Consider the following 576,716-nt stretch of genomic DNA (forward strand, 5'->3'; position numbering starts at 1 on the left):
TCCCACACTCTTTTCTCTCTTCTCTGTAGCATTTTCCTTGTATAGTGATAATATTTTGCAGCATTTTGAAAACATGCTGTCTGCCTTTCTTGGACTATAGTGTGATGTCTGAAGTGCTGAACCAGTCTGAGTCTAGACAGACAGCCCCGAAAGGTGGCATGGAGCCACCCCTGTTTTAGCCAAATTGGGGCTATGGCAACTGCTCATGTCTTGGTGCCACTCCTTCAGCTCTGCATCATATGGACACAGCACCAGAGGAGTGCCATGACATCATGCGCTGTGTGGAGCAGCACGCAGCATCATGGTACCCTTGGGGAATGAATTGGGGTTTGTGTCATGTGGATGCAATGTCCCGACTCTGCCCCCAGGTCGGCCTTAATGGCCAGTCTGAACAAGTTCATAATCTACATCCACCCAATCCAATTTGGACTCAATCAAAATCAATCTGAAATGACCCAAGTTCAGGTAAGGATTAAGTGAATCAGTTGGACATCCCTTCCTTGATGGATATTTATCAGTTTAACATTTTTGCAACTGAAGCAAAATACAAACAGGACAGCCACAAGGCAGGATTCTGTTTCTTCATCCATATGTAATAGCAAATTGGATTGGGAGTTGAATTTTATTTCCAAAAGTGGTACAATAATACTCTCCACTGCATATGGGGGCAGCATTTAATATGGTGGAGAACAGTCTGCATATTATCAGACAATTCCATCTTCCATCAGAGGGGCTAGATAAAGTGCTCAGGATGAATGCTATGAGCCAGAAGTCTGCCTCTGATTCTTTGCTGTCTGCCACCAGTTTCTTCATTCGTATTAGCGGTAGGAGTGGCTCTGAGTTTAAGTATTTCTGTGTAATGGTGGCAATAATCTGAATGAATGGGGAGAAACTCTCTTATTTCCTCACTCAGACCATGGGCATACATGCTTCTATGCCTCCAAATGTCACCCTTGTCAGATATCATTGACAGATTCATTATGTGGCAAAACAACATACCACATAGTAGAAGTGATGGCACTGGTGACTCAAAGGGGCTAGTTGTGTTAACACAGCACCATATCCTTGCCAGTTAATGGAATTTAAAATGCCAGTAATAACACAGCCGTGTGGACTTTCTTATCTTTTCTTTCGCAATATGCCACTGTGGCTTCATTGGCACATGGTACAAATAATTTTAAAGCTTGGAAATCAATTGGCAAAAAGGTGTTTTTGAAACACATGAATCAATGCCTTAAATGGTGACTCCCCCCTCCCCCATTTTTACTGAAGAAAATACAAGGAAACTGAAAAGCAATTTTGCTTCAGTTTCTTGACTAGTAGCAATAAACTACACACAGGCCTAGTGCCTGAAAAAATCTAAAGGATTTGATTACTTTAGGAGTTTGGAAGACAAGAGAGAATGGGGGCAGGTTGGCCAGGAAGGCAGATAGACAGAAATAAAGAGGAATAATGAAATCTTAATATAGCTTTCAGCTTCTCCCCCACAGGAAAGAACATTACATATAGCAATGGCCATGGACTTGAAATGAGATGGCCTTTACACCAGACCATTATAACAGGTGGTGAAAAGTTACATGACAGATTTATCGATCATCTAAAATGTTCTCTAAGGTTAATAAGCAGAGGTCATGTCATAGAACTGTGCAATTGGTATTTGCCTCCTCATGTTGCTGCTCATTCTTGTTGTAATGTCACTGAATTAAAAGATGCCTGCCTTCATCCACACAAAGGTACCAGCACTGGTGCCCTTGTATCACAACAAGTGATATTCCATGGTTGTAAGGGTCAGGAATAGATATCTAATTTAGGCTGCAGACCTACAGACACATACATCAGGGCAATAGTGTGTTGGAAAAAGAATGGAAGGCTGCATACTGCCAGGACATTTTTCAGAGCAGGGGCAATGACCTCAACTGGTGGAGCACCACGTGGATGAAGTGCAACATGGTTTTCAATTTTGCTACAGTCAGCCGTTTTTATACACATATCTTTTATATATGGATTCAAGTATCCATGGTTTGAAAATGTTCAAAAAAAGTATAAATTTCAAATATCAAACTTTGATTTTCCATTTTTTATAAGGGACACCATTTTGCTATGTGATTATATTTAATGGGACTTGAGCATTCACAGATTTTGTTATACACGGGGGATCTTGGAACCAAACCCCAGCGTATAACAAGGGCCCACTATATTAGCACAGTAGAATCTATTGTTAGTCCCAAATACAAGACCCACCAAATCAATGGCAACCTGGTAAGTTAAAAATAAAAATTAACAATGGAAGATGTGTATGCAGTTTCTTTCTTATAATAGGGTTCCTACTTTATGCTAGCTGTTTAATGTAGTAGAATTAAAGAAGTTTGACACCACTTTAACTGCTATGACTCTGTCCTACAGAATCCTGGGATCTGCAGTATCATGAGGCACTGGAGCCCTCTAACAGACCAGGCTGGATACCTGATCAAACTACAAATCCAAGGATTCCACGGGAAAGAAACATAGCTGTTAAAGTGGTGTCAAACTGCTGCACCCTACATGGCAATACTTTATTTGCAAGAGAGGTTGCATTTCAGATGGCATTTGTGCAGTGTGCATTCTATGTTCAACTAAGGTGTGAGAAGTATGACTGAGATCAATAGCAATTCAGTGGAGCCCACAGGATTGCACTCATGCACAATAAACATGATAATGCTATTTTTGTTGTTATTTTCTTACTTGTTTTGGATTTCTGTGTTTCGTGACCATGTCAGCTCCTTTGAGAATAAAAACTAGAAACACAGGACACAGAGATACACAACGGCTGGCATGTTTTTTCCTACATTTCCACAATTAAAGAGAAAGACATATCCCTTTTCAACAAAAAGCAGAAGGAAAAATAAAAATACAGAGCAGATGCCTGGTGTATCTCTGATAAAGTCAAGTCTTAATAGACCTTGCTATGTCAAGAAATGGATAAAAAACTTGTTTCAATTTTTGATAACAATTTACTAATAAACACATATTTTTTCAGAGAGTTTGTTGGTGCCACAACAAACAAAAAATCCCAGGTTGTCTTAAAAGGGAGCCATATTTAAAACGTTGTCAAACTCCATTAATTCTGTAGTGTGGCAGTAGCCTGTGTTTTTCTTTCTCTTCCTGTATATTTATTTTCCTGATTTTGTTATACTGGACTTTCACAATATCTAAATGAGAATATTTTTGTGTACTTCTATAATTCACAAATCTAATAAAATATTAAACCAACCAAGCAAGCTATCTGTTTTAGAATCATTGTGTCTTCACAGGCTTCTCAAGTCTTTCTTTCTGAAACACTTCATCTTTTAATAACTATCTGAAAGGGAGGTACATTATGGTCCCCTCTGTATTTGCAGTAGCTGTATTTATGAAATTGGGCTGCTGTGACTTGGGAAGAGCTCTAGTTCAGATGGTTTTCAAAGAATTTACTAAAATCTCTCTGGCTTCAGGACTGAGGGAACCAGAGATTAAAAAAAGGTGACTTAGGGGGAATAGTAAAGCTGACATTACACTATCCATTAGTGGCATTGGCCAGTATTCTACATCCATTATTTAGTTATGCATATTCAATGGAAACATTGTCCTCCCATGTTCCAAACACCAGCAGAACAGATTTCCTTCTCCCCATGCATCAGATGCCTGGCATAGTAAGTTGTGCAGGTAGAGTTACAATCATGGCAATAACATCACTGTGCCAGTAACAATTGTGAATATGGAATATCTACCTAGATTTGCTTATCTATAACTGTGATGTGATTGCCATGATTGCAACTCCTCCCAAAGCGACTTTAGTTAACATCAGCTGCATGGGGGAAAGGAAGACTATTCTGTCAGTGATAGCCTCACGGGTGAATGATGTTTCCATCATGACTTGGGGTGGACATATGTAGAATAAATTAAACTGCCTTTTAGTTTATCAAACATAGGATGGTGTGTGCTCTATTTGCTCATGGCAGTATTGTATTTGAATGCATCCACTGCTCGAAGTACAAATGGAAAGAATATTCAAAAATATTTTTGGGGAATGGGCAAAACTGTGTTTGGGGAACCCTGGGGTGGTGAGAATCTTTGCAGTTTGGTACTTACACTGTGTAGAATTCACATGTCATGTTCTTACACAGAAAACAACATTCCTTTATATCATGTGCAAAAATATCATGTGCAGATTTTGTACAGAATAAGTCTCAATGGAAACATATGTTTTGAGCAGAAAGTAATACTTATGAATATATATTTCTTTTACATAAATTTGTTTACATTATATATTAAATTTGATATTTCCTATGCAGAAAAGGCTGAGGAGAGGATTGTGCAAAAAGTACCATGTGCAAATGCAAAATAACTCCCAAATTCTGAATACTTTTTGAAAACTACACAGTTTTCAAGACCTTCTTGCAACAGGAAGCAAATTGCAAAAATTAGTCATTGCATCTCTTATGAATGAATTTAGTGAAGAATTATCTCCCAATCTGAAGGCCTGCCAGGGAGGATAGGGGAACTGAAATTGGCCACCAACAAGGAGAATGTTAACAGTATGCATCTAGTCAGTTTTCCCTATAATGATGATAATAGTGGTGGCATATGATTATTTTAAAAAAACAACACTAAATTCTGGTAATGTAATGAATCCTCATCCAAGAGCCAATACAATGTATTGGGTTGAGTGCTGGACGATGACTCTAGAAACCAGGATTCCAATCTGCATTCGGGTATGGAAATCTACTGGATGGCCTTAGGCAAGTCACACTCCCTTAATCTCAGAAGAAGGCAAGGGAAAAACTCCTCTGGACAAATCTTGCCAAGAAAACCCTGTGATGGGTTTGTTTTAGGGGCACCATGGGTCAGAAACGGAGGCACACAGCAGCAGCAGCAGCAGCAGCAGCAGCAGCAGCAGCAGCAGCAGCAGCAGCAACAATAATAATGAATCCTCAGTTTGCAGAAACTCACACAGAGTACAATTTTCATAATTTATTCACATCTATGCCATATTTTGTCAACTTTTTAAGTGATACAGTGATGTAGTTTCTTTTTGGTGTATTTATGTGTGTGTAGGTTTCTGTATAACAGAGGGTATGATGCATAGCTTGCAACCATAGCCAAATAATGCTACTTTCAATAGTAGTCTTTTAGCAGTGATGGCATTTACATATATACACCAGACACTGCCTTGTCCTTCTTTCTTTGAAAGAAACACCTGCAGAACAAAGTGACATTGGGCTGTCTTTTCTGGTGCAAAGTATTATTTTTTCATCATATTTTTCTATATCTTGCACATGCAGGCTGGCTTAGAAGATACAAGAAAGACTCATCAAATGCCCAGAACCTTCTTGCCGTCTTCTTCCTGCTCTCCACTATTTACAGACCCTGGCATGAGGACCTTCTAGCAATATAAGCAAACTCTTGTATCCTCTCCATAATGCTTTAGTCACAGCTGGAAATTAAAGCCTGAAAAGATAAACTTTATGATAGTAACTAATATTACAAATTGTAACACTGCTGGGTAAATCATAGACGCCATGGAAAAGAACATACGGTAAGCCTGTTTTTAGCAAATGACTTATTCATGAGTATTCCTAATTCAAAACTCTTTGTCTATGAATATTCATAGCTTAAGCCTGTGTAACTGGATATTGTAAAGAAATCTAGGTTAATTGCAACAGAGGCTCTCCTTTGGCATTTGCACAGTGGTAGTCAGGAGTAAGCTGGAAAGCTTTGCCCAAGTCCCCAGCTGTAACTGCTTCCATGTGATTTGGAAGGGGAGAGTACACAAGCCGAGGTCAACAAAGCAAATATGTAGCAATGCTCAGATGGATGCAGATTGCTGGCATTCCCCCACATCAGTTTAGAATGGACATCATTATAGCATCAATATTACATAATAATGTTACAGGGAATTGGATAATAGGCAGAGCCAGTTACAATGGGATCAAGCAGGTCTCAGAACTATATGTCATTTGAAGCCAACTCAAATCCTGCTGCCTCTCCCTGTAGCCTTGGCATGCAGCAAACCATGGATTTTGACTCTCTATGTATACGTGGAATAAACAAATAAACCCTATCCTGTGAATGGGAGAAGAAGAGAATATTCACTGGCCCTGTGTTCTCAACCAGAGGTAGAAATATAGAATTAGCAAAGAAAATTTTCTAACTGGTTTTCTATTCAGTCTTAATCCTGACAGAGCCCCCAGTATCACATCAAGATATTAGCCATTTGGCAGTGTTTTGTCTTAGAATGACACTCTCCACAGTTATTTGAGCTCGCATAGCGACAGTCTGATAAATCCTTTTGTGCCTGTTTTCAGGATCACAGTTTGGAAAGAAAATGTTTCAACTAGGAATTTATATGAAACTAATTTATTGTGGAAATGTAACAGTAATCGTTTAGTTACTTTTATAATTTTGGGGTGCAGCTGCACTCAGTGGTGGAGGAGGAATATCACATAGTGTGAGTAATTGTTAAAGCCATTTCTTTCACCTTCAGTTCAAAATGGTTTCTCTTTTAAAAACAATAACCACAAAAGGAAACTGTTTTCATTACTTTTGTGAAATGAGCAGCAACTTTTTAGTAAGGGGTTGAAGTATAAATATAATTAATTACTTAATTATCTAACACATTATCAAATATAATTTTCTCATACCAGTTGTTATTTTTATATATCCACAGAGAAAAGTTCTGAAGCCAGTGAAGTCTCACCAAACTGGAATTGTTCTCATTGAAACTTAACAGTCTTTAATATATGCTGCTGCCATGATTGCTGTCCTGCAGGATGGCCATGATGAGGTTTCAGCTGTTTTTCAACCTGCATCTACCCTAATGCTTGGCCTGGCTCCACAATCCACTAATTATGGATTGACAAAATTGGTCCTTTACTAGCCCCAGTCCTTCTTCTCCCTACCAGGAGAGGGCTGGCAGAGTTTCATCAACCTGGCATACATTCTGTGACTGCTGAGACTAGCTGTTGTCTTCTGTGACCGGTCATCTTGCCTCTGGAACTGGAAGTCCAAACACACCTAACTCTTGCATTTCAATAGGATTTAATTGAAACCAACTATAGCTGGAATTCTGTTGGTTAGTTCCAACTAGAGTTAACTTGTTTAATAAATTGTTTAATAGTGAGATAACACCTTGCTGTTATTGTTGTGTGTCTTGAAATAGTTTCCAAGTTGTGGTGACCCTAATACTGGGCTTTCTTGGCAAGATTTGTTCATAGGAGGTTTGCCATTGCCTTCCCCTAAGGCTGCAAGCATGTGAATTGCCCAAGGTCATCCAATCTGGGAATTGCTTTCTGAGTCATAGTCCAACACTCAAACTACTGCACCATGCTGACTCTTAAGATTTTCTTGGCAAGATTTGTCCAGAGGAGGTATGCCATTGCCTTCCTCTGAGGATGAGAGAGTGTGACTTATCTCAAGAAGAGGGAAATAAGTGGAAATTTACACCTAAGACTTGAAGGCACACAACAGTAACTTTAGTTTAGCACCCCAGATAACATTTCTATTGGAATGGCGTTCTCACAGTAAAACCTTTAGTTTGTTTCCTTAAGTCATTGGTATCTTTGCTCCTTAATCAGGATTTCTAGCTGTTGAACACATTCCTCACCAGAAAAGTCACAGTTTTGACTCCAAATTATGATGTTGATTCACTCAGTGTAAGATGGTAGGTCCAGCAGTGGGCACTTGGTACATTGGACTGGGTCAATAGTAGCCTCCCCCACACCCATGTACCGGGGGGGGGGGGCAGAAGGTTCATCCAAACTTATGTTGCTGGGATTTTGGCACCTGAGACTTGTGTAATGGGCACTCTTGCTGATTCCAGACCTCAAACATGCTCACCATGATGCCAGGTTACATGCAGAAAGCCATGAGGAAAGAGGATGATCAGTGTCATCCAGATACAAGTCCTAGTCCAATTGAATTGCCACAAATACCTGGCATCAGATTTTCAGTAGAATAATACAGATTAGTATGTGTGCTTAATTTCAGAATTCCATCTGAGGATGAGAAAGGCAAGCACCACCCCAACAAGCCCAAAGTCCTTACCCCTAGGCTTAAGAGAGAAAAGGAACCTAGAATTACTGTCCACTTTCAGCTCACAGATCTTAATTGTATGATGCCATCATTGCACACCTTGATACAGGGTGCCAAAGTCATGCTCATTTTTTCTCAGCCTTATCACGCTAAGCCACCAAAATGCTTATACATAGTATGCTGGGCTGTGGGCTGCTGACTTTAGCCCACCCAAATATTCAGCCAAAGCCCACACTGGGTGCATCCTACTCTCTACACATTTACTTATCCTACTTGATCTGTATTGAACAGATACAACTGAATAATCACCCCTCTTGCCAAAGCACACATCTTCCAGAGCCTGAAGTGATTTATTTCCACTTCGAGACATAATTAGCTCACATGTACAGAATGCTCCAAAGAATGACATGACAGCAGCAGCATGGAATAACCTTGCCTCAAAACCAACAGCAATAGTGGTGGAGGAAGTCATGATGGGACACTTATCTCATCCATGTTCTGTATTGGTGGAAAGGCCTGCTACAGGATTTGAAAGTATAATTAACAAATAAACATGGTGCTAGATAAACTTGTTACAGTCTGCCTTCTGTATCCATGGATTTGTCACATATGGATTCCACTATACATGGTTTCAAAATATGCCCATTTCTGCAAAAAAGATTCCAGAAAGCAAACCTTCATTTTTCCATTACATAAGCAACACCATTTCACTATGCCATTGTATACAGTAGGACTTGAGCATCCACAGATTTTGGTATCCATGGGAGATTCTGGAACCAAACCTCAGTAGATTCCAAGGGCCCACTGTATTTGCATCTTGCCTCTTTTTTTCCAAAGTGTCTGTATGTGTGTATGCCAACATGAATGGTTGAATATTGCATGAAGCTAAGAATGCAACTGTGTACATTTCAACTAATCTATTTTGTTCTTTAGCAAAATTCATTTGGATTTTTTTTTTTTTTTTGCATTCTCTAATGAGTGCCAATAGCAATATTTAGGACCCTCGCTGTAACATATACTTATGGAAAACCTCAAGGGCAGAATGATGTTTATTGATGTGAAGCTATACATCTATGTGTACAGCACAAAGCTGCTTTTTTTCCTGGTTACTTTTGTTGAAATGACTCCCCACTCCCATGAAAAAGCCCCTACAATATTCTGCAGTAAAACAAGTTCAAAATACTCCTAAGTGGCTCTTGGTTTGAGTGGGTGTCAGTTTTAAAATCAATTAGCATACTTGCTTTAAAATATTTACCCTGGAGTTCTATATAAACGGAAGTCATCACACAAGCTATCTTGTGTTTTATCTGGTGGAGAAAAATTCTACAGGCTCCTATAGGTTCAAAGAGTTGTAGCACAGCTTAAACTCATGTTGGTGATGGAAACAGTGTAAGTTCCTAAGCAATAAATAGCAAATCTATAAATGGTTATAAATAAATCATGCCACATCAGTTATTAATAACTTATAAAGCCTAGATAAAACTTAGTTCAACACATACAGGAGGGGGAGGAGTGTGAAAGACTCTAGAGATGTGTGCAGACAGAGTGTATTACCACCAACAAAGAGATTCAGAAGAAGGCTGTTGTGGAGCCAGCCATCTCTCAAGGTCCTTAAGAGCATTGCATCTCCCTTCACAGACTGCTGTCATAATGGACAAGAGTGATGCCATAAAATTGAGCAATTTTATTGGGAGTGGTGATGGAATCAACTTTGACAGATGTTTGCTATCTTCCATTAGATGATTGCTATGTATTTCATGATAGAGGTTTTATACAATTATGTATGGTGTGGGAATCTTTCTAATTGTCTCATAATGAATCTAGGGTCATACATAGATTGGCAAGTGATTAAAGGCAAACAAAAGCAAGCACATGTTCCCATAATATATGTGTTATTAAATTCCTTACCATAAAATAATTTTTGTATGTGTTTGCTATTTAGTTTGATACAATTAATGCTATAAACATGTTAACATTGGGGGAAAATTATTGGCCATATCCATGCATATAATAATTACTTCAACTGTCTTGTTTCACTTTCTGTGTAACTAATAGCCACATCACACATCACATCTGATTAAAATTGAACCAAAAGTGGCTTATTCTCTGTTGTTGTGGTTGTTGTTGTTGCTGTGGTGGTGGTCTGCCTTCAAGTCATTTCCACGGTATGACAACCCTAAGGTAAAACTATCACCGGGTTTTCTTGGCATGTTTCTTCAGAGTGGTATGCCATTGTCTTCCCCTGAGACTGAGAGAGTGTGACTTGCCCAAGTTCACCCAGTGGGCTCCCATAGCAGAGCTGGGATTCCAACCCTGATCGCCAGAGTCCTTGCTCAAACCACTACACCATGCTGGCTTATATATATATGATATATAATATATAATATATAATATATAATATATAATATATAATATATAATATATAATATATAATATAGGGAGTGAATAACCACTATCAACTACAATGATCCCCCTGACTGCCATTTTGTGCTTAATAAGGACAAGGTATTGGCCTTGTTTCCCTGAAACCTCAATGGATAAAGGAATTGGATAACAATCACATACTTGCATATCTTCACATTTTCTGACTCAGTGTTGTGTGATTGGCTGGGATCATCACGGTGACACAGGGAGCACTTTCTTCACTCTCATTTGGCTCTTTTTGCCTTCAGTGTTATAGGCTTGCAGGAAAATATGATTGAGTGAATACTATGGACGTTATCGCTTGCACAAATAGAGCGACTTACATCTTCTGGCATATAGTCATTTACGGGATACAGTTGGGAATTATCACATTAAAAGTGCCACTGATGCTACCGGGCAAATGCATCCCAGTTGCATCCAGGCTCCCAGCCATGTTCAGCCAGCTGATTTGCAAACATGGGAGTGTCCCATGTTTGCAAATCAGATGGCTGAGCATGGGTGGGAGCCAGGAAGCAGGTGGAATGTAGTTGCCCGGTAACAATGGGGCATTTTTAATGTGATAATTCCCAACTGTATCCTGTAAACAACTATATCCCGGAAGGGTAAATTGCCTCTCTTTTTTGTGATGTGGTAATCTTCAAATGTATCATGATATAATCCTCTTCATAATTTGATTCTCAGTCAAGAATGAAGGGGGAAAATACACTGTTAAGAAGTAGAAAACAATGGTACTAAACTAGCTTCCCAGGTTGAAAATCCAAAATAGATTGAAAAAGACAACATTTTCATAATTTAATTCTATTTAGAAAGGTATTCTATTACCCCTGCCCCCTCCACGTGTACATAGAAATCATACTTATTCCTTATGCTCAAAGGCCTTTGGTGAAGCTAAGGAGTGGTGATGTCACCAACCTCAGACCACTTCAGAGGGTTCAGCGCCTGTAAAGCTGGCAATGGCAAACCCCCTGTGACCAAATCTTGTCAAGAAAACCCCATGGTAAGTTCTCCTTAGGGTCACTATAAATCAGAAATGACTTGAAGGCACACAACACACACACACACACACACACACACAGAGCATTGTCTATATGTCTACGCTCCATTTCAGTTTCCATTATTTTGTTTTGTTTTGTTTTAAAAAAAGAATGTATGATTTCCGACCAAAATTTCAGTCTAATGACAATTCTCTTCTTTGCTCTCTCTTTCTGTCAAAGTTACAATGATAATCAAGGAAAAATAATGCCACTCCCCTTTCCCTTATTTACTGTCTTTCACTGTGATATCAGAAACACAACACAACACACACATATATGCACATACACTGATCAACACAACTTCAAACAGAGAGAGCCAGATCTTGGAATAATGAGCTGTAAGCAGCACAGTTGTCTGTAGGGATGATAAAGAGATAACAAGTGAGATACAAATATTAAAGTGACAAATACAGTTTGCTAGATACTATTAATACATTACATAAAGTATATTTAGAGGAATCTGTAGAAGATATTTTCTGGTTTGAGTTGATCAATCCAAAGAGGTAGGGGAGAGGGGTGGCAGCCCCCCCCCCCCAAGTGTAGATCTATAAAAACCCAATGAGTTACATTGTCAGCTTTGTAATAAGTAATAGTTACCAGTTCCTTTTTGAATTCTAGAATGAGTAATGGAAACAAATTCATTTAAACCACACATCCAAAACCAATCTCAGGTTCCTCAGGATGATTCTTTATACTACACATACCCTGATAATGTAGACAGCCTCCAGCTACAACATACAGTAGTTAGCTTCTTTTTTAAAACAGTGTATTCAGTCTGCGTAATATTTCATCCATACTCATTTTAAGAAATAATTGTAAGCCATTTGACATTTAATGTATCATACTTGAATTATTAACTTTTGATGCTTATTTGCAATGCTTAAATGCCATGCTAATTGCTGTGGGGGAATAAACAGGAATCATTTCAACTACAGAAGCAGAGATCAAGAAATGTGGCTTTTAAGTACTTATGCTTAAGCCTGTAACCATCTGCTGTAGAAAAGCTAATAAAACACCTTTAAAACTTTTTGAAACTTTTTTTTCCTTTTAATTGTGCTGTGGATTAGAGTAATGGTGGTGGTAGTGATGGTGTAGCTGTTTCAGCTGAATCACAGGGCTTTAAAAGATTAATGTAACAATATATTTACTGATCATGATATTTTAAACAGGAAATGAAGAATAGTCTACACTAAACGGTAAACTATAATTGGAATGGCCAAGACAACATTATGTTCAGTAGGTCTGTGCATAGATCTCAGGAACACAACCATGTTTGTCTGAAATATCAGTATACAAAGGGATCTCATAATAACTTTGAGGTTAATAAATGTATCACATGTCATTTCCAGACTGATCTGGGCATGGGCTGGGATTGACACAGAACGGGTGAGAACAGGTGTTACTGCACAGGAGAATACCTCCGATGTCTCCGGGAATCCCCAAGACGTTCCTAATCCATGCTAATCTGCTGATTTTGAAAAATGAAAAGCTTCTGTTCTTCAAAATCAGCTGCCATATAGCATGGATGGGGAATGGCTTGGGGACTCCCAGAGACATTGGTGGTGTTCTCCTGTGCAGTAACACCCATTGTCACCCATTCCATGTTGATTCCAGCCTGTACCTAGATTGGAATGGAAATTATGTACGATAAACTTATAATTGAGCAAAAGGATTTGTAGTGTTTGTTGGTTTTCATTGACCTGGTCTACTTTCTCAAATGCATGGAATGAATAGTACCTAGGAAAAGACGTTTATAATCAGATTGTATGAATAGCCATATAGATGCCAAAGTAGCAGGCAGGATGATGAGATGAGAAGTTTACTTTTAACTATGGTTGTTGCGGGGAAAAGGCAGGAGGAAAGGTTTGCATTTCTATCGCCATTCATATAATCTGATTATAAAGGCCTTTTCCTAGGCACTAGTTTGCCCAATGCATTTGAGGAAGTAGACCAAGGCTACATCATTACTGCAGAAATAATCCAGGTTGACACCATTTTAATTGCTGTGCCTCTGTGGTATAGAATTCTGGGAATGGTAGTTTCTTGTGAGACTCCCAAATGTCAAAACTACAAGTCCTAGAATTCCATAGCATTAAGCCATGGCAGTTAAAGTGGTGTCAAAATGGATAATTTCTGCAATGCAGATTACAGTGCAGATACACCTAAGTCTATAAAAACATATGTTACAACTTCTTTCACTCTGTCTCAAAGGTACTACAAGATCTATTGCAGGTCAGTGCATAGTTTTTTCCCTTCATACAGAATATGCAGTCAGAAAATACATTTAAAAATGTGTACAAGTGAAATGCTGTTTCCAGAAGGGAAACATCTGGAAAAAGTGCATTTGCACATTCTTCAAATGCTCCTGTTTGACAAGGAAAGTGCCAATTAATTCTCTGCCATTGCTCCTTTCAGCTGCTTTTAAAATGTCCCAGTTTCTCTTTCCTTCTCTATCCTCAGCTTACTTCCATTGGTGCAAACTGAGCACACAGATATTTTGTACTCAGTTAACTTACTAGTGAGGAGAGGAGAGGAAAGGGTAGAATCTTGGCCTTCTTGGTAGTCTCAATTGCAAACATCTGTAGCCTCTGCTACGTTATGGGTTCTTCCTCATTAATAACTTTTGCCATCTTGACCAAACTTTACTGTTTTCATCTGTGAAATGGTGGGTGTGTGGGATGGTGGGGGTGGTGCATACATTTTTTTGTTAACTATTTTCTAAATGTATATCTTTTCACAATAGCTGTTCAACAGTACACTTTGGGGGATTTGCTTTTAAACTGCTTTTAAAGGATGTTTTACATCTGTTTTGTTGCACACTATTCCAGGAACTCTAGTGGGCTGAAAAACAATTAAATATTAAAACTAATATGAAGTAGCTCAGATATCCAACACTGAGAAGGAGGGCTCTCTGAACAAGAGCTGTGGACACTCAGAATTAGCCATGCTGGGCTAGATGGACCAAAATACTAATTCTCAATGATGTATCTTCATATTTTGTATATATTCACAAATCAATTTGATGATGAGTTTCCATGAAATTTTGGCCCACTTTAAACATTCTGTAGGATTCCTCCATATTTCCACTTCTTCTCACAATGCAAATTATGTTGCATCTAACATGGGTACAGCATTTGGATAACTGACTGCACAAATCAGGAGTCTATTGCACAATCTCTCTCTCTCTCCCTTTGTGAGTAGAAAGAATCGCACAGGAAACAGAGGAAAGCATGGCTTTTCTTTAAAATTCATGGGCATAAATCCTGCACATTAATTCTCATGGGAATCACAGCTGTGAATTCAATATCTAATTCTGTTTCTTAAAATTGGTTTTAGCTCGAGTGAAGGCTTCTGGGTATATCTACATTATAGAAAGCAGTGTTACTTCCTAAAAATATTAACATGGAAGGAAGTCCCATTGATTGTGAGTCCGTGTGCTTAGGACAGCAGACTTAAAACATATTATTTTTATTGCTTCATTGATCCATCTGTCTGAAGTTAATCAAGAAGCTAATTTGCAGCATACCAGAATCTTCAATAAAGGTGGAAATAATGAAATGAACCAAAACAGAAATTAAATAAAATCTGGAAGAAAAGTCTATTGGGGGAGGAGAGTAGTAATCAAATGTATTAACTGATGGCCACTACTACAGTGACTACTTACACATCATCCAGAAAGACAAAGATCTGCATATTTTTAGTATGCTGATTTATATTTATAGCTGGAAATGAAGGAGCTATAACTATAATCCAAATACAGATACTGTACATTGTTACCCAAAAAAGTAAGGGGGATTGGGTCTTTTTAAATGTTTGGGGAATTATTGAGAGGCTAGGTAATCTGAGGATTGTTTTCATCTATAATATACGACTACTAACTGTGGAAGTGTCTTTTTAAATGTTTTCGGAATTATTTTGGTTCAAAGGATACTTGCAAGAGGTTGGGCAACCTGTGTTTCAAAGGTCGTTGTGACCTCTTAAAACATGCCTGGGTCTAGATATGAAAATATGAAGAGCCTCATATACAGCATGAGGCTGTTGGGTGTATTAACAACATCTCCCAATAACTGATGACCAGGCGGGCTGTATTCCTGTCCAATTTGCTTCCTGTGTGCTAATGCAGTTGTTGGTTTTCCACTTCAAAGCATATGTTCTTCTTTTGATCTGGTCTTTGACTGGTCTGCCCTTGAAAAAGGTGCTTCTCCAAAAGCACTTTGAATACAGCCTACTTCTGAGGTGAGAACATGCCGGTACTCTAGACATTCAGCTAGCTTTACATACTGATGGAAATTTGGACATGTCCCTCTCAAGCTGAACCATCAGTAGTAGCTGTTTTCCATGATTCACAGCAAATTATTACTTAACTTGAGGTGATTTTCAAAAATTTTGCCCCAATCATTTATGCTAAGCATACAATCTTAGCCATAACCAGTGGTTATTATTAAAACTACATTCCATGATACATTATACTCAATGTATCACAGATTGTAATTTTAAAGGAAAAAGATTCCACTGGTTATGGCTAAGCTTTTAGGCATACCTACTCTAACTCTTTTATCTTCAGGAAATGGGTTAAATCCAACACTGTGCTAACAGAAATATGTGTACAGGGGTTCTTTCTCCAACTGCCCTTCTCTAACCTCCCAAAGGCCTTTAAGCTGCCTGAAAATCTGTCCAAAGGTATCTCAACCCTCCAGATGAGATACTGGTCAAGATCTTAAATCTTGTGGGTAGAAAATGAATTAAAACCCACACAGTTCTGATGGGCTCTGCCTTTTACCCCATCTGGAACACTAGGGCATGTTCATGTTGCCATTTAGTGGCTGAGGATATTGGGAAACTGGAGTGAATTGGTGCTGCTATTCTGGATCTAAAGTGAATATGTTAGACTGGTTATGAAGGAGGGGTTATTGAGTGATCTCTTTTATTCAGAGGTTGGCTTCTATGGAGGGAAGAGGACATGAAGAGGCATCAATACATCTTTCTGCAACATCAAAATGATATATGATTTCAGCATCTGAAGGGCCCAGAAAGTGAATGGGGGTGGGAATTGCCTTCATTTCTTCAGAAAGATGTGGTTGTGTCATAAGAAAGGATCCACTACCTTGAAGAATTCCGGTCTATTCTTTGTTGTATTGTACCAATTTCAGAGGCCATGAAAAGCTCAGTTTTGTTTGGCAAGGTCCTTATAAAGAAGCAACAGATAAGCTTCAGAGATATCAGGTCTCCATGACCCACTGCTGGTTGCCTCACACATACAGTACACCTCAACAGAACCAGAACTTTGGGGAGGGGGTCTTTTACAAATGATTGGGGCAAAATATGGGGCAGAAAGCACTTTGTTTTGATGCAAAATCACCATATCTAGAAACCTCCAAGAGTAGGATTTGATGGTTGAGGCTGAAATTTGGGGTGAGATTCTTCAAAACAATGTGTAATACCAAACCTGGGGTATACAAATCATCCACCCTTTTACAAAGGAAGACTTTATGAACAGACATTCATAAAGTGATAGGTGACACATAAGAATGGTTTCCAGTAGGGAAAAATATCAATTCTCTCTAAATATACAAAACATAGGAACATGCACCAAAACAATAACATTTAAGAAAAACAAAAAGAAATAATTTCTCGCCATGTAACGCATGCACACTCAATTCATGAAGCTGTCTGCAACAAATTAAATAGCAAGGAAACAGATTTTTAAAAATGATTGTTGCAAATGTTTTAATACTATCTAAATAGAAAGAAATGTAATACAGTTTTTCATGGGTGGTGGTGTATTCAGCTTCAGTCCATCCCCCATGACTAAGCTCAGATATTACTTCCATATGAAAGAAAGGAGAAGCAAAACATATAATTTCAATTTACTTTAGAAAAATAAAGCATTTATTTTTAATATGGTTCTCAGAACCCCATGCTGTTTGGGGATTCTGGGAGTTGGAGCCCAAAGGAATAGCTTTACCAAGTTCTGCTTTAGATCCCCTTCAGGTTTTCTTTGCCCTGCGTAGAAAGGTGTAAGGTAGAGCAGAAAAAATAAGTATGCTTTTGTGGTTATTCAGAACTTGTAAAAATGATGTATGAAGGTTGAGTGCTGTGTTATTTCTTTTCCTGTAGCAAATGTATGAGATGGCTACAGACAGGAGAAGTTTGTCAACAACTCTTAGGAATGATTTTCAAAAGTGAAACTTCCATTTTTACATTTTATTTTTATTTTTTTGGAAATATCTTTGAATGCTGGGTGCTAGGAAGCTCACAGCGGGTCACAGATAGCACTGTTTGTGCCTGTTTGTGAACCTCTTGGAGACATTTGCCTGGCCATTGTCTGTACTAGACAGAATGCTGAGCTAAATGGACCATTGATCTGACCCAGCGTGACAATTTTTATGGTCTTAAAATAGAAGCGCTTTACAGCTTCAGAGTACAATTTACAGAGAATATATTTAGAGGGGAGCTAGAATGTGGCCATAAGAACTCTTTTCCCATCCACCATTTTCAGCTTTCATGATAAAAAAAATGAACAGTAAGTGTCCCAGCATTATGTCTTTTGGAGAAAATAGTCAGTACTCTTATAAGCAAATGTCTTCATGGAAGATTAACCTTGTTTGATATGTATATCGTGTCCATTCCTAGTGTAACTAATTTCTACTAATACCGGAGAGATATAATGGAGGAAAATACTTGTTTGTTGGAAATGTTTCAAGGAAAGCACTTTCTGCATCTGTACCTTTTGTGATGCACATCACTCAGCAGCATGCTGAGCAAAGCGAAACCCTAGTGCTGAAACAAAGAAGTCAAAATTACAACAAAAGATTTTATTATCCTACTTCTTCGTGGAAGTCTAATGGTGGTGTATTGCCAGGGGAGTGGAGCCAGAATGGTTTTCTTCAGTAAAACACTGGGTTCACTCTTAGCTTCCTAAGACATATTTCCTTGAGCTGACAAATGGAACTGAGAATACCAGGATGACCTAACTGCTTGCACAGTTCACAGACCCTTTTACATTACACACTTATAGCACTCTGATTTGACTTTAACTGCCATGGTTCCATCCTATGGAATCCTGGGATTGGCAAGTTAGTAGGAGGCATTTAGAATGAATATGCAGAGAGCTTTCGTGTCTCAACAACTAAAACACCAAGGATTCATAGGATGTTGCCATGGCAGTTAAAGTGGGAAATGGCATGGGTGTGACAGGACTCAAGATGATTTCACATGGGTTCGAGCATATTTCTTCAGCCCCTAATTTTGCAGGAGTGGAGGTGGAAAAACAAAAAAATTGTGAAACAGAAATGTTTCAGGATCATAAAGCACCATCAGTGGTGCCCATGTTTAATGTTAAGTAATCACTGATTAGAAATGGGGATTAGGATTGTTGTTGTTGTTGTATTAATATACATCTAGGACTCCTGTCCTGAGTAGTATGTACAGGGATCTTCCAGCACCTTTGAGACTACCTGAAAGATAGAAGCAGGTATCAAGAGTTTTCATAGACGACATGGCACACACATCTAAGGATGTAAGCTCAAGTCTATGAAAGCTCATGCTACAAACTTCCATCTTTGAGCTAGTCTCAAAGGTGCTAGATCCCTTTATATACTAATCAGGACAGGACCCCTATATGTATATCAATGCAACAACAACAACAAGAATCCTAATCCCCAGTTATGCCTTTGAATTCTGTCCTGAATTAGTACATATTCTCATTTGCCTGAATGGAGTGAGGACATCTATCTCTCTTTCTATCAATTGAACAAATGAGACTTGCAGAAGCTAATGGACTAAAAACAATGGTGTAAATTTAAGGAGGAAGAAAATCACACAGGGAAACCCTCTTAGAATATACAGAAAAGGCAGTTAGTGGATCCTAGATCAGGGGAAAGGAATCAATTGTCGGTAGCTCCAGGAGCTATTCAAGTCACTGAATCTATTTTAGGGATAGGATTCAATGAAACAGTCCCCAAATCAGTTTTATCAGAATTATCCACATGTTTCCGCCTTGGGATTGCTCTCTAGCTGGAACTCCCTGGTTTTAGTGCGGTTTTAACATCTGTAATTTTATACTGTTTTATACTGTTTTGAGATGATATTTTAATTGTTTTATTGTATTATGTTTTTAGATTTTATTTGTGAACCGCCTTAGGTCCCTTTGGGGAGAAAGCTGGAATAGAAGTCAAATAGAAAGCCATTCTGATAGCCATTAGGGCTGTAGGGTGGGGTATAAATACCTAAATAAATAAATAAATAAATAAATAAATAAATAAATAAATAAATAAATATCCTCTCGTGATATCAGTTTTAGTGTTATTTAATGTTATGTGTGTGTAGAATTAAATAATCCTAAAATAAATATTGTGAAATGATATTCAAATTGTGTGTGTGTGTGTGTGTGTGTGTGTGTGTGTGAAAGAGCCCTCCTAAATGAGAAGCAAGTGTTTATATATTCACGAAAAACAGTTATCTAAAAGGTGATCAAACACAACCTTTGAATCATTAGTCAGAGAGTTGTGAGTCGGTTCAGTTTGTGTCACAATTTGGAAAACTTCTCCAAGTAAGAGAGATTCTACATTTCAAATTCAAAACACAGAAACATACTACCAATCTGACTTGCAATATTCACACTATCACATGCCTTAGACGAATTGTGACCAATGCAGCTGTTTCCAAAGCAGCTTGGAAAGATGGTGACATTTGTAATGCAGTATCTCCTTGAGCACTGAAGCCTCAAGGGAGACTTGATATGTGTGCAATAACACAGTTCTGTGCCTGATGTTGAAATACCATAGTCCTCAACATTTGGCTGTTGTGTGATGACCTTCAGACCCTTTCCCCAAAATAATAATAATAAAAAATGTAGTCAACTTGACCCTAAGGAGGACTTACAGTGAGTTTGTCATGGCAACAGCAAATAATCTCTAATCCAAATTTAAACAACTTTTGCCACGATTGGGTTAATGCGGCACCAGTATAGAGCAAGGTGTTGGGCAGAAGCCATACCGTTTACTGTCTTGAGATGCCACTTTGGAAGGGAGCTCATAACCTTCAAAATGTAACAGGGACTGGGACATGTGGCCAAGCAACATCAGATTGTGGTCAAGATGGCAAAAGTTATTAGTGTGGAACAATACATATGTTATGAGAAGCTGCAGCAGTTTGCTTTTGCCTGAGTCTACAGGGATTTAACAAACTGGGCTTACATTCAGACATACATGGACAACAACAGAGAGAGAGAGAGAGATCCCTGGTGTAGGAAGTATATGAAAATGTGTGGTGGCTTTCTCCCCCATAACCCCAGGAGGCTAAACTTGCCAAGAAACAAAATTAACAAGAACGTAATTATTATGAAACCATCCATAAAACGACCTTGTAATATCAATGGTAACATTAATGTCAATAGGCAAAAGCAAACTAATGGAAAGTTTAAACTGTATTAATACCTTAAATGAAAGTGAGGAAGTTAAAATAAACTTGTTAATTATTTCCAAACAGCCCTATTTTGAGAAAATATATGCACTTTGATTTTCAACTCCAAAACTTATGAAAATGAGCAAATGCAATTATATTTTTCAGTAAGGTTTTCAAAATTAGCTGACTTAGTTAGCTACTAAAATGTAAGTCCTATTTTAATAATTTGTTGCCCAGTGTGAACTCTCAACATAGTTTGATATACGGATATTAAAAACAGTCACATCCTTTGCATAAAATAAAGTTCTAATAAATTAAAGGGTGGCTGAAAAATCTCATATTACAGCTTGTAATGAAAGCAGAGGTGACAATTTAAATCTGCTATAGAAAATACGTTATTTTCACTGAAAATGAAAAATGTACTGTATGACTAGATGGAGATGCTGGCAATAAACCTGTCTGAACTTAGGGTCTTTAATATAGCTCTGATACATTTTTTTTTCTATTAAGAATAAGGGACTTTGACCTGGAAATTATGAAAAGGATTAAGATATGCATCAGTAGAGAGATTTATGTCTCATGTTGACAAATTATTCATTAAAGTTTTATGTAACTTGCCCACTGGGATTATTAAATAAGATTATTGTGGCAGTTCCTATCAATGCATTCATCATGTCTGGAGAAAGTTGCATTGAGGTTATGGACTGTTAATCTAAAATACTGGAATAATTGCGCAGGGATGTGAAGGGCGACACGTCCTTTTCCCCTTGGTCAATTTCAAAGGGTCTTATCTTTATTATTTTGCCTACTTCTCATGGAAGACAATAATATGCCTCACTATGTTCAACAGAAGCCCCATCAGACAGTTTGTACAGGTGGAAAGTGGTTTAAATGGTTTTGTATATCAAAAACACGTCTACAAATATTATATTCTCTTCTTCTGTCATTATATTATGTCAAGTTGACTCTGACATATGGCAACCCTATGGATGAGAGATTTCCAGCTGACTCTGTTATCAACAGCCTGGGTCATGTCTCCTTAACTGAGAATCATGGTTTCCTTTTATTATATTATTCCATTTATTTATATCCTAACTTCCTCCCAGTACAGGGACTCGGCAGTTGACAAATCTAAAACAGTCCAAGTTAAAATAGTATAAAACATTAAAAATACAAAGTTTAAAAAACAATTAAACAATTCAAACAATTAAAAACATTGCATTATTAAAATTTAAAACTCTTTAAAACAAAAACAAAGCAGCATCCATGTCATGTGAAGGTCTGGTGGCATAAAAATGTCTTTACTTGCTGTTGGAAGGACAGCAGGGATGGAGCTATCCTGGCCTCTTTAGGGAGGGAGTTCCAAAGCTTGGGAGCAGCCACTGAAAAGGCCTTCTCTCTTGTTCCTACCAAACACACCTGAGAGGGTGGTGAGACAGAGAGAAGTGCCTCTCCCAATGATCTCAGTACTCTGGGTGCTCTTACAGGGAGATATGGTCCTTCAAATAGCCTGGACCCAAGCTGTATAGGGCGTTATAGGTCAAAACCAACACTTTGAATAGTGCCCAGAAATGGACTGGCAGCCAATAGAGCTGTTGGAACAAGGGAGTGAGTTAATTCACATTCTTAAAGCCAGATACTATGTCAGACTGTAACAGGGAAAAGAAGTCTTCTTTCAACCAGTATAGCAACCCCATACCAGAAGTCCATGGCCTAATAATAGCCTATAACCTGCATTTTACAGGATTCATGATTGTTTCAAACCACAACAGCTATGCCCTGTCTTTTTTGTTTGTTTGTTTGTTTGTACTCCATGTGGTTTGCTCAACCAGCCATGATTGTGATTCTAGATGTAGAGGACCATGTTGGTTGATACTTAATGTATCATTTTGAATGACATTACATGGCCCTTCACCTAGATGGCAGGTTTTGATCCTGAAATCTGAGGGCCTGACATGACAACCCTAGCAGTTTTTACCAAACCTGAATGCAACACTTCGGCTAAGTAGCTCATAAGAAAACAGGAAATCTAGCACCTGAATCCAATTGCCAGGTTCAATTAGAGTAAACCCATTGAATAAATACTATTTATCTATGTGCTGACCCACTAGTCTGGAACTGGTTCTAATCTTAGGGCTGAAACGGATGGCCCTGTAGGAGCAGCTTGATGCCGCCCCTATGAGCACTGCATTGGGGCCATGGCAACCACATGCCATGGCACAATCTGTCTTTTTTGTGGTGCAAAAAGAAGCGGCAAAATGTCACTCCTTTTTGCACTGGAAAAAAGGAGCCCTTTGTGCTGCCTCTGCATGTAAATGTTGCTCCACCAGAGGATGCAACGCTGCCTGCTGTCTAATTGGGTGGGCGGCTTGAAGATGGCTTTGGGGTGGCATTGTGGCATGTGTCATCTGTAGGCCCCTTGCTGTGATCAACCAACAGGATTCAGGCTTAGGCTTTCCATGGTCATCTCCATCACAATCACAGTTGCTCTCAGTTTGCTGATGGACCCTGTATGTAGAGGTCTCTCTCACTATAGGCCTACATTTCCAGCATTGTGTTAATTTCCCCATAAAACAGTCACATTACAGAGAGAAAGCATTTAACCATCTTGAATTTAAATATGCATTCTTAGTACAACTAGGTATGATTTTGAAGGGAAAATTTACAAAAGCAGACAGGAGCACAAAAATGCTTGACCCAAAATAGCAATAACGGTAAACAGAGATAGAACAGATATCTTTAGCCTACTGAGTTGATTGAGATATTCCCACTTCCTTTGCAGTTGCATTCAAAACAGTTTTCATCATAAATCTCAATACACATCACATACAACCAGAGATTTTCATATCCTTTCAGATGATAAGAAAAACTGACAAAGGTTGTCATTTGCTTTCTTCGTACAACATCAATACAATAGTGTTGCTCTTGAAAACCAAGCTTAAGCTTTTGTTATTATCTTTCGACAGATAGATGTGTCCTGGAAAGGTGTGCATTATAGAAAATCAGTTATTTGAATATGAAGACCTCAAGTTTCCTGCTTATAAAAACACACCATATAGATTTCTATGTCAACAGGACATCCATTACTGGATATCTCGTTTCTGAATATTTTGAATCCTACTTTTACGAGCTTCTAACCCCCTCCCTCCATCTCCCAATTCCATCTCTTGTTCTCATTTCCATTAACAGGGAAACAGTGCATACTGACATTTTTGAGCAATATGCTAACCTTTCTTTAGTTTTGAGGGAATAATTGGGACATTATGTATTGTTTGGATTCTTTTAATTGTAAGCTACCTCAATTGTCTTTTTGACAGAGAGGCGGGGTAAAAATAAAGCTTTTATTTATTATTATTATTTAAATGCTTTCTGTCATTTTTTCTTTTCTACCATCCTTAGGCTTTACCTTTCCTTTTTATCCACCAAGCTTGTTGTTTCTAAATTTGGGGCTGTGTCCACCCCATAATGACACCAGATGGAACCCTGTTGCTTTATACCCAATGAAAGTGCCAGATTTACAGTTGGTGAAATAAGACCTCAATTTCAAAAATGGGAAATGCACTAACCAATGTGATATGTGTTCACAAATTTGGATGAGGAAATATAGAGCTGAAACAGATGTCCCTGAAGGGGTGGCTTGATTGCTTAATTGGGCCGCAGCAACCACATGCTGTGGCCCAAATCTGGCATTTTGCCTGCTCAAAAAGGAGCAGCTTTCTGTCGCTTCTTTTTGAGTCACAGCTGCAGCTTTGTGGTGCTTCTCAGCCATGCAACGTATAAATGCTATGTCACTGGAGTGCTGCACTGCTGCCCACCATGTGGGTGGACAGGTGGCTAAATGACATGCCACCAAGCCGCCAGGAAGCTGCCACAAGGGGGCCATCTGTTTCACCCTTCAGTTAAGCTGGGTCTCCAAACTTTTGTGTGTGTGTGTGTGTGCGTGCGCGCGCGCACATGCGCCTTCAAGGAGCCCATGAATGTATGGGGAGCCAGTGAATTTCCTGGGGTTTTCTTTAGTGAGGAATCCTGAAAGTAATTTTGCCAGTTCCTTCTTCTGAAAGCTAGCCTACAACACCTGGTATTATTCCCTGGTGGTCTCCCATCCAAGTTTAATTAGGGCTGACTGATCCTGCATGGCTTGCAAGCTCTGGATGTTTTTGGGCTGCAGCTCCCAGCATTTCCCAGCATTGGACCTTGCAGTCCAACAATAGCTAGATTCCATAACTTAGTTCAGTGCAGTGAATGTGCTGAGGAAAGCAGGGTAGAGAAAAAAATTAGAGCTTGGAAAAAGTACTTTGGACTACAGCTCGTACAAACTGGACTTGTAGACAAAACTGAATCTCAACACCTTTACCAGTGTGTGAAAATTCACACCCTCTTGCACCCCTGTTATTTTACAACACTACCCAGGACTGGTCAGTGTCAAATGATATTTTTCACAAACAGTTCATTCTGGTGATAATAATATTTTTTACAAACAGGTATTTCATTACTCATTTTTTCCCATGTGGCTTTTCACAAATCCAGCAATTGAAGACAGTAGTACAGGGGAAATGGAACAGGGCTGCTAGGTCATACTGCTGAAGAATCATTTGGTATATCAGTCATTAATAGCTGACTTAGTACTATTACATCTGAACTACACCATGAAAATGCCCCTTTGCTTCTCCAACTTTTTGTGTCTAATCAAACTGTTGTTATAATATAATGGCTCTCCTTGCAAAGATAGTGTCAAAAAATTCAGCACATGGAAGATGGCATCCTGAGACATATAATCCACAAAGCTTTGTTAAAGTACTACAGTTCTTCCTATCACTGACAAATTGCATCAAATCCCCAAGGGGCTCAATTTAACAACAATGATCATTGGCCAGTTAGCACACCATTTTTGTTCTATTTGGAACTTCACTGGATGCTTCCCCCCCAAATCTTCTTCATGTTGGTGTCTTTAAGCTTAACAAGTTTTGTCCAGCATGTCTATGAAATTTACAGCACATCCTTTCTGTGCTGAAACCTCCATCTTCATCTTTGTTAAAGAAGAAAAAAAAAAAAGGGGGGGGCCTTGGCTTTAAGTTATTTAGCTTGTAGACAACATAAGAAAAGTATGTCAAAATAATGATTTAGCTCTCAAGACTTTATCTTAAACCCTAGAATGGTTTAAGCGTGGCCTTAAGTTATTTAAGTGTGCCCAAGCACATTTAATAGAAAGTAATTGTTCCAGTGTGACTTAGAATCATAAAATTATGGAACCATAGAGTGGGAAGAGACCTCAAGGCCATCCAGTCCAACCCTCTGTCATGCAGGAATAAACAAACAAAGCTAATGGCTATCCAGCCTGTTTCAAAACCTCCAAAGCAGGAGACTCCACCACCTTCCCAGGGAGTGTGTTCCACTGTCAAACAGCTCTTACTGTCAGGAAGTTCTTCCTAATGTTTAAGTGGAATCTCTTTTCCTGTAGTTTGCATCCATGGTTCCATGTCCTAGTCTCTGGAGCAGCAGAAAACAAGCTTGCTCCATCTTCAAAATGACACCCCTTCAAATATTAAAAGAAGGCTATCATATCACTTCTTAACCTTCTCTTCTCCAAGCTAAACATACCCAGCTCCCTGAGTCACTCCTCATAAGGCATGGTTTCCAGACCCTTCACAATTTTGGCCACTCTCCTCTGGACATGCTCCAGCTTCTCAACACCCTTTTTGAATTGTGGTGTTCATAACTGGATACAGTATTACAGTTGAGGCATGACCAACTAATCTAGGCACTAAGGCCCACTACAGACCACCCAAAAAGGGCAGTCTGCCAGCACCTTGTTTTGTTCCACGAGGAAGCTGCAGCAGACAAACTGCGCGGCTTCCTTGCGGAGCAAAAAGAACCCGCAAAAAGTGGGTTATTTTGGGGACACAATACTGATGCCGCAGTGCGCCAGGGCACTTTTACTCTTTGCTTCATCTGCCAAGCTGTCAATTATTTTTTCTTTTTTTAAAAAAAAGATAAGATTAGTCTGGCATGACTTTTCCCCCCCAGAAACTCATGTTGACTTTTTGCAATTATGGCATTCCTTTCCAAAGTGTACAGACTCTGTTTAATTAGCTGCTCTACAATCTTTCGTAGTATTGATGTCAGATTAACAGGACAATAATTGTTGAGATCTTCTTCTTTTTTCCTTTTTGAAGATGGGGATAACATTTACCCTCCTCCAGTCTACTGGGACTTTTCCTGTTCCCCGGGAATTCTCAAAGATTATTACCAATGGCTCTGAGATTACTTCTGCCAGTTATTTTAATACCCTTGGATGTAGTTCATCTGGCCCTACACACTTGAATTCATTTAGATTAACCAGGTATTCCTCTACTAACTCTTTAGTTGTCTGTGCTGCGTTTTCCCTGCTGCATCATCTGCTCCATGTTCCTTAGGTTGAGCACCCTTTTCCTTTTTGAGAAAACCGAGGCAAAGAAGGTGTTGAGTAGTTCTACCTTTTCTCTGTCCCCTGTTAGCATTTCACCATCTTCTCCATGCAATGGCCCTACTATTTCCTTCTTCTTCCTTTCGCTATGGACATGCCCCCCAAAAGCCCTTTTAATTGTTCTTAACCTCTCTAGCAAACCTGATATCATTTTGCACTTTAGCTTTTCTGCCTTTTCCCCTACACATTCACTTTGGTGATTTCCCCCTTTTTCTATTTCTTACACACATCCCTTTAAAAACGTAGCTCAATTGTAAGGCCTTTAGTCATTCATCCTGGTTTCTTGAGATACCTCTCATTTTTCCTCCTCATTCGAACTGTTTGAAATTGTGCCTTCAGTATCTCCCTTTTGAGACTTACTACTTTTGAATAAAAAACAAATAGGTCTCAGCTACTACGTTGCTTTTCAGACCATATAGCTTCCTCTAGTTCTAATAAAATAGCACTTAAACAACATGACCAACTTCTTTTGCATATAAAAGTGACAGATATCTCAGGGCACTGTTTTTTCTCTCAGGGAATTGCAGTGTTCCTCTGGGCTTCCTGGGAGGGAGAACAATATCAGGATACACAACACTGGAAAAGGAGAATGTCTGATTCTTCTTTCTTTCTTTCTTTCTTTCTTTCTTTCTTTCTTTCTTTCTTTCTTTATGAGGTGGTCTTAAGACTAGGGAGCTCTGCTTCTCCCTTCTTCTGCTGGAGTCAGGGGTCCTATGTATTTGCATATGTATTGCATTTGCAAAGAATTAGTAAGGGAAAGCAATGTTTTCTGAGATGTCACGGTCTGCTCCTACAGTCAGTTCCTGCTTTCTCCTCCACAGCCATGTTGCAGAAGAAATCATTTCACAGTGACATGCCTCTCCTTGGATAAGTAGAAAAGTCCATTAAAAGTGTAATCGGCAAAAGAAAATTTACTGCCGCTTCTCAAGACCACATGGTAAAAAGAAAGTCTGAATATTTTGACTTCTGGGAGGAATTGTAGGTTAATTTTACAGGCATATGGTGGCTGCTATAACTGATTAAAAGCATACCTAAATCCAATCATGTGACATGTACTCTGATGGCTTTTCAAAAGAGCTTAGTGAGAAGGAAAAACTTTCAAAAATATTTTTTTATTAATTACACTTATAGAATATGTTTCTTTCAGGGAACTGAAGGTGGCATGCCTGGCTCTTCTCTTCAGTCTTCCTACTTTATTCTCACATGAGCCTCATAATGGATCAAAGTCACTCAGTTAGTTACATGGTCCATCAGGGTCTAGTACCTGTATCTCTCAAACTCAAATGCAATATTCTATCTATTACACCACACTGTCTCTAAATGGGAATCTTTGGGAAACAGTCGGTTATAAAAATAAGCTGTTTTGATCATGAATCTGAGGACACGATTGGGGAAAACTATTTTGAAAGTTTATGAGCTTGAATTCTGAAAAAGACCGCATGAGGTGGATTTCTTTTGTTTTTTCCTTTTTTTAAAAAAGTAACTCTTTCTCAGAATTATTTAATATTTTTCATTTGTTGCTAATTGTAGTCAGCTTGACTTTGATTTATGGCAATCTTATAAATAAGAAATTATTAACATATTATTTCGAGGGCCTTAAACTTTATGAAAGCCATAAATTGGTTTTCTAGACCTTGTATTATCAAAGAGAGGAAATGACCAAAGTATCGGTTTTAAAATTATGCAGTTGTAGTGGGATATTGGTGTCATGACCACTTTAATTACCACTATTAAGGGGCTCGACAGACTGCCCGTTTTTGCTCCTGAGGGAGCCCACAGCAGCCAAATCACAGCAGCCAGAGTGGGTTCTTTTTGGTGTGTGCGGGCGCCACCATCAGTGCGCCATTAGTGTACTGTGGTGCATCAATGACGCAAGTGCAGCACCCCGATGTACAGACGTGGTGCCGCACTTGTGTCATCATGGTGGCCCTCGTGGGGACGGGAGGCTGCCATGATGGCACTCTCTGTATGGACTAGGGTTTGGGAGTGTGCAGTTGTTGTGTGCTCCCGAACCCAAGAATCGGCACCGGCACATTACATCCTGCCTGTCTATCTTTGGCTTAAGTTTCTTCACTGACAGTGCCCTGGGTCTTTTCATCCCCTCTGCTGCCACGAGCCCCAGTATTTCTAACACTATTTTTCTTATTAATTTGTGATCCTGCCACCTCTTTGTGGCTATCACTTTACTCTCAAAATATGTTTTGAATTGATAGTAGCATGGATGAGTCTTTCTTGAACAACAAAATAGAACTTTATTTAAACAATAGTTTTAACAATGTTTTTGTTCTATACACTTGTTATTGTTATGGTTTCTTTTACACACACTCTCTCTAGAGCAAATTGGTTATTTTTACTTAAAACTCACACAATCTTTGTTTCATGTCCCCTTCCCAAACTTATCTCTACCCTAGTCAACTAGGCTAACTAAATTTCACAGGATATCCCACTCCAGCAATTCCCTCTGTCAGAGTTCTGGACGTGTGTTGGTAGGGAGCCCCTTCCTTTTGGACTCTACCCTTAACTGTCCCTTACATATTAGCAATGACATGCTGTCCCTTTCCCTGTCTATGTCCCTCACTTTTGGACTTTTACTATAATGGTCCCTATCTCACACTGGAACCCTCATTGCAGCTGTCCCTCTCTGGACTTAATTGAAACTCTATCTGAATTCTAACTGTCAGCATCTGACTAGTTATCCTCCAAATAGCCAACATCCTATTGGTTGCCACCAGCTGACTCCTGATTTGGCTGTTACCAGCCTGGCATAATCTTGCCTGTTCTCCACAATTGGAAATAAAGCTTGTTCATAAGCAGCTGGGGTTCAAACATGCCATGTCAATGAAATGTAAATTGCCCATTTTTAAAAATCTTCAGCCTCTATGGTAGAAAGTTAATGCCTGTGGGAGCTTTCCCCCAAATCAGTGCAGTGTTCTTAACAGTGTCTTCATGTTGACTCCAATGAATGGTGACAATGCCAATGGATTTGCTTGGTAAGATTGATCCAGAGGAGTTTTGTCATTGCTGATATGTAAGAGATGCCTTGGAGTATATAGACTGTTTTTTATTCCTCTGGCAAGATTTATTTTCTTCCCAATCTCATAGAAAGTGTTCACATGTAGAAAAAGCTCTGTTATTTAGATTTATCACTTTCCACAGATGGAGAGCAATGGAAACACAGACAGAGATGGCAGGGCCATTATAATTCTCTCTTCATGAACTAATTCAACACTGCTTATACAGTACCTGAATAACTCTTATGCTCTCATGCACAAACAGACACACAATTTTACCATTGTTAAACAACACCTCCCACCTGTAACATCACAAGAACCTGCCCTCTGACTCAAGTTTTAATCCTGAAGCATTAGGGAAAGGGAGAAGATTAATCTAGCAGATCCCTTCTAGTAGGGAAGGTTTCTCCCGTAAAAACTGACTACTAGAATGATCCAAGATTATCATAAGAAATGTAATTCTTTCAAGATAGGCAAGATATGGGATTTTACTGTCCCAGTTTAGTACAGGAGAAGTGGAGGTGATGATATGGGTAGATTTGTGTACAGTTTGCACAGACTATCAATCAACCATCCTCCACCCCTACCCCTCCCCCACACACACGTTTTTAAAAGAGTATCTATAGTTTTTGTCATCCCACTTCCATTTTGTTTATCCATAGAGATGCCCTTGAACAGATCAACAAAGCCTTGTTTATCATGATGCAGCACATGGATCAATTTGAAACTAAATATTTCTCTCTCTCCTTCTCTTCTCATTCCAGAACAAAGTCTTGTCCATTCCAGGTAATGGGTTAGGTGTGCAAAAATGGGTAGGTAGCTTGTCATTAAAAAAGACAAAACTGAAACAATACTAAAAGCAATCCGACAAAGGATGCAGCAGGTGGGCCAGAAAGCTACCCACTTTCTCACTGTTGTGGGACTGATTGCCAGCCAATTGCCAGACTCTCATCTAAGTTCTTTTAATGTCATTAAAGTACCAAAGTTTTCACTCCTTCTTCCAGAGAGTGTTACCAAGAGGCATTATGTGCTGTCTGTCCAGATTTAAATATAGTAAAATATCACTTTGCTGCATTGTCCCACCCACCTACCTCTTATCCCTTTTCGCTCCAAAAATCACATATAACTGGAGGACACAGGCAATTCAGAAGCGCTTGGACATGTGATGCACACTCAGGATGGAAAGCAGGAGAGGTACCTTATTTTACTAGCAAAATCAATCCAGGAGTACAAAAGTAATGCACTCCCAGATGTGAGGATAAGAGACCTTCCTCCAGGCTATGGATTATATAACTGATGTATTTGGGTTACATTAGCATTTCACACCACACAGATTGGATTTCAGTCACATCTTCCAACAGTGTAAAAACACAAAATGGAGAGTCTCCAGAGAGTGACAGCATGACATTTTCTTTATGCTTTCTTGCTGGATGTGGAGTGCAAAGCTCTCATATTCTTTTTGCCTTCTTTATCTTGTCAGTCAGCTTATAACTAAACTGGGTGGGCTCACATGATGAAATCACCAAAATATGGTTTGTTTGTTTTTAGTGCAAGTTTGCCTTTACTTTAAGATTATAACACTAGGAGTGTCGGATGGTGCCTTATACAGAAACGAGACAGTTGATCCAGCTAGCTCAGAATTGTCTGCAATAGTACTGTCTACTATGTATAAAATCTTTTACAAAGAGAAGAACTTCTCTGGCCTAGAGGACGCTTTGGATCCAGTGAATCATTTATGCTAGATGAATGGAGAATGAACACCTATTCCCTCCTCCCACTCCATCCCACAATGGCTGAAATTGAACACCAGAATGTAATGTTGTCCCCATAGATCCACATTATTCCCCCCTCGGTTCACACCTTATCAAGCCCTGGTGGAAAGAAAAGGGTGGGGACATAATTCATACCATTAAGTAGCAAGGGAATTAGGTTGGTATAAATGGTGTTGAAATGAGGGTGCACTCATGGAGTGAACTCTCCCTTTATTTCACCAGAAGCCCAGAGCAGCTATATTTTCATGATCTGAATTGCTTCCTCCTTTCCTCCCATTCTTACCATTAAGAAACAGCAGTGGCAGCTCTTCCCAAGTCTTCAAAGCTAGTAGGGGGTGGTTTAGGGGCAAATATTATGGGCAAGAGAACAGACCTTTGCTTTATTGGAAAATGACATGGATGCACATAATCCACACCAAAACATACACATTTCACTAACAGAAACCTTTGAAATGATTCACTCTTGCATGTGAGAATAAAATTACTAAAGATTTATGTCACTATTCTGTCATCTCATTGTGGTATGAAGCTAACTGTCAGATCCAATGCCAGAAGTAGGGAGGTTCTTCCAAGCTGGTAAAAATTCACGTTTGACTCTGACTGTGTGTCTGCCATCCACCAATCAATCAATTGTCAATGGAAGTCTGGCAAACAGTGATAAACTGGCCAGAGTTACTGTGGTCAGTGATTGCGTTGCATAGTTGGGCTTTCTCCACACCTGTGAGAATTCCGCCACTGAAGAAATCATAGTCTTCAAGTAATGAAAAACATGTGCCTCTTACTGTATCTGTGTAAAGAAACAAATAAAAACTTCTAGGGTGGGGCAGAAATATTCAAATAAATAAATAAATAAATAAATAAATAAATAAATAATCTGAAACAAATGTTAAAAAGCCTAATTTAATGATGCATTTATGTAAAAAGTAACATACTCCTGTTTGTCTTGATTCTACCACCAACCCATGTCACTTGATGACTTTAGGTTCTAGTATAGCAAGACAGTATTTCCCCTCAATCCATTTTCTCGAAACCAACACACAAAGGGAAACTGTGAAAAATACGTGGAGGGGGGCAGCTGTATAATTTATAAAATAATAAAACTTATTTTTATCCTGCCCCTCTGCGCAATGCAGCCGGGGCGGCTTACAGCATTAAATATTATTTATTTATTTATTTGAATTATTGTTCCTTCTTTTTCTTGATATGGCACCCATATTGAAATCTACCTATCATCTCTATTTCTCCCACCTCTGGAAGTACTTCAATACATTCCGGAACAGGAACAGCAAAGAAAGAATGTTAGCAGGAGTATGAGATATTCAACAAACATGAACATGACAAACTTTCACCTCTGTACTTATTAGCTACATGAAGGGCTAAATGTGGGAATATCAGCCAATATAGCTATGCTATTGGAGCTCCCACAGCATTACACATACTTGAACCAGTCTCTCTGACCTCCACGTTTAGAAGGAGCCAGAAGTATTCAAGGTACTTTCTCCATGGAATTCAAAATCGGAGGAAACAAAATAAAAAATTTGATTTAAAAACACTCAAAAGGTAGCTCTTCAAAACTTTACACTCAGTTTTCTAAATACTAATTCCACAATTTTCAAAATGTATATGTTTTTAGATAGACACCTCAGTGCTTAAAACTAAATCCAGAGATAGACTCACACAGGAAACACACATTTTTCTTCCTGTGCCAGGAGCAGAGTGCACTCCACATTGTGCAACAAAATAAATATAGATCAGAGCCTTAGGAACTGCTGAGCCATTAAAACAGTTTACACAGCATCATAGATAATTACAATTATCCACCTCTTAGGGATATCAGAACTGCCAATTTTCTCCAAAGGAAAATAAATAAATAATTCAAAGCAGATGTTGACAACTCAAACTGGTTTAGTAGGGAGCTTTAGGCAGGGCTGTCAGCAGTAAATGTGAAAATGCTGATAGAACTAGAAAATATTCTTGTGCTGTGTGTGTTTTTAAAGTATCAAAAATGTGCTTACTTGCAGATGATCAATTTTAGAAGACAAAAAGAATGGAAAAGGCTTGTCAGGTCGGCTTGGATCATTAAAAACCTTGGTTTCAGGCCAGGAGAAGGAATATGAGTGAAACCTAAGAGATTCGGTCACTAGTAGAGTAATGATACATGCTATATGAGCTCTCTCTCTCTCTTTTGACATAGGCTATACAACTTGTGCTGCATTTAGTGAATTAAAATTGATTTGTTCCCATAAACACAACACTTACTCCCAACTGTTCCCCCGCTCTATTCTTACCTTGTCTTTCTGGAAATCTTAGCTCCAGGCTACTTCTAAGTTATACTTGAGGAAAAATGCATCTAAACCAAGTAAGAAATCTAATAGGGATGTGGAGGAAATTCACTCTTCTCTTTTGTTTTGTTTCTACACATTTATCCTATTTGACCCTTCCAGACATAAGTTGCAGCTGGAGATCAGTACAAATTGGAGCTTTTGAGGTGCTACCTATAAGAAAGAAAATATAATTCAAGACATAGAATTCATAGAAAGAAAAACTGTATGTAGTTCCAAAACGTTCACAGATATGCTGTAGCTGTGTGCTTTCAAAGAAAAGACATCAAATGCACACAAAAATGCATCACATTGAGAAAATGTTCAAAAATAATATACATTTGAAAATGTACAGAAATGTAACAGTTTAGCTGGAAGGTGTATGTTGGGAAGTGGAAAGCTTGATGATGATGCTTTATAGATGCTTATAGCCCTAGCACAGATACACACCCTCTGATCACAAAAGTTCATCAAGAGTACAGAAACATAGTTAGGTGAGACACATATTTATCCTGATGCAGGATATCAACCCATTTATTTACAATAAAGATAATATACACTCCTTGTATTTCTTACATTCAGGAATTCAATAGGTTTAGGTGAAAGATATAGTGATTGTACTAGTACAGTACCCAGTCATGACGTCATTTACTATGGTGTCCAAGCTCTGTTACTATAGGGGCTATACACACACTGCCCCTTTTCGCCCCAGAGTGGGGCTGTGGAAATTACATGCCATGGCCTCCGGAGGGAGCAAAAAGAAGCTGTCCCAAGTGGCTCCTTATTTGTGTCCTGGAAGGGGCATCATAAGGGCTACATAAGTGTGACGTTATGATGCTACTTCTATGCTGCACTGTTTGGGGGCTGCGCCAGAGGTGTGTCATTATGCCGCATACCGTCTAGAAGAGTGTGTGCCAAAATGGCACCCAGGCAGTGGAATAAGGGCTTGGAGCATGCGGACACTCAGCCCCCCCCCCAGGCCGGCACAAAGTGCTGGTCCATATAGCCCCTATAGAAAGGCCTTTTTCCCTTAGTCTTCTTTTAAAAATATAATGTTAACATAAATAAATTAATTTATAATCATATACATTCCGAAAATAAAAAGATAGGAAAAAAAGGGTGGGGGAAAAATTAATACAAAATAGGGTGTTGACCTTTCCCAATCCTGACTGTAATGAAGGGGGGGAAAGTAAAAGGGGAAAAAAAATCTACTCTTCCAAATTCAATGAAATCATCTTGCTAAAATTATTTTTAAAACTGTAACTGTAGATTATTACACAAACAGATTTCTTATTGCTCAAAAGAAAAACCCATAAATGGTTTCCATTCTTTCAAAAAGTCTTAATTGGCTTATCATTTGGAACTCATGTTAATTTGGTCATTTGAGTTAATTCAGCAACCTTAACAATCAATTATTCCATCATTGTTGCTTCAGTCCATTTCCAAATTTGAGCAAACAATATTCTTGACAATGTTGTCATATACCACAGGGCCAGAACCAATGGGCAGGAAAAAATGGCTTCATCCTGTGTCATCTGAAAGTGTGTCGAAATCCCACGGTTTGCTTTGCCTAAACCAAAGTGGTTTGAACACCCACGGGCTGTCCACACGGTGTAGCATCAAACCTTGCCAAGCAATATATATATTTTTTTTGCCACCTGCCCACCATGCAAGTGAACCATTGCACAAAAACACCAACAGCAACCTTCAGTTTCTTCCTGCTTCCTGCCCAGATGTCATTCCATTGGATGCCTGCCCATATAATTGGCCACACAGTTGCCGTGTGATGCACTGTACAAGCATTAGTGCATTGATGTGTCCAGTGGCAAAGCACAACCATGGAGGCCCCCCATCATGCTCCCTTCATCTCTCTTCACCCCATGCCCCCTTGTTGGGCATTCTGGTTTGTGTATGTTATAATTACATGCATTGCATTATTGGCTAGCACCGGGCTGTTTATATGGTAGTGCAAGAACACACAGTTTCCATCTTGAGTCAGAATATTCTAGCTTCCTTTTTGCTGTGGTTTTTAGCCCCAGAGCACAGCTTCATTTTGCTTTCCAAACGTGTTTGCCTCATGTGTCATCTAAACCCCTTGCCTTCAAAGCTTCTGGAAGCTGCTTTATTTTACCTATGTGTTTCAGCCTGAAGAACTAATCTATATTTACTCTCCAGGACTCTCCAGTATTCATAATACCCAGCAAAATATTTGTGGTAACATTACAACTTTTTTAAATTAACATATACATCTTTTTTTAATTAACATATAAATCTTAGACATTTTGCCCTCATATAAGTCCATCCCATACAGGTCCCTCCTTATCTTGACATCCACAATATTGATTTGAAACATTCTGAGACATTTTCAAAATCTTATTTGACATAGGTATCATCTATACATATTTTATTTTATATCACACATGATGCAAACACATAAGAGAGCCTTTCCAGTACAATGATTTATAAATTCAGTATGTATCTTCACTTTATCATACCCAAATGAACTATGCAATCCAACACTTAAATTATGGCCTTCAAATTCCAAAAGTCTTACATATTCAAACAATATTCATTGCTTCACCCATATAAGAATAATAAAGATATACAGTTGGCCCTCCACATTTGTGGCTTTGACTCTTGCAGATTTGATTATTTGCAGTTTTGATTAATACATTCTCTCTAGGAATAGGTTGTTCAGCACAACTCTGACAGAGATTGACCATAGAGTTTTTGCTGGAGAACTTAGAAGATCCTAGAAAAAAACACCCACATTTCGTGGCCTTTGTAGGTCCTCCAGCATGATCCTATGATCATCTTCTGGCAGATGTTGACCACAGAGCTCCACTGTAGGACATGGAGATTCCTAGAGAGGTGTTCTGTTAGGTAAAAACAATATATATATATATATATATATATATATATATATATATATATATATTATTTGTGGTTGATATAATGACATATCTTATGAAAATAACCAGAATGGATTTGAAAATAATTTCATTGAATGTAAATGAACTAAATTCATCACAGAAGAGGGGGAAAATACATTAAAATATGAATTTATTTGTCTTCAAGAGACTCAGATAAGAATAAAAGATTGTAGACTTTTATGGAATGGAAGTATGGGCTTAGAGTTTGTTGGCAAACAAGAAAAAAGAAAGAAATTGATTTGTCATTTATATTAATCAAACATTACAACCTAAATGAATTTTTGGAGATAGACAAGGTAGAAGTATAATTGTGAAAACTGGAATGGCAGGATAATTCATTTAATGGATAATTATGCCCCTAATAATGAGAAATGAACATTTTATGACAATTTTAAAAAGATTTTAAAAGATATGTGAATGAGATCTACAAAATTTGGTTTGCATGAATGATTGGAAAAGGGTTGTTGCTCCTATAAACACAAATTTCTAGTAAAGGAATTAAGAAAGGTTAAGGGAAACTACCAAAACATAGTTTAAATCTAACATGTACTTTGGATTAATAGATGGTTGGGGAAATTTACAGCCACACTCTAGGAAACAGACTTTCTTTTCATATCATCATAAATCTCATTCCAGAATAGAAATGTTCTGGATTCTTAAACATATGGCTAACTTATGACATAATAATAATAATAATAATAATAATAATAATAATAATAATAATATATTATAATCCTAGCATGATATCCCTGAAAATGGAGCAAATGCAGTTTAGAGGGAGAAATATTAGAACAATATAAACAACAATTGTAGGAATTTGTTGAGCTGAACTTAGATAAGGATACAGGTCCCAGAATGAATCAGAATGCAAGAAAATATGGTTCCACACTGGGGGAAAAAGAGAGAAGTTAGAAAGAATGAATTGATTGACAAAATACAGAATTTTAAGGAAAAAAAGAAAAAAGAAAAAAAATTCAATAAGAGACTCAACAAAATATTAAGTAGCTCCAGTTATTGTTTTTCAGTGTTTTCAGTCCATTAAATGAATGTCATGAGTGCTTATTTTATTTTTATCGAAAAGACAGTTAAGGAATAATATAAGAATTGTTCTTTAACTATAATGGATTCTTAGAACACAATAATGATAACAAGGGAGTGTTTAGCCTGGAGAAGAGAAGGTTAAGAGGTGATATGATAGACCTGTTTAAATATTTGAAGGGATGTCATATTGAGGAGGGAACAAGCTTGTTTTCTGCTGCTCCAGAGACTAGGACCTGGAACAATGGATGCAAACTGCAGGAAAAGAGCTTCCACCCCAACATTAGGAGGAACTTCCTGAGAGTAAGGGCTGTTCGACAGTGGAACACACTCCTTCCTCAGAGTGTAGTGGAGTCTCCTTCCTTGGAGGTCTTTAAGCAGAGGCTGGAAGGCCATCTGTTACAGGGGATGCTTTGATTGAGATTTCCTGCATGGCAGAATGGGGTTGGACTGGATGGCTCTTACGGTCTCTTCCAACTTTATGATTCTATGATTCTATGAAGTATTATTTTGTTAAAATGCTAAGTGTTTGATAATATTTCTTGACATTACTAATTTCAAGTTTTGGAAAGAATGGACTTTGGTAAAGTTGTCATTTAAGCAATATAGAAATGTTAAACTATTTCTAGCGTAGATACTTAACAGATTGCTAAAGAAGGCAGAAAATTCATACCACAAGGAGGACAGAAACAGGTACAAATTTGCATGTGATGAGTACTATGCTAATTTATATGTATAGATGCAAACTAGAGATGATTATTATATATTATATAGAATATGCATCTCGCTAGAAGTGAGAAGGCTCTATAAAATGGGTGATTTATTCTGCTAGCCCAGTGTGCAACTTCAAAGGCCTGTTACAGACTGCTAAAATAAAGCTGCTTTGGGTCTCTTTGGTGGTATGCTATTTAAGTGATGCATGCATCCTAAGAATCCGGAAGCTGCACCAAAGCTGCCCTCCAGTGCTTAGGAATGGAGTGTGGCTTTGGCGCGACCTCCGGACTCTTAGGACCCATGCATCATTTAAATAGCATACTTCCAAAGAGACCCGAAGCAGCTTTATTTTGGCAGTCTATAACAGGCCAAAGTCTTCTACTTTCGTTTCATATGCATCTTTATCATTACTTTAGACTTGGACTGGGCAACATTTCAAGCACAGCATTGTTGGTCTTCCATTGTTGGATTACAACTCGCAGCATTTTTCACCATTGGATATGCTGGCTAGGTGTTACTCCAGGACCAGGCCTCCAATTACCCCTCATATTTCATAAAAACTTAATATTAAAAGGGAAGCTAGTGGGGTGACCTAGGCATGACCCCGATGTGAACTTCTGAACTGCTCTCATGTAGAAAAACTGGTTAGGGCTAGACATGATGGGATTCCCTGAGGCCTAACCATAACCCCTGTTGTCTACAGAGGGAAGTGAGAGGATCCTGGCCAATGGAGGTGATTGTTTGGGATTACCTAGGACAGGGAAGCACTGGCTAATCCCTTTGTCTAGCACATACACAGCAATAACACCGATATCCACTTCTTTTCTCCTGGGAAACCATTTAGCAGAGCTTCTAATCTTTTCAAGCCTTGGTTTCTGTCTGGAAGACAACTTTTGTGTGTATATAAATATAAGTGGAAAACAGCTTTTCTCAAGTCTTGCTCTAGTTTGCAAGCAGGTAGGCACTCTCTCAGTTTGGCTTATCGCATGGGCCCTGGGGAACGGGCCCAGCATGGAATGGAAGGGGGCAAGAAGGGAACGGAATGGGGATATCGCCCATTGTTTTTGTGGTTTTAATTATCTGTAAGTTTTATAGTTTGTAACTTCTAACGGGATGCTGTTACTATTTTGTCGGTAATACTTGTTATGTCGGGTTTTTATATTGTATCACTTCTTGCTGTACACCGCTGTGATCTAATTTGGAATAGCAGTATATAAATAAATTATTATTATTATTATTATTATTATTATTATTATTATTATTTTACCACATGGAGGAACGCTGCCGATGCCACTGGAAGTCCCCAATCCATTCCCCAACCATCTCACAGGAGGCAATTTTCAAGAATGATTCTGAACAGTTCTTCAAAATTGCCTCCTGTGGGACAGTTGGGGAATGGATTGAGGTCTTCCGGTGGCATCGGCGGCATTCTTGTGGCATTCCCCCTTGCAGTAAAATGGGTGATATCCCTGTTCTGTTCCCTTCCCGTCTCCTTGCATTCTACACTGGGCCTGTTCCCCAGGACCCGTGCAGTAAGCTCCTAGTTTCTCAATTCACTGACTAACCCCCATTACCACAGTGGTTATTGAGTCTTCTGCATTCTAGACTCCGATCGACAGGAATCAAGAGCCACATCAGTAACACATCACCATTAGCAAGATCTTCAACCTATTCCAGTTCTTTCACCTTTGCTTCCCTAGCTCTTGTCTCTGTGTGAGAATGTGTGCTTATGTGTGTTGATTATTCCTCTAATAAAAATACAAAACCCTATTTGGATTTGCCTCTGGAGTTCTGTATGATTCAGACCTGTTACATATTTGTGTTGCTATCCTGGGCTGCTGGTACCCCAGCTGTACTATAACTCTCATTTGAGCTAATGTTAAATTCCCCCTAAGATATATTAATTTGTGGGCATCCTCCCTGGACCCCAACAATTTGGGTAACATACGGTTGATGGAACTTCAGTCCAAAACATAGATGGAAATAGTATAAAAGATACTAGAAGAAGTGACAAAAATATGACTCTCAAGCATGAAGAAACTGGGCAGACCAGTATCTTCATATTTCAGAACATTCTCTCTCTCTCTCTCTCTGTCTCTCTCTGTATATATAATGTTATTTAAAAATGAGTCTTTCCAGTCCTTTATCAATTATTCACCAGAAACGTATTTTTAGTATCAGGTTTTATATCAAGAAAATTAAGGATAAAATGAAAAACCATTCTTGTGTCTGACTGACAACTATTTTAAAAACTATAAACAACACCAGCATTTTAGGTTGAAACATAGACACAGTTGTCCATAGTTTCCAGCTCCTTCTAACAACAGATTAAAAAAATGCGTCAGAAACATACACAGTTCTTTTATGACATCTGGAAAATGAACACATGAATAAAGAGAGATATTCCCCTACACATATGGGTGAAACTGACCTATTACCCCATTGCACAGGAAATGAGAAAACTTCTGTCACTGTATGCCAGAATGTACAGTTAATTGGCTTATTTCTAGCACCAGAAAATGACACACAGGCAATTATGAAGATGGCATCTTTTAAATTTAACCCATATGTATATGTTTAAGGTTTCACTGTGCATACAAAACTGAGAAACTTCTGGAGAAACCAATTGTTTATTCTGTTGTGTTACTCAAAGTCATTACACAGGCATAAAGATCTGTCATTACAGATCCAATTATAGGAAAGTGGCTGTAAATTGCAATGAAGTCAATGGTTCCAATTCAGCATTGTCCTGTAGATAGAGCACTCATTTATATCACTGTAAACTGCCTACAAAAACAGTAACAAATCAGTTCAGTGGCACTTTACACCCATTTTGTTTTGCTATTGATCTCCTTTTAAAAGGTACAAAGCAACTATCAGGAGTTTAAACAGGTATACTGTATTTATGATATGACAGATAAGATCCAAGATAGAAATTCCAGATATGTGAATTGACTGTATAAGAAACTGAATGTGTGTGTGTGTGTGTGTGTGTGTGTGTGTGTGTAGGCATGTGTAATCCTGAATACAGGTTAAATAAATTCTGTGCATTCTAGATGGTGCTTCCTATTCTTTAGTGTCCTGGCTATTTAGGTACCAAGAATTCCTTTAAAAATCCAACTGTAAAATTGTTGATTTTCTAAAAAAAATGTGTAACATGTCCCCTAAAATGGCATCGGTACAAGACGATGGGCAAGTGACTATGTTTTTTCCTCCTCCAAGGACCTTGAAGAATCCCAGAAATTATAAACTGGTTAATAATTATATGCTCCATAATTAATTAATTTATAATTATACCATTGATTATATACACATAACTATATGTTCAATAAGCCATCATGTGTTTGCAATGTGGTTCCCAGTGCCTCTGCATTTCCTGAATAACACTTGCACCTCTGAAATTTCTTGTTTTATGTATTATTGGATTCTATGCTGCAGAATTTTGGGCATAATTTTGCCTGCTTGGGAAATTAATGCTATGGACCTATAGTTTCTGGAGTATTTTGTGTATCCTTTTTTGTGGATAGAGATGTATATCCATCATGTCCAATCTGTCGGCCACCATTTTGTTTTCCATACTTGTTGACATATGTTAGTTAACACTAGAGTTGATTCTGTCTATGTGGATTGTAGCAGTTCAATTGGAATATCATCTGTTCCTGGTGATTTATTCTTCCCAGTTTCTCTTATTTCAGCTTTCACCTCACTTTTTAGAATTTGGGGTTCATCTTCATACAGTTCTTCATTCCATGTGTCGTTTATTTTTTCATCTCTTTTATATACCTCTTCTGTGATCTGCATCTCTCTTTGTATTTCTTCTTCATCTTGTGTTAAGGAAAAAGCAACATGGGATATACAGTGAATGAAATAAAGCATGTATATGAGAGTCAGAGTGACTCAGCAGAAGCAATTAGGAGCCACACAGGTGTAGAAGGTAATGGAATTAACAAGTCCTAAATGCCAAGGACAGAAATGCAAAGTGGATAATTGAACACACCTGAAAATTGTTAAGTGGTCAAGGCTGAGATGATGAAATCATTAATTCTGGGTAGAAACAAGAGAACCAATGAGAGTGGATGTACACGCCCACTGGGTGGAAACTGACAAGAGTGGGTGGTATGATCCAAGGACTATAATAATGGCTATGATTCCTAATGTATTTTGTGGGTAGTAGTGGATAGTAGTGAGGAGTTGTATTGGATAGTTTTGGAGTTGTATATAGTAGAATAAAGTAGATCTTTTATATAAAGACTACTGAGTTGTCTGGTGTCTTGGGTGAAGGTACAAGAGCCAGCTGGATCCTGAAGAAGTGGGAAGACTTCTGTGGAAGCAAGAGTGAGAAGGCTTGGAGAGTTTGTCAGGGTCTTCAGCCTATTCTCTGTAACTCTGCTGCTTTAGAGCAAAGCTTTAACCACTGACCAAAACTGGCCAGCGCCGGTGCGTAACAAGGTGGTGAGTTCGAGCCAGAGGTGAAGAGCTACAACTCCCATCATCACTGACATCTTGTAGTTATCTTCTTTTTCTTATCATATAGCATCCCAGTTCTATAACCATACATGGAATATTGTATGTAGATCTGGTCACTGTAAATTAGATTTAAAATTAAAAAAAAAAGGAAAAGAGAAAAAGATCAAGTCCCCAAATTGTGCACTGCTTCCATGAAGATACTCAGATGCTGTAGGGAGCTCAAAAAGCCAGAATGGGTTCCAGGAAAGGTGCAACTAAGAGAGTGAGATAAAGTTTTGGCTGTCTTAATGGGAGGTGCATTGCCAGGGTCTCTGTATTACCTGCAGATGACAGAGATTGAACCTGTCACCTTTTATATTCATATAGGCGCTCCACCACTGAGCTTTCATGAAAGCCTGGTTCTTTCAGGCAAAAACAGCTAGCAAAGTAACTTGGCCTCAACATCTTGCCAGAGATCCCAAAATTTTCTCCACAAATCCACTCACAAAGCATATTCCCATGAATTATGTATCCCTGAAATAATTTTCATCTCCATGACATTTCAATTTTTTTTTCACTCTGAGTAGTTTTATTTGGCTCAGAAAATAGTCTGAATGTTCATCATGACATGTTTCCTCTTTGAAATGGAGCACTGCAGTGTTTCTAAGCTGCTTGGATAGGAGACTGTCTGAGAATCATACCTCTGAAACTAAACAGATCTGTGGGCAAGGCCAGAGTGAGCCGCACCTCAGGTTAAACTCAGCTCTCAATCTTACTTCTTTCTTAGTTTATTGGTGAGAAACTGTGAGCAGTCGATAGTGATGGTCACTAGCTAGAATTACTGAATGAATCAAGGTATTTGAGGATGGGATTGTAAACAAATATGGGTTTGGGGAATAATAATAATAATAATAATAATGGAATAATAATGGAAATTTAATTTGTCTAAATAATCTGTACTTTTAATACAACAAACATGATAATTGTATGTCAAACAAAAATGTATAATTGAATTATATTATGTATATTCTATAAAAGTAACAAAATGACTTTCAATCTATAAAGCTTGCTAAAATCTCACTTTTCTCTCAATTGTTCTGAAAGTTTCCTTTAGTCCCCCTCTTGAAAAAAGTCCCCCACCCCCAATGACTTCAAAATGTCTGGACATTTTTTTGCATCTAGCTATCTGGAAAGCCCCAAACAGATTTTATCAGTGATTGTTACTACCATGGGCTAAGATTTGAAAGATATAAGTACCTACAAAGATATTCATATTGCCACATTACAAATATCTAAGAGCATCAGAGATCAAGTAGCAAGAGCAATAGCAATTTCATTTATATACCATTTCATACCATGTAAACAGCCTCTAAGCAGTTTACAACTGTAAGCTAATTGCTCCCAACAATTTTAGTGACCTCAGAAGGATGCAAGCCTGAGTCGAACCTGAGCCTTGGCTGGTACTGAACTCATCGCCTTATGGTTTGTGAGTGAATGATGCAGTTTATCACTGCACATTTAACCACTGTGCCACAGTCAAATGTGGGATATAGCCAAATAGTGCGTGTTTTTTGCAACTAAAAATTCTCCCTTCAGAAATGGGAAAATGGTTTCTGGGAATGTGGAGTCAAAGGCTTTCAGGGATTTCTGGGAAATTGTTTTGTTTCAGTACTTCAATTAAGCGAAATGGATGGTCTGGAAAGCAATGCTTAATAGCAGTTAGGTATAGTATAATAAAGGGATATAGATATTCAGTTAGTTAGTGTGATTTTTCCCCCATTAGGAAACTTTTTAGGGGGAAAAAATTACATTTGCACAGAAAACATTGGTCACAATACTTTATCAGCTATTTAGCTACATAATCACCATAACCCTGAGGGGTTATGTCTGCAGTAGCTGCTGCCTGGTAAGCAGGTGCTGAGGGACTTTCATAGTCTCTATGTATTCCCTTAAGCAGTAAATATGTAGGGATTGTGAATATGAACCAGTTACAAAGGCATAACTTCAGGTTATGCATTCGTAACTGCCTTACTGAGTTTTAGCCACTATATTTCTGTAAAATGCAAGATTTTATGCACAAATTACTACACTTTGTGAAAATCTAAAATAGTTTTGTGCAAAGCATTTATATTTTCTTCTTGGATTGGAAAGTTGCTATGAGGAGTTTCAAATTCTAAATCCTAAACTTAGTTGTTAGCACCAGTAAACTCATTGATTTACAGTGTGCATACAGGTTGACATTCCATTCAGCAGTTGATTCAATGGGTCTATTCCGATTAGGATTTCCAGAAGTATGTAGACCTCAATATTTATTATTTATTGGTGTTAATATCACATAATGGAGGAGGTGAAAGTAATGACAAGTAATCATATGAATCTATTGTTATCTAAAGAGCTTATCACATGTACTTTAAAACCGGCTCAAGCCTCCCTGGCTGCAGCCGGGATGCAGGATGGTGGGGATTATCACATGCTAAATAGCTGCCTAATCCCCAGCCACCATTAACCTAGGTCTAAGCCAGGTTCCAGCCATGCTCAGCCAGCATCTTTTTGAAGTTGAAAGCTTTCTGTCTTCTAAAAAGTGCTGACGGAGTGTGGCTGGGAACCGGGCTGATGGCCGCCAGCGATTAGGCAGTGATTTAGCATGCAGTAATCCCTGCCTCCATCCTGTGTCCCGGCTGCATTTTGGGAGTCTTGAGCCAGTTTTAAAGTTTATGCAATAAGCTCTTAAGTGAAGATGAAGATGGTGCTGTGAGATGATGATGATGATGTTAAAATGCATTCCTGACAAATTGAAATTACAGTACAAAGACTTATAGTAAGCTATTTCTTACTCCCAGCTTGAATGGGAGGGGAAAGTAAGCTAGAAACAGCATAAATTAGTAAATAAATAAATAAATAAATTCCCTGCTTTGCAGTCTACTTAATAAATTATGATTCTTTAAAAAAATCCAGACAAGATTCATTACTAAAAAGCCAATTTCTTATAAGCCAGCTTCCCCCTACCCTGAAGCCATAAAATTATTCACTGATCTCCCACTGTGCTGCCACTTCAATTAGAGTTAAATGTTGAACTTTATGTTATATATCTAGTATTGATAGTTTCAAAGTGAATATCACAATTTGCATTTTTTTTAAAAACAAAACAAAATCCTAATAAAATGGTGTTTAAAAGAGTATTGAATGTTTCATAAATATACAAGGAGCCACATTTGTTACACTTAACAATTAGATTCAGGAGCATTATGCCTGAATATCAATGCATAATTTCCACTAACTTAAAAATTGATCTGCCAGAATCACACACCCTCTAGCAGGATTTTAATTAAATGAACTTCACTCACCTTTTCCCTACTAAATTCCTTAGATTCATTTTCTATTAACATTAAAATTGAATGGATTTCTAGCAAACTTTTCAAACTCAGAAACAATGGTTAGTAAACAACACACTTAATAATGCATATGAAGTGACTGAACATAGATCAATGCTGGCTATTTTTCCAGTATATATGTTAGGAGATCTATATTCCCATCTGCCACTTGCAAAAATATTTACTCATTCAAGGCACTGGTGCAAGTACACTCATCCCTCCAATTTTGTGGTTTTGACTTTTGCAGATTTGATTATTCGCCTTACGATACCCCCTCGTATGTTCGCTCTAGGAATATCTAGGTCCTCCAGTGCAACTCTATAATCAACTTCAGCCAAAAGTCGCACTGAAGTACCTAGGGATTCCTAGAGAGAACACTCAACTAGGCATTTGTATCTCCTCCAGCACAATTCTATGGTCAATGTCTGGCAGATGTTGACCGTAGAATTGCACTAGAAGACCTAGATATTCCTAGAGAGGTGTTCTCTCAGGTAAAAACATAATGTTTTTGTTATTTGCAGTTTTTCCACATTCACAGGGGTCCTGTGTTTTTAACCCCAGCGAATGTGGAGAGACTAATATACCCCCCCCCCCCCGAGTAAATAAAGAAGGCCACAAATCCAATCAAAACTTACCACAGCATGTATGCATTGGTCATTTGTAATATATTAGCTCTGTCTACACAGGCCAAATGGGATCTTGATGGGGAGTCTGGGTGATGCAGGACCCAATCCCTGAGCCTGGTATTGAACAGACTGGATGATGTCCAGCACAAGTACACCCCTCTTGAAACACTTCTTTAAAATACCCTGTTTGCCCTGGATCTTCCCAGAGGATCCAGAGTCCTTCGTTTTGATGTCACTCAGCTGTCTCACCCTGCCACATGTTATAGTTACAGCTATCACACATCACCCACTCTGAGCTCAAGCTGAGGTGCCCAGTGTCAGTCACATGGCTGGGCATCTTGTTCTGACCTCAGAGCAAGCAAAGTGCTGAGGAGGTGGTAATGAAGGACAGCAGAGAGGGACATGTGTGTGAAGAGTTGTCCATCATCAGTATGAAGGGTCTGAGGAAAAAGGGGAAGGTCAGGGTAGATCCAGGGCCAGGATACTTCAGATTGCTTCTGGAGTTTCCTGATCAGTGCAGACATGACCTTTGAATCATAGAATTGGGAGGTAATTTGCAGCCCATGCAATGCAGAATGAGTCAAGAGCATCTATGATAAAGGATGGTACAGCCCCTGTTTAAATTCCTTGCATTAAGGAAGAGCAGTCACTCACAGTAGCCTATCATACTTTCTTAGTGGGTTTCACTGTTGGGATGTTTCTCCAAACGTTTAGCCAAACTCTACTTCCATGAAATTTCCAACCATTGGTTCTTGATTTGCCTTCAGAAGCAACCAGGAACATCTCTGCTTCCTCTTCTGCACAAAGGTTAGACACAGAGTGTTATAAATAAGGTTATAATGACCTATGTATTCCATTTGAGGATAATGAACACTTAAAATGTTATTTTTCCAAGATAATGTAGCGTAATTTAAAAATTCTAGTGTTAACAAATGAAATGCACTTGTTGCATCTAAAACATTGTGGGGGGAGGGGAATCTGGACAATCTGGCATGACCCATCACACATCTCACGAAGTAAAATGACAACAAACATATCATATTACCACCAAAAAAGTTCAATTTAATAAAACATTAATAAATTGGCTGGCCCAACAGGAGGCCATTGAGAGGAGGGGAATGGAAGTGTGTATGGGGGAGAACATCATGGTTGGATAGGTGCTCATTATTCCAGGAAGGTTTGGATTTCCCTAAGCTAGCCTGGGGTGAGAAATATAAAGGAAGAAGCTTAATGATCATGCTCTGCCAATGTGTGCTGATGCATTATACAGACAGGCAGTGGATCAATTGTACATTTGAGCAGATGGTCACATAGGGCATTCAATGGACTGCAGGCTGGAGGGGATAGGGAGGTGATTGCCTGCTGCTAGCAGAACATCCATGTGCTTCTGCACAATTGCTTGTATTGGAACAGAATAATAATAATGTGGTGTCTTGTAGCCATTTTGGTGGACCTTGGAGCAGTAGAGGGGGTGTATGCTCTCTTCCTGTTGTTTGCCCACCCACTGTGGAAGCTGATGGTGTAGCCAACACAATCTCCTTGTGAATCAGAAGACCCCAGGTGTGAACTGGCTTTCCTCCTCTATCTACTTTCAGCTGAATATGAAATAGCATTAAATGGGAATATCACACCCTGTGGAAGCTTGTGGTGGGTGCAATCATCAATTTTTGGCATGGATTTTATTTTCAGCAAGATGTTGCTCTGGAAGCTATGATGGGACTCTTGAGGCTGAACAAAAGATTTAGCAGGTCACATGTGGTTCATGGACTCTACATTCTCCGCTACTGAGATACACAGTTCTGGGCTATAAAGATATATGGCAATACCAGACCTCAGAAAAGTTGGATTTGTTGAGTTACATCTCCCAGAATTTTCCATCCAGCATGGCAAAATGAGAGTTTCTGGGAGCTGTTATCCAAGAAAGGTAGTATTTAAAGCTCTGGTCAGCTTCATATCTAGATACCTTCCAAAACAATATATAGCAAAGCAATTTACAGGGACCTAGGATATGGCTTGGAACATTTTAAATGATATTCTACAATCACATTATTTTGAAAGAGCAAAAGTAAGCACTGTTAATATTCTTGATTGCCAAAGGCTGTAGCTCATTTTCTAGTTATGGAAAACATCTGTAAGAGCTTGGATAATATAAAACAGTCTAGAATGTTACTATATAATAAACAGGTCAAGCTAGGCTCAACTGCTGGGGCAAGTCGTAGATTCAGAAGCAGACATCTAAATTAAGAGAATGGAACAATTCCAGCTGGCTTGGGAAGAAATCAACTAGGCCTGTACTCATGACAGGAATGAATAATAAACACCTGATCCTACATGCTTTTACTTGGACACAAGTTGCATCGATTTCAATAGACTATATTTCCTACCCTTCTGCAGCCAAAGTTGAAAATGGCAGAAGCAGTACCTAACTATTTAATGAGCAAAAGTTTGATGGGAATGCCACAAATGCTTCTTTCTTTACCCTTCCAAGAGTCCAATGTGTTTATCACACACATCAGCTCTACCTCTTTAATATGAACACTAGCAGTTTTCTCACTATATCTACAGCTTTCTGATGTGTTCTGAATTTCTATCAAATAGCCAGGATGCTTGCCAAACGAAGCAATTTGGCAAGCAGAATGCAGCATTTTCTTATTTGAGCATTGGATCTCCTGATAATTGTGCTAGTATATGTGGAAATTTGAAATTCTAAACATTTTATTATTAAGAAAATGATATTATGTACAAATTTATGAGAATTCTGGTTGCAATCTGCTCCCCTCCATCTATGTTAAATATTTATTTTCATTTTGTAAAAACTTGGGTTGGATACTAACCATGTTGAATGTTCTTTTCACTGGAATCGATGGGACAAACTGGTCAAGATTTAAGTTGCTCTGATTTCAATGGAAACTAAATTCAAAGTATTGTGGATCTGACTAATACTTTTCTTTGGAATATAGTTAGACATGTGGCAAAACCACTTCTGCTAAAATTGGTGGCATGTATCAGTAATGCTCAGTAAAGAGGAAGGCAGTAAAGAAAGAGGACAGCTGCATTTCAGATGGATTGATTCAATCAAAGATGCCAGGGTCTTGAGTTTGTAAGGCCTGAGCAGGGCTGTTGATGACCAGGGCCCACTGAGCTCTCTTAATAGTGTAACTGTATGTCAAAACTGATGATGGCAAATAACAACATAACAGTGTTTCCATTACATTAAGCCATGTCATAAAAAATACAAAATACATTTCTAGATAACAAGATGATCTGCAAAATTAATGGTGTTTTGCAGATGATATTCGAAATATTCTTTGCTCTGACGAAGAGATGTAGAAATGCACTTTACAGTGCTTTTTTAAAAAGCCTTCAAAATGTCACTTCCAATACAAATACAATCCATTAACCTCAATAGTTATGGCAGAATAGTTATGTCTCCAACAGAAATTCTCTATAAAAGTTAACCACTGAGGTCACTTCACAGATGTCCATTGACTTGCATGAATAAGTGTATATGTGCCTTCAAGCTGACTGTTGACTTTCTGTTGACCTCATGAATTTCATAAGGTTTTCATAGGCAATGAATACTCAGAGGTGGTTTGCCAGTGCCTTCCTCAGAAACAGAGCTGACAGCAGTTGGTGGTTTCCCTTCAAAGTACAGTGGACTCTTGGTATCTGCTGAGGTTTGGTTCCAGGACCCTCCATGGATACCAAAATCTGTGGATGCTTAAGTCCTATTAAATATAAGGAAATAGTAAAATCATGTCTGTTATATAAAATAACAAAATCAAGATTTATTTTTTTGGAATTAATGGCCTGTTACAGACTGCCAAAATAAAGCTGCTTGGGGTCTCTTTGGAGGTATGCTGTTTAAATGATGCATGCATCCTAAGAATCCAGAAGCTGCACCAAAGCTGCACTCCAGTGCTTAGGAATGGAGTGTGGCTTTGGCGCGACCTCCGGACTCGTAGGACCCATGCATCATTTAAACAGCATACCTCCAAAGAGACCTGAAGCAGCTTTATTTTGGCAGTCTGTAACAGGCCAATGTTTTTAAAATATATATTTTCAAGTCATGGATGGTTGAATCCATGGATGAAGACTCTGCAGATACAGAAGGCCAACTGTACTAACTAGGGCTGACCCTGTTTAGCTTCCAGGATCACAAAGGATCTGGTGCCTTTAACCGCTAGATAGCTAGATCACATGAATGAGCTCATGTCTTTTCTTAGCTGACAGAAGTGTCAGCCCACAGCACCCCACTGAGCTTTTTCAGATTTTAATACTAGAAAACATAACACAAAGTGAAAAATTACTCAGAAAGGCCATTAACATGTGTCTTTATTGCTCTGCTGTTTCTCTGTGCACAACAACACTATAATCACTTCCGGATGCCCCTAACCCTAGTACGGACCGAGTCCGTACAAAATGGCAGCGCCCGTTCCACATGGGGGCCGCCGTTTTGATGTCGCGGACACATAGTGTCCGGTGTCGTGCAGCGGAAGTGATGCCGTGAGTGTGCGACTAGTGCCTTGTGGCGCCACTTCCAGGGCGCAGAAAGAAGCGCCATTTTGGCGCTTCTTTTCGGCTGTGTCTGGGAACCATGCGGTTTGGCCGCTGCGGTTCGCGGACACAGCAATCGGCAGCGGTGGCAGCGGAGTGCCCTTCTTGGGTGCTCTATAACACACCATAGATATTTATGAACATTAGCAAACATTGACAAAAGAGATCAGGAAAGTATATTAAATGGAAAAAATATCCTGCTCAGTAGGGTCTAACACTTGGCTGGGACAAGATATTTTGCTGCCTAAGGCAAAGTCCAAGATGGTGTACTTTCTATTTCATGAATGAAATCTAGCTGGATTGGCAGGAGCATCTTTTTTCACTATTAGCAATAGCAGCTACATTTCTATATTGCTTCATACTGAACTAACCAGTCTCTAAGCAGTTTACAACATGTAACCTAATTGCCCCCAACAAAATAGGGACTCATTTTAGTTACCTTGGAAGGATGCCAGACTGAGTAACCCTGGAGCCCTGACTTGTGGCTATGAGTGGCTGCAGTACCAGCATCTAACCACTGTGCCACCAGTGTTCCCAGTGGAAATGTATCTTGTACTACACCTGAAGGAAGCAGGCTAATTTGGGGACATACTACTCTCAAGCCCAAAAATTTACTGCTTCCTCCCAGAATCTGCTGCCTGAGGTGACCGCTTCATTCTGCTTACTGGTAAGACAGGCCCAGATGTGATACCAGTTGGGCAAGCAATTACCAATCTATAGAGATGTGTTAATAAAGGAAGGCTTCAGTGATTAACATATATTGGGACACAAGTTCCATTAATTTCTTGTGAATAAAAGCCCTATGCCACACCAGCCAGATGCTATGAACATTCATGACCAGAAGTGCAATTCTATGCACATTTCCTTGGAAATTTTCAAGTATCGGCCACTGTATCAAATAGCGTCTACTTTGTAATAGGTGGGCTTAGGTTTTAATTTTTAGTAATTTCCCAAAGTTCCAACCCTCAGCCAACTTCCATAGAAGTTATGTTCACTCAGTAGTAGATATGTTTAAGACTGGGGGGGAGGGGGAATTCCTTTCTATCTCTTTATTATACAACTGATGTGATAGCAATAGATCCCCAGTACCTAGAAATTAAATTCACTCAATACTTGTGTTACTTGCTAAATTGTCTTTGTTTCTCACCTTTGCTTAGATGCCAAAAATAAAGTCTCTTTTGTCCTAAAACCCAGGCAGACACAGAGAATGTTTTTGGTTTCAAATTAGTTTGGAATGAACTTAACAAATTGCAACTGCAGTCTGAGATGTTAACTGACAGCTGTTTAAGCAGGGATGCTAATTGCTTTCATACTAAATTAGCCATTGCTGAAATTAAGCAGCAGCACAGCAAAACAATTACAGCAGGCCTAGTTTAAAGGCATGTTGGCCACTTCAGTCAGTAGGCCTTCTTCAGCAGCATCACAAGCTCAGCAGCAGTAGAAAAACTTGGAACACAGACTTTTAGGGTCAAGCTACACCGTATGTTCCTTGCATAGTGTACAGCTGCCCCTTTTGTTATTGTTCAGTAGAAACTGTATGCAAGGCCCATCATATCAATCAGGAGGAATGAGGATAATGGATCAAAACCACCATGTGTGGGCAGAAATAGTAGTATCTTGGCACCCCTGTTATTTCTTCCCTGCCACACTCAAGAATTTATGGAAGGCAGCAAGACTCTCATTTAATTCCATTTCCCCTCAGTCCAGATTTTCAAGCCTCTGTGGAAGAAATACATTTCAATGAAGAGATGTGAGGTTTAATGGCCCTCTTCTTCAGTGGGGTGGTCTTAATCCATACTGAAAGCTCATTTGCTTATTTCCAAGTCAGCATAAACAAGGTTATCTATACCCTATTGTATTAAAATAAATTTGTCACTTGACTATTATGTCCAAAAGACATTTTGCTCAGAAGTTCAGACTTCATTCAGCAGATCATGTTCAATTGCAACTGCAGCAGATCATGTTCAGGAATGTAGCATGTGCTAAATTGAGCTACAATTATCACTGCTCTTGTCTGTCAATCAGACTGTGGGATTTGTAGTCTGGGACAGCTGGAAAATGTCAGGATGAGGAAGACAACTGGAAAGCTACAAAATACTACTTTTGAAGGAGACAATGATGACATCTCAGCATACCATTTTCTAAAGATCCCACGATTTCTGTAATGTGAATGCTATTAACAAATTAATTAACCAGCAACAAACCAAATAAATTTAACTTTCCCAGCAAGAAAGCCCCAATGGAAACTGACCCCCCCCCCCCCATTCTCGCTAACGTAACCTTTCCTTGGTAACAGGGAAACTGAACAGGCCCTCTGTTAACAATCTGAGTGTAAAAAAGCTGGGGATGGAGATGGCAGTGCTTCAAGTTTCCTGGGATGAAAGAATTTAAAGCTTTGCATGTTGTTTCCATTATAAGTTTTTATAGACTTTTCCTCATTCATAAGAAAGTGGGGTTGTTTTCTACCTCGAGGAATTCAATCTTTGATAATTCTTATATGAAGTGATCTGAATCACACCTCCTTAACTAATGAGTGGGTTGGAATACTCACCAAAGTTCACACAGTTCCAAATGCCAGGAGCCAGTTAAAATGTATCTGAATGTATTTTATAATCTTTATTTTTAAAAAATAAAATATATTCAAAATGATATTTAAATATGCACATAAATGTATTTTTAGTCTTTTTTAAATTGCATATTAATGTGGAAACAGAATGGAATTTGATTATGAATGAACACATGAAAAAGTCTTGAGGACCATTCGCCTATTTAATAGAATGAGGCAGTAGATGATCAGGCTGCAGATTGGACTATATTTGTTCAGGTGACAGGTCAGAGATACCACTTTTTAATGACCCCCCCTTTTTTTTTAATACAAAAAATACTTTTTCTTTTCTACAAAAGAAAAAGTACCACATTAGGTAGAAAAGATCTCTATCTATCATGCCCTTCTGTGGTAGATGTGAGGAGTTTCAATGCAGGGAAGTACAGTGGGCCCTTGGTATCCACTGAGGTTCCAGTGGTTTGGTTCCAGGACACCCTGTAGATACAAAAATCAGTGCATGCTGAAGTACCATTAAACACAATGGATAGCAAAATGGTGTTCCTTATATAAAATGGATCTGTCTGTCTGTCTGTCTGTCTGTCTGTCTGTCTGTCTATCTATCTATCTATCTATCTATCTATCTATCTATCTATCTATCTATTTGTATAGGAATATTTTCAAGCTCTGGATTCTTGAATTGTAGATAAAGAATCTGTGGCTACAGAGGGCTGACTGTAGTACTCCAGACGAAATCCATTCTACTACACCAGCTTTTGGTCACTTCATTCAGTCTAGGTTTATGTCTTCTGTTCAGAAATTCTGACAGCATGTGACAGCCTTGTGTGGGCTCTCAGCAGGACAAGTAAAGCAACCAGCCAATCAGAGGCAGGGTTCAAGGCATTATATAGGTGCTCAGACGACAGTGGCTTCACTTCCCTGGAAAGGATATAAGTGGAAACCATGCCCCAGAGATTCTGGCTGACAAAACATTCCTCACCTTCCTTCTCTGAGTTTGATTTTGTTTACAGTTTAACACCATCCCATTTTTTATTTTGATGTTTCCCCAGTCATCATTCTTTACAGTTCCACCTTCCACCATGCTTTGGGAGCTGTATGACCAATCGCTCTTATTTCTTTGTCACAACACTGATGAGAAGTTTGAGTATACAGATAATTTTGGATGAGAGGCAGAGACTCATCTCTTCAGCATTTTCCTTAAGAGACCTTGCATGTGAAAGCAGTGGGAGATCCTTGGGACTGCCCTGTTCTCACTCCAAATGACATAAGAAAACACACAATATTTGATTAGACACTGGATGTTGATGTTTTAATTGTTTTAATTGTTCCCTGCTTTTTAAACTAATTTTATATTACATTGCGTCTGCACCATGCATGCATGCATTTTACGCGGCTTCCAGCATACACTGAGGCTGCTTGGGGAGGGAAACAATGGCATGTGCGATAATGACGTGCACATGCCTCTCCACCACATGCATGCGCCTAATTGTTTCCTATAGGGTTCGAGCATAGGTGGATTTTCCCTTATACAGGGGGATCAGGAATGGATCCCCTGCATAAGGAGAGGGCCCACTGTATCACCTATTGTTTTTGTATTTTGTAGATTGTACGCCATTGGCAGGTTTTATATTTTTATGGTTTTGATTATCTCTATGTACAGCGCTGTGTACATTTACAACGCTTTAGAAATAAGTAATAATAATAATAATAATAATAATAATAATAATAGTGGATGCCCATGTGGAACCCATTTAATGCTATCTCAATGGTTCCCAGAAGGCAGCTAGAGTGTGGAATTCATCAGCCAGTATTGAGGTCCATGGTCCTATGTGTGCTGTTATTCAACTAATAAAGTTGTAGCCATTTTCTACTCCAATACAATCTGAGTGTCTTACTGTAAGAGGTTGAACCTTAGGTTCCATCCCTCAGCACTAGTCCAGCAAACAATTCTCCTTACAAATGAAATTATGGGCACACTTTTTCAGTTTTTAAATGGAAAGATCCCAAAGTAGCATGGTACTCACTTGTCCTTCTGATTTATTTAGTTCATATTTTGTAATACCTGCTATTTCGACTTTCAGGTTTAGTCTTCAGATTTCAGAACTTGCCACCAACCAAATTCAAAGTCAATGTAGTGTTAAATAATTTGTTTTAAGGAAGATTATCAGGAAGTCAGAAAAGTATAATAATCAGGGGATTTGTTTGTAATGAAATATTTAATGAAAAAGCAATCATGTAATGCCTGAATGGTTTTGAGTTACGTTGCAATGTGATAAGCTTCTTAATAAGCTTTACAATAATATGGCATTGTAAAGACACAGTAAGCAATTGATACACCTTAGTCTTCCATTGACCTCCATTGACATTGAAGAATAGAAACACTGTAACCTCTGTAGTAGTTTTCAAAGAAGCAGCTGTGTTAGTCTCTTGCAGGATAAAAAGGAGGAAGGAAAGAAGAGAGGGGAAAGACAAAGAAATGTGGCAGCATATTTAAGACAAACTGGATTTTATTTTCACATAAACTTTATTGTAACCACTGTTGACTTTGAGGACACACTAATCTAGAGAGTGCTAAAGAAGAGTAAACTATATTTGGACCCAAAGTGTACCCGCCATGAATTGAAGGATTCATTTCATTTGAGTAAGGGAGTGAGATCTAGCGAAGGCTCTCTGTGGAGGAAGAATGGAAGATATGATTTTATCAATACCCCCCACTTCTCCCACCATTCCAGGGAGTCACCCAACTCTCCAAAGTATATTTTCAACAAGTACAAAAGATTTCAGAGGAAACTGGAATTGGTGAAGACCACTCCTGTCCTCCAGCACAAATATCCAATGAGCAATGTTCAGTCAGAGCTCTGAAAATGGGCCAAAATTCAGAATCAGGCTTACAAATGTATAGCTTGCAGTATCCACAGCCCTTATATGACGAGGTATCAGCCATGGTGAGAGAAAGGGTTCCATTCTCCTGGCAATGGGGATATGGGCAGATGATGTTTTCACCCCTTCTAGTAGCCAGTGAGACTACGACTACCAGAAGATGCCAGCCACTGATGCTGGTGAAACGTCAGGAAGAAACTCTTCTAGAACATAGCCACATAGCCTGAAAAACCCACAACAAACTATCAGAAGATACCTTCTCTCAAGTCCTAGTTGCAGTATCACTGTGAAAGGGAGGTAGAAATGTCATCTGCTTGCATCTCAATCACCCACAGAATGGTCCTCCTTATCTGTGTATGTCTGATGCTCAGTAAAATAGGTTGAGGGGGTCAGTTTGGGCAACACTACTTACTACACAGCTAAGGCAGTTACATACCTAAATTGTGCATGTACAATTCTGCTCAACAATTTTTAAAAGCTAATACTTAATTATTTTAAAGTAATCAATTATTCATTACATTTTGAATAATGTTACAATAATACATTACAAATTTCTTATTTTTTAATATATAATAAAGAATGTTTAAGCCTTGAAAATATCCCAATTTTCCCCAAACATCATTTTTGGAGTAATGAGTAAACACAACTCATTTCAACAAAAAATAATGATATTGTCAGTTATTTTGTTATTTTGTAAAACGACCCTATGAAATTCATGGGGTCACCATAAATCAACAGGCAACATGAAAGCGTGTGCGTGCACACACACACACATTGTTATACTGTTAAATACAACATTATTATATGTAATATTGTTACTTGTAACATGTTATATCTAAGCCCTAAATTCAGCTAATGAGAACTGTGAGTCCATAGGTCAAACATCTACTATGACTACCCTTATTCTGAGCCATTTCAAACAACCATTGTTGTTGTTGTTGTTGTGTTCCTTCAAGTCATTTCCAATTTATAATGACCCTAAGGCAAACCTATCGCAAAGTTTTCTGGGGCTAAATATGTGTAATTCACCCAAAGTCACCCAGCTGGTTTCCATAGTGGAGAAGGGAATAGAAAGCTGATCTTCACAATCATAGTCCAATGCTCAAAGCACCAAACCACACTGGCTTTCTTACCAGTAACCAAAATGTTTCTCAACTGGCCGAGTCTTTTAACATTAGGAGATGTTTTTGGGTCTCCTAAGCTGACTATGAAGCTGTGCAGACCACTCCTAAGGGGCAATCTGCAGCCACCTCCAGCTATGCTGGATCGGGGCCACAGCAACTGTGGAGTTTATCACATGGGAGGAATTTCTCTTAATTTTGAATGAAAAGAAAGTGGGGCCAGAACACATTCACGTGAATTCTCTAGTTCAGCGACTTTACATGAATTCGAATTGTGTTCGAACTGACTTCCCATTGCCTGAAAATAGGTTGCCATTGCCCAAAATTGCATGTGATCACCTCTCACGCAATAATGTGAAACCCCATGATTGCATTTGGACTGACTTCCCATTGTCCGAAATTGCGTGTGGTAGTCTATCATGCAATAACGTTAAACCCCATGATTGCGTTCAGATTGCTATTGGATTATACTTCCAATTTCCCTTGTCTGATAACATCCTGCATACTGCAGCCCTAATCTAACTTTTCCAAGGTGCAAAAAGGAGCCACAAAAAGAAGCTCCTTTTTGCACCCTGGAAAGGGTGTGATAGCTGCAGTGTCATGGCTTTAAGGCACTCATTTGGTGATGTGTTATGTGAACAGAGCACCAGAGGAGTGCCATGATGTTGCACACTGTGTGGAGTGGTGCATGGCATCATGTCGCCATGAGGGCAGCGTCGGGGCATGTATCATATGGATGCCACGCCCAACTCTACCCCCAGGCCAGCCTTAATGGCTGGTCTCCACAGCCACTATAATTTTGCCTTTGATTTCTCATCTCTATATACTAAGCTTTGATTTAAATTTCAATAATAATGTAATTTGCAACATTACAAAAACATTCCATACATTTCCCATATGCATCTAAAAATTCTTAATACATTCAAATTAAGAGCCTGGATGGGCAAGACTAAGCAAACTGATGAGCTCTCAAACTTTACTGTCTTTCCATATGTTTTAAAAATAGCTACATCTACCTGCACAAAGATAGGCAATGGATCTTCAAGGATGATAAAACCTCCAAGCTAGTTGGAAGTGATAATAATCTATTTTATAATTAAAAGTAGAAATGCACTCCATTATTCAAGGGGAGGTGATTTTCTTTGCATTTGAGAGTGGATAGGGACATAATGAAATCATTTTTAGTTTAGTTGTATTATGCTGTATGTCTTCTCTGGAAATGTCTTGAAAAGTATTCACAAACAAAAACAAATACATTGTACAAAAATATCTCTTAAACATGAAATGCTAAACTGCTATGAGCAAAGATAGCCCAAAGAATCTTGGAATTATGAACATCTTCACCATAATCTTGATCACTTATTACAATAACTAACAAAATTCCATTTGGAACCCTCTTTCTGTCCCTAGAGCTCTCTTATGGGAGCTAGATCATTCTCTTATTTTTACAGGAGGGAAACTGGACCAAAATAACTGTAACTGACATTAACAGACAAAAGTACATACTTGTAGAAACAATGAACAAATTGGATACTTCCTAGTATTTCTTTTTGGAAAAAAATACAGATGGAAAGACATTGCTGGTGGGGGATTTATTAGCTGAATATGAAAGCTCAGATTTTCCCTACCTATGAGTTCTCAATGGCTAGCCCTATTTACGGATGTAAAAATCTGTTTCAAACCCAGTGTCTGTATTTAAATCCTACCTGATTTTTTCCCTTTTATTTGTGAAACAAATAGTCAGAATATAGCTAGAATCCTGCTGTTAATCCAAATTAGAGTTGACCCTGTGAATCAAGGGGATTTACCCACATTTTGAGTCATTTATTTAATTTATTGAGGTTTTCAAATTCAAGATCAAAGGGTGGCATAGTATTTTGCTGCATTGCTGTTGTTGTTGTGTGCCTTTCAAATCATTTCTGCCATGGGCCCAAGCCACATACTCAAGGAGGATGGGGTGTTTAAGGGGTGGTGGGGACTACACATCGTTTCTGTCAGCACTGAACAATGCATACTGCTTCAAATATCTTCCTTTTATTTGTTGTTGGTTGGGTAGGAAAATAAGTACTTGACAGAGGCTCTGTTGATCCTACTCCTCACCACACTTGTCCCAGTGGCCTCCAGCCACTACTGATCTTGGTGTAAGTGGGGTTAACAAAGATTGCCACCGATCAATGAGGTGAGCCTCAACGTTTCTCTTCCATTAAAACCTCCTATATAAGAACATTTCAGTCCTGTTCAATATTGGCTAGTTGTGTCTCTTTAGTTTGTTTGGTGCTTTCATAATATTTGTAAGTTTCATTTTGTCCAGACTTCAGTATTGGGCCACATGTTCAGGAGCTCTTGCTAATTCCTCCTCCTGGCATTTCCTAGGTTCCCTGTAACAGTCTAATCACCACAAATGGAGCCAGGAGCTACTAGTAGAATGACACTCCTCCTAGTACCCAAGGTGCCCTTCCTCAATCTGCTCCATCAAGCTGAAATCTCCCTGGAGCAGATTTGGGGAGTGGTGGGGTGGTACTGTAGGATTAGGAGGGAAAGAGAAAGTTCCACTGCATATGTAGTAGTCATCTATTCACCTATGATTGGTTGTAACCCTTCATTCATAGGGTTCAGCATGGTCATTTGTCTTAGCTTTTTAATTCATGTCTAGACAATTTGTGACCTATGAATGTAAATGCAGTCCACTGCTCACTCCCAACATGGTTTTACCTCCCTGGTGAAGTATGGGTGTGCAAAGGAGATCTGTTCTTGTTGCCAGGAACATAACAATAATGCTGTGTGCCTGGTGAAAATAATACAGATGGATGCTCCTTTGTGCCCTCTACTCCTTCTCTCTATTGATGAGGCAATAGCTGTCAGGAAAGGTATGGCTGCAGCTGCAGCTTCAGCTGAAAATTGGATTTTGGAAGGTGAAAGAGAGTACCTTCATCAGGCTTGATGGAGCTTTATGGCACCTCAATCTGTTCAGGATTAAAGTTACAGGAGCCCTGTCCCAGAGCCAGCTGGCAACCCTACAAACAGGCAAAAAACAAACAACAAACAAACAAACAAAACCTAGGAGGTTTATGCCACAATATTTGGATGGTAGGCTGTCCTGACCATGAAAGATCACTGCCAGTCCGATGGTCAATACAGCCTTCTGTCCATGTATTTGGGTTTGTCAGGATTGCTAAAAACCTGATTTATAGAAGCCTGGTTTAATCTGTCATCATGAAAAAACAAAGAAACAAGTTCCAAAAAGAGAAAAGATTAAGAAGTCCTTTAGTAAATACAATCACATCCTTTCAAACTCAAGTGCTCGAAAATTGCCTTCATTTTGGTGGGGTTTTTTGGTGGGGGGGAGTTGATATCTGATGAATAGCGTGTTTTCTTTTCGATACAGCTAGAGTTGCTAGAGATTTTTCTTTTAAAAAAACATGGCATACTAAATGGTCACAATGCCTTTCAGATATTATCAAGCCTGTTATTACCCATGTTGCACAAGAAGTTAATAAAAGGAGATAATCACTCTGCGGGTTAATTCAGGTCACAGGAGGCACAAAGGAATTTGCAGGCTGGGGTGGAAAAGCATTTGGAGAGCCTGGATTGACAGTGTGCAAATAAATAATCCCTTATCCTCATAAATCACTGAAGTTCACCCGAGGGAGCCAAAGGGATGAAATAGGATTGGGAAATAAACTAATCTAGTGATGTAGCTCTGGCATGGAGGCTGGGGACATGACAAGGTTTTTGTGTTATGTTTGCATTTCAAGCAGAAACCTGGAGAGGGAGCAAGCTTTTTTTCTCTGAACCAACGTTTAAATGAGGTAAGGGAGGCAAGTCAACATCCTTGTATGCAGCACCTCTCTTCATTTCCAAGGCTTGTTCTCTGAGCAGTATTACTGTAGCTTTAATAATTTGTGCAGTGTTATATTGATTTAGAGTTTGTTTGTTTGTTTTTATTTTAATATCTGCTATCCTTAAAAAAGAAAAGAAAAAGAATTATTATGTACCAGCTGTTGCAAGCTAGACCTTGCAATGTCCTGATCATGATTCAGTAAAAGAAGCAAGTTCTGTCCTGAAGTCTATTATGCAGCCCATGACTACAGTTTGAAGGCATAACGTAGAGTTACTGCTTTTCTTTCTTTATGGATGAAGCATTTTCCTCTGCACCTCCCAACACAGTTTTTGTTTCAGAATTTATACTGATGTAATGTCATTCTTGAATGATATCGTCACCTGCACAATAGTAAACAATGCCCCCATTACACTCATTGTCCCTAGGAAAACTTATTAGTCCTTTTGGTTTTTCCTATCATCTGTACACCAGTGACACTCAGCTGTATCTTTCCACCCCTGACCTTTCTCCAGGGCTTGAACAGCAAGTTTCATCTTGTCTCACAGCTGTCTCTCTATGGATGCATCATTGGTGTTTGAAGCTCAACATGTCCAAGATGGAGCTTCTTGTTCTTCCATCTAAGTCCTCCCTTCAATACTCCTTTTCTGTTTCTGTCGACAACACCTTTATTCGACCGGTCCAGGAAGCCCAAAGTCTTGGTTTCACTTTTGATTCCTCTCTGACTTTTATCCCCCAGATCCAGGCCACAACCAAAGCCTGCAGATTCTTTCTTTACAACATTGCTAAAATCCATCCATTTCTCTCAGCCTCTCTCGGACTCTGGTCCATGCTCTGGTTGTCTCCTGACTAGATTACTGTAACCTCCTTCTAGCAGAACTTCCTCTTTCTCGTGTTTGCCCTTTAATTTCCATCCAGCACTCAGCGGCACACATCATTACATCCGCTCATCACTTTGACCATGTTTCTCCTTTATTATCATCCCTTCACTGGCTCCTCTTCCCCTTCCATTTTCAGTATAAGTTTCTGTTGTTAACTTTTAAAGCTCTGCATGGGTTGCCCCCTCTTTATTTATCTGAACTTCTTTCTCCTTACCTTCCCACTCATATCCTCCATTCTAGTAGTCAAGGTCTGCTGTCCCAGCCTAGGATCTCCAATGTCCCGTCCCAGATTCATCCTTTTTCACTTGCTGCCCCTCACTCCTGGAACCTTCTTCCCCCATAAACATGGCTCATCACTTCTTTGACCACCTATAAATCTGAGTTGAAGACCAACCTTTTCAGGGAAGCATTCCCAGGCACTGTGTGAATATTTATCTGATTTATTAGATAGTGGATGTTGATGTTTTAATTGTTGCCTGTTTTTAAACTAATTCTATTTTATATTATTAACTACTGTTTATATGTATTTTGTAAATTGTACGCCACTGGCAGGTTTTATATTTTTATTGACTTGATTATCTGCATGTACAGCACTGTGTACATTTACAGTGCTATAGAAATAAACTATAATAATCATAAATGCATAATCCCAGTTTATGACAGTCACTTGAATAGTATCTTCAGTTATGCAACAGAGTCCAAATTTTACTCTCAGTAACTAATGCTAAACTAAGAATTATGCACTGAGGCATGAGTTATGGAGTTAATAGCATGGTTTATAGCTCCTGCAGGCCATGTGTTGTACATTATGCAGACTAAGACAATATGTTAACAATTTGTGGAGTTTAATTTAAAATCTCTCCAATTTATAAGTAAATTAAGAAGAAAATTAGCAATCACTTTCAAGTTTGCCCGAGAAAGCTGAAATCATCAGTACTTGAACACGTCATTAAATTAACCATGATTGCTACAATATGAAAGGAGAAAGGACTGATTTTAAAGTGTGCAACCAAAGACAGAAAAACATTCAGGTGATGGCCAGCTGGCAAAGCTCCCACTCAATTTTCTTCCCCCCAAAAAACATTGCCATCTGTCACTGCTGGTTGTACTTTTTGTCCATATTAAAGGATGATGGTTTTAACAGTGCTGATGCTTTTTCAATGAGTTAGGAAAATGGATTAACCATATAAGCACTGGTCACTTGATAACTGGCATATCATTTATAACCTGAAAAAACAAAACCAGGGAAATACAATACAAGGATCAAAATACCCAAATGTGCATTCATGGAGAAAAAAACAAAACCATGCAACAATTTTTTTAAAAAAAAAAAGGCTCAAGGCAAGAATGACCATTTCTCCCACTGTTACTAATAAAAACTTTAGACATTTTCAACAGAAAAATAAGAAAATATTTCAATATCAAAGGGCTAGAGATAAAAGGCCAGAAATACAAACTGAAAGTGTTTGCAGATGATTTGTCTAGAAGATCCAATTACAAGTATAGGGAGATTACTGGAAACTAGAAAAAATTGGCAAATTGGCAGGTTTCAAAATTGATAAAGGAAAAAAAATGATTGCAGAGAATATGACAAAGAAAGAAGAACTGGAATTGATGGAAAAGTCAAACTTCAAAACAGGAAAAAATTAAGATATCGACAAGTGATAATAAAAAAACCCTTGACATTATTTAATAATAATTACACCAAAATTAGGAACCAAATAAAAGACTGCTTTAGGAAATGGAACAACCTGAATCAATTTATCTTAGAAGCTATTTCAAAACATTTCAATAATTGTTAATTGTTAAAGACATTGCATTTCAACAACAGAATAAAGAACTATTGAATTTTTTCTGGGATGGAAAAAATAATCAAGTAGATGATATTATAAGACTGGTGGTTTAGCACTACCAGATCTAAAATTCTATTTCTATGCAAACTTTCTTCTTTGGTAGTTAGACTGGATAGTACTAATGAACAAAACATTATGACAGCTAGAAGGCTTTAATGTGCATTTTGGGTGGCACACATATCGTTGGTCTGGTAAAGTGACAGAAAACAAAGAATAATCACTACAATCAATCGTCATTACATTAGAAGGATATTATTAAGAAATTTGGTTGAAATATACAGTGAACCCTTGTTATACGCTGGGGTTTGGTTCCAAGATCCCCCGTGGATAACAAAATCCGTGTATGCTCAAGTCCCTTTAAATATAATGACATAGTAAAATGGTGCCCCTTATAAAAAATGGAAAATCAAGGTTTGATATTTGAAATTTATACTTTTTTTGAACATTTTCAAACCGTGGATGCTTGAATCTGTGTATAAAAAAATCTGTGTATAAGAAGAGCTGACTGTAAGAGCAAATTATGTATGAAAATCCCATTATGGCTGTCAGTACATGAAGCCTTCCACAAAATAGAGTCTTTATATAGAGGAAGCTGGTTAATCTAGGCAGATCTATTAGAAAATTTGAAGGAAATTATGGATTTAAAATGAGAGAATTAGATAATAAAAACATTTGCCTTCAGTTCTTGTATCAGTAGCTGTATGTAAAAAATTAAAAAAAGATAAGAAACTAGGAAGTATAGAATAAAACAGAATTGGATGTGATAATATAATCTGGAATGAAAAAAAAGCAATATTCTAAGGTTGATATTGAAATTTGAACAAGACCAAGAAAAAAATTAAAGACAGTGTGGCTATCTGGGTTCAAAATATTGGACATACAATACAATTGGAACACTGCAAAAAATCAGAGTAAAAATTGATGTCCACAAGAATAGCAGCTTCATTTATATACCACTTCATACTGAACTAAGCAGTATCTAAGTGGTTTACACCTGTAAGCTAATTGGCCCCAGGAATCTGGGTAAAATACATTTTAAAACAAATATTTTAGTGCCCATATTTTAAAAGTTACAGGTTAAGATAGAAACAGGATGCAATGAATTTTTGAGTGAAATATGTGAAAGTGATATAGACTGGAAATAGGTTTATTTCCATCCTTAATGGATGTGTATGAACTGAAGTTCCCTTCTCAAGCCTGCCCCACTCATAATTCAGCCTTGTCGTGTTGTATCATATACGATATGGAGTGAAGTCCAGAGGATAGTACCTGAATCAATGGATTCAAACAACAAATTCTGACACAGCATTAGAAAGAGGTGTTAGACTATGAAACAGATTACCTTGGAAAGTCCTAGATTCTCCTTCATTGGAGGGTTATAAACAAAGATTAGATACCCATCTTTTCTTTCCATCTGATTCCTGCAGTGGCAGAGAATGAAATAAACAGCCCTTGGGATCCTTTCCATTTCTACATATTCAGTGATTTCTTTTTGGAAAGAACAAATTTTCTAAAGGAGGTAGGTACAAACAGCAAGATCATTACACTGGAGAAATCCTAGTTAATGTACCCAGAGTTTGGAAAAGTTTACAAAGAGTATCTGGAATAAAAAGACATGGATATGAAATTTAATAAAACCTCAGTGTAAATATGCCCCAAGTGACACATGAATGGAATGGTACTGTAGAGGCAAAAGATCATAAATTACTTTTGGTGTCAGTTCAACATTCTGCTTTTGCCTATAGAAATCCTCCAAAGCCAGAACCAGCTGTTCCTGCATAGCCTTATTGTCAGAGGCTTCAAGAAAAATAAGGAATAACACACAAACACTGCTGACAGCAAGAGAGCTTTGGTGGCAGGATGGCTGTTTGTAGGCTGCTAATTGTCAGTAGCGGTATTTAAAAAGTAAAATTAGTAGAAAATCACTCCAAAAGCTAGAGAAAATAAAAAGCAACACTCCAAAGCTTTATCTGCTGGAAAGTTCATTTGCATTCAAGAGCCAAATCAATGAAATATGCTACAGTGCTTCATAGTTACAGGGTGTATTTGTTGATAAGCAAATTGCATATAATCTGAGCCTTGGTCATTAAAATCAGCATGCTTGCTTCATTATCACAGGGGAACTATGGAGGATGTGAAGTCTCTGAAAAAGTACCTTTAAAAAAAACCCTATAACAACACTACATTTCTTACAAAATGGCCTGGGGTTGTGAGATGCGACCATGGACACCTCTGGGATTATTAGTGCATGCAATGAACCCCACCAGTCTAGATGAGTTTTTTAAAATCATTCTTCCTCTTATTGCTATACCTCCTAGCAATGGTTGTTTACACAACAATGCATTCTGCTTCACTGTGGCTTTCAGGATGACAACAGGTGCATCTACACAGCAGAATTAATGCCTTTTGACACTGCTTTAACTGCCATGGCTCCATGCTATGGAATTCTGTGATGTATAGTTTTGTGAAATATTTAGCCTTCCCTGTCAGAGACCTCTAGTGTCACAACAAACTACAAATCCAAGGTTTCCACAGGATGGAGCCATGACAGTGTGGCAGTAGCCAATCCTGGAAAAGATAAGGTCTGCTGTGATCTAATTGTGTGTCATCTTAGCCATATGAATGAACTCAGCATCACTCATGGACCACTCAAACATTAAGATGCAGGCACAAAGAAGCCGAATGCAGGGAACCACTATTTATCCATCTGCTAAAGCAGAGAGGTCAATTTGTGGCTCTTTCAGATAACTGCTGGGCGTCAGCTCCCAGCATCCATTACCATTTGTTAAGTGCTGAGGGGAATTTCACGTCAATACTACCTGGAAGGCTACAAGGGCACAATAATAATACAGTGGGCCATTGGCATATGGTGGGGTTTGTTTCTAGCCAAAATCTCTGGATGCTCAAGTCTCATTCTACACAGTGGCATAGTAATATGGTGTCCCTTATATAAAATGTCAAAATTAAGGTTTGCCTTTTCTGGAATATTTTCAGGCTGTGGATGGTTGAATCCATAAATAAAGAATTCATGGATATGGACGGCTGACTTAAAAATAATAAATAAATAATAAAATATTTATTTGTATCCTGCCTCTCCCATTTGAGGATCGAGGCGGATAACAGCAAGGAAAATTTCAAATACAAAATCACAGAAAAATAGTCCCCGAAAACACCAAAGCTACAATAGTAATCAGAATGTCCATCCTTTGCATTCATTCATACATTCATTCAGTCATTCAAAATAAATAAATAAACACACAAACTAAATGTTTGTTAGTCGATTCATATAATGGCATCCTTCCATTCAGGCAGACCTACTTGGCTAGAAAAGCTGACAGGTCTAATTTGCACTGCAAAAATAATGCAGTTTGACATTGCTTTAACTGCTGTGGCTCAGTGCTATGAAGTCCTGGGGTTTGTAGTTTCTTGTGGCACCAAGGCTCTCAGACAGAAAAAGTTAAATATCTCCCAACACTGGAAAAAAAATCCCAGAATTCCATAGTATTGAGTCTTGGCAGTTAAAGTGATGTCAAGCTGCATTATTTATGCAATGCAGATTAGAGCTTAGTCTACGTGCCTTCGGAATATTTTCTTAGGCCCTGGAGAGTGTAAGAGACATGCTTTCAGCACTGATGATGACAGTACAGCATCTGTTTCTAATTTAGATGGTCAGCACTGGAGAGCTCCTGTAGCTATGTGTGTGCCTGGATATTTAGCTTGAAAGAGCAGAATGGACCATGTATTACTGAATAAACCAAATCAAAACCCAGTTGTCTTTCTTTTCCCCCAAGTTAAATTATTGTAACATTAAGATGATAACAATAGGTCTGCTAGATCAAAACCACTAATCTAGCACTGTGTTCCCATTGTCATCAACTGCATGTTTATCAAAATCCATGAAACATTGTGTTAGTGCAGCGTCCCAGTTCTGTTTGTCAACAGTCTGCTGCCTTTCATAATGGAGGCAAGCAAAACATAATCATCATGACTAGTGCCCCTGAAAGTCTTATCCTTCATGAACTTGTCTAATCTTCTTTTAAAGCTAGTAGACCTTGCCATTAACATGTTCCAAATAACAACATTACAGGTCACAATACTGTAGGTAATGATTACGGATAGCAAAAGTGTGACACCATTCCTTTTGTAAAGGAACATAACTAATGGCATTGTCATTACCTTTTTCCATGTAACATTTTCTTGCTGAAGGGGCATTATTTGAGAAACAGTTTGAGAAATTCCCCCCTCCATTTTTAGACCATTTTCTTACTTTTTAAAATAGATTTTAAAAAGAAGAAGAATCGGAAACAAAAACTAACCAAAACCATGTATGAGTAATATAATATATGAATATATTACTTAACATAATGACTCAGTAAGAGAGTAACAAGTAACCATACCTGGAAAGCTCAGAGTAATGGTAGTGCTTTTAAGTTCTGTATCTAGCTTAGTAATGCATCTTAAGTAAGCAAATCTCATGCCTTGTCAAGAAGTACATCCTTTTATCCATCTTCAATGCCATATCACCTTCATTGGATGATCCAAAATATTCCAGTATTCTGAGTGAGAGAAAATATATATTCCTATATCCACCTTTTAAATGATGTGTTTATCTAGATCTATCCTTGGAAACTGCTCAGGATACTACTGCAAACCAGAGCCACCTTAGAAAGATGGACACTACAAATAGATGACACCAGCACTTCCATTAGTTTTCACTTATGTATAAAGAGAAGAAAGGCAGCAAGGAAGTCACAAAATCAAAAAGAGGAAGGCTAGGAATGATGAAACAAGAAGCAGCAACCATGTGTTTTTTTCGAGGAAGTGAGCATTAACTTATGATGTAGTTTTGATAACACAATTTTAGCAGTGATTTCATGACAAGGCAACATTTCAAGGGAAAAAATAGCCTCAGATGTCTGTGTGTGGCCCACAGAAATGGATGTGTGTGTGTGTGGGGGGGGGAAACCCTGCACTGCTCCCAAGATTTTATGTGAATTTGGTTGTCTCACTGTGGTAAAACTGTACTGCAAGTTCTGAACAATGTTTAGAAATCTCATTCCCATTGCAAGACCAAGCTACTGAATGTGTTCTCTCTCTCTCTCTTTTTTTTTCCTTCTGTGGTTTTTGAAATATGCACAAAATATAATTTTGATAAAAAGGTGTTTCTAGGCAAAACTATTGTTTTCTCTTTCAGGAATCTAGGTACACAGACACACACACACAGAGCAAACACAACAGAGGGCAAGTTGATTAACCATAAAGACACAAACATGGCTACAGTTTGTACAACCAGGCAAAGGTTTTTTTTACATTTGCCAGTCATACATAAATGCACAAAGCCTACCTTTATTCATGCCACTATCAGGTTTAACCTTGATTTAAATCAAATGACTTAAAAAACAACACTTATTGTTATTATTTTTTTAAAATGATTATATGTGTGTGTTCATGTGTTACTGGAACAAAAACGGAAGTCTCACTTTAAATATTTTAACAGTTTATTGGCAGTTGTTCATTGTTAGACCAGTATGCAATGTCAGTTGCTTTTTTTTAATCACTTTGTTTTATAGTGCAAGAAATGCCATTGAGAAACAAATCCTTCAGGTAACATAAGCTCACCCAAAGCAACTTGCTTTTACAGAAGATTTTTAAAAGAATAATTATTTTTTAAGCTAGAAGCCTTGATATCTGTTCTTCATTTTGATACTTAATTTTCTGGTTTAGTCATATATTGGTGTAGCCCTACATGTTAATGCCACCCCCTCCAAAACACCACCTGGTTTAAACCAAAACAAAACCCACCCAAACAAAGAAACTAAACCCCAATCCAATTTTTAAAAAGTTGTTGTTGTTGTTTTAACTGTTCCCTTCCTCCCCAAACCTGGCCAATGCAGTTGATCTGATGACTATGCTTGAAATAAAGGCATAACAGTGAGGAAAATTCCTGTATTTATGGTAACTATGCTCTCAAAGAAAACATGAACTATCATGTAGGGGAGATAATTAAGCTAAATTCCTGGATCATATATACTAGAGATATAAAGGAGCTAACAACTCTTAAAATACTAACTGAAAAGAATGATTAAATCTCAAGCAATAACAATGTGTATGCTCTCAGCTGCTTCCTTTAATACCAGTCAGGAGTATAATAAGGCCTAATTAATTGAAGTAAAACTCTTCACATACAATGAACTCACAAATCTTTTTGAAGTTGTTACACATTCTGCACAGGAGGCAATGCAATCCGAGGCATTTTTCCATCAGTGAATTGAAGCATTGGCCCAAAACAGATGGGCCGACAGTGCTGTGCTGGGGCCGAAATTAGGGTTCTAGAGAGCGTGGCAACCGCACGCTCTGGAAACCTAATACATATGGACAACACCATCTTTATGTGGTGCCATCCATATGTGGCACACGTGCATGATGCAAGCATGGCGCCACATCCACACCTCCGGGTGCCGCATTTGCATCATGGATGCGTCACAGTGCGCCAATGGTGCACTGATGACATCCTCCCCACATGCCCAAAAGAACCTGCTTTTTGTGGGTTCTTTTTGGAGTGGAGGGAGCCCACATGGTTTGGTTGCTGTGGGCTCCTTCCGGAGGGAAAATAGGCATCTCCAGACCACCCCTTTGGGGCGGTCTGTCGAGCCCCATAGTAAAGCTTCTGCTCAGTCTGTTTTCTGCAGTACATATAGTTGAAGAACCTGTCCCATTGATAAGCTGTGTATTGTACACAGTTAACACTATTAAGATTTTCAGTGTGGAGAATAAGATCCCTAAAACTCAGTCAGCGAAGAGATAGGAGATGGTAGTCCAAAACATAGATGAGAATTTGGAAAGGCCTGATTCTGAAGACAAATATGAGGACATTATAGTCCACACTTGATTTCTCTGTGATAACTGTATGACTGGGTCTGAATGCTTGAACTGTAGGCAGACATAGGAGGATTTATGGATAATTTATTTCTGGGCTGATATCCATGAAGGCTTATGTATACAGCATTATTAGATGCTGCTGTCATCCATATTCATGCATATATGAACATGCCCTAGGTTTGTTCCAGTGCTTTTGGAAGGCCTTCCAACAATGTGGCATCTTGCTTGGTTAATTGCTCCTGTATCATTAGGGGAAACAGACTTATATTTTCTGTTATTCTGCAAGTATAAGCCAGACATCCTATTATACTACAGAATTATAGTACTGTTTATACTTTCACTGTCATAATGAAATCCTATAGGATCTTGGGATTTTCAGTTTAGAGTGGGGTTTGTCAAAGAATTCTGAGTGCCCCACCCTAAACTGCAAGACCCAGGCTTCTGTGGGATGCCATTGGAGTTTATCACATGTGAGGGCTCCCATCGCCCAAATGTCACCAAGCTGCGATGGAAGTGCCATTGTGGGATTGCGCCTGGCACTATTAAAGTGTAACACTTTCATTTTTGTCATGGAAGCATTATCATAATCATCAGGAAAACAACCCTTTCTTATTAACAATTTAATCCATTAATAAGAAAGGGCTGTTTTCCTCATGATTACGATAACGCTTCCATGATGAAAACGAAAGTGTTACAATTTAATAGCACCAGGCGCGATCCCGCCATAGCACTTCCGTCACAGTTTGGTGATGTTTGGGTGACAGGAGCCCTTGCATGTGATGAACTCCATAGTGATAGTTACAAAGAAATCATAATATAATAACTGTGAAAGGGACTAGGTCTGTTTTGATGCCTGTTAATGACTGTTTTTGGGTACAAGGATTCAGTTGGTAAGTCTAATAAAAGACCAAGCTTGATCCAGAAATATCCATCCTAATCCATTGCCTTTTTCTCATACAATAATCATCAACAACATTTATTACGGCACAGAGCCAGCACAAAGCAGTAAAAGGTATTCAGGAAATTCAAGGAAAATATGCTATGTGTACACAACATAAATAAAATGTGGTTACAATATTCGACCTCAGGATATAGGCTATATATATTTGCTGTAAAAAAAGCTGCTAATATTCTAAAATATAAATTTAGCATGGACATTTAATTAGCCCATATCGACATGTCTATCTCTTGGGAGATCGTTCCAGGAACATGTAATTTTGATAACTCTTTATGTTAGAAAATTTTTAAAATATAAAAAATTACACAAATTCTTATCTATTAACATAATCAGTCTGATTATGCAAAGTTATATGGTATGAATTTAAATGATAAGACAAAAATCTTATGGGTTATTTACAGCAATTTGGCCATAAAATGTCAAAGCACAAAAATCATGAAATATTCCCTTGTATCCCCCTTCCCAATCTATAACTTTTAATCACATCAGAAAGAAGTTTTTTCTTTCTCTCTTCAGAATTCTGTTATAAACTTAAACATGAATCTTCCAGTTGTTATGTCTAAATGTTGTGAATTATTAATTACTTCTGTTAACTACTAATCATTAACTACGTCCATTTATCTTATGATTAAATGTTAACTCAAGGTTTTTATCTAATAGTTGTTCTTTGAGAAATTATTTTCCATTAAAGTCCTGATACTGTACATGTTCCTTATAAGTCTAATTTTCACAGGTCCAGGTTTTTTCACAATATGTATGAAAAGTCAGTTAACTTTGTGTTTTCCATAAGAATGTCCATCAATAACACACAATATTTTGTCAATTTCAGAAGCTTCTATCATTTTGTACATTCAGCTGTCCAGATAAGATGTTTTAGCTGTTTTCCATGTTTGTGACAGCAGGATTCTTGCTAGTGAAATCATATATAAAATTATTTTTCCAAAACATTTTCTGTCTGCTATTTGTATACTTTGGATCATATTTAAGATATATAGCTCGGGAGCGAATTCAAAAGATACCTTCAATATATTGCAGATTGTAATTTGGCCATCACCAGACACATCCTCCACATGTGAAACCAGGATCCATAGCTTTTCTGACACTTCGAATGAGCAGGGTTGCAGATTTTGTACATTTTTGCTAGCCTGGCTGGTGTCAGATGCCATCTTGTCTCCATTTTGAAATTTTTTTCTCTTATATTCTGATTTTTAGAAAATTTATAGGTCTATTGTCTAGCTTGCAACCAACTGTTTACATGAGTTTCTCTTCCGATATCCTTGGCTGTCCTTATCACGTGGTCTTTCACTGTTTCTTCTTCAAGTTTCCTTTCTAGAAGGGCTCTGTATAGGTTGGCAGTTTGTTTTGGTTTCTCAGATAATATTATTCTATCAATCTTTTTAATGTAGAGGCCTTGCTTTTTTGATCAGCCTTAAATATGTCCTGTAATTGGTGGTATAAAAGCCAATTTATTCCCCTGATTTGCCAGCTACAGCCTTTCCTGGACAGAGACAACTTAGCCATGGTAGTCCATGCACTGGTAGCTTCCCAGTTAGATTATTGCAATGCACTCTACATGGGGCTGACATTAAAGATGACTTGGAAATTGCATCTAGTGCAAAGTGCAGCAGCTAGCCTTCTCACTGGGATTCCTTTGAAATATCACATAACACCTGTTCTGGAGCAATTGGAGGCTGACAGTACATTTTTTATTCTGAATTTAAGGTGCTGGCAATAACAGCCCTCACCACTTGAGGGAGTGTTTGGATCTCACTACTTGAAGGTGTTATATATAAAACTATATATGTTTGCCTGCTTGATAATTGAAATCTATTGGAGAGGCCTTTTTCCATGTCCCATCAAGAGGTGAAATACATTGTGGGAAGACATGGGAGAGAGGATCTTCTCTGCAGTTGCATCCTCATTGTACAGTTCCCTCCCTCTGGAAGTCCAGTTAGTGCCAACACTGGAATCATTTCAATGACAAGATAAAACATGGCTTTTTAAAATTAAAACCTTCAGACCAAACTGATTTTATCTGAGCTGCCCATGTTTTATGGTTTTATTATTCAATATGGTTTTAACTGGTTTTGAATTGTCTGTTTTTAAATGGGAAAACTATTTTTGATCTTTTAAACTTCTGTGATTTTTGTAAAGTTGATTTTATTGTAAGTCATCCTAAGATCATAAGATACTGGGTAGGATATCAACATTTTAATAAATGAATGAAAATAAATAAATAAACTTTCTATTCGCATCAGAAATGGTTGGCACCTTATTTTCATCATATTTTATTTATGAACCAGACCATTTTATGTTGTATACTATCAGATTTCTAATGACATTTATCATGCTGAATTTCATTATAAAATACACTCTGCTCTGAAATCTCTCCCCCCCCACCACCCTCTTCTTCTTCTTCTAGTGTGGCAAAATATCTGTGACAAGAACTTATCATTCTTTTTTTCACCTCCCTCAGAGCAGTCAAAGATTTGAAGACAAGAGAAAAAGGGAGACAGCTTGTAAAGTGCTGCCTTTGCTAAAAGCTACATTTGTTTCGGATGAAATGTATCATACATCTCCCATGTGGTGTTGCCCTGTCTGATTTGTCTTACACATTACTTCTCCTATCATGTGTCACATTACCAGAGGTTGACCCACTTTAGTTCACAATAATACACACGTAAGGAAAGCAGCAGTAGACTCCGTCATAGGTATTCAGGCTCCACACTTTACCCTTCACCCTCAAAATGAAGAGCAAGTGCCACCAAACCATCCAGCAATAGATACTCATAGAAAAGGAAAGTAAATTGCTAAATTCTCTAAGGACAATAGTCAGGAGAACTGATGGAAGTTAATTTAGGGACTCCAGATACATTCCTTGCTGGGCCCGAACTCTTATTAAAGCTAAATGGCAGGCCATGAACTCCAGCCATGCACGAGATATTCTTCAAATAACCTACAACATTTGGACAGAATCCAATAGTGCAGCAGTCTTGGGAAGAGGGAGAAAAAAGATCAGATTCATCCAACTGATTTGATCAGGAGTCACTCCTTAGAAAATGGTGAGGTTACACCAGTGTAGCTGATGAAAGAATCAGGTCAGCAGCACTTCTTCTTTCTCTGCCTCTTCTTCTTCCTGGCATAGAGCTAGGAATGTGGCTGGTTTTCAATAAACAGGATATTAGAGGAGAAAAAGAAACAATAAAGTGATACTCAAGACAGAAACAAATCACTCTTAGAAGTAATCTCTCATTAAGAGAATGGCTTGTTGGGAGTAAATGTCAAGAGGGTTCTATTTCTTCATTGTGTCTATACAGAGGAGCTTAACTTAATAAAGCCATAGTGCCAAACAGATAGCAATGTTATTTCCTTTACTATTCTACATGCTGATGTGAAGTTTTCATTAATCTCTCTCTCTCTCTCTCTCTCTCTCTCTCTCTCTCTGTATGTGTGTATAATCAATCGTCCATCAATTAATTAGCACTGTTATATAAAGATCTAAACAATGCAAGTTGATTATATACAGTCGGCCCTTAGACACAGATTTCTTATACACGGATTCAAGCATCCACAGTTTGAAAATATTCAAAAAAAGTATAAATTTAAAATATCAAACCTTGCTTTTCCATTTTTTATAAGGGACACCATTTTGCTATGTGCATTATATTTAATGGGACTTGAGCATACACAAATTTTGTTATCCACGGGGGATCTTGGAAGAACCAAACCCCAGTGTATAACAAGGGTCCACTGTATGCATACAGCTTGATGGAAACTTCATATCAGCAGGTAGAATGGTAATGGAAAGAACTTTGCTTGACACTATGCCAATATTAAGCATCAATGTACCATTGGTACCCATGAAGGAGCACTGTTTCAGGTAAGGCTGTTTCACATGGCAGATCCTTTGGTGTTGGGAGACATCAGTGACAGTTCTCCCCAACACTTCACCTCATTCTCCTCCATCCCTGCCATACTGTCTGAAGGACACAGGTGAAAGCACCAGAAAACCTAACCTGTAGCCAATAAGCTAGGTTGCTGTTCTGAGGGGCAATGGAAGATGCTCTTTTGATGGCAATGTTGCCAGTACAGCAGCTTCTGTACATGGAAAGTGGATCAGATGCAAATGCTTGTCCTTTCTGTTAAGCAGCAAAATGTCTGGGGTTAAGTTATCAATGGCTACTAGTCTTTATAGGCATGTTTAAACTCCAATGAAAGTCAGTGTGATATAGTGGTTTTAGTGTTGGACTAGGATTCTGGGAGACCAGGGTTCGAATCCCCGCTCAGCCATGGAAGCCCCACTGGGTGACCTTGGACTAGTCACACTCTTTTAGCTCTTGCCAAGAAAACCTTGTGATAGTTTCTGCCGTAAATTGGGAATTACGTGACGGTGCACAACAGCAATAACAAGAACAAATAAACTCTACTATCAGAGATAATATACTTTACAGTACTAACTGCTGTGGAAATTATTAAAAGGGCAATTTTGAACTTATGTTCAGTCTGTGGGCTACCCATTGACATCTAGGTGGTCATCAGGGAAACAGTATGAGGGAGTACTATAATGTAGGAGGGATCTTCTGTTCTTAAATACACCTTGATACATATAGCACTTAATGTAATCCTATATTTCTCATGACACTGCACAGTTCTTATCTTATCCTAGTAAACAATACTGAAAGCAATAAACAATACTGTTTAGTCCAAAATAGCTCAGTTTATTTATCCCTCCCCTGCTTCTGTCTTTTTACTGTCTTCCCATTGCACAAGTTCTGATGAAATGTTAAAAATGTTAAAAAGAAGTACATTGGTTTATAATTTTCGAGTAGTGGCATTGTGATTTGAGTGTTGGATTATGTCATAGATTCACTGGAGAGATTTGGTTTCTGGATGGCAAATCATGGTTTGGGCTGACTGTGAGGCAGGGGCTGCATTCTTGCTAAATGTTATTCAGTAAAGTCAGTGTTTATTTGTTACAACAGAAACCTATGCCTGAGTGAATTCTAAACCATATAGGCACATACAAACACACTACCTAACTTATTAAACTTGTAAGAGGAACACTTGGAACCCTGGTCCTTATGCATTTAGGGAAAGTGAATAAAGGATGGATGCTGAAGAGGTGGGACCTCAAGGCATAGAAAGGAGGTCCCATCACAGACTTTGAGTCTGGAGACCTAGGTTCCATTCCCAGCTTGGTCATGCAACTTGCCCACTGGGTGATCTTGGGCAAGTTGCATGCACTCAGCCTCAGGGGAAGCCCATGAAAACCTCCCCTGCACAAATCTTGCAAAGAAAGTCCCATGATATTATGACCTTAGGGTTGCCATAAGCCAGAAATGACTTGAAGGCACACAACAACAACATCAACAAAAATTCTAGTACTTATATGATATAAACCTGGGGTCCTTGATAATTATGGTCAAAGCAGAACCAGAAGAACCTTTGACTCAAGGTTTTTGTCTGAAACTGACCTAATGCTTTATAGAGGTGTGGGGGTAATTTTACCATGTTTTGTCCTTCTTTGTTTGAAACGGAACATGTATAAGAAATGGAAAAAGGGGGAAATCACGAAAAAGGAATTCAAAGAAATAGCAGGCATGTGTAGGGGTAAAGTCAGAAAAGCTAAAGCGCAGAATGAACTCAGGCTTGCTAGAGAGGTTAAGAACAATAAAAAGAGCTTTTTTGGATATGTCCGCAGCAAGAGGAAGAAGAAGGAAACGGTAGGGCCACTGCGTGGAGAAGATGGCAAAATGCTAACAGGAGATAGAGAAAAGGCAGAATTACTCAACACCTTCTTTGCCTCAGTCTTCTCAGAAAAGGCAAAGGGTGCTCAACCTGAGGATAATGGAGCAGAGGACAGAATAGGGGAATTTCAGCACAGAATAAGTAAAGAGAAAGTAGAGGAACACCTTGTTAATCTAAATGAATTTAAGTCTCTGGGACCAGATGAACTCCATCCAAGGGTATTAAAAGAACTGGCAAAAGTAATATCGGAGCCATTGGCACTCATATTTGAAAACTCCTGGAGAACAGGAGAGATCCCAGCAGACTGGAGGAGGGCAAACGTTGTCCCCATCTTCAAAAAGGGGAAAAAAGAGGATCCCAACAATTATCATCCAGTTAGTCTGACATCAGTTCTAGGAAAGATTCTGGAGCAGATCATTAAACAGAGAGTCTGTGAACATCTAGAAGGCAATGCCATAATCACAAAAAGTCAACATGGGTTTCAGAGAAACAAGTCATGCCAGACAAATCTAATCTCTTTCTTTGACAAAATTACCAGCTTGGTAGATGAAGGGAATGCTGTGGATATAGTATATCTTGATTTCAGTAAGGCCTTTGACAAGGTTTCCCATGACATTCTTGCAAACAAGCTTGTAAAATGTGGGCTAGACAAAGGAACTGTTAAATGGATCTGTAATTGGTTGACCGGCCGAACCCAAAGGGTGCTCAACAATGGCTCCTTTTCATCCTGGAGAGAAGTGACCAGTGGGGTCCCACAGGGCTCTGTCCTGGGCCCAGTGCTATTCAACATCTTTATCAATGACCTGGATGACAGAATTGGGAGCATACTTATCAAATTTGCAGATGACACCAAATTAGGGGGAATAGCTAATACCCCAGAGGACAGGATCAAGATTCAAAATGACCTGAATAGACTAGAAAGCTGGGCCAAAGCTAACAAAATGAAATTCAACACAGAGAAATGTAAGGTATTTCACTTAGGGCGGAAAAATAAAATGCACAGATATAGGATGGGTGACACCTGGCTGAATGAAACTACGTGTGAAAGGGATCTAGGAGTCCAAGTAGACCACAAGTTGAACATGAGTGAACAGTGTGATGCGGCAGCTAAAAAGGCCAATGCTATTTTAGGCTGCATCAATAGAAGTATAGTGTCTAGATCAAGAGAAGTAATAGTGCCACTGTATTCTGCTTTGGTCAGGCCCCACCTAGAATATTGTGTCCAGTTCTGGGCGCCACAATTCAAAAAGGACATTGAGAAACTGGAGCGTGTCCAAAGGAGGGCGACAAAAATGGTGAAGGGTCTGGAGACCATGCCCTATGAGGAACGACTTAGGGAGCTGGGGATGTTTAGCCTGGAGAAAAGAAGGTTAAGAGGTGATATGATAGCCCTGTTTAAATATTTGAAAGGATGTCATATTGAGGAGGGAGCAAGCTTGTTTTCTGCTGCTCCAGAGAACAGGACCCGGAACAATGGATGCAAGCTACAGGAAAAGAGATTCCACCTGAACATTAGGAGGAACTTCCTGACAGTAAGGGCTGTTCGGCAGTGGAATGCACTTCCTCGGAAGGTGATAGAGTCTCCTTCCTTGGAGGTCTTTAAACAGAGGCTGGATGGCCATCTGTCAGGGATGCTTTGATTTGGATTTCCTGCATGGCAGGGGGTTGGACTGGATGGCCCTAGTGGTCTCTTCCAACTCTACGATTCTATGATTCTATGATTCTATGATTTGTGGTCATTTGATCTCCTGTGCTTAGGGAGCATTGTGGGCACTGCCAAATATATAGATATAGATATAGATATAGATAGATAAATAGATATAGAGGTAGTTAGATACACAGAATTTTTTTGTTTTTACTCTTGATGGGTAGCAGAGATCAGAGGGCCTCCCAAGATCCCCTGAGTAGGCCATTTTGCCTCCATAACCTCCAACAGTTGCCCATCTTGTAAGTATTGTGTTTTCATTTCTAACACTTATATTTTATTGCACAGCTGTTTAATGCCTGTGAACAAAAGTAAAAACAAACAAGAAAATGAAATATGGTTTGGATCCAAAGGCTCATGCTTCCAATGACCATGCCAGTTGGGGAATTCTGGCAGTTGCAGAAAAAGCAAACATTCCAACTATTGCTACCTGCAAGTTCCAGCTACTGCTGCAAACCTTATGGGTAGCTTCTGGTGAAGCACACCAGTTTAAAAAGGAGAGGAATGACCTGTTGCTGCATGTTTCTGCATGATGACAGGATTTTTCTGGTCTTTGACACAAGGCTGTGAATTATCCATATTAAAAATAATTACAGGAAATCTGATATTGGCATTTCTTCATTTCAGCCACAGGTTAGGATAGGCACACTGAAAATTGCTTTCACAGTGGGAGAGCTTATTTGATTTCTAATGGGAGAAAGACTTATTTATAGCATAAGGAACTGTACTTCTTGAAGACCTTTAAGGCTAGGGAACAGGTAGCTACTCAGGAAAAAAAGATAACTATTGGTGTATTGAAACCTATCTGAAGTGTCAAGATTGCAAGGAGCAGCCCTGGAGAGACTTGGGCCAAACCAAAGACAACTAATTGTGCTCAAGCTTAAAATCAAAGGAAGAGAGTTCTGGGATAAAGGCCTCTTGATATTCTCCTCCTTCTTTGTGGACAGAAAAATCAGGGGAACACACCTTTGCTAAAGTTTTCCAGGGCAGCAGAAATTCTTCAACAATTTCTTGTGCAGGTTCAGCACTAGTAGTGGCAATAGCCCAGTTTCTTTTTAATGTCTATTTAGTTTTTGCAACCTTTTAATATTTTCTACAATGACTTAAACTCAGGGTCAGTGAGAGCAGGTTTGAGTTCTACTGATTTATTTTATTTTATTTTTGGTCTGGAGGTTTGTTTCTTCCCTCAAGATCTATTGAGTCTTTCAAAGATATGGGAGGGGATGTCATCCATCACATAAAAGAATCAATCTCTCTTTCCCTCCACCTCAGCAGCCCCACTGCAGCCCTGAGTGAGTCAAGCATACCATTTCCCCTTTGAGCAGCCCAGCTTGGGAACTATATATTTAAAAATAATATTACAGAATATGCCACCACTTGCCTTGCTGAGCTGCAGTCGTCCCAATCACCTGGCGTTCTGCCCGAGAAATTGCAAGTAGTTTCAAATACAATGGATCGCATATTTTTGCTAATTAGCTTACTTGCTAATTAGCTTACTTGCTGTTCACCGCTATGATCTTTGGAATAGCGGTATATAAATAAAACAAATTAATTATTATAGTCTGTCATTTTTTTAATTAAAAGAAATTATATGATTATGTGCCCATAGATCACACCACAAGCATGAAGACAGCGCTGGGGTGTGTGTGTGGGGGGGTGGGAATGGCTGATTTTCCAAAAACTGAGGGGTGATGGTAAACATCCCTCTGCCAACCCTCTCTGCCATAGTTCCTCCCCTCTAGAATGATGTGATTCAGATCCCTCATTCCCACTTGTTGAACATGCTTCAGAATCAATTATTTTCAAAAGAACAGGCAAAGAACTAGTGTCAAGAAAGAGTGAGGGTTTTTTTTTGCATTTGCCTCGCTTCATCACGATTGAAGCCAATCTCAGTAGGATCAAAACCACAAAGTGGAAATGAGGCACATATAACTCAATCAGCAATTCACTTCAAATCATAGTGGGAACGAGCCCTAGTATTTCCTTAACAATCTAATGAGGAAGAAAGAAAATACAGTGGGTGAAAAAGTTGACATGCCAACCTCCTTTTTCAAAATTACAGTTTTTTTAAATAAAAGACAGACAGGCATCCTGGGTAAAAATGTATTAGGCTGAAAAGACGGGATGGCAGATGGCTCCATCAAGGATTTTTGCTCATTGTCTGTCTGGTATTCAGAAACAGAGACAGGGAAGAAGAGAGGTGGGGATGGAGGTGAGGGAGAAAGAGAAATGTTTAAGGAAAATGGGTTTCACTCAAAGCTAAGGATGTTCTGAACTGTGAAAGAATCATATCTGACTTTCCAATGTAGGAACTTTTCTTCATGAGCGCTTGCTTTTCTTCTTCTTCTGAGTATCACTGGAATTTTCACTGGAAAATTAGGCAGGTTCAATGTGTATTTGTTGACAATGGATGGCAAATTAGGCATTTTCAGTGAAACCAGGAAAAGCCTACAACAACATTGTTGTGTTTTCTGCATTCTCTTCCCTCTTCTTAACCAAATGACTTTATGCAAGCTCCCATTTTTTTTAAATGAGTAACAAACAACCCATCTTGTCTGATATATAAAAATTGGAGGTCAAACACACACACACATAGTAAAAATTTCTATGTGCGTCTTTAAAAATGTACATATTTCTTAATACATTTTTTAAAAAAGCAAACCTTTCCTTACACTGACTCAGATATCTTTGTGTATTTTTCAAATACACACATTTGTCTATGGCTTCCTTAAGCATGTACATTTTAACTGCATTTTAATTTGTAACATTAATCTGTCTGGTGCGTGCCATGATGTTGGCATCGGGACAGCATCAGGGCATGTGGCATGCAGCTGCCTTGCCCCCACTCTACCTAGAGACTGGTGTTAGATGCCGATCTGTTTAGCTCCTTAGTAATTGAAATAGGACTCAGAAAGCTCTCCCTGCTGTAGGATTTTGTAGGGGTCTATTTGTTATCTCATACTTTGGTTGAGTCCAGATTTATGCTGGTGGAACTATGCTAGCAGAAATGGATTCGGCTGATACGCCAGCTGCATCCCTGTCTGGACCGGGGGGACCTAGAAAAAGTAGTACATGCACTGGTAACCTCTCGTTTGGATTTCTGCAATGCGCTCTACATGGGGCTACCTTTGTATCAGGTTCGGAAACTTCAACTGATCCAAAATGCAGCAGACAGGCTAATTACGGGCACAACGAGATTTGATCATATAACACCTATTTTAAAATCTCTACACTGGCTGCCAATTCGTTGCCGGTCCCAGTACAAAGTGTTGGTTATTACCTTTAAAGCCCTAAATGGCTTGGGCCCAGGTTACTTGAGGGAACGCCTCTCCCTGCATAATCCTCCCCGCACACTCAGAATTTCTGGAAAACTCTTTCTTAACCAACCTAAGGTGAGGTTGGCGTCCACTCAACAAAGGGCCTTTTCGGCCGTGGCACCCTCTCTATGGAATGCCTTACCTGAAGGGATCCGTCTTAGTGGATCAGTGGAAGCCTTTAAGAAGGCTTTAAAAACTCATCTCTTCCTTCAAGCCTTCCCTCCTAATTCCGTTTAAGAATATATTCCCCTATTGATGTATAGTATTTATGATTTTTGATTTTAACCATGTCATTGGATGTTTTAAAATTTTGCTTGCATTTAATCTATTTTAATTATCTACTTTTAAGATGTGGTTTTTACTGTTCTTATTGTCTGTTTTTAACAATTTCTGTACACCGCTTTGATCGTTGGAAAAGCGGTTAATAAATGAACAATTTATTATTATTATTATTCCACACAACTCCACCTTGTGGCAGGCTGCTCAGTCCTGGCCATGTGCCACAGAAGTCCTGCGGAGGGACCCCACTGAATGGATTGAATTGTAGAGAGTGGGAGCCACACAAAGCAGAGAGAGGCACCTTCTGTGAGCAAAATCACCTTATTCATGGGAAGCAGAATCTGAATCTATCCCTCTGAATTTTACTTGCTGTCTTAAATGGCATGCTTGCACAGGTTTGGAAAATCTGTCAAACGTTCCTTAAACTGCAGGTTGCAGGGAGAGAAACACAATATTTTTAGAAGCATGTCCTTTCTAATGTGTGGTGCTAGGTCCAAACTTTATGAAGTGTTCTACAGTATTGCTGGAAAATATCAATGCTGTTTTCTCATCCTGCCCCCTCCAGTTCTCATCATTTAAATTTTATCTGTTTCTTTCCCCCTCCCAAAGAGCTTGGGACCAATTACTTCTCTTGTTTTCTTAAAGAGATCATCAGAGTGCATTGTTACAATGAAAGGAGATGGTGGGGCAATAGGGAGGAGGGAAAATGAGAAATACATTTGCTTTAGTAACATAAAAGAGCAGCACTCTAATTGAATCTCATCCCATTCTTAGAAATGCTAACACTGAAAAATAATCATCTAAACTTAATATGAGAAAAGAATATATATAGCTAGATGATAAGCATGATGAATTATATTTTAACTATTACTTAAATGAGAAGCCAACTATATTTTTAAAGATAATGGAATATTTGTCATCGATCATTCTTTTAACCTTGACTTTAAAATGTACAGTCTCTTAGATGGCATGGGGTAAACACCAAATACATTCATTACTGTAAATAGTTGGAACACATATCTAAATCCTTTCTTTTTATATATATATTTCAGTCTTAAAAATCCATTAAATCACTGCAGAATTTTATGCATGTTATCTCCAAAGAAAACTTTACAAGGTTTTGTTCTGGGTGTGTCTATACTATATACCCTAAAGGCACAAGCTCCTGTTTGATGGTAGATTCTAAGCAGGGTCAGCTCTGGTAAGTACTTGGATAGGAGACCACCAAGGAATACAAGGTGCTGTCGGCAATACTTCAGAGGAAGGAAGTGGTAAAATCACCTTTCAGTATTCCTTCCCCAGAAACCCCTATGAAATTCATAGTCCACATAAGTCGACAGCTGACTTGAAGGCATGTACACACACACACGTGTGTACAATTGCAGTCTAAATATTGCACCACAGTTCATGCAGGTAACATCCCTGCCAGTAGGGATAGCGGGTTTTGATGCAAACTTTCACATTTCCCCCCACTTTCTGGATCTATATACAAATGGGAATTCAGTTTGGTAGTTGTGTTTCTCCATATTTTATGATGCAGTTTTTTTAAAGGAATACGTAAACAAAAATGAGAAAGTATGTACAAAGACAAATATGCATATTATTTCTTGTGGAAGTATGTATAAAAATGTGAAGAACACATACAAATTATTCATCCATTCATCCAGCCATTCATTCATTATCTCACTTCTGTCCCAGCAGAGGAAGCAAGGCAGCTTATATTATATAACACAAATATGTTGCCAGAACCACAAGAGGATGCACAATTTTCCTTCCATCCCATGAGAGGGTAAACTGTATTACCAAGACAAGTATGAACCTCTGAAGTACAAGAAGATTTTAGTTTATGCTGTGAACCATTTTGGGTCCCTTACTAGTAGAAAGGATATTAGACAGACAAACAAAATAAGGCAAAGGAAGTTCTCATACAAAGAAGTAGGTAGAGGAAGAACTCTGCCTGACCCTTACAGCTAGAGGAGGACATTAGTTTTTGAAGGAAAGTGTGTAATTTCACCCTTTTATCACTTGGAATGTTCAGATATTAAGATGAGAGGTTCCTCATTACCTCTCTAGCTAGTGGAATATCTTCCCAGCCATCCACCCTTAGGGGCTGTACAAACAGGCTATTAAGGCTGACCTGGGAACAGAGACAGGGTGTGGCATCCACATGATGCACACCCCAACTCCTTCTCCAGGATGGCATGACACCACATGCTGCACCACATGGCATGCAACATCATTGAGCTCCTCTGGTGCTGCGTTTACATGACTCCCTTTCTACATGGCACTTTTTGTGGCTCCTTTTTGTGCCATGGAAAGGTGAGATCAGGGTTGTGGCATGTAGTTGCTGCAGCCCCGATCCAGTGCCAAAAGGGGCAGCTGCAGGCCACCCCTTAGGAGTGGGCTGTCGAGCCCCTTAAAGGCTCATTCAAGGTACTGCCATTAATGTTATGACATTCCCCTCTGGTACAGACGTTCACATCTACAACAAGTATCTACAGAAAGGATACAGACTGGGTCAAATAATTTTAAACAGAAATTTCATATTGATTTGGGCATGGCAAACAGAAGGCTAGAAAAATAAAAAAATGCAAACCAATAGATTCTTCTACAGCCTCTTTCCCATCTCAGTGGTGGGGTGAGATTTTGGAAAGGAAGAACCTCCACTGACATATCCCCTTAACTAAGAAAGATTGTTTCAACTTTTTGTATAGAATAAGATTAGAAAATATATGAATGGGAATGCACCACACTGTGCTGTGATTCAGTTGCACTAGGTAGATATCTCTACTTCTGGGAAGATTGATGGGAAACTGAAATATGTTTGTAGCGAATGAATAATGTCCTGCAGTTGAAATCACTGATCATTTGGGACCTCCATTTTCACTAATTGACATAACTATCAGGGTTCCCCACATGTGCATCTAAGTATAGACAAAGGAAGCTGCTGCTTTTTCCAGCTCCACTACATTTTGCATTACAGAACTGTTCAATCTATTCCCTTTAGTAAAAGCTGACCAATTTCCCATTCCTAGCCAGGGCTCATCAATATTCTCCCCAGCACACAAGTCTTTAAAGAACTTCAGCACATTTTTGCAGTTCCATTCTCATCTTCTCAGCTCTATTTAAATGCCATGAACTTTACTTGGGTGAGGCCATCTCACATCAGTTCCAGTTTCATCACTCTTCGACTGTTAACTTCATCCAGCTTTGTTCATGAAAAGCAAGCTTAAAATTAAAGATAGCCAAAGTAAATAAATAAATAAATCAGTAGGAGCTTGATATAGTGTTCAAACAGACCAGCAAATGAAGGTAAGCCTCAAAAGCCCTATTTATTTATTAAAGCACTCCAGAATTTTTTTGCTATGGCTGACATAACAAAACATATTTGTTATGCTTGAATAGCTTCAGCTTCATCCCCCTTTCTCTCTCTCTGAATTGTTATCGCTAGTTCTACCAGGTCTGTCTTGTTTTCTTCTTTACAAAAAGTAAGCCTTCACTGTATCTGAGCCACCAAGTTGAAAGCTGCCACCAGTAAGGCATGGTGGATTCAGGACTTCAATACATCTGTTTTTGCCATAAAATATGCCTGGTATTTTGAGCTAGTGACCACAAGTTATGCATGCCAGAATATAGGCACATAAATGTGTTGTCATTGTTATAACTAGGTATATTACCCAAAAGTGAACATCCATCATCAAGTGCTGAACAGATGACTCATTCAATAACTAAAGAAAGACCCTCACACTACTTGTCTGCAACTGCTCTTGCATGCAGTTTATTGGTTTCTATTTTCTATAACCCTTGAGAGTATCATACCTAGCAAGACAAATACAGTCTCCATCTGTCAAGAAATCTGGACCAAGCGGCATTGGTTAACCATGCATCCACTTTCATTTATTTATATGTAAGCTGAACAGGATGTTTATTAGACTACAGAGCTTCACTGAACTAAGAGGTTCACGAATTGCCCAGTAGACTTAAAACTAGGAATGGGTGAAAATTCTTTCGCTTCTCAGACTGAACATGGAAAATGGTGCAATTTGTCATCAGAAATCTAGTCATTGTGCAAAACAATTTTTTCCACAACTGAAATTTTCACGAAAAAGAGGTTTCCCAGTGTGATAAACATAATTAAATATTGTACAAAAGCTTTCACAAATGAGGGGTGGGAAGTCTTACATAATTCATTGTTTGATGTGAACATGAAATAAGCAAAGACTTAAATGGCTATTCTAAATGTGCTAGCTGTGATAAAAGTAAAATGGCAGGATGAAAAAAAGAAAAGATAAATTGTGTTTCAGAGCATGTCTAGAGGTCCAGTTTCTTTAAGACTACATACTGCATGGCTGAACCATCTGCTCCTCTCCTCACCTCCCCATTTGCTTTCATATCTAGGGCCTTATTGCATGAGGCTCCTGTCCTGCTTTCGTTGTGTTTTCTGCGAAAATGGAAGTAAAATGGATTTGCTCTCTTACCTTTCACACTTCCAGAACCATTGTGTCAGTTGGTGCTAATGTGTTTCCATCCACAGTAACTGTTCACCACTGCTTCCCTTTTCATTGTTTGGCAGATGTGCTGTGTTTGCGAGGTGTAACATTTTAAAATGTCCCCTGTCTTCTGCCCCAATGGATAAATACAGGTATGTCTCTCTGTGTGTCAGAGGTTTTGCATAGGAACTGAGCAAGTGAGATGAGAAAGAGAGAGAGAGAGAGAGAGGAGGGGCTTACCTTGAAACTAAAAGAGGTGGTGGGCACAGAAGCTTTGCATCAGAGCTGAGTAAGTGAATAAATGAGGGAATAAGGCATTAAAACACCTTGCCATCGCAGCATTGCAGCAATGGAATACTACATATTTTCCCATCAAAAGCACACCCACACTGACCAACCAAACCCAAATCAGCAGAAAAGTGCTATTGAACTTCCATAGAGGCATTCGTAGCATGACAGAAGTGTTAATGGAAATCATTACTGGATTATTTCTGTAAATGAAAAACAGTCTCAGATTCTGTAATGATGGAACAGCAATGGTGTCATGAGTGAGGTGCCAACCAAAGACACTCTTTTGTTTTTAGCTGTTCTAAAATCAACTTTTACTCATGGTAACCCTATGTTTGAGACATCTCTACCCCGCCCCATCCTCCAATGCTCTGCTTAGGTCCTATAGGAGATTACCACACTACATTCTTATAGTGGTTCTATTCCACTTTTATTGATCTGGCTGTTGCCTTTTGGGGTTTGTACAGTGGACCCTTGTTATATCCTGGGGTTTGGTTCCAAGATCCCCGTGGATAACAAAATCTGTGGATGCTCAAGTCCCATTAAATATAATGACATAGCAAAATGGTGTCCCATATAAAAAATGGAAAATCAAAGTTGGATATTTGAAATTTATACTTTTTTTTAAACATTTTGAAACCGTGGATGCTTGAATCCGTGTATAAAAAATCCGTGTATAAGAAGGGCCAACTGTAGTTCAGTGAGTCCTAAGAGCTCTCTGGCTGAGAATTCTAAATGTCTTGAACTAAACTGCATATTTCATAATGCAACAGGAAACAGCCAGAGCAGTAAAAGTGGAATCACAGCATGCTAAGAGTGTAGTGCAGTAATCTCCAAAGGCTCAGGCCCATGACCTCTCTGACTGAGTCTGTCCACCTGGTTTCCAGCCTTCCTCTCATATAATCATAGAATCATAGAGTTTGAAGAGACCATAAGGGCCATCCAGTCCAACCCCATTCTTCCATGCAAGAAATCACAATCAAAGCATCCCTGACACATGGCCATTCAGCCTCTGTTTAAAGACCATCAAAGAAGAAGACTCCACCACTCTCCAAGTGATTGTGTTCCACTCTCAAAGAGCTCTTACTCTCAGGAAGTTCATCCTAATGTTGATATAGAATCTGTTTTCCTGTAGCTTGCATCCACTGTTCTGGGTTCTAGTCTCTGGAGCAGCAAAAACATCTGTCCTTCGAGCCCTCTCTTTCTGCTGTTTTCTACCTTCCCTAGCATTATTGTCTTTTCCAGTGTCTGATGCCTCCTCATGATGTGGCCAAAGTACAACAACCTCAATTTAATCATCGTAGCTTCTAGGGTATTTCAGGCTTGATCTGTTCAAGGACCCATTTAGTTTGTCTTCTTGGCTGGCCGTGGTATTCATGGCACTCTTCTCCAGCAACAAAAGGTGCAGGTTTCCCCTTTGACACGATTGTCAAGTCATGTTCAACTGTAGGAGGTGGTGCTCATCTCCATACTTAGCCAAGGGAGTCAGCATTGTCAAAGATGATTCTGTGATTAGGTGGATCTCATGACTGCATGGAACACTGTTACCTTCCCACCGAAGTGGAACTTATTTATGTACTTGCACTTTTACATGCTTTTTAACAGCAAGGTTGGCACTAATGATGGGAGCTCAATCTGTCTCGTGGTGTTTAGGTCTCAAACTGCAAACCTGCTGACCTTGCAATCATCAGAGTCAGCATCTTAAACACTGAGCCACTGCATCCCTGATGTGTTTTCTCCAGCATCACATCACAAATGAGTTGATTTTGTTTTTATCTGCTTTCTTCAAGGCATCACTCTCATACTGATACATAGTGATGGGGAATACAATGGACTGGATGATGCTTACTTTAGTGCTCAATTGTATATCTTTACTCTTTCAGATCTTGTTCCATCCATCCATCAACCTTTATTAGGCATCTCAGTAGTCAATATACAACAAACAATACAATACAAAATTAAACTAAAATAGTTTACATGAGTACTTTAAAAATTTATCATCCTTAAAATCATCTAACACTAAACTCTAACCATTATTTAATTTGTGCCAGATTTTTGTTGCCTCCATTAGAAAATTGGCCATCAATCGTGTAATCTGTACATTACAATCCTCCAATAAATGTACTAGAGTTATATCAGTTAAGCAGTAGTTCATTTCCATTAGTTTCTTTAGCAATTTCTCTCTCGGTTTTTGATACAACGGGAAAAGAAATATAATATGTTGGAGAGTATCTGGAGATAGTTCACATATACATATTCGATTTGCAAAAGGAATCCTCAAATATCTACCCCTGGTGACACAGGAAGGGTGAATATTCAACCTTGCGAAGAGGAAAGCTTTCATTGAAGCCTGAAGGGACAATGATTGAAAGTACTTTGGCATCTCACCACAATAAGGGGGAATGCCAAATACAGAAGGGGAGCACACTCTGGGAGGAGTGGAATAAGTTATCTTATAGTCCCAACTCAATAAACAATCCTTAATTGTCTTGAAGCACTCCTCCTCAGTTAGGAGGAGTAGAGAGTCCAGACTTAGGCCCTTTAATTTTAATTTATCTTCATAGATTTTTGACCAATTAGTATAATAATTATCAGATAAAAGAAACCAAATTAGACTAGATCTATTAGGTCTATAGTGGATTTTTAGCCATGATTTGTACGCCATCAACCAAGCTGTGGTCTCGAGTGTATCCAGACCAAGCTCAGCATATAATGTCAGGTGATGAACACATGGTGGGATAGATAACAATTTCCTACAGAGTTGTGTTTGTAAACTTTCAACCTCCTTGTTAAAAGCTGTTACCCAAACAGATATACTATATAGTATTTGTGGTCTTATTTTGGTTTTGTAAATTTTCATAGCTGCAAGGAAATCTTGGTTTCCCTTCTTATAATAAAAGGATTGTAGAGTCGCCAGATATCTTTTTCCAGATTGAACAACCTTTTCTCTCTGCTTTGCCCAAAGACCATTATAATGGAAAAGAACACCCAAATATGTATACATTTTAACCTGCTCTATAATTTGATTATTCACCTTCCATTTCCTTGGATTGAAACCTTTTGAAAATACCAAAACCTTTGATTTAGTAACATTTATCTGTAGATGGAACTTAACACAATACTCACTAAATCTATTCAGGGCTCTCGATAAGCCCACTTGAGTCAATGAAAGTAATACAGTGTCATCAGCATATTGCAACACAAAAAGTGGGTGATTTCCTATCATAGGAGGATGGGTATCAACCGTTGACATAAAAGTTGGAAGATCTGCCACAAATAAATTAAATAAATGTGGGGCTAGAACACAGCCTTGTCTTACACCTATTCCTGCATAGATTGGATCAGTTAGATGTCCACTTTCAGTAAACTTCACTCTACAGACATTGTTAGTATGAATTTGGCTCAACAAAAACAAGAGTCTTGAATCTATGTTTAACCTATCCAATTTGCTCCAAAGTGTAGGTCGATGAATAAGATCAAAAGCCGCTTTTAGATCGATAAAAGCAGCATATAATTTCCCTTTGGGTCGGGAAGTATATTTATTGATAAGGAATGAGATGACTGCGATATGATCTGTAGTAGACATATGGCCTCTAAAGCCCGCTTGTTCAGGCCCAAGAAGGGCTTGAGAGGTCATCCAGGTTTGCAATTTCGTTGCCAAATAACTGTCGTAAAGTTTACCCACAATGGAAAGCAGGCTTATCGGGCGATAGTTAGCTGGATCTTGTTTATCACCTTTTTTAAAGATAGGAATTATAATTGAGTCTTTCCAACTTGTTGGAATCTCGCCCGTATTATTTACCAGAGTGAATAAATTGGCCAAAGCTTTGGTCCATATTTCTGGACAGTGTTTCAATACTTCAACCGGTATGGTGTCATAACCCGGAGATTTAGCAGGTTTTAGTTTAAGAATTAATTGATACACTTCTTCTGGCAAAACAGGACTCCAAATAGTAGAGGGGTTCGTAATTACGATAATGTTACCAGTTATTTGGGTTTGCATCTTATTTGTAAAATATGTTACCCAAGTTTGGGGCGGAATGCAGGGACTCAATAAATTTATGTTGTTATTTAAATGCCTCCTAACTGCTAACCAAAATGTTTTAATGTCATTTGATTTCAGATCTCTGTCTAGATCGGCCCAGTTTTGTTGGTAAAAAACTTTCTTTTTATCTTCGATGTACTTAAAATATTCTACCCGGGCCTTTAAGTAGGATCTGAAATTTTCCTCCGGATTGTCCAGAGCAAGTTGGAATGCTTGTCTAAGATTCCTTTTCCCTATAAGGCAATTCTTATCAAACCAGGTGCTCTTCCCTCTAGGTGGATTTATATAAGTGGATGTTTTGTTACTCAAAATAGATATTATATTCTTATAATTTACCAAGGCCCCGTCTATCGTAATACTATTTGCTAGATCGTTAATTTCCATTAGGACACTATCATCCTTATAAATTTCACTAATTGTCTCCTTTGTTCGAGAGTTCCAATAAATTCGTTTTAATCTTTCATATCTAGCAATCGTTTCGGAATTTATGGAAGGTGTGATAGCTAATTTGGATATTACCATGGAAACAAAAAGTGGCATATGGTCACTTTCTACTCTTTGGCAGACCTCGAAAACTGCAACCAAATTCATCAAATCTGGGCTAGATAATACATAGTCGATAGAGCTTCTCCCTACTGATGATATAAAAGTGAAACCATTGGTGTTTGGGAAATACTCCGAACCGTTTAGTATAAGTAAATTGTGGGTAATACAAAAGTTAGCCAAAAATAACCCATTTTTGTTTATAACTGGATCCACACTACCTCGTGGAAGGTTCAATGGAAAGGGTGGCATATTTGCATCAAGCATACACTGATCACAAAGATAGTCATTTGAGGGGCCAATTCTAGCATTGTAGTCCCCCATCAGTAAGCACCCTAGAGGCTCAGATTTGTTAGTAATTTCATCTAAATAATTAGACAAGTGGTCCCAATAAGTTGAGGTAGCTTGAATGTTGTTGGTTGCAGGCATATAAATGTTAAATAATATTACTTTAACATTCTCAAATTGTAGAAGAATTGCTTGAGCAATTTTCTCACAAGGGGTTAATGTTGCATACTTAAGTCCACTATTAATTTTTATCAAAATAGCTAATCCTCCTTTATACCGTCCCCTATTACATGATCTTTCTGCCGGCACGCAGAAAGATATATACCCAGGTAGACAAATGTCATGAGAACTCCATGTCTCCTGCAAACAAACAATGTCAAACTTGGTGATATATTCAATGAAGTCTACATCTCCACTTTTCCTTCCCCAACCAGCAATATTCCATGAAATTAACGTTAAACTTGAAGGACTCTTGGAAGTGTTCTCCTGCAATCACTGAGTAGGATCTGGCTCAATTGAGGATATGATTTGATCATCCATCTGAACACAGCCATTCAAACTTGGATTATACAGTTCTCTAGTTGGTAGTGCTGCTTGAGAAGTATCTTCTAGATTGGACTGAATTATCCTATGAAATTTTACTGTTGTATCTTCAAGATGTGTTGTAACCATTAGTTGATTTGTAAGGGAGAGGCCATGGAATCCCTGCATAGCCTCCTCTTCTGTTTGTTTGAGTTCAAGGTCATCCATCTGTGGAGAATTATCATGAGGATTATCGATGTGTGGGCCAAGGGATATAAGCTCACTTAAGTCCCTGGCCCAAATTTGTTGTCGAGGTTCTTCTTTTCCCGCCGCTTCAAAGTCTATTAGAAATTTTCTTTGGATGCTAGGGGGACGATAGATGGTGACCGTGAAATATCAGTCTGGATAGGTGTTAATAACGAAGAAGACCTATTTGTAGTAAGAATATCTTGTTTAGTTCTTTCATTGCTGCCTTCCCCATTCCTTGTCTTCTTTCTTATTTCTTTACTACAGTCTCTTCTCTGATCAGTGTTTGATCCAAAGTATGGGAAATCTTTAACTGTTTCAATTTTCTTATTATCTAGGTTGAATTTATGTAGATCTTTCATGGTCACTACTAGGCAGTCTTCTGTTTTATTATACCTGTGCAATAAACCTCCTAATCTGATGAAAAATTCTGGAAAAATTGAAAGTATGTCCTATACAATTTGTGCCCTCTTAGATGGCCTAGTAAAAGACATTCTGGTTGTTTTTTGTGGGTTTTTGGGCTATGTGACTGGCATCTTCAGAGAATCACTTTTTTCCAGGTCAGCATTCTCTGAAGATACTAACCACAGATGCTGGAGAAATGTCAGGAATAAACTCTTCTAGAACATGGCCACATAGCCTGAAAAACCCACAAAAAACTATGGATGCTGGCCATGAAAGCCTTCGACTTCACATTCTGGTTGTTCGTCCCTGCTCCCCCCATCTTTTGGCCAGCCAAATTTTGTTTTCATTTAAGAAGCATCTGGTGTATGTTTATCTGTGAAACAACCAGAGTAAGAGGATTTTCCATCTAGCTATCTTTCCTTCATGGTCTCATTCCTGTTCTGAAGTAAATTTTGATACCTAAGAGGCATATCCTGAAGTAGGTTAGCATTTGCATTAGCGAGATAATGGGAGGAATTGGAAGGGACAAAAATAAACAAGAACTGAGATATAAAGTAGACTTTTTAGGTTTTGCTCTCTTCGTGTATATGTTTTGAAGTATGGGAGAAATTAGGTGCAGGACTGAGGAGGAGAGTGTGACATGAATGATGAAATATTCAAAAGGAGAACCCCTGCTGTGGGCTGGATTTGTTGAACTTGTCTCAGAGAGGTGTAAATTACATTTCCACGCCCAGAATGGCAAGGAAAATTCTTGTTCAATAAATGATGCCGTATAGTTACTTTCTCAGGCAAAAGCTGTGAAGAAGCACATCTTCCCTGGTCCTCAGCTATTGTCACCTCAACGGTTTGAAGCAATATTTGGAACCCTGAATGGTGTTTCTGAATGTTAAAAAAAATACTTTGAATCTTAGGCTTGGCTATGAAACTTCTTCCGCAGAAAGAGAAATGGGAAAAGTTGAACTGTGACCAATTTACATTTCCTCAGGTCAAATAGGAATATATGTATCTACCTCATGTAAGGTGCAGTCTTTCTACAGAGAGCCACCCAAGTTCTCTTGGTTATCCACACATACGCAAGACAGTTGCAACTTCCAGTTATGAAACCGAAAATGGTCTTCACTGCTGTGATTCATGATCAAAGGAATGTGATCTTATAAATTCTCCTGGATCTCTCAGGCTGCATTTAGACAGTAGAAATAATGCTGTTTGACACCACTTTAATTGCAATGGCACCATTCTAAGGAATTCTGGGATTTGTAGTTTTGTGAGACACCAGTATGCTTTGACAGAGATGGATAAAAAACCTTGTAAAACTACAAATCCCAGGTTTCCATAGGCTGGAGCTACATCACTTAAAGTGTTGTTAAACTGCATTATTTCTACAATGTAGATGCACTCTCAACTGCCATTGATGATATCATGCAACAGCCAGATCTCTGCAGAATCCACATCAACCAAACATGGAGGGATGTACAAGTTTCTTTCTCTGGACTCATCATAGTGAAGGGAAAGAAACTGATTTTTTTTTTCATTTTTCATTAGACTTATTAAATCAATTATTAATAAACAATGTAATAACCTAAATCTGGAATGAAATTCCAACCTAAGTCAATCACTTTCATTAAAAATATATTTAATAAAGATGCCCCCATTTTAGAGAAGATTTCGAATCATAACTGATATGTGTCCTGATTTTAACTATTTAGCTCTTATCTGATAATAATTTAGTGTTTCTTCTGAGTAAAGGCCCCAATAAACATACAGAGACCTCCTCCGTCTCCTGTTTTTAAATAATATTTCACAGTTCTCTCCAAGTAGTTTAATTGCAGTTATCACTGCCATAATATCTGGACTAATTTTTGGACTTTTCTGCTTCCCTCATGATCTACAATTTCGTAGCACCTTTCCTGACAAAGAGTTCTGGAGAACCTAGAACCTCACACCCTGTTTGAGTTGTTTTGGCTGTACTTAATAAAGGTATTGCTCGATTGTGAATTTTGTAGTTGCTTCCTACGTAACTGTCCACATTATTCACTACTTAGTATGCATGAAGGATCAGAGCTGTAAGAACTGCTCTACAGACCATTAGCAATCATCATTGGAAAGATTAGCAGCACTGTTTTATCAAAAATGGAGAGTGTCTCAGAAATATTAAGTGGACTGTCAGATTTTAAAGATATTGATGGTTCACAGCAAGAGAGATATCATTATGAATAATATGAAAACAAAGCAATTACTGCGAGATTCAGTTTCCAAGAATGATGGATAAACTTTAAGTGTCTGCCTAAATCTGTTGGGGCTATAGGTTTCTGTGAGTAAAAGTTGGAAGCTCCTTCCCACTTGAAATTAAAATACTCCTCTTTCTTGTTTTTCCCCCTTTCTGGCTCATCATTAAATGTGTCGAATGCTGTGTTCTTACCTGGGGGAGTATGCAAGGTTTGTAATATTTATAAAGGGAACAGCTACTCATCTCAGGGCCATTTCTGTTGTATGTATTATTTATTCTCTGGCCTTCCCCCCTCCTGTGCTAACACATCTTTAAGAACTGTGATTAATAAAACATACCAATTTGAACACTGTGTGCCCAGTTCCCAAATATAGTTATTCAGGCCATCTCTATGCAAATGTCACAGGAGAGAAATCTCATCTCTAAAATTAAAACAACACCCAACAAACTTAGTCTGGGTTGCATCTCTTTATATTAAGTATATGTTTTTGATGGATTTATTTCACTGCCTACCTTATAACAATCTCCTGAAGGGATTCTGACATTCCAGCATAGAAAGATGCTACAATTAAAAAGACATTAGGCCTGCCATTTTTAATAAGGAGCACACACAAACTAACCCAAACCCAGTGCTTATTTTGTCTCTCTGTTTTTAAATTCTGAACAATATTATTTTGTTTTTCATCTCTAAACAGAAAGTAAGAGAATGGAACTGACACAATGACCACCAGAACTGCTTGGGTTTTTTTTTCCTTTTAGAATTTTAGAATAATACCTAGCAGTGTGGTTACTTATTTCAGGCACAGACAAGCTTGTAATTTAATAACAATAAAACTTGATTTGAAAGAATAGTTTTAAAGAAGGTTTCACTTATGTTGTTTGGTTATATGCACTTGTTCTTATTACAATTTGTTATGCATCTCTCTATATAAAGATCACTAGTTACTTCCGCTTAGGACCTACACCATCCTTATTCTACATTTTTTTCACAAACCTATTTCTCTGCTGATCACCCAGACTGACTATGGCACTGTACAGACCGGCAAAAGCGCTGGCCTGCATACGTACTAGGGTTGCCTCGGGGCGCTGCTTATATACACCCCGCAACCCTAGTATGTAATCTGTATGTCAAAATGGCGGCGCCCAGTACACACGGGCACTGCCATTTTGACATGGCAGACGCTTAGCATCTGCACGTCCCGGTGCCATTGTGATGCCACAAGTGCACCATTGGCGCATTGCAGCATCACAAGCACACCGCATAAAGAACCTGATTTTTAAGGGTTCTTTTTGCTCTGCGGGGAAGCCCCACGGTCTGGAGACTACGGCTTCCCCACGGAGCAAACTAGGGCGGCGGGAGACCACCCGCTATGGGCGGTCTGTATCCCGCCTATATTCTGCAAAACACCAAATACCAGCAACTCCTTCACTTGGAGTTCACTGCTGGAACTAAGAGCCTCTACAGACCGGCCTGAAAGGCCATCCTGTGGGCGGAGTCACATCATAGCATCCGCACACTCAATGCCATGACCCCACCTCCATGGGGCCATTTTGGCACAGGCCCATTTACACGGCACATGCCATGACGACGTGGTGCAGCAGCCAAAGGGTGCAGCCTGGAAGAGGCATCGTAACGCCACACCGCAGCTCCCTTCCAGAGAGCTGCTAGGGGCAGCTTCTTTTTCCTCCCTCCAGGGAGAGCATAGGTGCCGCTGCGTGTGGTTGCTGTGGCATCTAGCCAAGGCAAAAAGGGATGGCTGCATGCCGCCCATCTATAGCCCCTAAGTTCCTCACTACTAGACTATTCTCCTTACAGTCCCTATCTCACTCTCTCTGTCACCAAATGCCCTATTTATCATCTCCAGCCTTCAGTTTGATAGGCTGTCTCCAGCTCTTTCCTGATTGGCTGCTGCTACTCTGGCCCAACTCTGTCTGCTCTCCACAGGAAGTTTATTTTGTTTAACATTTGGGCCCAAACAGACAGGCCAAAATAAAGCTGCTTCAGGTCACATTCGAGGTATGTTGTTTAAATGACACACACATCTTAAGAGGCCAGAAGCTGCCCCAAAGCTGTGCAAGAGTCCTTAGGGGTCAAAGGAGTCACTATCTCTGCTTCCCATATGGATAATTATGAGTTTTGGAGTATTTTGGATTTTGGAAATCAGAATAAGGGATGTTCTACCTGTAGTACAAATAATAAAAAAGCCAAGACATTAGACACAACCAAATTGTTGTTATTGTTGTCATGTGCCTTCAAGTTGCTTTCAGTTCCAAAACAGTAACCCTAAGGCTATCACAAAGTTTTCTGTGGCTGAGGGTATGTGACTTGCTCAAAGTCACTAAGTCAGTTTTCATGGTTGATCATGAATCGAACCGAGGGGCATAGTCCAATGCACAAACCACTACATCATGCTGGCTCTCACAGCCAAATTAGGCACAATTAGACATAAAGAACAGAGAAGTCCCAACACCAAAATTTGCAAACTATTCTTCTAAAAGGGGAATCCCCCCTGTATTCTAGCACCATGATTCTACTTTAACTGCCTTTATTTCCATCCTGTGGAATCCTGGCTTTTATAGTTTGGTGAAGTACTAGGAGTCTAAATGCCCCTCCCTAAACCTTTTGGGAATCTGGGCTCTGCACTGACATAACAGCTGGTAGAGCAGGTGTTGGCAACTGCCATGGGCCAGGGAAGGATTGCATTGGTTTCCTCTGGAACCCTGGAGAGCCATCCATACAGCTCTCCACTGTCACCCTCTGAACCCCACCTCCTATATTTGGGGAAAGGGCAAAACGCTTCAGGGAGCTACTAGCCATTTCACAACATTTTCTGGTGTTATGATTATTCTTATTGGTTTCTGCTCTATTCATTTCCTGTTCTGGGGTGGGGTTTGGGAGATCTCTACCTGATGTGAAAAGGTGAGGTGGAGAGAATGACCTGAAAACATAATGAAATTGTCAGTAGCACCTCCCCAAATGTTGTGGGATGATACTGGCCAAATGCAGGCAAAAAAGTCCACCTCTCCAATTTGGAGGGACAGTAGAAATCATGGAAGCCTTCGAAACATATTTGGGGGAGCTATGTTGGCCTTGCTGCAAAATGTAACAGAATTGCACACAGGTTCTTAACTTTTCCAAGGGAACGTAATAGAGCTGAAGTTTTATTAGCAACCTTTTACTGCCCTTTGTCCCTGGTCTCCACATGGCCAAGAAGTGGAGTGCCTTGCATTGAGATCCCTCAGTATCAACTTCATTGACAACAGAGTAATAACTGAGATAAAATGTACGCTTGTGACCCTAACATCACCTTTTTTCTCCTGTATGATTTTTACCATCTTTACCCGATGAAACAGACAGTGTGAAGCTATATATTTTGGTTGGTCAATAAAGTTACCTTTTTTTGTGAATTTGTTCCATGGAACTCTTGGGGAAGACATGGAACCCACAGGTTGCAACATACCCATTCCTGTTTTGGAGGCACCACTCATAATGCCACAGACTCCCCCCATCTTCAGAATTACAAACCTTCAGAACTGCATTCCAGAGTGTCAACAATCATTACATTCAGCTCTAGATATTTATTAAAATATACATATTACAATTTTGTAAAACTGAGATATACATGTAACAACTACTTCTGCCATGGATTATTCAAACATAGGTCTAACAGTCATGGACTGCAGGTGGTCTGTATTTGAATTTCATTTTGTTTTTTGAAGTCTAGGGTTGTTATTCATACTACAAAATTAAAGCAGTTTGACACCACTTTAACTGCCATGACTCTGTCCTATGGAATCCTCAGATTTGTAGTTTGGTGCCGTGCCAGAACTCTCTGACAGACCAACCTGAATATATCCCCAAACTACAAATCCTGTGATTCTATAGGATAGCATCTTGGCAGTTAAAGTGGTGTCAAACTGCTTTAATTCTGCAGTGTGTATACACCCCAAGAGAGGCAGCAAAAAGAGGAGACCTACCAATACCCTTAACTTGCTGCCATATTGAACTGGCAGACTGCAGTTGGCTTGGAAAGTCACCACTTCTAAAGGCCTGTTCTAACTTTGAGAGCAATTCTCTTGATGATCCATGTGCTCCTTTTAGTTCTTCTCCAAACCGATAGATATTCAGGTGAAGAAACATTCTGAATTAGAATACTCCATGAAGCATTAAGTGATAGTCAAAGGTAATCGGAGAAATCAGTCAAATGTTTGCTTAATGAATTTCTTCATTCTTGAAACCTGATTGTACCAATTATATTCCTCATTTCAGGCAACAGAAACACGCCAGGTGACCCTATGCAAGTAATTAAGAACAGGTGGGTGTTCAATATTCAAACAAGCTTCTCAAAATCATCAACTGTAATGCAGACCTGATGCAAGAGGAAAATAAGGCAAATTACATTTTTCTGAAAGTGTGTTCTGTCTGTAAGCACAGATGTTCAGTTTTTTAAAGAAAGGATGCGTTTTTGGAACAGTACTAGAAACATATGTGGGCTGTCCATTTGTGGGCTCTTTTTCATGAGCAATATTCATTGCCACATTTTTATCCAAGAAATCCCATAAAACATGATAACAGAAAACTCCACACATGGGATGCAGGCTTCTGATAGAACAAAATTCTATTTGTACTATGTATAGCAGAATATTTGGACTTGTGATCAGTGACATAAATTCATGTTACCTACTTGGATACAGAAAGAGGTAAATGAACTGTACAAATCCAACTGCATGTTAGGCCTGTGTTATGGTGGGATTCTGTCACTTGTACATGGAACTATGATAGGAGTAGACACCTGTTAACATGACTTTTTGCATATATCTCCATTGCAGACAATGCAATCCATGTTAATTCTGTGAATTTCATATTTCTGGACTGCCCAATGGTCAAATAAATAGATCCCAAAGCAAATTAAACCTGAACTCTCTCTAGCAGCCAAAATAACTAATGTGAGGTTATCATGCTTTGGTTATCATGAGACAGCATGACCCCTTTGGACTCAACCCAATATTTGTCATGTCATTAGATGTTTTTAATGGACAATTATATGACTAAGCTGTAATGCGTGACCTTCTTCTTCTCCAATTCAGAACATTAAAGAAGATTCCAGGAAGGCAAAGTACTTGAAATTAGGTTAGGTCAATGCAGAGAACCTCTTTAAGGTTAACTACTGACTCCTGGGCAAATTCTTTTTAATTGCTTTGTGAACTGTACTATAGCAAATTATGCCTTGTTGTGGAGTTCTTCTGAAAGCAGGTTGTCTGTTCTTTGTCAGCTGTAGGCTGAGCAGTTATCTGAATAAACTGCTGTCCTCATAGATCAAGTGTCAGTCATGGAATGATGCTAGGACATGTTCTTTGTAAGTATCAGATACATCTCCACCAGAGTGATACAGCTCCTTTACCTGTAAAAACTTTTGTAATATAAAACAAAATTCAACATGAAATTTCCAGTATAGAAATTCAATCATATCACAAGTTCAAGAAGAATTGCAAGCATAACATGCTTTCAAATAAATGCAATAATCCACTTACCAGATTTGACAGCACAGGCTGGTAGAGTTTCTGGTTAAGAAAATTCTGATTTTGCACCTTCCTTTGAGTCTTGGTATATGATTTTGTTACAAGACTTCTAAGGCTGTGTGCTTCTTGCTTTTTAAAAAAGTCTTTGTAGTTAACTGTTATAGTGTTCTGTCGGTAGCTTTCAAAGAAGTAGCCATGTTAGTCTCTTGCAGTATAAGAAAAAGGAAGGAAGAAGAAGGAGAATAAAAGAAGAAATGTGACACCTTAAAGACTAACTGGTTTTTATTTTTGCATGAGCTTTTATGGATGTAAGCCCATTTTTTTGCCTACAGTAGAGAACATTGTTTTGTTCTTTCTGAGGGATGTGGTGGCTTAGTGGTTAAGACTCCAGTTCTGATGATCAAAAGATTGGAAGGTTGGTAGTTCAAGGCCCAAGTGCTGCATGATGGGGTGAGCTCCTGTCACTAGTGCCAGCTTCTACCAACCTAGCAGTTTGAAAGCATGCAAATGCAAATAGATAGATAGGTACTGCTTCTCAGTGGGAAGGTAACAGCATTTGGTGAAGCCATGCTGGCCACATGACCACCAGAGCAATCCTCAGACAACACTGGCTCTTCTGCTTAGAAACGGAGATGGGCACCGCCCCCTACAGTCGGTTATGACTAGACATTCATGTCAAGGGACTACCTTTACCTTTTTTACCTTTACAGAACAATAATAAATGTTCAAGTATAAAACATACTGATATAGTGATGGGAGTGGGATGGAATATAATAGGATCCAGAAAGATGGAAATCCTGACCCTTGTCCTACATTTTCAAAGGGCTATGTAATGTTGGCTTACACAAAGAAAGTTTTGGAAATGTATAATGCAGATGTTCTTTTGAATCCTGTCAACAGGACCTTGGCTTTCTGACTCAAATGGCAGATGCTTTATGTTGTGAGTTTGCTGATTAAGGGTTTTGCTAATCCTACTTTCTTGTTTCTTTGTGGTATCTCTATGTTTTGATCTTGTTCTATGACTGCCTTCTGCATTTATGTCTCTGTCAGGGTCACTGATAAATCATTATTCTGCATCCAATAATTCTGACTGAATTACATTTTACCTTGGCAAAAATTGCCCACCTCCTGATCTAACTTGAGGTTAACTTTCACCTCAGAGTTTCTTTCAAGGGTCTGTAAATTAGGTTTTAGCTCCCTCAGCTTTTAGTTTCAGGGTTATGGAGGAAGAGGTTTTATCTGGTTGTGAAAACTGGAAAGCTTGTTTTGTTCCTAAATGTTTTTGGGAAATGGAGAGGTGGGGAAAATTGAATTTCCAAGCTCTGTTCCATAACTGATGATGCAAAATGGATTACATGTTATTGTAACCCTTCAAGTTGTTTCTGACTTATGACAACCCAAAGGTGACTCTGTCACAGGATTTTCTGTCACAGTGTGACTCTATCATACACTGAGAGTCATCCAGTTGGTTTCTAAGGCTGAGTAGGGAATCAAACTATGGTCTCCAGAGTGATAGTCCAACACTCAAACCACTATACCAACTACAGTTCTCAAGGGAGAAACGCAAATATACATGTAGATGTTGTTGTCACACAGGGACTAATATGAAGGATACAGAGAGAAAATGGGGAAACAAAAGAATGAGCATTTTCTGATTGCATACAAAGAAAACTCATAAATCTCTCACTTTGGCTTTAGGGCTCTGATTTTAATTTTGTTGCTGTTAATTTTTTGTTCTCCTAAGGTATGAACATATCATGGAACAGGTCTTGTTAACTCCACAATATGGTAGAAATGTGTTTTAAAATACAATACAATAACAAGTACTGAGCTGATTCAGAATTTAGGTGATCATTAATCATCATTAAAGAGCATACATGCAAGTCAACCATTATATCAAATTGATATTTAACATATACTTCACAGTGCACCCAAATGTTTAGGTGCTTTGGTAGATGTCCCTCTCTTGCAGGACATTGGTTTATTTCTTTGTGCTGATGTAGCATTTCCTTTTCAGTTTGACGTTCATTTTTATATTACCTGGCCTCCTGCATTGTAGTCTGTCACTTCCCTCCACTTCCTCTTTAGCAAATGACAACTTGATGTCCTAGAAATGAGAGAAACTTCTGTAGATTGCTTGGTCTCTTCTCTGTTCAATGATCATAAAATCATAAAATTGTAAGGGGCCATAAGGACCATTTAGTACAACACTTTACCATGCAGGAATTCACACCTAAAGCATTCCTGAAAGATACCCATGACTATGATGACTGGCAAAAAGCGTGGAGGAAAACAAATAGTTTTACAGCGTTGCAGGATTTAAAAGAAAATTACATGAAAATATCAAATAGGTGTATCTTACTCCAACAAAATATATATATATATATATATATATATATACACACACACACACACACACACACACACACACACACACACCCCAGATATGAAATGTTGGCGCTGTAATAAAGAACCCGGTTCATTATGCCATATGTGGTGGACCTGTGAAAAGATTTTTAAAATTTGGGGAAAAAATACATGAAACTATTCAAAAGATATTTAAGATACAATTTATAATGTCACCAGAATTCTACTTATTAAATATAACATCTGTCTCCAAAAAAGAGGTAGAAAGCAAACATTGGAGGGTGTTGCTTTATCTTGTGACAGCAACAAGAATAGTAATAGCAAGGAACTGGAAAAATGAAGATCCTCCAATCTGGGAAGAATGGATATTGAAACTGCAAGAATTAAAGGAAATAGACAGATTAACGTTCGCGATTAATAATAAATCAAAGGACAAATTGACAGAAGAATGGCTTCCAGTACTACATACCAGGAGGATATTTATGGGATACAAAAAGATATACTGATATAAGACTCTTTATGAAACAAACATAAAAGAAAGTTTGGGGCTACATCATATAAGCAGGATGCAGAGAGCTTGGGGGGAATGCAGGGAAAATCACCCGTGTAGACAAGTCCCTGGTTTTTCTGGATTTCTCAACACTTAAGAAACATGTTTTGGACTACATTTTGAGATTTTTCTAATATTATTTCTACCCCTACTTACGACTTCATGCATTTCAAAAAGTCTACTTGATTTTTAAATAAGCTTTCTCTACTCCACCTACTCATTTCAGTGGGTGTACTCTACTTGGATTCCATCTTATGTATGAAGCCACAATAATCCTATTTTAGAAGAGTATTATTTTAAAGTACTACTAATATTAATATTTTCCTGTTTTAGAAGAGTGTTATTTTAGAGCGATACTAATATTAATATTTCTGTACAGCTGCTGCAGCTCAACTGACTGCACTGGGCAACATGTCCCCGAATGTACAGAGGAATGTCTAGGTTAAAACTGCAACTTTTGTGATGTATTGACCCAGAAATTACAAGGTTTGTATAATATGGCTTTCCCCCTCTTGGCTGATAGAAGAAGTGCCAGGTAAAATGGCATAAGAAATTGCTTTCATTAAAATGATATTTCCTGCCTATCCCCTACTATTGCAATCACAACTTCTTCTCATCACACGCTGCAAAATTATTTTTACATCGGAAGAGACTTTTGAACTCCTTTAAACAGAGAAGACAAAACACTCTCAGAGAGGTGATTGAATAATGGAAATCCATTGAAAAACACTCAGGATCAGCTATATTTTGTGTGATCCATTGTTCACGGAAGGCAGACACACATCAATTGGATTTAATGTTACCATGGAATGGAATGCCCTTAGTTCCAAATGTAAAAGTTAATTGGGGAGTTAACTCAGTTTGATGACATATGCGCTACACGCATGAAACATTTTTTCCCTCTTAAATTGTCATATTTTAAATAGATTGTGCCTTAGAAGACTTACTTAGGATTGTCATTAAAACTTGGCAGAATTCACCTCACTCTGGCAGGGCAAATTGTCTCAATACTCATCCTCAAATAATAATGTATATGTATTAAAGATGGAACAAAGCAAACAGACAAAGGAGAAAAAAAAGACTGATAGGAATGAAGCAATTACTATACAGGTAGAGAACAGTACTGTCATTCTGAGGGTGTTGTTCATTGTTGCATTTCATGAAGTTAGTATATGTCATCACAATATCAAGACTCAAATGCAAAAGTCTTTTTTCTGGAGACATTGGGTTGAATCTGATGTTAAATGGAATGTGCTTTCCTTCTAATTAACCCTTTTTTTGCTTCCAAAATTGGCATTTTCTGACAAAAGTGTGCCTTAAGAATGAGATTTGGGAATTAAACCTATTTATTTGTGAATTAAGCCCATTCTTTGTATGGGATGTGGTGGCTAAATGGTTAAGATGCCAATTCTGATTAGATCTGGAGGTTGGCAGTTCAAAGCCCAAGTGCTGCATTATGGGGTGAACTCCTGTCACTAGCCCCGGCGTCTGCCAATTTAGCAATTCAAAAGCATGCAAATGCAAATAGATAGGTACCTCTTTGGTGGGAAGGTGCAGTCATGCTGGCCACATGACCATTGGAGTAGTCCTCAGACAGTGCTGGTTCTTTGGCTAAGTAAAGGAGATGAGCACTGCCCCCTACAGTCAGTTATGACTAGACATTCATGTCAAAGGACTACGGTGCGTTACACACGCACCTATAGTACGTCCCCAGGACATACTAGGGTTAGGAAGGGGCGTCACTTCCTGACGCCCCTAACCCTAGTACAGACTGGGTCCTTACAAAATGGCGACACCCTATACACAAGGGCGCCGCCATTGTTACGTCACCACCGCACCGCCTCCAAATGAGGCAGTGTGGAAGTAACGTACTCGCACCACGCCTGGGGCGCTCATTCGGTGGCACAGGAAGGAGTTCCATTTTGGAGCTCCTTCCACGATTTGCGTCACTGGTGCAGCCTCTACACAGCTGCGCTAGCGACGCAAATGAGAAAGGGGCTGAGCAGCCCCTTTCTCCGTGTCCCCACTGCCGTCAGGTGTCCTTGGGGCATGAAGCCCCAAGGACACCCCTTTCCAGGCCGCAGGAAAGCAGCCTTTTGCCGCTTCCCCGCAGCCTGGAAAGCGGAGGATCGGGGCCTCAGAGGCTGCCGTTGTGGCAGCTGAGGCCCCGATCCAGCGGGGAAAGGGCCAGGTACAGGCCGCCCCAAACAGGCGGTCTGTAACGCGCCCAAGATTACCTTACCTTTACCTTTTATCTTCCAATCACACAATAAAGGTTGGTAAATGCCAGATATATAGGTGAGGAAAATCACACACTCTGATACGCAAATGTATTTTGTCAGTTGGGGAGGGGAAGTATCTCTGACTTAAAATAAAACTTGCAAAATGTTTCATATAAAGACTGTGGCTGCTCACACATAGCAAACTTAATGCAGTTTGATACCACCTTATCTGTCATAGTTCCATCCTATGGAATCCTGAGATTTGTAGTTTCTTATAGCACCAAAGCTCTCTGATAGAAAATTCTAAATATCTCACAAAACGACAGAACCCAGAATTCAATATCATTGACCCATGGTAAATAAGATGGTGTCAAACTGTATTAATTCTGCAATGTATATGCTGCCTCAGTGATATGGTTTGAATAGACATATAGGTGATATGCAAACACTGATTTATTTTCATATAAGATGGCAGAATGAATCAAAGCATTTTATCAGTTTGTTCAGGTTTAGCTTTAATTATACCACCCCAGAAAAAGAAAAGAAAAGAAAAGAAAAGAAAAGAAATGCCAGATCAACAAGATAGCATCTTGGTGCTAAAACTCCAACAGTCTGTCACTGATTATAGGCTGTGGAATTCCTTTCCACAGGAGGCTAGCCTGGTTCTCTCTTGTGCAACAATTTTTACATTTAAACAGGCATTCGATGGTTAAATGATTGCGGGAAGTCTTGTTATGGTTTGTGTGGTATGTTTTTATTTTTGATATTATGATTTTAAATTAAATTAATGGCATTATTATTATTATTATTATATCTCATTAATTGTGCTTTCATTTTTTTATTATTGGGTTTTTAACTTTATCTTGATTTGGCCTTGTTATAAGCCACCTTGGATTTCATTTCAGTAGCAAGGAGGAATAAAAATTAATTAATCAATTAATTAAATTCTAAGTCAAAATAAGACGGGGGACCATTTTGCTGAGTTCCATGTCCACTTTTGGTGCAGAGATTTTATGTCCTTTTGTTATCTATATATTCACATTTAGGGATTTATTTTCTGCCAAAATGGTATACAATAGATAATAAATAGACCAGTGCAATGATTCAGCAGAGGTGACCATCACAAAAATCTCCATTGCCTCAACCATGCAGGCAGCAAATGAGAAAAGATAAGAGAGCCAATGGGTTTGATCCAGATATAGATATGCTCAGAGGTGACCTACTGAAATCAATTGGACACGTTGTCATGTTTATATTTTGCTAGCTTGATCTATCTTCTGCTCTCCCACATAAGAGCAGAGTTAAAATCACAAACTACAAATATATATATATATATATATATATATATATATCTAATCACGTCTTTAAAAAAATCCCAAAATTTCACATATCTTAAAATAGAGATATTTAAAACAATTACTTAGGAATGGTTGCTCAAATGCCATAAAATCAATAAAAACAAAGGCAAATTAATCACTTCCATAAAAGTCAATAGAAACACTGAGAGCCAAAAGTATCTAGTGGAAGTGGAATTCCATAACCAGAATGTAAACACTGAGATGACCCTGCCTAGTGTGTAAGCCTTATAGGATCTTAAATTAGTCATGATGATTAACTTAGTTTGTTGTTGTTGTACATCTTCTAGTCATTTCCATAGTGAACCTATCATGGGGTTTTCTTGACAAGTTTCTTCAGAGGGGGTTTGCCATTGCCATCCATTGATGCTGAGAGAATGTGAGTTGCCCAAAGTCACACAGTGGGTTTCATGGCTGAGCTTAGTTTAGAGTGCCATTATTCTAAGACTGGATCCATCCCATTGCAGTCTTAGAATCTGTGCTCTGATGTGTAGGAAAGCAAGTCTTGGAGAGTAAGACTTGTTTTGGACTGAGGAAACACCCAAATTTAAACCAACTCTCCAAAGGCATGGAGAAGGAGGGCCATAGGCTTTGTGTGCCCCCAACTCCCAAGCAGAAATTGTGAAAGCTCCCAAATGCCCTCATTTTTGCCAAACTCACCTGAAAATGTGGCAGTTTAACCTACATCCTTCACAAACCCTCAGTTCCCAATTTTGTAAAAAATATAAAAATAAATTGTTGGACACTCAAAGGGAAATTATTAAATACCCTTTGCTTCCACCACTTTCACACACACAGCGCTTGGCACCAATCATCAAGTGTTCAGCATTCTGGCTTTTGTTTACAGAGTCCATCAAACCACACCACTCCCTGCATTGTTATTTGCTGTGTAGTCAGGGAAGTCCAAATGCCTCAAAATGGCATCCAAAAGTGATGTTGTATCACCTCTGGTGTATGTAGATGACGCAAGTGTGTCCTGTGGGTGTGTTGTGTGAAAACTGGTACTTGTCCCCTGAATGGTTGCCTGATCCTGCCCTATTGGGTTTCACCTCGGTTCCACTTAAATCAACACATTTGCTATGAAAGCATCAATGACATGATTGATACATTTTAATAATTCATTTCCCTCAGAGTAAATCATATAACTGATTTTACTATTGTAACCCACCTGGATTCCTAGTGATTGAGCGGACTATAAATAAATCATTTATTATCATTATTATTATTATTATTTAGTTCAAATGTCTTCTTTTGACCACCAGCTTAACAACTGTCTTCACTACCGTGGGAGGGTACTCAACAGGAGTATAGGAGGCCTTCTCTGTCATACCTTCTTTTCTGGCTTCAGATTGAGGACTAACCATCCTCCATAAGAGTGTCCAACTTTTATCTAATTGTTTTTGCTTTGTATAGTTCAGATCAGTTTAATTATTCTTCAATATATGTCTATTTTGCTAATACCCATCTGCTTGTGTTTTCTTCTGTATTTTGATCTCCAGTTGGCTTTAATATAAAAATAGTCAATAAAAGAGGGAAAGGGAAAATTGTATATAATACAAATACCATTTCAGTTTTGCTTTTCTTCCTCTGAAAATAACATATTATTACAAAATATATCAATTATACTATTGATGTTTGCATAGCAAACAAGTAAACCTCTGTAGACACTGAATACAGTTTAGGGGAAGGTTTTGCTTTGGACAGATCTTGAATCTCAAATCAAATCAGTGTGATTTGGACAAATATATGAGATATACATATTGAAGCTGGACTCTTTCAATCCAAACCAAATCTGAGTGTGAACAGATTCAGAAGATTCATTCAGAAGATTCATTGACAATTATGGTCTGGAGTGATGTAAAGACACAAACATTGGATCTCCAGAAATGATGTCCATATAAGAAAAGAAAGAAACACTACAGTGGAAAGAAGAAGGAACAGAGGAAGAGGTATAGTTTTGTGGCTGGCAGCTGTAGTTTCTAAATACTGCTGTCTGCCTGGGGATTTATGAGGACTCTTCAATCCCAGGGATTTGGGAGAAGAAATCTGAAATATTGCAAGGTTGATTCATTGTCCAGTGGCTATTGCAAACTGTCTCTAGAGTACTAAAAATGTTGTGGTGGAATCTGTGAGACTTCAGAGGTACTGCCAGGAAAGTGCAAGATACTCAAGTATTACCCTGTTCAATCTGTAGGTTCCAAATCCAGTGGAATTACCTATCAAAGGGATGATGTGTGTGTGTGTGTGTGTATTCTGGTTTTCAGCTCAACTTTACAAGTAGTATCTAAGGCAAGGGACCTATTTTTGGGGATAGGATTCAGTGCCTTGGACTTCTCCCTTAAAGTCTGCTCTAAAGTAGAGCCATCTTCCACCTCTATCTGGTTGCAGTTTCTTTTACTTTTACAGTTCTGGGAGAAAGGTGGGATTTTAAGTAAAGCGCTAACCATAACTATACACAAAGAGCAGGCCAGAGCTCTTTAGACCAATAATGAAAGCAAACTAGTAATTATAACAAGAACGGAATGTGTCTAATGTTGGGTTTGTGCTATATAAGAGCAGAATCCAAAAAAGGGGGGAACATTCACTTTGCCCACTATAGCCCCCTAAGTACCCTCCAAGTTTGCTCTGCAAAACCTTCCAGAACTGGCTTTCAGACAGCTATAAGATGCCCAAAGGTCCCACCATTACAGCCACCATCATGTTGGATTTAAATCACAAACTTCAAACACAAAATCAAGACAAACATCAGGCCATGAATACAAGAAAGCAGACAGAGACTGAAATGAACTTAGTGCAGTAATTCTATGTGTGCAATGATGCTATAGTGAACCATTTTTTATTCTCTGGATCTACCATGGAGTCACTGAATTCACCCACTAATGCCTGGAGGAGAAAGGAAGCTGGGTCGCAGAAGTGTCTGACTATGTCCCCATAGGGAGATGTAAAGTAATTGTAAGGACATAGCTAGATGCCTCTGAGATCTTCTTGCCCCTTTCCACCCACAGCTAATCATGGGTTGGGAGGGGGGCTTCAACTGCTTTTCAGTAGGTCAGAGGATGGGGTCTTTGGTTCCTGCAGAAGGAGAAAAAGAATACTAACCTCTGCAGTGACCCCAAACAGACAAACACAGGCATATTGATAAGACAATAGATCAGCAAAATGATGCTGAGGTATTGAAACCACACCAGAGATACAACTGTGAACCTCTTCTGATTTTTCTTTAATGTGGATAATTTTGTTGGTTTATCTTGAATTGTTGTGAATTGTTTTGGGCATATTGTATGTGTAAGTTTTATACAGCAATAAAATAATTGATTGATCTATTGGTCCTCTGCATATGAGTGGCCAGAGTCCTTATGAAACAGGCCGTGGGGTAAACATTTTCCTACCTTCCAGATTCAGCAGCACTTATTTGTATCCTGAGCAAAAACTGTGATGATCTGGTATAGCAAACTATGGGGCTGTACAGACCACCCCTAAGGGGTGGCTTGCAGACGTCCCTTTTAGCAACAGATTGGGCCTATGGCAACCACATGCTTGCCTTTCTATGGGGCAAAAAGGAGCTGCAAAAAGCAGCTCCTTTCTCTGTCACAGAAAAGGTGCCATAGGTGCCGATGCTGTGGTTTTTGGCACTCTGTCTTCTAGAAGGAGCACTGTGACGCCACCTGCCATGAGGTGCAGTGTGTGGCATCATGACAGCCACAGGGTGGAATTGGGGCATGCATCATATGGATGCCACGCTCCAACTCTGCCCCCAGGCTGGCCTTAAAGGCCGGTCTGTACAGCCTCTATGTTACAGATTCAGCACTTTTTTCAAACAGCCAAATACAACAGTGTCAGTATTTACCTTTATGGGCTTGTTAATTATTAGTGTGAGACTCTTGCAAACTTCAGTTGATTATTGAACCGTGGTGTTCCATTTAGGGTAGAGTTTTTAAATAGCTTTTCATCTCACTGTATGAAAGAGATTGTGTCTCCCCTCCACCAAAGACTGATCCCATGTGTGTGCCCATGTCCACTTACAATCACAAGTTCCAGTTATGAAAGCCCAGGACACAATTAATTGGTTTCAGAATAAAGCGTGTGTCTCTCTGTGTGATCTGTGCCTAAATTTAATTTCTAGTTCCAACAAGAGTAGAGCCATTAAATTATGCAATGGTAAGTCAACACATACATAAGTTCAATTGATTCAGTGGAATTAGTCTAACGGGGAGTAGCAATTGGATTTGAGGCATTATTTAAGATCATTTTGAAACAATGATCTCCAAATTATACCAGTGGTCCAGCCTTTTCCCCATGTGTATCGTTTGGCAGACACAATCCTCCAGCAATGGTAGCTTTCCATCATGAGTGGAGTTCTTGATGATTTTACATTCTAACTTCTCTCAATCCCAGCCAGGATGACAAATAGTCACCTTGCCCTCCAAGCAGAGGACAAGCAGAGGACAAGCAGAGGGGAATCAGGATCTTCTTCAGAACTGCTACTACAAGGACATTTTATGCTTGCATCTAGTGAATCTTTTATTTTACTGTTGGTCTTTAAAATACATATGTCTCCATTTAGAGAAACTTCTTACTAACTTTTAAAGTGGAATATTTCAACAATACAGTTGTGCTCTTAGCAACTGATCCTCTATAACCTTCTCTGTAAAGCTCTAGTATATTTTTTACAGACACCCTTCTGCCCTCTGGATTCCTTGGTTCCCTTTATTGATTTTTGTAGTCCTTGGGGCTGGCACTGTTGAAACAAGCTGTACTGTAATTTTTCATTTTGGACTTGCTTTTATTACTTTACCCGACTCACTAGCTCAGTTATTGCATTTCTGCGTCATTTTGAAATTTACGTTGCCTCTAATTGCATTTTTATTTTTCTTCTAAGGATTATGTCAGGAATAGAGCCTTGGAGAGAGGTTTTTAAGGATTACAGTTTAGTTTTCTTCAAAATACTCCCTGACCCAAACAAACTTAAAAAGTGTTGGTAGGGGACTTACACCTGGGGAAAATGGCACAGGATTTCATACTAAATGGGCTATTGTTTTCTTTGTCTTGATCTAGTAGCCATGGATAAAATTAATTATTTCTGTAGATTAAGGACAACTCTAGAGAGTCTAAGTCTAATTTTCTCCCTGTGGGATCTTCTTGGATCCCTGGTGGCACAGTGGTTAAATGGTGGTACTGCAGCCACAATGTTGTGAGTTTGATCCCAGGACTCTGGGTTAACTCAGCCTTCCATCCTTTCAAAGGCTGGTAAAATGAGTACCCAGCTTATCGGGGGCAATTGGCTTACAACTTATAAATAGTGCTGAATTCACTATTAAGCGGCATAGAAATGTAAATGCTAATGCTAATGTTAATGCTATTGGGGCCATATAAGTTGTCAAAAATGGTACTACATCCAGGGAGGCAGGAAAAGGGCCATTTGTGATTTATAGAAGTATCAAGGGCTGTAGAATCAGGCTGGGAATGGGGGGTTGCATGTAGCCTTGAGTCCAGGTTTTGCCAGCTCTTGCAGTAGTGAAGATTACTCCTATTTCTTAAGGATAATAATGCACTCCTAATCAATGCCTTATGGTTGTGTTTCTTCTCTCCCTATTTGGAAGAAGGAAGGATAAGTTACCAGTATATTTGGACACAGCAGTAAGATGGAGTTGATAGAAAGGAGTCATTTAGGAAAGAGTTAAAAGACAGGCACGTCTTCCTCATACCACACAGAATCTTCCAGTGGACAACCTGCTTCTCTCATCCATTCTGGAAGGCCAGTGAAGTCTGAGAGTAAATGAAGCAAGAACTAGTCAAGCTATTGTGACATAGTGGTTTGAGTGCTACAACTCTGAAGAACTGGGTTCAAATCCACATTTGGCCATGGGAACCTTGGGGAAGTCAGGTTTTCTCAGTCTCAGAGGAAGGCAATGGCAAGCCCACTCTGAACAAATCTTACCAAGAAAAACCCATGATAGGTTTTCCTTAAGATATGAAATAACCTGAAGACACACATTAACAACAAATGCTGAAGAATATCCCAAGTCAACTTCATGGTGAGTAATTGCATACTAGTGATTAGAGAAACCCATGTTTTTCTTCTCGTTAACTGAGAGCTTGAGGAGAACTTTTTAAAAAAATATTCGTTCCAGAAGTCCCCCTTTCAAAGGGTGATTTCTTCTCTCCCTTTCAGCAACTAGCGAAATATTTTTCACAGATTTCTCTGAATGACAATAAAAGACAAGGCAAATAATTACGCTAATTACTTTGCATTTCAAACTCAATTACCATCTCAAAAGGAAGTTTGGCAGAGGTTTAAAGAACATTCCTATGCTTAAAAAAACCTGAAGGCACACACACAAAAGGCAAAAAAAGCCCAGTGTCAACAAATAAACAGTCCCAACAAGAAATGCTAGAGTTGAGGGGACCCTCAAGGACTATCCAGTCCAACCCCCTTCTGCTATGAAGTAATACATAGGAATACATGGCATACTAGAGGACATGTATTATTATTATTATTATTATTATTATTATTATTATTATTATTATTAACCTTTATTTATAAAGCACTGCAAATTTACACAGTGCAGTACATACAATCTTTTTAATCGGACGGTTCCCTGCCCTCACGCTTACAATCTAACAAGACACAACACAAAAGGAGAAGGGAGTAGTGGTGAGGAAGGGACCTCTCTAGTAGCATGTCCTAGAGGACATGTAGTCTGACCCCTGTTCAACATCAGGATGTCACTGGAAGATGGGACAAACTGAGGGTTTTCTTGGCATAAAGAGGAGTTTTGCCATGGGATGCCCCTCAAGCTGAGACAGTGTGACCCACCAGGGACATAGCCAGGATTTTGGGAAGGGGGGGTCAAGACTAAGTGCCACCATTTTGAGAGGCTAAGAGCCCCCCCCCAAGACACAAAAAGAGGGTCGAGCGTTTACCCTTGACACCTCGATGGCACCACTTTAACTTCCGTTATGGCTTCGTGCTATGGAATCTTGGGATCTGTAGTTTTGAGGACCTGTTGAGTCATCTGTCAGGTTCCACAACAAACTACAAATCCCAGCATTTCACAACATGGAGCCAAGGGCAGTTAAAGTGGCCAGCTGGATTATTTTTTCAGTGCAGATGCAAACTGAGTCCTTCCTCTGAAGGTGTTTACATCAGATAAATTCATCTCGATCAAGCAAAGTGCAGCTGCTCGAGCAATGAGCGGCAGCCACTCTGTTCATGCTCAGAGGCACTCTGCTCATGCTTTGAGACACTGTATTCCAACTTCTGAGCTGAGTGAAGAACCCAGGCTGCATCCACACATTTCATTCCCACTTCCAAGAGGGATTTTTAATTTTAAGACACACACACACACACACACACACACTTTTTAATTCCAAGACCTATCTATCTATCTATCTATCTATCTATCTATCTACCATAATTTTTAATTCCAAGCCATTATACGTTCCTTTCTTTTTATAATAAACAAACCCCTTTAAGAGAATCCTATTTTGGGAGAAAGGCAGGGTATAAAATCAATCAATAAAAAATTATAGTGCAATAGTCCATCAGTGCATGGCTTGCATTATAAGACTTTATACCGTTATACATTTAAAAACAATTAAAATCACAGTAGGCTCAGAGTGCTATAGAATCATGGAATCATAGCGTTAGAAGAGACCCCTAGAAGGGCCATCCAGTCCAACCCCATTCTGCCATGCAGGAACTCCCAGTCAAAGCATCCTCAACAAATTATGTAATGGAGGTGTCCATCTACATTGTAGAAAGATATACTATAGCCTTATTAGACTGCAGTTCCCAGCAGTCTGTGGTGCTCCTCTTTTTTGTTGTTGCAAAAATCCAGAAATGACTGTTTTTGAAAACATGAGTCCATTCTCAGGAGAAATGTCCAGAGTAGAGTCTGAGTCTCCTTTCTCTGGACTTCTGAAACCTAAATTATCAGCTCAGTGTGCAGAAGCACAACATTATTTTAAAAATATTGTGCATTAAATTACCTTCAGTCTATGTCTATGAGATGCATATGAGACATACATGGATCCCATCTCCCATTATATCCCATTAGACATACTGTATAAAAATATACCAAACTCTGAAAAACTCCAAAATACATCTAGTCCTCAGCATTTTGGGTAAGGGATATTATTATTATTATTATTATTGCATGACCTTAGCATCACCATGAGAGAGGTGCAGAGAGAGAGAGTTGGTCATGTCTTGCCTCTGAGGCTGAGAGAATGTGACCCTCACAAAAGAGAATGTGGGAGAATGAGGATCTGCTGAACTTTTCCCCTGCCATTCGCTTCTCCTTTTGTCTCTTGTCCCTTTAGATTGCAAGCCTGAGGGCAGGGAAATATCTAGTAATTTGTAAGCTGCTCTGATAGCCTTTTGGCTGAAGAGCTGGACATAAATAATAATAATAATAATAATAATAATAATAATTATTATTATTATTATTGGCAAGGAGAGTGCAGAATTTCCAGGAATGAGAGAGTGTGACTTACCCAATGTCACCCTGTGGATTTACATGGCTGAGCTGGGATCCTCCCAGTTCACCATAGAAATTCACTGGCTGACCTTGGGCAAGTCACATACTCTCAGCTTCAACTCCAACTCCTAGGTATTCCTTCATGGTAGGTTTTATTCATGGCAGAATTCTTGCCATCACACCCTACTCTGCTCCTAATTGAGGATTCCTGCTTGGCAGAAGAGCATTGCCACTTGGCACCCGACCCCTCCCCTTCTCATCTGTGAGGGTCACACTATCTCAGCTTCAGGGGCATCCCATGACAAAACTCCTCTTTATGCCAATAAAACCCTCGGTTTGTCCCATCTTCCAGTTTCATCCTGATGAGACAGTGTGACCCACTTGGCTGTTGATGTTTGTTGCCTTCTGGTGGGCACTCTCAGTGCTTTGGGAGGACCCTGGCAAAACGGGGCAAGAAGGGGGGGGGTTGTGGATTGTGTGTGTGTTTAGAGGGCTCTTGCAATGAGGACATGCCAGTGTCTTCCTCTGAGACCCAGAGAGTGTGACTTGCCCAAGGCCTCCCAGAGGGCTCCTATGGCCATCCAAGCCCTGAGCTCCCTTTCCCCATGACCTCTTGGAAACATGGCTGTTGTCGTGTGTTGTGACTTTTAGGACTCTCCTGGCATGCAAGGTTTGTTGGGGGGGGGGGCAGTGCCTCCCTTTGAGGCTGAGAGTCTGTGCCAGGGATATAAGAAAACAACAACAACAACAACAATGTCTGGGTATTGTAGTTTTGTGAGACATTTAGCCTTCTTTGTCAGAGAGCTCTGGTGGCACAACATACTACAAATCCCAGGAGTTTCCATAGCATTAAAGTATTGTTGAACTGGATTATTTCTGCAGTGTGCAGCCTTATTAGACTGCAGTTCCCAGCAGTCTGTGGTGCTATCAGAGCAGCTTACAAATTGTTAGACATTTCCCTGCCCTCTCTCTCTGCACCTCTCCCATGGTGATGCTAAGAGGTCATGCAATAATAATAATAATAATTGGCACATTCTCTCAGCCTCAGAGGCAGGACATGACAAACCTCTCTCTCCAGCTCTCTCAAGGTGATGCTAAGGCAAACCTACGTTTATTTTGCATTGTGTGTGTGTGTGTGTGTGTGTGTGTGTGTGTGTGCTTGAATTTCTTGGCCTTGGAGAACCCAAATCAATGTCTCCACTGCAAGGTAATCTCCAGATCATAGTGATGTAACTGTATTTCATCAAAGTGATTAGTCATTTTTTTATCATCAAAATACCTGTCTTAATCCAAAAAACTGTAGCCAAGACCTTTCCTGCTAAGTTTTGAGATTTCAAGTTCTTCTCTTCTGTGAGAATTTGAATGTCAGAGCATGGCATAAAGGGCAGAAGCCTCACCTTTTGTTATCTTTTGTTTTTCAAAGCAAAGCTGTGATTAAGCAAAGTTGGAGCAAATCACCCTAACAAAGGAAATAGCCTCCAGGATGAATGGTAGCTTTTCTTACACAAAATATGCAAATAGTGGCCATCGAGAGTCAGATGAAGGATTCTTCTCTCCCCCTCATTTCGAAATGACTAACCATCAAGATTCTTACTCATTGATCGAGAACTGCTCAGAATTTCTCCTCTCTAAAATGTTATAGAAATTGTCGAATTAGGCATATTTCTCCTAATTTTCGAATTTTGGAGAATATTCTTTACATCCCTATTGCATACCCTAGTAACATCTCATAGCAGACTGGTACAAGGGGGCTTAGAGGAAGATTGAAAGCCAAAAATTCTGAGTTGGGATGCTGGAATATAACAAAGATAAGCAGTTAAGGTGCCATACAGGTAAATTCTTTATTGAATATGTTCCATATTCTGCACCATGAAGTAAATATACTAGCTAATCTATCCCGTCTCTGAAAGGGGACATTGGGGTAGTCAGGCCTCTATGAATTCATTCCCTTGCACCATGAAACTGTCTCTGAGACCTGATGGCTCATTCTCCTCTACAGTTGTTCCTCCATGGTTGGAAGATACTGTCAGGTGTCTCCTTTTGCTGAGTAGGTGACAAGGGAAACAGATGAAGTTTTATTGCATCAAAAAATCTATTTTCTATGTAAATGAATCATGTGAAACTTTTACCCAGTATAAATCCCACTTATAGCATTTTTGAATTGTTGAAATTACTCATTGCTACCTTCAAGAAGAAACTTAGCAAAAAATTACACTCCTAGGGCACACACATAAGACTGGAGGAAATGATACTTGAGTGAAGGTAATGCTATTTAACTTGTCACCTTTCTCCAGTCCTTGCTACCCTTGTTTCATCTTTCTAAATTTTAGATACTTTTGGTACTGCCCATATGTACTGATGCTTTTTCATCCCTTGCTCATTATGACTAGATCTTATTATAAGTAACTTGGGATCCAGCCATAGTGGCTGCTAGCCAAAAGAGAACTAGTCAATCCACCTAGGAGTCATAACCTCTGCAACTTTTTTCATGTTTTTAGATGTGTTGAACAGCAGAGAGAAAGTAGAGAAATCACACACTTTCCAAAGCCAGATAGAAATACCTCATGCAAGACAAGAACATGCTCTTATTTCTTCAATGACCAGGATTGAAAGAATCATGAAATGGGTTCTGAGATCTTACAGAGACTTTGAATTGTACACATACACCTTGTTTTGGGAGTTGAAAATGAACATTCCTTGACATAAATTATTGGGAAGTTGGTGTGATGGGTTATACAGTAGAAATGGCTACTGCAAAGACATGAAGGTCTCAGACAGAGATGGTGAGATAATACTGTAAGGGTTGCAGGCATAAAAACAAGTCTGTGAAAAGAATCTGGCTGTAACAATACCAAATGGGTAGTATGAAAATGAGAGGGTCAAATGTGTTTAGTAACTATAATGAATGAGGATAGATATCACCATGAATTTGAAATTCTGCATATTTTAATTAGACAATGTTAATGCTAGCTGTTTAGATCTGATACTTTCTGGACTAGATCTACTAAAGCCTAAATTTCTGCACTTGCTGTCCTACCAGACTACAGTATCATTTCTCCATCCTACCTGACAAGCTGGTTTTGAAACCAAGGAGTTTCAAAAATGGTCTGTAACAAAGGGGGAGTTAGCTGTTCAAAGAAGAAGAGTAACACCAGATCTAGCAAATAAACAAAAATGCTTCCCATAGAGTTGCATGCATGTTTTCTCAAAACTTAGTGAGGATTCTTCCTGGGTAAGTAGACATATTATTGCAGCCTAGGAAGATCTTTGGATCTTAACCAATATAATCTTTTATGGGGACAAGCACTCATGATAATGTGAAATATTCTGAACCCAACGTGAGATTAGACTAACATTTTGTAAAAAGAAAAGAAAAGAAAAGAAAGCTTCATTCCATCATAAAGATATGATTCATTGTTTGTTTGCTCCATGTTGATATAATTAAATCGGAAAGGTGATGATTGCTTTTGAACATCTGTCTTTCGCTTTCAGATTCTTCACACTCTGTTGATTGGGTTATGCTTTGTATTATTTCGATGTCCACAACTGTCAAGAGAAATGGGAGAGTGCTCAGATGAAGTGGTGATCCGAAGTCAGAAGCAGTACTTCATTTTTTAAAAAAACGGTAATAGACTATGACAGCTCTAGCACTGAGTGAATTGTTTGCTATGGTTTTGAGCAGTTGAATCTGTTACTCACTGGAAAGTCACTCATTTTTCTATCAGTTGAAAAATAAGCGATGGCGAGAAGGTCTTTATTTTCTAACTTAATGTCTGGCATTTTTCTTTTGTTGTTGTTGCTTTAAAAAAGAGTTTTACCCTTTTAAGAACAGCAACTTTTGACTGCAGCATTTGTTGGCAGATGAATAAAAACATGTTGTAGAAATAGCTAACAGCATCACTCAACAGTATAGAGCACTCCTTCTGATCCTAGTGACTTCTGCATGTGTTTCCCATGATCCACAGCCACCAAGAATGTTGTAGAGCAATGTACAACAATCAAATGTTGTAATCTTAGCACTGGACACCATGCTTGATCCACAATTAAGAACCTGAGCTCTGGCTTTACTCCTTGTCTCTTATCCTGCCATAGTATTTTGGTTCAGGAATCAACTTGAGCCAAAAAAAAATTCAGCTGAGCTGCATGCACAAGATACTAGAAATGTGAGACATAAACTTCATTCTGAAGTTTATACATCACCCACTGGCCAATAATGGCTTTTGCGATGGCTAACAACAAATGTTTTGAAGTCCCTTCAATTATGTTCTTTTTGCTCACTTGCCATGGGGTAGGAAATACTGTCCTTCTAAAGAAAGCTGATGATGATCTTAGCACACCATGCTTTGTAGTGATTGGTCACTGTGGCTTCACAATGTATGCTGCTGTTGTTATACACCTTCAGATTGACTCAGATTTATGGAAAGCCTCTTCTAGGGTTTTCTTGGGCTGCACCTGCACTGCAGAAATAATCCAGGTTGGCACCACTTTAACTGCCATAGCTCTATGCTATGGAATTCTGGGATTTGTAGTTTTGTTGTGACAACAGAGCTCTATGACAGAAAAGGCATAAAACTACAGTTCCCAGAATCCCATAGCATGGAGCCATGGCAGTTAAAGTGGTGTCAAACTGGATTCTTTCTGCAGTGCAGATGCAGCCTTGGTGAGCTCTTTTTCCAAGGAGGTTTGTTACTGCCTTCCTATCAGGCTGTGAGAGTGTGACTTGTCCAAGATCACCAACAGGTTTCCATGACTGAGTAGGGATTTCAAGTCAATAAATAAATAAAATGTGTTCTCCAAAGCAAATCAATGCCCTGCCATTTTTTTCTGCAACCATATGGATAAAAGTAGCTGGCACTGTTATCCACAAACCTTGTCAGAATCCCAATGTTTCCTCTGAGGGCAATTTCAGCAGACCAAGATGTTGTGGATGAAGTGGCTGTGGCATTCCTATATAGCATAACATGTTTCTATATGGAGTTCCTATATGGCACAACATGTGCTCTCCATGACTACTTTCACCTACAATGAGAAAGGACCACTTGTAACAAGACAGTGGTAAAGAGCGAGTAGGCATGCACGAGGCTTGTGGTGATGTGGAGGAGGAGAGAGACATGGTGGGAAAGTAGTGGGTGAAGAGGAGGTGAGAGCAGAAAGGCAGCAGTGGTGATTGGGTTAGGGAAGGAAAATGTGGCAACAGCTTCAGGAAAGTGGCAGAATGTGAACAGGCAGGTAGTCACACATCGTATGCCACCATGGAGGTTGAGGGCAATTAGAGAAATTCGAATATGCTTTCATTCATTCATTCATTCTTTTTAATGGTATACCACATCTTTCTCCCAGTGCAGGGCCCAAAGAGGCTTAGACTATATTAATAAAAACAAAATGATGTTATAACCTTAAAGAACAATGAAAACAATCAGTTAGGTTATCATATTAAAACCAAGTGCTCATCCATATATGGGGAGGGGGATGGGGAATACAATGACTTGGATATCCTAAATGTAGTGTTCAGTTTTATGTCTTTGCACTTTATGACCTTGTTTAGTTCTTTCATAACTGCCCTTCCCATTCGTAGTCTTCTTATTTATTATTCTCCATTCTGATTAATGTTTGATCAAAGGTATTTATTATTTTATTTTATTTATTTTTATCCTGCCCCCCTCTCTCTATATATATATATATACACATACACACACAGAGAGAGACATTAAAACACTTTTAAAAAAATTAATTAAAATAATCCAATTGAAACAGTGAAAGTTTTTTTAAAGATGCAACTTACAAAATTTAAAACATACAAGGTTAAAAATAGACTAAACCACTCCCCCACACACAATAAAATGACTAAATTTTGTTTTTGTTTTGTTTGGCTTGCATTTCTGAACTCTTCTGTGAAAAAAAACCCTCAAATACTTCCTTGCATAATATAAACTTGGAGTTTTGCACAAAATGCAATGTTTTTGCACACTGTACAGTGGATTTTTGCTGTTTTGTATTTGCTGTTGACAGAAAAAAAAAAAAAGGGGGGGGGAACCAACCAGAATATAATTCATGAGTATTCATTCTCATTCAGGGGTGAACTATCTCACAGGAGCTGTCACTATTTTTTATTTTTAGAGGGTGGGATTTGACATGCTAAGATTTTTTTTCTCATTGAGGATGAGGGTGTTTGCAAATATTCCTTACATCCCTAATTTCCTCTAAGGATGACTAAACCTGAGTGAAACTAACCCACAATATGTGATCATGCTAGCAAGACATAATTTTCTGTTGCAAATACTCCATGATTATTTGCCTTCAAGAGATTTGGACCCCTTGCCCCCAAAAAACCATTTACTACATTATTAACTATTTCCCCCCAGAAGGGTTTTATATCTCTGCCTCTTGCTTACAAATGGATAGCGTACTGAGATTTTCAGCAGCAACATTTACTGCTGCTCTTATAAGTCCACTTCTGAAGCTTCTAGCTACATTTCTATACTGAAATCTATATTGAGGTAGGAGAAGCATTAAAGCTCACCTCAAGGTAAAGTTATGTGAAGATATAATTAGCCATTTTATAGCAGATCGTAATTGTTTTTCCTTGCAGAAAGAAAATATTTTGATTTCTACAATAATTATAGGAAAGCAACACATTTAGCAATGATTCCAGTGAGCTAAGCTTCCACAGAGTGGGTTAGGGTTTCAATCTAATGGAAATTGCTTGTAGTTAACTCTACCTTACCCCTCAAGCATTTTAATGATAAGTGGTAACCAAGAGTTCTCTCATGAGAGACTTATGAAAATAACCAGTGATCAGACATGGTACCTGAGGGAACATTTGTCATCCTCATGGCCTTCTTTTTAAAATAATTTGAAATGTGCTTGATATACACAGCAGAGTCAGTATAGTGCAATAGTTGGAATAGAGTGAGACTAGATAGATCCATGTTCTAGTCTTCACTGAGCTTAATGGGCAACTTCAGGTTGTCATGCTCTCTCCAACAGATCAGCCAAGCATTTCTGTTGGGAGATAAAGTGCGTAAGAGGAGAACCATTCACACTGCCTTCAGTTCATTGGAGGAAATTTAGGATTAGAGAGAGAGCTGGTGTGGGATAGTGATTTGGGTGTTGGACAATGACTCTGGAGACCAGAGTTTGATTCCCCTCTTAGCCATAATACCCACTGTGAACTTGGGAAAATAACACACTCTCAACCTCAGGGGAAGGCAACAACAAACATATTTTGAACAAATCTTGCCAAGAAAACCCCTTGATAGGGTCACCATAAGTTGGAAACTACCTAAAGGCACACAACATCATCATAATAAATAACAACAACTATGGAGAAAGAAAGAAAGAAAGAAAGAAAGAAAGAAAGAAATGGACAGTCATCCCAGATATTCTGTCACTTAAGAGGAAAAAGAAAACTTGTTAACCATCCCAGCCTGCATTGTGAAGAATGCACCCATACATAGGATATCTCATTCACCAGGTTCCTCTCAATGACTTTGCTTATGTTTTGAATAAAGCCAATGATTGACTTGTAGTATCTACAACCTTCAAAAATGTTTGGAATGTCAGAATAAGTTTAATTTTAATAATAAGTTTTATTTAATTTTAATAAAATAAGTTTAATAAGTTTAATTTCAAGTCTGGTCAAAATCAGTTCATAAATGTGCACTCTAGAGGGGGGGAAATCTGAAACCAAAACTGTTTAGGAAGTTCTTCAAGTAGAAAACACTCATTCAAAACATCACTACTATCTCTGGCTTGATTCCATTGGATAACATACCAGTGTCTGGTGATAAAGTATGTCAATTTGTATATTGTCACAGAAAAAAGAGGAAGAGAGAGAAACATTTTAAATTACAGTATATTTTCAGAGATGTGGCCTCACTAAACAATGAAGTAACACTACAGCCATATTGTATTTTATCGTTGTGCTGGCTGTAATACTACCACCTAATTCAAATGCTTGTATGTGTTGCACTGTGAGTTTTGAGAGGAGAAAGGGCACAGAAGCAGAGGGTGTTTTGTACACAGGACAGCAGTTTATCACATTTAGATTTTTTTTAAAAGTAGCTAAAAGTTGATTGCTTAGCCATTTTAAAAGCAATGGGAAGAAATGTAGATATAACAGTAAATAACTACCTTTGGGCCTTGGAACTGAAATGGCAACTAATGAAAGTAATTTTCCAAATGCTGGGTTGAGATCAAGGCTGGAAAACATCTGGCTTATCAAATGTTGGTGGACTGACAAGGATCAGAATGTGTCCAGAGAAGAGCAACAAAGATAATCAAAGGTCTAGAAACCAGGGTCTCAAGCAGACAGCGCTAAAGGGCTGCTGTCAGGCTGATCCGGGAGCAGGATATGCACATGACTCATGCCCCCAGATAGCTAAACATTAGGGAGAACATTTTCTCTGTAAGAGCTGTTTGACACTGGACTAGACTCCCTTGGGAAGTGGGTGGGGTGGTGGTGGTCACCATCTCTGGAGTTCTTTAAACAGAGATTGATGGACATCTTTTAAGAATGTTTTATTTTATATTCTATGGAATATGAAATGGGTTGGAAAATGGAATATAGGTTGCTTTAGATAACCCTTGTGGTCCCTTCCAACTCTAAGATTCTACCAAATCCTAGCATTTCTCACCACTGGATATGCTGGCTAAGGCTGTTGGAAGTCATGCTCCAACATCATTTGGAAGACTGCATGAATCCTACCCCTGGTTTAGATTTCATTGGAAAAGCTGTAGTAGGGTTGGGGGGGACTGGGAGATTGGAGCAAAAAAAGTTCATCCCAGCAAGGAAACCTTGTGATAAGAATCCTCACTGAGTAAGTTGGCAGGATTTTGACAAGAGACCTGTTCTACCACAGGCAGATACCAAATGCAGCTCTTGAGAAATGAAAAGCAAAGAGGGGTTTCTAGTGTTGGTTCAAAGAGGTACACCTGGAAAGAAGTCCTGTACAGTGTGCACTTGTTGCTGACAAAGAGGAGTACTGGCATTCTACCTCTTGGTAGGAAGAAGAAAGAAACACAGAAAGAACAAAGTGGTGAAATGGTATTTCCCTTCTTCATTAAGTCTCCAGAACCCTACCTCCCACATGCCCATGTGCCTTCTTTTTAGACCTTCATGTTTTAGCACTAACTTTTGAAGGCTGTATACTGTGAATGAGTTTGAAGGAACATACTTGCAAATGACTGAGCACTGTTTTCATGCCTCCTGTGTAGTTTGGTAACACCTCTAGCTGAACATACTTTCAAAAATCTCCTTCAGAACATAATACTGAAAATCTAAAGAGTTGTGATAGATGCAATGTTAACAGTGGGACATGTATGTATGATTGGAACAATACATCCTTGTTATCATTGTATAAGCAAGATTAATGTCTGCCTAGGGCTTTTGGGAACCATGTTTCCAAAACAATAGTAAAATGTTTCTAAATTGGACATGGGACCTAAACATCCATAAGAACCTTTCAGCATACACCAAGCATTTCACGTGGAACCTATGCCTATTTCCCTTGTTTCTCAAAAATAACAAAGGAAATTAACATTATATACAAGTAGAGAATAAAGGTTTGATTCTTCTGCATATGCCTTAACAAATGTATTTTTTTTTTAAAAAAATAAAACAGAACAGAAGAACTTAAAAAAAACTAATTATAGATTTGGATATGGCAAGAGAAAAATTGTTTCAAACCAAAAAATTGCATACAACTGAATGAATGTACCATTTCCAAATATTGAATTCTTGGAAGAAATAATGAGTTAGTGGATAACTTGGGGGCAGGAGGGGATGGTACAGATATTGCAGCTCTAGTGTATGAGTTAGTACAATATAATACAGTTTAATTTGATCACTCAACTTTGATACTGAACATTTGCACCTTAGGGTAGATATACAGTAGATAGAAGAATTGTGTTGTCAAAATATTCACTCATGGCTTGTATTTTAAATAGGACGTGCCTCTATGGTTTCCTCACATAAACAAAACACCAAGAAGAAAAATAATTATTCTGTTGGGGAGGGGTACTCAGGTAGGGAGATATACACATCCATGAGCATTTCCAGAAATTGTAACTGATTTGTTCTTTCATTTGTGAAAATCCTTCAAACACACAATCCTTGTAAAAGTGCTGTTGGCTATATGTGGGCATTGTAGACTTTACATTCTGTGACTAGATTACAATAAAAAAACAAACAAACCATGCTTCAAGTGCACCTCAGGGCTTGGACATACTTCGTGGGATTTTTAAAACTCCTTTGCTTTGAATAGTAGACAACACATACAGGCAAACATGGAGAAACATACACACACCATGCATTTGCAATATTTGTTGCTGAAACCTCCCTGGTTTTCCATGCTTTTCAGTATGTAGGATAACAAAACTCTAAAGCTCATTGAGCACACAAAATGGGGCATAAAGTTGTATGCCACTCGTATTTTAACTTCAATGCCTGTTGCAACTGTAAGGCATGAAATGAGTTGCCATGGGAATGGGGATATCTCAGAAAAGAACCAGACTAAAAGAAATAGTACATCCAAATGGGTATCCTTCCATTCACAGATGGTTCTTTGATCCTGAACAGCAGACATACTTTTAGCCTTGGGACCCTGCCCCTGCTTTACCTCCACATGCAGATTTGTACCCACCCACGCACACACACTCAATGTAGTATATGAATAAAAATATTTTGTTTATTTTTTGTGCATATTTTCATTTGCAGATTCATGTACCATATATACTCGACTATAAGTCAGCCTCTATGTATAAATTGAGTGCAGGTTCTTTGAGACAAAATTGTGGATTTTGATATGACCAGTGGATAAGCCAAGGGTAAAACTTAGGGTCATGTAACAAAGGATGCAAAGGATGCAGCAAAGTAAAAAGATCACAAAGAACTTATAAAATGCCAGTAGGTGTGGTGGGGAAGGTGAGCAGGCACAGGCAGGGCTAAGAAAATGTGCACATGCTAAAAGGATGAAAAGACAAAGCAAAGCCAATAGCGACTATGGGCTCAAGTGGACAGGGCAGTAGGAGCAGCCAGAAACCACTCCTGCTCTGATCACCGCAGGACCACAGCCAACACACCGCAGTCATGAGGATGTCCCTTGCCAAGGTTCTCAACAGGCCACAAAAAGGAGAGGTAAGAAATCACTCCTTTTGTTTCCAGTTTTGGGCCACATCTGGCAGCCATGGTGTAGCCCTGGCGCAGCCTCTGTGATCTGGGAGCATGCATCATATCCACACCCCACCCTCAGATTGGCCTGATGGCAGCCCTTTGGGTCATCTGTCTCAGGCCTGAGTTAGCAGTGATTATAACCTTTCACTTTAATGTGATAGCTTTGCCTGATTTTAACCCAGAAAAGCTGACAAACATCGACAAAGGTCTTATTCAGATCCTTCAAAGCCCAGTTCCTCTTGGCACTCCTGTGAGGGGAAGCACCACAAAGCTACTACTGCCACCATTTTCTTGTTCAGGCATTCAAAAAGGCCAGAAGCAGCATCACAGTAAATGGAGCAGAGGGAATCAGTGTTGCTTTTCGGTGCTACCAGGATGTCACTTTCACCCCTCTACTAAGAGAAAGGGATGGTTCCTTTATTTTGAGGTAAAGTATAGTCCTTTCATTGACCCATGCATAAGATGACCCAGGTTTTTGGGATCGGTTTTTTTTTACTAAAATTTCTAGATTTATACATAAGTATATACAGAATATTCATATTTTACTATTTTATATGGAAATAACTTTGTTCAATTAGAACAATTTAAGTAAATTCAATATTTAACTCAATGCATGTGTAAAGTTTACACACACAAAAATTTGGGAGGAGGCTGAGGGAGAGAGAGCAGGCATTCCAAGTATTGTGCCACCCTTGAGTAACTCTCACACAGCTCCAGGAGACCAGTCCCACCATTTGAGAACCATTCCTGTAGGTTTCCATAAGTGGTAAATACAGTTCCTCTTCCACGGTATGCCCCTTTTACCACAAAAAGTGACCAATGCACACATATATGTGCATTGTAATGAAAGTGGTGAGAACTCTACACATTCTTTCATGGCTATTTTGCTCTCAAAGTGTTTTGCTTTGGATTTAATGTTTAGCATGACAATTGAAATTGTAGGACCATTACTGTGATGTCTTGAGTAGGCTTCCATTCATTTCATTTTTATTTATTTGTCACCTTAATATTCTACCTTTCCTCCAAGGTTATGTACCAGGTTGGCCTCTTTTCCATTCCATCCTCACAACAAGCCTGTCAGGGTGAATCTGAGAGAGAGAATGTGACAACCCAAAGGTCATCCAGTGGTTTTTATAGTGCAGTGAAGACTAGAACCTAGATCTCCCAAAACCTACTCCAGTTGCAATACTTTTTACCACTACACTAGATGGGCGATCTCATGGATTTCCCTAACACTAATGGTACACAAATGACATTATCATCATCACAAAAAAAATGCATGCATTTAAAAAAAACAACACACTTCAATAATGCTTGTCATTAGCACAATGAAACAGGAGCTAAATGAAGGCAAGATTGATGGTTTCTTATTTGTTGACAGAAATGAATTACCTGGCCCTACTACTTGAAGGGACAAACTAGAAAGTCATACTCAAATTGCTGGGTGTGATGGCATACATGGTTTCACATTAAAGAAATTCAGACTTCATTTGTGCAGCCGCAAGAAAAATAATTAAGTCAAATGCAGTTCCAGCCTCATCTTATGATCAGTAAACAAAACTGAGGGCTACAAATTGGAGGGTAGGCTTCAGAGTAATAGACACTTACAAAAAAGAGGGGAAGACCAAAGCAGGGGAAAAAATACAGCCATGCTTCAAGCAATATGGCAATTAAGTAGAAAAATGATTTACTGACTCATAAATCACCCTCCATTTTTTTTACTGGAGTAATAGATTGGCTGTTGATTTGCTTCAGCCTTCCTTTTGGTAAAGTTTAGAAGGCCCCTTTTAGTGCTAGTTACACTCTTCATACTTTAGACTAATGGATCTCTTTCACTGGATATTGTGGTAGTTTCTTTAACATCATGGCTTCTGAAGAAGCAAATGTGTGTGTTTCGTTTGTTTGTTTGAGATTTGGTATGATTATATTGGTTTAGCTAGCAAGCAAAGGCCCCAGAATAACTGGCCAATGTCCAGTGAAAAGCTCTGGATGAGCTCTGGATGAATTCTCACAAGTGAGACTGGCACCTTCAGTGCATTGACATCACAGTAACTCTTATTCAGTTTATCAGTTATGCCATGTTTTGCTTCTACATTCCACTGTTTCCAAGTCAATGTTAATTATTATTATTTATTATTATTATATTTATTTGTATCCCACTCATTTCCCAGACCTGGACTCAGTTAATGAAATGATAACATCCCCCCCAAAGTAAACCATCTTTATCAAACGCTTGTTTCTGCATATAGATGGTTCCAGGTTGAAGCCCCAATATCTCCAGCTAGGACTAGTATAAAGTCCTGTTTGAAATCCTGGAGAGACTGTGACAGTCAGTGACACCAGTACTAGGATAGTAGACTTGTGGGCTGACTAGGGATAAATCTGCATCTTTGTTATTTGGCATCAGTGCTAACTACAAAACCTAACACTCCCAACACTTGCATCAAGCATTGCAAGTCTCTGACTGGTGAAATACAGTTGGCCCTTCTTATACACGGATTTTTTATACACGGATTCAAGCATACACGGTTTGAAAATGTTCCAAAAAAGTATAAATTTACCTTGATTTTCCATTTTTTATAAGGGATGCCATTTTGCTATGTCATTATAGTTAATGGGACTTGAGCATACACGGATTTTGTTATACACGGGGGATTTTGGAACCAAACCCCAGCGTATAACAAGGGTCCACTGTATATGTTATGAAAGCCAACCACTATATACTCAAGGTTCAATTTTATTTACATGTCTTTGACCAAAGTATTTCAAAAATGTGTTAGTATTAACCAGTAGAAAGAAACCTACAGATATGTCAATACACCTAAGTAAAATCTGCTAAAATGCAAATGTGCCTATAGACAGGCAGCACCCCACACATCATGATGTAGGTGCCCATCTTCTAGCATCCCATTTTTAACATTTAACAATAAGTCTGGTCCTGGGTAATTTGTCTCTGTGTAGCAATGACAGCTGCACAGAATCAAGCCATGTTCTCAGTTATTTGTGAGTCTACATCCTCAAGCAGTAATGTCAAGTAGTAATCAGCTGTTCGTCCTGGGAATTTTTGTAAAATTGGGTAAATTAAAGAGGACCACACACCTTGATAGAATGGGCAGTATAATATGATGTGCACAAGCGATTTAACTGACAGTATCAGAACATAAACATGTCTGATTCTCATAAGAAAGCTTCTTATATTTTCATTCCAAAACAGTAGAAGGGAGGACATTCAAATGTGCTGCAGTGAAAGTTTTGGTGCTGTTACCTTAGCCAAATAGGTGGGCCTAAGTAAACTTCCTAAAAATGGGATATTCCTAATTCTATCCCTATGGTTCTGTAATTCTATATCCTAGATACACTGCCTAAAGGCAATTTTGCCCTTCCATAGCACATTTGTACTGGGGTTATCTGCGAAAATCCACACATACAGAAGATGCTGTTGATATGCAGCTTTTATTGACTTCAGAGCTGCTTTTGATTCAATTGAGACTTTGTATTCAAAAAGTTGCAGGAGCTATCTATAGATAAAAGGCTGTTAACACTCACTGTATAGTCATATAAGCCTTAGAGTAAAATATAACAAGGACCACCTCACTACCACAATCCCACAATCACAGAGGTGTTAAACAGGGTTGCATCTTAGCCCCTCCATTATTTAACCTATATACCATCTCTTTGGTTGGTTTCCGAAAAGGAAAGTCTTTCCATTCGCCTCAATTGGCCCATCACACCATATCTATTCTGCTATACTCAGATGATGCTGTTCTATTATCTTACTCTGAAATTGGCCTGAGAAGACTGCTGAGATAATTGGTTATATACTGCCCTAACGAAACCCAAATGTTAAATTATAATAAAACCAAGGTATTCGTTTATTCCAATAAAAAACTAGTCATAAATGGCAAATAAATGGTGTAACAATGAAGTACATAGCTTTAACTATCTAGGAGTAGTCTTTCAGGCATCAGGGGCATGAAAACTCCACGGAGAATGGGCAATAAAAAGTGCACATAGGAATATGATAGCTCTGCAGAGCTTTTTCTACACGATAGCAGAACAATACATATCCACTGCCATACATGCTTTTGACACCAGAGTCATCTTAACCTTACTATATACTCACATTAGCTAGGAGCCCTTTCTCAAGATCTATAAAATGAGAGGGAGAATTGGCCCTAAATATAAGCTAGTTAATAGGGTTTCCAGTGAAATCTATCACAGAATTTGCTGGTGCTGGATTTTCCCTTTACTGAATGCTAGAATGCCATATCTCAAATGGGAAAGATTCCCTGCCCTTGAAATTTATGGAGACATTTACATATATGTGTTACTTTTCAAAGTGATGGATGATGATGAAAGAAATGCAAATAAACGAGAAGGAAGAAGCAGCAGCATATTTTTGCATACACAAAGATATTAATGTGCCTTTTAGAAACATGCTTATTGTTTTGCATATTATTTTCTGCCCAAAATCCAGTTGTGTGAAAAGAAAAATCAGAAATAACATGGAACAGACAAGAACTAGTCATGACCTACTAAAACACTGAATCGCATGCGGAACAAATTATGTTTGATTCATACATCAGTAATATTTAGTATTTCTAGAGGGGGGGAAATGGAGGATTGCCTTGGTGAGTAGAAACATTCTAAAACATATTACACATCTAGAATGGTTGTAGGGGAGGAAGAGGATCTGGAGGCTCTAATAATGCTGTTGCAATACAATAAAACAATGGAAAGTGAGTGCATCCCAATATAAAACAGGGCTGGAAAGACAATAGCCTTTGACAATAATACAGAGCTTCATTTCATATACTACTGAGAACAATTATGGGATGCCACCTCTTTTTTCATTTAAAACAAAGAACGGGCGGGGGGGGGGGGACCCACTCATTAAGAAGAGTGTTGAGAAAAAGGATGTTGCTGGTAATGTCAGCTGTTCAACAGAGACTCATTATATTATTTAATGTTATCATTACTCTGTTTATTTTTTGCCTTGGTTCAGTCACTTCTTGGCTAGGCAAGCTTTTAGTGGTTATACAAGCAGATTCTCTGCAAATTAATCCTTCTGTCATTTCCCACATTATACAAGCAGGTCAAGAACAGCATTAAGGTGCCAACATTAATGATGTGCTAGCCTTTAAAGTAATGATATATTCATATTTAATGAGTGGGGGAGGAGGAGCCTTTGGGATATATTACTTACCCAATTTAATGTGTACACACACACATATGCATCCACTTTAAAGTATTCTTTCTGATGATTTAAAATATATAATTACACTATAAAAAAGGAACAGAAATACATTAAAATAAACAGGAATCAGGGGCAGAATATATATATATATTTATTTCAGTTATACAGCTATAAGCGGCTTTAACCTTACGCAGAAGATTAAGCTGCTGGAAATACAATGGTGCGTGCACCCGTGGCGCACACACCATGCTGAACATGGGAACGTTCCCCCATTACAAACAAATGGGGTTTGAGCATACGTGTTTTTCACCATATGCGGGGGGGGGGGAGACGGATCCCCTGCGTGTGGGGAGGGCCCACTGTAGTCACCATTCCATTTAGTGTCTGAACCTAGGTACAGAAACTCCTTAACTATTTTGCTTTCTTTATTGTCTAGGTTGAATTTATGTATTTATGTGTTTATGTATTTTATTGGATGTATACTGCACCGAAAAATGGCAGTCAAGGCTAAGGCAATGACAATGACAAGACAAAATAATACAAATATAATGAACACATAAAATTATTTATTTATTTATTTATTTATTTATTTATTTATTTATTTAGCAGACTAGAGAGAGAGAGAGGGAATGTGGGCTCTTTCCCTCCACATGCATTTTGGCCGTGGGAGAAGGAGGGAAGACAGACAGGCAGGCAGAGAAAGAGACAAAGAATGGAGGAGGGCAAACGAAGAGGCAGCAAAGGCTATTGGGCACAGAGAAAGAGGAAGCAAAGACTAGGATGCAAAGCTAGCAGGCTACAAAAAGGCAGGGAGAAGGGGCAAAGGAAAAGGCCCCTTCCTCTCTGCCTCTTGTCTATGTGAACCACTTGGAACCATAGCAGCACCCCTTATGCTGACCTCAAGAAAGAAGGATGGTGGTGTGGATATACATGCTTTTTCCACTTTCACTGTGGTCCTGTGCCCTAACCACACCTAATGTGGAGAACCAACTGTATATCAATGGCCCGGTCCAGACGGGCACGATAGGGCACCCTCATCACATGAGAGGGGTGGTGCTTCTAGATGCCCCTTGCCCCTTGCATGTGAAGAAGGACTCAAAATGGTGGTGCCCTGTACAGATGGGAGTCATCATCATTATGTGACTGATGCCTAGTGTCTGCATATAACGGCACCATTGTGACATCGCGAATGCGTCATTGGCACAATGTGGCGTCATAATGGTGCTGCAAGAAGAACCAGCTTTTTGTGGGTTCTTTTTGGTAAATGGGGAAGTCCTGCGGTCTGGAGGCTGTGGCTTCCCCGCGGACCAAAGCTGGGTGCTGGGAGACCGTCCTTTTTGAACAGTCTGTCCCACACCAATAGTACACTTTTTTTTTAAAGTGTAATCTGTAGCAACCCATTTTAACTGGCAAAGGCCCAATTGAATAAGATAATCTGAACTGCCTGATGAAGGAATGCCAAGATAGAGTATGCCAACCTGACCCCCTTAGCAGAGCATTCCACAGCCTGGAAATGATCACAAAGAAAAGCCCAATATACATGTGCACCAGTTTGGTTTCCTGCCACCTCCTTTCTGTCTTCCTTTTAAATATGAATTTTGTCTACATGTATGCATGCACACACATGTATGCACGCACACAGTTTCAAATTTAAGAGTTGGAAATCTTTAACAGCTATGCATAGATGTATTTAAGAATTTTATTTTGCTGAGTTATTATCTTTAACAATTTCAGCATTACATATTTCTATCGGAATTCGTAATGCAAACCTAATATCAAAGTATCTCCTTAATATCTCCTTTTTTTAAAAAAAGAACTTGTCACAGAAGACCTGGAAAGTGAATATAGCATTCACGTCTTCAAATCTCTTGAGATGACATTATCTATTCCTCAGAAGAGACTCCAGAGATTTTGACGATTTGTCAAATGATATCATGAACAGGAACATAATCTAGTGTGTGAAGGAGGAGGCCCTTCTTTCTCAACAGTGTCTAAAAAAGGGAAATGTGAGCACTTGGATTTTGAAACTGAAATAAGCATATCAAGTATGGCCTCAAGTGACTGCTAAGACTTGAATTGGTGCAATTAATAACTTCTCACAGAATGGAATTTCCGTAGTCTGAAGGGCAGCACACATGTTGTACAACGGTTGATTAAAGACTTTAGGAGGGATGAGAGAAAGGTCTCTCACCTTTCTCCAGAGATAATGTTAAAGTGCAGGGCAAGAAATGGATTCACCATCCCTTCATGACAAAGAAGCCTGCATTGCTGTCCATGAGTCTCAAAGGTACAGAGAAATTTCAGACTTATAGGAACTATGTATATGAATTAAAGTGACTATGTGTGTCCTAGACTGTTACTTAAACGATCAGAGGCACCATGTTTCTGAACATGTTACCAGGAGAAAATAGCAGGGAAGAGCTGCCACACTCTTCTTTTGCTAGTGAGCCTCCCTGAGACAACAGGATGTCCACTGTGGAATGCTTTGCTAAATCTGCCCTTTGAATCAGGATGGTTTATTTAATGAATTCATATCTTGTCTTTCTCTCATGAATGAGACTCAAGGCAATGTGCAATTAAATAGGAGGGAAAAGACTGAAATATAAATGAGGTGACTTGATCCACTTCATTGTTTCAGTGGCAACATCTTCTACTTGCCAACTGAATGCTGAACCCATTCCAGATTTGAATTTCAATTTTAACAGAGGCCTGTTACAGACAGCCAAAATAAAGCTACTTCGAGTCACAGTGGAGGTATGGTGTTTCAATGATGCATGTGTCCTTAAGAGTCCAGAAGCTACACCAAAGCCATGCTCCAGTCTTTAGGGCTGGAGCGTGGCTTTGGTGCGACTTCTGGGCTCTTAGGACGCATGCATCATTGAAACACCATACCTCCACTGTGACTCGAAGCAGCTTTATTTTGGCTGTCTGTAACAGGCCAGAGTTTCCTGGTCAAACTATACATTTCACAGCAGTAAAGATGTGAAAATCTCTCCATTTCAATTTTGGGACATTTCTCCAAACCTTACCCCCTCCCCCCATCACACATATGAATTTTGTGCTGAGTTACAAAACTTGATTTTTAATTTTCATATGGAAATGCTAAATGTATTTTGGAACTCCATTTATAATGTATGTATTTTCCTAAGCATGCATTCCTTTTTTTAAAGGAAGGCACACACTCTTTAGTACATTTTCATAAATTATCCCGATTGACTAAAGCATGTTTATGTGCATTTTTCCCCCCAACATAGGCATTTTGAGTTTTGCATAGTCTCCGTTTCTTCCTTGGTTTGTTGGTTACTTTCCTAAGATGGCGAAGTGAATTAATATGAATGTTATTTCCATCTTACTGAGAGCATTTCTCCATGGACTATTTAAACTAGTTTCTCACCTGGTTTACCAAAACTGACCTAACTTCACAATGCTGGACAAAATACCCAATTCCACTGTAGACTGTTCTAAGGGATCTGGGCTATCCCTGCCTTAGCCAGGTTTAAAATAAGTTGCCTTTTGTTCTGCATTGTGCATGAAAATCCAGAGCATTGGATAGTGATACCAAGTAGCTGCTTACACATGTTCCACTGTGTTACTCAACACTGCGGCCACTGGCATGAGTCAATCCCTCTGATGATGCAATGAGGCAATCAGATTGATGTTGGGTGCCTCATTTTTGAGTTTGGACTCATGCCAGTGGCTCAGGGGCTGGATGGCACAGTGGGGTGCATGCATAGGCAGCTGCTTGGCATCACTCCAGAGTGTAGAGATAACAGGGGAAATCAGGGCAGCTTTGCGGGGCCAGAATACTCTGGGAGAGGCCCTTATTCTGGTCCGTGTAGAATTCAGAGATGTGTTTTTTTTTTTTAAAGAAAGACAGCTGGAGGAAATGTACCGTGAAAGTGGTGGTACAACACAAGTAAGCCTTTTGTGCCAATTTCCTAATTCTACAGGGTTACTTTACTCATGAATATTGCAAACATGATTATAAGGTCAGCACCCTACATTGCAGTTATTATCCTCAGCTTATAATTATCTATCCATTCATATTCGTAATCATGATACTATTGCCATGATCACAAATGTCCTGTCAACCTACCTTAACAGGCCAGATCCAAATCAAGTGATGGAAGCCTGTTCTGCTGGTGATCATAGCACAGCAGAATGACATTTCTAGCCCCCTCTCCCTAGCAATCTGCAATGGAATGAAGAGTTGCAACAAGGGCCTTGCTGATTGCCACACTGGAGATTGCCAGTGGGAGGGTCCTGAAACCATCATTTTGCTGTGCCCCAACCTCCAGTAGAACAGAACTCTGTTTCTGATGTGGCTGCTAGCTGTTAAGTTAGATTTGGAGAATCTGGTCAGGGGATGCAGTGTAGTACTGATTTGTAAATGCATCCATGGTGTAAGATCTTGGTGAATATTGAAGCATTAAATCAAACAAAAAGGCAATATGTTCCATAAATGAAAACACCAAATATACACATTTCCCAACGTTCAATGTAACCACAAAGATACCAGTATAGGACATGTCTGTAGAATTTTTAGAAATATAATATAGTTGGTGAGGGTAAAATCATAAATAAAAGAAAATTCATGTAAATAGACAGAGCCTCTAAATGAAAATGACCCTCCCATTCCCTCTTATACCCATACCTACATGTTATACATAATTTAACATTTTTTAAAAATATAATTAAAATAATATGCAATGAAATAAAAGGGTTTTTTTTGTGTCTGATTGTGAACAGTAATGTTTATTTCTTTGCAGCCTTGCTTATTTTTCATGAAACCTTTTTAACTTCTGTATTTGAGTAAAAAGCATCCTGATGCAACTTTTAAAAAAACCACTATGGGGCAAAACAGACTACCCCTGACAAAAGTGGATTGGGCCATGGGGACTGCATGCTACAGCCCCAATCTGGCCAGAATCCAGCCCAAATAGGAGAGGCAAAGAGCTACTCCTATTTGGGAAGGATTGAAGCCACCCCATCACAGCTTTAGCCAGCTTCCAGCTGGCTTGGGCCATGTGGTGTCTAAACATCATGCCCCCAAGTAGCCCCAAAGCCGTCCTGTGTGTAATCGCCAATGTGACTTCTGGGCAACTTGGAGGTGTGATGCATGTACATGCCATGCCCCCAAGCCAGTTTGAAGCCAGCTGAAGCTGCCAGACTGTTCTGGCCCTATCTCTAGATGCATTTGTCTTTTTGACATTTTGCTTGGGGCAACAGCAACTCATGTTCCTTTGTTGAAGTCTCCCTCTTATTTCTACAGGCCTCGCTCATGTTTCCAGTACCTCTTAAGTATATCTGTGCTTTTTAGGTGTGTGCATGACCAGGAAAGAATTCTAGCATGAGCTACATGAAATGAAGCCACTGTAAATATAAAGGAAATGACACTGGGCTGAAGGATGCTTCCTTAGGGAGTGGAAAGGGAGAAAGAACTAGTTCAACTAGGCATGTTTACTAAAGCTTTGAAAGAAGCAAAGGATCACATTTCTAAATGCCATGTTTGCAGAAAAGAAATTAATATTCCCAACATGCAGCGTGGTGCTGGAAGCTAAAATCAGTTACTCACTGTAATTAATCAGTTAATAATTATATGTGCAACCACACTCCAGCAGACTAATATAGTGGTGTGTTTTTATTATTATTATTATTATTATTATTATTATTATTTAGTATTTTTAAACAGCACTGGAACAATCTTTTTCAGGAGCAGTATCTAATAGTGAAAGCCCACCTGCAAAATGGTAGGTCCCAGTGGAATCAAAATTATATATTTATTAATTTTAACACAAAAAATATATTATTCACAATTCAAAACTTAAACACTGAGGAGAGAGAGAGAGAGAAGAAAACAAAAAAAGAAGAAGAGACAAGTGAAGAAAAATACATGTATATATATATATAACTAGAACAAAACTAAAATTAATATATAATACTAAAACACTTAACATTAACTAAGTGGTGATTGCTGTTCCTCAATGGTCTCTAAAAAGGATGTGAGAGGTGTAAGCAAAATCAACAGATCTAGATGTAGCTCTTCAAATAATAGGATTTCTCATCAGGTCCAACCATAATAACCTTCCTTTTAAGCTAATGGGCTGATAGGAAATGGCAAGCTAAGGGCAAGAATGGGAAATCTTTAGTCCGCCAAAAACTTTTAGTTTAGTATTCCAACCAGCCTCACCCACATAGCAATGGTGAATAATTTTGGGAGTACAAACTATATGGAAAGTCCCTGGTTTGCAAACAGATTTGGTTCATTGTTTGAAAACACTATTTAGTATTTTTCTTCAGAGATTTTGTGGCAGCTAGGTTTCCCTCCTTCACACACAATAGGAAAATGGTCTTTATTGGATATACATATCTGCTAGTTTTTTTGCTAAATGATATAGCCATTTTGCTGGCTGAAATGTATTTTCAAGCAGGCAGCAACACAATTAACAAGAATAATAAAGTTGGCTGGTCATCTTTCAGTGAACACAGACCATTTAAAAGAGCTACAGCTATTAAACAGTCTCTGCAGTTGTCCACCAACCGTTGATCACTTTGGAACAAACTCTTGCATGATAATTGCTTACAAGGGAGGAAAAATCCTTCCATCAACCAAACATATTTTCCTTTAATTCAGGACTGGACAAATAAAGCATTTATACTTTGACAATGTAATTATGAGAAAATATGCACCCAGGCACCTGTATGCCACTACATTTACCTGAAGGGATCTGCAAAATGCAAGACCAGTAAAGAGGATGGATTTCTCCCAGCCTATTCTTAGAATGATTTGCTTGGATTGCAATGCCATTCTGATAAATAATGCAGATTGCCTGAGGTCATGCTGTTGCTCTTTGACAACTGAAAAGCTGTAAGGCAACTCTGTCAGTCTTGGCCTTTTCAGGGGTTGGCATTGGTGTGCTAGAAGGCAGAGAGGTATGTGAGCTTTTGAATTGGACCTTGATGGGAGAATAAATAAACATCAGGAGGGAAATGATCTGTCATTCAAATGGCAGCCAGCCAGTAAGAAACTACCTTGGTGTTACTTTTCAAGCAAGTAATAGGCAAATACCATGCTGGTTCACTACCCTCTCTTACTTATCCATCTTTGAGCTCAAGAAATAAGTTTTAATAAGTAATGTCTTGTAACGTGTTACAAAGTGGCATAAAAACAATTCATTACAATTTTTAATAGCTGAATGATTTATTTTCTACCCTTTTTACCCGTCTTGCGTTTTAAAGATCCCTTCAGACGTGTGGGTAAAAGTGTGTGTTCATATGTGTGTGTACATAAACACATAGTTTGGGTCTCCTTTATCCAAAATGCCTTAGACCAGAAGTGTTTTTGGATTTCAGATTTTTTTTCCAGATTCTGGAATATTTGTATATTTGTATATACATAATGAGATATATTGGAGATGGGACCCAATTCTAAACAGTTAGGTTTCATATATACCTTATACACATCACCAGAAGGTAATTTTATACCATATTTTAAAATAATTTTATGAATGAATCAAAGTTGGTGTACACTGAACTATCAGAAAGCAAAGATGTCACTATCTCAGCCATCCATAAAAAAGTTTTGGACAGCCATGTGGTGCTAGGCTCCTATGTCTAAAACTCTAGAAATTCTCCCTTTTATCCAAAATGCCTAAAAGAGATGAAACCTCCATTGCAAACAGAAACAAATCACAAAGGCTGTGATGTTCACATTGAAAACCTGGCCTCTAGCCACTGGTTGTTCTAATTCAGAATTGCAGACTGAAGCATGTGTGCAGGTTTGGAGGTAGTTTGGAGATGACATTATAGAATCATAGATTTGTAGAGTTGGAAGAGACCACAAGGGCCACCCAGTCCAGCCCTATTCTGCTATGCAGGAACTCCCAATCAAAGCATCCCCGACAAATGGCCATCCAGCCTCTGTTTAAAAACGTCCAAGGAAGGAGACTCCGCTGCACTCTGAGAAAGGAGTGTGTTCCACTGTCAAACAGCCCTTACTGTCAGAAAGTTCCTCCTAATGTTGAGGTGGAATCTCTTTTCATGCAGCTTGCATCCATTGTTCTGGATCCTGTTCTCTGGAGCAGCAGAAAACAAGCTTGCTTTCTCCTCAATATGACATCCCTTCAAATATTTAAACAGGGCTATCATATCACCTCTTACTCTTCTCTTTTCCAGGCTAAACTTCTTCTGCTCCCTAAGTCGTTCCTCATAGGACATGGTTTCCTGCATGTTCACATTCAGTTACATAGAAAAGATTGTGGGACTTGCAGATGATATGTTGTTTAATATACAGTTGGCCCTTCTTATACACAAATTCAAGCATCCACAGTTTGAAAATGTTCAAAAAAGTATAAATTTCAAATATCAAACCTTGATTTTCCATTTTTATAAGGGACACCAATTTGCCATGTCATTATATTTAATAGGACTTGAGCATCCACGGATTTTGTTATCCACAGGGGATCTTGGAACCAAACCCCAGCGTATAACAAGGGTCCACTCTAGTAGGTCCTCACAGTCATTGTCCTCCTAAAAATGTCAGTCTCCTCAAGGTATTTTATAGGTGATGCAAACTTTGAATCACAAAGTAATTCTGGATTACTGGCTGGTGTTGTTGGGATAGCTTTTACAAGCAATCTATGTAGATTTGGTGGTTTGCTGATGCTTGGATGATTCTAGTGAGATTCAGAATTAGTTAGCAAGTGATAACTTTGTCTAATTGCGTTGTTGTTGTTGCTGTTCATCTATTTCAACCTGCTAGCAGGTTATGTGGATGACTTATACCTTGAACAAGCATGTCTGTTTTGGTTCTGTTTGACCTTTTGTCAGCTTTCACAACCATTGACCATTGTATCCCTCTGAGTTTCATCACTGGAATGAGACTTTGGACACTGTTTTGTATTGGCTTCATTCCTTCCTGGTGGGCTTCCTGGTGATGCTGGGGATTCTTGCTCAACCTCTTGACTGTTGGCCTGTGGTTCAGTTCTATCCCACATGCTATTTGACATGAAACCACTCAGAGAAGTTGTTTGAGGTTTTGAGGTCTGGTGCCATCACTTTGCAGATGATATGCAATTCTATTACTCCCTTTCCACTAAAGGCCAAGAAAGCTGTTTCAATCCTAAACAGGTGCCTGTCATCAATAACGCCCTGGATGGGGGCAAAGAAACTGAAACCTGATCCAGACAAAACAGAGATGCTCCTCGTTAGTCGAAAGACAAATCAGAGAATAGGGACTCTTCCTATGCTGGATGGAATTACACTCCTGCTGAAGACACAGGTCTGCAATTTGGGTAAACGCCTAGATTCTGAGCCAGGAAGCCCAAGGCCTCATTCCCACTTAGTGGATAATTCAATGCCTGATCTGAATTGATGAACCGGTTCATCAGCAGAGCTAGTTCACACTATGGTTTGCACTGATTCATCAATTTGGATCAGGCACCACAGGTGGGTAGGAAGGCTGTCTGCCTTCCACCGCCTCCTACCTCCAGATCCTGGCCTGCCTTCTCTGCCCCCTGCCTCTTTCCGCCACCTCAAGTGCTCCACACCAGGGATGGAAGAGGCCGGTGGTGGTGAAGGCAGGCTAGGCGACAGAAAAGGGCCCTCCAGTGCAAGCCCCGTTCTTCTGCCATGCAGGAGCTCTGGGTCCAAGGGGTGCAAACAAAGGCCGCCCAAGTGCGTTCTTCCTCCTCCTCCTCCTCCTCCTCCTGGTGTTGGTGGTGGGGTCCTTCCGGAGGCCTTGGAGGGCAGATGTGAATGCCTATCCCATCATCCTCTGCCACGAGGGATCCTTGGAGCAGACCGAGGGAGCAATGGATGGCCGTTGGCGTGCAGCACTAGGAATGCTCACAATGATGATGATGACCAGCCATTGCTCCCTCACTCTGTTCTTTTCTGAGAAATTGATCCTACTTAATAGATACTATTCACTACATAAGCTATCCCCCTGAGAGTGAGCAGAGTAAAGAAAAGTATGTCTGAAGAACAATACATAGATATGGAATTGTGATTAAACGTTCAGAATCCACTCTTTTAGAATACAGTGTCTTTAGCTGGAAAATGATATCTACTGCATGTTTAAAATCAAAGTAAGTGGATGCTTAAGCACCTTCCAAATATTCTCTACTGAAAGGACTCTAAACAACTAGAAAACAAATGGAAATTGTAATCATTACTATTGTTGTCTTACCGCTTCCTCTCCCTACTTAGATTGTTATAACAACAGTAAGGCCAGTTGTTTTTTCTTAATCAGCATGATGAATTGCTGGGAAATATTACTTAAAACTATTTAAAGAAAGAAGGGCACAGTTTAATAAGCAGGTAGTATGAAGGCTTGATGGTTGAAAAAAACGTGGGCTGTCAACAGATCAAGGGGATGTGTTTTGTTTGGTATCCCTTGCCAGGATCTCTTACTTAAGAGAACAGTTATCTTCATTGCAGTTTGTTTGTTTTTATCCCTATATTTTATCAAAGCATTACGGTCTCCCATTCCCCCATCTCAACAATGCATTAGTAAACTTCCATCTAACTTAACAAATGCCTTGGGGGTATTGACAGTGCTTGATACAATCTGACTGTTTTATCTTTGAGCACCAGTGTTGATCCATTGTAGGAGCTGTCACATGACCAGGGGCAACACCAACCTCCAAATGGGTGTGAAACATACAAATTACATTCTGAGCTGAAATTATCCTGCTGATATTTGCAACACAGAAAACCTGAGTAGTTTAGCATAATATCTTTACATGTAAAGTACATCAGGACACTTGGGTATGTTATCTACATTGAAGCTGCTGCAATTTTGTCCTTGAGTGTGCTCATGCTGTGATTTTTCAATTTATAATATGTGATGAATTTTGTCTTTTAATATGTTGTGATCCTATTTGTATGGAGTAACTGTGAAAGGCAACCTATAAATAGTTTTGAGATAAGAATAAATAAGTACCGCAAAGGCAGTATGGAAGGTAATTATTGCCTATAGCTCATTATATTGATGTACATACTGTAGAAATCTAAAACTTTGCTTCTTTCTTGCACAAATAAAGTATTTCAAAACTTTCTCCCCATTTGGAGAAATGATGAGTATCCAACCTTTTGGATACTCTCCTAAAAACTGAGTAAGAATTTTGAAACAGTAATAGGTACTGGAATAGCTTGAAATTTTCTTTTTTAGATTTTAATCCAAACTGGAGGGTGGGAAGGAGGGCAGGTCTGTGAGATGAGCTAAAAAGCCCTCAAAGCGTGCAACTAATCTCATGTTTGTGAGCATCACTGGCATCTCAGCTTCCAACCACGGTAAATCCTGTTGATGATCAACCATGAAATAACAAGACCAGACATGAATGTTTGTTTAAACAAGGGCTACTTTATTTGACCTAAAATATATTTAAATGAATAAACCAGGAGATGAGCAAAATGGGGGGGGGGGGTCCTGATGTGAGTCCAGCTGAGGCTAGGTCTCAGCCTCCTATAAACCCAGGTCATTCCCACTGTGGTGAATGAACAGCACATGAGGAGGAAGCCCTATGTCCTCCTCAATCAAAAGAAGCAACAAAGGCCCCTTCTCCAAAACTGTTTCAGAATGGCAACATTGCTCAACCAAAATTTTGTGCCTGGTAAACTTCCCGGTAAATCATATTTTGACTAGAGAGCAGCACCTGCCGTTTTGCCAAACAGCACTTGGAAACTGAAAGAGAAACAAAATGTTAGATGTGCAGTGCATGCAGAACAAGAAGATGTACATACCTCTGAAAGCAGCAGTGGGGCTAGTCATGTAACAAAAGGAGTGGAGACAGCCCTAGTCTTGGAATGAGGCCAATCCAGTTCTGGATTATTACCTTTAGGGGGTAATGATCCAGAACTGGTGCCTGATTAGTCAGCATTACAGGAAAGAAGCCTGAGCTTCTGATTTGTACATACGTTTGTAGAGCATAGACAGGACACCAGCCTAAGTAAATCCTGATGTCACTTATGCATGATTTCCAGGAATACAATGCTAGTTGCCATCTGCTGGATAATGCTAAAAAGAGGCAGGGACAGAGGTCAGACTCATTTTCCAGATCCAGTCACCCCCCAAAATGGGGAAACAATCTAGAATGTGTTGTCATATGATAATTCATAACAGACTTTTCATGCTTGCAGTCAGATTGCAACGTGCATCATGTTTTCCATATTACACCTAGCATTTGAGGGGGGGGGGGGGAGTTGCATCTGGTGACATTTTATCCTTTGTTATCTACTGAATGCCAAGAGAACTAGTGCTGAATGCCTGTCTGTGAGGATCGAAAATAGGAAGCTGTCTTTTGCCTTTCTAGAACTACTTCTCCAGCTGAAATTCAGAGAGAGAGAGAGATTAGCAAGAACCAGTGTAGTGTAGTGGTTGAGCACTGGCTGAGGCCTCTGGAGACTAGGGTTCAAATCCCCACTCAGCCATGGAAACCCACTGGGTGATCTTGGGTCAGTCACAAACTCTCAGCCCTAGAAAACCCAACAATAGCTTTGCTTTAGAGACACCATAAGTCAGAAATTATAAAGGCACACAACAACAAATATATCAGCAGTAAAAGCAGGCTAGGCTTGGGACATGACTGTAGTTTACCCAGAATAATTTCCCTCCTCACGCTAAGCTTTGATTTGCTTCACTCCTTTTCCACTTACAGTTAAAGGAAATTTCTCTCCTGTAGCCTGAATAGATCAGTGTACTTACTGTGGAATAAGATCATAGCAGAGATTTTTCAGCAGTAGAAACTTTTTTCCTCTTTTTTATTTGCTGCATCTGGAGGGACATTGAACATTTAACATTGAACAAATGTTTGCATGCATACAAGGAAAGAGTTATATTTTGCAGTTCCTGCGATGATACAGATGAGCGTTTACTTGGTGTGTGATAAAAATATCTCATAACACTTGGGAAGGTGATGCAGATGACAGCCGACTCATCAAGTGGGTACATGCATGTCATGATAAGTTACAATTTGACAGATAATTCTTTGAATCATGTCTTAGAAACTTGGCAGCTCCAGAATATATCTCATGTGACCAATGTGCCCTTCCTTTTATTTTACAAGACTGATCCTAATCCAGGGTTTGTAGAATGATGCAGCAATATACTGCCTATAAAAGATCGTGTTGTCTGTTTCAGAGCTTAAGTAAAAGAATAGCTTCAGATGCACTGGGAGATATTGAGCTTTTTATTTTCATTGTATCCTTCTAAAACTCTTTGGCTCTCACAACTTCAATTATTATTCTAAATGGCATGTTTTCAGTGATAACAGCTGCCTTTAGAAATGTACTCCATTAGCAATGAAGCCATTCAAAAATAAAATTAAATGCTGAATTACAACACTTTTGCCTTTGAAGTTTATAACCAGGTGCAGTACTTTCCTTAACAGTGGGCCTTTTGTGCCAATTCTTGAGATACAATCACAGGATTCACTGTCTCATGGGGGGATGTATTCAGCATATTTTGGAGGTGGAGGACGAGGGAGAGAGGGGGAGTAACTGGCCCATATACATCCTTGTGCTCTTTCTTTTAAAAAGTAATTAGTTGCAGTTATTGTTACAATGCTCCCCAAAGAAGCTAATTGTCAAAAATCGATTTGATTTGACAGTGTAACACTATAGCTTCCCATTTCTCAAAAATAGCTAAGCAGTTCTTCTAAAAACACATACATATTTCTGCAACAAGCCAGTGATCTTTGGCAGAAAATACATTCATTTCATACTCCTCTTGTTGTCACTTGAACAGCTATAACGAGTTCAAGGCAAAAGCATGAACACAGCATAACCCAGTATCTGAATCATCTAATATTTCTCATCCATCATTAAACAAATTCACACTTTGTATCTATAAAAATAAATGAACAGTTATATTGTATAATTATATTTTAACTTATATGCTGCATGCTGTAGTTGTTGGAAAAAAGGATAAATTAATAGGAACCAATTATTTCTAACATGATACTTCCAAACTTGGTCCAACCCAATCAACACAGATAAAAGATTTATCTTACTATCCAAATTGTTACAAAAATCTTCTTTTCTTACAGGGTAAATAACTGGCCATTTTCCATTTCTCTCTACAAAAGAGAAATCCCATACTGTTGACTTTGACTAGGCAGGTTTGTGGATGAAGTCAAAATGTCCAGTATGGTGACATTCTAAGCAGATTAGAAACAAAATTCTAAGGGCCAAGATTGTCATAGGTCAGCTGAACCAACACTAGGCCTGTCCCAGCTGTATTGAATCTGAACTACTCCCACTAGGGATGTAAATGGCTATCATAATTCTTCTCATCCCTGAAAAAAGGACCAGAAATATATTTGTTGTTCTCATCACATGTGAAATGTGAAATAAATTATTTTTTTTCATCTCTGACACAGGGCAGAACTCACTGGTTCCAACTGGGGGCAGGAATTTTCTTTAAAAATGTTGTGTCCAAAATGTTTATATTGTTTCCATATTAAATTGAACAGTTAAACATCAGGCGTGCAATTGAGTCTCTCTCTCATGGGTCTAGCTTTGTTGGTGGTGTGCTTCCAAGTAATTTCTAACTTATGGCTATCCTAGCATAAATCTATCACAGGGTTATCAAAAGTTTTTCAGAGGGGATTTGCATCTGCCTTTCTCTGAGGTTGTGACAGTAATGGCTGTTACAGACAGCCAAAATAAAGCTGCTTCGAGTCACAGTGGAGCTATGGTGTTTCAATGATGCATGCGTCCTAAGAATCCAAAAGCCGCACCAAAGCCACGCTCCAGTCCTTAGGGCTGGAGTGTGGCTTTGGTGCGGCTTCTGGACTCTTAGGACGCATGCATCATTGAAACACCATAGCTCCACTGTGACTCGAAGCAGCTTTATTTTGGCTGTCTGTAACAGGCCTCCGACTTGTTTAAGGTCTCCCAGTGAGTTTCTGTGGTCTAGCTTGTCTGGTGCTTTTGGGCCATCTTAGATCATAATAAATAAAGGCACATTGGTACATACATATTGACAATGAGATGCTGAAAATCTGTGTTAGCTCCAAAAAGCACCAGGAAAATTAGACCACAGAAACCCACTGGGAGATGTCAGGCAAGTCACACTCTCAAAGCCTTAGAAGAAGGTAATGGCAAACCCCCTTGGAACAAATCTTACCAAGAAATTCCTAGAAATCAGAAATGACTTGCAGGCAGACACCAACAACAAAGCTGAGAGAGAGACTCAATTGTACTCCAGCTGCTCAATTTCTCAGTTTAATACTGAAGCAATAAAACCACCCAAAACACTAAATTTGAAAAGGGCATTCCTGCCCATTAGCTCATTTGCAAATGAACAAGCTGAAGATTCTCACATCTGGTCCGAGAAGCTGGCAACTCATACAACCCTTGGTCATACTTATCTTTTCCTTCTCGTGGTATTTTCTCAAGCAGTGTCACTGCTGTCTGAAGGGAAGAAGTTTGAAAACTTATACCGTATCACATTGAAGGAATAACAAAGCCAGAGTTAACAGCTACCATGGATATTTCAAGATTTCGTGTCTCGCTCACGTTAAATTGCCTATGCTGAATGAGTTTGCTGTACTATTTCCATGAAATCTCCTCAATGGTATATTTCAAGTCAACCTAATAATAATAATAATAAAATTTATTTCTATACCGCTTTTCCGCAGTGATCAAAGCGGTGTACATAGTAAAATTATTAAAACAACATAAAATTAAAACCACATTACATTAATTACAATATAAAATTAAAATCCAATTCATAGGTGTATGTAAGTGAGAGGGAGAAGGGGATCGAACATAACTTCAGTGTACATAGCGGAATGCTTGGTTAAAGAGAAAGGTTTTAAGTCTCTATTTAAACAGTTCAAGGGAGGTAATGAGACGGAGCTCCTAGGGAAGACTATTCCAATGCTTGGGGGCCATTACTGAAAAGGCCCTCTGAGAAGTAGTAACATATCTCGAAGTAGGGACTTCGAGCAAGTTCTTCCCGGTTGTTCTGAGAGTGTGGGGAGGATTATATGGCGAGTTTTATTCCATCTAGAAGTCCACATCATTCTTTATTATTATTATTATTATTATTATTAGAAAACAATAAAGTGTTAACATGGGAGGAAAATAGTGGATCTTTTGAGGAGTTAGGGGCTGAACTGACCAGCGTTTAATGCTGGCCTCAGGGCAGAGTGAGGGCATGGTGTCTGCATGCCGCATGCCCCGACACTGCCCTGACACAGGCTTCATGCTGTGCGCCTGATTGCATGGCGGGGGATGTCATGGCACTCCTTTGGTGCAACGTTTGAGCGTGCTGTTCCAAAGAAGCACCAAAAAGCTACCTCCATGACGGCAAGGGTGCCTTTTTGCCAGCACTAAAAGGACCGGCATTTTGCCATTCTTTTTAGCACCAGCAAACTGCCAGATCAGGGCCACAGCATGTAGTTGAAACAGCCCCAATCCAGTGAGAAAAGGGGTGGCAGGACACTGCTCCAAAGCGGCTGTCTGTATAGCCCCTTAGAAACCCTTGCTAGAAAGCTGTTGGTACAAATTGATTGTGAATCAAGGTATATCTCCCTTGAACTGGAATGCATTTGATTTTTCAGGGAACAAGAAAAGAAATGTTGATTCTAAATGGAACAGACACAATAATCTACTGGCATAGATTCTTTTGAAAATATTGGCTCTTGGCAAGCATGGTGGCTGACTGCCTTAGTGCATTTGGCCTGGGGATATCCATCTTAAGCAGGGAGTTTGAAATAAAACCAGACATCAAGCCTGGATTTAATAAATAAGAGAAGCAAGGAGGTCACACTTCAGTTCAGGACAGTATAATTACCTCCTACAGGATAGTAACGATTCTAGTCACCCGCTCTATCGATGGGGGATCTACAGGCTATGCTTATCTTATTGATTATGCATTCACTTCCTCCAGCTGCCCATCTTCACAGTTCTTGTAGCATCCTCTACTAGAAAGGCTGGAGAGAAGTGTATATCCACAAAGAAGTTTATATCTAGAAAACAGCCATAAACATGAGTGAAGGAAAGTGCCTATACAGTCATTGCATTCTTGGCATTTTCAATGAAGCATCTCCTACAGCCATCTTTAAAGGTTTAATGTCAAGACAGGTAATTTCTGCATGTGGGGAAGAACTATGTGCACATGCTGATCTCTTTGGAGTCACTTAATGGAATGACAGCTCATTTCAGAGACATTTATCATACAGTTGAATAGGAGCAACACCAATGAAAGAAGGGATGTTCTCACCTTCAACCTGGACTAGTTCTCCACAAGTGTTAATGTCAATGTCATGAAGGTATTAACATTTTTAGTTCTTTTTGACGTTGCTACTCCAATAAATAAATACATAAATAAAATTCAGAGAAAATCTTCAGCTCTTCATACTTGTAAGAGTACTTACCATGTTTTGAACTGAAATGTATCCATAATCAAATATCCAAATTTGATTAGGGTTGAATCCAAAATGTTTAACTCAGTGGCTTAGGCAGAGCCTATGTTAGTATCAGGTTGGCCTCACTAAGATTAAGAATTTTCCTGACTTCTAATGTAAGCTGATTTTCTATGAAATATTATTCCTCTGTTCAGTACTGCATTTATGTAAAGGTTTGTATACTGGAACAAACATATGCTATCAAACAATATTTCATAATAGTTTTTGTGGGTTTTTCAGGCTTTTTCAGGCTATATGGCCATGCTTTGGAAGAATTTATTCCTGATGTTTCACCTGCATCTGTGGCTGGCATCTTCAGAGATTGGTGGCATAGAAGTGTATGGAGTATATATACCTGTGGGATCCTTGTTTGAGAGGAAGTGATTTTACATGTTAATGCTGGAGTTAGCTATTTATTGTATTTATTATGATCAACTGACCAAACATCAACAATCAGCAATCTCATACAATAGTTAATAATTAAAATATCACTTATAAAATTATATTAAAAAGACAAAGAAGGAAAAGTAAAATAATTATAAATGCATGAAATCATTATAAAATGTTAACAGACTAATATGTATTATGAAATTTTAAGAGACTATCTTACGTCTGCAGACCATTGCCACTGTGCAAAAGCTGGCCACCCTTATTGTTATTGCTGGGCATTGGACTGCGAGCAAACAAGATACATAATATTTGTCAGTTCTTCTAGGATACTGACTAAGAATTGGATAAATAAAAATATGACGATAGCCATTATAAAATGACAATACAACAATACATGACCAATAGTCTCCACTGAACCAGTTCCACATGGGCATATACATACTTCATAGGGAAGATTTTTGTATCTCCCTTCCAATAGGGCTAAAGGTAGGACATTACATTTTGCTATGGTAAATGCTATCCTGTATTTTGAAAGAGTTAGAATACTCAGATAATTGGCTAATGAAAAAGCATTACCATTGTCTCTAAAATCAGGGCATACAAAGGCTGCTTTAACATGTTGTTGCAACTCATTATCTATTATTCGTTGATGTATTTCCTGTTTTGCTTTATTATAGCCCATTGCCAAAATGGTAGTATATCAAAAACCCAATTTGGCCAGTTTCTCATTCAGAGTTTTATTCCATCTGCAAAGAAACCCATCAAACAATATCAATGGAGTTTATTGCACTGTGTTGAATGGCACATCCTGGAGGTGTGTTGGGGCGGGAGGGGGGGGGGCTGTGGCTCCTTGCAAATCTTGCAAACACATTAAAACAACACTTAAAAAATTAAAATAATCCAATTAAAACAGTTAATAGTTTTTTCTTAAATATAACATACAAAATTTAAAACATACAAGGTTAAAAATAATCTTAACCAGCTCCCTCCCCTAATAAAACCAGGCCTGCATGATTTAAAAAAGCTTGCTGGAATAAAAATGTCTTTGCTTGCCGGTGAAAGGCCAGCAGGGAGGGAGCCAGTCTAGCCTCCTGTAGAAGGGAGTTCCAGAGGGTGGGAGCAGCCACTGAGAAGGCTCTCTTTCATGTCCTCACCAAATGAGCTTGGGGTGGTGGTGGGACCAAGAAAAAGCCTTCTGCTGAACTTCTTAGGACTCTAGGTGGTTCATATGGGGAGATACAGTCTCTCAAATAGTCTGGACCTAAACTGTGCAGGGCTTTATAGGTCATGGCCAGCACTTTGAATTGTGTACAGAAACAAGGAGTTGAAGAGGAGTCCCCCAACACACCATCTGTGTTTGCCTCTCCAAAAAAGACCAGAACCACTGTATTGTAGTGCCCCCAAGTCCCATAATCCATTTCATCCAGAAATTTCTGAAGCTGGGAGGCCACCACTACCTCCAGAATCTTGCCCAAGAATGGAATGTTAGAGACTGGCCAATCCTTATCTAGAATGGTGGGATCCAGGGAGGTCTTTTTCAGTAACAGCCTCACCACAGCCTCCTTTAGGTAGGATGGAAATTTGCCTTGCTGCACCACTCCCTTTACCCACTCGGCCAGTCCCCCTCTAGCTGCTTTCAGGAGCCAGGAAGGGCAAGGATCCAGTATGCAAGTGATGGCCCTCACTTCTCCAAGGATCCTATCGACATCCACAGGCTGCACAAATTGAAACTTATCCAATAATATGGGAGAAGCAGGTGCTATGATTACATGCACTTCTTATGATAATTAATTCTACAGGTTTGCTAAGCACCGTGTGAGAAAGCACTTATGTTTCCCTGTCCTGAATCTCCCAACTGCTTCAGCAGGTGACACTGAATTCTAATGTTGAAAGCATCTCCCAGTTCTACCTTGTTTTAGCCAAGATGGCAATGTAGAACGCATGCAGCATTCTCCCACTATGGTTATGCATTGCAAGAAACACAAACAATAAAGGAGGGAGATTTGTTTGCCAATTTCATGATGGAGAAACCCCTGATAAACTTCTGTAGACCCCAGGATTTCTTGGAGCAGAAGAATATGTACTTTAAGGCTTCACAGATTACTAAAGGAATTGTAGGCCAGTCAGCTTTGAATCAATTCTGTACTAAGTAATGGAACAGTTAATTAAAACAAAATCAATAAATATTTAAAGGAAACACATATAATTAATGACAATCAATGCGCTTAGATAGGAAATAGGTCACGCCAAACAAACATGTGATATGGCATTCGTTGATGATGTGGAACAGGGGTTTTGCTGATTAATCCTGATATAACTCCAATTAAATATGATCAAAGGAAGTAATGTTTCATAAAGAGCTTTATTGGATGCTTGCTGTTTGATACAAGATATTGTTGAAGGGAAGATTCCATCATGAGTCTAAGGAGAACAAAATTATAGTGGCTTATTTGGGAGAAGGGAAAGGGATAATTCAACTTTCTGTTGAGCATCAAACTTTCTTGTGAAGGGATCAGAGTATGCTGAAGTACATAAGAATTACCTCCCAACTAAAACAAAAACAAAAAAAACCTACATCTCAGACTTTTCTTTCCTTCCCAAATGTGTCACTCTCTTGCTGTTTTGAACACCAACATCCATCAGTACCAGCTAGGCCAGCTCATGGACAGGGATTGTGGGAAGTGTGGACTAAAATGTTTAGAGGGCATCATGTTGCAGGAATCAGCTTTTTGACATGATGCTATCATGCTGCACAATCATGGCTGAGCTTCATTCTCTGATGATGTCAGCCACAGATGCTGGTGAAATGTCAGAAAGAAACTCTGCTAGAACATGGCCACATAGCCCGAAAAACTCACAAAAAACTATGGATGCCGGCCGTGAAAGCCTTCGACTTTACATGGCTGAGCTTGTTTGTTCATTTGCCATGAAAAAAAGCTCCTTGTCATCTGGCTTCCTTGATGAAAGGAGAAATGAAGGTGGGGAGGTAAAGGTCATCTTTCTTCATGTCATTTTGAGTTGATTCTAAGGACATTACCGCACATGACTTTTAAAACGCAAGAACACCAGGAAGGAAGCAGCTTTGGCAATACTGATCGCACACCATCTTCAACCCATACCTGCCCTGTTTCTTATGCATCCCTTTTCATTCATGGGGGAAATCCATGAATGGCTTGGCAATCATGCAAGTCCCCAGGTGCAAAACATCACTTCCAGAGCAGTTTAGTGATTGCAAGTCATATGGAGTCACAATGTGCCCTTGTCCCCCTGTCCCACCTCCCTCTCTTTATTATGAAGCACCCTGGTTACCTATTTATTTTCTTTCCTTTTTGTTTTTTAACTTCAATGAGGCAGCAGAGCTCCAGCATTTCATGGGAAAGGAGAAAACAACAACAACAACAACAACAACAACAAAAACCCTAAAGTCATGCTGGGTAAGGAAAGACTAAAAGGCAGGGTTAAGGGAGAGTATAGGAAGCAAGTGGGATGGGGGCAGCAGCCCAGTTGAATGAGTGTGATGATGGATGGCTGATATTGGGGTATGTTGCCATTTTATTTTTTCTTCTGTGACTACTACGAGAATAGAGTTGGTGTGATAACGTTCTGAGATGTCAGTAGCAACTTGCAGCATGTTAGAACACGAAAAAAAAGTCTGTTAAAAAATAAATAAATCTGAAATTATATATTAAAATGTTTCCCTGAACTTTATCATGTAAGGCTTTACCGCAAGTAAATGGATTTCATATTTAATCATTCCACAGTGAAAACAGAACTTCCCGCTATATAGAAAAGTAGCATGTCAGGAGATTGGTTGTTTGGAAATAGTTATACATTATAGCCTCAAAACCCCATTACACAGCAGCTACCAGTTGTCACCTCTTCAGATCAGACCATTGGCTACTTAACTGCTATTAAGTGATATTGTTTGATCAGAATGATCAGAAATTACATACATGCTGTTTCACATGCTAAATTGTAGCATTGCAAACATACTTTAGGGTAGGGAAAGTATTGCTGTCCTGATATTATTGAATTGCTACATGTATCTTTCCTTTTCTGACTAGGATAGGGTGACCAGGCTTTGGTTGGGCACACATCCCAAACCACTGTTTTGAACACTTTAATGAGTAGATTGGATGGGACTGGTTTTTATTGATGGGGTTCCAGCTAAGGGTGAATTCATTATTTTTAAGGTTATTTTGCCTTTGGGGATTGTGTCAATCAACATAGAGGAGTAAGAAACTAATTGTGATAACATGTCTATTTAACAAGAAACTTTATTTATTGGATTATACATTTACCAGTTCTTATACTCCCCATCATATAGCAAAATGGCAGCTAGAGTGAGATTTTGATAACATGAAGTTTTGTTTAAATTTTATTAACTGATAAAATGAAGATGACTGTTAAGTAAAATTCCTTTATTAGGTGACGGCCTTAATTAACTGAATCCTTAAAAAAAAATTACACTAGTGACCAACAATCCATCTCCAAGAGAAAGTTCTTACTGCAGTATAATTAAAGCTGTGTTAAAATAATTACTTTCTACAAGTAATTTAACTGATACAGTGAGAAAAGTTCATGAGCAGCAACAGATGAAGCAATTTTGCTCCTGTCATTGTTGTGTCTAGTTTCCTGGGCTAGTGAAGAAACAGTTCCATGCCATAGCTGCTGACTTCCCTTGTTGTCGCAAGGGTACCCTTTGGTAATCAGTGAGAGCAGGGAGTTCAGTTGTAATACATTCGGAGTTGCTTTCTTCTCCTTCAGAGTCAAATCATGCTAGAAAAACTGCTCACTACATTCTCAACAGCAGAGAAACAGAGGCACGAAAGACAATTTATCAAAAGTGACATTAGCGCAATGGCCCAGAACTGGCCTAACCCAACCAAATCATCAATCACCACAGTGAAGAACTGTGTGAACCCTTACCGTAAATGAACTGAAATAAAGAGCATTGCCAATGAGATATATCCAACCAACAGTCCTCTGTTCGACAGTATGATCTAATGATAAATGTATATGTTTTCATTTCCTCTGAGACTCTTTTTCTTTTTCTCCCTGCTATCATGCAAAGGAGTGCTTCATCTCATTGTTGGCTACAGATGTTGAAGATCTCAGTGTGGTCATATCTGTACTTTGCTGTTTATTGCAATAAAATAAACAGTGGCTATGGCAGTGATAGACTGTCAAAATAATTTGATAAGCTTTCATTTATATCTCATGCTATGTTGACAAACCATGCTAAGTTGCAATAATTAATTGGCAAAGGACAATAGTGGTAGGTATTGTGACTGATGTCCTAGAGGCCTTCCATAAAACTGGGTGGTGACTTTTTTTTACTGCATTAGCTAAAGTATATCCTGCTGAAAAGGCTATAACTTATTTAAACAATCCTCATAAAAAGTGCACGCAAAAATATGACAGTGCTCTGTTCAACTGCTACAATTCTGTCCCCTTTCTAAATTAGATGCCATTCAAGCTGTGAGAATGATTGATCGTAACAAATGAGGATCATAAACAATTGGGGAAATGCCACTGAAACAGTGAAAGGGAAGAACTTTGGCTATGAAAACCAAGTTGCTCTAGCTGAATTCTAACCTAATGTAATTCTGGGATTTTGTGGTTCTGAGACGCACAATCCTTGGCATTCTTTACATTGTTCCTATGCATATATGTCCCATTAGAGAAGAATTTTACTATTTAGTAAGCATGCAGGCTAAATTGCAGCCTTATCAATGTGTTGTTGTTTTTGTTGTTGTTGTTTTACATAAGAAGCCACATAAATTTGAACTATACATAAGAAAGCAAAATTCAATATTGTTATGTCCCACTGTTATTGGAAAATATTTCAAAGTGCAGGATTGGCCCAAGCCATTGTACTGCTGAAAGCAAAGGACAAAATTATACCCCATACATTCTATGTACCAAGGTGGAAAGACTGGGTGGCAATGGGCAACATCTGCTATTATATAAAGTGGCATTAAGCTGATGAGATGCAGGACAAGCCACATACTTGAATTATTATTGAATTGCTATGGTCACTTTCATATTCATTATCTGTTACCTAGGTTGGCCTTTCCACTCTCTGTAATGGCAAGGTAGGCCATACTAAGGTGTGTTTAAGTGTCCCACTTAAACTGTGTGGGTTTGCATTTCCTTAGAATCATGTCCCTCTTTTGCCAACATAATAAAATGTAAAGTAGGGTAAGAAAATTTGAAGACTATTTGCGGTTTGGGATTTATTCTGTGCAAAAATGCACAGAAATCTTAGGCAGAAAACAGCATCTTTTGCACAGAAAATAATATTCCTGTACAGTAAATGCTAATTTGTGTGTGCAGGAATTTTGGTTTTTCTGCACAGACTTTTTGTAGTGTGAAGAATGCTGCTTTCTGTGCAAAAACACAACCATGAGATGATTTTTTTTGTGTGTACAGGATAAGTCCCAAACCGAAATGTTTCTCACCTGTCTAGGATTTTAACATTCTCAACAGTCTAGGAAAAGCCATTGTTGTTGTTGTTGACCATTTCCCAAATCCCTAGCACATAGTTTTAATACTGTAACAGATTAATTCTCTTTTAATGCTCATTTTCTGTATCTTTTAAATGTATTGTTCTTTTAATCTGCGGGCATATTTGAGTCCCAACTTTGTGGAAAAAACAGGATAGCAGTAATAGCAGTAGTAGTAGTAATATCGTTGACAGCTATGCAAGGATTAAGACTGGGATCCAGTGTGGTTGTAACCATCAGCAAGTTACTCTTTTAGTCTGAGCTACTTCACAGGGCAAATTTTAGTAAATTCTTCAAAATGAATTGAAATGAAATCCTCCCCTGTTTGCACTGGCCAAATTTAAAAAGGGATAAATATTCTCAGCAAGGAGAGGGCCATGCTTTACTTTCCTACCATGTGTGTATGTGGGGTGGAAATTATTCAGCACTAATAAGATAGCATGTATAGGTTGCAATAAGGTTGCAAGTTTCCTACCATGTAGGGGAAAAATATTCAGCACTTATAAGGTTGCAACATCAGCATTCAAAGACCTGTGGCTTAATGGATAATTCTCATGAAATTTTAGATAGTCAGAGCAAGGACAGACTTTCTCGCTCTTTACTTTTTTTCTCACTTGGTAATATTTTCAAGAGAAATTGAAAATTAATTTCCTTCTAGGACTGATGACTGGTTTCATTATACCATTAAACAAGCAAAGGACATGAGGTCCGAGGATGATTACTTTATTAGTAGGCATTTCTTTGCCTCCCAGTGTTTAAAGATATCCAGGTACATTTCATGTCAGTTGTGTATTGTCCCATGTGCTATGTTATAACACTTCAACAGATTGAACTGAATCCTGGCAGGTTGCTTAGTAACCAAGTAAGTGACTGTCAGATCTAATTAAAAGAGAAAATACTGTATTTTGAGGGTAGTGTTAATTTTGACCCAGCTTTTCAACAAATACTCTTCCAAACTGTATGAATGTGGCAGACAATGTGAAGTGCCAAAATAAGTTGTCAAGATCTTTTTTCAGATGCCAATTTGTGGTATGCTTTTCAGGATATATGTAGAGCTGTTAGAATCATAGAATCATAGAACTGGAAGAGACCACAAGGGCCATCCATTCCAATCCCCTACCATGCAGTAACTTTCAATCAAAGTATCCCCAACAGATGGCCATCCAGCCTCTGCTTAAAGACCTCCAAGGAAGGAGACTCCACTGCACTCCAAGGGAGTTTGTTTCACTGTTGAACAGCCCTTACTGTCAGGAATTTCCTCCTAATATTGAGTTGGAATCTCTTTTCCTGGAGCTTGCATCTATTGCTCCGGGTCCTAGTCTCTGGAGCAGCAGAAAACAAGCTTGCTCCCTCCTCAATATGACACCCCTTCAAGTATTTAAACAGGGCTATCATATCACCTCTTAATCCTCTTTTCTCCAGGCTAAACATCCCCAGCTCCCTAAGTCATTCCTCATAGGGCATGGTTTCCAGACCCTTCACCATTTTAGTCGCCCTCCTTTGGACATGCTCCTGTTTGTCTACATCCTTTTTGAATTGTGGTGCCCAGAACTGGACACAATATTCCAGGTGGCAACTGACCAGAGCAGAATAGAGTGGCACTATTACTGATCTAGACACTATACCTCTATTGATGCAGCCTAAAATCACATTGGCCTTGTTAGCTGCCACATCGCACTGTTGTTCAATTTGTGGTTTACTTGGACTCCTAGATCCCCTTCACACATAGTTTCATTCAGCCAGGTGACACCCATCCTATATCTGTGCATTTCATTTTTCTGCCCTAAGAGCAGTACCTTGCATCTCTCCATTTTGTTAGCTTTGGCCCAGCTTTCTAGTCTATTCAGGTCATTTTGAATTTTGATCCTGTCCTCTGGGGTATTAGCTACTCACCCTAATTTGGTGTCATCTGCAAATTTGATAAGTGTGCCCCCGATTTTGTCATCCAAGTCGTTGATAAAGATGGGCCCAGGACTGGGGCCAGGACAGAGTCCTGTGGGACCCCACTGGTCACTTCTCTCCAGGATGAAAAGGTGCCATTGTTGAGTACCCTTTGGATTCAGCCAGTCAACCAATTACAAATCCATTTAACAGTTGCCTTGTCTAACCCACATTCTACAAGCTTGTTTGCTAGAATGTCATGGGGAACCCTGTCAAAAGCCTTACTGAAATCAAGATATACTATATCCACGGCATTCCCTTCATCTACCAAGCTGGTAATTTTATCAAAGAAAGAGATAAGATTTGTCTGGCATGACTTGTTTCTCTGAAACCCATGTTGACTTTTTGTGATTATGGCAATGCCTTCTAGATGTTCACAGACTCTCTGTTTAATGATCTGTTCTAGAATCTTTTCTGGTACTGATGTCAGACTAACTGGATGATAATTGTTGGGATCCTTTTTTTTTTCCCTTTTTGAAGATGGGGACAACGTGAAATCGAGGCTTTCATGGCTGGCATCCATAGTTTTTTGTGGGTTTTTCGGGCTATGTGTCCATGTTCTAGAAGAGTTTCTTCCTGACATTTCACCAGCATCTGTGGCTGGCATCTTCAGAGACTGCTTGCCTGGAAAGGACTTGGGTGTTTGTATGTGTGTGTGTGTACACTGTGTGAGCCTGGGAATGCAGGAATGATTTGCATGTGTATTGTTATGTGCTGATGGCAGGCCTCAGGCTGGGAGCCTAATGCAAAAGACGATTAGTGTCTGCTAATTGGTGAGCAGATAATGATAATGATCACCAATTAGCAGACACTAATCTTCTTTTGCTTTCAGCTCCCAGCCTCAGGCCTGCCATCAGCACAGAACAATACACATGCAACTCACTCCTGCATTCCCAGGCTCACACAGTATATGCATACACAACTTTTTCCAGGCAAGCAGTTTCTGAAGATGCCAGCCACAGATGCTGGCAAAACGTCAGGAAGAAACTCTTCTAGAACATGGCCACATAGCCTGAAAAATCCACAAAAAACGATGGGGACAACGTTTGCCCTCCTCCAGTCTGCTGGGACTTCTCCTGTTCTCCAGGAGTTTTTAAAGATTATTGCCAATGGTTCTGATATTATATTTGCCAGTTCTCTTAATACCCTTGGATGTAGTTCATCTGGTCCTGGAGACTTATATTCATTTAGGTTAACCAGGTATTCCTGTATTATCTCTTCACATGTTCTGTGCTGAAATTCCCCCATTTTGTCCTCTGCTCCATTATCCTCAGGTTGAGCACCCTTTGCCTTTTCTGAGAAGACTGAAGCAAAAAAGTTGTTGAGTAATTCTGCTTTTTCACTGTCCCGTTAGCATTTTGCCATCTTCTCCACACAGTGGCCCTACCATTTCCTTCTTCCTTTTGCTATGGACATATATATAAAAAAGCCCTTTTTATTGTTCTTAACCTCTCTAACAAGCCTGAGTTCATTCTGTGCTATAGCTTTTCTGACTTTACCCCTACACATGTTTGCAATTTGTTTGAATTGCTCTTTGGTGATTTCCCCATTTTTCCATTTCTTATACATGTCCCGTTTAAACTTTCCTCAGTTGAAAGTTCCTTAGTCATCCATCCTGGTTTCTTGAGGCACCTCCCATTTTTCTTTCTCACTGGAACTTTGTGAAATTGTGCCTTCAGTATCTCCCTTTTAAGAAACTCCCATCCGTCTTGAACTCCCTTCACTTTTAGTATTGCTGACCATGGGATTACACCCAGTATTTCTTTAAGTTTACATAAGTCTAGAATGCATGTCTGACTATGCTTGGCTTCTCCTTTCCGTTGTATAACAAACTCCAGGGGTACATGATCACTCCCACCTAAGGATCCTACCACTTGCACTCCATTAACTAGGTCATCCCTGTTGGTTAGGATCAGATCCAAAATAACTGATCCCCTTGTTGCCTCTTCCACCTTTTGGACAATGAAATTGTCTCCAAGGCAAGTGAGGAATTTGCTAGACCTCGAGGATTTGGCTGAGTGAGTTGGCTGTTGTTGGTTATTATGTTTTTAAGAGAAAACAACATTCCTGGACATGTGGAACTTTTGTTTCATCTCTCTCATTCCAGAGTAATGTCATTCAAAAACATTCACTTAGTGGTGACAATGATTTCTGAATTTGTAAAACTATAAGCATGGACCAAAGAATACCAACAAAGAAAACTGTTAAATACATTCCAAAGTGATAGATTTCAAGATGATTTCTTTAAAAAAGTAAACATTACCATTTATGATGTCTGAAAGAATCTTAAAATTACTGTTGTGGTTTTGGGATGTATTAATTCTTTGCTGATTTTTTAACACATGCCTAGCTATTTAGCTATCTATCTACCTGTTTTATAATCTGTATTTTTCTTCTAACATGGACCCAAGACACCTCACAGCCTAGATTTTAAAAATATGCATAATGACATTTTTTTAAAAAAACAAATAAACTATTCTGCTAAAATATTAATTTAAACAGATAATGAAGTGGCTAAAATAATTTAAAATAAATGCAGTTCTAGTCTGCATCAATGGAGGTATCATGTCTAGATTGAAGTAAGTAAGAGTACCACTCTTTCGCTTTGATCAGGCCTCACCTGGAATACTGCATCCAGTTCTAGCACCACAATTCACAAAGCACATTGAGAAGCTGGAGCATGACCAAAATGGGGAAGGGTCTGGAAACCATACCTTATGAGGATATATATGTTTCTGCTTATTTTCTTCTGACATGCATATTATAAGACTCAGCATTGATCAAGGGCACATTTTTGAGAATAATCTTCCCTAATATAATATATTGTTCTGTTTGTGAACAACTTCCCCAATATATACATTTTTATATCTCTGTACTAAAGTTAGAAAAGTGCAAATATAGAAAGCTAACTGTATTCCTGAATCTTTCAGAAAATGATAATTGGGCAAGAACAAAGTTCGTCTTTATTTTTACTACTTCACAAGGTGTTGTGAGGATATTAATAGCTAATCCCATTTATGTTGTCCAATTCTTTTCAAAGGTGTGCTTGGATGCAAATGTGATATTTAAACAACTCTTGGAAATTCTTGAAGTCCCAGTTATTCATTGATTGCAGAGACAATATCAGTATTCACTGAAAGAACATCATGGTAATTTTTATTTAATGCCCCAAATGTAGTAGCAACCACTGTAATTTTCTGTTTATGTTTTGCATAACATTGCTTTTGAAAATTATGGACGCCTCCTAGAAGATTTAAGAGTAACTAAAGTGACCCATTTGTATCAGTTGTACATCTACAACAGATAACCTAAGCTGTCACCAACATTAATGAATTTGTGTTTGTCATTTTATGTCAAGATGACCTTTGGGGAATCAATATTAAATTCACATTTCTTTCCATTTTGACCCCCTCCCAATTATCATGTTTAGAGTGATTTGAAAAGAATGCATAAAAATTCACAACCATTAGCATGTGAGAAATGAGATTTGCTTTGTCATCGACAAAGAAGATACAGAAGATGCCAGCATTTATCAAACATACTCATCAATCTAGATGACCCTTTTGAGTGATTTAGTGTACCTGAACATTCATTATGATTCAAGGGAAGCAAAACAAGAAACCAACTATCAAAAGTCCCTCTCATTTTTTTAAAAAAAATAGCTTCATGATACTTTAATACAGCCTGTTCAATAATGAAAAATCTCTTCTATCATTGATAAATGAAGGATTTATTCATGAACCTTCCAGTAGCGTTAATGAGAGATTGCCTTGCATTGATTGAAGAATAAATTTATTTGCTACAAGGCACACACACACAAGGAGTTAAATTTGTTTCTTTTTTGTTCTTTTTCCTTTTCTAAAATTACTGATGTTGGGGACTGACCATTTCTATGGAACAATTTGGCTCGTACAGTCCCTCTTGTTGCTGCAATGAGCGGACAGATCCCACATTACGTACATTTCTGTGTACATATTATCCTTCATCAGCTATTCAGAAAAGCATCCTTAATTAGACACCTTCTGGTATCAGCACTTGAGGAAGGAGTGTTGGAAGAGTTGAGGGACTGGGTTTGTCTACCTCTGACCCCTTTTTGCAGTCAGAATTGCCTCTTTTCCCAAGCTGCTCCTTTGTGTGGATGTTCCATGTCAAGCCACTTGAGGGACTTTCTGTTGTCTATGTGTATATGTAGTTTCAGAACAAACCAAGCAAACAGCATGTCTGATTAATAGAGAAACAGCAGCTACAATCCTGTGTCCAGGAGTCATTAATTGGACACTTGGTACTTCATTGGAAGATGTGGTTTTATACCCACAAAAGCTCATGCTAAAGACCAGTTAGTCTTAAAGGTGCTTCCACATTTCTTTTTCCCCCTTCCCCTCCTTTTCTCCTATTAACGGGAACCAGAGACATAACATTTTCCTCCACAGCAAGGAAAATACCTCAGTAATGAGATGTTGTATAATAGAATGTTACTGAGGGAAAGCATCCCAGGTTTATATACACACATATATGAAAGATCAGCTCTGAGATCATCATTGATGATTCTTCTAATTTTATATTGGTACAGAAGTAAATGATCACCAATCTTACCCCAATTCTGATATGCTGACCCAGAATAGCAAGACTTCCTTTCTGCAATAAAGCCCCCAGTTACTTGTGTTTAATTTTATGTTTGCTTTACCTTTGGGAACTTTCTACTTCCCTACATCTCATTTTAGCAAGACCATCCCACAGATAAAATAACCTGATGCCAGATCTAGAGAAAGAAATATTGGGTTTTTGTGGGGGTTTTGGGCTATGTGGCCATGTTCGAGAAGATTTTCTTCCTGACGTTTCACCAGCAACTGTGGCTGGCATCTTCAGAGGCTGGCAAAACGTCAGGAAGAAAATCTTCTAGAACATGGCCACATAGCCCAAAAACCCCACAAAAAAACATGGATGCCAGCCATGAAAGCCTTCGACTTCATGAAATAAATATTCCTTGTGAAAGTCTACTAAACTCCCAGCTCTTTAGGGAATGGAAGGAATTATATGACTAAAGAGAAAATACACATTAAAAAATTAAGCCGGAAGAATGTATGATGATGAGCACATACCAATCAGTTTCTGGAACTCAGGCTAGGGAGCATCATTTTCAGAAAACCAGAACTTAAGTTCACCCACTGCAGTTAACTAGCCACAGCCTCTTCCAGGATCTTCCACTTATTGCATTATCTGTCCTGGATTTTTAAAAACCTTCCATGTTTTCCCCAACAAGCAATCAGCAATGCACCAGTCATTCTTGTAAGAAATGTTGAACTAGTTGCCTTTAGTGAATTTTCCCTGTAAGCCTTAATTGATAACCCAATTAAAATAATGAGACCAGGCACACAACATGGGTTGTAAAAATGGGCCACTTTATTTAAATTAACCTATTTAACTATTTAAATTAACCTCTGTTTGGCAACCTCCCAAGAAGAAGACTCCACCACACTCCAAGGCAGAACATTCCATTGCCAAACAGCCCTTACTGTCAGGAAGTTCTTCCTAATGTTGAGGTGGAATCTCTTTTCCTGTTATTTGAATCCATTGGTCTCGGTCTGAGTCTCTGGAGCAGCAGAAAACAAGCTTTTTCCATTCTCAATAGGACACCAATTATTTAAACAAGGTCATCATATCACCTCTTAACTTTCCCTTCTCCAGGCTAAACATACCCAGCTCCCTAAGTTTCTCTTCATCAGGCATGGTTTCCAGACCCTTCCCCATTTTGATCATCCTTTTGGACCCTCAAGTGGCTTATGATTTAGACAGATATACAAGAGGCACTGGTAGGTAGGGGTATCCATCCTAGGCTTCACACAACCAGTCATTGGAGAGGCTGCATTAGGCACTCACCCCTTGCTCCAGGTGAAATGCTTCTTTTAAGAAAAATGATCAGCACCAGCAGGCAGGGACGTAGCTAGGATTTTAGGAACGGGGGGTCCAGACTAAGTGCCACCATTATAATGGGGCTTGGGTGCGGCGGCGCAGCAGCACACACCATTCATTTTTCTAATGGAAGGGGGGGTCCAGACCCCAAGAACCCCCCCCCCCCTTGGCTATGTCCCTGCAGCAGGCCCCCTGTTCCCCTTTAAGGTGAGCAAATCATGACAAAGCAGAGTGGCCAGCTTCAGAAGCAGGTAATATTTCATTCTTAGGCTTTGAGTGCTCACATGTTTCTTGTTTGCTGCTTTGTTGCAAAGTATATATTAATAAATGCATCACCATTTATGTATCGATGCAGTTGTCCAACAATTGCTTTCAGATGGAAAGGAAAAGAAACTGTAAATGGAGTGGTGTTTTTGCTCTAGGTTTTTTCATCTGTCTTTGTGTGATAAGCCTCTCTTCTTGCAGACACATCCTGTTGCCTATCAAAGGTAAAGCAGCTCATCACCAGTCATTTCAAATGGCTACTATATTCCAGACATTTATGTGAGGCAGGTGAAAGTGAAAGATGATGCAAGAGGGGTGTCAGGATGCCTCATTCCCTTCTATGAATGTTCCCAAAGACAGTGCCTCCTTTGACCTCATTCTGTGATCTCACTACCAAAAGCCAGGACATCAAGCCAAATATTGCTTATAAAATAAAATAAAAACACTTTCTCCTTCACAAGTATAGTCCTTTGTTGTGACTGAAGAGTCACGGAGGTTAGTGAAGGAGCTTGGGGAATGTTTCAAGACAACATTTCGCTCAAAGATAATCCCTTCCTTTAACCTTGGCGACATTTTAGATCATAGCAGTTTAGCAAAATACTGTCTGGAAGGAACAAAAAGGTTGAATGTGAAAGCTGTTGCTGAAATTTAATGAAGTATACTGACATTTTATGAAATATGTATGTATTTTATGCACATAATGTATATTTTAAACAGGAGAGAGAAGATCTGGTAAAAAGTGTATATCCTATGGGACAGAGGCAAGTACCTCCTATGTGTCAGCCATAATTCAATTGCCACCTGTCATTTTTCATCCACCTCACTTGTATGAATCATCCTTCAGAAATACTTGCATTTGTGGTTGAACTGAGCCAAAATATCTTGTTCAAAGTACTTCAAGCACAATTAGAAGGGAATCTGGGCAGGTAAAACAGTCCATGACTCAGTTTTCTTTTACCGCTGTTGCCAAGACCACACAACATCATGAAGCCAGTCAGAGTGACAATAGGTTTGGCAGAGATGCATCAGCTTATTCACATTTTGTTTTCCTCTGAAATATGATCACAGGTTGATCAGCGGTGTTTTGGATTTTGGATTTTTTGGTGTTTTTTTTTTTTTTTGGAATACCTATAATTGCATATATGTACGCAATGTAATATCTTGGAGATGATACCCAGGTCTAAACACAAAATGTATTTATGTTTCATATACACCTTATTCACATAGTCTGAAGGTAATTTTATATAGTATTTCAAAATATTTTTTACATATGACAAAGTTTGTATACACTGATCCATCAGAACCTAAAATGGTTACTATCTCAGCCATCCATGTAGACATTTTTTGTAATTTGGAATATTTCACATTTTGGGATTCTGGATAAGGGACTCTCATAACTGGTGCTTATTTCCCCTTTAATCCACGATTAATCTATTTTTTTAATATTTTAATATTATTTTTTAAAGAAATGGCTGAACATTATTCTTAAATAAGATGTTATTAATGACTAATGATTAATATCCTTCACTGCAGTTCATAACCTAGATTTACAGATCTGTAACTGTTCTATTTTCATTTATACTATGTATTCGCAATCGTAGCACTATTGCCATGATCATAAATGCCCCTGAATCCCACTTTAAACTTCAGAAAATTAACCCACAATGTGGAAATCTGTTATACCAGCAATTCTCATTGCACCAGGCATCTCTGGCAGAATGGAGATAGAAATGCCATCCTACCTCAGCCCAATCACTTGGTGCAGCTGCTGGCTGTTAATATAGGTTCAGAGAGTCTGTCTAGGAGACATGACTTAGTTGCACATTCATAACACATTCCTTGTAGGATCACAGCTATCTTCATCATCACATTTATTTATATTGTGGCTTTGTTCTGCTCTGGGATTCAAGGCAGCTTACAAAGGTTAAAGCAGACACAGCTTTAAAATCCACATAATATAAAAGTTTAAAAATAACATTAAACTAATAATAACATTTGTTGTTGTGTGCCCTCAAGTCATTTCTGACTTATGGTTACCCTAAAGTAAACCTATCAGATGGTTTTCTGGGGTTGAGAATTTGCTCAGGAGTTTCCAGTGGGAAACCAATGGGATTCCTTGGCTGAGCAGGGAATTGAAACGTATCTCCAGAGTCATAGTCCAAAGCTCAAACCGCCCACACCATGCTGGCTCTCCATAATAGAATTAAAAGCAGTTAAAACCATGGTCATTAAAAAAATAAAAATAAACAGTGTAGCAAATTCTGAAAGGTCCTTCCCCCCTCAGTCAGTCTTCAAATGCTTGTTAAACCAGACGGTTCTTTATTTGTGTACAGAAATATAACAAGGAGGGCATCACCCTAACTTCTCTAGAGAGGGAGTTCCAGAGAATGGGAGCAGCTACCATGAACGTTTAAATGCAAGAGGGTGCTAAAAAGTTCTCTACCTGACCCACATCTTAAAATCTGAATGTAATTTATCACTGTATCTTGAAAGAGTGTTCCCTTGTATGCTAAACAACCAATTTGCAAGATCCCAGTTCTAATTTACAGATTTTTTTTTCAAATCATTTCATGTCAATAAAAAGTGTGGAATTTTCAAATGTTGAACTCTGGGCCATCATGAAATTCCTGTGCCTACAGAATGAAACTCCAAGGGTGTCCTGCTTACCTCTGCTGAGGGCAGCACAGAAGGGGAGTATACAAAGGAATTGTCCAGAGTCCAGTCCAAGGGTCACACAATACCAGTCAGTCAGTCACAGCAAAGTCAGAGGCAAGAACATATAACCAGATAACCAGAGTCACGAATCCAAGAGCAAGGAACACAAGAACAAGGCTGCAAGATGGGTTGTCAGCTGCAAAGAATGCCTGCAGCTAGAGGTCATTTAAAAGGGCTCAGCGTCTCTCAGCTGAAACCTATTAACTCTCCTCTTGGCTTCTAACCTGGAAGAACACATTAAAGACTCCTTGAACTGTCTTCACTCCACAGGTCCTAGCATCTGCAGCCTAGAGTCCGTTTCTCCCTCTGCACTTTCCAGAGCCTCCTCTGAGACTGCTGATCCAGGCAGCCCCAGATCTGCCCCTGTCTCAGCCTCCTTCTTGTCTTCAGAGTCTGTGCCTCTAAGTCAGACCCAGGACAGTCCATGACAAAGGGAAATATCTCAGTGTATTATGCAGTCTCTGAGTGATCAATGCCTGTCATACTCAACTGTGAAGATGTGGTGTGCCAACTTTCTGCATGGAGACCAAAGATACAACAAGGTCTGAGAGGCCTTCAACAGTGTCAACTCCTGAAATGGTTGAACCTGTTCATGTTCTAATTTTGGCAAATCAGTGAATTTCAGCTAAAACAATCGCTCAGACACTAGATATATCACAGGAATGCACTGGATTTATAATTCGTGATCAATTGTCTCCACAGAAGCTGCCAGTCAAGTGGGTGCTGAAATGGATACCTCCAAGTTGATTTTGCAGCATTTTGAGGGAGCCAGTGATTTTTTTGTGTGTGAAAGATTCATCACTGTTGGCATGGCTACATCCCTATGATCCAAAAACAACCAACAGTCCTTGCAGTGGTGGTACTCAGATTCTCCACAGCCAAAGAAATGTAAGACTCATAGGTCAGCAGGAGAGGTCAACGCCACAGTTTTGGGGAATAAGAAAGGTATTTTGATGACTGACTATCTGCAGAAGGGCCAAACAGTTAAGAAAGAATAGTACTCTAACTTGCTGTGCCAATTTAAGAAGGCACTGAAGGAAAAATGGGGAGGGAAGCTGCAGAAAGGTGTTTTCTTTTTGTAGGGCAATGCACCTGCTCACAGGGCTGGCCAGGCAATTATCTATCCTACTCACTACATATTGCTCCATATGTCTATTTCCTGTTTCCAAACCTTAAAAAGAGTTTGAAAGGTAGGAAATTTTCAAGTGATTCAGAGGTGACAGCAGCAGCAGCAGAGCAGTATTTCAGTGACCAGACTTCAGGATACGCATATGTATATGTCTATGTATATGTTTTGGAAAGGTTAAAGAAACTTAAGAAACAATGTGCCAAGTGTGTCAATCTTCAGCGTTAACATATTGAATATTCTGTATGTTTCATGGCTCTAGGGCATTCCCTTCTTGGTACAACACCTCTTTGTATGTGTATGTAGATTGTAGACATGTTTTTCTAAATCTATAGTTTAAAATATATTTGAGTATGTTTTTAAACTGAAAAATAGATCACAAGATTTGGAAGAGGAGAAAATCCAAAAGATTGTGTTCTACCTGACATTGGTAGAAAAGCATGAAACATGTAGTGTATATTGTAATTCACAAATAATTTCTGAAGTATTCTTATGCTATAGTAAAAAAAGGGGTGTTAGTCATGATAACTTCTGGCAGTGCTGTGGGCACTGGTGACAACATCATTCCCATCTTTTCCCCTTTCATGAACCCCACTCACCCACATTAAGGGAGACATTTTGGTTCAGTCCTAATGTGTGAATGCTCAGGGACACATCTTCCTGACATCCAAATAAGATCTTGAGAAGTAGATCAGAGCTAAATTCTAAGATAGATAATAAACACACAGCATTTTGAAAGCTTATTGAGGTAGACATGTGCATAACTCACTAAGCATTAAAATGTCAAGAATGAGTCAAAGCAGCCCTGCAAATCATGGATGTGCCAGAACACTGACAGTGGATTTTGATACTCCAAACAACACAACAGCACAACAGCAGTATTTCAGTGGAGCTAGATTCCCACTGTCCTAAGTTACAAAACTTTGGGATAGTATATGCCTCTCTTCATATTTTCATTAATGTTGTTTTCAATTTTTTTATTTAAATGTATTGGATACTTATGCGATGTCTGAATTCAAGTGTGTGAGTGTGTGTGTGTGTTAGAATTGCCATGTACACAACGCCCCATTTCCTGAAATTTTAGGGCTGAAAATTTAGACCAGGAAGCAGGCCTTTGTGCCATCACAGTGGCAGAGCAGGCAAAAATTGAAATGCAGGCAAAAATTGGCTCTGGGTTGTAGAAAGGGCCATGAGAGCAATCTGGGTAAATGAGACCAAAACTAGATATAATGTATCACTTGGACAGACAGCAAAATGCAGTAGCAGCTACAGCTGATGGCCAGACTCATGCAACAGGAGAGATTATGAGTTCTGATTCCGACACTCCACTCCTTGCTTTACTCTGTATGTCACAATGAGCCAAGTGCCTGTCTGTCAAAGCTACTTCAGATACATAAAGCCAATGCCTCTTGAGAGTTCTCTTTCCTTGCAGAGCCTGTGAGAAATGCAGCAAATCCTTGAGGTTTCAGTTGTTGCTCTGAAACCTGGGGATCCTGCAACATTTCTCTCTCTCTGTGTGTGTATAGTTTTCCTTCTTTATTCTATGTCCAAGTTCAAAAGCATTACTCAGATCACTGAACAGGAGCTTTTTTTTTTAAGGGGTGGTATACAGTGGACCCTTGTTATATGCTGGGGTTTGATTCCAAGATCTCCTGTGGATAACAAAATCTGTGTATGCTCAAATCCCATTAAATATAATCACATAGCAAAATGGTGTCCCTTATAAAAAAATGAAAATCAAGGTTTGATATTTGAAATTCATACTTTTTAGGAACATTTTCAAACCCTGTATGCTTGAATCCGTGTATAAAAAATCCATGTATAAGAAGAGACGACTGTATTTCAAATTGAACAGGGGGCTATCAAGTCTGTATTGTATCATAATACTGTATTGCAAATTGTATTGTGAAACCTAGAGAAAGCAGTCTTAGGTCTTTATATAGTGACATCACTAGAGTTGGCATCAACTAATGTGGTAACTCTTGGTGTTACCTCACCCCACTGACTTCCTCCCATCCCACAACATACAGAATCTTTAGCTATGCTTTTTGTAATAGTGTTATTCATTGATCGTAATTCCTGCATATCACTGACTGTAATAGTAATAGCTGTGACATAAAACAACTAGAAAAACCAAACCTTTCAGTTGCAATATCATACACACAACCTCAATACATTCATATGCACATAGTTTCATGTAGTTGAAGTAAAAACTCAGTAAAGGGTGATGTTTGTAAAGGAAAATGTAAAAGAATAAAATATTAACTTTAAAAAATTAAAATATTTTTTTAAAAGTAAGAAGTTATATTACATGTTTTTAAAAAATAATTTATTTTTAAAGTAATTTTTTTAAAAAAAAAATTGGGCGGGCCCTTTCTCCTCCCACTAGGCCTCCCCCATTCACACCATCTCTTCAGTGTTTTAATGGGACACAGGTGAATTCCACAGCCTATTTCTGCCAAACAGCAGTTGTTTGAGGAGCAGTGGTGTCACACACACCCTTAGAATGTCACTTCATGTGGTACACACACACACACAGTGATGCCACTGCTTTATCACATCAGGTTCATAAGTTGTCACAATTGGAAATGCAAACATACCAAGTTGGGAATTGTCATTATGTCACAGCTCTTCCAAATCCCCATGGTGCTACTTCTGTTCTGGCCTTTTTCTACTGCACACTGTCCTAATGTCTTCCCAGCACGCCTTTTGGTCTGTATTTGTTATTATTTTTAGTACAATTGCACAATAATGGAAATCATTCGGGTAAAAAAAAAAGAAAAGAAACATAATTGAAGAAGGAAGGACAGATTGAAGGAAGGAAGGAAGAAAGACATACTGCGTGGCAATAGCAAGGGTGGGGAGAGGGAAAGGAACAGAATCACAGCATTCACACCAGGTGACTGCCCACATACCAGAACTGCTTTGGGAGGAACCTGTCACATGTGCATTAACTGTGGAAAAGCAGAGTGACTGGGAGGCATTAACAGGTTTTGCCCAACAATTAGAAGATGTGGTCCAGCAATGGATGAGCTATAAGTCAGTACCAGACAGATACAGCATCATATGATAAAGTATGGCCACAGACACTGCTATCCTGTTATAATTTCACTTTTCAAGCCTTGTGTGAAAGAGTCCTTGTTGAAAGTTGGGCTGTCATTAAGATCTTCAAATGTTTCTTCTGGTGAAACTTCTGAATTTGCTTTAGATAACATTTGGTAAGATTTTATAAGATGACCTGAAGCCTCTCTCTTCCATGTTCCTACCCTCAAAAAATCCAGTTCACTTTATCGTAATAATTTTGGATCTCTTTCATCTTCACTTCAGATCCGTCCTTTGGAAAGTATTCAGACCCCAGATCTGGGCATTAGGCAACTGAGGAGGTTTCTGCATGTGCCTTAGTTTGTGACAGAAAAGCAGTTCAGTTGCATAGGAAGGAGAAGGGGGCAAGGCTAGCTTGAAATATACTAAGGACTTACGTTATGCGAGGTTTGATAGACCCCCATTGTATCTCCCATCCACCAGATTATGCAAAACTTGATATTTCATTTTAATTTTCTGTTTAGACTACTCTCCTAATTTGAGACCTAAATTGGTAGCTCACTTAATTTGTGTGTAAATCTGGCACCAGGAAAGGGATATGCTTGAAACCACGAAGTTAATAGGGTCCAGATGGGGAAGGATATGGGGAGCCATATGGAGCCCTTGGGCTGATAGTTGCTTGGCCTTCCTCTCCTATAGAATGAGAAATTGTTGACTACAAAGTGTATTGATCAGTGCTGAAAATGCTGGGAAGCAAAACAGATCACCAGCATTAAGCCTGAAGATGCAGCAAAAGACAGGCAAATGGGAATGAGTCTGAATGATTTTTAATACTAGCCTTTCAGATTTGTTACTGGCAGAGAAAGCTTCTGGAGGCTGAGGCATTCACACTTGCTCTTGCTTCAGCTGCTGAGACCCCTCCTATCAATTATAGGAAAAAATGCTTCTTATTTGAAAAGTGTTAATTGAACATGGTGGGAAACAGCAGCCCAGGGGGAAACATGAGATCAGACATGTGGGAGGCGGGTGAACAGGCTAAAATCAAAGGCAATGAAAACATTATGAAATGTATAAAATGCAAAAGAAGAAAAACATGGACAAGCAGGGGAAGACAGTGGGGGGAAGATGCATTTTAGAGATTTGTGAGAATAACAATAATGAAAAAAGATGAATACAGGTTATCCAAATTAATATGTTTGGTGGCAGTTTTCCTTGCCTACGGTAATAATTAGGAACAAAATGCCTAAGCAACATTTCTTTTGAAGCTACATAAAAACCATATGCAAAATGTAAATAGGCCAATTACTATGTTACCTTAAGTGTTTAAATATATTTTACACTTTTCTTTTACTCCCCCACAGTATATCAGAATCTTTTATTCCCCTACAGTCTGTGTTTGTGTCTGTGTGGTATTGTTAATTGTACTATTTTTATTAATAATTATGTATCTAGAGAGATGGTAGGATTGTCCAGGCTGCTATCCCATCAAAACACCCACAAAACACCCAGCCCTCTTCCATGGGTACTTAGGTCTAATTTCCCTATCCCAAGGTACAAACTCCTTCTGGATTTTCCCAATGGATCACAGCTCAGAACTCAGGAAGAATCTTTGACACTCCCTATAAAATTTTATTTTCAGTTCTCAAATTTAGCTCTAATCCCCCGGATCTTTAATTTCTTTGATATTTGGAGTTGCAGTTTAGGCATGTGAGCATAGACTTTCCACCCCAGTCAAAACATATCCCAGCCTTAAAAGGGGATATTTAAACAAAGAAAAGGAAATGCTTTTGATCTGAGGTTGGGAGATGTTACAAACAACTGCAGTATATAATGTCAAAGAATTCTTTGGTCTAGATAGGCTTTTGGTCTGGACTCTTCTTATGTTCTTAGATTCTGCCATGAAAACAAAGATGGGAAGTTCTTGATACGGAGTTGTAGTCTGGTGGGGTGATATGGATATAGTTCATATGAAGTCCCAGGTTTGAGGCCTGGATGTGGTGTCAGTAGAAGAGCCTAGGAGAGATCACTCTTATAAGACAAAAGGGACCATCATAGTCAATCAGAAATAGCAATACAAGGACTAATAATTCAATTCTTACATGCCTTATGATGCTCATTTGTTCATCCCATCTAACTCCCCTGTGTTCATTTGCTTCTGGTTATTATTCCTGCAGCTAGTGTATTTACCTTTCAGCCCACTGTCACTGGGTTTATAATCCTATAGTACTACATAGGAGTTGAGAGGAAAACAGTGACCAGGATACCAATTAGCTTTGTTAGCATTCTAGTGGCATAGCTTTGAAAGAGCAATTTTCTGACTCAGCCCTTGTGATATATGGCAGCTTATCACACAGGCCCTGGAATGGGCCTGTCATGTTACCAAAGGGGGAATGATGAGAATGGGAGGTGGCATAGAACGCATCTTACCACACAGGAGAATGTTGTTGCTGCTGCCGGAAGTTCTCATCACATTCTGGCTGTGTCCCAGAGGGGACGATTTTCAGGAATGGTTTAGAAGTGTTCCTGAAAATTGCCCCCTCTAGGATGCATCCGGAATGTGATGGGAACTTCTGGTGGTGGCGGTGGCATTCTCCTGTGCGGTAAGATGTGTTTTATGCAGCCTCCTGTTCTCATCACACCCTCTTTTGTAACGCGACAGGCCCGTTCCAGGGCCTGTGCAATAAGCTCCAATATAAAGAATCTAATTCCACTTCCCCACCACCACGCAGGTGAAGTAAGTAACAAGGATGGGGTCAACAGCTAATTATCATAACAATAAAAGGTGGAACATTTATAGAAGTTATCAAATACCATCATTAGCAGATGACAGAATTATAAAGACAAAAGGATACCACCTCCCCCCCCCCCCATTTATAAAGGGATATACTGCCAATTTCCTGCTTTTCCATAGCACTTGTGGCTTTGAAAAGTGGCACTGGCTGGGAAGCAACAGACAGGTTTTCTTCTTCTTTTTACTGTGCTTCCATTCTGATGTCAGCTTTACCTGATGTACTGCTGCCTGAGAATGCAATGACAGAGGGTGGGAAGTATGGCTCAGTGTGTGCCAGATGTCACACTGCTGATGCCAGCATTAATTATGGAATTTCTCACCTCTATATCCTCGAACCAAGAAATAGACTCAGTAATACCTCTTCACCTCACAGTGGTTTCTCACAATTTCATTGGGTGAGTCATCTTTACAAGCTGCCACTGCTTGCTGCTTTTTATGTCTCCATGTCTTGTTCCTCAGTGCCCATGTCTTACCTGGAGGAGATTACCTAAGACAAAGAAGGGGAAGAGGAGAGCCAGGATAACAGACCTGGAGGAGGCTGGCAGTCCTGGCATGACACTGTCAGAGGCTGAGTCTGGTCTTTACCAGACCATAGCTATAGATCAAAAGGAGAAGGAGACAGTATCATTCCACACTCTTGGGTATCATAAATTAAAGTACATGGAGCAAAAGATCAAGCAATACCTTGCTCTACTTTAAATACAGGACACTGAGCTAAAGAATCCAAATGGGCTGAATAACTCCTAGCTATAAATTAACTCAGGCCAGGCCTTTCTGTTGCCAAAGAACAATGCTTTCCAAATCTCTGTGCAACCTTTCCTGACATTTCTGGCTTCTTTACTCTCTGACATTTGGTATCTACTTCTGGGCTAAACTTTCTGGCAATTCTGCTTTTGGTTGCTTTCTTTCTTTGAATCTTGGACTGCCTGGACCACATTTCTGTTTGTCACCCAATGCCAGCCTCTCCTCTGTCAGTTCTTGTGGACTATAGGAGTGATCAATAGGGCAATTGCTGGCTTTAAACATGATGTTGTGGTTGATAAATCAGTCATCAAGCTAATAACTGCACAAGCTATATGAGGAGTTGAACAGTATCTCTGTTTCTAGTAGCAATGTGATTTGTTCTTGTTATTGCTCAAATCATCAATGGAAATGAGTCATGGTCATTTAATTAGCAATCCCAACAAGTTCAGCAGCATGTCTGGTATTCAACAGCTGCTGCAGCTGTCCTCCCCACTGCTTTCACAAATTTGTGTTGGGAGCTTTCCTGAATTTACTGGTTTGTGGTCAGCATCTTCTTTCCCTTTCCATGCACTTCATTCTCCCAGAGTGGAAGACACTATTATCCCCATTATGTGTATAGTATATTTCAGAGAAAGAAGCAAGTGTTGTTGTTGTGTACTTTCAAAGTCATTTCTGACTTATAGCGACTCAAAAGTGAACCTAGGATAGGGTTTTCTGGGGGTCAGAGGTACCCAAAGTCACCAGGTGGGTTTCCATGGCCAATCAGGGATTCAAACTCTGATCTTCATAGTCCAATGCTTAAACCACTACACCACACTCCTTTTCATATGCTAGGGTGCAAAACCCAGAAGTCATACCTCCAGTGGGCTTCTCATCTGTTTCTGTTGGTACTTTTAGTGAGAAAATACCAATCTCTAATAAGATCACCAGGGGGAAGTGAGGGGAGGAGGCCATCCATTTCTCCTTCCAGAGTTTGTCTTCCAGAGATCCTTTTTCAGGTTTCATTCTCATGACAGGTTAAGAGTTGGGGACAAGGCTGTTTACTTCCTCCCAATCAAAGAAGATCATTAGGTGCATATGTGCATGCATGTAGGCATCCCAGAGTTAGCATCACGTGTCCTCCAGACTGAAAAGGTTATATACTTCTGACCTACTGGAAAGAATGGTCCCCATGGAGTAAAGCATATGCCCATAGCACTGTATCCCACTGTTATTGTTGCAACCATCAGTCTACAGTGAAACAGGTTACTACAGCTCCCCTAGCAATTATATATCTTATGTGCAATTAAAACTCTCTGCAATTAGTTCAGCAGGGCTTTCCCTCCCCTCTGATGTTCTTTGAAAGAATAGAAATGGGTGATCATCTGTGAGGGTTGCACTGAAGATTAATGTGGCTGAGAAACTAATAGGTACATAATTAGAAATAGTAAATCTTCCGTTTCCTATTGGTAAGTCTTTGCTGTGCATTAAAAATGCAATACCTTGTAAGCAAAAATAATGAGAACGAGAATGTAACAGTTTTATTACTCTTTTCTGATTCAACACATGTTTTTCTTATTATTATTATCTGATATCAGGGACAGAGTTGTCCGTGAAAAGAGAAAAATGCCATCCTGTAGGTTTAAACATTATTTATTTGTTTGTTTAGAGAATTTATTTTTTGCTCTTCATGAAAAGTTTTTCAAGTGGCTCCCATAAAAAATTAAAAAGACCATAAAATAAAGCACAAAGGCAAATATTGAACAACAGCAATTGTAAAGTAAAAACAAAATAAAGCAAAAGTTTCACTCCACTCATCCCATATAATCAAGTTGACCAAAAACCTTATGTATAATAAGCAATGTGTAGAGAGAATGTGTAACAAATCACAGTACTGCAGCCTATCTTGATTATATTTTGCAGAATATTCCCATTGTCTGAGGCAACTGGAACAAAAGTAAAGAATAAAAAGAAAAGTACCTAGTGTCTAGTGCATGCAATATTCTGTACCCAACTGATAGGAAATATCAGAATGCTTGGTAAGTAGACTGGGAGGCACTCATAAGTTTGCACTTCCTTAGATCCTAGTTGAGCCTTTTCCTTACAGTAAACAGACATAACTCAACACAAGAAGAGTTTCACTGAAACAAGGCATTTCTAACTTAAACACGTTTGCTGTTTGTGAGCAACATCCATAAATATCTGTGAAGGCCTTTCTCTGGGTGTCCTCATCAAAGTACATGAGAGAAGTGACCAAAGGCCCTTTTCAGTAGTGATATCATGCATGTGAAATGTTCTCCCAAAGAGGTTTGCTGTTCACTGGTACTATGATTTCTGAGTTGTTACGTGAAGATCTCATCCCACCCCCTTCCCTGATTTTTTATTTTAAAACCATTGGTCATTTTCTTGCTTGAACATATCTGAAAAATCATTGTTGTTGTTGTTGTTCCCTGCTTCTCTACCTAGTTTCATCTGATTCTGAACTTGAGCTTTCCTGACACTATTGATGCAAGCTTGGGCTACACATCTGTACTCCTCCTTGGTCATTTGTTCTTTCTTGCACTGTCTATACATGTTCATTAGATATTCTATAACAAAGCTAGAGGCAGCTGCAGCAGTATGTTTTTTGGCTAAGACTATTGGGAAGTGCAAGACTCACCCCCTCCTCTCCTCTAACTGCTGCCAAGTTAAGTACAATTTAATTTTGAATTTTAAATTCAGTACATGACAACTGAAGTACAGTGGACCCTTGATATGAACTGAGGTTTGGTTCCAAGGTTCCCTCATGGATACCAAAATCTGTGGATGTTCAAATTCCATTAAATACAATGGTGTAGTAAAATTATATGAAATTATATGAAATTGCAAAATCAAGGTTTACCTTTTGGAATAACCACACACGCCCATAAATCAGAAATAACTTGAAGGCAAACAACACACACACACTTTTTTCAAGCCATGGATATGGAAGGCTGACTGTAAGTTGAGAACAAAGGAGGAAAGTGACAGGAGGAGAGAGAAGCTGGAACACTTTAAAAGCAGATGAGAAAGTTGAACAGTAGAGGATTAATATTCCCTTACCAGCCCATTTTAAGGGTATAATTTCATTGATCTTGAAGATTTCAGGCTGAATGCAATTCACACTTAAGAAAGTACACAGTTATGGACTACTGCAAATTCTTTTTTAATGTTTGCACATTTCAAAAGCAAAATGTATTTATTTGAAAGGTGTACAAAATATTACATAACCATGTTTTAATAATTATGGGGAGTACAGACAAGCAATATGTAGAATTTTAAAAATGCACACAATAATATGCACATGAAAAATACATCTCCAAAAGCGATGGATTTCATCCTTTTTTTGAAATGGCAAAACTGAATAGAGATAGAGCATGGAGGCAGGGGAAAGAAAGTTGGTAGATATACAGATGTTACTGATGTTCACAATTCTCTAACCATGAATTATTCCAAAATATTTATTTACATTGTTTTCTGCACGGAATCAATTTTCTACCTGGTTTCTAATTTTGACATTAGACAAGCATGAGAAACCAAACATATTGATTGATTTTTGTTTGGTTTTTTATTTGTTTGTTTGTTTTTAAAGGAGAACAAGGGATGTTCTGAAACATTCTTGTATTCCAGGGAACTAAGATCACACCAACCAGTTATGCCACCTGCTATCCAAACCAGAAGCCCATTGGAAGGTGCTAGAAGAGGTCCTTCACATATGTATCAAACTATACAGGCAGAGATCTTCTCTGTGAGGAAGAATCCTGAGACAATCAGATTCTTCTCATCCATGGAGGAGGTCTATGAACATACAGTATATTGGTATACACCTAGGGCCTTTTCTCATTTTTGCTGAATGCTTGATAAAAGGTGTGCATGTTCATCATTGTGAAGCAATGGGAATCCAAGTCACTCTGCAACTGTCTCTCACATGTTCTTTGAATGTGTGAGTAAGTTTGTCTGATATCAGATTAGAAGACATTTTCGAATGGAGGAAAATCTGGTGCAAGTTGAAGCTGATAGTAATCAGATAGATGGAAAGGTGTTCCTAGTCAGGCTGAACATTTGTGTTGTCCTGGAGGGCTCAGGAACAGTCTAGCTGCTAAGGGAAAAGATGTGAGCCCAAAGGGCCTAGGAAAATGAAGCATACTTTGTAGATGGTAGAAGATAGTTTGAGCCAGTGTAGCATAGTGGTTTGAGCATTGGAATATGACTGGAGACTAGGGTTCAAAACCCAACTTGGCCATGTAAACCCACTGGGTGACTTTGGGCAAGTCACTCTCTCAGCCTCAGTGTATGGCAATGGCAAACCCTCTCTGAAGAAACTTGTCAAGAAAACGCCATGATAGGTTCATCTTAGAGGCACCCTAAGTTGGAAATGACTTGAAGGCACAAAACAACAGCAACAGCAACAACAGGAAATGGTCCAGAGAGGTGATAACTGCTCAATTCAAATATATTGCTTGCTTCCTTGGTAGTATTTGATTTTATCATCTTCTGTTAATGGACATCATTGGTGGAAACTGAACAGAGCTACCATGCATACATACACATGTGCAGTGTTGTATAAACCAGTGAGGATAAGCTTCAGTGTCAATTTACTTGGGATTCCATCCATGAAGTAACATTCCTGTGCAAAAAGTAAATCATATGTTAAGAAGATGCACTCAAGTTCACTTCATTTGCATTTGGCACAGTTTGCTTTTCTTTTTCTAAAGAAAGTGATCAACCTGTTTGTGAGAGGTTTTTGAGATGCATTTTACAAAGGAATTGAGACATAAAGGAGAAATATTTCTTTGTTGTCAAAGCATATAGACAACCCCCCATGTGAAATCACTTGCAATGATCTTCTCTTCTCTCAACATGTGTTAAGAAACAGAGTTTGCAGATGCTCTTGCAGTCCCTGCGTTGCATGGCAGCTGCATGTGGTTTAGCAAAGGCTGTCCAAGCAATAATCTCTCATTGTTCTGCATTATGAATGGAACCTTTGATATTAGCAGACAGGGGAAAGACATTTTCCTTTTGATGAATGTAAATGCAGTTGAGAAACATCACCAAACAGCTCCAGTGTAATGGGATCAGGTATCCCCTTCCCAATTACGTACAAATGCCAATTGGTGAAGCCAAGGGTTAGCCTTACAACCTTCACATTTTTACCTAAAGTTGTTTCCGCTCTTAGAGGCGGTAAAGATGCTGCTTTCTCAGACTCAGTCCAAAAATTATTCAAAGGAAAACAAGCACAAGAGAAAGTGACTTAGCAGCAGCATACACCACTGTCTGTGCCAATGTATATTCATATGTCCCCAGGAATCATAAACTGAAGCACATATCAAGTCTTTTAAAAACAAAAGCACTGTTTCACTTTTCTCATAGCTGGTAGGGAAAGCTACTTAGATCTGTCTCTAGGTGGTTTTCAATTCTAGATAGCATACATTAAATATACATATGTTTGTCTGTGTGAAAGGGTAACTATGGTGCCTGATTATGAATATGAGAAATGCATGCTGTATATAAGCACCTTGGTTTACACAGCCTACTTAACTCATCTGAACAAATACATCCATTCTTCTTGCTTCATTACATTGCTAGATCAAAAAGGCATGAGGTGTGTAATGATAATTTTGAAAGGCTCATTATGACTGTCTCCATAGCCAGGCCCCCCAAAACAATTCAGAAATGTAGGCAGCTGGGTGGTTCCACGTCAAAAAACTAGTTCTAACCATTTTCTCCTCTCCCAGGGGCCTTGACATTACATAGTTATCGTGCTATATTTCCACTGTAATTGCCATGGCAACTTTCTATGGAATTCTGGGATTGGCAATTTCAAATTCTAATTAGAATTAGAATAAAGGAGGGATATTTAATCTTCGCAGCCAGAAAGGTCCCGTAGTGCCTTACCAAACTACAGATCCCAAAATACGTTGCTATGGTGGTTAGGTGGAATCAAAGTTCTTTAACTGTGCAAAGTGAAAGGAGCTCAGGAGTGGGTCTTTCATACACCTACGGCATCTTAATTGCCAAGGCAAAACAAAGCTGCCCAAAAATACTTTGGATAACAACAGGAATAGCTTATGTACTGCACTCTTGCTGGAATAATCCATTTTACCTCAGCTATTGTGAGGATCACATTGGGGACCTCAGCAGGAACAAGTCAATTTTGTGGAGGACGGCAGATGATTTCTACAAGTAGTTACAATGCTTGGCAATCACAAATTTGAGCATTCTCTGACCCTTCAAACCTCAATAGCAGAGTGTCAATAGGTTCAATGGAAAGTAGATGTTACACACAAAGATGTGTTACACTGCCTGCACCTGGTTAGGAGAGGCAATTAAGATTAGAGAAATGGTGGTGGCATCAATAACGAATTGGAGAAGATTTTTAATGCATTTATTTATAGTCTATGTTGGAGTAATATATGCCAATAATGAGAAACACACAGAGAGAGAGTTATCTTTCTTTCCTAGCTTCATGTCTGTAAAATCTATTTTAACACTGAAATTTGGCATACATACAATGGGAATGCTCAGGTAAACATCCCAGGAGTTGGCTTTTAAATCCATTAATTGATTTTAGTGACTATGTGACTGCATTCTGTAATGCTACATTGAATCTTTAGGTGCAAGACACCATGCTTCTCAGGAAAAAGGAGACTTCTCAGAAGTGAAAGAACAATCTTCTCAGGATCAAGAAGCCCTGAGGTCAGATTCAAATACCCATAGTTGGGTTTCAGTGTAGCTCTGGAGGACAAAGCTATATAGGCATTCACTTAGATAGCTTTGGGGCTCTACATCTATGCAACCCACAATCTTGGGAAATCATGCCAGTTTTTGTTTTATATGAAACAAATTAGAGAGGGATTGAGAGAGAGAATGGGAATGAGAATTCCCATTAACTGATACATCATGGAAGGAGAAGGGAAGGCTGAATGGACACAGGGGATGGTGGTGATGATGGAAAGAAAAACTAGTGAAAAAAACAAAGATTAGAAAGCACAACTGCTATTTTTATAGTGGTCTTATCGAGAATCTAACTGTACCACCTGGTATCTCTTCACACCATTAGTTCACATAAATTACCAGTTTTGATTTTTAAAAAATAAGTGTATAGAGCTTTGTAGAAGCCAGGAAATGAGGCAAAATATGCAATGGCTGTTCTGCCCAACATTTTTATTTTATTTGTTTTTGTTTTTTTGTGAGAAATGAGATCTTAGTGGCTTTCAATGTGTTTAAGCAATGAGTGAAGTTATAGAGGCAAGGCCACTATATTTTGAGGCCTTAAAGATTTAAAGTGGTATACTAGTCCAGTGATCTCTGCAGTACATTTGAACAAAAAGTATTCATCTGCATTAATTGGCATTGCTATTCAAGGGTGAAAGTGGCAGGTCCCTAGGGTGAATGCTAGAACAGCTAGATGCTTGCCAAGGCTTTAAGGTTTCCTTGGTTTGATTAATAATTGTTCTGAAAGTTGAGTCTTTTATAATTGTGAGCTCTCTCTATGTCATGACTTAGATGTCTTAACAAGGATTTATCCATAAATACTTTATGACATGACAGTATAGCATACTAACATTTAAGTAAAAATATCATCACCATTATCACCATCAACAAAAGCATAAGCCAGATTATATAAAGTTTATTTTTATGGCTAGAGAGAAAGAAACCTAGTGGCTAGGAGAGGGATGGGGGACCCATTTATATTCTAAAACTATTCTCATTTTTAATCTTTCATTAAAGAGGAACTGCACTTGCTAATTAACTACATACTTCCATGTCAAAGTAGTATTAACAAAAGCTGAAAGTTTATGGTGGTTCATTATTCCCCCAACTATCAAATTTGATCCCCTAGGGAATAATTAACTAGAAGCAACCATTTAAACTTTGCCTACCTGAATGTTATTATTAACTCATGCCCAGTAAGTAATTCTAGAAGATGCACAGACTGCCTGAGATTTGTAGATTACCCTTAGGGTCTGGGCAGTTCATAATGAAATCAAAGGGCAGTATTTATATTGAACAACAGTGAATGTCTCTTGTTCATTCCCCACCAGAGATACTGGAAAAGCTCTTTGAGCACCCAACACAGGTTTGGGTGCTCATATTGCTTGCCTCAAAAAGAAGCCTTGCATGACATGCTCTAAATTCTTCACTGTCTCAAAGTGAACTAGAGTGGGATCCATCCTGCCCTCCAGATGTTCTTGGACTGCAGGCCCCAGTGCCCTTAGTAAAGTCTCTAGTTAAGAATGAAGTGTAACATCATCTGGAGAGCTGTATAATTTCTAACAAGAGATGTGAAGGACAAGGTGAGAAAGGCCAAAAAAAAAAAAAAAAAAACCCTCAAACCAAAGCCCTCTTTTTTTCTGGAAAATGTGTTTTAAAAATATTATGGAATATTTTATTTTTGAATGAGACATAAAATGTTTAAAATAGAAGTGAATAAAGTTATGTCCCTGAGCTGCATGAGCCAACTTTTTATCCCCTGAAACACCGCATCAGTTCTCCAACCCCCATCCCATTTGAAAGAAAAAATCCATACAAATTAGAGGCAATTTTAGCCTTAAAAATCACACAGAAGCCCCCAAATGCATAAAAACATGCAAAAATATACCTGCCCCCACAACCCTGTATTACCCTCAAGTATTCCAGGTGCCATTTTGAGAGTGGCTACAGAGGAAAATAGAGGCATTAGGGTTTGGGTTTGGGGGATGTGTGGCATGCGGAGGGCAAGTGTCTGAAGAGGGAAATAGTTTATCTGTTGCATGAGATCTTCTGGAAAAATCAGGAGCCTTTTGTTCCAACTTGGCTGTGGCTATCTGCACAGGTACCCCTCTGGCCCTCCTTGTGCATCCATTACCACTGCAGGTCACTCACCCTGAGGTCAGAAAAAGGCATGCAACACATTATGGGTTGATTCCCACTTACACTTTAAACCGGTTTGCAATTCGCCTTCACTCCATGTTGGTAATCAATTCCAAAAGGTCCATCATTCCCACTATGAAAGTGGATCTTTTCACTAGCTCCATGCAATCACTTATTTTTTGGCACGGCTGTCGTCCCCACTAGTTGCGCCACTTCAAAATGCATGTCAATCATGTGTGTCTCTTCAGTGACATAAGCGGCAGCCTGGACTCTAGGTTGGGGGAGGATACTGGCAGGCACTGGGCCTCTTGACAATCCGGGGGGGGGGGGAGACAAGGAGGAGAAAGAGGATGATGAAGACAGGGCAGTGTGGTGCAAGGGGAAGGAAGAGGAAGGCTAGGCATGGGCAGAAGAGGAGAAAGAGGAAGGGGCAGTGTAGCATGAGGGGGAGGAAGAGGAAGGCAAGGCATGGGGGAAAGAGGAGGACGAGGAAGGGGCAGTGTGGTACATTGCAAGGAGGAGGAAGAGGAAGGCAAGGCACGGTGTGCTGAATGTTTTTTTAATAATAAATTGATTGAAGAATCGATTGGCTGTTTTAGCAACCACTTGCCTTTGCAAGTAGTTGCAAAATCAATGAATCAATTCTTCTCTTTGGCGGGGTACAGACCGCCGATTTGCGGCGGTCTGCCGCCGCCGCCAGTAGGTCCGCGGGGGAGCCGGAGCCTTCAGACGGCCCGACTCCCGCGCGGACCGAAAAAAGAAGCTCCAAAATGGAGCTTCTTTTCAAGTCGCGTTTGCGACGTAGCGAGGCGCCAGGGGCGCGCTCGCTACGTCAGAAGCGGCGCGACACGTCTGGACGCTGTGCGTCCAGTACGTAAAGATGGCGGCGCCCATGTGGAAGGGGCGCCGCCATCTTGTACGTATTCTATACGTACTAGGGTTAGGGGGGTGCGGAAGCACCGCCCCTTCCTAACCCTAGTACGTATAGAAGACGTACTAAATGGCGGTGTGTATCCCGCCTTTATTTTTCCCCCAAAAAAACATTCACCCATAGGTCACACCACAAACAAAAAAGCAGCTCAGGGATGTGTGTGAAATCTCCCAAAAACTGAGAAGGGATGGTAAACACCCCTCTGCCATTAGTCCCTCCCCTCCAGAAAGATGTGATTCCAGTCTGTCATTCTCATGTGTTGAACATTCTTCTGAATCGATTCTTTTCAAAAGAACTGCTTAGAAACTAATGTCTGGGAAAGTTGGTTTGTGTGTGTGTGTGTGTTTGCCTCACTTTATGATGATAAGAATCAATTACATTGTGACAGGAACCAGTTTCAAATGGGAATGAGAGTCATTTAACCCAATCACCAATTCAATTTATTTTATAGTAGGAACATGTCCTATATGTGTTTTAATGTGTACCCCAGTAGCTCACTGAGTGCCATCCAACCTGGGAGTGTCATCTTCTGGCACTATCTCTTGTTTCATTTTGGATTGTTTCATCAGAGGTTTTTTATGGCAAGACATTCAAAAAGGATGTATTGTGCCTCCTTCTGTGCACTACTAACAAATGTTTTCTATGATGCTACTGTTGTTGTCTCTGAGAAATCCGCCAACAGTGTCACCCTCACACTACTGCTGATGCACAGTAGTTGTTTGACACATTTAATATGACTCCTCAGCAAAAGCCTGGGAGACCCTACCAGAAGCATTGCTGCCATCAGCATAATTTATTCCCTCTCAGGTGCATGTAATCCCATCACCATGGAATGATTGTGCAATTGGTGAAATAAGTCATGTGCATCTGAGATGAAAAAACAAAAACAAACTATGTGTGTATCTGAGATTAAACAAGGAAAATGTACTGAATAGTCAGTCATTTAGAAAAGTAGGAATAAAACTGGGAAGTTAATAATAAGGTGGGAAAATTGATACAAAGCAGCAGTTCTCCAGTACAATATTCAGCATAAAATGAATGCTGTGGAAGCTCAGTATTTCTTTGTACTGAGCTCTGCTTCCAATAAGTGGCTTGGCTTGTGGTTTGGGAAGGCAAAGGAAGTGGGAGGAACAGGGGACACCCTACTGACAAAGGTTGCTTCAGAAACGTTGCTGTAAACTTTCCAGTGGAGTCGTATTTCCAGGTGTGATATGATATAGTAAAAGTAAACACCCAGGGAGAATGTTAGCTTGTTCCTCTAATGTGGACAGTGATGACCTGTGATAGCTTCTCCTTGCCATCAAGAAGCTTGATCAGTGCTCCTTATTATGTGGGAGCTTCCACACATAGAAGAGGCTCTCTTCTTTAGACTGTAGGTCTCCATTTGAGAAAAGACAAAAAAAAAATAAATAAAATAAAATAAAAAAAAATAAAAAAATCAGTGACATGCTTCTCTTCCTTCACATGTTTACTTACTGCATTACAAAATATCTGAAGAGATCAGCCCCTTTGACATGCTTTTCCAGTCTATTCAGACTCGGAATTCCATTTCTCTCTAAATGCTAAACTGTAGTCACATTTCAAATTCAATTTTTTAAAAAATCTATCTGTCCCTTCTCCCCCCCCCCCCCCCAAGGAATCAAATATATCATTTGGTGATATCACGTAGGCTTCTGTTAACAAAAGTTCACACGAAATTTCCCACATCATACAGCGTAAATGTATTTACATCTACCTAGTTTCATGTAGTTAAAATGAAAATTCGGTAAGAGGTGCTGTTTTTAAAGAAAAAAATAAAAGAATACTTTTTTAAAAAAGAAAATTAAATAATATAACAACAACAACAACAACAACAACAGGCTTCCCCGCCTCACCCCATTCATACCATGTCTTCACCATTCTAAAGGGAGACAGGAGAATGCCATAGCCCATTTCTTCTCAACGACAGATTATTGGGGAGCAGTGGTATCACCTCCCTTTGGGTGTCACTTGCTGCAGCCCATGCATCCTACAACACCCCCCTCCCCCGTGACACCTCTGAAGTCATGACAATTCAAGGCTTATAAACTTCCCACAATATCAATAGTATAGAAGGCTGGAGACAGAGGCTGAAATTATTTTCATCATTCAAAATAGGTCATAACCTATACCAAACCACTTCCTCTTTATCTGAACTAAATAGGTGACCCATTTTGGTTGCTCCATTCCGATTTAAACCTTCCACAGTTTCTAAAGCATACTAATAGGATGTCTCCCTCCATTCAGTTAGCAAAACTGATTGATGAGATCAATTCAAATGATATATTAAAAAGGGAGTTGAGTTCTAATAAAAGGGGCAAAACACGTGTGGATCAAGTTGCAGCATGCCTTCCTGATGAAACATTTCCGTTTTTGTATTTCTGTCCCCAGAATGGGGGAAGGTGGAGAACATGAAAATATTATATCTTTTCTAATTAAAGGCATACTGCTGCAGTTATTGAGGCCAGCTGGTGCTTCCATTTGACATCTGTCAGCTATCTTACTTTTCTGTTGTATCTGGCAATGTGTTGCTTCACACTAAAATATTATAAATGCCTTGGTTGGGACACAACCTAGAGAGTCCAGTAAGGTGTGCACAAACAACATCTCTGTTCTTTGGAACTATGCTTCTCTTCCCTCCCCCAAATTATATTATAAAGTATATTTGGAATTCCCCAGAGTCCTGCAGTGCATTTTAAAATTATTCATGGAACTGCTTAGTAATAAAAGCTATGCGGAAGTTTATGGGTTTGTTTATTTGGGTTTTTTTTTTAAAACAGTTATGGCCACAAACAGTATATGGTCAGTTCACTTCTAGGAGAAAAGAAGAGAGGAAAGGAAAGGAAAGAAAAGGAAAGGAAAGGAAAGGAAAGGAAAGGAAGAAAGCATTGCACATCACTGTGATATATCAGTTGTGGGAGAGATGTATCAAATAAACGTATCTTTCCTGGAGGGAAAACAGGTGTAAATCAGTTAAAATGTTTGTCTGGGAGCTGGCAGTTTATCACCTAGGTGATGATCCCTTTATATTTTTTACTTTGCTGTGTAAAACATAAAACAATTTGGGATGACAGGATGACAAAATGCTGCTTCTCCCAGCTGAAATCTCTAGCCTCTCTGTGATTATGACTTAGATATATTTTACATTCGAGATTAGCATCTGCAAATCCCAAATCCCAGCATTAAGGCATTAAATAGTTGTTTGTACATTTGGCAAGGGAGGCTTTCCATTAAATATTTTTTAAACACACACACACACACACACACACACACACACACACACACACACACCTGCTGAAGCAACCTGCAGAAAATACAGAAGATTCATATCTAAAAAGGACTAACAATAACACTATGCAGGATGCTTCACAGTTTATATTTTGAATAGAATACATCAGGGGATAGAGTTGTTTCCCAATCCAGCCTCTTGATGGAACTGGCTATCTTTTCAAAGGCGCCAAGCTGGAAGTTAATTTTGTTACAAAATAAAATGAGTTTGTGCTCTGTAGCATCCACATCTGTTTAAATCAGGCTGGAATCAACATGCTGCTCTGAGAATCTGTGTAAATACCTTGATTCACTAACAGGTCATAAACCCAGTATTAGAGCCAATCTGTTCTGTCAGAATAATCATTTGAACACAAGAAAAAAGGTAGGTGACTCATACTGAGTCTATCAAGCTCAATAATATAAACACTGACTGGCAGCAATTATCCATGATTTCAGGTGGACCTTTTTCCTTTTTCTTGTTTTCTTTTGTAGCTGTACATTGATTACATATGTAACTCTCCCCCTATTTTATTTTCACGTGGAAAAAAAATGGTCAAGTTTTCAGCCTGGGGAATGCACAAAGCGTTGTTGTCGTTTTCCCCTTGCAAAGACAGCTACTTCATGGGGAAGGGATAGATTTTTTTTGTGTGGACAGATTATTTATTTTATTCATTTTTATTGGTGACTAGAGGTGCAGCTACACTGTAGAAATAATACAGCTTGATACCAATTTACATACTATAGCTCCGGCTTATGAAATTCTTGGATTTTTAGTTTTATATGGTTTTCCATCTTGTCTGCTAAAGAGTGCTGGTGACTCCCCAAACTACAAATCCCAGGATTATGTAGGATGGAGCCATGGCAGTTAAAGTGGTGTCAAACTATGTTATTTCTACAATGTCGAATGAACCCATATTACAAAAGTTGAAAAAGTCTTGCAGCGGTTGACCACTTCTTGAGGAGGTATCTCTTTATGTCTCAATATCATGACCTGAGTATTCTTTATTTCTCAAATATGGAGATGCTAGGAAGGGAGCATGGGCCCTTGTTAATATAACACAAATGGCTCTACCACTGAACACCATGTCCATCCCAGATTTCAAGTAGAGTATCTTTAGAGAAGATCTTCATATTCCAAATCCATATAAATATAGTCTGACCTTCATTAGATCCCACATGTGTCTGCCTGAGGATTACAGTCTACTGGAGGCAGGTAACCTATTATTGTTTTGAATATGCTTTTAGCTTATTTAATTATCCTATTGTTTTAAACAGTTTAGAAGTTTAAACAGTTAAGTCAAAAGGTTTAAAGGCATAAAATAATTAAATAAGCTAAAATTTATCAAACCCCAATAATAAGTTACAATATATTTTAAAATTATCTGCAGTTAATATTATTTCTAAGCAACCCTGAGAACTTTGATATAGGGCACAGTATAATAATAATAATAATAATAATAATAATAATGTCAGAATGAGAGTAGAAGAATGTTCATAGATTTTCTTATCCTCCATAAGAAATGGTGTCTGATCAAGACAGCCCATCTAAGAAAAGGTTAAGCACTGTGAATTTTCTTTATGTTCATTTTTTAAAATTTATTAGTTTTATTTTTATTAAAAAGTATTGGCAAAAACACTATATCTGGCCACGTTCAAAAGTCAGTGTTCATGCAAAAAAAACTTTTTTAAAAAAATGTGTGCAAGCTTGCAAAATTCCTTTTCAAAAATCATATAATTTGGCCTTTCTGGGAATGCACAAAACAATATGCATGTATCATTGAAAAAGTACACACACACATTATTTAGACAATAAGAAAAAGCTGAACAAATTAGTTGAAAATGTGCACACTGGGAAAATGTCACAGAAACGTGCACAAACTGGTGAAACTGAAACTGAGAAATATTCACATCATTAGAAAGGGAGAATAGGCACTTAGTTAACACAGAGATGATACATCTTACATTACTTCATCCTTTAGTGAAGAAGGAAAAATAAACCCCGTCTTCATTTATTAAAGATCTGAAGTCAGCTTTTTTATTTGGCTTCATCTCTCCAAGAGCATTCATTTGTCAGCAACCTTTCCATGGGACTACAACAAAAAGAGAGGTGAGATACTTGGGGCCTATTGACTTTTCTGGGAGCCTTGGCTATTTGCCACTTGGCCCAGAACTTTCTTCTTCATTTACCATTTGATCTGATCATGAAATGTTTGCAAAGCTATGTGAAGATTCCGTACCTGAACTGGCTTATGTTCTGTCTTTCCACTAAATATAGGCAGTTAACAAACATCATTAAAAAATTGAAACATCTAGACCTTTGAAACTATTACAATTATCAAAAGACCAAAAGAAGAAGCTGAAAAGGTGTGCCTTAAATATTTTACTAAAGGCAACAAGAATGGGAACTTAATGCATTGCCAAGGAGAGGACATTTAACAATGGTAGCAGTACAGGAGAAAATTCTTGCATGCTATTAAGTAGGTTTCCACATGTTATGGGGTCTCTCCCAGGATCTTAACAGCTAGGCAATTTCATCATAAAATAAATTATCATTTTCAGATAGCCAACCAAGTTTTTGGCCTTTAAGGGTTGAAACTAACACCTTGCCTACTCCTGGTCTGTTTATCCCACCTGCAAATTTACAGCCCCTCTGTATGAGGGGGAAAATATTTGGAAATCCCAGGTTTTGTTCCCATTATTGTTGTTGTCTACCTTCACATCATTTCTGACTAATGGCGACTCTAAGACAAACCTATCATGGGGTTTTCTTGGCAAGATTTGTTCAGAGGAGGATTGCTATTGCCTGCCCCTGAGGCTGAGAGCATGTGACTTGCCCAAGATAACCCAGTGCGTTGCATGGCTGAGTGGGGATTTAAAACTTAGTCTCCACAGTTTTTATTTTGTATATCCACATGATGTTTTCTTCATCCCAAAATATTTCCTGGGAACTCTTGGCATTATCAAGGACTTTTCATTCCTACTCCCCAGCTCAGTTTAAATTAACCCAGTATTTTCCAAAATGAAATACAGCTGGTCCCTGTATCCATGGATTCTTTATCCATTTTTTAAAGCACCCATGGCTTGAAAAAATTCCAAAACAGTATAAATTTCAAATTGCAAACCTTGATTTTGGCATTTTATGTAAGGGACACCATTTTACTACACAATTGCATTTAACGTGGCTTGAGCACCCATGGATTTTGGTATCCATGGAGGGTCCTGGAACCAAACATCAGTAGATAACAAGGGCCCTATGTATATCTCTACTTGGCTATCTGTTTGTACTATCCTGAAACTACATAAGAGGGCCATTGCCAGTAAACTCAATATTGTTTCCACAACACAAATTTGACAGAGATCAAGCAAGGGAAAGAGGACTGTTTGCCCCAGAAAAAAAGTCTCAGTGGAAATGGATGAAAATTGATTTTGGAAATGTTGCATAAGTCTAGTTATTATCAGTGACCAGGGAAAGGGGAAGAAGAAAGGACACAACCTCTTTGAAAAACAGCAAAGCAAGGAATGGGGAGTGAGGGAAACTCAGGATATTGAAAGAAAGAGTTTGGATGCAAAATTGGATGAATGCAGGCAAGATAAAACAAAACAATGCAAAAACGAGAAGCTCTCAATACTTTTCCCCCTTTGGGAGAGCCCCTACCTAATGGGAGAGACTGTACAACATGGGAGTTATTTCTCATTAAACATGTAGAAGAGGTATGTGAAAGAAGGGAGCTACATAGATGTTGCAAATGGAACACATGGTTCACTCTTGGCTATGCTGGTATAACTGATGGGAGTTGCAGTCCACAATGTCAGGGGGCACATCTTCCTGCGTAGCTGCTTAAAAGACAATCAGTCAATGTGCCCAGGAATAGACAGAATTTTCTTATTTCAAGTTCCATCCTTGACAAACTCTGGAGCAGTCAAACAACAGCATGTTTTTTTAGAAAAATAGTTTGACAGAGAATAAAACTTTCCTTTTATGAAACCATTCTTCAAAAAGAGTTTGGCCAAAATGCCATTGTGACATTCTGCAGGAACGAAAAGTGATCCATCTTTGCTTTGTACCTTAACCAGGCAAGGTATCCTCTTCATTATTTCCTTCCAAACAGGGTCTTCTGGAGTGCTACCTTTGAAAGTCCCCTTTATCTTCATTAAAGTGTCATGCAAGCTGACAAAACTTTGTCATTGAATTCCAGCAGTTCTATGAGGCTAACAAGTTCTGAAAGTTTTCAGAAAGAAGCAATATTTGTGGAGATTCCAGAACACAGTAAATTATTCCTTCCTCCACTTTCTCAAGGGTATCTTTATGGCTGCGTGGCTCTGAAATTGAGAGAAATCAAAGGAGACGACCAGAGTGGCTTTTCTCCTCATCACTTCCCAGAAAGAGTAGTTTCTTCCAGTTGTAAAAAGAGCAAATTATGGATTATAAAACAAAGCCTTGTGGGTCACATAACCTCTTTGAAAAACAACAAAATAATGCAGCATGATTCAGAATTGACTTCTCTTTTCACCTCTATTTACATTTGTGCAGTGAAATGTAAAACAATGCAACTAAAGATGAAGAGGTTTATGGGAAGTCACCTATAATACATGGTTCCTATGGGGGAGCTGAATAGTCAAGAGTGCAAGAGACCAGGAGAGATGAAACACCGCCATGTATGTATGTGGCTTCTCTTTTTGTTAAACCATAGATATCCATGTACACAGATCAATGTACACCTATGTACCCACTTCTGAGACTAGGCAGCTAAAACATTCGTTACAGAAAAGCCCCACCCATTTCACTATAAAAGCACAGCAATATTATTTTAAGAGCTATGTCTTAGGGCTGTAAAATTAATACCAAGTATCATACTGATGCTGTATCCACACTGCAGAAATAATCCAGTTTAAGACTGCTTTATTTGTCATGGATTAATGCTATGGAATTCTGGGAATTGTAGTTTATTGTGGCACCAGAGCTCTCTGTTAGGGAAGGCCAAAAGTCTTACAAAACTACAGTTCCCAGAATTCAATAGAATTGAGTCATGGCAGTTAAAATAGTGTCAAACTGGATTATTTCTGCAGTGCGCATGCAGCCTGAGAACAGGTGGCAGGGAAGTAGCTATAGGGGGACAAAATAGGGGCCTGCTATAAGAATTTTGTCATGATTTTTTTCTTCAATCCCAGATTTGTAGCACTGTAGTAATTTAAAACTTCAGTGGAACATTTAGAAATACAGTTTAGGCATTGAAAGAATAGGAACAGACAATGTGAATGCAGCAACGACAAAAAAATCAGTTCTAGGTGTCAACAATTTTCATTGTCTCATTTTCTGCAATGATAGAAAATGGAGATGGAAAGAAGGCAGAATTCTTACTTGAGTGAAGAAATTCCCTTATCTTCCCCCCTCCCCAAGCTATACCCCTGTAGCAGAACCAATAGGATAGTTTTCCTCTCCAGTGCACGTATTATATAAGATGGCTCCTGGATTGGAAGTATGGGTTGAATCCCTCCACATATACAAATTATGCATCAGACCAAAAACAGTTTCAAAAAATTGTTCCTCAGACAAATTTGCACAGGTTTGCAAAGGGATCTTATTTTTGAAACTAACAATGTCCCTATACAGACTGCCAAAATAAAGCTGTTTCGGGTCACTTTGGAGGTATGCTGTTTAAATGGTGCATGTGTCCTAAGAGTCTGGAAGCTGCGCCGAAGCCACATTCCATTCCTTAGAATTGAATCGTGGCTTTGGTATGGCTTCCACACTCTTAGGATGCACGCAACATTTAAATAGCATACCTCCAAAGTGACCCGAAGCAGCTTTATTTTGGCCTGTCTGTATGGGGCCAATGTCAAAGACGCTATAGCATAAGCTTTCATAGACTTGGTGCATCTGAAGGAGTAGACCAAGTCTACAAAAGCTTACAACTTCTTTCACACAGTGGGACTCCAAGGCACTACAAGATCCCTTTGCATGCTGATATTCCATCCTAGCACAGCTTTGTCTCTGAATTTTTGAACAGCTTTGGCATTTATATGATGTAAGAGGTGAACACTTTTGTATATACATTCCAGTGAATCCAGTTTGGAGCTTGCCACCATGATTGTATCCCCCACTTAGGTATTTATTTTGTGATGGGTGGGATATAGATAGAGATGGATGAAAAAATTGCTCTGGAAAGGATTTTCAAATACTTGACCAATGTATAGTTCCCATGTCTGAATGCAATTTAAAATTAGAAATGTGTACATTTCTGCACTTTTGATGGGTTCCATAAAAGAGAAAAATGCTTCATTTATCAAATCAATGTACAAAGAAAGCCAGATAAAACTAAGATGCGCACAACCAGGCTGCAAGTTCATGGAGCTGTGCATAAAAAGGCATGAAAATTTGAAAAAACTGTTCATGACAATGCATAAAAATGTCTATAGGGAGAGGGGCAGGAAGGCCATACAGAACCAGAGACCACTTCACACTACACAATTATAGCACTATGATTCACTTTAACTGCCATGGTTCCATCCTAGGGAATCCTAGGATTTGCTATTGAGGGAAGAGAATTTAGAAATCTCCTCTTGTGACCGAACTACAAACTCCAGAATTCCACTAGGAGCAACCATAACATTTAAAGGATAATCATAGTGCTATAACTGTGTAATATTAAAGGGATCAAGGGCAGAATGATAATGGTCATGGAAAACAAGAACCTTTACAGGATTCAGGGGCGAAACAGGTCAAAAAGGCTTCCCGGTGGACTAGAGGTGTGGCATTCAGACAGCAGCATGCTCCCAGTCGATTGGGAAGCCACATGGCCGACCACACATGCAGTGGATCTACAGCGTTTTGGTGGTGCATTGTTTACACACGCTGCATTGAAGAAGCACTGAAAAATGCCACTTTCCCCAGTGCAAAAAGGAACAGCTTTCTGTCACTCCTTTTTGTGCCTGGAAATGGCCAGGTTGGGGGATTAGCATGCAGTTTCCACAGCCCCAACCCAGCAAGGAAAGGGACAGCAGCAAGACGCTCCTTACCCACCGACTGTTTCACCTCTCAGTTTAACAGATTTATACTTCCCTAGTTTTAGAAGACACAGAGCTTGGAAAAAAATATTATTTTGGTCATGCTGGTTGGGGTATTATAGGAGCTGCAAAAAGCAACTTTTCCAAGCTTTGGATTTGCCATTTTATAATAGGTCTTGAGATAAGTGTATCAAAGGAAAACTGCATGTTTGATACACTGTGAATTTATAAAGATATGTGCAGGACTTTTTCCCCCTACTTCATAACCATAAGTTATGATCTGTGTATAGCTGTTGCATGGAGGTCAGGGTGAATAAAGTCTTACATGCATGTACAGTCATCTTCACTATCACCATAGATTGAACTGCAAATACTGAAATACCCACATTTCTCTTAGGTACAAACATTATCCCTTTTTTATTATTAATACCAACATCAATTTGTGAAGGAAACTGCCAGCTACTTCCATCTGCCCGTATCCACCACTGATCACCAGTTTAAGCTTTCTCAATTTAGGGAGGGAAATGGAATTATTTTTCATTGCCTTCTGCCCAAGTCACTGGCAGCCATATCAACATTTCCATCTGCTCTTTTTCTCTGGCTTAATCCCATACAGAATTGTATTTTCAGGATTTTCATGAGAAAGGAAGGAAGAGAGAGAGAGAGAGAGAGAGAGAAAGAAAGAAAGAAAGAAAGAAAGAAAGAAAGAAAGAAAGAAAGAAAGATTATACAATGTAGTATCCAGTAGCAGGTGTCCTGTAAATATGAAGATATTGTGTCCATATGTACAGTCAGTGTTATCATACATATGGACATCCTGAATATTGCCTATATGATCTTTTCTTTTCTTTTCTTTTCTTTTGTTGTTTCCTTTCTTGCTTACAAACAGGGATGTCATGATGCTCCTAAATCATTGAAACGACAGTACACTATGTAGTTTATTCAGAGCTGGGCTGGAGGCAACAAAATAAGATGTCGACACATACATCTTCCAATTGTCACCTTGCATCACATTGCACTTTTCAAAGAGTAGAGAATGGTGACAGTTCCTCCCGTAGTTGAAGGCTGCAATTGCAGTTTCATTACAGTCTCGATTTTTCCCCTTTGCCTTCCATCCCTTCTCTCAAAGCCATCCAAACCACTTCATTTTGTTTTTAAATTGGTAGGTTATTTCTGAGGCCAACATATCGGATACCCCACAAAAGAAACCTGAAATAAACTGAACTGGAAGTTCAGTTTTTATTTTCTTATACACTATTCCAAAAGTTTTAACTTATGCTATTTTCTGAGCTTCAGCCAGCAATGGGGGGAAGGAGAACACACAAACACACACACATACAGAATATACAAAGGGATCTTTAAGACTAACAGAAAGAAGTTGTAGCAAAAACCTCCGTAGACTAAGTCTACTTCCTCAGATGGATGGAGTGCAACTCAGTTTCTTCTCTGAGTTTGTCTCAAAGGTGCTACAAGATCCCTTTACATACTGATATTCCAGACTAACACAGCTAAGTCTTTGAATTCTAGCCACACACAGAGAGAGATTATCATAAAGGCAGAAATACCAACACAGTATAAACTAGTGGTAATTTTACAGATCTGTTGTCTGGTAACAATGCTGATGTTTTTGCAACATCTCACTTATCATTTGAACTGGGTAGTGTAAGGCTTGGAGATCTCAAAGGAATGATGATGATGATAATAATAATAATAATAAGATGATGATGATGATGATGATGATGATGATGATGATGATGATGATTTATTTATATGCTGCCCAATCACTGGGAATCCAGGCGGTTTACAACAGAGGGGAAATTACAAAGCAATAACAATAAATATGAAATAAAAAACAGATGTAACATAGCAGTATATTGAATAATGGTGATAAAATAGGATAACAATTAGCAATAGCAGTAAATAACAAAAACAAAAATATATAGCAAATCAACAGCAGCAAAAAATTAACAAAGCAAATACATAGCAATCAACAAAGCAAAACAAGTAAAAAGAAAACTAACAATAAACATTCCTTACAGACTGAGATAAATTAAATAATTAAAACAAACTCTAAGGGGGGCCGAGTTCCTCCAGCTGGCCCTTGTGGGAAATTGGGCAGGAAGCGGGAGGAGAGTGCTGGTCATGGCTGGAGGAGAGATTTTGGGAGACTGAGGAGCTTATCTCATGGACAAAAAAACCAACTGCACTCCAACGGGATGCAGCTAGGTCGCGTGATGCAGGCAGGAATTATTGCACGTAATTCACCACCGATTCCGTTGGGTGACTGCATCTCGGCTGCATCCTGGGTCCCAGGCACACTTTGGAGGCTGCTTTTCAAAGCCAGCAGCTTTCCAAGTTTAAAAACTGGCCTCTGAGGTACACCTGGGACCCAGGATGCAGCCGGGCTGCACTCGACTGGCGGAATCAGCGGCGAATTGCATGCAATAATTCCTGCCTGCATCCCACAGCCCAGCTACATCCCGTTGGGTTGCTGTCATGTTTTTTGTCCATGTGATAAGTTCCTGAGGCTAAAAGGGTATGCTATGAAGGATGCATAAATAGCATTAATGTCATCCGGCCTCAGAGGGAGAGAAAGGCCTGCTAGCTCCATCAAGCCTGGCCTAGAGTAAGGAGGTGAGCCCTCCCTTTGCCATCTGATGTCATCCAGCCTCAGAGGGAGAGAAAGGCCTGCTAGCTCCATCAAGCCTGGCCCAAACTAAGAAGGAGAGCCCTCCCTCCAGTCAGAGGGAGAGAAGAACTGCTGGACATGATCCCCTTCCCCACCACCATTCCCTTCTTCTTTTGTGTCGTGTCTTTTTAGATTGTAAGCCTGAGGGCAGGGAACCATCTAATTGAAAAGATTGTATGTACAGTGTTGTGTAAGTTTACAGCGCTATATAAATAAAGCTTAATAATAATATAACACCAAGAAAGCAGGTTGATTTTTCCATTCTCTCTTTCTCTCCTTTAGTGCAGCCATGGATCCTAGGATTAAAGCCACAGGACTTTCAGATAAATCTTTAGTCTCACAACATCTACTGCCCAATATTCACACTAACTGGGGGAGAAATGGGTTTCCCGAAAAACAGTATATTATACTGAGCGGTCCCTATTGTAATGCATTATACTTAGTGGTCCCTGTCATAATATTGTGATCCTTATTGTAATCTGTTTAGAGGGTCTGGTTTTGAATGAACCAATATTAATCATTAATTTTACCACTCTCACTGAATAGGAAAAGTAATATAACTGGTCTGCTGAACTGGATCAACAGTGGTAGCATCTACATGGGCCAGAATAGTCTGAGTGAAGGCAACTGTCTGTTTGCATGTGTGTCCCACTGTGTAGCCTGCTGCCACTGATGTGGCTTGGTCCCTCTGAGGCCAAAGACAAGGTGCCCTGTATTGGTCACATGGCTGGGCACCTTCTTTGACCTCAGAGGGAGTAACTCATGATGATGGCAATGGCAGAGAAGCATCACAGTGGGACATACAGTATATGTATGTACAGCTGCTCACCATTGATATGGAAGCCTCCCTAGGAACTGGAACAAAAGGTGACTTAAAAATTCAGTTTAAGGGGGAAATTCTGTGCTGAACTGGCTGGACATCATCCAAAAGGAGCCATCTGTTTGGACTCAGTGTCATCAGGACTACTTATTGTGAGGATGTGGGAGGACATGGTATTTAACCTGTGTTGACACAGCTAGTATTACATGCATTTTTGGACTTTCCTGGGAAGGTGTGGCCGTAGATACTACCATGATGAACATCTGCACTTCAATAGGCACTACAGTGGGTCCTTGGTATCTACTAAGGTTTGGTTTCTGGCCTCCAAAATCCATGGATGCCCAAGTCCCATTAAATACAATGGCATAGTGAAATGGTGTCCTTTATATTATAATAATAATAATAATAATAATAATAATAAATTATTTGTATACCGCTATCCCAACATTAGATCATAGCGGTTAACAACATTAATACAATAAAAAACATAATACATATCCCCAACAACAAATATCCCCATCCCCCCCCAAAAAAAACCATACAATACAGCACATCGTTAAAAACATTACTATTTACACATCAACAAAATTAGCTGGATAGAAACAGTTGTGTATTGGGGGGAGAACAAGATGGAATTAGGACACATGATGGAAAGCTTGTCGGAAAAGGAAGGTCTTGAGATTTTTCCTGAATAGATCTACAGAGGAGACAAAGAGGAGCTCTTCGGGAAGCAAGTTCCAAATCTGAGGGGCTGAGGTAGAAAATGCTCTTTGCGTGGACGAGACATATCTCGTCTTAGGAACCCTCCAAAAATGCTGCCCGGTTGATCTGAGAGTGCAGGGCGGACTATAGGGGGAGAGGCTGTCCTCCAAATACCCTGGGCCCAAGCCATTTAGGGCTTTATAGGTTAAAACCAACACCTTGTATTGCGCCTGGAAGCGAATAGGCAGCCAATGTAGATCTTGCAAAATGGGTGTTATATGGCAGGTGGCCAGTGACCAGCCTTGCTGTCATATTCTGTACCAATTGAAGCTTCTGGGTTTGGCACAAGGGTTGCCCCATGTAGAGCGCATTGCAGAAGTCTAATTGAGAGGTTACCAGAGCATGTACCACCGTTTCAAGGTCCCCCCGGCCCAAGTAGGGGCGCAGCTGGCGTATCAGCCGAAGCTGATAACAGGTGCTCCTGACCGTCACATCCACCTGAGATGTAAGGTGGAGCGATGAATCCAGAAGCACCCCTAGACTGCGAACTGAGTCCTTCAAGGGGAGCGTGACCCCGTTCAGGACAGGTGGACAAACCTCCTTCCCTGGGCCAGGGGAACCTATCACGAGCACTTCCATTTTCTCTGGATTCAGGCTGAGTCTGTTTTCCCTCATCCAGCCCATTACCGACTCCAAGCAGGCATTTAGAGGAGAGATGCCATCTCTAGTCACTGCATCAGTCGGAGACACAGAGAAACATATTTGGGTGTCATCAGCGTACTGATAACACTGCACCCTGTGTCTCCAGATGATCTCTCCCAGCCGCTTCATGTAAATGTTAAATAGCATGGGGGACAAAATCACTCCCTGAGGGACACCAGATGTAAGGGCCCTCTTATCGGAGCGACAGTCCCCCAGCTGCACCATCTGGAATCTACCCGAGAGGTAGGAACGGAACCACTGGAGTTCAGTGCCCCTGATACCTAACTTCCACAGGCGTTCCAGAAGGATACTATGGTCGATGGTATCGAAGGCCGCTGAGATGTCCAAAAGCACTAACAGGGACACGCTACCCCTGTCCATGCCCAGACGGAGATCATCGACTAGGGCGACCATGGCAGTCTCAAATCCATAGCCTGCCCGGAAGCCGGTTTGAAATGGGTCTAGAAAATCCGTATCATCCAAGATCCCTTGAAGCCGGAAGGCAACCGCCCTCTCGATCACCTTCCCTAAAAAAGGCAGCAGCGAAACAGGCCGATAATTATTCCGAATCAGGGGGTCTAGGGAGGGCTTTTTTAGCAGTGGTTTAACAACTGCAGATTTTAAACTAGATGGAAAACGCCCTTCCCTGAAGGATGAATTAATTATACGGCGTAGCATAGAAGTTACAGCCGTTCCCCCATGAGCTGCCCACCATGAAGGACAGGGATCGAGAGAGCATGTCGTCTTCCTAACACTTTGAAGAATCTTGTCCACATCCTTGGTACTTACAGACTCAAAGTGATCCAAAGTGATTATATAAAATAGCAAAGTTTGCTTTTTGGAATTTATATTTGTTTGGAATATTTCCAAGTCATGAATGGCTGAATCCATGGATAAAGAACTCATGGTTACTGAGGACTGGCTATAATATATCACTGCCTGCAATATCTTTGTAGTATTATGTGACTACCAGCTACCATTTGTGGGGACAGAGATATTGGAAGCATAATAACATGTAGCTTGTTTTAATGCAAGAAATTAAAATGCAAGTGAAGAATAACAGACATTTGTCTGCTTTGGACAAAAGCTCAGTATCATTTGCAATGTTATTTCTGGTTTAATTTCACCATTATTCAACACAAATTAAAAAACTGGTAGCATTTTCTCTGCAGGCACAGTTGTCACAATGTAACCCAACAACTAGGGCAGTCTGTCCGTATAAAAATTAACTTTGCGCTACTTTCACTACAAAACATAGTCAATGAGTCCTAATCTAATATCACAAGAATTGTCTCTCTATATATTCAGTCCACACATTTTCAGTCCAGAACTCAGACCCCAAATTAGGGATGCTGTGATCATCCACTCATTCATCCATCTTGCTTGTCAGGATTTAGACATTAAAATCAAACTAGGGCTACAAGATAGTTCAATCAATAGGGCGATCAGCAAAAGATTTAGTTGATGAATCAGTGGGGACCAATTATAATCAGTAAGGGCAAATTTTATTGGTGATGAGGTGATCACATTTGCTTATTTTTCAAGGCTGTTTTGATTACGATGCATTATTATAATATGGAATAAAAATTAAATACTACAGTTGGGGTTTTCTCCTAAAAATATGGACTACTGATAGTTAATTATAGTTGAATTTAGCCCTAGATATATAAAAGAGACACCTGCTTGTCAATCATGATCCCCTCCCCTTTCCCCCCTTTTTTTTCTCCTTCCTTCCTTCTTTCCTTCCTTCCTTCCTTCCTTCCTTCCTTCCTTCTTTTTAAAATATTATTTAATATTTAAAATAGCAATTGTTTAATCTACATGAAAGGTTTAGGACTGAACAAATTAAGACAAAGAAATTCAGATAAATCTGAATGTAGCTGGGTGACCAAGATGGACTAAAGGTTGGAAGATGTAATTAAAGGAAAAGAATGCACCCCTAAATGTGCAGTGGTGGTAGCTGAGCAAGTACTGGTGTTGCAAGAGTTGGATGCGGAAGGAGATGGTAGAGATATGGAGAATATATAGAAATAGGCACACATGAAGTGGGAGTGTGTCTAAGAGGAGATTTGACATTGCCAGAACAGGTGCATAAAGTCTGTTGTTATCTGTGCACAACTCTGTATGCTGTTGGAGGTAGCAAGGAACTCTACTTCATGCCTCCTTCCCTTGATGAGACCCACTGGGGTCCCAGATGGAGCCATTTAACATTCATCCAAGAGATATAACCACTCATATATGAGAAAGTGACTTTTGGCAGAATGAAAGGAAAAGCATTGTACTCGGGTGTTGCCCAAGCATGATAGTTTTAAATAGTTTTAAATGTGGGATGCAGCTGAAATTGTGGCATGACAGAAGATTGATCAGAACTGCCCCTGGAAATAAAAGGACAGCTGATGGGCAGCTTACAATAATTTAGAAAGGATACAACTAAATCACTGACAGCCCAGCAGTATCCTAGTGCACTCCCAAGGCTTCTGGGTGAACCCCTGAGGTGAGAGCAGCATTGACATCTTTAAAATTGCCCTCCTTCTGAACACCACCGGCAGCCAAGCAGTGTCCTAGTGAGCTCCCAAGGCTTCTGAGTGAGATTCCAAGGAGAAAGCGGTGGCGGCAACAATGGCTCCAATATGGTTTCAGCCTAATAGTTGTTGTGGCTCTTTGTCATGGACTGCCCTGGGCCTGACTTCTGGCCCATGATACTGTGACCCCTGCTGCCCTTTCATTTGGCAAGTCACACAGAGGGTAGATGGGGAGGGATCAGCATTTTATTGTCAAACCTCTGCCAGTTTCAAATTCTGTCTCTTCCTCAAAATTTTCATTTTTCTTCCTCTCAGCTTCATTTTATCAAACTTTTCCCTCCTCTACAGCTGCAGGTTGTGGTCATTTATCATCCTATGGGTCCAGCCACCCAGTTTTTCTTTGAGTTTGAGACCTGGTTGACATTTTGTCTTTCAGATGCAGTCCCCTTTTTGATACTGGGAGACTTTAATATCTACATGGACGATTTGGATTTTACATAGTCCTAAGGACCAGTAGTGAAAATCCAAGTGATCCACAGGATATCCAAATTAAAATTAGGAGAGAGTGATGTAGAGGTATATCAGACGTGGTGGAATATCCGCAGTCATTCCTGTTCTTGCAAGTAAAAGCACGATGTTTTTCCACACAATATCCGCAGTCACGGCTGTTCCTCAATGCGAATTCACGTTAAAGTGTGATTGTGTATCATACTGGTTGCCCTTCCGTCAAAGTTCAGATGCAGTGTCAGTTCGTGTATTTCGCTGCGAATTCACGCAAAGCGGAGTGAGAGAGCATTGTCTTATCACACTAGAGCCAACCACAACATATTGGAAATAAGATTCAGCAGTAATGCGCATGCTCAGTGAGGATGGGGAGCGTCTACACCGTTTTTGCTTCCGGGGGCAGCGAAGCAAGGGCAGCTTTCCGTTTCAAGTTTTCGCGCTAATTTTCATGTGAATCCAGTTCTTCTTTTCACAGAAACGCGAAATGCAGCCCCCGAAAGTGCTGCTTGCTCCGAAAGTGAATGTAAGTGAACGGGGAATTATTCAGCGCTGCATCATGGGAAATTGAGACCCGGTAAATTTGCGGCGCGAACCCTGATCACTTTCAAATTTGCATTCCATACCAGGACAAAGCGCTGTGAAATCGAAATGAACTTAAATGCGCATTCTCTCAGTGCACTTTTCACCCGACTTTAAAATATGGAGGGGTCACTTCTGAAGTGTTTCTCAAGCGTTTCTGAAGCAGGTCTGTAGAAGGAAATTGCGTCTGATAAAACATTGACGTTACGACGTGAATGTGGATTGTTGGAAGCTGTATCACGTCGCAAATGTTCCTGAAATGACGCGGTAAGCACCCAAATTACCCGTCTGATATACTTCGTAGACTCAAGTCTACATCAGACTCAGACTCAAGCTCAACTCAAGTTGCTTCAGTGATGGACTCCACTTGTCAATAGATGACACACTGACTCCACTTGACTTGTGACTTGTATATTTTAGCAATTGACTTGTTGGCCTAACTTCATCCAGAAACAGCAAACACATTAGGCAGTGGGCTTGAGATGGGTCTGCAGCTTGTCTGCACTGCATAGCGGAGGTGCCTTCTAAAGCTTTCAAAACACTTTAAAAGGATCCTTCCACCTACCTATTGGAACAACTCACACCTCCATCACTGCACCAGGATTCATGGAAAGATCCTCTGTATAATGTTTAAATATTATAACCAATGGTAAAACTCATTGTTAACTGGTTTTAATTAAAATGTTGATTGACAATTTGTTATTTTTTAGATTAAGAAAGAAAAAATATATTTGTGAGTTGCATGTATATCTTAGATTTTCAAGAGTGAGCTTTCCTCCCAATAAATGTTACATTGCCAATGAGTCGCCATTGCCAATGAGTCCCCCATATCTTCATATGTTGACAGCCTTTGAATCTTTCAAAGGGTTTTGTGACCCATTAAAGATTTGGGTATACTGAAAGAAGATTGGCACCTACCGTATGTGTAGAAAACACATTTTCTGGCTGCATTGCTAGCCAGGTAGCATCTGCAACCCAACTTGAAATGTTCCTTTGGGGATAGATGACTTACAGTGTAATTCATCCAGGTATTGTCATTATTCATAGAATGTACCTGCCTCATTTAGCTGAACACATGCAAATAGGATTTGAAAACAAAAACTGACATGGAGAGAACACCGATAGAAGACAAGCTGTAAGCACTCAAGGGAGCTGATCAAAATCCTCCTATTGACTGTGGTGGGCTTTGTATCTAGTTGTAGGAATTCAAATTATAAAAGCTACCCTACAATGGCATATGGAACAACATGGTTTTCTCTTGTGTGACCTCTTTCACAGCAATGGTGTGATTAATGTACTTTACATTTAATGTCCTTTTATACCACTTGGTTAACAGAGGAATAATAGAGAATCAGAGTTCAGATTTGTAAATTACATGAGGGCAATTCTGTCTTTCCTCAGCAATACAACTGGGAGAACTGGAGCAAATGAAATATGATCTCTGCAGAATTTGGAAACCTTTCAGAGCTCCCAGAACAGCAATCAGAAATCCACAGCCATATGAGATTGTTAGTCAAACTGGCTGCAAGATTCTGGCAATTGTAGTCCAAGTTCTGATTATGGTTCTATGTTTTCTTCCACATTCTCATTCTCTTCCAGTTCTAAATGAGTGTTTTTGTTTCTGGATAGAAATTCATATATATATATATATATATATATATATATATATATATATATTCCACCCAGTTATGATCCATAAAATCCTATATGATGTGAGGCTGGACTATCTGAAAGGACTGGGCTTTAAGACCTTTGAGAAAAGTCCCTTTCTTAGTTCCTCCACTACTGGAGGACAGGGATGCAAAAATATGGCCTTTCCAGCAACTCCCTTCAGCTTTTGAACTCCTGACTGTAGGAAGCCAAGGAGGGCCAGACTGGCTACCCTTCTTTCATCCTTCTACTGACAAGCAAAGTCCTTTTAATTCTCTGGCAGGCCGCATGTTAGCTAGCTGCTACTGAAGAGGATCTTATTGGTTGGGTCCTGAACCTCCTCTCTGGACTAGATATGCAAAAAAGAAAACAGCAATAGCTTTCCTCTTTGGTCAAGCAGCAGCTGGTGAATCCAAATTGGGAGCATAACACCAGTGGCGAAGGATCAAAAATGGGCAATTATGTCAGAGGGAAGTTTTGGTTTCTGTACACCTTCAGCAAGACACACCACCTCTTTCTCAGCTGAAATTTGAAATTGGGTGTCACTTGTACTTCTGGCCTTTGGTTTGGCTGGTTTTTCTTTTGGGGGGGGGGGGGACTGGAGTACTACCCCTAAAGTTCCTCAAGAGTAACTATTCAGAGGTGCTTTTTTCCTGAGAGTTTTCATTCCCTCATTTTAAAATGGGGAGGCAGAGGGACTTTGGAGAGGGTCAGGGCCTTGGAAACTGCAGAAAGGATGTTTAGTGGCAACATAAAGCCAGTGGTATATACTCACCTCCCCCCCAGATTATAGATTGCTTTCTTCTGATATGGATTCCTTTTTCTGTCAGCTGCTTTTTAATAAAGAAAAAAAACAAGGATTCCGGAGGAGATTAAATTATTAAATTCCATGTCTAGCCTGCTCAGTAGTTAATAAATGTTATAATTGTCAATTTATGGAGTAACTTTTTCTATTCTTGTTTCTCATAACTGGCTAAAGAGTCATTTTTTTGCAATTTTAAATTTAAAAAAAATGCTGTATGCCACTGACAAAACACACTTCACTGTCACCAGCAGTCTTTGACCCAGCAGTTGGAATTCTTCTTTCAATATTTAGTGAGATTAACTATAAAAATATCTAAACATAGTTACTGTGCAAAGAGAATGAACTTATCCCAGTTAACTGATAATTGTAATATAAAATAGTTATACCTTTTTTTGGAGTATTAAGTTATGCAAAGCAACTTGTTATTTCTAACTAGTTACTTCTCATTAATTAATTCTTCCAATGGCAAAGTAAGCTACTTTTACATTACAGCTGCCACTTCACTGTGGGTAACATCTCTCCTTTTGCAGTGTAACTGTGTTCTGTGAAACTCTGAGTTGAACTATTATTATTCAGAGGAATTTATAATGCACAGCCTTTAATCCATTATAAAAGTTTTAACAATAACACCTTTGACAATATCTATTACACAACACCGTCTCCCTCTCGTCATTGCCTTATCTTTCAATAGTTGCTAGCCTACATCTTCACTATGGCTTCATCCACACTGCAGAAATAATGCACATTGACACTACTTTAACTGCCCTGTCTCAATGCTGTGGAATCCTGGGATTTGTTGTTTGGTGGGGCACCAGAGCTCTCTAACAAGGAAGACTAAATGTTTTCCTAAACTATAGTTCCCAGAATTCCATAATATTGAGCAATGTCAGTTAAACTGGATTATTCCTGCAGTGCAAACACAGCCATTGACAGGGAACACCTATCAATAAGCTCCCAATCACTCTAGTTATCAGGTGCAATAAATTATATTGTTGCAGTTCTAGGTGTCAGTGTCTTCTTCTCTCCCCCCTTCCCTTAGCTATTCCAGCACAACTGGATTTTTAAAAACTTTATTTTTTTATATAATCATGGAGTTTAAAATCATAGAGTTAACATGACTCCAGAATTGCCTGTTAAAAACAACACATACGCACACAGAGAGATACAGACATACACAAGGCACAATGGGTAGGGCTGAGGGCAGGGGGGCAGGGTTAAAGATGAGGGCAGAAGACAGCATGAGCTACCAGCAAAAACTTGGTCATGTTAATGTGGTAGCGAGTGCTTCCAAACTGGTATGTATGCACTTCCTTTCATAAACATGATTGTGGAGAGAATGCAGGTGGTGTGATAATGTCCAGAATTATTCAGGACTATTCTTATTATTGTTATGTAGAAAGGTTTTAGATCTAGGGTTTGAAACGTGCATGTTCTAGATGCTCTTGGATCTGTTAGGGATGCCTAACAATTGGCCATGCTGACTGGGGCTCATGGTGGGAAGCCTGTTAATATCTGGAAAGGCATAGGTTGCTCACCCCTGATTTAGTGGAGCATTTTGGGTATTAAAAGGTATTGAGAAATTGACATGATGCCATGAACCAACCATTCTTCCCTTTCCTGTTGCTTTCTTTACCATCATATGCAAACTAAATCTGTTGTAGAATAACTGAAGGCGGAGGTATTCAAACAGACTGGCAGAAATGAGCAGGAGAGAGAAGAAAAGACTGGCATTGTTAATGCTGCTGCCTGAGCTCTTGGCACTAGGAGCTTCACTTATGTTTGTGGGGGACATTACAAGCATATGGACTCCTCTGAGCTCTTGTCAGCTTGCCATAGCAGAGGCGCTCCAGTGGGTGAGGTTCAGTCTTGCATCATTCTGAGTTTCAGCATAGCATATGAGAGAAGAGAGCAAAGTGCCAATGAGGGTACTTATGTTCACTGGAAAACATAAGATATAACTGTGTCTTGTCTTAGACTCGGCATTGCCATACAGTGACAGAGCTGGTCACTTTCCAATGTTTACTCTGAGTACATCATTCTTCAGGACTGTAGGAAGAGTTGTCACTCATCCAACACAGCATTCACCAAGGATAATATGTTGAGTGCCTGCATAGGTTTGCCTGGCCAAGAAGTAAATTAGAGTCTACACAATACACACAAGTAATTTTCTACCCTCTACAGCAATTTCACTAAAAGGTCTGGTCTAATTTGCTAACATAATACTGGAAATCTGTGCTTTCATCTTTCACAATGTTTCCCAAAGAACCCACCTAAAATTTGATTTTATTATCCCCCCCTCCCCTGATTTTCTCATTCATTGTGTCCTATTCTGGAATCCCCCCCCCCTCTTTTTGTCCTCTTGCTACTACTTTTGCTTCCTTCCCAGTTAGATTTTTTTAAAAAAAATATGTGTGTGCTCACACAAATGCATTCAATTAACATGTAGCTAGAATAGGGTTTTAAAATGCAGAGAAGTAATAAATGAAGACCTTATGTGAATGGCATAAAATGGGTGCTTTACATGGAATTCATTTTTGGCCCTTCTGTCTGTGAACTGCTCTGAGTTTGACCATCATTCTACTTTTAAAGTGTTCCATATCAAGCAAAGAGAACTCCCTCCATTTTCCTCTTCTGGTTGTTGTTGTTGTTGTTGTTGTTGTTGTTGTGTGTATGTGCTTACAAGTTGCCTGTCAACTAATGGTGACCACATTTATCTCATAGAGTTTTCTTAGGCAAGGAATACTGTCAGAACCAGTGAACCCAGTTCCCAATAACCAAAGAAACATCTTATTGTGATAGAAAACAAAAGATTTTTATTCCAGACATTAAGAAAGAAGTTTCCAGTTCAGGGTCTTTGTTGCAACTGAGGGTCCTTTCCCCTTCCCATAGTATGAGAATACAAACATAATATTAGAATACAAACTCTCCTGGGCCCCACTGCCTGGTTGCTGGTGCCCAGCCTTTGATCCCAATCAAATGCCTGGGACAGACCATCCCAAAACAGTAGCCTGCCAGTGGCCTATTTCCCTTTGAAGGGAAGCTGCAGCTGCCAAACCACACAGCTTCCCTCCGGAATAAAAAGAACCCAGAAAAACCAGGTTCTTTTTACTGTGCTGGGCAGACATCATGAGTGTGACATTGCCAGACTTGTGATGTCCATGACACGCAGTGACGTGTGGATGATGCATGTTGCTTACATAAAGGTGGCAGCCCCTGTGTGGATGGGAGGCTGCCATTAGGACGCCACACGCAAATACTAGGGTTAGGGACCGTGTGGTTGGTGCACAGTCCCTAACCCTAGTATCACCACCGCCATGCCTCTTTTGGCCCATCTGTCTCGGGCCAAAGATAATTCCAATAGTCCTTTCTTCCTCTACATCCCGAGATCACTGCCGGAAGGACAGAGTCATGAAACCAAAATTTCTTCACCCTGTTTACCACCACCCCAACTATTTGTCCACTCTTTCTATTTCGTCTACCCAGAGCCCATACATGATTCATGCATACATTTCAGTATTCAATACCCTTCAATATTCGATACAGATGTCCTTTAACATAAACCACCCCAATCATAGTAGAACCATGCCTGTGGATTCTGACAACTGAGGTGATTATGGCAATTTCTTTCTCTGAAATAAGACAACCTACCTGCTATTCATTACTAATCTCCCATCCAGGTACTAACTAGAAATGACCCTGCTTAATGTCCATGATCAGACATTACTTGGTGCCTTTAGGATATACAAGTCTTTGTTGTTGTTGTTGTTGTTGTTGCTGTTGTTGTGTGCCTTCACATCATTTCTGACTTATGGCAACACTAAGGTGAACCTATCATGGAGTTTTCCTGATATTTGTTCAGAGTGTGATGATGGTGGTATCCATTCCCTTCTTCTTTGGCTGAGAGTGTAATTTGCCAACAATCACCCAGTGAGTTTCCATGGCTAGCAGGGATTTGAACCCTGGTCTCCTGAAGTCTAAGGGAGGATACAGACTGGAACTTTGTGCCATCCTGTGGCCAGAGTCATGGCATAGGAACCTCACATAGTATCCGCCACGACCCCATCCACATGGCGCCATTCTGGCATGCACCCATTTACATGGCACATGCCATGATGACACCACTGTGGTGCAGAGAAGAAGCGTTTTCATGGCACATCACCACACCTATGATGCACCTTCCAGGATGCTGAAAAGTAGCTGCTTTTGTGGCTTCTTTTTGGGTCCTCAGGAGGCTGTGGTGTGTGGTTGCTGTGGCCCCAATCCGGGGTGAAAAGAGGCGGTTGCATGCCACCCGTCTGTATAGCCCCCTCATCCAAAATTGAAAACTACATCACCTTGGCTCTCTTCCCTTATTGTAGCATGGCTAAAACCAACAGGTAATCTTTTTTGGCATTGCATTGTCACGTAGGAGAGGGCCCAAAAGGAAGTGCATTTTCTCATAACAAGTCCTGAAAAATGCAGGAGTGCTACTTTCACTGTGACTATTGCAGGCAATGACTTTTGTATTCATGGAGTGGCTGCAGTCCAGTGATAAAGCAACTTTTTTGCATACAAATACCCCTCACCCTGGCATCTCCAGGTAGGACAAGAGTAAGTTCTGAAACCATAGAGAACCACTGCAGGCCTGTCTGGACAATATTGGCTAAAGGGTCCAAAGCAGAATAAGACAGCTTCCTATGAATTGGGAAATAAGAAGGGAAAAGAGTCGAGCACCGCAAGTGGTATTGGATAATATCTATATATCTCCCTAAAACAAACTCTGGACCTTATCACACATGGGGGGGGGGGGGGGTGCAGCTCAGATCCACAGTCACTCCAGTTCTAGCAATGCAAAGTGTGATGTTTTTTCACACCAGATCCACAGTCACTCCTGTCTATCAATGCGAATTAAGGTTAAAATGTGATGTTTTACCACACCTGGTTGCCTTTCTGTTGTGCTTCCGAATTGAGGGGGAAGCGAAGTCAGTTCTATTCCAAGCAAGTCACGTGATGCGGATTCAAGCAAAGCGGAGTGAGTGCACATTGTATTACCACACCGGAGGGTTCAACAATTCGACTCAACACCCTTGCACATGCTCAGTGGGGCTCTGGACCCTGTCCTCCTTCCCTGGCCCCTCCTTAGCTATCATCCTTCATCAGGGTGAAGAAGCAGTCAGGGGATGATGGGATAGGTCGCTGAAGGTCTCTGGGGCCAGGATTGGGATGCAGGAGAAGGCAGGGAATGATGGGATAGCTCGCTGGGGGTCTCTGGGGCCAGGATTGGGATGCAGGAGAAGGCAGGGGATGATGGGATATCTTGCTGGGGGTCTCTGGGGCCAGGATCGGGATGTAGGAGAAGGCACGGGATGATGGGAATGAGGGAATGAGGTGCAGGGTGGCAGAGGGGGCGAGATGGCATGAAAGAGGAGGAGGGGGTGATGGAGCAGGACGCAGGGGGCCAAGGGGGGGTGACATTGAAGTGGTTTTCCACACCAGACCAATTCGCAGTGCAATTGAAGTGAGCTTGGAAGCGAATTCTGTGAAGTCACTTTTTTTCCAGTTTTACCAAAATGAGGGGTCACTTTGGAATCACTGCGGAAGCACCTTGCAAGGAGCTCCCATAGAAAGGAATGGTGTCTGATAACACATTCACGTTACCATGTGAATGTGCATCACTGGAAGTGCAGTCACATTGGAACTGAGCCAGAAAATCTCCAAAAAGCTCTGTGTGATATACTCCTCTGTGTCTGTCTGTCTGTCTGTCTGTGTGTCTGTGTGCATGCGAAAACACACATGTATTTAGTCTGATATCCTCTTTGGTTTTACTCTGTTGTTTTCTTGTGGGGGGCATCTAGTGAAACTTGCTCAAATGGAAAAAAAATGGCACCAACTTTTTCAAGTAGAAAAGAAAGCCTTATCAAAGTAGTGGAGGAGGATTTCATAGTTTTCCCTGTTTCTTCTACTATGTAAAAACCATCTCCTGCTATGGCAGCTTTGGAGGAAAGACAATGGGAACAGAGCTCTGATCATACCCATCTTTATTTCCACAGAGACTGGGCATGACACTAGTGGAAGCAAGTGGTATCCATGTCCTTTCCAGGTTTCAGACTGAACTTTAAAGGAGATCTACAGGATATCCACTAGTTTGGAAATAGAAAGTCAGCACCTTGGTTCTTCCTTTAAAATTCAGACTAAAATCTGGAGTGGATTCATTGCTTCACTGACATGGAAACCCTCAGTTACCATAGTATGATGTCGGCTTGTGTCTGTTGCAGGAGTCAAATTGCAGCTTTCAGAAGGACACTGAAAGGGCTTCCCCCATGTCTTGATTTGTGAATGGGGTGACAAATTGCGGGCTATTGTTTCAGTGTGTATACACACACACACACACACACACACACACACACACACACACACATTCCACAAGCCTGAAAGCTAGAATAGAAACACTTAACTGAACATTATGTTGATTCTCTTTACGGTGCTCCAGTTTCAAGAATAGCTTGCATTGCACAAAAGCAGCAAAGAAGATTATAATGAAAAATCTACAGTGAGTCTTGTGTTTTTGTAAGTTAGCAGCATGTAAATTAAAATTTGGGGGAAGAAAGCAGAAATAGAACACAAAATGAGATGTATTATTTCATTGGCACTGTATATTCTTAGTGGGCCTTTTTCCTGCGCATTTCTTTTTTTATGATTCCATTTGCTCATTATAAGCAGAGAAGCACATCTCCCTTTGTGATAGATAATAACCACTCTCTTTTTCTTCCCTGCTGAAAACTGCTTGAATTGGATTAACATTACAGCAAAGCAAACTTTTCACAATTTCCATTTCTGAAATTCAAAATTACAGGAGGCTCAAGTTGGGAAGAGCCAGCAATAAAATTTCATGTCAGGGACTGATGGACGTATTATTACTGTTGCCTCTGTAGCTGTGGTCTTCCATTTTAAATACCTTTAATGCTCATAAATGTTTCATTATTCTTCATTCATCAACATGCTCCAAAATGGTTTAGGAGAACTGATTTGCTTTCACACAGCTCCTAACTCATTTGGCCCCACTCCAGATGCTTGGAAACACTAACATAATCTCTCACCCACCACAACCCAAACAGGTGATCGTCCAAATTGGAGACACCATGTATCTATCCTGATCTAGTCCAATGGATTAGCCATGTTTGACTGGGAATAAAACAGGGAAATCATTGTCAATAAACATATTGGATATGGCTCCATCAGGATTATGGCTTTCAAAACTAGGATAAAGGCAAAAATGGGGTATAGTTACAATGAGACACACATACACACACACACACACACAGAATCTTCTCTGGAATTCATACACACTTTTAATGTTTTTTTAAAGCTCTTCACATATGCAAAAAAAAAAAAAAAAAAAAGTTTGGAAAGAGAGTCGGCATCCACACCACAGAATAAAGTTTTACACTGTTTTAGCTACCATGGCTCAATTCCATGGTATTCTGGGATTTCGAGTTTTATGAGTTATTTAGACTTCTCTTTCAGAGAGTTCTGATGCCTCAACAAACTACAAATCCCAGGATTACTTAGAATGGAGCCATGGCAGTTACTGTGGTCTCAAACTGCATTAATTCTGCAGCATAGCAGCAGCTAGATAATACAGAGAAAAGAGTGAGCATATCCATTGCCACAAGTATCAATATTTCTATCTCATTGTAGTCCTGCATGGCAGGGGGTTGGATTTGATGGCCCTTGTGGTCTCTTCCAACTCTCTGATTGTAAAGGTCAACATTATCATTTGATAGAGAGAGGCACTTTGCATAGGTGTCAGGTGCTGGGAGGTGTCAACCAGGTGTTGGAAAGAGATTTACATGCTTTGCACCCTCTAAGCCACCTTTCTGTATTCAGGAGTTGTAGAATATCATTGACTACCAAAGGGATGATCGTTGATACCATTGTATGGTATGTATTCTTGTGATGGCTGAACAGTAGGAAAATCATCTCATTTGAAATGTCATGCTGGAGGAGAGTTCAGCAGACACCATGGACTGCCAAGAAGACAAATAAGTGGGCCCTAGAGCAAATCAAGCACGAACTCTCCCTCAGAGTGACTAGATGTCATAACCATAAAGTAGACCAAGTCACCATAAAATGTAGGACATTACCAAATAAAAACCAAAAACACTAATATAAATGTACATTCATGCATCTGAATTATGCCTCAAATGGAGGACATTTTGACATTTCTCCTAAACAGAAGGCTGAAATGTGGGACATGCCCTGAAAAGGGAGGCCATCTGGTCACCTGCTCTCCCTAGATGCTGAGATGACTAAATGGAGACTGTTGTACTTTCATCATATCATAAGATATGACTCACTAGAAAAAGCAAGAAGGTTTGGCAAGGAAGCAGTCAGAAGGAAAAGAGGAATACTGCCTTCCAGATGGATAGACTCAATCAAGGAAGCCATAGTTCTAGGTCTGTAAGACCTGAGCACTACACTTCATGATAGGGTGACTTGGAGGTTTCGCATTCATGGGGTAGCTATAAGTCAAAGTTCACTTGATGTCAGTTAAAAATAACACAACAACATGTAGCAGTTCCTTGAGAACATGAGAAAGAGGAGTGCAATTGCACTCATGTCCCATTTCCAGGCTTCCTATTTGTGCTGGCCAAATAGCCGTAATAAAGTTATTATTATAGGCTTCCTATAAGCATCTGATTAGCTTCAGCAAGTACACAGAATAATGGACTACATAGGGCCATATTCTGTTCAAGCATGACTTTTTATATTTTTATGTCATTGTAATTTGGGAATACACAATAGTGATTCAGCTAAGATCACACAGTGAAGAAGGTCTTATGAACTAATTATAAAAGTAACCAAGTGTTGAAAAATCAGGAAATGAATAGAATGTCGAGTTTTAAGATCACATTTTCAGGTTTAGGTATGGATGCCATCTGTCCTTGTTGTATCACTTTCAGTGGAATGTACTTCAATAGGATCTATTCACATCCGTATTATGCAGTTGCTTCTGCACTGACCTAGGACTTCTTTTTTCTCCCCCAGTAGGCTGGACTCATAGTGTGATTTCTAATGCTGCATGAATTTTCCTCCTCCTCCTCCTCCTCCTGTCATGTTTGATATATTTTATTATTATTATTGGTATAAAAATTGCTATTCTGAAAGTTAACCCTGCATTTTTCATTATTTTCCACATTTCCACATTCCACATTTTTCATGCCTGTTTGCAGCCACTCAGCTCAATTCAGTGCTACTTTTAAAAAAATTGAATGGACATTGTCCATATTCTTTTAAAATCCCAATTATTGTGAACCAGTGCATATACTAAAACACATTAGAAGTTCTTCTTGAAACCCCCTTGCTGTGTGCTGACATGCATCAATGTCAGGTTCTGAAAATAAATGCAAAATTAGTTTGTCTTTAAAGCTTGCTGATCCATAATAATCCACATTTAAAGACTTTAAAAAGACCATTGTTGTATGTTAATTGAAATGAAGCACAGGATTTAAAAAAAATGAAATGAAATCTTCCTACCAATACATGCATTTATGCTTTTTTCAAAACAAAATTAAACAAAGGGATCCTCAAAGAGTATTTCCCCAAGGCACATAAATGGCAGAAGAATTTTGAGGGTAGGAAAAATATTTATGAAATTCAATACATCTCATAGTGCTTTACATCTGATGGAAGAGGAGACTGTTATTTTCATGTCCTGTAGTTATACTTGCTAAGCACAGAGAGACATAGGCACTGAAAGAGATTTTTCCATCAAGTACCTTGAATTTCAAGTTTGACAAAATGGTGGATTTGAAATGAAGTTAATCACCATCCATTATCATCTATCTATCTATCTATCTATCTATCTATCTATCTATCTATCTATCTATAATATCATGCATTTATCCTGTATAGGACCCCAAACAACTTACCACCAAACATTAAAACCATTTAGCTAAAACAGTCTGGCATACAAAAATTTTAAAAGTTGAAAGCACAATCCACTTAAAAATATTACTTTACAACAGTTACAAGCACATCAAAACCTCTTACATATTAAGAACCACCATTTTAATTGTACTATCACATTCAATTAAAAGCTGAAGGTCTGTTTAAATAAGGCCTTTGGCTGTGGGCAAAATAGACAGCAAGGAGGGGGCCAGCTAAGCCTCCCCAACAGAGTTTGATAGCATAGGAGCAGACACTGAGAAGGTCCTCACCAGTCAATACCTGTGATGGCGGTGGGACCAAGAGAAAGCTCTGCTCTGAAGACTTTAGAATTCATAAAACCCAGGTAGGCTTGAAGGCCTGTCATACCACTGCAAGCTGTATTCATATAAAAAGAGAAGTCATAGAGGTAGTATGGATATGAAATGTATTCCGCTCATGTTTACAGTTATTTCTCGTAAGCTTAAAAAGTTACAGTTATGCCTGTGTGTGTTTACTTTTTATTTTTGTTTCCTTCCTTTTAACCAATTTCACAATCCAATGATCCAGCCTCACACTTATCTCATGGCTCAGCACCTTAGACATAAACTCCTAATGTGGCACTCTGTCAAATGGTTACTGATAATCTAAGCACTGTATGTAATATCCCTAGCCTTCTCAGGCTGTAATATCCGCAAAGAATTACAAGGCAGTGAAGCATGGCACTCCTCTTCGAATACTACACTGGTTGTCTTTGGTCAAGCTGTGCTTTTTCAAAATCCTTCCTTATGAGATTCCTTGAAATCGTGGGGGGAAAAAACTTCCTTTCAACTAAAATTTGGTCAATACAATTGAACAGTAATATCATCAAATCCCCTTTCCTTCAGTCTGCAGGCATCTTCCTGTGCCCTCCTATAGATACTTGCATACATACACACTAATCTCTTTCTAGCCCTCCTCAGGTTCTTTGCACTCCTTATCCTCCACGCAGCTTTTTACCTGTTATAGACCAAACCACCTTCCCTTCCTCTCTTGATTTCATTTTTATTGGAAGCTCATTGCTTATACTCTCCAGGGTTGCCACCTTTTCAACCTGGCAAATTCATTATACTCCAACCATCCGTTACACCACCAGGGCAAGACCAGGAGAATATCAAGGGTCAGTATGCCTGTGCTCTCTTGCTTTATGACAATATAGCATGCAGGGAAAGATATGAGAGGGGGAAGGAAATTGCAGGATAAATTGACCTGTTCTAGTCAATTTTATTTTGCCCTTCCTCCAACCATCGCTGCTCTATAAGGATCTGCAACTTTTCTATAAATGATACGCTTTGATTCTGAAGTATGAATACAGAATTTCTTACTTATCACAAGGGCTGCTGACACTAATGGAATTAATGCAGTTTGGCACTGCTTTAACTGTCACAGCTCCATCCCATGGAATCCTGTGATTTGCCTTTTGTTGTGACTCCAGAGCTCTCTGACACAGAAAGCTAAATATCTTCCAAAATCATAAATCCCAGCATTCCATAGAATTGAACCATGGCAGTTACACTGGTGTCAAGCTGCATTAATTTTACAACGTAGATGCAGCCAAGGCTTGCTTATCCTGGAAAAACTGTTATTCTGCTGGCTCAAATGATCCAAGTGAACATAAAATAGATCTTTGAGGCAACAACAACAACAACAACGAAGCATATTGTGCATTATCTATCATTTTACAAATATTTTTCATTTTCTAGTAGTCACAAGGACAAGCTTAGCAAACAGCAACATACTTCAAAATGAAAATAAACAAACCAACCAAACCAGTTAGACACGTTAAAAACTCACCTTGTCAAAAAGATTCAGGATCATGTAACAGATGAATTTGCGAATGGGTGGTGTGTTTAAAAACACAACTGAGCAATCCATATTACTGACTATGTATGTTAGTTTTGCTTTCCATGTTTACTGTCAATCCAATATCTCTAGAGGCAGGAACATGCAGTTTATGAAAGAATGATTTTGAAAGATAGCTCATCATGCTTTGGAAATGCTATTATGATTTATGATTGGAAGGTTGGCAGTTCGAGGCCTGAGTACTGCATGATGGCCTGAGCTCCTGTCACTAGCCCCAGCTTCTGCCAATCTAGAAGTCTGAAAGCATGTAAATGCAAGTAGGTAGACAAGTACCACTTTGGTGGGAAGGTAACAATGTTTAGTGCAGTCACGCTGGCCACTTTACCACCAGAGTAGTCCTTGGACAACGCTGGCTCTTCAGCTTAGTAACAGATGAGCACCATCCCGTACAGTGAGTTACAGCTAGACATTACCTTTACCTTTTTATAAAAAAATAGTATGAATTAATTAAAGGGGAAGGGCTTTATTTCCAAAGTAGTTATACTGTCAAGATATAACTGGGAGAAATCCTATGCTCTATGTCCCAAATGCTGCCCATGTTTGGCCCCCATGGCATCATCCGCTCAGCATTCAGGCTATTTCTAATTCAATGCATGCTGTGATTAATTAAGTCTATTTTGAAAGTGTCAATGGGGCAGCAGATCCAGCGGGACTACCATGAAGGATCTATTCCCCCCCCCCCCCCACACACACACATACATATCTCCCACCCTAGGACCCCTACAGGCTACACTTCCTTTTTCGTTTTAAGAGCTTTACAGACAAAAATTTCTTTCATATTACTGGGAGGTTTCATGCACCAATTGGAACACCAATTTTTTTTTTTTGTAATGGGAACTCCTGATATTTGGGAAAGATCTCTAGTGGCTGCGAGAGGACTCCTGGTGAACCACTGGCACACTCAATGTACACTAGTCCTTCCTTGTTGTATGCATTCCTATTCTGATTTATGAAAAATTCAAAGGAAAGACTTATAAGGCTTATCTATTTGGAAGGCAGAGTGCACTGGAGGGTTAATAAAGACATTAAAAGTGAAAGGCTTATAGTGCAAGCCTGTGCATGTTTAATGTGAAGTTGAAGGCTTTCACAGCCGGCATCCATAGTTTTTTCTCTTTTTCTTTTCTTTTTATTCCTGACGTTTCACCTGCATCTCTGGCTGGCATGTTCAGAGAATGGTGACATGGAAGTGTGTGGGGTATATATGCATGTTTATTCAGAAGTAAATCCTGTTATATTTAGTGGTAAGTGTGTAGGGTTGCAGCCTAACATGGTTGATGCAATATTTGCAAGTCTTGGGGAATGTGTGGCCTTTTGGACAGTGCACTGGAACTCCTATTATCCCTTGCCATTGACTGTCAGCCATCAATCCCAAAGCATTATGGCCAGATTACATTAACTGGTTCAGCCAGGGGTATATGACTGCCTTCTGGAACACTCTCTCTCCATCTTCTTTTTTTCAAGATGTCTTTCTTTTCTCTCCTCTCATGAAGGAGGACATGTTCTAACATGTCTGCCTGCCTTCTTAACTCTTTATGATAGAATAATAGGTTGTCCTATCTTAAGAATATATGTCTTTAATAAATACTTATCCTGTTGAGGATTCTAAACTTATTTTCTGTCTTATTTTGGTTCTTTTACAGTCATCCTGAAATTGGCAAAACCACATCTGAATATTCGTTACCTAGGAAAACCTTGTAAAATCCATGGGGTCCCCATAGATTGAGAGGTGAAGGCGCGCGCGCGCGCACACACACACACACACACACACACGTGCCATACACTTCAACAACATTCTATAATTTGACAACACTACAGGGATTATTACACATGCCTTATCCTGTCATTTTCCTGATGGGATACATGTGTTTAACTTCAAAGATGGGTCTTACTGCATTCTCCCATCTGCAGCCTGTCTGCAACCTGGGCTTATTCCATGACTTTTCAAGGATAGAATTTTCCCATCCTTCAAAAGCTGTGGGATAAACCCAGGTTGCACATGGGTTGCAGATAGGTTGCAAACAGGAGAATGTGGTAAGACCTGTCTTTGAAGTTAAATGTGTGTGTACCCTGTCTGGAAAATAACAGCATGTGCGATAATCTCCAGCATGTCCTTCTTTCTGCCTCTACTGCCAGGTCATTGTTTCCCTTCTCTTCTAGCCTCTTCTCCAAAGTCTGGCAGATATCTGTTTCTTGTTAATAAACAAACAAACAAATGAGACTCCAAATCTCCTAGCCATTAGCCACTATTGATTAAATATTAGCTGACTACTGTGGGCTATTAACCAGCAATATGTGGAACAAAGGAATGGTCAGCTAGCAGGCTTGACATATCCAGAAGGAGAGTCTTTATGCTATTTATATTTAATGCTCAGGTGTACAAGATGCTTCACAATAACAAGGCCCTCTATTGCCATGTCTAGTGTTTTGCTGTGCTTTATTTGAATGGAGGGAACTAGGCCTTCCTTCCTTCCTTCCTTCCTTCCTTCCTTCCTTCCTTCCTTCCTTCCTTCCTCCTCCTATTTCCATAAACTATCAAATAAAATAAACAAGATGCTATATACATTTGCAGCATGAGATGCTAAGAGAAATATTAAACATCTCTATATTTGACAGGAATCTGGCAGCTTAAAACACCAAGTCCTATAAAACGTACAGGTTTGTAAGCAGATGATGTTGGTTTTGTCATACTAGGAAGAGTAATTTCATGCAAATACAGAAGTACTATTGGGGTGGCAGGGGAGAGAGAGACTAAGCACCAACTCACCCCCAGTTGAGTCAGAAAACAGGAAAGATCCTCAAGTGAGAACAAAACAGTATAAGAACTAAAGGTGGGACGACAAGAGGAAAGAGCGGGATATCCAAAATTCTCTGTCTTGCACCCTTTTTTGCTTGGTCTTTAACTGTGCAGGAATCAGGAAGACCACAGCTCTTTATAAAGTTTGTTATTTGCATAAACCAAGAGGACTGAAGATCAGATTGTAGCTGTTCTAAGAGACATAGGCGGGTTATAAACAGCCATGAAAGTATGGAGTCAGTCCGTACTAGGGTTAGGAAGGTGCGGTGCTTCCGCACCCCCCTAACCCTAGTACGGACTGAGTCCGTACAAAATGGCGGCTCCCCTTCCACATGGGGGCCGCCATGAGGACGTCATGACCGCGCTGCCTCTATACGGGGCGGCGCGGACATGACGTCGTCGGTCCGCGCCAGGGCGCTTAGTGCGCCCTTTGCGTGGACCAGGAAGGAGCTCCGTTTTGGAGCTCCTTCCTGGTTTGTGGCGCTGCTTTGCGTCGCTGGGCGCAGCCTTCAGACAGCTGCGCCCAGCGAAGCAAGGGAGAAAGGGGCCAAGCGGCCCCTTTCTCCTCCTCCCCGCTGCTGCAGGGTGTCCTTGGGGCTTAAAGCCCCAAGGACACCCCTTTCCAGGCTGCGGGGAAGGGGCCTTTTGCCGCTTCCCCGCAGCCTGAAAAGCGGCGGATCGGGGCCTCAGCGGCTGCCGTTCTAGCAGCTGAGGCCCCGATACACCGGGGAAAGGGGCGGGTACAGCCCGCCCCAAATGGGTGGTCTGTAACCCGCCATAGTCTTGGTAATCTATCTGGCTCCATTTCATTGATTTTACCCCAGTAATTAAACACCCCACTTTTGTATCTTGAACCTGCGGTATAGATTTTTACGATCAGTTTTATAACTCTGTTTCATTTTTAGGTACTGTACTTCTAATGTACTTGTATTGTTTTACATTTATATGACATTCATACGGTACTCTATATACATTTCAGATTCCGTGTTATTATATTTTAGCTCTTTTCTAATTGCTATAGAATTTCTATAGGATTTTATAGTGTGGTTTTTTTAGGGTTACTTTGAAATGGCCTAAGGGCTAATCGATAAACATTTCTGGACAGGAATGGTTATTTTGACTCAGACAACTACACAATGTTATATTCAGGAAATGAAAAGACATGTAAAAACGGTGTGGCCTTCATACTAAGGAGAGATGTGGCAAAAGCCATTCATGGTTACAATGCAAAATCAGACTGAATCTTCTCAATAAGACTAAATGGAAAACCTATAAATATCAACATAATACAAGTATACACACCAATCACAGAGGCAAAAGAAGAGGAAATCGAAAGATGTTATGAAGGACTGCAAGAAGAAATTGACAATACACCAACACAGAACGTCAAGCTGGTAATAGGGATTTGAATGCCAAAGGAGGAAGAAGTGAAGGATCAAAAACAAAATCAAAAGCAAATTCAAATTAGGCAAAATGAATAAGGCAGGTGAATATCTGATAGATTTTTGTGAGGACAATAACCACTTCATTGCACACACCATCTTCATACAACCAGAAAGAAGGCTACACACATAGACATCATCAGATGGCCAATACAAAAACCAAAACAAAAGATGGAGAAGCCACAACTACGACCAGGTGCAGTACAAATGGTGGCCAAGACTAGATCAGGTGCAGTGCAGACCATGAGCTACTTATATCAAAACTAAGAGTAAAACTGAAGAAAAGATCAAAATCAGTCATCATACCAAAATATGATCTGAACAATATCTCAACAGAATTCATGGACAATATAAGAAACATAGTTTTTTATGGGTTTTTCAGGCTATGTGGCCATGTTCTGGAAGAGTTTATTCCTGATGTTTCACCAGCATCTGTGGCTGGCATCTTCAGAGAGTGCTTGCCTGGAAAGAAGTTGGGACCTTGGGAAGGCAGGAGTGATTTGCATGTAGATTGTTCTGTTGCTAATGGCAGGCATCAGGGTGGGAGGGTCTGCAAAAAAGAATTAGTGTCTGCTTGATTCGTGCTCATTGTCTCCTGGGAAACCCCTGACCCTGGGAGAGTTCTTATTTGTATTTGTTGAGTCTTCATCTTGCTATTTTTCAGGACTGGTAACCAAACCTTGTTTACTTTAAGGGTTTCCTCTTTCCTGTTGAAATTGTCCAGGTGTCTGTGGATTTCAGTGGTTTCCCTGTGCATCCTAACATGGTAGTTGTTGGCATGGTCCAGAATTCAGTGTTTTCAAATAGTATTTTATGTCCAGGATGGTTTGTAACATGTTCTGCTACTGCTGATTTTTCTGGCTGACCCAGTCTTGGAAGATGAATTGATGCACCTAGACCAAGCTCTACAGGCTAATGGTTATTCCAGCTCAGACATCAGAAGGGCTGCCAGGCTCAGAAAAACCCAGAGGAGGGAAGACAAGCAGCCACCAAAAGGGAAGGTATTTTTTACCATACATCAAAGGAGTCACAGACAGAATAGGCAAAGTGGTGAGGAAGCACAACCTTCAAATGGTTTACAAACCAACGAAGAAAATCCAGCAAATGCTTCACTCAGCCAAGGACCAGAGAGACCCTCTCACAGCCGCAGGAGTTTACCGCATACCATGCAGCTGCGGACAAGTCTACATAGGGACCACCAAACGCAGTGTGCAAACAAGAATCAAGGAACACGAGAGACACTGCAGAGTGGGTCAGCCAGAAAAATCAGCAGTAGCAGAACATGTTACAAACGTGAAAAACTGAAATGGCAACACATTTGTGACATTTTATCATGTGTCATCTTGGGGATATAGGTAAAACTGGATATAGCCAAATGACTTGAACCAATAATAGTGTATATAGTATATATAGACAGTCACCTTTTAGGTCAATAAATGGTTTTTCAGAACAAAAGTCCATTATACAATCCCAAATACGAAGATAGCATTCTTCTGTGACTGTGTCCAATAAGAACTGGCATGTGGTCTAATTTTGAATTTAGGATTTTTGTATTGCTTTTTAGAATCTTTTCATTAGATTTTACTTTTGTGGCTATGGATTTTTCTTAGCTTTTAGTATTAATTCTCCCAGTGTCTATTTCTCTGTTTGTTTTCCTGCTGCTTTTACCAGATTTAGTCCTGAGCAAGTGAAATGCTTAAAGCAGGCTTCTCCTCCCTCCCCACTACTCCAACCCCTTAAAATAATACACATTGGATCTGGGGCCCTACTGAATGGGCTGAGCTGTGGCAAAAGGAAAAGGGGACTCCTATCTATCAGATATGCCCTCCATCTGTCAGCAGGACTGTTCTACACAACAAGCCATCAAGTCAGAGCCTGGATCCAATCCATGTGACTCACCCCACAAACAATCTCTAATTCATTCTTTTTCTTTTTGGAGGAAAATGTGAAATACATCTATTATGTTACACTATACTGCATTGCATAACGTATATTGGATATAATTTTAGTCTGCTTCTTTTAAGTCATTTTTTGCATCCTATTGTTTAAGAAATCGTATTGTTTATTTCAGAAATCCCAGGAGTGAGCAATCTGTAACTCCCTACTCTTGCAGGTCTTTTTCACATTCGCATTCCTCTTTTTGCACTGGGAATTATTTGTTATTTCTATAGGGTGCTTCCTTCTTATGTTGGTGTTCATCAAAATAGGGGGGTTGGTTTGTTTTTTGGAGGGGGGATATGAAAAACAAAACACAAATCCCACTGGGCTACAAAGTGATTTCTTAACATGCATTAGTAGAACGAAAACATGACGGTATCCAGTTCCTGGAAATATTAAGAAGAGTTGCTGAGGAAACCTGGGACTTCTTATCTATGAAGCACTTGAGGCCTGTCAGGGAAAGTGAGGAGACAGGCTTATAGAATTTTAATGTTGAACTAATGTTACATTTGCAGCAAGCTGAATTAGACAGGGTGAATGAGAGTTGAATGAAGACAAGTGAAAAATGTCCTGTCTTTTCTTATGGATGGGTTCAAATGTTCAGGCTGTCCTTTCAGTGAACCCAACGTTTATGGGAAACTCTTTTAACCTATATATAATTCATGGAGAAATCTGTACACAACAACCTGAGGTGAGGATGATGGCGTGAGGCAGAACTGTAGAACCATGCAAGCACCAAGTCTTTTTGAGCACTCAGAAAGAAGAAGAAAGAGGGAAAGCCCACTGACATTGTGCTCTCATTCTGGAGCCAACCAGAATTTCTCAGATCTTCCTAAAATTAACTAAGCATGAAATTAAACAATCTTTCAAGGAAAATGTAACATTTATCAAGACAGCTCTGGAATTCATCACTCTTCACATTTTGTGGGGAGATGACAGGGCTCTTTTTATTGCTCTCTGGTTGTTTTTTCATGTGCTTCCATAATGTTTAAAATCAAATTATCACAGGAAAAGTAGAAGGGTATAGTGGGTTGATGTTCTGAGACTACAAGATATGCTCCACTGCTTGAGAGGGAAGGTGATTGAGGGAGATGGACAGCCCTTCTTTCCTTCTTAACCAAACTCTTAGAACTGTGTAATGGATGCAGAAGTAGCTGTCATCTCCTTGTGTGATTGTTGATTGGCTAGTGCCCTGGAGACCAGGGTTTGGCCATGAAATCCACTGGGAAACCTTGGAGAAGCTACATGCTCTTAGGGGAAAGTAATGACAAGCCTCCTCTGAACAAATCTTCCCAAGAAACCCCCATGATAGGTTCACTTTATGGTCGCCATAGGTCGGAAATTATTTGAAGGCACACAACAACAGAGTGTCATCAGGTAACCTGTTGTTGTTGTTGTTGTTGTTGTTTTTGGCTGCATTCCCTCACAGATAATGAGAAGAGGGAAGAGCCTTGTGGTGAGTGGGGCTGAAGCCACCAATGACCAAATCAGAGTTAAAAGCTGGAAACCCTTTTACTCTACTGCTGCTGTCCATTTCCCCAAGCTTTCTATGACTTCCTACCCACCTCTTCTTCCTACTCTTCTCCTGCTCTTCCAAAAATTTCCCCAGAAGGAGCAGATAGCTCTTTCAGAAGACTAGAAATTAGGGGCCACACATTGCCCATCCTTCAATCACTGTATTTCTGAAAGTGAAAGACCTTCTCTGCTTCGAGGCACCTCCTCCTTTTGGTTATCAGTAAGTCAGCCACAACACTCAACTGTCCTATAGAGAAACCTTAAGAAACTGCCCAGCAAAACATATCAGTGGTGCTACTGAATGGAACAATTCCTAAATGACTGGATATCTGTTTCATCATGTGCAGTTATATTTGTAAGAATAAGTTACAGTAGCACTGGGACAATTTAATTCACAGTGAAGGAATTTTGTTTGTTTCTTTTAAAAACTGATTAGATAATCTCGTTCTTAAATTAATTACCCTCAGAACAGTTTTGCTCAATAGTTCTCAGGGGTTTCATATATCATTAGTTGTTTTTTGATTCCTGCTTTTGTTGATGAGTGCCTTCAAGTCATTTCTTACTTATGACAACATTAAGGTGAACCTATTATGAGGTTTTCTTAGCAAGATTTGCTCAGAGGAGGTTTGCCTTCCCTGAGGTTCAGAGCATGTGACATGCCCAAACCTACCCATTGAGTTTCATGGCCAAGTGGGGAATCAAATGCTGGTCTCCAGAGTCATAGTCCAACACTCATACCACTATGCTTCATCTGACTCCTATCCACTGAAAACTATTTTTGTGCTATATTCAGACATTTAAAGCTTCCCTTAAAAAAGCTGAGATATTTTGCCTACACAGTAACATTCATTATTTTCTTGACTTCTGTATATGCAAACCTTTTTGCTCTAGGCAAAATTTCAAGGACACATTACACATGAATTATGCTTGCCCAAAAAAGCATACTTGTCATATCACATACTTTTACTTTCCCTGGGAGCCCTGCTGGCACAGTAGTTAAATTGCCAGTACTGCAGCCACTCACTCACAAACCACAAGGTTGTGAGTTCAGTAGTAGACAGGGACTCAAGGTTGACTCAGCCTTGCATCCTTTCAAGGTCGCTAAAATAATTACCCAGCTTGCTGGGGGCAATTATTTTACAGTTGTAAACTGCTTAGTGTTGTATGAAGCAGAATATAAATAAAGCTGCTATTGGTATTGCTAAACATTCCTATGATGAGTGGTTGTTATTTGTGACTTTCATTTTATTGTGCTATAGGATTCATTTGGATGTTGGTTTGCTCTCCCTTGATTTTGATTTTTTTCCCTTCATATTAGTTCAAAATTGGACCATGCAATCTTTTTGTTCTGAATACTGATATGCATATATAAATTGACAGGATTTTTTTTTTTAAAAAAAGTAGTCTTGATGTTTTTGTATGCATAATTATTTTGAGATTCCTTTTTATAGTGTTTTATTGATACATATTATTGCTCCTGCATTCTAGTAAAACACCACACCCAAAACTGTGCTGTTTATTTTATTTTTAGATAATGCCCTAATCCTATTATTAGTCTTCCCAGCTGGAATAAAGCCACTGAATCAATTGGATTTATGAACTGACTCAGTATTCAACTATTGATTAAGTGGGTCTATTGTAGTTAGGATTAACCAATGGGGTGCCAGCCAGTAGATGAGTTATGCCAAAAAAAGACGTTGCAGAAAAAAAGAATACTGACACATACACAAATGCAAACAAATCAAGATTGAAATGTTTCATCAAACTACACACCCTGCTCTCTCTTTTTTAAAAATCAAACTATGTGCTTTGATTGTTGAACTACGACTCTGGAGACCAGGGCTTGAATCTCAACTTGGACATGAAAACCGCTGGGTAACCTTGGGCAAGTTACACTCTCTTAACCTCAGAGGAAGACAACAGCAAGCGTCCTCTGAAGAAATATTGCTAAGAAAATCCCATTGGGCGACATAAGTCAGAAATGACCTGAAGACAGACAACAGCAGCAGCAGCAGCAGCAGCAGCAGCAGCACATATGCAATACTAATAGTGAAGGGAAAGTCTGGAATGAACATAAAGTCCTGAAAACAGTACTTTGCATACTCATGAAAAAATGTTTATAAAAAAGAAAATAAATATCTTCCTAATGAACGTTTCTGTTCCACTTCAGCAAGAAGGTCAGGAAATTTAGAACTGAAAGACAGAGAAATTGGTATGAGAAGAATTTCAGTATTAGCCATAAAACCTTGACAAATGTTGATGGTGCTTCAGCATAGTTGTCTGAAAGGTCTTTTGTAAGCTTGGACTAGTTTGCATCAAAAAGACATGTATTTATAGGCATACAGAATGGAAATCAGATTACTAATAAAGAAGAAGACAAGAACCATTATTGACAGCAGCATAGCTCATCAGGCATATTTAGTGCAAAACAAATTAACATTTAAAGTGTAATCAATTAGCCAGATTCATTTTGTCCTTATCTATTCTTACTAAATTGACAATAAAAGGGCATATCTTTACCTGTATGACTTCTAATTACCTTTGTGTTCATCAGTAATATTCTCTGATGAGATCCAGCCTGAACTTCTTTCTGCAAAATGAGGGAAAGTGATCTTCTCAAGGAGTTATGAAATGTTAAAGGTTTTTTTTTTTTTTTTAAGAAAAGTTGAAGAAGCTACACAGTTGAATCAAGAAATGATTCTTAATCCAGATAAGTGTCAGATTTACACAGAGCCTGATGGGTCTCACTGGGATGCCTTCAAGTATATTTCTGTGTGGAGTGCCTATTCACCACTGTTGCAAAAGCCATGCTGTTCCCTGGGTTCACAATGCAGCTTTTTAGCTGGAGGCAAAATGGGGTAGCTAAGCAGCATGTTAAACCAAATTTAATTAAAAGCATCTGAGGAAGTAGACTGAAGTCTACAAAAGCTCCTGCAGCCAACTTCTTTCTTTCAGTTAGTCTCAAAGGTGCTACAAGATCTCTCTGCATACTGATTCTACAGACTAACACGGCTATATCTTTGAATTCTGCCAATTTAATTATGTTCTCCATAGACAGAAGAAGGGAGTATTAATGAAAAAATGTAACTGAAAATGAAAAAAATTGAAATTGCTATGATTGTCTCTCTCCCAACACCCCTACCCACCTTTATTCCGCTGCTGACCCCCAGACCCAGCCATTTTTATTTTAGTGGAACACAAAGGAAGCAGCAGACTAGTGCTATTTTCCTATAGCTGGACACAGACCAATGGCATTGTCTACAGGGACCTCCTGCTCTGTGCATCCATTTTTAGGAAAATAGCTAGACATGATTATGCTCCCCACTCTGCACTGACCAGGAAACACCAGAGTTTGGGAAGCTGCAGTTGGTAAAAAGTGGCATGGGGGAAATGTTAGTCATTGCATGGTTTCTAGAAAATTCTGATCACCACAATGACAAAGAGTGTTTTAGTTGTGATGGCTTCAGTCTGCCCAATGCCACCTTAATTCATCAACATGATACCAGCCAAGAATCTCCCAACCAGAATTCTGGGAGTTAAAAGAAACACAATTTCTGGGAAGAACAAATTTTCAAGGCTTGGAAGTGCCAAGGATTCAAACTAGAACCTTCTATCTGCAAAGTTTATGTTCCCCATGTTTGTTTATCTCATATTAGAAGACATTATGATGCTCATACTAATGGGGGGGGGGGGTGAAAAGTGAAAAGTGGCCCATATGTATGCACAAACTACTTCCATGTATATGCAGAAAACTGACATTTATTTTTCTTTCTGGCTCATTGTGTCATAATCCATGTGGATTTATAATTGCTCTCTGGCCTTTAATAAGTTTAGGTAATGTGAAGACCTGTGAAGAGATAACTTGAAAGGCCTCAGAGCATTCATACCCAAATGTGTCTATACTCATGGGACTGAAGCCTTTCCTCCTGGCAGAAGATAGTCTGGTGGCATTGGTGTCATAACGTAGAGTTGTAATAACCCAGAGCTCTTTCTCAATGCATGCAATATCATCTTCGTCCTCATCACCATTGATCTGGAGTTGGGGTGAACAGTGAGGTGGTTTAGTGAAGAGGTCCCAAGGTTCTCCCCAAGATGGGGAAATGGACAGTAAAATGGCAAATGCAGTCAGTGTAAAGTGATGTACATGGGAAGAAGAGGCATTCTAATTTAATTAATATAGTGATAGAGTCTGAGGCTTGAGCTGATGGTGACTGACTAGGAAAGGGATATTAGATTCATGACAGACAAGACATGTTAAGAAAGTGTTGAGCCACTAGTCTGCTTGTTGTAGAAAAGGTTAATCCTACCCTGGGAATCATTAAGTTCTTGTAATGCTTTTATATAAATCTTTGTTTTTACTTCATACACAATACTGTGTAAAGTTCTGGTCATCGCTTCTCAGAAAAGATCCTGGACATGGAACACATGCAGAAAATGGCAACCGAAATTATCAAAGGATTGGAGTGACTACCTATAAGTGGATAGCATTTGGTGTTAACTTAGGCAGGGTACAGACCACCAAAAAGAGGCACCTCCTCAGCACCTCTCTTTGCTGCGCAGGAGTGCCGCAGCATATAAATTGTGCGGCGCTGCTGCACAGCAAAGAAGGAGCTCCCAAAGGCGGCTCCTGTTTGCGGCGCCGCAAAGCGCAAAAGACGGTGCTGTTACATCGTAGCTACGCAGCGCCGTTTAGAGGTGGCGCAACTGCAATGTAATTGTTGCGTGTGCTGTATGTATGGTGCTGCGCAACTGTGGCATGTGCATGATGTGCTGGGGTTGCAGGGCGTGTGCATGCGCCATCCTGAGGCAACCTTAGCACGTCATGGACGCGCCGCAAAGGGCCCATCTGGACAGGGCCTTTGTTTAAGGACAAAAGGCAAGTAACGAGAGACATTATAGGGGAGCTTAACATTATTATTTTTTTCTCCTTCTCTTAGATGGGAAACAAATGGAAGTGATAGAAAATCTGATGGGATTTTCAAGACAGACAGGAGGAAGTATTTCTTTACGGCACACATAATTAAACTATAGAATTTGCTTCTATAATGTACAATATCTACCACCAATGTAGACAATTTTAAATGACCATTAGAGAATTTCATGAAGGCTAAAGCTATCCATAGCTATTAGTCATAATGGCACAGTGCTAAGTCAAGGATTAGAGGTAGTGTATTTCAGTATATCAGTTGCTGGGAAACAACTGCAGGAAAGCACAGTGAGAGTGAATCTTTCCACAGGCTTCTGGTTGACTGCTGTGGGAAACACAATACAAGACTAGCTAAACCTTTGGTCTGATACAGCAGGGCTCCTTTTATGTATTTAACAAAGGCACATAAACTGAACATAACTTGGTATATCAGGAAAAATAACTGCTTATAATTTCAAGTTTATGGTCTTACAAAACTTGTGAGAAATGATGGGTTTGGATTGGGCCGTCCAGATATAGTTGAATTGCAATTCCCAGCATTCCTCGTCATTGTCTATGCTGGCTACTGGGAACTGCAATCCAGCAATACTTCGAAGGCCACGTGATTTTCACTCTTGGTTTAGAATTTAGCCAGCAAATTTTAATGTCCTCATCTTCATTTTTCAGAAGTGAACATTTCTTCCCTTTCCCTATCAAATGGAAATGGTTACACCAAGTGGTCTTATTTAAACAAAAATATTAAAAAGCATTAGCTGTTTTGAATGCAGAATTTCTGGAACCCTCTTTTCATTGAGAAAGTGTATCAGCACAAGTTAGGCATGTGAACAAAATGCAAAGAGAGATATTTAGAACAACTAATAAGATGTAAATGCCAAGACACTTTCTATACTTAAATAAAACATCTGTGCCATATTTTTGAATGTTCAGCACTGTGAATGATTCAGTATGTTTCCCCCAAAGTCTCTGGTCTAAAACTCTTCAGTGTTACATTTTCTCCTGACTCCCCAAGTGTGTCTGTGGATGGACATATGCAAATATTATTGCTAATTTAACACTTACTGCATCTCTGTCTCCTACAATAAATGCAATGCATAAGCTTTCATTTGTAGCACTATAATAGTGGTCAAACATCTGTAATCATTACATCCAAGAAAAAAACCCATACATAACAGTGTTCAAAAATTGCCTTTAGCTGCTGGAAGAAAGAGAAAGGGAGGGATCATCTAAACCCTTGAGGAAAGAATGGGTGAGCATTTCACTTCAGTTCATCTTGAATCAGAATTTTCCAAAATTCATGCAATTCAGATGTGACAGAGAGTAGAACGGAAAAATGTGCCCATCACTCCTATTGGGAAGTCTTCCATAGAAACTACATTCTGGGTGTATCAAAATCACCAAAATGGACCCGTCATTCTACTCTGGTTCATAAATTATATTGCATGACAGGATGTGCAGGGCCTTTGGCTTACCATGGATGAATGACATGTACTCTGTTCATTAACTCCCACTTGTAGAACAAGTCTCTAAACAAATCATGGAAACAAAATAAGCAGGAAGCTTCACCTTCTGACTTGTTCTTATTGCCAAAAGCTACATAATTAGCCATAGAAAAAAACTTGGACTATTTCTGTGGCTAGTGGGGGAAGAAAGAAGCCAGAGAACTGGCTCCTGATGGAGGTTGCACATCCCAATAAACAAATTATGGGCCTAAGTTTTCTGTTTTCTTTAGCCACTCCTAAGACAAATGAAAATGATTAGTCAATGGGTCCCAGAAGGCTGGCTCATCCATAACACAACAGAATTCTCTTGAATTCCAGCTATTCTGGACATGGTCACTGCTACTTGATTGACTCCAGCCTATCAACCATTTTTAAGATCTGCATTTTTAAATGGTTAGAAATATGTATATTTCTGTGTTCAGCAGTGAAGAATGATTTGTGCTAAAGTACCTTGCCATTCTTGACAGCAGATGAGAAGGTAAAACAGCAAATATCATTTCACATAAGAAAAGATACTGACAGTTTGAACTCTGAAATTCAGATGGAACACTGAAATTCATGCTTAGGGCAATATTACAAAATGCTTTTCTGATGACTTTAAAGCTGTGTGTGGACTACTGTAAAATAAAATAAAAATCCCAAGGCTTGAAATGCTTCTGGAATTAGCTGCAAGGCTTTGCATTTCTGAAAATATATCTCTGTGTGTGTGTGTGTGTGCGTGCGTGCGTGTGTGTGTGTGTGTGTGTGCGTGTTTGTGTATGTGTAAGAGACAGAGTGTGCATTCCATCAATTCCATTTATAAAAGTGAGGGACTGCACAGGTTGGGATTCATTGAGCTGTATGTAATCCAAACGCCACATAATTTACAATTCCCACCACTTAACTTTCTTCTTTCTTTCTTTCTTTCTTTCTTTCTTTCTTTCTTTCTTTCTTCACTGGTACTTCATGGTAGAAAGGAAAAACAGGAGATCCATTGAACCTCTTAACCTGAGTAGTATTTTATTTGGCTTTGTGGATCACACAAACTGATTAGGCCTGACAGGTATCAGAAACAATTAAGCTATGTTCTTAATTTCCATATAGAAATCTACAGAACTTAATTTACATAGCAGCTTTGTATATACAGTCTCATTTATCCATCATTATATTTTTATCTGTGCAGTGCTTTGAAATGTATTAAGCTCTTCAGGATAAAATGACACAAATCTCTACGATGACAAGATCAGTATGGTCCGAGGAAGAGGAAACGTGCCAAACTCTGTTTCATCAGGCTGGCCATGACCAACTATCATTTGGTTTCTCATTTTTAAGAACTGGTGCCTAGACTTGTGTTATTTTAGGAGCTTGCTGTTAAGGAAACATGGAAGTGGAATAGCACCATTCTTGCTGACACCACTATAGCTGCCATCAACAGTGGCTGGTGGCTTCTAGGTTAGTAGGTTGATAAATCTATTTCATGACTGAATCCAGACTTTGGAGTGCTGGATCTGTTTTGAAGTAAGGCCTTTCATATTTTGGATTAGCAGTTGTTTAAAATCGACCGAATGAAAGCCACAAGCCACCAGAGTCTGCCACTCTTCCATAGCAGCCCTGCAAATACTACTTGAAATAATATATAGGAGTTTATCACACAGGAGGAATTTCTATTAATTTCAAATGAAAAGAAAGTGGGGCCAGAACGCATTCACATGAATTTCGCTAGTTCAGCCAATTTACGTGAATTCGAACTGCATTCGAACTGACTTCCCATTGCCTGAAAATAGCTTGCCATTACCTGAAATTGCATTGATCACCTCTCACGCAATAACGTGAAACCCCATGATTGCATTCGGACTGACTTCCCATTGTCCAATATTGTGTGTGGTAGTCTATCATGCAATAACATTAAACCCTATGATTGTGTTCGGATTGCCATTGGATTATACTTCCAATTTCCCTTGTCTGATAATATCCATAGGAGGATAAGAGCTGCTAACTTGCCCTACAAAGCACTTCCTCCCCCGATTTTTTTTCAGAGACTTAAAGGTGTTTGTTGTTGTAACTAAGGCAAACCTATCATGGTGTTTTCTGGGGCTGGGAGTGTGTTACTCACCCAAGGTCACCCAGTGGGTTTCCTTGGCTGAAGAGATGACTGAACCCAGATTTCCAGAGGTATAATCTAATACTCAAACCATTATACAATGGTGATGGCCTCAAATGTGCTGACTGTGAACATGGGTAGGAAATGGGAAAAAATACTAGTTTCACTAAAAACGTGGGCAATCCTTTCAAAGCACACAGTTATGTCAACTGGACTGCATAAATGCTTTGGAAATTTGGCTCTCGTGGCCATACTTGTGAAAAAAATAATTCAGTCCTTATTTATAGAACAAATATGATGCCTCACATTTTTATTGCAAATATGATGAATTTTTCTATTCAACCTTTGTCGTTTTCTTTTTCTGGTCAAATTCATGGGAATATGAGTTTGAGATTTGCTATGCTATTGATATTTTAGGATCGCAGCATGCCTTGTTTCTTGGCCTACAAACTGGAAATATAAAAGAATATTGCTAGGTGTTGTGAGGACACACCTGACAGTACATAGGCAACCTGGTGTTTTAATTTTAAATTTGTATTTACTTCACTCTGTAAATTTCAGATGTGATTTTGTGTGTGTGTGTGTGTGTGTGTGTGTATACACACACACACACACACACACACTATCCAGTGATTAGATGCAAATTACTAATCCTGAGATAAATTTAGAAGCCCAAGTATGCCAATCCATACTGTGGTGCTGAAGACTGTTCGATATCTATGCCTATCCTATGGCTGCATGAAAGTTTCCATTTGTTTTTCTTATGATTTTTTTTAAATCCCAATCCACTTTCAGTTTGAGGGAAGAGAAAGCTGTTAGTACAGTGAGAAGCAGGTTATTAATGTAGTCAGTTTCTCTGGAACTGGGGTAAATTAAGATGATTCGTTTTTATAAGTACAGTGCCATTAAGTCACAAATGGCAAAAACATACAAATTTAGGATACTGAGACTCAAAGAATCAAAGAACTAAAAGGCCGTTAGAGCAATTCCTTTGATATGCAGCCCAGATCATGGTACATGACAAGCTAAGAGCAACTAAACTGCCCAGAAGTGCTCATAGAGTAAATAGCTCCAAATTGTTCATGCATCCAATCCATGTTCTGGCTCTGAGGATTTATGGAAAGAGAGAAGAATAGCACTTCCCAGACCCTCAGCTTATCAGCAGATATTCTTTTGCAGGCTGCGAGGACCAACGACTAGGGAGGTGAAAGTGTCTCAAGTCTCAATTTCATAGCATTTCTCCAAATCCCATCTGGCTTACCATTTCATCTTTCATTCATATCAGGTTGTGAGACTTCATTTTTCTACTTTTTGCAAGTGCATTTGTACACTTGTTCCTGCATATATAGAAAGGAGGCATTGTTTGTATGTATTTTTATGTGCACATTTCATTTGCATTTCTCTCTATTGCTGAAGCATGTTTATGCACGTATTTCAATTATATCCATTCATTGATGACCCCGGACTGTATATATCGATTTCTCCTTCCATCTGGCCCTTTTGTCATTAGTATTACTATGTTGCTTTTAATGCTGTTTTTAATTGATTTTATTGGAATGTTTTTATAAATAATTGTTTGCCGCTTTGATCAAAATTTTGGAAAAGCGGGTTACAAATAAACTATATTATTATTATTATTATTATTATTATTAGCTGTTTGCATTTTAAAAATATACCCATTGTGTTATTGGTTTCAGAAAAAAAAATGAAATACCTGAAGGCCAGTCTGAAGTGACAATAACTTCTTCCTTGTGGACTGCTTTCCCTCCAAACCAGTAATTATCTTCTTCAATTCCAGATCTCAAAGTCTTTGTTGCAATCCCTTTTTTTCAGTTCAAATCATTCTCATGGCGTCAGGCTGAGAGAGAACTTCAGTCAACAGCTTCCTGATTGACAGGGGGACAGATCTCCATCAATTGCAATAGTTGCTGACCAATATGTGGGAACTGGGGGACTTTCACAGTCCCAATGTATTCCCTAAACCAAGTGGATGCATAACCCTTGGCTAAGCACTCTTACCTACTCAATAGGATTCCTGCCAATATCTTTATGACTGTGCTGGAAAACCAATGATACCTTTGATAAGAGTAGTGGAGTATAATATTTTGTTTTGTCATATGTTGGTATATTTGTGTTTATCATTTTGTATTGTCATTCATGTTGAAGTAAATTAATGAAAATATTCAAAAGCTTTTATGATGAAGAAAGCCACAGAATGGTAGACTGCTTCAACAAATGGAACCAAAGTAGTCTTTTGCATATAGAGTGGTTGGTGTTAGATAGTCCCTCACTTTGTTTTCAGGCTATGCTTGGTCAAGTTAAATAGTGCTAATAAACCTGCTCATTTCGGATTCCAGCAATTTAAATGAAGATGTAGTCCTTATTAATACCAGATATTGATTCTATTAATCCTCTGTCTCATCCCTTCCTCCTAAGTGGTGGGGGCAAAAGAAAAGAAAAAGGAATGGGTGTAACAGTGAAAACATAATTAAAAGACAAGCTCCAAGTCTGCCAGATCATCAAACATATTTTAAATAAATATGATCACTTCAGGAGATGCCTCTTATTCTGGAAAATTGTGGTCTTTGTAGCAAGTCTTTTTATCCTCTAAACATTTTTGCATATATTCCATCTGCTTAATGATCTAAGTAAGCTAGTTATCCTTCATTAAACCTGATGGGCTGCACAGATTCCTTCCAAGCCTAATATCATAGCAAAAGAGAAAAGAATAAATCATAAGCGCCTGACACGCCATCATTTAAGATTCAGAATTACACCAGACAGCAGAACACAAATAAAATGGTTTAAAATGCATTAGCTAATAATGGCCCATTGCTTTAGTCGTGTTTTACTTTTGGCTGAAGAAGTGGGGATGGGGAATGGATAGTTCAGACAAAAGCATTTTATGAACTACAGCTTTGCAATGCAGGTCTGCACATAATAGCCATTTTGAAGAACAGTTGTTGCCCAAATGAAAACAGTCCTAGATTGGAATAGTTAATTCTGACAGTCACTTAAAACAATCAACATAGGTCACCTATATTGATTGACTGACTGACTGACTGACTGACTGACTGACTGACTGATTCATCCATTCATTCACTGAGAGAACCCATGGAGCTCCTTTCTATGGGATGCTAGGCTGACCTCCTCCCTGTTTTCCTTTCCTCAGCAGGGAAAGAGTTTTGTTTGCTTGTTTGTTTGCTTGTTTGTTTGCTTGCTTAATTGGGCTTTTATCACACAACTGCACCAAGGTTTGTTTTTTTAATGGGGTGTGTGTTTTATTTTATTTTTTTAAATTTTGTAGGTTTTTGAATAATTTTATATTATTTTAATTGTGATTATTTTAATTGTTTTTAAAAATACACTGGCAAAATGGTACATGCTTGATTTCCTCCTGTGAGATACCTTGCGTCCCCTCTGGGAGAAAGGTGGAATATTAGTAAAATAAATAAACAATACATAAATACAATTTATTCATTCATTATTTATTCATTCATTTTGTTATTTGCATTACAAAGCATGCTTCTATAAGCAACATATGAAATCAAATATGGGAACAGTTGAACAATACCATAGTAAACTAAGTATGTATCCACACTGCAGAAATAAAGTAGCTTGACGTCACATTAATTGTCATGGGTTCATCTTCTGGAATCCTGGGATTTATAGTCTGGCATGGTATTCAGACTGATCTGTCAGGTATCTCTGGTTCCTCATCAGACTACAAATCCCAGGATTCTGTAGGGCAGAGCCATTGAAGTTAAAGTGGTGTCAAACTGCCCTATTTCTGCAGTATGGATACACCCTATATGACTCCAACTGAGCATAACAGGGTAAAAGAAATTCAAAATCTAGTTAAAGGATAGGATTCTGTTAGGGAAACCTACATGTGTTCAATTTCTCTTGTTTTTGTGTGCCTTCAAGTCATTTCTGACATAGGAGATTATCGCATGGAGAAATGCTCCCAATATAGATGCAGGATTGAAAACTCAAAAAATGGGTGTTATCACACATGCTGGTGGCCAGGTGAGTGCAACCTGGATGCAGCCTGAACCCCAGCCACATTTATCCAGCCAAATTTCAAAAACAGCAAGCTCCAGTTTTTTGAAAAGCTGCAGGATAAGTGCAGCTGAGGTGCTTGATGCATCTGGGTTACACTCACCTGGCCGCCAGTGCATATGATAACACTCGGTTTTGAGTTTTGAATCCTGCATCTATATTGGGAGTATTTCTCCATGCGATAATCTCCTTAGATGGTGACGCTAAAGTGACATTATCATTTCTTGGCAAGATTTGCTCATAGTCAGGTACAAAATATGGCATATGATGGAGTCCTCTAGGGATCTCAACACTGATCTAAATCATGTTGTGTCTGGCTATAGAGGATATAGCCAGATGCTTTTCCAGTGCTGCCTGCTTGCTGTGAAGTAGTATACAGTGGCATCAGGAACTTATAGGTAAGTTGGAGCAGGGTACATAGATGCTCTATATAGTGTTGGTCTGCACATAGATATTTATGCTGTATGGGAATTTTTTTTGGGGGGGGGATTTGGAATAGATGTACATAATAATATCATGGAGATGGGACATAGGTCTAATCACAAAATTCATTTATTTTTCATATACACTTTATACACAAGTGTGAATGTAATTTTATACAATTTTAAAAATATTTTCCCACGGAAACAAAGTTTGTGTACACTAAACTATCAGACAGCAAAGATGACACTATCTCAGACACCCATGAAAATAGTTTTGGTTTTTGGAATATGTTGTATTTTGGAACTCTGGTTAAGAGAGACTAAACCTGTTGTATAAGATGAAACGCCTATTAACATTTTATCTCAATAGCGCTATATAATGGAAATTATATGCATGCTATGGCTTTTCATCAGAAGATCTTACAGTTGAAAGTTTATGTTTAGCCTTCTGTTTTATATCAGCATAGTTGTAACATTAATTGCACTAATAGCTTCTATTTCTTTTCATGAAGATGCTTGGAGTTTGTTTAAATCAACAAGGAATGACAATTAAGAAAGCTAATTGTATTGAAGAAAACAATAATTAGGCTGTTTTTCTTTTTTCCTATGAATTATTTTAATTTTGTCTTTCATCATGTTGTTTGAAATGACATGATGAAAGTGAAATATCCTCAAAATTTGGGGCATAACATGTGTTATAATAAACAATAAGTATTTGCCCTACTCTATTATATCCCTGTGAATCCTGTTTCAATGGAAAATCTTTTGATTTCTGGACTGTCTTTTAAAAAACCTTATCATTTATATATGCTAAAGACTGAAGATGTAATAATGTTCTTCACATTATGTTCCTGTAACAGATGCAGATTGTAATGTTGTGAAGAATGCTCTGTCAAGTTTCTCAAACAGATAAATACATTTTATTCAAAAGACAGTATCTTCTGGAATGTTGGAGCTTCAGAATACTCACACACAAAGTCAGTCTCTTTCCAAACAACTCCCACCACTCCCAAGATCACATAATGATTTATAGGAACACAATAACACAGAACAGGTGAATGAAGAGAGAGGATGTAAGACTTAAAGAAACATGCAACATATATCACACAGATAAATCTGAAAGCCCACACAAAAATGATGTGTCTCAAGAACAGAATCCCTTCAGCCTATGGAGTTTTCTTCATGAACAAGCATCCAGATTTTCCTACATTCTCCATAGAATCATAGAATTATAGAATCATAGAGTTGGAAGAACACAAGGGCCATCCAGTCCAACCCCATTCTGCCATGCAGGAACTCACAACCAAAGCATCCCCAACAGATGGCCATCCAGCCTCTGTTTAAAGATCCCTAAGGAAGAAGACTCCATTGCACTCCAAGGGACTCTGTTCCACTGTCAAACAGCCCTTACTGTCAGGAAGTTCCTCCATCCTAATGTTGAGGTGGAATCTCTTTCCCTGTAGCTTGCATCCATTGTTCTGGGTCCTGTTCTCTGTAGAAGGAGAAAACAAGCTTGCTCCATCCTCAATATGACATCCCTTCAACTTTGGCAGGAGTTATAAAAGCTAGGCTGCTAGCCTCTCCCAGGTGACTCAGAGAAGCCCCACCCCCTCAGAAAAACACACTCACCAAGGTTTGGGGGGAAAACTCACTCAGTCAAAATGGCTGCCAAGAAACCCCTCCCCTCTCTTCTCCCTGGCAAGGACTGAAACTGCAAACCTCTGGCAGAAGTTATAAAGGCTAGGCTGCTAGCCCCTCCCCTCACAGACGTCCCGCCCCTCAGGAAAACACACTCGCCGAGGTTTTTTTAAAAACTCACCCAGTCAAAATGGCTGCCAAGAAACCTCTCTCCCTCTTCTCCCTGGCAAGAAGACCATCTTCTCTTCAAAAAGGTCACTTTCTTGTGAACAAGGTGGAAACAAAATGCTTCAGGATCAGGAACATCTTAATAAGGCTCAGCTCACACAGAATTTATCCATTTAAGTATTGGAAACTTGTGCAGATTTCATCTACTTCACAGTTGCTCCAGAAAATTGATTTTCTGCATGGGAAAAAATATTTCCTATAGTTTAATGTTTTAGATTATAAATTTATTGTGATTGCATTACATTTTAAATTGTTTAAATGTATTTTATTGTGTACCACCCTGAGAACACAGCAGGGCATACAAAGAATTTAATAAATGCATTTTTAATAAACAGAACAAGCTGCTTAATGCTGACAGATTTTATCTGTCCTCCCTTGCCACCACTATGCTATCCTGGAAAAATTACAACCGGTGAGATAGTGCACCAACAACATGCTAGCTACTGCTAGCCTAAATGTAACTGAGAAGGTGATCCAGAGGTCCCCTCATGTGAACAGAGAGGAAACCTTTTCACACAATATAATTATAGCACTATAATTCCACATTAACTAACACAGCTTTATGTGGTGGTATCCTATTTTTTTGGGGGGGGGGTATTTTGAATATTCAACCAAAGTGCTCTAGAGCTCCCCAAACTACAAACCCCAGATTTCTGTAGAATGCAGCCTTGGCAAATACAGTGGAAGCAGCTCATTTGGAAAAGCCCAAGCTCTTCTGTTTATAGACAGGTCACTTTTGATTTAGCATAAGATACCAGAATGAGAAAAGGGAGCAGAAATTACAATGTATGTTTCTTTTTGTACAAAAGATGCAAAGTGCTGCCATGCTTCAGAATTAATTCAGTCTGGCACCACTTTACCAGTGATGGCTCCATCCTGTAGAATCCTGGAATTGGTACTTTGTTGTGGAGCCACAACTCTCAAACAGGGAATGCTACAAATCCCATAATTCTATAGCATTGAGCCATGGCAGGCAAAGTGGTGTCAAACTGGATTAATTATTCAGTGCAGATGCAGCCACAGTCTCTGACACAAAGTCTTGCAGAGCATATATTAGGTGCGCGGGGGGGGGGGGGTGGCCTTGATACATAGGAACACCTTGTCTCTTACCAGGAACCACATCCGACAGACTTCCTTTATCGAGTGTATTTACCTGACCCTAAAGGCTAGGGACAGTCTAGGGATTCTATTGGTGTATCGGCCACCCTGTGCGCTAATGGATTCCCTTAACGAGCTGACACAGCTGGTCGCGGAGCTGATGCTGGAGATGCCCAGGCTACTTGTCCTGGGCGACTTCAACATCTCCCTCACGGCCAACTATGTTCCAACCGGTGCGGCTCGGGAATTAATGGATACCATGACGGCCATGGGCCTGTCCCAGCTGATTTTGGGTCCAACGCATTTTGCGGGTAATACACTCGATTTGGTCTTCTGCTCGGATGCGGAAAATCCGTGGGCGGAAATAACCAATATTTCCCCCCTGTCATGGACGGACCATTTCCTGGTGGAGGCAAAAATCAAGGTCTCTACCCTAATCCCCCCCGGGGGTGGCAGACCTATTAGGATGGTCCACCCTCGAAGGCTGATGGAACCCAAAAGGTTCCAGGAAGCCCTAGAGGGACACATGGTTGGAAGTGACGGCGACTCTGTTGATGCCCTGGAATACCAGTCTCTCTAGGGCTATACACAGTATCACTCCCAAGCGCCCTCTCAGGCCTGCTTCTAAACAGAAGCCTTGGTATACGGAAGATCTCCGGGCAAGGAAGCGGGTTCTGCGACGGCTAGAGCACCGCTGGCGGAAACACCTACGCTTAGCCGACAAGGCTCTCCTAGACTGTCTTTTGAAGGACTATGGAGAGGCGATACGAGCAGCTAAGAACTCGTTCTATGGTGCTCGTGTCGCGTCCGCGGAGTCGCGTCCAGCAGAGTTGTTCAGGGTAGTCAGGGAACTAACTCAGCTCCCTCCTGCCCTGAACCAGATCCTCGAACCTTCTAAGGCGTGCTGTGACCAATTTAACAACTTCTTCGCGGATAAAACCTCTCGGATAAGCGAAGGTCTTAACGCCAGCATTAGAGCAGAACCTAGGGTAGAGGCATCCAGAGCCTCCGTGGACTCTATTAAACTGGATCAGTTTGAGTTGGTAAGTACCGACGATGTGGACAAGATCCTTGGAAGTGTTCGGAAGACAACCTGCTCTCTCGATCCCTGTCCCTCATGGCTAGCGGCCCAGGGGGGTCCGGCAGTAACATCTCTGTTACGCCAGATTATTAATACATCCTTGAGGGAAGGGCAATTTCCAACTGACCTGAAATTGGCCACTGTAAAACCGTTACTTAAAAAGCCCTCCCTCGACCCCCTGGTACATAGTAATTATCGGCCAGTCTCGCTGCTGCCATTTTTGGGGAAGGTGATCGAGAGGGCGGTTGCAATCCAGCTTCAATCGGTCTTGGATGAAACAGATTATCTGGACCCATTTCAAACTGGCTTTCGGGCGGGTTACGGGGTTGAGACGGCCATGGTCGCCTTGGTTGATGATCTCCGTCTGGGCATCGACAGGGGAAGCGTGTCCCTGTTGGTGCTCTTGGACATCTCAGCGGCTTTCGATACCATAGACCGTGATATCCTTCTGGAGCGCCTGGTAGAGGTGGGAATCGGGGGCACTGGGCTCCAGTGGTTCCGGTCCTACCTCTCTGGGAGGTTCCAGATGGTGCAGCTGGGAGACGTGTGCTCCGATAAGAGGGCTCTTACATCTGGGGTCCCTCAAGGAGCCATTCTGTCTCCCATGCTATTTAACATTTACATGAAACCGCTGGGAGAGATCATCCGGAGACATGGGGCGCGGGGTTATCAGTACGCTGATGACACCCAAATAGTCTTCTCTATGTCTCCGACTGATGCAGTGACCAAGGATGGCGTCTCTCCTCTCGTGGCCTGTCTGGAGTCAGTAATGGGCTGGATGAGGGAAAACCGACTCAGTCTGAATCCAGAGAAAACGGAAGTACTTGTGATAGGTTCCCCTGGTCCAGGAATGGCGGTGGTTCCACCTGTCCTGAACGAGATCACGCTACCTGTGAAGGACTCCGTGCGCAGTCTGGGGGTGCTTCTTGACTCGTCACTTCACCTTACAGCTCAGGTGAATGCGACGGTCAAGAACACCTGTTATCAGCTTCGGCCTATACGCCAGCTGCGCCCATACCTGGCCCAGAGGGACCTTGAAACGGTGGTACACGCTCTGGTAACCTCTAGATTGGATTTCTGCAATGCACTCTACATGGGGCAACCCTTATACCATACCCGGAAGCTACAGTTGGTACAAAACAAGGTTGCGAGTTCAAGACCAGCAAAAGGGCCCAAGCTTGACTCAGGCTTGCATCCTTTCGAGGTCGCTAAAATGAGTACCCAGATTGTTGGGGGCAAATTAGCTTACTTGCTAATTAGCTTACTTGCTGTTCACCGCTATGATCTTTGGAATAGCGGTATATAAATAAAACAAATTATTAATTATTATTAAAAATATGGCAGCCAGGCTGATCACTGGTACTTCCAGGGCCAGCCATATTACACCTGTGCTAAAAGACCTGCATTGGCTGCCTATCCGCTTCCGGGCACAGTATAAGGTGTTGGTAATTACCTATAAAGCCCTACATGGCTTGGGCCCGGGATACCTGAAGGACCGCCTCTCCCCATACAATCCGCCCCGCACCCTCAGAACTTCTGGGCAGCAACTACTTAGGGTCCCAGGGGCCAGACTTACCTCCACAAGGAGGAGGACGTATTCCATCGCTGCCCCGGCCCTTTGGAACACACTGCCCACAGAGCTCCGCTCGGCCACCTCCCTGGCTCAATTTAGAAGGGATCTAAAAACCTTCTTATTCCAAGCTGCATTCCCCGAGTGAAGATCCAGTTGGCCTGCCTCCCTCTTCTGTTAACATGATGGATGGCTGATGGGTTTTTAATTTGCTTTTAATATGTGTATATTGTCCGTTTATTCTGTATATGCTTTGTATTTTATTGTATTGACTTTATATGCTGTTCACCGCCCTGATCATTGGAAGGGCGGTATATAAATACAAATTTTATTTATTATTTATTATTATTTATATATCAAACCCTTGCATAACATACATCATATATGCCAGCGTGAGGCATTGCACAAGAAGGCATTGTACAATTTCTTGCATAACATCCAATTGTATCTCCCCCTGAAAGCTGTTATTTTGTTTGTATACCTCTAGAATCAACAGTAAAAGTTTTGAGACAAAATTCAATAGGAGGGAGGGGAAATCAGCAATTGTATTTTTGTTTGTTTTTTAAAAAACATGTTGTCTGTTTCTTTGCATAGTAAACAAAAATCTAATTTGTCTTTAACAGAGACATATGGGAGAAGGTTTTTTTGTCCTTGACATAATTTAAAATTATCACTGTGAAAAAAATGGCAGCAAGCACATAAAGGATCTTAGCATAGTAAAAGTGATATATTTTTTCAGCTGGGATGCTTTCCAGAGCTTGAATTGAAAAAATTAGGAATACATACCTTCCATTTCTCAGACCTCCAGAGTTTCACTGGTGTTGCCCACAATAGCATGTGGCCTTCAAATCATTCCTTGGGGCATTGTATAAGCTTTGTCTGGTCTGTGATTCATATCTATGGATTGAAAAAAGTAAACATCATTTTGGTGGGCAACACAGTAAGGTGCAAATAACACTGCAAGTCAGTTTAAAAAGTCAACCTGGCCTTTCCCCTGATCATCATTCAGCAACACTCATAATTACTGACTTAACTCTGAATGTAGTAGAATGTTCCTGGAAACTCACACGGGATCTGGTAATCCAACAACAACAACAACAACAACAACAACAACAACAACAACAGCATAATTCAAAAATTAGATGGACACATCATTGGCAGCAATATGATCCCTGGTGGGGTGGATCTGTAGCCCTCCATCCCTGGGAAGATAGCCATGATTGAAACATTGTAGTCTGAACTGTAGTTCTTCTAATGCTAATTCTGCTCTTAAGGAAAGATTATAAAATGGCAAAATATTAAATATGATTGTCATGGGATGTCCGAATCTATGCATAGGCTAGAAAAAAACAAAACAAACACAAAAAAGCAATAGCTTGATACTTGAAGAAATGATTGTCTTCACTGTGTGTAGCTTTAAGTATGTTGCCTAAAACAGACAACCTTTCAGAAATTTGGGCTGCCTCCTTTCCAGAATTCTAGTGGGAAATGATTTCCCTATAAAGAGATGCTTGAATAGGCAGAGCATCAATGGGCAGTAGTTTGTTTGTTGTGGCACTGCTGAAAACTTAACAACATGGGAGTTATGCAATTGATAAGAAAGTTGGTTGCACCATTAGGAACTGATTTAGGATTATTGTCATGTAATAGACAGAAATAAAAGCCCCAAACTTGCAAATATAATTTACTGCAGACTGGTTGTGCTTCTACACAAATTGTGTCATGGGATCCTATCGTGGGATTTTAAAGTTATCAAGACATAAAATTCTCTTAATTTAATTCTATTTTAGGTTTAAGATGCACACCTCATTATATTTAATGATTTAATAAGTGCACTGTTATTTTCCCATTGACCATGGAAGAGTGACGTGTATAGCTCTGAATATATTAGAATTATTTCTCTCATCATTATAGTTTACATATCCATGACTCTGAAGTCTGATCTTATGCATATTGTGAGTTCAGTTCAGAGCTATCCGTGCACATTTTGTAGGTTGTGTGGCAAGCTTTTTAATTTTAATTTCTTTTATATCCCACTTTTCTCTTGACAAAGGCTGCATCCACACTGTAGAAATAATCCAGGTTGACACAACTTTAAGTGTCATAGCTCAATGCTATGCAATTTGCAATTTGTTGGGGCACCAGAGTTCTTACAGAGAAGGCTAAATGTCTCACAAAATTACAATTCCCCAAATTCCATAGCATTAAGCCATGGCAGTTAAAATGATGACAACCTGGATTATTTTTGCTGTGTGGATGCAGCCATAGAAAATAAAATGGCTTACAAAGCTAAAACAAGAGAAGGTTAAAACCCTGATGATTAAAAAGTAAAAGCACAATGAAACAATTAATGGCAATTAAGGTGCCATTAATTTTAAAAGGTGTAAAATCCTTTATAAACTTGGCACTGATGGTTAAGAAAAATATAACCATAAAAAGACTCCCTGAAACCAATTAACCATCCAAAAGCTGTTTAAATAAAACAGATCTTTGTCTGTCAATGGAAGAAGAGCAAAGAGGAGGCCAATCTAGCCTCCTATAGATGGGAATTCCACAGACCAGGATCTGCCACCAAGAAAATGCTTTCCAGTGTCCTCCCCACATGGACCTGTGATAATGGTGGAACCAAAAGCAAGTCCTCTCCTAAGGTTCTTAAACCTTGGATGGATTCATTTAGAATCCATCCAAGTTTTAAAAACCTTAGGAGAGGTTCATTTAGGGGAATCAGTCTTTCAGAGTCTGGGCCCAGGGTTTTATAGTCCTACAAATCAAGGTGCTCAGTACTTATAGCAGGCAAATGATTGACTATAAGTACAGGCAGCAGAAAATCTCTCTCTGCCCCCCAGGTTTGTTTGTTTTGTTTTGTTTTAAACAAACCCTATTATAATAATTTAAATAACTAGCAACTTGTTTTCCTATCATGATATTAAAAATCTGCCTGAGGCAGCAGTCCCTCTTTCCCAGTGTCAGGGCCAGCTTGATATCATTCCATATCATGTACATTGCTACATTTCTCACAGCCCTGTCTTGCATGGGCCAAATAAAATGGCTGTGCCCTGTCCTCTTGGCAAAGAGTCTGGACAATGCAGGGCCCAATCCCTGAGTCTGGTGTGAACAGTCTGAGTGACATTCGGCCCATTAAGTGCCAAACCCAAGGCATAACCCCATTTATATAGGATTTAGATATGTCATACTTTGCTCCAGATTTCCCTGGAAGATCTGGAGTTAGCCATTCCAGTGCCAGGTGGCTGGTTACACCATGTCCTGCTGTGTCACCTGCCACCACAATGACTTGCTCACTCTGAGGTCAGAATGAGGATCCCATCCATGTGATTGATGTTGGATGCCTTGGTCTGACCTCACCGATTCACTACTCCAGAAACTGCACTAGGCAGCTCAGTGGGACATGCATGCAAAGAGCTCCACTGGATGACATTTCAGAAGAAGTGTCACCAGGTCAGGCCTCCTCCTCCATCCCTCTCTGTCACCATGAGTAGAAAAACACAGAGGCAATGGGGGAGAGGACCAGGTGTACCACCCCTAAAGCTACACCCAGAGCCCCATCCCTGACCTGAGGCAACTCCAGGACCAGAATATTCTGGGCTGCTCCTTCTTGCCATTCTAGCCTTCTTGCCATTGTAGCTACATAATGGCTTTCTGATGCTTTTCAGTCCGGCGTACTTGCCATTCAACCATCTTTTCTGCCTCTTCAATATATATGCTCACAAATGGTCCATTATACCTGGTAAATTTTCCACAGCTGCAGACATAATTAAAGATGTGAAGAAGTGCAACATGACTTAATAGCTTTCCTCTAATATAGATTAAATTCTGTTGATGCTAATGCCTGATATACTTAATTGTTCACCTCATAAGCTGCCATAAATGCTGAATTAAAAAAAAGTTGCTAATGACCAAGTGTGGATGCATGATACTGGACACACATACAGGAGAAATTATCCCATATTTACCATTTTAGCTTTGCCCAAATTCACTGCTGATGCAATGGGTGCTTGTAACATATTGTGAGGGGAAGGTTAAGATACTTCACTTTATCTTTAACTCCAAGCACAACTAAAGAAACCAAAATGTACACCTGCCAGGAGAGAGCACTGCTTCTGCCTTGAATTCATTTCACAGAAAGCAGTGGGATGGTGGGAAGATCAGCATGCTCCAGCCTGCAGCATCAAGAATAATAAATTCTTTGTACTGTATGCAGGGAATGTAATGAGCAAATGTATTCTTGTCTGTCCCAATCTGCACTCCCTCAGTTGTTACTCATCATTCTGTCTAACTTCAATAATATTCTTAGCATGATATGTCTAAGATTAATGAAGCATTTATCCTCAGATAAGAAGCTATCACAAAAATAGATTTCTTAACACCATTGTCACATTCAAATTAATAATTCCAGCTCTTTAGAAGATGGGCTCAGTAGTGCAGGCCAATGGCTCTAAGCCAATTCTGGCATGTGGAGCCTTCAGGGAAATGTAACAACTTAGAACAGAGCAGCAGGATATCTATTCACTAACTCCTGACAGGTCTTCTGGCTTTTAGGGGAAAGTATGCACCGAATGGGAAGGAGATATTTTGTTTGGACCACATTTATAATTGAGCTACTCTAATTCACATTTCCCAAACTAGTATTAGGATACAAGCACAAGTTAAGCTTGGATTTGTAGGGGTGTGTGTGTGTGTGTGTGTGTGTGTGTATTGTGATGAACTTTTGGCCTCTTGTATGACATTAAGGAAAGCTGTATACAAAGAGGGTATGCTGGGAAAGGTTCTGTACAAAAAGAAAAGCAAATGTGTGGGGTATGTATGCATGCATGAACACACATTGTGTACGTTACAAAATGCAGACTGGTGTGGAAATTGGACAGACTAGATTTATAAGTGAGTACATATGGAACTAACATAGCCCAGATATAGAATGGGTTGTCCATCCCAACCCATGGCCTTTTCAAAAGAGGAGAGACATGGAACAAATGTGGTATCTGTTTCAATGTAAGGGTCAAAAAGAAAAGTTTGAAGTCCCTGTTGACTGGTTTCATATTGCAAGGGACTACCAGTCTATTGCCATTGTGGAAAAATATGCATTCAAGGGCCACCCAACATGTTGTATGTCTCCTTTGAAGCCTCAGATACAACAAAACATATACATTATGACCCCTGTATCCATGGCGGGGGGACATTTCCAGTCTTACCATGGAAATGCAAAACCACAGATAATAACAAACCCTACTGAACTCAATGACTTCTGGAGAAAGTGAAAAATAAAGTCATGCTGGATGACCTAAATATTCCTAGAGAGAACACTATTCTAAGCATTTCTAGGTTCTCCAGTGTGGCTCTATAGTCAACATCCACTGGAAGCATATCATAGACTCTCACTGAAGGACGTAAAATGCCTAGAAAGAACTCTCTCTCTCATTTTTATGTGACTCAGTGAAAAAGCAGGTATTGGTCCGGCAGATATGGAAGTCATACTATAAAGAAATCTGGGGACAAATCACTTACTTTTCCCAGATTATGGAATACCGCTCCCAGATTATAGAAAGGCCTGCCGGATGAGATCTGTCACATTACCACTCTAAACAGCTTTTAAAAAGCTGTTCAGACTAATCTCTTCAGGCCTTTCCTGAATAGGTACCCGTCCGCCCTGGTTGCATTGCATAGAGTTGTAAGCCACCCCAGTTGCATTGCATAGAGTAATAATAATAATAATAATAATAATAATAATAATAATAATAATAATTTAATGTTTCCCATTATGTAACAAACTGATACAGGAGGAAAGCCCATAAGAGAAAGATACAAATCATTTCCTCAAGTCTGTCAGTAGGTACAACTAAACACAAGGCCAGCACATTATTGAAAACGTTTTGTGAACAGAAAAACTGATAATTTATATATGATGGCAGTTCATGTCCTCAGTCATCCAGCCTACATTGATGCTGCACAGTGTGCGCAGCTACAGGAGTATCAATGCCTCCCAGTTCATCTACCTTGATCTCTGGACAACTCCCACATCCATAAATTAGATCTGATGCTGGATGTTTTCTTTAAGCAACCTCATCTATCAATCAGTTTTTGCACTCCTCCCCCTGCCCACCTTATCCCAGGTATTCATGTGCACTTTGTGGGATAAATACAAATGAACAAAGCATCTCTGACTGACAGGAACCTCTGGAAAAATGCATTTATTACAAAGTGGATAAATAGTTGCATATGAAGGCATTCATTATTGTCTTCCCCTGAAATGTTTACCTGTGAGCTAATTGTGTACTCTGCTTTGTAGTATCATGTATTCTCAAAGGCGTTGTGAACATTTTAATGCCCAGAGACATTTGAACATAGCAGGATCTAACTAAATCAATCCCATTCACTTTGGGGACACCATTCAAGTGTGAATCAGTAATTCCCCTTCCCACTTTCCCCTTCCCACTTTCCTCCTCCAACACAAACTAAAGGTGTTATTCCCTGAGGGAACTCAATAGACTCATAAATCAAAGTTCATTGCAACCATTACACTCTGTTTAGCCAGAGACAATCATTATTACAGTAATTCATTCTGTTAATTTCCTTGGGGACCCAGTTCTTTTGGCCTAAAGACATTAATAGATCTGTTTTGGTTTGTTCAGTTTTTTTGCCCCCGGTTGACTATTCTCACTATTGATTGAATTTAAGAACATGGACACGTCACATTTCTGGCTCAATTGATCTGTGTAAATTTTAAAACTGAAGTATGATGGGGTGATTAATATTTTTAAACATCTGACCTCTGGACAAGGCAGTCTCTGAAACAAAGCCTTCGAATAATATGTGGATTCTGATGTGCCCAAGTCATGCAGACATCCACCACCGATGGATTCACCCAAACTCTGGAGTCTGTACAGTTCTATTTGAAAAGTGAAGTCAAGGAAAATAAAAGACAAAATCCACTAGAGATACTGGCAAGACAAAATAGGAATGATTTAGCAATCTATCCATGAAGCACAAATGCATGGGATATATTCTACAAAGGTGAAGTGAAGACTGGTAGAGGTCTTTTCACCATAAATGGGCCAAAAATGCATGAAAATATCTAATATTCAAGTGATACTCTGGATCTAGGATTACATTCCCTTTCCACAGGTTCTCAGCCACCCTTCCAACTTTTGCAACTTTTCAATCCATAATGTCTTATTTAGACTTTTGTTGGATGCACACAGAGCCCCAGGTTCATAATAGTCCTTCCTCTACTCTCCTAACATTCTGAGTCTGTAGCTATCTGCAGATTTAATGCAGTTTGATACCACTTTAACTGTCATGACTTCAATCTGTTGGACCAGGGCTCTCTTAAAGAGAAGGCAAACTATCTTTAAAAAAATACAGTGCAGATTGAGTCCTCCTTATCTGGAACTCCAAAATCCTCCAAAATATCTCACAAAACTACAAATCTCAAAATTCCATAGTACTGAGCCATGGCAGTTAAAGTGGTGTCAAACTGCATTAATTCTGCAATGTAGATCATGCCTGGGTCCCAATTAAATGCATAAATATATTGACTTTGGTGCAAACTCCCATTTTTTGTGCAAATTAGTTTTTCACTCAAAGACTCAAACTGCAGTCCCCCTAATTCCCCCCCCCCCCAATAAATCAAAACCCTAAAAGCAGTTGACCATTTTATCAGTGAGATGCTTTGATATATAGAGATGTATTTTCTTATACAGGATGAGAAAGAAAATGTGAGTATTCTTTATACAGTGCAAAGTAGTGGCTCATGCTTCAGTAATTGTCTAGGAGTTGTTGGCTGCCAGCCGGCAATAGATGTCCAGAAAAGAAAGAAATGGTTATAGCAAAGGGAACAAATATGGTACTGATCCTTGACACATCAGACAGCTTAGGAAACACTGTTTTATCTCACTACAATGCAAACAAGAAGCACAAGTGTACTGTGATGCTGTTATGAGAGAAATGTTCCTGGAAGAGGTGAGCTCTACTGCTCCTTACTTGACTTTTCCAGGGGTTGGTAGCACTTATTGTATTCTCTGAATGCAACATGAAGAGGAAAGTGGTGTATTGGGTTACATTGTAATAGTACTCCAATAGTAGTGATGTCAATACTGTGGTTGAATGGCTAGGGTGGCCACTTATACATCAAACAGACAAAAAATAGAGCAAATACATCACCAAAAGAGATGACAAAAGATGATGTGCCTAAAATTTTGTGTATGTTAATTTATAGTTGTAGGCACACACTAAGAATGTATTACCATAATTTAAATAAAAATACAATGCAGGTTGAGTCTCCTTCATCCAGAACTTCAAAATCCAAAATCCTCCAAAATCCACAATTGTCCATATATGTTGCTGATATAGTGCTACCTTTGCTTGCTGATGGTTGGATGTACACAAACTTTGTTTCATGCACCAAATTATTGCAAATATTGGGTACAAAACTCCCTTAAGGCTTTGTTTGTAAGGTGTATAGGAAGCATAAAAATGAATTGTAAGTTTAGATGTTTAGACTTGGGCCCATCTCCAGGATATTTCTAAATGTATATGCAAATATTCCAAAATCTGAACTAGGATTGTGCTGCCCATCAAATAAAGGTCTGTTCCCTCTAAACTAGGGATGTTGTGGAACTCCTTTCTCCAGGAGGAACAGTTGATGTCCTCCCTCCTATCTTTCCACCAGCAGATAAAGACCTTTCTTGAGGTTCAGTTTCATTGTGTTTTATCTTTTGTATGAAGAGTTTTAAAACTGTATTGTGTGTTTCAAAAACATTCTACAGTGCTTTGAATCCCATTTTGGAAGAAAAGTGAGATATGAAATAAATAAATAAATAAAGTTGTGCTGGGGAAAATTAGGATCAATTGTTTTTCTACACTGTAGAAAAAAAAATGCAGTTTGAACCACTTTAGCTGTCATAGGCCATCCTACAGAATCTTGGGATTTGTAGTTTTATGAGGAACCAGAATTCTTTGACCGAGAAGGCCAAAAACCATGTAAACCTACCAGTCTCATGATTCCATAGGATAGAGCTACAGCATTTAAAGTGGTGTCAAACTGCATTATTTCTACAGTGTAGATGCATCTCAAGAAGCAGGGCCCTGCTTTCTAACTGAAGTACAGTTGGCCCTCTGTATCCATGGCTTGAAAATATATGGCTTCTTGAGATGCATCAACACTTGAAATATTCAAATAAAGTTTAAATTCAAAAAGCAAACCTTGAGTTTGCCATTTTATATAAGGGGCACCATTTTACTGTGCCATTGCATTTCAGGGACTTGAGCATCCATGCATTTTGTTATGCATGGGGGGTCCTGGAACGAAACCCCAATGGCTACCAAGGGCCCACTGTATACTGTTATCATAATTTCTGCAATCCTCAAGCCCACACTTCTTGTCATTTTTGGATGTTCGTGGGTGTACATGAATTAAGGACTATTTTTAATTTAACATGCTGAATTCATCAACAATGGGACCAAGACAGCTATTTGCATGGAAGGCAACTTGTTTGTCTCCCTCCTGCACATCAAGAATGGACATACTATCGCATCATTATACATTTCCCATTTGCTTCATTCTTTGAAAATAATTTGTCCTATAATTACTAAGTGTGTCAGCCCTCCCAACTGCAGGATAATAACTATTGTCAATTAGTGCTAGTGTAGTGAAGGGCACTCCTTCATGTTGATTCATTCATACTATTAACGTTAATTCCACCACAATCAGTGTGTCAGCTGGTGTCCAATTTATCCCCTATCTGCACCACCACATCTGAACCATATAGAAAACCCTTTCTTTACAAAAAGAAGGAAGTAGAAAGTTAACATGCATAGGCTAAGTCTGACAATTGAAAGTAATTAGATGTCACTATGTAAAAGAAGGTGTGGTAGTCATCCTGCAGTAGTTTAGAGTCATATATAAAGGTTTTTTGGGTTTTATTGTTTGTTTGTTGTTTTTTTAAAAAATAGAATAGTTGTACATATTTTCTGTGTTGTTTCTTTCTTTGGGTATTTAGAACCAGTCTGCCTTTAAGTGGTGAATCCATTTGTTTTGACAGGGCAAGACACTCACACATGATGGTGATTAGCACACCAGTTTTAATTCCCACGCTAGGCATGGGATGTAAATGCACAGGGATGGATTCTATTGGACATCTCTGTCCCCACGCAGTACTCATCCCATAACCAGCCCAGGCTTCTCCTAGACCTTTTAAAGAAAAGGGAAATCCCATTCTTTCAAAGGTCCAGGAGAATCCTGGGTCAGGTACAGAATGACTACTGCCTGGGGATGAAGCTGCGTGATAGAATCCATCCCTGTGTGTTTACATCCAGGACCTAGCATGGTAATAAAAGCTGGTGAGCTAATCTTCGATGTTACCTCCTTACATTTTGTTATGGTGCTGTTGGGATCATACCTATGGCAATTTCATTCAGAATCATTCAGAAATCAAATTTGGAATCATTATCTTATAATACCTCACTGATTCATAAATTCTTGGATAGAATCCAAATTGGCAATTGTGCAGAACCCCAGTCATTAAAACCTAGTAGATTGTGAAAGAAAAATGAAGAACAACAAGAACAACAAGAACAACAACAACAAGAAGAAGAAGACCTCTCACTGCTTTTAGCCGTGGGTTTCGGTAGTAGCAGAGGTAATGAAAAATGGATCTGGCTCTTTTCATTTGTGCTGTCACATAGATACTGTTAATCATCATCATCACCCAGCAGCAGCAGCAGCAACAACAACGGCAACAGCAATATCTAGATTTTCCCATCCGACACCAGCTAGAAACGCACTTTGCATTCATACTCACATTTTAACAACTGAAACAATGCACCTGGTCAAATGCACTCATTTTGAAAATGCACATGGAAAAATTCATGCAAATAATAATAATAATAATAAGCTTTATTTGTATGCCGCTTTTCCGTGGACGATCAAAGTGGTTTCCAATATCAGATTAACAATACATAACACATCATGACTCTGCTCCTCTCCCCTCAAGATGGTGGTCGGGAGGAGCAAACCTGCTTATGAGTGGATGTATGCATACAGCATGTGCACTTTGAAAAAGTTGGCACAAAATGTACATATTTTGAACACACACACACAGATTTTTTCCCCATTTTAAAAAGATCTTCATATAAACAACAAAAAATTAACTTAAGAGTGAGGAAAGAAGGGAGTCTAAAATAAGTGATTTGACAGATGTGTATGCCCTTGTTTGTGAAGTGGTCAACATCTTCAGCAACAGATTCATATTATGGACATTGTAGTGATTTGTACATGTAGACAGGGCATCAAAACACATTCATTTTCATTTTGACCAGTCTTTCAAATGCAAAAGAATACCTGAAAAGTATTCATGGGTTGTTTTTTATAAAATGGAAATGGCAGAACAGAACTGATTTATTTTGCATAGAGACAACACAAAGACAGCACTGTTGTAACCTGGTGAAGTGGAATGCTGTGCTCTGTGTGATAAAAGTATACACTTCGAGGTTAAGATAGCATCCTTGCAGCCTGAGAGATTAGAGCACCCTGAAAGAAAATTCACACTGTGATTATGAATAACATTTTTTCCCCTTAGAAAGGACTGTGGAAAGATGCTTGAAATAATTTAGCCCAAAGTATGCACTCTTTTACAGAAAGATCTTACACTAAGATAATATGTTGTCTATTTTCCCCAGCTTCTTTCAGATCTTACAGTCATGTCTTGTGAATGGCAGTATTGTTTCATAAATGAACAGAAGCACAATGTCGGTTGTATTTTCATCCCAAAACAATCTATAAAATCTAGAATGTCACATCAGTCAAGATGGGTTCAATATCAACACATCTATGCCAGCAACAACTCATAGCATTACCACACAACAGTGTACAGAGCTGTTGAGCAAATCAGTTCACACTACAGAATTATACCATTATCATTCTACTTTAAATACCATGGTTTGGTCATATGAAATCCTGGGATTGGCAGTTTAGGGAAAGGCATTTAGGAATCTTTGCCAGAGAGGTCTCTCATTGTCTCACCAAATAGAAACCCCAAGATTCCATAAGATGGGACCATGGCAGTTAAAGTAGAGTAATAACTTTAATTCTGTAGTGTGAATGGTCCCCTGGTCTGGTGACAGTTACAAACCAAAAGCCTGTGGTACAATCTATATCTTAATAATAGGGCCACATGCCCTCTTTAAATATGACAGTAAGTAAAGCAATTACAATGACATGGTAGATGGAATTATCTTTCACTGTTCTACAATTGTTCAAAGAGGTAAAAATCTGTTGAGCAAAAAATCTGCCTGGAGATGCATCATGTGTGGGAATCACTCATCTACCATCATAGTACCAAATACAGATTTTTAAATAATCTTAAACAAAACAAAAGAAATGTATGATAGAGCTGCCCATGCTGCCAAGGCAGCAATACTGTTGAGTGTTACACACTCAGATGTATCCCTTGAGTCCATCCTCTCCCCTTAATCACTAGCAATGTCCAACTATGAAGTGTTAATGTTTCTGTATTTCCTTTGAGTTGTATGAACAACCAATTCTGTGTTGAAAAGATGTTATGTGTTGTTTGTCTGATAACTTTAAGCCTGGCAAAGGAGAAATAAGCGGTAATATTGGCCCTCTTAAAACCAATCATGACTGTATCCGCTAATATCCAACACAGCTCATTAAGGATGGTGAAAACACAACAGAAGCTGTAGCAAATCCATGAATACAAGTGTGCCCTCTGGGCTGGCCAGGATGATGTAGCTTGAAATGAGCAACTAGATGTTATGCCATTAGTCTGTTCATTTCAGAGGAAGCCAATCTGTTTAGTCTTGGGTATTGATTCTGAGGTAGTAGCCTAGAGACTAGAAGTATTGATTTAACATATTGACCAAAAGTAACCAATGCAGATACAATTGGTGCTTTTCCCCCCAATGACCATTGGCCCTGAAACCTTTGATTACTGAGGATGGGGAGGACAGAATGGATGCATAATGTACTGGGGTATAATCTTTTCCTTAACAGACTATGTGTCTCCTTTTCGTTACAGAAAGTTATATCGACCTTTGGATTAGTTTAGATTTCATGCAGTTAAATTAATTTAGGATCAAGTTATACAGTACTGATGCTTAAAGTTCTTTAAACCAACTGAGGTTTTACAGACAAGTTTCATTTATATTAGGCAATACTCATGAAAAAGGATAAGAACAATCCAAATACCCTCAAAATACCCCTCTTACCTCTCTATATTCTGTAAGAGCAGTGCTAGAAGAAGGTATGCACATGACCAAAGGCATACTGAGGAAAGAGCTCGCTTAGACCTGCCATTTTAGCTAGAGTCAAAGTTCATGCACTCATAAAGGCACTTACCAAGGCTCCTCCTCCCATAAAGAATCCAGTTTGATGATGTTTTAGTCCACACTTCCAGTCTGTCTATGGGCCAGAGACAGTTTGCACTCTGGAGTCCTCTCCATTGATGCAAATATCGGGGGGGGGGGGGGGAAGGATTGTGCACATTTGAAAGTATGGAAAGCAACATGCTCTTTGCATTCAAAAAATGTATACAGCTTCCCCCTTATTTAGGCCTGTTACAGACTGCCAAAATAAAGCTGCTTCGGATCTCTTTGGAGGTATGCTATTTAAATGATGCATGGGTCCTAAGAGTCCGGAGGTCACCCCAAAACCACACTCCATTCCTAAGCACTGGAGTGCAGCATTGGTGCAACTTTCGGATTCTTAGGGTGCATGCATCATTTAAACAGCATACCTCCAAAGAGACCCGAAGCAGCTTTATTTTGGCAGTCTGTAACAGGCCTTAGTAAAATATATTCAACATATAATAGACAAACAATTAATTCACGAAAACATATAAGCATAACATAACATACAGAAACCTATAAACTTACAGGTAATCATAAAAGACTTTCTGAGCTTCCTTTCAGATCCTATTTCATAGAATTTTAATCAAGTTCATTCCATTTTGTATTTATAAATTTCCCTTCTCATGATTTTTTCCAACCTTTTTAAACTACTATTTTAATGTGTATATTGCCACAATAAATCATCTATGTTGCATATACATTTATATATCTATATCCACATGTTTACTATCTTTGTTGGGTTGTACAACCAGCTTAAGTAATAGTTCCATATTTCTTATTTTAATTAATCCAAACCAGTTTTGTTCCCCATTTTCTTTTCTAAAAAGTTAACTAAAGGATCTTAATCGTTTTTCCATTTCCCCCATAGTGTTCTCCTTCTTAGGCAAGTCTTCACTGGTGGGACCCTCTTTGCTTTTCCATTTTGAAGCATATGTTATACATGCTAGTTATCATATAAAAATAACAGTTTGCCTTGCTTATTTTCTAATTCATCTAAACATGCCTAATAAGTAAAATTGGGGCTCTAATCTTTCCTTATAGTTTCACATTTTACAGATCAAATTATGAATTTCCCTCCAATATTTCTCTTCCACCATAAGTTAAAAAAAAGGTACCTGGAGCTTCAGTACATTTCCAACAAAGATTACTGAATCCTTTATATTAGCTAATTATGTTATATTAGCTAATTTCACAGGTGTAAGGTACCATCTATACTGCATTTTATGAAACATTTATCTTAGATCGTAACTCAATGCATGTTTTATTCCACACATTGTTTATGTGTGTTTGGTCCATGACTTCTCCCATTGACATATTTGAATATCTTGCCCCATATCTTGGGCCCATTTCACCATGGGTGTTTTAATAGTCTCCTCTTGCATTTCTAAATTTAAAAAATATTTATAGAATTGTGAAATTTTATGAAGTTTTTCTGAATGTATAACTCTATCAAATTCCTGATCTGCGATCTCTATTACAATTCTATTTATGTCTTTAATAGATCTTTCTTTTAACTGTCTGTAAAGAAACAGAAAGTTACGAGTGTAACCCTTAACCATCAATTCTTCCTGGGTTTTTATTTTCAATTTATTTGAATTTTCATCCATCTTTATTAGTTCTGAGTATGTTACCCTCTTTTCAATTCATCTCTATTATAAAACGCTTCATTGATTGAGACACACTTAGGGAGTTTCCTATATACCAATGTTTGAAATTTCATCCATGCTCTTATCAGGGATTTTCTTATAAAGCAGTTTTTGAATGTTTTATTTGCTTTGATCTGGTAAAATAAATAATCATGCTGTCCAAATATGATACTGGTTCCCTTGACTTGCAGCAATTCTTTAAATTAAACCATTCTAAGAGCCATTCAAAACAACATGAGTGGTAATATATTTTCAAGTTTGGTAAAGATGGATCTCCCCTATTAGTATCATCCTGCACCAGTTTTGTTTTTACTCTTGGCTTTTCTCCTCCCCAGATAAATGTAAAAATGTCTTTACGCCAAAACGTAAAGGGGGATTCGTTTACAATGATAGGGATGTTTTGAAATAAAAATATTAGTTTGGGAAGAATATTCCTTCTTATAGTAGAATTTTTGCCCAGCCAAGATAGTTGTAATTTGTTCCATCTTTTCGTATATTTCTTTAAATCTTGTCATGCTTTCTCATAATTATTTTTGAAAAGTTCTATATTTTCATTGTCAACAGTATTCCATTTTATCTAAACTTTTTTTAAAATTTGGAAGTTGGATGTTTCAACCAATTTCTCTTTCTCTGACTTAGATATATTCATAGTTCATATAGATGGGTTTTTTCCCTTTATTTATTGTTCTAAATGTCTTTACTATGTGATATATATTTTCTAAAGGTTTGGACAAGATAAGAACAAGATCGTAAGCATACACTCACAATTTGAGTTCATTTCCTTTAATTTTAACACCCTTTATCAGAGCTCATTCATGCAGAGGAAAGGCTCAAGGAGGAGAGGACTGGGATGCATGCCCAGCCTTCTTCCCTCCCAGCTTCCCTTTCCTCCGCACACACGGGCCCCTTGGCCCACTGTCCACTAAAAACTGTAACAGAATGATAATGAAGAATCCCAATTATTATTTTATTCTTCGATCTAATCTGTTTTGAAAGAAGGGAAGAACTATATACATTTTTGAAAATTCAGTTTCTCAAGCAATCAACACGAACTCCTTAATTTGCTTTTTTGTCATAACATCAACCCTTCTCTTCCACTTTTCTTTAACTTATGGACTCCAATTGGAATCCCCCATCCAAAAAAAAAGTCCCAGGGTAAAGAGATTCAAAATTTTGTTTGCCAAGACAGATTTGGAAATTCTGTGTAGTGTTTGGTAGACCATAAGAGGATCATCTGGATGCAGAGACACACTCCCTCTCCAACTGCCCTTGGTAATTGTGATCCAACACTGAGTGACTGAAAAAAGTGAGAAACAGTTTTGCAAAAAATCCAAGAGAACCAGGCTTTCAGCATATAATTTACTACATGATGTAGAATTTGTCAGCTTTTTAGTACTGTGGTACATGTAATTAATGAATTTAATAATTTCATTCTGGAGAAATATTAATGCTGAAAACTTAACATGAGATAATCGCTTTAGTAAAAAGATAAAAGGTTATCTGAGTTGCCCATTTTGTGTTGGCAAATTATCAGCTGAATTTATTGTGTTAGTTCCTATATGGATTGTCAGGTCAGCAGCATCTGAGGTTGAGGTGTTGGGATTTCCAGGCCAAAGTTGAGACTTACGAGGGAAACCCTGGTAATGTCATCAAGCATGATACAATAACCATCAACCACAGTGGCCCAGAGCATGCCAAGTAGTTTAAACACACACACAATCTGACAAATAAGAATACATTCTCTGGTTAGGAATTAAAATTGAGGTCTTAGCTAAAGGGTCTGTTCCAAAGTCCATCTGAAATGTGATGGGATCATTCTTTTTCACTTGCTGAGGGAGCCTGGACAGGAAATATTTACTTCTGGCAAGAAAAGTTTAAGCAATTAACACTCTCAGGCCACTTATCAAAAGACCATTGAAGGAAGATAGTACTGTAGAGAGAGTGGTGCTCCTTTATTTGTTGCTAACTGCTCTTTAGTTGATCACAACTCATGGTGACCCTATGGATGAAACACTTCCACTGCTCCACTGCAAATTCATACCCGTGACCTCTTTAATTCAATTCATCCATCTAGCATGTGGTCTTTCTTTCTAGGTTTCTCCATCTTTCCAAGTATTATTGCCTTTTCCAATGAGTCAAAGTATGACAATCTCAGCTTAATCATCTTGGCTTCCAGGGCAGTTTTAGGCATCATCTGTTCAAGGACCCATTTGTTTGTCTTTTTGGCTGTCCATGGTATCCTCACCACTCTTCTCCAGAACCACATTTTGAATGAATTTATTTTCTTCTTAACCACATTCTTTACTGTCCAGGTCTTGCACCCATACATGGTGATGGGGAATACAACAGCTTGTACAATGTTAACTTTCATGCTCAGTTGTATGTCTTTACTTTTTTGGACCTTGTCTAGTTTTTTCATAGATGCCCTTCCCATTCCTAGTCTTCTGATTTCTTGACTGCAATTACCATTGTGCTCTCATCCAAGGTATAGGAACTCTTTTACTATTTTAATTTCCTCATTGTCAGGTTGACTTTGTGTAGATCCCCCCTGGTCATTATTTCTGTTTTCTTTATGTTCAGCAGTAATCCTGGCTTTGCACTTTCTTCCTTGATCTTCCTTAGTAGTTCCAGATGTGTGATGTTTTCTGCTAGTAGTATGGTATACTACTGTATATATACTACTAGATAGATAGATAGATAGATAGATAGATAGATAGATAGATAGATAGATAGACAGACAGACAGACTATGGTATACTGAGATTTTAAACGTAAATATTAAGGACTAAACTCAACAACAACAACAACAACAACATGTTTAGAGCTTATGGATTTTAAAATACCTACACATATGCATCAAGGGTTATAATAGTTCTGCATCATTTCTCATTATACAGTTATTGCACAGCTATGCATTCCCACCCAGCACAAGGATGAGCTTTTAGATCTAGCTGTCAAAAGGGTGCTGTGTAGGGACCTCCTAGTATCTAGCATCTAAGGATGTACACACAGCATTTTTTTAAAAGGTAGACAGCTCTGTATGTGCTTGTCTGGGGAGGCATTGGCAGGAATAACTAAGGAGCTGAGAAACAGAGTATTCAAACAAGAACCAGTCTGCAAAGTAGGTCTAGCTAAGCAAAGACATCTGCTCAAGGCACTGTGCAAATTTCACTGCCCTTCCAGGACCAATATTTTAATCACTGTGCCACACTTTATAGCTGTTAACAGTTTAGTGCACTGGTCTGTATTTGGCCAAATGAAGTTTTAATAAACCACTTTTATTAACTCCTAGGCAGCTGCAGCTAAGATGGAGAGAAAGTAGTTGACCAACGGGAAAGAAGAAACTATCCTTCTAGTGATAGGAATCCAATGAACACTTGTCTGAGAGAAAGTGCCACTGAAATCAATGGGGCTTACCTTGGAATAGGCTTTTTTGTATATTAGATTCCTCTGTAATAAGCTTGGAAAACTACCACTGGATGATGTTTCAAATCTTGTTCAGAGAACCAGAGGAAAAGTCTAGAAAACAGTGTCAGGATAAAAGAAGAGGAGGAGGTGGAGGAATGTATGACCCACAGTTCCTATCACTTTGAACATCACTGGCTGTGGTTGAGAGGAGGGCTATATTCCTAGGCGTAGATTTTGTGTGCGAGTGCCAAGGGTGGCTTGTTGGACTCTTGGGTTCTAAAGGTGCTGCAGAGCTCCTGAATCTGGGGATAAGTTAAGTCAATAGAAACAATCATGACTAAAGAGGGGCAAGTATATATTTTATTCATTTCACTTTTGCTTCAGTTTTCTATTCTGTCCATACTTATTTCTGTAATAATCGGCTTTAAAAAAATTGGCAGCATATTTTTTATTTGAAATCATATTTTAAAACTTACTCCCCCCAAAAAAATCTGCATTCAGATGTATTTTGATATGTTTTTCAACTGCAAACAGTTGGAAAATTCCAAAAAATATAGAACTCAGAGAATTACTGCATTGCAATCTATGCATTAGTCCAATTCATATACCAGTATAAAAAAGACTGAATGCCTCAAGTATTCTTAACCATGACCCATTTTGAAAATGCATACATTATCATGTACTGGCAAATAGTACAATTGTATTAAAAGGAACTTTGCTTTCACCAGTCACTGGAACATTTTTTTTAAAGTCACAACACTGTCAAGTACTGAATATTATTACCTTCTTTGACCCTGGGATATTTCATTTTTGCAACACCAGAGGGAGTCAGTGCTTTCTTCAAATATGTCATAAGAAGCCAACAGTGTTGTTGGGATCCTGTCTCTGGATCCTTCCATTTATGTCTTTTCAGTACTTTGTGTCAGGCAATTAGATATGGAATGATGGATGTGTACAAGTTACTGCCTCCTCAATAAATTACTAATACCTTGATAACACTAGGCGATGTATAACACACTGTAAAAACAGCAGGAGACCTTATTTCTCTTAATGAAGGAGAAAACGTAAAGAGGGGAAAAATCAATGTAACCATGGAATAATCTATCATAGCAGTCCTTTCATGCTATTTTCTTTCCTTCCAGATATGAGATAGTTTAGCTGTGCAATAATCGTACGTATGACGATGATGGCCACAACTTGAATGAACAGCATATACATTGGGAATGTTTCCCTTATCCAGCTGTAAATGCTGCTGTGAAACCTTAAGTCTCTGACCTGTTTAAATCTGTATGAAAGCAAGCAGTCTGCCTTTTGGGAATACCTTTTCTTTCATACCTCTACTCATGTCCAAGATATTGTCCAGGTTATACCTGCTTCAGTGCTTACTCACATGTGAACAAGATCCACTGAGAGAAGTTCCAGGACAGGAGATAGCCCTCCCAAGTTGGAAAAGAAGGAATTACTAAAGAGGTTTTACAGCAGAAGAAGAAAGGAAGAAAGGTAGAGGTTTATAAAATCAGAAATGGGGTGGGAGAGAAAGAGAAAAGTTATTTTATTTATATAATTGCTAATACTAGGACTTCAAGCCATTTTTTTTTCTTTTCTGTCATACTCAATAAGTGAAATTGGCTTTCCATACCAACAAAAAAAATATTTCACATAAAATACATGCAACATATGGAAGTCCCCTACCACAAAATTAAGTGATAACCTTTAGCGTAAAAGTGCTTTTAAAGGGATTAATTTATTTTAATTTATCTCTCTGGCTTTACTTTGCGAACGAAGATTCAAGAAGGACTCATCCCACGCTTTCTACAAGCGCATTGATGACTAAATTTTAATTTATATATTGGAGGAAAGCCTGTCTTGCCTTTCAGTGAAGTTTGCCAAGGTGGTACAATGAGGCACAATGAATCGGATCCAGGCTTACTAAAATTTAGAATATTGTGCTGGCCAAATGGCTGTAACAAAGTTATTATTATTATTAAAACTTAGAATAGCCATGAATAGTCATTACTTCTATTTGAAGACATCTGTTCTAGGCACAACTAAGTCCCAAAACAGATAGGCCAAAACAGATACCATAATAATATGGTAAATGTATAGATGAACTCAAATGTATAGATGAACCATCTTGAGGGGGAGAGAGGCCTGGCCTAAAGACTAAGAGCCCTCCTGACCACCATCTTGAGGGGGAGAGAGGCCTGGCCTGAAGACTAAGAGCCCTCCTTCTGACCACCATCTTGAGGGGGAGAGCGGCCTGTTATGTTTTATTTTGACTTTGGATATTGTATTGTACTTCCTGTTGTACACCGCTTTGATCTAATTTGGAAAAGTGGTATATAAATAAACATTATTATTATTATTATTAGCTGTCATGTGACAGCAAAAAGAAGGGGCAGCTGAGCATATGTTCCTAAACTGAATTCATGATTCATAAACATACCTGTTTCTGGTAATCAGTTCACTTTATTCTCAAAGAACCATGGATAGATGTTTTCTCACTTTTGAGAACTTCCAGGGTTGGCCATGGCTGTGGTAGCTATGGATGCATCTGCCACTGTCAGTTTCAATTTCATCCGCCATTTGATTTTTGAAATCCCAAATTCTTTCCATCAGCTTTAGGAAGAAATTTACCAAGCTTATAAACCAAAAACTAGCCAAATAAAATACTTAAAATGTAATCCCAGGATCATTTATTATGTAATTTGATGAAAAACCCAAAATGTGACAAACCAAATGGATGGGGGGGGGGGATATCCCCAAGTGATCCCATTCATACAGTTCCTTTATGCAAGAATTTGCCAGGTATAGTAGTATAACAACTCTCATACTTCTAGCAGTAATAAGCATCTTTATTGATAATCCACACATATCCATGTCTCTAGGATATAGGCTCAAATATATCCTGTCATGTTTATGCAATTATTATATTGTATGCCTAATAAAGATTGACTGACTGACTGATATTGTATATATCTGGCCAAGACTATACTGGCAACTGTCACCTAGAGGACTTTTTCACCAGCTGCTCCTAGATTGTGAAATGACTTGCCAGGAAAGATTCATCAGCTAAATATGCTGTTTGGATTTAAAAGAGTGCTAAAACCTATCTCTTCAGGCAGGCCTCACCAGTTGATTTTAAACTAGAAATTGTAAATTAGTATATTTTAATTTGTACTGGATGATTTTAATGTGTCCTATGTTTATGTATTTTAACAGTGTTTAATAGTGATTTTACAGTGTTTAAATGATGTTATGTTTCATGTTTTAATCTATGTTGTAACCACTCTCAAGCTTTAAGGAGAGGTGGGTAAGAAGTAATTAATAATATTAATAATCTATATACTCATGTATAAGTCTAGAAATTTCAGGCAAAAAAAATTGGCCCGTGATCCCCCAAAAAACTGAGTTGACTTATCAACGAGTCGGTATAAGTACTGTACTTATCTCTTATTTTAAATAGAACCATTTTCAGATGAAAGGCAAGAGTTTGATCTATCCTGGAAGCCCTGACTCCTACCTCCCACTTCCCACATCTATCCAGTCTTTAGTGTGAGCACAGATTTATGCCTCCTGGAAATGTGTACATTCATTGGCATTGTTTTCTTTGCTTCATCCTATACATCCTTTGTTACATGCTCCTAGGTTTCACCCTCGACTTATCCATGGGTCATATAAAAATCCATAATTTGGTCTCCAAACCTGCCCTCTATTTATACATGAGGTCAGCTTATAGTAGAGTGTATAGGAATGTAGTAGTAATAGCAGCAGCAGCAGCAGTAGTAATAGGCACAGAAGCTCTGTCCTTTTTTTAAAATAAAGTGTCCATCCTAACAGACAAATGCACCACATATTAAACACAATGTGGCTGAAAAGGATATTGTTTTACCTACCAGAAGTCATTGCTGTATCCAAACAGAAGTTAGTTTGCCAAAGGAATAGGCATTTCATAGCTGATTTCCACTCACAGAGGGAGGGGGAGAAGGACGTTGCATCATCTTGTGGATTCCACTACACTACAAGGAAGATATTACCATATTAGTTAGCCATCTGTATCTGTAGCTTCAACCATCCACAGTTTGAAAATATTCAAAAGAAAATAAATTCCCCAAAGCAAACCTTGATTTGGCTATTTTTGTAAGGGACACCATTTTCCTATGTCATTGTATTTAATGGGACTTGACATCCATGGATTTTGGTATCCATGGTGGGAGGGTGCCTGGAACCACATCCCAGTAGATACCAGTAGATCACTGTAATAATTTTTCCCCTACCACAATCCATGCAAATAACATTCACCAGTAAGCTCATGAAAATTCATTCTGTAATGACCCACTGGGTGAATTCTATCAAGTGACATAGCCAGAGAGTGGGAAATTCCCCATGGGAATGCTGGTGCCCATAAGAAAAGCAACTGGTTGGGAAGCTACAGTATTTTTTAATAAACGTGAGTGGCTGAAGGTTGTTCTGAATGGTTTTGAATACAGAGGTGAAATGTAAGGCATTGCACCCAGAATGTTCTAGCAATATTTTGCCAGCCATTTTAGAATCTGATACCATGGGGCTCAAAGCCTAATGAGGAATTAAATTGCATTGAAAGCTGAAATGTTTCTCTGCAGTGTTCTATTGAGCTTCTCCATGGTGCTTGTTCTGGCCTTCTGCATACACTTCAAAACCAACATTAAAGTAAGATGCTTGAAAGATTTTTGCATCAGCTAGCATCATTATCATTACAAATCTATTATATCATTACTATTTTAAGGACATGCATGGTAGCTTTAAAAGCCCTTTAAGATTTCGCTTTTTAATGGCAGTGGTCTTCTTCATTTAGTCCAGTTCTTTGAAATTGGTATAAAATTGAGCCCAGTAGGCGTTGAGAAGTTTTATTAAATCCTTTCAGAAATCTGTCTTCAACCTAGGGTTCTAGCACTAACCAGAGAAACAATGTTCTTTAGTTTCTTTCAACTTTTATTAGATTACAATGCAGCTCTTGAATACATGGCAGTTGAGAGATCTGAAAACAATTGTATGAAGCAAAGGCTTATGTATTTTTTCCCCTTTCCCATGAAACGAAGGGCACATCAAACTGTGTGAAAGCAAATTCAGTCATTTTACCTTAACAGTAGCAAAAGAATCACAGGTCAGTTCCCCAACTACTCCATTATGCTAACATTCCCACTCAAGATACTGTTTCCTAAGGACAACAAGAAGTCACTGGATGCCTGGAAAGTAAAATTCTCTCTCTCTCTCTCTCTCTCTCTCTCTCTCTCCCTCTCTCTCCCTCTCTCTCTCTGTCTCTCTCAGTAATTTATATGCATTCCTTAAATGAAGGTGGATAATCAAATTGAGGAAACCAAGCATTCTCTTTTTGGTGATCAGAGATCTTCTGGAATCCCCTGGATTCTTCTCTATGGCATATGACAGAATTGCCATGTGTCTCTTTTACAGAGGACAGTCCCCCATGGAACTGATACCAGAGAACAGTTCTCTGTTTAAAACTGTCTCTTTGCCTTTGGAGACCTGATTGGTGACAACACTGGCTTCCTCCCAACACCAAATAAAAACACAATCTTATACTTCAGCCTTTGAGGTCTAATTCCAAACTACACATGGTATCAAGCTGTTTTAACCTTTTAAAACTCATATGAATCTGTTTAATTGCTTAACATGTTTTTAGTCTTTTATTATTTTATATGGTTTGTGATCTTTCTTTCTTTTTTCTACCCTCTACCTTTCTTAACATTATTGTTTTTTCAAGTGATTCGTGTCTTCTCATTTCCTGGGAGGCCGCCGCTACAAGAAAAACTGGAGCCAGCAATATGGAGGAAAGGCCCCCAACTTTATTATGCAACCAGCAAGCAAAGTAGGGTTGGCTCAAAGCATGAGGTCTAGATCTGGATCATCATACAACCTGCTGTATTTAAGGTGATAGGATGCAGTCTTGCCTGACCCCTTTGCCTATTGGGAACCACTCTGTTTCCCCCTATTCTGTTCTGACTGTGGCATCTTGTCTTTGGTACAGATTCCTCTTCAGGGCTATCAGATGTAGTGACACACCCATGACTTTTACTGCATTCCATAGCTTTTCATGATCTATAAAATCAAATGCTTTGCTGTAGTCTATAAAACACATGATGATTCTTTTTTGGAATTCTTTGATGCACTCCATTAGACATCACATGTTTGCCATGTGGTCCATAGTGCCTCTTTCTTTTCCGAATCCTGATTGCATCTCTGGAATGTCTCTCTCCATGTATGTTTGGAGTCTATGCTGCAGAATTTTGAGCATTATTTTGCTTGCATGTGAAATTAGTACTATTGTCCTATACTTGCTACAGTCTTTTGTATCTCCTTTATTGTGGATTAGTATATAGGAGCCCTGGTGGCGCAGTGGTTAAATGCTTGTAATGCAGCCACTCACTCAAAACCATAAGGTTGCGAGTTCAGTACCAGCAAAAGGGCTCAAGATCGACTCAGGTTTGCATCCTTCCGAGGAGGTTGCTAAAATGAGTACCCAGATTGTTGGGGGCAATTAGCTTACAGTTGTAAATGGCTTAGACACTGCTAGTTCGGTATGAAGCGGGATATAAATGAAGCTGTTTTGTTTTTTGTTTGTATATTGAGTGTTATCAGTCTGTTCGACATCACTTTGTTTTCCATATTTGTTTGTATATTTCAGTTAGCACTAAAGTTGCATCTGTCTGTAGGTACTATAGCAGTTCAATTGGGATATCATCTTTTCCCAGTTATTTATTTTTTCCCCATTTCCTTTATTGCAGATTCCACTTCACTTCTTAGATTCGTCTTCATATCACTCCTCATTCCAAATATTATTCATTCCTTCATCTCTTTGTATAACTCTTCTGTGTATTGCCTCCAGCATCTTTTTTATTCTTTCTTGTTCCTGTATAATGTGCTTTTTTTTTCTCCATAGAGCATCCCTGCCCTTGGTTTGAACTGGGCCCTTAATTTCTTGGATTTTTTTTTTATAGAGGTCTCTCATTCTTCCCTTTTTTTCCCTTCCATTTTTCTACATTGGACATTGTTGCATTTCTCCTCATCCCTGTGTGTCAGATGCTGGACAGTTGTGTTCATATTTCTGGCTTTGTTCCTATCTCCCTTTGCTTTTGCTTTTCTTCTTTCTTTTATTATATGAAGTGTTTAATCTGTCATCCATTGTTTCTTCTCTTTCTTTTTGGCCACTGTTAGTGTTTTTTTTTTGCATTTATTCATAATTATGTTTTTGACTTCTGTGCACAGTTCTTCAGGTTCCTGGTAGATTATACTCAACAGTTCAAATCTGTTTCATATATTGTTCTTGAATTCATCTGCAATATTATTCAGGTTATATTTTGGTATAATGATGGTTTTTGCTTTCTTCTTCAGCCTAACTCTGATTTTTGTTATGAGCAGTTCGTGGTCTGTGCCATAGTCAGCTCCTGGACTGGTTTTGGCCACAAGGACAGAGCTTCTCCATCTTCTACTTCCAATTATGTAGTCTATCTGGTTTTTGTGTTTACCATCTGGTGATGTCCAGGTGTATAGTCTCCTATCTGTTTGTATGAAGCAGGTATATGCAATGAATAGATTGTTGGCCTCACAGAATTCTATCAGATGCTCTCCTGCTTCATTTCTTGCTCCTAATCCAAATCTTCCTACTGTTTTTGATTCTTCTTTGTTGCCAACTTTAGCATTCAAGTCTCCAGTGATTAGTTTGAAATCTTGTGATGGTATGTTGTCAGTTTCTTCCTGGACTGCATCATAGAATCTCTCAATTTCCTCTTCATCTGCAACTATGGTTGGTGCATATATCTGAATTATTGTGATGTTTATAGGCTTATCCTGAAGCTTTATTGATAATATATGGTCTGACTTTGAATTGTATCCTTTGAGTGCTCTAGCTATATCTTTCCTTAGTTTGAAAGCCGCACCATTTCTTCTTGTTTTTTTCATTTCCTGAATAGAATACTGTATAGTTGTCTGAGTCAAAGTGACTCATTCCCATCCATTTTAACTCACTCACTCCTGGTGTTATGTCCATGCATTCCATTTCCTTCTTTACTATGTCTAGTTTTCCCTGGCTCATGCTTCTCATGTTCTGTGTTCTAGTTACATGTGTTGTGTTACTTCTAATTATGCTTGTTTTATTAGACATGTTTTCCATCTGAAAAAAAAAAAAGAGACAGTAGATTAGGGGAACTGGAATTGCTCAGAAAACATTATTGCCAAAGTCGTAGACTAAAGGTATATCCAGACTGATAGGGAAGTCTCAAATTTTTTCCTGTTCTTTTCAAATTTATAGTGGTTTAAAATAAACTAATCTGGGGAGCTGGTATAGAAACTCTCTGATCTTACCAAGAGCTGACAGAAAATATTCTGGGATAAATAAAACATGTATGGCTCTCCAAAATAAAATTGGAAAGAACAGGAAGAAGATTTGGGACATTCTGGGATGTTTAATCAGTTTGGAGGTGCTCTGAGAAGGTACACAGGGCTTTGGGTCACAGTCTCCTGCACAGTGCTGTGTCTCTAAATCATAAACATTTTTTTTCTAAAATGTAATCTATACATTGGTATTAGCTTAAATATATTTTTGTGTAAATATATCCCTCTGATGAGTCCAAAAAGGGGAAGGAATCTTATTATATTGAAATCAGTGGCAAACATATCTTTATATCCTAGGAAAAGGGAGGCACAAATTCTACCTCAAAATAATATCTAATCACTTATGACCCAGTGTGCCGAGCAGAAGAAGGGCATCTAGAGACGGAAAGAATATACAAAAATATAAGTGAAAATCATGCTTCTTGAGTGTCAGGAAACACTGATGACAAGAATGCTGGGTCAATGACAATATCCACAGTTTGGGACTCCTTTCTGCACAAAATTTGCCCCCCCCCCCTTTGAATAAAACCATTTTCTGTGAAAGAAATAGTATTTCTGTACACAGATATTATTTTTGTTTCCTGTAAATAAAATTTCCAAAGTTTTGCACTAAATAAGTCCCCAAATGCTGTTCTATTGCTTTCTGCACAAAACACTGTTTTCTGGGGGTGGGGTGTGTAAATATTTCACAGAATACATCCTAAACTGTAAACAGCTTTCAAAAAACTATCTAGTTTTTGAAGACATTCTTGCAGTGAAGTGAAATTTGCTAAAAAGATTTGTTGCTTTCATCCAGGACTATTTAGTAAAGATTTATACCCCTAAGGGATACCTGTTTCAAATCCAAATACAACTTGGAAATTTATTGGGTGATGTTCACCCATCTGATACAACAGTAAATAACCTACACCACAGAGTTACTTTAAGGATAAAAGTGTGATGATCTGGTAGTAGAACTGTATATGCACCTTCAAGCTCCTTGAATGAAAGGGTATAAATGCAGTTTTTAAAACTGTGTGCTACTCTGCCACTGTCCTTTCCCCTTCTGGGAAGTTAGAAAAGACCCTTGAATAGTCTATCACTCTGATTTTAAAGCAGTATTTTTAAAAAAAAACAGTTCATGTGTGTGAGAGTTTTGACTACTACATAGTTTGCAAAAGTAAAATAAAATAGAATAAAATTCTTAACTCCCATGATTCATGTGTTATAGTTTTCATATCATTTCAAACCGTTCTTCCCTCGAGCTTCACGGCTAGCCTTCTGGAGCAAAGCAGATGTATTTTCATACAAATATGAATAGGAACAGTAGATGTTATCATTTCACAGATGCTCTCCTCGTATAGATAGAAAATAAAGCTTTGGAGAATATTGGCTAGTTTTTGAAACACCTTGGAAAATTATTAATGCTAAACTAAAATGAGGCATGTTAATTGTAACAAACAAAGGATGATTGTAATTTAAGCTTATATTCACTGACTAAAACAAAATAAAATACAGTTTTATTTTTAATTGCATAAGGCAACATGAAACAAACACTATGGGCTGAATCCTATTGATAATTCCAACTAAGTAGACCTGTTCAGCCAATGAGAGCTCCATAAATGTTGACTCACCATTCAACAGTTGATTCAATAGGTCTACTCTCACTGGAATTCTTGTTAATATTCCAGATGTTTTAAAATAATTATCACAACATTAGTAACTTAGCAACTAAGGCTGGACAAATTCAATAGTTTCTATTCAATCCACATTCCATTTGGTGGTGTTTTTTTTTAAAAAAAAACACCTCTGTTTCCTCTCCTTTTTTTGTATATATGTATCTTCTATTTAATTGTGTCAATGTCTATTTTATGTATTAAAGCCATTGTGCATTAGTGATTTATCTCATTGGTAGAGCAATAAGGAGAGGAAAGAAAGAAAGAAAGAAAGAAAGAAAGAAAGAAAGAAAGAAAGACAGACAGACAGACAGACTGACTGACTTTTTGGTCTAACATTATTGCATCATCACAGGACTATCCAGTGGAGCTATTTTAAGTGATCAGGGATTTCTTACACCCAAAGGATAATGTAAGCCACTCAATAGACTCTTCTGAAGGATATGCCTACCGCTTTGCAGATAAAAGTGCTTGGATTCACTCTGACGTAGCTGTTGGAATTGATCCAGGTCCAGCGGATGCAACCTTGACTCTTGCTTGTTCTGTATTAATGGATACTTTTTCAGTTTGTGCAGCAAGAGAATGTGGGTAGAATCCTTGGAGAGATGAGAACCACTCCATGTGTAGTGGACCCTTGCCCCTTCTGGATAATTAAGCAGGCGAGAGGAGGACTCTATGAATGAGTAAGAGTGTTGTAATGCCTCTTTCCAACAAGGCTAGGCCCCAACTCATGTGAAGTGGGCTGTTGAAAAAACATCTTCCCTGGATCCTACTATACTGGATAACTATAGGCCAGTCTTTTGGGTCAAAATACTGTAGTGTGTGGTGGCTTCACAACTCCAGAAGCTCCTGGATGAGATGAGTTATTTATATACATTTCAGCCTGGTCTCAAGACTGGTTATGGGATGGAGACAGCTTTGGTTGCCATGATAGGTGACCTACTGCAAGAAGTGCACAGAGGGAGTGTGCTACTACTGGTTCTTCTGGACCTCTTGGCAGACCTTAATATCATTGACCATGGTATCCTTCTGAGTCATCTTTCTGGATTGGGCATGGTAGTACTGTTCTACAGTGGCTCCATTCTGTCTTGAAGGGGCACTCTCAGAGGGTGGTGCTGGAGGATTCCTGCTTAACTCCTTGGCCATAGGCCTGTGGAATCCTTCACAATTCTATATTGCCCCTATGCTATTTAGTTATATACATGAAATTGCTGAGAGAGGTTGCCTAGAGTTTTTGGTGCCAAGCATCACCAGTATGCTGATGATACCCAGCCTTATTCTTTTCTAATTTCAAGGAAGCTTTTTCTGTGCTAAACCAGTGCTTCGCAGCTGCAGTGGGCTGAATGGGGAAGAATAAATTGAAGCTTAATCCAGGCAATATAGAGGTGCTACTGGCTAGTCAAAAGACAGATCTTGGAATAGGATTTCAGTTTCTGTGGTACTCCGGGATTCAACCCTTGGTCTGGAGGCCCAGGTTTTGGCAGTGATCAGAAGTACATTCGCATGATTAAAGCTTGTGCCCCAATTATGCCCATTCCTGGAGAAGTCGGATATGGCCGCAGTAACACAATCCTTGATTGCATCCTGGAAGGCTCTATACATTGGACTGTCTTTGAAAAGTGCTCAGAAACCTCAGTTGGTCCAAACAGCTGCAGCTGGATGGCTAACTGGAGCTGGCCACAGGAACGGAGTGCCTTCTGGGAGGGCACCTCATTCCCACGGCAACTAGATTGCCATGGGAACGAAGCCAGGCCGCTCGGCCCCTTTCTTCTCTGACTGCACCTGTTGGGGTTCAGGGGGCATGAAGCCCCATGGACACCCCTTTCCAGGCCATGGAGAAGTGGCATTTTGCCGCTTCCCCATGGCCTGGAAAAGTGCCGGGTTGGAGCCGGAGGGGCTGCCGATGAGGCTGCCCTGCCTCCAACCTGGCAAGAAAAGGGGCGGCTGCAGACCACCCCTTTTCTGCAATCTGTACCCCGCCTAAGATGGCCAAGATGACTCCCTCCTTACTCTCCTTTCATTGGCAACTGAAGACAAGCTTGTGCCACAGGGCTTTTAGACATTGATTGGCATGGGTTTTTAAAGATGCCCAGTGCTGTTGTAAGGTTTAAATAGTATTTTAATTAGGTTTCGTGTTTTTAGTGTTTAATGTTTTAAGAATGCTTTTAATTAATTGCTTTTTAATTAATGCTTTTAAAATAACTTATAGTTATACTCATCAATTTTATCAATTTGTATAGTTATTAATCTGCATTGTTTTAAAATATGCTGCTAGTCTGCGCCTTTGGTCTCTTTATTTTTAGGAAGGTGGGCTATAATAATAATAATAATAATAATAATATACAAATATGAATCCCCAAAATGTGTTTGGATAATTTTGGATCAACCTGAATTTGTTTAGAATGTATGTAAATTACAACATATACCAAAATATTTTCAGGTACATTTGATATTTCAAGTGTAGTTTTCAAACTGGCAGTGTTCAACCTATGACCACTGAGAATTTGCTGACTAAAATGACATCATACCACTTTCCTTTTTTTAAACCAAATATTTCCTTCCAATTGCAAATACATTGTACAGTTTGCCCTTTTTTTACGCGGGGGATCTATTCCAGACCCCCCCGTGTAAAAAAAAGCGTATGCTCAGGCCCCATTGAAAATAATGGGGCTTGTGCATGACGTGGCGGCATGGCGGCACAATGGTGCACATGCGCCACGGGCGTGCGCCCCATTAGTCTTAATGGGATGTGCCACCCCGTGCACCCCGCAGGCTCTCATGGGCTCCCTCACAGCTTTCAGCATATGCTGAAAGTCATATATGGTGCGTCCAGGCACACTGTATAGCACATTTATTACATTTCCTAGAAAACTGAATTCAAACTTTGAAACCTTAAGAAAAGGGCACTTAGCAGTACATGAATTATACAGTTTTCCATGCCAAAATATTGATCTATTTTCTCTCTAGATTTAATTTCTGTGTTGTGTTCCCTTGGTATTCATTCCAGTATGTTTTCTCTTGTGAAGAGTTTACAGTGTGCCATTCCTGTAAGTTTTCTAACATCTGTGATATTCATTGTGGATTTTGAAAACTGAATACAAGAACATGGTCATCATTTTTTTTAAAAAAAGGTAAAGGCTTTGAGATTTCAACTGCAGTGGTGCAATTGGTATAATACTGCAAAGCCCCACCCGACTCCACTTAACCCAAACGTTCTCAGTTGAGTAGAAGCCCTCAGACTGATTAGCCAACAAAAATGTTTTCTTGGTGTCCTGACAATAGCAAGATATACATATCAGTATATAATCCAAATTTAAGTCTGACTGCATATCATCCATCTAGTTTATTTATCATCTCAAAATGAAAAATCAAGAAGGAAGGCAGAACTGGGCCGAGCAAGTTTGGTCTTATCGAGTCCCATACAACCAGACCTAATTGAGTAGAATTTTGATCATAATTTGTGCCTTGGCTTCAGATCCTAAGTGTATGTATTACAGCCCATCTAGGCCACAACGTCTGTTTTAATGTTCCATTTTCAGTTGCCTATTAAGTATTCTAATTATTTGTGCTTTCTTCTCAGGTTATTTGTTTTCTCACTCTCTTCATCCTGTCTTCCTACATGCATATTGTAAGAAGGTAGCTATCATCATTAAAACTCAGACAATATGGGTTGATTGCTTCTTTCATAATAATGTTGGAGAAAAGAATTGTGCAAATTTCTGAAAACTACAGAACAAACAAAAGGAAATGTGTGCACTCTTAATAGCCTTATTCTAATAGTGGCTGCAATAATGTTAATAAACTCTGCTGTACAGCATCATCTGCAAAACCATCAGCCACATTTAGCATTTTCGTTTGTATTTTATATTCCATTTTTTCATAACAATCAAATGGTAGTAGTTGATTTTAATCTGAACAGGAAATCTAAGACATGTAGATTGAGAGTTTATTTTGAGACCTCAAGTGCTGACTTTAGACATTTCCATGAATTAAGCAAACACTCAAAGCAACTCTCTGCAATTAGGAGGGCTAAATAGTAATTCTCCATTTTAGACTATGGTCTAATCTGCACTGCAGAAATAATACAGTTTGAAACCAATTTAACTGTCATGGCTCAATGCTATGGAATTTTGAAATTTGTAGTTAGTTGTAGCACCAAAGCTCTCTGACAGAGAAGGCTAAATATGAAGAACTGCATAACAGTCAGTTAAAGCAACATGAAACTGCATTATTTCTACAATGCAGATTAGGCTTACGATTTCTTGGTAGAGATGAGGTGTTACATGTTAGAATGCTTTTCAAAACACATGCATGCATGCAATATTGTCAGCGCAACTGCTGGGGTCCAACAACCCTTGTCAGCAACTCAAACGAGTCCTGGGGTTAAATCAGACCCTTGGAGCAGAGCTGGCAAATTTCCAGAAGCCGAAGCGTGGCTCCCAGAGTCCAATTGGGATGACAGCAACTGGATGGCTTCCAGGAACTGCAGCAAAGCAGGAACCTCCAGGGATACACAGCAAACCGATGCTGTAGCTTCTTCTGATAAACCACCAGAGAAACAAAAGTCCCCAAAGTGCTCTTTATTAACAGTGCTATAATACAAAACTAGATCTCTCAAACTCCACAACATACCAATCCAACTCCTACTTCAAACCCACACCACACCCTTGCAACCCCTGGGTTTATATAGACTCTAGACTATGTGGTCTCCCAAACCCAGTGAGTTCAGGTGTGTAGCCATACCATGTGTCTCCTCTGCAATCCAGATACATGTTTCATCATCCATGGCTACGTGCACTTGACATTGAAGTGTCCTTGGCCCAATGAGCATCAGCTGTGGATGATCAGCCTTGCCACTGTGCTGACTGCTCATGGCCAAACACACACACACACATCAAGCATTTCCCTGTGTGCTGTGTTTTAACCCTTCAAATCCTGACAAATATGGCCCATAGAAAGATGGCCTTTGGGAAGAAAATAAAGTGAATCCTTTACTCCATGAGTATTTCCATACTAGATGTATCCACACTGCAGAATTATAGCAGATTGTGAAACCATTTTAACTGTTACAGCCACTTCTTACACAATGTTGGGATTTGTTAATTGGCGAGGTACTTAGAATACTCTAGCAAACCCTATTGAACTCTTGTGAAATACATTCTAGAGTTCTCTGGTAAAGAATTCTAAGTACTTCTCCAAAATTCAAATCCCAGGATTCCTTATAATGGGACTGAAGTGAAGGGGGGTTACACAAGCAAAGCCATTTTCATCCCCTCTTCAAAACCATGGCAGTTAAAGTGGTATCAGTGTGTTACAATTGTGTATTATGGATACACTTTTTGATATGTTAGATTTCTACATCTATAGGGAATGTTTATCATAGAAGAATTCAGATAAATAGCACTTCCTCTCACCTGCAGTCTGATTTTGGACATACCAATGGTTGTTTACAGCATTGATTTCAGCTAGGAAGGAAGGAATTGTGACTGTATATTTTGGTAATAGATTACTGTTTCATCATTTTATTTGGTAAACAGGCTGAAGAAATGTATTTAAATGTTTAAGGTGCAATAAATGCAACAACATAAGCAAGGTAAGTGGTAGCTTCAGTACACAGAAACAGGACATAATGCGAAGGAGTTGCACCTGGCATATACCCACATTACACAATGGTAGCATCTTGATACCATTTTAACTGCAGTGGTTACATCCTATAGACTCCTGGGATTTGTAGTTTGATAAGGTGCTTGGAATTCTCTGCTATTAGCAAGTGCTTGTATTTAAATTCAGGGGAATATGCATAGAGAGCTTCAACACTGGAACACACTCCCTTGGAGTGTATTGGAGTCTCCTTCCTTGGAGGTCTTTAAGCAGAGGCTGGATGGCCACCTGCTGGGGATGCTTTGATTTGGATTTCCTGTATGGCAGAATGGGGTTGGACTGGATGGTCCTTGCGGTCTCTTCCAACTCTACAATTCTATGATTCTATGATTCTATGGTTTACAGTTCTCTTATCAAACTACAAATATCAAGACTCTATAGGATGGAGCTATGGCATTCAACTGCTGTAATGGAACAATGTAGCATATTAGGGCCCCTTTCCCACTGGGGCATTTGCCCTGGGTCGACCTGGACAGATCCAGTAAACCCTATACCAAATCTCCCCGGCAAGAAGTTCCCACTACCTTTACCGCGATCAGTGTAAATTACCCCACAGAGGTTCACACTCACTAAAATTACAGTCTAAGATGGAGCCTCCTTGTTGTCAATCAAATGATGTCAATGGTGATGTGTCATGCAGCCATTCGTCAATGGCATGAGTGCTCCCTCCCTTTTTTAAAAAAACCTAGCGGCAAGGTTCGCATATTTTGTCAAATTGTCAATTGTGTTTAATCAAGCTTCCTTTCAATGGGAATTCTCCTCTGATCTGCTCCAAACCACATGCATTCTTGCCCTGGGGTTTGTCCTCTGATCTGCCCCCAAAGAAGCCTTTGCTTCTTTGCTTTTATTTTGGCTGCAGCAAGCAAAGGAAAGAGAAATGTAGCACAAACATATATATTCTATCAATATGTATCAGTCTGTAGCACAAGCATTCGCATAATCTGTCAAAATAAAAATTACAAAAAGAGAGAGAGAGAGAGAGAGAGAAAGCCACTTGCAAAAAGCTGGTACGAGAGGCCACTGCCCACCCTCTGACCTAAATCTGTCTGCTGAACTTGACCCGATCATGACTGGGGCCAAGTTCACATTTGCTGGCAGCAGGGAAGAAACGGGTTTTCCAAAAAGAAACCAGGAATAATCCACTTTCAGGAAAAAATGCTCTAAGGGGGATTTGCCCTGGATTGGATGGTCAAACCCCTGATCCAGGTGTGTTAAAACTGGTGCCAGTGGGAACTTCCCACTTTTAATCTGGGTTTCAATTCAGTGCAAAATGTAGTCTGAATGGCCCCTAGGTGTGGTTGACAAACTAAATGTAGTCCAGTTGCCACCATCCAGACTGGTCAAAGACTGCTTCCTACAGAGAAAAAAAGAAACATGCCAATAGAGGAGGGGAGGGGGAGAAGGGGAGCAACAATGAGTCAACCACAACCAATTTCATATCTATTTCTGTCCCACCTCTATGATATTTGCACCTCTGTGCCTATTTTGGTGTAACATCAGGGAAATACATGCAAGTTACCATGATGTGTAGTTTTCATCTCCACTATCAGATTGTTGGACACATTGGGTTAATTCATCAGTTAATGGCCAGCTTCAATGAAGTATAATCTGTTAGGCAGGAGGGAGTTTCAAAAGATATATGACAATGGTTCTCCACCATTAGTCCTTTAAATGCCTCAACCAGCCTGGCAAATGGAACTGAATTTGGAGAAATGAAGTCCAAAGCATCTGGTGTGCCTGAGGCTTTGAGTCAGTGGTGTACAAGATTTGTTTTTACTGTCTTCAAGTCAAGTCCGACTTATGGACTCCCTATCATTTTTTTGTTGTTGTTGAAAAAAGATATTCAGTGGAGATTTGCCATTGCCATTGCCAATGCCTTTGCCTTCCTCTAAGGCTGAGAGGGTGTGACTTTCCCAAAGTTGCTCAGGGTTTGTTCCCTTTTGTCATCCCAAATCCAGGCTATGACCAGACAATGGGGTTCATTGATCAACAGCCAGGCTGGTCGATGACAGATCCTGACCCATGCCTCAAGCCAACCCCACCTATCAGCTGTATTTAATAAAGTTGTGGCCTTTTTTTCCTTCCATATGGCGGTCTCTGTGCATTTCTTTATGTGGTGCCACCTCCACTACAAATAACATTTTACTAGACATAAGGCAACTTTGCTGCTGTTATTTTTATTTTGCCAGTGATTAATGCCAATGAATTCAGTCACCTTGAATTCAGGCTGCTATTCACTGAAATCCAAAATAGCAAGTTTTATAAACCATATAAACTATTTTGTTGCCTTCATATATGCTTTTCCCGAACACTGCTTCCTGAGATTTCAAGCATGCTTAAGTCTGCCACACAGTTGCTCTAGGGAGCATATACATAATAATCCTCCTTTCCTACTGTCAATCAGTTTATTATATCTCGATTTTCCTTGGGCAATGTAGATAAAAATGAACACTTAAGAAATGAATACATATGTAGGGTATTAAAAATTGATACCCAAATACTTATGTGTGCTATTAAAAATGTATGGGTATGTGTGTCATGGGGGTGAGGGAGAAGGACAAGGAAGAATAGGGAGAATCTGCTACCAGTATTGGAAGACAAAAGGCACATAAGAGTTGGTAGCTTCAATCATTCTGCATTATTTTGCTTGAACAACATAGATTTTATTCTCTCAAGCCCCTAAATGAAAATGCTTAGTACTAAGCCATAAGTCTGGCTTACTTTTAAGCAACAAGTTCGGGAGTTTTTTGCCTTACCCTGGCCTTTCTAAATCTTGGAGTATTTAAAGTAATACTTCATCCATACCACCTCCTCCCCCCAAAAAAAAGTTATCTCCCAGGTTTAATTTTACCCATCTTTGTCCTAACGTTTAAGAATGTTAGATGGAGGACCTTTAAAAAAAGTAGGCAAGGAGCACTAGGTATAATTACAATATTTTTATCTTCCCTCATCATGCCGATCTGCATGGAGAATATTCCCGAATCATTCCATTTCCTGGTTGGATGCTTAAAGCTAAACCAGCTTTCTTTTTTATTTTACTTTTCATAAGACTCTGGAGGATTTTTCTCCCCTCCCTGTGCCCAATTTATTCAAATTTACAACACAATGGGAGCATAAGCAGTGATCCAACTCCAGCCATATCCGGGTGGATTAAAATATCTAACATTATTTGCTCAATCTTCAATTTGCTTTTATCTACTCAAACACAGACAAGACTTCAGGCTAAAAAAAAAAAGGAGAGAGAGAAAGAGAGAGAGAAGGAGGGGAAGAGATGTACATTCGGCAGTTCTGGCATAGAGAGTACAGTGGGGAAAATGTAGTGCCTTTTCTTGAACACTTTGCATTTGTTTTCTAATGATTCCAACAAAACCAAATATAACCCAGCACAGAACCTTAAAAGCTGATTTGAATAAGTTGAAAGCCAGGCTAGGATGGATGCTGATTATTATTCATAGCTCCAATAGGCATCATGTAGTTTCAATGTATTCCACTTTAAGAAGAGCCAATGACTTAAAAATAGATACTCTTGCTCTAGGTTTTAAGGATGGAAGAAAGTTGCTCATGGTAGCTGCAGGCATTGCTTCAAGAGAACAGGTAAGTCACTGCCATTTCCCAAAACTTCTGCACTTAGCAAGGCCAAATGTAAGTCAGAGTAGTTTTACATATATATATATATATATATACACACACACACACCCCTCATACTTCTTTGGAGTAGAAATTAATGAACTATAAGCATTCAAAACAGTTGGATTATGAATAAAAATAGAACATCCTCCATAAAAGACTTTGCTCCAAGGGTACTTCATACCTTTGAAAAGAAAGCTCATGTTTTTTACAGTACAGAAAGAACTTTCAATGAGAGGCTAAAGATACAAATGGGAAAGAATGAACCCTATGGTTTTTTTTTTTTAAAAAAACAACCTTGTATCTCCTACAAGTGCCTCCATTAGAGGCAACACCACTAAATGTATCCATATGGACATTAAAAGTGTTTTGTGCAAAGTTTTTTAGTGGGTTCTTTTTGGAGGGGAGGGAGCCCGTGCGGCTGGGTTGCTGTGGGCTCCCTCCAGAGGGAAAATGGGGTGGTCTGTTGAGCCCCTAAGAGAGTTTTATTTAGAAAAATGCAGAATACAATCACACACACAATAGCAATTCACACAGATACAGCATTCATAGCTAACTGAAATAGAAATATGGAAACAAAGTAGTGGAGTTTGAGGGGCTTGCAGTGGGATGATAACTACCTTTCTGATGAGTAGACCATATAGCCATGGCAATGCGGCTATGGCACTCTTTCAAGGGTGCAAAAAGGAGCCACTTTTTGCGGCTTCTTTTTGCACCCTCAAAAGGCCAGATCAGGGCCATGGTGTGAGGTTGCCGTGGCCCTGATCCGACTAGGAAAGGGGCGGTGTCCCACTGCCCCTTAGGGACTGTATGCACAGCCCCTTAGGCAGAATATGTGTAGTGATGTGGTATATTTCCCTGCTTGTGCATGTACCCTACCTCTTTCTTCTAGCTTGGCTTCACTGTATTGTTTTAAAATCTCATTTGTTGTCTATAATCTTTTCAGTCCTATCATGGTATGAAAAGAAGCAGCTTCTGGCTACCACCTTTCTGTTACAGTAGCTGAAGTAAAGGAGTCCAAGAACCTTTTCCACACTTTTGCCCCAATCTAAGCCTATATGTCTATGCACATTAACATAGTCATGAGTAAAATACTTTTATATGTCTTACAAAAGGTAACTCAGTTTTACTTTAACTCTGTAGTCTGTAGTTAGGCATGCAAACAGCTGGCTGATTTCTGTTCTATTTCTGTTTATCAATATACTATGGGCCAAAACAGACTGGCCCAAAGAGGTGGCGTGATGCCGTCCCTGAAAGAGTCGGGTGGGTGCTGTGGCAACCACACACTGTGGCCCCAATCCAGCCAGCCTCTACCCAAAATAGGAATGGAAAAAGTCAACTCCTAATTGGGTTGGAAAAAAGCTGCCCTTTCTGCTGCAGTAGTGACTTTGTGGCATTTCTGTGGCATGGCATGTGTAAATGCTATGCCACCAAAATGCCATGAAGCTGGGGGCAGTGTCAAAGCATGCAGCATCTTAACACCGCTCTCAGATGCCACCCCCAAGCCAGTGCAAAGGGGCAGTCTGCTTTGCCCCCTAGGTAGCGAAACAAGAAATCAGATTCAGGTCTGAATTTGTATCCCAGGGTGGATTCATAATGCCGTTTTGCAAAGCTGAGCCTAAGTTCTTGGAAATTCCATTGCTCCAGCATCAGCACTAATGAAAGTGATCACAGAGAACTCAGTTTCAGATACAAGTGCAGGACACCTCGTTTCTAACTGGAATTTCAACGCCAGATTACATAATTCCTTTTGACTCAAGGTATGACTTTGTGCTTTTGCTTCTTGAGGAGGTTGGAGCACAGTGCATAAAGACAGAAGGGTGAATCACATTCTGGTGCATTGAAGCATATGAATAATCACACACTGCCATTTGGGCTAGCAAATAAGAGCTTAGCTACTTCTAGAGAACAGAAATCTCTGGTAAACCCAGACAGTGACCTAACTTCAATTACATTGCTTTAAGGTCAGCTTTCAATGGTTTTTAATTAGTGTTCATATCTCTCCGTGTTGCTGACCAAGTGTCCCTGGAATCTCCCAAGCTCTTGCAATGTGCCTTTTCAATTTCCATTTTCTTGTACAAAAATCCCTATATGATTTTTCCCCCTGAAGGTCACATGAAACTAAGAACCTTAAAATCTCAGTATTTCACAGAAATTAATCAGGTTAATTGGCATCAGATCAAATTTGTGTTAGATGTCAACACAGTTTAATTTTATTAGCAGGTTTCCTAAATATCATGCACCTATTTGCAATAGGAAGGGTTAAAGCCATCTTTTTTGCTGCTGAGAGGTTCAGACTTTCTCATTACTATGCAGCAGCCGGATGACCTCTGTCTTAAGGCTAAAAAGCAGTTTTACTGTCTGATTGGGTTTTATATAAAGTTCTACATAATTCTACTTAAATCACAATTTGTAATGCTATGGCAAATTATCATTCAATTAGACTTAACTCTGTCTCTGAAATAACCCAATATAAGAAATATTGAAGATCCAGAAAGGTGGATGCACAAGTTAATGCTTATGTTCCTTTCATAAACTTAGTTGTACATTTCATTAGAGAATGAATAGGTTATTATTGATGTCTTTGATAATTATTTTTAATCTAGTTATTTTACTTCAGCCAGATAATCTGTATACCCCTAGTTAAATACTGATTTATTTCCAACTAACCAAAAATGAACCTCCTACATACAGATATTTCACTTTAGCCTAGAAAGCCAATTCTGCCATCTAAAGAATATGCAAATACAAGGATGGCATCTGGTTTGATTGGCACCAGGTATAAACATCTGTTGGAGGCGCCTGAGAGTGGAATTGTGGCCTGGGAATCTCATTGCTTTAATGTGTTGACTCTAGCAGAGGCTGCATCTGCACCACAGAAATAATGCAGTTTGACAACAACTTTAACTGCCAGAAACCCATTCTAAGGAATTTTGGAATTTGTTTTGGCACCAGAACTCTCTAAAAGAAAGCTAAATGTGTCAAAAAATTACAAATCCCAGAATTCCATAGCACTGACTTATGGCAGTTACAGTAGGGTCAAACAGCATTATTTTTGCAGTGCACATGCAGCCAGAGACTAGCAATTAGATTGAGATAGGGATCGATTAAATGAATATTTGGAAATATTTGGAAAAGGGTAGGAAAAATGTGTTTCTCAAGTGCAGAGAAACCCTGACAAGGAAAATCCTGGACTGACAAGTTCTGGATTAATTCCCTAAAAATCCATATGTAGGTTGTTTTTTGTTTGTTTCTTTAAGAAAACTGCATTTTTTTCCTGCATAAACAACAGTTTTTCTGCATAGTAAGCAAGAGAAAGTGATATTCCCTGCACTGAATGTAACATTTTCTGCAATATTATTTTCTAGGCAGAAAATGTTATTTCCTTCACAGAAAATGCTGTGTTCTTTGTGGGCGGGTGGGGTGTTTGTGGAATGCACCTTTTGTGCATAGTAAGTCCCCACCTATAATATTTTCTGCACAGAAAAATGCTGTTCTCTGCTTTAAAAACTTCCCAAAACCTCCACTGCAAATTCTGTACAGAATAAGTCCTACACTGTGAAGAAAATAAATTACTAATACTTCCTTCAAGAATAAATTAGCAAAGAATTACATCTTGATTCATAGACCTACAAGTTCACAAATAGTTGAGTCCTCCTTTAGCTTTCTGTGAATTTTTTCATGGTTGATGGCTTCCCCACAAACTTGCTTAGAGCATATGCATTGCCAGTTTTTAGTAAGAAAGTTTCAAAATTATTGACACTGATGTTGATTTTTTTTCTTTCCACAAGCATTGGATTACTTATATTTGCTCAGTTATCTTTTCTGACTATGTACATGCTATGTGCCTATCTCTCTTAGGAGATTATCACATGGAGAAAAATATCTCAAATACTAGATCTGGGATTGCAAACTCAAAAGCAAGTATTAGCACACCAAAAATTGTTGAGGCTGCTGCTGGGCAACTACAACCCGGGTTCCAGCTGCACTCAGCCGGCCGCTTTGCAAAACCAGGAGCTTTCTAGTTTTGCAAAGCGGCTAGCTGAATGTGTCTGGGACCCAGGTTGTAGTCACCTGGTGACAGTGGTGGCAATTTTACATACAATAATACCCACTTTTGAGTTTGCAATCCTGAATCTATTTTGGGTCTTTTCCGCCATGCAATAATCTCCTTAACTGTGTAGATTTTTCAGGGCTCAATAAATAGGATATCTAAAATTAACAATCTGTAGTTTGCATTATGGTGACCTGCACAACTGCATAACTCTAAACTACAGGCATTTTCTCTTTTCTCTTTTTGTCTTGTGAATTAGACCATGCATGTTGGTATTTTTAACTAAAGCTACTGCTACCCCTAGATTTGACTCTATTGGTCTCCCCTATATTTTATATCAGAATATTAACACAGTGACTATGGAAGCCAAGGCTGCTAGCAAGATTTGCAGGAGACAACTGGAAGTGTTACTAGCAGAGGCAAGACAGCACCCACTGATAGGATTAACAGAGTCCTCAGGACAATCCTTTTGTCTATGGAGGGATACAATGAATTTGGCAAAAACCAAGTAATTTTCAGTATCCAGGAGGACTACGGAGTTGCAAATATGAAGTCTAGCCCTTTTGTCCTCAGGTATGCAAGCCAGGCACCAGCACATTTGCACTATTTTCCTCACCTGGGAACCCATGCATCCAAACCTTTAATCTTCTTAACTTTGGGTTTCTGCCCCCCCCCCCCCCCAAGCAATCTTTTTGTATAAATATTAGTACCGGTTGGGTTCAGTCCAATAGCAGACAGACACTCTGTTGGCTTGTTTGACTAGCACCTCAATGCACTCACCAATCCCACATGCCACAGGAGCTATTGAGCGCCCCCTCTTCATCCCAGACCCTCAGCAATTGGAACCAAGATCCATCTAGGTGACCTATCTCCCTTATCACAGCTTCACCTCTATTCACTGCTACTGCCTTTGTTTCCTAGCTCTTGTCTCACTGTATGTACTCGTGTGTGTGTGTGTGTGTGTGTGTGTGTGTGAGAGAGAGAGAGAGAGAGAGAGAGAATTTGATTATTCCCTTTTAATAAAATACAAGTCTTATTTGGAAACCTACCTCTGGAGCACTGTGCATTCAGACTCAGTATACCTGGACTGATCCCTAGACTGAAGTTACCCCGGTCATACTATATCTCTCTGTTGAGCTAAGTACTACAAGCAGAGTAAGCATGGATGTCCTCCCTGGACCCCAGCATTTTGGGTAACACTACTTTTAAGGTTTTGTTTTTTTTCCTTTTTACAAAGAAAACTGGTCTTTTTTCTTATTTTAGTAAACCTTGTGTATCTGTGTAGATGGGTGTGGGACTGGTTGCTGTTCAGCTTCTTCCTTGCCAATTTATTATTCTGCTTGAAACATCTGGTTATCTATATGCCAGATACCAAAATGCTTTATTGAATCTGTGATTTCGACGACTGAAAACCATCAGTCTTCCTTTCAGTATCAATAGGTCCAGGTTTGTTTTTAAGTGGATTCCATCTAGTTTCATTCTGATATGTGTAATACTATAAAACATAAGCTGACCCTGAGACTTCAGTGTTAATTAACTACATAACTGCCTTGCCTTGGATTTGATTCAGTAGCTTATTTTTGTCAATTATATGTTTCAATTTTCTAGGATTTAGTAAATGGATGACATTCAGAGCTCCAGCATTTTGGAAAAGAGGTGTCATTTTAGTTTACAAAGATAATAACTTAACAATTTGCATTATATTCTTCTCAGCTAGGGGATGTATAGTCTTTAAATGGTTTTGCACTTAATTCTATATTTGGGTTTTGTTGTCTGATATAAACTGGCTACTTTTCTCATTGAAAAGTAAAAATAAATTGCCATGGAATGGAGCAAAAAAAGAACGATTTGTATAGAATGGATCTAATCTTTTATGTTATTGATTTAGGACTTAATTTCATTTATAGTGTTGTGCTCCAAAACTGCAAACAAGATCTATGATCCCCATTGGTTGTTCCTGTTGTGTGCCTTCAAGTAATTTTTGACATGACAACTTTAAGGCAAATCCACCATGTGGTTTTCTTGGAAGGAAGCTTGTCTCTGCCTTCCTCTGAAGCTGAGAGAATGTGACTTGCTCAAGGTCACCCAGTGAGCCTCCATGGCCCAGTGGGGGTTTGAACCCTGGTCTCTCAGTGTCCTAGTCTAACACTCAAATGACTACACCATGCTTGCTTGAAATCCATGTATGCCAAATAATTGATTAGGAGAAGTGTTGTGTTTTTTTAAATAGTGTCATCAAACTAGAAGAAAGGCACAAAAGTTTACTGAGACCATCTTTTTCCTACTTGATGCCCTGTAGATATATTAGAAGAGAGTTAATACAGTTAATGGTGCAAGCCTTACACAGGATGAAACTATCTGGAGGGCACAGTGATGTTCAGGACTTCTGTAAAAATGTTGCTGTGTTTGTCCCTGTAGTGTGAGATGATAAAATGAAAAGGTGTCTTAAAAAATATTGTCTTTAATTTTAAGAAATGGGATGTAAAGAATTGCTGTGCAAAATTTTAACTAATTTGATAACAAAGTATTATAGCCTTGGAACTATTAATAGCACTAACTGCTTTTGAAAACTGAAGTTGCAAGCTCTGATAATTCCAAGATGTCACAGGGAGGGGGAGTTGATGGTTGCTGAGGGGGTTATCCTAATCTTTTTGGCAGTCACAAAATAGTGGGATATTTTGCTGCTGCTATCAAAGGAAGCAACAAACACAATAATAATAATAATAATAATATAATAATAAATATTTATTTATATCCTGCCTTTTCCGATTGAGGCAGGATATAACAATGGTTAAAGTGAGGGTAGCAACAAAAGGGAGAGTGAATGTAAGGAGCAAAATACATATATTTCTGATGAATAAACAATTAAAATAATATTGTTTATTTGTTTATTTGTTTATAGCATTATTTATTAACTGCTTTTCAGGACAAGCCCTCTCAGGGCGGCATACAAAAAATTTTTAAAATGCAATATCATACATTACATTACATTAAAAACAGCTGAACACAATTTTAATAAATGAATTATTCAAGAATTTATCACTAACAAAGAGAAGAATTACTGGGTCTAGGGGGTCAAAGGGAGGTTGAAGAGGGGGTGTCTTGCATCAATACTTGGAGCTAAGCATGCTTCCGTCTTATCCCTGTTGAAAAATGTAAATGTACATGGCCATAACAATGTGTCAAAATGGAAATGAAAAAATTTAATATGAAATCTCATGCCACTATAAATATTACTCAAGTATCTACTTCTAGAAAAGAGGAGCAGGTTTTGAGTCCAAGGCCAGGATCCCCTACGACTATTCTCCTAGATAGAATACTAAGAGAGCCATAATACCTGAAGCACCCTCCCTCATGAGAAACTCCACAAAGCAGGTTTCAGGAGGTCTGCAGCAGAATGTTGGGGAGGACAAAACCTTATTGTACCAAAGGTAGGACACTAGTATGTTACTGAATGTAGGCCAAGGGTAGAAGAAATTCAATAGAATTGGGTTTCTTGTCCAGAGCTAAATTTGAAAAATTAGATAGAGACAGATATTTTGTTAGGTGGAATCCAGTGATGTTTGGATGGATGTGTTTGTGTAACTGGTGTCCTCACACATTTCCAGCACTTTGCTCACCTTTACATCTGCTCTAGAGGGGTAGAATAATCTTCCAGGCCAGATTTGGAAGATATGCAGGGGATGGCGTGGGGGATGAATGTGATGATCCATAATAGGAACAGACATTGGATGTTAGCCATAATTTCTATCACCAACAATCAATCAAGATAGCAATATTTCTCCTCTGCCATACAATGAGGGCTTAGGGGCTATACAGACTGTGCCTTTGATGTGGTCTGCAGCCACCCCTTTACTGGCCAGATCGGGCCGCAGCAGCCTCATGCCGTGGTCCCAATCCAGCTTCTGGAGAATGCAAAAAGGAGCTGTAGAAAGTGACTCTGTTTTGCACCCTCCAAGGGGTGCCATAGCCATGATGGCACGGCTTTATGAAGCCCCTTCGGTGCTGCATCTAGAATGGCGTGCACCAAAATGGCACCCTGGGAAAGGGATTAAGGCGTCCAGCATGCTGACCCTGTGCCCTAACCTCACCCACAGGGGGGCACAAAGTGCTGGTTTGTCGAGCCTCTGTCTTCATAACTATAAAAATAACTAAAATGTTAGTTATGCCAAAAAGGGGTAAAGTTCGCAATATTAATTTAATGTAGCTACATTTCTGTAATTGGGGAAGGAAGTTACTAGTTGTTTATAATTACTATTCATTTCTAATCTCTCTGTTTAAAGATCTTCAATATGTTAAATATAGGCAGTAATCAGCCATGTCTCAATCATTCTGATAAACTGTGCTAGCATTATTAACCCTTGATTGCACACTCGGAACTAAAGGGGGGATACAGACTGGCAGAAAGAAGCGGTGAGACGCTGCCCCTTTCTGCCCCAGATGGAGACCGTGCCAATCAAAAGGCATGGCCTCTGGGAGGCTTTAAAAGACCCCTCTCCTGGTGGGTTCTTTTTACGGCACAAGGGGTGTCATTGGTGTGCTCGCGTATGATGATGGTGGTGCAGTGCAGCACGGCGCTGCACCATGTAGACATCATCGTGGCATGCCCCGTCTGTAGAGGGGCACACCAAGATCGTGCCTGGGGTGCGTGGTAGGTCTGCTGAGCATGTAAATGCTCAGCCCCAGCATACCCCTAGTTCTTGCCAAGGCCAGCGCAAAGTGCCAGTTTGTACTGGCCAAAAAAGAAGAGAAATATCCTTAAGTTCACTGGATAAATTTTTGCTTGGAAGATTTGGGCCAAGGACTTGGCCCAACTCCATTAACAGTATGAGCCATAGACTGTTGCAACATATAACTTTTATTATTTATTTATTTATTTATTACATTTGTTTCAAGACTCAAGACTCTGCCACAAGCTTCCAATTGCTAACCTGATTTTGATGGTTAATTCTTTAAACCAGTGGATGCTTCCTTTGATTAAATTCTCTTTCACACACAGGCTAACTAAAGTTGTATTTAATCAGATATATCATAGAGGAAGGAGATTCTTCCCACCTTCCAGTCTCCTCTACACTCTCACATCTGGTTGCACATTTCACACCGCAATATGCCATGCTGACGTGCATGACATTTTCAGCACAAGGATGTATATTGTGTTTGTCACAAAGCTCCCTAAATTAGTAGACCCCCCCCCCCCGAGTATGATCTCTCCTCATTCAGAGTAAAAAATCTGTTATAGATAATTTTCCGCATGCTATATTATGCAAATATCATTTTCTTCAACCTGGTAACTCTTGAGATGAGCTGTGTCACCTGAGAAAGGCGATGATATGCTCTAGGAAGAACATCTTAAGACAAATATGATTAGATCAATGTCTAGAATCATTCAAAGATATAATTCCATTTTTTTCTCTCCAGAAAGTGCTACTTGAAAGTTTTTCTTTTCTGGTTGTAGTCTAGTTGTAGACTATACATCAGAAAGTAGAGATGGGGCAGTGGGAGGACTGGCTGTTTTCAGACAGTGGAGGGTGGTGATTGGTAAACCTAAACACAAGGGAAGATGAGCCAAAACCTGGATTTAGAGGGTTCTGTCTTACCTTATACTAGGGTCAGACATTTTAAATTGAGAGAGTTATTGTATTCCCAACTGCCCATGTATGAACTTCTCCACCATCCTAATTTTTACATTTCACATTGGTAGTAACCAGCAGTGTTTTCATATTGACTGAGGGGTGAAACAGGCAGCATCCTTGTGGCGGCTTGGAGGTGTGTCATTTAGACAACACACCACCTCCCAAGCCAGCATGAAGCTGGAATTACATCTTTGAATGATTCAAGACATTGATCTAATCATGTTACCACAAGGCGACTGACTATACAGTGGGCAGCTTTGTGGTGCTCTGGTGGTGCAGCATTTAGATGCCGAATGCTGCAGGACCACTGCAAAGCCACCACAGTGGTGGGAAAGCCAGTGTTTTGCTGGCTCAAAAATGAGTGGCTTCCTGCTGCTCCTATTTGCACTGACAAACAGTCAGATTGGAGGCATGGCGTGCGGTTGCTGAAGCCCCAACCTGGTGTTCAAAGCGATGGTGTCCCTCTGTTTTGGCCCTTAGTAATGGCATAAAATCTATTTACCTAACTTGCAACCCAGCAATTGTGGGGTGCTCCGAAAGAGCACACACATGAAACATATTTTGGAAATAAGAAAGAGACCACACTTTTCTTGGTTAGAGCTTCAATGAGACTTGGCATGTCATTGCATTAGGAACTGGATGACTTTCATGCTGTCTGGTATTTCACCCCCAACCTACCCTCTGGGTACACCAACCTATAGGGGCCAGGCCACCATAGGGATCCTTTATCATTGAAGGTTAGGTAGGACAAAACTGGGAATTTTTCTGTAGGCTTTCTTCACAAGATCCCATAAAGGTACCAGAAATTTTAGGGAGATGTTCACACAGAGAAACCCCTTCCAACTCTATGCTTCCATAATATTTGCTCTTTACTGGCACCATAGCCTAGTTGTTCTTATCCTTGTTTATTTATTCTTCATTATTGCATTCATTGAACTGGAATCAGTGAAGAGTGGACAACTGTGACCCTGCAGAACCTTTGGACTGTAGCTCCCATAATCCCATAAACCCTCACCTTTGGATAGACTGGTTAGAGATGATGGGAATTTCCATTGACAAAACACCCAGAAAGCCACAATTGCTTACTCCTGGTAGTAATAGAGATCTTGTAGTACCTTTGAGACTAACTGAAAGAAAGAAGTTGGAAGCATGAGCTTTTGTAGACTTCAGCCTACTTTCTCAGATGCATTTACTAGACTGAAGTCTATGAAAGTATATGCTGCCAACTTCTTTCTTTCAGTTAGTCTCAAAGGTGCTGCAAGATCTCTCTACATACTGATTCTACAGACTAGCACAGCTATATCTTTGAATTCCGCCACTCCTGGTATTAATGCATATGTAAATCCTGAAGTCTTAAATAAAAATAAATACTGGAAGAAGAAGTCTAGTAAACATAAAATCTGTTTTAGTTGTTATTGTATCCTGAGCCAAAAACATCTGAGTAATATGGTAACAAATTTGAACCAGCATGTGCTGAACAAATATATACCACAAAGCTGGCTACTGTGGACTTGGGTAGTATTTCCACTGCTGCTGTAGCTTTCAGTGCTTGGGCGATTTGCAGCATCTAAATGCTGTGCGGCTGAATGCTGTGAAGCCAGCCCATGTGTGGGCAGGAAGGTGGCTTCTGGGTGGCATTGGGTAGCTTCAGGGTGTGCGTCATGTGTACACCACGTCCGCACACTGCCCTCAAGGTGGTTTTTAGTGCCAGTCTGTACCAGCCCAAAGTCTGCAAAAGCTTATGCTGCAATGTCTTTCACACAGTTAATCTCTAAGGTGCTACAAGATCTATTTGCTTACTGATATTCCAAATTAGTACAGCTATGTCCCTGAGTTTAATATCAGTTAGCATTCTATGTCCATTTTCTTTTGGAATAGCTGAAGACCTTCAAGGAAGATTTTGCTTCCTATGCTGTAATAGTGTATCATCATATCATTTCTTTAAGTTGTCTTTATATATTTCTGGCTTAATTTTCTCTGTTCATATTATTTTGTGAATCTGCCCACGATTTGTGGCATGTTTGCCTTATTTTGGGCAAACCAAGAGCTAAACTAAAGTGGACATGCTTCTTAAAAAGACTATTACCATGTGATCTATGGTCTTTTCTGTGACCATTTTAAGGTTAGCAGGCATATTCACTTGTTCTGATTATTGATATTTTGATGGATATTTTCATGTGAGCTTTTTAAAAATTCACAGGTTTCGAATGAAGAAATACTATTCCCCCCCATCACTTATTCAAAAAGGGGTTGCCATTATATCTCCCAAGGAAGTGTGATAATGTTGAGACAGTAAGAGTCAACTGAAAGAAGAGATAGCTTTTGAAGACAGTCATAGAAATAATGGCTCGTCCTATGGTGAAACCTCCTCACACCAGGCTCTTCAGAGCTATTGTGTTGAAGTGGTTATAATATCCTTCACACTGAGTGACCTTATCTTGATGGCATTTTCTGGCAAGAAGAAAAAAATACTGTGTTTTTAATGTCATATTATGAATATGATTTCTACCACATGTTCTCCTGTTTCACCCTATCAAAATGCCAGTCTCCCATTAATGTCATACGTATTATTGCTTATCTGGTCTCAGAGTAACATATTTCAACAGTAAGAGCTTGTAGTCTTCAGCACCATTCATCAGCACCTCTTCAGTCAAGCAAATATCCATTGCCTTCACATGCTGATAGATAGAAATATGATTAATAATAATAAAAAATCCATATTCTTTGATAAGGTACAAGGATCTTCAAGAAGCAGTAGCTTGGATCACATAAACTCACTTCAGGCATTGGGAGTGCTATGACTTAAGGTGGCAGTTAGGAAGCACACTTCCACTATAAACTTTACATGGGCAACTGATTCCAGGCACCAAACCACACTCCTCATCTTCCTCTATCCTTAAGTGTGCCAAAGAGGAATGTCGCTGGATCACTGATCTTGGCTGGTCAGGTGTAGTTGTAGCAATTCCACACCGAAATGAAGGGTAGCTTCCCCCTTGTCCTGTCAAAACTGATCAGTTGTCTTGTGACACGTTGGTTGGACAAGCAATGCTTCCTTTTCAGGATGCTCACCAGAGTATCCTAGGCCCGTTCCGCAAGGGCAGAAAGTATGTGCCATGCACGTACTAGGGTTAGAAAGGGGAGTCCTTTCTGGACGCCCCTAATCCTAATACGTGCTCGGCGCATACAAAATGGCGGCACCTGTTCAACACTGGCGCCGCCATCTTGACATCACGAATATTTGGCGTCTGCATGTTGCACGGCAGAAATGACGCTGCCAGTGCGCCATTGGCGCTTTGGGGCGCCATTTCCATGGCACAAAAAGAAGCTGCTTTTGGCGGCTTCTTTTTGCTCTGTGAGGGAGCCCCGCGGTATGGAAGCTGTTGCTCCCTCGCGGAGCAAGCGGAGGCACCAGCAGACCGCCTTTTTCGGGCGGTCTGTAAAGGGCCCTAGATTTCAAAGCCTGCCAACTCACACTAGACATGCAAGGGATAGCATATAAGACTATGAACCTTCATCCTAAAGAATACATGCAGTAAGGAGTAGGTGAAAACAAAACCAAGATGGTAATTACATGAAACTTTGGCAGCATTTGCCTCATATGTGTTGGTATTTTAATATGTTACTCACAAGTACCAAGTAGCATAAATGTATAACATGTTACTCTTAAAATTTAACTAATGAATAACACATTATAATTGGAGCCAGTATGTTGTAGTGGTTTGAGTGTTGGACTACAGCTCTGGAGATCAGGGTTCAATTCTTCGGTTGAGCATAAACCCCCACTGTGTGACTTTGGGCAATTTATGCTCTCTCAGCCTCAGAGGATGACAATGAACAACACATTATCAGTCCTCAACTACATTCAAAGCTCTGGCATATTTGTATATTGTGTGTCTGTGCATACACATAGGAACACAAAACATTATTATTTATTGTTGATCTTAGTTTCCTATGGAAGTAAATGTATGTACACTTATTTGGTCAAAATTACCAAAGAATTCCAGGGGAAATCAAAAGTGTTTCAGTTAAACTATCACATTTCTCAGAGAGTTGGTATGTCTCCATTTGACATGAATGAAAACTTCCAATGGAAACTTTATCCTGCGCAGAGACAACTTAGCTGGCTTGGCTGACTTCAATTCACCAGTAATTTCTTCTTTATTCTCTAGCAGAGATCCCAAGTTATTCATTCCTAATGGAGCTCAAACAGAAACACAATGAGTTACCACAAAACAATGGGAAAAGAGCAGCTAAAACACCAGGCTTAGTATTGCACTGAAGAACCTCCTATTATTATCTTGAATAATCAGTGAATAAATGCATAAAATATCAGCCAGAGGTCCTTGGAAACTTTAGCGTCTTACAGTGGCTTAATAACAGATGACAAAGTTTAATAATGCTGCCAGATTAATAATTTCCCAATAGAAAAAGAGAGAGACTACCTATCCAGGCAAGTCTTCATGGAATGTCATTCTAATGAGACACGGGAAACTTGCATAAAATGAGGGCACAGCAAAAAAAGTTCATGCACATACATGCATACTCACAAACTATTGTCTTTCTATTTCCCCCTTCCTCATCGTCTGCAAATAAAGACTTCTTTAGCACAGTTTCTGCAACTCTCTCCCTCAAACTAACCACTAAATTTAAACAACCCAGTGCTTTCACAATTAATTTCCTATTTCTGGAACAGGATAAACCTCACCAGTAACTCTGTGATTGTGAATGCTATATTATGGACAGGAATTCAACAGGGGCAGCCCTCCTCTGCTTTGTCTGAGCCTTACAGAATTATAACAGGAATAACAGGACCTAATTTAGCTTTTCTTTCCACTCATGGTTTCAGTTCTCCTTATCAAATATGAAAGCCATTAGCCGAGGTGGTGTTGAGGAAGAGAGCTGGTGCCCTTTCTGATCTGAGGCATGTTTTCTATTAACACTAATAGGTGCTACGTGGAGAGAATTAAAAAAAGATACACACCACTATATTAAGAACGAAATGACATAGAAAGTTGTTTAAAGCATAAAATAAAGACCTAGCACAGGCTTTTCCAAACTGTGATCTGTCAGATGTTGAACCAAAGCTCCTATCAGCTACTGAGTGGTGATGGTGACATAGTCCAACCCAACTAGAAGATGGCAGGTTGTATAGGTTCATCTAGGATGTGTTTTACTACAGCTTAAAGTAGCTAGCAGAACAGAGTGGTGTAGTGGTTTGAGCATTGGACTAGAACTCTGGAGAACAGGGTTTAAATCCCCACTTGGCCATGGAAACCCTCTAGATGGCCTTGGACAAGTCAGACTCTGTCTCAGAGGAAGGCAAAGGAAAACTCTCTCTGATCAAATCTTGCAAAGATAACCTTGTGCTAGGTTCACCTTAGGGCTGCTATAGGTCAGAAATGACTTGAAGGCAGACAACAACAACAAAAGTAGATAGCTTTGGTTGTGGCCACACAAAGCAGAGTAGAGATATTTAAAATGAGCTTCATTTTGTAGGAAGCCAAACAACTGCTGCAAACACAGCAGTTAATATTTTGAGTGGTGGAGGGGACTGGCTCATGTATGTTTATCATTACTTTTGTTTGTGATATTTTCAAATGCATTGTTATATTTCCACTGATAAAAGGAAATCTCAGGAACCCAGTTTTACATATTATTTCCTAAACGAATACAGAAGGACATAAAAATGAAAACAGGTATTGTGATTTCTTGGGAGATGGTACATGTTTATGTATCTCCGTCAAGATTATTTGTGCAAGATCAGCTAATAAGAGTCAAGTTGTTTCTACATTTGCATGTTATGTGGCAACTTCTTGAATCAAGTGAGAGGGTTTTAGTTGTGTTTTTTTAAAAGAATTCTTTCTCTTTTTAACCCAAGATGCTAATCTCAAGTGGAAGTTGTCACATTTGATAAAGTACAATGGAGACAAGGGGAAAATCTTTTGCTTCTATTTCCAGAGGTGCATCTGTTTGCAAGCATGTGTTTTCTCCAGTTAATGTCAGTTTTCCCTGCAACACTGGCAATGAACTTTAATTGTGTACTTCAGGAGAAAGGCTTAATTTTGATCTGAATCCCTGTAGGTATCAGTCAGCCAACAAAGATAATCGCACTTCCCCATTGCAGATAAAAATAACCACCTTGATTCCATCATCCTTCCCCACCCCTCCACAGTGCTCCCTTTGCTCATTACAGAGTGTGTATATTTTTATAACCCCAGCCTTTTGACAGGCATGGATCTATTGCTCTTGGAATGTAAGATAGTCCTGCAATAACAGCTATTTAAAACCCATTATAATAATTAATCATAGGAGGTGCTACTGGGGGTGGGGGAGCACATAATTTTGAACCTATAATTGATTTTTTAAAACACTCTTAAAGTGAAGTGAGTAGACTTTGAGAAAATCCAGTGCAGCAGGAAAACTAATTTTCTTTTTATTCTTTGGTGTTCCAGTCAATATTACAATGGCTGTTAAACAACACCAGTGCTAATTTAAATTTTGCCTCTATATGGAATATTGAAATACAAATGGTTTTTCAGGTTAGTTCTTTTTTGCTCTGTGTGCATGCTACACAAAAGAGACAGTCAGAAAGTAAGTGGTTCTACAGGTGAGTCTGTGGGTGATTTGCTATAGATTAGAACAAGAAATGGATAACAGGACCATGACTGTCCATCCTAAATTATATTCTGGGAAAGAAAAAATGTTGTTGCAATCAGGGGTGGACTTTTGTATGGAAGGATGTCTATGAGCTTAATTAAGTTCTGGTACACAAAATGAGCTACTGAGTTTCCTTTTCCCACATCAGTGATGTGACTGCCTTCCTCAAACTTAACAGTATTTTTTTAAAGCATGCAAATGCAAGCAGATAAATAGATGCCACTTTGGTGGGAAGGTAACGGCATTCCAGGCAGTCATGCTGTCTACTTGACCACCAGAGTCATCTTTGGACAATGTTGACTCTTTAGCTAAATAATGGAAATGAGAACCGCTTCGTACAGTCGATTAAGACTAGACATTTGAAAATTAGCGCATTCTATATAAAGCAATGGGAGCTTGCCATTTTTTAAAAGACGCTGGATAAGCACGGCTGGGGTCTGGGCTGCAGACAGGTTGCACCTGGCCATAGTTGAGTGCAATAACACCCACTTTTAAATTTAAACATGACTTTATCTCATCAGGGCTAAATAGAATGCACTAATCTCCATTCATGTCAAGGGAAACTTTTGCCTTTTACCTAGGATTTCAGCACTTCACAAGTGGGAAGAACCAGCTCCATGGAATTTCTAGAAAAAAACAACAGTTTTAAACCATTCACACCATTCACAATTACCTCAAAATGGATACAAGTAGAAATCCCTACATTTCTAGACTTGTGATATGTTATATGAAAGAAAGCAAATACAGTTGGCTCTCCATTTTCATGGGGGATCCGGACCCCCCATGAAAATGGAGGCTTACACATATTTAAGCCCCATAGTTTTGAATGGGGCGAATCCCCATGCATGTGATCCAGGTGCTCATGCCATTGAAAACAGTGGAGGTTAACCCTTCGTGGATATTCAAGGTTGTGGATGTCAGAGCCATGAGTTAGGAGGGGCGACTGTACATAGCTTTTGAGATCTTTTCCTTTGGCCAGCAGGAAAATACTACTACTACTACTACTACTACTACTACTTCTTCTTCTTCTTCTTCTTCTTCTTCTTCTTCTTCTTCTTCTTCTTCTTCGAAGCATGCTTTTAATATATAATCATTATCTGCTTTTAGGAGGCTTTTATATGGGCTGTGTGTTCTATTCATGTTTTTTAACTTTTGTATGTTTAATGTAATTTCCTATTGTTTTAGTGAGATGATTTTAATTGTTTTTTAAATATTATTATAATTGTTTAGTTCTGGTTCTTTTTAATCTATGAGTCACCTTGGTTCCTTTCTTGGAGAGAGAAATAAATAAATAAATAAATAAATAAATAAATAAATAAATAAATAAAACATGCACACATTTGAGAACGGCAAAACACACACACAAAACACCATGGTGTACCATTCAGATCTTTGTGCTCAGACTTCTTTTAGTCAAAGTGGGTATGTCACTATTGATGTTTTCACTGGTGTATTCATTTGAAAAATGTTCACAAAAGAATTATAGATTGTTTGGTCCATTAAAAAAATGCACAGAACAGACAAGGAAATGGACTTAAAAGATCTCCCTATACAATTTTTGACAGCTGGTCTCTTTTTCTACATCATTGCCATCACCACCCCATGCCACTCCTATTAGCAGCCAGTAAGCTTCATGTTGATAGCTAATGAGATCTGCAATTCAGATAGGCAGATGAAAAATAGCAAACAGACACTAACATCCTTCCCCTACAACATGTTGGATCACTTTCAACCCTAGGTGGCATTAAAATAAACCAACCAACCATTGGGTCCCCTCCAGGGACAAACCCATTTGTTGCAAACTTACCTCCATATCAGCCAACTCTTTATGTCTCAGCCTTGGGAAGCTGCAAATTGACAGGCAACAGGATGTCTCTGGGGGAAAGTGGTCAAAAATAGGCCTGATGCTGCTAGATGTCAGGACTGTTTGACTTGAAGAGTAGCTATGGATAACAACCAGGTAGGCAAGAAGGTTTTGCATACATTCTGTCTTCCTGTGTTACTTGGCCTCTTCTTCCTCTTCTAGTAGAGGGTACTATTGTCATGATTACCAGGCATGTCCCTTTTGGGGGATATTGTTTGGTAATGTGTGTTTAGGGCATTGTTCCTTCTTGGTACAGAAAGCACACTAAAATCTGTGGAATGTGAATCTTCTTGCCATTTTGAATATATGCAGTTGTGTGTACATTTGTCATATATAGTATATTATTACATTAGTCATACATTACTCATCACCTGTAGTCATACATATTATTGGGAGATGTGTTTATGACCTTGAGCACATTTTCCCCATATGAAATGCTTCAGAAGTCTAATAACATTATAGATGCCTTGTAGTCTTGGGAGATATATGGTCATTTCTCTGGAGAAAAGTATATTCAGTGTATTTCTTTTCCCTACCTAACAAGAGGTTACATTCCTTTAACAGCCACATGGCAGGTATTAATTGAGCAAATCTACTTTTTCCTGCATTACCCATTGGAGATGGAAAGCATATAGAAAACTATTTTTTTTAAAATGGTTGAAAAACTTGTTCCCTGAGTGCTAGGAAAACCTAATGAGGAAATCCTGGATTGATGAGAATCTTCTCTGTTTGGGGCCTTTTGTGTGCACAATTTCCACCTTTTTGCACAGCAGCATTTTCTGCAGAGTAAATTCTGGTCCAGATCCTGCCCCAGCAGATGTAGTTATGACTCTAGATGCTACTGAGAAAAATGACTGTAGCACTGTCTTGGTCATGGGGCATATTGAGACAGGTATGAGGAGAGACTCCTTCGGTTAGAGTACAGTCTGGCTTAAGAAGTAGTTTTTGGGGGGTTATATTTGATCACTAACAAACATAAATGTAAATTTGAAAAGTTTCCACAGAATGCCAGCCAATATTTGTGCTCAGAGAATGCTGTGTCCTGTGAAGAAAGTCATTGTTTTCTGCACAAAACAGAGACGTGTGGATTTTGCATAGAATAAGTCCGAACCAAAGTCAATATGGCACAGTTTTCAAAGAGTTTCTCACAGTAGGAATAAAATTGTTAAAATTACTTGTTGATTCCTTTGAGAAAATGAGCAAAAATTCCATCCATATTGCACATCAGTGCCACAAAAACCTTTACCTGTTTTCTGACAAGTGGCAGTTCAAAGACATCCATCCACAGAAAGGATGACAACCTTAATTCAAACATATGCCAGATACAAAAAACAAAATAATAATAATAATTTTTGATCATATGTAGCACTGCTTTTTTTTAGCTTTGCAGACAAATGATCAAACTCACATTCACTCCAAAGGATGAACAAGGATGATTCACAACCTTATAAAAGTGTCATTCCCCTAAAGGTTTTTTAAAAAGCAAGGGAAATCAACTTTTCATAAATTAACAATGCATAGTCCAGCTATTTTTTTTAAATAGTATGTTAACTAAAACAACACATACGAATAGAGAAACAAGACACTTGATTTTGGAGAAATTATGTGCACATTGTTCTGGAGAGTTAAGGGAAGAACAACAACACATTTTCCAGCAGTGTTAGGGCAGCTTTCAGGTTACAAAAATATCATCCCAGAATCCCCAATTGGGTGATCTGGAGGCCTGAGGACCTCTTGGGGTGGCTTCAGCACCACCTGTTTAGTTGTCAAGGGCACATACCATGCTTTTTACCCACCCATGCTTTAGACAGTCAGAAGTGCCTTCTGAACCACAGAATCCTCTAATCCTATGACCAGAGGCAGCTAGTGGCTTTAGTGTCAGCCCTCTTTCCTGAACAGTTCAGCACCTTGTTTAGCTAAAAATTTGTTGTACTGACTGCATAACTGATATAGGAACAACCAGCTACCAGTAGTCTTTGACCTTCCTGGGCTCCAAAGGGGCTTTTAATTTTCCTTTGACTTGCAAATCAGGGAGAAATAGAATTCCCCTTTGACTTCAGGAATTTACATTTGGGTATTCTTAACTAGGTGTTTCCTACCCACATTGACTCACCAGTTCTGGGACTAGATCACACTTTTAGAGTACCAGCCTTCCTGAATAGACAGGAACTCACCAGAGATTGGCTAGATGCATCAGATGCTTTCCCAATCTTGGCATTTGTTGAGGAACAATACTATTTAGCTTTTCTGTGGCTAGCACTTGCCCATGCTGTTGGTGCCTAAAGGTGAGCTCTAACATAACAGTAAATGCAAGTGTGGCATTTACTAAATACCTAAAACTTGGTAGCACTACATATCGGGAAAACAATGTCCAGAAAAGATTCTGAATGTATTAGTCCAAAAAGGAAGTTCAGATGCTCTGGGAATGCCTCATATAGTCTGTACTCTCCTACCTTGCTGGACATGCATGCATTCCTCCCCCATCTGCAAAAGCTGATTCTTCTATGAGGCAAGTGGACACATCAGACTTTTCTTTCTTCACACATTAACCATTAGTGACCCTGAGAGGTCACCCACACTGAGGAGTAACAGCAAAACCATGAGACTTTTTTTATGGGCAGATATTCTTGAAAGTTCGGAAAGATGATGTCCTAAGTTCCCCCCAGTGGTAATGGGGAAGGGAGAAAACAGCAGTGGGATGCATCTGCTTTTCCTGGGCTTCTCGCCACTACTTTCTCCCCATGGAGAGGAAATGACTCTGTTACCCTTAATGAAGAAGAAGGATCATGGCATAAAATAACTTTTCCTCTGTACTTCTGTTAAAAATGTACCCATATCATCTAGTTCTCCTAGGCACAACATAGTAAAAGGGTGTTTTTTGAATTCATTTAGAGTGTGAATCTATTATCCTCAAAGTTATGTTCTTAATATAATTCTTAATCATGATTCTGAAATTCAACTTCTTTGTGACAAGGAATTCCAACAGAGCAATACTCTAGTATTAAATATATTTATAACATGAGCAGCTCTGGAATTCCAAATGGTATTAAATAATGATAGATTCAGACATGTTTACATGCATGCAATCTTTGAATGCACCACTTTTAAAAGACTTGGTGGCGGCATTCTAAGAATACATTCTATGATACTTTTTTTGTTAAGCAAGTTCTAATCATAACTGTTTTTTTTTTTTTTCATACAAATTAAAACTTCACAGGTACCTCAGTTTTGCCACTAGTTACATCAGCAATGTGGGAATAAGTTATTGAAAATCACAGCACATTTGAAATGTTTTTGTTTTTTTAAAATTGCAGGGCAAGAAATGTAAACGATGGGCAAATTAGAAACCCACAAGAGGACTTAGACTTTCTGACTGGATGCACTAGAAAGAAAGGAAATTGCTACTGAAGACCCAGATGCCTTGGCAATTGAGTTTTGTGTTTTCTATTCCTGATCTCTATTCTGAATAGAGTCGGGGAGGGGGATTTGACCTCAATGGTAAGCCTCACCTACCCACTGCGTGTTAGCACTGGGGTACAACTGTGTCCACAAGCAGAAGACTGCCAACCAGAAAGACAAACACCACTGCCAAGTCTGGAAATACAGTTGTCCCTCCGTATCTGCAGACTTGCCATTTGTCATTTTGCTTATTTGCAAAGAACAGGCCTTCAGGACAATTCCTCCCTCCCTCCCTCCTTCCTTACCTTACTAAGGCAAGGTCTCAGCCAACACGGGCTTCTTCATGCTGGTGTGGTCTTGCCTTGGCCAGAGCATAGCCGCGATGACTGGGAAAATGGCCACACCGGCTGAATGAAGGTTGCACCAATCAGAGCAAGGCCACACCAGCCAGGGCAAGGCTGCTCTGGATAGAAGAATGTCTTGTCTCAGCCAGCATGGGCTTCTTCCGGCCAGTGCGGCCTTTGTCCAGCTGGATTGGCCTTGCCTTGGCAGGAGCAAGGCCGCACTGGCTGGAAAAATGGCTGTGCATGAATAGTTTGAATATCTGCAAAATTTTGAATTCCCAGGAGTCCCCAGAAAGGATCCCCAGGGATTTTGGAGGGTTCTTCTCCTTCTTCATGTTTGAGAAACTGAAATTGGTTAGGGAAATCACTGCCTCAGTCATTAGTTTTGACAAATGATTCTTGTATTGAATTCTAAGCCATCAAAGTTGTCTTGGACAGCCAGATGCCCACTTGGCTTGGGGCAAAGAGGGATGTCTTGTAATGTCTGAGAATCCACCCAAAGAGATTACCTGTGTGATTCTGGCTGGATTCTCTTCTGAGATCTAATCTGCACTTCATAAATAATGCCACTGCTTTAAATGACCTGGCTCCATGCTATGGAATTGTGGAATTTGTAGTTTGTTGTGGCACCAGAGCTCTGACAGAGAAGGCTAAATCACTCACAAACCTACAAATACCAGGATTCCATAGCACTGAGCATGACAGTTAAAACAATACCAAAGTGCATTATTTTTTTTCAGTGCAGATTAGACCTGAGTCTTGCAATTTTGGCAGGTCTTATATAGACCAGGAGGGCTCAGCATCAGTCATTTTGGTTCTGTTTTGGGTTCAGCCCACCCACTGTCCCCAAATCTTTGTTACATGGCTTATGTGCTCATGCTGGTCATGCAAGTGCACATGAGCAGAGCAGGGCAAGTTCAAAGGATGAAGAACAGGCCAGTGGAATACACAGTTCTGTCCTCTAAGAGAGGAAAATGGGCAGGGAGCTGTCCCCACTATTTCCTCCATGGCACTCATCTCTGTAAGGCAACTGCCTCAATCTGTTTCCTTTATAGGGCAAAGCTCTCTGCCTTTAACAAACACTTTTGCAAATATAAGCTATATGAAGTTTCAATTAAAAATAATGTTGCTTTTTAAAAAAGAAATAACATATATACCTATTAAGTGTAGATAGGTGGCAACTGCTGCACATTCAGCTAAAGTGTTGTTAATTCTATGGTATTCTCCAAGTAAAAGTCACCTATATTAAATTAGCCATCTGTTTGGCTTTCACCTTGGAATGTCTGCCAGATGCTGAGTTTGTTTATACAGAATTCATTTGCCAGTTCAGTGTTAACAACAAACCTGCATGGATGTCCCTGTGCAGAGAATTTATCAGAATAAAGAGCAAGGTGCAGCTTGAAGATCTTAATGTGACACTGAATGTTGTCTTTTCTGTACATCACAGATTCCATCTATTAGATCAGAGTATCTCAGAGAGAGGGAGGTCTGCCAGTTTCACTTCATTCTCATTTGAATTTTGTAGTCTTCAAAGTTGTACATTCCCTGATTTGAAGACATTCTTGAATTTTGATTTTTTTTTTTTTAAAAAAAAGTCTGAAACAAAACTACCCCCAGATTCGATACAGGGTTCATCTACACTGAATAAATAATATAATTCGACACAACTTTAACTACCATGGCTCCATCCTACAGGATCCTGGAATTTGGAGTTCTGTGAGGCACCAACACTCTTTGGCAGAGAAGGCTAAAGATCTGGTAAAACTGCATATCCCAGGATTGCATAGGATGGAGCTATAGCCCATAGAGAGGCTGTCCACACAAGAAAAAAGGCCCATGTCCCTCCCCTGACCAAGCCTCGTGTCATCCTGTTTGGATGATGCAGGCCATTAGCCCCAGCCAGGATCAGGCCAGGATCCAGCAGACCAGACACCAGTCCATTGAATCCAAACCAATCCCAGGGCAAAGGAACCTTAATGTGGGCCTAAGTGACCCACTTCTGGCCATGGAGTTTTGTCGAAACTCCATTGCAAACTCTGGCGGAACAAACAGCCCCACGTTCCTCTTACCTTACTCAACCATTGCTGCTAGTGAAAAGCCCTCCATTGCCATGTCTGATGTCTGGTTGCAACTACTTTGCCAGGCACTCCATTTCCCCATAAGATGTCATGCCAAGTGCTTCTCACTAGAGGAAGTGGCTGAGGAAGGTATGGGGCTTGCAGAAGTAGCAGGCCCATGGAGCAGGGATGGGAGGGTGTGAAAACTCCCTCCAATTCCCATGCCAGCCTGGGGACAAATCCAGGTTGGAAACCAGGCCAAGGTAGCATGAGTTTGACCTGTGCTATCCTGGCCCATCTGCTCAGAGCCAAAATTGTATTATTTATATTGTGTAGATGCACCCATGGCCAACTTTTCTTTGCATATTCTCCAGATGTTGTGCCTACCTGTTTGTCATATAAGTGTTAAAGCATGCAGGTGGACACATCTACACATCTATTGCAGGAAAGGTGACAATCCTAACTAAGCACTAATTTCACTGAATACAGTCAAACCTTGACTTTTAAGAAATAAACATTCAGTGCCCGAGCTTTGGTGAACAAATATTTAGCTTTTGGTTACTACCACATTCGCTTTTTAAAGACATCAAGTTATTTCCTGAATATGAAGAAATCCACAGATGTTGAAAAATTACATTTTTGAAGGACTAAAACAAAATTCTAAATTCTTAAACTAACTTCTAATTCTCTTCCATTCCTAGGAGCTTATTACACACCGCTCCCAAATTACACATCGACTTACCGCTCCCAAACTGAATTCTAATTCAGGCTGCATCCAGATCCTATCACATGGATTTTTGCCACCAACACCACTGGGCAGGTGCAGCCCATGTAACTTCCAGATAGAATCCGAGTTCAGTGGGCCAATTTTGTGCAGAAGATTTTTGTTCATGGGCTCTCAGAGGCCTTAGCCAGCATGATTAATGGTGAGGGATACTGGATATTGCTGAACAACAACATCTGGAGAGCTACAATATTGCAATCCAGTAAGTTTGAAATGTTCATCAAAACAACTTGTATGTTGGTATAGGAAAGGGAAAATATTAGTATAAGGTAATGGTCATTCTTTTATTTTATTATTTATCTCACCTTTCATTCTGTATGGGACCAAAGGCCATGGTCTGAATCCTGAAACCTTGAAACCTCCAAAATGCTTTTCCATTCCCATATCATAACGAGATTAAAAAACATTTTTTTAAAAAAGTAAACTATGTAAAATGTAAGACATACTGCTTAAGAAATATCAAAGCTTCTGTTGCTCCTCTTTATGTATAACATACAGCACTGATCAATTTAAATCCACAGTAATACCACTGTTTGCATGGAAACACCCAAGCTGATAAGTTTGACCTGTAGCAGAGTCCTCCTTAAAAGAGAATTAACAATTTGCCTTTGGGGTGGGGCAAGGCTTTTGCTACAATCATAAATATTGTCAAAGCCCAGGTTAATTATGCGTGCAGAAATCATACCTAGCAAGTCGCATGAGCTTCATGTGGATATGGCTCTATTTTTGTGAAAACCAAGTGAAAATGTGCCAGCTGTTACAAATGTTATTTTATTGAACGCTCAGTAATTCTGTTTCACAATGTTATGTTCCACATAATGCAATTATATGCACCTGAGCTAGGCATCAGAATTCCATAACTATTTTTCATCTCCAGGGCAAAGCTTCTCTGCATTTACAAGACGATTCTTCAGCATCGATCATAACTAAGCACAACTACTTATGAGAGATACCGTAACCTGCCTGAAGACATATTTGTTCCCCTTCCTGAAGCCACTCTGAGAGTCTGCTTAACAAAAACACCACAAGTGATATTTAAAAATACATTACAATAAATGATACATTTTTCAAATGGAGGATTTTCACTGTTCTATGTCCTTTTAACCCTCTAGAATCTGACACTATACACTTAATTGCCATATAATACACATCCCAAAGACCTGAGACATATGATGTTCTCCCATGTGACTGTTTCTACATGCATACTCAGGGAAAGAATTATTCTAGCCTTTTCTATAATTGCAAGCAGCAGTGTTTCTTTTCATGATAAATAATTTGTAGGACCACAGGATTTCACATGGTCCAGGCTTGACACTGTTCATGTTCCTATACATGTTGAATCAATCTTTGGAAGGAGTAGCAAACCCAAATGAGTTAGCATCATTCACTTTATTACCATGTACCTTGGCCATGCCCTCCCCTTTATGACCTTTATTTATTTGTAATGTATTCTTTTGATATTGTTTGAATTGTGTTGTATTATATTGTACTCCTCTATTCTTGTAACCCGCCCGGATTCCATGTGATTGGGCAGGATATAAATAAATTCTTCTTCTTCTTCTTCTTCTTATTATTATTATTATTATTGTTATTATTATTATTTATGATCACTGACATTTTTCATAAAAAGATCTGATGTGTTGTGAAGACATCTATTTCACACGAGGTGACACTGGCCAGTCAGGTCCTTCCTTGTATATAGAAGCTCTTGGTACATTTTGTAACTGTTGTGTGCCTTCAAATCATTTTTGACTTATGGCAGTCCTAAAGTAAACCTATCATGGGGTTTTCATGGCAAGATTTGTTCAGAGGTTTGTCATTGTCTTCCCCTGATGCTGAAAGTGTGTGATGCCCAAGGTCACCCAGTGGGTTTCATGCCAAGCTAGGAATCAAACCCTGGTCTCCAGAGTTGTACTCCAACCCTTAAACCACTATTCCACACTGGCTCCTCTTGGTACATGAGGGACAATCAAATAGCCATTCATCAAGGAACCACAACAGCAGCACATAGGAACAGTGGTAGTTTAGGATATCTTGTGTGGCCACACAGCCATGCTGTGTGCATATGGAATATAGGGAGGAGAAACAGGAAGAGCAAATACAAGAAATACATGAAGAGCAAACATACCAATCATAAAACTTACAAAACTAGGCAATTCTGCCTTGCTGTTTTGTTAAAAGATGTTGCCTTTCTTGGAGAGGATGTCTATCAGTCTAAGAGTAATGGTTCAGAGTGAGGATGAATGAGGAAAAGGGCTTTGTTTAGTAGTAATAAGACCACCTGCTGTGGGGTGAAGTCCAAGTTATTCATGATGACAGGCAAATGTGAAACAAACTTGTGATATTCTTTAGTAAACTTCAATGTTTTGAATAGTATAGGACTGCTGCAAGGTTACAATCAGGCATGATTGTTATTGGATCTAGCAAGGCTATTGGATAATGAGGAAAGAATGGTAATTTACAACTATTTACTCTTTATTGATGTTTAAATTAAGCGTAGCTCTCACATATAGAGAGGAACATTCAAAACAAAGAGGCAATCTTTATTTCATCCTAGATGCTTTTGCCTAAGCAAGGGCAAACAATGAGAAAAATATGTCATTTTAACTGGGAATGAAATGTACAAAATTAATATAAAAATGAGACTGTAAGCTATGGTTTCATTGCAAGAATGAAGATTTAACCTCTAAATTCAAATGTTGTCTTTAGTGGATCTATTTCTCCTTTCCTTAATGTGTGTGTGTGGTAGAGAACTAGGATTACAATGCACTGTTCCAGATGCTGATTTATAATACCTTAGTATTGACTATAAGGGGCATCAATCTGCTTAACAACCTATTCCCAGTCAGGGTACGGATGCGTGGATTTTTGTTAGTGACACATTAAAAGAAGAAAGAGAGGTCACCTCTACAAGTAAGAAAGTATCAAGTACCTATTCCCTATGGAGGACATAATTTGTGGGTTCAAGTGGTAAGGCTCACCAAGGCCCAAAGCTTGTTATTTGTTTTAAGTGCTAGATATGAACCTTGGAATGCATGAAGAAAGAATAGATGAACAATGCAGATGCAAGTCATTTGTCTATGCCTGTTGAAAAACATAATATATAATGGGTTTACAGTACAATTCTATAATGTAAACAATTATACAGTCGTATAATGCACTTACATTACAATTCTATACACATACTTGGGGGTGAGACTCAGTGAATTCTGAGTAGACATGTATAGCATAGCTGTAAATAGCGGGGATGACATTTTTGAATGCTCAACATTACCCTCATGACTTTAAAAAAGAAACAAGCATGTGCGTGCACACACACACACACATATCAGAGACTGCTGTTTTCTCCTGGCTGTGATAACTTTTACTCATAGGGAAAATCTGTATGTAGAGATCTTGTGAATATATGAAATCATACATATATTCTGAAATAAGGCAGCCCATTCTACCACTACAGGAGTCTATTATCTTACTAGGAATATAGTTTGATCCAAACACCATAGTGATGATCTGTGTGCTGTGTGTGTGTGTGTGTGTGTGTGTGTGTGTGTGTGTGTGAGAGAGAGAGAGAGAGAGAGAGAGAGAGAGATCTGCAGATGAAGAACAAATGTAATGTTTCTTTTAAAAATTGGTGCTGAATTTGTCGTTTTCATCTGCCTTCATCTGAATGTGTTCTCTGTTCTGGAATTCATGGATGATCTTGTTAGAGTCTATGCTAAGTGTGAGAGTTTAGAAACATAATTAAAGAGCAATCTGTTTGTGGCTTAGCTTGTAAATTCAACTACTCTAATCTTCACTGAAAATGTAATTTATTCACTATTTAATTTTTTTACAGGTTTTGGCTCCCATCCAGATTCTGTTAGCATTTTCCACAACTTTTATCTTTCTTGACAATCCTAATTCCCAATCCTAAACCATCATTTTATTACAATTCTCATAAGATCCTGGGGAACACTGACAATGGTGAGGGATTTTGAATGTTATAGTCCAAAAAATCTAGTATATGTGCACTATATCTCTACTTCTTATGAGTAACGGAACAATAAAAATAGGTTAAGAGTTGTAATCCAAAATGCTTTCATGATGAACAGTTGCCTACCTCTCTTTTAAGATGCAACCAAAGCAACCATTGAAATAGCCTACCAAGTTTCTTCAAATATGGAGCCACAAATGTTCGCAAATGGTCATCAGAATGCAACTGCAGGTGTCATTTTATTGCTAGAAGTATGGGTTATAAAGCCTTGACTAAATATCTATGTGTACACAACATGCACAGAGACACACACATTCTAACCCAACTTGTGTTCAGTGTGAGTTCCTTCCAGGTAAGTGAGTGAGTGTAGAACTGCAGCCCCAATATAAGGCTCATTTGATGTAAGTAACAAGTGTTTAATATATTCTGATGTAGACATCCTTGTGTAGAAGACTGTTTTTGCATAGGAGCTTGGCAAGCCAAGCCAAAGAATACAAAATAAGATGTGTGTGTATGTGTGTAATTTTGGTAACCTTGCCTTTTCACCTAGGACTTTGGTAGAGAACCTTTGCCCCTTCATCCACAAAATCTTATTATTGGCCATGCTAGGTGTAACTAATGGAACTTGTAAACCAAAACATCTGGGGAGAAAAAGATTCCCCACTTCTGTTCTTTAGCGCAGAGGGGAAAGGACAATGGACATGGAGAAAACCTGAATGTACCCTTGCAACAATGTAGTTGAGGCCTCTGTGCTACATAGCCCAAAACAACAAGGGGAGATTTATGAAATGAATGAGAATCTTAATCTTGAGTTTCTCTAGCCCAAAATGGCACACCAGGAATTATGATCAGAGGTTCCCTCTTGCCTGGGATATAGTTCTTCTAACAGATGTTATGTCTTAACTTGAAGCTGAACAGTGGATTACTCTATGATTCAACAAAAACTACTCTTCATGTGTATAAAATAAACTGTATATCAAGAACCTGTTTGGGGGTCTAATTCTGGCAAATTAAGCTATAGACTACCAATGATTACTTTACAACAGGGTTAGGTTATTCACATGTCTTATTATTACATTCTGAATAATTTTTCATTGTGGGTGACCTGTCTCAGTAAAGCAAGCTTGACTAGGCTCTATAGACTACACAGAAATTTTTATTGGGCATTCATTAACTCCCCACTTGAGCCAGCCATGTTATAAATTACGTGCCTGAATTAAATGTTGTAGTGATTGGCTACCAACATGTGAATTAATAACATAGTGGATGCAGTTAAGGATCCTTAATGGCATAATGAAATGCCTCTTCTATGATTCTTTCACTTTCAAAGCATTTCTGTATTATTGATAGCTAATTAGTCTGCACATAAAAAGCATAAGAAGAACTAATGGCAATAAACAATTAATCTGATTAATTTTGCCACTTATTAAGGCTTACTTTGATTTTTAAAATCTTTGATGTTGTAGAAAATGACTGCACAAGTGGCTTTACAGTGCTGTCTTGTAACCCTTGCTTTTTTTTGGCTCCTATAAACAGTTCATAAGCAGTATATAATGTTCTTTGTGTGCTCTGTGGACATACGCACTGGTCTCCCAAGCTGCTTAACAGTCTGTTTTGAAAGTGAATAAGTAGCAATTATTTTTAGAATGTTAATGCTCTGACAAAATGCATATTCACAAAACTGTATTCTTCAAATAAATTTATATGCCAACACAGCTTGTCAATGCTACAATTAGTGTCCAAGTATAATTTCTTTGAGCCTGGTACACACTCCCAGACCTTTGTTTTGAAAATGTACAGAAAGGACTTCATTTTTGAACAACTGGAAAAATTATTGTTGTCCTTTAGCATCTTTTAATGCCCTTAAAATGTTCCACCTGTAGTTTCTTGATATAGATTTATAGTAGGAGTGGGGCTCTTACATGCCTCCAGGTATTGCTGGAGTACAACTCACAGTATACCATTCCATTGGTTATGCTGGCTAGGGCTCATGGGGTCTGTCCAAAAACATCTGATGTTTGTCTTGTTCAGTCTAGGCTGCTACAATGTTTTCTAAGTGGATCTCCAAACATAGGGCTAAATCAGGGATGGACAACACGTAAACCTCTGCAGTTTTCTGGTCAACAATTCCCATCAGTCCTAGCCACATACTCCATGGTAAGGCATTATGACAGATATCCATAAGACCTCAGTTCCTAATCTCAAGGGAGGGAAATACATTGAAGGAAAGTAGGACTACACTAAATGATCCTCCCCTTCACAATGTACATCTCTCCAACCCCACAACTAATAAGAGAACCCCAATGAAAGCTGTAGAGGTCAAGGCAACTACCAAGATGCCTTTTCTGTAATTCTGGGTACCTGATGCCCAAGTGAAGGGACGACTAACACATTTCTTGAGTCCTTGGAATATTTCAAATTGTTTCTCTCTGTCCATGGGTTGGTACATTCTGTCCTTAAAGCACAAATTTAAATACTTTCACAACCACATCTGAATATGTAGTGAGTTTGGGTCCCCATCTTAGTCAACTCTAGTCTTTGAACCACTGAACTCTCTCATGTGACCTCAGATTCAGCTGAGTATCTGGCTTGTTGAGATGGAGTTATCACAGCAACTGTACTGGAAGAGTAGGTGGTTGACACTTTCCCTTGTTTATTGTTTATTGATTTAACTTACTGTCCAACTGATTTTCTTACCCAAAAGGCCTTTCTACTACTCCTATAGTTGGAAAAGCAGGTATGGGTCAGGAACGTAGCCAGGAATTTGGGAAGGGGGGGGTCAAGACTAAGTGCCACCATTATAATGGGGCTTGGGCATGGCAGTGTGGCGGCACACATCATTCATTGTATCTACCGGAAGGGGGGGTCCAGACCCTATGGATCCCCCCCCCCTTGGCTACGTCCCTGTATGAGTGGTGTGAGCAAGTCCAGACATTCATAAAATTTTGTTGTTGGCTTTTTCTACCTCTGCACAGGAACTAAGGAATTCTGAGTAGACCTTGAGGAAGTACATCATTCTCTCAAATCTCAAGTCCTAAGATTTACTTGCACATCTTCTCTCTCTCTCTCTCTCTCTCTCTCTCCCTCTTGCCAGTCCTAGGCAAAACAAACAAACAAACAAACAAAGCAAACAAACTACACAAAATCAATATTCACAATGATTCTTGTTGTATGCTAACTTTTTTAATGGCTCCATAAACTCTAAAAAGATAATGCAGGTTCTGGACATCACATATGGTGAGATGAGAAATGTGTTTTTGTAATCACTCTTTGTAGTATTTCGCCTATTTTTTCTATCTCCAATTGTGAGCTCCATTTAGGCCTGAAATATCTGCTTCATCCTGTCCCCAATCCTAGTGCTTGGTGATTCTGACTACTACTACTACACACCTCTTGGCAAATGGTATTTTGCCAATACCCACTACTATGGGGAAAGAAAAACCTGGTGTCACCTCCCATCATGCTTTTTTGTGTAACATTGTCAGTGCTGAAACTAAGCCTCTGGAATTCCCATTGTATCCCTTTTAATGCCCCAGGATGAAGCAGCTTGTATAGCTGTGGTGGCGAACCTATGGCATATGTGCCAGAGATGGCACACACATCCATTTTTCAGGGCATGCAGAGGGTGGGGAACAGGTGCACATCTGTTCCTCCTCTTCCCAGCTGTCCCAGGCCTTCAGATGTCTCCAGAGAGGTCCAGGAGGGTGGGGTGGGAGAGGAGGAACAGGTGCGTCATCCTTCTCCCCACCACCACCACACACTCCCGGGACTTCAGCTGCCTCTCCGGAGACAGCTGAAAGCCCAGGACAGCTGGGAAGAGGAGGAACACGGGCATGCCTGTTCCTCCTCTCCCCCTTGGGCTTTTTAGTTTGGGCACTGGGTAATACCTGGTGCCAGAATACCTTTAATTTGGCCACTCGGTCCCTAAAAGGTTTGCCATCATTGATCTATAGCATTATACTGTAGGAAAATTTAAAACATTGGTGTCAAGGAATCCACTTCTCTAGGCGTTAGACCTCTGTTGATCAGAAGGCACAGAACACCAAGAAACTGATGCCACTTTGCTCAAGCTTCTCTCAAACCAGGAGTTAGCCCTGCTGCTCTGCAGAAATCTGCTAAGACAGAAAATTATTATGCATCAAAGAACTTTCCTCAATGTGGCACACAACAGACTTTACAAAGATACATAAATATTCCCAGTTCTCACGCACATTTACTAGTTGCACAGGCATTTGAAATAAGGTAGATCCAAAGGCTATAATTCAAATGCAAACCTTTCTGCAGCTTCAGAATAGTGGAGTCAAACATACTGTTGGAAATACTGATACATGGACACTTTTACTTTGTTAAACAAGTGATTTCTGCTCTTGAGCTTAAATTTCACACTGCAGAGACCAGAACCAAATTGCACAGGCATTTCTCATGGTCAAAATGATCAGGAGGTGGTGGAATATATTCTCAGCAGCTGTCTAGTAGTGGGTTTAGCTTAATATATTATGAAAGCTTGCCAGGAATAGAACACTTGCTCAGATGTCAATAGCAAAATCAATTCTAACGAGCTTTTCAAGTTGATACTGGGGATTAGCAAATGGCTTTCTAAGCAAGATTGGGTCCTAAACACAACTGTATTAAGTGTATGTGTATTTGATAAAAAAATATTCTGTTCACTTGCAGAAATGATCCCCTGTTGACATTCACATGCAAAAAATTAGCAATCATAAACAACCTCTGAAAACACAAGCGATAGACCCATGTATGTTAACAGTTGTCTAAATGCGATTGTCAGGATTCACTTGTGTGTCTAAAAAATGTGTGTGCCTGTATGTGTATGAATGTTGGGGCATTCACAAAAATGAATGTGAGGCCCAGTTCACATGGGTGGGAAGTGGCATGCTGGTGCCGATTCTCGGATTCGGGAGTGTGCAGCAACCACACGCTCCCGAACCGTAGTACATCACAGTGGTGCCATTTTTATGCAGCACCGTCCACATGGTGCACACTTTGATGACATCGTGCATGCACCGCATCCAAATGGGATGGTGCACATGTGATGTCACCGCAACACCCCAGGGCGCTAATGGTGCCTTGGCAGCATCGCCAAAAGGAACTGCATTTTGCAGCTTCTTTTTGGGGCGGACTGTTGTTGCGGCCGTGTGGTTGCCATGGCAATGATCTGGAGAAGAAAGGGGCAGTCTCTGGCTGCCCCTTTCTTATCATCTTCGAATCTGTACAGCCCTTAAGATTGTCAAAATTCACATGTAACAGTTGACAAATACCAAATTCTGGACTATGGCTGTTTTTCACTGTTGCTATTGCCCCAGGTCTCCTAGTGTGACTCCATTCATCTGTGACATGTACAGCTGTATATGTCACAACACATAGCCAACTGAAATTGAATACACTGACATTTATTTAATTACAAGATTTGTACCTCACATTGTGATCCAATGACCACCGTTTTCAGTAGGTCAGTGGTATGCGACACAGTGTGGTTTAGATCAGTGGCCCCCAAACTGTGCTCTTTAAGGGATTTTGGACTTCCTAGAATCCCAGACTATTGTCCAACATGGCCGAGGCTTCTGGGAGCTGAAGTCCAAAATCTCTTAAAGGGCAGCGTTTGGGAACCACTGCTCTAGATGTTGGGGGTTCCATTTCTTAGCATTTGCTTTGCTGACATGGCCAGATGTGAGCTGTGTTCCAAATCAGGTGGAGAGGACAAGTTTTCCTATCCCTGTGGTCTAGTATTATAAGCATATGCACATATATAAATAAACCCATGCTCCACATAGCTCAGCAGTCCAGAATTCCCTGACTAAAGGATGGGGCCCGTGTGTGCTTCCCTTGTTCTTATGTTAATACCCTGTGAAAGTTGAGTTGAAGGTAAGCACATCTGCTATTGATCAGATCTATGGTCCTAGATCAACCAGCAGTTGGAACAGATTGTCTTTTTGGGCAGCAAGGGAAGAAGTAAATTCCTTGCAGCCACTCCTCCTCCTATTGATGAGTTGGTCAGACAGGCTGGTCTCTCCTTTGCCCTGGTGTTCTTCCTGGAAAGCAAGAACAGCATCATCACAATGGTCCCACAACTTCTGGGCAATGTCAGATGTATTTATGTTCAATTCCACCTTCCCAAAGAATTAACATAAAAACAATCCAGGAAAACTTGAACATTTCCCCCCAAATCCTTAATGCTCGTAGTCACCTATACAAGACTGGCAATTCAACATCTTCTCTCCAGTGTATTCCAAGCTTCCAAATTAAGAAATTGGTGCTCCCCATCCACATACCCCCCCCCCAAAGGATATAAATGAATGAGACCAAGTTTGCAACAAAACTACCCAATTTCCTTTTCTCTTTCACTTGGAACAATATATAAAATTGACAGTATCAGCATGTGAATCAGCATTCATCAACTCCTGGACATTCACAGTAATGCATATATAATTTCCAATATGTTGTTTAGGCTGTCATTTATGCTCACTGAACTAAATAGGACCTGTTACTGACAATGCCTAGGAGTGCAGTGTCAGATATCTAGGATGATGTAATAATGTAAAATGGAAATGTCTCAACAATCTCCAACAGGAGCAGCATTTGTATTCAGTGCTCATGGCTTGAAGTGTACTGCAATTTGCCTGACTGATTGATTGTTCTTGCCATGTAAGTGATCTTGCCATTTTTTATTTTTTATTTTTACTGTGCTCGGGAACTTTTCAGTAGGCTAGATGTTAAGATGCTTCAGGGATCCTCTAATTGCTAGCACCTTTGCACAATAATTTATTACATCTGCCTTTAAGATTATCTTGATGATTGCTACTCAGGAAAGGTGACTTTTTCAGACTAGTAGATATCTTGTCTCTAATTCCCATAAACCCTGGCAGTGGCTAAGTGAAGAGAGAGACTTTGAAGAGGCTGAATCCCTGAAAGGAAATTGTATTCAGCTTCACCTTCCTACCAGGCATTAGCTGCTTCCTTAAAACACTTGTTCAGCAGATAAGCTGATGCTGCCAGCAGTGCCAGAGGTAGTTTCACTAGTGAGAGTAGGATAGAAAAGACATTTGCTTAGTTTGTGTTTCCCTACAGGAATATCCATTTTGCACCGCTTTAAACTGACAGTGGGGATGGACTACATCTTGCAGAGAAATTTGTGCATTTCCACAACCTGCCATGAAGTTTTATTTTTGTTTAACGGTATCAAAAGCCAAGGTTATATTTGAAGAAAAGCACATGACTCAGCCTGCATCTACACTGCAGAATTATTGCAGTTTGACAGCACTTCAACTGCGATGGCTCCATGCTATGGAATTCTGAGATTTGCAGTTTGCTGGGATATTTAGCCTCCTCTGTCAGAGTGCCATTACAAACTACAAGTCCCAGGTTTCCATAGGACGGAGCCATGACAGTTAAAGTGATGCCAAATTGTATTAATCCTGCAGTGCCACAGCGACCTAAATCAGCATAAATTTGAAAAATGCATCAAAATAATGTAGCCCAGGGATGAACGGTACATTTCCTCTGCCCCATCTCGGATTCGCCCCCTTTTCACTCACTGCCCCTCACTCCTGGAACCTTCTTCCCCCGCAAGCAAGAGCCATCACTTCTTTAACCAGCTTCAAAACGGAATTGAAGACCATCCTGTTCAGAGAAGCGTTCCCAGGCATTGCATAATTGTCACTTGCTATTTGATGTTCTTTGTTGCCTGTTTTATTGAATCATTTCCTGTATTGCTATGTATTTTATATGTATTATCCTACTAGAGTGGCAGGCTAGCTCCAACAGGCCTCCCTGGAAGAAGTTTAACCATCCATTATGAAGCCAAGCCCTCCCTCCAGTCCATCTGCCTTGGTCCAGGCCTCGGAGGTAGAGAAGAACTGCTGGCCCTCATCCCCTTCCCCCCCACCACTCCCTTCTCCTTTTGTGTCATGTCTTTTTAGATTGTAAGCCTGAGGGCAGGGAACCATCCAATTAAAAAGATTGTATGTACAGCGCTGTGTAAATTTACAGCGCTTTATAAATAAAGGTTAATAATAATAATAATAATAATAATAATAATAATAATAATTCCTTGAAACTGCAGAAAGCCCCTACTACTCATGGAGGAACTGTCCCATGTCAGAACCTAGAAAAGCCATCACCTGACACTTTTGAGCATCTCTCACCACCTCCTTTTAAGAGGAATCTGGTCCATTCAAAACAATCCTCTTGTGGAGACATTTTAAACTACTTTGTTTAGCTATCTGTATCTTCAAACTCTATAGTTTATTCTGTCTGTCTGTCTGTCTGTCTGTCTAAATGTCACACAAAACAGATTTTCTAGCCATGTCACAAGGCCAAAAACCATACTATTCCCATACTTGGTGTAAACTAGCCCTTCAGTCCCAAAAATATTTAGTAGACCAAGGCTGTAACCTTTTACTTACACCATTAAAATCAATAAAACTTTCTGCTAAGTGGATGTGTACTGTATGGAATTGTAATTTGAGTGCACTCCCATACGGTGCCTTTGGGGCATTTTTGTTTTCATCTCCTAGATCAGGGGCAGATAAATGCAGATGTGATGTGGTCATGGTTCCCTATGTCTCCTTAAAGGCCACACCATTGCTCCTGCTGTGACTGGAAGTGATGTCATGTCACTTCTGGTTAGCCTCTTTCAAACTTTGATGCTCTGGGATTAAGAGAATGCAGACTACCATTTCTTGTGGCAATTGGAGTGATTTTGTTTGTTTGTTTCCCAAACAAATGGTTATGTTTGGAGCTGAAAAGAAAACTTGGAGAAAATTTGGGAGTTTCTTGGTGGTCCAGAGGCCACAAAAGAGAGTCATGGGGCACATTTGTTGCTCATGCTGCATTTTTCCTACCACAGTCCAACAAAAAATAATAGAATTTTCTTTTCTTTTCTGGTTTTCCCTTCTCTTGCTTAGTTGACATTCACCAGCCTACCAAATACTTACTGATCCACATCCACGTTGTCTTCTTCATGTGATAACTGAAGTGGATTATGTGCCTGAAACTCTAAATAGAGAAGATGTCTGGATGTGAATCGACCCTAAACATGTTGAGTCAACCCTAACAGTCATTGCCTGACTTTCTAGTTTATTCAGCTCACATGGCATGTGTTTACAAGGACCCAACACTGTGATTCATGATGTTTAGCAAGTAAGACTGCCACTGAGAAGGTTACCACCTTCAGTGATTTCTTAACAAATGAAATTCCTGACTTTGCATATATTAGTGCAGTAGAACAGGATGATAGTTTAAGGCCATTATTGAGCCAAATGTCTTCCTGTTTGGTTATTGGCTTTATTATGAATTGAAAGAGGAACAAAGAGGTGATGGTGCATCAGGCAAAGTCTTTAAGAGAAAAGCTCCACATAAGAAATAAAATAAAGATTTTTAAAAAGATTTTTTAAAGAGTAAAAGCCAGAAAAGTTGACTCTTGGATAGCAAGTCAATTATTACAGGCTAGACAGCTTTTCTTGCTCATAAACATCATCCTATCTTTTGCAAGTTTCCTATTTATTTATTTATTTATTTTTAAATATCAGCAAGTGAAGAGTTCAGAAAGTCCACAATATATGGTAGAAGGATCCTGCACTGTCTGAACTTCCTATTATTATTATTATTATTATTATTATTATTATTATTATTAACCTTTATTTATAAAGCACTGTAAATTTACACATTTCCTACCATTCAGATACTGGTTACCTTTACAATACTTTTTCATTCTGAATCTGTACAGTATTATAATGTACAGTACCTTTACATTAAGTGAAGTATCCTATTATTACTAAAATTGCTTATCTATATAACGACATCCATTATAGTGAAGTTCTGCAATTTTCTTTAAAAACAATTCTGTAATCTTCCTGTTTTTTTAAGCTTCAAGTGCCTTCTTTTTTAAAATAATCTCTATCAACTCACATCTTTTCACTCTCCATTCATCTTGTTGTTGTACATTCTGTTCTTTCGAATATCTAACATTTACCATTCTAGCTGCAGTTATCATGTACAATATAATTTTTCACATCTTTTTTTTCTATATGATTTTCATTTATATTTAACAAATATAGTTCTGATTTCAGTTGCAATCTTATTTTCAACATTTCTTGCATTATTTTTAGTTTTGTCCCAATATTCCTTAGCTTTTCTGCAAGTCCACCACATATGATAGAAGGAGCCTACACTGTCTGAACATTTCCAGAACTTATTAGAGGATCCTTTGTACATTCTTGATATCTTTTTGTTTCAAGTGCCACCTGTAAAACATCTTATAAAAGCTTTCCCTCTGGTCAATACTCAAATGTAAATTTTGTACCTTTCTACCATACCTTCACCCATTGCTCCTCTTCCATTTCTGTCTTTTATAGCCTTTTGTGCAATTTTTGTATTAAATCATTCTCATCAAGCATTCATTGCTTCTATAAAACAATGATGCAAAAGCTTGGGCCCATAGGATTCCCATTCAACTTGCAGGTTTCTTTATTCATTATAGATAAAAGACCAGGAAGCTGTTGCATGCAACTGAACTGGGCTTTGTAGCCTGGGAAGTTGCAAAGGCATGCATAGATCTAAGCTGTGTTTTGTATGCTTGAGAGTTGTTGCACCTTTATAATGGAAGTCATCCTCTCAGTTCTGGATGAGAATAAGCAATAGTTTTGGTAGTCTTCTGGCTCTTATCATTTTCTAAATCATGCAAGAATAATTGTCTATTCTTGTGGGGCACAATGGAGCAGAGCTTTTTTGGACTTTTGTATCAAACTGGAGACATTGATTCTAGAATGTCAATATGTCCTTGGTGGTCCAAGAAACATACTGTGTCCAGAACAAGAAGTGGCTAACACTGCAATGGGCCATTTCATACGGCTTCACTCAAACAAATACAAACAACCATCCCCTCGCACAACAGGATTTTTTTCTTTAAAAAAACCTGCACTTATTTATGGGTACTGTATTTTCTGACCCAAATGTACTGAGGGGTCATAGTAAATTTAGCATTATGACTAAGATTGTATTTAGCTGTAAGATTTAATGAACACTTACCATATTTCTTGAAGTCCAGTGCCTCCTGCTTCCAGCATCACTTACATACAGCATGGGACCTTTTTTTTTTTTACTCAGAATGATACATTGCCTGGGATAAAAAAGTACTTCTATGGCAAAAAAGTAATATATGTGTTATGATAATTTTTGCTCACATGATTTTATCCTGTATGTTAAAAAATATACATGGGGGCTGACTGAAATGTGTGGACACTGTTTACTTTCTTCATGCACCAATGCCTTTGCATGCCTACATTGTATCTCTAGTTCTGTATGGAGTTTGCAACAAAACATGACCCTGGAGTCCTAAGTTTCCCTGTCCTAGTCCATGCGGGTTAAATTAAAGCCCAGCTCAGCAGTCTGCAACTTTTCAACCAAGCGCTTAATCACATGATTAGGTTTTTGATTAACTGCCTACAATGAGGCTTAAGCTCATGATGATACAGTCGGCCCTTCTTATACACGGATTTTTTATACACGGATTTAAGCATACACGGTTTGAAAATGTTCCAAAAAAGTATAAATTTACCTTGATGTTCCATTTTTTATTAGGGACACCATTTTGCTATGTCATTATACTTAATGGGACTTGAGCATACACAGATTTTGTTATACACAGGGGATCTTGGAACCAAACCCCAGCGTATAACAAGGATCCACTGTATATGCTTGACAGAGCTGGGTGCTCCCCTCCCCAGTCTTGGTGTGAGGGTTAAGAAATTCTCTCAATTTGTGTAATGAATAATACAGTGCTGCTGGATACATAGTTTGTACCATGTAACAGCCCCCCATGCCACCCCATCTTTATTATGCTACTATTAAATGCTACTTTATAGAGGTCTGCTGGTCAGTATTCCAGCCAGTCATGCCCTCAAACATGATACCCCATTCCAACCCCCCTTTCTACTTGTTTTCTTTTATTCCCTACACAACAGTGTTCTGTGTAGACTGAGTGTGGTGTTTAGTCCTCACTGAGCTAGTAGCATCATTTGGGTACATAAGGGATCAGCCCTCAAGAAAATGAGCTCACGGAACAGGGCTGGGAAACCTGCACATATTGTTGCACTCAGTCTTCCATAATTCATGATAATTTGATAGTCCATCTGGGGATGATGGAGGATGGATACCAACAATATCAGGGATGGGAGCTACAATTCATCCCCAATATATAGGATGGCTGTCCATTTAGTGTTATGCAGTTCAAGAGTAACTAACTGTCTTAGTTTGGCAATCTGTCTGAAAACTCTGCAGATTTCTCGGTGGTCTTCTTAACTTTCATGGTATTTCAGGGGGGAAAGAGAGTATTAGCCCGTTGTTCCTCTTCAGTTAAATCCTTCAGGCAAGAAACTGCCCAAAGTTACATCAATTGTAGTCTCATAAAAATTCATCCCAACTACTAGGACACAGAGGAGGAAACAGACAACTTAAAGAGTTCAGAGGAATGGAGAAAAGAACACATTCCCCATAACATCCGTGTTTGAAAAATTCTGCCACAGAGTTCTGCTCCCATAACAACTATATCTATTTATCCATAAACTAAGTTAATAGAACTTATTTACCTAATCTTTTCTTTTGCATTTTTAGTTTATTTTTTTTTCAGAGAGAAAAGGAGAAAAGGGGAAATCTTTTGTTTTGAAGGATCTGATGGAAAACAATTGCAATAAGTTTTAATTGCTAGACATTTTTCCCAGTAAATTTTGCCTACTGTATTTTTTTTTTATCAACATCCAGTGCCAGTGAAAATGGTGGACTCAGAGATTGTTGATGGAGTCCTTCTTAATCTCTGGACACCTAGAAATGCAGATTTTGCCTCCTCTGTGTATCAGATATATAAGGGACTGTTGTACCAAAACAAAACAAAACAAAACAAAAACAAATCGCTCAAAATGTGTTTGAATACATGCTTATGATATGATGGCTGCTTAGAAGTAGGTCTTCAATGAACCTATGGGTGAACCTAGTTCAATCAAGCACATATAACTGTCATCCTCCATAATTGTCATCCTTTGGCCTGTGAGGGAGAGAATAGGCTGGCCCAGCTCCATCAGGGCTAGCCTGAAGAAGAAGAATGCACTTCTTCTGCCTTGGTTCAGGCCTCAGAGGGAGAGAACAACTGCTGGACCTGATCCCCTCCCCCCACCATTCCCTTCTCGTTTTGTCTTTTTAGATTGCAAGCCCGAGGGCAGGGAACTGTCTATTATCCCCTCTGTTGTAAGCCGCCTGGATTCCCAGTTCTCTGCCTGAGAATTCTAAATACCCCTCCTTAAAACTGCAAGTCCCAGAATGCAACAGGAGGCAGCTAGAGGAGTCAAAGTGGAATAGTAGCACTTTAGAGTATAGTGTGATAAACATCATTATCTTGCCAATGAGGGTTTCAGGGTGGGGCATTTTTAATCCTGTTGGTTCTCTTCTGTCCCTTCCCTCCATTTTGGACTTATGAGATTGGCAAGGAAAAAAAGCAGCAGTCTTCTACATGTCACCTTCAATTAAAGTTTGCCAACTGAAGTAATCACAGAAGGACTGGTATTTCACTTCACTTAACTTTTAATTTGCTTGGGACCAGCAACTCTCTACGTTACTGCTGTCTCTTGATTGAATTGGGAAAGAATGCTTGGGATGAAAAGGCAATGCATTAGAAGCAAATATCCTGTGCTCCCCCGCACATTGCTCACTTTCCTACTAAGTTATTACAGCATATCCAATTATAGATAAAGTGAAAGCTACAAGATTAGTGGCTTTTTCACTGTACACAATAATGGCCATACTTTCCAGCTTTGTATATAGGGACAGAAGCAATTGAACTACAATTACATCCTGTCTAAAAATTAGGTGGTTGTTTTCCCTTATAACAATACGTCGTCTCTCTCTCGGTTCAATAGCACTAACCTTGGCACACTATTCCCCTCTTTCTTATTTTTTTTGGGGGGGTATCCTTCGGGGAGCTGTTGTAGTACCATACCTAAGAATCTAAAAGGAGTCCCATTTTGTCCCAACCATAAGTCCAGTAGGTGGCCTTTATAAAAGGAGGGTTCCCTTAGAATCAACCTCTTTTCTGCCATAGAGGGATATTTAATATGGGGCTATTTTACCAAGGTTCCTGTAACACTACAGTCAGCCCTCAGCTTTCTCAGGGGTTAGGGGCACAGTCCCTTCTCCCTGCAAAAGTGGAAAAACTGCAAATATATGCCTGTTAGTTTTTTTAACCAGAGAGAACACTTTTCTAGCCATCTGTAGGTTCTTGAGCATGACTCTATGGTCAACTTATACTGGAAGCTTACCACAGAAACACACTGGAGGCCTACAGATGCCCAGAGAGAACATATTTTTTCAATAGCAGAAGCAAATACAGTTATCTGTACATAATCAAATCTGTGAATGCTTTACCCATAAATGGGGAGGGATGACTCTATACAGTTATCAATGAGTGCTTAGTATCCACTGGAGTTTGGTTTCAGGTTATAGTGTTATAAATGTGTGGCACGAAAGGTCCCTACATTGTTGTGAGAATTACAGAGCAGACTTTGGAAGTTAAAATAAGGGGTTACATGTTTCAAATTCTCCTTTTTTTCTAATAGCAAAGTTATAGCAATGTTACATTTCAATTGTAATTTGATGAAGGATAGCTTCACTCCTTTTGTAGCATAACGGTAACTTTACAGTTCTTGTTAGACTTCTGCAGGAGTGGCTTTACCAAAACATGGAAGAGGAAAACCATATGATTCAAGTACCATCTTCAGTTTTACTTCATTATATTTTGGGGTGTTGGAGCAATAATGAGGTGTAGAGAAAGAGGTGTGCTGTATCCCACAGACAAGCTGTTCATAGCATTCAGGGTCCCTCCCCCCCAAAATAGCAATTTTTTAAAGTCTGAAAATGTTGCACTTCTAAAAAATATAACTCTTAAACTCATTCTTGGAGGTGGAAAGCTTGACAAAATATCTTGGCTGACTATTTAAATAAAATAAAATAAAAATTCGTAGGTATTTTTAAAAAGTAAATCTTTTGAACTTTTTTACAGAGGCAAGCTGCTTGAAGCACTTGAAAGCTAGTGCACTCTATAAAGACTATTATGAACCACTGCCTAAGAATAATGCATTTCTGAAAAGATGCCCAGAAAAGACAGCAATTAGTCCAACTGGGCAATTTTTAAAAATGCTCTGTCAAATCTTGAATTGAAACATGGTAAGTTGATATTTTTCTTTGCCTCAAGTTTTGGCCTAGAAATAACCAAATAGATTTTAAATCACTTTTCCTCTGTTACCTGGGAAGGCGGCCAGCACTTTCCTGATAGAGGGAAGAGCAAAAATGAGTCTCTTGTTTGTTTTTTTAAAGTGTCTAAACTTCCGTAAAGATCACGGATTGCCCTCCTAACTCAGTCCTGTTGACTGAGACTAGATAAACTAAGCACTTCTATAACTTTAGGAGTGTTGTGATCAATTTGCTGGTGCACCACTCTGGGGAACAAGCTGCTTTACCCCCTTGATTGCAATGATAAATCCATCATTATGTTCAGTGCAGTGGAAACAGTTCTGAGTCTTGCCATTTGTGGCAAATCTTTTGTATGGCAGGCTCATAGTAAATCAGTCTAACCCAAGCTGACAATGATTGATTCTGAGCGAAATGTCATGGGCAATCAAATCCTCTGGTTGTTTTTCTTTTTGTCCTCTTTTTTGTCTTCTTTGACAAAGAGAATCGAGTTAATACCCTGAGACGAACAAAATTCAAACTGGAATAAAATGGGGATCTCATCAATAGTTTTGATGGGGAGGGGAAAATCACCCTTAGTGATTTATCCTCTCCCCCTCCTTAAATGAAATGACACTAGAGGGAAAAACACCCACACACCTTTCTGTCACTCAGCATGGATGTGAAGTCAAAAAAGTAACTTAAGCTACTTCAGATCAGAGAGAGAAACTTTATAAACTTAAAGAAGATAGAATGGGGTTGGCTGTTATCCTCTGAGAGTGTGTGTGTGTATGACAATTCTCTCTCTCTCCATCACACACACACACACAGAGGCACACAGACACAGACACAGACACACACACACACACACACACACAGGGCAATAATAGAATGGGATCCTAATCTTGATTGGTATTTTACAAGAATCTGCATTACAGCTAATAAATATGATAAGCTGTGCTACCCAAAGCCTTTCTCAGTTTATGTATGGCCCTCTAAATCCAATTCATGAAGAGAATCGTCACTGCCAATAGGATACTATGAACACATGGAAGAGACCATAGAACTAGCACTTAGGAGTTTATGGCCTCCACTTACATTTTACTATACAGTGCCCTGCATCCTGCTGAAAATATTCAGATGCTTTTTAGAAATGAGTTCATACCAATACAAGCTTGTCACAAAAATAAAGTTATATAATTGCTTGTATACAGACCAGTTTTATTTCTCAAATTAATGTTGTTTTAGCGTGTGTGTGCTTTAAATGAGGGATATGAAAATGTATCATTTTTTCCTAGAAAATTCAAATGTTATTCAATGCGGAAAGGTTTCTACTGTCTCTTCTTCCTCTTCCTCTTCCTCCTTTGCCTCCTCCATACCCAAATAATTATCATTGAGAAAAGTGGGATGCATGCACTGATGAGGATAAGTAAAAATGAATGAAAGCAATAAGACAGTCTATACAAACAGTTGTTCATTGGTAAAAATAAGAAAAATGTACTATAACAAATCCAAACTAGCTAGTTCCAGTTTTGCAAATTGAAGGAATGCTGCTATGAAGAGAAAAAGCCTTTGATTTATGGAAGATCTTGCAACTTAGCAAAGGCTTTTGCAAATAGAAGGGAATCAGCAATTTGTACTGACTGGCCTTTTCTAGTCCCCCTTGAACCTCCGATCCTACCGTACCTGTCGTTCTTGACACTCACAGCTTTCTTCTTTTCAATGAGAACAGTATTTTCTGTGGGGCAAAATAGTTTTGGTTTTATAAAGACAATTTTTTTCCATAAGCTTCCTGAAATTTGGGGGGGGGGGGGGAATCACTGAAAGATGTGCAAAAACTTCCATAAATAAATAATAAATAAACTTTTTATTTATATCCCGCCCCTTTGAGGTCAATCGGGGCGGCTAACAATAATAAAATACAATACAATATATACAAAAACTTCCCTCTCCCCCCCTTAAAAAGTAATAAATAAAATTTTTATTTATATCATAATCTTACTCATTGGGGAGAAAACTTGTGAAAGTATTCATGCTTGTGAATAGTGATTAGAGAAACCCATGTTTTTCTTCTCGTTAACTGAGAGCTTGAGGAGAACTTTTTAAAAAAATATTCGTTCCAGAAGTCCCCCTTTCAAAGGGTGATTTCTTCTCTCCCTTTCAGCAACTAGTGAAATATTTTTCACAGATTTCTCTGAATGACAATAAAAGACAAGGCGAATAATTACGCTAATTTCTTTGCATTTCAAACTCAATTACCATGTCAAAAGGAAGTTTGGCAGAGGTTTAAAGAACATTCCTATGCTTAAAAAAACCTGAAGGCACACACACAAAAGGCAAAAAAAGCCCAGTGTCAACAAATAAACAGTCCCAACAAGAAATGCTAGAGTTGAGGGGACCCTCAAGGACTATCCAGTCCAACCCCCTTCTGCTATGAAGTAATACATAGGAATACATGGCATACTAGAGGACATGTATTATTATTATTATTATTATTATTATTATTATTAACCTTTATTTATAAAGCACTGCAAATTTACACAGTGCAGTACATACAATCTTTTTAATCGGACGGTTCCCTGCCCTCACGCTTACAATCTAACAAGACACAACACAAAAGGAGAAGGGAGTAGTGGTGAGGATGGGACCTCTCTAGTAGCATGTCCTAGAGGACATGTAGTCTGACCCCTGTTCAACATCAGGATGTCACTGGAAGATGGGACAAACTGAGGGTTTTCTTGGCATAAAGAGGAGTTTTGCCATGGGATGCCCCTCAAGCTGAGACAGTGTGACCCACCAGGGACGTAGCCAGGATTTTGGGAAGGGGGGGTCAAGACTAAGTGCCACCATTTTGAGAGGCTAAGAGCCCCCCCCAAGACACAAAAAGAGGGTCGAGCGTTTACCCTTGACACCTCGATGGCACCACTTTAACTTCCGTTATGGCTTCGTGCTATGGAATCTTGGGATCTGCAGTTTTGAGGACCTGTTGAGTCATCTGTCAGGTTCCACAACAAACTACAAATCCCAGCATTTCACAACATGGAGCCAAGGGCAGTTAAAGTGGCCAGCTGGATTATTTTTTCAGTGCAGATGCAAACTGAGTCCTTCCTCTGAAGGTGTTTACATCAGATAAATTCATCTTGATCAAGCAAAGTGCAGCTGCTCGAGCAATGAGCGGCAGCCACTCTGTTCATGCTCAGAGGCACTCTGCTCATGCTTTGAGACACTGTATTCCAACTTCTGAGCTGAGTTAAGAACCCAGGCTGCATCCACACATTTCATTCCCACTTCCAAGAGGGATTTTTAATTTTAAGACACACACACACACACACACACACACACACACACTTTTTAACCATAATTTTTAATTCCAAGCCATTATACGTTCCTTTCTTTTTATAATAAACAAACCCCTTTAAGAGAATCCTATTTTGGGAGAAAGGCAGGGTATAAAATCAATCAATAAAAAATTATAGTGCAATAGTCCATCAGTGCATGGCTTGCATTATAAGACTTTATACCGTTATACATTTAAAAACAATTAAAATCACAGTAGGCTCAGAGTGCTATAGAATCATGGAATCATAGCGTTAGAAGAGACCCCTAGAAGGGCCATCCAGTCCAACCCCATTCTGCCATGCAGGAACTCCCAGTCAAAGCATCCTCAACAAATTATGTAATGGAGGTGTCCATCTACATTGTAGAAAGATATACTATAGCCTTATTAGACTGCAGTTCCCAGCAGTCTGTGGTGCTCCTCTTATTTGTTGTTGCAAAAATCCAGAAATGACTGTTTTTGAAAACATGAGTCCATTCTCAGGAGAAATGTCCGGAGTAGAGTCTGAGTCTCCTTTCTCTGGACTTCTGAAACCTAAATTATCAGCTCAGTGTGCAGAAGCAAACATTATTTTAAAAATATTGTGCATTAAATTACCTTCAGTCTATGTCTATGAGATGCATATGAGACATACATGGATCCCATCTCCCATTATATCCCATTAGACATACTGTATAAAAATATACCAAACTCTGAAAAACTCCAAAATACATCTAGTCCTCAGCATTTTGGGTAAGGGATATTATTATTATTATTATTATTATTATTGCATGACCTTAGCATCACCATGAGAGAGGTGCAGAGAGAGAGAGTTGGTCATGTCTTGCCTCTGAGGCTGAGAGAATGTGACCCTCACAAAAGAGAATGTGGGAGAATGAGGATCTGTTGAACTTTTCCCCTGCCATTCGCTTCTCCTTTTGTCTCTTGTCCCTTTAGATTGCAAGCCTGAGGGCAGGGAAATATCTATTAATTTGTAAGCTGCTCTGATAGCCTTTTGGCTGAAGAGCTGGGCATAAATTATTATTATTATTATTATTATTATTATTATTATTATTATTATTGGCAAGGAGAGTGCAGAATTTCCAGGAATGAGAGAGTGTGACTTACCCAATGTCACCCTGTGGATTTACATGGCTGAGCTGGGATCCTCCCAGTTCACCATAGAAATTCACTGGCTGACCTTGGGCAAGTCACATCCTCTCAGCTTCAACTCCAACTCCTAGGTATTCCTTCATGGTAGGTTTTATTCATGGCAGAATTCTTGCCATCACACCCTACTCTGCTCCTAATTGAGGATTCCTGCTTGGCAGAAGAGCATTGCCACTTGGCACCCGACCCCTCCCCTTCTCATCTGTGAGGGTCACACTATCTCAGCTTCAGGGGCATCCCATGACAAAACTCCTCTTTATGCCAATAAAACCCTCGGTTTGTCCCATCTTCCAGTGTCATCCTGATGAGACAGTGTGACCCACTTGGCTGTTGATGTTTGTTGCCTTCTGGTGGGCACTCTCAGTGCTTTGGGAGGACCCTGGCAAAACGGGGCAAGAAGGGGGGGGGGTTGTGGGTTGTGTGTGTGTTTAGAGGGCTCTTGCAATGAGGACATGCCAGTGTCTTCCTCTGAGACCCAGAGAGTGTGACTTGCCCAAGGCCTCCCAGAGGGCTCCTATGGCCATCCAAGCCCTGAGCTCCCTTTCCCCATGACCTCTTGGAAACATGGCTGTTGTCGTGTGTTGTGACTTTTAGGACTCTCCTGGCATGCAAGGCTTGTTGGGGGGGGGGGCAGTGCCTCCCTTTGAGGCTGAGAGTCTGTGCCAGGGATATAAGAAAACAACAACAACAATATCTGGGTATTGTAGTTTTGTGAGACATTTAGCCTTCTTTGTCAGAAAGCTCTGGTGGCACAACATACTACAAATCCCAGGAGTTTCCATAGCATTAAAGTATTGTTGAACTGGATTATTTCTGCACTGTGCAGCCTTATTAGACTGCAGTTCCCAGCAGTCTGTGGTGCTATCAGAGCAGCTTACAAATTGTTAGACATTTCCCTGCCCTCTCTCTCTGCACCTCTCCCATGGTGATGCTAAGAGGTCATGCAATAATAATAATAATAATAATAATAATAATAATAATAATAATTGGCACATTCTCTCAGCCTCAGAGGCAGGACATGACAAACCTCTCTCTCCAGCTCTCTCAAGGTGATGCTAAGGCAAACCTACATTTATTTTGCATTGTGTGTGTGTGTGTGTGTGTGTATGTACTTGAATTTCTTGGCCTTGGAGAACCCAAATCAATGTCTCCACTGCAAGGTAATCTCCAGATCATAGTGATGTAACTGTATTTCATCAAAGTGATTAGTCATTTTTTTATCATCAAAATACCTGTCTTAATCCAAAAACTGTGGCCAAGACCTTTCCTGCTAAGTTTTGAGATTTCAAGTTCTTCTCTTCTATGAGAATTTGAATGTCAGAGCATGGCATAAAGGGCAGAAGCCTCACCTTTTGTTATCTTTTGTTTTTCAAAGCAAAGCTGTGATTAAGCAAAGTTGGAGCAAATCACCCTAACAAAGGAAATAGCCTCCAGGATAAATGGTAGCTTTTCTTACACAAAATATGCAAATAGTGGCCATCAAGAGTCAGATGAAGGATTCTTCTCTCCCCCTCATTTTGAAATGACTAACCATCAAGATTCTTACTCATTGATCGAAAACTGTTCAGAATTTCTCCTCTCTAAAATGTTATAGAAATTGTCGAATTAGGCATATTTCTCCTAATTTTCGAATTTTGGAGAATATTCTTTACATTCCTACTTGTGAATAAGAATCAAATATGGATATATTTCATCCTTACTCCAGACAAGATGCAAATAGCAAAAGGGGGAACCTCCAGAAATTGTTGTCATTTCACTTCTGTTTACAGCAGCATTCTGTGCCAGACGTCTGTATGTAGATTTTGTGGATCTATTTCCATGCCAGTGGTTTAGGATATAATCTAATACTCATTATCTCCTTTGAACTCAACAGGGCTTACTTCTGTGGTAGACATATTTAGGAATCAGATCAAAATATTTTAATAAATAAATAGTAATATATAAATAAGCAGCCCACAGAGTTGGAAAATATATCTCACTCACTCATTGACACATCTGAATATTAACTAATCCTAAAGGCTTGGAGGGACAAATAATAGTAAAATATCAGAGAAACCAATTTTGCTGTTTTCTAGTACAGTGAAAATTGCATTCCTTTTCTATGTACTTTGGATTGGAATGAAACAGAATCAGGATTATCTGAACAGATTCTGCAGTTCCCTGAATCAAGGCAAGGGCCATTCCAAGTGAGACCTCTATGAATGTAAAGAATAATCGCATTTCATTCATTTGTGAAAATGGTTATCACGAAATGTCAAAACACCCTGTTGAATAAACGGCATGAGATGTTTCAGCCTTGAACAACAAGAGGACCCCTACTTTTGGTAGTTTGGTTTGCTTGTATGCTTTATGGTGATTTTTGTGCACACACAAATATATACAAACAGTGCAAAAACTATTATATTTTATGGAAAATACAATATTCTTGACAAATAATTTGTTTTGTGAAAAAGCAATTGGGGAGGAGTGATTGAAAATGTACATAATCACAGAGGCAATTTGGTGTTGTTGTTTTTTTCCATCAGTGTGTGGGGGAATAAAATAAATCAGTAAATCCCACCTCTGTTGTCAGAAGCAACTATGACAACAGAGATTCATTGTCTCATTGGGTCTGATGAGTCCATCCCACCAAAATCCACCTGGCAGCTCCCCAACCAAACTGTCTCTAAGAAGTTTCAGATTGGGGTGTTGGGAAATGATGCCTGCAACTCAACTTTCTCCCTGTTACAGGACACATCAAGAACAGGTAGCCGGAGATGGCCCCCAGAGTCCTCCCAAACTATTTGTCTCAATGTGCCCTGTGTACAGAGAGTACCATGGATATCATTTTCCACTATCTCAGTCTGCAGCACTTTAGAATCCTTCAGTTGGGTCACTGCCAGGCTGAAAAAGTAGCCTTAGGTGGGTCATGTATGGTTGTTAATGAGTGTAAACTTAAATCCTCATCAGTTACAAGACTGAAAGTTCAGTTTACAATCTTCTAACTAATGAAGAGGAAATGGGGAAATGCTGCAGCAAGACTATTATCCAAAATGGCTATGCAAAATTGTGGATTGTCCATTGGAAGCTCAGATTTGAATTTCTAAATCTGAATTCAAACCTGAGTCAAACTGGGTCCCTGAATAGGGTCTGTTTGTCTACATTGCCACACTGATTTCCAGGTTGAAGCTTGTGGTCAATGTATGTGCATGATGGTAATATTTGTGTGTTCGCTATAACAAGCTTTAATTTACTGGGAAATCACATACACAGAGTGAGGTGGGGGGAGCAGGCATGGACTTTATTCACAGAATTCATGTACAGCTTATTTGAAGGTGTATGCATGTGTGTGTTTTTCACATTTTCTTATGGTACTAGAGAAAAATTCAAATAAACAAACTAAAAATAAATAAAGCATGATCATCTTTCAGATATTCTCTGCTCCTCAGAGACAAAGATCAGACAATTTCAAGTGCTAGTTTTTGTCAGGCACAGCATATTGAAACATTTCCTGCTCAGAAAAAAATACAATAGAAGAAAAAAAGGACATAAATGTATCTGGGGCCAAGAGGCAACCAATTTATTGCATTCTTCTTGCTTTGAGTATTATTATTTTTTAAAGCTGATTTGGAAACACTTTTATTCATCATGCTTCACACACACACACACACACACACACAGAGAGAGAGAGAGAAACCTTTCAGAATTTTTATAAATAACATCAGGCTAAGCCTTAGCAATGTAGAAGCCTCCAGAAATTTGGACTGCAATTCCTATTAAATCCACCAGCATGACAAATGGTTAAAATTTAATCCAAAGCATCTGGAAGGCACCACATGGGAGAAATCTGCTGTCAATGGAGGTATGAAAGGAGATTAGTGTGTGATTGGCGGTAGCCCTGATCATGCATCCTCCTGAAGATGTGTGGGGCCAAAACTGTCAATGGGGATATGAGTGCAAATCTAAGCTCTTGCATCCTCACATGTGAATGCATAAGTAAAGTTCCTTAGTATCAAGATTTTTTTTTTTTTCCTGAAGACAGTTCTGCAAATTTTTGGTAGTTGAATGTGGTCACGAATGTCTCATGAGTAGGAATTTTGTTAATGTCTAGGGGGCTGTACAAACTGCCTCGAAGGGACTGCCTCCAGCCACCCCTTCTTCAGCCAGATTGGGGCTGTGGCAACCACACACTGTGGCTCTGATCCAGCCTTTCCAAGGCACAAAAAGGAGCTGCAAACAACGGCTCCTTTTTGCACCCTGGAAAAGGTGCCATATTGTGACACTGCAGCTATATGGCACTTCAGTGATGTATCATATGGATGCAGTGTTGGAGGAGTGCCATGATGCTGTATGCCATGTGGAGCAGCACATAGCATCATGGCATCATGGCATCCTGGGGGCACAGCCAGAGCATGCATCATGGAAATGCTACATCTCAACTCTGCCTCCAAGCTGACCCAAAGTGCCCATCTATACAGGACCTAGGTTATGCCCAGGTGCTTCAGACACTGGAGTTAAGGTTCACATACCACACACTGCTGTCACCTGATTTAGCCCTTTGTGTCTTTGGGCAAGGGTATGAATAGGGCTGGCATGTAAAGGTTTATACCAATAAGATCTCAGCTTTCATTACAGAGTACATTTTTTTAAATAAGGTAGATAGTGATGGTGCATTCTTAAGTCCAGTTATCAGAATGTGTGGGAAGCCTTAATGAATTCTATGAGATATATTGCTGAGGAGACATGTTTAGAACTCCCCTGTAAAAATAGAGAACAGTGTTTTTGAAATTTGTCTGTTTCTGTAGTATAACAATCATTTTCTCCCCAGGAATGCCCTGGGGACAAAGTTGGGGGCCCTTGGTCACATATGGTCCCTGAGCCTAATTTTTCAGCCCACAAAGCTTCCTTCCAGTCCCTCAAAGCCCCCAATGTTCAGGTCCAACAATTGTTCTTCATGGCACTTGATTTCCAGAACTTTTACCATCTTGGTTTTCTTCCTCTGGATATGCGGCAGCTTATCAATATACTTCTTAAACAGTGTTGCCCAGAAAACCATGACTAACCTAACTGCCTTTGGTAGTGCTGGCAACAACTTCAACTGGGACAACCCTATAATTAAGCAAAGTGAGTTTCTTATTTCAAGCAACATATACCAGAGGCAGGAAGTGATGGAGATCAGGTCTATATATACCACACCCTAAGCTAGACTACCACCCTTGGATAAAATGGACACTTTAGTCCTGTTGTTGATTCAACTTCTAGCCTAGTCATCTTATCAACATGGAATAGGGTGACACCATAAAGCTTCAAGCTTGCATGACTTGGGCTGATCCTGGACCTCAATGATGAATGAGTGCATAGGGAATACAGTTTCAGAACTAGCAGAATGAAGATGGACTGTGGAGCTGGAGAAAGGGCTGAAACTCTTTGTCTATTCTCTCTTTTTCAGCCTTTTTAAAGTCCTACATGGCTTGGGACCAGAATACTTAAGGGATTGCTTTCTCCTGTACTGTCTGTCCCACACACTAAGGTCCTCGGGAAAGAATCTACTTCAGCCAAATAAATCCAGGCTGATTTCAGTAACTCAGAAGGCCTTCTCTACTGCAGCTCCAAAGCTATGCAATGACCTGCCAGAGGAGATCCGTCATATTTCCACTCTTGCAGCCTTTAAGAAGGCTCTTAAGATGGATCTCTTCTGGCAGGCCTTCCCAACTTAATTCCTCTCCCTGCATGCTATGATCTATGTTGGCTGCCTACGTATTATTTCCTCTTTTTAAGTTATTGTATTTAACTGTTTTTAAATTGTGATAGTTAATTGTAATTTTAATATTGGGGAGGGGAGGTTGGGAAGGGACTAAATTTGGATTTTATTACATTCCATGCATTTGTACTGTTGTAACCCACCCATTCCTCGTGATTGGGTGGGCTATGAATAAATAAGTTGTTGTTGTTGTTGTTGTTGTTGTTGTTGTTGTTGTTATTATTATTATTATTGATGTTGTTGTTGTTATCAAGTCTAAATAATATTTATCTGATAAACAATAATAGTTAAATGAGCATGCCCCACAACCTCTTTGCAAAACTGCTACTGAAGCCAACCAACCCACCTCTAAATGTGCCAAAGCGTCTTTTGCTTTAAAAACTGCTGCATGAAGTCTCAGAGCACCAAGCCTGATTTATCTGATACAGCTCAATAAAATATTGAAATTGCAAACCTTGCAGAAACCTTCCCTGAAAGGTACACAAACTAACAAGCATAATGGAGCTTTAATGTTTCCCTTAGCAGATGTAACTTGTGGCCATGGGGCTGGTGATGGGTGGTTATGTTTGTGTATATTATTGAAAATATGTTGTCTGCCACAGCAGTACAGGTTACCCAGTAGAACTATATTCTTATTAAAACTTTACAGATTAAAGGTTTTCTAATTTAATATGCTAGATATTTAATTGCTATACCATGGGTATAACTGATACTATATATTTCTGACTGGCAGAGTCTTCCTGGGGCTTTAGCATCCCCTTCTGATTAGCAGATTAAAACATAAAGTAATAGTGAACAACGCGGATATGTTTAATCTTATAAAATGTTAGAGTTGGAGTTTTTTCTAGCCACTTGCTTGAATGTAAACTTTATATTTAAAAACATTTTCTGAAGCATATGAAATAACTTTAGAATGAAAACCAATTATAATTGGTTACAAAGGGAAGGGCATTTTATCCTTTCAACAGAGATTGGAAATGTTGGTCGGACTCCTCTGTTACGGTCTACATTACATAACTTTATGTACACTTAACTACATAGCAGACACAGTAAGAAGCTCTGCTAGTGTATTGTGGAGTTGCATGACAATACAATAGCAAGAGTGTCCCAATGTGCATCGTTCTCTACTAAGACATATCAATACTCCCTATCTGATATCCAAATGAGCAACAGGACTGATGTGCATAAAGTTCCATTGTGCATTGCTCCCAATATACATTGGTCATGTTGCCAGCTCCCCTATGTAGCAATATAGAAGCAGTCCTTTGCTGGATACCAATGTTATGGAACTGCCCAGTTCTAATTTGTGCAGATGTAAGTCTGCTTATGAAGACGCAGGACAGGATTCCAGCCACTATCTTTTGGACGACAACTGACAGACTCCTCTAGCCAGCACAGCCACTGGTCCAGGAATTGTAGGGGTCCAAAATATTTTAAAAAAAAAGTCAATAAAAGCAGATTTCCCAAATTTTGTTTTTGAATAGTGTTGGGCAATTCTGTGGACTAAATCTAATTTCATCTGGAGGAGGCTCATTGAATCATGGAGATTACATATAGATTGGCTTTCCCAGTTCTCACTCTGTTAATGTTTTATAAGGAACAGCAGCTGGATTTAGGCCTGTCAGTTTCATGGTTTTTTTCATGTCTGAATTTTGCAAATGTTGGTAAATTCTAATAAAAGGTAAGCTACAATGGAATTCTTATCCATACTCTAGAGATGGGTGTATCTGCCATTTTTCTTTTCTCCCATCTTTGAATTTTAAGGATTTTGGTATACTCTGATTAAAACCAATTTGAGAAAAAAAATCTTCATTCATCTCTACTCTTGAATTTTTTTCCTTCCATCAGGTAAGATTAGAAGATCCACAAGCAGGTGGAAATACCTACTGGTATTGACCTGCAAATGTTTAGATAAAGACTCATGAAACCCTATTTGGCATTCTGGCAGATTGTATTAGAGATAAGGGTGAGAATTATCCTAGCTTCAGTGGGAAATCAGACTTGGCAGACTTGCATAATGGAGAATGGAGATGATGGAAATTTCAGTTCAGTTTCTTTTTGATAAGGATCAACCAAATGTAACACATTTGTTCACATTCAGGAGACAGTTAATTTGAATGTGGAAGAAATAATTGGGCAAATGTCTGGCCCAAATCCAATTGCTAGTTCCCCTAGAGTAAACCCAGTGAATAAATTCACTGACATAAATGTTGACTTACTAAGTACTCACTGATCTAATGGGTTTTGTCTACTGTGGATCCGCAGTTGGATATAGGGTAATTTTGAATTTAAATTTTGCAAAATAGAAAAATTTCCCCAGTCATGTAGTGTGGGACTCCCTTAGCATTGTGTCAATCAGGGATACGAACCTCCTTCACAAGTTCCCCAAAACCCCTTCCCTAATTGGGCTTCTTCCATTTAGCCTGATGATGGCAACTATAACAATAGATAAAACAATTGAGTGTTCCCATGGGCCACAAAGATAAGAGAGTGTCCTTCCATCTGGGAACAACACTCTATTATAATGTAGCATTCTTTTCATGGGACGTCTGGGTGAGGAATGTCAATTAGGGAGTTGGATATGTTTACCTAGGAGAAGAGAAGACTGAGAGGTGACATGATAGCCATATTTAAATATCTTAAGCAATGTCATATTAGAGTGTCTCAGAGTTTAGAACACAGTGAGTAAGAGTTGCAAACATAAGGAAGAACAACTTTAAAAGTAAGAACTTTTTGCAGTAGACTAATCTGCCTCAGAGGTAGTGGACTCTCCTTCTTTGGAGGTCATTTAATAGAAGTTGGATGGACATTTCTCTAAAACATTTTATTTCTGTATTCCTGCATGACAGGAGATGGCCCACATAGCCCTGGTGGGCCTATCCAGCTCTAGGATTCTATGGTTCTCTGGGATAATATCTTCCCACACACTTGAGGCAACAGCTTAGTTTATGCAGGGCTGAATAAAGTACAGTGCATGATTCTCTCATGGCCCTACATCCCACATTCGCTCACCTCTGCTTTTGGGGTTACAGAACAGACTAGACACACACCTCTGTTCTCCAGCAGAAGGGAACAGATGCAAGGGAAAACTCAGGAGAAACAGATTACATCTGCTGCTACTATCTACCTGTTGGTAAAGCCAGCTTGGGAAAGACTCGTGTAACTTGACAGCACATAGCATCAGATTGAACCAATGTTCCTTTGTCAGGGATGCCCCTGGAACTGATATACCTTAACACTTATATTGATCATACTCAGCATTGATGAGTTTATACATTCTCCACAGTCAAATGGCTAGCCTTATTACTTGGCAGGCAGCCCATCCAGATAACTGCATAACTATCCCAGACACTGTCATACCAGGTGGCAAGCCTTGGAGGTCTGCCCAACACTGTGATGAACAAGTAGCTAAGCTCTGTAAAAATAACAAGACAATGAAACATGAATGACTACTTAAAGAATACAGACTCAAACAAAGGAGATTCAAGCATAATAGTTGCAATTGCTAAACGCCAGCTAACCTCCTTAATGTCAGAATTATTTTTCATATTTTTATTGTACTTACTTGCAACCTTTATAGGCTTATAGATAATTATTCAGCCAGTTTGTAACTCAAAGTAATACATGCTAAGCTTTTATTGACAGCAATGAAAAAAGTAACAATAAATAGAGTTCAGCCCAAAATGCACAAAACTGACAATAATATCTAATATGACTAAAGACATTATCACATGGGGGAAATTGGGTGTTCAAAGAGTCATTATCCCAGGAATATTGCACAATCGCAGTGAAGATTTTCACATGACGTCATGATTAAAGAGGACTTATCCCAGGAATAAGCAGGGAATAACTAGCTATGAATCATTCATGAGGAAATCCCGTGAATAATTTGTTGTTGGTTATTCCCAGTTTATTCCTGGGATAAATTCTCATTCAATGTGATTTGTATGAAAATCTTAGAATCATAAAATCCTAGAGTTGGAAGAGACAACAATGGCCATCCAGTCCAACCCCCTTGCCATGCAGGAACTCGCAATCAAGGCATCCCTGACAGATGGCCATCCAGCCTCTCTTTAAAGACCCCCAAAGAAGGAGACTCCATCATTTTCTGAGGGAGTACATTTCACTGTCAAACAGCTCTTACTGTCAGGAAGTCCCCCCCTAATGTTAAGGTGGAATCTCTTTTCTTACAGTTTGCATCTATTGTTCCGTGTTCCAGTCTCTGGAGCAGCAGACAACAAGCTTGCTCCATCCTCAATATGACACCCTTCAAATACTTAAACAGGACTTACATATCATCTCTTAACCGTCTCTTTTCCAGGCTAAACTTACCCAGCTCCCTTCCTCATAAGGCATGGTTTCCAGGCCCTTTACCATTTGGTGGCCCTCCTTTGGATACACTTTGGACACCAATTTGTCAACATCCTTTTTGAATTGTGATGCCCAAAACTGCATGCAGTATTCCAATTGAGGCCTGACCAAGGCAGAATAGAGTGGCACTATTACTTCCCTTGATTTAGACACTATACTTCTATTGATGCAGCCTAAAATAGTATTGGCCTTTTTAGAACATATTGTAAGGAAAGCAGGCTTGGACATGGAAGAGAGAGAAGTGAAAATAGAAGGAAGAAATATCAACAATCTGAGATATGCTGATGACACCATAATACTAACAGAGAACCTCACAGACCTGGAACAACTACTAAGGAAGGTCAAAGAAGAAAGTGCAAAGGCAGGCTTACTGTTAAACATAAAGAAAACAAAAAACATAATGATCTTAGAGAACTTGCTCACATTCAAACTAGACAGTGAGGAAATAGAAATAGTAAAAGAGTTCTCATATCTGGGATCAAACATTGATTAGAATGGGGACTATAGCCAGGAAATCAGAGGAAGATTAAGAATGGGGAGGACTACTATGAAAGAACTAGAAAAGATCCTAAAATGCAAAGACATACTACTCAGCACAAAAGTCAGAATCATGCAAGCCATTGTATCCCCTATTACCGTGTATGGATGTGACAGCTGGACAGTCAAGAAAGAAGACAGGAGGAAAATCAACTCACTCGAAATGTGGTGCTGGAGAAGATTCCATGGACAACCAAAAGGACAGACAAATGGGTCCTAGAGCAGATCAAGCCAGAAATATCCCTAGAAGCCAAGATGACAAGACTTAGACTGTCATACTTTGGACACATCATGAAAAGGCATGAATTGTTGGAAAAGACAATAATGTTAGGAAACATGGAGGGAAGTAGAAAGAGAGGAAGGCCACATGCTAGATGGATGAACTTCATTAAAGAGATCATGAATATGAGTTTGCAGGAGCTGCGCAGAGCAGTAGAGGACAAGGTGGCCTGGAGATGTCTCGGCCATAGGGTCGCCATGGGTTGAGATCGATGTGAAGGCAGTTAATTATATATGTGTGTTTGTGTGTGTGGTTTGCAGGTAAGGGATGAGCTTGGCTGCTGCCACACTACAGAAATAAAGCAGCTTGATACCACCTTAACTTTATTATTATTATTATTATTAAAAGCGTCAGTTCTAACTAGTTCTTATATAAGCTACCACTTAAAATTTTAGAATTAGTGCCTAGGTTTGCTTTTTTCCTTTCTCCTCTCCATCCCTTTTTCCTTTTGTGTTATATCTTTTAGACTGTGAGCAGGCAGGGAGGGATTGTCTTCTTTGTTATTGATTTTATGTAACCTTCTCTGGAAGTGAGATAAATGACCACAAATAAATAAATAACAAAAAAAGAAGAGAGAATCTTATTGTGGCCTATCTGTAAACAATGTATAGAGGAAAGAAGAAAAGGAAAGGTTGTTTCTTATAAACACGGTCAGAAGCTGAGTATTTTATCTTTGCTGGCATATTGGATATTTACTTTATATTCATAAACTGAAATGAGTGCCTGATTGATCAGCTAAGCTAGTCTACATTATTAGGAAATCTAAATTAGTGGATGATTTATCTTTGACTCAGTACCATTCTATTCACAGTTTCAGAACTAATGTTAATTTTAAGCACTTTTATGATGTTCCTAGGAAGGGTCAGTAATCTTTTGTCAGTAGGGGGAAAATACAATATGTTCTCTAACTCAAAGAGATCAACCATGTGCAAGAAGTTCCATAAAGGTTAAATGGCATATGACTACAAGAAAAGAACTGTAAGTCTGATGATGTGACAGGCAGTGTAGGAAATAGACCAGCTCACCTGAAAGGAAGGATTTTATTTTACAGTGTCATTAAAAAAAATGTGACTGGCAGCTTGCTCCATAAGGACACAGAACTGAAAGTTCAGAGGAATAATAAGTGAATCTGTTCACTATTGAAGAAAACAAAATGTCATCCTTCCAACGGGATTTCTCAAGCACTTCATGAGTCAGAGGTGGTGAAGATTATTTAGTGGAGCACCAAGAGAGAATCTAAAAGACTGCTCAGTAAGAACCCCAAGCAGACAAGCCAATGAGCACTAAATTCAATGACACAGTGTATGTTAATGTGGAATGTTTGTGAGCTGAGAATATTTTTTCCCATTAAAACTGGAAATAAGGTGGACATTTAATGGTGAATTGAAAGCAGGAGTTATTAGGTTTCTAGAACACGATGTCACAGGAAAGATCCTAATATTGAGGTAGATCTACATAACAGCTTAATCCCAGCATCAAGCTGACACAAAGAAACTCTTAATTGTAATGTTGAAAGGGTACTGAGCATCCTTTTCTGAGGCCTCACACATTATAAGCCCTGAAAGTCCAGCTTTACGATGGCTTAGGGGTTTGGCATTTAGATGTCACTCACCCCGAAGCTGGTGAAAAAACGGCTCGAGCAGCAAAGGGATGGCTTTTTCCCAACCCAAATAAAAGCAGATTTTTTCCACTCCTATTTGGGGTGGAAGCTGGCCAGATTGGGGCCATGGCATGCAGTTACCACAGCCCCCACCCAGCTTTCTCAAGAGTGGCTTGAAGCCACCCCTTCAGGGCAGTCTGTTTCGGCCCTTAGTCCCTTGGGCAGGAAAGCCTGACAATTAAAAAAGGTTTTGGCTGAAGAACAGGCATCCCTTAGTTCAGTGTTTCTTAGACAATAAGATACAGGGGACTACCATTTTTTTAATATATTTTTTTAATAATATGTACTTATGAACACATTGAAAGCAAATCAAAGTCCTTATATAAATCTAAAAATTTGAGTTCATTAAGTCTTTTCATCCTTATTGTACATATAAAACAAAAACAAAAAATATTTTGCTTCATACTTCTCATGTTCCCCTGGCATTAAGCCCCTTCTATTTCACATAGTATTTATCATTTTCATCTTTTTACCTTCATTCTTTAATTTTCTAAAGAAAAAACAAAGATCCCCATGACATTATTTCAAACATCAGTCTTCTTACTCCTGGTAATGTATCTTGATTCTGTCCTGTCTATTCTCAAAGCCACTTGCTTTGTTATTGCCATCTTTTCCTATAAAATTGTGTTATGGGAAACCATTCTTCTTCATTCTTATCTATCTCTCTGATTCACACAGGAAGTTAGTCTGTCCATTTCTTTCATATCATGTAATTTAATAACCAGTCATCTATCATTGACAATTCCTGCTTCTTCCACACCTGAGCCATCAATAATCTAGCTGCTAAAAACATATGTAATAGAATCTTCCAATATTTCTTTTCTATTTGGGGGGATATCTTATTTACCATGTTTAGTAAGTAAATTTCAGGTTTAAGCTTGAATTTAATTTTCAATGTATTTTGTATCATAATATGTACATTCTTCCAACAGCTTTTCAACTTTGAACATCTCCACCATACATGGAACCACAATCCCATGTTTTGTTTGCACTTCTACCATTTATTTGAATCTGTATTATATATTTTTGCAATTTTTTATGGGGTTAGGTGCCATCTTTGTTCCATTTTCAAATAGTTTTCTTTGATTTGGTAAATTCTTCTGTTTTTCTCCTCTCATATTCCCAGTTGGACACTAGCAATTTTTCTCTCTGATATGCCAGAAACTGGCACCAGGATTGTCAGAATGAAAAGGATATAATGAAATGCTTCAGAATGCCCCCCAATGCTTTCTAGATTGGGTGGATGACATTTCCACCACTCCACCATGAGGACCCCTGCTTCCCTCAGGTTAAAAAGAAAGACAATTTTTGAATTTTTTTAAAATGTTTTTTCCCTCAGAATATCCACTGGGGTGTAGGATGCATTTTCACCACATTTAATAGCTCTCCTGGACCAACTCAGCACCAGAAGAGGCCTTTAAAAAAGCAAGGAGGACACCTGTATCTGTGTTGAAGTAGATTCACTAATAAAGTTGTCTGACTGCTCCAGCACTCAAAATTTTCTATGCAGTACCCTTATTTTCAGAAGAACAAATGTAAATGAGGCCCAAGACAGACCAACTGAAAATGGCAGTCTGGAGGCACCCGTTTTAACTCCTGAGGGATGCTGCAGCCGCCAAACTGCACGACATCCCTCCGAAGTAAAAAGAACCTGGTTCTTCTGGGTTCTTTTTGCGGCACCCAGGTTACGCCATGGGTGCGCCACTGGCACACTCATGACATAAGCAATGTGCAGCAATGTGTGGATGCTGAGCTTCCCTTACATCAAGTTGGTGGCGCCTGTGTGGAGAGATCGCTGCCATTAGGTCACCGCTATTACACACTAGGGTTCTGGACCGTAGGGTTGCTGCACGGTCCAGAACCCTAGTATCGCTGCCGCCATGCCGCTTTTGGCCCATCTGTCTTGGGCCAAAATAAATTGTAAATACTCTCAAAAAGACAAGACCTTAGAGATTAAGGGAACAAAATCTTTATATATACATGTTCCAGATAGACCTCGAAAAGGCATAACCAATGATATGTCTTGGAATGCAACACAGGGATCTCTGATCCAGATACCACAATCAAAACTAAATTAGTGTGCTGACTCACCGCAGGCTCTTTTGCATTTCCTCTTGCATCCAAAGACGAAGGACGCCTCTTTTCAATGAAGTAGCAAGACAGCTCTTTCTACTTGCTGCTCTATTTCCCACCAACCTTCCTGTCCACTCATCCTGAGATTGTCCTAATCCAATTGCTGTTTTTGTAACCCTAAGGTTAAGGCCATCAACGAGTCCAGAAATTTCATTTTTGTTTGTAGTAGCTTTATTTCATTCTGTAGAGGGTTTTTTATTATTATTTTCTGGAGTTTTTCTTAGGTTTCCCCCCCCTCCTTTTTTTTCTTAGTTCTCGCAAAATCTTTTCTTCTTTTTCACTCTTTATTTTCTTTATCTCCATTGTTCTTGAATTATTAGACTTCATGCTACTGATTTGCACATATCCAAACTATTTAAATTGGTGTTTCTGGTGAACAGTTTTCCTTAAAAAAATCTTTATTTAATTTTTAAATTAAGATTTAATCTTCAAAAATTTCTTCATTTAACCTCCACTCATAGTTGGATTTTTTGTATTGGTTTTTTAAAATCTATATGTAGCTCTATCATACTGTGGTCAGATAATGTTCTGGGCCATATCTCCATTCCATTTATTTGTGTGAGTATCCCCCTTGGCACTAGGAACATATCCATTTTGTATTGTGATTGTTTGCAGTCTGAAAATGGATAGTCTTTTTCTCCTCCATATTTGTATGTCCATATGACTATTAAATCTTGCTCTTCTATCAAAACAACTCTTAGGAAATTTCCCCCCTTTTGTGCTCCATGTATGAGCTTGTTGCCCTCAGACCCTAGGCTGAGCCAGTTCCTGCTTTCTGTGATCTACTCTTCAGACAGGTAAATATTGCTCTCTTAAACTCCTCAGAGTCCCCTATCCGATTTCCATATTTCCATTTTGGTCAGATCTAACTGCTATGTCTCTGTGAATTGCTATCCTATGTCTGTGATTGCACTCTGCATTTTTCTAAAGAAAAGCCTCTTAATTCAACCAAATCTGGAGTCCTCCTTGGGTATTACTAATGTACACAGGTGTCAATGGCTGTAAAGGTTACTGAGCCTCTTGCAGAGCTGATTTCCCCAACAATTAAAGTGAAGCATGACAGTTGGTGGGGACTTCCCCAGTCTCCCAACCTTTCCTTCGCTAATACTTGAACCCCACTGACCTCCACCCCATGCTTCCCCAGATTAATTTAATCAAGAAAACACTGAAACATAGCTTCAAGGCACTTTACAATATTTTTTAAGACAAGGTCCCCTTCCAAAAACAGCAACGAAAAAAATAAAACAGCCCCAAAAGTGACAGGAAGAGATGTCATTTCACTTCCAATGAACCAAAAAGGTGGCTGTGAAGGCATGTGACCCACTATATTCCCAGAGGAGGAGTTTGTTTTACTATCGTTGGTTTTTTTCCCAAATGCACATGCATTTTACATCTTGTCTGGCACAGTATTACTTTTTGTTTCTTTGCTCCTGGTCTTATACATTTCTTTGGGTCCCCCCCCCCTTGTATATTTACACAGGCATAATCATAAAACTCTCCATGTATTCTTGGAACCCCAGATTTCTTTACAAATAAGCACAAATTTATAAGTAAGCAGGATCAGATCTGCAAAGATTGTTCAATCTGATTTGGAAAGGAAGTGTTTCTCTAAACCTCACCCCTGATCATCCATTGCTGGTACAAAGCTTTCCAAGAAAGAGAAAATGACTGTGAAAAATTATAAAACAAATTCCAAATTACTTTTTAATTAATTGCTTTTCATATTTCATATGTGTAAATTTACAGTGCTTTATAAATAAAGCATAATAATAATAATAATAATAATAATAATAATAATAATAATAATAATTTCATAATGGAAAACCTGGTCGAAAGCAGTAATGCTGATTCCAGTACCTTCACTAAGCTAGTATTCTTTTGGGAGATTTCCTGGTTTAGCAATACCATCATGTTTCTTGAAAGACCCCTTTCCAAACTACAGTTTTCTCATCTGATATCCACACCAAGACTGAAAATATGTGTGAAAATTTATCAAGGGGATTATAACCAACATCCTGGAGAGCTATCACACCATTCCATTTCTTTTCACAAGTGGATAACCTTTCTCTGACATTGAAAGACCTCTGAACTTCATATATCACATAGTAGCATGGGAATACAAGCATGTTTCAATCTCTTAGAAGCATGAAGAAAACTGTTTTCTGCTTTGGCATGAGGTGATATGCTCTAAGTGACATTCTACTGGCAATAATCCTTTCCCTGGAACAAGTGTAAATCTTTCCAACCTCTGTGCTTTCAATATATTGCCAGGGCAATCAGAGCTTCTGTTCATCCATTATATTGCATTCACTGGCAGTATTATGGACTTGTTTATTTCTACCACTGATCAGAGGTACAGGACAAACCTTTTTCGATCATGCTTTAGTACAAAAAAATGAACTGAATGCTATAAATTGCACTTCTTGAACTAGTACATGAACTGAGACACAATTGTTTTCACACTACTTGCATTTTGTGATGCACTCCTCTAATAAAAAATGCACAAGAAAATTTCTACATTAGAAAACCAAAGATATGAAAAAGTATACCAATAACACGGTTTATCACTATAGCATGCAGGAAAATATACACACAACATAGAAAGGCATCTGAGAATGTGCAGATGCCTTTCCTTCACCCATGAATAATTTTAGCCTGCTCCTATTTGTTTGAGATGAGGAGAAAAGCTTTAAATTTAAAAGGTGAAATTTTCATTTTGCTGTTGTCCTGCAAATCTAGATCTCTTTCCTTGTGTTGCTGATTGGATGAAAGTATGGCTGTTGAAACTAGGATGATTACCACATTACACTGTTATAGTGCTGCTGTTATACTTTAACTGCTCTGGCTGCCTCCTCTTGCATTTTGGGATTTGTAGTTTAAGGAGGGGCATTTAGAATTCTCAGCCAGAGAGCTCTTAGGCCTCCCTGAACTACAAACCCCAAAATGCAATAGGAGGTAGCCGGAGTAGTAAAAGTGGAATAGAAGCACTATAACAGTGTACTGTGGTACTCTGTTTAGTCATGTGTCTGGTTGCTGTGAGGTCCCTAACCCTAAAATCGGCACCAGCACGGCGCATTTCCGTGGTCTGTACTACACCATAGTTTCAAATTACATGGCTTTTTGCAGTTTCGTCTTGAATGTATACAACTGTTGGTCTTTCATTTTCTTTCCTTTCTACAGTTTGTATGCTGCCCTCCAGTTGAAACCAACACTCACTGTGATATACATAATAAACAGTATAAAATGCAATCAAATTCAAAATTCCTCATCGTATCCTGAGGGAAGAGTACGAGGGTGGGAGGGAGGAAGGAGGAGGTGGAGGTGGAGGAGAAATGGGGGCAAATATGCTGAGAGGCCTCATAAGTTAAAAAAAAAGGTTCTTAAAAAGGATTGGAAATTTCATTAGGAGATTGTATTATTATTATTATTATTATTATTATTATTATTATTATTATTTAGTGCTGTAGATTTGCACAGCGCTGCACATAAAACAATAAATATATAAGAGTAAACCTGCCTATGGATGTCCTAGCTGAGAAAGCCCTTTCCCCAATTACTACCTGTCTAAATTCAGAAGGTAAGGAAACCAGTGGAGAACTTCTAAAATGGAATCCACTTGGGCACTTATGAATGCATAACCACTATAGTAACACAGCTACTTGGTGATTCTTGGCTCATTCCCTACCTCAGTCCCCACTTGCCAGGTGGCAGCTGCTGCAGTCAACAGTGGTTTGCTTCCTTGTCACTTGGGTAACGGCGGCAGCCTGATGGCAGCATCCCGCCCGCACAGCCACCACCATTTTCACATAATGTACGCATAGCGTCCACATGTCATGGTGCGTCCGTTACGTCACAAGTGCACCATTGGCGCACTCATGATGTAACCCAGGTGCCAGTAAAAGAACCCAGAAAAAACAGGTTCTTTTAACTCCAGAGAGATGTCACATGGTCTAGTAGCTGTGGCGTCCCTCCAAAGTTACAATGGGCACCTGCAGACTGCCTTTTTCGGGCGATCTGTACTGCTCCATAGATAAAACTTATTTATAGTACCCTTTGTTTTTGGTCTTTGCAAATCCATTGTTTCAACAACATGGTGACTTCTGTGTTCACAGAGAGCCATAACAATTACATACAAAAAGGAAAAGAAAAAGATGAAGAAAAGGGGGAGAATATAGGAAATATGTATGGACTGCTAGGGGCATACATTAATATAATATAATATTTCCAAGAATGCATTTTCTTGATGCTGAGATCTATAAAATACATGTTCAATGCATAGCTAAAGCAGTGAGATCTTCTAGTTATTGAAGTACAGTTTGTGACTGGTCACACAGGTACTCCTTACCATTCAGGGGTGAACAAACAAACAAACCATTCAGGCAATTTTACAGAACACATAATTTTCTCTCTTTTTCAAACATACCTCTCTCCAAATGCTGCACAAAGCCATACCTTTCAACACTATCAAAAATGTTCATGAATATCCCTGGTTCAGTCCTAATTAGTGGCATTTAAATTAGCAATGGTTCTTTTGATATTGTCCCTATGCAATGCCATATGTACTGACTTGAAATGAAGCTCCATGGTATCTCTGTTTTGTGGCCTCTTTCGATTCCCCCCAATGGCTGCCTGATAAAGTCTTTGTTCACTACTCAGCTGTGATTATTTCAATAGTCTGCTTCCCCTGACCAGATTACTCTTCAAGCTCTAAAAATGAAGGCAATCTGGGGCTTCTTTTCCCATTTTAATAAAGAGGCACAGTTCGGATCAAAAGTGTCATTTTAATATTCCCTCCTACTCTCTGTTCAGTTTGGCAGCTTGCAAAGCAGAGATGTCGTGCATTCCCAAGTAGGCACAAGAGAGCAGATGGACTGAAGCTAAAATGTGCTGGGTAAAAGAAATCGGAAAACACTTCATCTCCATGTCTGTTATTTTAGTATAGCTTCTCGTGATGTCTAGGGGTTGGGAAGACAGCAGAACTTTTACCTATAGAATGCTCTCAGAGAATCCAGTCAAATATGGATGTGTGTGCTTAGAATATTGTAAAAGCTGGGAGATTATTTTAGTTGGAATGCATACAAAATACTAGGAAGGCAGCCTCAGTTCTGATGTTGCTCTCTATCTGACTTGATTAGATACTCAAAATATACACTTCATTTGGTCACTGCCTGTATTTTATTTCTCACACTAGTCAAAATCCCATAATCTTAATTAAATCCTCACCAATGTATAGAATAAGCTGTTTGCGAAACTACCAAGAACCTGTGTACCAGCAGAATCTTTGTGATTCTTGACCTTGCAAATTATTTTTTTCCCATTAATTTTAACAGGTTTCCTATGGATTAAGATGGATTAGTTAAAGTTACTGCTGCATCCCTTGCACAGGGTGAGATCTTCCACTCATTACCACATGTGTCATATCCTGTTATATCCTTTGTTGTTTAAAGACTCTTGCCAATCATTCCACTGCTAAAGATAAACGTAAAGGGGAAATAGGGCATCATACCTCATTTTTTCTCTTGTAATAAAACACGGTCTCAACATATGATTATCTCTTCTGCTTCTACCAAGCTATTTTCACAGTGTGGAAATCATATCATGGCAGATGTCAGCTGGGACACTTGTATGTGTATTTGCTGTTGACATGGCACTGTTATGTTTAAAGTATTATTATAACAATCCTGTGCTGGCCAAATGGCTGTAATAAAGTTATTATTAAAGTTATTATAACAATCCTGTAATGCAAGGTTGGGGGATATTGTTTTTGTTGCTGTGTGCCTTCAAGTCATTTCCAACTAATGGTGACCCCAAGGAGAATCCATCTGCACAGTACTTTATGCTGTTCAATCAGAAACTTTCAGTGAAGATGATTTTTCAGCACAGGAAACATGTTTTCTGAGCAAAAAAAAAATTCTATTTTCTGCAAAAAAGCTTTTATTTTCTTTCTTTTTTATGCGGGGGCAGGATGTCTCAAACTGCAAAGGTTTTTGCATATCTAGATTCACAGCATCACTTGGACCATTTTTGAATATTTTTAAAATATTCTTACTACCTCTACTTTCATCTTTGCCACATATATATACACACACACACACACACACACACACACACACACACACACACACCCCATCTGGTATATTAATCACAATTCTATGACAAATAATAAACCAAGAAAAGACTGCATGAAAGAATATTGTTAAGCAATAGATAAACATTAGAAGGATAAGGTTGACACAATATCAGCTTTGAAATGCTGATCTTTGGAGTTAAATAATAATAATAATAATAATAATAATAATAATAATTTATATCCTGCCTCTCTACAAAATGTAATCGAGGCGGCTTACAAAATTAAAATATAATCTGTGTGGGAGTACATGTGTAGCTATGCATGTATACACAATGAATTATTATATGGCCTGGGGCACTGAAAGAGATATAGCAACCTATAGAAAAAGAGGAAGGAGATGACCACTACAAAAGGTTGATGTTAACAGAGGGGGGTCTGATGCACACTCTAAGATAAGCTGATCTCCAAAGGCCTCTGCTCTAAAAGTGCTGCCTCTTTGGGAAGGATGCACTAAACAGCAATTTGGGATCAGATAAGCATCTGGAACTCACATCCGGCACCCAAAAATCAGAGATGACCAGAACAGTCTGGTTAAAACCAATGAATTAATCAACCATATGGTTGTGAGTTCAATACCAATGAAAAGACTCAAGGTCGACTCAGGCTTGCATCCTTCCAAGGTCATAATTGTAAACCATTTAGACACTGTTAGTTCAGTATGAAGCGATTTACAAATGAAGCTGTTTGTTTTGTTTTGTTAAAATATTTACATCAAAGGAGGTCAAAGTGGGTGAAAAGAAGTACTTCAGATAGGCAGAAGTTTCAAACAGATTACTTTGTTGGAACCAAGTCTCCAGAACAGTCCATACTGATCTTTTCCTTCCATTTATACATGCTCTCCCTTGTGACCATTTTTGTCATATGGTAAAGCTTTCCCCTGCGACATGATTGTCTAGCTGTGTTCGACTGTAGGGGATGGTGCTCATCTCCATTACTAAGCCAAGGGAGGCAGTGTTGTCAAATATTACTTTGTGGTCATATGGCCAGTATGACTGAACAAAACACTGTTATCTTCCCACTATTTATCTATTTGCACTTTTACATGGTTGTGAACTGCTAGGCTGGCAGAATTTGGAACTAGTGAATGGAGCTCAGTCTCTCACATGGCCCTTGGGTCTTGAACTGCTGATTTGCAGACTTTGTGATCATTTGAGTCAGCATCTTCACTACTACTTCACTACTGATGAACTGTTTTTAGAGAACTAATAGGAATGTGGTAAATTCAGTATTAGTGTTTTATCCATTGTCTTTGTATTATTGTATTATTTTATTGATGTAATCCCGCCTCGATCCTTGGGAGAGGCAGGAAATATAAATAAACTTTATTATTATTATTATTATTATTATTATTATTATTATTATTACTAAAGCCACCACATCCCTCATGGGTAGTATAATTCTGGGGACAAAATCTCCTACTCTCTTCTTCCTGTCCATCCATGTATTTGTTAAGAGATTTGAACATCATTTTTAATTCAGTTTTATCATATATCAAATGTATAAACAATAGAAACAACAGACCTTGGGAACAAACAAAGAGAATTTCCACTCAATCATTCTTTCGAAGTCATTTTACATAATTTCTTCAAACTGAAGACTCTGCCCTAAGCCCTCAGCAGGTGTCATTTTCCTAAGATATCACACATTTGGTGGGTGATGGGTGAATAATTCAGAGTGTATTAGATTCTAATAAAGACAAAGGTAGGATGTATGCAGATTGTTGCACACTGCTATAGTAAAGTATATTTAATTCACTTTAACAGGAATTCTAGAATCCTACCATCACTCCCAGCTAGTGTAGCCCCCTACTAGAATCAATCCATTGAATTAATGATATTTTCTACGTCATAACTCACCATTCAACAATTGAGTTGGTAGAACTGCTCTATTTAGGCCTAGGCTCTAGTATTCAGGCCAGTGTCTCTTTGCCTTGATGGTCCTGTATCACCACTCCATGAGGTACCATAGAACCCTAAGCCCAGATTTGTGAAAGAAAGCTGGGCCTGGGAAGGTTCACCCTTAATCTTAATTTTAGCCCCAAATCTTATCCCACATTCACCAGGCCAGCAGTCCTGCAGACCAACAGTATTCATGAAAACCATCTGAAAATGAGTAGTTTTTGTGTACCAGCACCTTCAGGAACTATTTGAGATCCATTCATCATAATCAAAACCTGCACATTTTTTTTTAAAAAAAGAAATGTTTGATAATAAGCAAATCACACAAGAACCCATTTAGCTCATGATCCACCTCTCTCTGGAAACAGCCTAAACACATTTTGTTATAGAGCCCCTGCCTGCCACATAATATCAATTTTCTCATTCTGGAAATATTGCTATCAAGCATCTTGTAACACTTGCACTGCTGTAAGCCTTTTGTGTAATTTACTTTGACAGGAGGCAATGGGCACTTTATTGTTTGACCCTTTGTGATCTATCCGTGTACATTTCTCTTTTAGATAGGATTGTTTGATTTAATCTTAGAGTCAGTAGCACTGGGTCTTCACATCATTTTTCTTCCTCCTTTCTAAGAAAAGTCTGAACTGAAGTTTCAGAATGAATCACACCATTCTGGAGATGTATAGGCAGCTGCAAAATTATATGCAACTTTCATTAAATACAGCCTGGGTAGATAAAAGGCACAATCTGCCCATAACTATTTCAGTGGAAGGACACCTGCAGTTCATTTGAATGAATGATGCATATGCCAAGTTACCACTGAAATGAATCCAAATAAAGGCATTTAAAATGCATCAACATTCCAGCAGGCTGCAGCAGAGGGAGATGAGATGGGAAACAAGGCCATTCCACCAGCTGAGTTAAAGTCCATCATCACCCCACACACACCCAAGGCATCTCCTGCAATTGTTACTAACTTGCAGTCATTTGGGGAGGCTGCAGCACAGGGAAATGGCTTCCCCCCTTTTTCCTCCTTCTGTTTTCCTTTGGTATCATGTGGACATTTAGATCATAAACCAGCAGCAGGGACTGTGATGTTTTTATTGATTATATGGAAACTATTCTGAGAACCAGTTTGATTGAGGAGAAAGATAAAAAAATAATACAATTAATGAATCAATGGCAGATTGTGTGTTCCACACACAGTTTCATAAACCTCTTATGACTACGATTTCTCTGCCCCAGGACAGATGGTCCCAAAGCGGTGTACCGCCGGAGATACTAGAGTTAGGGACTGCGCACCAACCACATGGTCCCTAATCGTAGCACGGGATGGCAGCGGCATCATGGTGGTGTCCCACCCACATCGGCGGCGCCATCTTGATGTAAGAGACATGCAGTATTTACATGTTGCTGCATGTTACGTACATAACCAGCACACCAATGGCGCACTCGTGACGTGTGCTGGGAGCTGTAAAAAGAACATGTTTTTTCCAGGTTCTTTTTACTCCGGAGGGACACTGCGTGGTTTGGCTGCTGCGGCGTCCCTCTGGAGGGAAAAAGGCTGTGTCCAGTCGGGCCTTTTTCAGAGGTATGTACCGGGTCTCTGTTACTTTTAACTAAAATAACCCAGCCTTTGGTTAGGGTCAAGTTAAATTCACTAAAATATGTAGTCCCATATAATGCATTACTTTCAGCATGCACCCCTTGATTCCTGATCACCCAATTTTCAGGGTTTCCATAATCCATGGATTAAACCTAATCCAGATTCTGGAAAGCAAAATGCAACTAATAATAAAACCCAATGAGTGTATCTGTTCTGCAGCCCACTATTAAGGAGTAATCTACCCAACACATCAGTCATTGTGATAGCTGAAGGAACAGATCGCTGAAGGAACAGGCTTCAAGCCTACATCCAAAACAGTGACAGAAGAGGTATGACTCAAATGCTCTTCCTCAATTTAGTTTCTTGGTGTAGTGGTTTGAGCATTGGAATATGACTCTGGTGATTAGGATTTGATTCCCTGCTCAGTCATGGAAACCCACTGGGTGGCTTTGGGAGAGTCACATGCTCTCATTGGCAGAAAAACTTGTGATAGGTTTGCCCTAGGGTCTCCATAAATCAGAAATCATTTGAAGACACATAGCAATAACACTCCTAATCAAATAAGTATCCTTTTGAAGATATCCATCCTGACAATGTAAGGAATTATATGTAACTTAACATGGCAGATGTATTTATGGCCCGTTACAGACCGCCCAAAAGGGGCGGTCTTGGGCCGCTGCCGGTTGCAGCGCGGAGGAGCCGCAGTAGCCAAACCGCGCGACTCCTCCACACTGCAAAAAAGGAGTGCAGAAATCGCACTCCTTCCGGCAACCCGGAAGAGCCTCTGCAAGTGCCAAAGCGCGCACTCGCGACGGCTCTTCCGGGTTTAGATGTCCGGACGCTGTGCGTCCGTTACGTCAAGATGGCCGCACCCGTCTGTATAGGGTGCCGCCATCTTGCCGTACGGAATACGCGCGAGGGGCAAGGCGCGTCCGGAAGCGCCGCCCCTCGCGCGTATTCCTGGCATAACGACGGCGCCACTTAGGCCCGTCTGTAAGGCACCTATATTTCTCTGTCACTTTACATGAGTCCTATACATGGCACTCAAGGAAGACTGAACCATTAATTCTTCTCTATCCACACTGGATTAATTCTGAAGTAAAAATTGTATTCAATAGTGTGTGTGTGTGTGGGGGGGGGGGGGGAGGCTGTAATTGGAAATGAAAATGGTCATGATCCCATCCTCCAATTCCCATATCTATGAAGAAGTTCACATCCACTATCTTCCAAACAGACCATTTCTTTGGAAATCTTTCTAGTGTTCAGTCCAGCTCATGTTCAGTTCTTAATTTCCTTCCTTCCTTCCTTCCTTCCTTCTTTCTTTCTTTCTTTCTTTCTTTCTTTCTTTCTTTTATGCATCTTTGCATCCTTCTGTCCTTGCATTCTTTCTTTCTTTCTTGGCATCATTTTAATTGTGGCTCATGTTCAATATCAATCAACCTTAGTTCATCAAGTTTCAAGGTTTAAATTCAATAGAACACATTAATAAGTGGATAAATTAATTCCAGCACAAAAGTAGATCAATCAAATCTTGAGTCAGAAAGTTATTCAGGTTCTTTCTTTTTCTCTCTCTTTTTTCTCTCTGGTCAGTAAGCTATGACCCTGTCACTATGGTAACAAATTAAAGAAATTATTTCAAGAAGGGCAGCAGTTCTCAGATGAGAAAGAAGGGAGCAAAAGTTTGCAAACCAAAAGTGATAGACACTGCATCTCAGTTTTGGAAGAGGGTGAATACTGGGAATATACAGTATTATCTGGACATGAAGAATATTTGCTCCCTTCATTCTTCATATTATTTCTTTCTACATGTTCATAAAATATATCAGAGTGATTTACAAATCTGAAATACAATCAACATCAAACTGATGAGGGTTGGGCTTTTAAGTGTTGTGCAGTTAAGATCTCAAAGTTTATATATAGTTTTAATCCATTTTAAAAGTTTTAGCATACCATGTTTTAACTTTTTAAATTGTTTAATTGTTTTTAAAACCTTATACTTAGCAATGCTTTTGTATTGTTTTTAATTTGTATGTTTTAAATTGGTAGATAACTACCTTATGAGTTCCTATATCAGGACAAAGGCTAGATGATGATGATGATGATGATGATGATGATGATGATGATGATGATTCTTTTCAATTTTGTGACAGACAAAGTCCTAAAAAAACTATCCTAAATCTTTGAAAATCTGACCGTTGCAGTGTTGCATTTTGCTGTTTTATAATAATAATAATAATAATAATAATAATAATAAAATTTATTTATGTTTCCCCGCCTCTCCCAGTGGATCAAAGCGGGGTTACAAACTAAATAAAAGCACAGAGTGTTTACATAAAAATTCGATTAAAAGCAGCTAAAAACAATAAAATATCCAGCATCATTCAATAACATTAGCATCAACAAACAAGCCAGGGATCATACACAGACAGGGCATGTCATTCATATCAGGGGGGTCTTTATATCAGGTGGGGTATGCTTGGCTAAAAAGCTCAGTTTTAACTACTTTTCTAAATGTCTCTAGCAAGGTCGCCGAGCGGATCTCCTCAGGAAGACTGTGGTCACTTTAAAACAGTGCATCTTATACTGTGAGAAATAAATAAATAAATTTCCAAGCTCTGACCTGATGTTGTTAGGCTTTTGCTGGCCTCTACTTGTTGCTGCAGTTGTTGTGTGCCTTCAAGTCATTTCCAACTTATGGTTACCCTAAGGTGATCCCATTTCTGGGACTGAGAGAGTGTGACTTGCCCAAAGTCACCCAGTAGATTTCCATGGCCAGGCAGTTAATCAAGCCCTGTTCTCCAGAGACCTATGCTCAAACCACTACATCACAGTCTCTGATAGGAACCAGAGGGGGATAAAAAACAATGCAATAATGTAACAATGGCATCATGGTGCTCCTCTGGTGCTGTGACCATATGACACAGCATGGAAGTAGCGCCACAAAGCTATGGCAACTCAACTACGACACCCTTTCCATGGTGCAAAAAGGAGCCACTTTTTGCAGCTCCTTTTTGCACCCTAGAAAGGCCAGATCAGGGTCACAGTGTGCAGTTGCTGTGGCCTCATTCTGGCTGAAACAGGGGTGGCTGTGATGCAGCCCAACCAACCACATGGCGGACAGCATCAAAATGCTCCTTTGGGGTGGCATCCAGATGACGCAAACCAAAAGGAGTGCCAGAAAGTGCCACCACAGTGGCAAAGGCACCCTTTTTCTAGCTCCAAGAGGAGCGGCAATTTGCCATTCTTTTTAGGGCCAGAAAAACATTGGATTGGGGCATGTAGTTGCTGTGGCCCCAATCCAGAGAGGAAAGGGGTGGCAGGACATCACTCTAAAGAGGTGGTCTATTTAGCCCCTATATCACAGATGGATAGGCACAATCAAGGAAGCCATGGCCCTGAGTCTGCACCACTGAGCAGGGCTGTTGATGATGGAGTGCACTGAAGGTGTCTCACTCATAGGGTCGTGATGCATCAAAATCAATTTGATGACAGTTAAAAACAGCAAGAGTTGAACAAGAGCTCCACATTAACTTTCCCCCCTATTTTTCTGCTGTCCTTTCAACTTGCTGTTACTAAATAAGAGGAAGAGAATATTGCTTATGAAAGAAAACAGGAGGAGAAGGGAGAAAATCATTGTACATCTTCATTTCTGAGCTGCTTTGGTACCTACCTTCTTGTACTTCTTGGGGTAAGGTTCTGCATGAGAACAGACCACCTTTTACAGCTGAAATGGTCTGGGTAGAAATCACTCCCTCTGAATTTCATCAGTGTCACTGTTGGTGTCAGTCAGAAATGCTCACCGCAGAGCTGCATGAGGTGTTCATTACTCCTTTGGGGCTCAATGATGCTAGTTCTGCAAGTCTCACATTTCTACAGTGCCCATAGAAAAAAGCTGGATAGAACTAGACTTGATGAATGGAAATTTTATGTGCCATATCTTCCCCTCCTGGCAGTTTTTGGGTGCCTCACACACAATATGCTACCAAGTAATGAATGGAATCTTCAGAACATTCTGTGTTAAACTTAATTTTATTCTGCTTGAGTGTTAAGTGGAATTTGTCTATATTATAGTGTTATCCTATTTATCACAAGAAGGCTATCTCAGAAATAGCATGAGTTGTAACACTTACTTGTACAAGAGGCTAAAAAACTGGGAATGTGTTTTTAGAGAGGGGGAGGGAGGTAGCATTTGGACATTATCCATTAGTTCTAGACGAGAGAAAGAAAGAGTACTTCATAAAAGAAATGGAGTCTTCTAACAATATCACCTTGATCTGCCCTGTACAGTCCAAGCCTGAGCATATTTAAATCAGAATAATCCCCCAAGGCCAACTTCCTAGTCACTATTTGTCCTATTCAAATGTCTGAAGTCAAGAGACTTCAAGAATCTCCTTCTAACCAGAGACATGGTGAAATTCTTATGTGCCATATCTTTCACCATGATCCCTACTCTTCAGCACATAATTGACCTGTATTCCAATTACTCCTCATCATACTTAGGCTGTGATCGTATGCATAGCTGCCTGGGAACAAGTCCTAGTGAGAATGCTATATAGGGCTGAATTGTGAAGGATATCAAACAATATGTCACAGAGCTTCTCACCATGAAATGTTATGAAACTTTAATATAGATAAGTAAAACAATTTCAGATGTTTTTACCAAAGAATACTGGGCCTGGTTTATATTTCAGCAAGACCATGGCTGCTGCCCCATTGCATTATAAACGCAGTTTGACACTGCTTTAATTGTCATTGTTCAATACTATGGAATCTTGGGATTTGTAGTTTGTTAGGGCACCAGAGCTCTCTGACAGAGAAGGTTAAATAGCTCATAAAACTACAAATCCCAGAATTTCTAAGCATTGAGCCATGGTAGTTAAAGCAATGTCAAACTGCATTATTTCTGCAAAGCAGATGCAGTAGTGTAGGGGGGAATAATTGCTGCTGCCCTCCTGCTTGTGGATACTGATTTCTTGGCTTTTGAGGTATCCTGCTATCTCTCACATTCCCCAATGTGAAAGGGGTAGTAAAAAATCTGATATGTTGGCATGTATGACCTTCAGAAAACTGGACAAATACAGAATGAACCAAAAAGGGAGAGAAATCTGTAGGTGTGATTCCTGATGTAAGCTGAACATGTGCAGTCAAAGACAGACTACTTTATAAGTGCCTGCTGCATTATTTCACATGAGTATGTGCACTGAAGTAGCCCATCATCATGTTGGGGTTGACAAAAGAACATTCTTAAAAGGGTTACATGCATTATTTCACATTCTTTCAACAATTTGGATAACCTACTTAAACACCAACTTCTTAAAAAAAATGCATAGCATGGTAAGAAATGAGCAATTTATGCACATCATATTCATATTTATTTTTTATATCCAGCTACTCCTACAGTCTAAACTCAGTGTGGTAAATAGCTCGTGCTAATTACTTAAAAAACCATTACATTTTAAAGTCTCATAGCAGATGCAAACACCATTTCAAATGATCTCATTGTGTTGTCTACATAATTCATAAACCCTTATTGGAATGCGAGCTTAAGGAGGGAATTTGGTGTGCCTGTGTGACAGTGAGAAAGATTTTTCCTCCCAGCTTTATTGTGGAATGAAGCAAAGCATTAGGAGTGTCTCTTTAATTATGGTGCTGAGCAGCACTATAGATGGGGAGAAATGCTGTATTTATTTAAATTAGTTTTCTACCTGATCCTAAAGGCTCAAAGCAGATAAAAAAAATTTAAAAACACTGAAAACACAGCTTTAATGCATCACAAGAAAAAAATTACAACGCTCTAAAATAAATCTACAGTTATTTATTCAGAGACACTAAATTTCCCCTCCAACCACCAAACCAAAAGTGTCTTCTGATATCTCATACATATACTACAACTTGCAGATCCCCTACCAGCATGATTCTGGTAGTGCAAAATAATAATTTCCCCACACTCTGGGCTGAACAATACTGTTTCTTTTCAGTCCATCAATCTATATCAGTTTCTTTTCTTCTCTCTCTTCTTCTTCTTTTAAGTATTTTATTTATTGTTGTTATTCCTTTGAACTTAATACAAAGCTTTCTAAGGATCAAATACAGATATCTCTTCCATTCAGGTATAGACGAATCTCTTCTTCAAGAACAAACAAGCAACCATTACTACTAATAAAATAAAATAAAATAAAATAAAAAAGTTCATATCAGTTCCACATGAATTCATTTATAAGTCCATATGGTCCAATGCCTTCATCAGTTTCTGATTTTTATTTTAAAATATACACAAAAAAAGTTTCCAGCTTTTTATATGCCACTTCTCTTAACATGTGTACTGTGTATAAACATTCCCTTAATATTATTCGGTACTAATTTACACAATTTTATATTCAACCTTTCATAGCATACACATTGTGCATGAGGACAGAAATTCATAGCTTGGTGTGAATCAGACAGATGAGGTTTCTTCAGTTTTCTTCAGGGGCTCACTCCTTGCAGACAAATTAGCTGGAAATTTGCTACAGTAGAGCCATATGGTTCCCACAGCCTTACTTACTAATCTTGATCAAATTTCCTGAACTTGAAACTATAACATGACTATACCAGGTCATACCTCAATCTGTCCATCTTCTGTCTAAAGAATAAAACAAGGGACAAAAGAGTTTATCTCCCAAGTCAAAAGCAACTCACCAAGCATATTTGGTGGTCCACACAATACCCTTGTTTTGATTTCTGTCTAGGACTTCAGAAAGAAATTCCCAAGAAACTGGGAGACTTACAATGCTGGACCGTATTAAGTCTGGTAGGTAAAAAGCCATACAGGAAGCCTAGGCCTATTTCCACCCCAAGATCCAGTGGCACTGAGATAGAGTTGTCATACCTTCTGGCTAGCTGGCCTTTAGCCAAAATCTAGGTGCAAGCATCATCTGGCCCAGATTACAAGCTTCAGCATGAAGACAATAAGTTTGTAAGCCTTGTAGAGGCAAAATTATAGGAATAAACTGTTTAGGCAGTCGTCAGACAAATTGTTCTGCCAAAAACAAGCGTGTCCCTTTTGTTTAGGCACAAGGGGAGAGGGACTAAAGGATGCAAGTGGAAGAGTGGAAGAAGCAAGGATAGGGTGCAAGATGAGATGACAGAGGAAGGGAGACCAATCGATGTAAGTGATGGATTGGAAGAAACAAGGAAAGGGTGCATTGTGTGAGCATGAGGTAACATGAGGGAGGGAGTAAGAGGGTTAGGAAAGTGAAAGATGCAAGTGGCAAAGAGAAAGAAACAAGAGGCAGCATTGCAATGGTGTAAAGTATGAAGAGGAGAGAGAAAGAAGAGAGGGGGTGTGCAGTGTGACAGAGCTGAAAAAGCAAGAGACAGATAGATTGTGAGGGCATGAGGTGAAGTAAATTAGTGAGTAGCATGGGACACAGTGGCTCAGCGGTTAAGACGCTGACTCTGACAATTGCAAAATTGGGAGGGTGGCATTTCAAGACCCAAGCACATTGCACATTGTGGAAATTGGATGCCCACATTTGAAGAAGTGGAATATGGTGACCATACATTGAGAAAATAGGAATTATATTCAGACATTTTCTCACTGATTTCTTAGTATTTTCTTTTCCCTCTATTTCTCCTGGTTTGATGGGTAGAAGAATAAAGAGGCTGCAGGGAAGTAACCACTTGGGTGAAGGGAGGAAAGACACATCATCCTAGGATATATTCACACAGCAGAAATAAAACAGTTTGATACTACTTTAACTGTCCTGGCTCCATCCTGTGGAATCGTGGTATTTGTAGTTTGGTGAGGCACCAGTGCTCTCTGACAGATCAGACTGAGTACCTCAACAAATACAAATACCAAGTTTCCACAGGATGGAACCAGGACATGTAAAGTAGTGTCAAACTGATTTTTTTCCCTGCAGCATGGCAATGGTCCTAGCCTCCCCAAGGTCAGATGTAGTTGAACCAGCTGAGCTATGGAAGGCAGCAAGCTCTTATCTGGCAAATCTTTCATGTTCCAAAGATATGCCTGGCCCAGTCTCTGTCTTGCTGTGTTGGCCTTGAGGTCATCTTGAAGGGGGGGGGGGGGTGCGTAGTGTGCACTGAGCAGTCAGCATATTTTGGTTCTCTTTATACATATTTTAAAAGCTTTCACATAATACTTGGGCTATTTCTAATGCATGTGCTTTGGTTCCCTGTGCTATCCTGTAATATTTTATTGGATGCCTTCTCTGATCTTGCACTTTGATTGCTGTTGGGAAACCGTTGGGAGATTGATCTCACATCTCTCCTGCTGTATCTTTTGGCTTCTTTCCCTTTTTCAAATATTCTTGTTTAGCTGTTTAGTATCATTTGTGTATAGCAGATATGTCATATTTTCCCTCCCTCCTCTTTTATCACAGGACTGCAGGGTCAGATCACCTCCTTCAGCAAAAAGATGAAAGCCACAGCAAACTCCTGTACAAGGGCTGCCTATCTGTGGGCACAGAGGAAGACTATTTAATGAGGAAATAACCTCTTCCCCCTTGCCCTGGTTGATGTGGCTACACAGCATCTCCATTTAAGAACAGATGAACAACTTTCCTAGGACAGACATTTTTTCCCCCTTGACCTTGTCATGTTCTGACTAGACTTGAGCTGGAGTTTGAAAGAAAACCTTTATCTGAGAACATTTCTGAGATTTTCTTTAGCTCACATATCTAGAAAAAAAGAGATCCACTTTGAGAAATTCCCTGCAAATATTCTCCACTATTTGCTCATTTCCCTTCTATCACCATTGTGCCCTAGAACTAAGTTTTGTCTTGGGCAAAATAATGACCAGGCTGCCATCATATTTTCTGGTGCTTGCAGAACCACCAGCAGCCAAACCTTAAGGAGAGAAAGAAAGAAGCTGTGGCGGGATACAGACGGGCAGGGGAAGACGTCTTGGAGGTGTATTCTGCTGAATACGGAGCCTCCAGACCGCCCGCCCTGGGGGCATGGCTCAGGTGATGGGGCTTCCACATGGGGGGCAGTGAAGACGCCTCACCTGGGGCCGTTTCTGACCCGCAGTTTCCAAACCGCCACCTCGCAGGACGCTGCAAAGAGAGAGGCAGCTTCTGCACGGGCGGCCAAAAACGGGGCTTTTTTTTTTCTTTTGCCGGCTGGCGGCAGAAAGCCTATGTGCACATTTAAAGCGCCCAAGCCCCTTTAAAACTTTTTCCCTCGCCCTGCCCAAGAACAATGGTGGTCTCCTGCCAGCTGGTGATCAGCTGGTGTTGGCATCCTTGTCTGCTTGCACTTTGCCAGTGTCACCAGCATCATGGATGCCTCCTCTCCTTTGGTCCCCGCGCTCTTGCTGAATCTGCAATGCACAGCCACAGCTGTCGCCGCTGCCACCGCTGTCCCCCTGCCATCCCCCATCACCTCCCTTGTACATATGTAAATATTTAAAGTTTTAGGGGTTTTTTATTGTTAGGTGAAAATGGCACAGGAATGTGTGTAGGGGTTCACTTTAAAGTCCAAACTTTCCAAGCAGCGCATGCGTACATGTTGCTCTAGGGTTAGGGTTAGGGTTAGGGTTACGAGTCTTAAAATGCACTGCAGCTGTGCTGCAGCTTCCACACCTGCATGGCAGCTGACGCTGCAATTAAAGCCTGACTGCAAACTGCGCATGTTCCAGGACCCCGACTCATTATGTGACGCAGCAGACACGGAGCTTTTAAATGGGCAACTTAAATTAGCAGCGTAACAATTCTGGCGTACCGGTGCAGCAGCTTACAGACGGAGCTGCGCAGCTGCGCATCATACAGAAAAGAAGCGGGGAAAAGCAGCACCTTTTTAATGCCGCTTCTTCCCGCTTGGGGCGTGCGGGCGGCGTGTTCATGGCGGCATTCAGGTAAGGGCCGTCTGAAGGCTCTACCTTCATGACGTCATGAACACACCCCTTTTTGCCCGTCTGTATCCCGTCTGAGAAGATTTCTCTTTGTGTACACATTGACTGAATTGCTCCCTTCACTTTTCTTGTCCACAAAATGTAAGGGAGAATTTCTAGAGACCTTTAATACACGGCTCTAATTCTAATAAGATACTAGCAAAGATTCTGGATGACAGATCTGTATTGTTTGGCGTTGGGTTTTTTTTTAAAAAAAAAATTCAATTAACACATAAATAAAAGAACATACAAGTTAAAATTAGAAACATCAAATAAAATTAACCTAACTACAATTAATTACCACTACTGTCTATATACAGCTACAACTTAATACAAATCATAAACATAGATGAAGAAATATAACTTACCATCTAATGATTATAATTGTTGAATATTTCCACTTCCTCTAAGTCAAAATAAAATACCTCGTGTGTGTGTATAATCTTATCTATTATTAGTCAACACATCTATATAACATTTGAATCTTTGTTGTTGTAAACTGTCCTCAAGTCAATCTCGACTCATGGCGCCCCTGTGGATGAGACATCTCCAAGACTCCTTGTCCTCCACTGCTCTGCAAAGTCATACCCATGACCTCTTTTATAGAGTCCATCGATTTAGCATAAGACCTTCCTCTCTTTCTGGTTCCCTCCACCTTTCCTAGTATTATTGTTTTTTTTTCTGGTGAGTAGTGCTTTCTCATTATATGGCCAAAGTATTAGAGCCTCAGTTTAATCATCTTGGCCTCCAGGTAGATTTCTGGCTTGATCTGTTCAATGACTTATTTGTTTGTCTTTTTGGCTGTCCAGGAGTCCTTTGCATCCTTCTCCAGCACCACTTCTCAAATGAATTGATTTTCTTCCTATCCACTTTCTTAACTGTCCAGCTCTCAGATCCATACATGATCATAGGAAAACAGTGGCTTATACGATTCTAACTTTTGTGCTGAATTGTGTGTCTTTGCTCTTTAGGTTGTTTTCTTGTTCTTTCATAGCTCCCCTCCCCATTCTTAGTCTTCTTCTGATTTCTTTCTTTCTTTCTTTCTTTCTTTCTTTCTTTCTTTCTTTTTGTGGCCCTCAAAGCTCCAAAAAGGAATAAAAATATTTCACCATTAAATTTAAAAAGGAGGGGCATCACTCCAGAGAATAAGATCCTTCACTCCTTATTTTAGCAAATTCAATTTTTAACAAACAAAATATCTATTCTGTTTTGTGGTCATCTCCACTAACATTTGGAGGTTTTTAGCAATGTACCAAACATTTTGCCCATCCTTGCCTCCTAGAAATGAAATGGCACTGCAAGTCATTAAGAATAATTTAACTACTGTCAAAGTACTAAAAACAAGGCCTGGAATAAGAGTGGGCCTTTGCTAGCTGCCCAATGCTATTGTTTTCTGATGTTTGGCATGATTGGCCCCTGGTCCTTATCAAATAAGAATGCCCTTGAAGTAGTGCATTAAACTTTTGCACATCATATTCACCCCAAAGTAGGCTAACGTGAAGGGGAGGCAGATATATTACAGTATAAAAAAATATTATTTCAAAAATGTACTTAGGGTATTGTGAGTGATAAGCATTTTTTTAAAATCTGAGGGTAAAGGTAAGTTTAATTTACTGATTATCTGCTCTTTCAAAGGAAATGTTCCATTGTTTTGTCCTAAAAATTCCCCTTTTCCACTTTCAGAATATTTCTCCTCTTCCCTTCTGATCGGCTAATAACATGCTGAACCCATTTCCTGTAGTCTCAGAAAATCATTTTTCCCTTTCACAGATACTATCACTCTTACAATAACTTCCAGTTCCAATATTTTACTACGTTCCATCTATCAGCGTAAGACGCATTTATGTCATTCTTATCCATTGCACACATTTGGTTTGTCCTTCTCTCTCATTATGTCCCTATCCCACTAAATGATTTACATTGCTGCCTACTTTATTACATTGTAGAGAAGAGTGATGTTGAAACCAGAACTTATATTACAATGTGATAAAATTAATTTCCATGGAGAAAGCCACTTTTGTACTATTCAAGTGATAATCTTGGAGTGCGTGTGTGTGAGAGAGAGACAGATTCTTACTTGCTAAGAAACTGCTTGGACTCTTCTGTGTTGAGTTAAATTATTTGAGTATAGTTATTATTTTGAGACTTTAGAAGGCACTCGATTGAGGTTCATCCCTTTGTACTTAAAAGAAAATGATATTTGGGGAAGCTTCATAATGGAGTTTCTTTAAGGGTTATTTTGGTCCATCATTAAACACTGCTGGCAGGAAAGGGCAGATGGAGTGAAAGATTGAGTTGTTTTAATGACTATATAATGCAGGTATGTAGATGTGTCAAGGGAGTGGAAGGACCTATCCAAATGGGAGCTATGTGGGGATGGATGGTTGAAATATGGATGTGAGGATGGAATGATGTGGGTAGTGGGCTATGAACACTTGTGGATGTGTTTTTACCCAATGTTGGCTTTGGCCAACAGTCATAGATTCAAGTCACAGAAAGCCATCCTATGCTCTGATGCTCTGATGCTTCTGATGCTCTTACCCAATAATTTCTTCCAGAAAAAAAAAACCCTCTGTGGCTTATAATTTATCAGAGAATAGCCATCCAGTCCATCTCTACAAACAGAGAGAGAGGTGGGAGGGAGAGAAGTTCACAACTACTTAAGAGGTTCTCTTAAAATTGCCCATTATCCCATCACATTTCTATCTTCAGTTCTTTAATCAAAATAAAATCAGAGCAAGTGCATTGGTTTATTTAAAAGCAACCCTCTGGTGCTAATTTGTTGTTTACCTCCAGAAGATTAACACCCGCTGAGGCACCTTTTCATTACAAAATGGCACACAGAGACCAGGCTTCATTTTAGCCATTGTTTTGTAGCCTTTATTGTGTGTACTCCCCTACATGAGATGACTGGAAGCCTAGATCACCTTTGAACAAGAATCGGTAGGCTCTGTGGGCTCCCTTCAATCAATAACTCTTTTTTCACCCAAATGGAATTGGTTAATTTCTTATGGAGTTGTCAAGGAAACACTGAATGAGAAGCCCGTTAGCCTGTCAAATAATGAGGGGTTATTAACTATTTATAAGAAAAGAGGGGGGGAGAGAAAAGAAATAGGCATTACAAATGAAAAGAGCTGCATTACTTGAAGTAGTTCCACTGTATGGAAAACCGATGTCTATCCAGAAGACAGGTGAATAATGAATACAAAAAAGTTGTGTTACATCCCTCTGTAGCTCTAGAGTGAGAAGTTAGTTGCTCAGAGTTATGCTCCAAGTGTTTTCAAAGCAGCAACATTAGTCTCTGGAACTCAGGGACTGAAAATAAAATCACAGTTCATAGTGCCCAAAGGAGTTGGGATGTGCAAGGAATCTGCTTGGGCAAAACTCTATCCAACTTTCCTCAGTTTGTACTGTCCGTGGGTCAGATGAAATTATGTTTCAGAATCTGCATTTTGATAGACTGCTGTGCAGGTGTTTTTTTTTTTTTTTTTTTTTTTTGTTTTTTGGGGGGGGGGGAAGACTATGCATTTAAAAATGTAGGTAGAAAGATGTGTACAAATGCAGATGTTTGCAAAATACTGGTTTAAAAATGCAGTCGGAGTCTGTTGGTGTTTTTAGTAATCTGTACAATTTAAAATATGCATTCAAACATACCCTCATGGGGTGGGGGAGAAGCAAATAAGGACCAGGCATGGAGGTGACAAAAGGAGGTAGTGCAGAAATGCAGCTTATTTTGATGTGCAGACCCCTGAAAATGAATGGTCAACTTGCATTCATACACAAGAAGATGGATGAATGCTTCCCTGCGAATCAGGATGTTTTTCTATATCAGACACTGTTAGAAACAAAGCTTTGAGCTTAGTAGCAAGCCAAAAGCGCTGTATGAGTGTATGTGTCTGCAGTGTTGCCTGGGGACCAGCCTTACTGGGCATATGTTGAGTTGTTATTGTCAGAACAGATGAACTCAGCATGTGGTCTGAGCTTCTGAATGGCTGAAAGTTCAGCCTAGCCCTAACAGTACATTAGAGAGAACACCCCAAGGGGGAAGAGAGCAAAGCTAAGGGTTGGAGAAGATTTTTTTCCCTTTTCTTTTTATGAATTGTTGAATGTGAAGAATTATCAAACCCTGAAGGATTTAAAAATAATAAAATGCTGCCTTTCATATCTGCAACATTGAACAAATAATAATTTGTATTTCTTTGTTTCTTTGTTGATATATGCCACCATGGACTTCATCATACTGTGCTGTTAAGATGCCATAATAATGTTAGTGTAGGAAATGCAAACAGTCACAACAAGGACTGTCCCCAAACATGAACAGATCTTCAAAAGTGTTACAGTGCTGCTATATCCCAGGGCTCTGTCTTCTGCAAATCAATTTTCATAACCCCTACTTCCTGGCACAGCTAACACACTGGCTGACATTATGTTGATGACTTACCCATCTGTCAGTTCCTTTATGGCAGTGGTTCAACATTTTTGTCTGATGGGCAATGTCCATTCTCAGTTCAATGTTGCAGAAGCAGAGTTATGCATCAACTGTCATCTGGCATGTGTTGTGCATGCAGATGTGAATTGTGTGCTGTACATTGTGTATTGTCAGTGTACATGTGCATTCTGCATTGCACATTTGGTCACACATTCACAGTGGCACCATGTCACAATTCACTATAAAGTGGTGTGTGTGTGTGGGGGGGGGGGGATTAGTTCTTGAGAGGCATAAAACTGCAGTGAGGAGAACACTGTCCAAAGCCTTAGTCCTTAGAAATATTCTTACAAGGCCTGTTTCAGTCTCTTGTGAGGAGAAGTATAACCCACTCCCATTCCCCAGAGACTCATTATTTTCATGGCCATGGTCATGTAGTGGCAGGAGGAGGAGGGGCAGCCAGAGATGCCCTGGATATGTTCTGATAGCTGGACACAACAACAACAACATCCTCTGGGACCTCTTTAGGAAACAGATTGTGCACCAGTTAGCAGAACCTAATCAGATGTCTCTTGACTGCCCTGTCCCTTTCCAAGTGCACAGTTGTGTCAGGAGGGTGAAAAATTGTAAGCCTTTAGGTGGTTACTTTATTCTTACTGCATGGAAGTATCTGAAAATTGCAAAAATATAATGGGCAACAAATATAATGAATTATTTGTTCACCCTGAAGGAACAATAATAAATCACACCCCTAGTATAAAGCTATGCTCAGTCTCTTTAAACTGGGATCTCAGTCAAGCATGATTCAGAGTTCCACCATAAGTACTTTGTATACTTATACATAAGCCTAGAAATTTTAGTCAAAAAGATTGATTCCCAAAAACATGGGTTGACATATATTCATTGGTTGACTCTTATCAAAATAGGAACCATCTCCTTCTCTGAGCAGAGTGGCAAAAATTGAGGGTATAGATCAAAGCAAAAAAGAAGCAACACCCTCCCCTACTCTTTCCACCATAGTACCATTCTGGCCTTTTTGAATGTTCAGGCGGGGAAAATAGCTATGGCTTCATTTTCCTTTCCTTCAGCCTTTACATCCTGTGCTGCATGCTCCTAGGTTTGGCCCTCTGCTCATATACAGGTTATATAAACATCCATAATCCTCCCTCCCAAACCTGCGCTAGACTTATGCATGAGACTGACTTACAGGTGAGTATATAAAATAATATGATAGTCCTTGTGGAAGAAGAGGGAGGGAATTTTTATTAATGTTGTGGTGAATTACTTTCTGCCCCCATTCCTTTCTAATGAAATTTTGCATTGTAAGATCGACTCCTTCCTCCCGCTCTTCCTCCATTGCTAATTCTGAAAATGGAAAGAACCTTTCCTTTTGTGGAAAGACATATCTGGATGCAGCCCATAATATACCCCTACATTAACTCTAGAAGTTTGACAAACTAGAATTTAGTGTGCTCCAGCCTTCCCATATTTGATGCCCTTCTGAAGTTCTGAATTGAAACTCCCATCAGACCCAGCTAATAGGGCTAATAGTGACAGATTGTGGAAGATGAAGTCCCCAAAATTTAAAAGGTGACAGACTGGGGAAATGCTGATTGATATACTTCTCTTGCTTACCCTTCCTCCTATCCTCTTCCAACATTTATTTCCGTTACTGTAGATTATTAGTTTTCCATGTTGATAGCAGAACAATATGAAATCTTTGAAATGTTTCTTGTACGTGAAAAAGAAGAAATAAATGTATGGCACATGGCCAATCTTAATGGACCTTTTAATTAATAAATCCATCAGTCTTGCCATTTTACAATAAATGCAATTGTCTCATGGCCTTGGATCTGACAACATAATGAAAATCTGAAGAACATTAGACAGAAATCAATGAACAATCTCTTAGAGTTTAACACTTCCGTGAAGAAACATCCCAATTTCATAACAGAGGAGCGATATTGGTGTAAAAAAAAGCCTTTAAAAAGATGACAATAGAGTTTTCATTTGCCATTCTAGTACTAAAAATGGCCAAACCTTGAACAGTTGGAGAACCTATCTGCATCAGGAACAAGCATGATCTGTTGAACATATCTGAGGTGTCTCTGATATGCACAATTTATGTTTGTCACACTTCTATAGATGGTGTAGATATATGTTATGGACTGGATCCAGCTCTGCTGTTCCACAATAAGAATGTCTCCTTGCATTGATAACTGAAGGACTCCAATCTCACAAAGGCACTTACTGGATGAAGAGCTGAGAGAGTGGGAGGGGCATCTCCCACCCCTACATTGCAGAAGGACATGAGAAGATGATGAGGGTGGGGAAATAAAATAGCTCCAGAGTCAGTGAAACTTCCCCTTCTTTCATAAGGAATATCCCTTTACTTATGCAAACTCTGAATTAAGCTATTGGTTGAGATACCAGTTCAAAGCTCCACCATGCTCCATCATGCTTAGCAGAGAGGGAGATGTAAGGCCCTCCTTCCATTCCAATTGCTACCACCCTGGCCTTGAAGGTAAAGAAGAACTGGCAGCATCTCCTGGACTTGATTCCCTTCCCCATTGCAATTCCCTTCTCCTTTTGTGTCATGTCTTTTTAGACTGTAAATCTGAGGGCAGGGAAATGTCAGATTAACAATTTGTAAAATGTCCTGTGAGCCTTTGTGGCTGAAGAATGGGGTGTAAATACTTTAAATAAATTAAAAAATAAAATAAAGAGAACGAGTATAACTTTATGCTAGGGATGTGATTCATTCAATTTGCTCCTAAGGGGGAGAACAAATTATTTATCCCTGCTGATGGAATTAGCCAGTGACAATAATCTGACAAAAATGCAGTCCCTTGCTCCACAGATGGAAAACTTGTAATACAGGTTCATCTTCTGGTTGTCATGGCTTCAAGTACTTTTTTGTCTTCCTAATGGAATTCAAATTTTATCTCTTAGACATTGCAATGCTTTCTTCCCAGTGCCACAAGGCCAGAAGGAGGAGGGGCCTGCCTACAAATATATTGCTCCAAGCTGTCTCAACACAGAACAACATACCAACAACACCTTAACAAAATGCAGGACTGTGACTAACATAATCATTTTTTAAAATAATTTTTCCCCTCCTGTATGATTTTTAACACTTTTTGCCTGATGGAATTTCAATAGCTTGCATCATGTATTTCGTGCATTTTAGTTGATCCAATAAATATATCACCTATTTATGGATTCTGGATGTTATTGTACTTGGCTATATGACCAACATGTCTACCCCTGAATATGTCACTTGTTGGTGGGAAGGGATGAAAACATCTTCCTCCTTGTGCCCTGATCAGAAGCTGAACAGACCTCCTTCACCCAATCCAGCAGCTTGTTCTTAAAGTGTGCTGTGGAGACATCTACATAGAGCTTACTGAATATAGATCCATTGTCAATCCAATAGTAGTCTAGGTTATGAATCTGTAACTGCAGTACTGAATACTAACCATTTTTTAACCTTGATCTTTGTTCAGTTATACCTGCCATTGTTCCTACTACTCTGCAAATTTAGTCATTTTGGATCCATTTGGGTATGTGGGTGTTTTTTTTGGGGGGGGGCATAGAGATGGCTGTTACTATAAAGTATTGTGATAGCTGGCATTTTTGCCCCTGTTGGGTGAAGATGACCGTCCCTGCATGGTTGTTGTTTTTTCTTCAGGAGGATATGTGTTCATGTTGCTTGTTGTAGCCCTCTTTTCTCATGTGCAGGTTCAGAAGCAAGAAACTTCTGGTCTCAGAAATAATGAAAACTTAATTTTAAAGTTTAAAAATAATTAAAAGGGAAGGCAAATGGCAGTGGTTCAAGCTAGGCCCACATTCAAAGGGACTCTTTCTGGGAGGAAGCTTTCTAGATTAGGATATATTGTATTCTGAACTCCCCCAATTCTTAATTTGCTTTCCCCATGACATTAATTTAAGGATATGGGTGGATTTAGGATTTTTATGGGGTGGAAGAAACAGGGTTAAAAATGAAATTTATGGTGTTCAAGCACTGTGTGGTTTTATGCTTTGCAGCTGAACACTTTGTACTTTCCTTTCAATATTAGCCACACGCCTTCTATTTCTATTGAAAGAAATTAAGGTTCTCCCTAGGAGGTGTCCTCAGCATAGAGATTGCCACATTATTACTGCATTATAGAAGCATAAAGAAACCATGATGCAGTGCCCTGAACAAGCATAACAGTTTATTTTCTTTTTACAAAGACAACATTGACTGTACTGCTGCACCTCACTCCCTTAGACAAACCGAAAATGTATATTGGAGTTTGTGTTTACCAAAGCAGATAAATGTGATTATCTTATGGGACAATGTCATGCTCCAGTGGTACAATATGGAACATCATGTTAGCTCATGCATGCTGTGTCATGCTCTGAAATAGAATTAGGTGTTCATAACTATCTGAAGCCAGGCGCTAAGCAAAGCAATATTTCGGAAGCATTTTAGATGAAGGTGAAGAAAAGGGGATTTTCAAACATCTTATTCTTGAGAAAAACTCTCAAACTCAAGTCACAAAATAATCCAGTCTTCTCTGTGTGTACTTGCACCAAATCAAAAGCAGAGAAAGGAAGGGAAATTAACTTTCAAACTACTGTAAAATTTATTCAACTGAAAAGGAATGTTAGGCATGTTTTCCCACCATAAATATGCCTTCTTGAGGAACAAAATTGTGTGTGTGTGTGTGTGTGTGTGTGTGTGCATGTGCATATGTGCGCGTACACACAAATACTTCAATCTAATACTTTTTTATTTTCCAAAGTCAAATGGGGTGCTTCAGATTTCCTGAAACTTGGTATCAGCAGATCTGATCCACCCTTTCCAGATCAATGAGTAGATTGGAAAAGTTACCCACCAGCTTTCACATTCAAAAACTACTTTAAAAATGTATACTTTCCATTTGCTGATTTCTTGTAATTGGTTTGTGTTTTTAACAGGTCCTAATTGTGTGATACTTTAAATATACATTTTCCTTACACATAAAACTCAGTCAATGGATTTCCAAACAGTTTCCTGCCCACAGCAGTTAAATTATCATCAGCATCATGCCATTTACCATCTGAGACTCAAGGGAACTTACAAAATTTAAAACACATACAGCCCAAAAATGTGGTTGTTTGTTGTTATTAACTGATATGAAGTCAACTGACCCTATGAAAGAGAGACATCCAAATTCTCATATCATCTACTGCCCTATTCAATTCTTGGAGACCAGAAATTTGACGTCCTTTATTGACTCTATTGACCTGTAATGTGGTCTTCCACTTTACAGCATATAAAAGTTATAATTGAACTATAAACAAAATACAAAGCAGTTAAAACTATAACCATGAAAAAGAAGAATAACCAATATAAACAACACAGAGCATGGAAATCTCTTTGCCCCTGAGCAGTTAGTGCTCAAGGCTTGCCAAAGAAAATTTATTCACCCACCAACAAAAGGATACCAAAGAGGGAGCCAAGCTAATCTATCCAGGAAGGAAGTTTCAGGATGTGGAAGAAACCACCAAGCAGGCCCTATCTGATATTCTTCCCAGATATTTCTATGAGGGAGCCAGAGAGAAGGGCCCACCCAGAGGGTCTGAAAGTCTCAGTCTCATATGGTATTTCAAGAAACAAAACAAAAACAAATTCTGGACCTGTTGTAGGTCATAAAACTGCACTTTGATTTGTGTCCAGAACAGCCACCTGTGGAGTCGCTTCAACAAGGGTTCCAGGGTCAAGACCTAAAGGATACCATGATGAGGATACTAAAAGGAATAGAGGACATGCTTATAAAATTTGCAGATGACACAACATTAGGAGGAGTAGCGAATACCTCAGAAGACAGGCTCCAAATTCAAAATGACCATAATATATTAGAAACTGGGCCAAAACTAACAAAATGAATTTCAACAGGGAGAAATGTAAGGTACTACACTTAGGACAAAAACAAACATTGAAATGCACAGATTTAGGATGGGGGACATTTGGCCTGACAAAAGTAGACATGAAAGGGATCTAGGAGTCCTAGTAGACCACAAGTTGAACATGAGTCAACAGCATGATGCAGCAGCTAAAAAGGCCAATGTGATTCTAGGCTGCATCAATAGAACATCAAGGGAAGTAACAGTATCACTCTATTCTGCTTTGGTCAGGCCTCAACCAGAATACTGCATCTAGTTCTGGGCACCACAATTCAAAAAAGATATTGACAAGCTGGAGCATGTCCAGAGGAGGGCGACCAAAATGGGGAAAGGTCTGGAAACCATGCCCTATGAGGAGCAACTTAAGGAGCTGGCCTGGAGAAAAGAAGGTTAAGATATATGACAGCCCTGTTTAAATATTTGAAGGGGTCTTATGTTGAGGACAGAACAAGCTTGTTTTCTGCTGCTCCAGAGAATAGGACCCAGAGCAATGGATGCAAGCTACAGGAAAAGAGACTCCACCTCAACATTAGGAAGATCTTCCTGACAGTTGTCAGCTGAATCTGTTCTGGTTTATGTCTAAACTTTAAAGGACCAATCCAACATCGGTGCCCCATACAGGTTTGGAAACTTTGGATAGCTCCCTTCAAGTTAGGACTACAATGCAGAGTGGATCCATGGTTCAGCATTCCACTAACATGGTATATTCAACCAACTGTTTTCACTCTCATGGTCATTGTCATTCTCTCTCTCATCCCCACACCAGCACCAGCAAATGCCTGGTGTTCTTCCACAAACCATGAAGCTTATCTTCAAAGTTCAAGACCTCCCCCCTCCAAAAAAAAAACCCTTATATTTTTTTGTTGACCTTTTAGTACTCATTCTTCAATGAACAAGCAAACTTTTGTGAGGGGGTAGCATAGGTGTCAGGGCTTTGGGTTTTTTTTTTTTAAATGCTCATCAAAAGCTTGTTGTACTTTCAGGAAGAGAGCAACATCTCACTGTTAGAGGCAACTACAGCAATTCCTTTTTGTTAGCAATAATAGCTGTGGGGAAAATCAGAGAAGACAAAGCAGCCACACTCACCAATGTCACTGTGCCAATACCAGTGTGGGAATATAATTTGATTTCTGACTGTGAAGTGACAGGTACTACACATAACTGTAATTTTGATATTAGTGCACAAATAACATACTAGACACATTCAACATTTATATTTTCACCTACTGTAGAGAATGGGAAGCCAATTTCCATGTGTGATTTTAATATGCAGTGAAGCACATGTCCAAGGGTATACCAAGCACTGACTCCTAGGGAATTCAGGACCGTTGAAAAATACTGGAGGGGTTCTTTTGGGGGGGGGGTATTCATTTTAGAAAACACATACAAAGAGAGAGCGAGAGTATGTGTGTACTATGACATCCTTCCAAACTGTGTATCATCATCATCTTGTTGTTTGTTTGTTTTTTGCAAGCTGGCCCCCTGAGGCCTAAAACCAATGGCACATCTCATCTGGAGTAGGCCCACTGAATCAATATGATTTACATAATTATTAAATTACCATCCATTAATTTATTCAGTGGGTTTACTCTAACTGGCACTAGCACTAGGATTTAGAGACAAATTGTTCCATAATAAGCATAATATAGGTAGAATCTGGTTCGTAGCTTATGCAAGTATAAGTTTGCCTTACACAAACACACACACACACACACACGTCTCTTTTTGGAAAGGACACAGGGGATTATTGTTTTGCCCTTTGGACCTTGCCAAAACCTTCCTCCTCCACAGCTGTCATGAAGGGGGAAGGGAAAGGATGGTGTGGTTCATCTGGGAATGCACCCTCATTGCTTTCCACCCTATGTACCCAGACTGGCTTCCATCTCTGCATATATAGAACTGTACAGGTAGAGTGTTACACTTAATGTAGAATCCTGGCCCATGACTACAGTTCCCAGTGCTGTCAAAGATTCTCCACCTCCCAAGTATGAGAAAGTGATAACAAGAAAGTATTCTTTGGGGGGGGGGGGACTCCAACCTTGTGTGTCCTGCAATTCTTACTGCAAGTATGCTTCTGCTCACAACCAGAGAAATGGGAAAAAATAAATCACCAGGAACAGATGATATTCCAATCAAATTACTTCAATCCACACTAATAGAATCAACATCAGTGCTAACCAACATATGTCAACAGATATGGAAAGCAAAATGATGGCCAACAGATTGGAAACTATCAATATACATCCCCATCCACACACAAAAAAGGGAGATATAAAAGACTGCAGCAACTATAGGACCATAGCTCTAATCTCTCATGCAAGCAAAATCATGCTCAAAATTCTGCAACATAGACTCCAACCATACACGGAGAGAGAGAAACCAGAGGTGCAAGCAAGCTTCAGGAAAGGAGGAAGCACTAGAGACCACATTGCAAACATACGGTGGCTAATGGTCCACACTAAGGAATTCCCAAAGAAGATCAATATGTGCTTTATAGACTATAGCAAGGGCTTTGGCTGCATAGATCATGAAAAACTATTGAACACCCTTAAAGACATGGGAGTGCCAACACATCTGATATTTTGAATGAGGAATCTTTACTCAAGACAGGCGGTCAGGACAGAACACGGAGAAACAAAATGGTTCCTAATTGGCAAATGGGTCAGACAAGGAGAAAATATTACACGAAAAGCAAGACTGGGCACAGAAGAAGGAGGAGTGAAAATAGGAAGAAAGAATATCAATAATCTAAGATATACAAATGACACCATACTACTAGCTGAAAACATCACAGACTTGGAACAACTACTAAGGAAGATCAAGGAGGAAAGTGTAAAGGCAGGCTTATTGCCGAACATAAAGAAAACATAAATAATGACCACAGAAAATTTACACAGATTCAACCTAAACAATGAGGAGATAGAAATAGTAAAATAATTTTCATACCTGAGATCAAATATTGATCAGAGTGGGCACTGCAGTCAAGAAATCATAAGAAGACCAAGAATGCGGAGGGTAGCTATGAAAGAACTAGAAACTATCCTAAAATGTAGACATACAACTGAGCACAAAGGTTAGAATCATACAAGCCATTGTATTTCTTATTGCTATGTATGGATGTCAGAGCTGGACAGTTAAGAAAGCAGATAGGAAGAGAATTAATTCATTTCAGATGTGGTTTTGGAGAAGAGTGCTGAGTCAAACAAATGCGTCCTAGAGCAGATCAAACCATAAATCTCTCTGGAAGCCAAGATGACAAGACTGAGGTTGTCTTACTTAGGCCACGTCATCAGTAGGCATGACTCACTGGAAAAAATAATAATGCTAGGAAAGGTGAAATCAGAAAGAGAGAAGTGCCACATGCTAGATGGATGGACTCTATTAAGGAGGTCATGGGTATGAATTTGTAGAACATGAGCCGAGCAGTGGAGCATAGGGAGTCTTGGAGATGTCTCATCTACAGAGCTGCCATGGGTTGAGATTGACTCAATGGTGGATAACAACAACAACAACAACAAAGGAATTAATGGATATGGAGGGCTGACTGTATGTTACCTCCATTGTTTACTTAATTCTTCCACATTAGAACAAAGCTTCCCTAGTGAGTCCCCCCCATCCTTATTTTTGGAGGATTCTTATATTTCAAGAAAATTTCCAAACACTTGGTTTATGATATGTTCCTTTTTTTTCTCCCAAATATTAATGATGTTTGCATATATTACAAAATGACATTTTGCACAAAACATTGGGGGAGTGGGGTGTTAAAACTAATGGGTTTTTCTCAAAATCTGATGAAAATGGGGGTGGGGGGGTCATGCTGGAACAGTTCCATCATGCCTAAGCCCAGAAACATATGAAAGGCCTTCCCTCTATTCCAGCTGCCACTGTTGTGACCTCAGAGGGAGGTAAGAGGCAGTATCTGCTGGACTTAATCCCTTAATGCCCATCTTCTTTCCTTGGGTAATGCATTAAGGCACACAAGGGCAGCTCCCAAGGCTATTTTTGCAGGCTTCAACCCCTGAGGTTTTTCCAGGATACCCTGGGAAGGCAAGCACAGGAAGGAAGGAAGGAAGGAAGGTTATATTGTGTTTACTGGAAGCTTCCAGAAGCAGCAATTTTCCTTTAAAATATGTTGTAGGGCTATTGCCCTGCGCTATTTAACATCACAAATGTAAGCAAACTTCTGTATAGCTCTGGATTTCTGTTTTTTAAAAAAACAGTTTTGGTAATCCATGCAACCTCCAACTGAGAAAACTGACCCCTGGATCTCAGTGATTAATCATGAATTTCACCATGAATTATTAATTTTAATTATTAGCCAATTAAATATTGCAGCCCTACTGCAATGATGCTGTGTAGTTCTCAACAAAAGTCCTGCCATGGGGAAAACAACACACACCAATACATGTGAGGAAAATGCCAACTGAGCTTTTAAAAATCCAAGGAGGTTTTGACATAAAGTGCATGTTCAATGTCTAGCATCAGTTTACATCACAACAAAAAGGATCTGACATGCAAGCACGTAACAAGATGAAATTTGGGCTGCAAGCTGGGCTGAATCACTCTGTTCAAGCAGATGATTGACTGATTGATGTACATATGAATGTTGGCAAGCCGGCGTTGTCCTAGTTTTATAATATTGCCTGTTTGGAGGTGAGATGTAACAAACACATGCAGAGGGATGGAATATCTACTCAATAGTGGCTTTATCTTCTCATTTAATCTTGTTCATCCATCAGTCCCTTTCCTATTTTAAAGATCTAGGGATGTTCAACTGTTCCCCCACATCCTTACTTAGTTATAAAATAAAATATTAATGAAGATTTTTAAAAAATTAAAATGATTTTTATTCAATATTCAATATATGTACATAAATTTACACAAACACAAACATACAAAAACAATCTTAATTTCTCTGCCCCTCCCCTCCCTGTCATGTTTCTAAAAATTTCAAAGTAAATAAATAAATAAATAATAAAGATATGCATTGCCAATACTTTTGTGAATTCTTGTAAAACAGGACTAGAAATCAAGTAGACTTCCAGGTGTCCAGATTCCCATTATCCCTAGCCATCATAGTCCATGGTGAACAATTCTTGGAACAGAAGACCAACAACATCTTGAGGTCACATGATTCCCATTCCAATATAAAAGGAGCCCAAGTTGTTTATACAGCAGTGGTTGTTGGAAATTCAGTACCTTTCATTCTTCTAGCTACATTAATAAACACATCTATCTGACAGCAAGCTCCCATTTCATCCCATCCCAGCATGAGAAGCATCCAGACTGTGCAGCTATGATTACAAACACACTTATTCTCAAGTTATGGAGTCACCAGGAACAAGGAACAAGTTTGGTGCACACTTTATAATGGATTGAAAATATAGGTTGAGTCTCCCTTATTGAGAATTCTGAAATCTGAAATACTCCAAAAACCAAAGCTTTTTCGTGGGTGGCTGAGGTAGTGACACTGTTGCTTTCTGATGTTTCAGTGTACATAAACTTTGTTTCATGCTCAAATTTATTTAAAACATTGTATAAAATTAGCTTTGGATTATGGGTCTAAGGTGTATATGAAACATAAATGAATGTTGTGTTTAGACTTGTATCCCAGCTCCAAGATATCTCATTATGCATATATGCATATATTCCAAAATCCAGAAAATCCCAAATCCCAAACACTTCTGGTCCCGAAGATAATAGATATTTAACTGCCATCCGCCGGCCTGAGAGGGAGTTCACCAGGCAGGTCCAGCTCCATCAGGGCTAGCCTTAAGGAAGGAGACTCTGCCCTCCATAACTGCCATCCACCAGCCTGAGAGGTAGTTCACCAGGCAGGTCCAGCTCCATCAGGACTTGCTTGGAAGAAGGAAGAGCCCTCCCTCCAATCCACCTGCCTTGGTCCAGGCCTTAGAGGGAAAGAAGAACCACTGGACCTCATCCCCTTTCCCTCCACCATTCCCTTCTCCTTTTGTTTCGTGTCTTTTAGATTGTAAGCCTGAGGGCAGGGAACTGTCTGATTAAAAATAATAATTGTAAGCCGCCCTGAGAGCCACTAGGGCTGAAGGGCGGGATATAAATACCTAAATAAAATAAAACCTGTACTTTAAAAAAACAAAAACCTTCCTCTCATGAAAATTAATGGTTTCCAGGAGTAGCCCTTAGGCAGAGTGAGGCAGATGACTAGCAGCAGATGGCATGAAAATGTTGGATGAGAAGGTTCTGCAAATGTCCCATTTCCACCACCCTATGCCTATTACTTTTAGGCATGGAAGAAGATATCACCCCACCACTACTTGTGGAAGAAGGATTCACCTGCCACTGTCCATTCAGAATGGAGAGGGCACCTCCAGCAATATCATACATTCATGTTGGGAAAAGCTAAAAACTTTATAGATCATGGAATACACTAATAAGCAGAAGTGGCTGGTGGCTTCCATGTCAGAGGAAAAGGAGAAGAAGGGAGAGAGGGAAGGAAGTGACTGAGCTTCAGGGACATCCTTGCCAACCCCTTACAGTTTGCTACAAAGAGTGGCAGAGAAATAATTATGTTCCTGTTCATCTGCTTAACTTGTGCATGAACTGCAGGGGGACACAGAGGCTGATCTTTCTTCCTGATGGCTTTTCTCACTCCCTCTCCCCCATAGCAGGAGATCCATGGCATTTGGAACCTGCAAGGGCAAGGAAGTTTGTGAATGGGGCAATATGGGCTACAGATTAATTTTTACACCCCATTCATAGAAGGATGTGTGTGTACTTTCTGTGTGCCTATGCCAGTAACAGGATAACACATTAGTAATTGTGGAAATGCAAAACAAATATGGTGCTATCTTTCATTATGTCTACTATATCCTTTACTTTTCGTAAAAGATATAATAATAGATAATCCCATGATTATTCTGCATTTCTTATCCTCTGGACTAATAACTGTCAGCACTGAATGAAAAAATGTAAAAAGAACACAATTGTTCCCTGCTTCTGGACTCACAGAAAGACCTTGATAGAAGAGTTCAGGGTATTTGTTGCTAACCTTTTCAGAATATGATTATCTTTCCACATATAGTAGAAATCCTAAATATCTGCTTTAATAAAGTTATGATGTAGAGAAAGAGGGGAGAAAACAAGTGAAAGGGTGAAAATGTGTCTGAATTATTAGACTCATAAAAACAGATCCTTGTGCCATTTGAAAAGAAACTGTTTCTGTATAGCAAATGAACATAGCACATCAAAACAAAGTCATCCTTTAGTAGAACGGGATCCAAAGGATGCATTTGAACTGGAAAACAAAACAATCAAAGCAAGTCTATATGAAAAGTAGAGGAGTTGAACCTTTACAATATTTTTCAGTTGTATGAAGTGAAGCTATAATGAATGCAATGGTTTGCTTCCTTAAAAATAAATGGATGGAACTGTGATGTCAAGATCATAAGAAACAATACACTCTGAAAATACTGATGGCTGGACAGATAAATACATAGCTCAGTTTGAAGAACATTATATTATGATCCAAGGATTCCAATAAACATTGTATGAGCAGCCTTCTGTTGAACAATGGGACTTCCCTTGTTCACTTCCCCATTGCTACCCCATATATTCCCACCCCTCCAAATTCACTCTGCAGGTTCCCCAGCATACCAGAGAAAGTGGTGTTCATATCATGGGGTGAATGGGCATGGCACGAGGTGTATCAAAATCAATGTATGTCAAATGGCCCTCTTTGATATCAATCACTCCCTTCATTCAGTCCTACAGTAATACAAATATGTAACTATGTATTGTCTCCTGACCCAGCTTCCCAAACCTATCTTGACAACCAGCAATCACACAATGGGATGAAGGTCTGTTCTTCTGGTGCTTGGAACACTGCTTGGTCATATTTCCCGTCCCCTCCTAGCAAAAGCAGCTCCCTGGTTAAAACCCAGTACCCTAAGCACTAGCAGAACACATGGTGTGTCACATGGTATTCTGCATGCCATGCGTTCTGCTGGCTGTTAAGGTAGGTGGGGGGGGGGGTGGCATTTGAGATTGTCAACATAAATGCTAAACATTTACCAATATGTAAGACTATCTTAAACATTGGTATGTTAGCCAATGTCTCAACAGGATGTCAGACAATAATTATTTGAAATGTTTTGAAAGTAACTTTCTAGTAATATCCAGAAATTTCAAAATGTTTTCTTTATTTAGCAAAGCTTTCCTTACCTGCTTGCTTCTTTTCACATGTGTGTATTACTATATTTGAATGTAATGTTCTTAAAAACATTATGAACAGCTCTTTTTGGTGGTGTGAGAACTTAGCTTTATTCTTTCCATGTTATTTCTGCCTCTGCTACCAAATATTATGTTAAACAAATAATGCCCAGGAACGTGTCTACTTCATTCATTGCATTAATGTCAGAGAAAAGGTAAAGAGATATAAAATTTAAAAAGTAACAATGGCACAACATCTCTGAAGAGAAGAAAAAGTTTATTTTCTGCTTGCAAGTTAGTGCCTTCTTAGCTAAATTATGATACAAAGGGAAAGTTGGTGCCTGACCTGGTTAGCATTCTATATTGATTATCATTAGTGGGATTAATTGGATGCTTAATTAGGACAAAGGTTTCTCAACTTGTGATGCAAGCACCCAGGAACATATTCTTAAACTAATTTACAAGCCAAATGCTTGCTGGCCTGGGATAGATGTACAAAACTGAATCTCCACATGTGGAGAAACTCCATCCATAAAATGATGGACAATGACAAAAATAACAAGAGTCACAGTTATGGGGCTCCAAAAAACACTAAATACATATCACTGCATAAACCCTTATTTAATTTTTAAAATCCCCTTTTATCTGCCCTTCAGACCAAGTCTTCCCAGTACAGCTTAGAATATTCAACCATTTTAATAAGATCACAATGATATAAATGATTTTAAATAAACCCCTTTTCAATAAAATAGAATTCAAAGTGCCCACAAACACTAGAAAACATTTCAATTAAAAACAAGAAACAAAAGAAAAAAGAAAAACATCTTAAAAGCAGCTACAGCTGTATAATTTTTGAGGGGAGGGAATTCTACCCATCAGGACCTTGCCACTAAGAATGACCTATTTCTTGATTCACTTCTATCTTTATCTAGTAATTCTGATTTGGAACAAATTTGGTTTGTGTTCTTCTGAACCTAATCAATTCCAATCCAAATCATGATCAGGACTGGGATTCTGGAATTTGGTTTACCAGTTCTTTCCCATTGATTTTTATCTGGAAGCCAAAAATGGCTATAATTCCCACCTCTCAAAATTACATTTTTTCATGAAGTTTGAAGATAAAAGATGGCACCTAAAAAGAGAAATAAACAACATTTCAGACAATTAACTGTAGGAGATTTGGTGCCAGGCACTTCTAAAATTTTCTGGTTTTCAAAAATCAAATTTAAAAAAAGCAAGTTTAGTGATTCAGTGATTAAACATAAGAAAGTAGAGCATGATGAGAAGATGTTTTATTGGTAAAATCTCCATCAGTAATCTCCCTACTTCCCTTATGGCATTTGGTGATCTGGGCTGGTATTGGAAATTTCCCTTTCCTGGCCCCATAGTCCCCTTCCATCCAATTTTTTCCAGTGTGGCCCAACTAAATTTTCAGTGAAGGAGAGTAGAGACTACCATGGCTGTGCTCCTGAAACAACTTGCCTGTTATCAGCCAAACATGTGCTATAAGGGGGGCATGGGAGGGGAAGTAACCCATGGAGCAGCCATCACAACAGTAATGGGCAAGGGGAGATATGGCATGAGGAGTCAGCTCTTCTCATCTGGGAGAAGGGAAAGTTGCAGGGTATTAGTTTCTCCCAAGCTGTTCCCCCATTTCAAATAATCTGCATGGCCTTGGCAACAGGTCCCCTGGGCTGAAAATGCTGCTGCTCAATGCCAGGTCAGTGAATGGGAAGACTTCCTTGATCCAGGACTTGATCCTGGATGAGCATGCTGACCTGACTTTTATTACCTGGCTGGATGAAGCTGGAAGGGTTAATCTCTTCCAGCTCTGTCCACCTGGGTTTACTGTACAGCAGCAGGTGAGGCCTGAGGGGTGGGGAGGCAGAGTTCCAGTAGTCTATCAGGATTCCATCTCCCTTACCAGGTGCCCTGTCCCACAGTCTACTGGGTATGAATATGTCTATGTAAAAGTGGGTGACCAGGACAGTTTAGGGATTCTGACCAATCACTCAGTTGCACAACAGTCTCCCTGCCTGAGCTGTCTGAGTTGGTCTCTGAAGTGGCCTTGGAAATGGTGGTGATGAAACAGGTGGGATGGAGACTAGAGCGACAATGGCAGAAAACGTGGAGTGTCATCCAGCAGAGCTGTTTTGAGTGGTCAATGGTCTTTTACACTCTGGCCCCCAAGAAGAAAACAAAGACCACTTGACAGCTCTCTGTGAAGAATCTTCAAGACACTTTGCAGACAAAATCGTTTAGATTCGCTCTGACTTGGATGCTGTAGTTCACACAGGTCCAGTGGATATAATCTTGGCACCTGTTTGACCCATATTATTCAATAAGTTTCAATCTGTGAAGCCTCATGATATGGACAGAATCCCTGGAGAGGTGAGGGTTACTACATGCATACTGGATCCTTGCCCTTCCTGGCTCCTGAAAGCTGCTAGAGGGAGATTGGCCGAGTGAGTAAAGGGAGTGGTGAATGTTTCACTATAGCAAGGTAGATTGCCATCCTGCCTAAAGGAGACTGTGGTGAGGCTATTACTTAAAAAGACATCCCTGGATCCTGACATCCTGGATAAATATCAGCCAGTCTTTAATATTCCCTTCTTGGCCAAGGTTCTGGAGTGAGTTGCCAGTTCCAGGGGTTTCTGGATGAAGCGGATTTTCTAGATCAATTTCAATCTGGTGTCATACCCAGCCAGGCTGAGGACTTGGAGGACTAGGTGGCTGAGCTAGAGTCCCAGTTTGAGGCTGAGGCTGAGCCTAAAGCTGAGCCAGGCCAGAGAGCTGTGGTGCCACAACAAACTATAAAGTCTGGAAATCCACAGCATTGAGCTATGGCAGTTTAAGTGGTGTCAAACTGCATAATTTCTGCAATGTAGATGCAGTGTAAGTCTCTGCCAGTGTACTTACATCATCCTCTAGGAAGCTGCTCACACTTCTTCCCTGAGCACACAAAAGCATCCAGTGGGGCACTAATGGGCACAGCTGAAATGCCCTGGCTAACTGGTGGCAGGATATGCCTGGGCAGGTTCTAGCTGCCCTTTCACCCCTGTTGTAAAGCTGCACCTTCTTCCCTTTTTTTGTCTAAATTCACCCACTCCATCAATGGCTCCAGTTCAGTCCCCTCCAGTTCCTCCCCTTTCTTCTTGTAAGAGGAGAAAAAATTAGTAAGTGGGGGTGGGTAAACAGGAATGTAAGAAATTAGCAGCAGATCTTCCATTTTCCCTAGCAACCTGTGAAAGGGTTAAGTATGGGGAATAGTTTTGTAAAAGAGAGAATTTCCCATGAAAATATCAATTTTCATGCCCCAAAATTCTCTGCAAGACAAAGCCACCCCTTGTCTTAGAGAAATTGGCACATCACAATGATTAAAGAGTTAAAGAACAAACAGAAAACTTTTTTCAAAAAATGCTAATAGCTATAAAAAGTGTGTTTTAAAAATATACAGACTGCCCTCCATATCCACAGTTAGAACAATCAACAACTTGAAATTACTCCAAAGACATTTTGGCCCGTTACAGACGGGCCTTAAAGTACGTGCTGAGCACGTACTAGGGTTAGGAAGCGGCGGTGCTTCCGCACCCCCCAACCCTAGTACGTGCTCAGCATGTACAAAATGGCAGCGGCCGTTCCACACGGCCGCCTCCATGACTACGTCACGACCGCGCCACCTCCAAACGAGGTGGCGCGGTTGTTACGTAGTGGGGCCGCGCAAGGGCACTTAGTGCACCATTTCCGCGGCCCCGGAAGGAGCTCCATTTCGGAGCTCCTTCCAGGTTTGCGTCGCTGAGCGCAGCCTTTAGATGGTTGCACCCAGCAACGCAGAGGAGAAAGGGGCCAAGCGGCCCCTTTCTCCTCCTCCCCACTGCCATCGGGTGTCCTTGGGGCTTGAAGCCCCAAGGACACTCCTTTCCAGGCCGCGGGGAAGCAGGCTTTTGCCCTTTCCTCGTGGCCTGGAAAGCGGCGGATTGGGGCCTTGGAGGCTGCCGTTGTGGCAGATGAGGCCCCGATACACCAGGTAAAGGAGTGCCTACAGGCCACCCCAAAGGGGAGGTCTGTAATGCGCCATACATTCCAAAAAGCAAACCTTGATTTTGCCATTTTAAATAAAAGATACCATTTTATTATGCCATTGCATATTATGGGGCTCAAGCAACCACAGATTTTGATATAAATGAGGGGTCCTGGAACTAAAATCCAACAGGAACCAAGGGCCCACTGTACTTGAAGATGCTCTGGAAATGTAGAGAAGACAGTGGGAAAAATACAAATAAAAATGCAGTACCCAAAGCAAAATGTGTACAAAAATAAGCACATTAAGAGAAATATATGCAAAAATGCATCTGGATTTCCATGTGGGGAAAAAAATCTGTCTTGCAATCTGACATGAAAAGGGTATGGAATTAATAACGAGGTGGGATTCTGAAAGATTTTGCAAAGTTAGGACTGAGAATGAGGAATATGCATAATTCCAGGAGGAGAAGAATTAAAAAGGGTTCTGTTATACCATCCTAGATCCTTTAATGCATGGATACTATACCAGTGGTGGACTGGTTCATGTCCCAGGTTTATATTTATGTTTATAAACCAAGCCTTCCTATTTAGTTTATTTAGATGAGCCAATTCATTCGTTCAGCATTTATAAAGGAAATCACTTTTAAACCAAGAGCTGTGTTTGAATAGGTTATTTGCAACATAATAACCTTGTGAATTACCGAGACGCTGTGCAGCAGAGGAAAATGTAATGGTGAAGTGCATGTTGAGGATTCAATTGGGTTGGCAGTTCTAATGTTTTTCTTCCATGGGGTATTTAGGGATTTGCTCTAGATTTTGTATGTATTATTTCTGTTTTCAGGGATTCTCAGCTGACGAAGGTGAACTCATTTCCCTTATCTCAAACAGAGTAATTTAAAGGATTTGGTGTAGGTCTGATATCCTGAACTGGCATGTGAGAAAGGTATTTGCAACTTTCCTTCACAAGGCAATCTCTTCAAATGCTCCTAGAAAGAAAAAAAAGAAATCACCTTTCATAATTTAAGTCTGGAATGTAATTCCTCCAGTTACAACTCAGGGTGCATCCACCCAATGTTTTCTTGTTGTTGTTGTTGTTGTTGTTCAATCTGCTTCTGATAATCATACAAAGTGATGTCTCCCTCCACACCCACATGCCATGATTTGTGTTATTGTTCATTCTTTTCAGGATCCCAGAAGAGTAATACTCTTATTACTCATATCTCATTGAAAATCTTTCCATCTCTCCCCCTGCCCAATTTTTCTCTCTCTCTCATCCACACAATTTGCTATGGACAAAAACTGTCTGCCTTCCTGGCAATTTTTATCCTCATCTAATATCAGCGTATTTTAAAATAATGATATTTTTTGCCACTACAATCATGTACCAAGTCATCTTTCCCCCCTTCTGTTCATTTCTTCTTTTAAATTGTTTTACTAGAAGCCTAACAAGTAGTCACGCCACAATCCCAATGTGTGTTTTCCATCTTTTCTCCTCTTTTTCTTTTTGTAGCTTGTAAGGTTGCCATAATTCTCTACTATAAACCGGGACAAAATGTAGGACATAATTTAGACCAAAATGCAGGACAATTGTAGGATAAAATTTAGCCAAAAATGTAGGACATTTAAGAAAAATGGTGGACCTTAAATATCCTACATTTTTGGCTAAATTTTATCCTACAATTGTCCCGCATTTTGGTCTGAATTATGTCCTACATTTTGTCCCAGTTTATAGTAGAGAATTATGGCAACCCTACCTTCAGTCCTTCTGCATCATCATGACCCATCCCATTCAGTAGGGTCCCCTGACCTTTGTGAAGAAATTTCCAAAGCTTGGACAGGCTGCCATGTGGAAGAGACATCAGAGAAAACTACTCTTTACACCACAACAATGTCAAGACCCAAGCCACTCCAATTTATATTTCCTGGATTGGATCCAAATTTAGGCCTGTTCCATGGGGCTAGGAAAAGTATACCTTCCTTTCCCTTCCTCTTCACAGAGATCCCACTAGCCTGCTGACAATACTACAGTGGACCCTTGTTATCCACTGTGGTTTGGTTCCAAGATCCCCCGTGGATAACAAAATCCATGGATGCTCAAGTCCCATTAAATTTAATGAGCTAGCAAAATGGTGTCCCTTATATAAAAAAAATGGAAAATCAAGGTTTGGTATTTGAAATGTATACTTTTTTTAAAGATTTTCAAACCATGGATGCTTGAATCCATGTATAAAAAAGTCAGTGTACAGGGAACATCCAAATTGGATGTGCAGTGGTGGCAGGAGGAGGTAAATCCCCTAATATCAGAAGGAAAGGCCTCCCAGAAGTGGAGCCATTCTGTATATGGAAGGCAAATCCTAGATCCAATTATGTTATACTTTTTTACATTTATATCTTTCTTTTTGACCAATGAGTTAAAGGCAGTGTACATAGCTCTCTTTTCCACAATGCTGTTATCCTAAGAACTCTGTGAGGTTGGTTAGACTGAAGCTGCTGTCACACTGCAGAATTAATGAAGTTTGACACTATTTTAACTATTCTGGCTCCATCCTATGGGATCCTGGGATTTGTCATTTGTTGTGGCACCAGAGCTGATTTGACAGAGCATGCTAAATCCATCTTGATTGTCTTGCTAAAGAAAACTGGGGTATAAATAAAAGTTTTATAATTTTTATTTTTTTAAATATCTCACAAAACTACAAATCCCAGAATTCCATAGCACTGAGGCTGGGCAGTTGTTAAGCTGCATTAAGTCTGTTCTCCAGCCACCTCATGAGCTTTATGGCTGAGCAGAGATATGAATTCAGTGATTCCTAGTGTGTGTGTTGTGTGCTTTCAAGTTGTTTCTGACTTATGTCAACCCTAAAATTGGCCCGCAGAACTGACTTTTAAGAGCTAATCTATCTTCAGAGGGTTCTGGGTGCATATCTGGTCATTTCTTATTCCAAATAATGTGAGGGGGCTTTTTAAATGTAGGAGATATTAAAGGGGTTCATTTTGAAAAGTGGGTAGCTGTGACCTGGTCTGGGGTTGTATCAAAATGGCTTCTGTCTAGTGAGCCTCTAGGAGAAAATATGTACAGACCGTTACAGATTTGAACATAATGAAGTAGGCTTAATGTTTATTACGAGCTTCAAAATGAAGTCCTTCCATACTGGTTGCATTATTGGTGCCTACTAGGCATTGCCTTCCATGTCAAAATTAGTTCATGGATGTGCATTCTAGAGAGAAAACCTCCCACAATGTTTGTTCAAGAAATACCCAAAATAGTTGACAGATGAGGTTCAGAACCTTACTACTGGGTTTGTTTATTACTCATTAAATATCTCACCATGTATAGCGACTGCGATTTTATTTATTAATTTATTTGTTTTTTGGATTTATCTGCCATTTTTCTCCCCAAATGAGATTCAAGGCTATGATCAAGTAAAGAGATTTGCGTAGCATAATGGCCGAATAACCAAAGAGATGAACAACTTAAAATCATAGTGTAGATGTGGCATAATGTTCTTACAATAAATAGGCTAACTTTGGAAGGAAATTAAAAACTTCAGAAAGGAGCTATTGCAGAATGGGATTCCTTTGTCTATTAAGGCAGCAATGCAATCATGAATTCTGTTTTTAAAAGCCAGGAGCAATTTATAATTGTCTAGACACAATGTCAGAGTGAAAAGGCTGTTCTCCCCAACATTGTTGAGAGTGACTGTATTAAGAAGGATGCATCCATAAAATAGGCAGTGAGTGTCTGACTCAGACAGAACTTAACAAGAAAAGAATGGCTTGAAAGGTAGAGTGCCATTACTCCCCTAATGGGAGAATGCATTGCAGAATCTTTTAAAATCTCTAACAATGGATCTGTTTACATTCAGGTTGTACCAGCAAAGGAAATGTATGCATTGGAACCTTGTTAATCTGAACAAAGATTGCCCTCCACACATAAATTAATCAATGTAAGTGCTTCTTACAGTAAATGATTAAGAATGCACTTAAACACTTTAAAAGGCACAAAGGGTATACCTTCATCTATATCTGAAATGGCTGGTGTGGGTGAACCTATTGAAGGATCTTGCAGCAATTGGAATACATGTATGTATGTTCATACTTCTGAAGAAATGGGTTGTAATGCTTGTGCAATACAAATCTAATAGTCTAAAAGAGGCCATAAGGCTCTTTTTCGGTCTGATATATAGAATTCAGAAAAATAGCTATGTTACGGGCAAAACATATCGCCCCGAAGAGAACTGGGTTGGGGCCATGGCAGCTGCATGCCATGGCCCCAAATCACCTTTTTTGCTGGTCCAAAAAGAAGAAAATGCCACTTCTTTTTGAACTGGCAAAAAGCTAGCTTTTCCCATCCTGCTATAGATTTACAGTGCTCCTGCTAGACAGTTAGCCAGATGGATGGATAGATAGATGATAGATAGATAGATAGATAGATAGATAGATAGATAGATAGATAGATGAGAAGTTTCTCTGTCTCATTATTGTCTACATTTTTGTAATGGGGTCATTATCTGTCCTACTCAGAGATACAGAGGATAAACCTGGGGCCCTTTTCACAAAATCATAGAATCATAGTTGGAAGACACCACAAAGACCATCCAATCCAACCCCCTGCCATGCAGGAATACACAGTCGAAGCACTTTGGACAGATGGCCATGCAGCTTCTGTTTCAAAACATCTAAAGGAGACTCCACCACACTCCAAGGCAGCATATTCCACTATCAAACAGCCCTTGCCACCAGGAAGTTATTCCTAATGTTTAGGTGTAATATCTTGAAATCTATTTCTCCATGTCCTAGTAGCAGAAAACAAGCTTGTTCCATCGTCAATATGACATCCCTTCAGATATTTAAATATGAAAAGAGATTTCACCTCAACATTAGGAGGAACTTCCTGACAGTAAGGGCTGTTCGACAGTGGAACAAACTCCCTCGGAGTTTAGTGGAGTCTCCTTCTTTGGAGGTCTTTAAGCAGAGGCTGGATGGCCATCTGTCAGGGATGCTTTGATTTGGATTTCCTGCATGGCAGGGGGTTGGACTGGTTGACCCTTGTGGTCTCTTCCAACTCTACGATTCTATGATTCTATGACTATCATGTCAACCCTTAACCTTCTGTCCTCCAGGCTAACTATAGCCAGTTCCCTAAACTACTCCTCTTAGAGTATGGTGTCTGGACCTTTCATCATTTTGTTTGCCATGCTTCCAGCTTGTCAATATACTCCTTGAATTGTTGTGACCATAACTGGACATCGTATTCTAGGTGATGTATGACCAAAGCAGAACAGAGTGGCAGTATTACTTCTCTGGGGAATGTAGAGAACAGGAGAAAGAGAGGATGACCACATGCCAGATGGATAGACTCAGTGAGACTGACCATGGGCCAGAGACTACAGGGACATTCATAGAGTCACCATGAGTCAAAGTCAACTCAAAGGTAACTAACTAACTAACAACAAACACAATTGTGAAGTGCTGATAGATGTCCTTGCTACTGCCTACTGGTAGAAGAAGATGGGGAGAAACGAGATGAAGCAATGTAGTTCTGAGGAGGATGGACTCCATCTGTCAGTTTACGCCTAATTCCTTCTCCTTCTAAAATGAAGTGACTGTCAACATCTAAATTGGTGGTCCACTCTCTCTTCTCCCCACCTGTAAGCAGTGACATCAGCAGCTACTTCCAGGGCTTAACAATGGCAGGGGAATGAGTTGGAAAGAGTACAGAAGGTTGGAGGACCGTGTGCCTAGTCCAGAAAGAAAATTTATAAGTGGAAAAACAGCCACAGAACTAAATCGGTGGAGTGTATGCCTGATCTTGGTCTATGAGAATTACAACAGCAAGCAACCTGCTTTACGTAGGGATATCATCACTACAACCAACATTTCTCATCCCACCTTAGAGTACAACATTCAGAAGGGCATTGAGGAAACTGATGGCAGCCAAGGCCAAGATGCTTTTACAGCATACATTAAAGTCAGAAATATCTTGAATTCAGTGGCACATTGTTGGGAAATTTGTGATTGTATCCTTATCATGATTGTTCAGTTATTACAATGATGGTAGAAACTTTGCAGAAGTGGTTGTGCTTCCTGGGGGCTGTACAAGTGCATCCCCTCCCCTAACAAAATACTGCAAAACACAGCATTCTTCAAACACAAACAGTTCAGCTCATTTCCATTGGCAGCATATGAAAGAGAAATGTTGCTGCAGTTTTTACAGGTAATATGTTGTAATATGAATATGTTGGTCAAATCCACTAACACTGCACTAAAAGCCTGTGAAACCATTTCTCATCTGAAAGCCTTTGGGGAGCTGACTGCAACGTTTTTTAATAGTGTCCATTTTTATTGACTTTTGTCTTTGCAATTGATTTTGTCTTGGCAACTGTCACCCAGAGGACTTTTTCATCAGCCGCCCCTAGACTGTGGAACAACCAGCAAGAAGCTATTGGACAGTTGAATATGCTGTCTGAATTTAAAACAACATTAAAGACCAGTCTTTCAACAGGCCTATTCAGATGATTTTGAAATTGTGGGTCTTAAATTATTCATTTTAAACTATGGATTGGTTGTTTTAATATGTACTGGTCTTGTTTATTATTTTAAATTGATGTTATGTGTTCTAACTGATTTATATGTTTTTATACTGGTCTGTTGTTCTCTATCTAGATCCATGGGGAGAGGCAGGTAAGAAATAACAACAAAAACAATTTGTTTTAAATGTTTTAATTCTATGGATAGCATAACTGTATTAGGACCATAATTTATTTTTTATGTTCTCTTTGGTTTTGTTTTAATTTTTGTAAGCTGTTTTAAGCTCCAATGTTTTGGAAAGACAGTATATAAATTACTTAATAAATCATCAGCATTACCATCACTGTACCTTTATAAACATCTCCTTTGTTAAATAGAGTATAAAATGTTGATTTTTTTAAAATGATATTTTAGATTTTAGATAAATTTATAAAACATCTAAGCAGGATTTCATTTTTAAAACTTTCACCCAATATTAGCTAAAAATAAACTTCTTGGAAAGAAAGCCTGAATTTACTGTAGTACAAAAATAAATAAATAAAGAGTACCTAAATTCATAACTTATTAAAATGGAACCGATGACTTTTTATCAGACATAATTAAAGCTTTCTTTTGTATGTAAAATAATGACATGTAAAATGAACATTAGAAAAATCTAATGTTTAGGAAGGGCAAGCATTATAACTCTGATATAATAGCTGATGTAAACTGTCATTACAATTGTGCAAACTTGATAGTTTTTTACTTTCAGCAAAAAGGTGTGAAGAATTCTTTCCCATGGAACAATGTGCTTGTGCTACTTAGAAATAACCAACTCTTGCCTGAGATATTCTGGGCAGTTTAGGAGCATGTGATAATGTGAACAATGTGTTCATGTTCACTGTGAGAACATCTAAAGTGGAATTAAGATATGGTGGAATACAATATCCATCCCCAAACATCCATGACTTCCCAACAGTGTATGAAAATTGTACGAATTTTGTAAACATATTTCCATAAATACTTGCAAACCCTTATTGAGATCTTTGTGCACAAAATGCAAATACTTTTAATGTAGCCAGGGATATACGGAGACATTTGGAATGGGGTTCTCATGCTTTTTAATGTCCTGTACCCACTTCAATGTACTATCATGCAGATAAATGCACTATACTGAGTTTTTATCTCTATGTTATACATGGAAATGACCAATCACAAGATCTTAATTACATGCTTGTTCTTCTAAGCAAAAGACCGGTGTAAAAGGAGAGGCAGGGGACATAATTCCAGCAAACCTTTCCACATTTCCAGAATTAAGAGGTAAATTTAAGAACTTTTGACTCTGCATCTAAATATAATAGGACATTAGTAAAGCATATGTTTGCACCAAAACATGAATATGAATAAATAACTAATGTGTGACATATGGGAGTTAGCAACCAGTTGGAAACTGTGTTTCACGTGGAATGCATAGAGGGAAAACACTCACTTAATAATGCTGTTGTTGTTGTTGTTATTATTATTATTATTATTATTATTATTAAGTTTGCTATCATATGCTATCATTCAGCCATTGCCTATTAAACGTTAACTGCATTGTCATTAATTCCATTGTCATTATTGCCTTTATTGTCATTAATTTTTATCCTCCATCTGTTAAGATAATTGGGACTGATTTTAAAATTAAAACATTTATCTTTATTATAACGTCAAATGGGGAGGGGTGATCACAACAATAAATCACTTGTTTGCCAGCCTCTCTAATCTGAACAATAATGATTTTTTATTGTGTCCCCTCACACATCCCAGCTGGATGGATGCAAACTGAACAGACTAATTTCTAGTTTCACAACTTTTCTTTGAGTTAGGCACAGGGTTGGGACAGAACACTATCTCATGGGCAACCCTGTAGCCTAAAGCCAAACAAGTCTTTTCATTCCATTTTGTTGGCCTAGCCAATATTCAAACTGCTATCTACCTCAGTTGAACATGATATTTATCCATGGGAAATCAGGATGTTGGCTTTTGTCAGCGTAGACACTTGGTCCATTTAGGTCAATATAATACTCAATAAAGGAAGTCACATCTCTGACTCCACAAGACCCAAGCAGAATTTTAATAATGAGGTGTCATGTAAGCCTCTCATTTATAGACTGAAGCTGAGATGACAGCAATTAGTAATAACAAAATATATAACATTAGACAGTGGATGCCCAAGTCTTCAAACAGGAGCTTTCTCTAGTCCTACCTGGAAGTGCCAAGGACTGAACCTAAGATGTTGGGAATGCAAGATACCTATATGCCATTGATTATGGTTCCCTTTGGTCTTAATGAAACTTAGAGGGTGTTCTCACTTAAGATTTGAAACGATTTAAAATACAACGTTTTTAATAAAACCGATTCAAAATAACCCTGGTCTTATCTCGCGTTCCGAATCGCATCAATCTTCGTTCCCATCTGGTTATTTAAATCGAAGTTTTTACCTGGTAGCGTTCCTACTTGTCATGAATTCGGTGTTTAAATAAAGCGATTCTTCTCCTCCATACCTTATTTGGAGCTGTCAATCAATAGTACGTCAGAATGACGTAACGTTAATCCGGAATATTTGGAAGCGATTTAACTTTTGGCATCATTTCCATTTCATTGACAGTTTGTGAATCGATGTATTTTTGGCGTTTTTTTTCTTCAAATGGACCAATGAAGGCGCTTCATCGCTCAAACGTCCTCTTCTGCGTCTCCCCATATTAACTGCCATAACTCAGTGCTAGGGAATCCTGGGAATGGTAGTTTATTATGGCACCAGCACTCTCTGGCAGAGGAGGATAAATGTCTCACAAACACAACAGTTCCCATAATTGCTTAGTACTGAGCCAGGGCAGGTTAAGGGGTCTCAAACTGTCTTATTTCTACAGTGGGTTTGGAACTACAGATGAGGGTTTTTTCATAAATTCAAAAACTTGTTACTTTATAATTACCTTATATACACACACACACACACATACACACACTCATATGCATATATATATACATGTGTGCAAACACACACACAAATATATATGTGTATATATACCTATGTTTGTGTGTGTATGCATTTATATATATATGCATGTGTGTGTGTGAGTATTCATATATAATCGTGTGTGTGTGTGTCTGTCTGTCTGTCTGTCTGTCTGCCTGTCTGTCTGTAGTGTGTGTGTGTGTGTGTGTTTGCCAAATCGGATTAAGGAGGAGAAGGCAGTGTGTTTCAGTGGGTAGAGACTCAAAGCCCAGGGTTGGAAAATGGGATCAAGGAGGAGAAGGCAGTCAGTTTAAGTGGGCTAGAGACACAAGACAGAAAAGGGGAAAAGAGAACGATCCCAGCGTCAAGAGGCTGCAGACCTAAGAGAGAGGAGAGAGTGAAAGCCAAATAAAGCAAGAGCAAGAGACGTCCCAAGACAGCCAGGGAGAATCCCTTCAGAGAGCACAGAGATCAATGGCAGAGGCTTCTGGCAAAGCGAATTTGGGGAACCCAAGCTGTTTCCAGAGGAACTATGGGATGGGTTTTGCAGGACAGCATCCCCTCTTCATGTCTCCCAAGACAGCCAGGGAGAATCCCTTCAGAGAGCACAGAGATCAATGAAGGAGGCTGCTGGAAAAGCAGGGAGGGAGCACTCTTCCCAAAGATTCTCTTTCCAGGGTTGGAGGAGAAGGCAGATTCCGTTTAAGAAAGAGAGGGAGAAAGGCTCTATCCCCCCCCCCCCCATTGATCAGAGCCCTTCCCTGCCTGGGCGAGATCAGATGCCTCCTCGCGAGGAGCCTTCCCTTCCCTGCCTGGGTGAGATCAGAGCCCAAGCGGGCAGGGAATGCCTCTTCGAGAGGAGGCTTGCCTTCCTGCCTCTCCTCCGTTAGAAATGGGCTCTCCCCACACAGAGGGGAGGTTGCAATCCACCAGGGGAAGCCTTGTAGTCCTTTGGCAGATGCAGGCGCTTGAGCAGCCGGGACTTCAGGCGCTTAAAGCGCTGAAGAGATTAAGCGCCTGTAAACCATTAAAATAAAAAATAAAAATAATCCTTATCTCTTATTGAAAGACCACAGCAGACAAAGGGGTGAGGGAAGCAAAAATGGCGACAGCCACGACGGATGGGGACAGAAAGGGCAACTCCCCCAAGGCCAGCCCCATCGCACTCCACTCCTCCCATCCAGCTAACCCGATTTCAAAGGCTGTCGTTCCTATTTAAATGCTCCGGTTCCTAACTCGAATCAAGGGAAAAACGAAGGTCAGACCCTAGTATTTTTTTAACGCGTGTTAAATGACGAAAACTCGATTCAAAATTTTATACCGCTCTACGATTCGATTTGTAGTGGGGACGATTGCGGGTTGCTCTAGAACCATTCTAGGTTTAAATCGGATCCTAATAGGAACGCCACTCCTTGGATTCGATTCAGAACGCGGGGTTTCCCCTAGTGGGAACATCCCCTTAGATGGTTTAATTGTGTTGTGGAGTTAGAGTTGACAGGTCCACTCATTAAAGTGTAACAAATTGGCATATCTGTGGTGAGACTTGGCTCCACGTCCTCATCTGTAGTGATGTTGCATGTGGACAGAGTATTGAGAAGGCTCAGGTTCATAGCCCAAAGTCACTGTGTGGCTTTCAGTACTATCTCACTGATGGTCAAACTATGGAGCGAAGCAGACAGAGCAAAAGGAGTGGCCATGGTCCTGAAGGCAGCCACTCCTTTTCAGAGACAGTCCAGGCTAGAGACCTACACTCTAAGACTGTGAGACTAATGTGCAGGATATGGATGGCTCTTTAGGGCCAGCCACCTAGAGTTGTGCGTCACTGAGAGAGAGTGTTTCTTGGAATTCCATCCTTCACACTTTACAGTGTGGTGACAGTGAGGAATGGAAGTGTTGCTTCACTGCTTTCCCCAGTCTGGGACTTTGGGGCCTGCAGCCGCACCTTTTACAGCCAGATCTGGGCCACAGCAACCGCACACTGCAGCTCCGATCTGGCCTTTGCAGGTTGAAAAAAGGAGCTGCAAAAAACGGCTCCTTTTTGCACCCTGCAAAGGGCATGATAGCCACAATGCCATGGCTTTATTGTGTTCCTTCAGTGCTTCGTCATTCAGATGCATTGTCAGAGGAGCCCTGTGATGCCACATGCCACGTGGTGCAGTACATGGCATCTCACCACCCTGGGAGTGAAGCTGGGGCATGTGTCATATGGACACCATGCCCCAACTCCAACCCCAACCAGTTTTTCCTGCCGGTCTGCACAGACCCTTTCTGTCCTATTCTGACAGGCTTGGGATATGTTGTCACTGCACACTAGTTCCCTTCTTATGATCATTTGCACTTGGTTTACATAAACTGTGGCTCTAGTTTAACCCCATTTTTGGCCACTTCTTTGTTTCCTCTCTCTCTTTCTCTGCAAAATGTGTTTACAGGTTTTCTTGTCATAGTTCCCATCTCCAACTAGCCTGCTGCAAACTGTACCTTTGGAAGAACTGCTCCCTCAACAAAGCAATGAAATATTTTGTTCAATAAATGCACAGCAGAGTCATACAGGGCTGCACACTAGATCCACTGTGCTGGCACCTGATTTATAAGGGAGACCTTCCAAAGAATGGTATGATATGCTACTTCTAACAGTTCTCTGTTTGGTGTGAATACCTCCCAGCACATTTCAATGAGCCGCAGCAAATAAAACACTGTAGACATGAACATGAACTTACCAGACAGCCCTTGACAGAACAGCATTATACTTACACATCAAGAAAGAGAGATTGAGAAAGAGAGAGAGAGAATAAGAGAGTGTGTGAGAGAATTCTCTCTATGAAATGATCTAGACATAATGTGTGGCAGCGATTTAAACTATAAATGAATTTGAAAACAACCATGTACCTCTTCAGAACCAAGATTATTTCTTGGTTTGTTTCCTTTTACTTGGCTGTCTAAGGGGATAAAAAGGCAAATCTGTTGCCTCCCAAATTCATGAGGACCATATTTTCTCACATACATAATAACATTAAAAACAAAACTGTCAAAAGTTCTTGTAGTATGTTATTAGTAGTGTAGGGTGATGTAGACAGGGTAGCATAAGCAATGTGGGTTTTCTTCTGTCCTATCCCTTATTAAGGCTGATATGACATGAATACCTGTCCCTTCAGGTGAGTGTGAGTGTGACAGAGAAAGAGAGGCCTGACATGAGTGACAGAAGGAAAAATCTACTTTTTATGCCAATAGACAAACTCCTTCTTTCCCTTCTACTTGTTTATGGCTCTAAAGTTCAATATATCTCACTTCACAGAGATGAGTCAATGTTCTCAGACAGCACAGTCAAATATGCCACCCTGGAGGCTTCAGCCTGAAAGAACACATTACAGCATGTGTCACTAGAAAATCAACCCTCTGCTCTAGGATAAGGCAAAAGAAAAAGCCAGTGTAGCTTATTTTTCCTTCACATCTGACATGCTGAGAACAAGGTTTACTCATCATTATTGGTGTTGTTTCTACCAACTCTGATACGAAATCAAAGCACTTGCAATGTCACTTGAGCTCACACCCAGAAGGAGGATGTGAGATAAAGGTCTTACTTAAACAGGGCTGTACTTGGTTGATTATTAACCAAACTGCTGCAGTAAATCAGGGCAAATGGCCATGGTACAAGTGAGCAGCCAACTCTCCCTCAAACCTTGTCTGCATGGACCAAAAGGTTCACCTAATTCTGTTCTGGCATCGACCTGTTAGTATGATGTATGGCCCAGATCCAGATTATTTCCAGCATGTTCCACTAGCCTATACCCTCCTTAACAAGCATTTAAAAAGGCACCTGTGCTCCAGATCTTCCAGGAAGATCTGGAGCCCTCCATTCCGTCACTGCAGTGGCTCTTTGTATGGGTGTCCTGCATTTGCTACCTCTGTGGCCTTGTGCTTATCACTGGATGCCTCGTTCTGACCTCAGAAGCAAGCAACATGTGGCAGTGGCAGATGCACCGGGTGGCACTGTGGGATGCCCATGCAGTCAGCTGATGTGATATAGGAATGGAGAGCCAGGTTAGTTATTTATTTATTACATTTATGTATATCCCACCCTTCTCCCAGGACTGGGAAATCAGAGCGGCTTACAACATTAAAAACAATACAATTAAAAAGATACAAAAATAATACATTAAAATAATATTCAACTACTAACAATACAATAAAAAAGGAGATAAAAATGTCTAAAATACATTAAAACAATATAGCATCCCAAGGCGTTCTTTAAAAGTTTTCTGTTTTGAAAGCCTGTTTGAAAAGGAAGTTTTTTGCCTGTCGATGGAAGGACATCACAGAAGGGCCTATTCTGGTTTCCCTGGGAAGGGAGTTCCACAGTCTAAGGGCAGATACAGAAAAGGCCCTATCTCATGTCCCCACCAATTGTGGTGGGATGGAGAGAAGGGCCTCCCCTGAGGATCTCAGAGCCCCAGCTGGCTCATAGATGGAGATATGGTCTGCCAAATATCCTGGACCTGAGCCATATAGGTGTTTAATGGTCATCACCAGCACTTTGAATTTTGCCCAGAAACAAACTGGCAACCAGTGAAGCTGTTTCAACAGGATGTTCTATGATCTCTGTAACCTGCTCCTGTTACCAGCTTGGCTGCAGCTCTTTGGACCAGCTGAACTTTTTGAACATTCTTCAAAGGCAGCCTCAAGTAGAGCATATTACAGGAGTACAAACAGGATGTAACCAAGGCATGTACCACTGTGACCAGATCTGGCATCTCAAGGAATGGGCACAAGTTTTAAATGTACAAAAGCACTCCTGGTCACTGCAGAGACCTGGGCCTCCAGGTTCAAAGCTGAATCCAGGAGTACTCCCAAACTGTGAACCTGTATCTTTAAGAGGAGTATGACCCCGTCTAACACAGGCTGGATCCATGTTCCCTGATCTGCCTTCCAACTGACCAGGAGCACCTCTGTCTTGTCTAGAAGGCAACTTGTTTGCCCTCATCCAGTCCATTACTAATTACTGACAGTGGTTAAGACACCCTCCTTGGATTGGGGTGGAAAGGATGAGTAGAGTTGAGTGTCATTGGTATCTTGATATCACGGCATCCCAAAACTCCAGATAACCTCTCCCAGCAACTTCATGTTTATGGAGTGCAGGTAATGGGAGAAGATTCAGGCATCCACAGCCCCACAAATCTCTGGGCTGCACCCAGGAACATCAGAGCCTTAATTTCAAATCATTGACACACACAACACACATTCTATCCTTCCAAATCACAACACTTCAAAGCCCAATAGCTTTAGGTGTCCATTCAAGACAAACTATAAAGAGATTTTCCCCTTTCTCACAGATTACAAAGGTGGGGTCCTAGACAATTTCCAAATTTGCTCTTATTGTTCCTTTTTTCCTTCCTACTACACTCTTGGTGTGACCAAAGTATTTAGAAGTACCAACCAAGTCAATATCTCATCTGCCTATGCAGATAAAATATAAAATATAGAATAGACAAGGGGAAACATCCAGAACAGTGTACAAGATGGAACAATGAAGAAAATGGCTGTGGTGAAATAAGATGCAGATCTGAATAATTCATAATTAAAACACTACTTTATTTTGCTGTAGTGCATGATAGCAGCTTCAGGGGTTATGAAATATCTGTTGCATCAAATGCATTTTTAGCACAGGGGAAAATGATCAGTGGGCACCTGATACTTGCCCAAGGAGTATGCTCCCAAAAAGTTGGTGATATTTACAGCGCTATAGAAATAAACAACGACAACAATAATAATATTAATACAATACAATGTAATAGTGTTAAGGTCTTCTTCTAGTGACTGTCAAATAATGGGTAACTGTGGCCCCACCAAGACAGCTTCAACCAGGGATCTCACAGGACAATATGGAAGAAAGTTCTCCCTTGGGTAAATTTGCCCTAAGTTGTCTGTGAATTGTCTGTGAGCCACCTCTCCTTTCCTGGGAGAAAGGCAGCATACAAATGAGGTAAATAAATAAAAATAAAATAATATAAACCCTGAGTACCTCACAATACAGTTCCCAGTGTGTGGAGTAGGTAACAGAGAGTCATACATTGCTGCTCTCTGGCCCTATAATTAGATTCCTATACTTAGGAATGGATTCACAAAATAATAATAATAATAGTTATTATTATTTTAAAAAGTGCCCCCAAACCCAACTCATAACAGCAGCAGCACTACTGAGGTTTAGAAGTGTGAAAGAATTTTTCCTCCCATACTTTGAAAAGTTTTGTCTTTACCAGGTCAAATCCCTAGATGTTTTCATGCATGAGGCTTAAAGCAGTTCTCGCCTCCATCATGTTTAATATGAATATAAAACCTACTTTTGCCATAATGCCTACCCACATTATGATACCTCTTCTGTGCCTATTCCTCTGCATTAACAATGGCCAGGCATTCACCTAAGTAACAGTAGAGAAACTCAGGGGCAATTTAAACCTCACATATGAAAGCACTCTAAATTCGAACAGAAGGATGGGAGGCAAGGGAGATGAAAGGATAACAAGGGGATGGATGTGAGCAAATGCATTTATACACATTTAGGCTTCATCTCAGCCAGGATGAGGATTAGTGGCAATAGTTTCACATAGGCTTAAAATGGCTCTTGCCTCAATTGGGTTTGTGTAATCTGAATGTAAAACCTACATTGGCCAAATGCTCCTTCTCTCCATAAATGCCTCTTCCCTACTTTGTCTTCCTTTTTACTGATGACCACATATTTTAATAAAAACAACCAAGAAACTCATGAGTGATATATGCAACACATAGAAAAAATGTTTTGTGGCATGATTATATTTGGAGGACTGTATACAGTTGCAACCCCTTTGTCATAAAAGGGCAGAACAAGGTCTGACATCCATGATCAGAAGTCACCTGTTTCTCTTTGGGGACAAGGGAGATTAAGTCACTTTGTGGACAGACAAAAATACTGTAGTCACTCACACAAATATGTATTGTCATTGCTTCAGATCAAACTGACTTATTTGATTGGACTCATTACATCAGGTGACAAATGGCTAAATACAATTATTTGTCTCGAGTAGAACAGACCTGCTGAATGGACAGGATTTATTAGGTCAACACTTATGTAAAACCTATTCGATTCAATGGGTCTACCCGAATCAAAGTTCTTTATTGACATCTATAAGCCTTGGCAAGTAAAAACATCAGGATGCTCTTCATTTTAATTTGGTTTTTTTTCCTTAGACATTTTAATTTCTTAATTGTATTTAGTTATGCATACCTTATATACAAAGGTAAAAAGTTGTTCCTTGACATGAATGTCTAGTCGTAACCAACTGTATGGGGCAGTGCTCATCTCTGTTACTAAGCCAAACAACCAGCAATGTCCAAAGATGACTCAGGTGGTCATGTGGCCAGCATGACAGCATCGAGCACTGTTACCTTCCCACTGAAGTGGTATTTATTTATCTACTTGCATTTGCATGCTTTTGAACTGCTAGGTTGGCAAAAGCTGGGACTTGTGATAAGAGTTCACTCCATCTTTCAGCATTCAGGTCTCGAACTGCCAAGCTTCCAAGCTTCCAATCATCAGAACTGATGTCTTAACCACTAAGCCACCACATAACAATTGGATTTATTCTAACAACAAAACTTAGCACTAACATTATTTTTTGTTGAAAAAAGAAAAAAAATGCATCTATGCTGCTGCAGTTTCAGATGTCTCCCAAATAAAATGACATCTAGATTTATTCAGCAGAACCATTTAAAAAGAAGGTTTTGAAAATAATAAAAATCCAAGACAAAGCAAGTCAATTTTAATTACTTCCCTTTGAACCTAATAGTGATACATGCAAAATTCACCACTTAGCCAAATCTTAGCTAATCTTAGATAATACTTTCCCATGGTTATCTCTGTTAAATCCTTGACCTTGGTAGCTCTTTATATCCTCAGTACTTATGGATGCAGAGGGGTTTTTTTCCCCCTTCCATTCCAATTACATGCTGGGGCTATTTGTGCTATTTGAAGTACCTTTTCTCTCTACTTGACCTTAGATTATTATTACTATTTAAAAAGAAAACTTAAAAAGAAAACAGTTAGAAAATTAACTATTTGAAACTACATGTAGAAAAAGAATAAGAAAGTTTTGACTCAGAAAGAAAATGATATCTGCATAATAGCGTTCTAGATTTCTATATTCTAGATTTTACTTGTCTTCTGGTTTGTTGAAGCAGTATGTCAAGCAGGATATTGTTTAATCTTTTTTAATGGGGGGATACTTTGTATATAGGGATATACTATTTTAATGTTTTAATTAATATTTAATGTTCATAATGTCTATGTGGGTTCAGTGTCATCATATACTGATGTCACGCAACCCTATATTTCCTTTCCATCTAATTCTAGGAGAGTAGCAGTAATCCATGTTTGCTATCAGTAATGAATTGGACATGGGTGAATAAACTGAAGTTTAATTCAGACAAGACAGAGGTCCTCTTGGTCAAATTAAAGGCAAATCAGGAACAAGGGTACAGCCTGTGCTGAATGGATTCACACTCCCCCTGAAATATCAGGCTTGTAGCTTGGGTGTATGCCTGGACTTAGTTGTGAGCTTGGATGCCCAGGTTCCAGTGGTGGGCAGGAGTGTATTTGCACTAGTTAAGACTACTGTGCCACTTAAGACCATTCCTGAAGATATCAGATCAGGCTGTGTTGGCATACACCTTGATTACTGCAATACAGATTATGGCTGCATTCAGACTTCAGAAATAATCCACTCTGATACCACTTTAACTGCCATGGCTCAATGCTATGGAATTTTGGGAACTGTTGTTTATTGTGGCACCAGAGCTGTCTGACAAAGAAGGATAAATATCTCCAAAAAATACAGTTCCCAGGACTCCACAGCATTGAGCCATGGCAGTTAACGTGGTGTCAAACTGGATTATTTCTGTAGTACAGATGCAGCTTCTGTAGGGTGCCTTTGAAAGCTTTCCTTACTTGTTAGATCATGAAGTAAATAAAAATAAATGCTCTCAGCTACCAGTTAGGAGAGTATTATATTCTCTTTCACAGACTATCTCTCTCACACACTCCTATTCTGTTTAGCCAGAATATGAGGGTTGCTACTCCTGGGGAAATAAGGGGGGAGTTCTGCTGTCATTGGGGGTGGTGAATCCAAGTTATAATCTGAACTTTAAAGGAATTATCCTGATAGATAAAGCCTATCCCCCAAATTTCTTCAGCACATTGGATAGAGTCTCTGAAATTTGGACTAAACTCTACCACCCTACTGGTATGAGAGGTACCCACCTGCCTTGGTAGAAGTGTTATTTTAGGGCTTGACTAGGCTTTACACCTTTACCTGTCCAGTTCCTAACTGACTGGCTGTTTTATCTTATCAAGGTTCCATCTCTCTACATTGGGAAAAGCAAACCTGCCTCACAACATATGTGCTGGAAGGAAAGAGTTGTTCTCCATCTTTCCTAGAGATGGCAGAGAGTGAACCTGGGCCTTTCGGCTTCCAGGTATGTGTTGCACAACTGAACCTCTCGCACAAGGTCTTGGTGTTCTCCAAACTTACAGAACTAGGGCAGCTGACTGGGCTAATTGCTTTATAAATTCTCTCGTGCTGGCCGATTGGCCGTAATAAAGTTGTTGTTGTTGTTGTTATTATTATTATTATTATTATTATTATTATTATTATTTCTCTGCTTTTTTGTTTCCAGGAAGACAACCAAAATGTGACTTTACAGAAGCCTTGACAGCCTTTCCTACAGCATCCAGTTGTGGGCAGCATTCATCTGAGCATGCTTGTCCTTAACTTTCTGCTCATTTATTAAGTTCCTTCTTGCAATTGCTTTTCAGCCTTTGTTCTGAATTCAGATAGCAATTTTGTCTAAAGCTCACCAGTAGGATTTGTTTTACACTGAACAGTAATCTATTCCACCCCAAGAGATAAAACAGGATTGCATAAATTGTCTTAATTTATGAGCTCCATTCAGTTGGGAAAACACCTAAGACCCAAGTCTGGATGCAAATATCATATGTTCTCCACATTTGAAGTTTTCCAGTGTCTAAGGCTAAAAGCGTGTTGTTTTCCATTTGCCCACAACATGAGGAAGTCTCCCGAGAATATCCAAGTTGATTCCACACACAAGAGAACCAGTTAGTGCTAGATTAATTTGTAATTTAATCACAAGACCCAATCTTTCAGTGACTTAAAGATTTTAGAATCAATATTTAATAAAGATAATGCTTAGTATGCCCTACACAGACTGAATCCTTTATTTCATTTGAAACAACGGAAATTATGTCTTTCTGCAATACCTTGATTAGTTTTGTTGTAAAAGAGATAGAGCATAAGTCTTGCTCCAAAGCATCCTGGCTCTCTTGATGTCAGGTTAGCATGGTTTATTTTAAACTTTTTGACCTTTTTTCTAAAACAAAGTCCTAGTTGTGATGTGAAATGCTCATTTTGTGGGAAAGTTCTGATATGAATGTAGTTTTCTATGAGCAAACCCAAACCACTTTAATTTTGGATTAAACACATGGCTTCAATCTGTATAAGGCTTCCACTGACACTTCAATGATTTTAAAAATCTTAAAGTGGTTCCCTATCTCAAATGATAGATCTGATCCAGTTTGGGACACTGGTTTAACCCTCTCCACATATCTAGTAGTAGGTTAAAACAGTTCATTTAAGTAAATGTTAATGCCCTTATTGTTATTATTGCTTTGGCTAGATTTGAGTGGGAAAGTTGCCACTTAAAATACTGCCAAGAGGATTTAAACCTCCCTCAGTCACACCCAATGGGACTGCAGTGGATTCCTGCATGTTTACTCATGAGTAAACAACAATAATGTCCTGTGGTAAGCTTTACATTAAGCATTATATATTTTTTTAACATTAATAGCATATAAATATGCTTATTAAGTGGTAAACCATGTCCAAATGAGCAGAGCTACCCATTGTGCTATGAATATCAATCAAACTGGGTTTTTTATCCTACATTACAATGTCAGTACATCTAGCCCATTCAATTATAGTCTTTGCAAGAATAGTAAGTCTAGTGAATTCCTCATAAAACACATATATGGTAAGATTTTTGTTGTCTAGCGCTTTCAAGTCATTTCCAATCAAGCAACCCTGATGTGAACCTACCAAGAGGATTCCTTGACAAGATTTGTTCAGAGGACATTTGCCTTTGCCTTCCTCTGAGGTTGACAGAGCACGACTTGTCCAAGGTGGGTTTCTGTGGCAGAAACTACTACCTTAAACAGCTCAGCTGGACGAAAATTCACAGACACAATAAGTGCAGAGTGGAACGTCGTCTTCACTGCACATATTGCCACTCCACAGGAATAAAAAAATTCTCTATGGCATGTCTTGGCAGGCAAGAGTCGAGTTTTCTGCCAGTAATGCTCTAGTTGTCCTTCTTGTTTCATATTCCTAAGTTCTTCTGTGGGTCGGAAAGGATGCTTAGGAGCAATTGTGTTGATAACTCTAGTAAGATTATAATTCCAAGTATTAACCAGGGTCTCAACAGGATCACGGTGGTACCAACCATATATCCATCTAAGGTTTTCTGGAAACATTCAGGATCCATCAGCCTCTGAGGATGGACCATTCTAATTGGTCTTCCACCCCTGTAGGGGTAAATAATGGCTTTAAGTTCAACCTTGACCAGGAAATGGTTTGTCTATGGCAATGCGGTGGGATTAATTACCTCCACCCACAGCTGTACCTGCTCTGTACTAAAGACTGCATCACGGGTATGACCTGTACAATGTGTAGGGCCAGAGACTAATTGGGATCATGTTTGTCATGGATACCATAAACTCCCGAGCTGCCCCTGTCACATTTGACAAACTGGTCTCAAATGGGATGTTGAAATTGCCCAGAACTAAAAGACTGGGCAACTCCAACACCAACTCCAAGACCAGTTGTGTCAGCTCAGCTAGGGAGTCTATTAGACAACGGAGTAGACAGTATACTAACAGAAACCCCAGACTATCTCTCATTTTCAAGCTCAGTTAAATACATTTGATGTGGTCTATTTTCTGGACAGGTATCCTGGTCAAGATAAGATTGTCTTTATGGACTACAGCCATTCCACACATACCCCACACTCACTTCCCCTTACCTACTCACTGACAAAGTACCTGGCTGGTAGGTCCTGGACCCAGGTCATGGCACTGTCCTCTTCCAGCCAAGTCTCTGTAACGCATGCCAGGTCGGCTTTCTCAACCATGAGGAGATCATGAATAATATGAGTTTTCCTTTTTACTCTGCCACATTGGCTAACTGCTATGTTCCAATAAGGTTTTTTTTTTTTTTTTTGGGGGGGGGGTCAGATATTACCTTCTCCTGGGGGTCAATCATATAACAACTTGGGATGCAAGAGCAATGTTGACACAAGACGTTTTACTGCCTGAAGCAGAAGCCAAATACCCCCACTAGATTTTAAGAAGTCTTAATGCACCATTCCAATATCATTTTCTGTCTTGATCTATCCTCACCTAATGGCTTATGCCTCCATCAACCTGCTGCATGACCGAGAAGGGCAGGGAATGTCTACTAAAACTCAACGCAGTGCTGAAACAAGTAGTAGTCTTTATTTCATGCCCTGATGTCCCTGGGGCATCCTGGACAGTGAAAGGAACAGTAGCAGAATGTGTTTATTTAATGATGAATAATCTTAAAATCTAATTCCATTGGATTTTCATTAGAGGGAAGAAAAAAATCTATATTAATCTTATGTTAAATTGTCATATGAGTTGAAGTTAAAAACTTTGCATTAAAAGCCTTACCAGAATGACAATTAAAGATGTTGTCTATGATTTTAGGAGCCAGACACCATTGTTCCTATCTTGAGCTTGGAAAAGAAGGAAAGAGATACATTAATTTTTGATAAATCAATTTCCCATCCACTCCACCATAAACTCTTCTCTTGCTTCCCCAGTCTCCATCCCTTATATTGTCATTTCCTTCTCCCTGCCTTTTCTTAAGCATACAGATTCTGATGTGGATTGCAGCAAATTTCTTGGCTTTAAGACCTTCAGAATTTAGTTGTATGTGACAAGAAGAAGCTTCTATGTTGCATCTCGTGCCAGGAGGACTGTCTGAATGCAAAAACAACCATCCTCTTGCAGGATTCACTTAATTTTTTCCCCTTCAAAATCTTTTAACTTTGAAACTAAGGCGTGTTACAAATGCGCATAAAGTACACGCTCTGCGTGTGCTAGGGTTAATAAGTGGCATCGCTTCCACATGCCCCTAAGCCTAGCACACGCAGAGCGCACATAAAATGGCAATGCCCGTTCCACACGGGGGCCACCATTGCTACGTCACGACCGCGCCGCCTCCAAATGGGGCGGCGCAGAAGTGACGTACTGGGGCCACGTGAGGGTGCCTAGAGCACCCTTTCCGCGGCCCTGGAAGAAGCTTCGTTTTGGAGCTCCTTCCACCTTTGCGTTGCTGGGCACAGCCTTTACATGGCTGCGCCATCAACACAGAGCAGAAAGGGGCCAAGTGGCCCCTTTCTCCTCCTCATCCCCACAGCCGCCAGGTGTCCTTGTGGCTTGAATCTCCAAGGACACCCCTTTCCAGGCCGTGGGGAAGTGGCCTTTTGCCGCTTCTCCACAGCCTGGAAAGCGGTGGATCAGGGCCTCAGAGGCTGCCGTTGTGGCAGCTGAGGCCCCGATCCGGCAGGGAAAGGGCTGGTTACAGGTGCGCCCCAAATGGGCGGTCTGTAACGCGCCAACCTAAACTATCCTGTTCTTACTATCAACTAAAATGAGTGGCTTGGCCTTATGACCTAAACATGATGGCCACACAACACAGACTAAGAAAAAGAAGCAATTTGAATATTTACGGTTTTACCCTTTCAAAATGTAAGGCAAAGGACATTATTTGCATCCTTCTGGATTCTATTACATTCTACCCCACGTCCAAACTGTATAAATATGCTTTATGGCTGAGGCCCCAATGCTACTCACTACTGCATCTGAACAAGTGGGTTTATATCCACAAAAGCTCATGCTAAAATAAAAACCAGTTCATCTTAAAGTTCCTCCCTGCTTCCTCTTTTTTATGCTGCAAGAAGCTAACATGACCACTTCTTTGAAAACACGACAAATTTGGTTCAAATTATATGGTACAATCACCTTATAAAAGAAGAATGTTTGACAACCATGAGAGATACATTGAAATTACTTTTCATTTTGCTCTGCTCTGTTAATGAGCCTGTCTAATATGAAATATATTCATTTTTAGTCACTTATTGTCATTCTGGTGCTTCTCGTACTTCTTCACCTTATGCAAACTTAAACTATGGATTTCATTTCCATGGGAGGTTGCATATAGCCACCAGCATGGGTTGGGATTAGACAATTCACTGATGATAAGGCTATCAGAGGCAATGTCCTTTTCAGTTCCTGGAGAATAAGAGCAGGGTATTATTTTATTGATCTCCTCTTTGTGAACACCCTGAAGGATATATATATCCTAAATGTACAAGTTGTGTTGAGCTGTTTTGTTATCTTGTGTCCTGTTGTGTTGTCATGGCTGCATGGAAATTACCTCTTGGTGGCAGATTCTAAAAAGACAGAGGTAGTGTCTGCACAGGCCAGAATACTCTAGAAGTAACTTGGAGTATTCTGACTCCAAAGCTGTCCCAATTCCCATTACCTGGGCATCCTGGAGCAATGGTGGGCAGCTGACTACATAGTGTCCCGCTGTGCCACTCAACTGCTGAGGCTGAAAATGAGGCACCTAGCATCAATCACAGGGCTGAATGCCTTGTTCTAAACTCAGAGAGAGTGATTTGTTGTAGACAGCACAGTAGAACACATTGTATACAACCACTCACCATTACTTTGGAGGGCTCCAGATTTTCTGGGAAGAAACAGAGCAAAAAGTGAGTTTTTAAAATTTAGTTTAAGTGTGGTATACTATGAATTTGGGGTCAAACTGGCCATACATCATCTAGACAGTTTATACTAGAATAAAGGATTGGGTCCCTCATGATCCAGAATGATCATTATGAGGGCATGGGGATTACCATGGGGACCACCATGAGGATAGGACATAGTATTTGGTCTGAGTGGCAGTTGCTTTAATATTTCTAGATGAGGTTTAGACAAAAAGCCCCTTCATAATTCATAATTACACTGCTGATTCCACTTAAATTAGTAGAATCCGGAGACTTATAATTTAAAGAGGAGTATTTAGAATCCCCAGCCAAAGAGCTACTCTGGTGCCTTAAACTCCAAAATCCAAAGTGCGGGGTTTTGAAGAAGCCATGGCAGTTAAAGTGAAATCCTGGTGCTATAATTTTGTAATGTGAAAGGTCCCAAGGGAAATTCATTCTGATTGGTCTGAGAATCTTAAGCCCTGTAAAGTTCCTATTCAGATTTATTTATTTTTCGCAGCTGCATTTTTGCTTTGATGGTTGAAATCTAGTTAGAAGGTTTGGTTGAGGAGTTAAGAATGCTGTTGAGTGGGATATAGGCTTAGGGGCAAGGGCATATGCAAAAATGGAGGAAAAACAAATAAGTGTGAAAATATAATTTACAGGTGGTTGGGAGTACATTTGAATTAGATTGGAGTGAATTTGGTGCGGAGGGCGAAAGTCATTGAAACGTTTGTGACAGCAGCAGTTTATTTTAAAATCTTTAGAAACTGTGACTCAGTCATTCTTGAAAACTCTGAGATTAACTAACAATACCCCAGTATGCAACCACTGTTTCCTGTTTCTCACATTGCTCTGTGGTTAATAAATTCTCACATAATGAAGTTGTTGAGACCAATCAAGGCTGAGATTTAAACACTCTTTATTGTAGACAAGATTGCCAGATTGAAAACAAGAGAGAGTGCATTTAACAGTTGTACAGAAGAGGAAATTTCAGTAGATGTTGCTTTCTCACTCAACCAGCAACACCCATGGAAATTTTCTCTTCTATATCACCACTAAAGATATAGGATCCAGCTCCAGTTTTCAACCTGGCAACTTTATTACAGAGCATGCTGCTGAAAAAAAGAGATAGCAGTTTAGAATTGTAGCACCCATATCAGCTGTAATGTAACTGTAATGGATAATTAGAATGCAAAAAAAAAATTGAAAAATGTAAACATTGAAAACATTATGACTGGTTGTCTTCCCTTTATGTGATTTAAATTCAGCTGAGCCAGATAGATTGGAAGACAGAGATAATTAAATTCCTCAGTGATGCGGGCATCATATGCCAAATATAAGCCTAAAGCCAGATTTCCTAGTGGCATTAAAATCCCCAGAAAATACTGTGTTGCTTGTATATGTAGCAATTTTTGCTATGCAAAGAGCTTCCAAACTAAATTTTTGCCCTCTAATTTAATGGGGGAGTTTTGCTTCCAAATCACTTTTAAAGTCTTCCAGCTGCACATTTGCTTGGTTTATGATCGCTGCATTGCTTTTTGGTTCAATTAAATAAGAAAGAGGAAGGGAGAGAGGTAATTCAAACGTAAAATAGCAAAGGGACTCTTCCTGGGAATCACAGAAAACTCTCTATAAGGCAGATAAATAGTCTTCTAAATTGCCTTATAGAGCTTGTGGAGGAGGTGAGAAAGATCATATATATTCTAGCTCAGTAATCAGGATTTTAACACATGATACTGGATGTATGCCACAAAATAGTGATCATGTCTGATGCCCTCCACCTCTTGACCTCTGTGTGGCTACTGGACATACACTAACCTCCATCCATTATGTGCTAGTGGTAAATGGGTGTTTTATATACAGAAAGCTGAAGGAGTAGAGGTTTTCTATATAATGCCAAACCTGAAGCACTTAGAACCACTGACTACATAGAAAGTGACACACATACAGAGAAACTGTTTGGACCTTCCTCTGTAGACATGGATGTTGGACAAGCAAGCAGTCACAATCCCCTCCATCTGCTCACTATATACATAGAAGAAATGGAAGGAAAAGGTGTACAACGTTGCATTTAAAAGATCAGACTTAGCTGTATATGGATGAATGACCACTTCCAAATTACTGAGGAAATCATTATCTAGCAAAGGATCTGATAGGAATGACTGGGACTGGAGTCTGCCCTCCATATTGGACCCACTCACAGAGGACAAAAAATGTGGGACCTCAAGTCACATGAATGTCAATAGATGCCGACGTGTGTGTGGCCATGTCCGTGTGGCTGCATGCATACATCACCATTGACGATAATGGGATGGAGCCATCTGCAGATGTTTTAATCGGTGCTTAGCTAGCCTGCTAATCCAGTGGGCTGGCTATAATATAATGAGGCTCTGGAACCCAGGGCACCATTCTACCACTGCTCAGCTATGGGTGGCTTCAGGACTGATTCATTCAAAAAGTAACTCTTCCAGATTCACTGGTCATAGGATTGTCAAATTGAAAACTGGAGATGGTGCCTTTACCTTTAATGGTTGTGCACAAGCAGGAATTTCAACCACTGGACCAGGTAACAAGCAACACCAGGTGAAATTCACTCTTCTACATAACCAACAGTTTTCATTCTGAACATCCTGTCTCCCAGTGCAGTGTGGAGCTTTTAAAGAGAATTGGAAAAAATTCTTGCCCTATCTCCTTCCTCCAGCACCAGTAGACCTCCACTGGGTGCATGTTTGGGCCAAATCTAACCATTACATCCACTAGAGTAGACCTATGTAATCAGTTAGCCTTACATAGATGTAGGTTTAACAAATCACATTGATTCAATGGGTCTATTCTAGCGGGAGCTAAAAATTGGATTTAGCCCATTATGTATCAGACATTTAACTTAGCTACCTGAAGATAATATTAATCTCTTCCCACATGATAGAAAGGCAGGATACAGACCGCCCAAAGTGAGCGGTCTCCCGCCGCCCTAGTTTGCTCCACAGGGAAGCCGCAGCCTCCAGACCGCGGGGCTTCCCCGTGGAGCAAAAAGAACCCTTAAAAGACGGGTTCTTTATGCGGCGCGCTTGTGATGCCGCAATGCGCCAATGGCATTTTTAAAAAGCCTTTCTTTTCTTTTCCCCCCTCCCTCCATCTGAATCACATTGTCATAATGCCTAAATTATTTTTAAAAGAGAAATAATAATAAAAATCTTAAAAGGCATGTTGGTAAAGATCATCAGTGGCTCCTACAGTACTTGCTGACAAGTTCAATAGGAACTGCTCATAATATGTTATGCTTGCATTTTTGTTTTGTTTTTCCATTAACACAATTATGATGTCAATGGGGGCTCATGGGATAGTCTACAAAATTGCAGTTGAGAAAATGATAAATTGGACCAAACTATTCAAACCGTGCCAAAGGAGCTTTATGTCAACTGGACTGCTAAAACCCTGTAGCTGAGTTCAAGCTAAGATCATGAAAAATTTTCTCCAATTTCTCCAATCATTCAGCTTCTTTTTCGAAAGAAAGAAATTTTGGTTAGTTAGTAGATATTTATTCTATGAGAACATGTTCAAAGCCATGTTAAGCACACTCACTCACTCTTTCTCTCTCACATACAACCTATCAGAGTCTTATCCATGAACACATTCAGTCAAGTAATCCAGAGACCTAGTACTAATGCCAATGTAAAAATGTCATCCTATTTTGGATGTTATCCAGCACTACAGAGATTTCCTGCAGAAGGGAACTTTATGAACTGTACAGATGGACTATGGAAGCAGCTGTAATTCTCCTCTTCCAACAATATTCCTCTTCCAATAATATACCCTCAGTCTATAATGACAAAGTTTGGCTTTGGTTGGATAACCCCCATGTCCTTTCCTCGAGGGTTCAACAAAGCAGAGTATATTAAACTTATTCACACATTTGCAGCAAACTTGCTTCTTTCCTCCGGCTTGTCATCTTCAGTGGTGCTCCCTACCGCTCCTAATTTGATACGTTGCTCACCTTGTTACCACTCATCTTGTTGGCCTATTTTCTCTGTGCTTTTAGACATTTTATGCATGATTGCTTATGTCTTGTTCGCAGATAGTTTCTGGCTCTGCCAGAAATCTCTTCTCCATGCCACACTCCATTTCCCATCTAAAACATTTTAAATTCATTTCCACAACATTTTCTCTCAGCCGGGAACCAAAATGGGAAGGGAGTGTGAGAAATGAAGCAACAGTGTAGGAAGCAAGGGTGCCATGCCAAACGCACAGGGTTCTTATTTGAGAAAAACATTCCTTATTGCAAGCAGCCTTGCTATTTATCCTGCTACACAGGACCACTTTATACTTTGCAAGTTCACCTTACATACACACCTAAATCTATCTTATATCAGGTACTGTCTTCAGTAAGGTATTAGTGACCTCCCTGTACTAGGCACGCAAGGAGAAAGTGCAGAGAGTAGAACCAAGGATGGTGCACTTCACTTCTGATATCTGGGCAATCAGGATGGAGTCCGTGCCATAGAATGATAGAATCATAGAGTTGGAAGAGACCCCAAGGGCCATCCATGCAGAAATGCACAATCATATCACTCCAGACAGATGGCTATTCATCCTCTGAAAATGTCCAAAGAAGGAGACTCCACCACTCTCCACGGTCCACCACTGAACAGGATTTACCATCAGGAACTTATTCCTAATGTTTAGATGGAATCTTTTTTCCTGTAGCTTGAATCCATTGCTCTGTGTCCTAGTTTGTGAAGAAGCAAAACACAAACTAGCTTCATCCTGAATATGTTGTTGTTGTTGCTGATGTTGTTATCTGCCTTTGTGTTGATCTTGGCCCATGGTGATCATGCTGATGAGACATGTCCAGGCCCCCCTGTCCTCTACTGCTCTGTCCAGCTCCTTCAAATTCATATCAGTGGCATCTTTAATAGAGCCCATCCATCTAGCACATGGTCTTTTTCTCTTTCTACTTCCTTCCACCTTCCCTAGCATTATTGTTTTTTCACGATGTGTCCAAAGTATGCCAGTCTACGTTTTGTCATCCGGGCTTCCAGGGAGATTTCTAGCTTGATCTGCTCTGGGACCCCCCCCCCTTTCCCCCCCTTTTTTCTTTCTTCTTGCTGTCCATGAAATCCTCAGCACTCTCTTCAAGCATTTTGGCCCAGCTTTCAAATCTATTAAGGTCATTTTGAATTTTGATCATGTCCTCTAGGGTGTTAGCTACTCCTCCTTATCTAGTGTAATCTATAAATTTTATAAGCATGCCCTCTATTCCTTCATTCAAATCATTGCTAAAGACGTTGAATAGCGCTAGGCCCAGAACAGAACCCTGTGGCAACCCCACTGGTCACTTGTCTTCAGGATGAAGAGAAGCCATTGTTGAGTACCTTTGGGTTCAGCCATTCAACCAATTACAAATCCATCTAACAGTTGCATTGTCCAGCCCACATTTTATTAGCTTGTTTGCAAGAGTATCACGGGGGACCTTATCAAAGGCCTTACTGAAATGAAGGTGACATATATCCACAACATTCCCTTCATCTACCAATCTGATAATTTTGTCAGAAAAGGATATAAGATTCGTCTGGTGTGCCTTTTTATTTATTTATTTTTTGAGAAACCCATGTTGACTTTTGCAATTATGACATTTCTTTCTAAATGCTTACAGACTCTCTGTTTAATGAGCTGCTCTAGAGTCTTTCCTGGTATTGATGTCAGACTAACTGGGTGGTAATTTTTGGGGCCCACTTTTTTCCTTTTTGAAAATGAGGACATTTGCCCTCCTCCAGTCCACTGTGACTTCTACTGTTCTCCAGGAATTCTCAAATATTGACAGTGGCTCTGAGACTACTTCTCCCAGTTCAATTAATACCCTTGGATATAATTCATCTGGCCCTGGAGATTTGAATTCATTTAGGTCAACCTCTGTATTGTTTAAAAATTGCTTACAGTTAGGAACTTGTCTGCCTCTTTCTCTGATGCTCTGTATCTCACTGACTTCCTATCTAGTGACAGAGTAAAGTAGCAATGACTAGTGAGAATAGAAGCATGGGCTTCAATGTTACTTCTATCTGTTGCTCCCTGTTTTTGCCCCACTCTGTGAGTCTCTTAAATCACTACCTTGTTCCTCAATATATGAGGGGTTCTTAGTATTCAAGCCCCCACCCATTTCCCCAAATGGTGGAAGGTCCCAGGGGAAGTACTGCCCAACATGATATCCTCTGGGACAAAGAATATCTGAGATCCTAGATCTGAATATTATGGGGGAAGTGTGACCCGCAGGCTGAATGCAGTCCCTAGAATGGTTGTGTGGTCAAGGTCAATTTCATTTGAAAAAATAATTCCTTAATATTTGCCCCAAGATGTCCCCAAATGCCCTTAGGGCTGTGGGTGACTTTCACCACGTTTGGGCTAGGCCTGATCCATTTTAAGCCCAATAGAATCCTTTTCAAAACAGAAAATGAATCAAAACTCACCCATTTCCTGTTTGTCACAGCATGTCTAAATCCTGTGCCAAAGAAATGCCATGGATCCACCTGCTGTCTGTATTTCCATCCTTTCTGTTAGAGAAAAGGTCTCTTCTGGGCTTAAAAGGACCTCTTGAGGCCCAAAACACATAAAAAATGCTCATCATGTACTCAAACATGGCATTTAGAGGCCTTTGAAAAGAGTTGGATTATTTATCAGAGGGAAGTGCACTTTCCCAAAGTTTCCTGGGGAGGCTGAGCCAACTAATACCTCAGCATTTGTCCACCTTGATGTAAGAGAAGACAAACAGCAAATTTCAAATGCAAAGATGCAACCTCCTGGCTGACTAACATGTTTCAGTTATTCTAATATAGACATGTAATATTATTCTAAGAGGCATTTGTAAGAAAACCAGGGGGCTGATTGATAACTACCAGAATGGATGCAGGACATGATTTATCTGTTTGTTTGTTTATTCCATTATTTCACTAAAACATCCCTTAGAACACTGTTACAGCATGAAACAATATGGGTAATTATGGCAATTTGAGCATTGCAGCTCAGAGGAGTCAAAAGCTGCACTTTTATATACCATGCTTGCAATGTCTTCCCACAGTGCCTATTTCCATAGGCTGCAAATAGGCTTGCCTGTTTATCTTAGCTGGGATGACTGCCATCTTTCCAGTCTCTGTTAGATATCTCCTTCATAGCACTCAAGAGAGATTTCCAGATGTCAGGAGAATCAGCTCCCATTCTGGGTTGTTAACCAGTTAATCTGCCTAAGAAAGGAGGAAGATTAACTGCTGTTTCTAACAAGAACATTATAACAAGTGGTTAATATTCATTTACTTAGGGAAAAAAGTAGTTTTCTATTGTTTGTTCCCTAGTAGCAGGGATGGAAGGAATACTCACAAATTTTGTCAGCCTCAGTGAAAAAGAGTGTCGTGACATACTAAGACACCCCATCAAGAAAATGGTCAACTGCCATGAGATTTTCACATTTGAGGATTTTTTTAGTGAAATAATCACTTGCACAAAAATGCATAAAATGACCATTTTGTGCAGCATCTTGCTTTTTGCACATACAAAAGAGATATTTTTTTACAAGTGATTTCTCACTGAAGGGAAGTCATGAAATGTGAAAGATTATTAGAAAATGAGCAGAATTTTCTGTGACTTCATGCCCCAATTCCACCCCAAGAAACCAGGTTGACCAGACAGCAGGTGGATCCATGGCATTTCTTTGGCACAGGATTTAGACATGCTGTGCTGAAGAAATGCAGTAAAAATGCTGCTGCCACAGCAAGAGCAACTTTTTTCCACTCCCAAAAGGAGTGGCACTATGCTGCTTCTTTTAGGGGTAGAAAAATGCCTGATTGGGGTGACGGCGCGTGGTTGCTGTGGCCCCAATTTGGTGAGCAAAGGAATGACAGCAAGCCACACCTTTGGAGCTGTCTGTACAGCCCCTAAGAATCCCTTATTCTCCTATGCAACCCTGAAATATGTGAATAATTATGTCCTAACAAATACTCCTCTGTCTTTCTTTATCTCCATTACAAAGGCTGAATTAGCCTTATTATTTGATATAACCATCTCAGCTAATCATCCCTTTGAGGAATTTGTTTCCTCTGGGAATCAGTATTGAATTTGCTAGTAGAGATTACAAGCAGTTCTTAATCTGAATTTTACCTATTCTTGGGATAACAATCCATTGTGACATTAAACATGGAGAATCTTTTTCTTCTGGATAATCACATTCAGTCCCTGGCCTTCCAGGGTAACATCTTCAAGATGTGGCTTTGGCATTAGTGTGACCAGATTAAGCACTGACTGGAATCTTGATGTAATTCTAGCAACAGGACTGCATCTGCACTGCAGAAATAATGCAGTTTGACACCACTTTAACCACCGTGGCTCAATGCTATGGAATTCTGGGATTGGTAGCTTTGAGAAATTTATCCTTCTCTGTCAGAAAGCTCTGATGTTACAACAAACTACAACTTCCAGAATTCCATTGCATTGTAGTTAAAGTGTTGTCAAACAGTATTGTTTCTGCAGTGCAGATGCAGCCTAAGACATAAGAGGATTTAACAAAAGACAAATTATTCAGTATGCAGGAAGAAAGAGCAAGAAGGTGTGGAAAGAAGATCCTCCTCCTCCTCTTGTAATATATAGCCCAGAAACTTAAGAGATATAGAACAAAATATATAACACAGCATAGTTGGCATCTGCTAGGGAAATGAAGTTATATATGCAGGGAAAAAGAAAAACAAACTAATTGCAAAAAGAAAGGAGGCATAAATGGATTCAATGTATAATGGAAATGAGTGCCTACTGCCCAGTAATGATTAAATGTATATCGACTGGATCAAACGCTATTCTGAAGAACAGCACTGCCTCTTACTACAGTATAATGAATCCAGAATCAATGCCATTCTTAAATTCATCTGTTGTCTGCATGGCAGTTTGGAAATGTTGCAGTTAATGTATAGAACACCAAAACCCAGACAAGTCAATTGTTTTTTAATCTCTTTCTTACTTTCCCTATCTCTCTACTTTCTTATGCATGTGCATGCTCTCTCTCTCTCTCTCTCTCTCTCACACACACACACACACACACACACACTCCTAACCCAAGGACAATCTATACCATGACAGAGAAATATTTGGGGGGGGGGGCACACTTGGAATATGGAAAGGATTAAGCTCCATATCCACTTCCAGTACACACTGTAACTGTTAGACTACTTCCCACTGCATGTATTTGGATGTAAACCATAATTTTACTTGGGGAAAGTATAATATTTCTAATCTCAAATTGAAATAGTGCTATATCAGAGGATGTGAGTGTGTTTTTGTGTGTGTCAGAGACCAAGAAGAGAGCTGGAAATTAAATTCATTCTTTTCATGAAGATAAATGATATTTTTACGTTCTTTTAATGAAGCAACATTTATCAGAAACTCATCTATCTTTTCAAAATAAGTTATTTTCTGTATGTATAGATAAAAATGATTAATGTCTGTGAATTCCCGAGCATTTAGATGATTGTGATAAAACATCCCATCAGTGGCAACTAAATCTACAGTCCCACGTCAGGAGTGGAAATGTTCTTTGACCCTCCTTTCTGTCTGATCAGGTCTCCACCTTTCCTTTTGCTTGTTACTATTATTTAAAATAAACAGCAAAAGGCTCTTCAAAAGCATGGGAAAGATTAATCCCAATGTATTGTTTGAACATTATCTGGAAAGGCAGAAAAATAAGCACAAGAGTCATGACAGCTGTTAATCATTTAACACAGCCTTTCTCAAGCTTGGATTAGCAGATATTGTGTGGGACTACATCATCCATAGTCATTGCCCACAGCATCTGATAATGTCAGGATTTGTATTCCTACAATATCTGCATATCCTGTATAGTGGATGACTAAATTAACCCACTAGCATGTTTATTAATTTATATATTCTGGACTGTGAACTAGAAAGATCCATTCAAGTGACTGAGAGATAACCCAATGATGGCATTGATTCCAAGTTCATTAAGGTGGAAGAAGAGATAGTGCTGTTCTTCAGGATGTCATACTATCCAGACAATATACACAGATGATCATTACAGGACACTGATTTCCATTAGACTTGCATCAAACCCATTTATGCTTCCTTTCTTTTGTCAGATTTGTTTAGCTCTCATTTTCATTGGATACATATTTCCCCCTCCATCTTTTTTTCCTCTGTAAGTACCTAGTCATAAAGAGTTTTGTGCTTTTCTCAGCACATGTTCAAAAACCTGGTCTACATTCTGAAGGGACAAAATGTTTTAATTAAATTTATCAGGTGGATTTGGTACTTTGAACAAGGCTCAATGTAGTCTGTCCTTTGTGTTATATTCTTCAGGACACATTCTGAATTCAATGCTCATCTCCTCTATTTCTGGCAGGGCAGGCTGTGAGTATTGCTGTTTATGTAGCCATAATGACACTCTCTATACAGGGTTTGTGGAACTACACAAAATTTGGGAGTCAGTGATGACATATAAATAATAAATAAAACTTTTATCTATATCCTGCTTTTTGTTAAAACATATTTTGTATCTACACTTCAGAGATTATCAAACACAGCTTTTAAGATGGCATAGTGATTTCAGTGTTGGACTGTGATGCTGGATAGGGTACTATTCCCAGCTCAGCCATTAAATCCATTGGATGACCTTGGACAAGTCACAAGCTCTTAGCCTCAGGGGAAGGCGATAGCAAACCTCCTCTAAACAAAACTTGCCAAGAAAAGCTCATGATAGCCTTAGGTTCACTATAAGTTGGAAATGACTTGAAGGCACACATCACACACACAAAGTTGGAAAATAGCACCTTTGGATATACACATTGCACAATACTGTCCCCATCTCATTGCTGCCTTATCCTCAAAGTGTTGTTGGCGTGCACCTTGCCATTGCTAGGGAAAACACATCAATAAGCTCCTGAACATGCTGCTGTAGCATGAGTCCTCAGGTGTGATATGTGCCTCCCATGGCAGTTCCGGTATTGGGAAGTAACATGGTGTCCATGTCTCCTCTGCTCTTGCTACTCCATAAGACCATGCATTAACCCCTGAAAAAGCAGTCCTTTTTTACTTTTTTAAAAATATTTAATTATTTATTTAAATCATATTAGCATACACTGGAATTGTATTAACTAATTATAAATAAATAAATAAATAAATAAATAAATAAATAAATAAATAACCAACCAACCAACCAACCAACCAACCAACCAACCCTGAAAGGTAAGCTGGGTAGGGCACAGGACAGAAAGGCTGGTTTAGGAAGCAGTGCAGAAGACAGCACAAGGTTCCAGTTATGTTATTAAAGAGATGTATACTATGGCATGCTCCCATGTTCCATGTTCCTTTTACTATTGTGATTGCGGCAAGAATAGGGTTTGAGTGATAAACTCCTTAGAATACACCTCCAGGGCATTGTAGTGTATTTTATGAGGGTGCAGTACCCTCACAGAGAATTCTAAGTATCTCACCAAACTGCAGATCCCAGTATTATGTAGAAATGTAGCAATGACCATTGAAAGTAGTATGAGACTGTCACAATTGTGTAATATTAGTGGCCATGGAATGCAGACTGATGGTTAGAAAGAGAGTAAGAAATTTGGTGGTAGGAAGAAAGGAATGGCGTATCCTGGGGGGGGGAGTCTTGGCTGACTGACAGGAACAGTGAACTTCTACAATGATGAACTCTCCCCTAAGATTTTATTTCACTTGAATTTTCAGGGCAGTTTTGAGTGATGGGGGAAAAGAGAGAAGATTTCAATAACTCTCTGGATTAGACTGATCTGCACACTTCTCTTATGGTTTGACTAACAATATTCATACATTTAAAAAACATTTTAACCTATTAACACTAGGATTTTTAAAACAAACAAGCACGCGTGCATTGTGTGAGTGTTGAGATATTTTCTGAACCTAATGAAAATTTCAATGTACCATGGGGTATCGAAGTACCACATGTCCAAATGAGTGGTCCTGTGTGTGTGCAGAATCATGTGCCATCTGTCCAGATTTCCAGAGTCAGAAAACACACAAGGGAAGCAATCAAAGGCAAATAAAAACAGGAGGGAAAGGAAGTAAAATCTATTTATTTCTATTTTTTCTCTTTATTTTTTTCAGACAAGGAATTCCTCAAATTGACAGAGGCATTGCATTACTTAGCAATCCAATATAGTTATATACAAGGAACATTTTTTAAAGAAGGGGTGGGAATTGTTCAGCCATCCATATGTTGTTGAACTTCAGCTCCTCACATTCCTCCTCACAGATGATACTGGCCAGAACTTCTGGTAGTTGCAGTCCAACAATATCTGGAGGATTACATAATTCCCATGTGTAAGGAATGATGCTCTAAGGCCATCTTGGACTGCTAAGAGACAAATGGACCCGAACAGACAGGCCAAAATAAAGGTGCTTCATGTCACATTGGAGGTATGCTGCTTAAATGACACACACATCTTAAGAGGCCAGAAGTTGCACCAAAGCTGCGCTCCAGTCCTTTGGTGTGGCTTTTGGCCTCTTAGGACACATGCATCATTTAAGCAGCATACCTCCAAAGTGACCTGAAGCAGCTTTATTTTGGCCTGTCTGTTCATACCCAAATGTTATGTGTGCCCTGCTCAAAAGCTTTCTTATTTTTTGGTTAAAATGGTTGCTCTGTGTGAGGTTTTAAGCCTCCCAAGTTCCAGAAGAATGAGTGGAGAGAGTTGTAGAGGCTGTAAAGTCCACTTTGGCATAAAATTCTCAACATATTTTCATTCTCTTGCCTAATTATGCATGGTACTGAAAAATGCAGGAGAAGCAAGTCACTATGTATTTTTAAAGAGCAATGAAGCAGGAATGGCTATTAATAATTTCAAGAGTAGAAAAATTAAATAATAAAGCCAAGGAGGGCATCTGATTTTTTTTTCCAGGAACAGCTCTCTTCCATAGAAATATAGATATTTCTTAGTAATTAGTGATGAAAAGTTTGGTGTTGCTGCTGCTTTTCAACAGGAAATGAGATATTCTGGATCAGATAAGAATCAGACTCACAATATATTGGTCAAGCTATATAATAATGGGTGCTAAACGTTATGAAGATTAAAGTTGCTGCCACACTGCAGAATTAATGCCATCTGACACTGCTTGGTCACGGATCCATCCTTTGGCATCTTGAGATTTGTAGTTTGTTTTGCTACCAGAACGCTGTGACGGAGAAGGCTAAATAGCTCACAAAATTACAACCCCCTTAACTCCATAGCATTGAGCGTGGTGATTAAAGCAGTATCAAACTGCATTATTTTTGCAGTGCAGATGCGGCCTAATATTCTTGGAAAAAATAAATCCAACAACACTCTTCTCTCCCATCCAGTTTGATGTTCTGTTCTTTCTCCTGATTCACTCATTAAGAGAGGCCCATTGCTCAGTTTAACAACATGGCCATGGTTGCATGGCCAATTTCACTTTTAAGTTGTTCCCTCCCCCCCAAGGCTCAACCCTTTTTTTGTTAGATCATTAGAAGATAGGCAAGCTCTTTTGATCAGCTTGATCTCAAACAGTAAAAGACCCTGCTGTTGCTTTCACTCCATTTTGAGAAAAGTTAGTATTTAATGTTAATGAGAGCTTTAGCAGTAGGTTTTTCAGGGAAGTTTTAGAGTTAGGTTTTATGTGGATATCTTACTTGTTAGAGGTATATCATGAGCTCTGACATATATCTGTAGTTATTATTTACCTTGACATTGGTGTATGTTTCTATGTGTTTGGCTATGTTTTTTAAATATCAAGAAAGAACTATAATGGCAGTGGAATGCTCAAAAGAATATGAGTTAAATAGGTTTCATGTAAAGTCACAGATAAATATTGTGGGATGATGGGAAAGAGTTTAGGCTGGTGTCATCTTTGCTATCAATAACTTATTATTATTATTTAGACTAACATTATTATTATTATTGTCCTATATATTTCTATATAGGGCCAGCTGAATAGCAAGAACAAGAGAACCAAGGAGTTTACATTTGTTTGAAATCCCATAAGTCAAATTGAAAATCAGTTCCCAGCTGGTATGTGTAACAATTGTAAGGAATTGGAAGCCACCTGGCTGAAACTACAGCAAAATAAAAAGGCAATGCCATCCCTTCTTTCCTTTGCTCTCATTCTCACTTTATGTCGGGAGCTGGAGTATTCATACAATCAATAATTCTTCCTAGACTAGAAAGTGTTAATTACCTGACCCACTTTTTGGATGATTTCATTTTTCTAGAATGACCTGTCTTTATCAGTGGTGACCAGGAAATTCAGACCCTAAGGATAGAGTTGTATTTGATCTTCAGTTATTGAACACTGAGTAGAATGTAGGTTTTTATAAAAATCAAAGGCAGCTCTTTCAATTTTCTCAAGCCCATTGTAGTTGGACCTTTTGATTTAATCTTACATTTTCCCCTGAGCTCCTATTTTAAAGAAGACAATGTTTTGTCTCCTTTGTTTCTTTTTCCATAGAAAAACTAGCTGTCTTTCCAAGGTTGAATCAAGCTAATATATATTATATATAGTTATAAAATAATAGGTTACACCCTGTTTTCTGTGGAGAGATTTTATTTTCATTATATCCAGATGCAGCTGTGTTGTCTTTTCCATCTGTCTTTTCTTCAAGTACCATTAGGCATTCATATTTGTCAACCTCTTAGAACAGTTTTAGTGATTTCACAGGGAAAAAAATCACTCTTTGTCTTCAATACATCTTCCTTTGGTTTTCAGGAGGTTATTTCATAAAGTAGGTTTTAAAAGTGCAGTATTTTAGTATAGCAATGAATTCAAACAGTGAAAAGCCAGTGCACTGAAATAAGTAACAGGGTAACTCATGCATCAGGATGTTCACAGCTCAAATTCTAACTCTGGAGTTTATCACCTGGGAGGAATTTGAATGAAAAGAAAGTGGGGCCAGAACGCATTCACGTGAATTCGTTAGTTCAGCAAATTTACGTGAATTCAAATTGTGTTCGAACTGACTTCCCATTGCCTGAAAATGGCTTGCCATTGCCCAAAATTGCATGTTATCACCTCTCATGCAATAACATGAAAACCCATGATTGCGTTTGGACTGACTTCCCATTGCCCGAATTTGCGTGTGGTAGTCTATCACACAAGAATGTTAAACCCCATGATTGCGTTCAGATTGCCATTGGGTTATACTTCCAATTTCCCTTGTCTGATAACGTCCTCTGTTCCTGAACTCAGCAGCTACTTTCTATATATATCTCAGAGGTCTGATAACTTACCAAACAAATTGCCCTTTAGTTATTTGGATATGATGGTTGCGACAATGCATTTATTTCTGCTGAAATATTATAAGCCACCATGGAAAAGCTGTAATGCTGATGATGCTGAGCCTAGGCACAGTTGGATAATTTTAGATACATCAGTCAGGATCCCTAGTTTTGTGGAATCCTTGGAAACCTATACCTATTAAATATCTGTTTATCCTGCAGGTCTTCAAGCAGGAGAAAGCACCTGCCAGTTACATTAGGCCTCTGTAGTATCTCAGACAGAGACACCCTGTCATTCCTGAACATGCATCCCCTGCATTCTACCATCTTTATTTAACCAGGAAATAAATGACAATTCAACTAAAACACTGGGAGGAGGAGACAACAGGATTTCATATTGCCATTATAATGGTGTTGTGTTTATGAGCTTGTCAACCCTTTTATGACCCACCACATAGTTTGTTTAATGAGCATATTATTTACTTGATATGCAAATATAGCTTCTTGGTTTTAGAATATATAAAATATAGTGAGACACATAAAATAGTCAGTGTCTGGTAAAGGTAAGGAGGACAGCTAGAATGTGGAAAGGGTGACTTATTGGTAAAAGGTCAGTGAAAGAGAAAAATAATTTAAGAGAAAGGAAAAGAATGTACAAAGAGGTTTGTAATCAGGGTGCAGTTCATACATGCTTAATGAGGACTTGGGGGGAGAGTATGTGAGCAATGGATTAAAGGAAGAACTATTTGATTTTCAGCAGCCAGATAGTTATATTATGATAACAAAAATGCCCTATCTTACAAGGTTTGATAAGATCATGGGATATCACCTTCTCTCATAACTCAGCCTCTATAGTCAGGAGAGTCTGTCACAAGGAGTCAAGGATTTTAAGGAATGTAAAGCTCCTAATGATGGTGACCTCTCTGAATCCAAGGAGCTAGCAGCTGAGGCAATGTTGACCCTAATAATAATTAATAATAATAATTTGTTTTATTTATATACCGCTATTCCAAAGATCATAGCGGTGAACAGCAAGTAAGCTAATTAGCAAGTAAGCTAATTTGCCCCCAACAGTCTGGGTACTCATTTTAGCGACCTCCTCGGAAGGATGCAAGCCTGAGTCGAGCTTGGGCCCTTTTGCTGGTCTTGAACTCGCAACCTTGTGGTTTCGAGTGAATGGCTGCAGTACAGGCATTTAACCACTGCGCCACCAGGGCTCCAGCAGGAGGTGCCAAACACTGAGAACAAACTGCCATTCTTTGTAGATTGTCAAAGAGATAAGGGGAGACTGTGCTGATGCCAGCAGTTGTTAAACAAGAGATGCTGACGCATTTAGCACCTAGTGTCTTGAGACAGCTACCTATAAATATCGCAGCAGCTCCCTGGCATCTTGGTTTCTTCCAACTATTCTATCTTGGCAACTGGCAAAACTCTTTACCCATTGATGTTTTCTTGATCTTTTACTGGCTATGACTGATGGCTCCTTGCTAGCTTCATTTATCTGGACTACTGACTTGCTATAATGACTTCTGGACTGGCTGATGACCATCCTCTTTTTTCTCCCTTCATTTTTTGGATAATCTGCGACTGTGACTGACCTGGCCTCTTTTAACTACTTGACAGTTCTTGCACTCCAGGCACCTGATTCCTGGGTCACTTGGTGACTGGAGCATAGGACAGCTTCATGTCTAAACCCAACTCAGTTTAGTGTTAAATATCCTAATATTGTCAGTGTTCACATCAGAACATGATCTGGTAACAATATGTTTTATATGTAGGTGTGAATTTGTTATGTTTTTACCCAGAACAAAATGAAACACATTTTTCACTAGTATTTATTTGCAATCTCCAGCAAGGTTGATTTAAAATACCGCTCATTTCTTTTTACCTAGTGGCTGCCCTGATTAAGATACAAAAACAAAAAGACACTTAGAAGGGTACCTTGGGAATAGATAGATGATCTCTAGCCTTGGCAGGAAAGGTGGCATATGCCTATCACAAAATTAATCTGCAGCCCTAGTAAGACATTTTGTTCCAAATACCTCCACCAGTCTCTTAGAAGCATGGCTTTCATAATGTTTACCTTAATAGCTTGTATTTTGTGGCCAGGTACCAGGGGAAAAAGATTTCTGTTTATCTACAGAGCCAGGATATTTTCCCTAGTTTTCGCCATATCATTGAGTCTGCTTTCTATGATTATATCTCAAATAGACTGATAATCAGTATCCTTTTTAAAAACTGAATATTCAAATGTTGTTTAAGTGGCACAGAAATCCATCAATGAAGAAGAAGAAGAAGAAGAAGAAGAAGAAGAAGAAGAAGAAGAAGAAGAAGAAGAAGCAGCAGCAGCAGCAGCTTATAAGTATCCAACATCTATTATTCCCTGAAGCTTGTCATATCAAGTATATTAAATTCTGGTTGAATTTTCTAGCATGTGAAGTGTTTTGCTATATGGCCTGCAGTTTTATTCTAGCTGAATTTCATATGCATAAGAAAAATGCAGTAAAATCTATTTCCCCCTCAAGTTACTTACTTCTACATTCCTGCTAATGACTTCCCCACCAAAAGACAGAAGTATCATCCTTTGTAGTCCAAAATAATTTACTTTCCTCAGGAGCTCAAAATGAAATCCTGCCTAAAATGATACAATTAGCTGCATAGCAGCTAAAACTGTATACCTGCCCTCTCACCTGCCAGTCTTCAATGACTGAAGTTAGCAGAAATGCTATTTTCAAGCAGCAAAATTGCATTTTCAATGCAAAAGCACACTTTCCAAAAATCATTTGTATTGAGACTACTACAATAATTATGCTGAGGTCCAAACCAAGATAACAACATTAACAATAGCAATCTCTGGAATATTGTTCACATATCAATGTGTAGAGGGGGCCATTAGAACACTTTTGAGATTCTACATTCATTCTTCTCCTCACAATATATTGATTTATTTGTTGGCTATCTATTCTCCCTTTCCTATAGTCAATGCCATTTACTTAAGTCTCTTCATTTTATCTATTCGCAGGCTGAGAAAGGGAGACAGACCCATTGCCATGTTCCTAGATCATGGGGCTGGGGAAGGCATGAAGCACATATCCCTGAGGCATTTGGGAGTAGTCCACAAAATCAATGACTTGTATGTGGTTGTGGGGTGGGACTGTTCATAGGTCCCAACACATAAAGGATGTAAGAAGAACTCTAGTGGATGAAAGAAAAGGGCCATCAAGTTCAGCATTCACTTGCCCACACCGGCTAACTCCATGTATTCAGGGAAGCAACAGACAGAGTGACAAGGTAGTGCAATGTTAGACTGCAACCTGGAAGATTCAGGTTCTACACCCCACTCAGCCATGACACTCATCTGAAGATATCTGGCCAATCACACACTCTCAGTCTGATCTACCAGACAGGATTGTTGTGGGTATAAAGTGGAGTGTGTATGCTACTATGACTTCAATGGAGGAAAACAGGAGAAAAATGTAGTTACTGTAGAAAATAGTAGTTACTTTACATGTAACTAGTTAATTATTACAGTGGGCCCTTGGTATCCACTGGGGTTTGGCTTCAGGACTCCCCATGGATACCAAAATTCATGGATGCTCCAGCCCCTTTAAATACAATGGTGTAGTGAAAATACACTATTTATATAAAATAGGAAGATCAAGGTGAAATAGAAGGCTTTCATGGCTGGCATCCATATTTTTTGTGGGTTTTTTGGGCTACGTGGCTATGATCTAGAAGAGTTTCTTCCTGACATTTTGCCATCATCTGTGGCTGGCATCTTCAGAGAATGCTTGCCTGGAAAGGAGTTGGGTATGTGTGTGTGTGTGTGTGTGTGTGTGTGTGTGTGTGTGTATATATATATATATATATATATATATATATATATATATATTGTGTGACCTGGAAAGGCAGGAGTGATTTGCATGTGTATTGTTCTGTTGCTAATGGCAGGCCTCAGGGTGGGAGGGTTTGCAAAAGAGGATTAGTATCTGCAGTGTCAGCAAAGCTGTTCTGAGTGGTCAGAGGTCTTTTACACACTCATCCCCAAGTAGAAAATACAGACCACTCAGAGGCCCGCTGTGAAGAATTTGTATGGTATTTTGTATATAAAGTTACGCAGATCCATTCCAACTTGGATGCTACAATTGATACAGTACCAGTGGATTTAACCTTGGCTCCTGTCAATCCAGTGTTAATTGATACTTTTCAACTTGTGCAGCCTGATGATGTGGACAGGATCCTTCGAGAGGTAAAAGCCACCACTTGTGTCTTGGACCCATGTCCTTCTTGACATGAGAGAAGGCCTTTTCTGTGGCTGCCCCTAGACTCTGGAAGTCCCTTCCCAGGGAGGCCAGCATGGCCCCTTCTCTGTTATTCTTCCGCTGGCAGGCTAAGACGTACTTGTTTAGACAGGCTTTTAAAACAGAAACTTTTAAAGGCAGGTGACGGGGTGCTGTTATATTGTTTTAAGGTATTTTAAGCATTTTGATCTTTTAAATTGGATGTTAGTATTGAATTTGTTTTAATTATTGTAGCAATTTAATTCTATTTTAACATACTATTTTTGTATGTTTTTAACAATATAGTGTTTATTAATGTTGTAAATCACCCTGAGTCCCAGCCTTGGGAGAAGGGTGGGATATAAATAAATATAATAATAATAATAATAATAATAACAACAACTATAGAACAAAAATAGGGAAATCTATTCTTCTATTTGACAACTACAGCAAGAGTTGTCTATGTGGAAAAATGAAAAAGTAAAGAATGTCCAGAGATTCAAGAATGGTTATGGAAAGTATATGATTATATGCAGACAGACAAACTGACTTTTGAGGAAAGGCACTGTTGACAAATTCAGACAAGACTGAATGAAAAGTGGAGCCCAACATTTCAATAGGATTGAACTGAAGTAAAATAAAATAGCTATTGAGAATAATATAATCAAAAGATGAAGTTAAATACGGTGTCTGTTTAAGATAAGGAAAAATGATTAAACTCCAATGAAAAAATAAGTATATAACTCAAGACAAATGATACAAAGGGATGAGGCAGTATTCAAACTATGTTGGTGGTGGGGTGTTTTGTTTGGATTGTGGGTAGATTAATGTAATGATATATGTGTGATGTTTTGTTGTTTGCTAAATGCAATTTTAAATTTTCTATGTTAATTTTTTTTTAAAAAAATATTCTGGTCTCCCAAAGTCCAAGTCCAGGGCTTAAACCACTACACTTCCCAAGATCTTAAGGAGTACAAGAGGGAAGTTATGCCCAAACCCAGGACTGAATCGGGTTCTTTTAGATCTTCCGTGACACTCTCCCAGCTGAGGTACTTTTGCTGCAATATCCAGATATAAATAGCCAGATTTTTTGTTTTGGACTGACCTGCATCAACAGGCTACTATTGAATCCACAGTGCCATCCATTTCCTGTCACCATAAAATCACCCTATTACCATCCAAGAGGGAAGCAGAGAGAGGGGAAAAAGAGAAATCGAACCAGTGACTTTTCAAATATTGTTTGATTACAACTCCCATTGTTTCTGACTCTTAGGAACATAACTCCTCGCTAATTTTCTTCTCAAAGGAAACAACAGTGACTTTTAGTGATCTTCTTTCCACTTCAAGAATTTTTTTTTTTTGAAAAGCCACACAATTTTCAAAGCCTATTTGCAGTTTGGGACAATTTGCAATCATGTGCAAATTTCGTGCAGAATAAGTTCTGAACTGCGAAGATTCTCATCAGGCCACAATTCTTCTCATTGGAGTGTTTTGACACTCAAAAAACATATATTTTGAACAACTTTCTGAATAGTTTTGAATATTCATTCCATCCCTACAGACTATTTAACATGTTGATTGGTGCTAATGACATCTGGAGTTCAACAACATCTATAGGGTCCCTGAGTACAGACAAAGAGATTCAGTTTGGTCTCCTTTTTAGTCAGAATGAACTCTTATTCATTTCAATGAGATTCACAGCTAAATATATGTAGAACTGTAGCTTTTGATTCTCTGTTTTTGCAGTGCAGTATTCTTCTGGATTTTTTTTTTCTTTAAACAGTTCTAGGATAGAGTAAAGGAGGACATGATCTATGCAAATTTCTGGCTCACAACTTGCTCATGAAAAAGAGATTCTTACTATCTTTTATTCTTTAATTTGGCTCTTTACACGGTAACTTTGAGAGGCTACAAAGTAATGATGAAATAGTAAGTCCACTGAGTATTGCAGGGGTCAGGATTTTCCTGGTTGTTTTGAGATTTAAAGCAAACTGGTTTGGTATTTCTGATTAAAATATTCCAAGTCTATGCATGCATGAGGTATGTTCATGGGACAATATCAGCAATTACAGTCCCTTGAGATGAATATTTACCTTGATTACAAGTTATGCCTCAGATCAATAAAGCTGAAGTTTACACCCCAGCTGAATCGATATTTGCTTATTATAAACATGTATAAATCGTTTTGTTTACTGATTAAAATAAACTGAGGAACAGAGGAGCAAAACCTTGTTTCCATTTAGATTTGCTGCAGAACAGTAACAATTATTGAAAAGTAACATATTTTTAAACATGGGGGGGGGGGGTAATGCAACCAGTAAGGTTAGTAAACTTTTTCAAGGCTTAGACAGAACTGAGGCTCCTGGGAATGGAACTCCATCAACCAGGGCCAGCTCAAGACACTTTGGGAGAATAAAAGATCTTGTCTCCCTACATGGGCCACCTCAGTTTATAAGATCTTTGGGGGAGGGCTTTCTCTATGGGGCTTACAGCACTTCTTCTTTATACCAAGTTAATCTGCTCATGGTAGGGCTGCTGATTGTACTGCATCTTGCTGCCTTTCTTCGGTAATTTCATCATTAGCACACTCCACAAATGAATTTCTCTTCTGCAGTATCAGCATCATAGTCTCCTCCCCATCTCACCCTTCACTTCATGACTGTTCCATTTTTTCCTGATCCATCATGGTGTCACAACAGGTGATATCATAACATCTGTCTCCCATGCTTTTCAACATTTACATGAAACCGCTGGGAGAGATCATCCGGAGACATGGGGCGCGGGGTTATCAGTACGCTGATGACACCCAAATAGTATTCTCTATGTCTCCGACTGATGCAGTGACTGAGGATGGCGTCTCTCCTCTCGTGGCCTGTCTGGAGTCGGTAATGGGCTGGATGAGGGAAAACCGACTCAGTCTGAATCCAGAGAAAACGGAGGTACTTGTGATAGGTTCCCCTGGTCCAGGAATGGCGGTGGTTCCACCAGTCCTGAACGGGATCACGCTTCCTGTGAAGGACTCCGTGTGCAGTCTGGGGGTGCTTCTAGACTCGTCGCTTCACCTTACAGCTCAGGTGGATGCGACGGTCAGGAGCACCTGTTATCAGCTTCGGCTTATACGCCAGCTGCGCCCATACCTGGCCCAGAGAGACCTTGAAACGGTAGTACACGCTCTGGTAACCTCTCGATTGGATTTCTGCAATGCGCTCTACATGGGGCAACCCTTGTACCACACCCGGAAGCTACAGATGGTACAGAATATGGCAGCCAGACTGGTCACTGGCACTTCCAGGGCCAGTCATATTACACCTGTACTTAAAGATCTGCATTGGCTGCCCATTCGCTTCCGGGCACAATACAAGGTGTTGGTTATAACCTATAAAGCCCTACATGGCTTGGGCCCAGGATACCTTGAGGACCGCCTCTCCCTATACATTCTGCCCCGCACACTCAGAACATCTGGGCAGCAACTACTGAGGGTCCCTGGGGCTAGATTAGCCTCCACAACAAGGAGGGCATATACCATCATCGCCCCGACCCTCTGGAACACGCTGCCCATAGAGCTCCACTCGGCCACCTCCCTGGCCCAATTCAGGAAGGAATTAAAAACCTTCCTGTTTCGTTTGGCATTCCCTGAAATAGGCTCCAGCTAGTCTCCCCCTTGCCGACAGCAATGGTAGCTGGTTGATGGGGTTTTAGCTTTTTAATAGTTTGTTTTTATTGTATATGGTTGTATGTAATTGTAATGTGTTGTTCACCGCCCTGATCATAGGAAGGGCGGTATACAAATAAATTTTTATTATTATTATTATTATTATCTGGTGACAGATGAGACTTTTTCTCATGAGGAGTCAGACAGGAAAAGGAGGTATCCACTGTGCCGCCTGTGATTTCATTCCATTCTGTGTAGATGAAACTGCCTTGACTATTCAACTGTGCCAATTTTTCCTGTGGTGTGTTTTGCATTTTGTGTGGAAGGTTCCTCTTGCATCTCCCAGTGTACTTCTTCAATTGCCCTGGCATGAATACTTGGGGGGAAAGCAAACTTATACAGTAGTCTTACATTGTCCTGGTGGAAAAGCTGTTAAATTGTGGTGCTAAAACATTAAGGTGTTATAATATTATGATATTATGATGGCACAGCAAAAGGAGTTTTTTTTTAATTACTGTACAGATCTCCTAGGGAATCTTCAAGAGGGGATGGCCACATCCACATCCCTCTTGTGTTCCACTCACTAATGGAATTTTCATAGAAGGAAGATCAATGGGTGTACAGCTTCCGGGCCCAGTACAAGATGTTGGTTATCACCTTTAAAGCCCTAAATGGCTTGGGTCCAAGCTATCTCAGGGACCGCCTCCTCCCGTACAATCCTCCCCGCGCTCTCCGGTCCTCTGGGAGGAACTTACTGCACCCTCTAAAATCTAGGCTTGCGGCGACCTCCCAGAGGGCATTCTCTGCTGTCGCCCCCAAACTCTGGAACGACCTGCCAGATGAGATCTGTCAGTTGACATCATTAGACAGCTTTAAAAAAGCTGTCAAGACGGATCTCTTCCGGCAGGCCTTTCCAGATTAACCATCCCGGCCCAGGTTCCCTGATTCCCTCATTCCTCCCGTGGCCCCATCTTAGTGATGGTTGAGGATCAACAGAGGGATATCAGGGGTTTTAGTTTTTAATTGTTGTTTTTATGCTTTGATATTGTGTTTTTAATATGTTATACTGTTTAATACTGTCTTAAGGAGGGGAGGGATAAAGTGTTTTTAATTGTTGTATTTTATATTTTACTGTTGTCAACCGCCCGGATTGGTTTCCCATAGGGCGGTATACAAATAATAATAATTATTATTATTATTATTATTATTATTATTATTATTATTATTATGTTCTACCACACAAAAGGTTAGGGTTTGGTAGCAAGAAAGGGGGTCATTAACAGATTACTTCTAGTGTGAAAAAAAGCACCTTTGCAATGGTGCTACAACAGGTTGCCAATAATGCCATGAGTTAAGGCACTTGCAGTACTGATGCTTTCCTATGATGTTATAGCAACATGGTGCAATAAGGCGCTTGGCCCCACCACCTTCATGGGCACATTTGATAATTACACAGGAGAAAGTCTTCTCAGTAGTTGCTCCTAAGCAATAGCACTATCTTCCATGGGAGATCTAATACCTCCCATTTGCTCTCTTACCACTGACAGAAAAAAAATGTTTCTGTCTAGGCAGACTTTTGATTTTTAATCACATGGCCAAAGTGTGTTTGGAAGTACTGTGTATGTTTTTATCTTGTATCTTTCCAATTATGTGTTAAATGCATTTAATTTAGTAGCATTGCTGTTTAATTGCTTTTTAACCTTTGTAAAATAAGATTGTAGCTAAACTTTTAATTTAATTTTTTTTATTGTGTCTTTCGTAATATTCAATTGGATTTAATATATACCTCAGATTGTGTTTCATATGTCTGTTTGTAAGAAATCCTCTGATCTTTGTCAGTAACTTTGTTCATGTATTATTTAAGTCTACCTGCTAAAATTGACGTGAATATTTTTAATCAATATTTAATAAGGAAATTGGTCTAAAATTTGAAGAGTCTGAGATATTTATTATTATTATTAACCTTTATTTATGAAGCGCTGTAAATTTACACAGCGCTGTACATGCAATCTTTTTAGTTAGATGGATCCCTGCCCTCGGGCTTACAATCTAAAAAGACACCACACAAAAGGAGAAGGGAGTAGTGGAGGGAAAGGGTAAGAAGTCCAGCAGTTCCTGTCTACCTCTGAGGCCTGGACCAAGGCAGATGGACTGGAGGAAGGGCTTGGGTTCTTAATGAATCGTTAATCATTTTCCAGGGAAAATACATACTCTCAAGTAGGATAATGCATATACAGTACATAGCAATACAGGAAATGGTTTGATAAACAGACAACAAAAGAACACCAAATAGCAAGCGACAATTATGCAAGGGATAATTATGCAAGGGAAGGCTACTCTGAACAGGATGGTTTTCAACTCAGTTTTGAAGCTGGTTAAAGAAGTGATGGCTCTTGCTTGTGAGGGAAGAAGGTTCCAGGAGTGAGGGGCAGCAAGTGAAAAGGGGCGAATCCGGGATGGGACAGAGGAAATCCTGGGCTGGGACAACAGGCCCTGACTACCAGAACGGAGGACCCTGGTGGGAAGGTGAGGAGAAGGAAGGTCTGATAAGTAAGGAGGGGCCAGTCCATGGAGGGCTTTAAATGTCGATAGCAGGAGCTTATACTGAATGCGGAAAGGGAAGGGGAGCCAGTGAAGGGATGCCAACACAGGAGAGATGTGGTCAGAGCGGTGGGTGGAAGTGATAATGCATGCAGCTGAATGCTGGACAGAGATTAAAGGACGGAGGTGAGAAAGGGGAAGCCCAGCCAGGAGGACGTTACAGTAATCCAGTCGTGAGATCACTAGGGCATGGACCAGGATCTTGGCAGTAGAGGCGGAGAGATATGGTCGGATTTTGGCAATATTGTACAAAAAGAATCTACAAGCCTTAGCTGTGGTCTGGATCTGAGGGATACACAACAGAGAAGATATCTTTTTTTTCTTTTGAAATTAGGATTATTTCCACAGTCTTCCACGTGACTGGTATTTTATTGCAAAGTATGGCATTCAGTGTTGCCTATAGTAGGCTGCTTAACATTTCTTTAAAGGTCTTATAATATGATACTGTAAACCTGTCTGGCCCTGGGCTTTCCCTACTTTCAACTTGTCGATTGTACAGTAACTTCTTCCAATGATATTTCCCTCTCCAAATTGTCTTTTTGTTCTTGTTCTAATTTTATTTTATTTAAATAATTTGTAAGATACTTTGACTTTTACTCTTTTTTGCAAAAAAAAAAAAAAAAAATCTTCATAGTAATCATAAAAGACCTGTTTAATCTTATCAGGTTGAATACATATTTCATCACCTTTTTTATTTTATTAATTTGTTTACTTTTCTTAATTTTTTAAAATTTGTACGATAACCATTTACCTGGTTTATTGGAGTTTTCAAACTCATTTTTTCTTGCCATGCGTAATTTTGCTTCAAAGTCTTCAGCTAATTCATTTGATATTTGTTTCTTAATTATTTTTTATCTCATTTAGTAGCTTCTTATTATTTGGGGTATCGTTAGTTCTCCGTTTTTCAGTAATTTCTGATCCAATAATTTAAGCCTCTCTTCTTTTTTCCTTTTTAACCTTGCTGTATGAAAAAAACCTCTAAATTACTGATAGTTTGGTCCCTTTCTCCATGTTATCTTCAAAATAATTAGACATATGTTTTTAGCTCTTTTTGTTATTTTGGGTTTTATTATCAGCTCAACATTTAATCTCCACATCTTACTTCTCTTTCTTTCTTTTAACAGAATTATTAAAGAATTATGATCAGATATAGTGTGTGGTGAAATCTGCATGTCTATTATTTCTTTTGCTAATGATTCTGAAATTAATATCATGTCTATTCTAGTTACATTTTTGTGACGGTCTGAGAAGAAAGTATATGTTTTACAATCACTGTATAAGTATCTCCATACATCAATTAATGTTAAATTTTCTACCAAATTGAAATAAGATTTGGGTAATTTGCCCTGATTTATTCCAGTCTTTTTATTTGACTTTCTATCAATATTCAGTTCTACCACTCCATTAAAGTCACCTAGTATTATAATCTTGTTATAATTTTTTTGTTTTTGTTTGTAGATCATTGTGAAATTTAGATTTATTCTTTATTGGGCAGTAAATTCCTACCACCAACACTATTTTATTATTCCATTTTACTTCCACTACTACAAAATACCCATTTTTGTCAGTTAGTTTAGTTATGTCCTTCTTTTCTGCAGACATGTGAACCAAGGCAGCTTAAAATGAAATATGAAATAAAAATTGCCATGGAAGAAACCACTGATCATCATGGACCAAAAAAACTGCAGTATTCTTTATATTTTTATGTAAGAAAAATCAAAACTAACACATGACTGAACCCAGATCTGTTCCATTTCATCTGCAAGACTGTGTGCTCCTCTACCCTTCAATATTTCAGTATTTCTGAATGCAGAACAATGAAGACATCAGCAAGATAGCCAGTCCAGAAACTCTTCACAGGCATGCTATCTTTCTGTTGAGGTTTTCTGACATGGTTAACTATGGAAGATGTGATATTATGATAACCATCAACATCCTGCTTAATAAATATAATATAGGGGTTGTGTTTTCTGTATATTTTCTCCGGCTGCAGATGATTTGTTGTAATTGAGCCTATATGAAAAGGGAGAAAGAAGAGGGAAGATTACAGATAACATAAACACTTTTCCTCACTTTTTGATGTGAATTTTGTCCTCCCTTTTGAAGATGTGGTTGGCTTATCATTTCATTTATGTATGCAACGGCTTTTCAAAATGATTGCTTTTCACAGAATCAGTACAAGGTAAGCTCTCCCACCCCCTGTTGCCAGAATAATCTCTCATGTAAATCACATTTAGAGCCTTTTCAATATCTATTCTGCTTACTCAATAGCTCATAATGATTTGTTTGTAAGGACATTGTCTATAGTGCCCACTTGGGTATTGCCTATTGGTATTTCATAAACTCAGCTTGTTTACTGAAGAGAACATGGCAGTGGTTCCCACAGAGCTATTTCATCCTATTATACTCAGGAGTATCTTAGGTCTCTGAAAAGCACCGATTCATTGGCTGCCATGTGTGCTCACAAAATTATATCTGCCTTTTAAATATTCATGGGATTTTGATTTTGTTTTTATCATTTCCATCATGCACTCTTCAGATTAAGTGCATTCAAACAAAGAATTAGGCAGTAGCCCTTATCATAATCCCACAGTGTCTGAAATATCAGTACACTGGGGGCAACAAATCAAACAATCTGTCCATGATCAGAGAAGACTGTAGTACAGAAAGCTAACTTCTCTGTTTCATCCTAAAGTTACTAAAAATTAATAGAGGTGAAAATCAACGTAAATTTTGTGAAGGCTTGCATTCATCCAAACACAGAATGGAAAGTTGCTTTTATGAAGAATGAAGATAGTAGAATGTGCTGAAGCCACACATAAGTGGGAAGTGGTGCGATGTTGCTTTAGGTCACATAGTATCAACTGATCACTGCTTGATTATAAGTGACTTCTGCACATTATATTACTCTTCAAAGTAACATTAAATGTGTTTCTATCAGATTTTTGGTTATAAAAAATTATGAGAGTGCCTCATACCTCATATGAACACTTCCTAAGCCATTAAGGAAACAACTGAGCCAACATAATGAAATCACTAATAGTATCATGAAGACCTGTTAGCATTTCAGGAATCCTTTCCAATAAAGACAGAAATGGCCTATTTATACTACAGTTGTATGCATTCAGAAGACAGCCCTACTGTTTTCAGTGGAGGTCATGCCCTAGATATGTGTGCATGGGATTTGTAGTTGTAATCCTAAACATATCTATTAGGTGTTAATCATCATTAAACACTGTGGTCTAACTACAATTTCTGGCCCTAAATAGAACCCTTTAATTGATTATTATATGGAAAATCAGAAAATATCTAAATCTTATTACATCAATGGCCCTACTCTAATTTGGATGAGCAACTGGCTGTTGCCTTGTGTGATTACCGTATATACTCATGTATTTAAAAAAATCATCTCAAAAGCCAGGGTCAGCTTATACACAGGTTAGTGCTGGTACAGGGATCCAGTGTGAAGTAAGTGACAAGAGACAGAGGTGAGAAACCTTTGTGTGATTATTGTACACACCAGTGTATAAATTGAAAAAAATTGGACGAAAAATCATCTCCAAAAGATCTGAGTCGACTTGAACACAGGTCAGTTGTTACTATGCCCACCAATGCCCCTCCTCTTTTGATATCAGAAATGTAATAAAACAGAGCTGGGTGACCTTTCCGTAAGCCTGATTGTGGAAGCCATAACCAGAAAATAGCTTTTGCACATAGGCTAGCAAACAGGAAATATGCTGGGGCCCCAGGATGATAGGCTGATTCTGGACATTTTGTGAAGATGAAGAAGCTTAAATCCAGAGAACAAATAGCTGCAGATATGGTAAACAAAGTCAGGGTGATCTCGCATACTTCAAGGTGAATCTAAACCCATTTTAAAGCCCTTCCAGGACCATTTGGTATTTTCTGTTCCTTGAATTCTACTCCAAGGCATAAATTGTATGGGTATCCTTTTTTTGTGTCTTTGGCTTAGTCCAGCTTCAGGCAGAAACGCTGCCAGTTTGTCTGACTAGCACCTCTTTTGCTCAGCACCCTCCATCTGCCAGGGAGCAACTAAGTCCTCACTCTGTTCCCAACCAACAACACTGGAATCAAGATCCGTGCAGGTGTAAGATCTGTGCAAGATCCATGCAGAAGCTTCCTCTGTTCCAACAAAACCCCTTTGATTCCCATAGTTTTTGTGTGTGGGCATGCTTGTTTGTTTGTGTTTGCATGTTGATTTTCCCCTTTAAATAAAACTCATTACATTTGGAAACTTCCCTTTGGATGTTTGTGTATTTTGGGACCCCATAAAGCTGGGATAGATTCCTAAGACCAAGTTGCCCTGGTCACTTCAAAAGCTACTAATTTGAGCTAAGTATTAAATTCCCATAAATTCAGATTAGTCATAGAGCATCTCCCAGGACACACTTGCATTGAAAGTAACAGAGTGCTGGAACAGAGACTCAGTGTGAAGGCAGTAACAAGAGCTGGAGGTAAGAATCTGGAGTATGGACCCAGAGGCAAAAAGCCCTTCTTGGCATGGAAGCAGCATTCACCCCACATTACTCCACTTTCCCAGAGAAAGAAAGGCAGCCCTCTCTCCTTTCCTTTTTCCTCTTTCCTTTTTCAGCTTTAGCAGCATACAGCAAGAATGTGGGACAAGCCGAAGAATGTGGCACACTTTGGTGGTGGTGGTGGTGGGGGTACTTGAGGTAAAGCAGAGCAGCCAGACCAGCAGTGACTATTTTAATAGGCCTTACTGTATATGCCTCTCTGAAGAAAGACTGTGGCAACCATTTTTAATAGAGGCTTACTATATAACTCTTGTGACTGTGAGGCTCTGCAGAGAGAAAGCCCCATCAGAGTAAGCAGCACTCTGCTTCACCTAAAGCATCCAAAATGATCTTGATCTTGGGTGCACTTCATTTTCTGGGCTCCCCATATTCCTGCTAAATGTTATTCAGGCTGAAAAAGAAGGTGAAGAAGGAGAGAAGGAAGGAGAGCAACTTTTCTTTCTCCGATTTGGAGACGAGAGGTGCAAAGGAGGGGTAACGGGGTTGGTGCACTGGTTCCGCCTCAAGAGGGGCTTTTTACCTCTGCTTCTGTTCACTTCTTTTATACTGGTGCCCTAATAGTGGCAAGTCACTTTCCATGATATTCTTCCCCTCCTTTTTCCCCCCAAAATGTATTATCTTTCTTTTTCCTCATTTACAGTTGGCCCTACATATCTATGATTTTTTTTTATCCATAGCTTAAAACTATCCATGACTTGAAATATTATGTATATACACACACACATACACATACTGTATATATCTTCCAAAAGCAAGCCTTGACTTTACAATTTTATATAAGGGATATCATTTTACTGTGCCATTGTATTTAATGGATTTGTGATACCAAAGTATTTTCAATCACTGTCTCTTCAGGCTGCGAGGAAAGCCTTTCTTTTTGCAAGGCTGAACATCCATCCGTCAGGTGTTACTAAGGGGAGATATATGAAAATTCCATTTGCGAATCGTCTTTGTATATGTGAGGCAGCCCCAGATACCCTCCAACATATTGTTTTTCTTTGTCCATTATACCAACAACCCAGAAAGAAACTGATAAGGAAACTAATGGAAATGAACTATTATGTAATGGATATAACTTTAGTGCACTTATTGGAGGATTGTAATGAGCAGATTACACGATTGATGGCAAATTTTCTAATGGAGGCAACAAAAATCTGGCATAAACTGAATAACTGTAGTGCACAGAATTACATGTTAGAAGGATAGAATTTTAAAATAACTATGTTAATAATTTTAGTTAAAATTTTAAATTTTGTATGATGGTTTTTTTTTTTTTTTTTTTTTTTTTTGTGATGCCTAATAAAGGTTTTATGGTATGGTAAAGTATTTAATGGAAATTGAGCATCCATAGATTTTGGTATCCATAGGGGGTCCTGGAACCAAATCCTGGTGGATACCAAAGAGCCCATTATATATTCCTTTCCCTATCTGTATTTGTATTGATGTAGGCATTTAAGATCATCAATGCCATTTAAACCCTCTGAATTGTGACCCTTCAAGTAAACAGATCCTTTCCTTTTCTTTAGCTCTTCCTAAACATATTCCATCTAGGTATTTTTTAAAAGAGAAGAAAAGATTTGTTTGCTTCATGCACCTAAATTTTACTCTTAATTTCTCCATGGGTTATACCAAAATCCATTATTTTGGCTTCAAAACCTGTTCTCAACTTATACATGAATACATACTGCTATATCTGATAAAATAGGAACCTGTTACACACTGGTCCATTACATATTGACTGGGATTAAATACAATGGAGTTCAATTTCTCCAAATAATCTTGGACAGAGTTTTACAGGCCATTCTTATGAAACATTTTTTTCACCCCCCCCCCCTTTTTTTTTTTAATTCTTATTCTTTTGCAAGCTTGTCTGCTTGTGATAATTGTACTTACTATTTGGGATTAATTTAACTAGGTTCCTTTAGTTTCTGTGGCCATTCATTTCAGGAAATCACACTATCCTAGCATTAAAAGCAATCTTGGCCTATATATATAAAAACACAGGAACTTACACACATGGATTGCTCTTCACAATTTTTCAAACAATGTAAGCATGATATAATAAAACATTTCATCAGTATGGAGAGAAGTGGGGAGAAAGAGAGAGAGAGAGAGAGAGAGAGAGAGAGATTTGGTGAAGGTTTGCAGATCTTCATACTGTTTATGACTCTATAAAGTGCTTATATTAATCTGTACATTTTATTTAGTGTTGCCTAGACCTTTCCAATGCTTTGTTGTATTTGCAAAATAAAAAAAGTCAAAGAGAAAGAAACTATTTTATCTGCTTTCACTTCTCCTTCTTGGTGAAGTTACAGACCTTGTTTCCACCACTTTCTCAATCTATTCCTTTACAAGGTGTCATTATGGTGTGAAGTCCACAGCAGTCAATCTGATTTAGGTTTCTATAGATGCCATGCCTTTAACCATGCTCAATCCAACAGTCCTCTAAGACATATCAGTGTAGAGTGAATTGGTAAATGTAAAAGCTCATTCTATGATTAGCAGAGGAAAGGGAAATCAAAAGGAGCCGCCCTACTGCAGAGTTTGCTAAGAGATACAGAGCATTAATTCTGTGTCAATAAATTCACTCATTACTAGAGGGACCAATTGCTAACAAACCAGTAGGCAGATCTGTTTGGGAGTTAGTGTGAGTAGAAGCTTATCCTGGGAATCATGTTTCATCACCCTTGCTTAATTATGAATACAAAGCTGCCAGAAGAGAGCCAATGAGTGTGAAGAGTTATTACATTATTCTTGCAGGTACTTAAAATATATACATCTTATCCTATAGGTGTTCTTTAAATGGCCATCTTACTTATGGCTCTTAGTAATAATAATAAAAAAACTTATTTGTTGCCATGGTACTCTCTGCATGGCACTCTCTGCATTTCTATCTGCTTCATGAATGCCTATAAAATTTGGCCAGAGATTTCATTTATTCCAAAATGAATGCACACCCCTATAAGAGAGTTGGGTGCCTATTTTCTTCTGTAGCTTCAGTGGCAATTCTTTGCTCCCTGATAATGCAGCACTGAAGATAAACTGAATTTTGGGTAAAAGATAATGCTGATATGTATTCCTTTGGAATGCTCTCCTGTGTGGTTCCTGAAGTAGAAATGACGTTAAGCTTTAATGCCTTGTGAAAACCTGTTTATTTTTGAAGAGCTTCCCTGGCTGATAATGACCAATGTGAAGGTGATCTGGCTGCGACATCTGTCAACTCATTGATCACCAGGGTTTATTTGGCTGGACTGGCTGGCTAGGCAGGTGTCCCCTTCCTCGCTCACCACTCCATGTGTATCTCTTCCCAAGCTGCTCACTTGGTGGAAGAGGATGGCCTATATAGCCCTGAAGATTTGCACAGTGCTGTACATACAAACAATAAAATAGATACGAATAAACCTGCCCATGGCGTACAATCTAAGAAATAGTAGCATCATACATAACAATACAGGAAAGGGTTCAGTAAATCAGGCAACAAATTAAAATGTGAAATAGCAAATAATAGTCAAGCAATGCCTGGGAACACTTCTCTGAACAGGATGGTCTTCAACTTAGTTTTGAAACTAGTTAAAGAAGTGATGAGCCATGTTCGTGGGGGAAGGAGATTCCAGGAGTGAGAGACAGCAAGTGAAAAGGGACGAATCCAGGACGGGGCAGAGAAAATCCTGGGCTGAGACAGCAGACCTAGACTACCAGAATGGGGACCACGAGTGGGAAGATGAGGAGAAAGAAGATCTCATAAATAAGGAGGGGCCAGCCCATGGAGGGCTTTAAAAGTCAACAACAGGAGCTTATACTGAATATGGAAAGGGAGGGGGAGCCAGTGAAGGGATGCCAGCACAGGAGAGATGTGGTCAGAGTGGTGGGCGGATGTGATAATGCGTGCAGCTGAATGCTGGACAGAAATTAAAGGACTGAAGTGAGAAAGAGGAAGCCCAGCCAGGAGGACATTACAGTGATCAAGTCGCGAGACCACTAGGGCATGGACCAGGCTCTTGGCAGTAGAGGCAGAGAGATATGGCCAGATTTTGGTAATATTGTATAAAAAGAATCTACATACCTTAGCTGTGGTCTGGATCTGGGGGATACACGACAGAGAAGAATCTTGTTTACTTTTCTCCACCAAAGGATTGGTACACCAGAGCACTAATGAATTAGGCAAGCATCTTGTCCATTATTTCTGCAGTAATTTAAAGTTGCACATAAAAGATGATGGTGGTTTGCCACATTTAACAAATTAGCATCCATCTTCAAGAGGATAAATAGATTCTATAGCCTACTGATCGTCTAGACACCAGATTTCATACAATGAGAAGCATTTGGGTATCTTTCAAATGTATTATTCACCATCTCCTACAATGCTTAACTATTGGCTAAGTGATCTGGAAGTTATGGGAGCTGAAGTCCACAACATTTGAGAGTGCATAAATTTGCCTACCCCATTTCTTACAGAATGAGGGCTCGAAGGTGATTTCTAAATACTCTTATAGATTAAAGAAAAGAAAAGAAGATATTCTTTGGCATGCAAAATGAAAAGCTTTGGTATGATGGAATCAAACTATTTTAATGTATTTTATTGAAATCCTTCCCAATCTTTTGTTATAGGTTTGAATAAGAGATAATAATCCTACTGCTTCATGAAAATATAAGCCATTCTTAAATCATCCCCAGTAGCAGGAGAATTATTATGATCATCATAATTACTAGGGTGCAGAACTATGTAAAAGGATTTGATTGACATCCATCTGGATGACTGCTTCAGCAAACTTTCAGTCATATAACTGAATATGAACAAGGATACCAGAAATTAACTAGGAGTGAAATTATTTTGAAGTTTTAGAAGTACATTTTAATATGTGCTGACTTGCTTATGAATACTTGTACACAGAAAACTGTCAAAAACTAGGGATACATGTGAATCATGCTTACCAATTTCCCTCTTACTTGATGAATGTCCAAGAGATATTCATGAGAATACGTTTCTCAGCACAGTCTCATTAGTCTGAAAAGAAACTTTATACTCAGGGAGAGATCCAGAGCTATCAGCATCCCACTTTGAGAAGTTGGCACAAAGTCCTGCTAGCCGCAAGGACTATCACTTCATATACCTGAAAATAGAGGCATAGTTTGTTTCCAGACTCAGAGATATTTGAAACAATATGGGACTCCTTTAAAGCAGACTAAGGAATTTATCGCTCACCGTTTTAAACCAGCTTCAGCCTCTCAGGCTGGAAGTGGCATGTGGGATGGAGGCAGGGATTATCGCACACTAAATTGTCACTGAACCACTGGCTGCCATTAGCCTGGGTCCCAGCTGCACTCTGCCAGCACTTTTTAGAAGTTGGAAAGCCAGGAGGCTGGAGACGGTTTACAATACTGAACGATAAACTCCGTAATGTGAAGCAGAATAATCCTGATAATACTGCTTAATTCACTAGCAGTTTTGATTTAGAATGCTACAGGGCCATAGACTGTATATCTCAAACAACAACAACAACAACAAACCTGATCCATTTCCATAGAAGGAAAACAAAATGCTGCTAAGCACCAATTTGTTCAACGTTTGATGGTATAATCCACTCATAAAATAATGGTATGCCTTCAGATTTCAAACAGTCCTGACAAAAAGAAAGGGCGCATCAACACTGTTGAAATAATGCAGTTTGACATCATTTTAAATGCTGTAGCTCCATTCTACAGAATTTTGCAATTTTTACACGGTCTTCAGCCTTCTCTGACAAAGAATGCTGGTGTCTCGCAAACTACAAATCTTACCATTCAGTAGGTTGGATCCATGGCAGATTAAAGTGGTGTCAAAGTGCATGATTTCTACAGTTTAGATGCACCCAAAGTTATAAGTTAAGTTTGTTTCCATTGACAGTCAATATCAGCCATGAAAGTCCGGAATTCTTGTTCAAGGTTTGATTCAGTTCTGACACAAACTTGATAGCCTCACCAATCTGTGCTAAATCCAGCTGGTTCATGAATCAATGAATTAGAGTCGGAAGCAAATACTGTGGCTTATGTATGCCCCAAAGTATAATGACTGGATGCAAAGGGAAGTGGATTTGTGGGAACACCCTCTAGTCTAGCTGCTCTGTGTCTGGTTAGCTTAACATTGGTTTCTGCCACTGTTACCTCAACACACACACATAGTAGGCTTCCAGTCCTGACTGAGTTACTCCTTCTGTTTCCTCTCCTCATCACTTCAGCAGCTATTATTATTATTATTATTATTATTATTATTATTATTATTATTAAACTTTATTTATATAGTGCTCTAAATTTACACAGCACTGTACATACAATCAATTAAAATAAACTAAATAAACCTGCCTATGGCATACATTCTACAAAAATAATTAAATATAATACATATTAGTACATGTTAACATTCAATAAAATAAGGCAGACAACAAATTAAAATAACACCAGATAACAATCATGCAATGCTTGGGAATGCTTCCCTGAAGAGTATAGTCTTCAACTCAGCTTTGAAACTGGTTAAAGAGGTGATGAGCCATGCTCATGGGGAAAGGAGGTTCCAGGAGTGAGGGGCAGCAAGTGAAAAGAGGTGGATGAATAGGGCACTTGGCTTGGACAATCAGGTTGTTTAAAACAGTTATGTATGTCCAACTGTGGAAAAAGAAGTACTGCTTTACTTTTTAAATAAAAAAGTCATCTTTCAAACACCAAAATAATTTGCTTCTTGATTAATTTGTTGATGTTCTTGATTATTCACATGTGTAACTGAACATTTGCTGAAGCAATCATCCAGATGGATGTCAATCAAATCCCTTTATATATTTCCCCATCCTCATAATTATGATGATCATGAACATTCTTCTTCTTCTAGAGATGGTCTGAAAGTAAGGATGATTTTTTTTTTAAAAAAGGAATCAAATTATTATCCTCTTGTTAAATGTATATGTGCACATATACACAGCATGGGATCGAAAATAACAGACTGCATGGCAATGTTGTTAAGCAGTTGAAGCATATGTCAAGGTTCATGGGAAATTATGGGAAGCGTTAGGTGACCATGGGCCGGGAATGTTCCCTCAGATGAAAAACCCAGGCATTTTTATTGGGTGAGGAGTAAATAACAAGGTGAAAAACCATGTATGCCTAAACTTGGCTTGCCTTGCACTCTGAATGGCACCTTAGGCTGTTAACCTGATCCCACACTTAACACTTTCAATTTTCTGGATAGTAGTAGTAAATGTTTGAGCTGTTGTGCAATCATTTGAAACTGGAAGTTGTGGTATTACACAATTTTTTGACTGTGCAATAAAATTTGATTTTAAAAATAGACTTGAATTTTTGAAAGCAAATAGATTATATATATATATATATATATATATATATATATATATATATATATGAAGATTTGATATAGGTATTACACACAATGTCATATTTCATATGTGGCATTACAAGCATGATTACCAGCATTATTTGTGCACACATATATGAAGGTGGGGAATAATATCCAATGCAGGTGCTTTTTGGTGTTTTTCATATCTTTTCATATCAATAGCAAACACATGCCTAGAATGTTTCATCAAGGTCTTCTTAGTATTAGAAAAATGTTGCTGTATTGGGGAATATTCAGAGGGAAAGTTACATCAATAATTAAGGGGGTGATGGATTTGACTTAGAATGAAAGATTAAAAGAAATAAATATGTAAAGCTCGACTAAGCAAGAAATGCAGTTGTGTGGACTTAATGACTGTCTACAAATATTTGAAAGTTGTAAACATCAAGGATGGAAAGGAATAATTTAAGGCAGTCTGAAGGGATGTGGCTGTAATGAGATGCTCTTAGAGCATTGAGAGATGATTCCTAATTTAAGCACACACATACACAATTAGAGTGTGGAATATTAGTCCCCTGTGAAATGTGATGGAATATGGGTACTGATGACAGATGAACTGGAAAAAAGGAGCAGCTGATGATGGTGCATTGACAAGCAGACTGATAGGGTGTTGGAACGCAGAGTGCTCTGTCCGAATGCCAGCTTTCACTGTGATATTTTGGCAAGCAAGTGCTAACTCCCACTTCAGCAAGAAAAAAAGGACTAAAAGTGTGTCCTGACAGCATGAGAAGCCTACTATATTTTTAAAGCTAAGTAAGTTTTAGCCTGGTCATGAGGGAGAGCATATGAAGCTTATATCACTATGAATCTTATGTAGCTTATGAAGAATAGTAGTACTTGAGTTTTGATTAATTAATTTAAAAACTAAATACTGCTTATTGCAGGAGTCTTTTCAGATACTTTTCTAAATGAGGTTCTCCTCAAGACCACTGAATGGGTCTGTGGGATAGTAGCTTAATATTACTATAGCAAGCAGACTAGAAGAAAAAACTCATAAATTCTTTCTCCATCTCACATGGTGTTGCCATGACTAAGGGCCTATACTTATACTTTGTGCTGGCCTATAGGTGGAGCCAGGATGCAGCATCCTCATGCTGGATGCCCTACCCCCCCAGGGTGCCATTATGGCACATGCTTGTCCACATGGTGCATGTCTTCATGGTGCAACTCCGGCGCTACATCCAAATGATGCAGTGCCGAAGGGACATCATAAAGCTGTGCCGCTGTGGCTATGGCACCCCTTGGAGAGCACAAAAAGGATCTGCTTTTTATGGCTCCTTTTTGTGCTCTCTGGAGCATGAGGTTGCCGCAGCCACAATCTTGCCAGTAAAGGGGCAGCTGCATGCTGCCCATCTGTACAGCCCCTTACTTACTTACTTTAATATCCTGCCTTTCTCCCAAATGGGACATGAGTCTCAACATTGAAACAATGTCCAACTATTTTAAAATACCAATGAAACAGTTAAAAATTGTTAAATATACTACCATCTTGAAATATCAATATTTCAGAAAAATATGAAATAATTTAATGATAAGACAATAAAAATGCAGCACATACACCATTAGCCACATAGTCATTAAAAGCTAATTCAGAGAGAGCAAGGAGGGGGCCAACATAGCCTCCCATTGCATAGAATGCCATAGCCAGAGGGAAGTCACCATGTTATCACCAAACATACTCATAGAGATGGTAGGACCAAGAGAAAGCCCTAAGGTTCTTCAGTACCAATGATTCCCAGCGCAGTTAAATTTGTGGGGTTTTACTAGATGCTGGCTGTATTAAAAATTAAATGTCAGAAATTGGTAACGCTGGATTTGGCAAGTTGATATTTAGGATAATTGCACTAAAACTGGGGAAATTCGTTCATATAACTCAATAGTTTGCCCTCTTTTCATCAACAGTGAATAGTGAAATATATTAAAGGTCTCTCACTATGTTGAAGGCAAAGGAGAGGGTGTATACAGATAGCATGTTGTGGGTTTATAGCATGGAAAAAGACTCAGTCAAAGAAGTTCTGTGATTTGCCATCTCCTCCAGTCAAGTTTTGGGAAGAACTCAAGCTCTTTGATAGAATTCTAAGTACCACTTCCTGAACAGTAATTCCCAGGTCCCACAATGACTATAGTTAAAACTGAATTTTTCACTTCATCTCCACACCCACAAAGTTTTGCATTCCTATTGACATTTTCACATATCAGCCTCATTCCCACTACAGAATAAATTGGTTTGAGATCTGAATTGATGAATCAGTTTGACAATGGAGAGTTGTTCAATCTACCTTTGCACCAATTGAGTCTTTTCCTCACAATTTAACCCAATTCACATTCACATTTATCAATGAATCAATTCAAAATGGATTCTCTTCAACGGAAGGGGTGGGGTTTCTTTGCTATCAATCAAGGCAATCACATCTATGTACTTTTGTGTCCACCTAGATGTAGCGACCCACCTCCACCCCACAAACAGGGGTCAGTCACATAATTGTAAGCCATTCTGAGAGCCTTTAGGGCTGAAGGGCAGGATATAATACCATAATAAAATATTTAAAAAAAAAATCTGCTTTTTGACTTCCAGTAAGACTATTACATCTTGCATTTCCCCAGGTCTCCAAGAGACCCCCCCCCCCCCGGCAGATTTATGTGCATCAGAGCAATCAGACACTCTGCCCTGAAAAGCAAAAAAAAAAAGGTGGTTGGCAAAGTCAAAGGGTGTGCTTATTTTTCGTGTGAGTCCACCTCCTATGCTATGAGGCAAAGGTTTTTTAAAAATGGAGATGAAGAGCATCTGTAAATGGGGGAGGCAGAGTAATAGACCTTGCTGCAGTGTGGTTGGTAAAAAATGGTGCTTCGCCATGGGGGAGAGGGAAGTTCAAAAGGTAGGCAGACAGAAGTAAGTCAGATTTCCACTTGAGCACACTGAAAAGACACTCCCCCGCCCTGATGATCACTGATCATGTCACAGGTAACCAATGCCAATTTGCATCCAGTTCACACTTACACTGAGTTGATTTATTGAAAAAGACATGGAAAAAATGAGCGACAAAAAGAAGTGTGTTAAATGAGTCTATTGCATGGACCCTTTCTCCAAACAGCTGCAGCGATTCAGCTCAAGTGCAAACAAGGGTCATTTAAACCACTCCAAACCAGTTAGCAAACCAGTTTAAAACATAGCAGGAATGAGTCCATGGACTGATTATATAGATCTATCCCTGGATTTTCCACTCCACCCCATGCATCTAAGGAAATAAACTCAAGTCTTCAGTTAGTCTGAAAGGTGCTGTGAGATCCCTTTGCATACTGATTTTCCAGACTAAAATGGCTGTATCTTTGAAGTCTACCAGAATTCCAGTTACAGTGGAATCATAGTGATATAACTGTGTAGTGTGAAGAGGGAACATGATTAACAACCCAGAAGACTTCTGGTGCTGCACCTTTGAGTTGCCAGAGTGTGACTGAACTAAAATAAGAATATTTCCAGATTTCCTGAACACTCCAGTGAACCTCCTTCTCCTCTTGTATTTTGCTATAGTTTGGCTGTCCATGGATACAACATCTACAAATAATGGCAGTAAAGAACTGAAAAGTATTGTTTTATGTTTTCCAGGCTTGACTTTTAAGTAAACCAAACATAAAGGGAATTTTTCAAAAGTATCACTTAGAGTTAAGCGAAATGTAATGATATTGTCAAGTGTGTCGTGTTGATACTTGCTTCTCTGACTGCTATGTATACTTGTATCTATCAATTGGTGATTGGTGCTGCACCTCTGAGTTGCCAGAGTATAGCTGAACTAAAAGAAAGAATATTCTTTCTATTTTATATGTTCACTGCTTAAATCTTTTCCACTTTTTCTCAGGGCTGGGAAACTAGTGCTGTGGGGGAATGGCAGTGCGCAATTAATGCAATTGTAAGCAGACTGTGCATGTGTTGCCTCTCCAGTGAATCAAAGTTATTGAAAGAGATGACAAACAAATTTATCTCTATTGTTGTTGTTGTGGTTGTTGTTATCATTCCCACTTTTTTCTCAATTCAGGACTCAAAGTAGCTTACATGTTTACAAAAAATTAAAAATTCACAAGATACAAAAGTAAAAAAAAAGATTAAATAATAAAAAAACCCAGATTAAAATAAATCTCTCTCTCTCTCTCTCTCTCTCTCTCACACACACACACACACACACACACACACACACACCACTTAGTAGATTCCAGAATATTGTTTAGGTGAAACAGGCCTTATATAGTTACTCATCAAATGCCTGTCAAAACAGAAAAGTCTTTATTTGTCAGTGGAAAGAGAGTAGAACAGGTGGCAGACTATCCTTTCTGAGAAGGGAGTACCAGAGCCTGGGGCAGCTAATGAAAATGCTTTCTTCTATGTTTTCCCCAGATGAATTTGTAAGTGTGGTGGGACAGAACAAAGGATTTCTCCGGCAGATCTCAAATCATGGGCTGGTTTGCAACCAAGAATTGAGCCATATAGAGCTTTCTAGGTCAAAACCAGCACATTGATTTATGCCCAGAAATGAACTGGCAGCTATTGAAGCTTTTGCAACATGGGAGTAATGTGTTCCCTATAGCCAGCCCCAGCTAGCAATCTAGCTACAGCTCTCTGGCCTAGTTGAAGTTTCCATACACTTTTCAAAGACATCCCCATGTAGAGTGTGTTACAATAATCCAACCAGATGTAACTAAGGCCTGCATTACCAAGGCCAGCGCTGATGTTTCAAGGAATAAGTGCACAAGCTTTAACTGTCCAAATATACTCCTGGACACCACTGAAACGAGGGCTTCCAGGCTTAGAGGTGAATTGTGGAGTACACCCAAAGTGCAGAACTGCTTCTTCAAGGGGATTGTAACCCCATCCAGCACAGGCTGAATCCCTATTCCCTGATCTGCCTTCTGACTGAACAGAAGCACCTCCATCTTGTCTGGATTAAGTTTCAACTTGTTCACCCCCATCCAATCAATTATTGATTACAGATACTGATTTAGGACCAAAACAGCTTTATTGGCTTGTGGTGGAAACGGATAATAGAGTTGGATGCATACTGATGGCACTGAACCCCAAAATTTCAGACAACCTCTCTTAGAGGTTTCATGTACATGTTAAATAGTATGTGGGCTAGAACTGATCCCTGAGAGAACCTACAGCCCAATGGCCATGGGGTTGAGAAAGGGTCCCCCAGCACCACTTTTTGAGTTTGTCCTCCAGGAAGGCATGAAGCCACTGTAAAACATTACCTTCAGGTCTCCAGAAGGTGAGCCAGAAGGATATCATGGATGAGGATATGAAAAAGCTGCCAAAGGTCCTGCAGAACCATCAGGTCACATTTCTCTGCCTAGTTCCCAGTGTAGGTCACCTATTAAGGTAACCAAAGTCATATCTGTCCCATAATCTGGCCTGAAACCAGTTTGAAATGGATCTAGATAACCTATCTCATCCAGAGACCCCTAGAGATGGGAGGCCATCACATGCTCCAGAACTTTGCTTAACAATGGATTGCTAGTGACTAGTTGGTAATTATTCAGAATTGGTTTGATCCATGGAGAGCTCCCCCCCCCTTTTTTTTCTTTTTCTTTTTTTGTAATGGCTTTATAATGGCCTTCTTCAGGCAAGCTAGAACTCTGCCTTGTTTTAGCAAGGCATTCACTACTCTCTCTATGCATTCAGCCAGTCCTTCTCCAGCTTTTTTAATAAGCCAGGAAAGACACATGTGGAGGCTCTCATAATGCCAAGAATCTGTCCACATCCTCAGGTTGCCCAAACTGGGTAGAATCCATTGTTACTGGATAAGCAGGTGCAAACATTACATTGAAGCTGTATCAATTATAGCATACAAGTCAGAGTGGATCTAAGTGATTTTATCAGCAAAAAGCTAGGCAAGTTGTTCACAACAAGCTGTCAAGTGGTCTGGTTTTTCTTCTCTTGGGCCAGTCTGTAAAAGACCCCTGGCCACTTGAAACAGCTCTGATGGCTGGATCCTTGCAGATGCAATAGAGACATAAAATAAATTTGCCTTTGCTGCCTATATTTCCACAGAGTATCCAACTTTCCTTTGAGAGGCTCAAAGCAGAATTTGCACAAAATAAGTTGCAAACTGTGAGTAGTCTTCAAAAACTGTGCTCTTTTCAAAGACTTTCTCACAGTGGGGAAAAATATATAACTAACATTTAAAAACTGCTTCCTTCAAAATGAATGTGTGAAAAACTGCATCTTTAATTTTGAATCCTTTTGTAATACAAATTTATTTACTTTTTTTTCTGAGCCAGTGTTTTCCTGACTTGAATCCACACATTTGGACCTGCAGATACAGGTCCCAGAAGCTTTGCCCTTTGCCCATGCTAGCTAGTGGTTCTAGAAGTTGTAGTCAAACAAAATGTAGGGGAAACTCAAGTATTGATACCACCGTCCAAAGTGTTTATATCCTGCCTCCTGGTGAGTGAAACCAGAGCAAGGGGAGGGGAGGGAAAAGAAAACTACCTGGCCTGAATGCCCACTACACTCCCTCTCCCTTCTTCAATAACTATTCTGAAAGAACAATAGAAAGAAGAATCCTCTGTATTAAATATTTGTCATCTGAGGCTTGGACAAGCAACACCTATTATTTCCAGTTAATCCACTTTAGTAAGCAAAAATAATAGGGTCTATTAATACTCTTTGAAAGCAAACCCAAATCAGCAATTCCTAAAAGCCTTGCTGGAGAGAAATTATATGTATAAGATGAATGATACACTATTACTAGAAATTGTTCTTTCCTGTTGCCCAAGCAGAGAAGTGTACCTTTATATAACAAAGAAGCTGACTCTTCCAATCTATCCTCTTCTAGATTTCTTACCAATGTTTTATAAGTTATTCCATGTCATTCTTATGGCAGTATCAATTTTTCATTAAAAACAAATAAAAATATAAACACACTTTAATGGCAGAGTGTTAGGGATATGAAAATCTCTCCATCTCAATTTTGTTGCATTTCTCCCAAATCCCTTCTACATTTCTTTTGTGTCTTTAACTTGCAATGGCTCCAAGACTTTCACCTTTCCCTTCCTGTTGAAGGATTTACATGTATATTGGTATGTATTTTTCTTAATGTGTATAATTTTTCATGCATTTTCTCAATTAAATGAAGTATGCTTGTGCACATTTTCCTAGTGCATACATTTTTAGATGCATGGGTATACTAATTTGTATACAAATAAAAAAGAGGAAAAATGTTCCTAATGTTCATGGGTTTGTCTTGGTGAAACTGTAAGGTACAGAAATGCTTTCATTCATAGTTCTGTGGACAATGAATTGGATAAAATTATAGCAATATCTTAATTAATAGACTTTTCTTGTCCATTCCTATAATGTACCTTTAGTAAACTTAGGGGACTCTACAGACTGCCCCTAAGGGGCAGCCTGCAGCCTCCCCTTTTTGCACCGGATTGGGGCCATGACAACCTCACACAGCGGCCCAAATCTGGCCTTTCAAGGCTATAAAAAGGAGCCGCAATAAGCAGTTCCTTTTTGCGCCATCAAAAGGACACCATAGCCACTATGCGGTGTTCCTTCAGCCCTGCGGCATATGGACACAGCACTGCAGGAGCACCATGACACCACACTCTGTGTGGAGTGGCATGCAGCATCAGGACGCCCTGGGGATGGAGTCAGGCATGAGGACACTACACCCCGACTCCACCTCCATGCCAGCCTTAATGGCTTGTGTGTACAGGGCCTAACCTTAGTATATCCTAGCTTTAAAATATGTATTCCAGTTATTGTGGATTGTAACAGTAGGTATTTAGAGGGGGTGGGGCTTAAACCCATGTACTGAAAGAGAGGCTTTACATTACACTGACTACTCATAGTTCCCCAGAAAAATGTTCACTATTTATTTTGAGAATCAAATTAAAAACAGTGATATCCCATTATATATCCTATCCATGATCAGATACTGGAAGGGGGGGAGTGTTTAGTGAAGAAAACAAAAATTATAGAAAAGACTGGGGTCGTATAATAAACCTTCTATTATTTTACCCATACATGGAAATATGATTAATTTCTGTATTTGTTTTCCAACCTGCAGAAGAAAACAAATATTTATGCACAGTTTTTGCTCCAAGTTTGTACATCTCCAAATGATTTGGGAAATTTGGGGAATTAATCTGTGCAGAAGTACACACAAGCTTTTGTGTATTTCTGTGCAAAGTACTTTTGTGTGTACCTCTTTTCAAAACACACACACAATTGTAAACAAAAACCATGTATGTTTCTAGAAACAGTGGGCCTTTTGCACAAAAAGTACTTTTATGTGTGAATACATGCTTTTTTGCTGCTAACAACAGTTTCCAGGAAGACACATAGGTTGGTTCCATGAAAGGTGTCACACTTTCTCTTTTGGGCATTGCCACCCTCCCTGCTTCGGTATGGCAGCTCCATTCCTTTTTGAATGCTCTCTTAAGATGGGCATTTACATGCACAATTAGGGTTATGCTTTAGAAAGAGCATCCCCATTAGAGCATCCCTGGCACTGGTGCATTTATACATACATTACATGTGAAGGTGTGCACTTTCTGGGAAGAAGCAGAAAAATTTAGCTCCTTTTTAGTCCTATAGTTCTCCCTATAGTGTGGCTTGGGTGTCCTTTCTGGCCAGCTTCAAAGTGTGCGTCATCTAAATGCCCCACCTCAAAGCCAGACGGAAACTGACTTATTTTGACCATCTGTTTTGCCTCTGTGTTATTGTTCTAGATTGAATTTCTGTAATGTTAGGAAAGCCTTTATTTCCTGCAGGGAAATATTATTTCTATCACCAAACAACACCAGTGTGCTCACTTTGGTAGCAAGAAAGACTAGCAATATTTTATGACTATTAAATTAGATCTGAAATAAAACTTCATTAACAGTTGAAATATGTTAATATTTCAGTGCCAAACAGGGATGGACAGTCCCTGCACCAGAGTCTTATGAGATTATCGCACAATACTGTTATAGTGCTGCTATTCCATGTTTACTGCTCTGGCTGCCTCCTGTTGCATTCTTGGATTTGCAGTTTAGGGTGGGGCATTTAGAATTCTCAGCCAGAGAGCTCTTAGGCAACACTGAACTACAACCCCCAGAATGCAATAGGAGCAGCCAGACCAGTAAAAGTGGAATAGCAGCAGTGCAGTACGGTAATCTATTTAGAAATTCACTTTTTTTGGATTACAAATTGGCTGCGATCTGTTGGAGGACTCTATGAACTGTAGTGACCTTCCCAAGCTTTGGTCTGGTCCTGACAGGGCTGTTGTGAGGAAGCAGCCTTTTTTTGTAACCAAATGGCGTGGCCTCCGGGAGCCCTAAAAAGAACCCTTTTTAGAGAATGCACATGGCGCCATTGGTGCCTTCATGTGCAACGATGACATTCATGCAGCGCTGCACTGTTTGGAGGTGGTGCCACACGTATGTCATCATGGCAGCCCCTGTGTGGATGGGGGCAAGCCATGATGGTGCCAGGGGTGTGCGGTAGGGCTCGAGAGGATGAGCCCTAATATCGGCCCCAGGCCGCAGAAAAGTGGCAGTCTGTATCAAGCCATGGTCTCTCAAATAGTCTGAACCTGAGCCATGTGGGGCTTTATGGGTCCTGACTAGCACTTTGAATTGTGCCCGAAAATGAACAGGTAGCCAGTGAAGCTGTTTTAACAAGGGAGTTATATGCTTCCTGTAACTGGCCCTGTCAGCATTCTGACTGTGGCATTTTGAACCCGCTAAAGTTTCCAGACAATTTCCAAAGGCAGCCCCACATAGAGTGTGTTGCAGTAGTCCAAATGGGATGTAATCAAGGTATGATTATCACATCACTATGACAACTGACCCTTGGCTTAGCCCCTGTATCAGTTTATGGTTGACTGCTATTCAGTTCTGACACCATGCCAAAGTACACTAAGATCCATGCCAAACATATTGCTCAAACAGTGGACTGCAGACCAAGTCACAGTATCTATTGCCTGGCCAAGAAACTGAACCATAGAAAAGCACCACTGCGCATACACATCACACCACAAACAATCACCCATTTGTTCATCTATTCACTTTAAGAAAATAAAAATCAAGCTCTGAGTTTGAGTAATTTTTGGGTATGCCTCTAAATGCACATAAAACTGAGCTCACAAATATTTTTGTAGTGCATTGCTTCAAAAGGAACTTAAGAAAAGTATCAGATGTGTAGCCATGTCTTCACTGTAAGTAAACAAATTGAGTTCTGCTGTTGGAGTAGATAAAGCTAATTCAAGCTCTCTCCAGTGGGAATTAAGTATCACCTGCCCACAGACCTTCAAATCTCTTTGTTCAAGTGTGTATGTTACCACTAATCACGACTGATGAGGTAAATTAGAAGTAAAGAAAGGTGAGAGACACGCTCAAGGGGACCCAGGTCTTATGCCCACAAAAGCTTTCGTAAAGTAAACTCTTGAGCAACTTTCACCAGAATAGAAAGGCATACTTGTTAAGCCAAGCATGTCCCAAAAAGCAAAACAAAAACAAACAAAACAAAGCAAAAACTGGTGCATTCCTCATTAATGCCTCCAGGTCTATCCAGAGTGTTTCTCTATCTGTATTCCTCTGCACTTGGTGCACACTGCATTTTCTACTTCACACTATGCATTTTCAGGAGTGTTTGTTATTTCTGCCTGGGGAACATATCTGTGTTCCTGTAAAACCATAAAATCATGACTGGAAAGTCTGTTTGGGCACAGTGGGGAGGAACAGAGGTAACTTAACATTACTAGAAGGGTAATTGAAACAGAAAAGGCAACACTGATAGTAATTACTGTCTTTCTTGTGGAAAATGCTAATTTTGGAGCTGAAATATTTTGTTGGGTTCACTACATACATGTTCCCCCACAACCCTTATTTTGCCACTAAATGCCAAACTAATAAACCACATTAAGTGAAATGCCACCCTACCAAGAGTGGCATGAAATGCACAAACATACAAAGGATGGAGAAGGGAAAGCAATTGATGGGGTGGTGCTGTTGGAAGGACAGGAAATTGAGAGGTGGAAGATTCATGTGCAAATAATGTGTTTTCTGTTTAGAAAATGTGCTTCATCCAGAGGAAACAGATTTTCTGTAATGAGCTGTTGAAAGAGTGAAAGTGCTTCTTTTAAACTTTAATGTCATATAGAAAACTCTCTTTTCCTCTGCAGTTTCCAGGAATTTTCTGGATTTTGTAATGTGTGTCCTGCCAGATCTGTGTGGCATCTGGGGATGGGGGTTTAGTTTAGGAGAAGGACAAATTTGTGGGTGCTATCATCAATCCAGCAAGCACTGCACCATTTTTTTGCACTTTCACAGTGGATCTACCCAAGGAACAAAGTCAAACCCTGTTCTCCTAAAGGCACAAATTCAAATCAGAACTTTATTTCCCTCTCACATCAAAGCCCAGGAGTGGCTTTCCCAGACTTGGCTCTTGGAAGCACTTGGAAAGACAGAGTAGAGTAGAAAATCTGGGAGAAGCAGTACTAGACAACCATCACACAATTATTAATTCAGTTAAGGATTCAAAGTGGAAAGGGAATTGTAGATGGAATTTCCCCCCCTCCTTATCTTTGGGGTTGTCTATGTCAGGAAATTCCCTTGCATACTCACTGGGGCACAAAAGGGGGCAGGAGGTTCAGTGAGAGCTGTGTAATGAAAGTGCAAGGCGGTCAGATTGACAAAGAGGAGGAGGAGGAGGAGGAGGAGGAGGAGGAGGAGGAAGAAAGGCTAATGGTTGTTTGGTTTATGTATACTGGGGTGGGGGGAGTGTATGAAAAGGAAGACCATTTTGCATTGATTGGCCAGGGAAATGTGCAATTATCAATAAAATTTGAGTGGCTTAAACGGAGAAATCTGGGCAAAATACTGCACCATAAATCTGTGTCTAGGAACACAGCCTGTGTCTAGGAAAACGGCAGTGAGTAGAGGTGCCTGCATTTTGCATAGTGATCAAGCACAATTTGTTTCTTCGAATGTTTCCAGACTGCATTTGATGTTTTTCAGAAAAGAAAAATGCCTGGGGCAAGTGTTTGTTAGCAATCTACAGCAGAGAGGTTTTGTTATGTGTTTGGAGGTGTTTCAGTAAAGACATCTTCTGATGACTGCAAGACTCCTAAGACAGTTTGCCACTTGCTTTTTACTGAAGGGACTTTAGAGATACACTGATTACTAAATCTGAGCTACTTGTCCAACTTCATATTAGATTAGATAAGAAAGTCATTTTGCCAGCAGCAACAAATTTGAAATCTCTTAATTTTCTTTCCCCACTCCTGTGGCTGTTTAACAGTTCAGATAAAACAAGCAATGCTTTTTTAAAAAGTTTCTCCAAAAAAGAAAAAGAACGCTGAGCATTAAAGCTCGTTAATGCAGAGCAAACTGCATTCTTTCTGAAGTATCTTTTCTCCAATGTTCATTCAGGTGCCCATATCCATTTTTAAGCATTCCTTCCTCTTTGTTTATTTGCTTATTTAGTAATATCACACAATGCTCTCTCTCTCTCTCCCCCTCCCCCCCCCTCTCTCTGAAATATAGCAGACAGAGTTGGTGGAGAGACTTAAATAAATGGCTCCAGTTTGCAAAAGAAGTTCAAGTTCATTCCAAGAGAAGCTGTTTTATTGTTCTTGCTGGTAGAATTCACATCATCGATCTCCCTCATCTGCTTCCCTTTCCCAGCAGCTATTTGCTATTTTTGCTTTTCCAGTTAATAGGAGAGCATGTAGCCTCAGAAGCCTGGTTTCTATTATCTGGCTGCAGCCACTGCCTGATCCAGCTGTCGCCCAAGTCAATTCCAGGCTTTCCAATGAGGTCAATAAGTTTTAGATCATGTTCTTAACGCTACAGGAAAACAGAGCTATATTTTTTTACAACAGCTATGGTCAAATTTGTCATGAAAGTCTGCAAGTATATATAACTTCAAACAAATGGACCCTCTAGACATTCTTCTCCAGATTCAACTCTCTCCGTGTGTGTGATTGTGTGTGTGCAGTAGCAGGGACAAGAATGAGAAAATCTGTTAGTATCAGTTTTTGTTGCATTTCTTTGAATTGTACCAGCATTCTAATCTGTACTGTATGCCATCACATTTTCCTTCAATATGTATGGGTGTGAGAACTGGATGGGTAAAGAAAGCTGACAGGGAAAAAAATTAACTCTTTTGAGATGTGGATCTGGAGAAGAGTTGTACAGATGCTGTGGACAGATAAAAAGACAAGCTAACAGGTCCTAAGGGGAAAAAATCAAGCCTCAACTCTCTCTAGAAGCCAAGATAACTAAAGTGAGGCTGTTGTACTTTGGCCACATTATGAGTAGGCATGAATCACTAGAAAAGACAATAATCTTTTCAAAGGTTGAAGGCAGTAAGAAGAGAGGAAGTTGGCATGCCAGAGAGATAGAATCAAGGAAGCCATGGTCCTGAGTCTACAGGACCTGAGCAGAGCTGTCAAAGACAGTGTCTTGAAGATGTCTCATTCACAAAGGTGCAGTGCAGACCACCGAAAAATAGCAGCCTGCTGGTGCCTGTTTTTACTCCAAAGGGACAGCTCAGCCCCCAAACCACGTGCTGTCACTGCGGAAAAACCGGGTTCTTTTCCCACCGCCATTGGCACACTCATGATGTAACTGATGCGGCACGATGTGTGGACACTATGTGTCCATTACATCATAATGGCAGCACCCGTGTACACAGGGCACCACCATTATAGCACCACCAGTACATGCTAGGGTTAGAGACTGTGCAGTTGCTGCATGGTCTCTAACCTTAGTTGCACCGCCGCCACACCACAAAGCACCTGTCTGTCCCAGGCCAAAGCCACCATGAATTAAGGCTGACTTGAAGACAGTTATCAAGAACAATCATGCTTTAAGACCACCACCCCTGCTTACTATATTGAAATTCATAATTATTTTGTTTTGCTCTTCAAATAATTGATGCATTTTTACACATTGTCCCTGTTGACTAAAGTGCTTGAGATATGGTATTTCTCTGTTTTGATATCATTGCCTTTCTACATTCCACTTACATTTTGATTTTAAAAAAGAAGAAGAAAGCAAATATTCCTTAAAAGTATTCTTGGATGTGTGAGATATTTGTTCTCAGATTTCACATTTCAGGAGAGGGATGCTTTATACCGTGTCACTGATGGGCACTAAAGACACCAAGGTGTGAAATGGGAAAACCATGTATGAATTTTGTGGTAGGAGGAGATGTGGTAGGATATTTGAAACCTTTCCCTGAAGCAATGTATAGAGCAGAGGCTGCACCTGGCCTGCTGGGGCACACTTTCCACACTCTTATGCTGGACCACATATAGGCAACTTTGTGGGAGCCAGGGACCAATACCTCCACCCCATAGGTTTTATGTCCCTGAGCTCACTAAATTACCTTCTCTTCCATCTGTTTGCCCTGAAAAAATGGCAACTTGAGGGGAATGTGCATTTTTTCTTTGAAGAAGCTAGGACTTGAGAAAGCGGTCTTCACTTGCACACATGGGGGATTTTGGGCACAATTTTGCATATTTTTAGTCACAAAACCCCCCAAATATTTCTTTTTAAAAATTGAGAGTGGTTCAAGGAGCTTTGGACAAGTGATGGGGGCTTTCAGATATTTCATAGTGAGGTTTGGGGGAAAACATGCATTGTACACTACCTAAATGGTATGGTGTAGGGAAAGTGGAGCCATATTCCTATGGGCAAGTCATACTCTCTCGGCCTCAGAGGAAGGCAAGGGCAAACCCACTCTGAACAAAATCTGTCAAGAAAACCCTGTGATAGGGTCAGCTTAGGGTCTCTATACATCAGAAATGACTTGAAGGCACACAACAGCAAGACTGAAACAGTAAAAAGAACTTAAAATATGTATTAAGAGCTTCCACCTTCTTCAGTTGCCAAAATATAAAATCTTTAGGTAGTACTGGGAAAAATTCACCATTCAGTTTGTCATACAAGAAAATCTGACTTTGAATTGTGCAGACATGTTAGTTGGAGGTAGGTGTCAGCCTGTTTCTTGTTGTCCAGTGACTTCCATTCCCTCTATCCTCCTGCCCTCATTCCAAGGCAGCTTGACACTTTAAGTATTCTTTTAATTGAAAAGCAGTATATAATTATCACATGACTAAAGCTAAATGAGCTGGCCATCTGCTCAGTTACTGCAGGATTAGAAGGTCATCACAAAAACTGAATAGGAATTTGTTCCTTTTCTCAAATAGGCCATGAGACTGGGAGAATGAGTGTTGGGTTTATGGATTAAAACAAAGAACGAATAGGAAAGAATGGGGAAAGGAACTTGTTTGTCTTTAAAATTAAGTGACTTGTTTTAGTGTGTTGTTGTTGTTGTTGTTGTTGTTATTATTATTATTATTATTATTATTATTATTATTACATTGTAGCTCCTCAAATGTTTTTATGTACCTGATAGATTTCCATTCCATCTGGGTAAACCCAGTGCTCTTCCCTGTAATAATTTTCTAACAAGTAGCCATATTAGTCTATTTCAGCATAAAACAGCAGAGAAAGGAGGGGGGTGAGTTAGGCACATTTAGATCTAAATTGATTATTTTAGCATGAGCTAAAATATTACAAGATCTTACAAAATTGCCCACAAATTGGACAAAAATGACAGCTGGAAATGACAAGTGCCATCCAGTCCAACCCCATTCTGCCATGCAGGAACTCTCAGTCAAAGCATCCCCGACAGATTGCCATCCAGCCTCTGTTTAAAGACCTCCAAGGAAGGAGACTCCACCATTCTCCAAGGGAGTGTGTTCCAATGTATAGTCTATCTGTCAAAAAAATCAAAACATATAGTGAAAGCAAATGGTTGGATTCAACAAGCTATTTCCTGGGCAGATGACCCCTACTTTCTTATCTCTGCTTCTTGTCCTCTTTTTTAGAACCTCTAGCAATGGACACAAAGAATAATAACAGGGTCAAAGGCTTAGAAATAAATTATCAAATATATAAGGTTATTATGTTTGTTGATGATGTGGCAATATTAATTTCAAACCTCCAAGAACCTTTTCCAGAATTAGTGAGAGGGATCCATGAGTAGGAAGCTGTGGCACAATTATGTGCCCCCCCCCCCCAAATCCAGAGTAATATCTATGCGCATTGAACTACAAATACAATATGAAATTCAAAATATATACATATTCCAACATTTGATAAGTCATTTAAATACATGGGAGTAATCATGCTTTAAAAATTGCATTCAATGATTAGACAAATAAAAGAAGAATCTAGAGTATTTTTCCAAGTACTTTTACGAATTATGAGTAGTATTAGTGATGCAAAAATGGCAGTGCTGTCAAAATTGCATGATTTCTTTCAAATGCCTCCCACAGTAACTGATCCAAAAGGTTTTATCAATCAGAGTAAAACACTAAGAATTGTAAAATACCTGACATAAATAGAGACAAGTATGTCAAGCGGACTGAAAACAATATGGTAAGATGATAGTGGGACAGCAGTAGAACAAAAGATAAGAAAAAATTGGCTTGACCTTATCAAGACAAACAAATTATCATATGAATAGTCTATTGTGCTGGTGTATCTAGCAAGAATAAACACTACAAATAGTACAAAATGTTGAAGAAACTGCAGTCTGCAAGCTTTATATATCAATAAAGCATTTGATCATGAAAAACTATGGATGGCTCATAAGGTCATGGAACTGCCACTGCCTCTGATAGTCCTGTTGAGAAATCTGTACTTAGAGCAAGGTTAAGTTAGAACAGAATACGTAGAAACAGAATGGTTCCCAATTGGCAAGGGGGTCAGGCAAGGCTGTATCAACCTATACGATCAACTGATATGCAGAAAATATCATAAGAAGGGTAGGCTTACACTTAGGAAAAGGAGGAGTGAAAATAGGAGGAAGGAATATTACAATCTAAAGTGACACCAAACTACTAGCAGAAAACATCACAGACTTGGAACAATCGTTAAATAACGTTAAATAAAGTGCAAAATTCAGACCACAAAAGTCTTGCGTACATTCACCCTAGACAATGGGGAAATCAAAATAGTAAAAAAGTTCCTGTACCTTGGATCAAACATCAACCAGAATGGAGACTGCAACCAAGAAAACAGAAGAAGACTAGAAATGAGAAGGACAACCATGAAAGTGCTAGAAAACATCGTTAAGAGTACAGATATGCAACTGAGCATTAAAGTTAGATTCGCCCAAGCCTTTGTATTCCTCATCACCATGTACAGATGTGAGAGCTAGTCAGTGAAGAAAATGGGTAAGAAAAAAATCAACTCATCTGAGAAATGGTGCTGTAGAAGACTGCTGAAAATACTATGGACAACCAAAAAAACCTAAATGGGTCTTTGAGCATATGAAATCTGAAATCTCTCTGGAAGCCAAGACAATCATACTGAGACTGCCATACTTTGGCCACATCATGAGACGACATGACTCAATAGAAAAGACAATAATACTAGGGAAGGTGGAAGTGGGTAGAAAGAGAGGAAGTCCACACTAGATGGACCTCCCTAATTGAGCAGTGGAGTGAAGGAAACAGGGGTGTGGAGATGTCTCATCTATTGGATCACCATGAGTTGAGGTCAACTCAAGGGTAGTTAACAACAGCAAGAACAATGTGTGGTGTCCATGTCTTGTTTGATCACAGTTGAGGGAAAATATATTTACAAGAATTGCAAATATTACACATCAATGCCACCCTAGTATAGTCATAATTACCAATTTGGGAAGGGGAAAATAACAAGTGACATATAAGGGTTTAATAGTATTCATGCTGATGGCAGCTCCTATTTAATATCAAAATGTTGTAGCAGTACAGAACCTTCAACATTAAATTCTTGATATATAGAGCTGTGGAAAATAACAATGAAAGAAAAACTGGGACCAAATTACATTAAAGTTAAAGCTATGGTATTTGAGTCTTGGGAAAGGTGGTATGATTGTATTTCTTATATAGATCAGAAAGATAATCAACATCCACCAAAGTCCTTCCTCAAACTCTGGGAAAGAGATTAAATTCATATTTTAATATGAAGATTCATGCAAGCCATTAAGAGATTTAATTTATATTTGTCATTGTATAGTCAAAGAGGAAAATGTGTTAGTTCTACTACCTTGTGTCAATAGTTATACAGGACTATGTTTGCTTTAGTTTAGTCATTTTATCTCACAAAGTTTTTTTTTTTACAAAACCAGAAGTAGACTTCTGAGCAATTCCAGTTTTGACTATTAAAGAGGTTAGTCCACAATAGGTCTGGTGTGAATGTGGAAAATTACCCTGAGACCTTCCAGAGTTACCCACCTCTGTCATTGTAGAAGCGATGAAAGATTCAAAGGTTGTTTACACAGAACAAATATTACATATATACTGTGGATGCCCATGAAGAATCACATCATTGCAGATTAAGAAATTTCTGTCATGTTTCTCAAGTCCTTACTCAGTGGCATTTCCCCCTAATATTTCTTTACACATGGAATAAAACAATCCCATTCTCTATATAGTTTTATTGACATGCTATTCCAACCATGCCTTCTTGAGGAGATGAAGTTTAACAAGATGTTATAGCAGTTTAAAGTCACTCTCATGCACACACAAACACATAGATGTACACAGAGAGAACATTCACAGGAACACAAAAATAAGTATCATGTATAACTAAAACTATGGGGGGAAACCCAGGCAAACAGGCCACACCTTAATTTAGAACATTTAATTGTTACAGCCCCTTCTGGACATTGTCTGCATCTCCTCCAGATCAGATGATGAATCAATTGCTCTCACATTTATTTCTTTGAAACTGCCGGCAGTTTGGGAAACAGAAGGAAAACCCATCTGCCCAAAATTTTCAATCAATATTTTAATAATTCTTTGAAAACAATAAATAGATAAAATGAAGCCAGAATTTCATTCGTAATGAAGGTCACCAACCATCTCATAAATTCCTGTTTGTTCCATGTATATATTTAAGGCATGTTATTATTCAAGCAATGTGCTTTTCATCAGGATTTGTTGAAAAGGGCAGATTAAAATATATTTTATGTGATGATGCTGAGTGTAGATGGAATGCTTTTCAAGGCCTTGGCCTGGTTAACAAGATGCCAAAACAAATAGCACAAGTTCCTTATTTTGATAAAATAACAGTAAGAAACGACAACCTTCCAGATGTTGCTGAACTATACTTCCCACCAGCACTTGCCATTGATGCTGATGGGAGTTTTATCTCATCTGGATTGCCACATTTTATTGTATTTTGATTTTTGAAATAAATACAGATGAAGTGTACACATGGCCTCAGGCATCTCCTAGCTATACTGCAGCAGTGAAAGATGCCCTGACTTCTCTATGTACTGATATCACTGAGTGAACCATCATTGGGCATTAGCCTAAATTTCACACATTGCTGTTACTGTGGCAGTCATAATTATTCGTGTTAACTGAATATTTCTTCTCTAGATTCAGCAGGTTCAGGTCTCTTCCAGAGAGGTCAGGCCAGTAAATGATTCAAACCTCCCCCCCCCCCCCCAATGCCTTTTTTAAATGTTGGCGGCATAATCTTTTCAGCCAATGATTTTTCATTCCTGGACTCTTGCATAAGTAAACACACAACTGTATAGATTGGTTGTAGAGGCAAAGAATGTAGAGGCAAATTTCATAAGACAGGTGAAATAAACCAAGGCAAAACAGAGATCTTCCTCAACTATATTAGGAGAACTATTCTGATCTGGGCTTTGACTAGATATCATACAAGAGACCCACTATCTCTGCAATTCAGTAACTGTTTGCACTTCTTGGATTATCAAGTAGCTTCCTAAAGATCTTATGTGGAATACTGGGTCCAGTTCTAGGTTTCACAGTTCAAGAAGGATATTGATAATCTGGAACATGACCAGAGAAAGGTGACCAAGATGATCAAAGGTCTAGAAACCAAGTGTTATGATTATCCAAGCCAATTTAGGAAGTTGGGTAAGTTTAGCTTGGAGGAGAGAAGACTGAGAGGTGTCATGATAGATATCTTTAAATATCTGAAGGGATGTCATGTAGAAAGTAGAGTGAGATTGTTTAGCTTGGAGAAGTAACATGATTGCCATCTTCATCTGTATTAAGAGAGCTCATATACAGTAGAAAATGGAGCAAGGTTGCTTTCTGCTGCTCCAGAGACTGAAACACAAACCAATGGATTCAAATTACAATAAAAGAAATTATACCTAAACATTAGGAAGAACTTGTTTAACAACTGTTTAACAGTGGAATACACTGCTTCAGGAAGCGTATAACACCCTTTCTTTGGAGATCTTTAAACAAAGATTGGATGGGCATCTTTCAGGAGTCGTTTAGCTGTGTATTCTTGTATGGCAGGAGACTAGAGTAGATGACCCTTGCAGCTGCTTCCAATTCTATGCGTTGATTATATTCTAAAATGAAAATATGTAAATCAAGCTGTGTTTAAGAGATAGTTAATTGAAATATGCCTGACAAAACATATACATTTTCGCCTTTCCTCTTGCCTAATCACACCCTGTTGCACTAATGGGACCACAGCAAATTCAAAAACATAACAGGAGGTTTTGTAAGACCTTATCACATGGAGCCCTTACCATGGGCAAAATGTTCCTGAAGTGTTTCTGAAGCATGAAGGTGTGATCATCTATCATACTTCTAAAACATCATTGAGGTGTCCTGCTTCTCTCCCATTGTCAAAGCGTTCATGGAGTAGTCATTTTTTTAATAACAGGAGATCCCGTTATTACAGAAATGGTTGTTCCGCAAACATTTCGTCAATGGGAGAAGAGCGGGATGCTTCAGAAGTGCGACCAGCTATCCCACCTCCACACTTCTGAAGCATTTGAGGAGAGAGCAAACTTGTTTTCTGCTGCTCCAGAGACTAGGACCTGGAACAATGGATGTAAGCTCCAGGAAAAGAAATTCCAACTCAACATTAGGAGGAACTTCCTGACAGTAAGGGCTGTTTGACAGTGGAACACACTCCCTCGGAGTGTAGTGGAGTCTCCTCCCTTAGAGTTCTTTAAACAGAGGCTGGATGACCATCTCTCACAGGGGGTGCTTTGACTGAGAGTTCCTGCATGGCAGAATGGGGTTGGACTGGATGGCCCTTGCGGTCTCTTCCAACTCTATGATTCTATGAAAGAGATGGAAATGGAAAAGGAAGAAAAAGAAGTGCACTATAGCATCTACGAATCACATAATTGTGGAGAGCAGGCAGAGTTGGGCCAGAATAGCAACAGCCAATCAGGAGTCAGTTGGCAACAGCCAATAGACTGTTGGCTGGTAAGAAGCGAAGAATTTCATTAGTTAGTGACAGCTGGAAGTCAGTTAAGGTTTTGGTTTCAGATAGTTAGGGTCTTTTCACGACTTTGTGAAAAGTCATGAGGTTAGGGACTTTGAGGGCTAAAGTTTGGAAAGGAACAACTTAGCTCTGTGCCAGGATAGACAGGGTCCAGTTGAGTCCAGAGAAGGACAGTTTAGTGAAGGTTCCAGGGAGGAACGGGGTTAAAGTCCAGGAGTGAGGGACTTAAAACTCATATATAACTCCAAGTGAGGGAGTTAATGTAGGGAAATATCTTGTGGGTTAGAGATAGCCAGGGAGACAGGTATATCAATTAGGTTCACGGAAAATGAGCCAGAAGAAGGACTGTGTGAAGGTCCTTGGGAACAGTAATGTTTATTTTGGGGGGAGAGTGGTGGAAAGGAAACTGTCATTGTAACAAAGTTGAATTTAAGAAAGTAAAAAAAAGAAAGAAAAGAAAGTAAAACTTCCAAATGAAACAAGTACCACAAATACATGAAGAAACAAATGTCTTATTCGCACATTACTAAATATCTCTTATTTGAAACATCTGCTTAATAAAGTTTTGTTATTATTTTAAATAGAGCTTGTCAGCCGGTTGAATATATATCCACACTACTGATTTAAGACCTTTTAAAGCGAAGACTTTAAAAAGGGTCTGTGTCAATTTGATGGCTGCTAGGGGATAAGAAAACACCTTTGGGCTGCCTCAGTAGGAAAGTATAGTTGTGGGAGAGAGGAGTCTCATGATCACAAATTGGTGACAGTGGTGAAATGAAAAGGCCCAGGGTGCTGTCATTGAAGAAACTTAGTAGAATAAAATAATGGGATTGTGATAGTGGTTTTGTATGATCATACCTTGTGGGGGGTGGGTGAGAATGTTATTTTGTATATTACTTTTTCCACCCCATATCCACTAACAGGCAAAGACAAGAAATCAAAAAGATTAATGTATGAAAATAGTGTGGGTTAGAGGCCTGACATGTTAAAACATATGTAGAACATATTGTCTTTGATTCTTACATCACTAATTATGAGGTAACTCTGGTTTGATTTTGTTGTGCTCTCCCAGATCAAGAGGTGTTGGCAGAGGAGCTGCAGAGTTATTGAAGAAAGAGGGAGCATTGGGCATGATATAAAGTAGAAGGGGGGACGTTAAAGGGGATAGCAGAGCCAACCTGCTGTCAGGGCACATGCAGGACCCCCTTCACATGCCCAGTAGGTGTTAATCACACTTATTGGCTGGAGTATGTCCCTCCTAAGGGATTTAAGGGAAAGGAGAGGAAGGAACCCCCTGTTCAACAATTGGCTAGGTATGAAACCATTTGACCCAGTGTCCCCTCTTCCTCAAGTTGCATTTATCAACAGTGATTAGTATACAGTGGCATTATGACTGATCTATGATAGAATTATGATTGATTTATGGTCAATTTATGATTGATTTATGACCTTCCATTATGAATTAAAGTTGTAGGCATCCTGAAACACAAGCAATGGTGTCTGTACCCCCTTTGCCCTGGTGCAATTGCACACCAACAACAGATATTTTAGGCATCTTGAGAATATGACAGATGCACTCAGGAAACCAGAGGACAGATTTTAGTACACATTGCAATTGTGCAGAAATTAAAGGGGTTTGTGTGTGTGTGTGGGGGGGGGGGTTGGAAGATACAGTAAGAGCCCATTTAATGCAAGGGATGTGTTCTGGCATTGCTTGTGTAAAATGAAAACTGCAGATTATGGAAAACCTTATTTTTCCTACCCAAAATGAATTACATTTTTGGATTTCGACAGAAGCATTCCATAGGATTTTGCTGGAGGACAGAGAAATACCAAGAAACAACACTTCTCTAGGAATTTCTAGGTCCTCCAGAATGATTCTATGACATGTTTGGGACAGATGTAGACCAGGACAGCATGTAAACACAATAAACAAGTGAGTACTGTAAAGCAAATCAACTCAAGAAAATGTAGAAACACGACACACCACGAACAACATGAGGAACCCACATGCTGTACTGGGAAACTGTGGTAGACAAATTTGCATTAAATGTGGTCTTACTGTATTCATGAAGGTTAATAAAGTTGTTAATTATGGTTATGAAGATATTCAAAATATATTTCTTGAATGCTCAGAAACCTTGAGAAGGAGAATTCTCAACTGATGAGAAACTTCACACTTCAGAACTTTATTCTGCACAAAATCAACATATTTTTCACAGAAAACGGGGAAAAAGAAGGAAGCAAGATTTTCAGCACAAAAAATAAGATTTCTCTGTAAAAGTATTTTATTTTATTTTTTGTCCATAAAATGCTGTTTTTCATGTCAAAATGTATGCATTTTGTCAGAATAAGTCCTAAACTGCACTCTCACAGCAGGAAGAAAATTGCTAACATTACTCATTGTTTCATTTAAAAATCAAATTAGTGAAAAAATTATATCTCTGCAATTGTATGCATTATGATGAAAGATTCAATGCAAAGTTATAGACAGTAAATAAACTACGCTTATAAAGTAAGAAGATGTCAAGAGAGATGTTCTGGATACTTCATTATTACATATTCGGCTCTCATGTTCATTTTCTTCCTCTTTTCTTAGTACCTTCTCACATCTGTTAGAAAGCTTAAGTTAAAAATGTCTTCAGTTCTCAGTGTTTCCCAATTTATGTCTTCAGCTGTAATGCCCCGTGACTGATGTGCAAGGATAGCTTGGAGGCCTGATTGTCATTATGGTAAAACATAAATGCCAACTTCCTTATTGTGAGGTCCTTTAGAAAAGAATCTGTCTCTGTTTAAAGGCTTAAATCACCAGACAAATATTTGAAAAGCTGTTTAACAACACCTAATGGTTTTTGGTAATTTAATAACAATTTTACTGTTGGTTAAGGTCTGATGAATACAAAAACATGGTCATTCCATTTTCACTGTTTCTTACATCATGACCAAAATATTTGGACAATAATAAATCTATAAAACAGAAATAAAATATTTTTATCCCAAAGTTATTTGGGTCTCACATCCTAGATCCATTTGAAGTGTTGCTGCCAGCTTTAGTAATGGAATGTGAATAGTTTTATTCCATTTTTATGGTGCTTCTTTATTGTATCCTAAACTGTCCTTTGAAAAAAAAAATCGGGCTATTCATGAGCTGGTGATGATGAAGATGATGATAATGATGATGCTCTCAAATAAAAGAAACCAAATGCCTCCTGGTAGTGAATCACTCAACTGGGATAGTAATTGTATGGCTCTTCCTACCGTGGCACCAAGGAAACCTCTTGAAGGCATTATTCTGTCTTGCCAGCAGTCCTCCTGACCTACTAGTGGAAGGAGATTTCCACATCATCCTCCAATGGCATTTGAGCTGAGGAGTCCTACTGAAGATGACAATCCCATGACTTGGAAATTAATTCCCACTATTGTAGTGAATCTTGTGAGTAAACATGCTTAAGTGAGCTGACTAGTGATTTTATTGATCTTACTAGTATAGTCATAATCTGGCATGGTTTGAAAAAGCCAAATGGATTTCAGAATAAGCCTGACAAAGTTTTACATTGATTATTATTTTAGAAAATGGTGGTGTTAGTACTGTGGTTGTTGTTTTTCTAATGATCTCTCCAAGGAGATGTGAAAGGAAATCCAGCCAGTTTGTGATGTTAAGTTCTGCATTTCTAAAATATTTGGGAAATGTTACAATTCTCTGTGAGAAAAGGGCTTCAGGTAGGAATTTAGGGACTGTACAGACATCCCATAGGGGGGGTACTCCAGCCTCCCCTTTTACAGCCAGATTGGGACCATGGCAACCACACATCGCAGCCCCGATCTGGCCTTTGCAAGGCACAATAAGGAGCCACAAAAAGCAGGTCCTTTTTGCGCCCTGCAAAGGGCATGATAGCTGCAGCACCATGGCTTTACAGTGCTCCTTCAGTGCTGCGTTGTGCAGACACAGTGCCAAAGGAGCACCGTGACACCACACACCATGTGGAGTGGCATGTGGTGTCACGCTGCCCTGGCGGTGGAGTCGGGGCATGCGTCATGTGGATGCTATGCCCTGACTCCACACCCAAGCCAGCCTTTAAGGCCGATCTGCACAGGACCTTAGACTACTCTGTGTGGTCTCCTCACTAAGCAGTAATGCCTTACTAATTAGGCCAACCATGTTTAGTTTCATTTACAAGGGCCTCAGCTGTCAGTGTTTATTTTGCACAGCTGCTGAGTTTGGGACCACCATGTTAGTAAGGCTAATTAAAGTTTGCCTTTTGTTAAGTGCAGACAAGTTAGACCAAAGGAAAATGTTCCATCTCTCGTTTTCTCTCTTTGGACCCACAGGCTTATGGATCAGGTCTTGCATTATTCTGGTCCTAGTATTCTTAGTAGTTACATATTTCACATGCACAGCATATGAATTTTATTTTGCTGATCCCACTTTTCCAAACTGTTCTTATTTCTTTTGAGCTATAATAAATCTATCTTATGTGAAATAGTAGGTGTGGTGGTTAGTCCATCAAGCCTTATTCTAAATTGGTAAATCCCTGACATTTTGACTGATTGCTATTCAGTAAAAAAAAATTGCCTCAGGGAACTGTAGGGGAAGGGTTGCCCCCATGCCTCCTTTGACTTTCAGGAACTGCTCCCAGGCTATGAAACAAGATCCATTAAATTACCAACTTAGACAACTTCAAAAAAGCTGTCAAGACAGAGCTCTTCCAGCAGGCCTTTCCCGAATAAATTCCCCGGCTGCAGATTGATTACCTCCTCACACCATGTATTTACTACCACTCTGCCTACGCTATCTTTATTATAAATTGATTTTAAAACTCTTTTAATTGTAATATATTTAATTCTTTTTTAAGGGGGGATATTGTAATTTTATGTATTGTATTGTACGTGGACATTGTAGTGTGAGCTGCGCTGATTGTCTTGCTACAGAAGAGCAGGATATAAATAAAAGTTTTATTTATTTATTTATTTATTTATTTATTTATTTATTTTCATTCTTTAAAACCTGGTTATTTATATTTAGTTCTAGTTCTTTCAAACTAAATTTAGTTTGAAAGAAGGAGTAAATGTGGCATGGGATGACCTAACTCTGTCTGATGATAGGGGTAGTCATGATTAGTTGTACCTCATCTGGGTGTGGGACTAACAGTTCCTTTAAATCCAAGTGAGAAACTAAACATTTTGTTGTTGTTTATCCTGATGTGGTCACCTGCATATCATGTGGGTCTCAGAGAGAAATCAGTCTTCTAGAGAAATGTTTCATGATAACAGTTCCTGTCTCATGGAGCCTCTGCAGCAATCACCACTTGGCACATCCTGGAGTATTAGGTCTGATATCTCTGGTATTACTATCACACATGCATTGCACATTTCTATTTAATTTCAGTGACTCAAACCATCATAATGCACTGTAATGAGAAAAGAACTTCAAAACATATTTTGGTTTAAATCCAGCTCCCAAATGTTTTGGCTTCAGAGTCAAAACCATCTAAACTTGGCTTCAAATCTGTCAAAAAAAATTGGATCTCATAACCTACCCAATATTTCCTGCATGCAGACTGTTTAGAAATATTGGGGAAAACAGACCGTGGTCCGATTTAGCAGTAGCTACAGTTTCAGCTTGCTTTCCAACACTGAATGAGTTGTGCCAATTCATAAATGGCAATATGTTTATCTTCTGTTGAAAGAAAAATTAATCAGAAAATGGCCAGGTCTGCAGATTTCAAAAATATAACTTGCTGCAGTTTTGTGCCTCCCTCATTTTCCATGCCAATGGAAAGGCTGAAATGAATGCGAGGGAGAGGAAAAGAGAGAAAAAGGTGGAAGGGAAGGGAAGCCCTGGAATGGAAGGAGGATGAGCATAATAACTAGTCACTAAATAGATTTACTGTACAACCTAAAGGATCCTATCAATATGTGTTTAGAAGTACAACACTGTAATGCTTCTGAGGTCCCATCTTCCTGCTCCTGCAGAGCAGAATCGGTTCTTTAGGGAGCACCTAACCTATCTAATGAATTCACCACCACCACCCATTGATTTGAATCCTCCTTCTTTAGTAATGCAATGAGATATTGCTAGGATTCCACTGACACTGAGATGCTTCCTTCTCTCCCCTAAACCTGGAGAAGAACTAGCCTCAGTCAAGGCATGTGAAAGAGGAGCATGAGAGAGATAGGGAAATGGTTTTATTCTAACTAAGGAATCGTCATAGAAAAATGATATCTCCTCATGCCTTGTGGTGCCTCACAGGCTTTTTATGCTGAGAAGCATCTTGAAAGTTTGTCCTTCTGCCCAGTTGCCCATCTCATTGGACGATTGCTACCTTGTCAACCCCAGGGTTGTGAGGACCTTACTCCCAAGGAAATTTGTATATGATAGCGTCATGTGAGCTGGAGGATTCTGGGAAGTGAAGTCCAAAAAACTAACTTTCCAAGATCTGATACAAGTCTGTAATCTAAAAGGATTTAAATGTTACTGGTTCATTTAGTGTATGCCCTAAAGTAATTTAAAAACACTTTGAAAGACTCTTATATATTAGATGCATAATACGAATAGTAAACACAAGTAGGAGAGCAGGAGAGTGAGTCTGTGTCCTGGAAATCAGATCAATGAGACATGGAACGAAATAACACAATAATTAGCTAGTTGAATGGTGAGGCTAGTGTCCTGGCAGCTCAGATAGCTCACTCCACTTTTTGAATAGTGATTTAAACTGAATAGTGGCCCAACATTTTGTATTAGTGCTTTGCTATTTTAACCAGTTTTCAGCCCATTTCCAAGCCAATCTGAAGTGCAGGCTTGAACTTTATGGCCCATGGCTTGCTCTCTCTCCTTCCCATGTGCCTATCTGGACATCTTTGAAAGTCCTTGTCTAAATTAGCCCATCAGTAAAATATGACAGCGATGAATGTCAAAGGGGCGAAGCAGACCACCCTGAAGGACCACCTCTATGCCACCCCTTTGAGCGCCAGATTGAGACCTCACACCATGGCCTCAATCCAGCATTTTTGGGGGCCATAAAGAAGCAGCAAAAGGCTGCTTCTTTTGGGCCCAGAAAAAGGGTGTCCTTGCTACTGCAGTGGCAGTTTTTGACATTCCTTTTGGCATGCAACATGTGAACGTTGCACCAAAGGAGAACTGCAATCCGGCCTGCTTTGCGGTCAGGTGGGCGGCATGATTATGGCATCAGGGTGGCATTGGGGGATGCATCATCCAAACACCATGCCCCAGTTCTGACACTTACAGTTGGTCTGTACAGCCTCAAAGAGATGCCTTACCACTGGCATCATCCTGACTATGAAACACCTTTTCCAAAGAAATGTGCCTGGTAATTTACTATGATGCTATATGGTCTCTAGGTAAAACCATTGTATTCTTTTACTGGTTAAATACATTTCTACCCACTGGTCCCTAGTAAAAAGCTTAGAAGCTCTTTTAAGCCTAACACATTATTATACCATTTAGCATTCATTGTAGCAGTTATGTATAACCATGTGATAATTGTGACCTACCTATACGAAGGGTAATTTTTTACAGAACCTGCAACCAAAACATCCACTTGTTCAGTAAGCAATGCACAATTATCATGAGACAGCAGCATAAGTTTGACAGACAAAATATTTACATGGGGCATATTGTCACTGCCATTTTGTGTCATTGCTTCAGCCACAGAGATGACACCAGACCCTTTTTCTTTGTATCAGCATAGTGACAGTCGCTAGCAGCTCAGAGGTTGCCTCTTTCAGTACTCCCAGCAAACTCTTCAGGGATTCCAAGTTACTTTGAAATGTGCCAACTAGATTACTTTTAGCCCACTCTCTAGCTATAGGCATACTGGTAGAAAAGTTATTAGTTCTTACATTTCAACCAGAAGCCTTGAAACATGTTGATAGTTTGTCACCCTCCCTCTGGCATTGGTTTTGAACCTCTGGGCAGGTTGAGACAAAGATGCCCAAGGGTAACTCTCAACAATATGTTTTGCAAAGATCTTCCTAGATACTAAGGAAGAGACTATACCCTCCAACATTTAACAGATCAAAACTGGGACACATGTAGTCAAACAACAACATAGTGCAGTCAAGATGGCAAAAGTTACTAATGACAAATAACACACAAAGTAGGAGAGGCTGCAGCAGTTTGCTTTTGCCTGAGCCCCAGGGCCAAAATTCCACCTTTCCCTCTCTTTTCCACCCTGCTGAGTGAATTGAATGCAAACTACTTTTGCACCTTGAACTCAGTTTCCAACAACTGATGTAAGGTGGTGGCAAAGAAAAAAATGGAAGGAGGAGAAAGAAATAAGCTTTCAAAAATCAAATGATGGAAGATTAATTGGGACTGTCCCTGAAAAACTGGACAGTTGGAGAGTATGATAGTCATTTAAAAATCCTTGACTGAATTAGCAATGAAAAGTCTTGCCCTGAGAGGATACATGCTTTGTAACCTGAGAAATGAAGGTAGCATGGTTCTTTCAGTTTCTACTGAAAGAGTAAAAATTTCTAGAATTTAACTAAACATTAAAGTTCATGTGACATTGTTATGCATCAAAGTACTTAATGACAAATGACTAAGCTGATTATTTCGAAAATAAATAAAAAGTGATGCTCTGGGAAACAGCCTGTTCTCTGGCAGCTTGAGTGTAATGATTATTATTTTGTTTTCTAACCTTTCCAGATAGTAAGCAGGGATAAATACTGAAAATTAAAAACATTGATCATAGCCAGGCAGGTAACAAGGTGCCATTATTCCTTTACTTCTTTCTTTTTCTAACTCCAACATGCATTTATCTCAAACAACCACCACCAAATAAGCCCTTAATATTGGAAACAGTTTCTTATAATTACACTTGTAAATATTCTTGGATTTGGGGAGGAGACCATGTTATTTTACTTTATTTTATTTTTATTTAAAAAATAAGCTGTTCCTTCATGGAATGCAGATATAAAAGGACCCAAAAAGATCAGTCACTCTAACTGCCCTTGGAGATACTCCAATGAAGAAAAACATTGCATAGGACCTGAGATATCTGAAGATAATATCTGTGTTTCCTTGGCTATGAATTATATGTTTGATGTGTGAAACAAATATACTGCAGAAAAAGAACCATCACTGTGGCTCTGTCAGTGGCGATCCTACACCAGAGGTACATGTGTTTTACCATGTAGAAGAATTAATGCGGATAATCCCTTTTCCTGCTCTGAATGTCTAGTTAAATTCTTATGACTTTTATGATTGCCTCCAACTGGGATATAAGGACCAGTCACCAGTGATGGGATTAACCAGGACCACAACTTCATTTAAACTTAAAAACTTAATGCCAGGGGAGCTGGGGGGACTATTGTTAATATCAGACAAAGGACAGGCATTCCCAGACAACCTCCTTAGCCTATAATCAGGCTAGAAGGCCTAGGTCCCATGAACAAAAGAGCAAACCAAAATGGGAAAAAAAAACCACACTAAAATGTGCCTATTGTGTGTTCACCAAATTTAAGGTCTTCCAGTTCTGTACTTCTCACCTAACTGTGACCTCCTATTTAGTCCAGCATTTAGTCCCTGGTTTGTCCCTGATGCCTGAAGGAGGTCAGGCTTTGTTAATCTGGAATATCAGTATGCAAAGGGATCTTGTAGCACCTTTGAGACTAAATGTTCAAAAGAAGTTGTACCATAAGCTTTCTTAGACTCAGACTGCTTCATGAGATGTCTTCATACATGCATGCAGGTTCTTCCTGGGCACTCCATGTAACTAGAAAGTAGACCTAATTCTACAAAAGCTTGTGCTACAACTTCTTTCGTACAGTTCTCAAAGTTGCTACAAGATTCCTTTGTGTACTGGTCAGTGCAGGATAGGCAAATATGGCCCAGCCACCTATTTATTTATTTATTTATTTACTTACTTACTTACTTACTTATTTACACCAAGCAGATAAATGCATGCCAAAATTTCTCTACAGTCCTGAAGTTACCAGCTTCAATTGCCCTAAAACCCTGGGATAGGCTGGTGGGCTACTGAAACTACAAAAAAAGCTAATGTCCAAGTGTTGTGGACTTAAATAGCCCTGCAGCTCTGTCTCTGACATCAGGCTCAATGTTGCAATGCAACATTGCCACACCAGATAGCCTATCTCTTCTGACAATGTGTAGCACAATCACGCTTGTTCCAGCCACACCAAAGGGAGCCCTGGTGGTGCAGTGATTAAATCCTGGTGCTACAACCACAAGGTTATGAATTCAACCCCAGGGGTTTCAAGCCTGACTCAGCCTTCCATCCTTTTGTAGTCGGTAAAATGAGTACCCAGCTTGCTGGGGACAATTGGTTTACAGATTGTAAATCACTTAGAGAGTGCTGATTTAATTGAGTTGATTGATAAGTGGTATAAAAAGGTACAAGAATTGTAGTCACCCAATGCAAGAATTTCAGAAATCATGAAAGATTTTGAGATATCTGGAGGAATTTTGGATTTGGATGTCTGGCTTTATTTTTACTGTGAAGTCGAAGGCTTTCATGGCTGGCATCCCTAGGTTTTTTTGTGGGTTTTCCAGACTATGTGGCCATGTTCCAGAAGAGTTTATTCCTGACATTTCACCAGCATCTGTGGCTGGCATCTTCTGGGAATGTTGGCATAGAAGAGAGCTGGAGATACACACACACACTGTGTGACCCTCGGTCTGGAGGAAATTCCTTGTGAATCTGTGTATTGTTCTGTTGTTGGTAGCAGGGCCTCAGGGTGGGAGGATATGCAAAGAGGATTAGTGTCTGCTGTTATTTTAATTGTTTTGTTTATATTTGCCACTTGTTGCATTTTTGCTACTACAGATGACCAAGAGTGGTGGCCTTTGTCATCCTTCTGATTAAAGGATGTAAGAAGTGATATGCTGGACGAAACCAAAGACCCATCTAGCCCACTGACAGTAGCCAAATAGTTGCCTGTGGCATTCATCACCCTTTGTCTCTCAATTGCCCTCTTCTGGACATGCAAGTGATACAAATATGTATAGTCAGTGTGGCTAATGTGGTGTATTGGTTTGGGCATAGGGATGAGACCCTAGAAAATGTGCCTTGATTCCCCTTCAGCCATGGAAACCTTCTGGGTGATCTTGGGAGATTCATACCCCTTAAGCCTCTGAAAACCCTGTGATAGGTCTGCCTTGGGATCACTGTAAGATGGAAATGACTTGAAGGCACACAACAACAACTTAAAATGTGTAAAGATGCAAAGCGATGAGGGGCTAAAGATGCAAAGCACTCTGTCTAAGGTAAGCTATTTTTTTAAATTAAACTTGTTATTTTATTCCAAAACTAACAGAATAAGCTTTAAAGTTGTTTATTTTCTCAACAAAAAAGGTCAGCTGGCCATAGTTGGGAACCCTTGTAAAATAATAAGAGTCTAATTAGGGAACTTTGACTCCTCCCTTAATTACTCTGAAGCCTTTAGGCTGCTTCATAATTACAGAGCTACGATTCTCACATGTAGCTTGTAAATTCATTCCTAAAAGGCTTTTCTTATCAATATGCTTAGATCAGGATGGATCATTAAGGCTGCATGTATCTCATCATTTCCTTCTTTATAATTCCTAAAGGAGACTGTCTGGATTTTTTTCCCAGCACATTAATATGTTAAATCATGCTATTCAAAAGATGAGAGAGGAAGGGAAAAAATCTCAACAAATGGCTCTGGTGATGGTATTAAAGTACTTACTCCCTTCACATCAGAAGTAATAAGCACCAGAGGATGGGAAAGACAGCAGATCAGATGCTGAAAGGAGAGCACCAATTGCATCTCTTTAACTGCTAAGGGAATCCTTGTCAGGGAGGTACAAGCATAGCCATTAGCAAGTCTCAGAGCAGCTTACCAATGGAAGTATAGATGCAGACAGGAAAGAAGAAGACAGATACCCCAGCGGAGGGAAATAACACAGAATGAAGGATGGAAGAATCAGGCTATTTTCACTCTATGGAATATAGCATGTTTGCCTATAAGACTACTCTATCCATACCCCAGAAAAAATGTACATTTTGTGTTATAACCCCCAGAATGCACTCACCAGCATGGCTACTGAAAAGGTAAGAGGATTCTGGAAACTGTAGTGCAAAAAGGTACATGTCCCAAGTGCCAGTTTTATATATGTTTTAAAAAGTATTTTCTCCCAGAATATACATTTCTCAACATGAATTCTCACTCACAAGAACACATTTTTTTAAAAAAAATCCAAATTATTTTTCGGAGTGATATTTAGAGAATAACTGATGGAACAATCCTCACTTCCAGATGGTAGCTGAATGGGGTAGACATGTCCCTCACAGTAAAGGGGAACGTCAGCATTTGGGACATGTCACTCCTTCACTATGTCAAGAGAAAAATCAATTGACATAGGTCTAGCAGTGTTTCTGCCATCAGTAGACCTGACAACTGGGTGTTTCAAAGGTGTAGCAGGGACAGATGCAGGAAGCTTCTGATGCACTGAATACAATGCTCCTTCTTTTCCTCAAGATTGCCCTTCTCACCTTTGAATCACATACCTACACATTTTGGTTTCACCAGTTTTAACATTTCCCCTACTGCAAGTTCATTTTGACCTGCATTTGCATCAATTTAGTAAAAACAGAAAATTTGTACGTATTTTATGTGCACATTTCCACGAATATATTCATTTTTGCACACATTTCGCCTTGTGTTATCAGTTTTTGCAAGGTGTTTCCCCTAACAGAATGCATTTTTGTGTGTAATTAAGTTCCTTAATATGCATATCATTGGCACACTTTTCTTAATTTGTGTGCATGTTTATGCATTTTTGTAAGTTCCAGACTGAATCAAAAACTCCAATAAGACGAGATTTCATAGCACAGTTGAATTCCAGTCTCAATACCCTAAAGGCACCAGATCTGATCTTGAAATTCAAGCAGGGTCAGCTGTGGTTGGATGGGAGGCTGCCAACTAATACCAGGTGCTATAGGCTCTATTTCAGAGGAAATATTTTTTTAATATTTTTTATTTAGGTATTTATATCCCGCCCTTCAGCCCTAATGGCTATCAGGGCGGCTTACATTTATTATTATTTTTAACCAGACAGTTCCCTGCCCGCAGGCTTACAATCTAAAATAAATCAGATAACTTGTTACTTTACTCTCCACCTACCATCTCTCTCCTAGCATTACTTTGTAATATTTCATCTCTATAGCCAGCCATTCTGGATGACTCAGGTCAGTCAGTTCCTCAGCCATTCTTGCCTTGTACAGGCCAGCAAAACCCAAACATTTTTCTACCATATATTTCAGCCTGACAGAGAAAGAAATTTTAATTTCTCTTATTGATAGATTTGCATTCCACTAAGGCTGGAACAGTACATTGAGGGAGGTGAGAATTTAATTTGGTTCAGCTTTTGAAAACAAATTTCCAAAATTCATGAACATTTCCATAGATTTAATGAAAAGAATGAGATTTTTTTATTTGAAAAATTCTGCATGCAGAAGGAACTCAAATCACCCACCCAGACAGAGGACTTTGCATGTTTATCAGCAAAAAGTCTGACTTTGAATCCCACTGGATCCAACTATTTTGATTGCACTCTCCTTCCTGCCTTCCTGCCTGCCTGCCTTTCCTTTCCTTTCCTTTCCTTTCTTTTTCTTTTCTTTCCTTTCCTTTCCTTTCCTTTCCTTTCCTCCCTGGTTGTTCATATTGAACAAATGTGTGGCAGGCAAATACATCATGATCTCATATTTTGAATTTATGTTGAATTTGGCCACAAAAGATGCTTGAGAATTTTGTTTCATTTGTCTTGGATAATAGCTTAACAAATCTTACAAATTTCTTCTTAAATTTGCCCAAAAATGGAGATTTAAAATTACTGAATGTGGAAAGAAAGTTACACTGACATCTTTGCTCATTCCTGTCTTATATGCCTTTTGCAAAAATCAAGTCCCATAGCACCTAAGAAGTTCAATTTTCAACTGTATAAGAGTACACTGTTATGACCACTGGCCTCCCTCTGTCTGATAAGCTTTTGAAAGAAAGGAGTGGGATGGGGAAAGAACCTGGCACTCATAGGATTAATCAAAACATTTTAAGTAGAAGGTTCTTTTGACATGCAGCGCTCCATATGTGCACGGTTGAGAGAGGTTCTCCCAGCGCCTTTATTATTATTATTTTGGTATCAGGTAAAAACATTCCCTATATTTGTAGTATTCTAATCCACAAAGGACTATACTTCTTTGTTGTTTGCTTTAATCTTTTTCTTCAAATTTGTATGTTTCATACTGCACTTTTTATTATGTTTAAGTGAAATGACATTTCAAATGGGATTTACTTGGAGAGACTAAATAATGTTTGTTCCTTTATATTATTCCCCCAAATTGCTTGCACAGTAATGGTAACACTTATAATACAAAAGTTTCTCCAAACACATCTTGTTCTTCAGTGAAGTTACAAAGTTTGGAAGTCTTTCTTAACTTTGTCTTATTTTGACAGAGCTTTATTCAATGTCTTTACCAGTCTGGGCAAAAGTATGGGTGGTCAAGCTGTAAACATCTTTACTTACTTGCTGCATGTGTTTGGCACCCTCCTGGTAAAGCAGAAAAGTGATCCTAAATCCAATATATTACATGAATTTTACTTGCTCCAAGAAGAAACACAATCTGATGTCTCAGCACACAGCAAGAGATTTATTATTCTTTGGTGAAAAAGCCCTGTGGCCAAGAGGAAATCAAAATAATTTTTACAGTAGCTCCTGCCTGAAAATAAGCATTCCTTCCACTCTTTATAAAATATGAATGGAGTTAAAATGGATGTCCTTGGATGAGGCCTTTTCTTTCAGGTCTGCATTGAAGAAATGCTTAGCTGTACCATGCATGAATCATATTTTTTATTAATGTAATTCTGTGCCATGCTTTTGTTCAAAAAAAGAAAACATAAAGGTCACATACTGTCCCTACACGTCTTTATTCTTTCTCTCTCACCCAATCTCCTCCTGTCTTTCAGCCTTTTTAACTAAGAATGTACTTTCAAGATAGAAGACAGAAATAATTCATGGTTTATTTCTCTTGCTGAAAAAAAATATCAGAATTCTATCTGTTACAATCAGACAAAGCAAAAAGTCTACTTCTGCCATTCTTCTTATTGTCCTTGTTCTTGTCATCATCATGCCAGTACATTTAGGCAACAAGAGTGAAATGTACAGATATAAGATGGGTGATCCCTGGCTTGAATACTGGTGAACAGGATCAAGGGGTTTCAGTAGATTACAAGCTAAACATGAGTCAACAGTGTGATGTGGTTGCCACAAAAAGCCAATGCAATTTGAGGCTGCATCAGCAGGAATATAGACTTCAGATCATGGGAAGTAGTAGTGCCACTCTATTTTGCTTTGGTTATACCTGGAATACTGTGTCCAGTTCTGGGCACCACAGTTCAAGAATTCTGTTGACCAGCTGTAACATGTCCAGAGAAGGGTCCAGACCAATATGATCAAAGGTCTGAAAACCAAGTGATACAAGTAGCCAAGCCAAAAATTACCATTTTCACTGGTGGCACATTTGAGTCTTCCAAGACACTCGGTCTCTGATCTCTAAATAGAAATGTTTGAACAGAAGAGCTTCAAAGACAGATTACAACACAATGCAAAAAAGATAAACAAGAGCTCACCAAAAGACTCCACTCTATAGTCTGTGGCTTGAATAAGAACAAAGGCTTGTAATCACATAACAACATGTTAATCGACTTACCATTGTGTTATCTTTCAACCACTTCTCATTAATGTCTACTTTTAAGGTGAAGATTACTGCCTGCATTTTGTATTTTAGTTTCCTCTGATAACAGTGATTCAGCACCCATTCACCCACCTTGGGTACCCAAGCCAGGTGTATAATAATTTCAAACTGTAGTAACAGTGTATGCATTTGATGAAGTGACTTATACTCTATGACAGCTTATGCAATAATAAAATGTGTAGGTCTTTAATATACACAAGACTCTTGTTTTGTCTGGGTACTCCTCCAAAAATTATTTAACCCATCTCTTATTCTCTTTTTTGTCATGTACGTTACTGTCTGTTTTGTCTACTTGATAACAAAGAACCAAAAATTGCTTGCTGGTATATATTTTACAATGGATTCCTTTATTCATGATCACTATCACGTCTAGATATTTCCACAGCCATTCTACAGTTTCTTCATAATTACAGCAAGCAGTGATGTGAATAGATCATTCATGTAAGCAAGATCTGACCCATGAACTGGTCAAAGACTCATGACCTGGAACAATTGTTCCTATCCAGAGAGGAAATGAAAATTCAGCCATGTCTCCTGGATAATCTCTGTGTGATTCTGTCTCTGCCTGAGCAGTTGTTTATTCATGGTTTCTGTTTTACAGTATAACTGAGCTCTCTGTCCAAGGGAAAGATTAGTGTTCCTATTTGGGGTGAATGTTATCCATCTAGAAGGGGGGGATATTAAAATGACTTCATAGTTCTCATAAAAGAGATAACAGAATAATGATACTGATGCGTTACTACTGTGCAGTAACAAATTCTCCAAATGCTTAAAGAAGATTGGAAGAAGATCTGCATTTCTTTTATACGAGGACCCATAACATCCAGGGACAGACAGTGCAATCCATCTGTAGACAGAACTAGAAATAAAGGGATGAGAGAAAAATTACTGGGCTGAAATAGGGACACATTAATTTTATTTCCCAAAAAATGATCAGCAGAGAGGAGAATGATATGTGGAGCTGGCTAACCAAATCTAAAAAGATGGAAATTTGATTTGGCTGCAGCAAGAATCCTGTCCTGCTCAATGGAACAGATGGAGAATAGTCCCAACTACACATTAAACCACCTTCAAACAGATTTAGATGATAGTCTCCCATAGGCATCCCTCCCTTGAGTCTAACTGCTCCAGGCAGGTGACTGGCATTAGCCACAAAAAGTCCTATGTGTAGGTATGGCCTAGTTAGAGCCTTTGTGCATAGATCCCTGGCAAGGTCAATCACCTAAGAACTATAAATCATCTATAAAATGGCCTCAGATTTCTTACCAAAGGCTATTGTGGTTTGTCTGTTGTGAGCACACCTGGAGCCAGCTCTCACTTGTCCAGGAACAAGCAAAAAAGGTATGAGGTACATCTATGTAAAGCCCACCTCAAGTCTCACCAGGGGTCTAATCTTGTGGGAACGTGGAACTTGTGCAAGAGGCCCTCAAAACTTGAGGCAGGCTCTGATTTTACATGTACCAGTCATTCTTGAGCTATCCTGGCAACAGACAGGTCTGATCCCTATTGATGTTTGAAACACCTGACTATGCCAGTTTAGGGGGCCAGAATTTATTTTCAGCAGCACCTGAAGCTGTTTTTGGTGGCCTTGCTCCCAGCATTCCTTCCCATGTCAGCTACAATCCAATAACATCTGGAGAGGAATGGAACTGCTATCCCTCCTCTGCATATAAGTAAGAGGGGAGTATAAGAACCCCATGGAGCTTGTTTCATCTCTTTCCCTCTTAAGCTTTGGTAACCCAGTCCTCATAATTTCTCATTAAATTTTTTTGCAACATTTTAGAATGTAATCCTATATATGTTCATTCAAAAGTTCTGTGGGAAATGCTTTAAGTGTAAAAAGAATTGCAGCCAAAGGCTCAATGAATTTCACAAGCATCAGTGAACCAATTATATTAACCCATTAAAAGCATCCTATATAAAAGAAAAAGATGACACTTACATTTATTAAAAATTTACTTTAAACAAATAATTTTAAAAAGTACAGATGGATAGTCATGTCTTAAGGGAGTCGTTTCTCTCACTTGCATACTCAGAATGGAATGCCTCTGGATCAAACTAGATGTGTATGTAAACGTGTTTTTTTCAGGTAGAACACATGGATATATATATATATATATATATATATATATATATATATATATATTGGAGTATGAGAAAGCTAAGAGAAAAGTGCACCTTTCTTCACATTATCTTCCCATGCCCTGCTGCTTAAATCATTTGTTCCTCAGTATTTTTCCAATATATGAAGTGAGACAGTTGGGTGGGGAAAATATTAAAGCAGCAGAGCTTGGGAAATGTTAAGTAGATGAAACAGCAGGTTTATATTTACCATATTTAGTCCCCCAGAATTGAGCCTCCCATCATCCAATATGTGTGCATGACATCAAGTTCCATCAGAATAAGATAAGATTTTTATCTTCTAAATCATTTTAATCATATCCATCTTAAACTTTAAACAATCATTCAATAAAGAGTTCTTTAATCACACGTCAACTCTACTGTTTCCTTTTTCAAATCATATAAACTAGTAAAACAATGTTCAGATTTGTACAAAAGATACAGCAACAACAAGTTTAGTCTTGGGGCCTTATAGGTCTACAAAAATTGGAATGACATTCTTGCCTCCTATACCTTCAGTCTTGATCCAGAATTAGAATGCCTATTGGCATGGAAACCCCATTGCATTGCCTTCACTGCTTCTGCTCTCCCTTCCTCCACTCCACTCCATTTCCCAGGGAAAGTCACTTGGTGGCTTGCGAGGGGATGATGGGGGAAATATTTGGGAAGGAGGTAAGGAAGTGGGGAGGAGGAAGGAGGAAAAGTGAGTTAGTGAGTGAGTCAGTGAGTGAGACTCTGTGTGTGAGAGAGAACCAGTGGAAAAGAGAGAGAGAGAACAGAGGATGGATCTCTATTTTTTCATGCTTACTCATTGACCAAGCAAAATCAGCAAGAAAGTTCTATTGAACCTTTGCCCTGCAAATCATATGTGACAGCAGCACTAAACGAGGTCCATAACAGATTTTTCCCATTAGTAAAAATGCTTTTACTACAGTCGCCCATAATTCAGCCACACAAAGGTGACAATGAAATGCAGGAGAGAGGACCTGTACACATAGTTATCCCATTATTTTGTCGCTTTGATGACCAAGTGGAATAAGGGCCTTAGACTCCATTCACCCGTACTTCACAAATTTCAATGGATTCTCCTTCTGAAAGTTGTGCATGTTTAATACAAACTGTGATGGGTTTCTAAAGCAAAATCATTTTTTCTTTTGGGCCTGGATCAATTCTGCCTTATTTAAATTAGCATTGACTGTTGTCTGTTTTAAAACCCCTCTGTCTAGTTGTGGATTTTGTCTAGTTGTTCACTGAACCTGACTTCTTATCCTTTTTTAAAGGTTGTATATTATAGGACAAATACTAAAAGCATTACAAATGAAAATAAACATAAACACATAAACACATAATCTTTATGCTAATTTATAAAGACAGTGATTAAACAAGTGACTCCCAATTTGCTAGTTGACAAAACTAACTGTTAATTCTACTTTCCCAATATTTTCTACATAAAAAATGTTTTAAGAATTTCTAATTATAATTGATTATTAAGAAATGACATGCTACTTAAAAATACTTTCAAAACTATTCTGCAAATCCAAAAGAATATATTGCTCCCTATTTCTTTTTCCAGTACTCAAACACAGAGCTCCACTGATCTTTAAAGTAGTATTTGATTCTGCAAGGAAAAGGCAGAATATAAATAAATTGTATTATTATTATTATTATTATTATTATTATTATTTATGAGTTCATTATCACAGACAGACCCAGTACAGATTAGGAAAAGGGGGTGGCCAGAGGCCATCCCTTTCTCCTCTGGATCGTTGCTGTGGCAACTGCATGGCCGTGATAATGAACCACTGGAAAAAGGAGCTCCAAAATGGAGCTCCTTTCCCATGACTCCATCAAGGAGTCATTTGCGCCCTGGGGCACCATGGTGACATGTCTTGTGTGCCATTTGGACACGTCACACAAGACACATCATGGACCCACGCGCCATATGGACAGTGCTGTGTCAAGATGGTGCCACCCATAGGTACTAGGGTTCAGGAGCATGAGGTTGCTGTGTGCTCCTGAACCCTAGTATCAGCACTGCTTTTGGCCCGTGGGAACAGAAGGACAGGGGAATGTGTCAGTGGCTGAGACAGAAAGTGCCACTGCTCAGAAGCTACAGCACAGGGACATGGGCCCAATAATACCTATCATAATGGTAGATGAGGGAGGGAGTGTTTGAGATGCTCTGAGCATTTAAATAGGAAACACTCATTAATCAGACAAAGAGGCTGCCAGGCCATAAATAACCCAACTTCAGGAGATGTTGCTTACAACTGATCTTTCAGGAGGAAGCAACATTCTCCTCTTTTGATTGCTAGCTCATGTTTCTGGTAAACCTTGGCATGCTATTGGATTCTACCTTGGACTGATGCCTTAGCATTCTTGCTTTATCCTACTGACTTGGATTGTCTGATGTCTGAGAATTATAATTTAATTCCCCCAGGGAGTAACACAGAAGCAGAAAAACCTGCTGCCACCATGTGATGGTTCTCTACTGTCTTCCTCCACTCCTGTTGAGCTGGATGGGACCCTTTGAGACCATCTTTTATCCCAAAACAACTTGCCGCCACCACCGAATGATTAACCAATTACACCCTCGCAATGCATCGGGGCATAGCTGGGCCTCCTCACTGGTAATTGGTAGCCCAGTGAGGAATTTGCCAAGCTAAGGCCTATGGAAAACAGGAGTGTAAAGAGGCAGAGTACTTAAAGAAAAGTTTTATTTTAAAGAAAGGAACATTAAAGGGAAAAAAAGATTACTACATGGAGAACAAACTGGGCCTCCAGGCACAAACTTTAGAGTATCAGTTACAAATTGCCATCATGTCAGCCAAACATTAACATACATCAAACCTGATGTCACTAACCAATCTGGCCACCCTCACTATAAGACAAAATTAACTTCTCAATCCTTGATTTTCCAGATGTCTTGAACCTCAAGTGACAGAAGCTCCAGCCACCATGGCCAGTATGGTGGGGAGGATAAGCCAATCTATTGTGCCCTTTTTGGTAAAAGTATACCAGATAGCACTTACATTGTCCAAAGTTCTGGATATTGCATCATAGTTGATCTGAAGACCAATATAGCCATTTTCCAATATGGTCACCAAATGCAGCTTCAACTTTTTAATAACAACAACAACAACAACAACAACAACAACAATAGTACATTTTATTGATAAACTTTAACATTTATTACTTAAACCAACAAGGACAAAGACAAGGACAAAAACAAACATAAAGCTCATAATACAAAAAAGAAAAACAGGGGGAAAAGGCAAACAATAAACATAATCATACAAAAACCATATCCCATTAAAAACCATATCCCATTTTCAACTGACTGCATTGTATTATGTTCAATAAAATGTAACTCCTCTTTAAATTACATTTGTCATATTTACTATTTCTCCTTACAACACAAGAGAGATTGTCTTTCTATATATCAATATTGCAGCTTCAGCTTTAAAGAAAATGTTTTGAGGACATTATTACAAATTATAACAGGTACTCTAACATCAAGTCAACTCAGACTTGGACAAGGACACTATTATTGCTTTTATTTTTAACTAAAATTTGCTTAACTGTGTCCAAAGTTATTAAAACTAAACAATAATAAAAAAGCTTCTCTGTTGCTTCATTTTAAGTTTGTACTTTTGAATCCCTCTTTCATACAAGAATCTATAAATATGAACATTCTTTGGTAGTGTAGCATTATAGTGCAAAACATTGCGGTTATTTGCTGTCATGTCTTCTGCAACTTTTGACAAAATGATGAATGAGAGACCTCCCACAGTCATGGTCATCAATAGATCTGTTCAGTTCTTGAGACTCATGGCCATGTCCAGGCCTTGGAGGTAGAGAGGAACTGCTGGACCTCTGACCCTTTCCTTCCACCACTCCCTTCTCCTTCTGTGTCATGTCTTTTTAGATTGTAAGCCCGAGGGCAGGGAACCGTCTAACTAAAAAGATTGTATGTACAGCACTGTGTAAATTTACAGCGCTACATAAATAAAGGTTAATAATAATAATAATGTCTTCCTAGACAGAGCCCAAGCACATGTAATGTGGCCTTCCCCCTTTCCTCCTGCATCCACTTTACTAAGCATTTTCTTTTCCAGTAAGTCACACCACCTCAAGACATGTCAAAACTACATCAACCTCAGTTTAGTCATCTTCACGCCTAGTGACAATTGGGGTCTGATTTGCTCTAGAACCTTTTCATTTGTCTTCTGAGTGGCCCATGATAACCATAAAATATTCCTTCAGCACCACATTTCAAAGGAGTTGATTTTCTTCTTGTCCACCCTCTTCACTGTCCAGAAACTGGATATATAATCACATTGATAATTCTCACATTGTTATTTAATGACAAAACAGTTCAAACAAATGTAAAACTTTACTAAAATGTAGATATTCCTGAGAAAAAAATAGCATAAAGGAAACTGAATTTTCAGCTATGTTAATGTGTAGGTTTATTGTGTACCATGTTTTCTGAATGACAATGTTACTGTATCTCACTCAGAGCTTGAAAATGTTACCTTCCAGGACAACAATGTGCAGAAGTATGTCTCCTTATAGGGATTCAATGGAAAGGAAAAATATCTTCTCATGATTTGCTAATTCAGTATATCATCCTATGTATAAACCTGTTCTTACCACAGTTAATCATTCCCAGAGCCAGTGAATTTAAGCAAAACTCCATCCTGTGATTACTTTTCCTTTTGTGATTCAATTAAAAAGTGAAGTGAAAGTGCAGACAGAAGAGGAAACAAAAAAAGGTCAGACCCACTAATTTCATCTAAAAATATCAAGTAAAATGTGGTGAAGGTACGATCTGCTATAACACAATGACAGTTAATTACTTTTCCATCCAAACAAGAAGAAAGACTATACGTTAATGAAAGCAAAGGTGGGGTGATCCTTCTGTAATTAAAGTTCTCCACTACTAACCACTGTAAAAATACAAAAAAGTAAAGCAGTCTGTTGACTGAAAAAAATGGCATAAAGTTGCTCACTGATCAGTGAAATGGTGATCTTGTTGGAAAGGCTACATGCACAGTTTTAGTGATTTCAATAGCATGACCTCTAATTTCAAGAAAGCAGTGGAATTCTATAGAAAAAGTTAGGGATTGCTTAGGGATGGACAGATACATCAATGGCAATTTCTCTCAGTTTCTTCTCAATGATAAGACCAGTCCATGCTAAACTTTAAGTTGTTGCATTTGTTTAGAAGCAACTCTCCATTTCTGCACCTATTCCTGGATATGCCCATGGGTCTTTATGCCTCACTCACACCAAGCTTGGACTGCGTTCAGAAACTTTCCATTTTCAATTCCATTTTGTGACAAAAACAAGATTTAAATCCAGTAAGCAAATAAATAAATACTTCTGTTGGTTAAAAACGTGTCTGGGAAGCTTTTGTCTGAGTCACCTTTAAATAATATGCTCTTGTACCAGCTTCACTGACTCCTTTTACATTCTTCGATACAGGTGAAAGTAGTGGTTATTACTTCCAAACCCTGCAAGCAAGAGCCATCACTTCTTTAACCAGCTTCAAAACAGAGTTGAAGACCATCCTGTTCAGGGAAGCATTCCCAGGCATTGCATAATTGTCACTTGCTATTTGATGTTCTTTTGTTGTCTGTTTTATTGAATCATTTCCTGTATTGCTATGTATTTTATATGTATTATCCTACTAGAGAGGCCCCTTCCCCACCACCTTTCCCTTCTCCTTTTGTGTCGTGTCTTTTTAGATTGTAAGCCTGAGGGCAGGGAACCGTCCAATTAAAAAGATTGTATGTACAGCGCTGTGTAAATTTACAGCGCTTTATAAATAAAGGTTAATAATAATAATAATAATAATAATAATAAGCCCAAATACCTTAAGACTAAATCTTATATGGTAGTGCAAGGAAAATATGCCTTATTTTCAGAGTTTCCCCTTCCTTACAGACTTAATACATAGTTCAGGTGTATGAAAATGACACCACTGCCTTTAGCTTGTTGGTTTTTAATGTAGTAGTTACACAGATATTTTTCTCTTTTACCAGAATGGTTAAAATTAAAATAGGACAACTGGTCCGGAAGCAAAGAGAAGAACAACTGTATGTTTTTCCCTTGTTCCCAGCTGTTTGGCAACCCCAATCTTTACCTCTTTCCTGTTTACATTGAATACTGAATGACTAGCTGCAACATGTAATCAAAAAGCAGAAGTCGAAAGGTCAGTCTGGTGTTTTGAGGAGAGAAGGTTTTAAGGATGAGTTGTGTACCACATCATGTGTATACAGCCTGTATCACAATAAATTTTTCAAAATGGCCCTCCAGTTATGGCTATCTAATTGTCATTATAGTGATGCATATTATCAAGAAGGAGCTTGCAATGATACAGGGCAATGGTTCATTTTGCAGTGATTTTTGCTATAAGCTAGTACTCCATTATTCTGTCCAGCAGCTCTAGAGAGTTTATACACAGCCTTAAATATTAATATTGAAACCAATTCTCTATCCTCCTTAGCAGCCTATTTCATCCTCCTATCTTTCCCCAGAATAATAAAGAAATTTCTAATATTTAAACTAAATATTCCCTATTGCAGTCTTTGGCCACTGCTCCATGGATTACCTTTTCCTGGTTGGTTGTAATAATTGATTCTTCTATCTTTTCACTGCTTCACATTTTTAAAGGCAGTTTTTTTTCCTTCACTTTTATGTGAAACTCACCCGTTTTTAAAACATTCCCCCCTTTCCCCTTAGATATTATTTTAAACATATCAGATCATTTTTGTGACATTTTCTTGACCTTTCAATTGCTTTAGTTAATTCAATGTGAACACAAGAAACAAAAGGTAGCTGGGCTAGTCTGTGAGTAAAAATGAAAACCACAGATTGTTAATGTTTTTATTAGAGCTTGGAATTAGCTTATTGATCAACCTGCTAAGTAATTAATTTATTAGATTTTTAGTGATAACATCTAACATTTAACATTAAATATCACATTCAGCATTAACAATTAATACTGAAATAAAAAATAAGCCGTAGGATGTGAGAGGTTGTTGGGATGGGGACCTCTCCCTTGGCCAAATTCAGCAAAATAGAAAAGTCTGTTCAGAAATATTAAATTTGGAGGAAATTCATCACATTGTTCTATTGTTAAGACAGCTAATCGTTGGAATTTGGGGAAGCAGTAAGGAGAGGAAGGGAAGAGACAGAGGACGTTATCAGACAAGGGAAATTGGAAGTATAATCCAATGGCAATCTGAATGCAATCATAGGGTTTAGTGTTATTGCGTCATAGACTACCACACGCAATTTCAGGCAATGGGAAGTCAGTCTGAACGCAATCATGGGGTTTCACGTTATTGCATGAGAGGTGATCACACACAATTTGAGGCAATGGCAAGCTATTTTCAGGCAATGGGAAGTCAATTTGAATGCAATTCGAATTCATGTAAATTCGCTGAACTAGCGAATTCATGTGAATGCGTTCTGGCCCCGCTTTCTTTTCATTCAAAATTAAGAGAAATTCCTCCCATGTGATAAACTCCAGAGACTTTCCTGGAATAGAACTAGGTTTTGGAAGAAGAAGAAGAAACTAGGAGGGACTAGGTCTTCAAATTAAATGAGACAGTATGGGAGGAAAGGAGCAATTTTCTCTAGGAGAATATGGTCTTCAACTAACCATAGCCCTTTAGGCTGGTGTGGCCCCATAAACCTGTATTTCTGTCTACTTGGAGTCTTTCTGGGGAGTGAATGTGCTTTGCAACTCTCATCAGTTAGTTCTTCTGCTTTATTTATTATATTTTGAACTGATTTCTATTGTACTGTACATTGCAATATACAAGATACAGTATAAAACATGCATAATAATTATGCATAATGAAAATAATTATTATAATAATTATTAGGTAATATCACTTGAGATGGAGGTGGAATAAGCCCCTTTGCAGTCTTTAGTGTGTTATTCACAGAGTATTGGTTCTTGAACAATTAAGTACAACTTTTCCTCAAGTCCTTTCCCTATTTCCTTCTCTCTTGGGTTCTCCCCACTCCTTTTCAGTCTGTTTTTGTTTTTTGTTTTTTAACCTCCTCTTTCTTCAGAAAGTCTGGTCACATACTAAAAGGCATTTCACAAAGTTGAAGCAAAAATGAAGAAGGTAAAATTGTTAAAGTCCACGTCCTGCTTTTACTTTAGTTGTTTTTTTATAAAATTATAAAAAAGAAAATCTACTTAGAGCCTTCTTAGTAAGTCTTAATCTTTGTTCTCCCTAACACATCATTATTTCTAGATTATAAATGTGGTTGTCTTCATATAACAAACCTATTTCCCCCCTACAATTTACATACTCTTAGTCTATACCTTATTACACGACTTCAACATCTCTATCCAATTCATTCATTATTTCCTTTGTTGCTCATTTTCTCAAGAAACCAAAGCTATCCTCCCGCCATCTATATCTTAATGATTTTTTCGGATTTTCCATGTTTCACTCATGTAATTATATTCCAAATGCCATTTGTTTTTTACCCTATCTAGTTGTTTCCCCTTTATTATTTGTGTTAATTTATCCATCTCTTTTGTGTCATATAGTTTTAGGAACCATTCTTCTTTTTGGGGGGTATACTCCAATTTCCATTATTGTGCTAAAGCTATCTGTGCCCTGGTGATCATGTAAAAAAGTATTTTTCCATATTTATTTTCCAATTCCTTCTCTACCGTGTTTAACAGATAAAGTTCTGGTTTCATTTCCATGTTAATCTTTAATATTTTATTTATTGTATTGTTCACCATTATCCAATACTTCTTTCCTTTTTTACAACAGTGGCAAAACATCCCTATTTCTTCTTTGCATTTCCAGCACACATTACTATCGTTTCTATAAATTTTCAAAATTTTTGTTGGGGTCAGATACCACCGAAAATACATTTTATTGTAATCTTCTCTTAGATTTTGCGACATTGTGTATCTTGTTACCTTTTTTCCATGGTTTTCCCATATGTTTAATTCCAATCGATGTCCTATATTTCTTGCCCGTTGTATCATCCCTTCTTTTACTACTTCTTCTTCCATTTCCATTTTTAGTAAGACATTATAGAATTTCCCTATTAGTTTTTTTTGTCTCCATTTAAGATTTCGCTTATTTCAGATTCTTCAGTTTAAATCCCAATGTTTTGCTATCCATTTTGTATCTCTCCCTAATCTGTCTCAAAGTTTAAAGAGGTAACCTTGCACTGCTCACTACCTGTCAGAAAAACCCACCTCATGAGATTTTTGTGGAAATAATTGGTAAGGGGAACCATGTAAAACATCCATGTGCATTGCTGCTGCTGTATACATTAATAATAATTGTGTACCTTCAGGTCATTTCTGATTTATGGTGACCATAGGGTGACTATTATGGGTTTTTTTAGGGTTGAGCATGTATGATTCACCGAAGGTCATCCAGTTGATTTCCATGGCCAAGCAGGGAATCAAACCCTGATCTCCAAAGTCATAATTCAATCACACAAGGCTCAAACCACTACATCATGTTGATACGCTCTCAGGTTAATAATAAGGAATGAGGAAAAAATGAACATAGGTTCCAAACTATAGTTCTTGAATGTTAAAAAACATGAGCAGAAATCTGGACTGAAGGACATTTTCAGAGTCTATGACTGATGCTGCAGAAAATTCACATGTGTTTTTTTATGTGTGTGTTTTTAAACAATTCCCAGCATTTTAAGCATAAAAAATACAAATTTTGCACAGAAGAAGTGCCTGACAGCAGCATATTCTGTAGAGAAAATAGCATTTTTGGCACAGAAAATGTTTTTCCCCAGCACATAAAGCTGGGGAAATGTGTGATTTTTTCCCCATGAACTTAAGCCCTGAATTTAAACAATTTTCAAATCCTGTGCTGTTTAAAAGACTCTCACAGCAGGAAGAAAAATGCTAAAATTAGTCATTATTTCCTTTGATAATGAAATCAGCAAATAATTACTGTACATCCCTGTTAATAAGACTAAGACTAAGAATAATCCCGTGTACAAGAGGGACAGTTGCCATCCTTTTATTCCAGTTCTTGTTTCAAATCGATAGCCAAAAGTTACATATTTATACGAACACTACAGGAAGCCATGCAAGTGGCACATTGTCATCTGATTTACAAGGAAAAAATGCCAAGTAAAGAGAAAGCAAAGAGTAAGAATCATAGGGGGGAAATAAGGGGTAATTTCCTTCAGAGAGGCCAATTAACTAGAAAATGTTCTAGTTTAACTTTCTTTGTCCTGTTTGATTTCTCATCATATTACATATGCAAATAAGCTCATTAGCTAACCTTCCTGTGTTACCCAAACTATTGTTTGTTAATGACCAAGTTAGGGTAATGATAAATATTTGTACTTTCTGCACTGAAATTTCCTCTCACCTCAGGGATATACCCAAGAATCTGCATAATAATGTGCCAACAGAAGTTGGCATTCCCTGCATTCAATAAAATGAGCTGCAATACACAAACATGTCTAGGCAGAGAGAAGGGCATCAGGCAGCCAAATGCAAGAAAACACCCCCTTCAATGCACACACACTGAGGATATTCTTCTGCTACTGCCTTTTCAATTCCTTTCCAGTCCACCATTCTTCACTTTGCCACTGTGTCATGCCATTACTCCTCCATATTCCAACCTTCTGGTCACTAATGCAGTGCTGTTGCAGCTGTTCCTTCCTTTCCTAGCCACTGCCCTTCTATCATCCCCTGACCCCCATATTCTGCCCCCTCCATTTCCTGCCTGCCCACTTCATTTTCTTCCATATCATGGTGGCTGCTGTCATATGCTGGTTTCATCTTTGCCTGCTGCTCTCTTACATTTACTGCAACTGCTCATCCTTTTTGTTATTGAGACTATCTGATCAAGTCCACCATCTCCCACCTGCTGATGGGGAAGCAGCTCTTCCTTTACCTCCTTGCTATTTGTGCCTGTACACAACTGGCAAGATTGGCAGCACACCTTCCAGAAGAATAGTGCAGTGGCACAATTTATCTATATCACATTGAGCAATAGCAATAGCATGTACATTTCTATAATGCTTATCTATGAACTCAGCACTTTGTAAGCAGTTTCAATATGTAAGTCAATGGCCCTCAACAAGCTGGGTACTCATTTTACCAACCTACAAAAGGATGGAAGGCTAAATAAATCTTGAGACCTACCTGGGATCGAACTCATAACCATGTAGCTACAGTACCAGAATTTAACTGCTGCTCCACCAGGGCTCCTAAAATATATGCCATTTTCACACTTATTCATTTCTACATCAGTTTTGTTTAACTTCGCTATCATTCTGTACTTAAAAGGGAAAAGGAACTGACAGCTTTTAAAAGCTGCAGTAGAAACATATGTCTTTACATTGTGTCTTGATAGGGAGTTTTGTGCCTAGGTAAGTAAGGAGAAGCAAAAATGGATGACAAGCAGTTAAAAAAAGATGTGTAGCAAAAACAAAGGGAAACGGGAACAAAATCAGTACCATGAGTGCTACCATGCAAGGAAAAAGAGAACTACTACAACAATCAATGTAGGGATATAGAAATTAACAACAAAAATGAAGAACACTGGAACTATCCCACAAGATTAGGATTTTCAAAAGAGAAATTCAGACCAAGAGTGGGGGTGTTCTATGATGATAAGAAGAACATAATACATGACCATGATGAAAGGAGAAAAAAACCTATGGGAACAATGCACTAAAGAGCTATATAAAAATGTGAAAGGATAAATGAAACATGGAAAGAAAAGACTTACAAAGTTGAACCCCAAATCTTGGAAGTTGAAGTGGAAGCCACACTCAAAAGTAACTGGGAAAAATAAATCATCAGAAACAGATGACATACCAATAGAATTGTTACAATCCACAGAGAAAGAATCAAGTTCACCTCTAACTAAAATATCCCAACAGATATGGAAAACAAAGCAGTGGCCCACGGATTGGAAACAATTAATATACACAAGAAAGGACACACAAAAGATTGCATCAACTACAGGACTATTCCACTAATTTCCCATGCAAGCAAAGTCATGCTCAAACTTCTACAGCAAAAACATCAACTATATATGGAGCGAGATATCCCAGAGGTGCAAACTGGATTTAGGAAAGGAAGATCTGCTACAGATCACATTGCAAAGATATAATGGATAATGGACTACACCAGATAATTCAAAAAGAATATCTGACTACAGAAAAGACTTTGACTGCAGATCATGAAAAGTTTTTGAATGCTTTCAAAGAAACGGGAGTACCATTCCTCATGCACAATCTGTACTCAGGATGAGCCTACCATCAGAACTAAATACAGAGAAACAGAATGGTTCCCAATTGGCAAAGGAGTCAGGCAAGATACTATCACCCTATCTATTCAACCTGTATGCAGAAAATATCATATGCAGTGCAGGTTTAGGAGATTATCGCACCTCCAATGACTATGAGGTAGATGTGGATTGTAACCGTAACAGATGGATCTTATCGGACAGCCTCATGTCCAGGCAGTAGACAGCCTTTATCAAATCCGGGCTTCTTCCACAGCTTTTCAAGAATGGGAAGTTCCTATTCTTGAAAAGCTGCTGGAGAAGCCCAGATTTGATATAAGCTACCTACTGCCCAGCCATGCAGCTGTCCAATAAAATCTGTCTGTTATGGTTACAACCCATGTCTATCCTGGTGGGAGTTAGTGGTGAAATAAAGGAAGGAGGAGTGAAGAATGGAGGAAGCAACTTTAACAACCTAACATATGCAGATGACACAGTGCTTTCCCTGGAAGCCAGGATGACAAAATTGAGGCTGACTTATTTTGGCCACATCATGAGAAGACATGGATCATTAGAAAAGATGATAATGCCAGGAAAAGCAGAGGGCAGTAGAAGGCCTGCATACCAGATGGTTGGACTCAATTAGTAAGGCCATGGGCCTGTGCCTGAAGAACTTGAGCAGATTAGTGGAGGACAGGATGTCTTGGAGATGTCTCATCCACAGGGTTGCCATGAATTGAGGACACCTCCAGGACAACTAACAACAAAAGGGAGTTTTGAAATGAGAAATCTCCCCTCCCCACACACTGCAGATATACATAGCCTGTTCACAGCCTGTTTTTCTTCTTCTTGTAATATTTGAAAAGAGGCCTCTCCTTGAACCATATTGTTTCATGCTACATTATTTTGCAAAATAAAACAATGCAACTGTTTGGATGCTTAATATGAAACTGACAGAATACAACCCATTAACATTCTTTCTGTATAACAAGAGGACATGACATTGCCAGTTTGTTCCCTTTTAAATCAGTAGATGTTCATTAGTGATACAGCTTAATTATAGCTTTGGAAAGTGGAACCTCAGTTAGAAGATGGTAAATAATCACTGACATTTTTTTAAAAGTGGAAAGACATAGTGATCTGCATACAAGAGGGAGGAAGGCTCTAACAGTGTAATGCTTCCACCGCTACTCACAGGTTGCCATAGTTCAAGCTTTAAAGGATTCTTCTTCCCTCCCTAAGTATATACAGTTGGCCCATCCCAACCATTTGAACGTTTGTAGATGGTCCTGCCCTATTCACCCCATGGCTGTGCATGCACACAGCCACACAACCACAGCATGCCACTATTAAAATCAAGGGGATTTGAGATCCCATGGTTTTTAGCATCCACAGGTGGATCTGGATGTAGATACGAAGGGCCAACTGTACATCTTAAAGAATGATGTAGTACTACAGTGGGCAAAGTTGAACCCTGGACCCAATAACAGCCTCTCCCTGAAGCAGTATCTGCAACCTCAATTAAAATCATTGGCTTCCTGCACATCTTTTTTTTTTTTTTTCTGGTCAAAAAAGGACAAAGTGTTTTCCCTCTGATGGAAGGCTCCAGGAGTATCAATTCACCTTTTAAATGGGCTGTAGTCTCTCACACATCCTCACTATTTAATGCTAAAAGCAACACACACTTATTTTTTCCAAATCAAGAAATAGACCTTTGGCCACATCCCGGGATTTGACCATGTGACTACCCACCCCCTGTTCTAGAAAAGTATGACCACAGCAGCCTTGAAGCAACACATTCCCTGCCTGGTTTAGAGATTGGCATAGTTGCAATTTATTTTATTTATTTATTTTTAAATTTCAGAGACTGAATGCCCTTGTTGGGTGAAGTCTGAGGCTATCCAGTCTTGTGCAGGAATTACATTACTGGACTAGAATCAGAGACCTGAGTTCAACTGCCATTCAGCCATGCTGTAAATTAAGCCATGCTTAATTTAAGCCTTAAACCATGCTCTCTGCCTTGGTCCAGTCCTATCTTGTAGACCTTTAGTGGTGGTAAAATGATTGGTAGGGAGAACCATCTACATTGCTCAAATTTCAAGTAAGTAGGGAAGGAAAATTAATATAATGTATATCAAACAGCTGGGGCATATGGCTGAAAGATATGCATCAAGAAAGTTTCACAGCATTAATGTGCAAATTAATTAGAGTACAAAATGACCATGAGGATCAAAACGAGGTCCTTCTACTTTTCTGTCATCTCTCTTCCTTTTGTTTTTAGTCCAAGATTCATGAGCCTACTGAGGCAGTAGCCTTTTCCCACAGCCAATGACGGAAAACCCTGCTGAGCATGTTTTCCAGCTCTCCTAGATCTTGCCCTTTATCTACATCTCTTGATCTTCCCCTGGAAGAGCAAAATGGTCTGTTTTTCTTACACGTACAAAGTAGACTTCGAAAGTTCTGATATAACTGAGCCACAGATTTGAATCAATTACTGTTAATTCCAACATCAACATTGCAAAGAAGCAAAGGAAAATACACTTTTCTAATAATTCTTTTAAATGTAATTAGCTCTACCTGCAGAGGCAAATATTGAAGCTTAATGAAATTTCTAACAGATTCCTTCAGGCTGCAGAGAATTCAAAAGGGAGTGGAGAAAGCTATGGAATAATGGATACTACTTTTGAGAAATAGTTTTACAAGACATTTCTTGCACTGAAGATTACCAATAACCTCAAGATACTTCCAATATTTACAAGAAAGTTCAAAAAGAAGCCATTTATTTTGTTTATAAAGATCAGTTCTTCCTCTCTTTGTTCCCTCTCCCATCCAAGTCTCGTAGGGCAGGTGAGAGAAGTCTCTAGTCCTTTATATTCAAATGATTTTTTTGTGCGCCCAAAATATTTATGCATATCTGGGTGCTTGTGATTTTCAGATTCTCTCACAGGCAGAAAGTGGAAAGAGAAAGATAAATGGCTTTCCTTTCATTACCTCTAGTGTTATTGTTATGATATATTGTGTGATGTTGCCTCATTATCTGTCAGTACACAAATCCAAGGAATGCATAATATGTGAACCCAAACTAAAACAGGGGAAAAACATTCTCAAGATGTTTTTCTAGCATCTTTGAGATTTTAGATGAGGGGGAAAATGGCTTATATTTTTAGAATTCTAAACAGGTTCAGTAGAATCCCTTTTCAGGGCAAGTTTCTCCCCAGCAATGCTGGGTCCCTACTCCTGCCACTAGTACAATCTGACCAGATGGGAACCTTTCTTGCTTCTGATAGATAAACACTCTTGATAAAAGGCTGTCACAGCAAAGCAGCCAAATCAGGCATTGTGAGATATAAATTCTGTTCAAGCATTCTAATCCTACCCCATTTTTACAATAATATGAGAGAGGATGCTGCTAAAAGCTTTACCTCCATTCCCCCTGTCACTGTCTTTGGGCCTATACTAACCGGCACTTTGTGCTGGTCTGTGGGCAGAGCCAGAGCACAGTGTCTGCATCCTGGACACCATAGCCAGGATGACATTTTGGCAAGTGCTGGTCTACACAGCATTCACCATCATTGTGTGACTTTGATGTTGCATCTACACGATGCGGCACTGAAGGGGTGTGATAAAGCCGTGTGCCACGGCTATGACACTCCTTAGAGAGTGCAAATAGGAGATGCTTTTTGTGGCTCCCTTTTGCTCTCTCCGGAGGTTGGATCAGGGCTACAGTGTGTGGTTCCCACGGCCCTGATCCAGCCAGTAAAGGGGTGGCTGCATGCCACCCATCCGTACAGCCCTCTTGTCTCAATCTCTGCCATCTTCCTGCAATATTCATGCAGGCTTCAGGGAAGCTTGGCATGCTAAGTTGGGGAAGCCATCCAAGCAGAGGAAATTTGTTGCAACAAATGTTTGTCCCAAGCATGTCTTATCATACGATGCAGTGGTAGCTGCTTATATGTTCCTCACTCCACTTCTCGCCATCTATGGAAAGTTGGAGCTCTGTGTGCCACCAGTTGTCTTCTGGTTCCTTAAACCAGATTGTTGTCTTTAGGTGTGGTGGAAAGTACTATTGTATCACCAATACTGAGCTAATAGACCATGGGCAGTCCAGTCAGCCTTGGTATGTGGAATAGGGGAAGGCGCTGTCCTATTTTTTTTCTTTCAGGAAGCAAGACTTTGATTGCTCCTGTGTTTGTCTTCCAACTTCTGGACTGAACTGGGGGTGTTGTTAGAAGTGACATGGCAAATACTTTTATCACTTTCTTAGCTCTAATTGTGGTGGGAAATAGAATGACCCAGTAAAGCTCTAGTAAATAAAATGTTTGCAGGGGAAAGGGGAAAAAATCAGCATTACAAAGAACTTATATTTGGGGGCTGCACATCCCAGAAAACTCAAGGGCTTTGGGGAATTGTAGTCCAAACAAGTCTCTCTAATCCCTCTCCCCCCAGATTCTTAGAGAAATGATATTTAGTTACTGTATTCTGCCTATATTCCTTCTCAGCAGTGGTATCAGAGAAGGAAGAATGCACAATGAATCTGATCTCTTCTAATAATATTTAATCTCATCTGTATCTTCTTGTTGTGTCTTCAAGTCATTTCTGACTTATGCTGATCCTAAAGTGAACCTATCATGGGATTTTCTGGGGCCGAGACTGTGTGACTCATCCAAGGTCACCCAATGCGTGTCCATGGCTGAAGGGGGGCTCAAACCCAGATCTCCAGTGTCACAGTCCAATGCTGAAACCCCTACAATACATTGGTTCTCTTTATCTCCCACGCTAATCTGTGAATCAGAATTTAATCATCCACATGCTTTTCACTTCTCAAATGATTCAGCAAAGATCTTGGCTCATAAAAATATCAAAATATTTATTTAAATGCACACTGTGGGAGAAATTGCATTAGGAAATATGTGTACAAAGACACACACATACACACTCAGAGAGAGAGAGAGAGAGATCCAATAAAAGGTATTTTATGGGGAGGAAACTTGGTTAAAATGTTTATTTAAATGCAAATATTTTTGCTGTCCCCCATGCAAATTAATGGGGAAATGGGATAGTGGATTTATGTGAATACTGGTGAAAGTGATATGGACCAGAAATAGACTAATCATCCCTTTCCTACAAGGTAGGAGAAAGAGGAAATTCCCCTCTAGCCCAGCTTGTCTACAAAAATTAGCTGAAGCATCATTGCAGAGTACATAATTTCTCCCTGGAGAATTCAGCATTAGTATGGGATCATTCTGCACACACAGTAACAACACAAAGATATTTGAAAAACAGATCCATCAATGCAGATGTGCCACATTATATCCACAGTGAAAGCTACAGCACACATAAAGGCTCATCTATGGTGTTTGTATAATCTAATATTTGTTTTGTTTAGCAGTGAGTTGAATTTTTATGAATTTCACTCTTCTTGTTGACATTTGCATGCTCCCTTTTGCAGAACATCTATGCAATTGGCACAAAAGATCAAAGTGTTCCTTTGATTTTTGTCCAAGTGCTGGGCACAATTCAGAGTTCAGAAAAACTGCCCAGTGCCTATGGAGTTGGACCCTGATGAGATGTCCAAAAGAATTAGTGGGGTCAGGCTATCTCTGGCACAGGGCAGCCATCAGATATCCTTCTGGGATTGTCTCTGAGTTGGGAATTCAGAATACATTGCTGTATTCAGGGTCATTTCCATACAATGGTTCTAGGTGATTTTTGCATAGAGCCATGGTGGTGAACACTATTTCTCTTCCTATATCTCAGTCAAGTGAGACAATGGAGGTCATGAATCAACATCTTCAGTTAGTGACGCTCAAATATTTTCTGCTGCAGGGGCTAAGGCTGCAGTGTTTATGTAATCTTTTGTGTTATGGGTCAAAATAACTTTGAGGGCTCTGGGTACTATGTACTGTACCTTCGGAAAGCACCACTTGCTGCTCTGTGTCAGGCGAACAAAATGTATTGGCACAGCCAGCCTTAACACTCCTTAAAACTACCAGTATAGTGTAGCAGTATGAGTGTTGGACTATGACTCTGGAGACCAGGGTTCAAATCCCCACTCAGCCATGGAAACCTACCCAGGGACCCTGTGTAAGTCACACTCTCTCAGTCACAGGGGAAGGAAAAGGCAAGGCAACCATCCTCCAAACAAATCCTGCTAAGAAACTCCTGTAATAGATTTGCCTTAGGTAACTATACGCAGGAAACAACTCAAAGATATGCTGCGAGAAATAGTTCCAAGTTTCTCTTAGATCAAGCCAAGTGAATTTAATGGCATGGTTTGCCTCACCTTTCACCACCTGAGGCTCATGTATTAAATGGATTTTGGATATGTGTGTATGTGTACGTTTGTGTGCGTGTGTTGAATACAGAACACTGTTTTTGCACAGAAAACCTTGATGCATCAGTATACAGAAACATGCAGCTCAACTTGTTTTCCTACTTGTAGCCTGAAGCAGAGGATGGCATGCCACCTGAACCCAGGTCTCTGGAGGCACTTTAGGATGATGGAATAAACTGAATATGAATCCAGATAAGAGAGATGTGCTGTAGGTCAGAAAATCTTCAAATCCAGATGGGATAATCCTGGTTAAGACTGCACCTCCATTGTAAGGGGCCTGGCACATTGTAATTCCTGGGTTGTCTTCAGGCATTTTTCCCTCTCCATGAGTGACATAGCATGTAGAAACAACAGTCCACTTGGCTTCATGGCTGAGTGGGGACTTGAACTCAGATTACTCAATTCCTAGTCTGGATTCTTATCATTTGTTGTTGTTCTGTTCCTTCAACTCATTTCTGATTTATGTTGATGCAAAGGTGACCCTATCACAGGGTTTTCTTGTCATGATTTATTCAGAGGGGGGTTGCCTTTGCCTTCTTCTGAGACTGAGAAAGTATGACTTGCCCAAAGCACCCAGTGGATTTCCATAGAAGAGTGGGGATTTGAACCCTGGTCTACTATACTACTATACTATAGTTCAAATACTACTCTATGTTCGCTTCATTTCTAACCATTACAAGTTTACATACACTGGCTAGTTTTCTGTTGCTCAACTGTTTTAGAGGTGGGAGGAGTGAAGCCCCCCTTTTTTCATCTATTGATCTACTTACAGTGTATCATTATAGTTATTAACACAAAAAGTAGCTGTGGGGATCTATAAGTAAAAGTATTTAGACAGTAGGCAGTTCAGTTCCATTTGCTTCAATATTAATAAAATCCATTCAGTTTGAAGTGTATATTGCCTCCATTGTGGATCAAGCTGTTTGCCAGAAGAATGCTTAAATGGAGGCATTCTTTCAGTGCTGCTTTGATTTCCTCCCCCCCCCCCCACACACACAAACTGCATTTGTGAAAGTTGATTTCCCCCAGCCTCTGACAGTTTTTTTCATGAGATTTTCCCCCCATTTCCAATCTTTAACTTTGAGCTAATTCAATTTATCTTGTCCATTTTACTCAAACAACTGAAACAGATCTATGGTAAATTAATGTGATATAGATAATTTGGAATGCGGGGCAAGAATCCAATGCACACCAGCACTACTGTATTACCTAAGGATATAAGATTTTAATTTAAAAAGTTAAAGGTCCATAAATCACATTCTATCTACACTTGTCAGTGTTTCTGACAACCTATTTTAACATCTGGGATTATTTCCTCCTTTATCAGATGAGAAAGATTTCCGTTTAACTCCACTTACCCTGGAAGTTGGATGGCTTGGAGACTGGGGTGTATGAAACCAGGCCCATTATTTCTGTAGATTGCTCTGCTTTTCAGTCTTGTGTTCTTGAATAATCATTGAAAGTGGATGGAGCGCCTTGGGTATTCTTGTTTCTAGGGAATGCAGATAGAAATCATGTCCACGCTGACAGGAAGCTGGTTATCTTAAGTAATGTCTTCCTCTCTGACAAATCTGTAGGCCACTATAATCTTCAGAGGAGGTCCAGTTCTCCATTCTATTGACTGCATGTTTTTGCTTAGTGACAACCCAGAGATGGGCTGTCTCTTTTGGCAGCCACCTTATGGTGTAATTTCATTGATAGAAAGACATTTCATTGGATTTGACAAATGTAGCATTTTTGCACCTCCCAAAATTTACAAGAAAAAGTTCCATGAAATAATTTTCACACAAAACAGTACTCATATTTAGAAATGATATGCCTAAAATGTAGGTAATTGGTGGTGGTACTGGGAAGATAAGCAGGTGTATGCTTTAGTTATCTCATTGCCTTCCTTGATCTTTCAAAGGGAAAAGTTACTTAATTAAGGCAAGTTGTACAAACGGATGTGCAAATTGTGCAAAAGGCATTAAAATAGTACAGCTGTCAGGGTGAGCAGAAGACATAAAAAGCCTTATTGCCTGAGAAAAGTGGAATAGCCACAAGACTATTCTTTAGTCCCCAGGAGCCCATCATCCTTCCATTTTGAGATGATTGGTGGTGGGGTTCATCATGCCCTCAACTGTTTTAGGTTGAAGTGAGTCCTTCTCTCAAAACCAAAAGAGACTTCCAGTTCACTCCCTGCTTTGGAAAAGAACCTCTCTTGGGCAAAACAAAAAACCACCACTTCACCCATAGCCTGCCTAATTTGACTTGCATATAGGTGGCTGATATATGCTAAGAATGATTGCACATGAAAGAAATACATCTCTTGGGAATGTTCGTGAGCACCTTTTCATCTCATGATAATAATGGTCCTATCTAGGCAGTCTAAAAAGATTTACTGAACATACAAGGGGTTGCTGTTCATACTCCCTGTGCCATCACTTTTTTTCTAGTGAAACGAGGAATGTTTGAAAAGGACCTTTCTCTAAATGCAAAGACACTCCAGAAGGGACAGAATTCTAGAAAATCAGTGTTGAGAATCATATTGTGAGTCTCTAGATGCATCCAAGTTTCCTTGCTTCAAACTCGTTACCTTTCATGCCATGAATAGGAATTATATAGTTTTTAAAAAGACAATATACTAGAATCAAAATAAAATAAGTATTTAATACTCCTGTTTTGATTTTCTGTTCTGCATTTTCAGGCAAATAATTGTGGAAACAACCTCTCTGATTAAATAGAACAGAGCAGTTAATAGGATATGAATGGAAAACGGAATATAGCATTAAAAATGGATTTGGGTTTGTTGCTTTTTGTTTACCTTGTCTTTCGTACAAAGAACAGAAGTAGGAGTAAAGATCGGAGGAAGGAACATCAACAATCAAAGATATGCAATTGACACCATATTACAAGCAGATAACACCATAGATAATTACTAATGAAGTCAAAGAATAAAGTGCAAATATAGGCTCATTGCTGAACATAAAGAAAAGTGATGATCACAGAAGTTCATCTGAGACAATGAGGAAATCAAAATAGTTAAAGATTTCCCATACCTTGGATCAAACATGGATCAGAATGAATACTGCAGCAAAGCAATAAAAAAGGGGCTAGGAATGGGAAGAGCAGGCATGAAAGAACTAGACAAGGTCCTAACGTGTAAAGATATACAGCACAGCAATAAAATCAAAGTTGTCCAAGCTATTGTATTTCCCATTGCCTTGTACATGTGTGAGGACTAGACAGTGAAGAAAGCTGACAGCAAGAAAATAAACTAATTTGAGACATTGTTTTGGAGAAGAGTGCTGAGGATATTGTGGACAGCCAGAAAGACAAACAAATGGGTCCTGAACCAGATAAACCTGAACTCTCCCTGGAAGCAAAGATGGCAAAACTGAGGTTGTTGTACTTTGGCCACATCAAAAGAAATCATGACTCACTAGAAAAGATTATAATATTAGGATGTGTACAAGGCAACAGAAAGAGAGGAAAACCACACTCCAGATGAATAGACTCAATCAGGCCTGAATTTGCAAGACGTAAACAGAGCAGTGGAGGACAAGGTGTCTTGGAGAGGTCTCATCCCTACATTCACTGTAAGTTGGGGCCGATTCTAGGGCATTCAACAACAACATTACTTTGGTGCTTAAAAGGTAGTAAATAGGATGATGGTACTAGGAACACATTTCATTGAATGGAACCACAATTAATTAGGACTAATTTGTGTGGAATAAAACTTTTTAAAATACATCCTGAAACTCAATCCCTCTTCCACATTAGGTTTCTTGGATGTTTCCAGTCCCTTCTGATTCCCTACCACACACACACACACACACACATCAAAAAACCTCAGGTAAATTTACATTTAGAACAGCTAGTGGTGTATTTTAAATCATATGGTTCTGTTGTGGCAGGATGTGTAGTCACACTAACAATTATTTGTGCTCCAAATCAAAATGCCATGCACATTAAACATAAAGGACATATTTTCCAAATCTGTATCCTTGTATTTAGAGTGTTAGGACAAGACACTCTGGGTGGAAAAATACTTTTCACTGATACCTATCATCATCATTCTGCAATATGAATATGGAATCCTAGAAATCCATATGGATAATTGGTATAATTTTTGATCTTATTATCCACTGTTAGTGTGGAAAACCTTACCACGCTCTCTTGGTTTTCCTTGTAAAAGGCATGTGGTCAGTGGCAGGCATGTGTGATCTCATAACAAAAATAAACCTAAGCTCCAATAATGATTCTTACTTTGGAACAATTTCCTGAAAATACACTGTAATAAGTATAAGGAAATTACAGTGTGTCTTTGGGATATGGTGACTGCTTTTGGGCTATGATAAATCTAGGCAACTCTTAGAATAAGTCATTAAGTTTCAAAACGTGTCCACTTAAGCACTTCTATGTTCCCACAAATTATTGTGGTGCAATAGGTAGCACAGGGACATTGGGAACAGTTCAGGAACTCTGTCTGTCTTAACCAATCTCCTAGGACAATCATAAGAAAATTTCTGCATTTAGTAGCCGTATTTAATCTCCCAAATTCAATTAATGCAGTCACTGTTTTTGTGTCATTTTTCTTCTTTTTATTTTACAAGCCAATATATGCTGACTTATGATTTATTACCTAGAAAAATGCAATCAATTTGGCATCTTATTTTTGCTTCGTATTGTAGTTGTCTGTGTTTGTAAGGATAATGAGGGGAAGTATTAAAAGGGTAATATGAGCAATTGTCAGTGTGATGTTATTTTTAGTCATGCAGACTTATCTAAACTAGAACTCTTCAGATGAGAAAAGAGAAGATCATAAATAGTATAAAGCAGTGGGTAAAAGAACCCCATTATTTGTTGTTAATTCCTAAATTGTATCATAAAAGCAAGGAGTAGTTAAATTAATAAAAAAGATACTTCCTCCCCACGTATTCCCATAGGATATAAGCTCAGTCACTCTGGTTGACTGAGGGTGCATCTACACTGTATGAGTAATGCAGTTTTAAACCACTTTAACTGCCACAGATCCATCCTATAGAATTCTAGGATTTATAGTTTTGTGAGGCACTGGCACTCCCACAGAGAAGGCTAAAGACCTTGTGAAACTACAAATCCCAGAATTCCATAGGATGGAGTTACAGCACTTAAAGTAGTGTCAAACTGCCTTATCTTTACAGTGCAGAGGCACCCTTGAAGGAAGATTTCACATATAAAAAACAGACTTCCAGACAAGTAGATCACAGGTGCAAATCCCATAGTCTTTAGGCTACATGTGGCTTCCAGTACTATTTTGTGACTCTCCATGATCTACCTCATCCCATTCTTACTGCCAAAAATGCAGCCACAGTTAGCCATCAAATTTCTGTGGCAAGCTGCAGGATCTATAACCAACAAGTCCCCAGTTTGAACTCTTTCCGCTGCTGCTCTCACCAACTACCACTCTGCCACGAGCTCTGTTCTATTCTCCATCTTCTCTATTCCATCACTGCCTCATTTCTTTCCCTTGGGGAAAAATGAAAGTTTTCCTTATTGCCATCACTAGCACCTAGCATTCTCTGGCTGACTAGAAAATACAAAAATGCCAGTGTTGCAGGCTCTCAAAACCTCCATGCAGGAAGGGTCTTCTTTTCTTCATCTTTCAATTTATTTTCAACTTACAAGGAAGCAGAGAAGGAGGATAGTGGTGGTGTAAAGGAGAAGAGTGGTAAGAGGATTTTGGAACCCAGAAGTGGCAATGTAAGATCTTCACGGGATTGGCAGGTCCTGAAAATAGTCCTCTGACAGCCTGGAGTATGGCCTCCTCTGCTGCAGCATGAGCCATTTGTTGTTTACATCTCTATACCACATTTCCTCCAGTGATCTCAAAACAGCCTAGATGCTGCTACTTCTTTCCATCACAACAACCCTGTAGGCAATACAGTTTGAGAGGCAGAGCACATATCCAAGGTTATCTAGTGAGTTTCATGACACTGTGTCAAGTTAATTCTAGATATGCCAAGGCCCAATGCAACACTAACCAGATTATCACATTAGCTGTCCGTTAGGTACGCAAACAATGGCTGCATACACTATTCTTCTGCTAATCCATCCTCCATTGCCAAGTCTCCAAATGTCTAGTTACACATTTTTAATACTGCTACTGTGCTGCACAGTATGGGGACCAGTGTCTTGGATTTAGTCTTCCTTCCCTAGTGAAACTTGATTTGTGTAATTCAGAACATCCCACCAAATGCTGTGTACTTTTGTGTATGTTTCGCCTATGAAACTCTGTAACTGTTGCACAATTATCTGCCCTGTACTTGGTTCAGTACATTCTACATTGGACTAGGAAGTCAATGGGCTTGGGTTGCAAACCAGTAGGAGTCACTTATCAATGTCAGCCCCACTGCCAGTCCTTGCCCAATGGGCATAGCAGCTGCCTCCCACTCCATGACTGGTGGCTCATAGGAAAGCACAGTCAACCAAGAACCCCCCCCCCCCCCCACACACACACACATTCCCACCCTGGACACACACACACCTAAAAAAAGGTAAGAGGCAATGGCAGTAGCACCTCTACACCCTTCCTGGTAGGAGGATGAGGATGAGAAACATAGTGGCAGTAGAATCGTAAGTGAACCTGCACACCACCAAGAAAACTGGTGGATATCTATGGATATTGACTCAAAGCCTCAGTATTTTTATTACCTTTATTTATTGTAACCTTGTAATACTTTCGCAGGATATTTTTACTCTATTCAATGAACTATTTCCTTGTTAACTGCTGTTGTTCTTAATCATTAATCTATGCACATATCTGAATGTCTTCTAGAACCAAACAACTCTCTTGTGGGAGTGAAGTGTTTGCAAAATTGTCTGTTCCGCAGCCAGTCCTTGCTCCCACAGCATGCTTCAACATTTTTAACTATTCAAAAATAGTCAAATTCCATATTGCTGCCCGGCTACCTCTCTCATGGTGGTAAATGAGGTCTGCTATGCTCAGGCTATAAATAGATGATTAAGTGTGTGTGGTGTGTGTGTGTGTGTGTGTGTGTGTGTGTGTGTACGTGTGTACAAAGAGAGAGATTTCACTGGAATAATGCTGGAAGAGATTTCTAAGGATTGTATCTAATGGACAAAATTCAGAGAAACATTGGCTTAAATAGCACTTACTTAAACGACACAGAGCAGGGGTTGGAATCATGTGGACCTCCAGGTTGTGATAGACTGAACCCCCAAAGCATTCCTGACCATTGATTCATGGCCCAACAACATCTGAAGGACTGTATGAAGCCTAGCCATGGTGTAAAATGTACCATTCCTAATGATTAAATTGCACTGAAAATGAAACTGGATTGTCAAAAACATATTTGAGTTCATGGATAAATATTATTATTTATCCATGCAGTACCTCTGTATGGAACAGAGATTGCTCAGTCAATCCCCCCCCCCCAAAAAAAAGAAACCTATTTAGCCAAATGAGCTCATAAGTCAAATTCATCATAGCAATGAGATGGCTATAACTGTAGATGGACCATCTTGTGATTCTCCTGCTAATAACTATTATGTGCATAATATAATATGGGATACCTGATGATCCACCTGTAAGTAGCATTGTAAAATAGCTGGATGTATGGATATGATATTACCGTATTAAGGCTAAATTTCTGAACTATGACTTCCTTTGAAACTCTTTTTGTTTCTGACTTATCAAAAAAAAAATAATCATCATCATATAACATACTTACTGTCTATGACTGTAATAAAGATCCAATGTCTATGACATACTTACTGTGCAACTTTTCATAATAGCCTTTGTCATGCTTAAATTTAATTGACCTTTGTTTGATTTCAAGTACCCTGTGTCAAGGATAGCAGCCCAACTGTTCTTTAAATATGTTAAATCTTTGGATTACAATTGCTATATCATTATCCCTCCCTTCATTCTAATTCCCATTTCTATGCATCTGTGAGAATTATTCCAACATCACCACCCCTTTTAATATCAACATTTTATTGAAGTGGATTAATTTTACTCTTTGAATGGCAGTACTATCGACAGTATGTGCTGTCTTTAGATAAGGACTATGTGTAAAGAGAGATCCTTTAATGAAAGGAAAACAACTTTTCATGTTCCACTGAACAACAAAATATGCAGCCGTCTCTACTTTGTGTTTGATTATAAAGTTTTTTTTTTCCTGTGCATTTTTTAAAAAAGATAAAGCCTTCTGGCAATACATCAAACCTTCCTGCTTGGTTTCACTCTAACAAATCCAAACTGAATACTCTTTTACAACTTACCCAGAACATTGCTCTTTCAAATGTCCTTAGGTTTTCCTCCAGGCAATGGCAGCTATAGTCTACACTGAAGTATTTGTTGCTGCAGATAATACACCATCAAATAGAGAAATTCTTTTTAACTCAACATCAGTTGTGAAGGTAGCACCATTAATACAAGGATTTTATGTTTGGTGGTTGTTGTTTTTTTAAAAAAAATCAACTTTTTTTCTCCACTCTCTCTATCACAATGTGAATCAAACTTCTGAGAAAGTATGGTATGGACTCAGAAATACAGCTTTTTAATATGCATCAATGCAAAATGATGGCTGGTGCATAGCCAAGATAAGACCACCCAACCAATACAGAAGATGCTCCAGGATGCCCCAGGATATAACTCTCAATATTGTAATCATTTCCCCTAAGGAATACTTCAGATATAAAATGCAAAATTCCAAGTAAGCTAAGAGTGTAGTGTGGCTTTATATAGAAAATTATTATTCTTTATTACTCAAAATTAAGGATATTTAGGATCACAACCCTATACATGCATGCTAGAACATAAAAATATCCTGCTAGATCAGACAAAGGTCTATGCAACCCAGCATTCTGATCAAAAAAAGGATCAGGATTTATAGCCAGACCAGTAGCTTCCACTGGATGTGTATGGTCTGACACTTCCATTCAGAAGACCAGAAGACAATCCGTCAAAGTGAAGCCCAAGTCCAGGTTATTGGAGGGTCCCCAAACTCAGAATCCCTCATTATTGACTACATAGGCTAGGGTTATGTAGCCTATGAACACCAAAACATCTGGAGGACTAAAGGACTCCAGATACAAAATTATTTGATTGCCTAAGGTGAAGTAAACTGCCCAAGCTAAGATGCATGATACTCAAACTCAACCAAAGTATAATGAGGCAGAAGTCACAACACCTCTGCCCATTTCAAGCAGTAAAAACATAATAATAACAAATTAAATAACTAATAATTTTGAGTCCTTTCATGACACCCCAAATCTCCTGCCTGCATAGGTGGTCTCATTCAACCCAAGGAGTAGAATTATATTCACTTAAATGGAAGCATCTATTCCATTCAGGAGCCTGCTGTGTTGGAATTCCCAAATGTATGGATATTTTTGTTTACATTAAAGCAAAGAAAACATGAATGTAGAAGATTCATATGTCCCTGCAAAAATGCAGGAACGTTGAAGAGTGAGGGCACATAGACATTGGCACTCATACCTTATACCCACTTTTATCTCTCACATGTGCCAGATGAACATCTGCAGAGGGTTACGTCGTGAATGGCACAAGATAATCATGTCTCAGGTAAAGAATTATCCTGGCCTGAATAAACTACAGTCTGCCCTCCATATTCACAGCCTTGAAACTCACAGTTTCGATTATTCACAAGGTCAAGGCTGCTAATATGGGCATTCCTCCTCCCCTTCCCTGCCCAATTTCTCCTTGGGCTGCCCAGGGAGAGATGAGGAGATGAAGGCAGGAGGTGCCTTGCCCCACCGGACTCTCCTCCTCCCCAATCCTCTCCTTGGGTGTCCCAGGGAAAGGATCAGGGAGGCAAAAGGTCTCAGAGGGCCAAGGTACCTCTTGCCTTCTCCTCCCTGATCCTCTCCTTGGGCTGCCCAGGGAAAGGATCAGGGGGAGGGAGAAGGGGCAGTGTTCCAATTAAAGGAACAGGAGGGTGGGGGAAAAGGAATGGGCAGTGCCACTCCTCTTCCCCCACTCATGCTTCCCTTTCATTGGCTTCTAAGTGCGGGCTGGAGTTATTTGCGATTGTTCCCTATTCACAGGGGTCTCATTCCCCTAACCCCCCCCCCCCCAAATATGGAGGGTGGGCTGTATTGACAGTAGGCAACTTACAAATCGTTTTGAGACAAATGTTTGGTATGGGTGCTCTGGAAATTAGTCAACAGCCTGTCCAAATGGATCAAGAAAAATCTAGGCTTCACAGCCTGACACAAATAAGATGTTGCCTTTTTTTAATTTTATTTTTGTTTACATAAAGTTGGTTTGAGGCTGGTAGCAGCTGTTGAGTCATAAGTAGTACATTTATCAAGAGAGATTATGTTTGTTGCCCCAAGTTAAGTCAGTAAATAGGCAGTAAATTTGTGCCTCAATGGTCTATCTTACAAAAAAAAATGCATCTTTTTGTGCCTCATCTGGCATGCTCCCCCCCACACACACTCATTTTGATGCACAATTAGCAGTTGCAGTGAAAATTGTTATCTACAGAATTCTGTTAGTCCCCCCCCCCCCCCAAAAAAAAAAAGCCATTTCTGTTGTACTTTTCACTTGGCTAACCTCTCCCACATCCAGCTAATCCAAGAGACATTTGCGTACTAAACCAAAATAATTATAGGATTATCACGTGAATATTCTGTACCTCCCCATCAGAATATGAAGAATGATGCCTGAAGACTTGGCTAAATCTGTGCTATGCTAATACCTTTACTAGGCCAACCATAAAGATACAAACATCTTTGCACGCTTTTAAAATTTCTATGTCAGACAAAACATTTATATATATATATATATATATATATATATCAAGGAGGAAGAGATCTGATTATTATTTTTTCATTTGCATGTTGCATTAAGCTAGTCGTGGACTGCAAACTCTCAAACTGGGCTCTTTCAGGTATTACACTTCACTCTGAATGGTCCCTCAGCTTGGTAGGCATGGGAAGAAACAAAACACTTTGATTCACCACCTAATTCTACATTTTGTGATTCTCTATCAAACGTCACCCTAACCTAGGAGTTTATCACACTGGGGCTGATTTCGACATTAAAGAGAGATTAAAGCACATTTAAAGCTGCCAGGCCTATAAAAACATGATGTGGAATTTGGATATTAAGGTTTGTATGTAATCTTTTAATGCATTTTGATATTTTTAAAGTGTAATGTTTTAAACTTCATCAATGGTGTAACTGTTTTTTAAATCTTATATCTATACTTTTTAACCTGTTTGAATTGTTATTTTCCCATTTACATTGTTTTAAACATATTAGCTCCTTTGAGTCTCTACATCAGGACAAAGGTGGGCTATAAATGCATAAAACAATAATGAAAGTAATACTAATAGTAATAATACCTCAGCAGGGAATGATGGAAGGAAATGGCAAAATCTTGCCCTTCTCAGTAGATTCAGGCAAAAGCAAACTGTTTCAGCATTTCCTAGTTTGAGTGTTCTTCCTCTATAATAACTTCTGTCATCCTGACCATTTTCTGATATTGCTTGTTCATATGTTTCCTGGTTTTCATCTTTAAAATGTTGGAGTGTATGCATTGTAGGAACTCAGCATTAGAGTGCTTGGGAGCTGTTATGATGGAGACAAAAAGGAGGATAATAATTTACTCCTGGTAGCAGAGAAAATAAGTAACAGGAAAAGATGGACAGAAAGGAGTGGAGACACATGATTTGGCTAGTTTCTCTTTCCATTCTGCAAGAAAAATCTCTCTTGCTCATTATTTCTGCACATGTAATTTGCAGTAACATCAGTCCCACAGAGGCTGATGAATACTGGAAAGATTGTTTTTAAAAAATATTCCTTGATGAAAACTTTCCTTTTAATACTTCCCACCTCTTCCCCTTCTTCTTTTTTTACTTTAAGTAGTACCACTACCAAAGCAATCAAGAAATGTACAATCTTGCTTAGGGCATACACATTCCAATTTCAGTTGAACACACACAATAACACCCTTCAGTCTCACTCGTGACAAGCATAATCCTGACCTCAATCCTCCAAACCCTGGAAAATAAAGATCAAGTTAAGAGCCACAAATCACCTAAGCCAGTGAAACCTCGCTGAGCCTTTGCAAAATAAATAAATAAACAGAGAGGCAGTTATATTTCTTTGTCCCACACCCTCCCTCTCCCACAAAAATACTGGATAAACTTTTATAACTCTTAATAGATTTTCTGCTCTGCCAATTTCAGTGAGTTTTCCTGCTTTCATCCAGTAGGAAGAAACCTCACAATTACCTTCTAGAAGAATATATAACTCCATAGGTATGAGGCAGTAATTGTCACTGATACGAAACTTTTCCACCTTCAATCTATAGGCGTTTCAACTTGTTTACTCAAACAGGAACTGAAAAATGTTATCACAATAGGGAAAAAAAATCATATTATTTGAGCTGAAATTCCAGATTTATTTCCTGCTTCAGTTCTTAATGGACAAACTGTTGTATACACTGAATAAAATGAGGGTTCAGACAGATCCAATTCTCTGTTTTAATGCCCCAAAGTCCCTTATCACACTTTCAACTATTTCTTTGGATGAAACTGGACCATAACATATCTTAAATGTCATTAAAATGGCTGTCTGGATATTTTCACCCAGTACTAACACCCAAAATGTCTCCATGGGAAAGGGAGGGGGGCTAAAACAGAAGGGATATGTAGTTGCCTATGCATGATTTATTGACACAAGCATCTCCTTGGTTTCTTCACCTTAAACTTTGTCTCTAGATAGCATAAAAAACCTGCAACCGAGCAGGTTGAAAGCCTGATATTATGAGGGGGAAATGACATACAAGGAAATCATTCTACAGCAAACACATGATAAGATCATGAAAAAGATTGGGATTACACATGATAATCAATGCACAGCCAGCACCAAAGCAAGCGGCCCTACATCTCTTCCTTAGCATGCTTTTCAAGACCAGTTGCTGGGAGCAGAAGTAGCAGGACTCATGTCATGCCTATCGGCTTCGCAGTTGGTCATGGCTGCTTTTGAACATCACCACCACATGTTGGAAAAGGTGTCTGCATTTTTGGCCCAGTAAAGACTGCCGGTTTTTGGCAGCCTGGGGCCAATTCTAGCATTCTGGAGCATGCAGCATCCACATGCTGAGGAACCCTACCACGTAACAGCAGCACCATGTTTGCTCAGTGCCGTCCACACAGTGCACGTGTCGATGACATCACTGCGATGCCCTAGGGCACTAATGGCGCCTTGGCAGTGTCATGGGAAGGAGCTACATTTTGTAGCTCCTTTTTGGGGAGGATCATTGCCATGGCCGTGCAGTTGCCACAGCAATGATCCAAAGAAGAAAGGGGCATCCTCTAGCTGCCCCTTTCTTCTAACCTGTACCAGGCCTTTGTTATATTTACAGCATTTGTATTCTACTATCTTATACATTTTGTTGAGATTTTTTGGAGTTAAATACCATCTATGTAGCGTTTTCATATAATTTTCTTATAAATCTTGCCATAGTGTAAATTTCTACATTTTTCCCCATGAGTTTTCTCAGTGTTCCAGATCAAAACCGTGACCAACATTTTGAGTCCATTTTATCATGGAATCATTCACTACTTCTTTTTCCAGTTCCCACTGTAGAATACAGTGGACCCTTGTTATATGCTGGAGTTTGGTTCCAAGATCCCCTATGGATAACAAAATCCGTAGATGCTCAAGTCCCATTAAATATAATGACATAGCAAAATGGTGTCCCTTTTAAAAAAATGGAAAATCAAGGTTGGATATTTGAAATTTATACTTTTTTGGAACATTTTCAAACCGTGGATGCTTGAATCCGTGTATCAGAAATCCATGTATAATAACAGCCAACTGAAATATTGTGTAACTTTGCGGTTTTATGACTGAATTTTCCTAACAATACTTGGTCAAACTCTTTCTTTTCTACAGGCTGCCCCTTTTTGTGTCAGATTAGGGCTGCGGCAACCTCACACCACGGCCCTGATCCAGCCTTTTGAGGGCACAAAAAGAAGCTGCAAAAGGCGGCTCCTTTTTTCACCTTTGAAAGGGTGCCATAGCTGCCGTGGCATGGCTCTATCGCACCCCTTTCGCACTGCATCATCTGGATGCAGCACCGAAGGTGCACCATGATGCCACACACTGTTTGGAGCGGTGCACAGTATCAGGGCACCCTGGGGGTGGAGTAAGGCATGCATCATCAGGACGCTGTGCCCCAACTCTGCCCCCAGGCTGGCCTTTCAGGCTGGTCTGTAAAGGCCCAAAATCTTCTAATATCTGGTCCATTTTAAATCTTTCAAGTATCTGTTTATATAAGAAACAATTATTAAAAATATCTAAATTTTCTCTAGACTTGGACTGTCTTTGAGTGTGTTGATCCACTATATGATCCTTGTATCTCATCCAATCTTTCTGAAGGTTTTTCTACTGTTCAAAAAAGACTTCTGGTGATATCCAAAGTGGTATTTTTCTGTATAATTTATTTTTATACTTCCACCAAGTGCCTTCTGAGTAATGTGATCTTGAAATTCTCGGTTGGCCTTCAGCATTCCATACCAGATATAGGCATGCCAACCAAATCTATTGTTAAAACCTTCTAATATTAATAGTTTCTCATTCTCCAAGGTTATCCAGACTGAAAGCAAAGTCAAGGCATTTGCTTCATAATATAATGATAAATAAGGAAGCCCAGATTCATCTCTGTGTTTCAATTGTTAATGCTTTCCATTTTATTATTGCTTTCCCCCCATTCCAGATAAATTGAATTTTTTTTCTGCCATTCCTTAAATACCTGAATTTTTCAATTATTGTTAAATTCTGAAATAAAAGAAACATTTTTAATTTGTTCTTTATCCCATGTGCTAATTTGTTACAGTCAGGGACAGTTTCATGGCTGAGCATGGGAAAATATTGCCCATAAACCATCCATCTCTAACAATACAGTCACGAGTTGTCATCTGAGATTACATTTATTCTTATAAATATAATACTGAGAGCTTGAGAATAATTGGTTCAAATAATTTTGTTACTATTTGTTAAAACAAATTGTTTCAATTTTTCCCCCCAATACTGATTTTAAAATTCCTTAAAGGTTGAGTCTTCCTTATCTGGAATCCCAAAATCCAAAATACTCCAACCAAACACCTCTCCCAAAAATTAATTTAAATTAAATTTATGAGTGGTTAAGATAGTGACACCTTTGCTTTCTGGTGGTTCGGTCTACACAAACATAGGTGGGTTATAGACCGCCGCTTTGAGGCGGTCTGCCGCCGCCGCCGTTTGCTCCATAAGGGAGCCGTTGCAGCCACACCGCGCGACTCCCTTGCGGAGCAAAAAAGAAGCTCCAAAATGGAGCTTCTTTCTGCGGCGCCCTAATGATGTCGCGAGGCGCCGCTGGCGCATTCGCGATGTCATTAGCACCGCAACACGTTCGGACGCACAGCGTCCGATACGTAAAAATGACGCTGGCCGTGTGGAATGGCTGGCACCATATTGTACGGACAGAGTCCGTATTAGAGCCAGGGGCGTCTAGAAGAGACGCCCCTTTTTTAAAATGGGACGTCCTGTGGACATCCCAAGTGCCGGTCTGTAACCGGCCATAGTTTCATGCACAAAATTATTTAAAATATTGTATAAAATAACCTTCAGGCTATGTGTATAAGTGTATAATGTGTATGAAACATAAATTAATTTTGCATTTATATTTAGGTCCCATCTCCCAGATATCTCATTATGTATCTGTATGTAAATAGGGAATTCCAAAATCCAAAACACTTCTGGCCCAAAACATTACAGATAAAGGACACTCAATCTGTATTTCAGTCTATAATCACCAGTCCCATCATTTTTGAATAATGATTAATGTTTCTTATCACTTTAACTCATTACTGGCCATTTTAGTGCCTTTAATTGATTGATGAGATTCAGTGATTTAAGAAATTTATCAACAAATTAGTTTGTAAAGCCTTCCTCAGTGCTGTAACACTAACCAATTAATTTTATTCACTGATTTAACATTAATGTGTTACACTACGACTTAGGTTTCCAAGCTCTGATATATTTTTCACAGCTTCCATCTTGAGAATTACTCCTTCAGTGGAGAATAAAAGATCAAAAGACCAATTCATACAGTGTATGTCAATAATTTATCTGCTAGGTTACCACATAACATTCACACACAATGGCCTACATTTACCATGGATTTCTTTCCTTGTCTTCTGAGTTTCCATTACTGATAAGATTAGAACTACACTTGTTAAAGTTAAAAAAAAAAATCCCAGTCCTCCCTCAACATTTTTTCTTCAGAGGCATTTTCCACAACCTTGTTTCCCTTTTACATAGCAAATGTTTTTCAACCCAAAAGGGAACCAAACCAACTCAAACTACAAAGACATAAAGAAATCCAGTAGCATCAGTAGCCAGTAGGGTTCAAAATGACCCACAAAAAGATCAGTGTATAAAAAAATACATGAAATTATTCTGTGGTACAATACTGTTGGACCAAGCTGTGTGTTTGTGAGTGTGTATGGCCACTCAGCCAGACTGATCAGAGTTCCCTACAATGGTTGTGCAGAATTATAACACACATATATTATCATGCAAGATGTTAACAAAGGGCTACATCTTTGTGAAGTTGAAGGCTTTCATGACCAGCATCCATAGTTTTTTGTGGGTTTTTCAGGCTATGAGGCCATGTTTTAGAAAAGCTTTTTCCCCCTGAGGTTTTGTCAGCAACTGTGACTGGTATCTTCAGAGAATGCTGGCATGGAAGAGGGTGCGATATATACACTGAAAATCAAGACCCAGTATGTGCAAATGAAAACCACCCAGGGTGAGGAGGGTTTCCCAGCAGAGAATGAATCACTAATTAAATAGACACCCTGAATCCCTGCCATTCAACAACAGAACAATATACAGATCAACATGCAAATTGCTTCCCCTCAACCAACAGTATATATACCCCACTCACTTCCATGCCAGAATTCTCTGAGGATGCCAGCCACAACTGCTGATGAAACGTCAGGAAAAAAACTCTTCTAGAACATGGCCACGTAGCCAGAAAAACCCACAAAAAACTGTGACTACATCTTTGTCTTTTGTTGTTGTTGTTGTTGCTAACTACCCTCTAGTCAACTTTGACTGATGGTGACCCTATGGATGAGACATCTCCAAGACCCCCATCCTCAACTGTTCTGCTCAAATCCTGCATCCTTGGGCTCAAGGCCTCTTCTTACCATCTAGCATCTGGTCTTCCTCTGTTTCTACTGCCTTCCACCTTTCCTAGCTTCATTGTCTTTTCTAATGATTCATTTTTCCTCATGAGATGGCCAAAGTACAAGATCTTCAGTTTATTCATCTTGGCTTCCAAAGCAAGTTCAAGCTTGATCAATTCTAGAATGCATTTCTTTGTCTTCCTGGACATCCACAGTATTCTTAGTACTTTTCTTCAGCACCACATCCCAGATGAGTTGGTTTACTTCTTTTGTTCTTTGTTGTTGTTAGCTGCCTTTTAGTTGACCTCAATTCATGTTGACCTGGTGAATGAGACATCTCCATGCCCCCTATCCTCTACCTCTCTGCTCAGGTCTTGTAGGCTCAGGCCTGTGGTCTCTTTGATTGTATCTATCCATCTGGCAAGCAGTTTTCCTCTCTTTCTACTGTCCTCTACCTTCCCCAGCATCATTGTCTTTTCTAATGAGTCTTGCCTTCTCATGTTGTGACCAAAGTAAGACAGCCTTAGTTTAGTCATCTTGGCTTGCATTGAGAGTTCAGGCTTGATTTGTTCTAGTGATGTGGTTAAGCGATATGCATTAAGTACTAACTACTATTGTTCATAGCTTGCATTCAAATAGAGACAGAGAGACTGAGAGAAAGAGAACAAACAAACATATTTTCCTGTTTGGAAATTAAAAGAGAAATCATGGCTAAAGGGCCTGCTCCCAGAGCAAGGTAAAATCAGGAGACTGATCCTGCTGACCTGCTGAGAGAGAAGGGAGAGGGAACATTTAATCTTGCCTACCTGCTTCTAGAAAGAAGGGGGATGCACAGCAGAGCAAAGGGTGACTCCTGATGCCATAGCAGCTGAGGGGAATGAAAGAGGAAGCTAATTCATTAACGATATAATCACCCTACAGAGTTTTTGCAAGTTGTAGCAAAAAAATCATTGAAGTGTTGCAAACTGTTATCAGGTTTCTGCTCTCCTGTTTGCAAACAGACCTTTCCTCTTTTCTGGAGATTTTGAAGAATTTGCACCTTTGTGTCCTGCCTAGAGATGGTGAACAAAAACTGGAGAGTCAGAGCTTAGACCCTCAGGCCTGACAACCCTAAGCTCAACACATGCAAACACTTTTTAATGAGGAAAACTGAATATCCAGATTGCTTAAGTTAAATTATCCCAAGTGAGAATTCCAAAGTAAGCTTGATAGTTGTGCATATGCAGAGTTCACATGTACATCGCAGCTAATGAAGAATCTTCTTGTGTATACTGCGATAGTGTGCTTGTCTAATCGGTTTTATTTTATCTGATGAAGAGATGCTACTTGGAAGTGTTAGACTTTCAATATTTTGAGTTCATGGCTGGGTGAAGGAAGGGAGCAGGTGGCATTGGGAAAGATGTGTGGGAAGTTAAGCTGTGGAAAAAAGGACAGACGTCATTAGTTCATTGATCTGGCTGCTTGGTTCTGTCTTCCTATGCATTGCTAACTCAGTGGCAGGTTCTCGCCAGGTAATGGAAGAAGTGCTAATGTGATCTGACTAGAATCAATACTAACATGGTCTTAGATACACTCTTAATGCTTGCTAGAGTACTGGTTTGGAGACAATGTTGGATTATGTTTTCAACCCTTTCATGTAACAACAAGCACCCTTAGCTCCTAACAAAAACCTACGTAATTAGTACAAGACACTATGTTTGACTCAAGTGGGAGAGAAGAGCAGAGAGAATGGCTGACCTCCATGATGTTGCATTAGCCCTAAATAAATAGCATCCCATTCTAATCCTGAGTTCTAACATGTAAGGCAAAGAATGCAGATAAATGGTTATTAAGCAAGAGTGGCTATTCAAGTGAGGAAGAGGCTATATCCAGGATCTTTCCATGTAGTGCATAGATCAAAATTCCCCTTTTCATTTCAATGATACTCAGATTTCAAAGTGTTTGGGAAATATGTGACACAACCAAATGAAGCACATCCAAATTTAGATATAGGCCTTTCTCATAATTTTGCAAATGTATATGTTCTGGATTTTTTATCAATGTGAATTTGGTTATTTGTTTCTTAAAATATCAAATAATGCTACTACAACTAATACAAATACTACTTCTACTAATAATAAAACCACTTTTGATATATTACTCAGCATCATCTTCAATATAAATCATTATATGTTTACAAAACTCCCAGCAAAGACACTCTGGCTCTTAGAAGCTCTCTGTGAAGGTGAAGGTCAGACAAATCTGCAATGGAACATTTGGTTTTTTATTGGCCTCCCTAGTGCGTTTTCCCTCTCAGTGCCTTTCATTTTCTTGGCAAAATGTCTGTGACATATCAGTAAGTCATTTTAAAACTTCTTCATGCACTAGTATTTCTGTTTCGAGATCATTAATAAAACAGCAGCTTTGGAAGGTGGCACAACAGGTGTTCTTGTGCGCTTTCGGGGAGGAAATTCAATAGGATTTTTTTTTTAAAAAAAAAGGAAAAAGAAAAAATAGAATGGAACTAAAGCTTATAAAATAGATAGTAGTGTATATTCGGTAGAGAAGAGGCTACAAAAATATGCACAGTATGCTTGCTGAGGAATAGGCTGAAGGCTCTGCACACTGAGCTTTCTATTAGAGGCAAAAACATCACCCTGGCTATGCAGCACTCACAGCCTTAAAGGTCAACAAAATAAATCCCTTCCCTCCATCTCTCGCTCTGGCATAAACAATTACCCGCTCTCCATTAAACACTACATATCCATTACATCCCATTCAGAACATTTCTGAAGGTGCTCTATGGGACATCATTAGTATGTGAATTTCTTTGTCTGAGATCATAAAGAGAGCTTTAAGGCCGGAAGGGAAATATCCAGGAGAGATTGGCAGGCAGAGTGTCACACTAGCTGTTCTTGCTACAGGACAATGTGAAAGCATGTGCGCCTGTTAACTCCATGTCTTTTTGATCCTCAAATCTCTGCCTTCATATAATCCTATGAGTTCAGCTTCCTAAGCCCAGTTTAATATTTCTCACCTTTTCCCACTGGGTTGTTTCTAGAATCACTTTGTCTTCTTTTCTGTTTCCCTTTTTTTAGTTCCATTGATTTCTTATTTTTCTTTAATATTAAGCCAAATATATTTGGATTTCTCCAGCTTCCCAGCCTCCATCCTTTCAAACCAATTTATCCCATCACAGGTTTGGTTCACAGGCATCTTTCCCCTTTAATCTTTATAGGCAAATATAATGTCACTGTCAATCAAGCACCTTCCTGAAGTATTATGAATTTCAGGCTACTTCTTTCCTGAAATGGAATATGAAAATTGAGCTGCATTTTGGTCTCTTTTTAGATCCCAAGCAAAAACAACAACAACAACAACAACAAAACATTTGTGAGCTGACATTGATTCCCCCCCCCCCTCAAAACGCACACACTTAAAATGGAATGAAAATCATAGTGAATCCATGGTTTATTTTTCATAAACTTTCCTGTGAAAAAGTAGACAGCAATAATGTGAATATTTACAACAATAGTGATGTATTTTGTTTGGAAATACAAATCAGGCCCAGAACTATAAACTCTACTATTCATACAGATGCCTCCACATAAGAAAACCTAATAAATTAGATAAGTTTCATGTATTGTGAAGACTGAACCAGATGAAGACTTCAGTAGCATGGATGCAAGTATTTACTGTAAGTAACTAAGAGAAGGCAATTTTACAAAAACAGTTAATAGCCTGGGAGAATTCTTTAACTGTCATGAAATTCTATATTTTCCAGTGACACAGTCAAGACATTATTACAATGTAAGTATGTTTGTTTGTTTGTTTGTTTATTTATTTATTTATTTATTTATTTATAGTATTTATGCCCCACACTTCAGTCAACAGGTTCCCAGAGTGGCTTACAGTTTTTAATTTGACTATTCCTTGTACGCAGGCTTACCATCTAAAACAGTGCTCCCCAAACTCTTGGGTCTACCAGTCCTTTTCCTCTTCCATGACAAGTGCCCCCACCCAACATGTGTCTCTTGATATCAAGACTACTGTTGCACATTCAAAACAACCAGTATTGGATGCTGCTCCCTTTGCCGCCTGGTCAATTGGGAAGCTGTAACTGAGTAGTTGACTGAAGAGTGCTGACCTTGTGGTACAGATGTCACGATTGGGGGGGGGGGGGTGCAAACTGCAATGGATGACATTGTAAGTGGGGTGATACCATGACCACCACCTTATCAATGCCACTGTTGCTCCCTAAATGCCTTCCTTTTTGGAAGAATAAGGTGTACCATTAATGTACCTTGTAAGGTAGAGGAGCTCAGCAAAAGAGAAGGTGTGATCAGATTGTGGAGAAAACAGGGCCTCTGGAAGAATCATGGGATTCTTCTTCCTCTTAACTCTCAAAGCAGAAGGCTGTTCTATCAGTTCTGCTTCCTGCTTCAGGAGCTGAAGGCTGACACCAGTCCTAGTGACACCACTGCCTTGCAGCAAAGACCACTGTGGGTAAGAGGCCTCTTAGTCACTGCTCAGCCAGTTGTTTAGTTGCTGCTCCCAAGTGCAAAGAGAGAAGCTTCTCCTTAGTAAGGAAGACTCTCAGTCCTTCATCGGGCTGGACAGGGGTGCAGTTGGTGTGTGTGCAGAGGGTTTACAAAGGCACATGCTCTGGACTGGAGACTGGCAAGAATGGGGAAAGGAAGAGATTTTAACTATTGGAGCCACTTCAAGGTAAATGACTCTTTCCAAGAATTGATCCCAGTTACTGCTCCCCTTCTTCCCCAGAGATGTGGCTTCCCCATAGAGCTCCAACTGTCCACCCACCCAACTAAGGGCTGGTACATACTGGCGGGAAGTGGCGTGGTGGCGGCAATACTAGGGGTCAGGAGTGCGTAGCAACCGCACGCTCCCGAGCCCTAGTACGGGTGGATGGTGGCATCATGATGCCCTCCTGTCCATATTGGGGGGGGGGGTGCCATGATGATGATGACGCTGCTCAGTGTCCAGACGTCACTTCCAGGAAGTGATGTCCTGGCAGTGCCATTTATACTTTACGGTACCACGAAAAGGAAGCCACTTAGAGGTGCTTCTTTTTGGCAGTGTGCTGATGCTGCTCAGTGTGGCTGCTGTGGCACCAGCAGGCGGGAAAGATGGGCGGCACAGAGCTGCCTGTCTGTACCGCACCATAGTTTCTTCTGCTACTGCTTCTCTTGGCCTGTCCAGACAAAGAAAGCAGAAAAGGCAGTGCAACTCCAACCTCCCACACAAGTCCTGGCAAAAGTCACAAAGCTTAAGCAACATTCCCAATCTGAAAGCTCCTTTGCCACTACTTCTCTCCTGCTGCCACTACTACTAATTTCCCAATTGCCACTACTAGTGTAAGATGTGGCTAAGAGAGTAAGCTCATCTGGGAGGTGAAAAGGGAGAGACACCACCACATGAAGCAATCAGTGAGGCTTTGAGGTGGTTTTAAGGGAACCTGAAAAGAATTTTCAGGCAACCCTCCTCCGCACTGTGGTCATAAAGGCTGCTGATTCCCCTTGTCTTTTTTGTGCACCAATACTTTGACTGAAAGCCTGCCTGCCATGCCCTTTTCCTTTTACTGTCCCCTGCTGTCCCTTTCCCCCTCACTGTCCCCCCAGATCTTTCCGCTGCCCCCAGGGGGGGGTGTAACACCCACTTTGGCTATCACTGATCTAAAAAGACATGAAAGAAAAGGAAAAAGGATGGCAGTGGGGGAAAGGATTAAGTGCAGCAGATGCTGACTGCTTGTCTCCTCCCCAGAGGCCTGAGCAGTGGCAGCTGATAAGTCAGGAGGGCCTTTCTTGAGCTTCTGGAATCAAGCACAATGGTGCAATGCCTGGCTATTCTTCTCTCATTCAGAGGCCAAAGCAATGACATTTGGTATGGCAGGAGGGAGTTTCCTCAGCTTCTGGAAACTGGCATGATGGTACTGTGTCTGGCTGCTCTTCTCCCCTTCAGAGTTCAGAGCAATGGTAGTTGGTATAGCCTTGGGTATGTTATAATATAACATACTATCGAAAATCTTTGGAATTATCTAGTAACAAGCAATTCATTTCCTTACAAGTATGTCACAAGTAGTTTATTTTAATGGAAGATTAAAAAGGAATAATTTCAGTGGCATCACTAGGACTGGCATCACCCAGTACAGTAACTAATGGTGTCACACACACCCCCACATTGACTCCTCCCATACCACTCCCATACCACACCATCTTTTTGTACTAATGTTACTCATAAAGTGTAATTCTGTATATCACTGAATGTAATGGCGAAAGTTGTGACATATGCAACTAGCAAAATTAAAATTACACCTTTAATAATAAATAAATAAACAAATAAACAAATAATTTATTTATTTATAGCCCACCCAATCTCTAGGAATCTGGGCAGGTTACAACAATAAAAATACATTACAATAAAATACTAAATTGAGGACTTCCGGGGTGGCATGGCGGACACAGAGATCATTGTTTGAACTGTTCCGAATGATGACCGCTCACTGCAGAAACTAGCCCAGATCAATAGGCAATCGGAGCAGGGGATTTTCTCCCCCTAATAAAGGGGGAGACTGAGGGCACTTCAAACGGGATCGAGGATGACCTCAGTGCACCCAAACTTACAATAGCATATGCACAGCCAAAATGTATTTACATGTACATTGTTTCATATGGTTAAAGTGAAAATTTGGCAAGATGTGACTTTTTAAAGAAAGTTGTAAAAGAAGATAGATAGATAGATAGATAGATAGATAGATAGATAGATAATTCTATTTTTATTTTAAAAAAATTGGGGCCTCTCTTCTCTTCACACTGAGGCTTGCCCTACTCACACCACCTCTTTCATTTTTAAAGGGATGCATGTGAATGCCGCAGCCTACCTTTGCCAAAAGGGAGATGTTTGGTGAGCAGTGGTGTCACACCCCCTTAAAGTGTCACCTGGTGTGATCCACATCTCCTGCACCCCCTAGTGACACCCCTGAATAACTTCACCATTTTCACGTGGTTCAAGTACTAGTTCACGCTATGCCTCATGCTCTGCTGTGGATGAGGTGAAGGCAGGATGGAAGGAGACTGGGTTTTGGCCCTCGTGCTTGTAGCATTCAGAGTACCTGCCCATATAATTTATTTACTTTCAAAATCAAGGAAATAATTTATAAATTGTAAATCATAAATTATAAATCATAACTATTGCCTGGGGCATTGAAATTATAGTTTTATTTTTTAAAATAAATAACTTCCTAAATTCCGAGATTTGTTTATTAAACCATTTAACCCAACTTTTCATTATGACAGCATGCAAGCCTATGTAAACGGAAAACTGAAAACAGTAAAGGAGTTAATATATCCATGAATATATACTAACATAGAAAAGAATCAATTCCTGCAACAGCACAACAGAATAGAATGCTACAGAAGGCAAAAGCCTATCATTGACACACTTCCTGGGGAATCGGGATTATTAAACAATTCCAGAGAGCTCTATTTCTGTCTCCTATTTAGGGGAAAGGTCCTTGCCCTGCAATTCTGTGAGACAATTGTTTCATCCAGCTCAGTAACTTAATTGCTGCTGAGTCAGTCCTAGTCATCTGATTCATCCCAGCTATAAACTACTGATGTCAGTTGCTGCATTTGGTGTGAATTTTCTTTCAGGTCAACTAATGTGAAGTTCAGCTGCAATACACAAAACACACCAATGAAAGCTGGAGTCACATCCCTATTTACTGTAACTAACTCCCAGTGAATGCAGTGGGCACCTTACAGCATGGTTCAGTAGTTTGAGCATTGGGCTACATCCCTAGAGACTAAGGAGATTATCACAATTTGCCCTAAGGACAAATGGAGGATTTAACAGTCAAAACCAGATTTTATCACACTGACACGTAGCCAGGCAGTATGCAACCCATATGCAATCTGTGCTTCTCCAGGCTTATCGCTCAGTTGTTCAAGAATGGAATTGAAAAACTGTGCAAGAAGCCCAGAGAAGCCCGGATTGCATATAGGCTGTATACTGCCTGTCTACGAGGGAGTGCAATAAGATCTGTCTTTGACTGATTTTATCCTGTGGGTGAATTGTGTTGCAATAATCTCCTAAGGTTGAAATCTCTGCTTGGCCATAGAAAAGCACTGAGTGATCTTGGGCAAAACACACTCTCTGTTTCAGATATTTTGGTGGGGGTGACTGTTCCTTTCCAAGTAGCCCACACAATGCATTCTCCTAATCACCCAGAGTAGATTTGCACATGGAGGAGAGGTAATGGTGTAGAATTATTCCTTTTGGTGAACTGACTGGTTTCACACTTTTTAGCTCATTTAGGAGCTATGCCCACAAAAATGGTAAACACTGAAAACTGAATTGAACCTTGGCCACACCTTTCATAGATATTTAGTTTATATCCATAGGCACTGTGTCAAAGGGAGGAGAGGGAAAACTCCATATGTCCCTGTCCAGGTTTAGAGCCTTTCTGGTGCTGCTATGTCAGACTGCCCAGATGTCTTGGGGGCTCAAACTCAAATCCTCTGTTTCTACCAATGCCTCTACTTGGACAGATTAGGCCAAGGTAAGCCTCTGCAGTTCCCCAAATCTACAAAGTAGCCACCCCAAAAAGGGTCCTTCCAGACTTTGTTTTGATTGTGTGTTCGTACATGACAAGGGGTTGGACTGGATGGCCCTTGTGGTCTCTTCCACCTCTATGAGTCTATGATTCTATGACTCATTCCATTTGAACCTCTACCCCAGAAATCTGGGGCTCTCATTTTTCCACTCTTCCATTTGTCTAATTGTGACAAAACATACACACTAAGAAGATTATCGCACTGGGTTCTGAGAACGTTCTCATCACGTGATGAGAACGGAACGCATTTGAGTATACCGCACGTATGTGTTCCATATGTGTTCCAATCGGGTTCTCAGAACGTTTAAATGTGTTCCAAATGTGTTCCAGGAGGGTACAGATTGAATGTGTTCCCAGCGAGCTGAAACGTGATGAGAACGTTCCAACAGAAGTGTGTGCGGTATTCTTATCCGTTCTCAAATCTGTTCTCTCATTCCTCCGTCTCCTGATTGGCTGAAAGAATGACAGGCAGGGAGGCAGGGAGACAGGGAGGCAGGCAGGTGAGCGACTGCAGTGAGGGAAGGTGTGTGTGTGTGTGTGAGAGAGAGAGAGAGAGCGAGAGAGAGAGGGGGGGAGAAGGAGGAAGGGAAGGAAGGAAAAAGGGAGGAAAGGTGGGACAAGGAAGAGAAGAGGAAAGCAGGGAAAGAGAGAGAAAGAGAGAGGGAAAGAAGAGACCAGAGCAGAGAGCAAGAGGGAGAGGGTCTGGCTGTTTCTGCGGGGGGCCTCTAGTGTCATGTCCAGTGGGGCTCCTGTGCTGTCACAATGCAGGAGACAGGGATGCCCAGGACCTTCTCCTCCTTCCCTCCAGGAGGGAACCCACAAAAGCTCCTCTGTTTGGAGCACCACACAAAAGCAAGCAAACAACTCCCAGAATTCCATAGCAAAGAGCCAGACAAGAGTTAAAGCGGGGAGGGAAGCTCACAACCTGAAGGCACACATTACATGCACACACACAGGAGCAAAAGGGTGTCAAGGTGCCAAAAAGGGGAAATGGGATGACAGCAGAGGACTCTTCTTTTCTAACTGGTTTAAAGAGCTGCAATGGCTGCCGGGGCTCTGCCCTTGGTCCAGTCCCCTCCCTTTCCCTCCGCTCGAAGGGACCTCCGTGGAGCTCCCTTAAAGCCCAGGCTGCCAAGGAGGGGACTCTGCCCTTGGCCCATCAAGTTACATAGGTTTTATCCTATTTTCTTCAAACATATGCCAGCATATGAAGCCCCAACGTTTTATAGGGACTTGCTTTCCTTCCCTCCCAAGAGAATCCTCGGACTCCCTTCGGAGGGAAGACAAGGGCGGCGGCCAGAGTCCCTAGGCTTACTGAAATCCCCCACCTCCCTTCCCCTTTGGGTCTGCATCTGGGAGAGATTTTAAACTCCGTTTTTGGATTGATTTCTATGGGGAAAGAGGGGAGAGAGAGAGATGGCAGGACATCCCCATAGCCAAGCAACCTCTGCCTCCCCAGATGAAGACCCATAGGGCTCTCTGCTCTTTTTTAACCTCCGTTTTTGGATTGATTTCTATGGGGAAAGAGGGGAGAGAGAGAGATGGCAGGACATCCCCATAGCCAAGCAACCTCTGCCTCCCCAGATGAAGACCCATAGGGCTCTCTGCTCTTTTTTAACCTCCGTTTTTGGATTGATTCCTATGGGGAAAGAGGGGAGAGAGAGAGATGGCAGGACATCCCCATAGCCAAGCAACCTCTGCCTCCCCAGATGAAGACCCATAGGGCTCTCTGCTCTTTTTTAACCTCCGTTTTTGGATTGATTCCTATGGGGAAAGAGGGGAGAGAGAGAGATGGCAGGACATCCCCATAGCCAAGCAACCTCTGCCTCCCCAGATGAAGACCCATAGGGCTCACTGCTCTTTTTAACCTCCGTTTTTGGATTGATTTCTATGGGGAAAGAGGGGAGAGAGAGAGATGGCAGGACATCCCCATAGCCAAGCAACCTCTGCCTCCCCAGATGAAGACCCATAGGGCTCTCTGCTCTTTTTTAACCTCCGTTTTTGGATTGATTCCTATGGGGAAAGAGGGGAGAGAGAGAGATGGCAGGACATCCCCATAGCCAAGCAACCTCTGCCTCCCCAGATGAAGACCCATAGGGCTCTCTGCTCTTTTTTAACCTCCGTTTTTGGATTGATTCCTATGGGGAAGGGAGGTGAGGGATTTCAGTAAGCCGAGGGGCTCTTTCCTGGGAGCAGCGCCTCTCCCGAGCCGTCCAACCACTGAGTGGCGACGTCATCAGAACACAGCCCACAAAACGTAATACAGCAAACCGTTCTGAGAACAGTTTCAAGAAAAAGGAAGCGCTGTGCGGTAAAATGCGTTCCAATCACGTTTTGATCACGTTCCAGTTTACTCAATGCGGTAATATCCGTTCCAGGAACGTTCTCATCACGTTACGTGCAGAACGTTCTGAGAACGATATGCGGTAATCTCCTATATGTTTGATAAATGCACAGTACAAAGAGGCTATATACAACATACAGTTTATGCATCACTGAGATACCCCAGGCAAAAGGAGAAAGAAAGAAAAGTTCTTAGTTCTTAGTTCCATATGGCATACTGATAGCTGCCAGGTGCCTCATATGGCAACCAGCATCCACCTGGGTCATCACTGATATGAAAGGAGGGAGGGTAGGTGGGTTAGAGTGCTTGACTAGACTAAAGTGTGCAAAGCCATATTTCTATCTGGGCACAATAACCTTGTTCCACAGGATTGCAATCAAGGAAGATCCCTTCCCCCCAGTGCATTTTATTTTTTCCTGACGTGTCCAGACTCAAAATTGTTTGCAGAGTAGTGGCAGTAGTTCCCAATCATTTTATATTTTCACTTTAACTTTTTGCTTTCTTCACTGTTTTTATGACATTTCCCACTTCCTTTCCCAATCTAATTGTTTTTCTTTTTCACTTCTTTGATTTGCTTTCCACTCCATAACCTTCAATAGGAAGAACTGAAAAGCCTTAACCACCACCCCCAACCCAGTTCAGTATGAGTCGAACTTTAAATTCTCTGATGGTTGAGTAAGTATGAAATCAGGCACAACATGCTTGCTCAGCCATATCTCACACCAAAGCTTAAACCCATCTCCTATGCTGTCAGAAGAAAAGATTTTAAGAAGTATCCATCACTTTAGACTGGTTTATGCATGAGATGATGCCATGTGTTGCTGATAAAATTATTCAGCATTATACACCACTGCACTCAAATATCAACCATTCTTTTCTTGATGCAAACTTGATCATTTTGTAAGCCATGAAAAAACCCATAGTTCTAGAAATATGCTGTACTTACACTTTTGCTACACCAAGTGCTTTGCAATATATACACACAATGTCCTTTCATCATTGAGACTGCCATCCTTGGCTTAGTCACTTGGGAGTAAGTTTCACTAATCACATGGAAAAATACTGTCTTCTGAGCATCATGTATTTTGCACATTTTGTTGTTCGAATAAAAGTATCAATTGTTTTGTAGATTTTGTTAGTGTACTTTACTTCCAAGTAGATTTTCATAAGATTTTACTATGTGCTGCTTTTCTTTTCTTTTTTAAAAATATTTTATCTTTTATTAGAAACAAAGGAAATTGGAAAATTCCAAAAGATTGTCTCTCTCTTATCTGGTATTCTGAAATCCAAAATATCCAAAAATCCAACATTGCCCATGTGGGTGGCTCAGATAGTGTCAGCTTTCCTATCTATATACATAATGTACACAAATTTGTTTCATACACAAAATTATTAAAAATATTCAAGACAGTGTATCGGTTCATATGAAACATAAATAAAAAACAAACTTTGTTTCATGCACAAAATTATTTTAAAATATTGTGTGTATATATAAGGTGTATACAAAATAAGCATCTTGGATAAAGGAGACACACCGTGTGTGTGTGTATGCTTCAGTCTTACTAGTAGAAAGTCAGTATTTTTGGTATATTTCTTTTTCTTTTCCTCTTTGGGAACATTTTCTCTCCCTTTTTGATTGTAAGTGTATTATCCAGACTCTCAAAATGCAACTCTGAGCACAATTTTCATTAGATAAAACTCATTATATATAGGTGCTTTTGAACATATATGTGTTTTAAGCTTTATTTCTTAGTTTCAAAGAAAACTGGAAGTGCTACTTCTATGGCAAAAAAATCCTCATCATTTCAGTTTACTACAAATCCTCACAATACATCAGAAAAAGCTGCAAGAGGTATAAAACAAATCTATGAGTCTATTGTAGGCACCACTTATCTGTGGAAGAAGAAAAAACTCATTCAGCATAGTTGGGAGCTTGAAATTTATTTTCTTGCAACAATGGACAGAGCCTTCAGATATGTCATATAGTGAAGATGGGGTGGAAGCACTCTTCTGCCACTGCTGGTCATGTACTTCTTTCTGGTGGAAGGTGGAAGCAAAATGAGCATTCTGAAGGTGGATCCAAAGCCATTCCATTCCCTCATATACAGCCTAGACCGGATGCTTCAGTTATGTAAGCCTAAGCTGATCTAGCTCACACTTTCACAGTTGCCCTCAATAGTTGGGGGAAATAAAAACAAAGAGACTGCTGAGTTGAAAACCTGAACAAAATTGTTGTTGTTGTTGTTTCTTTTCTGTCCCTCTCCATGGATCAAGGTAGGGAACAACCACAGACAAACAAATACACAACATCAGTTAAAAGCACACATTAATTAAAAAGAACAAACAAGACACATATGCATTAAAACACTCCACATTTTACATTCATCATTTGAAAATTGGCTGGATTAGCAGAGACTGGTCACTAATGCTGTTTTAAATTCAGACTGCGTGTTCAGCTTTGAATCAATCCCAGCAGGTTGTTCCACAGTCTAGGGAGTTCATCACATTCACTTTTCAGCCTGATCTGGGTATGGGATGGGATCAGGCTGGAACAGGGGGGAAACAGGATTTATTGCACACAAAACTGTAGCTGCACTGCTGCGTGAGCATCATCCATCCTTCAGCCATACTCTGCTCGCCGATTTTAGTGGTATGGAAAGCTTCCATGGTAGCAAAATCACCTGGAGAAGCATGGCTGGGGAAAGGGTGGCAGCACAGCAGCAATTTTGCATAGAATAAAACCTGTTTCCTCCTATTCCAGCCTGATCCCATCCTGTGCCTGGATTGGGCTGAAAATTGCATGCAATAAACTCCTTTGGGCAGCTAAAGAAAATTTCCTCTGAATGACAGTTGCCAACCTAGTCCTGGCTTACTGGAGTAAATATCCTTCAGGGGACCTGACTATATGGGGCAGGTTATACGGGATTATATGTGTAACTCCACAAACACACAATCACCCACCCAACAAAGCCAGCAGGGTTTCAGATAAGGTGATAGTTTCATTTTCATCCTCCCTAACCTCACTTAGAACTGCACTATAAAACTATTAACTGGAGCATATGTACTGGTTACACAAAGAGACAAATCAGCTATGGGTTTGAAATAGCCAAAGTAAATTTTCACTCTATTTTTGTCTGTTTAATACAATCTCTAGTCTGAGCTGCAAAACAGAGTTAAAGAAAAAGGGCATTTAAGTAAAGCCAGCAAAAATGCATTAACCAGCAAACCTGTGTTTAATTTCCCACTTACAAAAGGACAACAGGATATACAGCTGCCAAACAATTTCCAAAAGAGAGTGCGCTTCTTGTAAGACAAGTGCATAAAATATGGGGGTAAAGATTTATGTGCAGATAGGTGTGTTTTTTGTATTTATAGGTTTAAAAGTTTAAATTAGGTTTTTTTTTTCTCCCTTATTCTTTAAATTGTCATCTTTGAAAGGTTAGTGATGATGTAATGTTTAAGTATAACTTTACATCACCACTAACCTTTCAATTATGACACTTTGAAGAATAAGTAGACTCTTTCAGAAGTATATGTGCCCATAAATAAATGAGCAGGTGTGCACAATGTAAATATATAAATATAATTTTATATTAGTCCTTTTTCTTTGGATAGTTGTCCTCTCTGAAAGGTCAGCAATGATGAATTGTAGTTTGTCACTGAATATAAAATGTGCACCCTACAGTTCTATTATTCGTTGTGAAAGAAAACATGATTTATTAAAACATCAAAAAATATTTGCTCAAGGGCTGCAGTCCCTGAAAAATATAGCCTGCATTTAACTACCTTTCTTAAGGGACCTACAGTGCATGTCCTCCTGAGGTCACAAATGAGTTGATCTATAGCTCTGTTTGTTGATCTGGCCAAAAGGAAATAGAAAACAGTGTGCTATCAAAAGCAAGCATCTCATCAGAGCCTGGAAATTTAACTTTGTTGGACTATACCTCTCAGAATGACCATTTTACTGCCACACTGCAGAATTAATGCAGTTTGACACCACTTTAATTGCTACAGCTCCACCCTATAAAATCCTGGGATTTTGTTATGGCACCAGTTTGTTGTGGCACCAGAACTCTCTGACATGAACACTAAGGGGTCTGCACTCTCTGCCTTATCACAACCTACAGCTGGCAATATGTATTTGGATGTATATTTGGATACATCAGTATTATGTTTTATTATATAGCATTATACTTTTCCTACATTTTTTAAATTAGCTATCACTGCCACTCCAATACCATATTGTTTTCATGATCAGTAGATTGTGTTTTAGATCAGATTGGTTTATACAACAGGCTATTGCAGAACAAATAAAAGGACAAGCATTAGCTGCAGTGATGAGTGGGCCCTCAATCTATATTACAAAAATGTGGTTATTGGCTGTGTTCTTTTTTAAACCTAGAAAATATTAAAGGATATGTCAAAGTGCCCTATGGAACTTCAAGAAAAGCTCATCTCAGTTCAGAGACAAGGAGACCTAATCTCGTTAAAATCAAGGGCTTTAGGCATGTCAACTCTGCATAGGTTCAGAATGTAAAAAGAAATTATAATAGGTGATGCTATCCATACCAAATTCAGGGTTCTCTCCTGAGGCAAATAATCTATTCTGCCTAATGGTGGACATACATTCCAAGACTTCAATAACACAACTCATTTGGAACAGACATGCAGCAAAAGCCTATACATCCATATTCTAAAATAAACCCTACAGCATCCTGTGGGATTTGCTCCCAAAGATGTGTGCATGGAACTGAAGTCTATTCCTTCTTCACTTTAATGGCTGTGATAAATTCACCTCAGGCACAAAGTTTTTTTAAACAACCCAGCTTGGAACAATGTGGTACCACAACTCCATTCAAGCTACAGAGGGACAGATGAATCTCACTTCAACATTGGTGATGGGGCACCTAAAGGGAGCAGTCTGGCTTAAAGGGAAAGGGAAACAAGTTGCCCAGAACACACTGTTCTGACCACCAAAAGAGTGGAATGGCCAGGGCCATGCCAACACTGTCCCTCTAAACCATTCTACATTTGCCACTTGAGGCAAACACTCACTTATGCCCAATGGTGGAGCTGGATTCCTGTTGCCTTCCCAATTAATCTCATATATGTTTGGATATATGTAGAAGCTCCTGCTCACAGGGATCAGACTCTTGAAATGTTTGCATACCTTGCAAGTGATGAACCTCCCTGGAGGCCAAGTTGCAAGTGATGAACCTCCCTGGAGGCCATCACTGCTTCAATAGTTTGGAAGCATCCAATGGGCTGAAATCTCATAGAACCAGACCATGGGAGTGTACAGACCAGCACTTTGTGCCGGCCTGTACACGCAGTGAGGGCTGAGCATCCACACGCTCAAAGCCCTTACCGCACCGCCCAGCCACCATTATGGTGTGCACCCATCCACACAGCACACTCCATGATGATGCATGCTGGGGCCAGTGCCCAAATGGTGCTGCATGGAAGGGGCGTCATGATGCCGCACCACAGCACTAATGACATCCCTTCCAAGATGTAAAAAGAAGCCCCCTTTTGGGCTTCTTTTTGCTCCCTCCGGAGGCCATGGTGTGTGGTTGTTGCGACCTCCATCTGGGGCACAAAGGGGCCACATTGAGCCGCCCATATGTACAGCCCCCATGAAGGTCAAGGTACACATATAGGGATCCTTAAGGTCCAGAAAACATGATGCATGGCCAGGGCTATCTATAGGCTTGGACCAGCTGGAGCCTAGTCTCATCCAGAAGGCTTCTGTTTATCTAACAACCAAGAGTGGCTTAGCTAGGTCAGGGTATGTGGGCTGATACCCTGGATCTTTTGTGTCTTGTCAGATTTGGATGAGAGTTGGGTTCCTCACACAGTGCAGTCCACTGAGAAATTGCTAATGGCCAGCAATATTTCAAAGAGCAAATTGTGTCAACACAATGGACTATGTGCACCTCTCTTTTGTGAGGCAAGTTTATGTATGTGTGACAGGGCAGCCAGGCAGCCAGCAAGGCCACTAGCAAGCACCACTGCTAACCAGCAGGCTAGGCAATCTGCAGCTGAAATCCACTTTCTGTGTCAAATTGCAGTTTGGAGTTTTCCTTTTCCTTTTAAAATATAAGCAACAGGGCCACCAGCTGAGAGAACTCTGTGCCCTAAACTTCCTGGAGCTCAGGAGCTGAGCTGTCCACCACCTCCTGGCTTTGCATATCCAGACAGCTAAAGCTCTGCATATTTATCAGGCATGTCACCAAACATTTACTGCCAAAGGATGTGTGAGTGTGTGTGTTTATGTAAGTCACTACAGTTCAGTTCTTGGGTTTTCAGGATCATTGGGCTGGAGCAGAGGGAAAAGGCTGTGAGGGGAAAAAGAATAAATATGAATAACTCCAAATGTATGGTTAAAAATAATGATTCAGGCCTACTGCGGGAAGGCCTATTATCAGGCTTGGATTTCTTTTTCCTAGTAGGTACTCCTGATTCCCTTCAGGTACAAGTTTGGGGTTCACAAATAAATATATTGTTGGGATGAAGATATCTTTCTAAAGAGGGCAGTAGACACAGAGACAGCCAGTTACAGTTTCCATAATTTATCTCTCTTTGTCTACTCTGTTCTATTGCTTTCTTGAATGTAGATTGTTTTCTAAGGTCTAATTTCATTTTTGCTCACCCCTCCTTCTTATAATCCACATAGGACTTCTAGCCATGTAGCAGTATCAGAATATCCTACTCTCCTCTCTCTCATTCAGAATGGAAGCATTGCAGCTCCCAGGATGTTACTGAAACATAACTTTCAATGTTCTTCATGGTGGCTAAAACTACTGGATTTTGCAATCCAGCAAAATCTGGGAACCTTTTTGAATCTAGTTCATTATCTAACTGGAATTTGACTTCTCTAATAAAGGTTTTCTTTTTAATTAAGATTGTCAGCCAACTACACATAATGGCTAGCTATCATTTCTATTTCTCTTCAAAATGACATTTCACTTGTGATACAATACCAAGGGCAACACAAATCATTTTGCTGCTTGAGGACAAAGATCATATTGCTCCCCTCCCCATTCACCCAATTCAAGATTTACAGTACCCAATATTCTAGTGTTGAGAAGGCCATGTGGCATGTCTGAACACCTTGTGAATTTAGCTGGTGAATACATTTAACAGAACTATGGGCCTGAACAGATAGGTGGCATCCATCTGGCCCTTTAATGCCCAGATCAGTCCTGCAGCAACCGCATGCTGTGGCACCAATCTGGCCTCTAGGGAACACAAAAAGGAGCCAGAAAAACTGGCTCCTTTTTGCACCCTCTAAAGGGTGTCATAGCTGTGGCGGCACAGTTTCCTGATGCTCTTTTGGTACTGTATCATCTGGATGCAGCGCTAGGGCCGCACCATGATGCCGTGTGCCATCTAGAAGGGCACACAGCATCATGATGTGATGGGACAAAATCATGGTGTCCAGAGTATGGATGCTTCACCATTGCTCCGCCTACAGGCCGGCACAAAGTGTGGGTCTGTAGAGTCTCTTTCTCTGTAGCAGTGCTTTGACTGTGGAACTTCCTATGCAAGGAAGTTAGGCTGGCCCCATCACTTTTAAGCTTTCCCAAGCAGCTAAAACAGTGCTCTTTTAATTCTTTTAAAACTGGATTCTAGGATTGCTTTTAGACTACTTTTAGGTGTTTTTAAAGAGTATTTTAATGTGTTTTTAAAGTGCTTTTATTTTGGTTTGGTTTAATTGGTTTTTATTTGTTCATCTCCTCAGGAACTCTTGTGGGCGGGGAGGTGATATCAACAGACTATGAATGAATGAATGAATGAATGAATGAATGAATGAATGAATGAATTGGTGGAGGGGGATGAGCTAGTGTGGCATAATGGTTTAAATGTTGTACTATAACTCTGGAGACCAGGGATTGATTCTCCTCTTGGCTATGAAACCCACTGGGTGACCTTGAACAAGTCACATGCTCTCAGCCTCTGGGGAAGGCAATAGAAAAACCTCATCTGAAAAAATCTTGAAAAGAAAAACCCAGGATAAGATCCCCATAAACAACACAAAATTGCTTCAATTAGAGGGAAATCATTTTTGTGTAATAAATAGCCTTGTTATCTATGAAATGGGTGGGAATTTTATTTGGAGGCTCAGATCAGGTCTCTGCCTTGTGAAGGCTGTGTGTATCTTACCCAAAAAGCTTGGGACCAGAAATATTTTAGATTTTGGATTTTATATTTATTTTTTTCCTTTGCTTTTGGAATACCTGCATTTGCATATACATACATAATGTGATATCTTGGAGATAGGACCCAAATTTAAACACAAAATTCATTTATGTTTCATATATACTTTATATACATAGCCTAATGTCTAAGTAAACGCTATTGATTAGTGTCTTTGTAGGAGCACTTATAAATGTGTAGCAAGCTTTTTAAATGTGAAAAACAGAAACAATATGTAACATTGAAGAAGAACATATGTTCAGTTCAGAAATCAAATATCACAAAACTTGTATTATATTCCCATCTTGGGAGAAAGGCAGGATATAAATACAATAAATAAATAAATATTAAACAAAGATATAACATATTTTCCTTTATTTACTTATTTATTAGATTTATACTCAAATAGTACTAGGTTTTTTCCCCTTTCCTAAGATTCTGTGGACATATATTACCAGTGTAAAATGAAACAGCTTAATCTAGAACCATTCTTCAAATTGGTTTTGTTTTGTTTTTTAAGTTGCTGTAGTTTCCCCCCACATGGCCAAACCTCATAGACTGCCTGATTAGCACAGCAGTTATTGTTGGGGCATGCAGAATCAGGATTAAGTATGCAACGTGCAGAAGACATGCACATTGAACAGAAACACCACTGGAAGGTCTCTGCTGTGCAGCTCTGTGCAGGTGGCAAAGGAAAAATCCTCCCATGCAGAAGCTGCCAGTCAGATAAAGAACTGCTGGACAGCTGAGTAGTACTCACAAAGAGGACTTTAATCTTGGTTCTGATATTTAAAATAGACTATCAAAGTGCTTCGCCAGACTCCTATATGCAACCATCACCACACTGAGCATTCACCTCACTCTCTTATATACACATCCCCTCCTGGGGTTTTGAGTCCTTCCCACTCCTGGGACGTCACCCAGTTTCCTGTCACTTGACAGCTGTCACTCTGCAGAGCTGAAGCCTGCTGGTTTCACCTCCTGCCCCTCTGCCATTATTTTCCTGTGACTCAGGACTCTCCAATTGTTGAGTCATCATGTCTGCCACCTGAACTCAGGTTACTTTTGTCCCAGTTCTAGGCTATGGCCACATCTCTGACATTTTTTGCCCATAGTGCCCTGTACCCTGACAGTTATTCCTATACTTTAACAAATTAGTTTTTAAGGAGGTTTTAGAATTCATTAGGGGTTGGTGGGGTGTGTCTCCCTCCCAACTCTCCCTGCTGGATAGAATAAGATAGAAGGGACACAGGAGAAGCATCACTATTGGAGAAAATGCATAGCATGGATTTGTGCTGCCTGCCTTATTCTAATCTATCCACTGCATCATGGGTATTATGTGGAAGAAGATAGAAAAGAAGATACAGTGACTCTCTGCCTGGAATGACTGAATAGAATGGTGGAGGTGGGGAAAAGACAATGATGTATTTGCTTGGCAAGAGCTCACAGATAGCCAGCTTCCTTCCAGACTGTCAGACCCTTGAGTGTAAATATTGGTATTCCTTCCTATCCCTGCACATATCTTTATTGGCCTGTATGGTGGTGGTGGTGGGGGGGGAGCATTGTGTCACTTTTCACTTCTTCTCATTCATTTTTTAAAATTTATTTTAGTCTATTTCTATTGTATATTATTATTTTGGGGTGAGCTGTGCTGAACCCCTTTGTACATCTTTTGTACTGTGTGTATTGCTCACACAGTGCTCTAGACACTTGAATATTAAGTGCAAGTTTTTGCTTAATCTCTATAGTCTTTCTTTCTTTACTAATGGATCACACACATTCTCTGTAAATCTCATGGCTTGTTCTGAAATCTAATGATTCAAGCAACAAATTAATGAATGTAATTCAACACATTATATTACTAGATAGATGATAGATAGATGATAGATAGATAGATAGATAGATAGATAGATAGATAGATAGATAGATAGATAGATGATAGATGCATTATAGAATACCAGTATAGATATAGTTATAGATGATACAGATGGCAGCATAGCTTTCCAGTGACATCTATCCCAGTCCAGTGAGTGATTGTATATGCGTTAAAAAAATTCTATTGGAATTCCATCAGGAAACATGCAGACAAACAAATATATGAGTATGAAGTTCCTGGGGTTGTATATGCATAACGCTTTTTAAAAGCTCCTCACTTTTGGTTCACATGTTCCACCAAACAGCTGAACAATTTGATTTCAGCACCTATCTGCAAATTTTCTGTCACTGGATGCAGTGTCAAATGGATCCAGATGACTGTTAACTTTCTGTGTTCTCTGTCTGCACAGAAGTGCCAAATCAGGATTGATGCTCTATTTGTACTTATCTAGGAATGGACTAACAATTCATTGCTAGCTGAAAATTCAGCAAAATGCTCCCTCAAATTCAAGCTGTCAAGGACATTGCCAAAGCTACTAAGGAATTAACATCCCCGTTGTGGTTTCCTGAGGTCTGCATGATTCACAGTTTTGACACTACTTTTTTCTTGCAAAATAAGATATAACTCCAAGCAAAGTAGGAGCTTTGTTCGCCTCTCTCTGCCGCCCCCATTCTTTAATGATCAGGCTAGTCAATAATGTCTTTTTCATTTATTAGGCATGGAGAAAAAAATGCTTGTTAACTTTCAAGAACAAAATACTGCAGGTGGTGGCTCTGTTTGTTTAGAATATAAGAGCATATCGATCAACGTGCTTAGTCAAAAGTTAGGCAGCTCATTGCAAAGAGTTGTTGAGATGTGTGGTTTTACTAAGCTAATCTAAAGCAAAAAAAAAATTAAACATAGGTCAATAGTATGGATTGCTCCCTTTTTAACATCTTGCTCAAAGAAATACAAATAAATGCATTTATATCCATTTGCAATATAGATTTATGTATTCATCTTTAATGTTTCAGTATTTATTGTTACAGCTGTAGAACTGCAAAGTCCTTTCTTAAATTATTTAGTGTTATTAAATATGAAAGACAAATCTGAATATATATTAAACTGTGTACTTCCAATATACTCAAGGGTATTAGGATTTTTTGAGTCTACAGATGCCTAGTGGCAACTCTGTTTATTTATTCTTACAGAGTCTCCTCACATCTAAGGAATAACTTAGAAAGTGGACAACAGTGATGAGGAGTGGGAAGATAAAGCTGTGTTTTTCCCCCAAACTATTCTGTTACTCTTAGGCAGAATGGAATAGATTGTCTCATTGCCAGTGTTGAAATAATACTCAACTGCCTATCCAGCCAATTTCTGATCACAGAAAGGGGTCCACATAGAAAACATAATACAATTACAAAAGACAATAAAAACTGGATAGGTAATATAAATGAAAACAATACATAAAATACAAGATGTGTTCATCTTTACATACAGTGAAATTCCTATCTTTCTCTTAGTGCAGGGCAAGGGAATGTGTGATGTAGTTTACACTTCTGGTTATAGTTAAACAGGGTCACTAAATGGTTTCAAACATCACTTTTGCAGCCCCCAAAGCCCAAAGTTGTCTGAATCTCCCAAAGCACCTAGCTGTTTTCATTTTCTTACAATTTTTGTGTAATTTTCACCTGAAAACCATATCAGAACTCTCCACATTGTGCAATAAAACTGTGATCTGACCTCCAACATGTCTCAGAACTCCAACCCACAATACTTTTCAGCCATATGCCAGCAAACAGTGGTTAAGCAGCATCACCTTCAGTGTACCCAAACATGTGGGTGAGCCCTCTGGAGGCAGAGATGAAAAGTGGGGTGGCAAGTTAAGGCTAATTTTGGCAAGGCCAACCTTCTCACCCTTGCTCCATTGATGTAGTTCAACACCCTTGATCAAGGGACAAGTTCCACTGATAAGGACCTAGAAGGCCCTTTCTCATGTCACATTAATCATGCTTCTTTTTTATTTGGAACTCAACAGAAGGGTATTTCCTTTTAAAGATATGGGTAGGCTGGAAAGTGGGGAGGGGTTCCAAAGGTATCCTGGACTTAAGCTATTTGGGCCTAGAAAAGTCATAGCTTTTTTCTCATATAGGCCATTACAGATCATTACAATTTTTGTGAGAGACTGGTAAACAATGTAGCTCTTTAGGACAGGTGTAATATCATTCCATATGCAGGCACCTGTCTATATTCTCACTGCTGCATTCTTGGTCAACTACAGGTTGGGAATACTGTTCAAAAGCAGTCCTACTATTATTGTTGTCATTATTTATTTATTTATTTATTTATTTATTTATATAGCGCCATATGTTTACATGGTGCTTTACATAGTGAAACAACTGAAATACAGATAAAAGCTACCTACAACATACAGTTTAAAAACAAGCAGGAAATTATAAAATGAACAACACATAATTAAAATAATTCTAAAACAATCAGCTTACAAAACAATACAGATTAACACACATTATCTGCCATCAAAATCAGGTTATAGGTTGGAAAGATTCCCTAAACTTTGGGCTGAGACAGACCACCTAAAAATGGCAGTCTGCAGGCATCCGCTTTAACTCTAGAGGGACTCTGCAGCCGCCAAACCGTGAAACGTCCCTCCAGAGTAAAAAGAACCCGGTTCTTACAGGTTCTTTTGCCGGTGCCCGGGTTACATCATGAATGTGCCACTGGCGCACTCATGACGTAAGCAACACGCAGTGACGTGTGGATGCTAGGTGTTGCTTACGTAGAGATGGCAGCCCTCATATGGACAGGAGGCCGCCATTAGGCCACCGCCCGCATGTACTAGGGTTCTGGAGTGCGCGGGTGCCGCGCGCTCCGGAACCCTAGTTTCAGCAGCAAGATGGCGCTTTTAGCCCATCTGTCTCGGGCCAATATTATCTTTAATTCGGACTTAAAGTTGGCTAAAGAGGTGTTAGTCCATATGTGTATGAGAAGGAGATTCCAAGAGTAGGGAGCAGCATGGGAGAAGGGTCAGATCTGAGCAGAGGAAGAGAAAACCCTTGGCTGAGTCAACAGCCCTGAGTCCCTTGAATGTAAAGCATAAGCAGGATGGTAGGGGGAAACTAGTGCTGACAAATAAGGGTGATCCAAACCATGCAGGGCTTTAAAGGTTAACAAAAGGTGCTTATAATGAATTCTGAACAGGATAGGGAGCCAGTGAAGAGATGACAACAGGACAGTGATGTGATCATAATGGTGGGCTTAAAAGACAATCTTAGCAGCAGAATGCTGCATGGAGGTCAAGGGGCCAAGATGGGAAAGAGGAATCCCCGTCAGCAGAAGGTTGCAATAGTCCAGGCAAGACACAATCAAAGTGTGAAGCAATGTCTTGGCAGTAGATATTGGTTCTCATGGGAAGGAAGTGGTATTGGTGACACTGATCACACAACACCATTTCCCTCTCCATCCCTGACCTGTGCCTTTTCATTCACAGGGGAAAACCAGCCAATCACTCACTATTGCAGGTGCAGAAAGCCATTCCTGGGGCAACAGCATGATTGGCAGTCATATGGTGTGACTGACCCCTCCTCCCCTCTTTTCTGCCTCCCCCCCCCCCTTTTTAAATGTTTTTTCCTGCTATTTTTGGAGAGCTGAAGCCTTGAAGTTTCAAAAACTGTTTTAAGGGACTACATGGGGGCTGCAGAGCTCCATAATTTTATGGAAAATGTTGGAAAGAAATAATAAAACCCCGAAAGGCATGTTGCAAAGCATAAGAGAGGAAGGGAGGGGTTAAGGGAGAAGATGGAAATGGAGCATGATACCAGAAGCAGTGTGGTGGTGGCGGCTCCTATGCTGGTATGTTAGCATTTTATTTTTAGCTTGCACAACTGCAACGTGAAGGGTGCTGGTGTGATAAAGCCCTATGGCATGTGTTATCCCTGGGCACAGTGCTTTATGGTTCTGTTACCACTGCTTATTTTCATTTTCACTTATGCTTACTCTGTTCTCTGCAGAGTTCTGATCTCTTGTAAGGTGTTTGCAACTTCAAAGAGATAGTTGTGGCAGTCTGTTTTGCTATAAAAATAAGGGGATGAAGCATTTTAAAGGAAAAAGAAATCTTATGACATCTTCACCTTATTTATTTTAGAAGAAGCTTTCATGGATTACAATTCACTTACCTAGATGCATTGATTGAGCACAATATTCAAGCCTCAGGCATTCATGTACAGTTGCTCAGTTGTGAGGATGGGATCAAAGTCAAGTGGGATACTAAAGGATGATTGTAGTAATAGTGACAGACCTTCAAACAGCTGATGTAGCATTAACATTCTGGTATCTGTAAGCTTGATATAAATCTACAGCGCTATATAAATAAAGCATAATAATCATAACAACAACAGCAACAACCTAGGTTGTTCATTTATATAATTGTTGTTATTGTCAAGTTAGCTGGTTGTAGTTAGATGCTATAGGCTTTGTGTTTCATCCTTAAATACAGTGTGCCCACATAGACCAAGTGGAATTGGAAAGACAAAAGGCAAGCAGTGGCATCACTAGCAGGGTATGGTGGGTGTACACTGGCCTGGAGGACACCCATCAAAGAGGGTGATACTGCAGGGGAGGCAATGGCAGTGCCCCAAGCACCCTGAGCAGAAATCATTGTGGTTGTTGGGGGTGGTGGTATGGGGAGCAGGGAGTACTGTGGCATCTCTATGCTGGCCTTTACCACCGTTCTCCCACTGGCTGTTACTATGGCTGGTCTTCCTTGGGAACAGCAGGAAAAGGAAGAAGATCTGCCAAACCCATCCTCCTCATCCTGGTTGGGCTGGCCATGTTTCCTATGTATCTTCCAGTGAGTAGTGGAGCCCAGGCAAACCAAGAATGTGTGAAGGAGCTTCTCTAAAGCCTGGCATACATTTTTCTGCATGGAGAAGGTGAGCATTAATGTCAAGGCGTAATGTCAAGTGTTGTACATATGCAGACTCTCTAATTCCCGTGATGCTTCCCCTTACCTTCTGGTTTGTGAGGTGTGCAGCACGGGGGTGACACCATGAGCCACACTCTGGTGACACAAACCCTAGTGATGTTAGTAAGGTCACCAGAGGTTGAGCCAACTACATCTACTTTGCCACCTACCATAGTCCAGCCTTCTTTTTCTACCAATGACAAATCAAATGCTTCCATGAAGCTCACAAGTAAGGCATGAAAATGGTGGCCTTCTCCTGTTGTGATAAGATTATTTATCACTTTGTGCTTTTGTTTTAATAAGGACAAGGGGAGAAGGATGGCCAGGAACATGATCATCATTGTTTGACTATGAATGCAGTGAGACATACACAAAAAGATTAAATTTATAAACTTTTTACAAGTATGTGAATGAACCTTGAAACCTCTAATAAGTATCATGTGCCCCTTCACTTACTCTGTTTGCTGTCCTCTTCTGAAATGCCTTGTGGAATTTGTTAGTAGAGAAAGATTAATGTGCATGGCAGGTGTGTACCAAACAGGGGGCGGGAGGTAGAGAAGTTTCTTGCCTTCTTATTCTGAGAGTTCTCATTCCAAGATCTCATATGGTGCAGATAAACTTACCTCTCTTTCTCTGTAGCAAAACCACAGGAGAAACCAACCAAGTAATATGAACAGTAACCTTGCAGGGCCTCCCCAGAGACATGTTCTCATGCCTGTTTGTTCATAGGTACATGTTCAGCAAAGCAGAGCAGCACACTGTTACACATTTCTTATTTCAGCATTAGAACAGCTTATTGTTCGCTGTCATAAGGTGATCCGCTGATGATGGACACATCACCACTGCTCATCCTTCCTTGACTCAGCTTCTGTTCTGCTGGCATCACTCCTCTAAAGGGGAATGACAAGCACAGGTTGAGACCAAATCTCTGAGGGTGCTTACAAAGATCAAAAAGCATCTGCTTCTGAAAAGAAGGACAAAATATACAAAAAGCATGTCCTGTTACAGTAAAATCATTATAAACCTTCCCCCATGTTTTTATTTATCCCATGGATTTCATTTCATACCAATCTTTCTCTCTCTCTTTTCTAAAAAACAACAACATTGTTTTGCCACATATATATTTTGAGAGAAATATCAGAATGGGTTGTTTGTCATGTGGTTAAATTGATGCCCAAAGGGATTATAAGTGACCTGCCCAAGATCACACAGCAAGTTATGATACTCCCTCTCAGCAGGTTGATGTCTTCCTTGCTCTTACCAAAGAAGACATTTTTTTTGCACTTTTCCCCCCACAAAACAACGCAAGACAAATGTTTAGCTGGAGAAAGTCCTAGGCAGACTCCTAAAATGCTTCTTCCAATAATAATAATAATAATAATAATCTGCTTTTTCTCAAGGAATCAAAGTGGATTACAACAGTAAAATGACACAGCATACAATTAAAATTACAATTAAAAAAAGAAAAATCCCAAAACCCAGCCCTCCCCCCGCCCAAAGTGGGGGAGGTCAGGAGGAGACTGGAAGTTTAGCTTCCCTTCTCATGTCAAGCATATGAATTCTGAGCTGGCCATTGGAATGAGTTGGACAGAACTATCATTTCATGTGATATTGTTGTTATTAATGCAACCAGCACTTAGAAAGTTCTCCTCTTGTAACAGCTGATGCGCCTGTCCTACAATTCATAAGCATTCTTGGTATCATTCTAGACTTTTTTTTTCCAGGGTTGGTCTCTCAAATGATGAAAGACATATGTTTATCATAGTATGCTTTATTTTGTGACTGGTCACTAGAAGATAAACAGAGGCTTAATTTGCAAATCTGTGTTCTGAAACATCTGAGAAAATCACATTCTGAGGGGGAAAAAACACTGTAACTATAAGTAATGCAGATATCTCTTAATGCCTACGTTGTCACTTGGCTTCTGTCCTTGCAGTTTATAACTCCTTTTGCCAGGCAATTTGTTAAATTTCAAATTGGAACATCTTTGAGAAGTATTGTAAGACTTACTGGGGTGGGGTGGGGTGGGGACTGTAAGCCAGGATTAAACTGGCATGATGAGTTGAATTTTAATATTTGCTAGGTATGACTGATTTCATTTTAAAAGTGTGTGTTTTTATTTATGTTTTTAATGGATTGTTGCTTGCCTCAAGCTTTTGGATTTGTCAAGCTAGAAATTCAGCTAAATAAACAGAGCATTGCTGATGTTAAGAATATTGAATCCGATGAGAGGATGTGGGTGGTAGAGCGAAGATCATGGTTCATTTCCCTATGCTGATTTAATAGGAGGTATTTTGCACATGTAATAGCAGAAGCAGGTTGTAGGGGTCTTCAGCTACCTTTTATTTTGATTTTGTTTTATTATTTCATTCATTAGTGTTATTAAAAACTTCCTTATTTGTTATTCAACCATAAAACATGTTTTATTTCATTATGCATGAAATGCAGGACAACAAAAGAGAAAGGTAAGCACAACACCACCCCAATGAGCGAGGAAATATTCAAAAAATGCATAACAAATGCATTTGTTTTGAACCAAATGGACCCCATGCAGTTCAATTTGTCTTTCATTATGAAACATATAGCCCCTCTGTCTGTTGTCTTACTGTTTTATCCACTATGAGAGAAATGGAGAGGGTATTACAATAGTTGCAGTCTGTCCCTAAGGAATATCAGGATAGGCCAATCTGTTTCCTTAGTTACGTCCCATTTGAATTACTGCAACACTATCCATGTGGACTACCTTTGGAAAATGTTCAAAGGCCTCAGTTCAATATACTGCAGCCAAATTGTCAGCTAGGAATGTAAATCTGTGCTTATTTATTCTCACTTGCAATTCTTAAGTTTTCTCCTTGTTGGGGGTAGATTCTCCTTGTTGGGGAAGAAAATTGACTTTTGGTCCAGTTTCACTGATGTTCTAAATCTGGGTCTTTTTGTGAAAAGATCATTTGCACAAAACCTAACATTTTCTAAAATCATTTCCTCTCCACTGTGTCTTTTCCTCGTCAACTATGTGTACTAGAGCATCAACTACCCATCAACTATGGCGTGGTACAGATGCGCCAAATGCACCGTGCTGGCGGCATACTAGGGTTAAGGGACCACGCTGCAACTGCACAGTCCCTAACCCTAGTACGGCATGGCACCGTAACAATGGTGGCACCCCGTGTATACAGACACCACCATTACTACATGATGGACGCATAGCATCCACATGTCGCACCACACTTGTGACATCACGAGTGTGCCATTGGTGCACTCGGGCGTCACAATGGTGGCACAAAAAGAATCTGCTTTTTGTAGGTTCTTTTTCCGCCAGTGGGAAGCCGCGCAGTTTGGCAGCTGCAGCTTCCCTCTAGTGGAAAAACAGGCGGTGGCAGGCCACACCTATGTGTACTTCTTTGATGTGTGAATTCTACTAGAGCACATAGTAGAGCTCACACATCAAGGAAGAGAGGGAGGGAGGGAGGAGAAAAGGGGAGAAGGCCTCACAGTCAAACCTACAAGCAACCTACCTGTGGAAGACTCATGAGCTAGGCTGCAGTCAGACTGCAGAATTAATGCACTTTGACACTGCTTTAACTATCACAGTTCCATCCTAAGGAATCCTAGGTTTTGTAGTTTGTTTTACCACCAGAGATCTCACACAAAGAAGGCCAAATATCTCACAAAACTACAATTTTCAGAATTCCATATCACTGATCCATGGCAATTGAAGTGCATTATTTCTATGGTGCTAATGCTGCTCTAGTTTCTGCTAGCTCTACCCCAAGAAAGTTAGTGCCTTGTTTCCTCTCAACATCACCTCAGTTCCAACAGTGGACTCTCTCTCTCTCTCTCTCTCTCTCTCTCTCTCTCTCCTCCTTCCGTCCCTCCGTCCCTCCCTCTCTGTCACACCCACACACCCACAAACCCATCCCAAAAAGAAAGAAATAATACAAAAGAAGCAAAAAGGGGGTGGTGTGGCCCTCCATGTCCCCACAGAGGACTTATGTGGCTTGATAACCACTGACATGTTGATCACCCCCTGCCATGTAAATAGTAAAAAACTATTGGTGATGTGGAGATCACGATATGAAATTCAACTGAGGAGCACACCTCATTTCTGATTTTTTTCAATTCTGGCAAACATAAGCAAATCCAATACATGGTATCTCCTGCTTTCTGTCAACCTACCAGCAAACCTCCAACTAAGTCAAGAAGTGCTCAAAAGCTAATGGCTGCTAACTTCACTCCAAACCAAGTCAGTGATTTAGAATCTTTGAGCATTACAAAATTAAGCCGAGATGGAGCAGCAGAAAAACAGCTTTCTGCTTCCCTCTCCACATGATTTTGAATACTTCTGTTCTCTTCCTGAGGGAGATGCTAAAAAAAGTGTGCCTTTTGCTGCACTGGGAAAATCTATTTAGCAAAAGGCATGTTTTTACAACAGTCTCTATCTGGAAGGAAAACAAAAGTGCTGTGATGTTATGCAGAGAGGTAAACAGAAGGCCACTTCTCTGCCACTGAGTGTTGACATATTTTTGTAATACAGTAAGGTTCTCAGTTCCTCTCGGGTTACTGTTAGAACAAGTTAGAACCAAAAAAAGAAGGAGAGAGGGAATGAAGCATGGAAAGGAAAGAAAAAGAAAGGAAAGGAACTGACAAGCAAGACTCCAAACAGCTCAGCCAAGCAGAATTTATCAGCTTTCTCACATATGCAGAAAGCTTACATTATGAAAATAATAACATGAACACTACTGGATACTATTCTATATTGTAGACATTTGATCCTATAGTTATTTGTTACCAAAACACAGAGCACAGTGACTTCCTTGTATAAAATACATGTAAACACCTGGGATATATTCTAGTTGCCAGCCTATTTCTCATCACAGCAGAATACTACTAGATCTGTAAAAGCATCTGCATAGTCAAACACAAAAAGAACAGATAGGGGTGACTGTGAGAGAAACAGAATATAAAGCAATATATTAAATCCCATTCTATACCAAATAAACATTATATATTGACCTGAGTGAGTGAGTGAATATGGTACTATGGCTTTCACTGCCAGTGAAGGGTATATGGAGCTGTCTCAGGATGAGAAATATTAATGATCATTTTTCTCAACATAATCCATTGGGAACAATTGGCCCAATATTATACTTCTTTCATTTCTCTTCTTTATGACAGAACTCTCCCATCACTACAAGGCTGAAATTGCCCATTATTTAGAGGAGTCCTGTCCAAAATGGCAGCTCCTATGTTTAAGTTCTCTGTACCCTTCATAACATGAAGTACAATTTATCTCATGTCTGGATATCATTCTGCTTTGCATTTCCCTATTTTCAGCTCCACCTTAGTCACTACACAGTGAATAAGGCTGTATCTACACTGTGGAGTTAATGCAGTTCAATGCCACTAACTGCCATGGCACAATGCTATGGAATTTTGGGATTATTTGGGTAGTTTTATATGATATTTGATCTTCTCTGTTAGAGAGCTCTGATGCCACAACAAACTATACCATACCATACCATAACCTTTATTAGGCATCTCAATAAAAAAACATCATACAAAGTTAAAATTTTAAACTAAAATTATTAACATAAATACTATAAAATTCCGTCCGTATAACATGTAATTCTATGGATTACAGTTGTTCAATTTATAGCAAATTTTTGTTGCCTCCATTAGAAAATTTGCCATCACTCGTGTAATCTGCTCATTACAATCCTCCAATAAATGCACTAAAGTTATATCCATTACACAGAAGTTAATTTCCATTAGTTTCTTTATCAAATTCTTTCTCGGTTTTTGATATAATGGGCAAAGAAAAACAATATGTTGGAGGGTGTCTGGAACTGCCTCACATATACAAAGACGATTGAAATTTTCATATATCTCCCCTTAGTAACACATGACGGATGGATGTTCAGCCTTGCAAAAAGGAAGGCTTTCCTCGCAGCCTGAAGGGACAACGATTGAAAATATTTTGGTATCTCACCACAACAGGGGGGAATGCCAAATACAAAAGGGGAGCATACTCTGGGAGAGGTAGAATAAATTTCCTTATGTTCCCAACTCAGCAAACAATCCTTAATTGTCTTGAAGCACTCGTGCTCCGTCAAGAGGAGTAAAGAGTCCAGATTTAAACCCTTTAATTTTAGATTGTCTTCAAAGGCTTTTGACCAACTAGTATAATAATTATCAGATAAAAGAAACCCAATTAAACTAGATCTATTTGGTCTATAATGAATTTTAAGCCAATATTTATATGCCATCAACCAGGCAGTGGTCTCGAGTGTAACCAAACCAAGCTCGTCATATAGCGTTAAATAATGAACACATGGCGGAATAGAGAGCAATTTCCTACAAATCCAAGAATGTCATAGGATTGAACCATGGAAGTTAAAGTGGAAGTTAAATTCTGCAGTATGGCAGCAGCCTGATATTGGGGCATAAAAAGGAGGGAGACAGGAGGTAAAGAAAAGGAAAATGGTGCCCCCGTGCTTTTATAACATGCAAGCCTACTAGTTCCAACTAGTGATGTCTGAGGAATTCAGTCTTTGAAAATTCTGATCTGCTTCACTTGAATTAATGCAGAGATGAGCATTTAGCTATTCTAGTTTCATTGGTCTTCATTTTTTTTTCAGCCCAGTTGTGTGACATTCTGAGCAGAGATGTGCAAGCCTGCACATCTATGCTCAGACCTAATCTTGAGTGATTTCAGGAAGTCTTACTCCTAAGTACTATAAGTTTGTTTAAGATTGTATATCAAAATTTGTGTTTAAATATGTGCTTTGAGATGAAATACACATTCAAACATATGTTAAATATGGTTTGAGATTTTGTAATGCATATTAATACAGAAATGGAACAGAACTGAATTGTGGATGAAAACATGCAAATACAATATGGACTATGCATCCATAGATCTACCCTCAGAAGGATTTGAATATTTCAAAACTTCATCAGGTGACTAATGCACAAATAGTCATAGATTCTGCTACATTTCCAAAGAACTAATGTCTGTCTTCCATTTGTATTTTACAACCACAGACACTACATTTAGAGATGAAGCATCATCTACACACACACACACACACACACACACACACACACACACACACACACTGTCCACTAGTCACTACTGTTTACAATATTAGGCAGTCTACACAGCATCATGTTAATGATCAAAGTACTGCTGCTAGCCTTATACTCTGAGTACTATTATTTATTGTATATGTGCTCCTCATTCCTTAAACTGGGCAGGAGTATGAATGCAAATCCAATGAATGCTTTCTGACTGGGCAGGTTAGATTACCATTGAACCTAATCAAGTTCACATCACAGTAAACAGATTGAGGATTATGTTTTGTGTCATTTTGTGGCTCTCCATGCCCAGTTATTATTGAACCATGTGTATCTAAGTTTTCTTGAAAGCTCCTTTTGATGTGTTACAGGGTGTTTTGGTGTATTACAGCAAAGTGAACTTTGAATTAACAGCATTCAAAAGTGTAACATTAAAGGAGTGTTCTTTATTTTCATTCAAAAGAAGTGTAAAAGATTGTCGTTTAAGTTGTTTGTTGTTTACTTTTTAAATTGATGTCCTGTTTGCCTTGGACTGAACAGAGCCATAAACTACTTGGGAAAAGATCAAAACCAAGAGAAAAATGTCTTTTAAAAAATAATTTTTAAAAAATGGGATGTAGTTGTTGTTGTGTGCATTCACATCATTTCTGATTTATGGTGGCCCTAAGGTGAACTTATCACTATTTGTTCAGAATGGGATTGCCTTTGCCTTCCTCTGAGACAGAGAAAGTGTGACTTGCTCAAGGCCACCAAGTGAGTTCCATAGCCAAGCAGGGATTTGAATCCTGGTCGTAAACCAACATTCAAACCACTACATCATCCTCACGTGGGATGGGTTTTAGGTAAAATTATAAAGATACAATCCTGTGTTCACATATTTGGGAAAGTATCCCATTGCATACTTATTTTGTAGGCATTTTGAAGCTTATGTTGGATGGTGCACTGATTTTGCTGTATCTCGATTATATTTTGAGTATGCAGTTGAACATGATTAATTATTTTAATCAGATTGGGTATGTGGGTTTATCTTGCATATAACTGTTTACATCGTGGCCTGAATCGTATAGGCCTAAAGAGATCCTATTGGTAGAGAAATCCAACTAAACGAATCATTAAATGGTGAGTGCAAACCTAAGTAAATCTCACTGATTCATTGAGTGCACTCTAGGTGAAACTATCAACAAGGTTCCAGTCTATATTTCTCAAAGCCATCACAGATATAGATATTCCAAGAACTAACACCAGCAACCCTCATGCCAGCACAGGGAGTGAAACCAGCAGGCGTTTTATATAGGCTCTTGAAATTTACAGAATGCATCCTTACTTATCATTGGTTTTATAAAATAATTTCCCAAAGCATTCTTTCTTTCTTTTTTTTTTACACCAACTGAATGACAAGGTTTCTTTCTGGCATTATCTGTGATATAATAGTAATGATCTGATGAAGCCTACAATAAATCCAGTGTGGTAACCTGCTTATTTTCCTAATCTGTGGATGTTTAAAAACACCCTGGCTGTCTGACATTACTGTATGTTCAGCTAATAAATTTAGTGCAAAGCACTTTGTGGTCTTTGTAGCAAACTAATTATAGAGGTGCCCCCTAATGTTGTAATCGTTAAAGGTCTGTCAGAGTTTCCATTACTAATACCCCATGATCAACCATTTATAACAAATTTGTAACTACTATTTCTGTCCTGCAAATTAGCAAACAAGTACTGAGATGGATATTTAGCTCATTTTTTCTTATGACATGACATTTTGGTTATGATGCACGTGCCTGGAGGGAAGAAAGGCATAGGCCTGTGAAAGGTTGCTTTCTATCTTGTTAAAACACTCACAGCCCAATCTACCATTTAAATTGGATTTAAGGAAGTCATCCATTTGATTCAGTAGGATGAAGTAGGTTTGAATGGAAGTGCTCTAGATTAAAAGACTTGTGGATAAGACTGAGTCTGAAATTATATGTCATTCATTAAGCGTTACAGTGTCATTCCCGTCTAAATGGATAGGGTGCAGATGGTGGAAAGTTTCAAGTAATGAAAACCAGTGGAGAGGTAGGGCTAATAGAAAGGCAGAAAATTCTATTTCACTTCAATCCAATATCCTTTAAATTGAAAAAAAGGAAGTGTAAATTAAATCACAACAAATATCTTGGTGATGGAATTTAGGTGGTGACTTTATCCACAGTTGGGTGGAATTGTTCACATAGATAGCAATTCTATCAATTATTAAAGCCATCAAAGAAATGGCTGGATATGATATCTTACTGGATTTAATAATTATTATCCTGGGATATCCGAAAGGGAAGGTCAAAAAATTCATAGAACTCATTTCTCACTTATTAACTTCTACCAAGGTAACTGCAAATTGGATATACAGGACCCACCCAGCTTTACCAAGTGGCATACAAGAATTTACAATATTGCAGTGGTGGTAGAACTGACTAAGGATGGCATCTTTGACCTACTTATGTGGGGCGCTCAACTGAAATTAAAGAGACATACATTTAAGTATACATACCTAGTCTTGTCTTACAGCTTCATGAAATTGGTAGGAAATACACTGGACCCTTGCTATATGCTGGGGTTTGGTTCCAAAATCCCCTGTGTATAACAAAATCTGTGGATGTTCAAGTCCCATTAAATATAATGACATAGCAAAATGGTGTCCCTTATAAGAAATGGAAAACCAAGCTTTGATATTTGAAATTTATACTTTTATGGAACATTTTCAAACTGTGGATGCTTGAATCTGTGTATAAAGCAATCTGTGTATAAGGAGGGGTGACTGTACCAATGACCACTTTTTCTGAGAAATGGTCATTGCTCCTACAATACTACAATGAGTTCTATGGCTTAACATTAATGTTTAATATTTATATAGTGGTTTATATAGTGTTGAAGACATTTGCTTTTATTATGCATTGGTCTATGTACAATCCTCAAGTTTCAGATGGTAAACTGATGCTAAAGTAAGAGACTGATGTTCCACAGGCCACAGGATGAAATGATGGGAAAGGCAAGTTCTGACTTGCAAACTTCCTCTATTACAACTTTGGCTTTAAGACACAATGTCAAAGGTCTATCCATCTTATTATTATTATTATTATTATTATTATTATTATTATTATTATTTAATTGATCACTGCAGAATTAGTTCTCTCTTATTGTATACTTTGTTGTTGCTGTGTGCCTCCAAGTCATTTCCAGCCTATGACAACCCTAAGGCAACCCTATCACAGGGTTTTCTTGGTATGTTTCTTCAGAGAGGATTGGCCATTACCATCCTCTGAGTCTGAGGCCCTTATCAGATGAGTGTGGAACTGGGGGTCTTGCGCACTGGGTGGTTCGAATTCGCGTTATTTCACAAAGAACCATCATACCTGGGAGTCCTTCCGCATTGGCAGGATTCAAATTGGCCAATCCGCATTCGCACGAAGTGCATTCAGTGCAGAATGTTTCGTCACACCGGAGCTCAACATGCGGATTGGCCGATTCGTATCGGCCGCCTCGCACATGCTCAGTGGTGCCCTGCATGGGTTGCGACCTTAAACGCTTCCGGGGTGAAAGGGGAGGTCACGTCATGACAGCCCGGTAAACAGCTGGAGAGCCAGCTCATGCACATTAACAATCGCGATACAACGTGCCCGTTACTGTTCCCTCTGTACATTCCTGCTTGGTTTTAACGTGACCTTTCCTTGCAACAAATTAGCAATGCCCGGTTCTGCGTGTGTGTGTGTGAGTGTGTGTGTATGTATTCTGGGGGGGGGGGGGGAGAAGCAGTTCCAGCGGCTGTCAAAGAGGCTGGATGGCCATCTGTCAATGGGGATGCTTTGATTAAGAGTTCCTGCATGGCAGAAGGAGGTTGGACTGGATGGCCTTTCTTGGGGTCGCCGTGATTCCAGCGGCTTCCTCCTCCTCCTCCCGGCTTGGGATCCAGCCTGGGCTGCATCCCAGGCAGGGAACAGGCGCGGGGGCCGCTAGAATCGCGGCGATCGCCGCCGTTCCACCGGCCTCCTCCTCCTCCTCCCGGCTTCAGAGGCATCCCTGGCTGCATCCCAGGCAGGGAAGAGGCGTGGGGCCCACTGGAATCGCGGTTCCAGCGGCCTCCTCCTTCTCCTCCCGGCTTGAGAGGCATCCCTGGCTGCATCCCAGGCAGGGAACAGGCGCGGGGCCACTAGAATCGCGGCGATCGCTGCCGTTCCAGCGGCCTCCTCCTCCTCCTCCCGGCTTGAGAGGCATCCCTGGCTGCATCCCAGGCAGGGAACAGGCGTGGGGCCGCTAGAATCGCGGTGATCGCCTCCGTTCCAGCGGCCTCCTCCTTCTCCTCCCGGCTTGAGAGGCAGCCTAGGCTGGCTCCCAAGCTGGGAGGAGGAGGAGGAGGCTGCTGGAACCGCGATTCCAGCGGGCCCCGCGCCTGTTCCCTGCCTGGGATGCAGCCAGGGATGCCTCTCAAGCCGGGAGGAGGAGGAGGAGGCCGCTGGAACCCCCCCCCCCCCCGCTTCCCTGGAACCGGCAAGAGGAAAGACCCACCGGAAGTAAAAATTGGAATCTGGGGGTCTTGCGACGGAGTTCAGGACTGGGCATTCATACCAGACCCATTCGCACTGAGATCGAACAGAGCCCCAATCCGGATATCCGCCAATCCCCTTACTCAGAGCACTGGCCAACACGCTCCAAAAAGAGGAGACAGTACGCATTCAGTTCGGCAGCTCGCGCATTCACGTGAGTGCGGATTGGGCCATTCGAATGCAGGTATGATGGTTCTTTGCGAAATAACGCGAATTCGAACCACCCAGTGCGCAAGACCCCCAGTTCCACACTCATCTGATAAGGGCCTGAGAGAGTATAATTTGCCCAGGGTCACCCAGTGGGTTTTTACACTCAAGTAAGAATTCAAATTCTGGTCTCCAGAGTTATAGTTCAGCACTAAAACCACTAAGCCACACTCACTTTTAAACTGGTTTGCAAACCAGTTTATAACATAGTGTGAACAGCTCCCTAGATGAAATAGTGAATTAAAAGGGGTATACAACAATTCTGTGCTCAACTGGCTGAACATTGTTTGGACTGTTCACACCGGAATCAAGCATTGGGCCATGCATTATCTGAACTCCCCATCATGGAAATGAATAATAGAATCACAGAGTTGGAAGAGACCACAAGGGCCATCCAGTCCAACCCCTGCCATGCAGGAAGTCTCCGTCAAAGCATACCCGACAGATGGCCATCCAGTCTCTGCTTGAAGACCTCAAAGGAGGGAGACTCCACCACTCTCCGAGGGAGTGTGTTCCACTGTCGAACAGCCCTTACTGTCAGAAGGTTCCTCCTAATGTTGAGGTAGAATATCTTATCCTGTAGTTTGCAACCATTGTTCCTAGTGTCTGGAGCAGCAAAAAACAAGCTTGCTCCCTCTTCAATATGACATCCCTTTAAGTATTTAAACAGGGCTATCATTATCACCTCTTAACCTTCTTTTCTCCAGGCTAAACATCCCCAGCTCTCTAAGTCGTTCCTCATAGGAAATGGTTTCTAGACCCTTCACCTTTTTAGTCACCCTCCTGTGGACACACTCCTGTTTCTCAACATCCTTTTTAAATTTTGGTGCCCAGAACTGGACACAATATTCCAGGTGGGACCTGACCAAAGCAGAATACAGTGGCACTTTTACTTCCCTTGATGTAGACACTATACGTCTATTGATGTAGCCTAAAATCGCATTGGCCTTTTTTGCTGCTGCATCACACTGTTGACTCATGTTCAACTTGTGATGTACTTGGACTCTCAGATCTCTTTTAGCCAGGTATCACCCATCCTATATCTGTGCATTTCATTTTTCCACCCTAAGTGCAGTACCTTACATTTGTCTGTGTTGAAATTCATTTTGTTAGCTTTGGCCCAGCTTTCTAGTCTATTCAGGTCATTTTGAATTTTGAGCCTGTCTTCTGGAGTATTAGCTATTCCTCCTAATTTGGTGCCATCTGCAAATTTGATAAGTATGCCCCCAATTTTGTCCTCCAAGTAACTGATAAAGAAGTTGAATAGCACTGGGGCCAGGACAGAGACCTGTGGTACCCCACTGGTCACTTCTCTCCAGGATGAAATGAAGACATTTTATTTGGATCATGCAGACTGGGCACATGTCTTGGAAATGACACAAAATAGATTTCTAGAACTCTACAGCTATATGAGCATCTATAGGTCTTGTCTCTTTTCAATTGGTAATGCTTTTAGTTAAGAATGCCTTCTATTTCTTCTTCCTTTCTGTGGGCCCTTAGGACTGGAGCATGGCTTTGGCATGGCTTCCGGACTCTTAGGAGGCATGCATCATTTAAACAGCATACTTCCAAAGTGACCCGAAGCAGCTTTATTTTGGCTGGTCTGTATGGGGCCTGTCATTCTTTCTTTTTATGCCATGTGATTCTTGTTTCCAAATAATCAACCTATCATTTCAGTACTACTTTCATACTGTGTATGTGGATTTACAAAGCAGTTGCTTGTATCATTACCCACAACTGGGGCCTAGTGAGTTGACAAACATCTTCCCAGGTTCATATATTTTAGGATGTCACCTTTAAAACCTCTGAGTGTATGATCTGGATATGTTACATATTACAAACAAATGGATGCACATGGGATGTCTTTTAAAATATACTGATAGATTGATATGCAGACATAGAAGCAATGAAGTACCAGTAAGACAATATTTGGACTCTGATATGAACAGTGTGTTGAGGCAAGGTGAAGAAGGTATTTTTTTATAAAATAAGAAAATAAAACTTAAACTTGTTTGAGTCTTGGTCTGCCCACATGGGCCAGTGCTGTCAACCTAACCTTGGATTCAGAGTTAACTTAAGATTTGCAGAATAAAGATAGATGCAAGGAACAGATGGCAGAGAATGAAGTTTTATTAGCTGTATCACATATCCCTCCAGGCCAAATTCCAGATTGAACATTGCTAAACTTATGGCACTCGTGGTATTTTGGAAGAAGAAGAAACTACTGGGTGAGGCTTCAAATGAAACACAGACAGAACAATGAACTGGACACATTGAGCGGCAAATAAATGGTCCAGTGGGTATTTTTAAAAGAAGAATACAGTCATGGAAAAAAATTGTCAAGGAAGCACTTGTGTGAGACAATGCAGAGAGGTGCCGTGAATCATGTGCCTCATTGCAGAATAGCCTGAAAAGAAAAACAACATCATTGCTATTGATTTTTGTTCTCTCCCCAGATCAGAAGGACTGTGGCAATGCAATCTGCTGTTTGTAAAGAGGGGAAAATGTTTCAGCCCAGAAAGGAGGGGAGTACACATGGGAGCATCTGCTATGAGAAACTATTTGAAAAATAACCATGCAATAGGATGAGAGAAACATCTGTGTAGTGCACACAATCCCAGGACTAACATACTTGGAGAAAGGATAATAGAGGAAAAAAGGAGAAAGGTGAGGGTTTGTGGGAGAGGCAGTGGGTGAATAGAAGAAACAGGTCAGGAGCAGACACCCCTCTAAGTGACAGGCACTTGTCTCATCTCTTTTCTCATTACACTTCCATTTCAATTTTAAAATCATGGATATAAGAAGAGAGGAGCCTCTGGATAAGACAGGCAGATGCTGTGGGCAGGATGGCACATTGCCTGTCAGATGGCATGACTAACTGTTGAGGAAAGATTTGAGAGGATGCTATTAATTTTGCTCACACAGAGAGAGAACCCCCATAAGAAATGACTCTCTGCTTCACCAGCTAAATATATTGCTAGCCAGGGTTGCTGTACAATGGCTTTTATCATGCAATCCTTCTCATGCTAAGAAGTAGGCAAGGAAAGAAGATCACTGGTTGTTTAAAGTACTAAAAAGTGTCTGTGTCTGTCTCTGATGAAGGAGATGGGAAAGGGCAGCTGAAAAATCGCTAGGGGGAGGGATTTTATTATTCAGCTATACTATCCCAGGGCTTCAAGTGCTGCAGATTAAGTATTTCTTTGTAACACTAAGTTCAGTTCATTAAAGTTTTATAAACATTAGAGGCTGCAAAGAGCTTGTGTGTTATCCAGTCATTCTCTTGACTTGGAAGATTAAATATAGCTTGATGGGCAGATCAAATGTGGACTGTAGGCAGGGTACCTGTTTTCTTCCAGACTGTATGCAGATTTAGACTTCTGCAAAGGAAAGTGTTCATGTCTTCCTATTCAGTGAGGTGCACATGCACCCCCAAAGCTGTATAATAAAAGTATAGCTTTTCTTCCCCAGCTTCTAATATGCACAAATATGAAGACACAGCCAACCCACACCCTTGATGTCTTTTTGTAATGCCTCCACAACTAGTAGGTTGGTTACTTCCGAAGCAGACAGAACAAAGACACAGGCAGAGAAGAGATATTTTGAAGGAATTTAAAATGTTTAAAAGCAGATAAATAGGACATTTAAGTGAGTAGGGGAGTGAAAAAAAATAGATTAGGATGAGATGGAGGGAGATTAAGAGTTAAGAACACAGTTGTATACCCATTTGTATATTGTACATTGACTTTACATGCACTCTGTTCACAAGGCTCAAGGGTTCTTTCAGAAAAGTTGGTCCTTTGTGTATAGTCTGTTGCCTCCACTGGTATTTTTATCTACTACAATTTGTCTGAGGTCAACAGGAATTCCATTCTCCATTGTAAAAGAGCATGGGCTTTGGACAGGCTTTTTTGGTTTCATAGTGATTTAAAAACATTATTTGTATTATAGTCTGTGTGTCTGGACAGCTGTGAGCCCCAGGAAAGCTGCTACTTTGTAACCGTCAAACTGAAATGGTGCAACAGTAGGTCACTTTGTTTTGATGCCTGTTTAATGAAGCCACACCAAAAGATAAACTACTAGCATGCTCCTGTGGAGCACATTGATTCAGGATTCACATAGATAATACCTCTTTGAATTGCTTGCTTTCAGGGGGGAAATAGTTTGCAAGCATGGTGGTAAAGCTGCTGCTGCTATCTGATGTTTTTATGATGTTTACAGTTACATACACTCTCATGTCAGAAATGGAGGCATAATTGTAGGACGAGTTTTAAATATTCAGCCAAATTATACTAGGCTTATTCATTTCCTCAAAATATTAAGTGCCCCCAGAGTATGATATGACAAATTGCTGTGGGCAGCAAAGTAAAGACCACTGTACTGCAGAGCAAAGTTCAGGGAAATGGTTTGAAGTAGTTGTCTTTACAATGAAACATCTACCCAATTTTATATTTCTGAAGCTGAGTCAGGGAGTGTATCCATACTCAGCAGTTGTAGCAGTTTGATACCACTTTAACTGCCATGACTTCATGCTATGGAATTTGGGGATCTGGAGTCTGTTGATATGCTTATACTTCTCTAGTACACCTGCTTTAGTTACAGCATCACTTCTCTCTGGGACAGAACTCTAGATTCTTCATGAAACTACAGATCCCAAGATTTCATGGGATGGCACGTCATTTAATGTATCAAAGTGCTATAATTGTGTGGTGTGGATAAATCCTATATTTACTGATAGGAACCCAGGAGCAGGATCACAGAAGAGGTAAGAGTGGCAGCAAAACAGGGGGGGAGGGGGGGCACCCAGGAATTCTGGCTGTGTGACTGGGTGACCGGGTGCACAGCTACCTCCTAACCATTTTTTTCACTTTTATTTTTCTTTACAGATTGCCATTTGGAGCAGAGGATGGTTGTCATGGAGGACCAAATGAAGAAAGTGCAAGAAACCATGGTAAACATCCTGAAGTGACTTGGGCCCCTCCAACCCCTACTTCCCACTCCCTGAAGCACCTTCCTCTCCCTTTCTCCCTTGTACAGAATTTTCTTAAACAGTTATCTTTTTATTGTTAATTTTAAAAAAATTTTTAAAAATTACACCTCTGTCTATGCACTGCACAGGACTGATGCAGGTTGTTTTCTATGAATAACAACATTTTCCATTCTTAAAATTGTGACATTTTATGTGCAGGTGTGCAGGTTCAATGCAGGATCACTGTAAGGAATCAGTGAGGTGGGCATGGTGGGAGGTGGTAAGATGGGAGGTGGTAAGGGACATGGTCAACAGTACACCGAGACAAACATTACTCCAGGAGCCCCCCAAGTATGCCAAGATATAAAACTGGTGTGCAGGTCTTATGAATACCTGCACATGTGTATATAACATGTCAAAGAAGCCATGCAAACTGCCGCTCCTCTTGCATCTAAGCGTACATGCAATTGAATGCATTTACTGTCATTATAGGGAATGACTTTACCGTGTGCGTCCTTGACCTGATACATCAGCTGGGTGAATTGTCCAGGTCCTGCCCTCTCTTTGCCCCCACTGTCCTCACTGACTGCTTTACTGGTCCATGGAACAAGTGAGCAGCCACAGTAGTTACTGATCATGGAAGATGTAGTGCTCCCCTCCCTAGCACTAGATGGTGGTCTCCTTGTGAAAGATGTAGAGGTATGGGCTTGTTCTCTCGTGGCAGAGGTGTCCACAGCTCTCTGACTTCAGGAAGTCAGGGTGTTCCCCCTGGTCATCTCTATGTCAAGGGGTGAGGGTCATCTCTGCCCTGTGACCACCCTGGTGCCACTTCCTCCCCCTCTTCCCTGCATCCTTTCCAAGGTCCCTGGCACATCTTACCTTGAGAGGGCATCAAAAGGTCCTGGCCACATTCTGCCTCAGAGGTGTCCGCCACAGTTTAAATTCTGGCTGGCTGGGTGGCCCACTGGCACCCTGGCAAGTTCACCACTGGTACATACTCTGCTGGGTCATATGCCCCCATCCTTGGCAATGAAAGCATGAGGTCCCCAACCATTTCTCACCTTGTAATCCCTAACCTTCTTGTACTCTCCCTTGAGGGTTTTGCACTCCTGCCAATTGTGTTGGTGGCCCTTAGTTCTCATGCCTTCTGCCACCTCCTTATATGTTTCAGCATTCAAGTAGGACTTTTTCAATTTGTCCAGACTATGTGGTTGTGACCACAGAGCTATCAGGTCAACCGTCTCTGCATGAAACCACGACGCCCCTCTCCCTCTTTTTGGCTCGCTTGTGGATGGCTCTGCCATTCTGCTATATAAAAGAGGAGTGCTGATGGTGCACAGTTAAAGATCTGCACAGATGCACAGGGCCATCTGAAAAATGGTGCTAGAATATGTGTGGGGGTCCAACTTAAAAGTGAAATTCTCCCTTATCACTTTCTCCAGATGAAACATCTCGCAGCAACACTTACAGCATCCCACAGTTGCTAGAGTTAGAATTAGGATTAGGGCCAGGGTTGTAATATGCTAGCACACCTACGGCAGTGCATCCACACCAGAGTGAGGAGGGCGCTTTGAACTGAAACCAGATTTCTGCAGCACATGCCCTTAGACCGTGTTTTATTTTCTACCACAGCTGCAGCGGAGTGTCAACCCCTGGGATCCCCAACCCATTTCCTGCCACACATGCTCTAGAACGTCTACATGAATGTTTTAAATATCTGGGATCCCTTTTGTGCGACAGCTGCATCCAGATGCACCTGTGAAGGTGCACCCTTTTCAGGAAAAAACAGGAAAAATCACTTCTTTTTGAATTAGCTTTCTCCACATATTGAGCCAAGAGAGTGCTTTCCTGTTGGCCTTTACATGTATGTCTTCTAAATGCCACACCTTCATGCCAGCATGAAAGCAACTCTTTTTTGCCCCTCTGTATATCCCCTTACATCTCTTAATTGAGTTCAGGCATTTCAGAATTAGACAATGCTACAAAATGACACTGATGTAATATTCAGTCTCTTTCTTCTCAGAATACCTTGAAAAGAACAGTGATGGGGAGAAGACTGGAACTCTCTAAAAGAGAATTCCAAGTACCTAACCAGCTGTAAGTCTCAATATTCCTTAGGATGGCACTATGGCATTCCCTGAAAGTGGAATCGTGATATGAAATTGATATAACTATAGAGTCAATACACAGTCCATTGCTATCAGTTCTTAAGCTACACTCTAATATAACTTTCTTAGGGATGATCTTCTCTTTTTCAAAGAAGCCTTTTAGGCTTATCTCATATTTTAAGGAAAAGTCTGCCATTCAGAGTCTACTAAAGGCAATTATCAAAAAATACTCAATTTTAATAGAAATGGGTACATCCATTATCTACATATGAAGCGTGCTCATCTCAGCATTTCCTTTCAGTTAAACTTTCCTTGTTCACTGATTAAAACTACGTTTCAGTGGTAAGCAAGCATGACCTGACAACTAAATACTTCCAGGTCCTTTAAGATTATGGTGGTGAACTTTTAATTGTGAATGGGTTCTTCTCATTTATTGATGGTTTACAGTGTCCAAATCTTGTCTCATGATGTACACTGCTTGCTTAGTAAATTTGCCTGGAAATGTGAAATATAGTACTGTATCTCTCAAGCACAAGAATCAAACTGGCAAAGTGGAAGCTGAACAACAACCAGTCCCGTGCCAAAGCACACACACATACACTGTTTAACAGAGAAAAGAAACAACCTTAGGGTTTTTTGTACAACATATAAAACTAGGTTTACTTACAAATTTGTTCTTTATAACCAAATGCTGGATGAGAGGGAAAAGTGAAAATGGCTTCAGGTTAGAATAACGTAGGAAGTGAGTGCATCTGGAAAAGGAAGCAAATAGGAAGTATGAAAATTAGCAGTTGGTGAGTATAGGTATGCAGAAGCTGCTAAATCTAACAGTATTCACTGTCAGGATCCAATCAATTGTAGTTTCATGACCTCAGGAAAACATAGGAGTTTTATTTCTCTATCTAACATCAATTTCTTGTTGTTGTTGTTGTTGCTGTTGCTGTTGCTGTTGTTATTGTTGTTCTTATGTTCTTCATGTCAATTCTGATGGCAATCCTATCACAGGGCTATTGTTGCTACTGTTTTGGTAAGTGTCATAGAGAGGATGTTTCCACTGTTTTCCTCTAAGGATGAGAAAGTGGGACTTGCCAACACTCAGTCAGTAGGGTTCCATGGGTAAGTGAAGACTTTTAAAAGTATGGGAATTTAAAAAATACTTTTTCTGATAGGTCATGAAGTCAGATAATATTTTTCCTAGCTAGCATGTATGGTTGGAAATTGTTTTATTGGATTAGATAGTTTCAATAAAACCAGCCTTTTCACACCTCTGTGAGGATAAAAAAATGTGAGAATGTGTACATTTGCAAAATGTGGAAATTAGAGAAAATGTGTGAATAAATGTGCACCTTGGGAAAAATAAATCAAAATAAGCACAGGTATTCATGCAAAACCTCACTCTCAAAACAAAACAAAACAAAAATAGTTCAAAGACAGGACAAGAAATGCAAGTGGGGTTGAGACAAATGTGCCAAGATCAAGATTACATTTTCACATCCATAACTGCATAAGCTCCATGCATTAATTTAAGTGGTTATTTGCATGCTGGATGTTATTCTTTACAACATAAGTATTAATATGTGTGGCACACTGGCCATAGTTTTTGATTTGGGTTTTGGTATAGCCTTTTCGATTACCTTATTATTATTATTTTAATTCATATCCCACCTTTCTCCTATTAATGGGACTCAAGGTGATTAACAACATGTTCAAAACAATACAAATTAAAAACAAAAAGCAAAAGAATTAATAAAAGTATAAATATAAGATTTTTTTAAAAAAAGCAAACAATTTATAAAGTTAAAACTTTAAATGTTAAAAATGTTAAAAATACATACACCTTAAATACACACAGCATTAAAAACCCATCCCTAGTCCGTTTGTAAAAGCTTGATAGTAAAAAACATTTTGACCGGTTGACGGAAGGAGAGTAAGGTTGAGGCCAGCTTGGCCTCTCTAGGGAGGGAGATCCAAAGTCTGGGAGCAGCCACCAAGAAGGCCTTCCTCCTTGTTCCCACCAAACTACCTTACAAGGTGGTAGGACAGAGAGAAGTGTCTCAGTATGTAATCTCAGGACTCTAATGGATGCATACAGGAAGATAATAGTCCTACTAATAACCTGGACCAAAGCTGTATAATGAAGTGATGGGATAAATTTTGCAACAGGGAGGAACGAAATACAATAAAAACCAAATAAATTAGTAATGCAAATGTAAAGTTTTTCCTCAAATGAAACTGCAGGCCAGGCAAAATTTGGGGGTAAATTAGACTTTAGTTCTTTGATTTGTTTTACAACCTCAGTACTTGGCAAATTTATTACATGGAACTTTATTCTATATTAAATTTAATTAGCAAGAATGATTCCTAGTCACTGAAATGCACTCCACGTTGATTGAACTAATTAGTGTAGGGCTACTCAATATTTACTTAAGATATGAATCTAGAGGGATTTGATAAAATTAATTAGCAGGAACTAATTATAGTTAGGATATGAGTTAGGGTTTAATAAATATAATTACAGACTACAAATGATGGACTCTTAATTAATAGACACCAGTTTCTAAACAGTGAAGTCAGATTATTGTATTTCTATGCAGGACAAGGGATTCTGTGCACCTTCCAGATGTCACTTATACTGGAAACTGTGGCATTTAATGTGTGTTTGGCAGGATGTAGGAAAGGAAAAGGAGAGAGGGCCATAAACAAACTCATTTGTTCACATTCCAATTAAAATATCTCTTCAGTTTTCTGTCTTCTGCTACATGTCATTTCATTTCATTTTCTTTTCTTTCTTTTTTATAGTACCAAAAATATCTACAATTTGGAATGTTTTCTATGCAAAGGACATTTCTATCATATTCACTGAACCTAACTGCCATTAGAGTGCCAACATTAGTAGTGTCCAGTTCACCCAGAAAACTTGGGATAGGTGGCTGGAATCCTTTTGGTGAGTTATGTCTTCGTAAATGGACTTAAGTCTGCAGGAATTACAATTGAGTAGTTTTGTAATGTCCCTATATTACTACATGGCAGAATCAGTAAAGTGACTATTGAGCAATGGGGAAGGTGTCCAGTGGAATTCATACAAAATGGGGTACTCATTGAATTGCGATGTGCATCCATCATCAATGCATACCGGGCACTCTTCCTGGTGTCCTGTGACTTATCTTTGCAATTCAGTAACAGGGATTCTTTCTGTCTCTGCTACCTAGTTAAATAAACCTAAAGTTAAGTAATGTAGATGGATTCCAGTAGTAATGTTAAGTAATGTAGAATGATACATATTTGGAAGAGGCATGAATGAAAAGTTCTGCTTGACAAACACAATCAAAATATACATACAATGCTACAATGATGAGGTTTGTAGACATTTTGTAAGTGGATTATGGTCCAAAAGAATTTCTCTCAAAGCATAAATCAAACAATTGTATTTGCTAGTATTGTTTCTTGATGGTGATGACGGTGATCATCATCATAATCACTAATACATATGAATAATAATACTACTAATAGTAATAATAAGGAATACTGCAGTTACATTAGATTTTTTAAAAAATTCCAGATATTATAGTGGCTAATGCATGCTGCTTGTGCTTAGAAAATTATCAGCTGGATTTCTTTGTTTGTGTTGCCAGCCTTCACAATTAAAGCAACACCAAACCTTAACAGCTAGAACAGTTTTCCACTATGGAAATTATATTGGACAGTAAGTTAAAAGGGAATTTGGGGGCATGGGATTTATACAGTGGCAGATTTTCACTGCTGCTAAGCTGATATTACACCAGGAAGATATCATCATCATGATCCTCATCACTATCAGTATTCATTTTTGAAGCACCTAATGTTTTCTAAGACCGAAACTGATTAAAAGATAAGGCAGTGCTGCATGTCAGGGAAGAAAATGCACTTTATAGCCACAGGCTGGTTGCTCAGTTTCAGTGAGCAGAGTTGTCAGCTCCCCAACCCTGTCCCTACACACAGGCGTTTAAGAGAAACTTGACACAAAGAGGCCAACCAGCAAAATGTCATCATGTCATCTTGATGCCAGGGGAAGCTTTTCCTGTTAAACGTCCACACATCATATATCCTCCTCCTCCTCCATTTTAGTTTAAGTCAGAGGAGCAGGTCTAGCCAGATAGTAGAATATTTGCAACCCTATGCTGAGCTGAACAGTATGATCCTGTTGCAAAAAAAAATTGAGCAATGCAAACCCTATAATGTGGATCCCTAGGAGCACACTAGAAATAAGTCCTATTAATATCAGTCAGGCTTTTTGCTGAGTAGATATTTGTAGGACTGCAGATTTATGTAATCCTATACATTATCTGCACCAAAATAAGCCTTGGTGATATTAACAGGACTTATTTCTAGTTTACATAGGATTGCTGATTTGTACTCCAGTCTTTAGACCAATCTATTAAAGAAATGTTGTTAAAAGAAATGGAGGCTCATGCTAGATGAATATTTATGAATGGAAACCCTGAGCTAATTCCCACTTATATTTAAACCGGTTTATGATTCAATTTTGCACCGTGTTATTGAATCAGTTCCAAAAGGTTCGTAGTTTCCACTATGAAAGCAAATCTATTCATTACTCCCTTGTAATTGCTTCTTTTTTTGACATGACTGTTGTTCCCACTAGTTTGTGCCATTTCAAAATGTATGTCAGTCATCTACATGTCATAGGTGATGCAAGGAAGGAGAGAGAAAGGGGAAAGAAGGGCTGGGAGAACCAGGCACCCCCAAAATGGAGGACCATCCAGGAAAAAATATATATGGAGGAAGTCCCCAAATCAAAGCCCAAAACACTGCCAGGAATGTCAGTGCATGCCTCCTGGTTATGCTCAAAATGGAGGACCTTAATGTCAGTGCATGCCTCTTGGTTATGCTCAAAATGGAGGACTTTCCAGAGGTGTGTGTGTGTGTGTGTGTGTGTGTGTGTATGGAGGACGTCTCCAAATAAAAAAACCAAAAACCACTCCTAGGAATGTTGATGTAGAGCTTCTCTAAGTGATGCTCAGAATGGAGGACATTCAGGGGCAGTCTTAACACATATGGGGGGGGGGGGGGAGAGAGACAAGGCCCTCTCAGCCTTGCAGGGTTTGGAAGGCATGAGGGTTTGAGGTGATGCCCTCTCAGCCTTGCAGGGTTTGGAAGGCATGGGGGGGGGGCTTGAGGTGGTCTTTCCATAGAGGAGTCTCCCCTAGGATGCATGGATCCATGGGTGTCTTGGAGGACTCTCCTATTGCCTTCCTCTCAGGCTGAGAGAATGTCAATAGCTCAAGGTCAGCCACTAGTTCATATGAATGATCTGGGATTCAAACACTGTTCTCCAGAGTCCCAGTCCAACATTCAGACTGCTGCACCACACTGCCTTGGAAAGATCACTCTTTTTTTTTTAACCCAGCAGCCCAGGCTCTACTTGAAAGTAATGACTGGGAAGATGAGGAGAAGGGAAGAATCACTCCCTCTTTTTCACCTTAGGAGCCTGGGCTCTACCCAAAAGTAAAGTCTGGGAAGCCAAAGAGGAGGG

The sequence above is a fragment of the Sceloporus occidentalis genome, unplaced genomic scaffold (genome assembly GCF_023333645.1).
Source record: "Sceloporus occidentalis isolate IW3139 unplaced genomic scaffold, rSceOcc1.0.p SCAF_12, whole genome shotgun sequence".
NCBI classification, from domain to species: domain Eukaryota; kingdom Metazoa; phylum Chordata; class Lepidosauria; order Squamata; family Phrynosomatidae; genus Sceloporus; species Sceloporus occidentalis.